Source organism: Mustela lutreola, chromosome 2, assembly GCF_030435805.1.
Source record: "Mustela lutreola isolate mMusLut2 chromosome 2, mMusLut2.pri, whole genome shotgun sequence".
NCBI classification, from domain to species: Eukaryota; Metazoa; Chordata; class Mammalia; order Carnivora; family Mustelidae; genus Mustela; species Mustela lutreola.
The window spans coordinates 27,081,134-27,582,500 of record NC_081291.1 but is presented as its reverse complement, the minus strand read 5'-3'; the positions used below and the strand labels follow the sequence as shown (position 1 = coordinate 27,582,500).

Sequence of the window (501,367 nt, the reverse complement as noted above, 5' to 3'; positions counted from 1 at the left end):
TTTTTTCATTTTCTTAATGGAGATTTTTGAAATGCAAAAGTTTTAGATTTTGATGTTCAGTTTATTAATTTTTTCGTGGCCTGTGTGTATCCACATAATACACACAAAGGAATATGAAAAGAAAACCAAAGTTTGAAACATACCCCCAAGGGAGACATGTTAGACCACAAAACAAGTCTTAAAAATTCAAGAAGATTCAAACCATTCAAACTATCTTCTCTAACCACAATGAAATTAGAAATAGAAGGAAAACAGACAATCCACAAATATGTAGAAACTAAACAATGTATTCTTTTTAAATTATTACTCAAATATATATTATTCCATATAGTAACTAAAACTGTTACCTCAATAGGCATAACTAAAATCCCTCAGATTATAGTTCAAATATATTCAATTCAGTTAGTAAAACCAAATCCCTCTATGTTTAGACTCAATTGACATCAGGGAGACAAAGAAATAGCTAAGAAATAGCTAAGAAATCTTTGCCTGCCCAATGTCTCAAAGATTACTTACTATGTTTTGGTCTAAAAGTTTTATTGTTTTAGTTTATATTTAAGACTATTATTTTTATGTATAATAGGTGAAGTGAGAGTTTAAGTTCATCTTTTTGTATGTGGGTATCCAATTGTCCCAAATTCACTTGTTGAAAAGATTACAATTTCCCCCAATGAATTTCTTTGGAATATTTGTTAAAAATCAATTAATTATAAATATACAAATTTATTTCTGGACTCTCACTTGTGTTGTATGCATCTATATATCTATCCTTATGTTACTGCCACACTATCCTGATTATAAATTATAGTTGTAAGTTCTAAAATTGAGAAGTGAAAGTCCTCCAACTTTGTCTTTTTCAAAATTGTCTTGACTATTGTTGGTGTTTTGCATTTCCATATAAATTTCAGAATCTGCTTCTCAACTTATTCTCAGCCAGAATTTTCATAAGGATTATACTGAATCCATAGCTCAATTAGTGGAGAATTTCCATCTTAACCATATTGAATCTTCTAATCCATGATCACGGAATGAACTTCCATTAATCTATATCCTTACTTGTTCTCAATAAAAATTTTAAATTTTCAGTGTAATAGTCTCGTATTTCTTTTATTAAACATATTCCAAAAGTATTTTTTTTATTAAATTCAATTAGCCAACATAGTACATCACTAGTTTCAGATGTAACGTTCCAACAGTTCATCAGTTGCATATTCTTTTTGATGCTATTTTGAACAGAATAATATTTTCTGTTTTCTGGTTTATCATTGTGTAAAAATACAATTGAATTTTTCTCACCTGGCACACATAACTTTGCATTTTTTTGTTTTATAGGTATATACTTCATATGCCATAAAATCTATCCTTTTAAAATGTATAATCCTGAGGTTTTCAGTATATTCACAGAGTTGGACAATCTTCATTACCATCTAACTCCAGAATACTTTCATTACCCAGAAAAGAAACCCTGTGCCCATTAGCAGTCATTCTTCCTTTGTCCTTACCCCCAGCCTTTGGCAATCACTAACCTTTGTCTCTACAGGTTTGTCTATCCTAGGTAGACAAGATAGGTAGATAAATGGAACCATACAATATGTGGCCTTCTGTGCCTGGCTTCTTTTACTTAACATAATGTTTTCAAAGTTCATCCATGTATTGTATATCACTATTATTTGGGTTGTTTCCACTTTTTGAGTATTATAAATACTACTACTATGAACATTCATGTACAAGTTTTCATGTGGATACATGCTCTCTTGGGATACATTTCTCTTGGGAATATACCTATGAATGGAAAAACAAGGTCATATGGTAACTCTATATTTAATCTCTACAGAAACTGCCAAACTGTTTTTCAAAAGCTTCACCATTTTACATTCCCATCATCTGTATATGAGCACTGCAATTTCTCCACATCCTCACCAACATTGTCTTTTTTTTTTTTTTAATTATACCCATTTTCGTGGGTGTGAAGTGGTGTATCATCATGGGTTTGGTTTTTCTCCAGAGGCTAAGGATGTAGAACATCTTTTCATATGCATATTAGACATTTGTATATCTTATTTGGAGAAGTGTTACTCAAATCCTTTGATCACTTTTAAATTGGGTTACATATCTTTTTATTATTGATTAGTAATAGTGTTTTAAACTGCTGAATACAAGTCTTTTATCAGATAATTTGTAAATATTTTCTCATTCTTTTGATTATTAATTTCCTGATAATGTCCTTGAAGCAGAATTTTTTTATTCCATTTTGATGGTTTCATTATCTATTTCTTTCTTTTGCGGCTTATACTTTTGGTGATGTATCTAACCAACCATTGCTTGATCCAAGGTCATGATGATTTACACATAGGTTATCCTCTAAAAATTTTGTAGTTTTAGCCACTACATTTAGGTCTTTGATCCAACATGAGTTAATTTTTGAATATGGGGTGAGATAGGAATACAACTTGATTCTTTAGCATGTGGATATCTGGTAGTCCCAGAATCATTTGTTCAAAAGATTATTCTTTCCCTATTGAATGATCTTTGTACCATCATAATCAATATAATAAGTCTGAAATAATAAAACATCAAGTTCTGATGTCATCATGGTAATAGTATATCCATTTGCTTCTGATAGCTAAAAGTCTTTAAGTTATCTTTTCATATTAAAATAATACTTGACGGGCGCCTGGGTGGCTCAGTGTTTAGCCTCTGCCTTCTACTCAGGTCATGATCTCAGGGTTCTGGGATGGAGTCCCACATCAGGCTCTCTGCTCAGCAGGGAGCCTGCTTCCCCTCTATCTCTGCCTGTCTCTCTGACTACTTGTGATCTCTCTCTCTCTCTCTGTCTGTCAAATAAACAAAATCTTTAAAATAAAATAAAATACTTGAAAAGAAGTTTAGAAGGATTTTTCATTTTAGAGTATCTTGATAATCAGTTTGACACAGTTTTAGTCCAACTTGAAAAAACTTTTTTGTCAGAGTTTTATTTATTTCAGAAGAATATGATACTAGATTTTTATAAGTTAGAATGTTTTCTGCCACATGTATAGGAAACATCAATCACACGGACTTAAATAAAACTATATATCATTATCTCATATAAAAGAAGCCCAGAGATAGGGCAGGCCCCTGAGTTAGTTGATTCAGTAACACACTGAGGAAGGTAGATAGCATCTAGGGAAGGCACATTCTCCAGCGCCCTCTTCAGATATATCCAGGAAGAATGATGAAAAGGAAGGTAAGCAGACAGACATGGGGGAAAAAAGTGTACTGAGAAGCTATTCCCAGAAAGCAGAAACAGTGACCAATAAAGGGATTTTCCTCACCCCTAGGGTAAGAGGCTCTTGTGAAGCCTGTAGGATTTCAAACTATAATGACAAAACTAATGATTACTATGTCTCCCATTATTGCCCTTTCGGAGATGGAAATACTTATGGCAGTACCCATCCACGTTACATCTTTGTATTTAAGGAGAGTAGAAAATTTGCCTTTTTAGGTTCACAAGTCCCTGAAGAGGAGTCACATCAATGCTTTACAGGGAAACTATCATAATATCTTGAATTTTGAGCCTTATATTGTGATTGGATGGGACTACTGAGTTGTCTAACTTGAGTATAGAATGAGTATATTTTATATTTAAAAAGGAAGGAAAACCAAGAGGGTAAAGTATGGTAAATAATATTGTTAAAAATATTTGGTACTTCAGGACATCAGGCTTTGCCCTATGATTTCATTTGGGCAATAAAATAGAGAAGCCAGATATGCCACTTCCAAGTAGACGCTTTAAAAGCCATTGTGTGATTCTACTACATTTTTCATTTTCTTTCACCATGTGACTGTCAATGTTGCAGATAAAGGCTGTTCCCTCAGCATGGGTTCCAGAATGGAGACAACATCAAACTGAGTTCCAGCTGACCAATGGGAGATGTGTTGAAAGACTAGGAAATAAGCCTTTGTTGTTTCAAGCTTCTGAGATTTGAGAATTGTTTTTGTTATGGCAGCACAGCTTCAGCTGATGAAAACAAAGATGATTTTACAATTGTTTCAGAACTTTTGATTCATTAAATACCTCTACAGAGGCCATAATATACAAAGAAAAACTTGGTTTCTTAGACTTAATTCCAAATTCTAAAAAATTAGAAAAAAATACTTCTTTTAAGACAAGACCTGGCACAACTCTTATATGCCAATCTAAATTTACATAAATTTCTATCAACTTTCCTACTTAGTTATCTGTAAGGATCTAACATCTGAATATGATGCTATTATCCCAATATTCAACTAGAAAAGTTGCAGTTTTCAATATGCTCAAATATTTAAATTTTGTATTACAATATATAAGACTTGCATACTATACTTACTCATATTTATATAAGTGCTCCCAAAGTAAAATGATTCATTAAAGAAAAAGAGCCAAAATGCATTCATGGGGTTTCTTATATGGAAATTATTCCTAATATCACACATTGAATATTTTTTATACACCAAAGAATCTTCTAAATTAGAACCATTCAGTTCTCAGCATGTTGCAGCTAGGTTCCAACTATTTGAGGTAAAAAGAGGATACAAGTTACTTGTAACAATCTACATTTTGGTTGAAGGAAGTTCTAACACACTAGGAAATGGTTTGTTAGAGAAGTAACAGCATATTTACTGGTATATTTCAACCTGAAATAAAAAATTAAAATGTGTAAATTTTGTATTTTATTAGGCTATCCTTATGACAATACCTACATGTTCTTACATATTAAAAAGTTCACCCAAGACTATATGTTATAGTTTTAAAGAAAATCATAATTCCAACACTGGTTCTACTATCTATAAACAGGATTGCTTTCTAGCAAACTAAAATACAATTTCCAAAACAAGCAAATAAACAGAAAACAAAGCTGCTAAAATCCTTTTGCAGACTTATATTTTTCTATTTAGTGTTTACACTTTAGCTTATAGGTATTAAAAGGAATATCATTGTGAAAAATACAAGGATTGGAAAAAGCCCAAACAAGCCAAGCAAGGAGATAAACAAATGGGACAAAGAAGTGGGGAGAGAAAACTAAAAAGCTAAACCAATTCAGTAAGTATTAAGTAACTTATTTCTAATCCCGTATCAGGAGAGTACCAGATTCTCTAAGCAATATAACAAAGATTAAATTTTTGTTCTATAGAAATGAGTCTTATTTTCAATAGAACTATTTTATTATCTAAATATAGCTATAACTAATTTTAATTTAGCTAAGCGCATTATCCATGATTATCCATTTGAAAGATTATCTTTAGCAATCTGTCAGGACAACAAAGAAACTATAGGATTGGGAAGAGACCAAAGAATCTACTAAAGCAGTAGAAGGCAGAACCAATGCTTGTGCATTTCCTATAATGCATCACAGCAAATACAGTATGGCATCACTCAAACTTCTGTGGATTTGAATGACAGAATTATCTTTTAAATAATCTTGCTTTGTAATTTTAGATATACAAAATAAAGCTAGTGGATGATAGCAGTAGACAAAAAGAGATTATGATTTTGTTTGGAGTAAATATATTTTGACATTCTGCATAGTGACTGTAAATTGTACATCTTTTATTTTACAGTTTCATCCCCATGTTCATATTCACATTTACAAATTCCTCCAAGAAAAGTTAATTTATACCTCTTTTATGGTATTTTTCAGTAGAGCAGTATAGGTAGCCTAGCATGGGCTTACTCTTTATTATTAATATATAACATTATATAATACTATATTATTAATATAGTATATTATTATACTCAATATAAAGTATATTATATATACTTTATAGAGTATTATATTTTACTATAAAAATATTATACTTTTTATTACAATAAAAAAACTAATAAAAAGCACAAATTTAAAAAATTTAAAAAACAGAAAAATAAAAACTGTTTATTTCCTCTGGCTTACTCTGTTTATTTGTAAAATAGGGATTAAATTGAAACTACTTCTTAGGGGTGCCTGGGTGGCTCAGTTGGTTAAGTGTCTGGTTCAGGTCACGTTCCAGGAGCCTGCTTCTCAACCTCTCCTTCTACCTGCCACTCCCCCGCTTATGCTCTCTCTCTGTAAAATAAATAAATAAAATCTTAAAAAAAAACCCTATCCCTTAGGTTGGCTGTAAGGATTACAAGAAAGAATACACACAAAGTACTTAGACTAGGACCTGACACACATTAAGTTCTCAATTAATTTTAGCTCTTCTGATCATAGAGAAAGCAGAGGATAAACTGCATTGTTGACAGTTAGATTCCATATCTAACACAGTGCCTGGCACCTAGTAGCTCTTAACTATTTACTTTTGAATGAATAAAAATTTGGCCTTGAGAAGTACTTCTAATTAGAGAGAAAGAAGAGCCAGCAAAGAAGTTTTCAAGGCAGAAGTGAGCGGTAAGTTTGGTTTTTTGTTTTTTGGTTTTTTTTTTTAAGAATTTTTATTTATTGGACAGAGAGAGAGCACACACAAGAGCCTGCACAAGCAGGCAGAATAACTGGTAGAGGGAAAAGGAGAAGCAGGCTCCCTGTTGAGCAACGAGCCCAATGTGAGGCTTGATCCAGTAACCTGAGAAGGTGACCTGAGTCAAACGCAGACACTTAACCGACTGAGCCACCCAGGCGCCCCAGGCAAAAAGTTTTTTAAACTGAAGGACATTGGGGCGCCTGGGTGGCTCAGTGGGTTAAGCCTCTGCCTTTGGCTCTGGTCATGGTCTCAGGGTCCTGGGATCGAGCCCCAAGTCAGGCTCTGCTCAGTGGAGAACCTGCTTCCCTCCTCTCTCTCTGCCTGCCTCTCTGCCTATTTGTGAGCTCTCTCTCTCTGTCAAATAAATAAAATCTTAAAAACAAAAAACAAAAAACAACTGAAGGACATTCAAACAATGTGGAGACTAGGGGGAAAAGGAACTGGGTCCTATGGTCAGTGCATTAAGTAACTTGCTTCCGGTGGGGATTATACTAGGGATTTTATTAGGAAAATGGATGATAGTAACAAAATATAACCAGACCCCAAATCTTTGATTAAATTTGGTTAATAATTTTTAAAATAAGGAAGAGAAGCAAATTTACACAATCATAAATTATTGTGTAATAAATACAGGTGGTATATACTTTAGATATACCTGGAGATCTTTTTAAAAGTACGTTCGCAAAAAGTCTGTACAACTTTCTAGTCTTTTAAAAAAAAGTTGTCTTAACCAAAGTATTAATGAAGAAATCTTTATCTTGTGTGTTTGCTTTGAACTTTTCTGTGTTTTTTCAAGGGCTTTTCAATTGATTAAGGGGTATTTAAAGACTACCATTATGTAAAAAAAAAAAAAAGACTCATTATGTATGCATGTGTACATATGCATTATGCATGCACTATAACCGCTTAACCACCATAACCACCAATGGAAGTCTGCTAACAGTAAAAAACATCTTTTCTTTTAACTGATGACAAACATACAAAGACATTAGATATCAGAAGACCATGCAAGATGAGCACCTGGAGTCCTTTCACCCTCTTCAATCTTTGTTGTGACATTTCCTACCCCTCTGTACTCGCTGAGGCTCCATTCTAGAAGAGTAGCTTAAGTAGAATGAGTGGCTCATTCCAAATTCTATCCATGCCTCCATCCTGGTAATCATAGCAGGTCCTTATCCTGTGTTCATACAAGGGAGGGGGAAGCCCTTTCAATAGGACGTTCTAGGAGACAAATCTTTCTCTTCATAATATCAACTATATATGCATTGTTTAATTTCAATTAATATGCTATAAAAAGTATCTGACTCCTATGGGAGCAACACAGTCCTGTTAGTGAAATAAAGCTGGTAAGAGGATACCTGAGTAGAATTGGAGTCCAGATGCTTTTGTTCAGTGGAGTTAGACAACACCCCTCTTCACAATGTCAATTTGGATTAGAATTAGATGTTTGTGGGTACTGGAGCAGAATAAATTACCTTATGCATGTATCCATTTGCATTCTGTGATTTGCACTGGGGCCAAAAATATTTAAACTCTATCCACTATTGAGGTTGAGATATAACTAACTGACAGAGAACTGGGGGCCCTAATGAAAGTTAGATTTTAGGATGTGCCAGAAGAGATCCACCATAAGGGAAGAATATACAATGAGTTAAACCAGTAACAGCAGCCAAAATGGTAGCTGGATATTGGTTATAGATACAACAAATAGCCCAACTGTCCCAACCCAACCACCCCACTGGAATTAGTCTATCAGTGGGATCAGTGCAGGGTTGGGGAGAATATTTGTGTAAATTTCTAAAATTAGAGCATTTTGGCACTCAGTCAACATCATGTAGAGCCCTCCTGACCCCCAAAACCTTTTCTTACCTTGAAAAGATATCTTTACCTGGGTGAATAGATGAAGAACTCTACCAGAAAACCAGGCATCAACAGTAATAGTGACAAGCAGTTTAAGTGACTCTACTGAAATAGTTCTACTTGAAGTCTTGGTTTCAAAGTTAGGGCTTGACTAGTTTCAGCATTTGAGTAAAAACTCATCATTGCTAAACACTGAACACTAGGACCCGAGTAACCTTCTAGAAGACTCCCCTACCTTCAATCCTGGCAATCGAATGAAATTTCTACAAACTTTCTGTCTGCTCCTAAGAATGAAACACAGAGTTCTGGATTTACTGGTGTTAATTCCCAATAGCTAAAGAACATCAGAAACATAGCAGTAATTGAATAAGTTAGGTTCATCATTTTATTGCAAAAAAGGAAGAAAACACCACTGCGAAACCATGGGCATCTCAATAAGAGGATGTTGAAATTTTTTTTAGAATTTGGGCTTATGTTAGTTGATATGGGGGAAAGTTTAGGGAAGCAGGTCTTTACTTGAGATTGGATCCTGTCAGGAAGCAGGTATATTTCAACAGTTGGGAATATTAATAAATCTTATCTATACAAGGGGAGGAAGCTAGTAAAGCTTAGCTATAAGTAGTAACAAAAGAGCAGTAACTCATATTAGCCAGGATAAGGAACTGTTTGGTTATCTCCATAGTTTGGACAATGTTCATGTTTTTGTCTGGGTGCAGACATAGTTGTGGAATGGTCTTGTTTTCATATTGATCCATCACAGAGAGTAGCTCTGTCTGATATTCTGTGAAATTATTCATGCATAATGACCCACCAAGGCCTAGCTATGAGCAGTGGGCCAGCTCCTAGATGTCTCTTTCTTATGGTGACAACATTAGCTAAAGTAGTTACAGTCTAATTTCAACAGTTTCAAACATAATAGATATTCAGCGGCAATAGTGGCAACCAAGTGGAATCCTTCATAAAAATGTTGGGTCTAAGGAACAGTGCAACCAAGTACACACTTCCAAAGTGATTCCCAGATACCTAGTTTCCCCCTAAAGATCTCAGAAGACACATGATCATCTAATAACATACTAGATTTCCTGTGCCTATTCAGGAAAGGTCTTAGAGAATCTAGGAGTTAATGTGAAACCTAGAATAATTAAATGGGTAGTGGATTAAACTAATTTTGTCTGTAATCTCTACAAAATCACCACATATATGACGACACTATAATGGACATTTGCTTTTGGCTACCCAACATCTATCCTCCCCCTTTCTTATAAGAGGACCCAGAGTTTCCTTTGAAAATAATCGCTCCACATTCCCAGGCTGAGTTTGGTGGCTTCATTCTGAATCAATCATTATATCCCATTTCTTTAGCTTCAGTGATTGGCTTAAAGACACAATCTTGTCTTAAGCCAATTAAGATGCACAATTATCTGACCCACTGTGGTTGGTAGACATAGGCATATGATCCCAGTTGATGCAAATGAAGGTGACTTTAAGGACTTTGGCTCAAAATGGTCTACTTTGATTTAAGGATATAAGATTGAGAAAGCTGCAGCCATTTTGTGAGCCCACGAGAGCCAGCCTAGGGACTGAGCTACCTAGAAGAATGTAGAGAAAAAATCTGGCAATGCTTTTTGAGTTCTGGATACAGCTGGATCTACTCTGGGTAGTTAGGTTACATAAGCCAATAATCAACTACTTATTGTTTGAGCCCGTTGCCATTAGTGTTCAATCACTTTAAACAAAAAGAGAGCTGATAAAACAAATGTGCAAATTAGTAACTTCTGATTTGGGAAATGTACTCAAATTAGACAAAATTCCTATTATACAAAATAATAATATAATACTAAAATAATAATATGATCACCAAATCAGTTCAAACACATTCCAGATCTAAAACTTTGGATACCATAATCTGTTGTTTTTTTTTTTTTAACATTATGATCTGGTTCATCAGTAAAACCACCTTCATAAAAGTGTACCAATGCAATTTTCCTCTCCAATGCTAACAATGACTAAATTCTTTTTTTTTTCTTAAGATTTTATTTATTTATTGGACGGGAAGAGAGACAGAGTACAAGCAGGAGGAGCAGCAAGGGAAAGGGAGAAGCAGGTTCTCTGCCAAGCAGGGAGCACGATGAGGGGGCTCAATCCCAGGACCCTGGGATCACGACCTGAGCTAAAGGCAGATGCTTAACTGACTGAGCCACCCAGGCACCCCAGTGATTAAATTCTTATAATAAAATTAAGCCAAAATCTGTTTTATAAAACCACAAAATAGGCTATTTTATACTGTGAATGTTTAAGGTTTTTTGACAAAGCATGAAAAAGTTGAGTTTCCTAAGAGAATTTATAAATTCTATCATAAACTCAGAATTTATCCTGTCCTTTGATTTTCAGATTAACTTGCTATATAATTTTGACCCTTTGTAAGTTTTTGCACTAAGCTTTTCCTTTTTGCCTTCAACTGTAAATTTCCCTATAGTTTCATAGAACTATGTAAAAGAACATTTCTTTTAAAAATCACCGTGTAAACATTTCTATTCATAACACTTGAACAAAAAAAACCATTAGCAGTCTATATAACAGGTCTTAATACTCAACTAAACCACATTAATGTAAGGCTCTCACATACACACAAAATTATTTTGCTTTTGTTCCTACTACTGGAAAGATATACTATGATTGTAACCTTCAAAAGAGTCTGCATACTAAAATTTTATTCAAGAATATAAAACTAAATTTCAAATAATCCAGGAAAATGTAGTTAAGAGTCTACAAACTACCTTCTCTATGAATTATACATTCTCTTTCATTAAAATGAATCATACAGAGGTGCCTAGGTAGCTCAGTTAAGTGTCTAACTCTTGATTTCAGCTCAGGTTATGACCTCATAATCATGAGATCCAGCCTGGTATCATGCTCCGTGCTCAGTGGGGAGTCTAAGATAGTCTCTCTCCTCCTTCAGTCCCTCGCCATCCTGCACATTAGCTCTCTCTCCACAAAGTAAATAACTCTTAAAATAATCTTGTAGAGGTCACTGTTGATCTCCATGTTGCTTTTCAAGTCTTACCTTATTTGACACCTTAGAAGCACAGGCATTTGCTGACCTATCCCTTTCTTGAAAAATCTTTACACCACTGGCACAAGAGTCACCAGATGCATGTGGTCTTTCCCTACCTTTCTGACTTTTCCCTTTTGATCCTTTACTCATTTCTTACATGGCATTTCTGCCCAAGCTTTCTTTTCTTCTTTCTCTAGAGTCTCTCTGGTTTTTCTAATCTACTATCACAGGGTCTTTAATTACCATCTGTATTTTGATAACTCCTGATTCTATTTGTCTAGCCCAAATCTCCATCTTGGGCTTTAGAACCATACCCAACTGCCTATTTAATAGCTCAAATTATATGTCCCACAGGTACCTCAGATTTAGTCCATCTGAATTTAATTCACCCAGTTATCTGAGCAATAAATCAACAGGATCCTTAAATCCTCCCTTTTCCTTATCTCTCACATCCATTCAACCACCACTCAGGGCTTAGTAAGCCACACCTTTAACTTGACAGCATTAAGAAATCACTAAAGAGTATTTAAGCTGTGAAGGGAAAGAACATATTTGTGTAGCAGAAAGATTACGCTACCATATAATGGAGGATGGAGTGGAGTTAATCAAAGATCAGAAATTATTTTGACCTGAAATGTGGTAGAAAACATGACAGCAATGATACTTCAATTAATATGTGCCAAATAAAAAAAAAAATGTGCCAAATACAAACACACTGAGGAAGAATGTTTTTTCTTTAAACCAAGTGTTAAACTAAACATATTAAAAGTAACATATTTCTTCCTGCTACATCATCCCTTCAGAAAATCTGCTCCCTAAACAGCACAGATTGAATCAACTGAGGATATGTGACTTCCGAAAACCCTTACCACCAGGGAGCCTGGGTGACTCCGTGAGTTAAGCAGCCCAACTCTGGTTTCAGCTCAAGATCTCATGGATTGTAGGATCAAGCTCTTTGTAGCAGCTGGCTCCTCACTCATCATGGAGTCTCCTTGAAAGATTCTCTCTCTGCCCCTTCTCTCCCGACCCTCACCCCAGCTCCCCGCCTCCTGCTCTCTCTCTCTAAAAATAAAAAAACCTTTAAAAAAAAAAAAAGTACCCTAGACTGCGTTAAGCCAATTAAGACCTCCTTCCCTAGGTGCATGGGATAAGGGTAGATAATCTCTACCAGATTCTTGGACTAATGTGTTCATTCTGTTGAAACAACAGTTTTTACATTTGATGAGAAATTTTTGAGTACTATATACCTAAATAAAAATATCAGAGAGAATATAATATCAGGAAATGTGAAACAATCTAAAAAGTTACTACCTTTTAATCAAACAACTGACTTTTTGGAAATCCTACAGAAATAATTTTTAAAAATTAGGACAAAGATTCGAAAAACAACAATTGATGTTCACTACGGGGCTACTTACTAAAGCAAAAATTTTAAATAGCAAAAAGTTTGAATAACTATATGGTGACAATAAAAGATTGCTTGAGGATATACATAAAACATTAACAACATTTATTTCTGTGTAGTGAAATAACAGTGATTTTCCTTCTGCATTTTTCAAGTTTTCTGATCTAAGTATATATGCCTTTTCTAATCAGAAACATAAAAAATGGGGCGCCTGGGTGGTTCAGTGGGTTAAGCCTCTGCCTTTGACTCAGGTCATGATCTCAGGGTCGTCGGATGGAGCCCTGTATCCGGCTCTCTACTCCACAAGCAAGGAGCCTGCTTCTCCGTCTCTCTCTGCCTGCCTCTCTGCCTACTTGTGATCTCTCTCTGTCAAATAAATAAATAAAATCTTAAAAAAAAAACATAAAAAATATCAATAGAAAAATCTACTCACCATTTTAATTAACCAAATAATCTCAACATCACAATAATGGAACAAACATTTTTTTTAATCTCCAGAAGGGATGCATTATATCACTTACATAGTAATTTTTGCCCTAAATGTTTAATTTAGACATAAGAAAACAATCAGATAAACCCATATTGAGCAACAATCTACAAAACAACTGGTGTGAACTATCCAAAATACCAATTATCTTGAAATACTCCAACTGTTCTAAGTTACATTACAACTAAATTTGAAGTATGATCCTTTATTGATCCTGTGTGGGAAAAAATTGTTAGATCTGGAGAAACCTGAATATAGACCATATCAAAATACATTATTGTTCAATATTAAATTTCTTAACTGTGATAATGATCCTGAGGTATAGTATACATGTGGTGTTATGGTATAAAATGATATGTAGATCATCATCCTTCTTCTTAGGAGATACATGCTATTATGCTATGTAATTAGCAATGAAATGTTATGATACCTGAATTTTAAATAGTTCAGCATAAACAGACATGCCAGGACATGCACACGCATGTATGCAGGCACACATGTACAATTATTAATACATGCATTTCTTAAGCTGTTTCTAAGGAGCCTTTTTTAAGACATTTTTCCTTATTAGCTCCTTCCCCCCATAAATTGCTTTAATTGTGGTAAAAAAATATGAAAATTTTGTCATTTTTAAACATTTCTAAGTGCCCAGTTCAGTATCATTAAGTATATTCATCCTGTCATGCTATCAATCTCCAGAACTTTTTTATCTTGCAAAACTGAAACTCTATAATCACTTCTTACTTCTCTGTAGTCCACCCATTCCCTGGTAACCATTATTCTACTTTCTGATTCTATGATTTTGACAGCTCTATATACTTCATAGGTAGAATCATATAGTGTGTGTATGTGTGTGTGTGTGTGTGTGTGTGATTTGCTTATTTCACTTAGCATAAAATCCTCAAGGTTCATCCATGTTGTGGCATGTATCAGAATTTCCTTCTTTTTAAAGACTGAAAAATATTACATTGATTGTATATATCACATTTTGTTTATCCATTCATCCATCCATGAACATGGTTGTTTCCACTTTTGAATGTTGTGAATAAAATTGCTAAGAACATGTGTGTACAAATCTCTCTTTAAGACCTTGTTTTCAGGGCGCCTGGGTGGCTCAGTGGGTTAAGCCGCTGCCTTCGGCTCAGGTCATGATCTCAGGGTCCTGGGATCGAGTCCCGCATCGGGCTCTCTGCTCAGCAGGGAGCCTGCTTCCTCCTCTCTCTGCCTGCCTCTCTGCTTACTTGTAATTTCTCTCTGTCAAATAAATAAATAAAATCTAAAAAAAAAAAAAAAAAAAAAAAAAAAAAAGACCTTGTTTTCAATTTTTTTAGATATATACTCAGAAGTGAATCATATGGTAATTTTTTAAAAAGATTTATTTATTTATTTATTTGACAGAGAAAGATCACAAGTAGGCAGAGAGGCAGGCAGAGAGAGAGGGGGAAGAATGCTCCCCTGTTGAGCAGAGAGCCTGATGTGGGGCTCTATCCCTGGACCCTGGGATCATGACCTGAGCCGAAGACCTAGGTTTAACCCACTGAGCCACCCAGGCGCCCTGCCCATTTTTTAATTGAGTGACTTGGTTGCTGTTGTTTTTATTGAGTTGTAGATGTTCTTTGTATACGCTAAATATACACATTATCAGATGATTTGCAAATATTTCTTCCCATTCCTAGGTTGCTCATGTTGATCACGTCCTTTGCTGCATGTAAGTTTTAAATTTTGATGTTGTCTAACTTAACTTTTTTTAACTTAGTTGTCTGTAGTTTTAGCATCACATCCAAGAAATCACTGTCAAATCCAGTGACATGAAGCTCTTCCTCCACGTTTTCTTCCAAAACATAGTTTTATAATTTTAAGTTTTATGTTTAAGTCTTTGATCCATTGAGTTCTTTTCTTTTTTTTTAATGTAGAATATGGTAAGGGTCCAACCCCCCACCTTTTTTTTTTTTTTTTTTTTTTTTTGCATGTGGGTATCCATTTTTCTATAGCCATGAGTCAACACTAACTGGTTTTAGGATAGGGATGGCTATGTTAGAAAAACTTGCTACTAAGATCTAACTCAACTTTTTCTGACTAAAGAAGAGCATTTATATACTTAAAAACAAACTGGTATTAAATATCCACTCACTTCATTTAATCTTTTCAAAGATGCATTTTACAAATATTTCATTTTTCTAAATCTAAGTGCTTATTCCATAAAACTGTTTTAGTTAGAGAAGCAGTCATACCTAAACATTCAACTACTAGAATTATTTGTTTGTTTGTATTCCCCTGAAAAAATTGTCTGGTAGTAGCTACTTTTGGAAATGTCAAGTTTATACATGAATTTTGAAGTATTTGGTCATCTAAAGGTAAAGGCAGGAAAGCGTCACTTTAGGACCTCAGAAAACAGAGATGGGGGGACCATATCTACCATCAGCAAAATCCTCAAAATCTTTCCCCATACCACACCTGCCTGAGAAAAGAAGACATTGCTATTCTCAAATCAAAAGTCAAATGGATGAGTCAGGTATCACCAATTTTTCTTAATTCCTTCAAACTGTAAAATAGTCACAGTTCTTAAATAATTCTATCAACTTAGCATTAGTGCCATTCATAAAGTTATCCCATAATGTGGAAAAAAAACCCTCTGAGTATTAAGCAGATTATTGTGCAGCAAAATAAATTCTGATCATCAAACCAGTATCTTTTTTCCTTCCCATTATGCTAAGTAATTTGATTATGAACTGCAATCAAAATACAAACTACAACTATACTGTAATAAATATTGTATATTCTTAGTTCAAAAGAATACTATTTCTTGTCAAATGGATAATCATAGCCATCTAACTTGAATGACTACATTGACATACAAAGATTCCACCACTCTCAAAAAAGTAGTCTATTCCATTTTAAATATCATCCAATATCCTTTAATAACATTAATACACCACCAAATTACTTTCTTTGTAGAACAAAGACAAGTACTTTTAAAGCTCGTGAAGTGACTAATTCTTAATGTTGTCAAATTAAGTTAAGCAATTTAACACAATTACTAAATGTACTGACTTCTTTAAAAATTACAGCAATTAGAGAAAATGTTTCACTGTCTTTTATAACATACATAAATAACTGGGCTTAAACAAAATTGTTTGGGCAGGCTGGTTTTTTGTTGTTGTTGTTTGGGGGGTTTTTTTGTTTGCTCATTTATTATTTCAGTGACAGGGTTGGATTTTGGTAATTATTCTTTTTTTTAAATTTTTTATTTCTTTTCAGCATAACAGTATTCATTGTTTTTGCACCACTCCCAGTACTCTACGCCATCCGTGCCCTCTCCAATACCCACCACCTGGTTAATTATTCTTTTTTTAAGATTTATGTATGTGAGAGAGAGAGCACATGCACAGGCACAAGCATTACAAGCAGGTGAAGGGGCAGAGCAAGAGGAAGAGAGAAAATCTCAAGCAGACTCCATGCTGAGCACAGAGCCTAATGAGGGGCTCAATCTTACAACCCTGAGATCATGACCTGAGCTGAAACCAATAGTCAGATGCCATAGTCAAATCCAAGATTTTAGTCATGGCTTGCATTCATCCAAATCAAACACAAGCATTTGATATTATAAAATTGGATCTCTTGCCATCTCTGGTTTTGAGTTCATACTGTTAAAGTAGCATACATTCTTATTGTGCTTTACAGCCACCACTGACAGTGGTAAGGGTAGATTTTACCATAGACAAGGCAACTTTGATCTGAGACAGGCAGCCTTTAGAACTGCCTGCTGCCTTGAGAGGCCCTATTACACATTTGTTAGTCAAAGTCCAGTTATAAATCTCCTAAACTTGTATAGTTAGGAAATGACTCAATGACCCAATCCTTGGACAATTGAGCATTGGACAATTACTTTCTCTCAAGGAGACAGGGAGATTGAAATAAATTATCTGGTTCCTTCTAGCCTTAAATTGAATAAGCAGATGATTAAAAAAAAACCCTGAGTAATGACAATTACTGATACTATGATTAATCATTTCAACTCTATAACTAGTTTTTCCATCAATAAATTGAGATGATTAATTCACCCATTTACCTTAATCTATTTGCAATTGCTTTCTTTTTATTCTCTCAACATCAAAGCCTATGGCTGTCTTTTAAGAATATATTCATCTTTCATCTCCTCCCTTCCTCATTTACTCATTCATTCAAAGGAGGATTACTATTTTGTTATAGCAGGTACAAGGTTGTACTAGTATACCAGGCACTAGGGATGCAAAGATAAACAAAACAGGCATGGTCCCTACTTCCTTGAAATCAACAGTCCAACAGAGATGGCCAATATTATAAACACAATAAAATTTCAAATATTTCAGAACTGCTAAGGGCTAAGATGTTACAGAAACCTATAAATAGGGGGATGTGATCAAGTCAGGGATATTAGAGACGGTGTTCCTTAGAAGGGGACCCTTGATCTAAACTCTATTGTCACAGAAGTTGGCCTTAACCAAAGAAAAAAAGGTAGCAAAAGTAATCTATTCAAGAGAACATCACAAAGGCCCTACAGGGAAAGAACATATGTTGAACAGGAAGAACAAAAAGAAAACTCCATGTGACTGAAATAAAGGCGGCTGCATACCATATATTGAGCCTGGAGAGGAAGATAGGTTCTATAGTCACAAAAGGGTTAGAAGCAAGAGACTTATATGACTGGATTTGTGTATTATAAAGATGTATTTGAGGGGAGGTCAACATTGTGTATGAATTAGAAGGATATCATAGTATTCAGAGAAGAGCAAACCACAGGTAAATCAGTGTACAGACTACAGCATACAGAGCAAAGGGAAGTAGATTTTAGAGGTATTTAGACAAAACAGGTTTGGGTGATGTATTGGGCATGGGGAAAGTATCAGTTGTGATATAAAAAATCACCCTAAAACTTAACAGTTTACAATAAATATTTCATAATTTCTGTGGGTCAGGAATCAGGATACAATTTAGCTGAGTGCCTCTGACTCTGGCTTAGTCATAAGGCTGCAACCAAAGCATTGACAGGGATGCATTTACCTTGACCAGGGAAAAAATTCACTTTGAAGCCCTCATGTGACTGTTGATAGGCCTCATGTTCTCACTGACTGTTGGCCAGAGACATCAGTTCCCTGCAACATGGACCTTTCTGGGGGTACTCACAATATATAGTGACTTGCTTCCTTCAAGTAAGGACAGAGTTAGGGAGAAGAAACACTGCAAGAGAGTGAAAAGCCAAGCAAGAAGGAAATCACGGTCTTTTTGTAACCTGATGTTGGAAATGACATCTCAGCACCATATTGTATTCATGAAAGTGAGTCTCTAGGTCCAGGACACTCCACAAAGGGCAAACATACCAGAAGGTAGGGAATCAGTGGAGGTCATTTGGGAGGCTTCTGTACCACAGGGAGTGAGGATGCCGGAGGCACTGTGGTATTAATGAGATTGGGAAAGATGGAAAAGGCCAAGGTTTAGAGAAATTATGTTTTGGACATGGTGAATTTGAAAAGACAAGGTACCTTTAATTTAGTCGACAAATACATATTTATAAAACACCTACCATGTGCCAGGCACTACTCTAGTGGTTGGGATACAATGATGAACACACAAAAAACCCTTGCCCTCATTAAATTTACCTTCCGATAGCTAAAGACAAATGATAAACACATAAACAAACAAACTCAGATAATGATAAATATAGAAAAAATTAAGAGGATAAAGAATAAACTGAAGAGGATCTTCAGTTATGGTGTTAAAACATGCTTTACAGAGACCCAAGTAGATTGCTAAAAGCCTTAGGATGTCCCCTAGATTCCTTCTGCACTCCCACTGACTTTTTGCTTCTCTTACAGTATTTATCTAAAACTACTTTGTATTGGAGTCCAAGTTACCCTTTACGTTAGGCCAAAAAAATGTGACCTCCATGATGTCTACCATGCACCTTTTAGAACCTGTGAATGTTTCCTTATTTGGAAAAAGGGTCTGGCAGGTGTTACTAAGTTAAGGATCTTGCAATAAAGTGATAATCATGAATTATTCAAGTGGGCCCTAAATGCCATCACAGTAGTCCTTGTAAGAGACACTGAGAGAAGACACAGGATGAAGCAGGGTGGCCATGGAGGCAGACATCGGAGAGATGCAGTCACAAGTCAAGGAATGCCAAAAGCCACAAGAAGCTGGAAGAGGCAGAGCAGATTTTCCTCCAAAGATCCCCAAAGGAGTGTCACCATGCTGACACCCTGATTTTGGACTTCTGGCCTCCAGAACTGTGGGAGAATAAATTTGTTGTGTTAAGCCACCCCGTTTCTGGTAACTTGTTACAACAGCCACAGGAGACTAATAGACCCTTCCAGTGTTATTCCCTACCACTGGATTCATGGGATTTATCACAAGCTGTAATTATTTATTCACTTGTTTATTGTGTCCCACTCCTACTAATGTGGAAGCTCCATGAAGAGGGGGCCTTCCTTGTACATCTAGCTCTTGGCATAATGTCTAGAATATATTACATCCCTAGGAATTATTTGCTAAATGAGTGAATGCATAAATGTCCCCCAGTAGATAAGTCTTACAAGACAAGAGACCATGTCTATTGGCCATAATTCCTGAAGCCTCCAGCAAAGAGTCTAACCAAAAACTGTTGTTGAACTACCTTTGAGCTCTAGAAATCAGGGATCCTGGATATTATACTACAATTTACAGTTAAGCAACAACCTCACCTCTACCTTTGTAAACATCTGGTATTAAACTTAGTGTTCAAGTAAGTTTGTTCCTTATCAGCTTTTCTTTTCTTAGCCCTGATAAGGGCAGGTTCAGATACCATTCATTTTCTCATGATGTACATGATCCACAATGGTTGGCATATTGTAGGGGACACAAACATTTAAGACTTCTCGATGAATTCAAATATCAGGCTCAATCATAACAACACATCCTTGAGTAAATTTCTTTTTTTTTTTTTTAAGATTTTATTTATTTATTTGACAGAGAGAGATCACAAGTAGACAGAGGGGCAGGCGGAGAGAGAAGCAGACTCCCTGCTGAGCAGAGAGCCCGATGCGGGGCTCGATCCCAGGACTGTGAGATCATGACCTGAGCTGAAGGCAGCGGCTTAATCCACTGAGCCACCCAGGCGCCCCTCCTTGAGTAAATTTCTAATCAATTCTGAAATGAAATATTCTCAACTGAAAGGAGACTAATCCTTACCCTCACATGGCTGTGAACCTGTGAACCACTTGGCCTGTAGTAGGGGCTCCTTGAGTGGTACCTGGTTATTCATAACGCTGACCATTCACCTAACTCAGCCTTGAGTACAGCATTAGACAAGAGCTCTAAACCAGCTCCATCACTTATGGCCATGGGACCTTGGACAAGCTATTTTACCTTTCTGAGCCAAAAAGCAATAATAATACCTACCCTCTAAGAGTGGTTCTGACATAGAAACTACATGAAGTAACCAAATAGTTAAATTTAGGACACTGCCTGGCTCGGTAATGTATGTAGTTATTTTAAGCAAAAAAAAAAAAAAAAAAAAAAAAAAAACTTTGGATTTTGAACATGTGCAATAAATACTCCTGCTTCAGTGGGCCTTCTGAAACAAAGAATGGGACTAACTGACTCTATTATTGCCTCAACGAAACCGAGTTTGGAAAACCTTTGAACCAAAGGCCATGCGAGGGTTCCATGATTCCGTGCCTCTTTCCTTCAGCAACCTACCCGCTTTCAGTGTTTACACTGAAGAGAGACCAAACCGACGTGACAGGTTCTCCAGAAGAGTCCAGCATCTGTGGTAGCTCTTAAACCATGCTCATTTCACGCTTTTTCGCAAACAGAGGTCACGACCTTATAGAACGCGGGTCACAGGTTGAGCGGTCCAGCGTCTCCACAAGACACCTTGAGTTGCCTGGGCAACGCCGACGTCATCGCGTAGTCGCATTTGTTCGTCGGCGAGAAGCCCAAATTGCTCAAAGCGCAGGCGCCTCGTGGGAGCCAATGGGTGCGGCCCGAACGCCGGCGCCGCCGGGCCCCGCCCCTTTCCGATCGAATTCGGGGGCGGGGCGGCAGTGGGAGCGCGCCCGTCTTTCCCGGGCGACCGGGCGGTTTTCCGTGGCTCTGTGGCTGGGCGCCCCGTTACGTAGGTTACGCATACAGTCACTCCCGAAGGGCCGTCCGGAGCCCGCCCAGGTAGCTGCGCCCTCCCAGTACCCGGTCCGGTCACCCCGAAAGCGGGGGCCGCGATGGTACCGGGCGGGGGCTCGACGTGGAGCTGACTGGGGGCTGAGAAGAGTCGGGGCGACGCACGAAGCCCTTCCCTGCCGTCGGGGCTCCCGCCCGCCGATTTCCAGCCGTCAGGGTCACGCCTCTCTCTGGACACCCTGAACACCGTGTCCCCCAAGCCCCAGGCCCCCTGCGGGAATGTTCAAAAATGAGTACCAGGTAACCCGAATCGGCGCTCCAACCTATCTAAAGCATACTCCTCTTGGGTGAAGTAGTTCGTGTTGGGGGTGAGGACAAAGCTCCCTCCCCACTCCCCCTTAACACGTTTTTTTTTTTGTTGTTGTTGTTGTTCCCCCCCTCCCCCCGGGTGAGAAAGAAGCTCTGGATTAGTGGTCTTGACCCCCAAAGAAAAAAGGGGTAAGCATCCGCAGTTTGGGCGTATGATTTGGCTTTTGTTCAATCTCCAACTCAGTTCTTTTCAAGGTGTATGGATTGCCTGCAACTCTGATTAAAATGCAGATCTTAAACCCCAGCTCGGACCTTCTGGATCAGAATCGTGAGCGCAGGGCCCGTAAATCTTGAGTTTTAACAAGTTACTTGGGTACTCACCATTGATACACACTGATGTCTCAGAAGCTGTTGAGAATAGAGTGAATGAGTGAATACATGAGCGGGTTAAACCAAGAAAGAAAATAAGGATTTTGGCTACGTGCTATTTTCTTTTCCCCTAAATCTGGGGTCAGTGATTTCTCAAACACTGGGGGCACGTTAGGATCTCTTGAGGGTTCTTGTGAAAATGCAGATTTTCTGACTCTCATTCTAGTGAATAAGAGTATCTGTAAAAACTTCCCCCAGTTGATTCTGATGCACATGGTCCAAAGATCACAATGGGGAAACTGCTTCTGGGTCACCTTGAGTATCTCAGTGTCTTCAAAACATGGCTTGCTCTCCTCACCTCGCTGGACGCACTGCTCCTTTTTTCACCGTAGTCTCCTTCCCTTCCTTCCTACTTCTACCTGAGGTTACATTCTCTGTTTACAATTGTCCCCTTGCTGGCACAGCCCTCCATTGATTACCTGTTTGTGGCCTCTACCTTTTCATCAAATGCTACTTGCCTTCTTACGAGTGTCCTCCAAGTAGTCTGCTGTTTTTCTTCTACTCCCATTTGATATCATTAGTGTTAGAACAATTTAAGAGACTTTTCCTCTCAATTTTTGTTGTTACTAAAAAGTATATGCCCACAATGGAAAATTAAGAAAACAGGAGAAAGCAGAAGGAAGAGGGGGTGGATATTTCACCAGGTACAAGGATTTTTCTCTTTAAAAACAAAACAAAACAAAAACTGCCTCAAATTTAAAAATTTTATTGATATGGCCTAATCCCAGAAGCTATAGTAATTTATAGTAATTCTTAACCACACACAGTTTGCACATAATTGCACAGTTGCACATAATGTTAAAGCTCAGAAGCAAAAATATCTTTATATTATTGAGAAAAGTTAAAAGCTGGAAATTCTTTACAAAAATCAGACAGATTTGCCCATGTGTGGCTTATAATTAAAATAGGCCATAAAAGAAAATCATATTTCATCTTCATTTCAGATTCTCAATTTTTTGCAGTTAACTCTTCCTCAGAGATAATCACCTTAATTCCTTTTTTTGATAATTAAAGCTTATTGATATTCAGTAATGTGTTTAGTACTTTTATGTAAACATGGCCCTGCATGTTCTCAGGTTTACAATAGGGAACACATAGCACGTCTATACAAATGATTCTCTATTTTTCTTATTTTCTTATACAAATTTTATAGATTTCCATATCAATTTATATTAGCTATATAAAAAGATGGGAATGCTCAGAATAAGAATCATACTCCCAAACCCATTCAGTCCCAAGCTTTTTTATTAACCAGTACCAAAATACTCAATTTGCCGTTTTTTAAATTTAATCATTGCTGGCACTATTGAGTCCTTGCTATGTACAAGGTATTGTGCTTGATGGTTTATGTTTACTATCCTGTCTAATCCAACAGCCCATTTTAGAGATGGAGCATCAAGAGATTAAATAACTCTCAAGGTCAGGTAGTTAATAAATGTCAAAGCTGGTATGGGAGTTTGGGTCAGTATGACTGGGAAGCTTGTAGCCACAGATAACTTACCAGAATTTATTAACCTGGCTCTAGAGTTGAGTTTAAACGTTTTAGTCAGAGACGAATAGAATGTTTTATAAGCATGATTTATACATGGCAAGTAAACGAACCCCAGATCGAGAGACTGTAGGGTTTGTATGGCACAATTTGATGTTTATCATTCTTTAAAAAAAAAAATTTTTTTCCTTAAATCATTTATCCAAGGTGACCCAAATCAGAGTGGTTGTGGCTTAAGTACAATCAAGGTATGCTATAGGAGTTAATAACAGGGATAATGTTTCCTCCCAGATCTATTTAACAGACAGATGCCAGCAACAGTGGTTATACACTGTGTGGTGGATCACATTTCCTCTTTAGCATTGTCTTTCACTTTAATTTAAACATGTTGTTGTTTTTGTTTTCCAGGGAGGTGCATTCGTTGAAATCTTTAGTGCACAGGGCAAAAATCCTGGAGCAAAATGGAAGATCGTTGGCAGTCCGTCTGTGATTTGGAAAGTAAGTGTTTGAAGTTAGAGCCACTAAAATCTTAGAAAGAAAGGAGAATTAAGGTTATAAGAAAAAGGTTTTGCTGAGGTTTCAGAACTCTTGTTACTGTTAATTCAAAAACCCTTTCATGACCCTGTTAGCTACAGCTCTCCCAGAAACCACTCCTCTGTCATTTGAAGACTTTGGCATACATCTCTGTAGGCCAAGTTCAGCTGTTACTTTAGGGGACTTCAGTGTTTGTGAGGAAAATCTCCAGACCCTGCGCTTCTCGATTTCTTGATTTCTTCATCACTAATGACCTCTTCCACTCTCTGTCAGTCCCCATTCCCACTGTCACATCCTGTACCTTACCACAGTATACTGGAGGGCGTCTGAAATGGCTAAGTAAGACCTTGAGACATCCCTCTCTGACCCCAAGCTTCAGTTCTTAGTTTCATTGTATTTATTCTTCAGCCTAATTGAGACCTTTTAGACCACTGGCCTTTCTGCTTCCCCGGTGCTTAGTTTCATTTAGGCATGTATTTCTCTGTCTTCCTTTCCTCTCCTCTCCAGCCCAGAATCCAGAGTCTGATTTCAGTCACTTCCCAGGCAAAAGCTTGAATGCCCTTGCTCTTTGTCCTTTCATCATGCTGGCCTCGCAAAGGCCAACCGTTTCTGAATAACCAGTCCTCTGTCTTTTCTGAGCGGGGTTCTGAGCCCCTCTAACTTTGGAGAAAAAAAAAAATTGATAACCTCTTAGATTAATAATACTATAAGTTCAACCTGAACAGCCTGGAAAGTTCTCCTCTTATGTTCTCTTAGTCTCTCAAACGGTTATTTCTCCATTATCTTCAGGTTTTCAACCCCCAACTCTAACCCCACCCTCAGTCCACAACCAGGACAGGTCCTCTTACTGACTCACCAGAAGACCTTATGCCCCATTTCATGGGGAAAACTAATGCCATCAAATAGAAACTACCTCAGCCTGCTGCCACCAGACTAAAAACGTATATCTATCCCTATCCCCTTTCTCTTTCACTCCTCTCCTATTCAACTGGGAGAAAAACGCCTTTCTATGGACATTGTTTTATAGGTAACTTTTTAAAGCTACTGTTAACTGAGTGCTTACTGTTTGCCAAGCCCAGATTTAATATCTTACATATATTTATACAGTAGTTTCGTGTAATCGGTACTTTATGCCAATTTTCTGGATGCTAAAACTGAGACCATGGGGAGAGTAAACAGCTTGCTTGAAATTATACAGCTTCCTGTGAATGAGAGATCAGTGATGCTGGGAGGGTATAGAGCAGGGAGCATACTTAAGGCTTCCCCAGGGAAATGACATTGGATCTCTAAGAGCTAACTGTGCACTCTGTGGGGCTGGTGGAGGCAAGAGAGTTTTAGGCAGAAGGAAAAGCACATACAAATTCCTTGTGCAGGAGAGAGCTTAGAATTTTTAAGAACTTGAAGAAGGCTACTAAGGCCAGAATACAGAGGAAAAAAAAAAGAGAGTGCCAGGTAGGAGACTGAAGTTTGCAAAACCACATAGCAGCCAGAGTAGGTGAGGGTTTATGGACCATGTGTTTGATTTGAGTAAGCTGTTGAAAGGTTTTAAGTATATGACCAACTTGTGTATAGATGAAATAATATAGTCAGTCTGTGTGTGTTCGTTTCAAATACAGGAGAGATGCTGTTGTGATGGATATAATACAGATTTATTTGAATGCTATTTAATGCTTAGCAGTCTTAGTTACAATGTATTTCTTAACAAATACAGAAAAGAAAATTGGGAGGATCTGTGAAATATTATAATGGGTCTTTATTGGTAATTTGCTTCAAGATGAGAAAATAACCATCTATATTACCACTTTGAGTTATGTAAATCAGACTGTCACATATAAGAAGGCTTTTTATTTTCAGGTTCGGTTTTGTTCTGTTTATGTTTCTCCTACCACAGTTTTTTTTTGTTTGTTTGTCTGTTTTTTTATTTTTTTAAGATTTTATTTATTTATTTGACAGAGAGAAAGAGCGCGCGCATGCACACAAGCAGGGGGTATAGCAGAGGGAGAGGGAGAAGCATGGCTTTTGACGCAGGGCTTGATCCCAGTACCCTGAGATCATGACCTGAGCTGAAGAAAGACACTTAACCAACTGAGTCACGCAGGCGCCCCTCTCCTACAATAGTTTTTTAAAGTCATCTTAATTGTAACACTTTAATTAGTACAGATTTTCAGTAGGTGATATATCGAACTTCAGGTTGAGCACTAGGGAAATAAGGCAATGATTAATTCCATTTGAGCCATGGCCAGACACCGAGGAACTTATGAACCAGATACAACGTAGGTTAGGTGATTTTGTATACGATAATATGGAGTGGTGTTCAGCCTGTGCTGTTAGACAGGGATACGTAAAAGAGAGGAAGGGTAACTATATTCTGAAAACTCTAAATTAGTAGCTTTGGAATCCCTGAAACTAGGAAATTTCTTATTATTTGGAGGAAGAGTTTCTTGATACGATAGAGGATTTGTCAAGTGACATACAAGAGCTTCTGTATTCCAATTCCCAGCAGTTTTCAGGGTAAGAGTATCATCAAGGCCCAACTTCTAAGTCATTTGAATCTGGGACTTTTTTCCCCTGTGGATTTGCAGCTCCAGTTTTATGATAGAAGCCAAATAAAATATGTTCCAATTATCATTGTTTTTATTTTTGTTCTACAGGAGTTTGATAAAGAAGTTAAAAGTTTTGTGTTTGTCCTGGAAGGCAGCAGCCAGACAAACAAAATTCAGTTACCAAAGGAGAATAAGCAAATCCGTAAGTAAGATTTTTTTATATTGAAATTTAACATTTGACTTTTAAATTATACTTTTAGGGCTACCACACAGACATTAGTTTGACTTTTACTGGCATCTGTTAACCTAAAGTAGTAGGTCTGTTTTTAATTTAGAATCTAACCTTATGCCAGATTTCATGTATACATAAATATTATATATATATATTAAGTTACATATATATATGGGAGAGAGAATCCCAAGCTGACTCTTCATTGAGCACACAGTCCCATATGGGACTTGATCCCACAACCTTGGGACCCAATCCCACAGCCCCTGGACCATGACCCAAGTTGAAATCAAGAGTTGGAGGCTTAACTGACTGAGCTACCCAGCCACCGCTAGAAGTATTTTTAAGATTTATATTATTTGGTAGCCATTGATTATCATAGTAATGGTATTAATTGAGTAATTACTGTGTTCCTTCTGACTTCCCTAGCATTTTACATTTATTAACTCTTTTAATCCTGATAGTAGTTCTTTTGCAGTGAACACACTGAGATTGGTTCTTCATCAAGAAATCAGATAATTAAGGGTAAGCTTTGAAATAAACCCAGGACTTCCTAAGTTATAGGGAAAATCTGAGAAAAAAGTTGTGTGACATACTATAGAAGGCTCTACTTAGTGATACATCAACTTATATCTTTCAAGAATATTAATACCTAATAAATATAAATACAAATATGTGTTTCAACAAAAACTCAAAAAGAGTAGATTTTCAATTCTTTCTTTCTTTGGAAATTAGGACCATCATTTTAAAGCAGAAGGAACCTTGAAAAATCACCTGGACTTACAATCAGAAGCCCAGTTATTGGCAGAAATGAGGTTAAGATTCAAGACTCTATCACCAGATTAGGCTATGCGTAAACTGATGGCAATTGAAGATACATAATTTTTCAAAATGATTCATCCAATTTTCATCAACTTTATCCTATGTATTAACTACAGATTTCAAGTGATTTATTAAAAATTAGCAGCCAGTTAGTTTTTATGTTGGTCATTTACTTATTTCTTCTTTTACTAATTAAGAACATTTATTGAACACATACAGCATACCCTGTACTATGAAAAGACCTGTTCTTGGTAGCTGATTTTCTCATTTTAATTCAGTTTTCTAAACTTTCACAGGCTTTGCTTTATCTCCCACTTAAAGGTACTGCATACATATTATAGATTTCTTTTTTTTTATAGTTTTAACTTTTTTTTTTTAATTTTTTATAAACATATAATTTTATCCCCAGGGATACAGGTCTGTGAATCACCAGGTTTACACACTTCACAGCACTCACCAAAGCATATACCCTCCCCAATGTCCATAATCCCACCCCCTTCTCCCAACCCCCCTCCCCCCAGCAACCCTCAGTTTGTTTTGTGAGATTAAGAGTCACTTATGGTTTGTCTCCCTCCCAAGCCCATCTTGTTTCATTGATTCTTCTCCTACCCACTTAAGCCCCCATGTTGCATCACCGCTTCCTCATATCAGGGAGAAGATTTTGTTTATTTGTCTCAGAGAGAGAGCTTGGGTGTGCACAAGCAGGGGGAGTGGCCCGCAGGGCAGGCAGAGGAAGAAGCTGGCTCCCTGCTGAGCGAGGAGCCTGGTGTGGGACTTGATCCTAAGACCCTGGGATCATAATCTAAATGGAAAGCAGGCACTTAACTCCCTGAGCCACCCAGGCATCCCCATGTTATAGATTTCTAAGATGTAAACTGAGCCATGGAGATTATAGATTGAAGATGATTACTTTTTAAATGGTTTGCCAGTGTTTCTAAAATAAGAAACAAAACCTCAAAGAGAAGGGTTACTCTTGGTTGAAATCATTATTAACTTACTACCATTTTTAAAAATGATTTCCTCATAGTTCCTTTTTTTTTTTTTTTTTTTTTTTAAGAATTTCATTTATTTATTTGACAGAGATCATGAGCAGGCAGAGAGAGGGAGAGAAGCAGTCTCCCCGCTGAGCAGAGAGCCCAATGCGGGGCTCAGTCTCAGATCATAAGATCATGACCTGAGCCGAAGGCAGAGGCTTAACCCACTGAGCCACCCAGGCCCCCCCCCTCTCATAGTTACTTTTAAACAGAGTTTTTTTTTTTTTTATTTCCACAAAAATTTGTATACTTGTAAATGAGGTGAACTAAGATGAGCCAGAGAAATGTATCTAAAATTGTAGGTTGTTCTTGTTATAGGAGACATGGTCCATCTGTTTTAAGGACATTGCCTTTGTGAGATGGATACATCTGATTTGCAGGAACGTGGCTTTGTTCTAAACCAGTGTTCTCTTGTTGGCTTATCCTTCTATGCAATGCCCTTAGCATCTATTCACATAATCAGGTTACTGATAAAATCAAGCCTTTCTCAGTTGGATTTGAGAAAGATTTCTCCTCTACCAAAGACTCGGTGACTAAAGACAAGTTCCCTTTTCCTACATTTATCTGAGTTTTTTTTAAGACATAAAATAAGCTTAATGTGTTATAATTGCTTTGTAAAAGGAAAAATGATAGTTTTAATTGGAAGAAACAGAAGAATCTTTTAATGTGTTTCTTGTACAATGCCCTGTAATTAAAAATTAATCTGGCTCTTCAGCAGCGTGTGTGGTACTGTAACAAATGAAACAGTTTATAGAGTCTGCCCTGTACTATGCCTTTAAGATTAATTATTTGTAATTTTTGATAACAGAACTTTATAGCTATTTTCACTTGTATAAAATGACCTTCTGTGTGAAGTTGTTAAATTAAATGGCATGTCTTGAGTTTTCCATTAACATTTCTTAATTTAGTTCAGTTACCATTATATATTCCTATTTAAGAGTAAACATCTACTTTTATTTATGCAAACTTAAAATGAGCTACCCCATATATATTTCCCACTATATTAGGTACTTAGGAAAAAAGCTTAATGATGAAAATAAATATTTTTAGCTTTTCATTTTAAATAATGCTATTTCTGAGTTCTATTTGAGCATCTCTAAATGTCAAGAGTTTTGTTTTTTTTCATAGCATTTAATCAAATAAAGGAAAGTGTGATATTGATAATCAGATTGTGCAATTCTCTAGTGCAAGAATCTTGCACCATCCACTCTGTACCCCTAACTTAGTATATCATATGTAGTATATCAAATAAGTTTGTTAACTTTGCCCCAGGAAGAAACTCACAATTTGGGTTATAATTTCTAATTGTAACCAGTTCGTGTTCATAACTAGATTTGAGTAAATGATTAGCCAACTAAGTAAAGAAATCTGTGATGCTCTTCATCCTGGATCGTGCTGTGGAGCTGCCTATATGAGATGCAGCAGAGTCACACACAGACATCTGTCCTTTGGTTGGTCTGCCCCAGGACTTAATCTTTTTGAGGCCCTTATTTGAAACCTTTGTTTTGTCTGGCAGTGGCATCCAAATCTTATGGTGTGTCTCTTGGGATCAGTATCCCTGAAGCCTTTTGTTTATCTAAGTTTCAGCTGATCTGGAGGATGAGGATGATGTCATCTTTATAAGGTTCCCCCCCACCAACCTACTCCCACCCCTACTTTGGTGGTATGCTTAAAATAAATGTCATTATGACTTACTTTGTTTAAAACTCTTCAGTGGTCTTGAACTCACCGCTCTATTGATAGTGCTCTTGCTAGGGTCACTAGTGATCTCTGTATTCCTGAATCCAGTGGGTAATTCTCAGCCGTCATCTTGCTTGATGTATCAGCAGCAATTGACAAGTTGACACCATCCTCCTGCGAATATTTTCTTTACTCATCTTTTTTTTTTTTTCTTTACTCATCTTCCAGGGTGTCCATTATCTGGGTTTTCTTTCCACTTCACTGGTCTTCTTTTTTAGTTTGCTTTCATGGTTCTTCCTCTCCCCAGCCCAGCTTCATGTTGCAGTGCCTGTAGACCTGACCCTTGACACTCTGTCTACCTCTAATTACTACTTTGTTTGTCAGTGCTAGTCTCATGTTGTAAAAACCATCCCTGTCTTACTCCAGCTTGAATTTATTTCCAAATCATACTTCTCCCTCAAACTCTGGACTTGTATCTTCAGTTGCTTAGATGACATTTCTGTTTGGACAGCTTTATCTTACAAATCATTCCTGTTGCTACAGATAGCCACATCTCTGTTGTTAGCAACCTGTCTTTCCAGTAGCTCTGACAAAAAAACTTCAGTCAGTCTGATTTTTTCTCTCTTCATTCAGTTCATTAGGAAGATCTTGTTGGTTCTATCTTCAGCTTTGACTTCGAGTCTGACTACGACTTTTTGTCTCCTCCAGTGGTACCATTTCTCATGCTTGGAATATCTCCTGCATTTATCTTCTCATTCCGCGCCCACCCCCATTTTTTTAACTTGTTTCCCTACCATTTGTTGTCAGTTTCACAGCTAGAGTAATACTTATACAAATGTGAGGCTCTCCACTACTGAAAATGTCCCATCTCTGAGTGAAAACCAAAGATCTGTAGGACCCTACAGTATCTGGTACTGTCTTTTTTTTTATTTTAAGATTTTATTTATTTATTTGACAGAGAGAGATCACAAGTAGGCAGAGAGGCAGGCAGAGAGAGCGGAAGAAGCAGGCTCCCTGCCGAGCAGAGAGCCTGATGTGGGACTCGATCCCAGGACGCTAAAATCATGACCTGAATGGAAGACAGAGGCTTAATCCACTGAGTCACCCAGGCACCCATCTGGTACCCTCTTAATTCTCTGACCTTATTTCTTGTTGCTCTTGCTGTTGTTCTCTCTGTTGCGACCATATGGGTCTTCTTGCTGTTTTCAAACGTAGCCTGGTGCTCTGTCACCTTTGCACCTATGCATAAGCTGGTAACCCTCTGCCCAGAACTTTCTTTTCCCTAATAGCTGCATGGCTCACCATCTCCTCTTCTTTAGGCCTTTACTACAGTGTCATCTTCTCAATGACAGCCCACCCCACCCTATAATTTATAGCACTTCCACACTCTTGATCCCTTTTACCTTTCTCTATTTTTTCCATGTACTTGCCATCATTTAACATGTTATTTGTTTCTTAGGGTTTGTTTTTTTCTATTGTTTTTTTTCTCACTATTGCTAGAGGTAAGCACCTCCAGCACAGAAATTTAGTCTATTTTGTTCACCTAGTAGTGTCTGACACATAGTAGACATTCAGTAAATCTTTGTGGAATAAGTTAATGAATGTATGAGTGGATTCCTATTGATCTTAGGATGACCTATATCCTTCGCATGGCCTTCACGGCCCTGGATGATTGAGATCTAGCTATTTGCCAGAATTACCTCCTGCTGCTTTTCCCTTTCTGTGTCTTTTACCAGCCCTTTATGTCTTTATAGATTCATCTGCTCCTCTGTGGCTTTTTTCATCACATGATGGAATATCACCTCTTCCTATAATATTTGTTCCTCCATCTCCCTCACCCACTCAACCCCTATTCTTTCTTCCCAGCTGAATTCCAGTGTTATTTCTGCCAGAAAACCCTCACTCATCATCTTCTTCCCTCCAGCGACCCAGGATTATGCACTTTCATTGCACCCTGACCTTTTCTTTCCTGGAACTAGAATATCGGTTCTAAAAGAATAGAGACAGTATTTGTGTTATTCACTACAGACACATCCACATTGAGTCTGGCATGTAGTAGATGCTCATTAAGTCTTTTGTTGAATGATAGATCTAATTTAATCCATACAAATAATCCTGTGAGGTATATATCTAATTTGTCAGCTCAGTTTTACATATGAAAGGAAAAGAGCCCAGAGAAGTCTTCTTATTTGCTCGAGGAATGTGGAATGATCCAGAATAGAGGCATGCCTGTTTCCTGCCTTCTGGGTGGAAGTGGGAGAGGTACAATTCAGTGTGCTGTTTGTGCCAGGACTGCACTAGGAACCAGGAAGTAGCTTCAGTCATGACATGGCAGAACACTTGTAAAGGATGACTGTGTTGTGTTCTTGTTCCAAACTCATGGACAATGAGACAAACACTTGTGAGGAGTACGTGTGGTATACAACTGTCACTGGCTGTAATGAAGCAAGTATAAAACCACTGTTTAAAAACCTAATGGTGTTTTACCAGTTAAATGTGTTCTAAAATATTCAAAGAAAAGAAGGACCTGACCTTTTAAAAATAGAGGTAGTTTATCTCAGCAGAGAATAGATTATGAAACTTCAGGAACCTGTATATTTCAGTAAAAAAATAAAATTTTTATGAATTTATATACTTGATGGGCATTTTTGACTAGTAGTAGTCACATTCAGCATTTCTTAGGGATTTTCAATATAATGTAGCCAAGAAGAGTCAGTTTAAATTTACTAGGCCATGGAGAAAAGTATTACTGTAGAGTTTATTTAGCATTTCTGACACATAGGATCAGTGTATGTCAAATGTTATTAAAGTACTTTTTTCTTTGTTGAATCATCACCATATGGTATTGTCATACTTCTTTTACTCTTAGAAGTGAAGCCTTTTGGACACCAAGGCTTCTGTATGTGAGAAAGTTGAATTACAAAGCTTTCTTTTTTTGAGGGCAAGTGTCTTTCATATCTAAAAATGTTCATAGGAAAATGCCCTGTATGTGTAGCATAGTTCATTGTTCTTGAAAAAAATTGGGCCGATTCAATGAGATTTGTGATACAATTTAAGGAACTTTGTAAATTCATTTATCCAGGTGCTGTCTAAGCTCTGTATTACAGAGGCCATTGTGCAATGGAAAAACGCCATAGGGCCAATCAGTGGAAGATGCGGGAGAGAGATTAATTAATGATGATGTATTCAAGTTAGCCTCATTTTGATATCTCACTTCGATTTTGTAGTCCAGAACTCAGATGCCTCGCTGGCTTTTCCCATAAATATGGTAAAATCCCGTTCCTAGGATGTTTACAAAGGTCAGAGCCTGTTATTTCTTATTTCCATTATATTACTACTCTATGTATGGCTCTCTGGAGCAGTTTGTAAGCTTAGCATTATAATTAAAAACTTATCTTTGTATGTTGGATTTAAAAGATACTGGGCAGGGGCACCTGGGTGGCTCCATGGGTTAAAACCTCTGCCTTCGGCTCAGGTCATAATCTCAGGGTTCTGGGATCAAGTCCCACATCTGGCTCTCTGCTCAGCAGGGAGCCTGCTTCCCTTCCTCTTTCTCTCTGACCTCCTCTCTGTCTGCTTGTAATCTCTGTCAAATAAATAAATAAAATCTTTAAAAATAAATAAATAAAAATAAGTAAAAGATACTGAGCAGACTCGACCAAATATGTTTATTTTGTAGGAGCTAAATTTTGGGTAAAATGTGGGAACTAATTAAGTTGTTCAGGAATATTGCAAAACAGTTTAGCAAAGGAGTTATAAACCAGAACATACATCCAGATTATCCAAACATGTGTTGTTAAAAAACACAACAAACAAACACACACACATGTATTATCGCTTTGAAATAGATAAATTTGTTAAGTCTACTGAATTGGAATAAACAAAATAATATGCCTTTTAGATGAATTGCCTTCTTTTATCCAAGTGTTGCCCCATACTGTTAGATTTCTAGGATAGATTCACAGATAAGTTAGAACATTTCTATTTCCTACAGAAGTCCCACATGAGGAATTAAGTTCCTAAAAGCCATGTTTTAGGAGGAAGTGATTCTAAAACATCCAATAGGAACATCATAATTGAGAGAGCAAGCAAAAGTTCAAAACCTAAGAGAAAAGGAATTAAGTGAATGGGTTTGAAAAGGTAATATAAAATCAATTGATTTTCAAAGCAGTTGTAGACTTCAGCCATCGAAAGTGCCATAGGGGTTGGTTTTTCTTCAAATATTTTTAATTCAGATGAAAATGGTGATGGGGAATGAAAGTGATCAGTTTGGGTTTGTGAGCACTGAACTAATTAGAAGTATGTTAAATTAACAAAAGGCATTATAAATGAAAATATGTTCCTCCATCCATCTCAACTGTGGACACATTTAAAACCATATGAACCAGATATGGCTCATCAAACCTTCAGTTGTAGTTGTCATAAATAGAATTGTTTCTCTTGATCTATTGTTTTTTATTAAGTTCTTTAGTACAATTAAAACTGTCAGCAGATAAAAATAAATGCCACATGTTTTTATGGTTGCCTTGATGTGAATCTGTAGTTCAGTTTTATAGGTTTCTATTGAATGTGTACATTCTCTTGCAACCTAATAAAAATGGTAAGTAAAAAATTACTATTTTTTAAAATTCATAAAAGTTTCACCAAGCCCACAGATGGGACCTTAAGAGGCAACATTTGTTGTTATAGTTTGATTTGGTTTTCATCAGCTTTTTTGCTTTTATAATGAAGTTGTAACTCATGGGCAGTGCTATTACAAATCTACTATATTATTGAAGTGCTAGAAGCTTCAGGTTGTTGATGGTGCGTGATTGTGTTGGTTTATATGCACATATAAGTGGTTTGGACATACGAATGTTTATTTTCCCCCTCTCATTCCAGTTGGACTGATCCAGAGGTTTCTCGTACTTCAGATTTACATACCCCTGGGACAAGACTTCTCCACTGAGTTGCTGTAAGATATACAGAACTTTTTTCAATGTTTTATGTGTATTAGACATTTGATCAATTGAAACAGTATAGACAGTCATTAATTACAAGTGGCAGTTTTTGCATTAAAGAGCAGTGACTTATCAAGTTGACATGAAGTAATTAAACTAATTTAATCGTATTTCTCAGATATCATTATAGTCTGGCATTTCCCCAGGGGAAGAAGGCAAATTTCATCTGTTTAAGAAAATACCAAAGGGTTATGGATTTGACAATAAACAGCCTATAACATGCAGAAACAAATAATCCAAAAATTTAAGATTTTTGTTCAAATGAGGGGCAGTTTTGTACTCTCTGCTATTGAAAACCACATTTGGATTAAAATTGATCAAAATACCTCATCTTAAAGTTATTTACTTTAGCTTAGAAATATCAGCTGACACATGGATGGCTTAGAATGTATTTGTTTTAAATAGCCTTGCTGTGAACAGATTGTTTAGCAAAAAATGAGAATATACAACTTTAACTCAATTGGGCTGTCTGTTGTCTGAGATGATTGTGAGAATGAAAATAAGATTTGATTTATACACTCATATAAAATGGAATCTTGCTTAAGATTTCATTAATACATTTGCACTTTTAATAACATTAGATTTAAGGTATGCTCTTTTCTCATTTTTCTTTGTAATTAATAGCTGTTCAGGGCCTAAGCTTAGTCTTTTATTTTCCCTGCTGGAATAAATGGCTTTTCCTATTAATGAAGTTAATTTTGTACTAGTCGCATTGGTGCAAACTGAGAGGAAGGAAGAACTTTCTTAGTAAAATGAGAAAAACATAAATTTGAGGTTATTCTTTTGTCTTTGTTTATATACATTAAATTATTAGTGATTAGTATGTATGTTGGGAAAAATATAAATTTAGATAATAACATGATCTTGTTTTCTTAGTTGATAAAGGATAGATGGAACAATATATACCTTCGTTTTATTCAACTTTAAACCACAGTAAACTTCCAGGGTTTTCTGGAAGTTTATCATCTGCCATGGTTATCATGAGTCTTTAAAACAGTTCTTACAGTAACAGCACCAACATGCTATTTGAAGCTCTTATGTATCTTTCCCTGGTTCTGTAGAAAAAGCATTGTCAAGACTGTAAAGGCATTCCAAAGGTGTGGAGAATACCACATAAAGCTCTATTTCCAATGTAGGGGAAAGTGGTTCCTACCAAATGAAAGGAGGCAAATTGTATTTTATTTTTAAGCTTATTAAGTTCCTTATATAGAAATCCAGTGCAGTGCCTTTCCTTCTGATCTCTACCACCTGTGCTTTGAGATTCTTCGGAAGCTGTGGCAGGGGCACTCGCAGTTGGCTTTCTGATCAAAGCTGTGCAGGACACTTGGCTTAACCTTGGAACAGACTCTCACTGAGGAGCATTCTTCGCCTATGCAAAATCAAGCTTTATTTGTGCCCCCAAATACTTGAGCTTATCACCCTAGCCTAGGCAAGATACTGTTTTAACTAAGTTAGTAATAACTAAATCTTTAATTATTGAGAAATTGACAGGTATGTTAGTATGTTAGGTTTAACTTTGTCTCAGCGAGAGAGTAGCTGCTCTAAGTAAGCCTGACTACACCTTCATTACCCTATTATTAATGAACATCTTGGCCAACTTAAGGATGGAAAAACATTTTCACGGGTGATGGGATTACTTACTAGATTTTGAATTCACTGGACTGTAATCATAGATTCTCTTCTGCTCTATGGACAAGCATTTGGATTTTTCCGGTGGCTTTAGATTTATAGTTTTAGGAAAATAAATGTCTTATGGACAGAAGATCAAAATTATTAAATAACTGGCATTCTCTGTCCTGACCTTGTGAATTTAGCAGATTATAAGGAAATATGTTGACTCTGCATTTGAATTTGCTGCTAATAGATAATCAAGATATTTTGCCATTTTAAGAAGTAATGGCAGAGACCATATTTTTACAAGAAAGAACATAGAAAAATGAGCATAGACTGTCTTTCTAACTATAGCTTTTTTTTTTTTTTCTTAAATGAAAGGACTTTCTTTCAACACCCTTAGTGTTTTACTGTATTTCTAGCAGCATAGCTCCAGGCTATTTGAAATAATACATTTCCCTAATAAGCTTGGAAAGTCTTATAGCAGAAAGATATCTGGCTTCTAAAATATTGCATTGTCAGAATGGGAGAGGCATTTTGTTTCACAAAGAAATGATAATGCATCAAGAGGTTTTCATAAGCTGAGTCTTGCCAGCTACATTATGAATGTAATCATCGTTTCTTCAGTATCTTCCCGTGTCTCTCACATCCACTAGATGGTGATACTGCTCAGGGGAGGTCATCATCTGTGGGTTCATGGATGCCTTGGTACCAGCAGCAGCCCTGCCTGAGGAATCCTCCAGTCAGTCCACAAATTACTGAATCCCTGTTCCTGTCAGGCAGCGGTTTAGGGGTGGGAGGTCAATACACATTAAACGTGTACACTTTTTCCTACTCCCACTTCTTCCCTCCTGGTCCCAGACTGCTATTGCATCGCCCCTCAGCTGCTGTTGAGCATCCCCGTGGATTTCCCAGATTCTCCTGTCTTTTTTCTTTTTTTTTTTTTTCTTTCTTTTTTTTTTTTTTTCAAAGATTTTATTTATTTATTTGACAGAGAGAAATCACAAGTAGATGGAGAGGCAGGCAGAGAGAGAGAGAGAGGGAAAGAGAGAGGGAAGCAGGCTCCCTGCTGAGCAGAGAGCCCGATGCGGGACTAGATCCCAGGACCCTGAGATCATGACCTGAGCCGAAGGCAGCGGCTTAACCCACTGAACCACCCAGGCGCCCCTCCTGTCTTTTTTCAATGCCGTCCCCACACTGTAGCTGGCGTGATCTTTCTAAAAACCAACTGGAATTCCCATTGTATCGAGGATAAACTCTCTCCAGTTCTTGATGGTCCTGTGTCTGTCCCCTCTTCCTTCTCATCTCATACCTTTCTGCCCTGAGCTCACCATTTGTCAGCCAGACTGGTGCCTTTTTGGCCTTACTGGCCTTACTGGCTTTCCCTTTCTCACATACCAGATGAAGTCTTTTCTTAGGGTCCTATGCACAAGTGGTTTATATCCCCATTTCTTTGCCTTGCGAATTCCTACTCAGTCTTCTCATCTCAGTTTATGTGTCCTTTCTTCAAAAAGGCCTTTTTGGATTTTGCCTTACTAAATGAGTTTCATCTTTTATGCTCTTTTCTAGCACCCTGTTCTTTTTCCTTCTTTATGGCTATACCAGTTTACAATTCTGTGCACTTGGTTATCTGTCTTTGGGGGTAGATTTTGAGTTCCACGAAGATGGGGACCCATGGGTTCTGGTCACATGATATGCCAGGACCAGGAACCTAACAGATGCCTGGCACAAAAGCTCTGATGTGAGTGAAGAGGCAGTGGGGACAAATGGACTGAAATGAATGAACAGGACCCAATCTGTGTCCTTACAAGAGTTTATTCAGAAAGTGAAAGATCAGTTAAAAGGCAATTTAAATACATCTTTTTTTTTTTTTAAAGATTTTATTTATTTATTTGACAGAGATCACAAGTAGGCACAGAGAGAGAGAGAGAGGGAAGAAGCAGGCTCCCCACTGAGCAGAGAGCCCGATGTGGGGCTGGATCCCAGGACCCTGGGATCATGACCTGAGCCAAAGGCAGAGGTTTTAACCCACTGAGCCACCCAGGCGCCCCTAAATATATCTCGATAAATGTTGTGATGACATAAAAGCAGGACCTGTAGGTGACATGGGAAGTATTAGGTGGAAGTAAGAGCATAATCTTGGGCCTGGACAGATCCACTGTCAAGTCCTGGTTTATCTCTCTGTGACTTTGGGCCAGTTACTTAACTCTCCTCACCCATGGGATGAGAGTTATAATATCTACTTCACAGATGCGTCATAAGAAGTAAATGAGAAAATTAACATAAAGTAACAATGGTTACTATATACTATACTATACTATATATATATATATATATATAGCATATATATATATACTATATACTGGACATTGTCCCAAACGCTTTGTTTTAGTTGAATTAATCCTCAGAATGAACGTATATAGTAGTCATAATCACTGCCTCTGTTTTACCATTAAGGAAACTCAAGTCTGGAAAGATTAAGGAATTTGCCACAGGTTATAGACCGACTAACTCTTAGAGCTAGAATTCAGGGACACCTGGGTGGCTTAGTCAGTTAAGCCTCTGCCTTCCGCTAAGGTCCTGATCCCTGGGTCCCAGAGTCTAGTCCCACATCAGGCTCCAGGGAGCCTTCTTCTCCATTTGCCTGTCACTTCCCCTGCTTGTGCTTTCTCTCTCCCTCTCTCTGACAAATAAATCATAAAAAATAAAATCTTAAAAAAAAATAGAGCTAGAATTCTGACTTAGAGTTTAAATGCGGGACCTGTGCTCTGCACTCTGCACCACCATGCCGTGCTGTCGTACTTGAAAATACCATTATTTTTCTATAGTACACATTGTTTTTCTATACAAACTGTACATACATACATATGTAGTAGGGATATTTTATTTGAATCCTGTATAAGACAAAAGTGCTAAGCTTTCTGTGTCTTCCTGTAATAAACATAGTGCTATCATTAGAGTTCTGGGAGGGGAAAGGTCTTTCATTCTAGATGTTGCTCTTTATTCAGAGCTTCATAACCTGACCAGCAATTATCCAAACACATTACATTTTGGGTGTAGAGAAAAGGCAGTGTTTACCGTGCTAATGCATAATGTATTAGCAATAAAGTAACACAGTTCTCTCTTACTTCTCTTCTGGTGTCAGCCCACAAAATAAAATCCCCTCCCTTACTTTTTAAAAAATAAACTCTTTTTGACTTACTTCTTAGCATTAGCACTTTTCATTTCCAAAGTATGTTAGTGTACCTATATCTCACTATTTAACCTGAAGTTAAATGATTTAGTAAACAACAGATTTTTGAGAATTCTTTCCTTTTGTGATCTCTTCCGTGCATGGCAGTGGGAAGCCAGCGGCTCCCTTGTGTGGGTTGTTAGGTGTTTCAGAGCCTGGGGGCAGACATCTGGTGCACGGGAGGAACACCACGAACCTGAGCTCTTGGAAAAGAACCAACTGCATCTTGAAATAGAAATCCATTTTGCTATATTTGATGCTGTCAGTCACATTAAATGATTTTGGAATATTATATTTTTTGACAGGAATTGCATTCATTTTACTGAATATTGTTGAGCTGCATTAATTCCTTTCTCTATCCTGATTTTGTCATTATTTCAATGAATTCTGAGAGGCATTTTATACTGTTAATGCCTCTAGTGAATTGACATTATTTTTCTCATTTTCACTCATCTCAACCAGTGCCTTTTCAGGAGATGGGATGAAAGCACTATGAAGTTGGTGGTGGGCATCATGTGCTATTTGGAGAGGTGGGGGATGCTTAGCCTGCAGGTCTTGGGAAATATTATTGCCAGAAGGTTTCACATTTTGAGCCTTTAGGTATTTGGAGTACTGCTTTCATTTGGAATCTCATGAGGTAAATTCTTAAAAACAACAACAACAAAATACCTGCTGATCCTTTATGATGTCTTCATTGCAGTATTCTGAATTTGAATTTATATCTGAGTAGAATTTAATGATTTTTAACCTAGAATTCCATCTGAGAATGCTCATTCCAGAATTTTTCTCTCATCCTTTTGCTGTATCCCCTAGTTATATGCCTTTGGGCCAGGCACTTAACTTCTGTCTCAATTTCCTCTTCAGTAAATGGTAATGTGAGTTTTTTTCTTTTGTTTTAATTGTCAGAGTTAATCTGTGATGTTGGTTTTTTTCCTAAGAAATACTAGGAAGTCCATGTGGATCTTAAAGTTTCCTCTTTCATTTCTGTAAAAGGGAAAATTGAAACATACCCATCCCACAAAACAAAGCTTTAGCCTCAAGGTAATTTAATAAAAGTTTTCCCTGTATCAACCTTTTCTGTATTGCTGCTAGTGAGCTAGACAAAGAAGTCAAAAGAGAAGTTTAATAGAAGTTTTAGGCCCTTCTACCCTATTGAGTTTTGTCTTGTCTCTTCTTGAGTAACATTGGGGACGGTAGACTTCTCTGAAATTTTATACCAAGTAAAGGAAATATGGTCTCCAGCCACAGACCTGTTCTTTTCACATGGCATCCGTCTTCTTCAGCCACTTTAAAGCCACCAGGGTTGAAAGAATACCTAAATTTGATACCTTTACATTAGAATGACACTGGCAAAAGCTTTTGAGATTATATCCATTTAACCAAGCACAAATAACTCTTCCTGTGGAAAATAGATGTTTTTGTTTTTTTGGTCATTTTGATCCCTTTCTTTGGAGAAAAGAACAGTTTCTATATATCTCTTTAGTAATGTGTAGAAACAATGTTATCCAAAAGCCAAGTATTCTATTATCCAATAAAATATTTTATGTCACATCTCTAAACTGTGTCTTTAGAACCTGGCAAAAATGGCCAGGTGTTGCTCTTTCTCAAACTAGTAGGAGTATCGAGTACTAAAGTGGTCATGACATTGCAGGTTTCATTAACATTTTGAATGTAGCTCATGGCTAATTCCAACTTCTATTTTTTCTTTTTAAAATCATCAGTATTTAAACCTCATTATTTTAATTATATCCAATTAAATGTACTTGCATAATCAGTATATTTTGTTACATGCATTAGTAAGGAGAGCACTTTAAGATGCTTTGCATAGTGTCTTTCATAATATATTAAATTTGCATGCCTTAAAATAGGTTCTATGTAGGAGATTTAGATAACACATGTGATAGGTATATAAATCAGATGCCATATTCCTTATCTATTAAATAAGTGTTTTTTGAGAAATCTTTTTTTTCTGGTTATTAGTTTGGTTCATTTTACTTTTCTAAATTATCTTGACAGTACTCTTTAGATAACCTAGATACATTCTGAAAGCTAAAACACAATACTAGCAAAAGAAAAATTGCACTTATGTAAATATTAGGAAGTATTCTTACACTAATTAATTTATTATGCAAAATCCTAATTAAAGGTCATATACTTGTTACAGTGCTCTGCAGTTAAATTATTGCCCTAAACACCGTCAGGGCATAAGTCAAAGTCCTGTGATGGGTCAGCTTGCAGAGTCCTGGGAGTCACTGGTTTTGCCCTGGGCAAGATGCTGAGCTGTGTCACGCCTTATTTGTACAATGGGGGAGATATTCATACCTATTTATTGAGTAATTACAAGGATTAAATTCATAATGCCAAATGGTAACTGAATAGTTAATTCATAATTTTTATATCTCTAAGTGCTAAAATATTTAATTTTTAGATTGTTCTTCTAAAACATTTTTTTAAAGATTTTTTTAAATTTATTTGAGAGAGATAGAGGGAGAAAAATGAGCTGGTGAAGGGGCAGAGGGAGAAGTGGGCTCCACATGTGGCTTGGTCCCAAAACCCTGGGATCGTAATCTGACCCGAAGGCAGACGTTTTACTGACAGAGCCACCCAGGTGAGCCACCCAGGTGCCCCAGTTCTTCTAAAACATTTTGAAACAAGTTGGGCGTGCCTCTTCTCCCTGTGAAGTTTTCATGGTACTAGTCCCTGAAGAGAGATGGGAAAGCTTTTTTTGACTACTGACTCATGCAGGTATTCCATCTGGAAGAAAGTGATCAACATGAAGATGAAAAGAAGAGTCTCCCATCTGTTGGTTATGGATGCTGGCGGTTTATTTGAAAGACAACTGCAGGAGCTCCCAGCTTAGGGCATTGGTTTGAAGGGACTTACAGGTGACCAGGCCAAGTGCAGAACCAACCACAGATAGACAGGAAGGTTCATCAGTGAATAAACAGGCCCTGGGAGACATAGATAAAGCACATAGATTTCCAGTGTTTAAGGTATAAGATGTAGGCTTTTGCTGTTTACTACAGCCTGTGTTCTCCTTCACTAACAGGGATGATTAAAGATAACTCATAGCAAATCCCATATCTTCCAAATGCTCTTACTTCTTTAATATGGCAGAGTTGGAAAGATAGGTTTCTTCAGTGCCATTGATATATAGCTCACTTTTTATTGTCAGAAGAAATGTTTCATCTGGTTTGTTTCTCTTTCCTTCTCACTATATTTTTTTTTTTTTAAAGATGTATTTATTTGAGAGAGAGAGAGAGAGAGAGAGAGCACAAGCAGGGGGAAGGGCAGAGGGAGGGGAAAAGGAAGAGAATCTCAAGCAGACTTTGCACTGAGCACAGAGCCCAACGACGTGGCTCTTGTCTCACAGCCCAGAGGTCATGACCCTGCACCGAAATCAAGAGTTGGATGCTTAACCAATTGAGCCACCCAGGCAGTCCCCCCCTTACTATATTTTGTTTTTATTTTGGCACTTAAATATTTCAGTTATTCAAAATAAAATAATTTTAAACATCCACAAAATACTATCCAATGTGTATGTTATGGGATTTCTAGAGTCCCCATTATAAAATGTATAATGATTTAGGAATTTTCATTAATGGAGCATTCTAGAATGGAAGAAAACGTCCTTGTTAGCAATTAAAATATGTCATGAAACTATGAACTCATTTGGCTTTCATTAAGTCATCCGGTAATAATTGCAGGCCTCCCAGTGGGGAGGGCTGGTATCTCTAGGATTCCTGATTTTTGCAATTTTTTTCCTCTTAAATTGTAGAGTTTCCTACTTGGCTGTGCAGATATTTTAGAGTCTTTATTTGGACTCACAGAAATATTTGGATTGAAATATATTTTTAAATCACAAACATACCTTACAACAGTGCTTACACATAAGTCTGCTAGGGCATTTGTCACATAATGGTCCTATTACTTACGTATCACTGTAACCAACTCTGTACCCTAACTAGACCATGAGATCTTCAGGGGCTAATGCATTTCGATCCCAATGGAACTATCATCTAACTTTGAATTTCTAAGTCCCATGTGAAAAGACATTGCCCAGCTATTGCCAGTAGGCAGCCACAGACTTTATTGGACTTTGAGTTGTTCACAGAGATCTAACATAGTATCTGGCACATAGTGTACACACAGTAAATGTTCATTTCCTTCCCTGGGCAATTTCCGATTCCTTGCATTGTTGACCTCCTTTAAGTTGATCTCAGTTTGTGGTGTGGTGTACTTTTTTGGGGGGAAGAAAAGAAGGAAGAGATGGGTGCTTTAAAATTGGTAAGATGGTGGGGCACCTGGGTGGCTCAGTGGGTTAAAGCCTCTGCCTTCAGCTCGGGTCATGGTCTCAGGGTCCTGGGATCGAGCCCTACATCGGGCTCTCTGCTCAGCCAGGAGCCTGCTTCCTCCTCTCTCTCTCTCTCTCTCTGCCTGCCTCTCTGCCTCCTTGTGATCTCTCTGTCAAATAAATAAAATTGGTAAGATGGTGATACTTCCATTTAGAATTTCCATTCATAGCATTGAAGTTTTGGAGGTAGCTGGAAAGAATGTTTAAAATTTTCTAATGCACTGATTTTTATACTGTCAGTCACTTCTGTTACTTCAAACAGAACGGTATGTTCTCCCTTTTTTTTTTCAGTTTTATATATATTTTGGGATGATGATGTTTATGTGTTTTATACGAAGAGAGAATGCTGTTTTTCCCTCAGAAGGTTGAAATGCACTGAGATGGTTCGACCTTCTCTTTAAAACTGAGCAGTAATACAGAGCCAAATAAAGCTGATGTTGCAGATTTCAACTACATTTAAGTCTTCTCTTTCCGGGAACTCAACATTTGCTGTTACTTTTTAAATGATCAGTATTTGAACTTTTAAGTTTTCACTTTTGATCTTAGACATCCTAGATCCATGAAGCCCATCAGATTTGCCACAGCCCAAGCCCTACAGAGTTGGTGGTTACTGGGCACCCCTGGCCTTTTTGGATCTGACCTTAGACACCTCTTCCTCCATGACTCATTCCACTCCTTCCCCTTGCCTCAGACACTCTGGTTGCTGGACAGCCCACATGCTCTTATGCCTCTGGCTTAAGGTGTCATCCAACCTGATCCTGTCTCTTCACCTTTTGAAACCCTGATCACTCTTTAAGGTCAAACCCAAATATGTATCCACATCCTCCCCCTATTTTCCGGTTGCAGTGGTCTCTCCATTTGGAGTATTCCCCTCCTTGTATATATGATTCCTTTGGGGGTCAGGACAACTTACTCATCACTGTGGTCAGCACAGCACTTAAAAGAATTCTGTGTGCATGGTAGGTCCTCAGTAATACTTGTTGTATCATATTATACTGAAATTTGTTGATACACTATCAGGGTGGTTCTTGGATTAGGAAAAGGTACAGGAGAAATGAGAATTCGAGCAAGTGAGCAGTATCCAGCTTTCCTCTTGTCAACAATTAGTTCCTGAGCAAGTATTGACCAAGCCATAATTTAACCTTTTATTTGCTCTGCCAAGTATTAACTGCATTTCTCTTAGCTATATCTCTACTGTCAGGATAGTAACCATTTCAAAGAATGAGGAAAGGCAGAAGAACTTAGTAAGGAGAAATAAATTCTCTTGAGTTTTCTCAAAATGGTTCTGTGGGTAGGAGTATATGCAAATAAATGATCTCAAGGCTGGATTAAAACTAAGGAGCATCACACTTGGCTCTTCAATGAAAGCTCTGATTATAAGCCCCTAACAGAACTCCCAGAGAACTTTAATTAAAACCAAGTAGGAACGCATTAGTGATCTTACGTATTATATCTCTTTCATACTTAAAAAGCTATTATAATAAACTGAAACAATGACAGTGACAGAAAATCCTCAGTATAGTTGGAGGTTGGTTACGTGTGTTAGCAGTAAATAGGACCAGCTGTTCTGTTTCCTATACATAGAGAGTACCATCCCCTTTTTCCTAAGGCTAACTGCCACTGATTTATAACTTGGGAAATAAATTACTTAAAACCATATGTGATTATTGCTATACCATAAACAGTGATTTTTAATAAAATGTAAAAATTCACTATATTTTAGAAATTGATGTGTTAGAATAAACTTTTAAAACATTTTAGAAGTTCAGTTCTCTATTATTATAGGGAGTCTACAAATCTTATCCAACCCTTATGTTTTATAGAAAAAAACCTTGAGACTCAGAAAGGGGATGTGACATTGTTCAAGACACAGTTTCTTAGAGGCAAAACCAACACTAAATCCAGAACTCCTGACTCCCTAGCATCTTTGTTTGACATCTTTGCTGCCTTTTAGTGCTTGCATGGAAAAAGGTAAAGATGTAGTATGATTTTCTAATCATGGTTTCTGACACTCTGAAAGAGAGGTTATTTCTGCAAGTACTTTGGACTCTATATTGTAGAAAATGAATTCTGTTACTATAATCCAGGTTTCTATTTCTCCCTAACCCCCATCCTGTAAAAACCACCAAGAATCAGTTTAATTCTGTGTTTGGGTCAGGATTAGCAAGGTTAAAAAAAAAACCTACTTTTAAGGATCATTGGGATGTTAGGGACATTATTAAATTATGTTACGTAAAAGGAGAAGTAGAAGAACATGGAGGGATCTTATGGAACCCAACTGCACAAATGGATATAGGTCTCTTCAGAGGCGAAAGTTATCAGTAATTTCTCTCCCTCTGGCCGCTACTCTCTCATCTCTTATCCTGTAAATCTGCTCAGTTCTGTTTCATGCTGCAGACCAGCTTTCTCTGATTACTTGCCATTACATGTATGGGCAAATATGGCTCCCAATACCTCCCTCAATGTCCCTACAACTCTCATACCCGTCACTGTCTGACCACGTTCACTCGGTGTACCTTCCAGCACAAAGATATGAAAGAATAATCGGGATTACAGCCAGGCCAGTGATTGGCTTTCAGCCAGCCACTTCATCTTTGGTTTCAGCTTCAGAGACTCTAAGTGGAGTGGAGACATAGAAAATCTTACCTAAAGAGTAATAGTGAATAATTGTGAACAATTAGTGAATAATATGCACAAACACATACATGTGTTGTCTCATTCAGTTATCACAACAATCTTAAATGTGGATATGCTCCCATTGTACAATGTATTAATTTCACAATTATATATTTAGCTCCTACCATATTCTAGGCACTGCTTTTCAGTTACTAGGGGTCAGCTGAGGGTCCTCACTCTCCCATCTCTTATATTTTAACAATATGGCTTTACTTTATTTAGAGTGATGTGACTGTTAGGTCTACTCATACTTGTTGTGAAACAGTGGTTCTTAAACTTTTTGGTCTCAGGACCTCTTTACACACTTAAAAATTATTGAAGACCCCAAAGAGTTTTTGTTTATGTGAGTTATATTTGTCAGTATTTATCATATTAGAAATTAAAAATAAATTTAAAAGATAATTATTATTTAGAAATAGTAACCCCATTACCTGCTAGCTTAAGTAACTCTGAATAAGTAACATAAAATATCTGTATTTTCTAAGCAAAAATAAAATTAGCAAAGAGTGACATTGTTTTATGTTTCGGTAAATCTCTTTAATGTTTGCCTAACTAGAAGACAGGTGTATTTTCGTATTACCTTCTGTATTCACCCTCTTTTGGTATTATACATCATGTCAGCTCTGGCAAACTCCACCAAGTACTTATAAGAGAATGAATGAAAAGGACAAAGAACATCGTAGTATTGTTCTGAAAATAGTTTTGACATCACAGAGCCCCTGAAAATGTCTTGGAGACTCCCGAGGGTCCCCAAACTGCCCTTTGAGAACTAAGAGTCCCTTAACCACACTTGGAGTACTGCTATTCTAAAGCATGTTCTAAAAGCAAACACATGAATCCTCTGCATTTTCCTTAAGTGTCCCCTTTGTATTAATCTGTTTTATAAATCAGGTAGGCTGTTATAACAGATAATCTAATCTCAGTAGCTTAACACTGCTACCGGTTGTTTTCTGTTCTTGCCACAGTTCAGGCCAGTGGTAGGGGCTCTGACCACCCACAGTATTTAGAGACCCATACTCCTTCCATCTTCCATCGAGGACCTTATAGTCCTCTACTGGATCTTTTGTATCTGGACAGAATAGAGAGTCACGTGGGAGGATATTTGAGGTCACATTCCTCTGCAGGAACTCAGATACCACCCCCGTAACAGCATCCAAGTCTGGGAAATAGAGTCTGGCTGGGTGCAAAGAAGAAAAAGAAACAACAGGCTTTGGCCTAGACATACCATCATTTACCAGCTGAGTTTCTAATAAATAAGTTAAAAGAAAATTATGATTTATTGTCAGCTCTTTTGCCCTTATGAAACTTAAGTGGTAGTTAATACCTCATGCTTTGAGACAAATCGAGGAACATGCAGTCTAAAATAATTTTTAAATATTTTAAACTTTTTATTTTGAAGCAGTTTTGAACTTAAAGCTTAAGTTGCAAAAACAGTACCAAGAACTACCATGTATTTTTACCCAGATTCACCAGTTATTAATATTTTGCCACATTTGCTTTTATCTTCTGCATGTATGTGTATGCGTGTGCATGTGTGTACATACACATTTTTCCCCAAACTATTTTGGAGTGAATCAAAGAGCTCACACTCCTTCACTGAAGACTTTAATATGTACCTCCTTAAAGAACAAAGACATTCACTGACATAACTATGGTACAGTTTTCAAAATCAGATTTTTCAGTGTTAATGCAGTATTAGTATCCATGGCATAGACCTACTGTCCTTTATAGCAGTTATGGTTTTAGTCTAGGATTATACATTGCATTTGGTTTGCATTTGTCTTGAGTCTCCATTAATTTGGAATGATTCCTCAGCCTTTTTGTGTCTTTTACATCAGTGACATTTCTATAAAGTACAGCCTAGTTATTTTGTAGAATGCCCTTTCATTTGAGTTTGTCTGATGTTTTCCTTATTAGACTCAGGTTATACATTTTTGGCTTTAGAAATACTCTGAAAGAGATATTGTATCCTCAGTGAATTTTATCAAGAGGCATATGATGTCAGTTTGTTCCATTATAGGTGGTGTTCAGTTTGATCACTTGGTTAAAGTGATGTCTGCCAGGTTTCCTCTTGGCAAAGTTACAATTTTTCTCTTTAAATTAATAAGTCATTTGGGGGATATACCTTGATAGTTTGTAAACACCTTGGTCCTTATCAAGCTTTCCTTTACTAGTTTAGCATGATGATTCTTGCCTGAAACCAATTATTACTATAGTGGTTGCAAAATAAAGTGCATTTTTATTTTTTTTAATTTTTATTTATTTATTTATTTATTTTTTAATTTTTATTTATTTATTTGACAGAGCGAAATCACAAGTAGGCAGACAGGCAAGCAGAAAGAGAGAGAGGGAGGGAAGCAGGCTTCCCGCCGAGCAGAGAGCCCGATACGGGACTCGATCCCAGGACCCTGAGATCATGACCTGAGCTGAAGGCAGAGGCCCAACCCACTGAGCCACCCAGGCGCCCAATAAAGTGCATTTTTAAAATAAATTTATTTTATTTTATTTTCAAAGATTTTACTTATTTGACAGAGAGCACAAGTTGGGGAGCAGCAGGCATAGGGAGGAGGAGACTCCCCGCTGAGCAAGGAGCCCGACAAGGGGCTCCATCCCAGGTCCCCAGAATCATGACCTGAGCCAAAGGCAGACATTTGACCAACTGAGCCACACAGGTGCCCCAATAAAGTGCATTTTAAAAGTAATTTTCTAATTACACATATGAGAAACAAGTGGGATAGACATTTGTTGGCTCTCTGCCTGGCATACTTTGCCACATTTTTCTCTTCCTAAAATTTTCTGAATTTTGTTTGGATATATCCCCCTGTCTAATGGCAGCCTGTCTGCTTCTAATAAAACTGATGACAACATAGCCGCTCCTGTGGGTTTTGATTGATAGGTCAGTTAGCACATTCTATCCACGAAGCCACATTTATTCTTTTAGGAGTGGGACTCTGTCCTCCTCTAGCCCAATCAGAGTGAACTTTCGGGCTCTTGTTTCAGTTGCTGGATTAGCAGTACCATTTGCACCTGGCATCTGTTCTGTGACCATGAGGCTAGAGCTGATCCACGTGGCAGAAGGGGAGAAACAAATAAATTGGGTCATTGATGACCATTTTGAGCAGTTTAATCAGTCAACCCTGAAGCCTGCCCTACATGAGCTAATAAATTTTATTAAGTGAGCTAGCTTGAATTAGTTGTTCTGTTAACTTTTGACAGTCCTAATTGATATTCTTAGTAACAAATAAATAGTTATAGCTGTTTTACTTGATTAAGAAGAACTGGCAAGAAGGATGCCTGCATAAAACTTTTCCAACACCCAACAAAAGGAAATGGGCAGAAAGGTGTGTTTGTTTCCTCCACAGCTTGGTGATAGACCCTGGAATAGGCTACTAATAAGGATTAAAATAGCAGAATCAGCAACATTTGTCCTGTGTGTCACAGGGCCTGTGAGTTCATCTGCAGTAGTGAAATTGTTACAGTGGTGAAGAGGGGCTAGATCCATTTGACTCCTCTCAGTTAACCAAGCCAGTTGGAGTGAATTAAAACACAGTAGGGGCATCAAACACAGGTATGTTGAAGCGTCACATGAAGCCCAAGGACGGCAGTGCAGCTGGGCATGGAAGCCAGCATTAGAAAGCCTTAAGTACTCTCCATCTCTGCTATTCTGTGTTTCTGCTTCATTTCCAGTCCTACCAGGCAATTTCAAAATACCTAGAGAGAGCATATGATTGTGTTAGTTTGGGTCAGGCATTCGCTCCTGTTCAGTTCACTTGTGCTCATTGGTATAAAAATGATTTCAGAAGACCTAGCCCTGAGGGTATGGAGATTTCAAGGAGTGAGTCAGACTCCAGAGTTGGCTACTAGAGGAACATTTATGAATGCCACAGTCAGCCGAGGACATAACTGTAAGCAGGAAAAATTAATTCGTGATGCCTTTCTTCCCGTCTCCGGACTCCTGCCCCTCATTATTAGCCTGAATTTCTCTCATTTGAATTCTTGCTAAGATGTTCACAAATAAGGTCTTAGGTGTGGGCCCTGGTTATTTCCAGGATATGTTTATTTTACAAAGTCAGTGTTTTATACCAGCAGCCGCAGCAACCTGGGAATTTGAACTGCAGATTCTCAGGCCCCATTCATGAAGTGCTGAGAGAGAAGCCAGCAGTCTGTGTTTGAACATTCTCCTCTAGGTATTGCTGATGCACTTGACCTCTGAAAACCACTGCCCTAGGGAATTCCTGGAAACCCACGAGGAGGCCAGAATCTGGCCTCTGTCTTCATCCTGGCCTCTGTTCCCTGTCGAAAGATGGTCAGGTTTTCCTCAACCATTGCCTCAAAAAAGAACCCTAAGCTCTGGCCTCTCAAGAGGCAAAGACACCTGAGTGGTGGAAGGGTCGCTCTTCGGCTCAAGAGCCTCCATCTCTTCAGTTTGGACCCAAGGGCTCACGGTGCACCTAGCATTTCTGGACATTATTCTGCCAGTGCGGAGAAGTCTGAAAGCCCCTGTTCCTTCTCCCCCTCCCTGCTCTTCCTACGACTCCCCCCCCTTCTCCTCCTCTGGCTTCTTTTCTCTCTTTGCCTCCGTCTTGTTTCTTCATTCTCTTCTCTCCTTCTTCATCCTTCCTCCTCTTTGTCTTCTTTTTCTTCTCTTTGCCTTCCTTTTCCTGCCCACTTTTTTTTTTATTCTTGCCCTTTGCCCTCTGCTTCTTTTTTCTTTTTCATTATCTCTCTCTCTTTTTTTTTTCCTCCTTCCTTTTCCTTCTCTTTTCTTGTAATTTCCCACCTGTTCTTCATCCTCTCACCTGAACTCATTGGGAGGGTAAACTTGCTCAAGAAGAGAAGCTGAATGCCCAAGGGCCACAGAAAGTGGCAGATGCCATTGCTGTCATCCTACGGACATCCTTAGATCCCCCAGGGCACCTTCAGGATTATCCAGGGTCCGAGCCTGCCCACCCCTGCACCTGCTCCTGTTCAGCAAGAGCTCAACCTTATCCTCTTCAGCTCTGGGTCCCCTCAGCCTCCTAGCCCAGCCCCAACCTTGATCCCAGGAACAGCTCACAAGGTCGCATGGTGGTGCATGTTCACCAGTGAGCTCTGTAACCACACAGGTTACAGGAGGTGGGCGGGGGGGCATGGTTAGGAAGGATCCCGGATGTTTCACATTTGCTAATTTCTGTGATGTAAACATTCTCCCTATGGCTGCTTTCAAGCTACCAAACTGACATCACCGAATGAGGAGCTGGAAAGGCACGCTCACAACGGACTCGCACAAACCAGTCAAACCCACAAACACTAAGCAGGGCCTTATTAGCGGTGGCCTACATGCAGTATTACTGCCTTCCCCCATTAATGCAGGTGTTTTGGAGTTAGCCATTCATGAAAGGATTACGGTCATTTGAAACGTCAGATGTTTGTTCACTCATTATTTAACAGACTCATTTTTTTAGAATGGCCATTGGAATAATTAAAAACTGCAGTATATAATAATTGCCACAGCACCACCTTTTAGTTCAATTAAATAAAATTCAGCTGCAAATACTGCCCCCCAAATTGCGGGCTTTTCAATGATTTGTAAAAAACCCTTTTACTTATGTGTCTGAGCTCAATCAAAATATCACTATAAATTGACAGCACTTTTGGGTTATAGATATAATAAAGTCTCGGTTAATATTCAGTTAAAACACAGAATATCATTCTGTCACCCTATCTTTTTTATTTGTATTCTACAGCATCTCTGGTGGATTTTTATTGTTTTTAAGTAGCTTCACATTATGTTTTATGATACATTTCTTCCTGCAACAGTTTTGCATACAGATGGAAATGTTGGGAATCTAGTTTAAGGCTGATCTTATTTTTTTATTCTGTTATGTGATTGATCTGGTCAGTGAACAAGAAATTCTTCGAGGCCATCCATCACTCCAGGCAGCAGCTGAGCTAAACCTTCTAACTCACTGCTTCCAGTCAGTCATGCAAGATTCGGGTTATAAATATTGAATGTGCAAACAACTGTTTAAATTAGCTGTCCTATCTATTTTATGCAATTTCAGTAGAAAAGCAAGCTGATATATTGTTTAGTGGCAAGAAGTGGAAGACAGTGAATTCAGTATTATCCTTACATACGTCATGGAATTCATCCTATTGCAAATATTTAAAACAGATCAAATTAATTCTTGTGCCCTTAAGTTAAATTAGAAATAAGCCAACTGAGCATGTAATTTATGTAGCTTTTTGGGGTTTTATATTCAAACAGTAGCAAGACTGTTAATAATTGTAAATGTGGCCATCTGTCATAAATATAGTAGCCAATTGTTAAAAGCTTAGTTCTGTGAATTTTGTTACCTCTTTGCAATAACAAAAATAGCTTAATATTTGGAAAATATTTGGGCAGGAAGGAAAGTAGCAGCTGGCTTGTCCCACTATTCCTGGTAAGCATCTAGAATATTGAACATGTGCAGGTGTTTGTGCTTCTGCTACTTGGACTTGTAACAAGTGGGCATACTTTCACTAGTATTGATATACACAGTGTATAAAATTGCCAACCCTTTGTAGTGACTGCTAGGAACCTTTTGTATGTGATGAATTTAGGTAAACTTCCCAAATTGCTATCTGTGTTTGAAGTTCATCCTTCAAATTATATTATTCTGGGAACATTCTTTCAAGCAGCCCACATTCATGAACTACCTACAGAAGAGAAAAGTCTGTCTCCCTCACAGACATGCAGGGTGTTCAGCATATGTCTTTTAGCAGTTGGGTTGCAACCTAACAGGAGAGGTGGGCAAGATTTTATGTTATTCTCTGTGGTAAACACTGCTCATTACCCTCCCAAATCTATGGTTCTCTCCTTCCTTTAGCAGAATTTTGGTCAGGGTGGCAGTAAACCTAGCTACACAGATGCACCTTCTTATACCCCACACCCCCACCCATAGCTAGAGACAGCCAGTGACCTAGTTCTGGCCAATGAAATGCAAGTGGAATTCACTTGGCAGGACTCCCAGGAAAGCTTTTTAAAATGGACACACTCAGCTAACTTGTTCCTTTAGCCCTATGTCCTTTGGCACTTTAATCTTGCCTTGTTTTCTGCTCCAATGTGAATACAATGCATGGAAGCGCAGCAGCCTTCTTGAAAGTATGAATGCGAAAGCTGCATGTGAGGACAGCACGCAGGAAAATGGGGGAAATCGCTGGGTGCCTGATGGCATTATTGGGGCACTAACCTGTCCCGAGCTGCCAGTCCTTAGACTTGAGTGAGTATATGAGCCTCATTTTGTTTTTTTTTTAAACCATGATTTTTCAGCAATACGTACAGCCTAACACATCCCTGACTGATACCCTTCTTTTTCGGAGTTATCTGAGTCTTCATGAAATTATGCATTGCGTTTTTTCAAACATAGTCTACTTTGGAATTACAAAAGTCAACTTTGATGTATGTCCGTGTGTGAAAATAAGTTGAACCAGTATTGCCATATGAAAAACTTCATGATTGATAATCGTAAAAATGGTATTGTGTGATAATTTTAGTAATAAAGATCACAATTTCAGTATAAAGCTCAGGGAATTTTCTTAATGTCATCTCTCAAATCTTATTTCCTTTTGTCTTTGATCAATTCCTGTCATCTTTTCTCACCCAATGCTCATAATAAGGTAGAGGCTAATTTATAAACAGTAATAATATAGCGTTACAGGTCCTAGAAATATTTGTCACAAATGTAAATCTGATTTCATTATTTCCCTGCTTAAAAGCCTTCCATAGTCTTTGATGTGGTATTAAAGGCTTTTTCATTCTGGCTCCAGATGTCTTGTCCAATCACATCTCCTTCCTGCCTACCTCCCTTTCTCCCAACATATTCCATCAACCCTGTGCTGTTTAAAACCACTGGACTTCTGGTAGGATTCTGAAACTAGACCATACTTCCATTCTTTCATATCCTCCCTTATCCTGTCTCTTCTCCATCCGTGAGCACACCCCACTCATCCATCCGAAAGAACGTCAGTTCAGACGTCTTTCTCTTTGAAGCTTTCCCTGACTCTTCTAACTTCGTGGTCCTTGCTTTCTGCTAACATTCTTTTTATGCTTCTATGGTAGCACTTATTGGGTTGTTTTATATTTATTTATAGGTCTGTCTTTCTCGGGAGACTGTAAGCTCCATGAGAAGATGAGCTAGCTTTACTTTGTTTTGCAGCTTCACTATCTAAGTCAGGATCAGGAATGGAGTAAATATGAAGAATTTTTTTATGTTTTTAGAACAAGAGAATTTTTTTTTAAATTTCTGCACCTCTCATTGAGTGCTAGGATTGTTTACCTGTTCATTAATGTATCCCTGTGAAGGAAACGTTGCCAGTAATAGAATATTCATGAATTATATAACAAATAATCGTCCATCTCAGTCATCTGTGCATCTGCTTTCATCGAACCATGACTGACTTTCTTGTGTCTTTAATTTTTTTGGTTTCATACTGTATGTGGAGGCCGAGAAAATTAAGGCCATCCCACCTCAAGTTTAGCTGATGTGAGAAACAGAGGCAGAAGAAAATCATTAAAATTCCTCACCCACTGACAAGCCCTTGAAACAGACAGAGTGGCTTTCCCCTGGGGACTTACCTGCCCTCACCTTGAGGTTTTGCTAAGGACAATCCTAGCCTGACCTGACCCCCTATCCCAACAGGTCCGACCAGAATCCTTAAGTCTACTTTAACAATTCCTTTAGTTAACTTTATCTCTAAACCTTCAAGATAGTGTCGAGAATCATTCCCAAGTATATGGCCCACTAATATACATCTAAAGAGTCTCACGAGAAGATTTTTATTATTGGTAATAAATAACCTCTCTCCCAACAATAGCTAGCCCCTCAAGGTCCTGGAGACCTTGCTTCCGTAAGTCCTTAGAAACTTATGCCATCCCTAATCCCCTTTGTCCTCACCCACTGCGGAGTCCACCCCTACTCTGCCTATAAAAACTCTGACTGTAATCTGGTTCGGCATCCAAGTCCCTACTCTGCTGTGTTGGGTGTACTTGGGCCCAAGCTTAAGCTTGTCAAATAAACCTTCGTGTGATTGCATCGGTGTTTGGCTCCTTGGTGGTCTCTCAGACAAGAAAACTCAGGCACAACACCATACATTGTAGGTAAAGAACAGTAAAGCCTTAAATAAATAACATTCACCTCCAAAAAGTACATGCCTCTTCTTGTAGACCAGTGGGGGAAGCTAGGACTGAGTCAGTTCATGGTTGGGCGAGGGCAGGGCTTGGAAGCTTGAAGCTTCTGCATGATTCAGTTTATTACTAATCCTTTGAGGGCAAGCTCGGATCTTTCCCTTCAACAGGTCTTGAGCTCTGACCACTGGCAAGATTTCGCAGGTTCATAGACACAGGACTTTTTGAAGTGTGAGAGATCTCGCTCTCCTTTGTAGTCTAGATGGCAAGTCTTTGGGCCCCTAGGGAGTTCTTTTTGTTCTCAGTCCTGCCCCTGGTTTTCTATGCCTGATCCAGGCCTACCGAGGAAGGTGGCCTTTACACCCTGTGGACGCCAAGAATTCCTTGGAGAGTTCTCTCTGAGCTGCCCTGGTCACCCACAGCCTCTAGAAACTGAAATTTCAGAGAGCCTTAGGTGAATTTCCCTTCATTCTCTAGTTCTACATTGTACACTCAATAAACGACCCCCGCCCTTGGTGAAGACCCATGGGAAAAGGTTGGCAGACAGGCAGAGGCTTGCTTTATGAGGGGTTGAGGGGACTATCAGCATTCTGATCTATCACTCAGCCTACATGCAGCTGTGACAAGCCAGGCTGAGTCCTCCTTATCTCCATCCATGGCTGATTCTTTGTCTTCCTTCTGACATTCTCCAAATAAGAAGTGCCGCTGGCCCTTGGTTTCTCCTTTCCTATGAAGGATTCATTCACTTCTGCAGTTTGGTTCATATCCATCTCTGTGCATCCCCAGCTCTCTGATGGGTTTCTAAAAACTATGATTTCATAGTTTATCAGGCTTATTTTGGTTGTTGGGGTGAGAGTTAACAGTCTTTAGCCTCTTTTTTTTTTTTTAAAGATTTTATTTATTTATTTGACAGAGAGAAATGACAAGTAGATGGAGAGGCAGGCAGAGAGAGAGAGAGGGAAGCAGGCTCCCTGCTGAGCAGAGAGCCCGATGCGGGCCTCGATCCCAGGACCCTGAGATCATGACCTGAGCCGAAGGCAGCGGCTTAACCCACTGAGCCACCCAGGTGCCCCAGTCTTTAGCCTCTTTCTACATCCTCACTTCTCTCCTCCCCTTCCTTCCATCCATTCATCCATGCTTTGTGTGTGTATATATACACAAATGTATATTAATACTTTCCATTGATGAGTAACACTGTATCTTGTGTATCATTTCCCTTCCTCTACATCCCCAAATTATCAAAAGCTATATATCCTTATTGTATTCTTTACATGTAGAAGGAAATAATATCAGCTTTCTTAAAGGAAAAAGAAAAGATTCTTTTCACTGAAAGTCACATTTTTTTTTTACCTATTTCAGTGTGTCTAGGATATTTTGCAAATAACAGTTTACAAATTCATATTGTCTTTTAGGCTTTATCAAATAAAGAAATGAGAATAATCAATTAAATTTGATTAGTTCACAAGTAATGTAGTCGCTATTGACCGCAAGATGATGAGGAATTAGATGATGAAAACATGCAGTTACATTAGTATATTGAATTTTGAGGACCATAAGAGCTAATGATAGTTCTGTAGTACTTATCGCCTGCCAAGGAAATAGAGTGGTGGCATCTTAAACATGATATCAGTATTTCATATCAATTGAGTAGTATCTAAACTGGGTAAAGTGGTATAAAATGACTGAAAACAAACATGAAGTTTTATTTATATAAAAATTACATAAGACAAGGGGCGCCTGGGTGGCTCAGTGGGTTAAGCCACTGCCTTCAGCTCAGGTCATGATCCCAGAGTCCTGGGATCGAGTCCCACATCAGGCTCTCTGCTCAGCGGGGAGCCTGCTTCCTCCTCTCTCTCTCTGCCTGCCTCTCTGCCTATTTGTGATCTTTCTCTGTCAAATAAATAAATAAATTCTTTAAAAAAATTACATAAGAGCAAAATTTGAAAATTATTTGAGAACAAAATTCATACATGATCTACTTTGAGTATGTTACAGTCTCTCAATAGAGTGGTATTGACCACAGAACACAATAGGGGATAAGAGGACTTGACCCCAGTTCACTTTTTTTGCATAACAATCCACTCTAAGATTCAGTGGCTTAAAAGTATTATGTCTTATTTCTCATGCATCTAAGGGGTGGGTTGGAGTTGACCAGTGATGGCTGGGTTTGTCTAGGCAGCTGTGCTTGAGGCTATAGGGGGCAGTTGGCCTATATACACCCTTATGCTTTAGCACAAGGACCCTGTCATTCTGCTGAGAGGGACAGATCAAGTTGAGAAAGCTGGCCCAGTGCCATACGGCATACATTTTTAAGCAAAAAGAAGAAGAGCACACACTGAGTTTGAAACTGGGAAAGGTATTCCCACACAAGGAGGGTAAGTCCAGCACAGACTGTGGGGACTCCCTTTATTTCTTGATAAGGAGGTGTTCCAGGCCCAAGGCCTGTTCTTAGTTGACAAGTGGTTGAAGGACTACACATGTGAGTCTGCCCTGTCCATCAGTGATTTCCAAAGAGTGTCAGTTAATCCAGTGGTTTGTTAAGAGAATTTCCCTTGTATTTAAGCAAAAACCAATTTTGAAAAAAGCCCTTAGTAATATGGGGCAATGTAAGGGAAGTTAGAAAATCTTTAACCTATTGTATGTTTTAATTACAGGCTCCTCTGCTTTCTTTCTGCATGTTGGTTTCACACTTCTCTGGAATGCTCTACAGAGGCAAAATTAGGATTGACCTGTTTTTACCATCATCAGGCATAGACTGTCACTTAGATACATTGACTGCTCCACTTTCATATCATGTCTGGAAAATAGAAACAGATGTTTTCAGACTTGCCCCACTAACATGAGATTTCATCTGTCTGTGTCTAGACGTATTGCCATCGCCAGCACTGTGTCTCTGATACTCCTAACTTGGATCTTTTATGGGGATATTTATGGGTTGCTTTGGCATATATGTGACTGTTGGTTTAGAAAGATATAGAATAGTACCGTAATTATAACCCAACTATGAAAGCAGCCTATAGTTTGCCTATTGTGAAATGGGTCCAGCTCTCCGAGTGTTAACTCTTTTTCTGAATCTTTTGAGTAGATGAGGTTACATAACACCTTTAAGTCTCACATAAACACCAATAAGTTTCTGGCTAAAAGATCTGGGTAGCAAATCTTCATTTCCTTCTCTCCTATTCAGAACTTCTGTTAGAACTGTGACACCTGCTTGCCCTGCCTGCATCCACCCATTCTAGCTGTTGTTTTGGGGCGGGGGATGGTGGGGGAGAAATAAAAAACTAGGTTGTTATAATGCATAGAAATCAGTATCTTGTTTTAGATGACTGAGAATCTTATATACAGCATTTCATAATTCTTTAAACTTTTCCATTTCTTCCCCTCCCTTTTGTGCTGCATTTTTAGTATGGATAATCAATACTTTTTCCCACCCCCTCCATACTCTGGTAGCTCTTTTGATTCATCATGTAACCACAGGAAAAGAACATGGGATTTTTCCAACAGAAATCCTGGATGTCTTATAGCTTTGTCATTAAAAAGACCTTTGGGCAAGTGATTTCATTTTTTTAGGAGCCCCAGTTTAGTTTAGTTTTTTTTTTTTTTAATATGTAAAAGGAGTAAATGCCTACTTAATGTGAGGATTACGTGTAATGATAAAAAGAAAGTGGTTTTTAAGCTGTGCAAATGTTAGTTTTGTTAAAAGAAGGTCACAGGTGCCTTCCTTTTCATACAAACTTTAAGTATCATCCCTGAGCGATGAAGAAAAATAGAACTAATCCCAGTTGATAAGCTCAAAAATGTTGATTTGCCATCACTCACTACACCTGGAGACCACACCAAGTAGATCAGATTTGTGGCTGAGAGTAGGAATAATAGAATGTAAAATTCAGCAGTACTCTCTATGTTAATTTGTCAATAACTTGCCCTGTTGTTTTTTCCCCCTCAAGGTGTCCAGAATGCACTTCAGTATTTCTTAAAATCAACGTTGTAGCATTATCAGTGATAGTCCTTAAAGCATAAATTACTAGGTAGATGTTTTTTAGAATCTGAATTTTGATTAAGATTTTAATTAGTATTATGTAGTGCCTAGCACATAACAGTTACTCAACAAAATGTATTGAATGAGTGAGTGAATGACATCCCATTTAAAAATACTTCCAACCCTTCTCACATAACACCATTTTAGTTATGGTGAATATAAGGGACAGTGTTAAGAAACATTCATTTTTTTTTCCCAATGACTTTTGTTAGAAGTTGGAGATGTGAGCTATGGGTTGGGACCATGTAGCCCTTACAAAGGGAGCTCATGTTTATTCAATACATGTGTGTGACAGGTGCTCCTATCAGCATCATCTCAACCACTCTGGAGTAGATGAGGAAACTGAGATTCTAAGATTGTCTTTCCCAAGGCTTCTCAGCAAGTTAGGAAGTGGGATCCCAATCAGTTATGCTTTTAATGGCATTGTTCTGTCTCCTAGGCAATGGTTAAGATGGTGGCCGAGCACATGACATTTCAGTACACTATAGGTACCTGAAAATGCCAAAAATCCTAGCCTTGTTTTGTAGTTTTCTGTTTAGAATGTTCTCAGTTCTGGAATCCTGTCTTTACCACAAGTAAAGCCACACTACTCAGCAGAGGGCCTGGGGAGCCCCTGACTCCTAGGAGACCAGACATAACATCAGAAGCTTCTCTTTCCTCCCTGAGGCCACTCCTCAGAGGAAGTGCTGCCTGGCTGGTTCCCTGCTCTTGATAGATTAGAGGAAGACTTTTCTTTAGAGGCCAAACTGCTAGTCGTCAGGGTTATTATCCCTTCTTTTCTTGTTGATCCACATTGTCCTATAGAAGCTGAGTACAGGGCCCTATCTTCATTGTGATATCATAGAGTCTTTATGTACAAAGCGACCAGATTAAGTATGTAAATTATAACTTACTGTACTGTGTTATTTTAACATTGATTTGGCCTTTCTAGATCCTCTCTTTTCTTTTCTTCTGTTTCCATTCAGCAGGCCTCTAACTGCTAACTTTCTAACTCTTATTTCTTTGATTCCAATATGCAACCTAGTTGTAGTAACATTTAATGTTTTAAGCCTCTTGGGATTAATAGAGGATTTCTTCCTTTTCATCCTCTAATTTAAATCCAGATTTCTTTATTGTTCTCCAGCACGTTCCCATCATCCAGTTTACCTGTCTTCATGGGTGACACTCATGGCTGAGTTTCTAGTCAGTATGCTAAGTTTTAGTTCAAAGCGGTGGTGTTTTCCATAAATTAATCCCCTGTGCCCCATCCCACCTGGTGCGTCTTGAACTCTGTTCCAGGAGCTCCCCAAATGGGCCTTCCTTTTTGGAGGGATCCAGCACTGCTCTGCTCTCTGGAAACAGAACCTCTAATACAGTTCTTCACATTCTGCCTACCCTCCAGTTTGCCTTCCGTTCTGTCTCTTTCTGTCAGTCTGCATCCCCACATCTCTTACATCCCTCCTGGATTCTCCTGGGTCCTGCTGTCTCATAAACCAACAGGCCCTGATAACTCAATACTTTTCCAGTTTCCTCCATCAGTGTTCCCAAATCTCCTCACAGGCACCACAGCCCCTCCCTGCCTACTTGATAATGGTTTATTTCCAGAGCTTATCATCAGGTCATTGTTTCCTGTCCTGAAAAAATTAACACAGGCATCATTGTCATTACCATTATCACGGCTCTGTTTCTCTGACTCCAGCCTAATTAGTTTGCTAAAAATCTTGACTGGCATTTGAAGCCAAAACATTTCTTCTTCACCCTGTACCTTTACCTTAAGCTTTATCTACACCCTATCCCGGTCATCACAGGGAACTCATGCAAATGAAGAGCAATGCAGCAATAAGGAGCATATGGTACAAAAGGGCAAAGGGGAAAATTCAGCTGTGGTAGTTCTATGTTAAATTACAGAATTGAGACTGGATTTTCTGGTGTTTCAAATAACAAATACCACTAGCCCTGATAAGACCAATGAAAACCTTTTCTGAGGTAGCTCTCATGACTGGCCACGGTATGGTCCTTTCTTGGGAACAATCCAGTGAGAAAAATCAGAGGGCCAAGGGTCCATATAAATATGCATTGTGGCATTTAGAATCTGTTTGTCCTTCTCTCCCTCTTTCTAAGAAGTGTGAGTGGATATGGGATTTTTGCACATCCAAATAATCACTAACCGTCTCCTGGCTTGTCCCCTCTGTTGATACAGCCAGTACTCCTACGCTAACCTAGGTCTCTGTCTCAAGCCTGGAGTAGCCTCCTTACTCAGTCTCTTGTTCATGTCTTTTAAGACTGTTCAGCTTCTTATTAGTCTTAGAGCATTTTCTCTGGTCCCCCAAACGACAGTGGATTCTAATTTTTCACCACATGAAGCCTACATTCTACTGACCTTGTTCACCTCTGCCATAATCTGTGTTCACGCTCACATCCACTCTTACCATATGTACAGATCTTGCTTCTCTTCATCAGACGTGCTTCCGTTCTGCTTTCTTCTCTACCTCTGGCCATCATTATGTCTCCCTCCCAGGCCTGGCTGCTAAGAATCCTCCCCTGGTGTCCGAGTCCTCTTCAGTAATGGTGGGAGTGTAACAGGCCCAGAGGCAGTGAGCAGTGGTTTAGAACTGGACTGCCCACCCACTGTGTGAGTTTGTATAAATTAACGACTTTGTGCCCCAATTTTCTTCTCTGCAAATGAGGATATTAAAAGTACTAAATGATCCCCAGCTCTCCGTGGCTGTGACAAGACACATTGATCTCTTGCTCAGGGCACAAGGAAGCTACGAGTATGCTGCAGCTGTGCTCTGTCAGCCTTTTTCATTCCAGGATGGGGATTGACATGCCAGCATCAGGGTCAGTATTGTGGTGGCATCTCTGTCTGCCTCTTGGACTTCTGCTAGATGGGTCACATCTGCCCAGTTCCATTGGTAGAGGCTATCACAGAGCTGACCCTAGAATCACTGGGGTAGAGATGTATTCTCCCACAGGGAAAGGAGTAGGGGATATATGTCCGTAATAATGCAGTCCACCATGCTGCCTCATAGACTTATTGTGAGGTCTAAATAAGTTAATAGGTATGCGAGTTTAGAAGGGTGCCTTACATATAATCAGGACCTAGTAAATGTCAGCTGTTATTTTTATCATTTAATCTTGTGTCAGGTTTCTATGCTAAGCATCTCACATGTATCTTAATGTTTACTTCTCAAAATTGATATTCCCATTTTGCAAATGAATAAACTAAAGTTTACAGAGGATAGGCACATTGTTCACAGTCACACTGTTTGCAAGGGACAGAATGGGCATTTAAACCAGGCCTGCCAGACTTCAAAGTCTTTGATCCTAACCTTCTACTAGTCCAGTGAACATGTATTGGGAAAATTCTTCCTAATTTTATGAGCCTGTTTCATTGTGACTACTGCAGTCTTCACCACCCCTGTACCCTGATGTGAACTTGAAGGACTTGCCCATGCAAAGACACACAGCTGCCAGACTTTCAAGACTGATTCTAATGACCTTCAGATTTCAGTTTTTGTCATTGATTCCTTTATTTAAACAATATTGTGGTTGATTCAATGGAAGACTGCGTGTGTTGGTACCTGGATTTTCTCAATCACATATTTGGAGAGCTGAATTTATATACCACCCCAGCCTTGCCTTCTATGGGATTATACTTGTCTAATTCCTTGCTGGGTCTTACATGTCTTTCCCCCAAGGCACAAGCTACAGTCCACACAGAGTCTGTCTAGACATTGTCATTCAAAAGGTTACCTATTGGTTCCTCTCTGGTATCTCGTGGGTGGGCAATATGTCAAATAAATCACGTGGGCATTTACAGTTCTGTGAGGTTAGACCTGTCTGTATACCTTCAAGACTTGGGGTTTGGAGTGTTTCCTTAAATGAACTTATTGGTCCTCTTGTTCACTCTTCTGAGCCCAGGGCAGGGAAGCCCTTCCACCTCATACTTGGTTCACTTATTCAAAGTATTTCCTCCATGAGGACATGAGCTTCACGAGTATAGAGACCATGTTTCATGACCCTCCCACATTTTCCCCACAATACCTACAAGCTCGGGGGCATCCTTAGAGGCTACCAGAGACAGCATGGAGCTATGAATTAGGTACAGACCCTCCTGGACCAGCACACATGTAGGAGAGCACTGTCTCTTAGCTCTAAAATGGAGACCCTTAACGTCTGCCTAATTGAAGTGAGGATTCACATTTGAGGAGAGGCAGTGTGTTGAAGTGGTAGCAGCATGCCCTAGAGCCCAGACTGCCATGTTTATATCCCAGCCCGCTCTTTCCTGTCTGAAAACTTAACGCATCATTTTTCTCATCTGTAGGATAGGAATAATAATAGTACTTATTTTACAAGGTTCTTGTGAGGATTAAATGTTAGTGTAGCTGCTTGCCATAATTCAAGAAATCTTATCTAATGTAAGTAGCAAAATAACACATATGAAAGCATCTAGAATTGCCTAGAACAATACTACTCAAAGTGACCATCTTTAGTGAGATAAGGAACTTAATGCCATGATGTTAATCAACACTCTTCTTCCTTCTTTGCAAGATTCTTGTTGGGAAAAAATTGCATGTTGGGTGAGAAAGCTGATTTGCATTCTGGCTCTGGCTGATTGTCTTCTCTGTGCATAGTACTGAAAGGTCCACAGATCATACCTCTTGTTCCCCTGACCTACTACATGGTAGGCAGTCAGTAACTTTGTTTAATTATTTATCCTGGAAAAAAACAGTTTAAGATGTCTTATTAAGATAAATAAATACAATGAATTTTGTAGATTTGAAGTTCCATTATACTTATAGTCTTTGTATATCTTCAAAGTTACAAATAGAATGCACAGTCATTTTTTTGGTAAAAGTTGTGAATCTTTTTCTAGGAGGGAGAGGATAAAGGTAGCCTTGTGGGTCATCATGGGAAGTCTAGAATGAGCTTTTTCAGATAGCAGGAAGACATAGGGGAGATGCCCTCATTATCCTTCGTCAGCACTGTTAACATTTATTTACAGACTCAAATGTAAAAAGACAAAGCACAGTTTTTATAAGGGAGATTTATTTATATAAATAAGTTTAGAAACTATGTCTATTTACCAAAAAAAAAAAAAAAGAAGAAGAAGAAAGAAAGAAAAAAGAAAAAACCAAGTATGTGGTATTACCTAAGAAATTAATATTTTATGTCAACACTTTTTTTTGCCTCATTTATATCAAAGCCAAAGTAACTTAAGAGGGAAGTTATAATTGTATTAGTCTAGCTTCTCCAGAGAATCAAAACATATATATTTGTTTTTATAGTTAATATATTATACATTATATATATATATATATATATATATGGTATGTATATGAAAAGATTTATTATAAGGAATTGGTTCATATGGTTATGGAGGCTGAGAAGTCCCACAGTCTCCAGTTGTCAAGATGGAGATTAAGGAGAACCCGTGGTATAATTCCAGTCTGAGTCTAGAGACCTGAGAACCAGCACATGGAAAAAGCTCCAGTCCTGGTCTAAGTCCAAGTCCAAAGGCAAAAGGAGAGGAGTGTCCCAGCTCAAAGTCATTCACAGAGAGAGAATTAATTCTTCCCTCTGCCTTTTCTTCAACTCAGGCCTCCAACAAATTACATGAGACCACCCACACTGAGGAGGGCAATCTGCTTTGTACTCTCTACCATTCTATCTATTATATCTTATTTTTTTAAAGATTTTATTTATTTATTTGACAGATCACAAGTAGGCAGAGAGGCAGGCAGAGAGAGAGAGGGGGAAGCAGGCTCCCCGCCGAGCAGAGAGCCCGACATGGGGCTCAATTCCAGAACCCCAGGATCATGACCTGAGCTGAAAGCAGAGGCTTTAACCCACTGAGCCACCCAGGTGCCCCTATTATATCTTATTTAAATGTTCTTCTCATCCAGAGACACCCAGAATAATGTTTAGTCCGGTATCTTGGCATCCTGTGGCCCAGTCAGACACATAAAATTAACCATTATTGTAATATTAGACACAGTGTCCCATAAAGGTGGACTTTTTTGATTCCTGTGTACTTTTTTAAAAAAGATTTTATTTATTTATTTGAGAAAGAGAAACATAGAGAGATTGAGAGAACAAGTAGAAAGAGGGGCAGAGGGAGAAGCAGACTCCCCACAGAGCAGGGAGCCCGGCGTGGGACTCAACCCCAGAATCCTGGGATTATGACCAGAGCCGGAGCCAAAGGCAAGATGCTTAACCACTGGAGCCACCCAGGTGCCCCCTATATACTTTCTAATGAATTTTTATGCTACTTAAGATATATTACTTAGCTTAGTTTTGGATTTTAATTTCTTATTTTTGAATAAGATTTGTTTTATTTTCTTTTTAATTTCTACAAGTAGCATGTTTTTATGAGGGATTGTCTACATCCATATCTGCTGCATTTTAAGTGAACATTTAAAAGACATATGCCAGTGGTGGTTCTGGCAAATTTTCAGTTGCAGGAAAATCCTGTTTCTGAGCTAAAAAATAGATTTGGGAGATTATAGAGGAAACCTTTTGAGTGATAGAGCAGAGGAAGGTAGGCTGCTTTGTGCAACTGTATCTCCTAATATCCTCTTGAAAATGGCATCATGAGGATGTACAGTGAAGGTGGTAACCTTCTGTCGTTCCAGAAAAGAAATAGGATATAGGTAGAAATAGGATATAGGTAGAACCTGAAGGTTCTCAGGACATGGAGGAAAAATGTTTCAAAAACAGAAAAGTACTATTTGAAAATGCAAAAGAAAATGGATATCCTAGGAACGAATTGGATTATTTTTCATGATAGCCTTCCTGTAACCCTAACGAATAGTACCATAGCTCCACCTACTGCATAAAGAGGCAAAGAGGCAAAACACTCCATCAAAAAGAACCTTCTTCTCCCACCCCGGGATTTTTTTTTTTTTTTTTTTTAATCTTTTGGTTCTTTACCCAAGCAAAGTCATTGAAACTGTTATTTTTTGCTTCCAATCATCCTTTCTCTCCTCTTCCTACTAATTTCATGTTTGAAAGATTTATAGGTATCATTTCAAAAGCTGACATTTCAAAGAAAACATAATAGGAAATTATAATCTAATGATTTGGTTGAGGTGTCTGGTAGTGAGTATACATAAAGTATAATTTAGATACATATCACACTTGAATAAAATATGTGTGAGAAAGATTGGAAGAGAGGAAAGGCAATATTTTTATCTGATGAGGAGAAGAGCAGGGGTTTTAAAGACCTGAATTCTCTGGCACTAATTTGTTTGGTGCCTTGGGCAAGTTACTTAACTTTTCTTTGTGTGCTGTTTCTCCATTAAAAAAAAAAAAAAATGAGGATAATGGCATATGCCTTTTCTCTGCCTCATAGAATTCTTATCAGGATGATAGAAGATCAAGTAATACCCCACTTCTCCAGCCATCATGCTTCCAGCCGCAGCCATCTGTAATGAATCTCAGAAGCAGGCAGAAAAGGCCTGTGAGCCACGAGAGCACTGCATGCTTTGACAAAGGCACATGGCATTGACTTGGAATTGTGTGTAAAGTAAGCTCAGAGATTGTGCATGTGTGTGCGGGCTGTCTCTCATGTTGTTTCTCCACTGTAGTTCTTCCCTGTCTGTAGCTACCTAGCAAAACAAATTGTAAAAATGAAAAGCTAGGAAAGGAAGGTGGAGGCAAGTGCACGTGTCTCATTAGAAATTCACCAGGAAGATCCCTGGACAGGACATCCCAGGAGCCCAGCAGCATTTTAACGCCAGAATCAGAAGTAAACAGTTTTTCTGTATCTCGATTAGGCACACTGTATTGGGTCTCTCTTTCAGAGCTGACAGACCTTAGCAAAAGTTGTCTGAATCATGTCTAGAATGCGCTTTTGCAAAGAAGTTTGTGCCACGTTTTAGGGAGAGTTCTATTAAAAGGAAAAATGTCTTTTAAGGAATATGCATCATTGATGTTGATAATCACTATATATCAATATACCATTTTTTCCTCCATGGTGGTAGAGATACTCAATATCATATTATTTTAGACATATTTTTGTTTTCCTCAGTCAAATGGAAAATTACTGCCCTAAATTTCCTTCCTTCTGACTTCTGATCTAATTTAAATTCCTTTCCAAATTATTTAAAATCTAGTATAATGAGTTAGATTCTGGAAAACTGATCTTGCAGGGTAGGGGGGTGGATGTCTCACAAAATATAAGTGTAAATTAAGTATTTTTCATTGTATTTAGCATTGTATAAAGGTTTTCAGTAGGACTGAAAACTTAAAGTACCGGATGGATGTTTAGGTATATTTTTATATGCACATAAATTACTAGGCATTATATTTTCATGCAGTAAGGGCCACAAATTATCCATATATTTCATATTGAAATGCTTTTATTTAACATTTTCATTAAAATACATAGTAAATTTATAAATGCAAACTTGAATGAATCCCAGAACTCTTTCTATATTTCTTGTCTGATGGAGTCAGGCAAAAAGTGATACCCACCATTCTTTCCCATTTGAGATGGGATAATCTGAGAATTCAAATGAGGTCAGCATAGATAAGGGCTTCACAGACAATTGAAAGTACCAGATGTTTTGTTATTGTTTTTGTTGTTTACTTTCCTGTTTGTCTAAGACCGTCATATTATTTGACTAAGTATGCATAGTACCAGTTAGGGCCAGATGCTGTTCATGTGCCTTTGACAACTCCTAGCGTGGTCTATACCCTGTCCAACTAGATGTGTCCAGTGATCACATACTTGGATGTCATAACAATGTCAGATTGCTATATAAGTTTCTGAATATTTACTCTCAGTTTGGGTTCTTGACTGGTCATGGACTGGTAACAGTGTGTTTGCAGGCAAATTCCTTAAGAGTGGCACTGGATAGATAAGTGATTAAGAGCACACATCTAGAGCCAGACTGCCTGGTTTGAATCCCGGCTTCGCCATTTGCTGGGTGTGAGACACCAGCATGTCCTTTAACCTCTGTGTGCCTCAGGTTCCTTATTGGTAGAATAGGGATAGCAATACTTAACCCATTTCATAGGGTGTTACAACAGGCATTACATGACTTCCAGTAAACCTGATCACTTAGTTTACTTACTATGTATTTAGCAGCAGGAGTGTTACTAAGTCAGCCAAGCTGAATTTTGAACCTACTTGAAATTTCTATATATTTTTTCAATTTTTTATTTAAATCCAGTTTAACTGAATTAAATTGGGTGGCTCAGTTGGTTAAACATATACTATCTCAGGTCATGATTCCAGTGTCCTGGGATCAAGCCCCACTTTGGGCTCCCTGCTCAGTACAGGGCCTGCTTCTCCTCCTCATCTCTCCTCATACTGGCTATCTCTGGCTATCTCTGTCTCTCTCTCTCTCAAATAAATAAAAATATTTAAAATAAATAAATAAATTCAATTTAATTAACATATATTATTAGTTTCAGAGGTAGAATTTAGTGATTCATCAGTTGCATGTAACCCCCAGTGCTCATTAAATCAAATGTTCACCCAGTTCACCCACTTCCCAGGACCCTGGGATCATGACCCGAGCTATCCAGGAGTCCCGCTTTCATTAATTTTGAGTTTAATGTTGTGTATGGTGTAAGACAATGGCCCAGTTTCATTCTTCTGCATGTGGCTGTCCACTTTTCCCAACACCACTTGTTGAAGAGACTGTCTTTTTTCCACTATACATTCTTTTGTGCTTTGTCAAAGATTAGTTTACCATAGAGTTGAGGGTCCATTTCTGGATTCTCTATTCTGTTCCATTGATCCGTGTGTCTGTTTTTGTGCCACTACCATACTGTCTTGATGATTACAGCTTTGTAATAGAGCTTGACATCTGGAATTGTGATGCTTCCAGCTTTGGTTTTCTTTTTCAACATTCCTTTTGCTATTTGGGGTCTTTTCCGGTTCTGTACAAATGTTAGGATTATTTGTTCCAATTTTGTGAAAAATGCTGTTATTTTGATATGGATTGTGTTGAATATGTATATAACTTTGGGGAGCATAGACATTTTAACACTATTTGTTCTTCCAATCCATGAGCATGGAATGTTTTTCCATTTCTTTGTGTCTTCCTTTCTTTCCTAAGTGTTCTTAGGAAATTTCCATATTTTGCCAATGTGTCTAGGATAAGTGTGTCAACACCTTCTTTATTTGTAAGGCATGTATTTTAAGGAAACATAGATCATGAAAGTAAGTAATCTAAGTCCAGAATATTATTCTGGGGGATTTTGATTTATTCATTTAATAAGAATGAATGATTCAAATATTACAGAATATTTAATATTCAGTGAATAAGTATTGATCATACCTTTTCATATGCAGCCTTTAGAGGACATCATGAGGTTCCTAGGAAGTAAGCAGTCAGTGAGCCTCTGTCAGAGGTCACAGTTAAAAGAGGTCTGGCCCAGGGCACCTAGGTGGCTCAGAGGGTTAAAGCCTCTGCCTTCCTCTCAAGTCATGATCCAAAGATCCTGGGATCGAGCCCCGCATCGGGCTCTCTACTTGGTGGCGAGCCTGCTTCCTCCTCTCTCTCTCTGCCTGCCTCTCTGCCTACTTGTGATCTCTCTCTGTCAAATAGATAAATAAAACATTTAAGAAGAAGAAGAAGAAGTCTGGCTGGAGATGGTTATATCTGTTTTCTTAGTCACAAAGATGTCATTGTCACCTCTTTAGCTTGAACTGTTTTACTCACCCTCTATAACATTTAAGTTGGCATGCTTGGAAGAGCAGATGCTAGTCTGTTTGGGTTATCCATAATGAAATACCAGTAATATTTCTGCATTAGTGATACACTGTTGCCAATGTTGAGTTCTCAGCTTTTGTAAGTAACCATTGATACTTCTTCTGGGAGAATTGATGAGTATTTGTTTCTTATGGAAATGACTATAAATTGTTGAGAGTGTGGGACACACACAGACTTTATAAAGTATAGGCCAAAAGATAAGGAAAATATTACAAATGCCTTCCTTTGAAAAGAGACTCCATTCATTCATTCATGATTGTGTACCCAGAAAATATATTTTTTAGTGTTTTTATTCACTGATTGATGTAATATTTATTAGTGCTCACTATGTGATAAGAATGGTTCTAGGTACTGAGAATATTTTCAGTGATCTAGGCAGATAAAATCCCTGCCCTCCTGAAGTTTACATTCCCATAGGGAGGCAAGAAAGTAAACTGTGTTTAAAAAAATTAAATTAAAAAGTAGATGTTTATGGGGTAAATACCGAGCAATAAGAAGGCACACAGAAAGGTCTGTTTTAGGGAAAGTGGTCAGGATGAGCACCCGTAAGGAAGAAACATTTGAACAGAGACCCACAGGAAAAGAACAGGCGAGCCCCTTGAGGGGCTGAGAAGAGCATTCTGGCAGGTGGGAAGCTGTTATGCCCTCTGTGTAGTACCTTGGACCAGACATTTCAAAGAACTCATCAAGAGTGATAAGTGCTATGTCTTTTCTCAAGCTGTCTATAACCTGTAGTGAAAGAATACAGAAATGACTACCCCACAAAACCGTCATTTCTAGTTTAATTTACTATGCCAGTCTTTCTGCTTCTTCAGAGCTGCTAATTTCTTCATAAACTACCACATCCTCGCAGGACCTCTCTGATCAGGGCTGCAGTTCAGAGTTCCCAAGGCATTGTCAGAGCACAAAATGCGTTCCATTTGCTCCTGACTTTATTACATGCTATCCATCAGCTCACTGCAGGCATCTCTCAGGCATTTAATTCCACCGAGAGTTTTTCTTGATACAAATTACTTTCATTTACTGTAATTTTTTATACATTATCCACATGATTAGCTAGTTTTGAAACTCTTGACTAACACCTTTCTCAGAGGTCATAATTCTTTCTATTTCTGCTATATCTCATGCTTTGCCTTGTGCTTTGTAATAATGAATCAATAAGCTCATTTCTTATCCTCGCCCCAGTGAAGCCATATATGGTAACCATTAATTAAAAATTTTTTTCTTGGCCCCCAAATCCTGCTGCTTCTTGAAAATTTTATGTAAACTATGGAAATGAATTTACTTCCAGTATTGAAAAGAGATCATCTTTTTGTGAAGTGAAAACTAAGTTCTAGTTAGTTTTATTTTATTTTTATTATTTTTTTAAGGATTTTATTTATTTATTTGACAGAGAGAGAGAGACCACAAATAGGCAGACAGACAGACAGAGAGAGAGAGATGAGGAGAAGCAGGCTCCCCGCTGAGCAGAGAGCTCCATGCGGGACTCGATCCCAGGCCCCTGGGATCATGACCTGAGCCGAAGGCAGCGGCCCAACCCACTGAGCCACCCAGGCGCCCCTCTAGTTAGTTTTATTAAAAGTAGTATGCAAGTCAAACAGGTTTTTTGTTTTGTTTTGTTTTTAAGTTAATAGTTATAGATTTATGATGGAATAGAGATATATATTATAAAATTTTATAGTCCTTGAGTAGAGTGAGAAATGTCTAGAAAAATTCATTAATGAATCTTGAAAACTTTGGTCATGAACTACTTACACTGTCCTCTTTCCATATTTCAGTGATACTGAATACCTCTTAAAGACAGGATATGAGTAATGCTGTATCTAGTGAAACTCTAGGAAGAATTTAAAATGTAATCATCATTAGCAAAAATTCTAAAAACAGCATGTTCTTACTCAGTACTTTGGCTTCCTTGCTATCTTAATTCTATATGCTTGTTTTCTTTACATAAGATGTGCTACTCTTAGTATTACAGATCTAGAGCCAATTATGGTAGAATGACCTGGATTCTGTGTGTCTTACATATCATCAGCTAGATTTTTTTTTTTAACTAGTCTCAATTTTAGTAACAGTAAACCTATAAAGTGAAAAAATAAACATGATATAAATTTTAATTTTTTATTGACTTGGGTGATGAAAAACTGAAAATGTTCATTGACCTTCCATTTGTAATTTTCCTTTATTGTGCAGTTTATCGTTAATTTTATATTTAGTCTTCTTGAAATGTAAAATACTAATTTCACCTCCTGTTATCTAAGTAGGGAAAAAAATTTTTTTTTAAAAAGAACAGGATGAAATATTTTAGGAATAATTTCTGTCTGAAAAGTTTACTACAGCTTCTGGCATATGTCAAAATAACATTTGGACATTTGGAACCATGGCTATTGATGTTCTTGGCAAATTATTATTTTTTCTTCAGGTTTCTATTTGCAAAATAATAAAAAGTGTCTTAATAAAAATGGGAAGTATTTTTTAAATGACTAATAATGATTTGGAAGAAGAAAAGGAAGACTATTAAGTGATGATATCAAGCTAAATATTGTACCATTTTATTTTCCTTTTAAGACCAACTGAAAGTACAGAAATACAGTAGTTAATAGTTGAATGCAATAGTTCTCTAACTCTAGTATATATAATAATCATCTACCAAGCTTTTAATTTGCTTGTTGGGGGTAGGGGTATATGTGACAGTCTCAGATTCTCCAACATCAACAAGGTACCCTGCAGTCAAATTCAGTTCTGACACAAGCTCCCGGAGTTAGTGTTAGACAGTATAGGTTAAGGACTCAGTCCCACAAGACCTCCCACACTTTGGACACCCATTATAATAAAGTGCCCAGGCTACCCATAATTCCAATCAACAGCTATGAATTGGGGGTTTCTATGACCCCCCCCCCCAAACTCTCCATGACCCTCAAGTTCAGTAATTGCTAAAATGACTCGGAACTCAGGACAGAAAGCATTTGACTTACTACTGCTGGTTTTATTATAAAGGATACAATTCAGGAACAGCCAAATGGAAGAGCTGCATAGGTCAAGGTATAGGATAATTGGGTGTCAAGCTTCCACACCCTCTCAGAGTACATATCCTCCTTGTACCTTGATGTGTTCACCAACCCAGAAACTCTCCTAACCCCATTGTTTAGGGGTTATATGAAGGTTCCTAATTAAGTAGGCACACTTGATTAAATCATTAGCTATTGGTGGATGAAAGTTCCAGCTCTTTATTAAAATTTTTTTTTAGATAACTGATTTTTCCCCATTTTGATTAACATATAATGTATCATTGGTTTCAGAGGTAGAGGTCAGTTATTCATCAGACTTACATAATACCCAGTGTTCATTACATCATGTGCCCTCCTTAATGTCCATCACCTAGTTACCTCATCCCTGCACCTCCCTCCCTTCCAGCAACCCTGTTTGTTTCATTTGACTAAGAGTATCTTATTGTTGTCTCCCTCTCTGGTTTCATCTTGTTTTATTTCTTCCTCTCTTCCCCTATGTTCCTCTGTTTTGTTTCTTAAATTCCACATATGAGATTATATGATAATTGTCTTTTTCTTTGTGACTTAGGTCGCTTGGCATAATACCCTCTAGTTCCATGCACATCATTGCAAATAGCAAGAATTCTTTCTCTCTCTCTTTTTTTTTTTTTGATGGCTGAGCAGTATTACAAGTTCCAACCTTTTAATCACATGATTGCTTTCTCTGGCAACCAGTGCCTAGTCTGAAGTATCTAGGGGCCCACCGAGAGCCACCTTATTAGGATAAACTCAGGTAAGGTTGAAAGTGTGTTATGAATTAAAAAAAAAAAAAATGCTTCTTTCACTTCTGTCAGGAGGTTACAAGGGTTTGAGGAGCCCTGTATCAGCAATCAAGGACAAGGGCTAAATATATATTTCATACTATAGCCAGGGTAGTCACTGGGATTGTTTCCAAATATTACAGTTTTCCTTCCCAACATATGGTAGAATTTCACTTTCTCACCCCTTTTATTAGGTTGGACATACGACTTGTTTTAGCCAATAAAGATGAACAAAAGTGCCATGGTCACTTAAGGAGGAAGGTTTAGAGCTTTAGAAATTATTGTACCAGTCACCATGTTCACATCTCAGTGACCTGGTGGTTATGAAAGAATGTACCATCCTGGGTACCTGAGTTACTAGACTAAGCAGAGCCTCTTGTTTCCTCCATGGGACTTGTGGTGTGAACAAAATATAATCTTTTGCAGTTACATTAAGCTTCTGAGATTTAGGGGTTAATTACTATAGCCTAGCCCACCTTGACTGATACAAGGCTTAAAAATATAAATCACAGATTAAAGTGTTTATTTTTCTAGTTTGCCAAGGCTTGTTATCAATAATGAGTGAAAATTTTATTGAATGCTTTTGTTTCTCCATCTGTTGAATTGATTATATTTTTCATCTTAATCTGATAGTTATGGATTTCATCACAGATACTTTCTTATTGAAACATCTTTCTATTCTTGAGTTAACTTACCCTGTTGATCTCTTATATGGTATTTTGATATATTCATAGATTCAGTTCTCTATTTTTTAAGAACTTTTAAATGTATGTTCATCACTTAGATTGTAATTTTTTTCTTTCCGTCCTTGTATAAGGTTTTAGTAACAAATGTCAGATTTAATAAATTAAGTTGGGGAGCTTTTGCTTTTTCTTCTCATCTCCATCTCTATTGAGTTCCTTAGTTGTTTGATAGAACTGGTCTTTAAAACATCTGGACTTGGTGCTTCTTTGTGGTTAGATTTATGACCTTCAATACCAGTTGTTTAATGGTTATAGGCATTTTTAGCCTTCCTATTTTTTTCTTGAGTCAATGTTTGTATTTTATTATTTTATTATTTATAGTATATTGTTTTTTTTTCCCTTGGGTCAGTATTATTCTAGAAAATTGTCACTTTGTCTTAAATTTAATATCAAAGGGTTATAAAAGTTATATAAGTTTTATAGAGAGATACATAGATAGTATATATGTAGCTTTTTATTCTCTACCATATACATATAAAATTATTATATTTTTATTTCTAATATTGTATACTTTTTTAATTTTTAATTTTTTCAGCGTAACAGTATTCATTATTTTTGCACCACACCCAGTGCTCCATGCAATCTGTGCCCTCTCCAGTACCCACCACCTGGTTCCCCCAACCTCCCACCCCCCGCCCCTTCAAAACCCTCAGATTGTTTTTCAGAGTCCATAATTATTGTATACTTTTCTTAACCAACCTTTCCAGAAGTTTTCTGTTAGACTCTTCAAAGAATCAAATTTTTGCTTTAGTTGATACTCTGAAGTTTCTATTTTAGTTATTCTCTTAATTTTTACCTTCCTTCCACTTTGTCAGTTTATTATTTTTCTAACTTCTTGTGTTTACTGTTTAACTCAAGAAGCTTAATCTTACCTTTTTAAATTAGTAGTTTACGGCTATCCACTTAGATCCAAATCCAGTTTTTATATGTAGTACATGTTGTTTAACCTTGGCTAGTTTGGAAGTTATACATTCCATTTCTATTCTTTTGGGGGGTTACCTTTACATTTATAAATTTGTAATCTTCATACTTACCTTAACAAAGTTGAAAATCGCTAGCTCATCCCCTTACAAAGCAAGCACTTTATATATCTTTTTAACTCCAGTTCACCCCACCCATCTCATTTTTTTCCTCTTTTATCTCTCCATTTTGGGTAATTTCCTCAGATCACTAATTCTTTAGCTAAATCTAACATGTTGTTCTGTCCTTTTTTTTTCTTAATGAAATAAAACTTTTTAAAGTTTTGGAATCCTACTTGTTTCTTTTTCAAATCTGTTGTTTATTGAATTCCAATATTTTATGGTGGTTTTAAACATAATTTTTTAGTGGTTTTCAGATTGCTCTATTATCTCAATTTCTAAAGAAGCTATTCTTTCTATTTGTTACATCTGCTGACTCTCCCTCATGGTGTATCATTTCCTCACATTAGTGAGTAACTAGGTTGTGTGTTTGTCTTCACTGAGGGGTGTTTTACCTGTGGGGTTAACTGTAGCACAGATTGCTGAAGCGTCCCTCTGGAAAAGCATTGCATTTTCTTCTGGCTACCCCAACCAAGGCTTTTGGCTTTTGGCTTCTGGCTCTTTTACTGATATAGGACCAGTTTTTAAATGCCTTTTTTAACTTGGAATTACCTTGCCATAAATGTAGTTTAAAGTCTGACTAAATTTACATACATGGCTTTGAGTCTGGGGTCTTGATTTTTCACAGTAGACTTTTCCTCAGCCCAGAGCCTGGCTAGAGAAAAACTTTTTTATTACTTGGATCAGTGAGCAGAGTGTCTCACCTGTCTCACAGAGGGGAATAATCCTTTCAGGGTTTGGCTTTATTCAGGAGTCTCAGTTTTAGCTTGTCAACTTAAGTAAACTCAAGTCCACACCTACTGCCCCCACATAGGCATTATAGTCCTGGGACCTCTATCCATAATTTTATATGCACACACACACACATATTGGTATCTGATCTTGTATTTATTTAGGGCAGATATCCTGTTCCCTCTCCTACCCAACACACTTTGGCATCAACTCATAGCTGATCAGCCTTGGCATTTATTTCCTTTTTGTTTGACACCTCAACATACTCCTTCATCATGTAAACTTCACTTTTTTCAGACTTTGTGTTTGTAGCAGGCAGAGAATATTCATTAGCTCAGTTCACCACATTGATAGAATCCTTTTCTTTCTATTAAAATACTGAAATGTAATAATAACTAATGGCTGACAAGCCAAATCAGGGATGAGAGGAACTAATTGGGGAAAGCTGCCTGGATATTCTTTCATTTAATATCTATTCAACAAGTACTATGTGAGATTCCAGATACTGCTGTAGACCCTGGAGATACAAAGACAAGTAAGATACAGTGTCTTTCCTTCAGGAGTTCATAGTCTATAGAGAAGAAGAATATAGAACAAACAGAGAATGCAGTGACACAGATGCTAATTTCTGTGGAGCCTGTAAGTAAAATCATGTGTAATTTCTGTGGAGCCTGTAAGTAAAATCCAGTTCTCTCTCCTCTTTGCCTTTTAGAGTCAGAGATACTTGATAGAGTAAATGATATTTCTAATAGTTGTTACAGAACAAGTGAGAACCCCCAAAAGGTAGGGAAGACATTTTAGGAGAGCAGACCCTTGGAAGGCCAGCCCAACAGTAGTACTTTGGTTTGCCTGGAGAATTAGGAGGAAGTAAAGAACTGGTGGCAGAGGAAGCCAGAGAAATAGACAAAGGTTTTCAGACTTGATTCTGTAGCAAGGGATTCATCATGTTAGTCAGGGAGGTAGCTCTGGTGGATGTCTTTCTACGGGTGTGTTAAGATGCTGAGAAGAAAGCTACAAGGCGTGAGCCAAGTTCGGAGGCTGTTGTAGTCAGGCCAGTGATGACAGATTTTGTAAAGCATGAGTAGAGGTAAAGAGGAAGGAGGAGTGGATTTCAGAAATGGAGACTCTCAGAGATTTCAGAGTTAGTGGAAACAGAGAACAGAGGGTGATAAGTAAACCAAAATTTATTGAGCAGTGACATATGCCAGGCATTTTACCAAATTCCCTTAGCTCACACAACTCCCTAAGACAAGTGATAATTTATAGATGAGAATACAGACACAGAGAAGTTCATGAATAGTCCAGCATCACACCTGTGGGGCTGTAACCCAGGGCTGCTTGGTTCCCAAGCTTATTCTTTCCACTCAGTTTATTGCCTCTCTGTAGAGAATTTTTTTATTATTCTAATCATTTTTTCCATGGAAGTCTGCCTCATATTGTAGTTTTATAAAGTGAAATGATGAGCAATTCAAGAGTCTCTAAATAACTATAATTTGAAGCTTCAAATTACTTCTCAACTGTAAGCTAATTAAATCTTGCAAGGCCGGCCCCTCTAAAGTTGAAAACGATTTGGCATCTCTTTCCATGTCATTAGGCTACATCTATCTTCACAGTGTGACGACTCTGCACCCTGCATTTTCTGTTGGTCGACATGTGGTTTGTGGGGCGGTGGGGCAAAGGGTAATAATTACTCCCATCCCCTCTGGTGAAATTTATCAGAAACTAATTCAGAAGCTGTGCTCTCATCACTAAGCTAGTTCACAGTTCAAAAAACAGTGATCGCTCAGGGATGTCTGACTAATACGGTGTCACCATAAATTGAAGAAATAGGAGACTAGTAGCAACTACTGTTGGTTTATTTCAAGAGTTCTTTTGGGCTTTTCAGAAGGAAGGTTTTATATAAGTAGAAAAGATCTGATTATAAGGAAGATGGAATCCTATCACCAGCTTTTCCTAACAAGTGGGTTCTTTCTTTCCTACCAACCAATACCCGAGCATTGTTTCCTTTTTTTTTTTCCCCCTTAAACACTAATCATGAGGACTAATGGGACACTGAGAGGCAACCCTGAAGTTCAGAAATAGCCCACACTCACCACTCCTGTGTTGCCTTACACAGGGTGTTAAATCGGATTTCCGGGCCAAGGTGAGGACAGTACACATCCTAATGATTTAGAGGACAGATGCTAGAGCCAGATTGCCTAGAGTTGAATCCTGGTTCTGACACTCACTGGCCATGTGACTCTAGACAAGTTGCTTACTGTCCTTGTGCCTCAGTTTCTTCATCAATAAGGTGGTAGTTAAAAGACCCATCCCACGAGGTTATTTGAAGATTACAATAAAACGTAAAGAACTTAGAACAGTGGCTGGCATAGCATAAACCTTTGTAAGAGTTTATTACTAGTACTATCATTCTTGAGGTTTATAAGCAATAACTTCTATTTCAGTGTCTTATGGTGATTGTTATTAAGCTTAGATAATAAAATATTTGATTTCTTATTTCCAGTAAGCAAATTTTTGAGTTGAATAAGAACAGACTGCCTCTTTTATGCTTCCCCATTATGGTGTTTTGCTCTGATTTTCTTGTGTAAATCTTTCAAATAGAAAAGATTTAAAACTGAACCATAAGTTCCAAAACTGGTATCTAAATTGAATATGGCTTTTGTGCTTTTAAAACGTATATTTTCTTTGTTCAATTGGAAACAATTTAGTGCATCCACATTCCTTCTGGTTAAGCAATCTATAGAAAATTAAAATGACTACAAAGGTAGGATTAACCAGATTTATGATTGGCAAAGGAAAGTCACAAACTGCTTCCGTGTAGCAGGTGTAGCTATTTTAATGGATGTTCCAGACTGGTCCATAAACCCACCCAGTTGCTGCACTATTCCACAGATGGCCACTTAAACAATTTAATGTCACTAAAATTGTTCTGGTAAGGAATTCTTTAAAACAAACTGCAATGATTTATCATTTCGAGCTGCCTGAAATACCATCATTACCCTAATGGCCCATGGTCGGAACATTTTTCTTCATATTTTTTTTTTTTTTTTCCTCCCACTGGCTCTCCTTCTTCTGTTCCAAACCCTCTTTTTCTCATCTGTGTGTGTTTGTTTGTTTCAAGTTTGTATTTGCTTTCTAGTTAGTTAACATATAGTTAATATTAGTTTCAGGAGAAGAATTTAGTGATTCATCACTTATATACAACACCCAGTGCTCATCACAACAGGTGCCCTCCTTAATGCCCACCACCCCTCCAGCCACCCTCAATTTGTTCTCTTTATTTAAGAGTCTCTTATGGTTTGTTAATACCACTAATGAGCTTCCGTTTCATTCACGGTATCTAGCCCCCATTAGATTTCCTTGCCCTGCTCTGTTGTCCTTAATTCGAGAAACATTCATTCTGTCTTCAAACCTTACCCATTGTGAGTCAGTTTTGGTAACAAGTAGGTAACCTTTTCTTCCAAGTTCTGAGGGCTGTTTGCTTGGGAGAGTAGGGCAGCTTGACAGAGGGCATGACAATACAGAGGCTCAATGGTGAGAGGCCTCTGGCACTGAATTTCAGAAGGGATGCGTGACATGAGCAGGTCCTTATATAAGGTGTAGCACATTGTACAATGTGCCACGCCCTCACCTGTGGCAGTGGGAGCGTGGCTAAATACATCACAAAGGCTCCCCACTTCCTGGCTGACGTCCAGGAACATCCGTGGGGCAGACAGTGCTCATCGATCGTGGCAACTTTGCTGTCCTTCTTAATGGAGCACTCCAGTCACTACCAGTCATTTGACGTTGGCACTTAAGATGAAACCTATTTGCCATCTGGGATAGGAATTTTGCAAGACATAAAGTTTCTTCAAGTGGATTTTTCTTATATTGATTCTCCATAAGAAAAGAAAGAAAAAAAAACCTGAGGACAAAACATTAAATTTCAACTTTGTGAAGGCGTTTCTTTAGGGGGGTATATAATATGGTTCAGAATATCAGACATCTCAAGCAAGCCTTTGGCAAGTACTAGATTAAGTCAGTTCATAGCTGAATTTTTTTTGACAAGTGCCTGAAGTGCTGAGACTCAGTGCTGGTGCTTAAGGTGAGATCAATATAGTGTACATTCTAAGACTGAGTTGACATTCTGTTATAGAAGTTCAGAACCTGAATTTCATTCTTGTCATACTGAGAGCCATCGTCTTCTTGAGCAAAGGTGGATTAACAGGAGTGGCTCATTTCTCAGGAGCTTTGATTATGCTCAAACACTTGGCTAAATGCTTTGTTATAACCTCAGAATTCTAGAATATGAACAAAACCTAGTTAACAGCCGACACAGAAAGCGCAGAAATGGCTTATTTAGACTATGCTAAGCATTTTCCATTCATTATCACATTTGATCCCCGATCCCCATAGCAATTCTACATGGTAGAGCCTAATTTTATTTGTAGGTTAAAGATTAGGAAATGGAGAAGAGGGAGCCCCAACTTACTGTATCTAATAAGTGGGAGAACTGTGATTTGTGTTCAGATAGTCTGTTCTCTTAACTTCCTCACTGCCTTTTCTTCACTTGAATTGCAGGCTTTATAATTCTCTTTGTCTGAACATTCATATCATCCAGTCCTGCCTCTCACTCCGAAGAAGCAAGGGGCTTATTGAGTAGTAACTTCTAAAGCTTGGGACCTTATCGAGTAGTAACTTCTAAAGCTTGAACCTTGGAGGAAGGTACCTGATAAACCACAGCCTCACCACCATCACCACGATAATAAAGATCCCCAGTTAAGATTAAGCTTGATGAATATAGCAAAAAAATGCATTTGGGGTACCCAGTGCAATAGGGATAGCCAAGAAAAGGTAGGGATTGATAAGAATTGAAAGCCCGAGGAGTGCTTTTCCACGGAAGCCAACCATGATTCTCAAAGTGTGGTCATTGAAACACCTGCATTAGAAGTGTTAGGAAGTCCCAAGTTCAGAAATATCTTCCACATATTGCTTTATTTAATTTTACAAAATAAGATTTTTCTTAACACTCATACATCTGGTGAGCTATCAAGTATGTGGCCATTAGATTGCTTTCAGTTGAGATTTGCAACCCAACAAAACAGGAACAGGGAAAAGCCTTTGCCTTCTGGAGCATGAAGGTCAAGGATGGGAGAATATTAGAATGCAAGGGAGCGGGGAAGTCAGAAGGTGGGTGGTGTAAGGACCTTGAGAACCTGAAGGGTTGGAAGGCAGCTGTAAGGGTCCTGACAGATCTGCCTTGTGTTCCTCTTTGTTTTGGGTGTTTTGTTTTTGTTTTTATTTTTGGTCTCGCCCTACTCCACCCCAGAACAAAGAGTGGGGCCAGCTCGCTCTCACCTATTTCCAGACCCTTTCCTTTTGGGCTGCATTAATTCCAGGAACCCCCATGCCTTTCCCCATGAAGGTCCCTGAGAGGAGGGGCTGGGGTTTCCTGCAGGAAAAACTGCTCTTAAGGAACAGGCCCCTCTCCTCTCCTTGTACCCACCTCCCCCCACCTTGTGCAGGTTTCCAGCTGGCCATGGCAGCAGGGTGGAGTAAGGAGAGATGGAAAACAAAATCATGACGCAGCTTGTCCTTGCCAAGGGGAGCTAGTGTGATACTGTCGCCGCTGGTTTTCAAATCTGCTGCCTCATGTCATCCCACTTCCCTTTTTTTGTTCATCACCCCAAATATCTGTCAAGAAGCTATAGAACTTTTACCAGGGAATAAACAATGTCCAGAATTTTGCCATCCCCGAAGTTCTGTCATATGGTCATTATTTGTGATACACAGGATAGCCCCAAGGCCAATGTGCCACCTACAAGCACGGCGTAGTTTCCTGGTGCCAGTCAGGGCTGACCCCAGTGCTTGCCAGGAGGGCTGGTATCATCTTTTAGAAGTTATTCCTGTTCAGTGATTACTGTTGCTTATGAAAAGCATTTGCTTCCCCTGTTTCACCTCTTTGAATTCTGACTGCAGGTCTTCATACATGCACAGGGGAGTTTTTTTTTTTTTTAAAGATTTTTATTTATTTACTTGATAGACAGAGAGAGATCACAAGTAGGCAGAGAGGCAGGCAGAGAGAGAGGGGGAAGCAGGCTCCCCGCTGAGCAGAGAGTCCGATGTGGGGCTCCATCCCAGGACCCTGAGATCGTGACCTAAGCTGAAGGCAGAGGCTTAAACCACTAAGCCACCCAGGCGCCCCCACAGGGGAGTTTCTATTTGAGAAAGACTAATTCAGGTATTTTCATCCAATTTAAGTATCAGACAGTATTTTCACAAGAACCTTGCAGTTTAGGTTCTTAGAACCATTTTACAGACAAAGCAACTAATGCTTTAAGAATCCATTACTTGCTGAAGTCTCACAGATAGTAAGTGGTAGAACCAGGATTTAAAGCCAACTCGGCCTGCTTCCATGGCCTGCGCTCACTCCACTTGCTCTTTTGGGATGTCAGGTGGTGACAGTAATGGCCCCTGTGACAGGGACAGCTCTCTTCTGACAACGCTGCTGCTCTCCTCCCACAAGAAGGATGGCAGTGTCATCAGGCCTGGTAGCAACGATCAGAACGTGGGCAACGTCCTTTCTCAACCACCATTACCCTTCCCTGTTCCTTGATCCTCCTCTATTTCCTTGTGTACTTTTACTTCCACTGTTACCTTCTTCCAGAATTAGGGATTTCCCGACTTACTTTCTCCTGCCAGTGCTCACGGTTACTTTGAATCTCTGTTCACTGCTTAGATGTTGAGGTGCACCTTGTTGAATGAATCTTAAGTAGAGATTGCGCATTATAAATGCAGTTGCTTTGAAAAATAACGTGTTATAGAAGTGAAGCCAAAGGTTGCTTTTTATAGACGTTTTGCAAAAGCAAATAGGCCCGCGTCATTCATAATGAAGGTTAAAATGCCCTGAAATTTAGGATCAGCTGATGCTCCTCTTTCAAAGGAGGTAAGAGAAACATTTGGATATTTAAATGTACAATCATGTAGAAGTGTTGTCACCACTGTAGAGACTGTGATTTGCAATTGCCATCTTATTACATCTAAACTATGTTAGCTACAGCCAAGTGTTGCTACATTCAAAGCTACTCCCTGTTTCTTTGTTCCCTTTCTTCAATTAAGAGAAAAAAGAAGAAAAGATGTTGAAATGACTAATAATCTAGTACCAAGATCGTCACAGACCAAAACAGGTGATTTTATGCTATTGCTATAGAAACAGTAGTTTAATCTTAACAGCAGTTAAGATTCAGTTATTTTCTTTTAAACCATTGGTGCCATAATAGACATTCTCCTCTTAAGTAAACAAGGAATAGAGCATTTATTAATGCAGATTTTACATGACATAAAGATTTTTTTTTTTAAAGCTAAATCCATGCCTAATAGAAAAATAAAAATTAAGTGTGTTTTCCTCAGTGCTGCCTCGGTTTAGAATTCATGGAGATGTTTCTGGAGCTCCACTGTCTCTAGACGCAGACTTAGGATTTTGCTATATAATTTGGCCAAAAATTCAGTTAATATTTACTAAGCACCTATTGTATGGCAGGCATCTGCTAAACACGTTGCCACTTCCCTCATAAGCTGGAGGAGAAGGCAGAGAAATGCAAGTACATAAAATATTTACATATTTTAGAAGGTACTCTGAAGAAAACAGGTAAAGGATTAACCAGTGAGGTGCCTGCTCTTAGATAGGGCAATAAGGATATTTAAATGTTAAGACTTGGGGCGCCTGGGTGGCTCAGTGGGTTAAAACCTTTGCCTTCGGCTCACGTTGTGACCTTGGGGTCCTGGGATCAAGCCCCGCATCGGGTTCTCTGCTCAGTGGGGAGCCTGCTTCCCCCCTCTGCCTTCCTCTCTGCCTACTTGTGATCTCTCTTTCTCTCTGTCAAATAAATAACTAAAATCTTTTAAAAAATAAATAAAAAATAAGTGTTAAGACTTGAAAGAGGATGAATAATTAGCCATAGGAAGAGTAGAAGGAAAAGGGTACCCAGAGAAAGAAAAAGGCTGTGTGAATTCCTGTTACAAGAACATACCAAGTGTGAAGCTGCAGAGTAAGGAAAGGGGACAATAGCATGAATGAGGGTGGCATGTCCATCCCTCCCTTTCACCCGTCCATATCCATGCACTGCCTTTTCTCATGTGCTCTGTGTCCTGGGAGGTAGGTCCCTTCTGTTCTTCCACATCATATCATATTAATCACCCGGACTCCTTTGATCTCAAGGCTTCTCAGTCAATGGGAAGTACCAGCAGGAGATCAGAGGACAGCAAGAGAGAATTCAGGGTATTTCTTCCCTTTCTGTTTGCAGGACCCCTCCTATGAAGATCCAGTTTCTCTGGCTCTAGTGGTAATGGCTGCCCACTGTTGTTATCTTTCAGTGTCTGACCATCCCTTGTTTGTTCCCTCAACCCTGCCTGTACCTCTCTAAAGAGTTGTTTCATGAGTCTCTCCATTTAACCATGTAGAGTGACCTTTATTTCCTTTGAATTCCTGGACTATAGGGATGCCTGGGTGGCTCAGTTGGTTGGACGACTGCCTTCGGCTTAGGTTATGATCCCGGAGTCCTGGGATCAAGCTCCCAGCTCCATGGGGAGTCTGCTTCGCTCTCTGACCTTCTCCTCGCTCGTGCTCTCTCTCACTGTCTCTCTCTCAAATAAATAAATAAAATCTTTAAAAAAAAAATCCTGGATTATAGAGAATGAGACCTATAGTGAGGCTGGATAATTTATAGACCTTGTGAGTTAGGACTTTAGATTTTGTTTTCAGAGTAGCACGAAGTTACTGAAATAAGACAGGATAAGTGTTCCCCATTTAAGATGTTCACTGTAGCTGCTCTCAAGGGTCTTGACTGGGGGATTGAGGAAAAGAATGGAATCAGGGAGACCAGCTGGAAGGCTGGTGGGTAAGACCCATGGTGCTTGGACCAGAAGGACAGTATAGGAGTTAGAGAAATGAGTGAATCCAACATAGAATTGATAAACTTGCAGAGAGGAAATACAGGTCAAGAATGACTTTAGGTTTCTAGTTTGAGCCCCTGCTAGGTAGTGGCGAGGATGGAGAATTAGGGCTTGCTTTCTTTTATATTTTTTTCCTTTTTATTCAAATTCCAGTTAGTCAACATACAATATAATACTAGTTTCAGGTGTATAATGCAGTGATTCGACAATTTCATATGTTACCTAGTGCTTATCACAAGTGCTCCTTAATCCCCACCACCTACATGACCTCCCTCTGCTAACCACTAGTTTATTCTTTATAAGAGCTTGTTTCTTGGTTTGCCTCTTGATGGGTTTCATTTACAGTGTCTGTGGAATATCTAGGAAAAAAGTTTCAAGTAAGCAGTTTGGAGCTCAAGGAATGAGTCAGGGCTAGAGATGCAGATTGAATTGTCAACACAGAGATTACATTTAAAATCAGAGCAGGGAGGGGAAAATTGTTCCCATAGAAAAGAATGTTTAACACAGAGAGAAAGAAGAGAACCCAGAAGCTTCCAGATTTAAGTCTATAGGAGCTATTTGAATTCACATTTTAATTCTTTCCCAAATATTAAATAAGATATAAATCTAGCTTTAGGGAAAGTAAAAATGGAAATAGGGTTTCAGAAATCAGATATGAAAATGTTAGGTATTATCTTCTCTCCATAAAGTAATCTTGATATCTAATTGAATATATTTTTTAAAAGAGCAATAGTTTTGTGCCTTCTGGGAACATTGCCTTACTTCTGCTTTGGAAATTGGCCCATGAATAGCTCATGTGACCACTTTAGTCTTGTGCTAGAAGCTCGTGAATTGACTGTAGAATGGAAGGAGTTAATTTGCTGCTCATTTCTAACCAACAGGATTCAGGTGATGAATTCTATGTGTTGTCTAACTTAATTGGGAAATGTGTTTACACTGATAAGCTCCCAGCCTAATTCATACGAAGGAAAGCTTTCTAATTTCACCTTTCATTTACCAAATTTTTTTAAGATAGAAGAATGAATAAAAGTGGCACCAATGTGTTAGCACTAATGCAATCTGTAATAACCAAATCTGTTTGCTTTTTACTGCAAAGCAATCATCAGGCCCTACAAGGAGACATTTCTTGGTGGTTTTCTTTAGTTCCTCTACAAATGATCATCCCCTGACTCCAGGGACCTATACATTTTCGTGTATGGCCTTCCAGTGTGTATATTATAGCGCCGAACTGTCATCCATAGCATCCATTAGAATGTTATTGACCAAATGTCCACTCGCATTGAGCTAAGCACTCGATAAACCACTATAAGTAAATTGTTGTGCTCTTACCTCAAAGGATGGTCTATTGATTCCCCATACGAGTATGGGCCTAGCAGCACGACCCTAGCTACAATTCCCTGTGGTACCTGTAAAATGTTGCATAATGTCTTTTTTGAGCTCCCCAGAAGTAAAGAATTCTTTGAAACATTTCTTTTTTATATACTGTTGCCTGTACAGATTATGTTTTTTATTTCACATAGTAAACTTCTAATCATTGCTTTGTCCTTGTGGGCTAAAACTCTTCCATTTATAAATTATATTACATAATAAAAGCAATCCCTGCCCATAGTAAGGAACTTTGGACTCATTCTCCAAATATAACTACATCTAATAATTTTTTTTGTACTTTCAGAGGTTAACTGTGTGTGTGTGTATCTGTGTGTGTGTGTGATATTATAATAGTGTTTTTTTCTAAAGGAGAATCATACCATTTATACTTCTTGGAAGTTGGCTTGGTGTGGTGACAGCAGGTTTTCTACTTTTATCTGTCTTGGGAATCTTCTCATGTTGTTGCATATTAATCTGCCTCATTCTTTTTAATAACTGCTCTGTTTCTATTTTTTTTTCTTTTTTTAAGATTTTATTTATTTACTTGACAGACAGAGATCCCAAGTAGGCAGAGAGGCAGGCAGAGAGAGAGGGGGAAGCAGGCTCCCTGCTGAGCAGAGAGCCCAATGTGGTGCTCGATCCCAGGACCCCAAGATCATGACCTGAGCCGAAGAGGCTTTAACCCACTGAGCCACCCAGGCACCCCAACTGCTCTGTTTCCTTGCGTGTGTTTAGCAGAACATATTTATCCAAAATTTCCTTGTTTATTTTTCGCTCCATGTTATAATGAGCTTCCATTTAAGTGTATCTTTACATACTTGTAAAATTTGCTCCATTTAAAGACATGAGATTTAAGAGAATATGTACATTACCTAAGAGGTCACAGTCTTCTACAGCTATAGTGATACATTCAGAAAAGCAGAGGTGAAGAGGGAGAGAAAATCTGGAGCTGTTCAAGGACATTTGACAGATTTCCCCCCTTGTTGGATACTGTCAAATTTCCAAACTTACAGCAAAATTTGTAAAAAGTGGGGGCGCCTGAGTGGCTCAGTGGGTTAAAGCCTCTGCCTTCAGCTTAGGTCATGATCCCAGAGTCCTGGGATCGAGCCCCGCATCGGGCTCTCTGCTCGGCGGGGAGCTTGCTTCCCCCACTCTCTCTGCTTGCCTCTCTGCCTACTTGTGAATTCTGTCTGTTCAATAAATAAATAAATAAAAATCTTGAAAAAAAATTTGTAAAAAGGTTTTTTCAAGACTGTAAATAATCAGAAATCCCCAATAATCCATTTATGTAGTATTTTATATTGATAATTGAGACTCTAACTGGTCTACAGTCTGTGAAAAATGTACTTTAGTGCCAAGTATCTTCTTATAGTGGTCTTCAAAAAGTGATCATTTACGATGGTACCATTCTTTTCAACAGAATAGTCAATTATGGAACTAGCAATGCCCTAACCCTATGTATTAAAAAAAGGCTACAGTGTGTTAGTGCTATATTTCGTAAAATGTAAGCGAGTTCATTGACAGTTTATGGCAAGGTGTATTTGGGGGTGTTAGGTGAGTGGGAGGTATGAGAGTTCCATAATTTGACTTCTGACTTTTATGTTAGAGAACTCTAGTACCCAGGCCATGGCTTTTCTAAGGAAGGTGAATTTTGCTTGAAAAAAAGAGAACCCAGTAAATTTAGAGCTGACAAATCAATTATAAGAGTACACCTGGAGGAATAATATCCTATATTTATAAAGTACTTCACAGTTTCTGAAGTGTTTTCATGATATTTTTCTCAGCACAATGAAGGGACAGATGTTATTATCCCCAATTATAGATGAAGGAATTGAGACTCCAAAAGGTTGACTCTATTTCCTGGAACTCTTTGTCTTTAGTTAATAAAGATATAAATATTAGTGTAGTAGTTTCCTAGGGTTGCCATAACAAATTACTACAAACTGGGTGGATTAAAACAACATAAATGTATTGTCTCACAGTTCTGGAGGCTACAAGTCCCAAATCAAGGTGCCAGCAAGGTTAGTTCCTTCTGAAAGCACTGGATGAGAGTCTGTACTATGCCCCTCTCTGATACCTTTCCTGATGGTGTCGGGCAATCTTTGGCATTTTTTGGCTTGTAGATGCATCATTCCAATTTCTCCCTTTGTTGTCACATGGCACCCTCTCTGTTAGTCCAAATTCCCTCTTCTTTTTTTGGGGGGGGAGAGGGAGGGAGGAAGAACGAACAAGTGGGGAGGAGGGTCAAACAGAGAGAGCAAGGGAAAAAACAGAGTCTGCTGAGCAGGCAATCTAATGTGGGGCTCGATCCCCGTGAGATCACAACCTGAGCCCAAGACAGATTTCTTAACCGACTAAGCCACCCAGGCACCCCCAAATTCCCTCTTATAAGGATGCCAATCCTTGAATTACAGCTCACTCTAACACAGCATGACTTTATTTTAATTTGATTATATCTGCAAAGACTCCATTCTAAATAAGGTCACATTCACAGGTACCAGGGATTAAGTCTTGAACAGATCTTTCTGGGGGACACAGTTCAACTCACAACGACTGTGGGTCATTGAATGAATGTCTTCCAGGAGCACAAGAGCATCACCAAAAACGTGATGCTTACCATTTTCTGTACCTTTCTATTATATTTCCACTTACCCAAAGTCCCATCACCAATTAGTGATTGAACTACTAACAGCTTTTTGCGGGGGGGAGGATATAATTCACATACCATAAAATTCTCCCTTTCAGGTGTATTATTCAGTGGTTTTTAGCATATTTCGCAGAGTTGTAGAACCATCGCCACTATGTAATTACAGAATGCTTCATCACTCCCAAAGTGCCTGAATTCATTAGTAGTTGCTCCCTGCTACCTCTAGCCCTTTGTTTCCATCTCTAGGAATTTGCTTATTTTGAACATTTCATATAAATGGAACCATACAATATGTAGTCTTTTGTGTTTAACTTCTTTCACTTACCATGTTTCCAACATTTGTCTGTGTTGTAGCATGTCTTTGTTCCTTTTTTGCCTGAATAATAATCCATTGTATGGATCTACTGTATTTTGTTTATTCACCTATCAGTTGATGGACATTTGAGTTGTTTCTACTTTTTGACTATTATTAATAATGCTGCTATGAACATTCATGTGCAAATTTTTGTGTGGTCATATGTTTTCAGTCTTCTTGTATATACACAGGAGTGAAATTGCTGGGTCATACGGAACTCTACATTTAGCTTTTAAAGAACTGACAAACTGTTTTCAAAGTGGCTGTACCACTTTGCACTCCACCGTCAATGCAATTTCCCTGTTATTATTTGTCTTTTTTATTATACCCATCCTGTGGTTATGAAATAGTATCTCATGGTTTTGGTTTTCATTTCTCTATTGGCTAATAATGTTGAGCATATTTCATCTACTTATTGACCATTTATATATCTTCTTTGGAGAAATACCTATTCAAATTCTTTGCTAATTTTTAAACGTGATTATTTCTTTTTATTGAGTTGTATGAATTCTTTACACTAGACTTATCAGATATATGATTTGTAAAAATTTTCCCCTATTCTAGAGCTCTTCTTACTTTCTTGGTAGTATCCTTTGAAAGGCAAAGTTTCTGATGTTTAGAAATGTAGTTTATCTATTTTTTATTTTGTTGCTTGTGCTTTAAATGTCATATCAAAGAAAGCATTAGTTAATTGAAGGGCATGAAGATTTTCACCTATGTTTTCTTCTAAGAGATCTTTGGGTTTAACTTTTATATCTAAGTCTTTGATCCGTTTTGAGTTAATGTTAAAAAAAAAAACTCAACACAAACTAAGATAAGAAGGGAATTTCTTCAATCTAATGAAGGACATCTATGAAAACATATAGCTTATCATACTTAATGGTGGTGAGACTAAATGCTTTCCCCTGAGGGATCAGAAACAAGACAAAGCTGTCTTCTTTCATCATTTCTATTCATCATTGTTTTGGAGATTCTAGTCAATTCAATAAGGCAAGAACAAGAAATAAAGAATATAATGTGTCCATATTGAAAAGGAAAAAAGCTAAACTCCTTATTTGCAATCAACATAAATGTAGAAAATAAATAAATGAGTTTGGCAAGCTTGAAGAATATGAAAATCAGTATACAAAAGTCAGTTGCATCTCTATATACTAGATAGAGTAATCTGAAAATGAAGTTAAGGAAACCGTTCCACTCACAGTATCATCAAAAAGAATAAAATGCTTAGTAATAACTTTAACAAAATTAGTGCAATATTTGCCAACTGACTATTTTAAAATACTGCTGACAGAAATTAAAGATATAAATAAATGGAGAGCCATTCTGTTGGGAGATTTAATTTTTTTTTTTTTTTTGGTAATTCTCCCCCGATTTATCTAAAGATTCACCAGCAGGTGATTGGTTTTTGTTTGTTTGTTTGTTTTTGGTTTTTTGTAGGCTTTTTTGTAGAAATTGTTGAATTGACCCTAAAATGTATATGGAAATTCAAAGGTGAATAATAGAACAGTTTTGTGAAAGAGCAAATGTGGAGGACTTAAACTTACTGATTTCAGAATTTACTATAAAGCTATAGTGATCAAGGCAGTATGGTACTGGTATAAAGAAGATAGATCAATGAAGCAGTATACAAAAATAAAACCTTACATTTATGGTCAGTTGATTTGTTTATAAATTTGCTAAGGCAATTCACTTCAGTAAAAGAATAGTATTTTCAGCAAACGATTCTGGAACATTTGGGTATCCACATGCAAAAAAATTAATTTAGAACCTTACCTCATACCATATAGAAAAATGAGCTCAAAATGGATTGAAAACATAAATATAAGAATTAAAAGTATAAAACTTACAGAAGAAAACAGTAGGAATTCTTCATGACCCTAGGTGTGACAAAGCATTTTTTGATATGACACCAGAACACAGATAATAAAAGAAAAGATAACAAACTGGACTTCATAAAATTTAAGTTTTGCATTCAGAAGGCACCATTAAGTAAATGAAGACAGGCCTCAGACTGGTGAAAATATTCACAAATTGTATATATGGTAAAGTTCTTGTCTCCAGAATATAAAAAGAACTCTCACTGTTTGTTAATAAGGAAACATCTCACCCAGTGTAAAACTTGGTAACAGATTTGAATAGGCATTTCATAAAAGCACATAGATAAATGGCTAAAAAGCACAGGATAATATTCTCAATAAGGAAATGTAAATTAAAACCATAACAACTATTTCCATAATTTGGATATCATAGATAATGCTGCTATAAACAGCAGCATGTATGTATCCCTTTGAGTTAGTAGTATTTTTGTGTTCTTTGGGTAAATACCTCGTGGTGCAATTACTGGATCTTAGGGTAGTTCTATTTTTAACATTTTCTTAACTGTAGAGAACTGATGGTTACCAGGGGGTAAGAGCACTGGGGGATGGGTTAATTAGGTGATAAGAAATGAGTGTACTGGGCACCTGGGTGGCTCAGTGGGTTAAGCCGCTGCCTTCGGCTCAGGTCATGATCTCAGGGTCCTGGGATCGAGGCCCGCATCAGGCTCTCTGCTCAGCAGGAGCCTGCTTCCCCCTCTCTCTCTCTCTCCCTGCCTCTGTCTGCTTGTGATCTCTCTCTGTCAAATAAATAAATAAAATCTTTAAAAAAAAAAAAAAAAGAAAGAAATGAGTGTACTTGTTGTGATGAGCACTGAGTGTTCTATGTTGAATCACTGTATTGTACACCTGAAACTAATATTTCACTGTATGTTAACTAACTGGAATTTAAATTAAAACTTAAAAACAAATTATTTTTAAAGAAAACCAAAATAAGATACCACCTCATACCCACCACAATGGCTGTCTTCCTGGATATATGCCTAAGAAACGAAAATATTATGACCACACACAGAGCTCAACATGAATGTTCTTAGTACTATTATTCAGTTTGGCCAAACCTGGACTACAATTCCATCAACTTCGTTGGTGAATGGGTAAGCAAAATGTGGCATATCCATATATATATATCAGTACTGTTCTGCAGTAATGATAAAGTAATGATACAGGCTACAGTATGGATGGATGTCAAAAACATTGTGCTCTGGGCACCTGGGTGGCTCAGTGGGTTAAAGCCTCTGTCTTTGGCTCAGGTCATGAGCCAGGGTCCTGCGATCCAGCCCCGTGGGCTCTCTGCTCAGCGGGGAGCCTGCTTCCCTTCCTCTCTCTCTGCCTGCTTGTGATCTGTCTGTCAAATAAACAAAATCTTTAAAAACAAAACAAAACATTGTGCTCAATGAAAGACGTCACATGCAAAAAATTTTATATTTTATATTCCATTTATATGAAATATCCGGAGAAGGCAAATGTTTGCAGACCCAAACCAGATTCTTAGTAGCCTGGGGATGGGGATGAGACTGGGTATTGACCGCAAACAGATGGTAGGATCTATTTGGGTGATGGGAATATTTGACAACCTAATTCTGATGATGGTTGTGTAACTCCTTAAATATACTAAAAATGTACACTAAAAAAGGTGAATTTTTTACCATGTAAGTTGTACCTCGATAAAGCTGTTTTTTAAAAGGGGATCAAATGACATTCAGAGAAAGATTCAGAGAGCTCCAGTTCTTGATTTAAAGCCATACATGTGAATTGTGCATTGTAATGAATGCTAATTATAAAAAAGAGGCCTACCTTGTGTTTTAATAAGTATATGAAAGCATCTTAGGTTCAGAATTCTGAATTTTTCTATAAAGGACAAAAGAATCCTCAGGGAATTTAAACTTAAGCAGAAAGGACCCAGAAAAAATTGATATAATAAAATTCCCATGGTGATCAAGAAGTATAGGAGTGAATGCGTAAGGGAGGCCTTCTGCATGGTGCCATCTTCTATATGGCTTTAAATTTCAGTGCACAACCATATTAACTATATACCCAAACATCATGGCACACATTTACATATACTATTTTGCAAACTCACTCTTCTCTTGTAACTTATACTTAGAGCTATTTGGCAGCATCACTGAAGGTGTGCATTCAGATTTGGTGATTTTTAGCTCATGATAAGAAAAATAAATACCATTTTTACTTTAAGAACAAATAATTCTAATAAACGAATCTAATCATCAGAAGCCTGACATCAGCTATGCAAGTTCACCCTAACCTGGAGTGAAAATTCATTGGTTGTAAATGATAGTACCTATGGAAGAAAAGTGAATAGGTAATCTAAATAGACAAGTTTATCTACACTATTGGATGGTTGCTACCATTTACTCAAATACTCACTGAGGTGCCATTGTTAAAAAAAAATTGTCAATCAAAGATGAAGATATAAAAGCAAATTGGAAATTGAATTGAAAAGTAATTTTACTTTCAAATGGTTTGCAAATGTAGATGTTAAGTTTGGAATGAATGTCGCTAATGACCATAGCTGAGAGAGTTATACACCTGCTGATCACTAGAATATTATAATAAATGAGGTTGATTTTCCTGTTGACTACCCCATTTTTTCTCAACATGGTCTCATTACTTTTTCTATCACATTGCTGACCCTTAGCTATGAATGCTCACTTACAGATATAAAAATGTATTAACTCATATATGTTTTTTTAAATAAAAAATGTCTTTAAGAGCAGCAATGCCAATGTTGCTTGTCTTTTTCTGCTTCGTTAGGTCACAGGAGGTTTTAGATGGTGAAAATCAAGCCTGTATTACAACTGAAGAGCTGTTTTACAAGCAGTCTTCCTTACAGCAACTAAATTGTCCCCAAAAAAGCACATGAACACATGAGCATAATGAAGCTTTTAAGCAGGCACACATATGCGTTTATATTCTCTCTCATGAATGACTAATTTTAATTTTTTTAAAGTAGCAATTCAGCTTGCTTTCAAAGCCATTTAAGCTTAGCACATGATTTTGTTTTCCCTCCAAAACTAACTATTCTTGATTATGAGATAGGGAAGGTTTGCATATTTATTTTTGCAAAGACAGTAGAATAAATTCTCATCAGTATATGAGTGGCTTAGTCTTAATACCTCTGTCCTAAACTGGGCACATGAGCATTTACAAGTTTTTCTGAGACCAAAGCCATGATGGTTAGATTTAACTGAGAACTATCTTGTGCAGACCAAAACCTAACCTCCACAAGGGCAAAATCAGGCCCTGTACCCCCTGTGTGTTTCTTATCAGGTGCTACAGCCCATGGGGGCATACCTTTCTTAATAAATAATTTAGTTAGTAGATAAATAAAGGCTAAAAATATGTAGCCACCTAAGATGATGGTTAATACTTAGGTAGTTTTCTGTATGCCAGACATTGTTCTAAGCATTTTTCTTATAATCACTTAATGTATGCAGTCTCCACATCAATTCTATAAATACTCTTATTTTCTACATTTTATTAATAAAGAAACTGAAGTACAGAAGGTTAAATAACTTGGGTAAGCTAGAAATGGTGAAGCCAGAATTTGAATACAGAAAATATGGCTTTGAAATTATTGCTTTTAACCATTATGCCTTATTTCCACACTTGATAATTAGTCTAAAATAATAACAATTTGGGGCACCTGGGTAGCTCAGTCAGTTAAGCATCCAGCTCTTGATTTTGGCTCAGAACATGATCTCGGAGTCATGAGATTGAACCTCATGTCGGGCTCTGTGTTCAGTGTGGAGTCTGATTGAGATTCTTTCTCTCTCCCTTTGCCTCTGCCCCCATCCCTGCTCACATTCTCTCTCCTTCTCTCTCTCTCTCTCTAAAATAAATAAATAAAAATCTTTAAAATAATAACAATCACTAAAAAAAAGTAGCAGTACTCAAAAACTACAGTCAACTCTAGACAACACTGATGATGAATTTGAATAAATTGTCCTTCCCCCAAACTGCAGAAATCTCATCTCTTGTGTTTATACATCTGCATACTAGGAACTTTTACAAATTATCAATCATTTCAGGGCAGTCAGATTTCTTTGTGGAGTTTAGAATGAGAGGCTTCTTGAAACTCTAAAATGGGCTTTGGAATTCCGAGTTCTAGTAACCTTTTAAAACTCAATTAGATGTTACTAGCAAGTGGTAAAGCTGAAATATATAGGACCACATGTTATTCACCCATGAAAACAAAGGAAAAGATTTGCATATTTGCATGAGATTATGGCCCATAAAGTGGGCTATAGTTACTGACCTAGAACACCAAAGGGGAATGAAAGAAATTCAATAATAGAAGTTGAAAAACATGCTGTGGTAAGTCAAAAATGGTGTAATTATTTTTAATTTGGAGATCTGAGATGTTTTCCAGGAGGATGTGGGATTTCAACCCAAACTGTGATGGATGAATATAATTTCAGTTGGCAGAATGAGAGAAGGGGCTTTCCAAGGGAAATGCATAAGCAAAGGCATGGAAATATGAAAGGATGGAGTATGTTTAAATAGCAAACATGCTGGTGTTGTCATTGTGGCAGCCCACTCCACTGTTCCATGTCACATCCTGTGGGTCCACCTCTGATATCAGCTGTGGCTGCAGTGGGTGGTGTGGAGCAGTTTGCTTGGATAGTATCCCATATCAAGTACCATCTGGGATCTTCTTTGATGCTGTGGGAGCCTACTGCTCTACCCACAGACAGGCATAGCCTGGAAATACTAGGGTGGTAGGCCCTCTGAGGGAACCCTTAACCACTCAGTGTTAGGAGTTAGTGGATATAGGTTCCCACCTCCTACTCTACTCTTCGAGTGGACAGTTCTGGGAGGCATTCTGTACATGTCTCCATGGATATTCTAGTGAAATGGAACCCCTGTGGTCTATAGCAGTGTTGTTGACAGTGTATTCTTATCTTGGCTTTTCCCGTTTTGTTGTTTTACTCTCCCTCTTCTTCACTCCTGTGTCATGAAATCACTTGTCCAATAAACCACTTGCAACTGTGTTCTTTTCTCAGCTTCTGCTTTTGAAGGTGTGCTTCCTAAAGAGGTTGCACAGCTCAACCAGGTATATGAGATAGTGCAAAGGCTTTGATTATCAAACAGACTCAAAAGAATCAGAGATCTTAGCCAGTGCTGATAGGTGAAACAAGAGATCTGGAACAACCATTGCAGCTCTCCAGTTCTTTCTAAATGCACTTTGGCCCAGGTTGAACAGATGACTTCTCTAAACAGTATTTGAGAGGACACCACCTGAAAATATTGCTCACCCGAAGGGAGCTCTTACACTTTTAGCCTATGTGACATTTTCCAAAGAACCATGCCCCGTAAGTGCATGGATCCAAGTTTGTTAACCAAAAACAATCTTAGAAAGATCAGGTACATCCTGAAAAAGGAAAAAAATAAAATACCTTCTATTAAGGATTTCCCCTCTAATAAACACCACTGATGTATTTGTCAGAGGTCAGTCATGTTTACAAGGAGCTTTGGCTCGTTACCTTTCTCTTGGAATGAATGCCCTTTAGTAAAGGGGTTGAATGGATTGTAGGCCAGTTACTCAACTCTTCCTTCCTAGTAAGCAGGAAACCTTTCAAAAACACTAAACCATGCACTGCCATCCTTTAGAATTGTCAGATAGAATTGTAAATAATGTACTTTTTTTCCTCTGGCTTTATCTTTTTAGATAGATTACTGACTCTGCCACATACTATCTCCGAGACCATGAACAAATGGCTTAATGTCTCTAAACCTCTCACTATATTGGTAATAATCACTACATATGATTATTAATTTCTATCAGAAGAATTGTTGTAAAGAATAAATGAGATAATATTGGTAAAATTGAGTGGAGGTTCTGGCAAATGGGATTTAGATGTTTCTCTTCCATTTTCCATCTTCTTCTGTTTATTAAGTATAGCCTTGATATCTGCCCCATCAAGCTCTTCTTGATATCTCATATTTAAGACTCCTCAAAACTAACCCTGGCTTTATTCTGCAATTTCACTCCTTGCTGATGTTCTCACCTGGTTTCTCTGCAACCCCCTGGTTTCAGTCTTGAACTCCTTCTTAAATGAAGTCTGACATGAGCAGAGAGTACATTGAGGAATGTGGTGAAAAATGATAATGGAGTAGTGACTAAGGGTCAGATTTTGGAGGTCCTATAATCTAAGGCTTTAGTTCTTAGATTATAGGATGCCAAAGAAATTAGAGCCAAGGGGTGACATTCAGTCCCCATGGCTGGTCCACATGAAGAATGGACTAAGAGACAAAAGTATGGAGGCAGAGAGACTAGTGTATTGAAAGCAACAAATGACTGAGAATTGTGGCTACAGAAAACCAAAGAAAAAATAGACATGAAACTACTAGAAAGATGACTATGATAGGATCTGACAGCTAATTGGAACAGTGAAGCTCAAATGTTCAAAACATGAACAATCAGTGATTCACAGAGGTCCTCACTAATAACTGATAGGACTGTGAGTGCGTGTATGAGGCCTCTGGTGGGACAGTGAAGTAATCTACAAGAACATAGAAATAAAGAAAGCAAGATTAGCCTATGAGCTTTTAATTGTAAGATCAGAGTTCCTGGATCATAGATGGTGGTTATTGTTGTTGTTGCTGTTGTTTACAAATTTTTAAGGAAGACTTTGTCAACAGAACATGTGTATACATGGGCACACACACGAAGACAAACATAGGCTCTGTCCATCCAAACACAGTAAAGGATAGGAGTCTTATCTACAAGATATTAAATATTGTGTTCCCAGGAGCAAAGATTATTCTACTGTGGATGTGTTTTTAGGCACTATCTGCCGAAAAGAAAGTCAGCATGTAGTTAAGAATGTAGGTATTAGGATCATTTAGATCTGAGTTTAAATCTGGATTCTGCTAGATGTGTAACTTCGGGAACTAAAGCTTTAGTTTCCTCATCTGTTAAGTAGAGGTAATAATAGTAGGCATCTTGTAAGATTTGTGGGAGCATTAAGTGAGATAATGCATACAGAATACTTAGTACAGTGTTGGCATATAGAAACTGTTCAATAAGTAATTAATATTTAATAAAAATATTGCTACCTTTCCTTTGGGGAATGCATACATCAAGCACTGAAGCATAAATCACTCGTTCTGATAAGTAAAAAAATTCTGATGCTTGATAGATTTTTTTTTCCTTTAGATAAATTACCACATTCTAGCTGAGTACATTCATCTTGCTAGCTTTCATCATCCTTTCAGGAGGCTTTACATGGGTCATGGTTGTAAGACACATGTTTGTGACCTATTGAGTAACTGGACCCGACAGGAATCCAGAATTGAGTGGGAAATGGTATTTAAAAGAGTGAGAAGGGGAGAAGAGAAGGGCTAATGGTTTACATCAGATGAGCAAGTATTGTTTTGGAAGTGTTTAGCTGTGGTTCTCTGAAGATGGACATCAAGGCACTCTTGTCAGTGCTGGCATAGCATGGAGCAAATAGTGGCCATTCAGCATAAACCATTCAGCATAAACGAATGAAAGAAATTCAGCCTGTAATGGTAATGACCATACTGTCATATCATTGAAATGACAGTGGATTTTGAAGAGATAAGTTTTAACACTCCGTTACCACTAGCTGTATTTACATAGACTAGTAGCTTCCTAAATTTCTGGAGTCTAGTTTCCCCATCTACAAAATGGATAATGAATATACTGCCTTAAGTGGAAGATTTTTGTGAGACTTAGTAAGATAATGTCTATGAAATGTGCTAAAAACTGCTACTTAATAATGGTTATTTTGGGGATGCCTGGGTGGCTCAGTTGGTTAAGCAGCTGCCTTCAGCTCAGGTCATGATCCCAGCATCCTGGGATCGAGTCCCACATCAAGCTCCTTGCTTGGCAGGGAGCCTGCTTCTCCCTCTGCCTCTGCCTGCCATTCTGTCTGCCTGTGCTCGCTCTAGCTCCTCTCTCTCTGACAAATAAATTTAAATCTTAAAAAAAAAAAAAGAATGGTTATTTTTACCCCCTCTAAAATAATGTGTTGTGCTACTGAGGCATGGACTGAATGCTGGTAAAATGAATTAATGAAATTAGGAAGACCTAATAGGAGACCTTAAATAGGAGACCCTAAATAGGAGACCTTAAAGTTAGAATAAATGTGTTAGTTATCATAGTGAAATAGGTTTTGTTTTAAATTAAATTTTGCTCTCTAGGTAGATAAAGTTACCCAGAATGGTGGCAGAAGAAAATTGTGATCTAGGTGCCAGAACTGCCCAGAAATATGAAAGAGTGCCCTAAAGAGAAATAGATGATAGATCAGTATGGAGTAGACTTAGGGAAAGCAGTTCTTAACTTTTTAAAGTGCATGTAGACCATTCAGTCATATGCTGAATCATACAATGTCTTATTACCTTTTTTTTTTTTTTAGAAAAAAAAACTTTATAAAGTATGTTCTCTGACCACAATGGAATGAAATTAAAAACCAATAGTAATACAATATATAGAAAAGACTGTACTGTTTGGAAATTAAATAGCACACATCTAAGTAGCACAAGATTCAAAGAAGAAATCATACGGGAAATTAGGAAATATTTCAAACCAAGTGAAAATTATAATACAATATACCAGAATTTGTGGGAGACAGTTAACATAATGCTGAGTGGAGGGAAAGCTTATAAGCTTTATATGTTTGTATGAGGGAAAAAAAAGTTTAAAATTAATTATCTAACCTGTCCATGCTAAGAAGCTGGGGGAAAAAATAACAAATTAAACCCAAGTAAGTAAAGAAAAGAAATAAAAATAGAACCAGGAATCAATAAAATTGAAAACAAAGAATAGAGAAATTTTATGCAGCCAAGAGTTGTTTCTTTAAAAAGATAAGCTTAATAAACCAAAGCAGATTGATTAATAAAAAGAGAGAAATCACAAGTTTCTAATGTCAGGAATGAGAGAAGGAATATGACTATAGGTGCTACTGATGTTAAAATGATAATAAAGGGAGGGAGGGGGGTCTGGAGAGTGGTGGGGTTATGGACATTGGGGAGGGTATGTGCTATGGTGAGTGTGTGAAGTGTGTAAACCTGGCAATTCACAGACCTGTACCCTGGTGCTAATAATACATTATATGTTTATAAAAAAATTTTTTAAAAAGATAATAAAGGGAATAATATGAACAACTTTATGGCAGTAAAGTCACAATTTATCAAAACTAAAACAACAAAAAATAGAAATCTGAATAACCTACTAATCTATTGAATTGAATGTATAGCCAAAATCTTCCCACAAGAAAACTTCAGACGTAGATTAATTCTATTAACATTTAAACTAGCACCATTTTAAACATTCTCTGGCAATATAGGAGGAAGAAATATTTCCCAAATCACTTTGTAGGATAAGCTTAACTCTGTTATCAAAACTTGACATAGATATTATGAGAAAATTACAAACCAGTGTCCCTCATGAACATAGATTTAAAAATCTTCAACAAAATGCTAGCACAATTGAAATTTATACCAAGAGTACCAGGTTGATTTCACATTTGAAAATCAATTTGTATAATTCAAAATATGGACAGAATAAAGGAACAATAGAATCTGAATTGTTGCAGAAAAAAGACATTGACAAAATTCCACACCCTTACATGACTAAAAAAAAAAAAAAAGAAAGAAAAAACTTTAAAAATTAGAAATAGAAAAGAATATATTAAATCTGATAAAGGAAACTTACATCTTAACATCACATTTAATAAAAACATAGTGAACATAGCAGAGTTTTCTGTGCTCATCACTTCAGTTTAGTATATGCTGGAGGTTCTATTCAGTGTGGTAATACAAGAAAAAGAAATAGAAGTTATAAAGATTGAGAAGAGCAGAAGTAAAAGTCTTTATTCACTGAAGACATGCTTGTTTATATATAAAATCCTTGATTGTTTATATATAAAATCCTCTGGAATCTACAACTACTAAAACTAATATTTGAATTAAACAAGTTCACAGAAATAATTACATACAAAAATCACTGGAATTTCTATATACTAGTAGCATTTGGCTGGTGAATTTTTTAAAATTCATTTTCAATCATGTCAAAAAACAAAATATTTAGGAATACATTTAATAAAAGATGTGCAAGATTTCTAAGATGAAATCTATAAAACATTGTGAAAGAAATTAAACAAGGCCTAAATAAGTGCAGAAGCTATATATGTAAGTGAATTGGATGACTCAATATTGTGCTCCCCAAATTGATCTGTAGATTCAACACAATCCAAAACGCGGAACATTTTTATAGAGAACGATAAGTGGTCCTAAAATCTGTGGAAAACAAGGGCCAAACAAACCTGAACAAAACCAAGTTGAATAGTTTCTTTGACTAGTTTCAAAACCTAATACAAATCCACAATGACTGAGGCAGTGTGACATTGGTAGATGAATGGATAAATGAAACAAATGGATCAGTGGAAAGCCCAGAAATAGATCCATACTCATGCATAGATATTCAACTGGTTTTCAACAAAATATCACAGCATTTCAGTTTGGAAAGGAGAATCTTTAACAAATAGTGCTGGGACAACTGAATAAACATACAGAAAGAACCACACCTACTTCCTCACACAGTACTGAAATTAATCTTGGACAGATCATAGAATGTAAAACCTAAAACTATGAAGATCCAGAAGAAAATGTTGGAAAGTATCTTCTTTGCAACTTTGGGCTAGGCAGAAATTTTTTAGGACATAGAAAATACTAGTATAAATATTGATAAACTGGACTTCCTGAAATTAAAAACTTCTGCTAATCAAAAGGTATCATTAAGCTAATTTAGACAAGTGTATATGAGTCTGTGTGCACTATTTTTTTTGTAGATTTTATTTATTTATTAGACAGAGATTACAAGTAGGCAGAGAGAGAGGAAGGGAAGCAGGCTCCCTGCTGAGCAGAGAGCCAGATGCAGGACTTGATCCCAGGACCCCAGAATCATGACCTGAGCCAAAGGCAGAGGGTTTAACACACTGAGCCACCCAGGTGCCCCACTGTGCGCTATTCTTGATACCTTTCTGTGAGAAATTATTTCCAAATAAAAGGTTAACAAAAGATATCATTGTGATAATAGGGAAGAATATAATCACAATGCATATATCTGACAAAAGATGTTTATCTAAAATATATAAAGAACTCTTAGAATTATAATAAGAAAACAGCCCAATAAAAATTGAACAAATGACTTAATGGACATTTCACAAGGCATACCAGTAAATACATGTAAAAGTGGTCAGTGTCATTAGTCATAAAACAAATGCAAATAAAATCACAATGATATCAATTCATACCAACTAGAATTGGATAACATTGAAGTCTGATAGTACCAGGGTGCCTGGGTGGCTGTCAGTTCAGCATCCAACTCAGTTTCAGCTCAGGTCATGATTTTGGGGTCATGAGATCAAGCCCTGAATAGGACTCCATACAGTGCAGAGTCAGCTTGGGATTCTCTCTCTTCCTGCCCCTCCCCCCTCCTCTCTTTCTCTCTCTCTCTCTCTCTCTCTCTCTCCCTCCCCCCAAAACAAAACAAAACTTAAAGTCCAATAATACCAAAAGTTGGTGAGAATGTGGTATGATTGCAACCACTTTGGAGAATTATTTCTATCAAGTTATAACTGTATATCCCCCAATTACCCAGTAATCCCATTCCTAGTTATCAAGAGAATGAAACACCTGTCCACAAGAAGACTCTATGAGCATATTTATGAGAAACCAATACTGGAAACAAATGCCCATCAATAACAAAATGGAGGGTGCCTGGGTGGCTCAGTGGGTTAAGCCGCTGCCTTCGGCTCAGGTCATGATCTCAGGATCCTGGGATCGAGTCCCGCATCGGGCTCTCTGCTCGGCAGGGAGCCTGCTTCCTCCTCTCTCTCTCTGCCTGCCTCTCTGCCTACTTGTGATCTCTCTCTGTCAAGTAAATAAATAAAATATTTTAAAAAAAATAACAGAATGGATAGATAAATGTATAGCCATGTATGACTCAGCAGTTAAAGAAGGGTACTATTGGTGTGTGCTACAACATGGATGAATCTCAAAAATGTCATGTTAAGTGAAAGAAGCCAGTCACAAAAGAGTATATGCTACACCATTTCATTTACAAGAAGTTCAGGAACACACAACACTTATCCATGTTAATAGAAATAAAGAGTGAGGATTGACTAGAAGGCTCCAGAAGAGTACTTTCTAAGGTGATGGAAATGTTCAATACTTTGTTTGGAGTGGTGATCAAATCAGTGTATACATTTATCAAAGCACATGAGATTGTTCTCTAAAATCCATGTCACAGTTATGCATATTTTACCCCAATAAAGAAATAAAAGAGACTATATTTGTTTTTTAAAAATATCCATTCATCATGCAAGGTAGAATGTTGGCTCTCTAATACCTTCCTTTTATAAACAATAAATTTATAAAACCCCTTACCTTGGCTAAAGACCATGAATGATTTGTCTCTTGTCTACTACCCTTTCTACTTCATTTTCTTTTTCTACCTACCAGATAGATCCTACCTAACTCTGCTGGCTTTATTGTTCAAAGTAGGTTATTTTTTTTTTCTAGTTCAGTCTTTTATTTGTTATCTTCATTGCACTTTAGATAGTTTGCATTTATTTTGTCTCTTTCTCCTTTTTTATCTTGCTTTTTTCACCATCATGTTCCCCAGTGTATTACCAGGGTATTTCCTGGATCAGTGAGAATTTGTTGAACATGTGAATGAGTGAATGAATGAATGTACATTCCTTTCATTTTATATGTTGATAAGGTTGTTGTCTACTAAAACATTCCTCTATTTGGAGTTTGATCCATACCAATTTGAATAAAAATGATATTGTCTAATCTCTATAAGCAAAGCAAACACTTAATAAAACAGTTTTTGGTTGATGCAACCAAACTTTTAGTATAATGCAAGGGAGTTTTTCTTCCCTTTCCCTTTCCAAAATCCCTATGTAGTCTTTCCTTCTCTTCCCTAATCAGAATGTCTTACACAAGAGGCTTTGATAACATAACAATTCTTCCCAAATATATTTGAACCTGTACCCTATTGGTAAAATGTTTGAGCACACTAACCACATAAGTACATTCATTTATTTAAAAAACAGGAATATGTTGCTGTGCTACTATATAATGAAATATGCACAAAATATAGCATTTTTAAAGGGCAGGATAAAAGATAGAACAGTTTCCTTCTGTACTTCAGCAGATGATTGTGTACCACCCCACCACCTCATGTGCTCATCTCACTTTGAAGACACTGCCTTGGGGCAAAAATCAGGCTACATTTACTTACACATCTAAATATAAAACTATGGTAGACTTAATCCTTTTGCATCTTAAACTTACCTTTGACTCTGGTTTGAAAGGATTTATTGCTTTTTAAATGAAATTATGGGGGGGTTTTTTGTGTGTGTAGGTGTAGTAGTATTTTTGGGTCTGGGACATACTCTGAAATCATCTCATCTAATTTTTACTGTACTTAATCTTAACATTGTTCAATAATAGTTTTTCTATAGAATATGTATTTTAGAAAGAAGAAATAATAAAAATAGAAAAGTAGGAAGGGGAGATAAGAAAGAGGTATGGAAGAAGCTTTGTTGACTTTTCAAATAGTTAATTACATAATAAATATTGGTAGCAATTCATTTGAGTGAAATGTTGTCACCTTGAGGGATTACTAACTGTAGAAAATTAGCAGTTTGTACATCTAGATAAAGTTTCTAAAAATGGGGGAAATCACTATTCTCTGATTAAAAAGACAGTCTTTAATAAGCATCAACTCTACCATATAGCAGCCTGAGACAGGTTTAGAGATTTTAAGCCTGCTGTGTTACCTCTGAGACCTAAAGGAAGCAGAACATAAAAATGAGCCTCTATCAGTTTGAAGCAAACCTAATCTTTATGATCATGGCTGTGGTCTAAATCCATTAAAGATGTTCAAATTCAGTGTCCTTGGTATGACTATGACTTGACCTGAATAGTGAGCAATAAACTTGTGTATTATAATTCCGGTTTGAATATATGTGCTTCGGAAGTGAAACCGACAGTCAGTGTTTTGTGTCTGTCTGCAAGCAGACTAAGAGCCTATATAAAATGACAGGTGCATTTTTAGGGAAAGAAACCCATAATGTTTTCCTATTTAGTAGGTGACAGTATGTCCCAAGATAACACAAGCTTAAGGGGTTGGAACAGGCATGGTTATTAAAGGCTAGCAGTTTCTCAGTTCATACAAATTGAATTTTTTCGTAGGCTAGAAGACTGTAGAAATCTAGTGTAGAGTACTGAAATAAATTAGCATATTAAGTGAATTTATACATTCAAGCTTGTGAGCACTTTGAATTTAAGGAAGAAATTTTATTACTTCTTGAGAGAAGAAAGGCAGTTCTTAAATTCTTTGTTTGATCTCCCTATTGCAAAGGGCCTATGTGATAAATTATATCATTTTGATGATTATTCAAAGTAGTAGTTATTATATTAATGGGAATCTTACTCTCTTCTTTCTTTTTTCAGAATTACTGATCTAGGGAACATTAAAAGAAGATTGTATTTATCAACGGTTCATAAGGAACTGTCCTCAACTCCTCTTCATGCAAAAATCCCACTCTTCATGATCAAGCGCAAAATTGTAAGTGCCACATGAATGCTGCTTAAAATATTAAATTCATTTCAGCAAATACTAATTATGGGCCTACTCTGTTTATAAAGTACTTTTTTAAGTACCATGGTCCTATAAAAAATGAATAAAATTCATACTCTTCCTTTCTCTCCCATGAGAGAGCTTAAAAAAATCTGTCATTACCTTGCTTTTGTGAGTTCAGTCACCTTTGCCAGTTGAAGTTCTAAATATTTGTTAAAATCTGAACTGATCATTCTGTACATGGATATCATCGACACACACATAGTAGTATGCTTGTCATGTAGTGACCTTTGTAGGAATACAGTATTTGAAAATAAAATATTCCCTTTCTTTACAAACCTTGTGAGATAGAAAGTAAACTTGACTGACCTATATTTCCTATATAATAAATGAGTCAGATGACTATGTGCCAGTGGCCCCAGTTATCTAATGTCTTAAGAAATGTACTACTTAAACTAAAAAAATAAAAATAAATTAAAAAGTGTAATAGGTCCTGTGGGACAGTGTTCTGTAACTCATCTACCTCAACTTCCCACCCTCTAGTCAGATGACTCAATGGAGAATAGTTATATGTAGTTTTAAATCCTGGTGTGAAGAAAGCAAACAGGTCATTATTTTAGGTAACTTGAGCTTATGCTAAATTTCAAAAGGCAAAACAGTTATAACATCTAGAATTTTTTTTCTGAGTGTGGCCAATTTCAGAAAGAATTGCTTACATACATTTGAGACAGTCCTAAGCAAAAAGCAAATAAAGGTATTTTTTTCTATACTGACCGCATTCCAGTAAAATCACCAAGTCATACCTACTTGTAATATGTTCTAATATATATATAGGGCTTAAGAGCATGGTATCTGAATTCTGACACTTATTAGTTATGTGACCCTGTACCAGTTCCTGTATTCATTCTCTTCATCTATAAAATGCAGATAATATGAGATATACTTCCTATTAAAGTTGTTGGAAGTTTAATGCAAGTAAATAAACATACTGACTTTTAGAACAATGCCTTGCACAGTCTCAGTCCTAGGTAAGGATTATAGCTCCGATTTGCTCTTTGTTGCTACGTCTTCCAGGAATGCCTCCATGATTTCCCCTCTGTGGAATAGCTATTTAGGTTACAGTTCACCATTGCTATTCACTACTTCATAATCCTTGTAACACTTCTTCACCCTGTGCTTGAATCATGTTTGCTTGTCTATCTCCCCACCTTTAGACTACAAGCATGTTTTATGTGACTTTTATCCCTAGTCCCATTAAGAACATGGCACATGATAAGTGCTCAATAAATACATGTTGAACAAATAGGCAATTCTTACTGTGCCTCCTGATGTGGGAAATAAAACAAATGAGTTTGTCATGGATGTCTCTAAATGCACTTGATGATTCCAGAAATATTCTGTATTGTTCAAGCAGGTATTAAGAAAGTCAAATCTAAAACTTGTACTCCTTTCCCCTCAGTTTCCTCCCAATCGAAGAGATGCTACAGTAGCAAAGGGTCTTTCATTTCCACTGTTAATCTAATCTATTCCCGTTGAGCCCTTATCAAATCAAAGCTGATTTTAGGGGAAATCATTTTAGGGGAATTTTCTATGGAGAGAAGCAAGGTAAGAGAGAACACTCCACCCATTCAAAATGCCATCCTTAGGGCCCTCCTTGGTGCTGCTGTGGTGTTGCTCTAGTTCTTTCCTCTTTTGCCAAAACTTTCTTCAGTTCTACTTTTTAGGAACTATAGATAGTTTGGGGGTAAACCTTGAACACAGTATTTTTAAAGTTTTCAGCTAACATTTATAAATCAGAAGTTATCAATATTGTCTCTTGTGCAGTGAGCAGTCAGTTGGAGCTGAGAGGCAACCACATGCTTTTAACAGAGCTTTAAGCTCTGCTGTAAAGTTTAGTTTTTCCACTCATATAAGGAATGCAGGTGCACTCAGATGATTCCTGCTTCATTCATTTAAGTTATCTGCCTAGGCCCTCTAGAGATAGAGTTTGTAACCCCAGTTTAGAGGATAATTGCCAAATGGTCCACTTTGCCTTGGTTCTTTAGCTAAAACCTTTACATAGCCAAAGGCAACAAATATTCTTAGACCACACCAATATGAATATTTATGTATAGGCCATTTATTATTCCAGTTACCATTAAATGTTCAACTTTTCAATTAAAAAAATTTATTTTTCGTGTTCTTAATTTTGAAGAATTCACTTTAATATTTAAATTGCAACAATTTATAGTTTTAACTGAGGTTTTCAATGGCAAGAACAGTTTGAAAATTTAATAACCATCAGATTAAACAATGGAGGTAGCCACTTAGTCAAGACTCACTGAAATCAATCTTACTTCTTCTTCAATATAATTTTAATTAGTTGGTGATAGTATCAGATGAACATCAATGTCTTGCTACCAAAGTATATATTAATGTACAGTAAATTTAATTGTATTTGAATAGGAAGTTCAGGTATGAAATATCATTGAGAATGAATCATTCATTGGAGATATAATGAAATGGTATGATAAATTACAATGCCAAAATCTTTTAGTATCCTTTACCACTCATATACCCAGTGTTTGTCATTTAAATGGATAAAATTACTCTTTAGGAGTTGTGCTTTCTTGACCATGACTCTGATGGAATATGTTATAGCTTTTATTACAGACTGAAAGTGTGGCATAATGTTTTTAAAATTTCCCCTCAAAGATCATTTTCCCAGTAAAGTCAGTGATTTAGAAATTTTTGATTTTTATTAGTATTTAATTTCTCGAATGTTACTGAATGAGACGGGAGTGGAGGAAACAGGTTTATTCAGACCAAGGTCATTTAGATACATATTTAATATGCTAGAGAATGTCCCTTAATGAAACCATTCCAACCTAGAATGCTTCTGGTACTTATTTGAAGGTTTGCAAATGTTTTCATCTCCTCCATGAGAATATCATTTAAAAATATTTGTTTTTTTCTCTCTACTCACCTGTCTAATATAGATGTTTAAGAAATTTAGGGAAAGAAAAGTAGTTCCATGTCTTCCTCTGAAGTCCCTGAATACTTATGTGAGGTGGGAACAACCACATAAAAATAAGTTTGTTCTGGAAAACAGATGATTACCCCATTTTTAAATCACATGAACAGACAGGAGGATATTGTTAGAGTTGAAGTGTGGCCTCTAGAGCTAGCTTGTAGTGGTTCAAATTCTAGTCGTCACTTCCTATCTGGGCCCTTATCCGAGTCAGTTAATCTCTCTCTGCTTCATTTTCTCATCAGTTAGGTGGAAAAAATAATAGAACCTGCTTCCTGGAGGAGTTGTTAGGATTTTAAGAGTTATTACCTAGAATAGTGCCAAGCTTTTATAAGTGATCGATTAACGTTAGTTGATACTGTTATTATTTTACTATTTTCTCTTGACATAATTCCATGTTTACTAGGAATATAGTGTCACAATAAACTTCTGAACTTAAAATTCATTTCAGTTGGCAAATATTTTTTGAGCTCCTACTATAGGCCAAGGTTTGTGACAAATGATAGGAATCCACAGGTGAATATAATATGGCAGAGGAGGCAGACACATAAACAATTAATTATAATGGTCTCTGGTAAACACCAGACTAGTCTTAGGAACCAGATGCTGCTAAAGGAAATTATCAAACTTGCCTAGCCAAGTTGGGGATTATTATGTGGAGGTATTTATGCTAAATTATAAATACACACAAACAATAGTATGAAAATTTATGTCAGTTGGTCCATTAACTGACTCAAATGCATGGAATTACACTGCTAGAAAAGAAGACTAGACAAAACCATGAAGGGCTTTGAAAGTCATGTTGAGAAATATGAATTTTAGTCCATTAGAAATTTTTTTTTAAAGATTTTATTTATTTATTTATTTATTTGACAGAGATCACAAGTAGGCAGAGAGGCAGGCAGAGAGAGAGAGAGGAGGAAGCAGGCTCCCTGCTGAGCAGAGAGCCCGCCAATGTGGGGCTCGATCCCAGGACCACAGGATCATGACCTGAGCTGAAGGCAGCGGCTTTAACCCACGAGCCACCCAGGCGCCCCTCCATTAGAAATTTTTAAAGCAATTTTTAACATGGAGAAATTTCACAATATGATCTGCATTCTAGAAAATAAGTATGATATCAGAATGGAGAGCTAGAGGAAGAGACCAATTAAGAGGCAATGCACAGACGTCTAGGTGAGACATATAAGCCTGCATTAGTGTAGTAGCAAAGAAGTAGAAGAGGAGGACAGATATGAAATATACTTAAAGAGGTAAAGCAAATTAAAAAAAACAAAAACAAAAACAGAGAAAATGGCACCGAGATTCACTGGATGGACTTGACACCAACTTAAATACCGGAGATATCAGTAAAATTGACCCAGGAATGTAGAAGCTATTCAAACAAAGGACAGTGCAGGGGGGACCTCAAAAAAAAGATGAGTACAGTCTGAATGGCTTGAGAAACAATATCAACCAATCTAATATGTGTGTAATTGACGTAGTAACAGGAGAACAGAGAGATTGAGCATGAGAAAATTTATAGAAATGATGTCTGAAATTTTTCAAAATTTGAAAAATACACTCACAGATCCAATAGGCTCAACAAATTAAGGGCTGGAGATCTCTCAAAAACAGTACCAACCCACACAATGGTATATCGTAACTTAAAAAACAAAAAACACTGCAAAATCATGCCATGGTATGTCATAACTAAATTGCTGAAAATCAGTGATAAAGAGAAAATCTTAAAAAGTAGGCAGAAGAAAAAATGACATTATTCACTAGAGAACATTGATAAAATATATCACAAGCTTCCCCTCAGAAGCAATGAAATAAAGAAGACAATGGAATGATGCTAAGGTAAAAAAATAATAATAATTTTTAACCTGTCAACCTAGAATTCTGTATCTAGTGAAACTATTCGTCAAAAATTGGAGCAAAATTGGGGCGCCTGGGTGGCTCAGTGGGTTAAAGCCTCTGCTTTCGGCTCAGGTCATGATCCCAGGGTCCTGGGATCGAGCCCCACATCGGGCTCTGCTCAATAGGGAGCCTGCTTCCTCCTCTCTCTCTGCCTGCCTCTCTGCCTACTTGTGATCTCTGTCTGTCAAATAAATAAATAAATCTTTAAAAAAAAAAAAAAAATTGGAGCAAAATAAAAACACTGAAACTAAAAAGTGCTAGAGAATTCATTGCTAGCAACTTGCACTAGAAAAAATATCGAAGGAAGTTCTTCAGACTGAAAAAAATATGTACCAGATGAAAATGTGGATCTAAATGAGAGAAGAGTACCAGTAGTGATAAATATGTAGCTGAATCTGGGGGTGCCTGGGTGGCTTAGTGGCTTGAGTGTCCACCTCTTGATTTTGGCTCAGGTCGTAATCTCAGTATTGTGATCTCAGGGTCGTGATATCAAGCACCTCATCAGGCTCCAAGCTCAGCAGGGAGTCTGCTTCTCTCTTTCTCTCTCCCTCGCCTTCTGTCCCTTCTCCCATTTGCTCTCTCTCTCTCTCAAATAAATAAATAAATCTTTAAAAAGTACATAGATGAATCTAAAAGATTCTTTATTCATATCATAATTTCTTTAAAAGTATTTGTTGAGAGCAAAAATACTAACAGTATAGAAGTAAAGTATATGACTAACACAAAGAATGGTAAAAACATCAGTATGCTTTTTTAACATTCTTACACATGAGATATTCTAATATTACTCAAAGTTAGATTGTGATAAGTTAATGATTTCTATTCCAGACTAATACAGTGATTGAAAAAATAAAAGAGTATAAGTAATCAGCCAATTGATGAGATTAATGGGACACTAAAAAGATACTCACTCAATCCAAAAGAATATAGGAAAGAACTAAACAAAGAAGAGATGAGACAAATCGAAAACAAACAGCAAGATGGTAGTCTTAAACTCATACATAGGAATAATTTCATTAAGTAGAAATGGGCTAAACTCTCCAACTAAAAGAGATTATTAGATCAATTAAAATCAAGACACAATTGTATATGGTTTATAAGAGATGCATATTAAATCTAAAGACACAAGTGAAAAAATTAAAAAGGAAAAAGGTTATACTATACATGCACTAACCATAAGAAAGCTGGAGTGGCTATATTGATATCAAAGTAGACTTCAGGAAAAGGAATATTATGTACAGAGGCACATTTCGTAATGATGAGGGAGTTTAATCATGTAGAGGATATAACAAACCTAAATATATACACAACTAGTAACAATGCTTGGAAATGCATGAAGCAAAAACTCAGAGAACCAAAGAGAGAAACATAAATTCACAATTTTATATGAAGATTTTAACACTTCCCTCTTAGATATTGAGAGAAAATCGGTAAACTTGAAAAATGCTATCAATCAACCAGACCTGTTTGACATTTTTAGAACACACCATCTTACAACTGCCTAATACATACTACATTCAGGTGCACTCTGGTTTATCCAAGGTGTATGATATGTTAGGCTTTATTAATCTCAATAAACCTAAAAAAGACTGAAATCATACAGAGTATGTTCTGTGAATACAAGGGAATTAAATTAGGAATTAATAACAAAAATATAATTGGACAGTCCCTAAGTAGTTAGAAATAAAGCAGCATACTTCCAAGTAACTTGTAAGTAAAAAAAAAAAAAAAAAATTATGGGAGATATTAGAAAACATTTCTAACTGTTATTTTAACTAATTTCAAATGGTAATGAAAATAAAGCATACCAAAATTTGTGGGATGCATCTGAATCATGTAAAATGTGGAGAAAGAAATAATCAAGAGAATATATAAATGAAATAAAAACTGGACAGTGGAGAAAATCAATAAAACCAAAGTTTGTTCTTTGAAAAGATTTAGCAGGTGATAAGCTGTTAGCTACTTTAATCAAGAAAAGAAGGACACTCACATTACTAAAATCAAGAGTGAAAATGGGGAAAAGGGAAAATAGGGGAATACTATAAACAATATTTTGCCAGTAAGTTTCACAATTTAGATGAAGTGGGAAATTTCTGCTAAAGACACAAATTACTAAAACTGATACTAACAGAAATTAAAAGTTAAAATAGCCATATATCTATTTTTAGAAATTGAATTTGTAATGTACAACATTCCTGCAAATAAAATACAGGTCCAGAAAATTCACATCCAGGCTTTACATATAATTCTACCAAACATTTAAAGAAAAAAAAAATACCAATTTTAGACACTGTCTTTCAGATAATTAAAGAGAAGGAACATTTCCCAAATCATTGAATAAAATGAGGTCAGCATAATGTTGATAACAAAGCAAGCTAAGATATTATAATTCCCAAAAAAGAACTATAAATCAGTATCAATCATGAACATAAACACATGAATCCTTAACACCGTGACTAGGTGTTTATTCCAGGAATTTAAGGTTAGTCTTATATTTGAAAAACAGTTACTGTAATCTTTCACATTAATGGAATAATAGGGGGAAAAATCATAAGGTAATCTCAATAAGCATAGAAAAATCATTTAACAAAAGTTCATTAGTCATTCATGGTTAAAGCTTACATCAAAGTAGAAAAGAAAGAAACTTTCTTAATCTAATAAAGGAGTTCTATTTAAAAAACAAAAAACAAAAACCTACAACTAAATCATACTTAGTGGTGAAATACTGACTACTTATCCACTAAGATAGGGAACAAGGCAAAGACATCCACTCTACTTCTATTAAGCATTATATTGGAGGTCCCAGTAAGTGCAGTAAGATAATAAAGAGAAATAAAACACATACAGATTAGAAAAAAAGAAGGAAAAGGTTCTCTCTATGCAGATAACATAATCATCTAAGACAATTGTAAGGAATCTGCTAAAACCAAACAAAACCTTCTAGATTAAGTGAGTTTTGTAGGGTCACAGAGTATAAAATCAATAACCAAAGTCAGCTATATTTCTATATATTTCTATATAAATTGTTTATAGCAATAAACAATTGAAGTTTTAAAAATTTTTTAATTTAAATACTTGTATTAAATTTTTTATTTTAATTCCAGTACAGTCAACATATAGTGTTGTATTAGTTTCAGGTATACAGTATGGTGATTAAACAATTACAGGGTTTTTTTTAAATTTTTTTATTATTTTTTTAAGATTTTATTTATTTATTTGACAGAGAGAGATCACAAGTAGGCAGAGAGGCAGGCAGAGAGAGAGAGAGAGGAGGAAGCAGGCTCCCTGCTGAGCAGAGAGCCCAATGCGGGACTCGATCCCAGGACCCTAAGATCATGACCTGAGCCGAAGGCAGCGAGTTAACCCACTGAGCCACCCAGGTGCCCAACAATTACAGTTTTAATTTTTAATTTTAAAAGTATTTAAGTTGCATCAAAAGTACATAATACTCAGGAATAAATTTAATAAAACATATGCTAAACCTTTACACTGCAAGCTATAAAACATTGCTGAGAGAAATTGAAGAAGACCTAAATAAATGGAGACATGTTGGTTTTGGATCCAAATATAGTATATTCAGTCCAATCCCACTCAGAATCCCAACAGGCTTTTTTAAAAAATATTTTTTGCAAAATTTATAAACAAATTCTAAGATATATATGGGAACTCAAAAGACAGAATACAACACAATTTTCAAAATATAAAAATTATACCTCATGATTTCACAACATGTTATAAAGCTACAGTAATTAGGGCAATGTGTTCTTGGCAAAGATACCAGTAAAAAGTTTACAAATAGACACATGCATGTATAGTCAGTTGATCTTCAACCAAATCACCAGAGCAATTCAATAGCGATAGGAACATCTTTTTTCAGACCCAGAACTTCTCTGAGTATCCATATGGGAGAAAAAAATGAACCTCAACCCATATTTCACATCATTCACAAAAAACTACTTCGATATAAAGCAGTTATCATACATTTCTAACATCCAAATATAAATGCTAAAAACATAAATAACTATAAGAGATTTCTTAAGACCCAGAAAACATTAACCCTAATAAAGAATAAGTTGACAAAATGGGCTTCACCAAAATTTAAAACTGCTCTGGGCGCCTGGATGGCTTAGTCCATTAAGCCTCTGCCTTCGACTCAGGTCGTGATCCCAAGTCTTGGGATCAAGCCCCGTGTTGGGCTCCCCGTTGTTGCTCAGCAGGGAGTCGTCTTCTCCCTCTTCCTTTGCCCTTCCCCGCCAATCATGCTCACTTGTTCTCTCTTTCTTTCTCAAATAAATAAAATCTTTTAAAAAAATTAAAACTGCTCATCAAGACAGTTTTAAGAAAATGAATAAGCAACCCACAGAGAAAATATTCATAATATATATGTGACAAAAAGTTTCTATCCAGAACATATTCTCCAACTGTATAATTAAAAAAAGAACTTTTTTAAGGCAAAAACAATTGAACAAGTACTTCACCAAGATTATACAAACAAGCATGTGAAGAGCTCCATACTATCAGGGGAATTCAAATGAAAAACACAGTTGCTACTACTTCAACCACTATAATAGCAAAAATAGACAGGAAATACTAAATGTTGGTTCGATTTAAAGCAGTTATCATACATTTCTAACATACATGGAGAATTTCCACCGTAACCACTTTGGAAACACCTTTGGAAGTTTATGATAAAGTTAAACGTTTACCCATTGATACAAAAGCTCCGCTTCTTGGTGTCTATCCACGAAAATGTAAGTACATATATAAAAAAAAAAAACTCAGCTGGGAATTTCACAACAGCTTTATTTATAAAAGCCAAAAACTTGAAATAAACTTATATGCCTCACAACAGAAGACTGAACCATTAAATTGTGGTATATTCACAGAGTGAGTTACTACTCAACAAAACAAGAATGGATTACTGATCCATGCAACAACATTGATGAACCTCAAGTATTAATGCCAAGTGAAAGAAGCCACTTACTGTGACCCCATTTATATAAATTAATAGAACAAACTAAGGTGAAAGAAATTAGTGGTTGCCCTTGAGAGAGATAAGTCTGAGATTGGGAAACAGCACAAAAGATCTTTCTGGTGTGATTGAAATGCCATATAACTTGATGAGCTATGGTATGCTGGTGAATGAAATGGTCAAAATCATCAAATTGTATCCTTAAAGTCTGGGTATTTTGTGGTATGAAGTCAAAAAAGATGGTGTGGTTAACATATATTAAGCACATATATGTTAGGCACTATTACAAGTGCTTCCATGTTTTTAAACATTTAATCCTAACAACTCTGAAACATGTATTATTACCACCATTTTACAAATGAGGAAAGCGAAGCCCAGAGAGGTTAAGTAACTGTGAAATTACCCAGCTAGTAGATGCTGGAGCTGGAATGCAAATTCAGGCAGATGGGCTGCAGAGCCCACACTCTTGCATCCTTAGGAGGAATGTATTTCAAAGGAGTTGCCAGTAGAGTATAACTGGAAGGGATTTCCAGACAGGCTAAAGAATAGAATACTATAATTAGATAATAGAAAATAATTTCTTATTCCAAATCTTAAAAGTTAAGTGTTTCAAAGAAAGGAAGTTAAATGTCAGGATGTAGTCATGTGAGTGGGTTACTGTATAAAGTGGAGGAGGCTTTTGAAGGAAAGAAGGTTAAGAGACTCAGGGTATTGGACAGTGTTGGAAGGTAAGGTGAATCTGGACCCACAGGTTTTCAGGAATGTGTAGATAGGCTGATGAAGGTGTGTCTGCAGAAGCAGGAGTGACCAGGAAGTGATTTGAAGATCAGAAAAGCTAAGAGTGGAAGCAATTCCTCCAGCTTCAAAGAAGATAGGATTCCCAGTCAGAAGTGTGAGCCCGCTCCCAGTGCCACCTAACCACGTGGCCTCAAAACTGGAGGCTGTAGAAACACATATGAAGCTTCCTTAGTGAGCTTTAACTCGAGTTGAAGGGAAAGTAATATCTCAGAAAAGCCTGGTTTCAATTAAGTAAGGTATGTAGGACCCTTAGAAAAATACAGAGTAGTAAGTACTTCTCAGTGTAAGGATTTCAGAGGGCACAGTGAAAGGTGACTTGAGAATTAGCAAGAGAAAGATTGGCTGCTATTTCAAGAAGAGACTGCTCACTCATGCTAGTAGGAATGGGAGGTGGAGGTCATTTGCTAAATAGGTATCATAAAGATATTATATAAGGAACTTGCCTTTCTGTGGTTCAACCAGGAGCTACAGCCCTGACAGCCCAACCTCTCCTAAACTCCCCTCCCTCCATCTAGGGACTTGTCATGATTTGCTTTTCCTGAGGAAATTGTTTTTTAATACAGTAGTAATAGGTAATTGCTTCTCCTGACCGTGCGGATATAAAATTACTATTTCGATCTCTGCTTACACCGTTTAATAAACAAGATGATGGTGATTGAGATGAATAAGGTCATTGTAAGCAATTTTTGTAAGAGATTTTCTTCTGAGATATTCAAGCTAACATGTGAAAAATTATTATAAAAGACACAAGAATAAACATTTAAAAACCCCATTCTTATCATTTTAGGAGGACAGAAACAGAATGAGGTTCTAAAATTGTGAGAAGAGATGTGCTTTACGATTGCTGGGTTATGAAATTGTGGTTTCTTGTTTGTGATTTCCTCTTAGAAAGGAAAGTGATTTCCTCTAGAAAGCGCTAGCTAGAGCTGTGCACTGTCCATGCATGACTCAGGCTCTTTCTGTACTGGCAAAATGAATCCAATTATCTTCACATCTTTCCTGCAGTAATGGCAAGGAAAATCAAAAAGTGCTAGACGACCAAGAACTTGTTATTGCATGCATCTGAGTGGTCTGTGTGTGTGTGTGTTTGTGTTCACACAGTCTACTGGCCTTTTACCAGTATAATAAAGCCATATGGGGGCCCCTGGGCGGTTCGGTCAGTTAAGCAGCTGCCTCGGGCTCAGGTCATGATCTCCGGGTCCTGGGATGGAGCCCCATGTCAGGCTTCCTGCTCAGTGAGGAGTCTGCTTCTCCCTCTCCCTCTGCCCTTCCCCACCCCTTCCCCATGCACATGCATACAAGTGTGCTTTCTCTCACTCGCTCTCTCTCTCTCCTCCCCTCTCTTACTCTCAAATAAATCTATAAAACTCTTTAAAAATACTTAAAATTAAAACTAAAGCCATATGGCCAAAATATTAGTCAGTAAAAACTAGAAATTCATGCTTTGCATCATTCTTTTACCCTTTGCCTGCCAGTTCCTTTATGCAGAATTTCATGCTGGAACTAAATAGTATGAACTCTCTTCTCTTTTTATTTATTTATTTGACATATAGTGTATCACTTGCTTCAGGGGTACAGGTCTGTGATTCATCAGTCTTACACAATTCACAGCACGCACCATAGCACATAGCCTCCCCAATGTCCATAACCCAGACACCCTGTCCCTCCCTGACCACCTCCCAGCAACCCTTAATTTGTTTCCTGAGATTAAGAGTCTGTTATGGTATAAACTCTCTTATTAATCCAAGCAACAAACTAAGCAATACTGTCTTTTTTCTGTCAGTTTGCTATTTTCCTGATACATAATTCTCAAACCCATAATTAGGAATATTTTAAATCAAGAGTTCTTCCCTGCTAGACTAGAATTACATGTAGGTATAAAGTGATCAGAGATGAAGAAAACTCAAAAAAAAAGGATTTGAAGAATGATTGATCACCAAGAGTAATGAAAATAATATTTTATAAAAATCAACTAATTCAGGTAATCCACATGTTGAGAGTAGACAGTTCATACTCTTTTCTGAAACTTTGGAAAAGTATGACACAGCATTTATATGAATAATGAGTTATTTGTTGAAGCCTATGAAAAGTGGAACCTTTATAAATACCAACTAAACAAAAAAATAATTTCATTTCCTCTAGCCAAGGGAGATTTTTGAAAGTTATTCCCATCTTTCTCAGGAAATACTCCCATCTGCACTTGTAAGAAGTGAATTCACCAAAGTTATCAGTTACCACACATTTATGGGGCTAGTTGAGTGATTATAAAATGAAAGATTGAGAATTTTGCTTGAGGGGGAACTTGGGAAGATGGCAGAGCAGGAGGACCCTGAGGTCACCCCATCCCACGTTTTTGGTTTGTTTTTTTCCCTAAGGATTCTATTTATTCATTGGAGACAGAGAGAGGGAGAGGGAGAATCAGACTCCCCACTGAGCTGTGATCCTGACAGGGGGCTTGATTCCAGGACCCAGAGATAATGACCTGAAGTGAAGGCAGAGGCTCAATCATCTGAGCCACCCAGGTAGCCCCCATCCCAGGTTTTCAACTAGATATCATCCACATCCAAGTCAACAAACAAGAATGCAGTCTAAAGAATGGAAGAACAAACGCCACAACTAAATACAGAGATGAAGCTGCAGCTGAAAGTTTACGAAGGCCAGAAAGGCAGAAAGGAAGGCTGCCTGCAGCAGAGAGGGAACTATATGTGGAGAAAGCAAGGCAGAGAAATGGGCCCTCACCTTAGGGAGCTCATAAGGGGAGACTAATCCCCATAACATTTGGCTTTAAAAACCAGAGGGGCTAGGACACCTAGCTGGCTCACTTGCTATAGAGCATACAACTCTTGATCTCAGGGTTCTGAATTTGAGCCCCACGTTGGGTATAGAATTTACTTAAAAAACAAACTAACTAAAAAACAGAGGGACCGAATTCCATGAGTTTATGAAACCAGTGGTTGTTGGAACCTAGAGCTTTAAAAGTCCCTGAAAAACAACCGGAGGGTTTTGAAGGGGCAGGGGGTGGGAGGTTGGGGGAACAAGGTGGTGGGTATTGGGGAGGGCACATATTGCATGGAGCACTGGGTGTGGTGCAAAAACAATGAATACTGTTACGCTAAAAAGAAATTTAAAAAATAAAATAATTAATTTTTTAAAAAAGTCAACTTATTCAGCATTAGGCAAGCTGGGAGGATGAGTAATAGCTGGGTTGCTACCCTTAAAGAGACAGCAGTCTGCATGGAGGGACAACCAAAAAATAGCAGCTTGCACAACCATAAGGACAAACAGGAGATAGATCTCTTCATCCCGATTTCAGAGCATACTGGGGGACTTCTCCAAAAGCAAGGGAGCTGGCAGGTGCCAATTTCCTCCCCTACCTCCCAGCATAAACACAGAGCCACCTTCGAGAGGTGATGCTACACAGACACTTGCTGCCTGACTCACTGGCAAGTGTGCCGTGCCCATAAGTTTTCTTAAGGACTAGCACACTCCAAGTCTGCTGGCTTTGGCCCTGAACTCAGGACAAATTCTGTTAAAGCCACTGGCCACCCCAGTGTGCTGCACACATCTGCTGTGCTGCACCCTGCCGGGCACCCTCAGGCACTATAATGCACAACACCCACCACCAGGTGCACAGCTGCCACTGAGCACCATGCCTAGTCACCCCACCAGCCCTAGCCACTGCACAGTACCAACCACATGCCCCCAGCACCCTCATGTGCTGGGCCATGTTTGCTCTCCATGCCGAGCCTCATGCAGCCCCCAACCACCACAACATTTTGGAGTGGCCCAATGCAAATTTTGCTAATACTGCTACCCCTTCTTCCAAGTCTTGTGGCAGGCACACCCGCTCAGAGCTGGCCTGCCTTGGCCCCACTGACACCACAGAGAGTAAGTACATCCCACAACAGAGTCAGTGCAGAGAGTCAGGCAGACAAATGCACTGAAGGGAAAAGTGACTCAGATACAACAATAGGTATAATCATCACACACAAGATGCTCTCCTGAAATGCCAGGTTCTGGTGAACAGGGGACATGGCCCTGCAGGTTACCCCAGGACTACTTCATAAAGTCGCTACTTGCAAGAGCAGAAAATAGAGCAGACCTTATTAATATATATAGAAACAAACATTAAAAAGAGGCAGAAATGTATCACAAATTAAAGAACAGGACAAGGCCAAAGCCAGAGATCTAAGCAAAACAGATAAATAACATGTCTGATAGAGAATTTTATTTTTTATTTATTTTACTTATTTATTTGACAGAGAGAGATCACAAGTAGACAGAGAGGCAGGCAGAGAGAGAGAGGAGGAAGCAGGCTCCCTACTGAGCAGAGAGCCCGATGCAGGACTCCATCCCAGGACCCTAAGATCATGACCTGAGCCAAAGGCAGAGGCCTAACCCACTGAGCCACCCAGGTGGTGATAGAGAATTTTAAACCATGATCATAAGGATAGTCACTGGATTTGAGAAAAGAATGGAAGACATGAATAAGATCCTTAACACAGATATGAGGAATAACATAGCAGAGATAAAGGATTCAGTAAACAAAATGAGAAACACGCTTAATAAAATGCGTAACAGGATGGAAGAAGCAGAGGAATGAATTAGTGATGTAGAAGACAGAGTAATGGAAAATAATAAAGCTGAACAAGAGAGAGAAAAAATAATTCCTCAAAACTAGAACAGATTTTGGGAACTCAGTGACTCCATCAAATGTAATCACATTTGTATCATAGGATTCCCAGGAGAAGAAAAGAGAGAAAGGGGAGAAGAACATTTATTTGAAGAAATAATATCCAAAAACTTCCCTAATCTGGGGAAGGAAACAGATTTCCTGATCCAGGAAGCACAGAGAACTCCCATCAAAATCAACAAAAGCAGACCAACACCATGACATATTGTAATTAAACTTGGAAAATACAGTGATAAAGAAAAGAATTTTAAAAGCAGCAAGACAAGAGAAATTATTAACTTACCAGGAAAATCACATAAGGCAAGCAGGAAATTTTTCTACAGAAACTTTGAAAGCCAGAAGGAAGTGTCATGATGTATCCAAAGTGCTGAGTGGGAAAAATCTACACTCAAGAATACTCTATCCAGCAAGGCTATCATTCACAATAGAAAGAAAGATAGTTTCCTAGACAAACAAAAACTAAGGAGTTTGTGACCACTAAGCCAGCCCTATGAGAAATATTAAAAGGGACTCTGACTGGAGAGAACAAAAGTTGACAGTATAAAGGTAGGAAATACAAAAGCAGTAAAAACTAATTATTTCTGTAAAAAATCAGCCAAGGAACTCAAAAAAAGGATATAAAATATAATAACATATGCCTAAAAAGTAGAGAAGAGAGTAATGGGTTCATATTTAAATAACCATCAACTTAATGTAGACTGCTATATGTAGAAGAGGTTATCTAAAAACCTAGTGGTAATCGTGTATCAAAAACCACTAATAAACATGCAAAGAATAAAGAGATAGAAATCCAAATACATCACCAAATAAAATCAGCAAAACATGAAAGAAAGTCAAGAAAGGATCAGAGAAAATCTCCAGAAACAACCACAAAACGAGTAATAGAATAAGATAAATACATATCAATCGGTAATTACTTTGAATGTAAATGGACTAACTGCTCCAATCAAAAGACGTAGGGTGACAGAATGGATTAAAAAAAAAATACCCATCAATATGCTGCCTACCAGAGACTTATTTTAGACCTAAAGACACCTGCACATTGAAGGGGGGAATAGAGAAACATTTATCATTCAAATGGATGTCAAAAGAAAGCTGGAGTGGTAATACTTCTAGCAGACAAACTAGACTTTAAAACAAAGACTGTAATAAAAGACAAAAAAGGGCATTATGTCATAATAAAAAGGACAGTCCAACAAGAAGATCTAATAATTTTAAATATTTATATATCCAACATGAGAGCCCCCAAATATATAAAAGAGTTAATAACAAATAACAAATATAAAGGAACTAATTGAGAATACAATAATAGTAGGGGACTTTCACTTACATCAATGGGCAGATCACCTAAACAGAAAATCAAGGAAACAATGGCTTTGTGTGACAGACCGGACCAAATGGTCTTAACCAATCTATTCAGAACATTGCATCTGAAAACAGCAAAATACACATTCTTTTCAAGTGCACATGAAATATTTTCTGGAATAAATCTCATATTAAGCCACATCATAAGCTTCAACAAATACAAGAAGACTGAAGTCAGTTCATGCATCTTTTCTAACCACAACACTATGAAACTAGAAGTGAAGCACAAGAAGAAATCTGGAAAGTGCACTAATACATGGAGGTCAAAGAATATGCTACTAAACAATGAATAGGTCAACCAGGAAATAAAAGAGTACATGGAAACAAATGAAAATGAAAACACAAGAGTCCAAAACCTTTGGGATGCAGGGAAATGGGTCCTAAGAGGGAAGTATATAGCAACATAGGCCTATCTCAAGAAGCGGGAAAAATCTCAAGAATCTCAAATCTCAAACCACCTAACCTTACACCTAAAGGAGCCAGAAAAAGAACAATAAACAAAACCTAAAGCCAGCAGAAGAGTGGCTCCCAACAAACCAAAGTCCAGGAGCAGATGGCTTCACAGGTGAACTCTACCAATCATTTAAGAAGAGTTAATACTCATTCTCAAACCATTCCAAAAAATCAAAAATGGAAGGAAAACTGCCAAATTCATTGTATGATGCCAGCATTACTCTGATACCAAAGCTAGATAAAGACACCCCAAGAAAAGAGAACTACAGGCCATTATCTCTGATGAACATAGATGCAGAAAATCCTCAATAAAATACTAGCAAACTGAATTCAACAATATATTTTAAAAACTCATTCACCATGATCAAGTGGGATTTATTTCTGGGTTGCAAGTGTAGTTTAATATTTGCAAATCAATCAATATGATATATCACACTAATAAAAAAAGAAAGGATAAGACTTTAAAATAAAAACTGTAACAAGAGACAAAGAAAGGCACTATATAATAATAAAAGGGACAATCCAACAAGAAGATTTAACAATTATAAATATAATCATTTCAATAGATGCAGAAAAAGCATTTGACAAAGTACAACATCCATTCAGATAAAAACCTTCAACAAAGGTTTAGAGGGAACATATCCCAATATAATAAAGGCCAAATATTAAAAACCCATAGCCAATATTATCCTAAATGGGGAAAAGTTGAGCGCTTTTTCTCTCCAGTCAGGAACAAGGTAGGAAAATCCACTTTCACCAGTTTGATTCAATGTAGTACTAGAAGTCCTAGCCATAGGAATCAGACAACAAAAAGAGCATTCAGATCAGCAAGGAAAAAGATTTGCAGATGCCGTGATTCTGTATAAAGAAAATCCAAAAGACCCCACCAAAACACTAATTCAGCAAAGGTAAATGAATTCAGTAATGTGGCAGGATATAAAGTCAACATACGAAAATCTATTGCAGTTCTATATACCAATATTGGAGCATCAGAAAGAGAAATTAAGGAATCAATCTCACTGTACAAAAAGCAATAAAATACTTAGGAATAAACCTAAGCGAAGAGGTGAAAGACCTGTACTCTGAAAACTACAAAATACTGATGAAAGAAATTAAAGATGACACAAAGAAATGGAAAGACATTCTATGCTCATGGTTTGGAAAAACAAATATTGTTAAAATGTCTATACTACCCCAAATAATCTACACGTAATGCAATCCCTATAAAAATACCAATAGCACTTTCACAGAACTAGAACAAAGAATATTAAAATTTGTATGGAATTACAAGAGACCCCAATAGCCAAAACAGTCTTGAAAAAGAAAACCAAAGCTGGGCCATCACAAGTCTGGACTTCAAGTTATTTTTGCAAAGCTGTAGTAATCAAAATAGTGTGGTTCTGGCACAAAAATAGACACATAGATCAACAGAACAGATTAGAAAACCCAGAAATGAAACCACAATTCTACGGTCAATTAATCTTCAACAAAGCAGGAAAGAATATTCAATGGGAAAAAATCTCTTCAACAAAGGTGTTGGGAATACTGGACAGCAACATACAAAAGAATGAAACTGGATCACTTTCTTACACCATACACAAAAATAAATTCAAAAATGGATTAAAGACCTGAATGTGAAACCTGAAACCATCAAAATCCTAAACGAGAACACAGTAACTTCTTTGGCATCAGCCATAGCAGCTTCTTTCTAGGTATGTCTTCTGAGGTAAGGGAAATAAAAGCAAAAATAAACTAGTGGGACTACATCAAAATAAAAAGCTTCTGCTGAGCAAAGAAGACAATCAATAAAACTAAAAGCCAGCCTACAGATGGAAGAAGGTATTTGGAAATGATATACCAATAAAGACTTAGTATCCAAAACATATAAAGAAATTATACAACTCAACACCCAAAAACCCAAGTAATCCAATTAAAGAATGGGCAGAAGACATGAATAGACATTTTTCCAAGGAAGACACGCAGATGGCCAACAGACACATGAAAAAAAATGTTTAACATCACTTATCAGGGAAGTGCAAATCAAAACTGCAATGAGATACCACTTTGGTGAGGTTGTGGAGAAACGGGAACACTCTTACACCATTGGTGAGAATACAAACAGGTGTAGCCACTCTGGAAAAGAGTATGGAGATTCCTCAAAAAAACTTTTTTAAATACCCTACAATCCAGCAGTTGCACTACTAGGTATTTACCCAGAGAATATAAAAATACTTCAAAATAATTCAGAGAGATACATACACCCCAATGTTTATAGCAGCACTGTCTACAATAGTCAAATTATGGAAACAGCCCAAGTGTCTATCGACTAATGCATAGAGAAATAATAATGGGTAAATATACAAATGAATATTACTGAGCCATAAAAAAATAATGAAGTCTTGCCATTTATAATGACCTGGATGAAGCTAGAGAGTATAATGCTAACCAAAATTAAGTCAGAGAAAGACAAATACCATATGACTTCACTCATATATGGAATTTAAGAAACAAAATTAAGCAAAGGGAAAAAGAGAGAGAGAGGCAAACCAAGAAACAGACTCCTAATTTTAGAGAACAAATGGATGGTTACCAGAGAGGAGGTGGGGGGGTGGGTAGCTTAAATAGGTGATGGGGATCAAGCAGTGCACTGGTCCTGATGAGCACCGGGTGATGTATGGAAGTGTTGAATCACTATAGTGTACATCTGAAGCTAAAATAATACTGTATGTTAACTAACTGGAGTCAAAATTAAAACTTAAGAAAATAAAAGATTGGAAGTATGTGTATTGGCATGTGTGTGTAAGAATGTCTTCATACATCATACATTTGCACTTGGGGATCATTATTTGTTGAGCACTTTCCATGGTGCACGAGTCTGGGCAGAGGGAATAACAACAGCTTGACTATGATGAATAAGAAAGGTGTGTAGTAGGTAAGGACCAGGTTTCCTGGGACTCGAGAGTTTTTGAAGGAAGAGGACACCAATTCCCAAGCCAGTTGATTGGAGTGCGAAGAGGCATAGAGGTATAGCTGTCTGGAGGGTTCATCTAAGTAGGGAATAAAGGGCAGGGCCCTGAGAAGAAATGCCCCAGCATGTTCCCATGTCTCCCTGGATTTGGAAAGTATTAGTTTAAAACCAAACTCATGTCACCTCTAACCCTTTCCTAAATATAGGAAAACTTGAATTCAAATACTATAATGCAGATCATTTTAAAAACAATCATTAACTCTAGAAATATAAAGAAGTTGTATAACAATAGGTAATCCTAGAGCATCACTTAACTCAGTTGTGTACAATATTCACATAGTCACAGTGAGGAAAACACAGAATATGGATTTTGAGGAAAAGGTAAAAGGAACAAATGGAAGACAATTATCCAGGGAGGATGAAGAGGAGGAACTAGGGTGTGTAAGTGAACTACTGGTCTTACCTACCATAATAGGAAGACAATAGATAATGTCTAAAATTGATAAAAGTTATTCTTTAAAAATATAGACAGAAGAAAAGTTAAAGAGTTGACAGTATGATTAGAGGAGTGGAGAAGTGATAGCAATATTTTGTGTAAAATTTGGCATGTTTGGGCCTACATTGCATATAATATCATGGCATATAAAAAAATTTTTTTGAAGAAGCCTTTCTTGAACTTCCGCATCCTCCCACCATGAGTCCCCTCTGCACTAGCAGTATAAAACAGATGCTACATGTCTGCCTCCAGCCTCCCTTCTCAGACTGGAAGGACTTTCTTATTCCTTGCTATACATCGGAGTCATGCGCAGTATTTAACACCTGTGGTGAAGAATGGATGAATACGGTTACTTTGGGGGCAAACCAGCTGAATAATTGCAGTAGAGACATAATCAAGTCTTTTAGGAATAGGAACCACAGAACAATGATAATGATGCTAATATAATAATAATATTAACAATTACTATTGGATTGCTAGAAATCCCAATAACTCCATCCCCTGTAACCTGGATTTTACCAAGTCCTGCTGTTTCATTCGCCCTAGGATATGCCTGTCGGGTTTATTCCTTATATCCCACCTCCTATACTAGTCCTCTACCAGACCCTCCTCACTTCATGCTTAAATGACTGACTGACTGACTGGTCTTTCCGTGCCTCAGTCTGTCTCTCCTCTACGTCAGCCTTCCTCCCACCCCCAAATATTGGTTCAGACTTCCCAGCACTCTACTCTTGTCACATTCTCCTTCAAGAATCAAAGTGACACCTTACCCTCTGGAGTCCAAATGTTCTCCTGATCTTCCAATGTCCAGAACCTGGCCTTCCTGGCCCATCCCACATTACCTCTGGCCTCCCCAGAGCTCGCCATCCTGCAGGGCAAGCCAGTCTCATTACTGCATCACACTCAGTCTTCCTTCCCACCTTTTAGTACACCAGCCTTCTTTTCACCCAAAATATCAGAGCATCCCCATGGCCTGAGAATATAATTTTACTGTTTGGACACCTACAAATAATCTTCATGTGTTTAATTAATAACTTACTGCAATCTCTTTTATTTTTCTATAGTGGAAACCGCCTCAGGTTTTCCTTCCTAATAAAATCAACATTTCTAAACATTTCTAACATCATTATTTCCTTTATCAATAAATACAACTTTCAATTTTGACAGATTAATAAAATTAACCTTATGTAAATTGTTCTTCTAATCAAATAATGGAAGAGCCTGATATTTTAAAAGAAGTACAGACAACCTTAAATATCACTTTTATTTTAATTTCAAAAATTCTTTTCCCTGTTGTTGTCTTGCAATCCTCGGTATATCTTAATTTCTTACTAAATGATTATTTTCTCCTTTTCTTTAACTCAGACCATTTAGAGAATTCATTTGATGAAGTATTGAGGAGCCTAATTGTTTAAAGGGCAGAAATTAGTCCCTGCAAGAGTACTTTTAAAAACTGGCAAATACCAGGCATAATTACAGATTCTTTGGAAGAATCTATTTCTGTACAATAGGTTAATTGGTTATAAGTAGACAGCACTGGCCACAATTTAAACCCGGCTTCTAATTTCATCCATGATTTTTTTAACAAATATAAGTGACTAATTATGATCAAATTAGTCCCCTTGAAGGAACAATTGTCTACTTATCCCTGATTTTCAAGATTTAAGTGGTCTAATGCACCTGCAGTTAGCTTCCCACTAGCATACTGCCTACTTCCAGAGTTATTTCCCAAAGTTGTCAAAATCTTCCCTCATCATGAGAACTCTACAGCCTGACCAATGTCTGGTTTAGATTATGATGACTTCTTTGGAAGAATCTGGGCAATTTTTAAGAAAACTGAAGCCAAAATAGAGGTTTGCCTAAGGAAGGATATTGGTTTGAGGCTGGTTGATCCGGACAATTGCCTCAATTCTCTGCACCATCCACATATAGATGATTTGTTCACCTCTTTGATTATAGAAAGGACTTACTCCTCTTTTCTTTATTTTAGTGGTGCAATCTATGCATAGACTTGGTAGCATTTACCAGTGAAATATTCAAGGGAGCAGTTTTCCAGTCCTTGGATGGAATTATTGTCTCAGCTAACTGTAAGCTGCGGAAGATCTTCACTTTAAAATGCAAGCCTCAAGACACTGCAGATAAAGACGGTATGTTCAAGTTGCTACTATGAAGATTTTTTAATTCTCCAATGTGTTTAAAGTTAGACATACCTTTGGGGCCGCCTGGGTGGCTCAGGTCATGATCCCGGGATCCTGGGATCGAGCCCCGCATCGGGCTCTCTTCTCAGTGGGGAGCCTGCTTCCCCCTCTCTCTCTGCCTGCCTCTCTGCCTACTTGTGATTTCTCTTTTTGTCAAATAAATAAAATCTTTTAAAAAAATTAGCATACCTCTGGATAGTATGAGTATAGAGTAGTGGTTTTTCTAAATTTATCTTATTTTACTGTGGAAAAAACACTTTTTTAACATGAGATCTGTCCTCTTAATAAATTTTTAAGCTACTGCATGTTTTGGTGACAGTAGGTGCAATGCTTTGCAGCAGATCTCTAGAGTTTGCTCATTTTGATCAAAACCCTATTTCCCTTCACCTCAACCATTGGCAACAACCATTCCACTCTGATTCTCCTTGAATCTATTTTAGATACCTTAAGTAAGTAAAAGCATATAGTATTTGTTTGTCTGTAGTTGGCATATTTCACTTAGCAGAAGTCCTTATGGTTCATTCATGTTGTAGCATATGTCATTCTTTACTCTGAATCACGTTTATTTTTACTGTAGCTGTATGTCAAAGATATCTTTTTTATTTTTGTGATTTTTCTTCCTTTTTTGTTTTTGATAGCACTTACCATGTGAATTAGTCAGGGTTTTTATTTGCAAACAGTGTAATCCTCTCTAGGTAGTTGAAACAGAAAAGAGAATTTATTTAAGGTAATTAGCCACTTCATAGAATCTCAAGGATGCCCAGAAAGTCAGGCTTCCAGGCTATAGCCAAGAACAAACACACCCTCCACCACAAGACTGCTCCTAGGAAGACCCCTGATAGCTACTGAAACTGGACAGACTCCGTAATTCACAGCACAATGCTTGGCTCCAGGTTCCAGAATTTCTGTTACTGCTGCCCTGGAAAACTGAATGTCTTCTTCCTCACCACCCTCGCCAGAAGCAGACTTCTTCATTTTTCTCTGCTGAACAAAGGCAGAGACTCTATTTGTGTCTGATCTAGATCACATGATGCAAGGGTAGCTAACAAAGCCAGTATCTGAGTCCTGGGACTCATTGTGTAGCAAAGTAACCAAATTCACAAGGGTGTTCAAAAGGTATCACCATTCAGAGTGCCTGGGTGACTCAGTGGGTTGAGCATCTGCCTTTGGCTCAGGGTGTAATCCAGGGGTTCTTGGATCGAGCCCTGAGTTGGGCTCCCTGCTCAGTGGGGAGCCTGCTTCTCCCTCTTTTTCTGCCTCTCCCTCTGCTCACACACTCCCTCTCTCATGAGTAAATAAAATCTTTAAAAAAAAAAAAATGTCACCATTCAAAAAGCTCTGCCATTGTCTGGTGTATACTATTTCATTATTCTGTACATTTCATGAAGTCATATGAGAGACATTACATGTATAAATTTTCTGATTATCATATTAGAAAAATGAGTTATTCCTAGAAAGACAGGAAAATACACATTTACTATTTATTGTGTGATTAATAAATATACTCTGCAGATAACTGAACCATCTAGAATTTATAAGATGACACAAATTCTCCTGCTAAGATAGTCTTAAACAACTGAAAGTATTGAGAGAATACTGATGCTTCCTTTTGATTTTTGTCTGGGATTATTTTTAACAAAATCAATTTTTCTAGAAGCCCAGGAAACAGGGCAGCACATAAGACGGCAAAGGTGATTTCTTAGAAGTTTGTATAAAGTAGACTTCGGACTTATGCTCTGTCTGGATGAGCGTCTGAGAAATCCTTGTGTAGTTCACTCTGTGGAACAGGACACTGTGCCTATAAATTTCATTTGATAATAAAACACAGCAGTGCATTAACAGCTCCCCAGAGAGATCACAAGTCAGGAAGTGCAGCCACTCATCTTATGTACCATTTAAATGCTATACAAGAAAGTGAAAGCCTTCATTAAAAAAAATATATCACCCAACTAATAAGAAACCTCAAAATTTGTAGAAATATATGTGCATTCTAGAATTAGCAGATGAGAGGAGGTGAATCATAACCTGATTAGTATTTTTAAATAAATGTAAGGGAAAAAGTAAATCAAAATATGCCATATTAAATGCAAGTTTTTATCTCTGATCCTTCCTGAAGCCCCACTAAAATTACAAGAATTAAAATGGTAATAAACCCACCAGGAAGAAGAGGATGGGAGAGTAGGAAACAATAAGGAAAGTGTGGTCCTAAATTTTGTAAGATCGAGGAGTGATAACTAACTTAGAAGAGCAGAGAAAGCTGAAACTATTGGGTTTACAGAGAGGTTTGTCAATGAGAGTCATAATATAGAACCTCAGAGGAACTCCAGAATTGACAGCCCTAGGTACTGCCAAAGGCAAGGGGGTGTGGCTAAAGACAAGGAGATTAGTTAAAATTCTATATGGGTTGCTATAGAATCCCAGATCCCCCTTCCAACTACAAATAAGTAGAAAACAGGATATTTATTCTTTGGAGAAACTGGACCAGAGAACTTCTCAACTCAGATACATTGCATATGTGGTAGATAGACACTGAAACTAACAGGAAGAAAGAAAGAAATAAGGAATAGATCTATGTTTTTTTCGGTTAAGAAAATACACTGCATCTATAAAATAGGAGTAGTTTGTTCTTGCTGTATTTCAGTAAGCATTTTGTTAGAGTTTACTATATTATAAGCTTTTTATATAATTTAGAAACATTTACAGATCATAGGTGTGCAGCTTTAGGAATTAACACAAAGTGAACACATTTCTGTAACCAGCACCCAGATCAAGAAATAGAACTTTACAAACATCTCAGAAACCCTACTTAAAATCTCCTCCTAATCATGACCATCTCTCTTCTTCCCAGATATAACACTCTCCTGACTTCTAACACTACAAGTTAATTTTACCTATTTTTGAAGTTTATTTAAATAAAATCATATAATACATATTCTTTCATATATACATTCTTTAACAAAACCTTGGGTTTGTAAGAGTCATCTATATTGCTTATTTAATTACTATACAGTATGCCATTGTGTGAACTCACCACAGTTTGTCTATTGTAGGCAACTATGAATAGTACTGCTGGACTCAGTCTACATTTCTCTTGGAGCATGTAGGTAGGCTTTCTTTGGATATTTATCAAGGAGCTGAATGAACACATATTTCAGCATTCCTAATTTCAGTTATTATATTTTTTGATGCTAGAATTTCCATTAGATTCTTTCTTACAGTTTCCATTCTTCAGCTGAAATTCTCTATCTCACTATCGAATTTTTCAAATAGGTTAATCAAAGTTATTTCAAAAGCCTTGGCTCACAATTCCACTATGTGTCTCAATTCCAATATCTGTTTTTATTTTCTGTTTTTCTCTTATCCTTGTATCCTGATATGTCTAATAAGCTTGAATGAATACTGGACATTTCGACTCAGAAACTATACACTATTTTGAGACTCTGTATTGTATTTTCTTGTTCCGGGGACTTAAAATTTAAAAAAAAAATTAAAAAGAAGCCCAAAAGACTGAAAACAGGATCAAAATGTTAAGAATATTAGAAGTTAGTCCAAGTGGACCACCAGCAGAGTAATAAGATTCTAAGATGAGAGACTAGAGAAAACAGGAAGGATGATATGTAGGAAGATTTCCCAAAATTAAAGGCCAAGTGTTTTCACATTGACAGAGCTCATCAAAAACAAAAAATGAAAAAGAAAAAGAAAGAAAGGAAAATAAGAGCCACCGTTGTATAATTTAATAATAAGAGGGAAAAAGAGAAAAGATTATTTAAGCTTCAAGAATTTTTTAAAAATTCAAGTTGCATGCAAAGGAGTAGGAATGAGAATAATGATGTCTGACTTCACACCACATTAGATGGCACAAGACCTTAAAACTATACCTTCAAAAGTCTAAAGAAAAATGATTTCCAACGTAGAATTCTGTACCCATCCAATTATTTTTCTTTTCCAAATATTTATTTAAATTCTAGTTAGTTAACATATAGCATAATATTGGTTTCATGAGTAGAATTTAGTGATTCACCCCTTACATAGAACACCCAGTGCTCATCATAACAAGTGCATTCCTTAATATGCATCACCCCATTAGCCCATCCCTCTCCCACTTCTTTCCATCAACCTCAGTTCGTTCTCTATCATTAGGAGTCTCTTAATGGTTTGTCTCCTCCTCTCTCTTTCTCTCTTTTTCTTTTCCCTTCCCACGTGTTCATCTGTTTTTTCCCTAAATTACATATATGAGTGAAATCATATGGTATTTTTCTTTCTCTGACTGACTTTTTGACTTATTTCACTTAGCATGATACACTCTAGCCTCCTTCACATCACTGCAAATGGCAAGATTTCATTCTTTTTGATGGCTCTTCATGACTACAGTAATATAGTCATAGTTTGGTTATTGTTAATAATGCTGTTATAAACATTGGGGTGCATGAACCCCTTCAAATCTATATTTTGGTGTCCTTTGGGTAACTACCTCAATGTGCAATTGCTGAATTGTAGGGTGGTTCTATTTTTAACTTTTTGAGGAACCACCATACCATTTTCCAGAGTGGCTGCACCAGCTTGTATTCCCACCAGCAGTGTAAGAGGGCTCCCCTTTCTCTGCATCCTCACCAACATCTGTTGTTTCCTGTGTTGTTAATTTTATCTATTCTGACAGGTGTGAGGTGATATCTCATTATGGTTTTGATTTATATTTCCATGATAATGAGTGATATTGAGCATTGTTTCATGGGTCTGTTAGCCATCTGGATGTCTTCTTTGAAAAATGTTTATTCATGTCTTCTGCCCTTTCTTAATGGGGTTATTTGGGTTTGGGGTGTTGAATTTGATAAGTTCTTTACAGACTTTGGATACTAACTCTTTATCAGATAGTCATTTGCAGATACGTTTTTCCATTCCATAGGATGCCTTTTAGACTGTTGATTTCCTTCATTCTGAAGAAGATTATTATCTTGATGTAGTCCCAATAGTTCATTTTTATTTTGTTTCCTTTGCCTCTGGTAAGAAGGCAAGGAAGAAGTTGTTATGGCTGACATGACAGAGGTTGCTGCCTGTGTTCTCCTCAAGGATTTTGAAGGGATTTTCCTGTTTCACATTTAGGTCTTTCATCCATTTTGAATTTATTTTTGTGTGTGGTGTAAGAAAGTGGTTCAATTTCATTCTTCTGCATGCTGCTGTCCAGTTTTCCCAACACCATTTGTTGAAGAGACAGTCTTTTTTCCATCAGACATTCTTTCCTGCTTTGTTGAAGATTACCATATAGTTGTGGACCCATTTCTGGGCTCTTTATTCTGTTCCATTAATCTATGAGTCTGTTTTTGTGTCAGTGCCATACTGTCTTGATGACTACAGTAATATAGTTTGAAGTCCAGAATTGTGAGGCTCCTGCGTTGCTTTTATTTTTCAGGATTGCTTGGGCTAATCAGGTCTTTTGTGGTTCAATATTTTTTCCAAAATACAAGTCAGAGATAATACCTAAAGCACAAGTTCAGAAATGTCAATATAAGGCTGCAATTATATATTAAACACAGAAGTACGTGCCAGAAGATTTAGAAGCTATTGCTGAAAGGCTTGAGACTAGGCCATGTGTGAGGTAGGAGGGTAGCAGTTAGGGAATAATGCCTTTTTCTCGTAATTGTAGTGCCATTTGTATTTTTGAACAATATACATATATTTTGTTTTATAATTAATTTTTTAATAGTGAATGGAATAATCTAAAAAATTCCAAGAACAAATATTGGCATGATTTCTTTTAGGTTTTCAAAAGGCCTGGAAAAAAGGCTAATGAATGTGGCAACTCAGATTGCCTAAAATGTTCTGAATAGACTTGGGGAAGCATGGTGTGGTTCTGGGTGCTGTGGAATATAACCCTCTATTCCTCATTTAGCTTCCAGGACTTAACCTTGCACAAGTGCTCACCCCATCTCTATATGCTTCAGTTTCTATGTCAGTAAAATGAGGATAATTGTTCCCTGGTTAAGTAAAATACTATTACATTCCCACTAAAAGCATAACATGTGTAAACTGAGTACATCTTGGAGAAGTTAAATTGATACTGTAGCAACTAAAGGCACAGATTAATGGTCTCTGAACATTATTTCCTCATTAGTTATTATAAGGTTGTTTTGAAGATCCACTAAAACAAATATATATATATATATATATATATATGAAAAGATATAAACTGTAATTCATTGTGTAGATGCTAACCATTTATCTAGCTCCTACAGTCAGGCACTGAGATGACACAACCCCTGCTTCAAGGAGCTTGGAATCTCTCAGGGAAATTTATATGTACATATTGATTGTTATACCTGGAGGAAGCTTCCCTAATGGGCTTAACAAGCACTGGGAGGAGAATTTGAGGCACTTAACTCTAACTTGAAAGAGCCACTTGGAGAGGTACTTGGATTTCACAGACCTACCAAGTTATGAAAAACTTGACTAACATAAGGTTGCCAACTTTTAAATTCACCAAATCAGAGCATTAGAACAGACAAACAAGAAAAACTACAATTATTCTAATCACTTAATTAATTGGAAAGATTTAAACACTCACATATTAGGAAGGTATTAATTTCAAAATAAAGGCTGATATTTTCACCACAGACCAGTGAAAATGACTTAATGGTTCAGTATCTATCCATAGAGCAGTGTTAGGTGTGAACTCACATGAAGAAACAAATTATCCAAACTATATCCTGAAGGATAAATAATAATTTCTCAACTAATGAAGTAATTTTCAGGTAATGAAAGTTGACAACAAGAAAGGAAAGCATTTCAGGAAAAGGAAGAGTGATATGTATAAAGACATGGCATTATGAGTAGATCTGATCCATTGAAGGAACAGGGAGTTCATTATGGCATATGGCAGAGGTGGAAGGAATGATTTAATATACTATTTTTTACTAGGTTGCATACTTTGACACAAAGAGCTAGAGCAGTTTTCCTGTCCTCAGAGTTCTCTGTGTAATTGTGAACACCAGAAAAGTAAACACTGCAAGAGTTCATTGTCAAGACAATTTGATAAAAGAGAACAAAGGATAACACAGCATGGGGCAAATTGAGTGTCCCTGGTCAAGGAAGTTGGCAGCAGAAATGATAACAATGATGGTGGTGCTAATAGAAACAGTAGGTGTTCTAACACTTTATATATATGAATTTAATGCTATACAAACTCTATAAAGTAGGTATTATTATCATCTCCATTTTATAGATAGGGAAGTTTAGGCACAGAGAAGTCAGATAATGTGCCAGTGTCACAAAATTGTTAAGTAGTAGAGGCAGGTTTTGAACCCTGACAGTAGGACTCGAGTTTTTACTCCTACTTACTATAGTGTACTGCCTTCCTTGGGAGAATGAAAAGGAGGGGAAATTTTAAAAAGAAAAGAGAGAGAGAGAAAAGACATCAAGGAATAAGAATGCCAAAAGATGGTGACTAGCTGTGTTAAGTGTGTCTGTATTCAATAAGTAATGGATGTCCCTTTGCCTTCCATACTGAAGATGGGAGTGGGGGGGACATCTTCTGCAGAGACAGTTCTATTAGTCACGAGGTTGAGACTTTTATCATAGGAAACTCTTTTCCCTGTTTCTTACATTTCATTCTGAGGTTCAATTTAAAGATAGTGTATTAAAATGCTTGCTTAAACTCAGTACCTGTTTCCCTTAGTTTATTTAAGCTGCTACATTTCACCCTAGAACTCTTAAACTCACCCAAGCTAGGAAATGTTGCCTAATTCCATTGCTGTTCTCTGTTTACACAGTGGAATATAATAGAAAGTGAATTATTGGGACCCTAAAACAAGAAATTAACCAGGTTTTCACTTGGCCAGAGGAATGGCTGATGCTGGACAAGTAGTAAAGCATGCTGATTCAATTGAATTTATGACTTATGGTTCCTGAGGGAACATGGGCTAGCACTTTTAGGCATTTGTATGACTGAATTATTGACTAACTCATATCATTCTGCGTCTAAAAAAATGAACAATATATGTACAGATGTTAGATAAGAGAAAAACAAGAGGAGAGCCAAGAGAAGAAACGAAAGAGCACAATTATCCACTAGGTAAGGATTTATGTTCTACTGGTGATGATTTTACAGGTCTCCTGACACCAGAGTTCATTGCTTTCTAAAATATCAGCACTTGGGCATATGTGTTCTGTGTTAAGGAATGCAAGAAGAGGAGAATAATTAAAAGTATGATTTCAGGGGCGCCTGGGTGGCTCAGTGGGTTGAGCCTCTGCCTTTGGCTCAGGTCATGATCCCAGGGGCCTGGGATCGAGTCCCGCATTGGGCTCTCTGCTCAGCAGGGAGCCTGCTTCTCCTCATCTCTCTCTCTGTCTGTCTCTCTGCCTATTTGTGATCTCTCTCTCTGTCAAATAAATAAATAAAATCTTTAAAAAAAAAAAAAAGTATGATTTCAGACTGAGAGTCCCTTTGAAGGCATAGGTTAAGTCTCCATATTTTTACCTCTAGCACATGACCTGGCACTGGTAATCTGTCATACATATATGAAGAATTGATGAAGTAAGAGTTGGCTAATTGTTTGTTCAATTATTCATTCAGTCATTCTCTCTATTCAGTAAGCCTTCTGAATGTCAAGCAATGTGAAGAAAATTATCCCTTCAAAAGCCACAGAAAAAACTAGAAATACTAATGTAGTGCCTTAATAGACTCATTGAGCAGGGACGGGCCATAGAGATAATGTAATCCAGTATCCTAATTATACAGAGAGGAAATAAGACCCATGGAAATCAAGGCATCTTGTGCTAAGGTCACAGGAGGTAGAACTCTAGGTCAGGCCTCTGACTGTTCCTTCCTCAGCAGTATACTTATTTACCTTCCTCAATAACTGGAACTCCTTAGTGTTTTTAATAATCAGCATTGTTGAGTGTTTTCCTGCCCCTCTCTCTCCAGGTCAGGTGATACACATCATATTCAGATCTCTTCAGTTTAAGGCTGCATTCCCACTCCTTCTTGCAGCAGAGTCGAACTCAGATTACCCTTGCCTAGAAAACCACCTCAGGGCAAGGAAAAAGGGGTAAGATCTCTGCATAGCAGAGGTTTCCAGCCAATAGTAGATCTCACAAAAATGGATTATGTATATCTATATATCAAAGACACAGATGTATATTGATAAACATATCAATTGTTTTTTATAAGTAGGCATTATCAATATTTATAATAGAACTTCATATCTTAAAAACTCTAAGGATAACAATTCCATTTATAATGTCATCCCAAATAATTAAATACCTAGAAATAAATTTAATCAAGGAAATGAAAAACTTCTTCACTGAAAACTATAAAACATTGTTAAAGGAAGTTAAAGAAGACCTAAGTGAATAGAAATAAATACACCCAACAGGTATGGATTGAAAGACTTGATATTGTTAAGATGTCGGTATGACCCAAAGAGATCTAGAGATTCAGTGCAATCTCTCAGTATTTCAATGGCCTTTTTTGCAGAAATGAAAAAGCTGATCCTCAAATTCATATGGAATTGCAAGGGGGCCAAAATATCCAAAAACAATTTGAAAAAGAAGAACAAAGTCGGAGGATTCACACTTCCCAATTTCAAAACTTAATTCAAGAGTTGCAGTAATCAAAACAGGCTGGTATAGTTAGAATGGACATATACACCAATGGAATAGAATTGAGTCCAGAAATGAATCTGTCTAATTTTGACAGGGAGACCAAGAACATTCAATGAGGAAAAAGGAGACTTCAACAAATGGTTCTGGGACAATTCGATATCCACACACAAAATAATGAGTATATAAAAACTAACTCAAATGGATCAGCGACCTAAATATAAGAACTAAATAAAACTCTTAGGAAAAAAATAGAGCTTAATCTTCATGACCTTAGGTTAACCCCAAAGCACAGCGTCAAAATTTTAAAAATAAATAAATTGGACATTAAAATTTAATGCCTTTGTATATCAAAGGACACTTAAGAAATTGAAAAGACTACCTGCAGAGTGGGAGAAAATATTTGCAAATCATATATTTTATAGAATAAATATTCTGATTCTACATATATATATAGAGAGAGAGAGGGAGAGAGGGTGTGTGTGTGTGTATGGATATATATATATATATATATGGAATATTCTGATATCTTCCAGTATCTAGACTACATAAAGGACTCTTTTAACTCGACAACAGAAAGAGACACAACCCAATAAAAAATGTCTGAAGGACTAAACTGCTGTAGATATATCTCTGAAAAAGATATACAAATAATTGATAAACATGAAAAACTGCTCAGCATTAGTTATTAGGGAAATGCAAATCAAAACCACAGTGAGATACCACTGCACGCTCACTAGGATGACTATAATTTTTTTTAATAGAAAACAAGTGTTGGTAAGGGTGTAGAGAAATTGGAATTCTTGTACATTGTTAATGGGAACGCAAAATGGTTCACCCACTATAGAAGACAGTTTGGCAGTTCCTGAAAATGTTAAACACATAATTACCATATGCATCTGCAGTGCCACTCCTTGGTATATACCCAAAAGAATGGAAAACAGATACATGTACATGTTTGTTCACTGCAGTGTTATTCACAATAACCAAAATGTGGAAACAGCCCAAATGTTCATCACCAGATGAATGGATAAACAAAACATGGTATGTGTTTAACACATAGTCACATATTGCATGATTCCATTTATATGAGATTTCGATAAATCCATAAAGAAAGAATGCAGGTTTGTTGTTGCCAGGGAGTGGGAGTTGGAGAGAATGGACAGAAGCTGGCTAATGGATAAGGAATTCTGCTTTGGAATGATGGAAGTGTTTTAGAGCTATATAGAGGTGGTGGTTGCAGAACACTCTGAATGTACTATGTACGGATGAATTGTTCATTTTAAAATGTTTAATTTTTACTGATACATTAATGTGAATTTCCCCTAAATAAAATATAAAAAAAAAAAAAACTAAAGGCATGATTCATTTCAGGATAGCCAAGTGTTTGGTGTAGTTCAGACTTATTTACCCCTTTAAATATCAGCACCCTTTATTATAAAAAACACATGCTAAAGCACTGTGGTTTTGTCTCCCTTATAATGAAATAGTTGACATAAGTATTTGTCTGTTATTAATAATAAACAGTTACATAATAATTCCTATGTACCAGGCCCTGTTCTTAGGCCCTTACAAACATTAACTTATTTAATCATCATAATAACCCTATACAGTATTATTTTCTAATCCATATTTTACAGATAAGATGACCCAGGGCACAGAGAGGTAACTTACCTTGCCAAGATAACACAGCTAATAAGTGATGTTTTGGTTTGTTTGGTTTTTTTATTTATTTGTTGTTCAGTTATAAGTGATTTTTTTATTAACATATAATGTATTATTTGCTTCAGGGGTACAGGTCTGTAAATCATCAGTCTTACACAATTCACAGCACTCACCATAGCACATGTTTTAATGCATAAAGAGCATTTGTATGTGTTAAAATTGGTGACTTAATTTTTTTTTTTAAGATTAATTTCTTTGAGAGAGAACATGTGCCTTCCTGCAAGCAATGGGAGGGACAGAGAGGGAGAGAGAGAATGTCCAGTGAAATCCCTGCTGAGTACAGAGCCCGAAGCAGGACTTGATTTCACAACCCTCAGATCATGACCTGAGCCAAAATTGAGTGGGATGCTTACCCAGCTAAGCCCCCCAGACACCCAGTGACTTAATTTTTAAAGCTAGTTAAGATCTTCATCAGAGATCTACAACACCTACAGAATGGTTCACATTATGTGGCATTATAGACAAAGCCAAACAGGATTACAAAATCACTCAAAACATTCTAATATACTAACTCATACTGGGAACAAAGACAGCAAAAAAAAAAAAAAACCACCATGTGGTTGTGGTTCGATGCTACATGAGCAAATCTGTTAGTTCTCTCTTAGCCTTCTCCTTTCGTTTTGGCATTCTGAGCTGACCATTCCAGCCAACATTGTGTCCTTTCAGATTTGTTAGCAAAAGCACCTTAAATCAACTGTGTCATTTTCCAGTGTTAATCAAGCAGTCTGCTTGTTTCCATACACATCTCTTACAGAAAATAGAACTTGTCTGGAAGAACAATTCAGATAGGCCTTGGTCCCTTAGTATCTGATTACCACTTTGACTTGTTATTTGCCATCTGGGGAGAAAGATATGATATCCAAATAAAATGTGTGTGGAACACTTCTCAGGAAATAGCTGAGCAAAGAACAACCAAAGAAGAAAAGTGGAAAACTTGGCCGCTGCTTTTAATCTAGGTCAGCTCTTATTAAGGGGCCTTCATCTGGAGGTGGGCTCCAAGATGGCAAAGAAGTAGGAGACCTAAATTTCATCTGGTCCCAGGAATTCAGCTAGATAGTTACCAAACCATTCTGAACACCTATGAACTCCACGGGATAGCAGCAACTCCATGAACAGAAAAGCGACCACTTTCTGGAAGGTAGGACATGTGGAGAAGTGAATCAAAGGCGATATCTGGGAAAATAGACCGCAGGGGGTGGGGGGAAGAAGCCTCTGTCAGTCAGCTCCCAGCAAGTGGTAGAGCAACAGAGCACAAAATCAGAACTCTTGGAAGTCTGCTCGCCTGAGGGACATCACTCTGGTTGCTAAGCAGGGAATAGAACCTCACTGGGACAGTGTGGTCTCAGGACCCCTCAGGGTCACGAAAGACCTGGGGTTCCGGAGTGCTGCAGAGGTCCCATGTATCAGAGCACGGAAACCGGCTGTGGAGATGGAGCTGAGGAGTGTGCTTTCAGCTCAGGGTTGCCCTAAACCTTGATCTGCAGCACAGTCAGACCTCCTGGAAGAGCAGAGGCCCAACAAGCAACAGATCCAGAGAGACCCCCTCACTTCCTCCCCTGGGAGGAGTGGCACAGGAGCACACTGCAGGAATCTACTGGGGTTGGAGAATCCAAATGGGTCTGTGAGCCAGAGATAGAAATGCCCACTCACAGGCTGGGTGAGAATGGAGTGTGGCTGGGTGATTGACTGCTTTTCTCTGAGGACTCACTCAGGAGTGGGACCCTGAGTTCATGGCCTCCTCCAGGGCTAGAGACCAAAATATACCCCAAATCTAGTACATGCTTTGTTCTATTCACCTCCCTGATCAAATTCTTTTTTTTTTTTTAATTATCCTTCTTTCTTTTTTCAGCCAATTTCTTTATTACTTCCTTTTTTAAAACTTTTTTTTTTTAAAGATTTTATTTTATTTTATTTGACAGACAGAGATTACAAGCAGGCAGAGAGGCAGGCAGAGAGAGAGAGAGGAGGAAGCAGGCTCCCTGCTGAGCAGAGAGCCCGATGCGGGGCTCGATCCCAGAACCCTGGGATCATGACCCGAGCTGAAGGCAGAGGCTTTAACCCACTGAGCCACCCAGGCGCCCCTTTAAAACTTTTTAATTTTCATTTTTACAATCATATACTATCCTTACATTGTATTTACCCTTGTTTTTGCATATATATGTTTTTCTTTCCTTAAAATTTTGAGAGGCAGTTTCTTCTAACAGACCAAATTACACCCAAAAAAACGGAGCCAAAAGTCTGTGGCTCTGTTCTGTTTACCAGCCTGATCATATTCTTTTTTTTTTCCCTTTCTTCCCCCACCCCCCACCCTGGTTTTGGATCTCTTCTGATTTGTTTAATGTATATTTTATGGGGTCATTTTTACCCTTGTAGCATTTTGTTCTCTTGTTCATCTATTCCTCTACAGACAAAATTACAAAATGGAAAATCTCACCTAAAAAAAAAAAAAAGAATAAGAGGCAATACTACAGACTGCCTGCCAGGGAGCTAATCAACATGGACATTAGTAAGTTGTCAGAACTATAGTTCAGAATGACAATTGTAAAGATGCTGACTGGGCTTGAAAAAAGCATGGAAGATACTAGAAAGTCCTTTTCTGGAGAAATAAAATCTAACCAAGTCAAAATAAAAAGGCTATTAATGAGGTGCAATAAGAAATGGAGGCTCTAAACACTAGGACAAATAAGGCAGAAGAGAGAATTGGTGATCTAAAAGACCAAATGATGAAGAATAAAGAAGCTGAGAGAAAGAGAGAGAAACAATTACTGGACCACAAGGTGAGAATTCAAGAGGTAAGTGATACCATAAAATGAAACAACACTAGAATAATTGAGATCCCAGAAGAAGGAGGAGAGGGGTAGAACGTATATTGGAGCAAATTATAGCAGAGAATTTCCACAATTTGGGGAAGGACACAGGCATCAAAATCCAGGAAGCATAGACAGCCCCCCCTTAAAATAAAAAATAGGTCAACATCCAACTATCTAATAGGAAAATGTACAAATCTCAGAGACAAAGAGAAAATCCCGAAAGCAGCTTGGGACAGAGGAGGTAGGTCTACAGTGTTAGAAGCATTATGTTGGCAACAGACCTATCTACAGAGACCTGGCAGTTTTCTCATTTACTTCAGAGCACTAAACAAAATTATGCAGCCAAGAATACTATATCCAGCTAGGCTGTCATTGAAAATAGAAGGAAAGATAAAAAGCTCCCAGGACAAACAAAAAGATTTGTGATCACCAAACCAGCCATACAAGAAATTTTGAAAGAGGTCCTCTAAGCAAAGAGAGAACATGAAAGTAACAGACCAGGAAGGAAGAGAGACAATATACAGTAACAGTCACCTTATAGGCAATACAATTAATATCTTTCAGTAGTTAACCTGAATGTAATGAGCTAATGTTCAAAAGAAACAGGGTATCAGAATGGATTTTTTTAAAAAGAGCCATTGATATTCTACCTACAATAAACTCATTTGAGACCCAAAGACCCATCCAGACTTAAAGTGAGTGGGTGGAAGACAATTTACCATGATAATGGACATCAAAAGAAAGCTGGGGTGGCAATCCTTATATCAGACAAATTAGATTTTAAGCCAAAGACTGTAATAAGAGATGAGGAAGGACACTATATCATGCTTAAAGGATCTATCCAACAAGAAGATCTAACAATTTAAAATATCTATGCCCCTAACATGGGAGCAGCCAATTATATAAGCCAATTAATAGCAAAATCAAAGAAACACATTGACAATAATATAATAATAGCAGGGAACTTTAACACCCCCCCTTACTGAAATGGACAGATCATCTAAGCAGAAGAACAAGGAAACAAGGGCTTTAAATGACACACTGGACTAGATGGACTTCACAGATATAGTCAGAACATTTCACCCCAAAACAACAGAATAAACATTCTTCTCTAGTGCACATGGAACATTATCCAGAATAGATCACATCCTGGGTCACAAATCAGATCTCAACCAGTACCAAAAGACTGGGATCATTCCCTGCATATTTTTAGACCACAGTGCTCTGAAACTAAAACTCAATCACAAGAGGAAAGTTGGAAAGAACTCAAATACATGGAGGTTAAAGAGCATTCTACTAAAGAACGAATGGGTCAACCAGGAAATTAAAGAAGAATTTAAAAAATTCATGGAAACAAATGAAAATGAAAACACGACTGTTCAAAACTTTGGGACACAGCCAAGGCGGTCCCGAGAGGAATGTATATAGCAATACAATCCTTTCTCATGAAACAAGAAAGTTCTCAAGTACACAACCTAACCCTACACCTAAAGGAGCTGGAGAAATAACAGCAAAGAAAGCCTAAACCCAGCAGGAGAAGAGAATTATTAATACCAGAGCAGAAATCAATGAAACAGAAACCTAAAGAACAGTAGAACAAATCAACGAAAGTAGGAGCTGGTTCTTCAAAAGAATTAATAAGATTGATAAACACCTGGCCAGACTTATCAAAAAGAAAAGAGAAAGGACCCAAATGAATAAAATCATGAATGAAAGAGGAGAGACCACAACTAACACCAAAGAAATACAAACAATTATAAGAACACATTATAAGCAACCATACCCCAGCAAATTTTGACAATCCAGAAGAAATGGATGCATTCCTAGAGACATATAAACTACCAAAACTGAACGAGGAAGAAAGAGAAAACTTGAAAGAGAAAACCCATAACCAGTGAGGGGATTGAAGCAGTCATCAAAAATCTCCCAATGAACAAGAGCCCCGGGCCAGATGGAATTCTCAGAATTCTCCCAAGCATATAAAGAAGAATTAATACCTGAAACTCTTTCTCCTGAAACTGTTAAAAAAAAAAAAAAAGAGAGAGAGAGAGAAAGAAATGGAAGGAAAACTTTCAAACTCATTTTATGAGGCCAGAATTACCTTGATCCCAAAACCAGAAAAAGACCCCATCAAAAAGGAGAATTACAGACCAATATCCTTCATGAATACGGATGCAAAAATCCTCACCAAAATACTAGCCAATAGGATCCAACAGTACATTAAAAGGATTATTCACCACAACCAAGTGGGGTTTATTCCTGGGCCGCAAGGTTGGTTTCAGTATTCACAAATCAATCAATGTCATACACTACATTAATCAAGGAAAGGACAAGAACCATATGATTCTCTCAATTGATGCAGAAAAAGCATTTGACAAAGCATCCCTTGATTAAAACTCCTCACAGTATAGGGGTAGAGGGTACATACCTCAACATCATAAAAGCCATCTATGAAAAACCCATAGCAAATATCATTCTCAAAGGGGAAAAACTGAGAGCTTTTCCCCTAAGGTCAGGTAGGTACATGGCAGAGATATCCACTATCGGCACTACTAATCATCATAGTACTGAATGTCCTAGCCTCAACAACAGACAACAAAAAGAAATAAAAGGCATCTGAATTGGCAAAGAAGTCAAATTCTCACTCTTTGTAGATGTTATGGTATTTTATGTGGAAAACCCAAAGACTCCACCCCAGAACTTCTGGAACTCACACAGGAATTCAGTAAATGGCAGCATATAAAATGAATGCATAGAATGCATTTCTATACACCAACAACAAGACTGAAGAAAGAGAAATTAAGGAGTAGATACCATTTACAATTGCACCAAAAACCATAAGATACCTAGGAATAAATCCAACCAAAGAGACAAAGGATCTGCACTCAGAAAACTATAGACTACTCATGAAAGAAATTCAGGAAGACACAAAGAAATGGAAAAATGTTCCATGCTCATGGGTTAGAAGGAAAAATAGTGTTAAAATGTCTATGCTGCATAGAGCAATCTACACATTTAATGCAATTTCTATCAAAATACTATCAACTTTTTTCACTGAGCTGGAAAAAGTAATCCTAAAATTTGTATGAAACCAAAAAAGACCCCAAATAGAGGAATGTTGAAAAAGAACAGCAAAGTTGATGGCATCACAATTCCAGACTTGAAGCTCTATTCCAAAGCTGTAATCATCAATATAGTATGCTACTGGCACAAAACAGACACATAGATCAATGGAACGGAGCAGAGAACCCAGAAATGGACTCCCAACTCCATGGCCAACTAATCTTTGACAAAGCAGTAAAGAATGTCCAATGGAAAAATTAGTCTCATCAACAAATGGTGTTGGGAAAATTGGATGGCCACATGCAGAAGAATGAACCTGGACCATTTCCTTACACCACACACAAAAATAGACTTAAAATGGGTGAAAGACCTGAGTGTGAGGCAGGAATCCATCAAAATCTTGAGGAGAACACAGACTGTACCTCTTCGACCTCAGCCGCAGCAACTTCTTCCTAAACACATCACCAAAGGCAAGGGAAGAAAGGGCAAAAATGAACTATTGGGACTTCATTGAGATCAAAAGCTCTTGCAAAACAAAAGAAACAATCAACAAAACCAAAAGACAAATGACAGAACGGGAGAAAATATTTGCAAATGACATATCAGATAAAGAGCTAGTATTCAAAATCCATAAAGAACTTATCAAACTCAGCACCCAGAGAACAAAGAATCCAGTCTAGAAATGGGCAGAAGATATGAACATTTTGGCAAAGAAGACATTCGGATGGCCAACAGACACATGAAAAAGTGCTCAACGTCACTTGGCATCAGGGAAATACAAATCAAAACCACAGTGAGATACCACCTCACACCAGTCAGAATTACTAAAATTAACAGGTCAGGAAACAACAGATGTTAGTGAGGATGTAGAGAAAGGGGAACCCTCCTACACTGTTAGAGGGAATGCAAGCTGAAGCAGACACTCTGGAAAACCATATGGAGGTTCCTCAAAAAGTTGAAAATATAGCTACACTATGACCCAGCAATTGCCCTACTGGGTATTTTACCCCAAAATACAAATGTAGTGATCCAAAGGAGTTCATGTACCCCAATGTTTATAGCAGCAATGTCCACAGTAGCCAAACTATGGAAAGAGCCTAAAAGTCCATCAGCAGAAAAATGGGATATATATATATATATATATATATATATATATATATATATATACACACACACAAAATGGAATACTATGCAGCCATCAAAAGAAACGAAATCTTCCATTTGCAATGATGTGGATGGAACTAGAGGGTATTATGCTGAGCGAAATAAGTCAACAAGAGGAAGACAATTATCATATGATCTTGCTGATATGTGGAATTTGAGAAAAAAGGCAGAGGATCATGAGGGAAGGGAGGAAAAAATGAAATGGGATGAAACCAGAGAGGGAAACAAACCATAAGAGACTCTTCATCTCAGGAAACAAACTGAGGGTTGCTGGAGTGGAGGGGGTGTGAGGCATGGGGCATGGGGTGGCTGGCTGATGGACACTGGGGAGGGTATATGCTATGGTGAGTGCTATGAATTGTGTAAGACTGATGAATCACAGACCTGTACCCCTGAAACAAATAATATATCATATGTTTTATATATATATACATACATATATATCCTTCATCCATGACCATTTATTGAGTATTCCCTGTGAACCAGATGCTGTAGTAAATATATCATTGGGATTCTCTCACCATTCTGTCCCACACTAGCAGCACTTTGGCAGAATTGTCTTCTTTCACTTCCTAGAATACACCAGAGTTCTTCCACCTTCAGAGGCTTCAAATGCTCTGTTCCCTACACCTGAATGATCCCTCCGATCCATTTCACCAGGGGACCTTCTGCTTATCTTTTATGTCTCAGCTTAAATGTCTCTTTATCAGGGGTTCCTGAGGACTCAGTTGTTAAACGACTGCCTTCGGCTCAGGTGATGATCCTGGGCTCCCAGTATCGAGTCCAGCATCAGGTTCCCTGCTCTCTCTCTCATTCTCTCTCTAAAATAAATAAATAAAATCTTTTTAAAAAGAAAAGATAAATAAATTTCTCTTTATCAGGAAAGACTTTCCCTGCCACCCTTTACCTCTTTCATTACATCTTGAACTTTTCCTTCAGAGCACTTAATAAAATTATAATTAAGTAGTTATTTATAATATAATTTGTTTCATATTCTCTGTTAAGTGTAAGCTTCAGAAAGACAGGACAGAGTCCCTCTGTCTCTCCACGCAATTCCCTGGCATACAGTAGAAACTCAAAAAGTATTTGCTGAATGATAAAATGAGTAAACGAATGAGTGAGGGCAGACCATGCCCTGTATGTACTCACAGTTTAGCACTATTTATTTTCTATGTAGAATCCATGCTGTGTTCAGAATTCTTTTTTTTTTTTTTAATTTATTCGAGAGAGCATAAGCGAGAAACAGCACGAGCAGGGGTGGAGGGGCAGAGCAGAGGGAGAAGCAGGCTCCCTGCAGAGCAGAGAGCATGCAGGACACAGGGCTGGATCCCAGGACCCTGAGAGCATGACCTGAGCCAAAGACAGACACTTAACTGAATAGGCACCCAGGTGCCCGTGAAATTCTTATTTTTTAATTAAGCCATGAATGCTAAAAATTAAAATAAAATGGCCTAGTAATTGAATATGGAGAAGGGAGTATTTATTGGTGAGGTGGGTGGTGGGGAGCTGAGTTAACTTCCACTTTGGTTTATCAAAACATTCAACTACCAGGTCAGTAAAGCTCTTTCATAGTTTGGTTTCACAAAAATGAGACTAAAGATCCTGTCCGTGTATACCTCCACCAAGTTTGACAGTGAGTAGTTGCTAAATGGGCTTAATAATTCGCCTTTATTTTAAAAAGTAGTGAACTGGTAGTTTTTTCTTTGATTCCTCCTTTTATTTCAGGTTTTATACTGCTCGCACTCTCCCTTGATGAATAATGAGTAGTGCGACAGTTGTGGCTGCAAAACAAGAGTAGATGTATAAAAAGGAAAAGTGACACAGAAGGGATTTATCCTTTTACTGTGGAATCTGATTTGCATGTCAACCATGATCCTGTTAAAGTCAAACTGGAGTTTTGTAATAGTCTCTGCCTTGGATTTTGGGTTACCAGGAATTTTCAGCTATCTCTTGTTAGATGGAAACTCGGGTTTTGTTTTTGTATGCATTTCAAACTTTGTATGGCAATGTACCCTGTACCATCCACAGAGTCCCTATAAGCTAACATTTCCATGACTTGTCTTTATGTGATTGAGAATACAGCATTTTATTTCAGGGTCTTAGAGCCTACAGAATTCTCTGCCTCTTTTTAATAAAAAATCTAATTTATCAATATTGGCATTGATTTGGAAATTATCTTGTTCTACCTCAGAAGAGTTTGAAATGATATGTCAAATATATATCTGGAGTTAGTTTACTTATTTTTCCAAATGTTTTCTATTTTGAGAGTTTATCTACTCAGCTACTTTATATTGATTTTCTAAATGTGGATGACAAATAAGAAATGGACCAACAAACAACACCTGAAAACTAAGATTTGTAAATCTACTGCATTTTTAAAGACTGGAACATTAAGACACTTAGAAACCATTACATTGCTGATGAGTATTCAAGTTTTTAGTTAAATGATTCATTTCCTTTTCAAGATTAGGACATTAGGGTCTAATTAGGAAACTGCCATGACTTGGGTGCATATAAACCTAACATCATTTGCCTTTATAAACGTGGTTAGAGTTTATACTTACATAGGATGTTTTTTGAGGGATGATTGGTTGAATTTTTGTTACTACTCATATTCACATATACACACACACATTTTTTCCACTAGATTCTAAAATTAGATATTTTACTTATAAAAATTAAAAACATAGACACTTTTATGTAGAAGAAAATAAAGCCTACACTTAAGCTAACTATCAAAAGCTATTTTACATCTCAGTATATTTCATTTTAGTCTTTTTACCATGCCCACATTTTACTCATTGATTTTCTACAGTTAGAGTTTTTTATATATTACTTTCATGTAACTTCCTATCATGAATTTTTCCCACATCATTAAGCCATCTTCATAAGTAGAATTTCTTGTGGCTCTTCACTGGTAATTCAAGTTTTTTGTTTATGAGAAATTATAAACCTATTTATATAGATCTTTTCATCTGAGTTTCTGTTTGTTTGTTTGTTTGTTTGTTTGTTTGTTTTCTTTAGAAAAGACTCAGGGACACCTGGGTGGTGTAGTCAGTTAAGCAGGCAGCTCTTGTTTCAGCTCAGGTCATGATCTCAATGTCATCAAATCAAGCCTCAAATCCTGTGTGGGGCTCCAAGCTCAGAACAGAGTCTGCCTACGACTGTCTCTCCCTGTCCCTCCTCCTCTTCCCACCCCATGAGCATGTGCGTGTACGTTCTCTCTCTCCCTCTCTCTCTCAAATTAAAAAAAAAAAAAAATCCTTAAAAAAAAAAGAAAAGATTCACAAAGTGAAATTATGGAGTAAATTGGCAGGTACATTTTTAAGGCTGTTGATACATATAGGAAAATTGCTTTTTGGAATGCTAATACCAGTTTAATTCCTACTTAATATGTATGACAAGACTTAATATCTTTGCTGTAAGAGAGGTCATACAAATGAAAATAATGTTCTAATACTGGAATGGGTTAAGAACATGAACACAAAATTTACTAAACTGGAAATTTATATATCCATATAAATATATATGAATGATACCAAATCTCATTAGGAATACAAATTATAATAATAAAACTACTATTTTAATTATAATATACTGTTCTTTCTTTGAAAGTATTCACAAGTAAGATGTTAACATTAGGGGAAACTGGGTAAAATGTATTAGGAACTCTACTATTTTTGTAAATTTTCTGTAGATCTATAATTATTTCAAAATAAAAAGTTAAAAAATAACTTTACTCATATAATGTCTCTAGGTGCTTATTCAACTATATCTTTGTGTATATTGATATTGTATATTTGTGTATATATGATTTGTGTATATTGTGATATATTGTGTATATTTATTTGTGTATATTTTTTAAAGGGTTAAAAAAAATCCCAGTGTAAATGAGCCACTGTACTTGGAGCACACCTAACTAGCTCTTTTCTTGAGTTATATTCTAGTACTAAAAAATAAGTATAAAATGAATGCTGTCATTTATTGCACAAGTCTCTGAACTTACTCTCTATGTCATACACTTTATCTCATTTAATAGTTCCTACAGCCCTACGAAATAAGCAGTAAAATTACAACATTCGTTTTACAGATGAGAAAGGCGAGGCCATAAGATTAAGTAATTCATTCAAAGTCATATTCTAAAATGTTTTACTTTAGGGGCGCCTAGGTGGCTCAGTCGTTAAACATCTGCCTTCTGCTCAGGTCATGCGTGATCCCAGGGTCCTGGGAGTCTGGTGCCCTGCTCAGTGGGGAGACTGCTTCTCCCTCTCCTCTCCCCCTGCTTGTGTTCCCTCTCTCACTATCTCTGTCAAATAAATAAATAAAATTTTAAAAATAATTAAAAATAAATAAAAAGTTTTACTTTAATTGGTTTCATTTATAAGATATGTCCATTTGGCAGAAATGACTTACATTTGAGGAATGAATGTTTGTCTTTACTTTCAGCTGGATATGGTGTTCCCTTTCCAACAGATGAACCTACAGACATTATTCCACGAAGCTGCCAACTAACGACAGATGTTCCACAAGTCACACAGCTGCTAAACATGACTAAACTCCGCCAAACTGAAATAAAATTTGGAGGTCATCCTCTAAGTTCAGCAGAATCAGGTATGCATCAGGCATCTAAATTTATAAGCATATTTATTTGAAAGACCAAAAAAAGGGTTAAAAAAAAATCCCAGTACTGCAATGATGCTTTATAGCTTGAAGTTAAAATATTAAGTCACTGTGACATTGACTCCTATCTGTGGTAAATCATTTTAAATTTCTCTTTAGCCACTAAAATATTTTCTGGGTTTTTACATACCAAATCAAAACATCCTTGATTAGTCCTCTCCCTTTCCTGTATGTTTTCAGGCCCAGCCAATTATACTTCCAAAAGATCTCTGGAATCTCTCTGCTCCTCTTCTGTTGCTGCTGTCATTGATCTGGTCGCTCACCTTAGCCTCCCAGTTAATCTCCACGTTGCTGTTGGAACTATCCTTCTGATAATAGAATTAGAAATGTGAGGGGCTCCTGGGTGGCTCAGTGGGTTAAAACCTCTGCCTTCCTCTCGGGTCATGATCCCAGGATCCTGGGATGGAGCCCCACATCAGGCTCTCTGCTCTCTGCTCAGCAGGGAGCCTGCTTCCTCTTCTCTCTGTCTGCCTACTTGTGATCTCTATCTGTCAGATAAATAAATAAAATCTTTTTTAAAAAATCTATAGATTTAAAAAAGAAATGTGATCATGTCTCTCTTCAGTTAAAGACCTTGAATCCCTTTCCCACTATCTTAGAAAACCAAATGAAAAAACCATTGGGAACTCACACAAAACCAACCTCCCCTATCCCAGCCTCCTTCAGAGTTTCATCTCTCATTACCCACATACAATTTTCTGACCGCTCCGTGGGCTTCCACATGTTCATATTTGGGAATTGCTGTTTCTTGGCCTAAAACACCTTCTTCATCTTTCTGCCCAGAAACACTCCCAATTCATTTTTCTAGATCCAACTCAAACGCTACCTCTTCTGTGCAGTCTTTCCTAATTCTAACAAGCACTGTTCCCTTCTTTCCCTGACACTTTTTTCCCTTTCTTTTTTTTTTTTTTTTACAGTATTTTTTGGTATGTCTGCATTTCCCAATAAATTGTGATTTCCTCCAAAACAAACACTGTACTTCATTGTTCTATATCCCTACCATCTAACACAGTGTTTGCCACAGGGTTTGCAGCCCAGGGCTGCAAACTCAAATTACTATGGAGGCCAGCATAAATGAAGTGGGCTAGATGCCTAGATATTTGATACATAAAAACATTTTTTACTAAACAGTGAGCCTTATTGGGAGCAGAGAGGGTCCTTAGGGCGAAGGAGTCAGGTAGGGCTTCAAAGCATTGTTCTCTACTGTTAAATAAGGAACATGAACAATTATGCAAATGATAGAATAAATGGTAGTACTCAGCCCCTGTAAGGGAGCAATAGGGAGTGGTGAGGACTGTAGGAATCTAGAAGCTCATTCTCCCTCTAGAAGGGATACTGCAGTTCCATTCTAGCCAAGTGATGCCTTGCAATAATTCATGCACAGTCTCACCAGATCTTCCTTTTTTTATTTTTTTCCAAGAGGACCTAGGTAGCTCAATGTTTATAATAAATCTTCCGATTTTAAAATATTGTCTAAAGGCTAAAATTGTTTTGAAAACACTCAATGAGGGGCACCTGGGTGGCTCAGTGGCTTAAGCCTCTGCCTTTGGCTCAGGTCATGGTCTCAGGGTCCCGGGATCGAGCCCCGCACCAGGCTCTCTGTTCAGCAGGGAGTCTGCTTCCCCTCTCTCTCTGCCTGCCTCTCTGCCTACTTGTGATCTCTGTCTGTCAAATAAATAAATAAAATCTTAAAAAAAAAAAAGAAAGAAAGAAAAGAAAACACCCTATGAGCCTAACAAACCATGCCAGGGCTACCAGTTTTGTACCTCTATAATAAATACCTATAGCTCTTGACCAAATGAATGAATAGTACATATAAATCAAGAAACCTAATATTTGGATGAGTGGATCTCAACTTCCTGTTTGCTAGAATCACCTGGGACATTCTATAAATAATTCATATAAAAAATTTTTTTCCTACTGTCTATGCTTCATCTCCAGAGATTCTGATTTAATTGTCCTTGGATGGATATTTTTTAAATGCCTTCAGTGATTCCAACGGGCAGCCTGGGTTGAGAACCACTGGATCACTTATCCAAATAAAAGTCCTGTGGCTCAGATGACACTCAAAAACACAGAAGTAACCCAAAGGAAGATAAAATGATGGTCATAATAAGGAACTTATGGAGAAAGAAGTAGGTCTTGAAAGTATTCAGTAAATACTTGCACAAGTTTTTATTATAAATAAGTATAAGATTTATGGAAGTGTAAGGTCCTGCAGAAGACCGAGCAAATGCAAAGAGACAGCAAAATGCATGGATGAGTTTTCTGAGGAATGGCCTCAGTGGGCAGAATGGCCAGGCCAGAAGAATATGAGAAGAATGTGCCTCCTGCTCCTAAAGTAGAGACACAATAATGCCTTTATTAGGAAGATGAATTTGACATCAGGATTCAAGATGAATTTTTAAATCAAGTGAGACCAGAGATTAAGGATTACAGCTCAGATGTCTTTGCAGCCAACTGGGCATAAAATGTCAGTGGCTCTGGGCGCCTGGGTGGCTCAGTGGGTTAAGCCGCTGCCTTCAGCTCAGGTCACGATCTCAGGGTCCTGGGATCGAGTCCCGCATCGGGCTCTCTGCTCAGCAGGGAGCCTGCTTCCCTTCCTCTCTCTCTGCCTGCCTCTCTGCCTACTTGTGATCTTGCTCTGTCAAATAAATAAATCAAATCTTTAAAAAAAAAAAAAAATGTCAGTGGCTCTGAGGTAAGTGATGAGCCTGAGAGACTCTGCAGGGGAAACACAGGCAGGACTTGTGGATTCTCAGATAACTGACGGGGAAGAGAGCAGGGTCAGAGTTTGAGAGAGGTCAAAGTAGAAGCTGGAGAAAAGAAATAGCTATGAGAAAATGAGTGAGTCATAGCTATCTCTTTTCTCTGAACTGTTTTGCTCTCTCTATTTATCTTATATCATTTATTCTTGATGTATTTTTTATTTTATTTATTTGAGAGAGAGCGAGTGTGCACACACATACACACCCACGTGAGTGGGGAGAGATGAAGAGGGAGAGAATCTTAAGCAGACTCCCCACTGAGCATGGAGCCCGAGGCAGAGCTCGATCTCACAACCCTGAGATCACAATGTGAGCCAAAACCAAGAGTCAGATGCTTAACACACTGAGCAACCTAGGCGTCCCTCTTGGTGTATTTTTTTATGTCAATCCTCATCAGCATTACATGTCCTAAATTGTATATTCCTGGAGTTTGTAAATTCTTCCATGTAAACCCTGGCCAGGTACTATGATGTATAAGTAGACACTGTAATTCTAAACTATTATGAAATTCCAAACTTCCAAAAAAATAGAAGACATAATAAACACCCATGTCCCCATCACCTATTTCCACAGTTGCCAACTTCAGGCAGGACATTTTGGTCACACAGGGCACCGGTAATGAGAATTTGTATATTTATTATATACACTATCTTTAGAAAGAGAGAATATATATAGCCCATGTTCATTAAAGAACCTTTAGAAAATATATAGAACAATGAAAAAGATCTCACTCTCCTGAGAGGCACTGCAAACACCTCAGTCACAAATCAATCTAATGGAAGATTCACCACAGAATGAAAGGAACAAGCATGTTTTTGATAACCAAACACTCCATCTGTATCTAATAGTCTGTGAATGCTTTCAGTAACAGAAATGATTGAGCTTATAAAGCCTATCAGATAACTTAGAGAGCAATTGTGAATGCTCTTTTCTTCTTTTATCTCTCCAGCTTAATGTTTTAAGAATTATGTCTTTAAATGGAAATGCAAGTCTATATCCATATATTTTAAGTGTCTTTTTTAATTTAAAGTTCAAGGACACATATGATGCTTGAGATTAGAGAGGAATTTGAATAAATATTAATTGCATCATTAACTTAATATTATAATAAACAGAAACTTTTCATAGGCCATATTTGGTCCCAACTTGTAGAAGAGGATATGAGTATGTGTTTTGCAAATCCCATAAATGAGATCTTAATACATAATGATAGTCAACTTAAGTCACATACACAGAAAATTAATAATCAGGAGTGCTTGGGTAGTTCAGTCAGTTAACCATTTGACTCTTGATTTCAGCTCAGGTCTTAATCTCAGGTTCACAAGTTCAAGCCCTATGTTGGGCTCCACGCTAGGCATGGAGCCTACTTAGAAAGAAAGAGAGAGAGGAAGGAAGGGAGGGAGGGAGAAAGGGGGAAGGTGAGGAGAGGAAGAGAAAGAAAGGAAGGAAGGGGAGGAAGAAAGAAAGAAAAAAAAATTAATAATCATCACCTAATAGCATATTTCTTCTATGCTGTGAATCCCAATTATATTTCTGTTCCTTTATAGCCATCAAGTTTCTCTCTTAAAAAAAAAAGCTCATTGCACATACATGACAGCTAAGATTACATGAACATACAGCAGTCCTCCCTTACCTGAGGTTTCAGTTACTTGTGGTAAAGTGTGGTTCAGGAGTAGATGATCCTCCTTGTGATGTATCATCAGAAATTCAATAGTAGCCCAACACTAGGTCACACACCTACATCATTCACCTCACTTCATCTTCTCACGTAGAAATTTTATCATCTCACACCATCAGAACAGTGAGCCACAGCACAATAAGATATTTTGAGAAAGACACATTCACATAACTTATTACAGTATATTTTTATAATTGTTCTATTTTATTACTAGTTCTTATTAATCTGTTACTGTGCCTAATTTATAAATTAATCAGAGTTATGTATAGGAAAGAATGGAATATATATGGTTTGGTCCTGTCTAGTTTTGGGCATCCATTGGGGGTCTTAGAGCATATCCCCCAGGGATGGGAGGGGGGTACTGTACGTTGAACTTCATGTTTTTCTTTCTACAAATACTTTTCAATTGCTAATTTTGTCATTTGTAGGCTTTGAAAGTTACTATAAATGAATGTAATAATAACAGTTGTTCTCTGTATAAGATATTTTATTTGAAAGGTATAGCTAATGAATTATGCCCAAGGGCAGACTTTCTAATCTTGAAAAAGCCAGGAGATATTTCTTCATTTCAACTGTTTGTTTTTGTGTCTGTCTGAAAAATGGACTCCCCATGATGAGATTTTTGAATTGAATGAGAAAATGACTGTGTGCTCTTATAACTGACTGTACAGTATTCATGTAAATTGTGGTACTTTATTACAAATGCACACACTGAGATCCCAGTGAAGCTGCCACAGAAAATAGTCGTAGCTTCCTATGGATGCTTTCTAGTATGTTCACTCTAACAAAAAAGGAAACCTTAAAACTTTCATTTTAAAGTGCATTTTGTCGAATGTCATGTAATTTGATCAAGAGCATTTAATGAAATTAATAAGATAATTGTGTTTCCAAAAAGCCAGAGTAACCACACTTCTCCACTATTCACTTTGTCAGTTCCCAGGGCACGTTAGCTAATGACTGTTAGTCTGCAGAGAACTGTGGGGTCTCTGATGATCTTATTTTCATTAATGGAACCCCAGTTTAATTGAACCAGAGATTCGGGTCTAGTTATTGAAGTTGAGCATACAACTACTAATGGCAAGATGCAATGGTCCACTAAGCACAAATCAAAACCAGTGATTTGCTTAAAAATTAGGAGGCAGTTTTCCCAAGTGCCCTCTTTTCCACAATAGCAGTCTTAATTGGTCTTCTACTCCTATTTAAATGAGAAAAGACTAGCATCTCTGTTTCCTAGCAAAGTTGCAAATAGGTAAGTTGATGCATTTAGCAAAACCATGAAGTAATCATCCAACTACAGTTGGCACTGGTGAGATCTTATTAGAATTTCTTTGGGTTTCAATTTATGAAAGCAAAATTCAAATCAAGTAACAAAATCCACTGTAAGGGACAACTAAAAAAAAGATTTAGATTGTGACTTCAGGAAAAAAACCAAACATTTTACTTCTTTTTTTTTTAGAGAGAAAGAGAGAGCAAGCGGGCGGGGTGGGGGGGTGGCGGGCAGGCAGGCACAGAGGGAGAGGGAGAGAGAAATAATCTTAAGCAGGCTCCTCCTCAGCTGGGAGCCTGATGTGGGGCTCAATCTCACAACCCTGAGATCATGACCTTAGCCAAAATTAAGAGTTGGACACTTAATTGACTGAGCCAAACAGGATCCTCAACAAAACACTTTTCTAAACTCACACTTTAGTAAAGACTTGTCTTAAGATTGTTGGTTTAAAGAGATGTCAGTTTATGCGTCCAGTGTCTGATACTAAGTCAGAGTGAACTCAGCTGTCTCTTACATTTGAATTATACACTCTCTTTCCCTATCTTTAGTAAAAATAAGTCTTACCTGGTCACATTCCTTTAAAAAAATTTTTTTTTATGTAAAAGGAATTTAGTGTGGGTATTGATGAGTATCTGTGAAATTTGTTACAGCAAAATGCCACAAATCATATATAGAATGAATTTGAATTTTTCTGAGATAATTCTACCAACTATTGAAGAAACTTTGATATATAAATATTAATATAATAGCAAAATGAAAACCACATCTAATTTGTTACGTAGTTGTGCTACTTTTGCAGGATTGACTTGCTCCAACCTTTACATTTCTCCTTTAGATGTCTATTACAGCATGGATTATAATGACAAAACTAGAGACGAATTACTTGTGCATAGTCGGGAGTTGATTAAATACCCACAAATAAGATATTCTGGATGCAGCTATCCAACCGACCTGATCTGCTTGTGATGATCTGGACAGGTCTCAGAGCTGTGTATGTCTATCAGTGACACATGGAAAGCTAGGATGTTTTCTCTGTATGAGCCCACTGATGTAGTAAATGAATAATATAGCTACATAGGGATACTGGTATAGGTGTACTTTAAGGAAACACACAAAAATTAATAATAACCTTTAGGAACAGGGATGGTAGAGGAAGGGGCAGGAAAATAAGACTTACTTCAAATATCTTCCTGTTAGAGAATTGTAACTTTCTAAATATGTTCATTACTCGTGATATCAATAGAGATATATTATGTTAGAGCAACTATAAGACATGTTTAGTTTCTTAGGTATACCTTTCTGTCTTTTGAAAAGCCCAAAGAATTGCTATAAAATTAAAATATATTTCTTGGGGCACCTGGATGGCTCAGTGGGTTAAACCTCCGCCTTTGGCTCAGGTCATGATGCCAGGGTCCTAGAATCAAGCCCTGCATCGGGCTCTCTGCTCAGCAGGAAGCCTGCTTCCCCACCTCTCTGCCTGCCTCTCTGCCTACTTGTGATCTCTCTCTTTCTGTCAGATAAATAAATAAAATTTAAAAATTAAAAAATAAAATATATTTCTTTCCTTAATGTCAGTACTCTTATTTAAAATATATAAGGGGAAGGATGGAGTACATGGGTGGCTCAGTGAGTTAAAGCCTCTGCCTTCTCTCAGGTCACAGTCCTGGGATCGAGCTCCACATTGGGCTCTCTGCTTGGCGTGGAGCCTGCTTTTCCCTCTGCCTGCCATGCCCCCCACTTGTGCTCTCTCTCTCAAATAAATAAATAAAATCTTTTTAAAAATTTAAATAAATAAATATATATATAAATATATATATATTTATATATATATATATATATATATATATATGGAAGGAAATCCAAAATTAATGACAAAAGAAAATGTTTTAAATACATAGTTGTATATTAAACTTGTTTATTTATGATGTAATAGGGGAATATCTGTGACAATCTATACAGTATTAGTATCAATTATGCTCATGTACATTTTAATACATAGTTCACATAGTGGTGAACATGAGGCCATAATCATCCAGTAAGCCCCAAGACACCCTCTCTTTAACATCACCCTGCTTTTATTTCCATCACAGCACTTATCCTTACCTGTATTTTTTTTTTACTTAATTCTTTGTTTGTTTATTGCTGTCTCCTGAAGGGGAATGTGAGCATCAAAACTGCAGGGGTCCTGTTTATTGTTGTATCCCTAGCATCTAACTCACTCTTTAACCCTTACCAGGAACTCAGTAGATATTTGTTAATTAAGTGATCAAGGAGTGAATGAAATGCTGGCCATAGAATTTGAGAAGATGAGTATATTAAGCAGCAAATCATCATCATCATCACTACTAATGTTTAGTGACTTTTTGCTGTATCCTTTGCGTAGTGTACCAGTCAAGTTCAACAGAGAAACAGAACACTCACATATATACAACTTACATACCATATAGGCCTTGATAATTTCCATCATTTGGTTTTAGAATATATATATATGGAGAGGGAGAGAGAGACCCATCTATCGTAAGGAATTGGGTCACACAGTTATGGGGACTGAGAAGTCCTAGGATCTGCAGTGGTCAGGGTGGGAGACCAGAAGAGCCAATGGTAGAGTTTCTGTCTAAGTCCAGGAGATCCAATAGTGAAAAATGCCAATCTGAGCATGGCTGAAGACCAATGTCCTAATTAAGGGGTCAGGCAGAGAGATCAAATTCTCACTTCCTCTACCTTTTTGGTATATTCAGGCCTCCTTGGATTGGGTGATGAGGCCCACCTATGTTGGGGTAGATTTTATCGATTCAGATGTTCATTTCATCCAGAAATGCCCTCACAGTCATACTCAGAGCAGTGTTTAATCTGGGCACTCAGTGGTCCAGTCAAGTTGATACATAAAATTAGCCATCACACATCATTTATTCCATGTAATCCTCTCATATATCTTTTTGTATAGAAACCATCATAATTATCATTTTGTAGGTAAGGAAACTGAGGCTCACAGACAAAGTAATTAGTGAGTGGGAGACTTAGGATGTGACCAGGCAGTCTGGTTTCTAAGAAGCATTTTTTTTTTTAAAGATTTAATTTATTTATTTAACAGAGAGAGAGAAAGAGAGATTACAAGTAGGCAGAACAGCAGGCAAGGAGGGGAGGAATCAGACTCCCTGATGAGCAGAGAGCCCGATGTGGGGCTCAATCCCAGGATACTGAGATCATGACCTGAGCCAAAGGCAGAGGCTTAACCCACTGAGCCACCCAGGCACCCCTCTAAGAAGCATTCTTAACTGCTTACTCCCATTAAGCAATTTCTCACTACTTGTTTTAAGGATTTTCTTCTGAGGAGCCTTCTCATGTTATAGGAAACTGTTGTTTCCAAAACCAAATGATGGAAACTATCTACCAAGGCCTATATTATCTTTAAGCTCCATTCTATGAAAAATGGAAAGTTTTCTTGAGATAATAAAATTGTTTCCCTGAAAAGTTTTCTTTACTCATTAATTTTAAAGACCAAAAGCTAGACTATTGATAGCTTTTTAATAAATTAAGAGTTTGTGAAGAAAAGTAATATCTTGTACTTTATTATCTTGTTGCCATATCCTAACTTTACTCACAGATGACATTGTCTAAGTTCCTACTGAAGTTTAGAAAAAGAGATATTCTAATTTTAGTTTCTAATGTGTTTTATTGCCTTTCAAATATGTCTTAAACTTTTTAAAATTAACATATAATGTATTATTTGCCCCAGAGGTATAGGTCTGTGAGTCATAAGGCTTACACATTTCACAGCACTCACCATAGCACATACCCTCCCCAGTATCTATAACCCAACCACCCTATCCCTGCTCTCCCACCTCCCAGCAACTCTCGTTTTGTTTCGTGAGATTAAGAGTCTCTTATGGTTTGTCTGCCTCCTGATCCCATCTTGTTTCATTTTTTCCCACCCTACCCCAACTATCCCCCACCCTGCTTCTCAAATTCCACATATCAGAGAGATCATATGATAATTTTCTTTCTCTGATTGACTTATTTCGCTTAGCGTAATACCCTCTAGTTCCATCCACATCGTTGCAAATGGCAAGCTTTCATTTCTTTTGATGGCTGTATAGTATTCCTATATATATATATAGGAATATATATATATATATATATATATATATATATATATGCCACATCTTCTTTATCCATTTATCCATTCATCTGTTGATGGGCATCTAGGTTCTTTCCATAGTTTGGCTGTTATGGACATTGATGCTATAAACATTCAGGTACACATGCCCCAACAGATCACTACATTTGTATCCTTAGGATAAATACCAAGTAGTGTGATTGCTGGGTCATAGGATAGCTCTATTTTCAACTTTTTGAGGACCTTCCATGCTGTTTTCAAGAGCGGCTGCATCAGCTTGCATTCCCACCAACAGTGTAGGAGGGTTCCCCTTCTCCGCATCCTCGCCAACATCTGTCGTTTCCTGACTAATTTTAACCATTCTGACTGGTGTGAGGTGGTCTCTCACTATGGTTTTGATTTGTATTTCCCTGATGCCAAGTGATGTTGAGTACTTTTTCATGTGTCTATTGGCCATCTGATGTCTTCTTTGCCGAAATGTCTGTTCATATCTTCTGCCCATTTCCTGATTGGATTCTTTGTTCTCTGGGTGTTGAGTTTGGTAAGTTCTTTATGGATTTTGAATACTAGCTCTTTATCTGATATGTCATTTGCAAATATCTTCTCCCATTCTGTCGTTTGTCCTTTGGTTTTGTTGATTGTTTCCTTTGTTTTGCAAGAGCTTTTGATCTCAATGAAGTCCCAGTAGTTAATTTTTGCCCTTTATTCCCTTGCCTTTGGTGATGTGTTTAGGAAGAGGTTGCTGCGGCTGAGGTCGAAGAGGTACAGTCTGTGTTCTCCTCAAGGATTTTGGTGGATTCCTGCCTCACACTCAGGTCTTTCACCCATTTTAAGTCTATTTTTGTGTGTGGTGTAAGGAAATGATCCAGGTTCATTCTTCTGCATGTGGCCATCCAATTTTCCCAACACCATTTGTTGAAGAGACTAATTTTTCCATTGGACATTCTTTACTGCTTTGTCAAAGATTAGTTGACCATAAAGTTGAGAGTCCATTTCTGGGTTCTCTGCTCTGTTCCATTGATCTATGTGTCTGTTTTTGTGCCAGTATTATACTGTATTGATGATTACAGGTTTGGAATAGAGCTTGAAGTCAGAAATTTTGATGCCACCAATTTTGCTTTTCTTTTTCAACATTTCTCTGGCTATTCAGGGTTTTTCCTGATTCCATATAAATTTTAGGATTATTTATTCCACTTCTTTGAAAAAAAATTGATGGTATTTTGTTAGGGATTGCGTTAAATGTGTAGATTGCTTTAGGTAGCGTAGACATTTTCACAATATTGGTTCTTCTAATCGATAAGCATGGAAGGATTTTTTCATTTCTTTGTATCTTCCTCAATTTCTTCATGAGTACTTTATAGTTTTCTGAGTACAGTTTCTTTGCCCTTTTGGTTAGGTTTATTCCTAGGTATCTTGGGGCTTTGGGTGCAATTGTAAATGGGATCGACTCCTTAATTTCTCTTTCTTCTATCTTGCTGTTGGTTTATAGAAATGCAACTGATTTCTGTGCAGTGATTTTATAACCTGACACTTTACTGACTTCCTGTATGATTTCTAGCAGTTTTGGGATGGAGTCTTTGGGTTTTCCCCCTAAAGTATCATATCGTCTACAAAGAGTGAGAGTTTGACTTCTTTTCTGATTCGGATGCTTTTTATTTCTTTTTGTTGCCTGATTGCTGAGGCTAGGACATTCAGTACTATGTTGAATAGCAGTGGTGATAGAGTACATCCCTGCCATATTCCTGGCCTTAGGGGAAAAGCTCTCAGTTTTTCCCCATTGAGAATGATATTCACTATGGGTTTTTCATAGAGGGCTTTTATGATGTTGAGGTATATACCCTCTCTGCCTACATTCAGGAGAAACAGTTTCAGATATTAATTCTTCTTTAAATGTTCGGTAGAATTCCTCTGGGAAGCCATCTGGCCCAGGGCTCTTGTTCATTGGGAGATTTTTGATGACTGCTTCCGTCTCCTGACTGGTTATGGGTCTGTTCAGATTTTCTCTTTCTTCCTCGTTAATTTTGGTAGTTCATATGTCTCTAGGAATGCATCCATTTCTTCCAGATTGTCGAATTTGCTGGCATATGGTTGCTCATAATGCATTCTTTAATTGTTTGTATTTCTTTGGTGTTAGTTGTGATCTTTCCTCATTCATTCATGATTTTATTCATTTGGGTCCTTTCTCTTTTCTTTTTGTAAGTCTGGCCAGGTGTTTATCAATCTTATGAATTCTTCCAAAGAACCAGCTTCTAGTTTCGTTGATTTGTTCTACTGTTCTTTAGGTTTCTGTTTCATTGATTTCTGCTCTGATATTAATAATTCTCTTCTCCTGCTGGGTTAAGGCTTTCTTTGCTGTTATTTCTTCAGCTCCTTTAGGTGTAGGGTTAGGTTGTGTACTTGAGAACTTTCTTGTTTCATGAGAAAAGTTTGTATTGCTATATACATTCCTCTCGGGACCGCTTTGGCTGCGTTCCAAAGTTTTGAACAGTTGTGTTTTCATTTTCATTTGTTTCCATGAATTTTTAAATTCTTCTTTAATTTCCTGGTTGACCCATTCGTTCTTTAGTAGAATGCTCTTTAACCTCCATGTATTTGAGTTCTTTCCAACTTTCCTCTTGTGATTGAATTTTAGTTTCAGAGCACTGTGGTCTGAAAATATGCAGGGAATGATCCCAATCTTTTGGTACTGTTTGAGACCTGATTTGTGACCCTGGATGTGATCTATTCTGGAGCATGTTCCATGTGCACTAGAGAAGAATGTTTATTCTGTTGTTTTGGGATGAAATGCTCTGACTATATTTGTGAAGTCCATCTAGTCTAGTCCATTTAAAGCCCTTGTTTCTTTGTTCTTCTGCTTAGATGATCTGTCCATTTCAGTAAGGGGGGGTGTTAAAGTCCTCTACTATTATTGTATTATTGTCAATGTGTTTCTTTGATTTTGCTATTAATTGGCTTATATAATTGGCTGCTCCCATGTTAGGGGCTTGGATATTTAAAATTATTAGATCTTCTTGTTGGATAGATCCTTTAAGTATGATATAGTGTCCTTCCTCATCTCTTATTATAGTTTTTGGCTTAAAATCTAATTTATCTGATATAAGGATTGCCACCCTAGCTTTCTTTTGATGTCTGTTAGCATGCTAAATTGTTTTCTACCCCCTCACTTTAAATCTGGTTGGGTCTTGGGTCTAAAATGAGTTTATTGTAGACAGCATATCAGTGAGTCTTGTTTCTTTATCCAATCTGATACCCTGTGTCTTTTGATTGTGGGATTTAGCCCATTTACATTCAGGGTAACTATTGAAAGGTATTAATTTAGTGCCATTGTATTGCCTATAAGGTGACTATTACTGTATATTGTCTCGGTTCCTTTCTGGTCTATTACTTTTAGGCTCTCTCTTTGCTTTGAGGACCCTTTCAATATTTCCTGTAGCAAATATTAAATTCTTTTAATTTTTGTTTGTCCTGGGAGCTTTTTATCTCTCCTTCTATGTCAGTGACAGCCTAGCTGGATATAGTATTCTTGGCTCCATATCTTTCTCATTTAGTGCTCTGAATATATCATGCCAGTCCTTTCTGGCCTGCCAGATCTCTGTGGATAGGTCTGTGGCCAATCTAATATTTCTACCGTTGTATATTACAAACCTCTTGTCCCATACTGCTTTCAAGATTTTCTCTTTGTCACTAAGACTTGTAAGTTTTTACTATTAGATGATGGGGCATGGACCTATTTTTATTGATTTTTTAAAAATTTATTTATTTGACAGAGAGAGAGAGCTCACAAGTAGGCAGAGAGGCAGGCAGAGAGAAAGGGGGAAGCAGTCTCCCTGCTGAGTAGAGAGCTTGATTCGAGGCTCAATCCCAGGACCCTGAGATCACGACCTGAGCCGAAGGCAGAGGCTTAACCCACTGTGCCACCTAGGTGCCCCCTATTTTTACTAATTTTGAGGAGGGTTCTCTGTGCCTCCTGGATTTGATGCTTGTTCCCTTCACCAAATTATGGAAATTCTCTACTATAATTTGCTCCAATATACCTTCTGCCCCTCTCTGTCTTTCTTCTTCTTCTGGGATCCCAATGATTCTAATATTGTTTCATCTCTTGGTATCATTTATCTCTCAAATTCCCCCCTTGTGATCCAGTAGTTGTTTGTCTCTCTTTTGCTCAGCTTCTTTAGTCTCCATCATTTGGTCTTTTATATCACTAATTCTTTCTTCTGTCTCATTTATCCTAGCATTAAGAACTCCATGATTTATTGCACCTCCTTAATGGCTCTTTTTATTTCAACTTGGTTAGATTTTAGTTCTTTTATTTCTCCAGAAAGGAATTTTATTTCTCCAGAAAGGGATTCTCTTTTATCTTTCATGCTTTTTTCAAGCCCAGCTAGCACTTGATAATTCTCATTCTGAACTGTAGTTCTGACATATTACTAATGTCCGTATTGATTAAGTACCTAGCTGTCAGTATTACCTCTTATTCTTTTTTTTTTTTTTGTGGTGAGTTTTTCCACTTTGTCATTTTATCCAGATAAGAATAGATAAATGAGTGAACAAAATACTAAAAGGGTAACAACAACCCCAGAAAAATACACACTAATGAAATCAGAGGAGACCTAAAAACCAGGGGAGAAGAAAGCAGAGAAAAAGAAAAAAATATATATATATCTTTATATAGATGTATATATATATTTAAAATATATATATTTAATTTTAATTTTAATTTTTTTTATTTTTAATTTTATTAGATTCATATATATATTTTTATATATTAGATATAGATATATAGATATTATACTGGTGAATAGAGCAGAGTCACATACTTGATTTTGGGTATATTTTGGTCTGTTAGAAGAAACTACCTCCCAAAATTTTAAAGAAAGAAAAATATATATACAAAAATAAGGGTAAACATGATGAAGGGATGGAGTATGACTATAAAGATAAAAATTTAAAAATATTCTAAAAAAGGAATTGATAAGATAAGAAGTTGATTGAAGAAAGATTAAAAAAAAAAGAGGAAAGCATGTGATCAGGCTGGAGATTAGAACAAAGCCATGCACTAGATTTAGGGTATATTTTGATCTCTTAGAAGAAATTTTATCCCAAAATTTTAAAGAAAAAAACCTATATGTATATAAAAAATAAGGTTAAATACATTGAAGGGATAATATATGACTATAACAATGAAAATTTTAAAATATCTTTAAAAAGGTATTGATAAGGTAAAATAGTTTTAAAATGTTAAAATAGGAAAAAGGAAAAATTTTTTAAATAGAATAAAATAAAATTTTAAAAATTTAACTTAAAAGACTAAAGGATTATGGGGAAAAGGCCATGAATTCTATGTGCTGCTTTCCCCTAGCTCTGGAGTTCCACAGATCTCATTGATTGGTGAACTTCGTCTTGGCTGGATGTTCTTGCTTATCTTCTGGGGGAGGGGCCTGTTGTAGTGATTCTCAAATGTCTTTGCTGGAGATGGAATTGCACTGCCCTTGCCAGGGGCCAAGTAATCTGCTCAGGTTCGCTCTCCTAGCTTTTGTTCCCTGAACGCTTTCCATACAGCTTTGGAGGACAGAAATGAAGATGGCGGCCTCCCAGTCTCTACCCCTTAGGAGCCAAGAGTTCAGGGCCCCACTGCTCAGTGTCCCCTCAGAGAAAAGCAGTCAATCCCTTCCATCTCTCTGGTCTCTAGCCACACTCCGTGCTCACCCAGCCTGTGATCTAGCATTTCTATCTGTGGTGCACGCCCCCATTTGGAGTCTCCAAACCCAGCCAATTACTGCAGCACACTCCCCTGCCACTCCTCCCATAGGAGGAAGGAGGGAGTCTTCCCATATCTGCTGCTTATGGGGTCCCTACTCAAAGAGCAGTTGCTTGACTGTACCTTGGATCATGGTTTAAGGTAATCCTCAGCTGAGAGCCCATGCCTCAGCTCCATCTCTGCAGCTGGCTTTCCCACTCCAATACCAGGAGCTGGGCCACACTCAGACAGCCCAGGTCTTTCTGTGACCCTGTGGGTCCTGAGACCTTACTATCCCAGTAAGGGCCCCCTACTGCTTAACCTCTGGAGCAATATCCCTCAGTGGAGCAGACTTCTAAAAATTCCAATTATGTGCTCTGCTACTCTACTGCTTGCCAAGAGCCGCCCCCTCCTGCCACGGTCTATCTTCCCATCACTACAGATTTACTTCTCTGCACATCCTACCTTCCAGAAAGTGGTCAATATTCTGTTCCTAGAATTACTGCTCTTCTTCTCTTCTATCTCCTGTTGAGTTTATAGGTATTCAGAATGGTTTGATAAATATCTAGCTGAACTCCTGGGACCTGATGATATTTCAGTCTCCTACTCCTCTGCCATCTTGCTCCTCCCCCCTTAAACTTTTTATTAATGAGATACAACTACTCACACCTGGTGCCCAGTCACTACTGAAAGGATGGATGAATGAAGGAATAAGTGATTATGAATGGACTTTGTAAAGTGTTAAATGCTATTCAAGATGGAAGATATGAGTAACATATTAATTAAGCATTTAGTCCCTATTGAGCACAATATTTGGCATGTTACATACATTGTTTCATACAATCTAACAAAAACACCATGACTTAAATACTATTATTATCCTACTCTTATGAAAAGGAAGTGGGGCTTAGAAAGGCTAAGTACCTTGTCTAAAATAATATTGCTTTCCTAGATCAGCTTTTTTTGTAATTTTGACATTCTTTTACAGTGCACATATAATAAAACAAAAATTAATCTAATTCAAGGTCTGGATTTTGGTAGCAAGTTTAATTCTGATTTGATTGCCAGATAATAGATGTAAGTCTTGAGCGTGACCCTTCAGTGATTAGTGTTGAAAATTCAGCAGGTTTTTCTGGTTAAGCTTTGAAAACCTTGCAAACTTAAATGACTATAATAATTAGAACATTGTATCTTGAGACAAAAATGAATGTTTATTTTTCTAAAAGAGAATTAGAGAGTAGACCCTCAGGTTTTATATTCTAACTACAAAGGCATGTACCCCTCATAAAATAACAAAATAATTAACGGTAACATCTCTGACCTACACCAAGTTCATTTTCCACAAACTCAAGAAAATGAAACGCCTAGAGCATGACTTTAATCTAATCTTGATTTTTAACCTTATATTGTGCATATTGATATCAGCTCTTAAAAGAGCTCCCATTAGAATTCAAAAGGCATGCATTTCTGCTTATAGTTTTCTTTTATTAAGGTTTTTCTCATTATAGAAACTTTGTTCTTTTACTTTTTATTTTAGAAACCAAAAGTCTAAATTACTTTTCCTTTTAGGTTTTAATTTGGATTCTCTCATAGTAGATAAATAGCATGATACATGTTTATAGAGATAATTGTGACAATTAATGATTATAAATAGAATTACCAAAATGAAACAGCCTTTAAGAATGGGTATATGTTAATTATACCAAGAAATTTTTTAAAAATCTGCTAATTATAGAAATACTTAATGGGTAGAGTACTGGTATGCTTTCGCTTGTAAAAAAAGTATACTAACATTTGTAAATTTAAAAAAATAATAAACTTAAGTTTATTATTTAAGTAGTAGGTTACTCTAAAGAAATTCTGTAGTAGAACTTCTTATAAAATATAGTCATATCTAATTTTCTGTTATTTAGAAGATTATATTATATGAGGTTTTCATGTATCTTTAATGGTCACTGAATATCCACTGCTAGGTAAAATTCCTCTAAAAAATTCAAGGTATTTAGGAATTTTAATTTTTTAAATGGCTGCAAACTAGTTTATGTATAAATTTTGTTGGAATTAGAGCTAGAACTCTGTCAGTATGATTTTTTTAATATTCCCTCCCCTAAAAAATCTTCCTTTTAATCTTTAATACTATTTAACAATTGTGATGAACTTTATCCATTGTCTGCCATGTACTATCCTAAGCTCCACAGTTGGAGATACATACGGTACCAAATAAATGGTCTTTCTACTCAAAGGAGCTTAAATTAGTTGTGGGGGAACCTTCGTGTGTATAAAAAGAATTTGAAAAAACATTAAGGAAATCACCCCATAAGATGTTTGAAAGGTGTGCAAAAGATATGCCCATAGCCTAATGGTTCCCATGGCTAAAAGTTAGGGTAAGTTCCTATTCTGATACTAAAAATTCCCGTGTAGCCCCAAGACAAATTCCATGCCCTTCAGGACCTTCAATGGCTCTTTCTGGGAAAATCCAAGTTTGAGAACAAAATCAGTAGGCTAGAATTTGTTCTGCTTGATCACAGATGGTACAAATGATGATAGATTCTATGATAAATTTTTCTGATTAGCCTGGGATTTGTGTCATTTCTTTCTGTTATTGATCCTGAGAGACCAATGATGTTTCATTAACTCCAAATGGGGATATTTATAATGACTAAAAAAAACACAGATGCACACACAGCCAAGTCTACATGCTAACACTAGAACAATTCACATGTAACCTGAGGAGGCATCTGATTGTGGTGCTGTATAGCATTACTGATGTTGAAAGCCATACCACTCATGTGGTAATTCTCAATTATCAATGTCCTGGTCATTGTTGAGCCTTCTCTCTCTCTCATCCCCCATAATCTTGGCAGTTGTCCAGTCCTGCCCAGTCTTCCTCCATTCACATAAAACCTGCAGATAGAATTTTCTTAAAATGAGAAATGAAATTCTTTCCATAATTAGAAATATTTGGTCATTTAATCCAACATCCCATTTGACTCATTACATTTAATGACTCATTCATTTTGCTCAGCAAGGATCTATCATTCCATGTCAGGTATCAGGCTAGTAATTCAGGGGTGACAAAATAGGCTACTGAATTTATATCTACTGAGCATACATTATCAGAGAATCCCACAAACACATGTAAAAGTACAATTTTAAAAGAATGAAATCTTGCCATTTGCAATGATGTGAATGGAACCAGAGGGTATTATGCTAAGGGAAATAAGTCAATCAAAGACAAATACCATGTGATTTCACTCATGTGTAGAATTTAAAAGACAAAACAGATGAACACAGGGGAAGGGAAGGAAAAATAAAGTAAGATAAAAACAGAGAGGGAGGCAAACCAGAAAAGACTCTTAACTCTAGGACACAAAGTGAGGGTTGCTGGAGGGGAGGTGGATGGGGGGATGTGATAATTCAGTGATGGGCATTAAGGAGGACACTTGCTATAATGAGCACTGGGTGTTACATGTTATGTTATATATACCGATGAATCACTAAATTCTGTCCCTGCAACTAATTATACACTATATGTTAACTGAATTTTTTAAAATTAAGTGCAATTTTAACAAGTTATAAGAAGGGAGGGTTACGGGAGTATCTATACTGGAAAAGCCTTCTAGCTATGGAGAACAGCACAAACAAATTAGATGGTGGGAAGGAAGAACTGAGGAAGCCAGTCTGTGGAGGGAGCAGAAAACGAGGGGTGAGAGGTGTGAACCGAAGTCAAACATGTAGGTTTTTGCAGCCACTGTAAGGATTCTTCTTAATCCTAAATGCAACAGGGAAGACATTGAAAAGTTTTAAGTGAGGGAAAGGAATGACTTGATCAGATGTATGTTTGCCTAAGACCACTCTGGCTACATTTTGGAGAGGACCTAGGACAGGAACCCAGCATCGACATGGGGAATCCTTTGAGAGGCTCTGTGATCATCTAGGAGAGGGATGCGGACTGCAGTGCTGACAGAGGAGATGGAGAGAAGTAGACATGGGTTGGCTGTGGAGAAGCTGAAGAGTGGAGTCAGGGATGACACCTGGATCCTAACTCTTCAAACTCCGTGGACTGTGGTGCCAGTCATTGGACCACGTTTTCCATTTGTAGCATCTTTGAGACCTGGAAGAGGAACTGAGAAAGAAAGCCACTAGATACAGGCATGGAGCTCAGAAGAGAGGACTAGGCCAGAAATAGAAAGCAGGAAGCCCTCTGGTGTCTGAATGTGCTTTACAACAGCCAGAATAACTTCCCAGACTTCTGCTTGGACATCTTCAAAGTGACAGAACATTCTCCACCACAATGACCACGCATGCTTAATTAAAGAAAATTGTTCCTTATGTTGGACTAAAACCTTCAAGTCAGTTCTTCTCACTAGTTCTGATTTGGCCCTTTGGACAAATGGGATTTCTCTTCTATCTACCAGGGCTTCAAGAATTTGAAGAAAACTGAAACAGTGTGTCTCCTCACCACTTTGCCATCCCACCGCGTTAGATCTTCTTTCCAGCAAACATTCTTGCAGATCATGTCAGCAGTCTGGCCCTTGCCCATCTCTTCATCTTCATCTATTGCAGACATAAAACCAGACCCAGAAAACACCCATTTACCCACACATATTACTTCTACTCAGATCTAAACAAGTGGAGCTTTCTAAGCATGGTATGTTTTCACAAACTTTGGTGACTTTTCTCATGCCGTTGCAGAAAAGTTGTTTCTAACTCCACATGTAAAGTTATAGTTCTTTAGCAGAGGCTAAGGAGACCACCTAGCTAACTACAGGATTTTTTTCTGGAGAAAAGGTTAGACAGAAGTGGCCAGTAGCTCATCTATATCCAGGACTGTAGGACAAATATGGACTTACTCAGAGCCAACATCATATGATTCAAGTTGGTTCTGTCTTGCAGGGGGGAACAGCAGACTTTCTAGGTTGCAGGCAGTTTTTTGAATTAAGAGCCATTACCCTCACCTGCAGTCACAAAGAGCCCCACAGCCTTGTCCAATCAGGAGTTCCTTGGGCAGCCTTCCATAAGATCATTCAGAGACCCAGACTCCTTTCACCCAGGGGTTCCTCTCCAGGCCTTAAAGCCCTCCCCTGAATCTTCTGCATCTTGTCAAGAGATGCAGGAAGAGAGAGTATGGGGGATTATGTGGGAGGTTTTAGGGGCCAGGAAGTAGCTCACCCTTCTCACATTTCACTTCTCAGGTCTCATTAATAAGATATCAGTCACATGACCCATATAACTGCAGGGAAGGCTCAGAAATGTAATATAGCTGTGTGCCCAGAAGGGAAAAGCAGTAAGGTTTGGTAAAGCATACCTGCCTTATCCTGAAGGTGCTACCAGTTTGTTCTCTTTCTCCCCCCAAATTTTCAGTGATACCCTATCATCTGTCAAATTTAGAATAGGCTCCTAACAGTTTAAGGTTGTTTTCATTGTGACCCAAACCCATCCTTCCAGCTAAACTGGCAATTTTATTTTTCCCCCCAAGTATACCCTACCAGTTCACTCTTTCTTTTCTCTGTGTACCCTACATCTTTTATCCCTGAAATATCATCAGTCATTCGGTCCATTCAAGAAGTCACTTACTCTTTTCTTTTTTTTTTTTTTCCCCATCATGGTAAGTGTACTCCCTACCCCCTATTTCACCCTTCCTGCCACCTGCCTCTCATCTGGTAACCATGAGTTTGTTCTAGAGTTAAGAGTCTGTTTCTTGGTTGTCCCTCTCTCTTTTTTTGTTTTGCCTCTTAAATTCCATGAGATGAATAAGATCATACTTGTTTCTGACTTGTTTCATTTCATATTATACTCCCTAGCTCCATCCATGTCCTTGCTAATGGCAAGATTTCATTCTTTTTATGGCTAAATATTCCATTATATATATGTACCACTTCTTCTTCATCTGTTCATCTATCACTGAACACTTGGGCTGCTCCCATAGTTTGGCTATTGTAAATAGTGCTGCAATAAACATAGAAGTACATGGAATGCTTTCCAATTAGTGTTTTTGTATTTTAGAGGTAAATATCCAGTAGTGTGATTACTGGATTATAGGGTAATTCTATTTTTAATTTTTTGAGGAACAAGAGGTCACTTTTCTGAATTTCCACTGCTCTGCTTTATGTTATGATTACCTGTTTACTTTTACTATCCCCTCCTTTGAGGACAAGTGATCTATCTTACCAATTTTGTGTCACTAAAAACTTCTAGGAAATGCTTAAGAGTGATCAACCACATGTTTGTTAATTGAGTTAAATATTTTTTTTTAATTATTTCCTTAAAGAGAAAATAAGATGTATTTTTTAGTAGCTTTTCTTTCTTTTCTTTTCTCTCTCTCTGAGGAAGAATATTTGTGGCATTTGTGTTTCTCAAATGATAGCATAAGAACCATTAAGGGGAATTTGTTAAAATTATAGATTACTATTGCACTTTCCCAAGATTCTAATTCTACGGACCTAGTAGATCTGATACTGGGCTCCAGTATCTGAATTTTTTCTAGGTGCCCTGTAGTGGAGAAGGAGGATTCAGATCACAGGATACCTGTATTGTACTTTCAGAAACATTGCAACATGGTGTTTTTCATGATGTCCATTAATGGACTATTATTTCCTTTTTGAACAAAACAGATCAGTTCATTAACAAGGGAACAGGTAATGTGCGCAACAGTAAAAATCAAGATGTTTGTCATATCGCCTTTGGATCCAGAGTTCTGGGACCACCTCCACTCTCTGGAAGAAGGAATAACATGAGAATATCCACTGAGGTAAGAGCAAGGTCTGAAGAGCTTGTCTCAGCATGAGGGGCATGGGAGAAGGGTTTTTTTTTTTCACAGTGCACCGGAAGGGGGTGGGGGTGGGGGGGATATGCCCAAAGCAGAAGACTTGAATAAATTTGGAACAGAGATTCTGGATTTTAAAAGAACTCAAACTGTTCTATTCTTGTCATGTCAACACAGTTAACATTTCTGAGTATTCTTTTGATCAAATATGTTAACAAAACTTAAAGGCAAATATATGTGAACACATTTTGTGGTCTCTGTCAAAGAGTTAGATCAGGGTCCCTGAGTGGCTCATTTGGTTAAGCAGCTGCCTTTGGATCAGGTCATGATCCCAGGGTGCTGGGATCCCAAGTCCCACATCAAGCTCCCTGCAGGGAGCCTACTTTTCCCTCTGCCCCTGCCTCTCATGAATAAATAAAATATTTTTAAAAAAGAAAAATAAAAAAGGAGTCAGATCTTTACCAGATACCTTACAACAAACAGATTCTCAAATGTTATATTTTTATTTTTAATTTCCTCTGAATGTCTGACACATGATTTTCAGTTTTAACTCCTACCTACTAAAGATGGAGTATAAGCACATTTTAATTTATGTGTCTAGAAGACTTGTTTGTCTTCTGTTTTGTCTCACATTATATTTCTCCTTCCATTTCTTTCTAATTTTCTGATATAATGTCCCTCTCGACCAACTTTCTAACCTTCTCATTTCCTCTAGTTTCTTTTCTCACTTTTTATTTGTCCAAATATTATTAGTATCTGTAAATTCTACAGAAAATAAGTGCAATTCCTGTATTATAAGATGTGCAGATTAATTCCTCTCCCTTACAGACCGTAAGATCCATTGGGTCCAAAAATAACCGATCAGGCCAACAGTCTGTGGCCGAGGACTGTGTCAGCAGTGCAGAGATGTCAGCCTCACTGATGCCGGAGTCTGAGGAGCAAGCAGATAAAGAAAATATTCACCAAATAAAGCAGACCATACCTGTTCGTGGTAAGACTCATGCATAAGTGCCAACAGCTAGAGGAAAATAGAAATGTTCCTGTGAAGATAACTTTGAAGTCTAATTCTTGATTAGATCTTCACATCCATAGAATTATCATTTAAAAATGAATAAGATGGTGGATATTGAAATCTGTTTAAAATTCTTATACATATATTCTGTTCTGGAACCTATCGTTCTCTCTCTCTTTTTTTAATACTTTATTTCTTTGTTTGTTTATTGTAGGCTATGTGGGGCTTGAACTCACGACCCTGAGATCAAGACCTGAGCTAAGATCAAGAGTTGAATGCTTAACCTGACCAAGCCACTCAGGCGCCCCAACTTTCAATTCTCTTTATAGTCTCTTTATTCCATTATTTCAAATTGCCATAGTATCCTGCATTTTTATTTTATGATGACTGGTGAGGAACTAACATAGCATTCTATAATTAACTAGATTTGGGGAACTTTACGTGTGTTTTAAATTTTCTTAATTTTATCTTTTAGTTAATCTCTTCCACCTTGTAAAGTGCTTTTTATTTTCTCCTATTGATGCACAGAGAACCCTGTTGGTGAGGAAGAGATTTTTATTCCATTTTGTAGATTGAGGGTTCATGGCTAACAGAGAGGTAAAGTGATTTGCAATTTGCAATCACTGGAAAGAATTGAGACCAGTACCAAAGTCTTACCACTCACTGTAATTTTTCCATCCTTGCATGTCTGACTTTCGTGAGAGTTGGGTTCATTTTATTTGATTTAGAGATTAATGATAACTACAGACTATATTTCTCATATAGCACAAAACTGAGAGAAGTATGTAAATGCCACAGATGTTCAGTCCCAGCTCTATCACCATCTGTAAGACTTGATCAAAATTCCTAAACCCTGTGGGCCTCAGTTTCCTCATCTGTAAAATGTGGATAAAATTGCTACTGGCCCTAGTAGTAGTAATAAACAGTGATTGCTTCAAAGGGTCATTGTGAGGATTCAACAAGAAAAACCAGTCAAGCACATCATATTGTGCCAAGAAGTAAAGCATTACATAAATATTAGATGCTGCTATGAATGCTGTTAATTATTATGATGATTATTATGCAGTTAAAGTACATTTAAGAATTCTTTTCCAGGTGTGATCACAGTTCTCCAGGATTCTTTTGGAAACTACCTTCCAAGCTGTTTATGAATTATACTTGCCAACTTTCTCTTTCAAATGAAGCAATTATTTTTCTGTATTAGTGATCAGTTTCATTTTTTTGTATTTCTTAATATAGTGTATGTATAATTAACCATATTACCTGTTGCTCTCTGTAAGGTTAGATTACATGCATAAAATGTCTCAGTAATTTCAAAAGATATGATCCCAATAATGGAATAGGAATAATTACCTATTTCCCGTGAAAGAATAAGTTGTGATTTTGATACAGATTTATGTGATGCCACAATGATACCTGAACATTCTCATTATAGCTACAATTATATTTACTGAGTTATTTCAGACCATATAGTACTTTTTGTTTTTGCCTTTTGTTCATTGATATGAAATGTACCAGCCGATCTACATGTTATGCATCCACATCCCCCTCAAGAACCATCAGCAGATAAGAATAATAACAGGAGAAGATTACGGTTAAAAAGCACCAGCAGAGAAAGGACAGAGGCACACAGCGGTATGGCACTAATTCAATACTATCTTATATCTGTATATTATTCAGAGCAATGGAATCTCTCTCTGCAGGTTGTAAATTTCAAAGGATTACAAACCAATTCATTTAAAATATAAATGTCTTTTCTACAGGGATTATGGAAGTCAAATTTTCTGCAAAAGAATTGCTCTAGAGCCCTAACAGAGACTTGCTGGATTAAACAGACAGCACCTCAGAAGTAAAGGACTTCCCTACTTCTCCTCTCAAAGGCTGAATAAGCTTAAATTATTGTTTTTTAGAAACAGCCCAAATTTGATAGAGGAGGTTCCTGCCTGCAGACTTCACTAAAATTGAACTTAACTCATAATTTTTCATGTTTCATATGTATCTCCTTTTTAAACTGGGCCCTTTTCAAATATTTCAAATATATTTCAGATATATTTATCTGAGATATATATATCTGAGATATAGGGGAGGGTGTGTGTGTGTGTGTTTAACATTTGCTGTCTCTCCCTTTAGACTCCATGCTAATAGAGTGTAGGTTAAAATTTCAAGTATTCACAACCAATAAAGCATTAGTTTTATAATTAAAAATTACTTTTATTATAGTTATCCCTTTGAATATTGGATTTGAGGCATTTAAGTATAGATCTGTCTGCACATTCATTAATCTATCCTGAGTCAAGCCCAAAGTATATCATGTACGCATCTGTTAACATAATTTCTCAAAAATGTAGGGTTCTTAGGCTGAAATTCAGTTTGTTAGGATTCATGTTATTTTCATAAAATAATAGAAAAGTTAATTCTGTGTCCATTTTCTTAAAATGCTTAAGGAAAGTGCTTGGTTTAAAATTTTGAGTCAGGTTATGTAAGAACTGTAATGTAAAGAAAACACATTCTGTTTTATGTGGAACCAAAGGGAAAATAATATGGGTGATAGAATTCCTTTTATTGCATATTGTAAAACTTAAATCTAAAATGCCCCCATGCAAATATCAAGGAATTCAAAGATGACCCTCTACAAAAATGCAGCTGAGTTCATCTTTGAAACATTCTAGTGGAAAAGAAAAGAACTGCAGATAGTCTATATTACGACCTTTAAGGTATTCTTCAATAATCATGTAGAAAAGCACACCATGTTATTAGCATTCTTCCAAATGAATAAAAATCAAAAGAAATAACATCGTGGAAAATATTTATCCCAATAAAGGCAGTTCTTCAGGAAATAAGAGGAATGAAGATAAAGCAACAGTTGCCCTCAACAGCGGGTCCCAACAAAGCACAGAGATGAACCCCAGCTCTCCAGCACTGCAGTCTCCCGATCAAACAGGTTGGCACCTTCAGTGCACTTTAATTGTTAATAATTGATGAAATATCAATATGTTTAGCACTTCAAACCCAGTCATTTTGAGAAGTTGTGATACAGTCATTTGCTAATATCTATCATTTTGTGATAAATCTCCTTTTAACCCCAGTTGCATCTCAGACTTTAATGGATGAAAGGGCATTTTTATTTCCAAGTTTCAATGCACCAGTTATCATGCAGAAGGAAAGTTGAAAATGAAGTTTTCACAGGACATTGTCACCATCCCCAAAGATAACCTATTGTTGCAAGTCTCCAGTCCTCTTTATAATGGAGATGGTTGGAGCGTAGAGTAGAGCATTGAGCCCATCAACGTATCTTCCCTAGCAGGTGTGTGGTACTTTTACAAAGGCGAATTGTTTTTGAGCAAGAGAAAAAGGAAAATAAATGAAAATTGTTTGTAGTTTGTCAGTCTTATTTATGCAATGTTGAAACCTTCATTAAAATGTTAGGCGCAATTAGTGTCTCTAGCATAAATCTGACTGTGTAGAAAAACTAATTAGATGTTTAGGTGATCATTCTTGCATTTATCTTGTTTGCTGCAATATTGTGATTACACAGTAATTTACATATTTTCCTAAGAAAACATACCAAATTATTCATTACAATTGATATGGAAATACTTGAGGTAAAACTACGAATTCCAAAAAAGCATGTGGTGGTGAGATAATTAGAGTTGATTTGGTGTAGAAACACTCCTTTTACCTTGACTTTTTGACAGTTAATAATAGGTTTGACCATAGGTCATACAAGTTGTTGAATTGCAAAATGAAGATTCCCAGTATCTTTTCCTCCAATTTTCTTTCTAAATCCATGTAGGTAATGCAGCCCATTGGTTTTTATAATCTTTTTCAACATTTATTTATTGATAAAGCATATACTGTGTTTACAAAACACCTGCTCTATGCTTAGCACCATGCAATAGGATTTGCTGTCCAAAAGAGGACAGCCCATTGAATCTGTTTATTTCACCCGCTAATGGTACACTGACTCCGGACCTTCCACAGTTGAATGTGGTCCAATGATGTAGATTCAGCCAGCTGTAGGCCACTTACCTACAGAAAATGTGAAAGCCTTGTCCCTTTCAGATTTTCCCTAAGAAATGTACATTTGTTACCCTTTTTATAAGCAAGTTCTATTATATAATGGTAGTCTTTAGAAACAAATACATTATGATGAATACGATTTTATTTGTGCCATTAATATTATTTTTATTAAAGGTCTTTTTGTTTGTTGCTTTGGTACTGGAGGTTTTAGAGTTTCAAGTCAGCAAATCTTAGATGTCTCTTGGTTACTTTTCTTGTGAAGTTAAATAGAGCAGGATTCAAGAGTCAGAGTAAAATTACCATGTCCACTTTGGTTCTCCTGAACACAGATTTTTTGTAAGATTTTCACCATTGTCATAGTGCTCAAAAAAAGTAAATTTTAAGGAAAATAGACTAAGTTGAGAAAGTGCAACCTTTTCCTGCTGTCATTCTAAAGAAAATAAGCATGCTTTTAATGACAATCATTTTAATATTTGTCTGCTACATTTGCCTGGATCGTAGTTATAAAAATCTATCTCAATGTTGTATGAAAGATTAAAATCTTTTTACTGTGTTGTACATCTGAAACTAACAAAACGTGTGTCAACTAAATTTCAAAAAATTTTTAAAGTTCAGAATTTTTTTATAGTTTTGGTTAAAATATATCCCAGGGGTAGTTTAGAGTATTTTTAACCAAAACAAATAATATACAAAAAGATTTATATATCAAAACATTCTCTGCTATAATTAAAGATCTTTTTCACCCATCACATTAACAAATATTTCTGTGGATTTTCTATTACTGGAAAAGTCTGTTCAGTTAAGTCTATGAACTGTCCTGTTTCAGTCAGTGAAATGGAGAGGAAAACCCTGTTAACCTTTTCATGGTTTCCTCTCCTCCATGATTTGTAACCCAAACAATGCCCAGTTATTTTATTTAAAGAAACTTGTTAAATATTCCGCCCTCGTGCAGTTAAAAGAAGATATTAGTAACTCAAACCCTTTTAAACTTGGAAGATTTCCTCCCCCCATGGAATGTCAAATTAATGAGACTGCTACGAAGAACTTGCTGCAAGACAGGTGATAATTATTTCAGACTTATAAATTTCCTGGCCAGTGTTTCAACTCAGACCGAGAAGTGCAAATGAGTTGCCCGTAGCTTTAGGCACTGATCTATGAGTTAAATGTTCAGCAGGTTACAAGATGGTGGATAAATTGCATTCGTTGGCTTCTGCATTATTTGATAAATCTCAGTTGCAACCCAAGAAATTTTAACCTAACTACCTGCCTTAATAGAACACTGATGGAACACTCCTCTAATTTTTGTCATCTTTCCCCAATGTCAGCAGATGAGTGGATATTTCCTGAAAATGATGATCGCATTTCCCATTTGGCATCCAGCAGACAGTCTCTCCTGGATGAAGACTCCTGCCACGCTTCACACATGTGGCTGGAGGCCAGCAAGGAAAGTGAACATGGCCAACTGGCAGAGGAAACCCAGGTTGTCCCGAAGGACATTTTCACCTTTTCATCAAGACCACGATCAGCGCCTCATGGAAAAACTCAGAACACGTCCCCAGAGGGGTGCCCATTTATTCTGGATCTAAAAGAGGATACCAGCCTGACAAGGAGAGACACTGAATCGGAGGAGGATTTTTACGGCCGTGACAGCAGCGAAGAGGTACACTGCTTGATGAGTGAAGTCGTTTTATAGCACAGTTGTTCCATTAGCTCCGATGAGCACTAAAACTAGTTGAGACGAAAGAGGGGGAATCAGCTGCTATTTATAAAAAGGCAGCAGATTGCATGTCAGTCGACAGTTGCCGCAGGTTGTTATGGAAACTCCATATTGCTGCCTTTTTTATTAACAGTCAGCCAATTTCATTTTTAAAAATTTCATTTTTAATTGAAAACCAGTTTTGAGGTTGTTTTTGTTTTCTCATTTTATTTTTTGTTTCATAGAGTGAGAGAAATAACATGCGGTTTAGTAATATGATGTAGAGACCAGTAAAACACTGAGAACACATTGTTCTAGCTCTCTGGGGAGACTGCCACAGTGGCTAAGCACTCTGAATTGACGGCTTTCTGGCTTTCTCACTCCCCTGCCATCCCTCCACCTTAGACCTATTAGGACTCATTATTTTCCATATGGTCCCGGAATTTCAAGAGTTGTGCCAATTAAAGTTTAGATAATGAATCATGGATTAGTGCTGGGACTTGTCTTACCCTAGGTTTTCTGTTCACAATTATTTAGAATACAAATATAGTTTATAAACTAGTAAATTCACATAAAGTTTAAAGAAAAACTTGTTATGAACCAAACAGAAAGTAGTTCTGAGACGTTTGTTTTAAACTTGATGTATTAGGAGGACTCTTTTCCCTCATACAAAATGAATTTATTTGTGAAATTCGTTCAGCTTTGTTCTTTAATGATAGGCATCCCTATATTCTGTGGAAAATAGTTATCTTAAAAGCAGATTATAGTCAAGTTATGGTTTTGTAAAATTATACAAACCATTTATATGTCAAAATTAAATTATAAATTACTTATAGGTAATAAATATAAATATAGCAAATTATATACTAATTTAATTATTATGTAATAATAATTAGAATAACTTTTTGTATATACTTACAAAAAAATTTTTTAATAATTATAACTGATCAAGGATCCCCCTTGGACAGCAGGATATAGATAAGGTTCATTGCTCCTACCTTCAGAGACAGTTGAGAATATGATGAAATTGTTCAGGCAGTAATTATGGTTTTTTGCAACTTTTAATGAGTTTCCATAGCAAGGTGCATGGGGAAATCCTTCTTTTTATAATATCTTTGCCTTCTGAGCGTAGTGAAACTATTAGTCGTAACAAACATAAACCTACTACACATCCCTTTATGCCTAAGTAGTACTTTCAATGCCAACATTTTAAATGTTGCTCTGGACATCTTCATCCCTTTCACCCTGAATGACATTAAGATATAAAAACTAAAATAGACATTTGCCTTCAGCATCTACTACTGCCTCCATCCCAGCTGTCAATTCTTCTACAGTGTGAATAGGCTAATCTGATAAATTAATTCATACCATTTCATTAATGGGATAGTCCATCCCCTTCCCATATGCATTGCACCATCTTTCAGACCTAAACCAAAAGCATTCCTTTAATGGTGGAAATTTCAAGGCAAGTGGGAAATGTTAGTTCCTTCCCTGGAAAAGTTTGAGGAAACTTTTTACGAGAAACTGCCCTTTAAATATCATGACATGAGGAACTTGACAAGAAACAATAGAGCTTCATGGGAAAATAAAGAATACTATTCTGAATATTTTAATTTGTTATCACTTGGTGTGCTGTCTTCTGCTACCAGCTACTCTACTTCTGACATCCTTCGCCATTTATTATGCAGACAAATTCTAATTACCAACTACATGAAATTGAAAATAAATATACCATGTATTACCCAAATTCTGAGTGGCATAGCTATCTGGGCACCCGTGAGCCAAGACCACCAAAATGACTAGTAGCATAGGGCTAGAGTCTATACTGGGACCATCTCATGGCTAACACCTGTCCTGGCCCACCTTTAGCTGGATGGAGCCCGCTAAGAGTGGCAGCCAGAGAGAAGGGCAGAAGCCTTGCCATTTGGGGTTTATTGTTAGAGGCAAAAACAATATACAAACTATGAAACAGAAAACAGACCAACAAAAAATGTTGGGTTTCACTTAAAGAAGTTCTAGAATTTATGGTGATCAAATTAGTCTTTAGGGAGCTTTTTTAGTAATTTCTTCTCCTTAGGATTACTTATTTCATTTATTAATTGTGTAAGTCAATGGGAAATCAGATTAGCTATTTAAATGTTTATTTACATACAGTCTTTGAAGAAAAATCAGTTTAGTTAATTTAGGCATCCTTACTCTTGGTTGCGTTATTTTAGAATGTTATATCCTTAGAGTAGCAGAATTATACTTAAGGAAAACAATGTCATGTCAAAAATAATGGTGGACGAACAAGGATAATTACATTACTTACTATGCTTGAAGTTTTAACTTGTAGTGAAAGACTTCATTTGATGGCCAACCATTGAGTATTTTTAAAGGGAAATTAGATATATTCTATAGCCTGTAATCTATGAAAAATCAAATGTTATCGTGATAGCTAGAGGAAAAGTATACATAAAATAGTAAAAGCTAATTAAAATAAGCTTTCAGTGATACATTGATTTTGAAATTTAAGTTCCTCATCATTAATTCACATCTGAGCTCTTCATAGTATGAGAGCCTCAAAAGTATGAGTTTTCTTTTTTTTTTTCGCATTTGCTCTTGTCTTAGTCTTTGCTTTACTATATATTTTATTCCCTAGGCAGCCATGTATACTAATATTCCTGATACTCAATTAATTTTTAGTTTTTACTTCTTATTTGAAAAGCACACTATGGAAATATATAGCTATAAACTCAAGACTACCAGGTAAAATGAATTATCCTAGGAAAGCTATTAAAACAAAGTGCCTTTCCCATGATTCCAGCATCTGAAAGGAAAAAAAAAGCCTCTTTCTATTATCTCTATTTTGTATTTTATGCCGTTATTCCCAACATGGCTTTGAGTATATGCCTGGTTTACAACTTGAAATAGTTAGCTTTATATTAATATTTTATTACTCCTCTAATTTAATTTTTCATCTAGAAATACTATATCATTTTTTCCCCAAAGCTCTGGCTGTGTATCACATACTAAAGTACATATTTGCAAGGCCAGATAATTTGTCCTGTATCACAATCCAGATTGGAACATTAAGCCAAAAAATTATCCATAGTTGGACATGAATTATGTGGACTGACTACTCAGATCAAATTAGCTAGGACACTTCCAGATCTTCTCTCCATCTAATAACTCCTTGGAGGGCTGCAGAAGAGAAATTTATCAACAACAAAGTAAAAAGGACCCTTTTAATACTCCTCTTCAGTTTTCCCTGCATTGTTGCTTTGAAGGCGTTTTGTTTTGTTTTTCTGGCACTCAGCAGTTTAGCTGTTTCATAGCATTTTTTCCCACACATAGTTTATATTTCTGGGTTAGTCTATAAACCATTCACCCCATATACTTGACTAGTGAATTTGAATTACTTTCTCACACACATGTACATGCACACAATAGAAAGACTATTTACTCCTCTTGAGGCTGCTTATATTTCTGTGTAGCCTTTTAAAAATTTTAAATGTCAATAACTGTGTTAGAAAAAAATGGAAGGACTCTTATTTTTAATATATTGCCTTGCAGTTTTGTTTCTATATGTAATGAATTACAACATAACATCCTCTAAACCTATCAGGCAGATTTAATATTTATTCTGGGTGAGAAATTTTTTAAGGCTGTTCACAGCTCTATATCTTTATTACTATCTTGTGAAGCTCTGTTCCTCTCTGCAAACATCACAGGCCCCTTGGTTCTTGTGACTTGGCTCTTCGTTGTTATATGCAGGTAAAGAAGATTTTAAAACTCCTGTCTGCTTAGAATATCATTCTGCAGCTTCTGCTAGTAGATAAACATCTTGTGGATAAATATTTGGTTATGGATAGGAGTTTCCACAAGAAATCTTTAAAGTGTTATCAGCTAAAAGAGTATGAAGTCTTAAAGAAAAATATGTTTCTGTCTTAAACAATTAAGAATGTCATCATTTTCCCCAAATAGTCATGTGATGGTGTTTGCCCACCCCATAGAGTCCTTCTAACTTCTGCTATTCATCTGTCTGTAGAGCATCACTGACTAGAAGTAAAAATATTTACAAAATAATTTGTCCAACCCCTTTAATATCAAGCCTGCTGCAGGTTAGTTACTTGTCAGAAGCAGTTACATCTTCCTTTCTCATTTTCTTTCTTTATAAACTAGTAAAATGCATTATATGATACCACTATCAACTATCTTTGTCATCCAGAAAGAACTGTATTACTTTAATAGTTTCCTATAAAATTCAAGAGGTGGAAGTAGAAATACTTCTTGGGAATGGTTGTTAGGGAAGCCCTTTAAGATACATTTGAGTGGTCAATCTTGTTATCCTCAAAGAAGAAATGATTTTTTTCATTCTGTTATGACCAGCGTCTTTAGCCAAGTCTATGCAAATAATTGTGCCTTTTAGTTGACAGTGGAAGTATATACCTCTAATCATCTCTTTGGTCCCCTAGTGCCCATGTCCAGCTAAACGATGCTGTCAGTGCATGCATTTAGTCACTAAAACATTGGACAATAGTAAAGACTCCTGCTGACTCAATCTCAATTACAGATTCAAAACTGCCATCAAAAGTATGTTTGAATTATTACAGACATTTTTTTCCCCACAGAACTTTTAAGAATGTTCTACAAGACTTCTTTTCACAGTGGACTGAATTAAAAAATCAATTGAAATATAAATAAATAGAATCATCCACTTTTACAAAGGCTAAAACAGAGCTCTACCCTGACTCGCTCAACATTAAAGTTGTGGTACAAAGAGCCTGGGTCCCATCTGCTCCAAGTAGGTGGCCCTCAAGAGTCATTAAAATTATCTTTTTAAAATTACACTCAGCAAGAGCAATCCGTTTTATGCATCCAGAAATTATTGTCCAAATGCCCATCTGCATGTCGTTTTAAGAAACGTAGTTCAACAGAGGAAGTGCTGGCTCCTTAGGGAAATCATTCTCATCTTCAGCGTACATATGCTGTGCTACAGTTAATCAGGCAAACTCTATTGATGTTCCCGGCACTTGGGCGTGATTGAATATTTAACAAACAAATGCCTCTGTGCCCAGAAGACAAACGGTTTAAGAGATTTGGGACTTTTAAAAAAATATATCAAGTTAAATCAAAAGCATTTTGTGTTTGTTCTTCTGAGAAACAGATGAACAGACGATCGGAACGTGAAAATGGCATGACAATTTCTTTACCACTCTGACAAATTATATTCAATTGCTATACAGGTTTCCAGTAGTTAAATGATAAACCAGAAGGGGAAATGTGGTTGTTTTTCAATCAGGTCATAGTAAGCTTACTTTTAATGCATATAACAAATGCATATATTATATAAGAAAAAATTAAGCCAAGAGCATGTTGAGCCCAAAAATGTTACACATGTGGAATCAATAAACATCATCTATACATATATCATCTACTTTAGTAAGTCAAGAGTGTTGCTAAAGAAAGGAATAGAGTCTGCCACTGTACCACGCCTAGAGAGTACAATACTAGGTTTCATTCTCTATTTCTTTCCTCTCCAAAAGAGAAGCCGTTCCAACTTAAGTCATAATATTGGTCTCGTTTATCTCTTGCCTTTCTCATTTATCCTAATTCTCCTTTTAGAATCTGGGATAAACCAGAATTGGTTCTGGGGCAGCCAAAGTAAACGAGCCTTTTATACTCTGTCCAGATTCTCCAGTTACTTATCTTTTCTTACTTTAAGTAGTAGCATAGAAACATATTACCTAGAAATGCAGTACAACCAAGAGAATGCTCACCAGGGAACACAGCTAAATCTGTCCTTCTCGGCTCATCTCCAGACCAGGGTATATCTTAGGAAAAATGTGAGATGAATGGCCATATACATCTCATGAATATTTCTTTGTGTATAATCATTGTTCATGCCAAGCAAAAAGAAATCATTTTACACCTGAGTAAACTACTGGAAGGAAAAAAAGGCTGTACTCTGACCTACCCAGAGATACAAAAAATAGACTTCATATAAAATAATTTGATTTTTAAGGTGTTTATAAGATGATATAGCAAACATAGGTATCCCTCTAACTGTACATCTGAAACTTTTGAAATAATATTTGCTACCTTCTACCTTATGAAATTTTTACTTTTGTAGGTATCTATCTCTCGGCTTTATGCCTTTGCCTTCAAGATTTTGTGCCTCTCGAGGCCAGTGCCCATGTTCTTCCAACCTGTATTTCTTCTGTAGTGCCTAGAAAATGCCTTACACCTAGCAGGAGCTTAGTAAATATTTACTGAACTCATTTTTATTGCAAAAGCTCCCAATTTCTGCCTATGTCATATACAAAATAGAATCCCAGAGGGATCCAAAGATTCTGGCCCAAAGATGCATAATTATACTGTTTCTGCATAACCAACCTATTTTTAGGGCCTGTTTTAAATACATAGGACACGTTTATTTTTTATATGCAAATTGATGGAAATGGATGAGCAGAGGGTCTTTTTTGGTCACAGAAAACGCACTGCCCAATGTATATAACCAGTATAGAAAATTAAACGAGAGTTTTTTGAAAGCTGGAGAAAAGATAGCACCAGCAAGCAGCCAGACTGAATTAACAAGAAATCCATCCTACTTCCACCAGTACCTTCTCAGAACTAGGGTTTGGGGAATATTTGCTATATTCTCGGTTTACTTTCTCTAAGACAAGGCTACACTTTTATCCTCGTTTCATCTCTGTACAACAAAAATTGCAAACGCCACCACCCCATTCCTTAGTAATTTAGGACAGTAGGCATCTTTCAGGTCCCTGGCATTCTTTCCGGTTTTCTGCCTGAGGACAGGGTTCTTCAACCATGTGAACAGCTTAAGGGCTCTCAGAGTGGTGGTGAAGGATTAGCTTACTCAGTAAATGATGTACAGCAGAGAGAGTTGCCCAGTACCTGCAGATGCAGCCAACGTAGTACTGTTGCAAGGGTGGAAATATCCCAACCTTCTTATTTGTTCACATGGAATGTAAAGTAAGTGCCCGTGGATTGACATCCAATCACCATCTTTTCTTGACTCTATCTGGGGCTCTGGAAAATATATTTCCCCATCATTTATAAAGAAATATATGTATGAGAAGATCAAGCCAGCATAGACAAAGCAAGTTGAGGCCCAGGATGAATACCAAGAAGATCTTTAGACACTCTGCAGTTCTCATCCTTTATTACAGATAGGCAAGCTGTTTCTTGGGAGACATTCTAAGACCCGAGTGTTCTAAGACCTTTCTTGAGATTACAGTTACTTTCTGCAGGAAGTACTTTCCACTACTTTTGAACACTTTCCACAAGGAAGGAAAATCATTTTATAACAGGATTAGTGATTGCAGACTCCCTTTAAGAGATTTCCAGAGTCGGTGCGCGTGGGTGGCTCAGTGGGTTAAAGCCTCTCTGCCTTCGGCTCAGGTCATGATCCCAGGGTCCTGGGATGGAGCCCCACACTGGGCTCTCTGCTTGGCGGGGAGCCTGCTTCCTCCTCTCTCTCTGCCTGCCTCTCTACCTACTTGTGATCTCTGTCTGTCAAATAAATAAATAAAATCTTTAGAAAAAAAAAAAGAGAGAGAGATTTCCAGAGTCTCTAAATAGAGCATATCTTGCCTTCTACAGAACTCTCATATCAGCCCAGCCTCTCCATCACCACTACCACTGCTTCAGCCCAGCCACACTAGCACCTCTAATCATGACCATTGGACAGTCTCCTAATTGGCCTCCCTCTCAGTAATCTCCACAGATGCTGCAGACACCATACAAACTCACACCCATGCCTTCTATCATGGGCCATCACTGATTCTCCTGCGTCACATCACCCAAGGACCCCTCAAAGGCCCTGCATGGCAGAGATTTAGTTCTGAACTACCATTGTATGCCCATCATCTACAGTGCCTATGGCAATAGCCCTAGATATGATGAGGAAGAAATGAAAAGAGGCAGAACTATGACAGACACACAGATAGATCCCTTCTCATTAAAAGGCATGATAAATCCCTCTTCTGGGGATGCCTGGGTGGCTCAGCCAGTTAAGTGTCTGCCTTTGACTTGGGTCAGGATCTCAGGGTCTTAGGATCAAGCCCTGAATTGCATCGGGCTCCCTGTTCATCAGGGAGTCTGTTTCTCCTTCTCTTTCTGCCCATTTCCCCTGCTTGTGCTCTCTCTCAAGTGCTCTCTCTCTCTCAAATAAATAAAATCTTAAAGAAAAACATCCTCTTCTGGCCTGTGTATAACCTAGAACAGGCTTTCTCACCTTTACACATTCTTCACTTCTACTGAAAGGGAAATCTCACCTCAGATAGTAATCTGTATGTTCAGCATGATGATGACCAAACACTGAGCAAGAAGCTCACAGTTCAATCAGCCTCTCAAATATTTTGTTTAAAAATTCCAAATCTGAGGGGGGAATGCCTGGGTGATTCAGTTCATTAGGCATCCAGTTCTTGATTTCAGCTCAGGTCATGACCTTGAGGTCTTGAAATCAAGCCCCCTGTCAGGCTGCATGCTGAGGGTGGAGTCTGCTCAAGATTCTCTCTTTCCCTCTCCTTCTGCCCTGCCCCCACTCCTGCATGCAGTCTTTCTTGATTGCTCTAAAAAAAAATTAAAAATAAAAAACCAAATTTGGGGAGTAACTAGATGTTTGGTTCTGTGTGGCTACAAATTGAAAGGGTAAGCAATAGCTTTCTGAAATTGAATGTAAGAGATACATTCTTAGATAGCAAATAATGTCTTTAAAATATAATCTGCTTTTGGGGGATACCTGGGTGACTCAGTTGGTTAAACATCTGACTTGATTTTGGCTCAGGTCATGATCTTAGAGTCATGAGATCTAGCGCTGCGTCAGGCTGTACACTCAGTGGGAGTCTGCTTGTCCCTCTCTCTCCGCCTCTGTTACCTCCCCTGGCTTGCACATGTGTTCACTCTTTCTCTCTGTCTCTCAAATAAATAAATACATAAAATCTTTAAATGTATATAGAGATAGATATATACTCTGCTTTTATTGATTTTTGTTTCTGTCCTAAGTTTATCATTTTGATGTCCACTTAGTTTTTACATATTTAAGTAAATAAGACAAATTGGAAAAATCTACCTTGGCAGGTATAAGCAATGATCAGGTTAGTTTGTTCTTCCAGGTTCTTATTTTATAGCAGAAAAATCCAACTGAAAAAACACTGTAGTTCTCATTTCCATTATTTACTTTCACAGCCATTGATTTTAAGTTTGTAGCTCCTCCTTTCTCAGATTTAAAAATGAAAATTTTTGCTTTCCTAGGGATAATCTCAGAACTAGGTATTTATAAAACTCATGTAGCTTTACAAATAATTCTGTTTCATCACGTTCATGTCTTACGGGAAAAAAAATACTTTCTATAATTGAAATTTTCATGTAAGAAAAGTATTTCACAGAACATGTCTATTATCTATTGCTCTTGAACGATAAGACTTCCCTACAATAATTTAAAACAAATACACTTTGATAGCCCAGCTTATTTTTAGAGTAGCATCTCTATGCTTAAATAAGCTAAATACTTTAAGTTCTAGCTGTTCCTCTTCTCATAGAGTCAGCTCATTAGGAAGTCAAAGTGTGCTATGCTTATGTAACTTCCGGTGGATCCTCTTCTTTCACATGCTTTTTTGAAATGACTGTATTTTTAGTGAATGGCTGTCTTGTAACCCAGAGGTCAAAAAAATATATATATGCCTTACCAAGACCAGATAGATACCACATAGCAGGGCATCTCACCAAACGGTTTAAATCTATTGCACTGCTGTTTTTAGTTACTCATCTTTTTATTGCAAAATAAAATAGGTATATATATATTAAGTATAGGTATATATATATATATATATATCATATATAGGTATATTATATGTATACTTTGGCTTTTATTCGGAGAATAAATGAACTTTTTAAGAACTGTTCTCAGTAGCTTCTTCACCACCGATTTTGGCTCAATGTGGTTTCACTTTGTTCCCCCATGTAGGGTAACGACAGTATCCAGGGTTCCCTGAGCCCAACAACTAGTCCTTCAGGGTTAACTCAGCTAACATTAGAGAACACGTTGGGGAAGGCTGCAATGTGGACAGATAAAGGACCTCTAAAAAGTGCCTACACAGAAGCAGGAGCATCAGAAAGCCAGAATTCCTTGGCAAAGCAGATAGATAGAAAAGACTTTCGAACAAGTGTGGTGCCTACACCATGCCTTTCTCCCCCTGGAAGAAGTGAAGCCTCTCAGAAAACTCCAGATCCTGTTATCAAAGCAAAGGACCGACCAGCCCATCAAGTACCAGCTTCAATAAACAAAACCTCCCTAAAGGAGATCTCAGAGGGAAAGTTGAGGCCGATTCCTGAAGTATCTGTAAGTGGCTTTGCTCTGGTTTGCATAGGCGGGCAGCACGTCCTGCTGTGTTCTGTTCTGTCCCACTTCACACGGGTTTTCAGCAGGACCTATTTTTCATCATTTGGGTGATCAGTAATGTATTCGCCTTCCAGTTCCAATGTGTTTTAGCTCAGTAGCAACAGCTGTTAAAGAGTATATTGCCCATCCCAGTGATAATAGAATGCCTCGTGTTTTTAATGAGAAAGATAATTATCATTATAGTAATTTTTTTATTTCCCAGTTACTTCTCATAATTTTAGTTATCACTGCCTGCAAATTATAAATGAAGATCTTATTTTTGAGCCAAAGGCTTGCCAGTGAAATTGACAGATTTTCAATAACAATCTACATTAGGAGCCATAAAAACATCATTATTCTCTTCACTTTCTGGTCTCTTTGCAGCAGTTTCCCAAATAATAAATGGCATGAGTGAAGGTTAATAGTAAAGTAGTGTCACTGAATAAATCCCTAGGCTAGTTTGGTGGCTATATTCATGTCCATTGGGTTGATTTTCCTCCTTCCTGTGTTAGTCCCTCTCTTCCTTCAGTCCCTCCACGCTGCACTTAGAAACCAGAGAACAGATGAAGTTATGCAGAACAAATAAACTTATATTCCATTTTTTTAAAACACAGTAAAGGTTTTCTTTATTTTTCATGTCCTAAGTATTCTGTATGTGTTACATTGTAAAGCTTTGGTTCAATTACGTTCTAAGCAATTGAGGGAGGATTGTTCCCTCACACAAGTCACAGACATATATGTCATCATTAACAGAACAGAAGTAGCTAATACTTCTTAAACACCTGCCATGTGTCAGTCACTCTGCCAAGCCTTTTTTCCACTGAAGCATTTCATTTAATCCTCACAGTGACCCTGAGAGGTAGACACTTTCATGCTCAATTTTTAGATGAGGAAACTTGAGGTTCAGCTCGGTTATGCGGGGTGTTCAAGGACAACAGCAAGTTAGTTGGAGAGTTAGAACTTGAAACTAGATTGTCTGAGACCAGAACTGCTGCCTGGGTCCACTACACTGGGCTGCATAAACATGTACCAACTCTCACGTAAATGGTAGCCCCTCCTCAAGAAAGACCCAGATAAAACTGGAATGTGTATTCATTTTTTTTCTCAAGTTTGCATGCATGTCTGTATGTGTGCCCACAAAAATGTAGCGAATCACCTAACTCAATGAAAATGGAATTTGTTTTATGGTGATTTTAGGATGAAAGTGGTCATAGTAATATCTTTGCCTGTTTTGCATTTATTTTAAATTATTTAAATTGTTTTGCATTTATTTTAAATTATTTCTAAAACAGATATTCTACCTAGCTGTAATTTTCTTCCCCTTTGGTGTACTCATAAGTGGAATGCAGCTAATAAACTAAACTTAGGGATTTGTTCTAGGATGCTCCTTCCCTTGACTGCTGCCAAAAAACGGAACCAAAGCAAGTCTCTTAAGAAGCCTTCCGCTCCATTCTCCCCTAATTTTTTTGCCACCACCCTTCTATTAGGTAAAATCTCTCATTCTTTCCATCTTTCCGTAGAAATAAAACCAGGGCACAAAAAATCAGCTTGTAAACTTGAGGCACAAATGAACTTTGAGTACCTGGCCACTCGACCAAGTACACTGCCTGAACCCTAGTACTCTCTGATGATACCAGGGGGAAATGAAAGGCTGGAGAGAGAGCGGGGGATTTTCCTTTACGCATCCTCTTCCTCTGAGAGCCGGTTGCCTGAGACTCTTTGCGTTGCTCCAAGAGCCCCTCCTCCCAGCTGCTCGCTGCCCTTTACAAAGCACTCACCTGACTCCTGTGCCTTTGCGCAGGCGCCGTGGGTGCAGCGTCGGCCATTTTTACTAGTCCATTTTACCGCTAAGGAGACCGACAGCAATCCCTTCAAAAGGATGGAAGAGGGAAGGAACCTTACACGTGTGGACAGGATAGAGGCACAAAAGCACTGCTTACCATTTGCGCAGAGAGGTTTAACCTCAGTGTCAAAATACAGACTAATAAAATGTGATCTCAGGGAACCCACGTGGTCGCTACAATCTGTGGCTTACATTTGTGAATTGTGAAAACCCCAATTTAATAGGATGTAAAATTATGGAAGGCATCGGCACTCTGCCCCATTTCAGGGTGAATTTACCATGGGAATGGAGTGTTCTTCCAGAGACACCATTTAAAAAAGAAATCATGGTCATAGTGAAAGGGTGCTAATACTTGACATTCTCTCCATTTAATAACTGTAGCTAAGAATCGGAAACAAGTTTCCTCAAAAGAGCCATGTACTTGCTAACTCCACAAAGGAATTCCCCCCCCCCCCAGATTCCAGAAACCCATGGTGGTGACTGTTAATAATATACTAAAATTTGGGGAGCCCGGGTTGCTCAGTGAGTTAAAGCCTCTGCCTTCAGCTCAGGTCATGATCCCAGGGTCCTGGGATTGAGCCCCATATTGGGCTCTCTGCCCAGCAGGGAGTCTGCTTCCTCCTCTCTCTCTCTCTCTCTCTCTCTCTCTCTCTCTCTGCCTGCCTCTCTGCCTACTTGTGATCTCTGTCAAATAAGTAAATAAATAAAATCTTTTTTAAAAAATAAGAATATACTAAAATTTAATTCACACAATATAGAATTCAGCTTTTTTTAGGGCACTCATGGAGTTGTGCAACCATCACTACTTATCTTAGATCATTTTTATCATCCCAAAAGAAATTCCATCCCTATTAATAGTCATTCCCCATTCATTGCTTTCCCCAAACTCCAAGAAGCCACTAATCTGCCTTTCTGTCTCTATGGATTTGCCCTTCCTGGACAGTTCATATAAATGAAGTCAGACAGTATGTGGTCTTTTGTATCTGACTTCTTTCATTTAGCATAATGTTTTCAAGTTCCATCCATGTTGTAGCATTTCATTTCTTTTTATGCCTGAATAGTAATCCATTATATGGATATGCCATATTTGTTTATTCATCTCTCAGTCGATAGCTGGTTGTTAACACTTTTTGGCTATTATGAAAGATGGTGCTATGAACATTCATATGCACATTTTTGTGTGGACATATGTTTTCATTCCTCTTGGGTATATACCTAGGGATGGAATTTCTGGGTCATATGCAACTTTATATTTAACGTTTGAGGAACTGCCAAACTGTTTTCCATAGCAGCTGCACCATAGTACATTCCTACAAACAAGACAAGTTGACGGGATTTTTCTACATCTTAGTCAACACTTGTTATTGTCTGCCTTTTTCATTTAAGCCATCCTGGTGGGTGTGAAGTGGTATCTCATTGCACTTTCAGTTTGCATTCCCCTGATGACTCAAGATGCTGAGCATCTTTTCATACACTTATTAGCACATCTGCTTATCTCCTTTGGAGAAATGCCTATTCAAATCTTTGGCCTATTTTTTCATTGGATTATTTGTCTTTTTATTGCCCTGTTGTAAGAGTTTGGATACAAGCTCCTTGTCAGATATGTGATATGCAAATATACTCTCCCATTCTGTAAGCTGTCTTTTCATTTCTTGGGGCTATCTTTTGAGGCACGGAAGCTTTTCATTAGGTGAAGTCCAATCTATCTGTGTTTTTCTTCTCTTGTTTATACTTTTGGTGTTATAGCTAAGAGCCATTGCCTAATACATGGTCACAGAGATTTATTCCTCTTTTCTTCTAAGAATTTTTTAGTTTAACTCTTAAATTTTGTCCTATAATCCATTTCTAGCTCTAGTGGGAAGTAGGGGTTCAACTGCATTTTTTTGCTTGTGGATATTCACTTGTACCAACACTATTGATTGAAAGACTGTTTTTCCCATTGAATTGTCTTGTCACCTTTTTTGGAAGTCAATTGACCATACATGTGAAAGTTTATTTCTGACTTCCCAGTTCTGTTCTATCTATATGTCTATCCTTATGCAGTATCACACTGGCTTGATTACTGTAGTTTTATAGTAGACTTTGAAATCAGGTAGTGTGACTCCTTCAACTTTGTTCTTCCTTTCCTGGATTGTTTTTGCATTTCCATAGGAATTTGAGGATCAGCTTGTCAGTTGAGATTGCATTGCATCTATAAATCAGTTTGGGGGATATATCTTAATATCTTAATATTAAGCCTTCCAGTCCATGGATATCTTTCCATTTATTTGTGTCTTTCATTTCTTTGGGCAATGTTTTATAATTTTCAGCATACAAGTCTTACACTTTCTTTGTTAAATTTATGCCTAAGTATATTTTTGATGTTCTTGTGAATAGAATTGTTTTCTTAATTTTTTAATTTGTTCATTTCTAGGGTTCATAGAAATGCAATTTATTTTTATATTGATTTTATATCTTGTAACCTTTCTGAATATTAATTAGTTCTAATGGTGTTTTTGTGAATTCCTTAGGAATTTCTATATACAAGATCATGTCATTACAAATAGAGATAGTTCTACTTCCTTTCCAATCTGGATGTCATTTATTTCTTTTTATTACCTAATTGCCCCCACAAATGGATTTCATTTGAATGAAAAGCTTTTCTTTCTTTCAAGATATTTAAGATTTAATACTTCAACTACTGTGGCCCAGTAGTGAATTCTAACACAGACATAATGAGCTCTGTCAGGCCTAGAAGGATTCTACTGGTATGATGCATAGGAAATGTACTAGATGCAAGAGAAAAATTTTGACAATTATCCTGGGACTGGAAGTCCATCCAATATATGAATGGAGGTATGAAATTACCTCTGCTGGCTAGCTTTGTAGTCAACGCATATAGAATACTAACATGTATGGGGGGTTCTGCCTCCTAAGCTGGGCTTCTAAAATAAAGGACTTCTAGGGGCACCTGCGTGAGCCTAGAAGTCGGCATCTGACTCTTGACTTTGGCTCAGGTCATGATCTCAGCATTGTAAGATGGAGCCCTTCACTGGGCTCCATGCTGGGTGTGGAGCCTGCTTAAGATTCTCGTCTCTTTCTCTGTCTCTCTCTCTCTCTGCTCCTCCACCCTCCACTTTTCCTCTCTAAAAATAATTAAATAATTAATTAAAATAAAACAAAGGACTTCTAGGTGATGAGTTACAGCTGCTCTGGTTCTATTTCTGGATTATGACAGCATCTCCTTTTCTGCTGAGTGCCTGTCAGGCCAGGTATTCCCCCTGGTGCTAGAGATAAACCAACCCAAACAGATGAGGCCTGTCTCCTCAGGGGGCTTATATCTGTTAGGAAATACAGACAATAAAGATGCACAAACAAATACATAAAGTGTTTATAAGCTATGATAAGGATGTGGGAAGACAAAGATAAGGTGATATAACAGACAACAGGGTTGGCCAGAATGGTGGGTACTTCAGATATTATCTGACTGAGTAGGTGACATTTGAGCTGAGATCTGAAATTTAAGATGGAGCCAGCCATGCAAAGAACCTGGGACTACTGTTTCAGGTATCGGGAACAATAGGTACAAAGCTTCTGAAATGGATGTCTTTGGGGAATAGAGGAGGCCCACATAGCTGGGTCTTTCGGGAAAGGGCAAGGGAAGTGGAGGATGAGGTCAGAGCTGTTAAAAGGCCCAGATCACATGAGATCAGAATGGCCACGGTAAGGAGGGTGGCCTTTATTCCACATGCAATGGCAAGTCTTTGTAGGGTTTGAAGCAGGGCAATAACATTTACATTCAAAAACTTCCCTCTTGGGCGCCTGGGTGGCTCGGTTGGTTGGACGACTGCCTTCGGCTCGGGTCATGATCCTGGAGTCCCGGGATCGAGTCCCGCATCGGGCTCCCAGCTCCATGGGAAGTCTGCTTCTCCCTCTGACCTTCTCCTCGCTCATGCTCTCTCTCACTGTCTCTCTCTCAAATAAATAAATAAAATCTTAAAAAAAAAAAAAAAGAAACTTCCTTCTTGCTGTGTCAAGGATGGATGCAACAGGACAGGAATAGAAGCAGAGAAAGCAGTTGAGGCATCACTCTCTGATAAATCAGAGCGGAGATGAAGAAAAGTGACAGATTCCCAAAATAACTAAGAGCTAGGACTGATAGGATAGAGGGAAGAGGAAACAGGCAGAATCAAGCATGACTCTGAGGCTCGGGACCTAAGCTATAGGGAGGGTGGTCATGTAATTCGCTGGGCTCTGGGAGACTGTGAGCAGACCTGAGCCATCAACTCAACCATCAAGGTACTACAGTCAAGAATTGTAAGCTGACTCCCCATTGAAAATCAGTTCTCACATGGGGTGCCTGGGTGGTTCAGTCGGTGAAGTGTCCAACTCTTGATTTTGGCTCAGGTCATGATCTCAGGGTTGTGAAATGGAACCCCGAAGCAGAGATTCTCTCTCCCTCTGCCTGTCCAACCCCCACCCCATGCTCACTCTCACTCTCTCTCTCTCTCTCTCACACACACACACATAAATAAATTTTGAAAAAGGAAATATGCTGTCGCAAAGTGCCAACTTGAAGTAACTCTATGACAAGAGACAATCAAAGGCCTTACAAAAGAAGGTGCAGGAGAATTGTTCTCCTAATCCCCTGATATGCCAGAGTACTAGTAATTCTAAGGAACACTTACTGACATTGATTTGCTAACTTCTTGGTAAACCTCATCCTTGCAATGTCTTATTCATTTTTTAAATAGAGCTCCCTATTATTGATTTCAAATATTTTTAAGTAAGAAACAAGTACAACCCTCTGGGTAATACCATAACCATGTAGATAGCTAGTAATTAAACTTTTCCACATGTGTAACTGCATTCAAACAGTTTTGAATGAAGCATTTTAAACCTGTAAATGTAATTATGTGCATCTTTAAACAAACAAATAAAAAAGACATAGGCTTTGTGGTTCCAGAAAAAGTTTAAACTTATTGAAGAATGGTTATTTTCATAAGAAAGACAAAATATGCTACCAATTACAAATTCAGGTATTCTTAGAAAAAAACAAGACATGAGATTTTATAGGGAAAAATTATAAAATGAATACCATATAGCTTGAGTTTAATTTTCACATTTTCATTTTTGAAAATCAAAACTGAATTATGGAAGGACACTTTATATGTGTTTTAAGCCGTGGTACAATTTTTTTTTTAATTGTCAAGCCTTTTCCTTTGGATATTGAAAAAGGATTAGTTTGACTGCCTCGCTGATGAAATTGAGCTCGAATTTTTTTGAAATAATAGAGGCTTACTGTTCTATGCAATTTGTATACTACTAACTTAGAGGAAAATGAATTTGTAAATCATTTTAGAGTTTTAAAGGCATTGTTCCATTACATAAAGTTCTGCATTTTCTAGGGTATATAATACTCTGTGTTCAAAGTGAAGCCATCTGTCTCTCTTTGAATTTGCCACTCAAGTATGCCATTTGCAGCTGTCTTTCCAACAATACCCCATTGTTTGAAGACTTCATAAATGTCTGTCTGACCCCTGACTTCCTTCAGTTACAACAATATTCCATTGTTGCAAAACACCTGTCTGGGGGTCAGGTTATCCTATGTGCTGTACGTATGTCGATCATCCTCACCTAAATGTGCAGGTTCACCCAATGACTCTCTTTCCTTCCAAGGCTATCACTATAGATGACTACTGGCTTCATGCTCTCCTGAGCCACCTGATAGACAGCTTTCACCTTTGCCACCCTCAGGACTTTCCCCAAAGAGAGCTCTACAGCATGTCTATCTACATTTTCATTCTTCCGAGCAGTCAAGAACAGTGGACACCACAGCTCAGAGCACCAGCTCAAACCAGCAGATCTGGATTTTCGTTCTGGCTTTGCTTCTTTTTACTTATGTGACCTTGGACGCATTTCTTATCTTCCTTGAATCTCAGTTACCTCATCTGTCAACTTTGAGAAAATAATAATACTTATTCCATAGGGTCATAATGAATATCACATGTGGAACACTTAGCCCGTATCAACCAGATATTTTCCTCTACCCGTGTCTGAGTAGTTAGAAATGTAAACCAGTATGCCTGGCATACTAAAGCACACTTTTTCAAATCCAATAAAATTCCAGAAACTAATTATTGGTACTGTTCGATAAGGGAGAGCTATGTGTGTTTATTGTCCTCTGTTAAGAGGTGAATCAAGTGCTGACATAAAAGTGAATTAATGGGTCACTTCTGTCAGATAACGTGTTGGTATTTTGTCAATGTTCACTGAAGAGGGAATAATATTTAGAAGCAGGACCTCGTGTGTCTCCAGTCATTCCCCTGTAGAGCACTCTTTGTGTGCCTGCCTTATTCCCAGAGCTAAATTAGAGATCCGCAGCTCCATGGCTGATGGATGAATTAAATGTGGACAAGACTAGTAACAGCTTATAAATTGTTTATAACTATGAACTATTAACCATGGTGAGAATGTGACATTTGTTACATTGGACACTCCTACCAATTAGTAGTCTTTGAAGAAGAGTTTGTGATTTCATGATTTGTCAAAACTATACTCTTTCCTTGCCTCTGGGGGAAAAAAAACACAGAGTCATTGTGTCACTTTTATCGGTCAATGCACTGCTGAGGATATTGCTGAAGCTACAGAATTTGGTGGTTAAATAACATTGGAGCTACCAGTAATAGGATTTGCATTAAGCATAGAAATTTTCTGGGTGGAATTTGCTTCTAGCCCTCTTATTTTTATTTGTTGTGGGTTTGTTTTTTTTTTTTCAGTCTAAATTTTTGCTGATGCTACAGATGCATCTAGTGTCTAATTTAGTTGTTGACCGAGGCGAAATGGTCCAGATAGAAGTATCTTAAAATAATTAAAAATGGCATTATGGTCCAAATTTTGGGTGATGATATGGACCTGCAAAAGTCATTATTCATGTCACCAATGTGCCAGTTACTGTAATGAAGAGGAGCAGTTTCAGATTCTCAGAAGTTTCAGAAATTGTAGACAGACTTGACAAAAACTAAGAGACTAGCAGAAGTATGAATCCATGAGAACACATTAGTTGCTTAGCTAACACACTGTAACTTTTTACTATGGATTCTCCAATATTTTTATGCTAAGGTTAGCAACCTACTAGTCAAATGTTAATGGAAGAAATCCATCTTTTTTTTTTTGTCTTGGCTTTCCTAATTTTAAAGGAACAAGTCATACTTGCCATTTTCCTATTTTATGGAAGAGGCCTTAAGCTGATAGTATTTCCTGACCCACTGAGATCAAGGTCTTTATTTCAAGAACCTTATTTGTGAATTTAAAGATTTAGGGCACTTGCCATATGCCAAGTGCTATACAAAGTGCCCCACTCTTTCTGTCCAGTCTCCATCTCCAGCCCTTATAAGAGGCCTCACTTATTTCTGTTTGACAGACCAGGAAGCCCAGAGGCTTTAGCTAGTTCACATCCAATAAGTGACTAAACAGTGAGTCATACTCAAAGAGTTTGGGCCAGAAAAGCTGGTTCACCTTCCACTACCCTGGACCACTCGTGCTCTGTCTCACATGCACTCGTGCTCTCTTTCTCAAATAAATTTAAAAAAAAAAAATGCTGTGAAGCTTAAAGTGGCAATGGAAGTTAAATTGCCACATGATCACAGAATTTTTTTTGAGACAGAGCACAAGTGCATGTGAGTGGGTTGGGGGTGAACGGGTGGGGTGGGGCAAAGGGAGGAGAGAGAAAACCTGAGTAGGCTCCACACTGAGGCTTGATCTCATGCCCCCGAGACCATGACCTGAGTCAAAATCAAGAGTTGGACACCTAACCGACTGAGCCTCCCAGGTGCCCCGATCACAGAACCCTTTCAGTTAGCTTTAATTGGGGATGGTGGTCCAGGGTAGTGGAAGGTGAACCAGCTTTTCTGGCCCAAACTCTTTGAGAGCACTTGGCATATGGCAAGTGCCCTAAATCTTTAAAGGCTACGGTCGTCTTATAGATGGCATATCCTTGAATATAATTTAAAACCTGTTCCATTTGGTGTTACTAGATTCCTTCAAGTCTATAGTAATTGTTCAGCTCATGAAGTACCCTTGAACTTAGTAGATAGGTGCTGGGAAATTACAAATTATTTATCAATAATAAGAGCTCAGCTGTGGTTCAGATAATTCTTTCTGAAAATTAGCTGGCTGACTCCCAAGACAAAATGTACGGAAGTATATGGTATGGAAGTCATGGAGGGAAAGGGTGTTCGATACAAATATAGCACATTGATATAAAGATTTTTTTTAATTTATTTTCAGCATAACAGTATTCATTATTTTTGTACCACACCCAGTGCTCCACGCAATCCGTGCCCTCTATAATACCCACCACCTGGTACCCCAACCTCCCACCCCCCCGCACTTCCAACCCCTCAGATTGTTTTTCAGAGTCCATAGTCTCTCATGGTTCACCTCCCCTTCCAATTTCCCCCCAACTCCCTTCCCCTCTCTAACTCCCCATGTCCTCCATGCTATTTGTTATGCTCCACAAATAAGTGAAACCATATGATAATTGACTCTCTCTGCTTGACTTATTTCACTCAGCATAGTCTCTTCCAAGATCTTTTTTAAAAAATACTTTCACGCTTCTCCCCTCCAAAAAAGAGAGCACCACATCTATGAGATAGAAAGCTACCCCTTTGCAAGGACTTTTTGCCAATATTGGTTAAACTACCCAAGAATTCTCTACCCAAGACATTCTTTATTTACTTGACAGACAGAGATCACAAGTAGGCAGAAAAGCAGAGGGAGAGGAGAAAGCAGGCTCCCTGCTGAGCAGAGAGCCCGATGTGGGGCTCGATCCCAGGACCCTGGGATCATGACCTGAGCCGAAAGCAGAGGCTTTAACCCACTGAGCCACCCAGGTGCCCCTACCCAAGACATTCTTAAAGGATTAGTATGCAGAGATGATGAAGTATGAATTGAGTCAAGGATAGTGAAATGTTTCTAGGTTATAGCCAAAATGTTTGTGACAGACATCTTGGAGGTGGCATTGGGTCTGGTTAAGCCTAGGTCAACATGAATGCCATTGTTCTAAAAGACAACCTAGATTCTGACCTGTTGTTTTTTCTAACAGCCTGCTTACTGATTTCTGCTGTGTTAAGTCAATATAGCATCCCTTCAGTGTAGCAGTTTGTCAAGTTGTACTGTAGCTTGGTCTTTATATTTCAATTTACCTCTTTGCATGATGAAGAAATATGCTAAAAGCTACCATACACTGTGAATGAGTTATTTGCTCAAGTGTGTGTCACTTGAGGCTCATGCCTGAGGTTTCTGTCTTCATTCTTCTTTTCCATGGGCCTGCGTTCTCAGTGAATCAGGGTGAACTCTAGTATGGGATACGTGCTCAAGAATTTGAAACAAGTCTTCAAACGGTGCTAGTTGGTGAAGAGATGTCCTGGAACGCTAATTTACCATCGGCTCATTTTTAAAATGTCAATGTAGCAATACTTTTGCTGTCTGCAAATAGCAATAGAGAGGAGATTAATCTTCATATTAAAATGCCAGTTGAGGTTTAAAATTAGCTTTGGAAAATGGATTTCTGCTACTTTTCCAATGTCTGCTATGACATTAGAGTTCAGAAAAACTTCCAAAACTTTCTAATTATAGCTTCAGCATTCTTCATGACATAAATTTGAACCTAGCAGCAATACTGAACCCCCAGAATTTACAAAATGCCACCTTTATCCCTACTAAAATGGTCCGGAGCAAGGTGCCAGTGACTATTACTTCCTAGGAAATCTTTTCTGAGTCTTAGACTTCTTTGTCACTTTTGGTCATGGAGAAGTACACAAATCATAAACATACACTCTGAAGAATTTTCACCAACTGAACAAATCCATGTGACCATGATCCAGAACAAGAAAGAGAACAATGCCAGTGCCTCAGGAGCCCCATTGTACTCCCTGTCAGTACCCCTTTCTGCCACCATCGCTTCACAACTTCCGCTGAAACCCCCAAGACTAGTCCTGCCCATATATACCCTCTGGTGCCTGGTTTCTCTCTCTTAGCATTTCTCTTATGAAAGTCAGTATATCACTTATTTTGCTGATGTATCGTGTCCTGCTATCATACCACCCTGCTGATGGGAGCTACTAAGAATATGTCTTTTTTAATCTCTCTTTTTTCTTTATTGAAGTATGATTGGGATACAGTATATTAGTTTCAGGTATATAACAGAAATTTGACAATTCTGTGCATTACTTGGTGCTCACCGTGGTAAACATAGTCACCATCTGTCACCGTACAATATTACTATTATTGACTATATTTACTATGCTGTACTTTTCATCTCCATGACTTATTTTATAATTTCATAGGCTTCTCATCTCCATGACTTATTTCATTTACCTTTTAATCCCCTTTCACCCATCCCCTCATCAACTTTGCTTCACCAACCACCAGTTTATTCTCCCTACTTAAGAGTCTGCTTATTTGTTTGTTTTCTTTTTCAGATTCCACATGTAAGTGAAATCATATGGTATTTGTCTTTCTCTGTCCGACTTATTTAACTTAGCATAATACTCTCTAGACCCATCAGTGTTTTTGCAAATGGCAAGATAATATTCTTTTTTATGGCTGATATTCCTGTTGTGTGTGCATGTGTGTGTACCACATTTTTATCCATTCATCTGTCAATGGACACTTGGGCTGCTTCCATATTTTTGCTATTGTAAATAATACCATAATAAACATAGGGTTGCATATATCTTTTCAAATTGATGTTTTTATTTTCTCTGGGTAGAAGACAGTATCAAGATTCCTCAAAAAATAAAAAATGAAGATCTCATATGATCCAATAAGAATATATCTTTTGAGAGAATCATGGGCTATTAATGAGACTTGGCCAGGGAAGTGGAAGCCATTTGGTCATAAAAGGTTTAGATTAAATTCTAGATATTCTAGGTATTTCCAGGGCACCTGGGTGGCTCAGTTGGTTAAGCAACTACCTTTGCCTTAGGTCATGACCTCAGGGTCCTAGGATCAAGCCCCTCATTGGGCTCTCTGCTCAGCAGGGAGTCTTCTTCTCCCCCTCACTCCCCCTCTGTGTTATCTCTCTCTCTCTCAAATAAATAAATAAAACCTTTTGAAAATTAATTAATTAATTAATTCTAGGTATTTCCATCCTTGTTATTTGGGAACCATTTTTATGATTTCATTTCTGAAATAGTATGTACAATACATAATGCTTTCTATGAATATAAACTCCATACTTTCAGTTTGTCTCATGTTGTTTGGCCTGGTGGTTAGAATACACTGCCACACCACCCTTCTTATCCTTCAAGGTCCAACTTAGAGACCACTGCCTCCCTGAAGCTTGACTGATTCTACAGGACGTGACCTTTTCTCTTTTCTGAAATGCCAGACTATTTGGTATACCTCCCTTTCCTGACATGCCTTTTACATTATGTTCTGTTCTAACAGCCATCATCCCCTCTGTAGTAGCAGTTTCTGTATCTTGGTGTAACTTAAAAGAATACAAAGAGTCAGGGATAGTTTGGTAGACCTTTATTAAGAGTTGGTTTTTTGTTTGTTTTTTTACATGGTGTCCCCTATGCTGTAGGTGTCAGGCACTGTGACAATGCAAACCTGATTCAGAAAGAAAGTCTCAGAGATTTTATAGGTTCCAGAATGAGAATTTAACAGCCCAATTTTCTCCCAATTTCATTATTCTCCCATCCATATAGAATGGAATGAATTTCTTCGCCTGATCTTATTAACCCATGGCCGTGTCTCATTTTGGCTCTACACCACCATTGTGAACTTGGCCTTAGAACTTAGAATGGTTCAGTAAAACCAGTTCTTCTCTGAGGTTCACAACATTCTGTGGGCAAGTGTTTGATCCATTAAGCTGTTCTGCCTTAATATCTGGAGAAAAGAGATTAGGCAAAGGGACATCAAGTTGTAAGGTTACTTTTATTTAGTTTTGTTTTATCTGGAATTATGTTTCCCTTTTTAATCATGATCAAGACTCTGTGTGATTAACTAGTACTATACCCAAGTGTATGCTACCTTTTTTATTTAAGTAGGCTTCATTCCCAATATGGAGCCCAATACAGGGTTTGAACTCAGAACCCTGAGATTAAGACCTGAGCTGAGATCCAGAGTCAGACGGACACATAACCAACTGAGCCAGCCAGGTACCCCCTGTGCTACCTTATTTTATGCTCAATTCTTTCTAGCTCTTGATTGCCCTACTAGATTGTAAAGCCTGTGAAAGCAGGGGCAACATCCCACTTGTCTTTGTGACATACTGTGTTAGGCTCCTAAAAATGTCTGAAAATCAAAGAAAAATGAGTGGCTCAACTGGCTTCATGAGGGAAGAACTTTCCCGGGAATCTGAGCACAGCTGAATTGTATAGCCTTGAGCCCATTACCTCCTTCCTAAAACAAATCCAACTGATAATGTCTCCCTTCTTTCCTACAAGGATATTTTGAGACAAAATTAGATCATATGTAACATTTTGAGACTTTTGGAAATAGAATAAGATACTTGTTTCTCGCATGTTGTATAATTTAGTTAGATGCCATCTTGTGCTACAGTCCCCTTTCCTGTGAAGACTTTCTTATAAGCCTTCTTTAAAAAAATAATAATAATATGTAATTTAAATGATTTTGCCTTTCCAGTGATTTTAAAACGGTTTAAGAGATTACAAATCAAGAATGTATCAGGGGACCAAGTTAATTACCTGTCTCTGCCATCAGTTGCTCTATTCATGACCCTGGAGAAAGTCACTTTTTCTCTCTGCTCATTTTCACCTGCTCTTCCAGTGTGTTGTCGGAATACACTTTTAGTGTTGTAGGAAGTAAATTCATGGAAATTCCGAGTTCTGAGCACTTAGCATCAACAGTTCCTGGCCCATAATAGGATCTCAGTATTTGTTGAGTAAACTAATGAATGAACCAATCAGTGCATTTCCACCACTGCCGATGACGTCAGCATTCCCGGCAGGCACCATTTCCCCAGCATCTGCTTCCGTACGTCCAGTGCTAGAGAGAGCTCACTCCCTCTGAAGTCCACTCATTCCCTTTGTCAACAAATGTAATGACTATCCAGTGCCACCTTGGACTCCTGCGAGGCATCTTCCAAATCTGCAGGGCAGTTAGACACCCCCATGCTGTGTTCCTCAAGCATCTTAGACACATCTGTGTTGTAGTATTAATCTGGGTACATATAATACTTGACTTCTAATGCCTATTACGTCTCCCTCTCTCTACTGTGAGCTCCATGCAGACAGAGGGTGCCTTATTTTCTTTACACCCCTGCCTCCTGACATAGTACAGAATAGGTGAGAGACTGGGGGGCAGTGAACAGAAAATGAAAAGGAAGAACGCTAATAACAGGGAGCACATGTATTGACAGCCAACTCAGTGGTCCTCCTAAGAGGGAGGTACTCACCCAAGCAGATATGCACCAAAAATCATCCACTGGGCTCAAGGAAGAAAATGTTGAAACTATTTCCATTGTTTTTTAAGGTCAACCATTTTAATTTCTGTTTTTACATGTTTTATACTATGCATACCAGTTTAATATAGCTATACATGTGTTTAATTAAAGACAAATATATTAGAAGGTGCATATCCAAATGCTTTTTTCATAGAGGTGCACACCATAAGTTTGGAGACCTTTCATATAGCTGTTCATCAGGTATTATGCTAAGCATTTTGCATGCATATTATTTCATTTATCCCATTGAAAATCATGTGACATATATACTGTGATTCCATTTTGCAGATGAAGAAACTGAGGCACGGAGAGGTTAGATAATTTGCCCAATCACATCCAGCTGGTAACTGGTGGGACGAGGGCCCAGGCTCAGATCCTTCTGGCTTAACCACTGTCCATTCTCTCCTGTTTTCTGTCCTAACACCTATGGTTGTACTTGAGGCAAAATACAGGTCTGTGGATTAAATACATGAAATGAGTGGATGAATTAATCATACTGAGTACTTATTAAAGCTTTCTCAAGAAAAACTGTGAGAATGAAAATAAAATTTCCTTTCTCTTTGTAGAAGTGTGTTGGCAGCAACAAGCCAAATGACATGCCCAGGTGACACATTGGAACACTTCATTCCATTTCTTGACAGAAAAACTGAAGTGAAGCCCAGCAAGTCACTGTTCTATGCTGAGCCCAAAGTCAAGCTGCTAGTCTTGTTTTTACATTTGATGACTGAACTACTTTGTTTTTATTGAGCTATAACTCATATACCATAGAATTCAGCTTTTTAAAGAGTACAGTTCAGTTTTTAGTATATTCACAAAATTCTGCAACAATTGAATTTCAGAACTTTTGCATCACCCCCCACCCCCAATGAAGCTACACACCCACTGGCAGTCACTCCCCTTTCCTGCTCCTTCCACCCTGGGCAACCACCAATCTGCTTTCTGTCTGTATGGATTTGCCCATCCTGGACATTTCATATTAGTGAAATCATACAGTCTGTGACCTTTTGTCTCTGGCTTCTTTCACTTAGCATAGTATTTTCAAGGTTCATCCACGTTGTAGCATGTGTCAGTACTTTGTGACTCTTCATGGGCAAATTACATTCCATTGTACAGATAAACAAAGATCTATCCATCAGTTGATGGACATTTGGTTGTTTCAACCTTTGGGCTGTTATGAAAAGTGCTGCTGTGAACATTTGTATTCAAGTCTTTGTATGAACATATGTTTTCAGTTCTCTTAGAAATATGCCTAGGAGCGAGTCACTGGGCCACATGATAGATATTGAACATTTTAAGGAACCACCAAACTGTTTTCCAAAGTGATGGCGCCATTTTACATTCCCACCAGCAATGTGTGAGGATTCTAATTTCTTTACAGCTTCACCAACCCTTGTTGCTGTCAAACTTTTGTATCTAGTGGTTGTGAATGAGATTTCATTGAGGTGCTGATTTGTATTCTTCTAATGACAGTGAAGTCAAGCATCTTTTCTTGTGTTTATTTTTCCCCCAATTATTTCTTCTAAATTTAAATTATTCTTATTTTTCTTTTTCTTTTCTTTAGTGCCTTTCATTGGAATATAAATTTCATTCTTCTTGTGATATCTGTTTTGTCCTAGGAACTCTCAAAACATATTAAATACTTATGAAATCTCCTGTTAGAATTGTGTAGCCTCTCAGGGTGCCAAGCTGCTGGAACCATGAGTTGTAAAAATTTAAATGAGTTTCCTCCAGAAACTTTCCAGAAAATCTCTATATTATTAGATCACAAGCTTTGATAATCGCCAAATTATGATAATGATAGCACTTTATTTAAAACTCCATAGACACACCAAGACTTTTTTTTTAATTATATTTTCTTAACTTTTTACACTCCTATGAGGCAGAACAGAAGAGAAGGCAGTAGCTGTCTCAAAGGGTCCTCCAAGAAAGTAAGTGTAGAGATCTGAATATCTAAAAAATTATAGTGTGTCATGAAACAAACCTTTTCTTTTCTTTTTTTAATAAAGAGGGAAATGGAGGGCAGGGAGGGAGAGAGAGAATCCCAAGCAGGCTCCATGCCCAGCATGGAGCCCTGTGCGGGGCTCGATCCCATGACCCTGATATCACCACCTGAACCAAAATCAAGAGTCAGATGCTTAATTGACTGAGCCACCCAGGCACCCTATGAAACAAACCTTTTTGAGCACAACCCATGTTTGCAGATGGATAAGAAAATTTTAAGATTATTAGGAAGTTAAATGGCAGTCCTGGATGTAAATCAGTACTCAGATGTGATACTAATATTTCAGCGACATTGAAATTAACCTTTGCTATCAAACTTGGTTTAGAGAAAGGAAAGGTTTTGAAAATTCCATATGACAATTTTTTACCTATACATTGAGAGAATATTTACATTAACCTTCAAAGATTTGTAGTAGTATTCTTGGGGGATGGGGGGAGGAATGCCTGACAGATTACTTGTATAGTAAAGGCCATATCAGTGTGTGTATTATAGTTGTGAGTTCTTTCTGGCTTTCAGAACTTACATGTTCCCATCTTAAGATTAAATTTTTTAATGGCTTTTATCAACATTAGTCATTCTCAGTCTCACTATAGGTTAAACGTATTTGGCTGTAATGTTCACAGTGATAAAATTAACCAGTATTCTTGAAACTGGACTTTTGTATGGAAAATGATGTTTCTTTTCAAAAAAAAACTTTTTGAATTTTTGTTTAGTCAAATACAGTTCAGGCTCCAGGCATGGGAAATGCAGTGAGTGTAAGACGGTCATTATGTTTGCCTTTGCAGAGCTTATAGACCACCTGCAAATGCCAAATACCATTAGGTAACTGCAATTGTGATAAATGCTAAAAATGAACACCTTCTGATTCCATGAGAGCACTTAGTGGAGGGGTCGCCCCAGTTTGTGATTGTCAGAAAAGGCTTCCCTGGGAAATGACACAATGTGGGACCTAAAGGGCCCCTAGGAGTTAGCCAGCGCAGACTAGCACTAAGGCAGACAGGAGCCTGATGCTCTTGAGGACTTTAATGAGCAACATTGTGGCTAATGTGCCCAGAGCAAAAAAGCAAGGTGAGGCAGGTGGGGCAGGCATTGTATAAGGGCACTTAAGAATCTGGGCCTCGGTCAGTGGAGAGCCACTGAGGGGTTAAGGCTGTAGAGTAGCATGTGTTGACGGTCTATAAATTCGGAACAGGCACCTGACTCTGTCGCTTTCTTTTCTTGATCAGGAATATGACTGGAGAAACTATCAGCCCAGCCAGATGAGTGAATCTGAGTTGCAAATGCTGGCAAGCCTGCGGCGGCAACAGAATGAAGAACTGGAGGACACGGGGGCTTCCCACGTCCTGAGTGCATCCCAGGTTGACAACTGTAACGTCAGCATTAGTACCAGCAGTGACGACACAACCACCTGGAACTCCTGCCTGCCACCTGTGAGTCCAGGTCTCTGGGTCTTTGTGTAACACCTTAATGAGGAGCAAACTTCTTTCTAACAAAGCCCAGCCTTGCCTGGGAAAACTAGCGCCAACATGAGAACCCTCCGCATAAGAAATATTCAGAGCCCATTCAGGAGCACCTGACTGGCTGAGTCAGTAGAGCAGGCAACTCTGGATCTTGGGGTTGTAAGTTCAAACCTCACATTTAATATAGAGATTACTTGGGACGCCTGGGTGGCTCAGTTGGTTAAGCAGCTGCCTTCGGCTCAGGTCATGATCCCAGCGTCCTGGGATCGAGTCCCACATCGGGCTTCTTGCTCAGCGGGGAGCCTGCTTCTCCCTCTGCCTCTGCCTGCCATTCTGTCTGCCTGTGCTTGCTCTCTCTCCCTCTCTCTCTCTCTCTGATAAGTAAATAAAATCTTTAAAAAAAAAAAAAAAAAGAAAAAAAAATAATAATATAGAGATTACTTAAAAATAAAATAAAGAAATAATCAGAGCCCATTCTGGAATAGTGTTTCAGGCCTGAGGGCCTTGTCTATTCTTAAACTGTCTTACTCACCTTCAGATAATGTAGGCTCATTGTGTGCTGATATATACCAACATATACTGAAAGCGAAAAGGAATCATTTTACTGTCAATTCTGGGTCTCTCATGGCACCCTCAGCTCCTAGCATAGGCCTGGCACATCGAGAGGGCTCAGTATTTGTTAAATTAATGAACAAAAAAGATGTTTGCTGCTCCCTGTGCCTGAGGGCCACGATAGGTACCACAGACAATTCAATAGCTTATCTTTTCCCATATGTTTATACAGTTAAAGCATTTTTAAGTATGGCCCATCATCCTCACTATGGACCAGCAGAGGAGTTGGAACAGGTCAAAGTCTTCCTGCCTTTCAGGTGAAGAAATTAAACTCTCCTGGACCCAAGCTTCCATACCTGGTCAGTGGCAGAGACCAGAGCGGAGCCCAGTGTTTTGACTCAGTCTGTTTTCTCTCTTCTGGCCTTGGGGATCTTATGACTGAATTGGAAAGACAAAGTGGAAACATTGATAGAACAGTCTTATACAGCTTTAAAAATGTCATAAGTCAGAATAGTAAAATTAGTGTTTTAATAGTGGTAATTAAAGCTACTATTTCTTTAAGCACAGAGATATTTTAAGACCTCCATAGGCCCAAGGAAATTTCCTTGAAGTGTACTTATATTTACCTATAAGGCTACATTCAACATCAAATGAAACAAATTAAAATCCACTTTCATCCAGCAGTAAATATTCCTTTTTTACTATAAAATTTTTGAAGGGAAATATAAAATTAAGTAACTTTGATTTATATTTATACAAAATTGGGTAAAGGCTGAGTTCAAGTGTAGTTGACAGTGGATAACATGTGTTTTATGTATCTAATTAAATATTTATTAATCTTACAGTTTTCTTTCCAAGCAATTTTTTTTCCCCAAGTTTCCAGCATCTTTGTAGATGTTCAAAATCGCAGCAGCTCTGGCACTAGGCCTTCCATGTGTAATCGAACTCAGTCTTTACTGCTGTCTTATGTGGTAAGTGCTGTTGCATTCCAATTTCCAGATGAGAAAATTGAGACTCTTGAGTGTAGTGGTTCAGACTTAGCTTGGCAAAACTCTTCAGTCTGAGCTTCTAACCACCATAACAAGGTGACTTCTTGGTGTGTGACTTAATTTGTGAAACAGAAGCCACAGACATCCAGTGAATGGTGACCTTTCTGCTCTGGAGATTACATACACGTCTTCATAGAAGAATAATTCAGATTGGCTCTAAGGAGATTTAGGGGGGAAAAGGTGTTTTCATGAGTGTTTTTTATCCCTACTTTGCCCATTGTCCAGGCTTCTCTTGCCTTAGTTATGTTTTCATCAAACTAAGTGGCCAAGCATACATAAGGCCTCCAGCAGCCTTGGTGCCAAAGAGTATCTACCCATCCAACAAAAATACCCCTGTGTGCTGGTTACTCAGAGTATCCTTGTAGCCAGATCTAATAACATAAGAGTAAGTTGCAGATTTTTGCCAATGCAATTTACAATGGAATTGAAATCTTGCCTTTCTTATAAAATATTCCTCAGCAGTCATTTAAACAGAAAGTAAGAAAGAGAAAAGAGGCCTTCTGAATGAGCTCATTCTGTTATGAAGTAGCTCTGAGACCAAAGGGCAAACTGAGGAATGATTATTTATGGACTGAAAAGGCTGAGCTCTTGGTTGCCCCGGATACTGTGTTCTCATCACTGTCCTGTGCTGGCAAGGACTAAAGTCCTCATACACAACAACTACTCCACTCTATAAAAGTAAACAGCCAAAAATAGCACCATTGGTAATGAACTTAATAACCCCTCCATTTGATCAAATGAGAAATTGAAAACATTCTATTTGTTAGACAGAGAAAATAATTGAAAAGCCCACCTTTGGTATTCATAAGATATGTTTATTATTGCATCAAATTCACTCTATTTCAATATTGGAACTATCACCAAATGGAAAATTGTGTTTCTTAATGAACTCTGCATCTTGTTGCTCATATAGAGTTTAAATAGAGCAATTTATAAGAACCATTGTGGGCTTTCTGAGAGTGCATGCCTTTCTCTTTAGAAGTTGTACAGGGAGAGTGAAAAAGAAGAAATGAATAATAACTTTATTTATTACAAAGATATAGGCTTTTCGTGTATCTCAATGGCGCCGCCATCCACAGTGGCACTCCACCAGAAATTCGGAGTACTTCTCCACTTCTCCCACCCCTTCATTTCCAAATCCTAAGAATCCTCAGGATTTTACTCCTCCCTGCCTAACAGCATAACCTTGGCACTTTATTTTTCATCCACTTTCCCTCAGTAATCTCCTGGTACCTCTGTACCTCCCGTCCAAGCACCTGATGGTAAGGAACATCTGCTCTGAGGTCAAAGGGCCAAGGTTCAAATCTAAGCCATGACCTTGTAAACACTTGGCACTGTATCTAAGACACAATAAGCGTTTAGTCAATTGAGGTTAGTTCTCATTATTATTATTGTTATTATTCACACTAGTGAATTTCATAAAGCCCAGATCTAATCTTACCTCTTCCCTGCATAAAGCCTTTCCTAGTTCCCATTGGCTCTTTGATTAGGCATACAGGGCCCCCCATGATCTGAGACCCTCTCCCTCCTCTGGCTCATCTCTCACTGTTCCTCACCTTTTACTCCATGCTTCAGTCCAAGTTATAACTTCCTGAATGCACTCAGCCCACATCCTTGTATCTTGTACGTACCTGATGATCTCTCCAGACATAGCTCCAGCCCACTGTAACCCTTCTCCAGGCCTCATTGTGAGAGACAGACCTTCCTTTCTGCCACTAGAGCCAGGAATATCTCAATGACACTCTTGTTCCTGAACTCAAGTTCAGTTGCCTGTCACTTGGAAGATCATTACTCAACAGAGGAGTTTGGGTTAGAAAAGACTTTCAGCCCTATTCGGGAGGCCAGCCACCTGGGGAGAAGGCCAACTTTTACCCAGAGGCCAACTCCAAAATTTCTGCCTAGCCCAGGAGTTTTTAAAGGGGTTTAAGGCAGTGGATCAACAAAGGGAGTAGAGTGGCCCATGCAAACTCGATGAGGCCAGCTACAGACATTAACTCAGTGCTCGGGGCTTATGCGAGGGAGTCTGGCTCTCCTTTCCTTATGTGTAGGAAGACTGTGTTCTTCCCACAAAGGAGGCTGAGGTCTGCAGACACACAAAGGGAGGTGGTAAAGTCATTTGTGTGACCTGAAAAGGAACAACATCTTGCTACAAAATTAATGGGCTCATCAGAAAGCCAAGGTGGCTCCCAATAGGCTTGCTGGCCTCTGTGGCCTGGGGAAGTTCTGGTCCATCATGCTTCAAGGCCAGTGGTCTACAAATCTCAAAGAATGGAAGTTAGTTCTGTTACAGATCAAGGGCCTTCAGTCAGCAAGTAAGGAGTATGTTAACTTGAAACAACCCTTAAGACAAGCTAGAGTGCTGTTAAACTCGTGTAAACTCTCACCTCAGCCCAGCTTATCTGTCTCACAATAATTCATTCCACATATTTGGGGTGCTTTTGTTTTGCTTTTGCTTTTGCTTTTGAGTGGTACAATAGGCGATAAAAGTAAAGCTTGACCTGGCCTTGAGATGTTCCCCATATTGGAGAGAAGCAGAGAGTCAACATCTCCCTGTAAGTTGGGGTACTGAGTGATGACAGAATAAAGAGTTTTATAATATCTTGTGGAAGAGAGGCCCACGTGAGAGAAAGCAATTGATTCTACCTGTTGGTTTCAGGGATACTTTCACAGAGAAGGCTACAGTTAAGCCAGAGTTGGAGAATGAGTGCCAGCTCATCATGTGGTAAGAAGGGGAAAGGAATTCCAAGTTCTGAAAGGGAACAGAAATAAATCTTTCGGAGGCGAGGGTGGAGACTCTCCTTGAACAGGATAATCTCCTCTTAGTGTCCTTGTTTCTCCATCACCTTGAACAGAACCTGGAATGAGTCTCTGCTTGTCTCACCTTCTCACCCCTAGCCAACATACACACAGAAGGCCCCCATACTCTAGCTATATCACGCAGTGTGCCTGTCACTGCCGTGCCCTGTGTCCAGATCATGTCAGTCAGGTCATTGCTCATTGTGCTCTTCCTTCTGCCTGGGGAGACCCTCCATTCCTCTTCTCCACCTGGAACACTCCCATGTTTTCCAAGGCCCACCTCAAACACACCGCTTCATGAAACCCTTTCTGATTCTCCACCACCCTGCACAGAATTATTCCTTCTTTGGGTTCCCATTATCTTGAATCTCAATGTTAGCAATTACCACATCAGGGAGCCATTGTTAGCGATGTGCCTGAGGCCTGGTTGTTACCCCTTGAAGGCAATACCATGCTGAGCACAGTGCCTGGCATGAGGTCACACTCAGTCATCTGCGGTTAGTCATTGACTGAATCAATCAGTAATATTAAAAAGATTCCTTTTTTACTCTACAATAAGGTAGTTTTCATCAAAATTCCAAAATCTCAGTTTTGCTTCGCTTAAATAAACTGAGTGATGCAGGTAATATTTTACATTCAAGACTTGATAAATGATATTAAATATACAGACAAAGGAAAAATCTCTCTCCAGACAAGGCCTGATGACCAATGGTTTTTTGTTTTGTATTCTTTTTGTTTTTGTTTCATTTTGCTTTTTATTAACATATAATGTACTGTTTGCTTCAGGGGTACAGGTCTGTGAATCATCACGCTTACACAATTCACAGCACTCACCATAGCACATACCCTCCCCAATATCCATAACCTCCATAACCATACCCTCTCCAATGTCCATAACACAGCCCTACCTCCCCCACAGCCCAGCAACTCTCAGTTTGTTTTGTCTCTTATCGTTTGAGTCTCTTATGGTTTGTCTCCCTCCCAATCCCATCTTATTTTTGTTTTTTAAAGATTTTATTTATTTATTTGTCAGAGAGAGAGGATGAGCATGCACACAAGCAGGCAGAGGCAGAGAGAAAAGCAGGCTCCCCACTGAGCAAGAAGCCCAATGCAGGACTCAATCCCAGGACCCTGGGATCATGACCTGAGCCAAAGGCAGCAGCTTAACTGGCTGAGCCACCCAGGCATCCCCCCAATCCCATCTTGTTTCATTTTTCCTCTCCCTATCCCCCATGACCCCCCCACTCTGCTTCTCAAATTCCTCATATCAGAGAGATCATATGATAATTGTCTTTCTCTGATTGACTTATTTCTCTCAGCACAATACCCTCTAGTTCCATCCACGGATGACCAATGGTTTAAGAAGGAGATTTAAGCAGGTCTCATTCAATTTAGCATCTTTACCTAATGACTTCACACACACTGATTTCTGAAACAGAAAGCCCATGCCGAGTAGAATGAAGAGTCTTTAGCAAAATCTATTGTGTTTACTACAAGCTCTGATTCCTCAGCTCTCCTCAGCATCTGTACAGTTCAGAGTAATATGTACTGTTTAAAAGGTGTTTAGATATAATAAATTAGTCATTTAAAAGTGTAATTAAATGTAACCATATTTCTCATACCAAATTGGCTTTTGTAGGCATCTATTGCTAAATAAATCAAGCCTACTGAGAAATCCATTGGCCTTTGACAGACAAATTTTTCAAAGTTTCTAACTTAGAACCAAATTCAATTAAAACAATACTTTACAACTTCTGTGGAAACCAGGCTACAAGTAATCAATTTTGGAGAGTTTCTGTTAGGAGTAGCCCTCATGAGATTTATTCAAAAACTCGGTTCTAGGCAGCCTGAGGAAGGGAGCTAAAAGTTGCTTATAATGGATTGTTAAGTGATTTTTATTTTGGTGAGGGCTTTTGATTGACAATAGCATAAAACCATGTCGTGTGTGTGTGTGTGTGTGTGTGTGTGTGTGTGTGTGTGTGTGTGTGGTTTCTTTTTAAGGAAAAAGAGTACCTGTTAATGGAAACAGCTTTTTGCGGGGCCCAAAAGAATCCAGACTCTACTTCAGCCAACCTGAGCTCAAATCTCAGCCCTGCCGTTTACTGGCACAATGGCCTAAAAAATGGGAATCATAAAAGGGCTTCCTCATACTGGCATGGTGAGAATTGAATGAGTGCGGGGGATGTGTGTGGCCAGTGCCTAGCAAAGTTCCTAGTTGTTACCTGCTGCTCCCCCAAAGTTATTCTCCTCAAAGGGCCACTTGAGTGATCAGAAAAAATTGCTAGGATATTTCCGCTTTTTGTGACTACTGAGGGCTATAAGGAGAGGTAGAGGTTCTGTTGTGCTTGTCTTCATGTGAGCTTAACCACTAAAATCCAGACTTATCCCCTCAGAGCTTTCAAATAAGCCCTTTTGTTATTTTATTATTTCAGTATTTCATTATTTCTCTGTCCTGCCTCTACCTGAGATTTAAGGAAAGCATGCCTCCTGTACACTGTATCTTGTAAGCTGAAACCCTAAAACCATCATCCCTTCAAGTTAAGAATTCCCGTAATCTAATATCAAGCACGTAAATCTCCTCAGCTTCTTTAAAAAAAAAAACAATGTTCTCGTGTGCATCCATCAACATGGCACACTGCAGAGCACAATATTTGGAGAAAAACAAGGCAAAATGCACTTAATAAAATTACAAGCATATGGTGAGGTTCTCAGACAAGTTATTTATGGTCTTGATTAACCTTGCAACATTTTTGCCATTTTCATAGGTTTTACATAACACCATGAAAATATTGTCTTTACCTTTTAACATGGCAGGATTATCTTATCTCCTGTTCTTTTATTTAGCCTTCACTTCCCTCTCTCAACCCCCAAATTTCTAGCGGCTTGATCATGGGAAAGCAAAGCTTCTTGTGCTCAGTGGCAAATTTCAGTTGTTCCGTTTTCCTGACGCTAATGCATAGCAACAGCGCCACCAAAAGGACAAGGTCCTCAGTTTCTAGGATCAGTTCCATTTCTTCGCTCATTAGCATATCCTCATTTTACGGGATGATTGCTGGCTACTACGTGTCCTATATATAATATATTGGCATTTCAGGCTCTTTATGGTTAATAGGTCTTAATTTGTTCTGATCTACAGATTCATTAACTTCTCAGCTCTCTTTGGGTGTAATGAGTTTTCTTTTAATTCTCCTGAACTAAAAACGTAAGTAGTTGATTGTGCTAAGTGGCAGATAAATCAGATGAGCAGATGTTCTTATACCACTGTAGAAATGATATATGAAAACTGATATTAGAGTCAGTGTAATACTGAAATGTATGAGTTGTTCTGTGTGTAGTGACTATGAAAGTCACCCCATGAAATAAACTTCCCTCATTCTCAAAGTATTATCTATTATACCTTATGTTTGTCCCCAGTTTAGCAGCTTGGCAAAACTTGCTTTTTTAATTTCAAACATATAGTAATATGTCATAAGAATGAAATCATGAACTTAATTTATGGTGAGTAGGTTGTCTTATAGATCTCAAATAAGTATTTCAGACTTTTTTTTTTTTTTTGCCATAACCTGAACTGAGTATGTCATATGTGTTTTCAGAAACTTTGGTCTTCACCACTGTAGGCGAACCTCTGAGCTGGATTAAGCACTACAGCCTAATGGCTAAGAGGGTAAAGTGTGGTGAACTGGGTTGGAACTCTAGCTCCACTCTTTCCTGGCTGGCATGACCTTGGGTTAACATCCAGTGTCTGAATTTCCTTTTCTGTTAGACAGAGCTGTTAATCCTGTCTGTTCCACAGAATTGCTGTGAGGAGCGAATGAGATAATATCTACCAAGGATTTAACACTGAGCCTGTGCCGATTAAATGTCAGCCAATGCTATGATTATTGTCTAGCTCTCTGTAGGTATTGGTTGCTCTTCTTTTGCTGCTTCTCCTAGTATTCCCTGAATATAGCTAATTCCAAAGTCAAAAAAATCAATTTTTTTTTTTTTAACCTGGTACTTTCATCGGCTATTACCTACCCAGGATTAGTACAGATAGGTTTAATGCTACATGTGTATCGAAACAGATCTGTTTCCATGTGTGGATGAGAACATCTGGCTTCAGACAGCCCATCGTGTTCCCCCCCCCCCCAATCCCACCCCACCGTGTTCGGAGAGCTTTTAGAAACCATTAGGTACATTCTCCTTCATTCTGATTTGGATCTAGGAAAATAAAAAGACCTCATCCAAGTGAAAGCTCTGCCCTTTCAAAGCATCAAAGCAAAGTTATCAGAACTGAAATACCTTAAAGGGACTTTTTAGGCACATCATTGCCATAACCCCTTCCTGTCCCGGAGATTGATTATGAAATTAGGAGACATGTACCAAGAAAGGGAATTGGGGCCACCCAGTTTTGTATGGTACCCACTCCAGAACAAGACTTAGGTCCTTCCCCAGCTGAGCCCATAGCAGGTGGGGCACATAAGGCCGTGGGTAGCAGTTATGTGTGGCAGTCAGAAGTTCTGCCCTGATGCACCACCATTAATTGGAAGTGGCTTAGAATAAAATATTTGGGGGCAACAACTTGGTAATTAGTTTTTTCAATACCAAAAATTAAGTTAAGGAATCAGGTGTTCAGACTGAGTTCCATTACCCTACAATTATTTTAACAGGATTTTTTTTCCTTTACTTTTCTGTTCCCTCGTGTTAGCACCCTTTACTAATTCTGAAACATTTCCACTGGTTATTTTTGTTTGTTTGTTTTCTAACACTTAGAAACCACAATAAATGTGAACCTTTTGTTGACTGTGTTCTCTTACTATTTGCATCCCTGGATCGGTTTTATACAGCAGGAGGAAATGTGGAAGGGTCACTCTGTGTAGTCTGAGAGCAGATTCAGGAACAAGACAGGATTCTGTAGCCATTTCTATTCTCCAGAGGATGGAATAAGTCATTTGGAATAAGGGGGTTGGAGACAGGTGTAAATAGAATTAATGGTATAAAATTAAGAAAATGGAAATTTACCGAATACGAGAACTGTAATGCATAGAGAGTTATGGAAATGCCTCTGGAAGCAAATGGAGTAGAGGCCCTTTCACTGGAGGCTGGAGTAGAGCTGAACTACAGGGCGAATACCAATGAACGTATTATCAGGAGTATTTTTGCACCAGCGTGAGATGCTCTAGAGAACCTGTTAGGCCCTTTGCTTGCTAATTCCTTTTTTGCTGTGAAATAATAAAGCCTAAATCATAAAACTAAATTTCACTTGCAAATTGCTGGAAGTCTTATTTCTCCAGTGAGATCAAATATGTCTTATGACATGTTTTTCCTTCCACTGTTCTTCCAGCTGTTGTTTCTTATTACTGAAATGGTGATGCATTGATACCAGTTCAATTACCAAAGTATCTGAGTACATTTAAATTCATCGTGCATCACAGAGAGTCAGGCTAAGTGACTGTGATTATCAGACAGGGTGTTTGATTTAAATTAAAGGAACACTTCCAAGAGATTATTTATAGAGGAAGACAGTTTACGCTAAAGAATTCCCATGACCCACATCTTTAATATTTTAGGAGTTAAAAATAGGAGTATGTGGAAAATAAGGAATATGTGCTCTGTATGGATAGGCACCATTGCCATACTATTTCCCTCCATTAGAGTCAACACTGTAGGACCACCCTATGGGTGAGAAAAGCTTAACATGAACCCTTTTGGGTTAGGAAGGAATGGAAATCCTTTCAATGCAATTCAAAAAAGTATACGAAATTGCAACTTGTAATAAAATGAGAATGTTAAAAATGATTTTCGTATTAGAATTACATGGCTGTTAACCACATAAGAAAAATCCTGTGAGCTGATGTTCAAAAGAGAATGTGTATCAGATATAATGGAATTTTCTCCCTTTTGGGAACAAAGGAAAAACATCAAATTCCATTGAGGCAAGAGTTTAAAGCTTGTTTTGAGATGGAGTTGTTTAACGATGTTTTGAAATAGTAACTTAAACGTTTCTCGCTTAGGGAGAATAAAGTTGAGATTTCACATTTTTGTTAGGTACTGGCACCATTTTTTTCAACTCACTGATTAATGCTTGAGTTTTTATTACACACTTGGGAAAATGACCACTTTGACCTAAGATTAACATGTTATAATTCCATTAGCAAAAATGCAAGTTATCCTTGCAAATTTCCTAATGTGGACACATAAATATATAATCCTTATCTCGGGGTCTCTTGATTTATTGCTGATACCAGCTGTGCAGCACTGGTTCCGTGAGATATCTTTTATTTTACTGTAGCGGGAAATATCAGTGAACGTTAACAGCGTAAAAACTCTACAAGGAGGGCGAGCCCACATATGAACTTTAATTGCACCATAGATGCTATCTTGTGCAGTGACTGGCCATTAAAATAACCTGTTTTTTCTCATGTCTACCACCTTGATATTTGCTGGATCTTCCAAACAGCCTGTAAGTTGTCAGTGAACTAAACACCCCTTCTTGCAGATTGTTCCTCTGGAAAAAACGGCAGCAATGAGAGCACATGGTGTATGTAAAGAACATTACCCTGTTTAGTAAAATGTTCTGTCTTTTTTTACAGCCTGTCAACCAGGGGCGTCACTATCAGAAAGAAATGAATCCACCTTCTCCTTCTAATCCCCGGTAAGATTCATTAATAAGCTAAATGTCTTTTTTTTTTTAATTATTTGAAAGATTGTGCATTTTTCTTGGTGTCACGAAATTGTTTTCCAGAACTTCTAAAGAGCTTCCAAAGTTCTTTTCTTTAGAAGGCTGAGTTCAGTCTACTTTTCTTATGTAGACTAATAGGGTGTGGCAGTTAACAGTCTACCTAGGTTTAAATGGCAGCTCTGCCCTTTTACCAGCTTTAGGACTCTGAGCAACCATTTAACTCCGGTCAACCAGACATCATAATTACTCCCTGTTCTTTTGGGATGATCATATGAATGAAAACACGAACAATTCTTAGCACAGTTTCAGGCACACAGCAAGCTCTTTTTAAGTGTTAATTTATTCCGTATTATTCTATTTGCATAGATACTTTATTTTAATCAGTATGTGAAGTTTAATACCTTTTAGGCATGAATCATTTGGTATTATCCAGTTCCTTTAAATTTATCAAGACGGCGTATATCAGTTCAAAGGCCATTCTCTTTTTCCAAAATTTCAGAAGTTAATCCCAAAATTATTTCATTATTTCCTAAATGTCATTGGCATAATGAGTCATTTGTCAATATAGAAAAATCTCATTATCTTAGGCTCACTGAAGACAAGCAAATTGGAATTTGTGTTTTTGAAATATATGTAGGAGTATATGATTTTCCAGAAAATAAATTTGTTTATCAGCACAACTCAGTATCATTTTATTACTATTTATTAAATACTAGGAATTTATTAAAAATCAGTCTATTTTGAATTTCATCTACAGGATCTTAGTTATCATAACGGATCTCATTGTCCAGCTCTCTCACCTGTACTATGGTTCATCCCATAAAATGGGCCAAAACACCAGTGTTAGTATTGTAGCTCTGGCTCTAGAATGTGGTATTTATTTTATTTTATTTTATTTATTTATTTCAGAGAGAGCTCTAGCAGGGGGAGAGACAGAGGGAGGGATAGAGGCAGACATCCCGCTGAGCAGAAAGCCCCACACAGGGCTCGACCCCAGAACCCCAGGATTATAACCTGAGCCAAAGTCAGACACTTAACCTACTGAGCCACCCAGGCACCCCTAGAGTATGGTATTTATTACACAGAGAGTGAATTATAGTCAAACATAATCAAAAACAACTTAGCTAGTCTTAAGAGAGAGACAGACACACAGAGAGACAGAAGGGATTTGTTTAGTAACAATACAGGGCTGCGGAGCGCCTGGGTGGCTCAGTGGGTTAAAAAGCCTCTGCCTTTGGCTCAGGTCATTATCTCAGGGTCCTGGGATCGAGCCCTCATCGGGCTCTCTGCTCAGTGAGGAACCTGCTTCCTCCTCCCTCCCTCTCTCTCTCTGCCTGCCTCTCTCCCTATTTGTGATCTCTGTCTGTCAAATAAATAAATTAAATCTTTTTAAAAAAAGAATACAGGGCTGATCAGAAAGGATGAATACTTAACATTTACATTAACCCTGGAGGGTATTATACTGAGTGAAATAAGTCAATCAGAGAAAGACAATTATCATCTGGTTTCGCTCATATGTGGAATATTAGAAATAGGGCTGAGAACTGCAGGGGAAGGGAGGGAAAACTGAATGGGAAGTCGTCAGAGAGGGAGAAAAACCATGAGAGACTCTTAACTATGGGAAACAAACTGAGAGTTGCTGGAGGGAAGGTGGGGGTGGGGTAATTGGGTGATTGGGTTGAGTGATGTGATAAGCACTGTGTTATGCACAACTGATGAATTATTGAACTCTATACCTGAAACTAATGATGTGCTATATGTTGGTTAATTGAACTTCAATAAAAATTTTAAAAGTATACAGAGCTGCCCTGGAACAGAAGGGTAGCCAGGCCTCAGGAAGGGAAGAGAATCATAATGCTGAGAGGCAGCCAGGTGGTATCCTCACTCCATCTCTCCTTGCTTCTTCCTTCTGTTCCACTGTTCTCTCTAAGCCAACAGCTTTCTGTTTGCAGTCACATATGGCTATCTGACAGCTCTTGAGTTTATATGTTACAGTTCATAGCACATCCCAAGACTGACAGGCTATGTCTGAATCCCAGTTCCTACTTTCCAGGAAAGAGAATGTGATTGGCCTTGCTTGGGCCAGGTGTCCACTTTCGGTCCAGTCAGTAATGAACAGCCAACTGAGCCATGTAAAACTAACATGGCTGCCGGGAGACCACCTACATGGTTTACAGGACTTTTAATGGGGCCCAGAATATTGACAGAAGTAGCCTAAATGTTCTTTATTAGTAATCACTTCTAAGTGTTCCTGGTCTATACACATGATCTGGTCATTCTTTATTAGTAATTACTTCTAAGTGTTCCTGGTCTATACACATGATCTGGTCATTCTTTCATGTTATCTGGTAGGGGGAATTGCCCCTGTCATAAATAAATATAATAAGGAGTTCAAAATTGAGTTTGTAATTTCAGAGTATATAAAAAGGTATTTCAACATTCTTAAAATCTTTCAGCTCATAAGCTCTTTTAATCTGTGTATGAATAAACTTTTAAGGTAACTGGAAATCCAGCTTTGGTTCAAAGTGTAACAATCAGTATTTGCAATCTGAACAAATGAATGTGATAGTACAGATGTGTTAGAAAGTGGAGACTTTTGTTTCAATAAAAGGTAAAAGGAGAAAGAGGACCCAAGTCCCATCCTAATTCTCCTACTAACCCAGTGTCTCATCTCAGACAAGCCTCTCAACCTGTCCAGACCTCAGCAATAGTATGAATACCCTCGTGTATAAAGGAAAGGATTTGAGTTACATGCTCTCTCAGGTCACTTCCGGCCTTGTGATTCTGTGACTTTGATGAGACTCATGCACTCTACAAATGAAACCCAGTTCCACCATCAGAGGGAACACTGCCCTACCTAGGAGACATACCTCATAACGTTGTATTAATTCATTAATGTTTAGATGTAGTACTATGTAACTTTAAATATCTCTTCTAATATTTGATTCCCAAAGATGGAATATAAGAAAATTCACCAATTCGCATATTTTATTTGGCCAATTAAATGTTCATTCATTTAGGGAAAATTAATTTACATTTTTACACAATAAAGTAAAAAGCCAAATTCCAAAGCAAAGACAAAATGCTGTCAGTCCCATTTGTCAACAGGTTATCCACCAGTTTCTTAGAAAATTATTATTTAGCTGTTCAGAAAACTTGTGGATTACATGGTTTGGCTCTTGGCTCCATAAATCCAGCAGCTTGAAAGAATTGGCGGAGAGACATTATTGGACCGTAAATAAAGACAATGATAAAGTTATGCAGTCAGCATAGATCATCATATAAAAATGGGATAAATTAAATCATGTAATACATGTAAGTTAACTTAAAATTAAAAACATGACTCTTTTAAGATTTGTATTTATTATATTTCTTACAAATAGTATCCCACACCTAGACCCTAAAACACAGAACTCTGAAATTTAAACTTAAATTTAGAAGATACTGATAATGAACATGAAAAAAATATAAGAATTGAAAAGTCTTTCGCTCACCCCTTGGATAAACAAACATCTAACCTGAATTCTGGATTGAAAGTTCTACCAGCAGAGGCTCTGAACATGAGAAGCAAGGAGTCTTTGATTTCCTGATTTGAGTGTTACTGTAATCAGAGTAATGCAGACATGATGGGGACGAGAACACGTGTGTGTGCAGGTCCTTCAAGACACCACACTGGTGCCCTATGGGAGCGGAAGTGGCCACGTCGGCCTCAGTGAAATATCTGCAGCTATTCCAGAGAACAAAGATTTGTACCCACACTCCTACTCCTACGCACACTTGTACCCATACTCACGCCCACACATGCATATATTTAGAATCAGTTTTCAGTTAGCTTAATTAACGTCACAGAACAACCAATATCCCCAAAGTCTTTCATGTACATTTTGCTCCAGGAAGACTTTTCTTTCTGCAACATAATTACCTTCTTAGTGTTATGTGTTTATGATTAAAGATAGCATGCAGTTCACAAAGCAGGCAAATCTGGGTTTTGAAGAGTTGACTCTAGGATGCCAATAACTAAAACACAGCATATATTCATAGATTGTTTTCCTCAGAGTCAAAGAAGCCACTTGCGCTCACAGAGCGATGCTTGACATTGGATGGAAGTGGGAAACAACAGTAATCATTTCCTGAGAAGTTCACGGTCTAGAATTGAAATCCACGTGGTTCACCTCATGATATCCCCTGGTGTCTAGATTTGCAACAAAGCCATTTCCCTTCGTATTGTTAGGCCTGGGTCTGATGGTTATTATTTTTGCATAACATGCTGACTGATATTTCAGCAGCGTCTCAGATTCCAGGGCCCTTGCCTCCAGTGTCCACCCACGCTGCCTCTTGGGGCACTGACCGCCTCTATGACAAGATGCAGAAACAGCTAACATAATCTAATACAATTTAGAGGCGTGTTGGGTAGGAGGAAACAATTTCACAGTTCGTTCCTGTTGAGAAATGTCTCCTAGCATGTAAACGTCCGTGCTTCCAAATGGAGCAAAATGGATGCTGTTTGCAGCCTTAAGTAATTTCTTTGAAAATGCCATCTATTGGTTTGTGGGGTTTAGAGCTCTCCCTTAGGCACATCCATTTATGTGTTTATGTAGATTCTTCAGAACGGCTCGAGATATTTTTGTTCAGAAATGGGTTTTATAAAATAAGCTGTGATTACATTCTGGTTGTCTGTTCCTGTGGATGGAGTCGATAACCAGTCTTTCATTTCAAATGGTGATTATACTTGCTATTTTTACAACTCATTGGAAAATTAGGGGGAGAAGGGAAGGTAGTCAGAGGCTCCATAAGGTTCTAAATGTTTATGGAAATAAACAGTAGAGAAAATAATCCCTGAATGCCCAAACAGTAATGAATGGCATGGTTTTTTGCAGTGTTTGCTTTATGATTTATTGCTTATCTGTAGATTTTTCAAATGTCACCACCGATTGTATGAAGGCTTGCATCCTTTGCCGCTTTGCTACATGTTTGTGTGATATAAACATACTTATAACTATAATTAGATGATAAAGCCCCGCAGACTTTGACAAGTGATTAATAACCACTGACCCCGGTTCACGCCAGCTCAGCCGGCCTGACTGAGGCAACTGGCCTGTCATCGTAACCTACAAGTACTACTCTGGACGGATCGCTGTGGCTTCATTTTTCTTTTCTCCCCAGTTGTCAGGACTCAGCCTGATGGGTTTCTCTATTGCTTAAGCTTTTTTTTCCCCCCACCAACACAAAAGAAAGAAAATGTATAGATGAATTAAATTAAATACAGAACTTTCATGTCATGTTTCTCCCGAAATGATTAAGTTTGGATAATTTTAAAGCAAGTAAGTCAGATTTTTAACAAATACTCCTCCTTCAGACCAAACCACAACAGAGGATTTCCTGATTAGCCTCGCAAACGGTTTCTCTGAACGTTGTGTTATGGTTGTTTTCCATTATCTACATTTTTGCATTACATCCTAATGATCTGTTTATAAAACCAAAGGCACCAGTTTTTACTTTCATCATTTCTCTCGTTAGCTTAAGAAAAGCTGTCGGTATTGCTGCCTCTCATTTCACACTCCCCCATTTCCAGCACCTGCTCATCTGCAGGCTGCAGTTCTCCGGACTCGGAAACCCAGTCTGGTTCTCGCTCCTTGACCGCCATTGCTGCTCTAGCTGTGGGTTCCCCAGAAGGCAGGGTGGCATCATGTTCCCTCTCCTCCCGGTGCTGTTCAACTGGCCTGGCTTGGGTAGGAGCTCAGATAACACAGAGAAATGAAAGTCTTAATCCTGAATGTTAACCAGTTAAATGTCAAGTTTTTCCCTACATCTTTGCAAGAATTACCCTTTCCTTTCCTGAAAATAGGATGACAGTGGCATTGCTTTATTCATAAGCAGGATAGCGATGTGTTTTTATGAGAGCCTCTTGTTTGGGCAGTTTACATCTAATTTCCATGCATGTTCTACTCCCTGCTGACCAGAGATCCCTAGACACTGATAACCATTAGAATGGCCCTAATCTTTAATACATAATATAATATATATTATTTATACAAGCTATTTAATAATAATAATAGCTTCCAATACCTTCTATATTCTAATGACTCTGAAAATTATATGTCCAGTCCTGACCCTCCCCTGAATTCCAGACACATCTGTCCAAGCTGCCAATTTGACACATACCCACTTGGATCTCAAATCCAAATATTTACAACAACTTGGTTTTTCCCTCCCTCTACACATCTGTTTGTTCTTCAGTCTTCTCTACCTCAGAAAATGTCACCATCATCCCACTTTTCCTCAAGACAGAAAGCAAGAGTGCTCCCTGCTTCCTCACCCTGACCCATTCCATGTCCATCCTCAGTAAATAGCGCTGGTGCTCCCTCCAACCAAAGCCCTTGCCAGATCCAGCCTATCTCCGCTGCTGCAATCCCAGCCCACGTTGCCGTCACCCCTACCAGGACACATGCCATAGCTCCCCACCTGCTTTCTCTGCTCCTTTGGCCCCTACTGAAGCCCAGCATGGCCCCATGGAAAACCTCCCAGAGGTTGCGCACTGCTCTTGGGGAACCGAATAGTAGTCCTTACCCTGGGTGCTACCATCCAGACTGTCCCTCATACCATTGTGTACCCTGCTCACTGTATATCAAATACCATGGTCGTGTCCCTTTTACTTGGATGCTCCAGGCTTGATTCCACTTGAAGAGCTTTGCATGAGAGGCCCTCTGCTGGGAGTTCCCTCACCCCAGGAAAGACCCTAGGTAGCAGCTTCCTCCTATATACATGTCATACATACATACATACATACAGCTCCATATACATGTCATCACCTCAGAGAGACCCTTCCTTAGCATCCAACCTAAAATAGCCCTAGTCAGCCTCATTATATTATCTTTTTTTGCTTTTACTACAGTACTCCTCACTACCTGATACCTTCTTGCTTGTTTGCCTACTGTCTATACACACACACACACACACACACACACACACACACACTTCCAAAATACACTGGAAATGTAAACTGCCTCAGCCTTGGGACTTTATCTCTCTCGTGCTCACTATATACCTAGCTCCTCAAACAGTGCCAAACACAAAGGAGACACTCGAGAAATATGCGTTGAACTTGTTGACCCTCACTCACAGAAATGAATTTCCCGTCTCCCCTACCTCGCCCTAGATTTAACTGCTAGCCAGAACCCAGAAGTACCTGCATACTTTTCTCCCTTGAGGGTGTCTGGAACCTGGCCTTATTCCTACATGTAGTAAATGAAATCTCTCTCATGAAGTTGTTTAAAATGATCCCTTAAAAGATAGCCACAATCTAAAGTCTCCAGTTAAGTATCATTTTAAACCTCTCAGCAGAGGCAAGTTTTCCGAAACTGAACTCCTATGTTTTGTTTTGTTTTGTTTTGTGTATTCTTATTGGAAATTGCTTATTTGTATTTGCCTACGCATGCCTATTTTGTGGAGTCAGGAGCCACTTGCTAGAAGTTGCCTTGGGTTGCCACTGTGGCAGAGGTATACCTGACCTTGGCCAGGCCAACAGAATCTGGACAGGTAAATGGAAAAGAAGCAAAAAAGGCAGAGAGATGGGGGGAGACAGAGTCTTGAGCTTATGGTGCTGATGCCCTTTAAATTCAAGTGACTCCTTGTTCCTCCTGTTCGTGAAGAGGTCCTTAGTCCACTGGTCAAAGCTTTATAATAGTCTTTAAGAACACTTGATAGAAAGAGGACTCCTTCCCTCCTAGTTCTACAAGCAAAGTCCTGGCTTAGAGTGGCTTCTCCAGCCTCTCTAGCCCTGCCATAGAGAATACTCAATCCCTCAGTAATCATCCCACTTCTTTCCTCTGACCACTCAGAACCTAGGACCATGCCTGGGCCCAACTTTGAGGCTACCCTTCTCATTGGGTTCCAGCAGTTCACCAAGGGTGCTGCCCCATCGCCTCTTTCTCCTCTGCTCTTGGCACTTGGCTGCCCAGCCCACTTTGGGTCCTGGTTCTGACTACTTACTCTGCCAGAGCCGGTGAGCTCGGATTGCACACCCTCTCCAATCACCTTGTTCCAGGACCTAACTGGCCAGCACCCCTGCACACCTGAACAAAATTTCTTTTTCTTCACTTGCTCTGCTTGTTCACTCTGGCGCTGCCAGCCTGGGCATCAGCTGACCCCACTCTTCAGTTTCTCAGCTGAGATGTCTACCTGCTGTCTGACTGGATCTCTTGGGCCCCTGGGACTCAGCATTTCAACCCGAATCTCCTCTTTTTTCTGTTGTACTTCATGAGAGGATCTAAAGCCATTAGGGCTGGGGAAATACTCATCAGTATTTTAGTTATTGTCATATTTTCCAAAATTGCAGACTCAAGAAACCTATATCCATAAGAGTTATAGAAAACAGATTGCACCCTCTCCCCTCACTTTTTCCCAAAGCTGCTGTATCTGAAATGATGGATCCCTGAAAATTCTTAGCATTTTTAACTGGCAGGATGAAGAACTCCTGCGATTCACTGGGCCTCCCCAGTCACTGTTACCCATCCACATGATGAACTCAGATTACCTTTGGCCCAGGGTCCAATGTAAAGAAGGTAATTACCAAAGCAATTATTTACCACTCTAACACTTTACCATTTCAGCTTTTAATTAAAAGATTCAGTTTTTCCTTCTAGAGTAATGAGCACATTTAAAAAGTCGAAGTACTAATTCCAGTTTATAACATTCACCTCTATTCTGAACGGGAAGGGAGGGGATTGCAGGCTGAGGCCCAGAATAATGACATGAACCTAAGAAATGGAAGACTGTAATTATGGTTCAGTGGCCAGAGCCAGTCGCATCCATAGACTGACTGCCCCATCATTCATTCTGTAACCCGATGCAGAAAAGCTTCCCTTGTATTTAAATAAGGAACCACTACGACATGAAATGACTGAGACCATGTGCAGCTCAGACCTGTAGAAACACTCCCTGAGTACTTTTCAAGCACCTACTACATGCAGAGTGCCTTGGAGAGGTGACTTTCACGTGCCATCTGAGCTTGAGGCCTGCTGGCGTGGCTTGGCCTCCCCAGGCGAGGTGTGAACGTTTTAGGGAAAGTGTCCAGGGGTGTGGGAGTGGGTCCTTAGCCTGTCATGGAGAAATCGTTGCCCTTCCAAACCTGGACTTACTCACAAACTGTGTTTTTGTTGGCAGTTGGTTCTGTTTCTTCTCAGTAATTATTTTGTTTCACTTGTTAATGAAAAACATTACATTTGGAAATTGATTAATGTTAAAACACATACTTCTTCACTCTAACAATATATTATGTTTACCCGAGTTTACAGCTTCATATTTTGCTGTTCATTGCCACATAAAAACTCACTCAGTATGATAAATACCACATGAGTCAAACGTTCGGCCAGTTTAAAATGACTTAAAGGAGAAAAAGCAAACAACTTTTAGCTGATTTGATTGAATTAACACTAACATTATTGTTCTATTGACTCTTTCTTGTCCATTGATTTTTAAAAGCCTTTAGCTCCCTTGCCATCCATTAAGACAAATCAGATGCAATTTGGTGCTCAGGACAAGAAAATGCTGTCGGGTGTTGGGTGTACACATGGAAAAAACATTGTGTGCTGAAAAGGACTGATTAGAAAGCCAGGGCTCATAACTTCCCTGCTTTTGACTTTCCAGGTTGACAATAATGACCTTTATTTTAGTATGTGAAAACCTGGATTAGTAACAAGTGAAGCCAAATTGTGATTTGTAGAGGATGTACTTTATCTCTTATTTAAGGTGAAAGGAAACTACTACGTTCTCCTGTCTTTCAGTATTTCATTCTCTTTATTTGCAGAATTTATAGACTAATAAGCAGCTGAACTAAAGCAAGAAACAAGGGAGCAGAGAATATATTCTGTTGAATTAACAGCGAGCAAATTTTAAACCACAGAACCATTTGCATTGTCAAAATAGCCATGAGCAGGGGCTCCTGAGTGACTCAGTCATTAAGCGTCTGCCTTCAGCTCAGGTCATGATCCCAGAGTCCTGGGATCAAGTCCTGCATCGGGCTCCCTGCTCTTCGGAAAGCCTGCTTCTCCCTCTTCCACTCCCCCTGCTTGTGTTCCCCCCTCTCATGGTCTCTGTCTCTGTCAAATAAATAAATAAAATCTTTTTTAAAAGCAGCAATGAGCTAGAAACCCGAAATCTGGCCTGGCCTGACATCAGTCAACATCATGATAAAAGTGAACATCTCAACTTAAATAAAATCACATTGTGGCTTTCAATTAAACAGGAGTATTTATGCTAGTGAAGCCCTGTCTTTTGCCGGAAGCAATTCATCCCTAGATGAATGGACAGATAGCTTTTTTCCTTTCCTTTTTTTTTTTTTTTTAAATGAAATTTTTTTTCTTTACACCTAGGGGTAGGGGCAAAGGGTGAGAATCTATTTGTTGTCCACCAACACTGGAAGAAAATTCTTCTATGGTCAGTGTTTTGATGCAGTGAAGGGAGTGCTTACTTTATGATTACCATTTGCCCTCTTCCGACCTCTTTAACAACACTTTTCTTGAAACCTGAAACCGCCTTCATTTTGGAAACACTATTAACTCACATTAAGAGTCCAGAAAAGTTTTAGTTTCAACTGCTGGAATAATGGAAGAAATGAGAAACAAACAAGAACAACCACCTGTGTGAAGTTTCTAAATTTGCTTGTGATTTTCTAAATTTCCATGCTAGCAAAAAAGCAAGTTGCAGCAAGGCATACAGTAAATGAAGATATTATGTATTAGAGAAGGAATGAATCTGTCACTTTGACGGATTGTGAGGCAAAGAGCAGATTAACAGATTACTCATAGTCAGAAGGCAGCTCAGTGTGAAAAATGTGCAGGAAATGATAAGTGCGGGTTTGTGCTGATTTAATGATATTTTTAAACTACAATAACACTCTGGTAGTATAATATAATAAAGCACTTTGCTTGCATTTTTAAATCATCAACATATTTCCAGTTTGACCTTAAAAACATTTTGGACCATTCTCTATTAAAATATGTAGCTTTCAAATTAGAAAAAGGCACCATCTGAAATATCAGAGCAAGGACCTTATAGGAAATTGCCTTTTAAAGCCAGTTCTTTCCTAAACTAGAATTTGTAATACAAATTTTAATTATGTTTTAAGTACACAAACAACACACATACTTTCTCTTTGGGCATTTAAATCACTTACAACAAGAAATTGTTATCTCCTTAAGAACCATTTCCAATGAAATGCTTCATAGATGCCACTGATTTGTCTATATTTTCTTTGCAGGTTTTTAGTTTTGTAGTTTAGATCATGGAGGGCTTATGAATAAAAACTATTTTTTTTCCACAGATGGCGGATAAAAGCCATTCAAATTTTAATTGAGTACTCTGAGTTACAGCAAAAAATAAGATGAATTACTTGTTTTATTTTATATTATTACAAATATCTGCCAGAAAGCAAAACTTTTTTAAGAGGTTTGCATTTTTATATAAAAAAAAATTGGGATTTGAGGAGCATACTTTTAGTTAATTTGACAATGATGGACTGGCATTGCCAAGAATTTTCAGAATAAAATTTCTGTAATGCATTTAAATAATTTTTATTCTAACATCTTAATATTCAAAACCTAATGTAAGGCTTGAGTTGTTTCATATCTTCTCTCGTTCACCAGTGATGGTTTGACATAGTTAGGTAAAATGAACCTTGTAAGATAGTAGAATATTATATTTTCTGTCTAAACATTTGTATCTAACCCAAGTAAAATAAACTTACTAATATGGCATGCCAAGGGCTTGAATCCCCGACATGATTGTGGTTCAAACTATGTTTTACAAATACAGGGAAGACTTCTACCAGAATTCAGCATGTTTTGTAGTGTAGTAATACTCTGAACATGGGATAAGTAATCAAGCTGATAGAGAGGTGGTCAATATTCTTCTTGGTAGAAACTCTGAAATGTATGCAACAAAAGCCGTTTGCATGTTTCCTGGCTTCCTTGCATATTTACTGTCTGCTACAGTTACTAACATGTTTTGCCAGCTTTTCCCAGATCTCCCAATGCTATCCACATTGTTGGATTGCATTTCTAAGCCACTTGGTTTTGGAAAGAGCAAGTTAGCCCATCCGGTTCTAACCAATGCATTGTGGGCACAAAAGCCTATGTTGTTGCTTGGCTGAAACATTTGACTGCAAGTGTGAGACCTTGCAGAGTTCTTCCCCCCACCCCCACCACCACCCCACCACCACCTTGCCCCGCCCTGACACCTACTGGCAACATTGAAGATAGTGGTTGTTTATGTCAGCCTGGTTGTTGAATGACTTTGATAAACTGTTTCCCTGATCATCTGTCATGGACATTTAGCATGAGCAAGAAATGAACCTTTGTTGTTTTTAAGCCACTGAGATTTGGGGGTTGTTTGTTACCAAGCATAATAACCTTATTCTACCTCTCTGACAAAGTTACTACCTATGACATTGAATATATTTTGTCATAAGAAATATGGTGTTTCATATACTTTCATATTTGAAAATTTAGAAGTAGGTTAAAATCATTGAGCTCAGTATGGGATTCATTGGCCTATAGTATAATAAGTGGTTTTAGGAAGGGATATAGTACACTGGTTAAAAGTCCTATCTCTGGAATCAAAATGCTAGGTTTGTATTCTTGTGAAATTACTTCTCTAAGTCTCAATTAAATTATCTAAAAAAACAGGGATGGTATTTTACACCTCCCTTATAGTGTTATTTTAAAGATTAAATGAACTATATGTTAAAGTGATTTGCACAGGGCCTGGCATATGTATTTTCATTAAATGGTAGAAAGGGGGCTGCCTGGGTGGCTCAGTCAGTTAAGCATCTGCCTTTGGCCCAGGTCATGATCCCAGGGTCATGGGATCAAAAACCCTGCATAGAGCTCCTTGCTCAGCTAGGAGCCTACTTCTCCATCTCCCTCTGCCTGCTGCTCCCCCTGCTTGTGCACTCACTCTCTCTCTCTCTCTCGCTATCTCTGTCAAATAAATAAAATCCTAAAAAATAAATAAAAATAAAGTAAATGGTAGAAAGGGATTGTAGTGGTGGTAGGGGTATTGATAGGCATATGAAGAACATAAAGTTTTCAAGAAAGAAAAAAGATCACACTGTGAGAGAATCAGAGAATCCTGAAGAGTATAAAGAGATTACGAAGATGATTTAACCCAGCATCTCTTCACAAGTCTCCTCTGCACATCTTTGCCAGGGAGGCAGGCTCAGTGTAGCATAAAGCAGTCCCTCCATTACTGAGCATCCCTTAGACTGAGCTGACATAGATTTCCCAATAGCTTCTCCCCTAGGGTCCTAGTTGTCTTTCCAGAACAATAATTTAAGTCAATATTCTTTCACATAATACCCTCTGAATTTTGAATATTGCTTTTTGGGTGTTCCATTTTTCTCCTCCAGTGTCCCATTTCTCCACCCTCAAGTCTACTTTGCCATTCCTGGTCCTGGTATAGTTTTGGACACTTTTGGGTTTATCAGATTGGGGGTTCTCTAAATTGAACAAGCTAATGTAACAGTTCAAATTACAGTTAAACCATTGACCAGGACACTGTATATATTAGGGTACCTCAAATCACATTAATTTTTTTTTTTAGTACCCATGTCCCATTAATGGTTTATCTCTAACTTCTGGTCACCTGAAACTATCACCACCTTTCTTCTGGACCATTGCTGTAACCTCCTAAGTTATCTCTCTGCATTTACATGTTCCTTTTCACCACATCCCATACCTAGCCCCTGCAGAGCAGCCAGAGCAGCCTTTTCTAAACACACATCTGACTGTGACACTCGGATATTAAAACCCTTCAATGGCTTCTCATTGTTCATAGAATAAAGACAAAATCTTTCAATGACCTGCAAGGCTTGAGTGGTTTGGTGCATGCCTACTGGGCCAGCCTTATGTTGCATCATTTCCCCTCTAGAGATTTATGCTTTAGCTGCACTGGCTGATTTTCTTCTCAAACCTGCCTACTTCAGGCCCTTTGCCCATTGCTGCTCCTTCCTAGATTGTTTTCCACTATCTTACCTTCCACATTGACTGGTTAATACCTATATATCCATTAGATTTCCTCTCAAGTATCACTTCCTCTAGGGAACCCCCAAGCCCCATTCGTGTGTTCTCACAGCACCATTTAACTTCACAATGTTTATTCATTTTTGTGTGATTATCTAGTTGATGTTGATCTCACCCTCCATACTATACTGTAAGCTGTAAAGGGCAGAAACTCCATTTTTGTATTGTTTGCTTGCTAGCATATGACACAAAACTGGATCTTGGTAGATACTTGTGGAGTAAATATTGGTGTCTGAACCAATTTTCTTGACTATCACGATCATTCTGAATCTCAGTTTTGTCACCCAGCCTATTCTCTCTCTCAGCCAAATGTTTCCTATAACTGTGCAAGGCATGCTCACTGTTCTTGCAGGACAGTTATAACCTTAAATAGGTCATCACTGAATATAAAGCCCATTCGTCCTCCATTAAAGACCTTCCATCATGTTGATATTGATCAAGAGCACTTTAAAGTAATGTGATTATAGAGGAGGAAAAACACTATTTTTTTCTCTACTCTCCTGGGTTCTGCAGCTGGACCCTGAAAATTACACTGACAAGATTAAAAGCATACAAATTTTATTTGTGCAACCCACATACACGTGGGAGAAACTCAGTGAAGGGTAACTCAAAGGAGTGGTTAGAACTTAAAGTGTTTTTTAGCATCTTAGCACAAAACACTGTGTCTGTAGAGAAGTGACATGACAAAGGAAAAGGGGTTTTGGCTCTTAGGGTGGCAAACTGTAGAATGGTAAATATATAAGGGAAACTAATGGAAGATAAGGGTTGTATTAATAAGGCATCTGTCAGTGGTATCCCTGGTGATTGAATTGTACCATGTATCAGAAAGGGCACCTTGCTCCTGGGAAATTTTATGCCCTGCTTTTAGGTAAAAGGGGGAAGGTCAGGGAGCCTATCCTGAATCTACTGTTGCTCAAGTGTCTTCAACTCAAAACAATCAATATGCCAAAGCAGTATTTTGGGGGTGGCATGTTCAGAAACTTTACATGATAAATCTAAATTATTTTAATTTACAAACAGTTCAGTAGTATACTTCTGATGCATGATCATTTAATCATTGGGTATGATTTCTTGGATGTTATGATTCACACTCATGTGCAGCTATCCCCATCCTTTGTCCATTGCAGACATTGCCAGTGGACTGCAACCTTCTTGCCCACTGAGCCGCACTGCATACTTAAAATCCTTCTCAGTAATGTACTCTAGGCAATACTACAAATCAGAATTAACATGTGATTTATAATTCATTTGACTTCTTTGAGCTAAAATTTCCATTATCTGTTTAATCAGCTATTTTATCAAATAGTCTCTATTCCTAGTCCTACGTGACACTTCCTGACTCTGGACTATTACCTTGCTATCTAAATCTCCTACTCTAAAAGTCATCTCCACTCTTCTTTAAAACTTTCCCTGACTAAAGTGAAATTAGGACTGCCCTTTTTCCAGAACCCTGACTCGGTTCTCCACATCATCCACGATTAAAATCCTACAACATTAACGACAGGCATGATATATTTTTTAATTAATTAATATAAGTTCTGCCTCTTGCAATGGCAGTCTTGCTTGTTTCACACTGAACTTCCTTCTGAGAACAACCAGAAGCACCAAACAAAATATGAAAATCATCTGATTGAAGTTTTTGGAGAGCTTCCAGGGCTGTGAGAATTTATGGGGCTTTGCTCCAGAAGAGAAGGGAAGCAGAGAAGGGAGAGAGCCTGCAAGCTGTACTACTCTCTCGGGAAAAATTCCCTCCACCGAGCAGCAGCTGAGAGGCTGAGAAGCTGAGCCTAAAGCCTCCAACAGCTTCATGGGCTTGGGGGACAAAAATTGGAGTTTCTGTGTCTATGAAGAGAAGAGGCCGTAGTAAACTCCAGAGTGCTACACTGCAGGTAAACGAGTTAACCAGAAATAGACCAGCTTTCTGGAAAATTCAAGACACATTTATTTTGAATTGTCCTAATTGCTGATGGCCCTCTGACCCTACCCTAATTGCCAGCCAGAAGCAAAAGAATCACATTTAGAGGAATAAATCAGCTTCCAGAGCTGCTGTCCGGTTGAAACAGAATGTGAGCCACATATTTAACTTTAAGTTTTCTAGTAACATTTAAAAATTAATAAGTAAAATTAATTTTGTTAAGTTATTTAGCACAGTATATCTGAAATACTATCATTTCGTTTGTAATTTGGGGGAGGAAAGCTTTTTCTCTACCAACTTAGGTTTGAGGGATTGGTGAAAGATGGGGGCAATTAATTTGTTGACAATGTATGAATAGGAGACAAGTTTTATACGCATGCATATGGAAGCATTCTAAAAGGAGAAGCCCCTCAAAGAGCCTGAAGTAAAGGTTTATATATCAGCTTAATAAATGGGAGTGGAGGGGAGGGGTTAGGACTTCAGTGGCAAAGGATGGAAGGTTCTGATAAGGCTTGTTTACACAATTTCTTGGAATGTCCCCTCATTAAAGGTCAATCACCTCCCTGACTGAAGACTTTTTCAGAGTGAGGGATTTGCAGCAGCTGACTCCTGAAAAGCTCTACTCTAGTCAGAAAAGGGAAGTTCCCATAAGATTTCTTTCTTTCTATGCTTGCTATTTGCCCAAATGTTTTCAGCTTAAAATAGTCTTTATATCATCCCAATCGGTTGTTTGCCCCTCCATAATTGGTATAAAATATTGTGTTAGATACTTTACGTTTTTTTTGTCATTGTAAGTCCTTGACATCCAGTGTCGTTTATATTTACTGCCCGTATTTACTGCCCATCCCGCTTCAGATTAGGTCCATTTCAAGTGCTCAGTAGCCACCTGTGACTGGTGGCTACCATATTAAACAATAAAATTCTCAAAAGCAACTTCAAAGAATAGCTTCATGGTCTTAGGTACACCTCATATTTCAGTAATCATAAAAAAAAATTGGTAATTGACCATATTAAAATTAGGAACTTTTTAAAGAATACTACTTAACAAGTTAGAAAGGCATGCCACAGAGTGAAAGAAGAGATTTGCAACACAGGAAGGGCTCCAAATATGTATAAGTCCAGAATATATAAAGAACCCCAAGTCAGTGAGAAAAAAGAGACGCTCCAAAAGAAAACAAGAATGACCAAAGACTTGAACAGGCATTTCCAAAAGAAAGTTTCCAAATGACCAGTAAACATGAAAATGTACACAGTCATTAAAAATATCAGAAAAATGCAAATTAAAAGAACACGGACTCCACTACACCTCATCACAATGGCTAAAATACAAAATAGCAATAATTTGGGTGAGGATTTGGAGGAACTAGAACTCTCACACAATGCTGGTAGGAGTATAAATTGATACAACTACTTGGGGAAGCTGTTTGGCAGCAACTAGGTAAGCTGAACACAACCATACTCTTTTACCCAGCGGTTACCCTCCTAGAGATATGGCCAGTAGAATGAATACATATGTGCATCCAAAAACATATAAACGATGGGGACACTGTCAGACTCCCAGAGTTGATAAAAGGATTATTTTACAGTGAAAACTTTTGAGTTACAGAGGATACAGAAAGAAATCATATCTGAACTCCCCTTCTCTCACTAAAACAGAGCCTCCTAAAAATACAGCTGCCATGAAAACAGACTGACCATTCCCATTGGCATAAAAAAATCTAACAGGACCTTCCACACTTGCCCACTGAAGACCCAAATCCATCCTCTTGTTAACCTGGCATATAAACTTTTATCTTGGGCTATCCAATGAGTTACTTATAAGCAACTCCCATGTGCACATAGAAATAAGCTTTTTTCCTGTTCATCTGGCTATTTTCAGTTCATTTGCAAGCCCCCAACTACTGGACCCAAGTTGGAAGAGGAAAGTTTTTTCTCCCAACATAGACACATTCACGATAGCCCCAAATTGTAAATAACACAGTCCCCTTCAATAGTATACTAAGTAATTGGGGTTATATTTCCACAGTGGAATACTATTTACACAGTGGGATACTGTTTACACTCAAAAGCATGGATGAATTTTGATAAATGTAATGTTCAAGGAAACAATCTAGACATCTGAAGAATACATGTTTTTTTATTCCATTCATAAAAGATTTAAACACAGGCCAACTAGTTGGTAGTGTTAGAAGTTACCATCTGGGCTACATTTGGGGATCAGGGAGTGTAATGATCAGGAGGAAGAGTGAGGGAAGCTTCTATTCTTGGTCCAGGTGGTGCTTATGGCCACTTTGGGATCATTCATTGAGTTGTACATTTATTATCTCTGCACTTTTCTATGTGTATGTTACGCTTTCTGAATAAACGAATTTCTCGATAAGAACCATTTAGTGTGACTCTTAGTTTAATATAGTCAGTTTGCTCTTTCTGGTATTTTAATGTTTCTGTATATTCCTCCTGCCTTTTTTAGTTTACCATGTAAGCTTTCTTTAGAACCAGGACCATACTTAGATTAAATAGCCGCTGGAGTAACACCATGAATAATCATGATGATGATGGTAGCTTTGTGATGTTAAAGAATTACTGTCCTTTCTGGCAAGCCCAGTTTACTCACTGGAACGGTCCAAGCAACAAATGAATTCTGATTATTTCCTCCCGATGTTTTAAAAATAGCATTTTACCATCATATCTGTTCAAAAGTCCATTTATCACCCATATCAATGTTCAATCACAATATTTCTCATTAACCAAAATGTTACAGTTAACACACCCTGCAACTGCTGGCTAATAAACCTCGTCAACTAAAGATCCTGTCAACTTCCCACCGTTCTTTATTTTCTCGTGCAACCAGCCAACACTGGAGAAAAATTAAATTGTCATTCACCTCACAGAGCCTTCTTCTTAGCATATCATTGTTTTATTTGACTACTGAACATAAAAGAATAACCAAACTTTGAAAGGAAAATGGAAATCAGTACATAAATATGGCATCTGATAATCTGACACACTTAATGATGAAAATGATACCCTGTAGGTATTCTTTACAAAAGCCCAGAGAGCTAATTTAGAGCATTAAATTAAACCCCACCTACTCTTTCTGCAACTTTAAGTCCCATCATTCCATACAAAGGCGTAGATGGTTTTATTTTTTATTCTAATCTTAAGGTAATTATTCTCTAGTTAAAGTTAGAGAAGGCTGCAAAGTTTTCTGCTCTTGATTTGCTAATGATTTAGTTATAATGCATTCAACACATAGTTGTCTTGTAACTCCATAAAAGGTGTGATATAAAGTTGCTAGACAGTGAATCTTTTTCTGTAATTTCAGATAATAGTAACGACTAACACTATTACTACATCTATCACCTACTGGCTCTATCTCTGTAGCAGGCCCTGAGTGGGGAGAGTTTCCATAGGCTATATTGCTTCATTTAATCCCTGCTCCAACTGGTGATGAGTCCCATTATTCCCGCATTCCAGACGGAAAAGGTAGTTTAACCCAAAGATTGCAAGCCTAAAAGGGAATGAATATATATATATATATATATATGTTTATATAGGGGGCGTATTATTTATTTGACATAGAGATAGAGAATACAAGTAGGCAGAGATGCAGGCAGAGGGAGAGGGAGAAGCAGACTCTCCACTGAGCAGGAAGCCCGACGTGGGGTTTGATCTCAGGACCCTGGGAACATGACCTGAGCCTAAGGCAGCCGCTTAACCAACTGAGCTCGCCAGGCGCCCCCTAAAAGGGAATTTAAACCCAAATCAATAACTGTGCAACTTAAATTAGATGGTATGTTGGTACCCCAAATATGTGTCTAATGTCCAGCTCCACAATCCAGGTGTTTTCTGTTGTGGTGGAGATAGTTGTTGTGATTGCTACAGTCTCCCTCTACCCACCCCCCACCAGCCCCTTATTCATCCAGATACACAGCATAGGAATATGTTAGCATTCCATTATATGACCAGCCAAGCCTTGCTGGATTTTAGGAAATCAGTCCTAGAAGTTGAGGTGGTCAATCTAAAGTCATGAACTGGGACACCTGCGTGGCTCACTTGGTTAAGCATCTGCCTCTGACTCATGTCATGATCCCAGGATCCTGGGATAGAGTCCCAAATTGGGCTCCCTGCTCAGCAGAGAGACTGCCTCTCCCTCTGCCCCTCCCCACCCTTGCTTGTGTGTGCCTCTCTCTCTCTCTCTCTTTCTGTGCATGCGCTCTCTCTCAAATAAGTAAGTAAAATCTTTAAAAAAAATAAAGTCATGAACTTGTCTCTAATTCCCCATTGCCTCCCCATTCCTCCTTGTAATTACGCAGTTAAGAGCTTGAAAATATCTATGGATTCTCAGTGACAGGACTTCCTCAGTAAGCGTGGTTTAAATGTGAATTTATTTTGTTTTTCTGAGAGGCTCATTATATTAGAAACATCCACCTCTGATAGATGACCCTAATTCAGCCATTCTGTGGTTGCCATTCTCCCTGTGTATTTAGGATCAGTCTGTATGCAACAGGTTGGAGTTTTTATGGGAACCTATCACCCTTACTTTGTGCTAGAGCTGTTAATGCGATATATTCATGAGAGGCAACATGGGGGGTTTGGATGGGTAGGAAAAGAATAAATGAAACAAGATGGAATCGGGAGGGAGACAAACCATAAGAGACTCTTAATCTCACAAAACAAACTGAGGGTTGCCGGAGGGAGGAGGGTAGGAGAGGGTGGTGGGGTTATGGACACTGGGGAAGGTATGTGCTATGGTGAGTGCTGTGAAGTGTGTAAGCCTGGCGATTCACAGACCTGCTCCCCTGGGGCTAATAATACATTATATGTTAATTTTAAAAATTTTTTAATTAAATTAAATTTTAAAAATATGATATACTCACGAAATCTAATTTTATTTTTAGATTTTCCGAGCACTTTTAGCTATCTGAAATAATATTCCTTCTGTAGGAGAGGAAGAACCTATTCCCTCTATCCCCCTCCTTGCTTTCCTGAAAATTAGAGTGGCAAAAGACAAATAACAATAAAAACAGAGATTTATTAACACCTGCAATGTGCAGAATCACAGAAGTACTCAGTGATGAGTAACTCAAAGGAGTGGTAGAACTTGGACTTATATAACATCTTAAAAAAAAAAAAGAATAAATTTTGTAGAAGTGACAAGACAAAGGAAAGAGACTTTGAGTTTTCAGAAGTGGCAGATTATGGTAGGGGAGATATATATTATTAATGGAAAAAAGAGCAAGTTAGTAAGGTTGGTTGTGTAGATTGCTCTGGTGTCATCTCTAGTGAGAGTCTAGAGTTGGCTCCAGTGATTAAAAAATAATCCAACACTTCCTGATAGAGAGAGGGAGAGCAAAGACGTTTTCTTGTGTCTACTTCTTCTCATTACCTTCAGCTCAAAATAATCCTTATGTCAAAGTGGCACATTTGGGAGTGGCATAGTCTGAACCCCTTCCCTTATTTGTATACTTATTTATTATCTGTCTCCACCTCTAGATTGTCAGCTCCTTATAAGCAGGGAGTGTGGCTTTGCCACCACTCTATTATCAATACTTAGAACAAAAGTATTAAGTGGCAAAAGCAGGCATTCAGATTTTTTTTTAAGGTTCCTTCAAAGATATGAAGGAGATAGTTGTTTGCCCTGCATCTTCAAAGATGGCATCTTTATTTTGAATGAGAAATGCTCGTTCTGTCGCGGCCGGTATGACAAATCAACCAGGAATGTGAGGGTAAGAGGATGAAGAACAGAACTCGAGAAGCAGAGAGATGGGGGCAGGAGGAGCACTGAGGAGGATATCCAACAGTACTGATTTTATTCCACATCTTACAAGCATTTATAAGGCAGACCGCAATAGAAGGAGTAATACATCAGTGTCTAGTCAGATAACCACAAGTTCCTAAAACAAGTTTTATATTAACTACAAACAACTCTGGTGATGCCAGGTAATCACGGTTAATGCCATTAGCTACTATTGATACAAGAAGTTACAATCAAGCAGGGAGTGGATTATGGGCAGTACAGGAACAACAAGGACCAACTAAGAATTTATGACCCTGACCACATTGTTCCCTTCTGTAGGGAGAACGTGTGGGAAGTCACGTAGGTGAGCGCTGGAAACATAGTACAGACCCTTTCTCAGTGTTACTCACCTTTCCTGTCCTTAACCCTTTATCAAGGCGTCTGGACTTTAAAGGAGACGCAAGTCAGGGCCTAGTTTGATCCACAACTCCAACCGTGCCGTGGCCTCCAACATCATTCTCTGAACCTCCTTCTGCTGGGTAAAACAGCATTTGTCTCCCAAAGAAATGTAAGGTTCCTGTAGGACCACTTTCAAAATACCATAGCTTCGTACAGTTTTTCTCAACCTTTCATTTTCTGTTGGGAAAGTGTACTCAGTAAATATAATTCACATGTGTACATTTTGGTCGACATGAGTCAAGGCCCTGCTCATAAATCCAGCAAAAGTCCAAGAGTAGCCTCTGGTCTACCTTGGGTCTCAAGTCTTCCCCCATACTGAGTGTGAAAGAAGGCTTAGCACCGCCCAAATCACATGAGGTGGGTTTTCCATAAAAAAGAATCGTGGTCTCAGGGTCATGAGGTCAAGCCCTGCATCCAGCTCTGAGCTCAGCACAGAGTGTGCTTGGGACTCTCTCTCCCTCTGCCTTACTCCCCTCTCTAAAATAAATAAATCTTAAAAAAGAAGAAGAAGAAGAAGAAGAGCTACATTCTCAGAACAGGGAGAAGAAAAGTAACCAACCAAAATCACAGGTACTATGATACATTACTAATGGGCAGCTTGAACTCTTAGGAAGTAATTTCTATATGCCATGCATACACTTTCCTTTCCACCCCTCTTCAAGAAAACATATGTGAATGGGAATGATATTGAGATCACCTTGAATTCTTTTCAACTTGTTTTAGGTAAATTATTAATGTATTTCCATAATTAAACTATTTTGATAACATTACATGCAACAAACGTAGTATCTGATTGCAACACATTAGTTAGCAAGTATTTATTTGTGCTCTTACTAAATTCCAAGCACAAAAAAGGAGAATTTTTTATCCCCAAAAGATTGAGAATTGCTGTTTTCACAGACAAAATTCCAGACTGTATTGCAAAAATCGACTGCAAAAAATATAATCATCACTTTATAGCTATAACTGTGATTTTTAAGAGCAAGAAACAAACCATTAATAAACCAATCTTGCATTAGACATCTTGACATTTAAATTGACTTCGTGCAAATAAAATAAGCAAATTGAATTTTCCAATTTACTCATCAGACACTATATGGATGCATTTCACATCCACATCTTAAAAATGTAATAAGAAAAATTTTATCTCTTTATGTCTGGCATGTCTGTTCCTGATGAATTCCATAACCAACTTGGGTGACATCTAAACAGAGAAATCTCACATCACCTTTTTTGTCCTGTTTTTATTATTGTGTGATCTTTTCAAGTCGTTGATTTTGTGTGTGTCCTCCTTGAAGCGTTCTGAAGTTACGACCCATTTTTACTCCATAGATGAAACTTGTTGTTCTAGCATGGAAACATCAAGGGGAAGAATTGCTATGTTCATGTCTATAGTCCTCATCATAAGAGAGTTTTCACTTTATCCTGACCTGACTTTGAACATTTAGGGGAAATGCTCAATTTGTAGCCTTAGCTAATGGCACTACAATGTCACACTTCTCTGTTTAACATTCAGCTTTGTTAATCAAGGAAACCAGATTGGCTCTCTGCATGTTGATTAAATTGATTACAGCTGTAGGCCTTGATAGCATTTTTTCAAGTGTCTCTAGTTAATCAGACAATGCTTGATTAGTTTTTTCTGTTTTGAGGAGATAAACTGACTTCCTTGAGAATTTTCACCCCAAAATGATTCCCCTCCAGTGAAAGGTAAAGGATAAGTGAGTCAGGGCACGGAAACCTTTTATCTTCCAGCAACTTAAAAAAAAAAAAAAAAAAAGAGGAAGAAAGAAATCCTTTGAAAAGCCGATTAAAACATAATATTAACCTTTTTCTTCCATATTCTCATGAATACATCTTGTGGAATGAAGAAGTCTGTGTGTTCCTCCGAGCTTTTAGGCTGGCCTATCACAGAGCATCTTCCGACTTTCTCATTGTTAACCGCTCTTTATCAAGTTATGTCATTGAGTTGTCAGATCCGACAGTTCAGATGTCAGCCCAGGAACTATTTTGTTTTAATAATCAGGCTCAAGGATGATGTGTTAAAAAAATAATAATAATAAAAAGCTACCACCTATTTTTTTTTTCAGTCATATCTCTAGCATTAGATAAAGCAGCTGTTGTTTATGCAAATGAAAACTTGACAATTTCCAGGAACGTTACCAACATTTATAAAGACCCAAAGTGTTCTGCTTTCATCATTAAAGTTGGTATTTCCAATGGGGAAGGCTGCTAGGATCAGCTCAGATGGTGCATGTTGGCATGAGGAAGGCACTATTTTCCTCTCTCCTCCCCTATTGGTTGAGGGACCAATCTAGACTCCTGTTTCCAATAAGCACTCATCACTTAAAACACTTTTTAAAAGATACTTTGAAGCTGTGTTTCAGAGACGTTTTCTTACAGATGTCATCAAATTGAAAGCTCCTGAAGAGAGAGAATCTGCCTTTAAAAAGGAAAGTAGAAAAACATTCAATCAGAGCAGAAAGCGAGAAACAGATTTTACTCCTCCCATCCCCAAACCCTCATTTCTACTCCCAGGTACGCTGATGGTTAACAGTTTCTTGGGCATCCCTCAGAAATTTTCTGTGCATATTACCAGGAAATACATGTTTTATTTACATATTTTTTCAACATAAAGGAATAAAATTCTATATTGTTCTATACTTGCTTTTTAGATTTTTACAGAATAGGTTTTAGACATCTTTCTAAATTTGCACATAGAGATGAACACATTCTTCATTAACTGCCAGGTGTTATTTCACTGTTTGAATGTACCGTCATTTATTTAGCCAGTTCACTGCTGATAGACTTTTGGGTGATTTCTAGCTTTTGTTATTGTAAACTGTGCTGTAGTAAACATCCTCATGTACATATCTTTGTGAGCTTGGACAAGTAGGTGTTTAGAGCAGATCCCTAGCAGTAAAATTATTTGGTCAAAAGGTAACTCTGATAGATATGACCAAACTGTCTACCAGTTTACATTCCTACCAGCTCACACTGAGTTTCGTGAAACTTCAGAATTTTGCCAAGCTACTGTATGTCAGTGGTATCTCGTTATTTTAATTTGCATTTCTATAATTATATACATGGTCAATGTCTTTCTGTATTAAGGGATGCGTATTTACATGTCTTTTCTTCTGACCTGACCATTCATATCTTTGCCTACTTTTCTAGGATCATGTCTTATTTTTATCCAGTGTCCTTATATACCCAACACAATACCAGGCACACGGACCCTCGATAACTATTTGAATTTTACTTATATAATATATGGGACACACAGAAAGAATATATAATAGTCCTAATTAGAATGTAAGATACTTGAGGCAAACTGCAATCTCTAGAGCCTTTCACTCTCAAAGGATGACAAAACAAGATGTCTCCTTAGGAGACCTCTATACAGTAGGACTTTATTTTGATACAGTAGGAAAGCTGTTTTGTCAAAGGGAAGGCTCTGTGTTTCTCACGTGCATTTTCATATCCACATGTACTAAATTTCCAAACAATACCATTAGTTCTTGCCTAAATCATACAGCAACAAAATCCTAACTCTTCTTTCTAACCCCCTTCTTATTCCCCACCAATCCACTCTCCACACAACTGCTACTGCGATTTTTCTAAAAGGTAAATCCAAGATTCTTGTAGCTTAAGATCCTTCAAAAGATCCTCAAGGCCTTCAGAATGAAGTAAGAACTTTTTAGTTTGCCACCTAAAACCCCTGCCTTCTTTAGGAATTGATGACACTCCTGTCATCTAACACATACGTATGCCCAGTGTCTGTCATTTCACACTGCAAGCAGTGCTCCTGGCTTTCTATGACTTTCTGCTGTAGTGCATGTTGTTTTTTCTAGAATATCCTTCTACCTTTTCTCTATCTTGCTCCTCCATTCTCCTCCTTCAGGAACAACCCTTTCATCACTTTTGCTGAAACCCCCACCTGAAATCTTCTAAATGTAAAAGTTTCCTTGGGCTTAACTTTATCTAACAATACTTATTTCACCTTCTTCTAAATGTTGGTCTAATGAACAGTCTGTCTCTAGGAGACTGAATTCCTCAAGGGCAGAATCATGTCTTCCTCCTCAGTACCAGCATAAAGTCTGAGACCCTGACGGGGCTCAGTAAACATCTATTCAATGTAAAATCATAAAGCAGCTGTGCTGGTAACAGTACACAGAAGGCAAGGAAGGGGCCAGCCTCTCTCGTGCTGTCTCAAGGAGATGGGCTATTACTGTTCATATGTTGTAGTTGAATTTGATGGCTGATGCCTGGATTTGAGTCTCCAGAGTTGAATTATCTGCCATATCTAATGAGTCAGTGTCTGTAAAATGGTCCCAAGATGCTGTGTCGTTAATATTTTTTTAGACTGAGGGAAAATACTGCCAAACAGGAAAGATGTTCAGCTCTACAGAGAGCATATAAAGCATATTTAGTAGAGTAAGAGGAATTAATGATTTTCGTGATTTGTTGGAGCATTGAGCACTTGGAGGGAGCTAGGTCTTCTCCAATTTATGGATTTTCTGACAAAGGCATGGGCAGGAGAGATGATTTTGTCAAGGTCAGAAGAAGAAAGAGTATGATTTCCCTTTTGTATGAGTGTCTGTTGCATGTCTCCAAATAACATAGATTGATGTGAAATGAAAATACAGTGCTTCTTTATGCAATGTGTTTCCCAAATTTCGCTATGGAAGAAATGCAACCCTATCCCAGGCCCCACCATAATGTAAACATCTTCTGAGCACTTCTAGGAGGGGAGGAGAAGAAATAGCTGGGGAGAGTAATTCCCATATTGTTCGGAAATAGCTGCCTTCCCTGGCCTCTATTTTTTGCTCCCACTGCTCTCAGAGCATGTTCTCCTGACCTCCTCTCTACCAGATCTTTCTCAAGTATTCACCCATTTCTCAATCTTTTCACTCTCACCTGCAGGTCTTTCTCTCATAGCCCTGGCCTTCCTACAAGTGTTCATTCATTCACTCATTTAACATCTTTTGAATTTTAATTCCAGTATAATCATTCAACAGATATTTGTTAAGCATCTATTATGTGTCAAGCCCAAGGTGAAGAAGACAGACATGATTGCCTGCCTGATGGGATTTATAATCTGGTCACGGCTTGTCTTCCTGGTTCATAGACAGCCATATTCTCACTGTGTCCTCACATGGCAGAAGGGGCAAGGAAGCTCTCTGGGTTCCCTTTTGTAAGGGCACTAATCTCATTTAGGAGGGCTCTGCCCTCATGACCTAAGCACTTCCCAAAGCCTCACCTCCAAACACCGTCACGCTGGGGATTAGTTTTCAGCATAAGAATTGGGGGGGGGGGGGTGCAAAGATTCACTCTGTAGCACTAGGCAATTATGAGAAAAGAGTCTAAGGATGTGGCTCTCCCTCTGAAGCCTAGAGTTAGTGTGGTGGTGAAAGTGAGGGAAAAGCACAAAAACATTCTGTAGAGATAGTAAGGACTCGACTATGTAAAACTTTGAGCCAACTGGAGGCGCCTGGGTGGCTCAGTTGGTTAAGGGTCCAACTATTGATTTTGGCTCAGGTGATGATCTCAGGGTCATGAGATTGAGCCCTGTGTCAGGCTCCATATGGGCGTGGAGTCTGCTTAAGATCCTCTCTCTCCCTGTCCCTCTGCCCCTCTGCACACTGTGTTCTCTCTCTCTCTCTCTCTCTCTCTCTCTCTGTTAAAAAAAAAAAAAATTTTTTTTTTTCAAGCCAATGTAGTGATTTTGAATTTTGCTCTAAGAGTGAATTTTTAAAAACTCACCCTGGACTGGATTAGAGGGAGTCTAGATTGGCTGGGGGAAGAACAAGGGAGAGATTCTAGAAGCATAGACTAACATGGTGGCAGTGGGTATAGAGATATGTCAGCATATTCAAGAACTAAGGTTAGGACCTAAAATGGATCCCTAAATATTTCCAGCTCATCTTCCCTTAGAGAGACTACAAAGACCTCAGATTCCTCATGTGCTAAACCAAACTCCTGGATCACCCAAACCAGTTTCCTCACCTCAGGTTCCCAGTTCATGCAGTGGTACCAACACCGTTTCATTTCCAGAATCCAGACTGTAAACTGCCTCATTCTCTCTTCAGACTAGCTTCCTCTGTGTAATAGGAAATATGGTAACCACTGGATCTGAGTTTTACTTCTTTTGGCTTCAGCTTTACTGGAAACTCTCTCATTTTCAGACCCAGTTTCAAAAGTTCTAGGGAAACACAATTGGCCCAGATTAGGTCAGGTGACCACATATGGACCAATCAACTCAGATTGTAGGCTCACTAGGAACATGGTAACTCCCAGGAAGAAATAGGGCTACAGGCTGCTGTTCCAAAGAGAAGGGGAAGGAGTTCTAAGCAGTCCCTTAGCTCTGTTCTGCTTTCTGGATGAGAGATTACAATTGTTCCTTGGAAGTGCCAAGGGCGAAGAAAGGAGAAATAAGTGGAAATGGGGGGACCAAAAAAAAAAAAAAAAAAAAAAAACAGATTTTTTGCCTCAACATGAGAGGAGACTTTTAACAAAGTTATTTGAAGATGAAATGTGATCTTTGAAAGAAGTACACACACAGTTCCTGATACTCAGGTATAAATTAGATAATCACTTGGTGAGAATGTTGTAGAAGACAACCCTCAAACACTGAAAATCCAATACTGACGTTAGAAAACTCTTATAGAAAGCCAACCAAAATTAAACAATAGCATCTTAACATTTATTCGAGTCCATTTTAAGAGATACACAAGAGTTCCCCACTTATAGTTTGAGCTTCCTACTTCAAATGGGAAATGAATCCTATGAAGAAAAAATATTTAAATTTAAAAAAAGAAAGATATTTTCTTAGTTTTTTTTTCTTTTTTATACTAGTTAAACATATTTCTGAACCAGCATTCTGTTTTCTGAGGCAGAAAATTAAATTTTTCTGTCATGGCTATAAGAAAGCAAGTTGTATGTCTCCAGATTTACCCCAAATTGTGTATACCACACATGATGAAGAAACAATAGCATTCTCCTGGCAGGTGGAGAAAGCAACATGGATGGAAAATAGAGAGTGGTTTGCAAAAACAGCGTTACAGAATTTTAGGGAAACTTACAGCAATGAGCGGCATTCAGTATCCTGAACTGCCAAAGAAACTCTTTCAATAGTCATGCATTTGATAAATATGGAGAAGTGCCCACTCTGTGCCAGGCACTCTGCTGGGTAGGAGGCAATGGAGGGTGACTACATACATCAAATGATCAAACAACTGAGTTAATTATGAACTGAGACAAGATCTCTTAGTGAGAAGATCACAGTTGCTCTATTAGAAGGGGTAACAAAGGAACTCAGCTAGATTGGAGAGGGTAGTTAGGGAAGACTTCTCAAGAGAGTGATACTTGAGCTAAAATCAAGTTGAACATGACTTTACCAGGCCAAAGAAGAGTAGGAACAAGGGAGGAGAGTGTACTGTAGACAAGGGGGAACAGCCTGGGCAAAGGCCCCATGATAGTAGGGAGCATGACATGTTCCAGAAATTGAGAGAAGACCAGCATGGCTGGAACTTAGTGAGAGGGAGAATAATGCAAGATGAGGTTGGAAAAATACATAGAGATTAGTTTATGCAAAGCCTCAAAGGCCAGCATAGAGTTTCTGGTTTTACTCTCAAGTACAGTATCTTCCCAGTGAGACTGAAGGGTTTTAAACAAGAGGTTGACATAATCAGATTGGAATTTTGGCTGCGGTGTGGACAGAAGAGAAGGGAAGCCAGAATGAAGAGGGATCCATGAAGAGTTTTTGCTACAGATAACATGAAGCAAGATAATCATTAGGCTTTGGTGGTAGAAGTAGAGTTGGCAAGAAAGGTGAATTCAAAACACATTTAGGAGGGAAATTGACAGAAATTTTCTTAAGAGTCCTGAGAGTGTTTCACTCCACAGTTCCTTCCTCCAAGACAGAGGCTGTTAAGCTACAGGCTGTGGGCCAAATCCTGTTCATTGAGAGATTTTTTGGTAAGATGTTACTGGAATACAGCAATGTCCGTTCATTTACTTGTTTATGTGTGCTTTCACACACTCCTGCAGCACTGCGGAATAGTTGCAACAGAGACCTCGTGCTTGTAAAGCCCAGTGTATTGGGGCACCTGGGTGCCTCAGTGGGTTAGGCCTCTGCCTTCGGGTCAGGTCGTGATCCCAGGGTCCTGGGATCAAGCCCCACATCGGACTCTCTGCTCAGTGGGGAGCCTGCTTCCCGCTCCCTCTCTCAGCCTACCTTTCTGCCTACTTGTGATCTCTGTCTGTCAAATAAATTTTTTTTTTTTTTAAGCCCAATGTATTTTCTGTCTGGTTCTGCACAGAAAAGCTTTGCCAACCATGGAATTTATACTGCTCAAAACAGCACCTCCATGGTATTCCAAGGTGTAGACATGCCTAATATAGGAGTCCAAAAGTCCGTGAATGGGCTTTAGGTAATCTCCAATCTCCTGAAATTGGAAGTAAAACTTAATATTTATCTGATCAGCCCACAGCATCCTTTTTGTACAACCCATGTTTTAATTCATTTTCTGCTGGCTAGAATGCTGCTTCCATCAGACTGTGAGTGAGCTCTTTGATTCCCCAGGACCTGACACACAGAAGTTCAGTAAATGGTGACTGAATATGTAGAGAGATGATTAAGCTAGCTGTTGGCCTCATATCTTGTATTTCTGTATAGATATATATGTATGTACACACATAATATATGTACAGGAAATACCTTAATAAAATAAATGTAAAGTTGTTCTTGGAAACAAAATCTTGCTTTTAAATGAAGGAACTGAAACCACAGTCTGTCTTCACTGAGGACATTCTCCTCAGTTATAAAAATATCTGATTCAGTTAATGCTCAGTGCCTCACTTCAAAAAAAAATCTATCATGCAATTGGGAAGAAAACAGTGAGGTATTCTTATTTTGGCCAAGATTTTAATATTTGAGAAATCTGGCCATTGTGAAAATTCACAAGATGGTATTTGTTCTTCATCTGCTCTGTATTTTTATATGTGGTATTTCATGTGACTTCATTGTCTTGACTCTTAAATAAAACACATCTTCTGGTGACAGTATTCAGTAGGCATAGGTGTACCCGGAAGTCCTTTCTCTAGTTTCAAGAGGAGAGGGAGGGGTGGGAGGCCTGCCGCGTCCACGTGAGGAAAGGGGAAGACACAGCATTACCTGAACACGCTCAGAGAGCAGGTCTGACTGGAAAGGGTGTTGTTCAGCCACCAAAGGAGTTAGGAGGCTTTCCTAACAAGTAGATAGAGTCAGCCCTTGGGAGAAAAGGATTATAATCAGAGCGGAGGAGAGCAGCCAGAGAGCATCAAGTACAAAGGACAAGGCAAATGTGAAAATGGTGGAACAAAGAGCAAGAAAAAATTCCAGAGCACAGCCACTGACGTAAGAGACCAGGGAAACATTCAGAACTCTAGCTGGGCTGGCATGTTGTTAGTGTGCCTCAGCTGAACTCCCACTTCCTGAGATGTTTACTGCTTTCTGAGTCAGGAAGGCATAGGGTTTAAAGAAGCTGATCAAGGGTCACGTCAATTAGTATTAAATATCACATATGAAAATGAAAACATATAAGATATAGGTGCTAGACTGTACACCTGTGCTTATCAATAAGACACCCAAAAAATGCTCTGGAGAAAATGAAATTGTTAAATATATACGAAGTAAAATAAAAACAACAAGCAAAACCAATGCCACCAGGATGGGAAAATAGTGCAACCTGAAGCATTTCTCAAGTTGTGGTCTATGGACTTAGGATCCCAAAAGTTCTGGATGCATGCATGGGGGCTATCCTCCTCTTGGAAGATTCACAGTGTATTAAAAGCTCTCAAAAGTCCTATAAGAAAAAGTCCTGACTCTGTTTAGCCCAATATTTTCCATATTATAATTATAATTAACAACACTTTTTTTTTTGCAAAATATACTTTATAAATGCATACTTAGTAAAAGTACAAACAAATACATTGCTTTGATCAAAATTTCTTAATTGTATAAGATCTTCTGAGTCTTAAGTTAAAATAGTATCACTTGTCAGAACTCTGTAGTCATTTTTAGAAGATAAAATTACATCTACATTATAATCAGAATAAACTTACACCATGTACTATAACTCAAAGTACAGAGGCAATAAAAAAAAAAAGAGTAATACATTTGATTACAGAAAAAATTTTTTAAACTATTGCATGGCAAAAGAAAAAAACGGTGTAAGCAAAAACACATGACAAAGTGAGGGGAAACAAAAAACCTGATAGAAGAAGGGGCAAAGACATGAATACACACACAAATAGATAAAAACAAAAAAAGCATATATGCATATACCTACATATTACATGCCTGGCCTTATGCACATGAAAAGTCAGTTAGCTCCATTCATAATGCTCATATTGATAACAAATGCAAATCAGAAGTACTTTAAGGTACCAGTTTTTATCTCTCGGGTTGGAAAGCATTTAAACATGACCACACACTCTTATGGCATGGCTGTGGAGAAATCAGCACTGACCTGCATGGTTGGAGGGAATGCAGATGGCACAGTCCCTGTGGAGGGAATTTTTTAGTATCTAACAAAACCAAGTATCTATTTACCTTTTGTCCCAGAAATTCCACTTCTAGGAATTTACCTTGAAGATCTATCTCCAAGTATACAAAAATTGGTAGCTCAAGGTTATTCACAGCACTATTAATTGCAGTGATTGCAAAATATTGAAAACATGCCCAAACATGAGAGAGTGGTGAAATTCATGATAGGCTAGCCAGACATGGAGTACTACACAGCCATGAAAAAGAATGAAATGCTCTCTGAACTGGAGGTGAATGATTTTCAGGTTATATTTTAAGTTGACTTTTGCGTTAGACACATGTCTGCTTATTTTTTACAAAAAGAAACATGGGAGATACCAGATTGAACTTGATTGCCTATAGAGGAGCCAGTAAGAATGGCATGGAAGTGATGAGGGGTTGGAAACAAACTGGGAGGCATGGGGGAAATGTAACTCTTACCTGAATAAGACTTTCTGTGTATTTTGACTTTTGAACTGTTAACATTTTATATACTCAACAACAAAAATAATAAAAATCAATTAATGGACAAAAAAGATTTCTTTCCTGTTAATATTTCTCTGTAATCTTATATTAAGATATAATACAAACAAAAGTGGATGGATCCAACTGTATTTCAAAGAAATAATAAAACCACACTGAAAAGGAAGGAGAACTAACTCAAATAAATTTAGAACATACTATTTGACTATTTTATACTGTTTTAACAAAGGAATAAAAAGAACCCTAAATAGAGAACTCTAGAGAGTAGGCTTGGGGTTTTCTGTTGGTTGTTTTGTTTTGTTTTGTTTTGTTTGCTTAACAATTCTGAAACTACTTTTGACATGTTCTATAGCTCAGAAAAGAAGTAAATTTATTGAGGATAATGGGAGGTTCCTTGCTGTCAAAGGAGTTACAAATATGGAAAGAGGAGAGATGAGCATGAACGTGCGGTGTTGCATTAGTATTGAAGAAATGAGCCCATAATTACAGAATAGGGATCATCAAACTTTTTTCTGTAAAGGGCCAAACAACAAATACTTAATTCCTTCACTATAGCACAAAAACAGCCATAGACAATACATAACAAGTGAATATGACTTTATTCCAATAAAATTTTATTTATAGACACATTTGAATTTTATATAATTATCATATGTCATGAAACATTATTATCTTTCTTTTTTCACCCACTTAAAAATGTAAAAATCATTCTCAATTTGCACGCTGTGCAAAAACAGGCATTGAGCCAGACTTTGCCTGCAGGCCATAGTTTGCCAATCCCATTTAGATAGAGAAATGATGATAGATAAATAGATAGATAGATAGTAGATAGCAAGTGTGATCAAGTGTTTAATTTGGGGAATCTGGATGAACGATCTGTAGGAGTTCTTTGTACTCTTCTTTCAAAGAAGTACTCTGTACTTTTCTTACAGAAAAGCTGTAAATCTGACATTATTTTAAACAACCAAAAAAAATCACAAAAGGAAGAACTCTGCACTTTTCATAGCTACTACAGAGAAGGAAAAACATTAATCAAGTCACTGGCCTAAGAAGTGAACATCTTACCTTTTATAATAGTCACACAACCCCCGTGTCCATGGACCGTGAGTAGGAGCTACTCCTGCCAGTGTTTAGAGTTTCTGATTTATCACTGAGGATGTCTTCATATGATAACATTATTATTTCTGTTGCTGGTGTTCCCCGTTGCTCTCCAGCACTCTTACTGAGTAATGAGGTCACCAGGACTTGTAATTTGTATGTGACCTTGTAATTTTCTATAATGTGGGGATTTGGGGTCTACAGTAATGAAATGGGCTAAATGGAAGGTGCTTATCAGAAAAATGCCCCATTAGCTTGGAAGTCTGCGACAATTCCTTTCTGATGTCCTTAATGTGTTATTATGAAATTCAATTATTCAGCACATTCACCTTGCTTATTTCACTAGCCATAATCAGTGATAGCTAAGATGAGGAGGAGAGACTGTAAGTATCTTAAAATATGGCAAATAGGAATTGGGTAATTTTTACGTTGAGATCATCTTTTTTTTGCAGGAAGAGTGAATGACTTTCATGGAAAACCTCTGCTATAGATACTTGTAACCATTCTACCTTCCTTGACTTGTTTAATTCCAACAAAATCCAATTCCTGCTACCTTGGTTTATCATTGTAGAGAAAGCCACACTATGATTTTCACCAATAATGAAGATGATGGTGGTCATAGCTGAAATGTATTGAATGTGGCCCTGTATCCAGATCCATGCCAAGTGGTTTTCATCCTTTTTTTTTTTTTTTTTTTCCCATTTAGTCCTAAAGCAGAACTCTGAGGTACTGTCGTTATCTCCTCTTTCTAAAAGAGACTTACTATGTAAGTGGTATGGCCAAGCTTTTGCGTGGGGAAACATGGTACCAGGATTGACCTGGAGAGCCAGTCCTCTTACTTCCTGCTGGGATTGTCTCCCATTGTAAATAAAGACAGAAATACAGAAATTTAGAAAGAACTTGTTTAGTCATGAGGACATGCCCATGCTCCTGTTGAGAAGAATAAGATAAACGAAAGAGATGCTAGTATCAATGCAAGCATGAATTCGTGTTGGATCACTTTCCCTTACTGCCCCCATGCCGGAAGCTCACTAACAAGTTTAAAGATAAGAAAGGCTTGAAGTATAGCACACAGTGACTCGAGCCCCCGGATGTCACCCTCTTGCATCATACCCATTCGGGGACCTCCTAGAGGGACCGAGAGGACCAGAAAAGAATGGAGGAGGAAGGGGAGTAAAGAACTTGGGAAATAAAGTTGGCAGTTGGAGGCAGAGGAGCGGGAATGTAGAAGTGGCTTTCCAGAGTGGTTTTGCCCCCATTCTTAATGGGAGAACTGAAAGAATGGGTCACTTGAGGGACCAGCTCCCCTCACTCTACCTTCTTTTGCCCTCCGATGCTCTAAAGACTGAGTGAGTGCCTGCTGACCCCACCATTGTGTCTAGTCCCTAATGGCTCCAAGACCACCTTCTGTTTCAGATCACATTTGGAATGTTGTCATGGAGGTAACATATGACTTTGCCAGGTTTCCTTACCCAAAGATCCTTAAGAAGCTTTGTCTCTACTGCATTTCTTCTGAATTATCAAAATAATTTTTTTAAGATTTTATTTATTTATTTGACAGACAGAGATCACAAGTAGGCACAGAGGCAGGCAGAGAGAGAGGAGGAAGCAGGCTCCCCACTGAGCAGAGAACCAGATGCGGGACTTGATCCCAGGACCCTGGAATCATGACCTGAGTGGAAGGCAGAGGCTTTAACCTACTGAGCCACCCAGGCACCCCCAAAATAATTTTCTTATAGGAAAGGAACTGGGAACAGTTTAATAGCCACAGTAATAAGCTTTTGAGAGGAATAGTCATCTTTAATCTAGTTGATATATCTGTGGAACAACTAGTGAGTTCAGTGATTGACAATATATTAACCGATTTATAGAACTGAATATTAACTTCTGGATGTTCTGTCTTTCTGCAATATGAAGGAGGGGAAAAAATGTTTCTCTGTGGAAGTCCCAGGAAATTAAAAACCCAATGGAAAGATAAAATTTATATATGAAATTGCAGACCTGTTGTTTATTTACTTTCTTCTTTTCTTTTTAGGGACTGGTTGAATATGTTGAGCCCACCAATAGTTCCTCCCAGTCAACACCCAACAGACCAGCATCTGGATTCTTCTGGAAGCTTGAGTGCTCAAGGTGGGACTATGGAAAATGTTATGCATAAAAAAATAAAAATCATTAACTACAAATAGAGAAAATCAGTCACTTTGAGATGCCACTGTTTTTATTAAATGCTAATCATTTAGGCTCACACCCCCAAAATGAGATACCCTGTGCCTCATTTTATAGGATAATAAGTCCTTCGGTATCAAATTGACCTTCATCTGGATTCCAGGTCTACCAGCTCCTGCTGTGTGGCCTGTAGGACGTTCAGTTACCACATATGTAAAGTAAGACTAAAAGTGATAGCATCTGCCTGGAAGTTTTTTGTGAAGATTCATAAAGCACTTATATTAGCACCTACCAAATACTAGCAGTTCATTTTAATATAAAGCAGACACCACGCTCCTACGTCACTAGATACATGTTTTCATTCACGCAGGGATATTTGTCTTTAAAGGTAAAGCCAGCACAGAGTTATAGCAATTCATGTTAGCAATGGAAGAATGGGAAGGAAGCAGGAATGAAAATTTGCCTGGGGTTCCCTTTGTGGGCGAGAGTCATAGAAATGAACCATCAGTTTTGGGTTGTGAGCAGGGAACGTGATTGTCTGGAGTACACAGAGGAGGAAGGGAAAAGAACCTTTGGTGGAAACAGGGATTGGGATGGAAGGGGTAGAGTGACAGATAACCTCAGAGTGGGACTCTCTGAGACAGCCTTTTGAGTTGGGCTTCTGAAGAGAGAAGCACGATATCTGAAGTTAAAACAAATAATACAGGAACTGAAGCCAAAATAAATTGCTCCAACAAAGGTGCCAGGTTTTTTCCCCTCACTGCCCCAGGGAGAAAGTGGAGCATCCCATTTTTCTTCAGGTGTGGAAAATTCAGAGTGAGAGCTCATACATCTGAGTTGCACATTTTGGCTGCCCAAGGGATGGAGATGTCTCCGTGATTTACTGTCTGAAATAGATTATGCCCCTCAAATTGGGAATCTTTTTAGAGGTGTACATTTATAATTACTTATGACAGAAAAATAGAATCTCTGCTGTCAGGAGGAGACCTTGCTGTGAGAGAACAAATAATATGTTATGTTAAGTGTCCTAAATAAACCACGGGAACAGAGAGCGTGGTCCTTGAGCAAAGGCACCCAAGATATATATTAGTGAGAAGTAGCAGAAAGGAGGCCTTTGAGTCACCATTACAAAGTGATGTTTTGACAGCAGGAGCTCAGTTATGTTGAAGGTAAACAGAACTTCCAACGAGGGCAAATTAACAGAATAAATTCAGAAGATTATAGAAATGTTCTGGCCAATGTTAACCAGGTCTGGTGCCCGTCCTGCCCGTCAGCCTCGGTTTCTGTCAGCTGTCCCGTTCCCCTTTTCTGATCTGCTTGAGTGGTTTATAGCTAATTAATATCATCAAAAACTGGTGTTGCCTATTTGGTGACTCTTTACATGTTACTGTGCCAAGATAGTGTTCTTATACAGTGTTTGTCAAAGTAAAATGATGGGTTCAAGTATCCAGTTTGTATCACCAGAAGCAAGAGGGAGACATGGTTGTGGATAGCCGGGCCTCTTTTGGGGCTTCGGTTGCAGGATACCAAGAATTTAGAGAGAGATGCCGGACACCATGCTAAGTTCTAACAGTAGCTATCACAGCAACACTGTGAGGAAGGTACTATTAGTGTGAGTATGTAATTACTGATCTTTACAGCTGAGACAACTGAGGTACAAAGTTTTTGAATGCCTTGCCCAGGGTCACACAACCAGTCCTCAGCAGAGCTGGGATGAGATTCCAAACGGCCCGGCCCCACTGTTTTTATACTTTTTTTATTTTGTACCAAGTACCTAGATTACCTACTCAAAAAGAAATGTATATGAAATCAGGAATTGAAATTTTTTTTCCTCTTGAAATTTCCTGATCTATACGGGAAAAACAAACAAACAAACAAATGGAAACATCTCCAGGGCTAAGTAGCTAAGTTCTTTAAGGGAGCAGGAGGAAGCAGACGTCTGGTCTCCTGTTTCAGCCCTCCTATTCATGCTTGTCAGGAATCACAAGTGACAGCATTTTCTCCATGGGAGTGAGGTGCTCAGGGGCAAAGCTGCTGTGTTGACCAGATCTGAGGGAGGCAAGGGCCTGACGGAGAGACAGGATCCCTGGATTGCCGAGCTGCCGGGCCTGAGTATTCCTTGTCACCTCGCTTCCCAAAGGCCTTTCTAAGCAGGTCAGTCTCCCTTCACCTTGTACATTTTCTTCGTGCCCTTTTCACAATGTATAATCCGTGATTTTTGGCTTGTTTAATGTCTTTTTTCCTACATAGCCTGTGAGTTTGTAAAAGCAGAGACTTCATCTGTTTGCTCACTCCTGGATCCCAAGTACCCTATGCAATTTCTGTAGGTTATTAGATACTCTAAATTTTTGTTAGAAGGTAGACTGGAAGACTGAGAGGGGAAAAAGGAGAGAGAGAAATGTTCTTCAAATGGCCATTTTTATACCAACCTTGAAAAAAAATGAGTAATTCATTGAAGTCTTACTTTCAGTAAGTCTTGCTTACTTACTTACTTTTCCTCTATTCCAGATTTTTAGTATATTATGTATATTTCTAAAATTTGTCAATGAGAGTATTGAACCTAGACCCTTGAATTTTAGCAATTAAAACAGTGACAGATAACCTGAGGCAGTGGCTCTTAAAGTATATTTATAAGCCGTGAAACTTTTTTATCAATTGAATTTCCTATGAAATTCTAACATTTAAAAGAGAGAAGAATAGAACCGCTCTGGCTAAAGGGGAAGTTAGGGTCTCAGAACCCTGCCTTGGGGCTCTGCTGAACCAGCTAAGACAGTGGTGCAGTCCTAGCCCCAGCTAGGATTAGGCTTCCTCCTTATCAGTGCCTTTCTGCAGAACTTTTGAAGGTGGTTTTGAAGCCTGGTTCCCAGGGATGGAGGGTCTCCCATCTTTAAACTTCTAAGACAGAAATAACAATAGCTAATATTTATTTATTCTTCCTATGATCCACACCTGCAAGTACCCTTTACTTCTCATAATGGCAGCTACTGTTATTCCTAGCCTTTTCCACATGGACACTGGCGCTCAGAGCTGGGAAGTAACGTGCTAAACCCCTACAGCTCCAGCCCAGGTGGAGAGGACAAGATGCTTCTATAGAGTGAGAGGCATAACTGTAGTTCAGCAGCAGGGCCTGACCAATACATAGTACTAGAAAACTTGCCCCAGGCCATATAAAATTAAGTGCGTGGGTTAACCTTAAAAACAAAAGAGCGAGTTATTTTACCAGGAAAATAAGTTTATTTAGGAATAGCAAAGGAATGGCAGTTTGGGGCCTGCACGCTGCAGCAAAGCGTAGGCAGGTGTGGAGAGCAACATTACTTTGTAGAGACAAAGGAGGACTTTGGGAGAGGCTGCTTTGAAGGAAAGTCTATTAGAATCTAAAAGTCCAAAGCAAGAGTTAAAGATGGGGACGCTTCCCATTGTCTAGGCTATTGCTTGTCAGGGAGAAAATCTCCCTTCCTTCTGCTGGGGCAATAAGATGAACTTCCTCCTGCCCAGGAGCATGGCATAGGCGGCCACAGAAAGCGCCTCCCTTTCCAGGCTTCCTCACTCCATTTCAAATGAGGTCTCCCTCTACTCCTTGTCACACATGCCTTAGACCTGGCCTTTGAGTCTTTGCCTTATTCAGTACGAGTCTGTGTCACAGCCACAGCTCCTGCTCAGACAGAAGCCTCGAGTGTATAAATGCCACCTTCAAGGAAACAGGCCGTGTTCTTGGAGAGCCAGGCAGCCGGCGGGACCGGCCTTGCGCTCCGGGCCCTGCGTCTGGAGGGAGAGCGGGGCGCTGCGTGCAGCTCCTCCCGGGCCACAGCCTGCTCACCGAATGTCAGTTACCAGGGGCACAGGCACCCTTAACACTTGGCACAAATGTGTGTTCCTGGAGCGCATGTGAAATGTGAAAATGGGAAGTTATGATTTCAGAACTTACTCAAGAGAACTACCAAGCTGACCTTTGGAAAATAAAGCAGACTTTGCTTGAAGAATAGTTGTCAATTTGTTTTTGACATTTGTTCCTTTACAGATATGACCCTTCAATTATTCATGCTTCCCAGCTCCAAAATGGAATATTAATGACCTCTCTCGTCAGGCCTGCAGAACCGCTCCTGCAGTTTACATAGATTTTGAGTAAGAAAGACATTCAGAAGTGCTTGTGGAGTTGCCAGAATCCCATAAAAACAACATCCTTGTGCCTTCTTTATGGCAAGGCATAGAGGATATTCCTTTATGAACATGGGTGTATCTCCCACGAGACGCAAATAGGCAGCAGATGCTGATTGTAAAGATATAATATCCGAACTACTGGCCAAGAATTTAGGACTCATGGCTCCTTGAAGCTAAGCAGAGAGAGGGGAATCTGGCCATGTGCTCTGGGCACAAGAGGGGAGGCCTTCCAGAGTCTTATTTCCTTCCACACGGTTATTCGACATCCACCTGATACGATGAATCTCAAACAGTCTTCTAAAATCTGTTTTACTAGCTATCTTACAGAGATTATGCTTCACTGAAAAACCATGGTGTCCCCAGGTGCTTGACTTGGCGCCTAGGACACAGTCCACACTTAATAAATATTTAATGAGTGCTTGCGTGAATCATCTGCCCATGGAAAACAGAAGTATGATTTGGTCTACTCTTTGGATCCTTCTTGTATCGTCAAGATTTATTTAAGGTGCGGGACGCCTGGGTGGCTCAGTTGGTTAAGCAGCTGCCTTCGGCTCAGGTCATGATCCCAGCGTCCAGGGATCAAGTCCCACATCGGGCTCCTTGCTCCGCAGGGAGCCTGCTTCTCCCTCTGACTCTGCCTTCCACTCTGTCTGCCTGTGCTCGCTCTCACTCTCTCTCTCTTACAAATAAATAAATAAAATCTTAAAAAAAAAAAAAAAAAAAGATTTATTTAAGGTGCAAAGAGACCTTCTCCCCCGCAAAAAACAATCCTGGCAAGGTAGAAGTAATAAGAGAAGTCAGCACCGGCCATGTGCCCGCCACAATGTCAGATTTTCCTGTGTTACCTCACGATGACTCCTCCTGATACTGCCAGGTGTGAGGCTATGTTATGTTCCCCACCGTACAGGTGAAGTTAAGGTCACTGCCTGAGTCACAAACCCAGAGTGTGGAGCAGGACTCTGACCCAGGCCTGTCAGACCTAGCAATCTATACCTCTAACCCCCATGCTGCTACAAGGCCACAGAATTCCCACTGAGGTCAGTAAGAACCATACAACTGACGTGTCCACTGCAATTTTTAAATTTAGGAAGTTCTCTTTCTTGAAGCTTTCTGGATAAAATACTACTCCCTTTAGTACTCCCCTTCAACCTGTGGCATCCCCATCTCAAGGCTCCACTCCTATAATGTTCGTTAGTATTCATGACATTGCGGAATCCAGAGTCCCCACCCCTTCCCTTGTTAGGCAAGGAGCTGCTTTTGCTCTCAGATTAACCCTGAGGAAGAGACGTATTTCCTCTTATGCAGCTATCAGAGTCTCGGGGGTGTCTTCTCTGCACGAAAGTGGTTGGGAGATGGGGGGCTGGTGATCAACGCCCTCACTAGGCTAAAGAGGTGCCTTCCTTCTAGGAGTACTAGAAGTGCACCCGTAAGTAGGGAAGTAAACACATTGCTGGTGTCAGAGACTCTCTCTCTTATTCTAGAACTATCCCCACCTACTTATTCCCCAGATTCACCCCAGAAATGTTCCTAGTCCAAGGTGTGAGTTCAGCTTCCCTTGCTGAAATTGGGGTGAATTTGCTTCTCGCTCCAGTGTTGCCACCTTGCCTGAGATCAGGCCATTGAGACATTATGGGTTTCACAGCTCAGTAGTCTGGTTAGGGACTAACCTGGGTGTGTAACAAAACACACTCAGAGTCACAAGCTGCACATTCCCAAGTGCACAATTGCTTTGTAGGTTCTTTTCCCAGCTTTACTGAGATAAAATTAAAATGTAACGTGTAAGTTTAAGATGTAACACTGTGTAAGTTTAACTCAATGATTTGATACACAAGCACACATTTGCATCACTGCACGTTTGTAAGTGGAGACTACCTGGAAAGAATGAAATTACACTAATTCCCAGTTAATCTTCCAGATCCTTCAATATGTTGTCTTCAATGGCATTTTCCAAGTAAAATATAGCCACTGGTTTTTGCAAAAAGGGTGATATACTTATTTCCCAAACGAAACCTGAACTATAATCATGGCGTGTTATTTGCCTTCCAAGAAACAACATGGTGTTCTAATGCAAGAAAGTATCTTTTCCTCCTTTTTATCCCATCCTGGATCATTTATCCTTCTCTCATCCCAGGACACATATTTGCCAAAAAACAAAATTCAGCAGTTCACAGTAGACTTTCTCAGTTTTTAGTGCAAGTTAATTTTGCCCTACTGTGAGAAACGTTGGTGGGAGAGTTTGTGAGCCCCTGGTGCTCTGCGGAATCTTATCTAAAATGTCATCTTTATTGATCCTGAGGCTGACTGTTTGGAATGGGGATCTCTCACCATTGAATTGTTTAAACAATAGTGTATTAGTATGCACATAAAAGTACAGTCAATCAGTTCTCAAGATCTATAAGAGAGAAAACGCATTAACTTTTTTTAAAAAATTCTGGATGGCAGTGTCAGAAAATCGAAAATCAAGTGCAGTGTCTTGATTCAGAGATTTTTAAATCTGATAAACCGGTGCCACATTATTTGTTTTCAAGCTTGAGGACTCAGCCTGCGCATACAGGTTTTCTATTATCTATGGTTAAAACGCGATAAATATAGATAATTAAGCATTTATATTAATGGATTTTCAAAAAGGTGAACTGAAGGAATTGTTTGCCTGAACTGATCTAACAGAGGGGAGGGCAGCTAATATTGCTGCATTCGGTCTGGCTCTGCTGGCTTTTCTTCCATTATTGCTGTTAACCAATTCAAAGTGGATGAAGCTGGAAGTTTGTAAATAGATTATTATCTGAAAGGCAATTTTATTTCACTGGAAATGACTTTATTATGTGGAGAAGAGTAAAAATGTAATTTGGACCCCTGTCCAGATGCTCTTAGTGTGGTAGCAGAGAATGGTTTTATTTGTTAATTTGTCCTTTCAGAGTTTCTGTAGCCAGTCTTTAAATAGAGCAATTTAGCAATTGGGGGGAAAAACAAACCCTGCACCATTCAAGAATATAATTGAAAATTACCCCATACCCATGCACAATAATTACCTTTCAAAACATTTCCCATTGCTTGACATCATAGTGGTAATTGCTTAATGATATTATAATTTCATTACGTAGGGATTACAATGGCTTAAAATGATGTAAATTGGAGGCGTTGAAAATTAAGTTATAATGAAAACAAAACCTTTTATGCAAGTTTAAAGCACTTATTTCAATGTAAAATTATACATAATGTCACCCAATTTTTGTGCGAGTGTCATTGTTGGTAGTTTTAAAATTCATCCATTTAAACCTTTAGTACTAAAAACCACAAAACCTGCTTTAGTCCCATGGCTATAATGCATGAGGTTCCAGTTTTATGGTGATACGTATTGGAACGAATGCATTTACATAGCAGTTACTGCTTCAGTTTGTATGCATTATGTAGCAAAACCCCTACTAATGAATTGGATCCACATCGATCCCTTTGCAGTTGGGTGATAAAGACCCACGGCCCATTACAACTGTTATTTTCATCTAGAAAGATTCTTGACTGGCCCTAAAATGTATTGAGTTTTCTAACTTAATAGCACCAGCTTAAAATTTTATCTTTTTGGAAAGTACCAGCTCCAGAGTACGCTGAACAGTAACCTGGCATGTAACTTACGCGCCAGAGGTCAGAATTTCCCCCAGTGTGTGGATGGAGTAAAAACACGGACAAAGACCTCCGAGATGGGTTGACTTCTCATCACTTACCTCAATGATCCATGATTTTAACATTACACCTGATGGGAAAATTCATTTTACTTTTTAAAAATACGCAATTTTTGGTTTAAGTACTCTTTTTACTTAAAGATGAATTCTTGAATTCTTGTTTATGTCCTTTATGAAGCTAGTTGGGGTCTTTGTATTTCATTCAAATCCACTATTTTTTTTCTCTTGGTAGTAAAAAATCAAACAGGCACAGTTTGGAGATGGGGAATAAGGTATAAGTGGACACACCCCTTTTGTGTCCCTTTTGTGTCTACCTCGGCTCTCTTCAGTTTTTCATGATGACAACTGTAACAACAACATTTATTGAGTATTCACTGTGTGTGTGTGGAGTCTTACTGAGCATCTTCCTGAGTTGTCATAGGTACCATCACAAGTAGGATTACTGTCCTCACATGAGGAGACTAAGGCTCAGAGCTGAATTTTCCCAGGGTCCCGCAGCTACCCAGTGGTAGAATGGGATTTGGACCCAGGCCTGTCTGACTCGTTGTCTCCGTGTGACGCTGTCCGTCTCTATGAAGCCTTATCCTAGGACTCTAAGCTTTATCAGTGTTTTTGTTCTGAGTGACTAAGCAATTTATAACCTGTAGTTCGTGATTTATTTCAAGGTTGTCATTATCCTTAAGAGTAACAGTAACGATCATTTGTTGCAGAATTACTGTGTCCGCTGTGTTATGCATATTATCCAGGGTCCAGTTTCGTCTCCCACAAAACCCTATGAAACAGGCAGTACTATTTCCATTTGGTAAATAAGGAAATGAGGGTCCAGTGAGGCAGAGTAACCCATAATTGCCCAAAGGTCATTTGGGTAGGCAGCGGCGGAGCTCCCTCCCATCCTGTGGGCGGGATCCTAAGGCCCAGGGCTCTCTTAGCCTCTCTGCAGTTGCAACTCCCATCACCCCACCATTAATCTTCACTAGCTGCTTTTGTTTTGTGTATGAATGTCACATCCACACCTAGACGTAGTACAAATTTAATAGACACCATTATGTAGCCTGCACACATAAGTTACTTACTGGTTCTATTCTCTGAAAAAGCCTAAATAAGAAAGGGATGATGGGTTGAATATGTGAAGATAAAGGACACATGCACACCCTTGTTTTGATGTGCAGAAGTGACCTAAAGGGGGTCATCTTCCACGAGAAACAGCCACTTAAAAAGCATTCCCAACTTCTACTTAAAGGAAGAAGGTGGAGGCAGGACCCTGGGGCCCACTCTTAAGGTAACAATAGAAAGTAAAGGAAAAGCAGCCTGCCTTCTCTGATTTCCTGTTCTTAATTAGAAACCGTGCAGGGTGCTCAGGTCAGCTGCCACCATTAACGTGGCCATTAGCAAAGTCCTGTCATACTTCAAGGACATAAGCCACTGCAGCCAAGAGTTACAGAAACTCATCAAAGGCACCGCGGGGATCACTGGATCTGGTCCTGCCCTGTGCACAATAAAATCTGACACAAGTGGTCGCCCCAGTCCCTGCGCCACCCTCCCCAGGGTCCACCTCCCATTTCCTGGTCTGCTCTACGGTTTAGAAAATTCTTCCTTGTGCTGAGCCAAAATCTGGCTCCTCATAACTTTCCCTCATTGATCCTCTTGCTTCCTCCTGGAACCCCACAGAATCGTCTTAACTTTTTTCTCATTTACCACCCTTGACGTTCTTGAGGCCAGAAGGGCTGCTGTAACCGCAAGCTTTGTCTTTTCTGGAGTTAATAAGCCCGGATTTTGCCTCTGCCCTCCCACATGGACTCTCATCTTTCTCTGTGATCTTTGAAGTGTGAGAAATGAAATTTCTTTTGTTTCCAAACCTGAGTTTTTCAAATGTAGGACACCTTTACAATTTGACACCTTTGCAATGTGTTACGCTCTTCCATGTTTAAATCCCCATAACATAATGGCTCCCACCTGAACGTGTTCCACCATCTTCTTAAGGAAAGCAGGGCACCAGTATGGTAGAAAGAACGCAGAACTGAGAGTCTGGAAACCCAGGTTCATCCCTGACTCTGCCTCTGACTCGGCAAGTGACCTTAGGTGAGCCAGTGAACTCTGTAGACCTTCCTTCCCTCTTCTGTCAGATGGGCACCATGACGCCTGCCTGTTTCCCAGGAGGGTCAAGTGAGCTCCTGCATGGGGAAGTGCTTTGTAAAGGGCTCCACCAGTTGAGGTGTTAGTCAGTGAGGCGGCGGCTCTGAGTCCTCCATCCAGCCCCACTTTTGAAGGACTGCTGGAACCCCGTGTAGCCCATAAGCGTCAGTTGGAGGCTCTTGGGTTTTGCCCAAGTCGCCGCACACTCTTTGAGAACAGCACCTTCTTCTTCAACCATCTCATCTCATCCCCCACTCAGTGCCTGGTGCAGGGGCAGTCATGCTTTAGGTCTTTGGATGGTCAGAGGAATGGCTGTAGTAGAATCTCAGCCCCCGACCTCACCATCTTGGCCCCACTCCCTGGGACTTAACTCAGGCTTGTCACTATCCTGACAGGATCCATGCACCAGCTCGGTCTGACTTTGGCTGGGAAAGATGGAGTCCCACCACCTTCCCATACTCTGGGGAGTGACACTTATATCCACAGACTTGTTTTTCACAATCATGTATTCCCCCTTTCCAGAAACATCCGTATTGACTGAGCCTCTGTTACATGTCAGCCCCAGGCCCACAGCCGAGCCCCTCTGAAAGTAACCCTGGTGAGCTCACAGCCCCAGAGACTGGGCTTTCTCTGGTCCTCAGCAGCCTGTGCTCAGGAAGAGAGAGGGGTGTTGGTTTTTGTTGTTGTTGTTTTTATTCGACAGAGAAAAATCACAAGTAGGCCGAGAGGCAGGCAGAGAGAGAGAGAGAGAGAGAGAGAGAAGGAAGCAGGCTCCCCGAGGAGCAGAGAGCCCGACGCAGGGCTCAATCCCAGGACCCTGGGATCATGACCTGAGCTGAAGGCAGAGGCTTTAACCCACTGAGCCACCCAGGCACCCGAGAGAGGGGTGTTCTAATCAGCCCTCCTTCCTGCTCTGATCTTCTCCAGCTCAGGGAGGGCTTACCTTCCTGGCTTCAGGACTCCTATTATGTGCTTTTCAGAAGTACTCAGAAGGCACTTGCTTGCTGGAGGCAGCCTCGAGTGTACAAGTACTTAGCACAGCCCTGGGCACACGTAAGGTGCTCAGGAAAGATCTTACAAAAACCTTTTTTTTTTTTTTTTTTTTTTTTCATTCCAAGGCATGTGTTAGAAACCAACCAAAACCGCTAATAACTTAGGCAGCAGGAGTTCCTCCAAAATGTCTAAATAGTTGTCACAGAGACAAACATGAAGCCACGTCCATGTGACTAGCAAACGTGACAGATGTTCCTCCCACTGATGAAATTACCCATCACCTGATAGTTTTCTGTACTTGTTCTTTGCTTTGTGTGTCTTGTGTTCCTAAACAACATTATCATTTTAATTCGGGTTTACTTGGTAGCACTTTTAGGGTGCATTCATACAGCACTGGCCCGCAGTGAAGTCTGGAACTGTCTCCCCCGTCTTGAATCCCGCTCGTATCCTTGATGCCGTGAATCCCTTGGCCATGTGCCTTCCCGGTCTCCACACTCAGCTTTCTTGTCCTTCAGAGCAAAGCCAGCCCTGTCTAATGCTGTGAGCAGAGTCTGCACATCTGCCGTGCCCCTCCATTTTGGCCTTGACATTCTACCTCTCCCAGGAGGCTTGGAGGGGCCTGCCTTCTTGCCCTTCTGCCCTGGCAATCAGGAGTTCCGGGCCAGTCAGGCAGCTAACGTGTCTGTGGTTCCCCTCCCCGCAGGTGAAGAAGACCCGAGTGTGGAGGAGGACGAGGAAGTGCTGACTCTGCTGTACGACCCGTGTCTGAACTGCTACTTTGATCCCCAGACCGGGAAATACTACGAGCTGGTGTGAAGCCTTCCTCCGGGGCCTAGAATGGCCATGCCCAGGCGGGGCAGGCGAGCCGTGCTGACCGTGACGTTGGCCCCACGGTGCATGTGTCGGGCAGGCTCGCAGAATCCAGAGTAACTGAGAGAAATGAAGTTGTTTTGTAAATAACGTTTGGTGTTAAGGATGCCTACCTTCTCTTTGTAGATGCATGTGATTTTTTTTTTTTTTTTGACAGTGAAGTAATTAATACAAAGACAAGATTTTAGGACTTCAAATTGGTTCTTACTGGTTAGTTCTCATCCTACATATCATTTTTTATTGCCTATAAACTTATGGAAGCAAATTAAGAGTTATTAATTCAAATGTTTTGCAGTGTTACTCTGTAAATGATGGCTTGATACACAGAAAACGTATTCTTGTTTCAAAGATATTTGGGTACCTTTTATTACCTATTTGTATTAAAAATAAAGTATGATGGTCAAAAAAATATCTTTTAAACTGCCTTCTTTTATTTGCCTTGCTTGCATTCTTTACCAGAATATTCCAAGATAATATTTACCCTTCCTTAGACTCTCAAGAAAAGAAAACACTGTGACCTGGTCAGACTTTATGATCGCATTTTGTTAACACTGGCCCCACTGTTCCATTTCATTAAGGTTCATCCAGAGTTTGCCAAAGATCAAAACATTGCTAATCACTTAAGCTGATTAGCACAGTGCTGTGCTTTTTTGGTTTGGGGTTTTGCTTTTTTTTTTTTTTTTTTTTTTTTTTTTTACACCAATTATCTCTAAATTCTAATGTTATGATCCAAATCTAGCTCCATAGATCCAGATTTAAAAAGTCACCCATTTGAACACCGCCCACACCTCACCACTTCTGGGACTTGGCCGGGAGAAACAAAGGCTCTCTCACTGTAATTCTGCCTGCTGTGTCACCAGGAAGAAATCGTGCACTTCCTGAGTTTGAGGAGACAGCCTTGAATTGTGTGCCAAGTATATTAATATTGAGCTCAAGGAAGTACTTATATTAGCTGGAATATTTTGTTATTTAATAAAGATTTTTTGATAAAGAAGAGTACCATTGGAGATTGAAAAATTACTGGTTTACAATTGGATTTAATGGTAGGACTATAATTTCATTTAATGTTGCTTGAATGAGGAAATAAGAGCTCTTTTTTCAGGAAGAGATTTGGGCTCCTGTTCAAAGGATCATACATTATTTAGAACCATGTTTCTATTTGATAAGCTTTTAATCCTATTGTTCACAACATATACCTTTGTTAGGATTTTTTTTCCCCAAGATGTTCATACTTACAAAATGCAAATAAATAACTGAGGTTTCAGAAAGCACAGAGAATGATAAAATAGTTGGACTATCTTGGTTATGACCTTGAAGATTGGAGTAGGATCTGGAGAGTCCTAGAAACTGCCTTAGTCTCAGGACCATCCACGTAAACAGAGGAGTCAACTAAAGGTCTGTGCTAGTTAAGACATGTAGTTATAAATATCAAAAACACCCTGAGCTAAGATATCCTTAAGTATACAAGAGTATCTCATGAGCCCCAAAACAGAATCTACAAACCTCCATGTGATTTGAGCTGGGACCTAGAAAACTGTTCTGGGATTCTTAAATCACAAGCAGCAGACAGCCTTGATCCCAGAATTCAAAGACTTCTTGAACAATCAGACCAAAGAAGACAAGAATCTGGACAGCTCCAGGGATCCAGGAGCAGAAACTAACAGTTTCCCCCAACAATGGTCACCAAAATGACAGTGCCACCTTCTTCTGCTTCATCTCTGCTCAAAAAGCAAAAGCTTGTAGGCTTGATTTGTTAATTATCTCCAGGGCCACAAGGAATGGGAGTGAGATAGTCCCTGAAGAATAAAGCACTGTTAACAAAATGGGGAGGGAGGCCAACCAAGCAAAAATGAGTCTTAGAAGCATTGCCTCTACCATTCACCTCCAATTTGTTTGCAAAACAAGTTATCTCTCCCCATAATTCTCAGCTACTCAGTCCACCTGCCAGAACATTCAGCCATTCCACAGCTCATACATCCAACCACAAAGAAATATGGACTCTGAATTTCAACTTAAAAATCCCAGACTTGTATTCTGATTGGCCACTTTGCTCCAGTGGCCACCAGAACCCTCTGGTGTGGATGGGGAGAGAAAGGCAATTAAGGAGTTTCTTATGAACCAAAAGGTATCTACCACAACCTCTTACCCACTTTTTTCATTTTACTTGCCTTTTTTCTTTAAGGAGTAGGTTCGTTTTCTGTTAAGGTGATTTCCCTTTTTTTTTTTTTTTTTAAAGATTTTTTTATTTGAGAGAGAGAGCGAGCGAGCACATGCATGAGCAGGGGAGGGGCAGAGGGAGAGGAAGAGAATTTCAAGAAGACTCCGTGCAGAACATGGAGCCTGATGGGCTCAATCCCACAACCCTGAGATCATGACCTAAGCCAAAATCAAGAGTTAGGCGTTTAACCTACTGAACACCCAGGTGCCCCTCCACTGAGGCAATTTCTACGGAAGAGTTGAAAAATAAAAACAGATGTGTTACATACTGCTAATTTTAAACGTAAGTCATATAAGCAGTTAACTTGGAAATTCATTGACTGGGCTATACTGCTTCACAGGTCATCAAATTTTGCTGGATATTGGAATCTCCTGAGAAGTTTATAAACATACTGGCACCTGGGTTACACCCCCAGAGAGTCTGATTTGATTAATCTCAGGTGTGACCTGGGCACTGGAAATTTTTAAAACTTCCCCTGGCAATTCTAATGTGCCATAATGTTTGAGAATCGTTGCTAGAGATCAGATCCAACATGATGAGTGGGGAGAAGATTTGCCTGATGGCAGATGTTTCAGTGGGGAAGAGTGGATTAGTTTCCACTTCCAAGAACTTGATTTCTACCTTTCTAATCAAATGTGGACTGAACATTATATCTGAAACTAGCGATAATCTGGTATCAGTTTGGGGACTGACTCAGTTTGTTTCATATAATTTGGGATGCAACTTGCAAGTGACTTTAGGTTTTCAGTCCCTAAATTATTTAATTACAGAACCCAGGTAATGAGAATTATGGAAAAAACAGTCAGCTAATACACGACATCAGATCAATGATTTAGCTTCTCTGGCAATTATAACTTCTCTCTCCAATTAATTTAATTTTACATTATATTAAAGGAAAGTACTGCCATATGCAAAATACATAGATGCTTTTGCATAATAACTTGCCCTATTGTGTTTCTCCATATTTTTAGATTAGCTTCATTTAAATCAGTCATTTCAACCACATCTTGATTTTTTTAAAGTGCAAACTGTGTTTAATAACCAAGAATAGTGCAATCACAGATTGTACAACCTGAAGGACAATTAATTAAAAGAACTAATTTTAAAGTTGCCCTTTGGCTTTAATTAAAGATCAAGCTGCTGAAAGTTTCTGGACTATTTGCGAGGAGAAAAAAAGATTTGAATGACAGCAAATACAGTACTAAAACTGCTTTCATCCAGGTTGCCCCCATGACTCTCAATCTTCAATCACAACGACCAGATTAATGAGGACTAGAAATCACCTATGCACAGATGGTTGTATTACAGGATTTCTATTCCATACACCATTCCTTTTATACTCCAGATAAGTTGGTCAAGAAGAGAATTCAAGCAAATCCTATCTTCCTTTTTTCTCCCATTATCATAGTTGGGGTAGAATCATCTAGTTAGGCCTAGAAAGAACAATCAACATGATTTCTTTACACTCTGATTTTATAATAGTGAAAAGAGAGTTTCAGATTGGGAAGTTAATTGCCCAAAGGCACTCAGCTGTGGAAGGGAAAATCGAAACCATGGCTCCTCACTTCCAACCCAGTTGTGTTCCCACTCTGAGGGAATGAAGGTAAAAATTCAAATGACAGAGTCAGGTGGCCATCACACACACAATACAGTGGTTGCCAGAGGACATTAACACCTTGCCAGAGGATTGGGCTCTCTGGTTCCTTCTCTTCTGCTCTGTGCAGATTCTTTCTTCCTTCCACGGTCAGCCTTCACACCTCAATGATCAACATTCCCACAGTGTGTTTCAAGAAACAAATAATATTTGGGGCGCCTGGGTGGCTCAGTGGGTTAAGCCGCTGCCTTCGGCTCGGTCATGATCTCAGGATCCTGGGATCGAGCCCCGCATCGGGCTCTCTGCTCAGCAGGGAGCCTGCTTCCTCCTCTCTCTCTGCCTGTCTCTCTGCCTGCTTGTTATCTCTCTCTGTCAAATAAATAAATAAAATCTTTAAAAAAAAAAAAAAGAAACAAATAATATTCAATATTAACAAACTTAATGAGTTTGGGGAAGAAGCCCATGGTCAAACAATGTTTGATTAATAGCAGAGAAGCAGAATGGATATTTGTCTTAACTGGAGAAGTTCTCAATGGCTTCAATAAATTAACATGCAGAGGGAATGTCCAAGAAGGACACTTCTCAAATTTCTTTGTCCTCAGAACCCTTTTGCAATAGAACATCTCGAGGGGCTTATCCACCCACAGAACCTCTTTGGAGAAATGCTGCAGAATATCGTCTTCCTCCTCTCCAGGCCTGCGAGCCCTGACCTCCACCACAACTCCCCGAAATGTGTCTCCTGAGTCGGGGGGTTGGTTGGGAGAGTGTGCATGTGTTGGTTGGTGATGGTCGTGGGTTTTTTGCTGTTTGGTTTGGTTTTGCCCACTATTTCACAAATCCCTGTCCACACTATAGGATTAGTCATCAGACCCACTTTTTGTCTGAAACAAGGTATGCTGGGGGCACCTGGGTGGCTCAGTAGGTTAAACCTCTGCCTTCGGCTCAGGTCATAATCTGAGGGTCCTGGGATCAAGCCCCTCATTGGGCTCTCTGCTCAGCAGGGAGCCTGCTTCCCCCTTTCTCTCTGCCTGCCTCTCTGCCTACTTGTGATCTCTCTGTGTCAAATAAATAAATAAATGATATTTTAAAAAATTAAAAGATTAAAAAATAAAACAAGGTATGCTGACGCCTAAACTTTCCTTAAGTCAGAAACTTCAGTCACCTAAGATGAAGAAATTTTCTTCCTCATGCTTTAAATTATACAAACTTATAATCGTAGATAATACAGTTGACTTACGACAAAGGTTAAATCTAAGCTAACATTCATTCATCATGAATATTGGAGCTTTACATCTTAACAAATATTTTGGTTCTGGTTTGGGTGATTTTAATATAAATTAAAATCACATTAAGTCAAAATAATTTGACTTATAAGAATTAAATAACCAATAAACATGGGCCACAGATAACACTAATTTTTACTGATGACATATTCTTCGGTACTTAATCACCTGTAACCCTGGGAAGCATTACAGAAGTGAAGTGTAGGAAATGGTATTGATCGGTTTTTATCAGCCCAACTTATCATTGTCAATGTTGGTGCTGAACCTGGCAAGATATAAGCCTATGAACTTGCTCCTAATGATAATATGTATTGCCAATGGTTCAACCTGTAGATCAGGAGAAATTATCTCTAATTTGCCATAAAAGATACATCCAAAGGCATGGTGGTGGGAGGGAGGATGCCCTGGGACCTTAATAACTGAGATAAGCCCAATCATCTAGAAATATTTGGCTTAAGAAGTCTAGAAGGGGAAATCACTCTTTGTTCATTTCAGATATTATGCCATTCTGAAATATAATTTTTATTAATGATGGAGTTTTAATAATCCATAAATAAATCATGAGATGGGATTAAAATTATATGCAGTTTTGCTTTGCATCTTCAAGATTATCTTAATTAAAGAAAGTCAATCAAAATTCCACTCTGTTTTTCCTGCAACATGCAAAAGTGCTTCATTCGTTTCAAACCCTGGAAACTTAAAAACCTTTTAGCCAAGTCAATTGAAAAGAGCTTTCCTTTTCCTTTAAAACCTTTTGGCTGGTCAAAGAAATTGATAGCATCTTTCTGTGGGCCAATTCTAGTAAGCAGAATATCTTTTCACCCTTAATTCTTGTCTTCTCTTTGACTTTTAACATCTAAATATTTCTAAAATTCATCTAGGTGCTCAGGTCTGCACAATATACTTATAATACCTTTCAATTCACTTATTTCAAAAGGTTTTGATTCTTTTAGGTCAGGTACTGTTCAAGAACATCTACCATCATCAAAAAAATTTGGTTTAGGAAAAAAAAAAATGTGGCTTCTTTTGTTAGCTAAACTTAAGATCTATGGATGCTTCAAAGTTCAGATAAACAGAAAAATAATTAATTCCAGAGATTCCTGCTATAATTTTCTCTGATCAGCAAATGCATTTCCCTGTTAATGTCTACAGCCTTAATTCAAAGGTGATATCACCACTTGCATTTGTCTTTTAATTTCTGAAATTCCTTTCCATGTTCTGCCAATTGTCACTTTCAGTGTAATCTGAAAACTCAACTATGTGCATGTTGCATCATCTTGGGAGTGTAAAAATGCTGCTGCCAGGGTCCAGCCCCAGGGATTCCAATCCTCCTGGCCTAGGTTGTGACCTGGGCATGGCAGTGTTTCAGAGAAGCCAAGTCTGAAACCCTCTGACCTAACCCATTCTTGTTTCCTGCTTCTAACCTCTCCTCTTTACTTCCTGTGGTGTCAGAGTGAGCACTTCGAAGATTCCAAAGGGCGTGTGGTATCAGTGACATTCAATTGTTTCAATCAACAAACAAAGCATCAATGGATGGATTTCATCTGTGGGTGATCCAGTACTGTTCCAATAACTTGCGTCACGTGGTTGATGACCTCTGGAATGGAAAATATGGCTTGTTTGGTTTGGTTATGCTTTCTCCACTCTGTCGAGTGTACATTTCAAGCTAAACCACTCATTCTGTTTCCTGCCTTAGATTGTATGTTATGTTAATGAACATATCTGGGTTCTAGCTTCCAAACTAACAAAGGAGCAACATGGAGTAACTGTGTGTAAGTGACTGGAGCCCCTGACTTAGGCTATGGAAACCAGTACATTGTGCCTGTGTCTGAGTGTGTATTTGATAACTACAGTCAGTTCACAAAACCATTCATGAATTGGTATGATTAAGTTAAATACTGTTAAGAAGTTTTGGAGTCTTTCCTTTTATAGTAGCTCTTAGTGAGTCAGATGTATTTTTCTTTCATATAAAAATAGCATTTTTTCCCAATCTGAGCAGAGACGTAGAGCAGTGGCTTTCAATTTTCCTGTGTATATGGCATACTTCTAAATATGAGACCACATGAGAGGCCCTGGAAATTTAAATACGGGTCTAAATCACTCCCTTAAGAGTCATCAGTCTTTTGTAAAGTCTGTTTTGTACACAATCTTGAATGGGAGGTATTTTGAGCTATGAAGGAATTCAGACAATTGCTGAATAGGGGAATAAGTGCAGGACAGAGAGGGGGAGAATGGAAAAGGACAGTCAGAGTGGAGGTCAAGAAACCAGAAAGCCCTCCTACCAAGTCAGACGGGATTTGGAGGACCAAGGCCCCCTTGGGTCTTTGCAGAATGTACATGGGGCGAGACTGTGGATTAGTTTTGGGGATTGCTTGTTGGTTTTGATCTGGGAACGATTTAACCCTAGCATTCAGACGAACATAGAGATGTACAAGATGCAGATAAGGGAGGTACCTATGAAAAAGCACTTAGTACAAATTGAGCACTCAGTAAATGTTTCCTGCTGTGATTCTTTATATATATATATATATATATATATATATATATATATATATATTTAAAGATTTTATTTATTTATTTGACAGACAGAGACCACAAGTAGGCAGAGAGGCAGGCAGAGAAAGGAAGGGAAGCAGGCTCCCTGCAGAGCAGAGAGCCCAATGTGGGGCTCTATCCCAGGACCCTGGGATCATGACCTGAGCCAAAGACAGAGGATTTAACCTACTGAGCCACCCAGGCGCCCCTCCTGCTATGATTCTTATTTATGCCTGGGCCTCGTGAAAAACAGGCTCTCCGATGTGGACCTCTGGTGATATGCATGGCTGTGGCATTATTCCCAACAGTGTGGATGGTGCGTATATACTTGAATGTATGTAAGCTAGAATTTCCGTATGTTGCTATAAGACTAGGCTTTCAAAATATTTTGTCAGAGCGACTAGGTGGCTCAGTCGGTTAAGCATCTGCCTTAGGCTCAGGTCATGACCTTGGAGTTCTGGGATCCAGCTCAGCAGGGAGTCTGTCTCTCCCTCTCCCTCTCCCTCTGCCTCTCCTCCAGCTCACACTCTCTCCCTCCCTCTGTCTCCAATAAGTAAATAAAATCTTTTTTTAAAAAATATGTTTTATCAGTGCTCTAAGAATTGGTGCCTGGGTGGCTCAGTGGGTTAAAGCCTCTGCCTTCAGCTCAGGTCATGATATCAGTCCTGGGATGGAGCCCTACGTCGGGCTCTCTGCTCAGCGGAGAGCCTGCTTCCCCTCTATCTCGGCCTGCCTCTCTGCCTACTTGTGATCTCTGTCTGTCAAATAAATAAATAAAATCTTAAAAAAAAAAAAAACAACTAAGAATTGGGGGAAACACCACTGACACTGATTAGAGATTTAACATTTGGGGCTCTGTACCTGTAGCTGAAAAATGGACACTCCAGAAATCCTTCAAAGCTGTACTTATTCAATAATTATGAAAACTTAGGTCTGACCCATATAGAAATAATTGATTCCACTATGAATTTTCAGAGTCTTCTTCTTTCCTTCTTTCAAAAATCAACAGCTCCTTTTCAAAACAAAGACTTCAAGAATGATCAGTTCCAAGCCAAGCAGGTCATGTATGTTAAAGGTTTTTACTTCTATTCTTCATGGCGTGATATAGATTATTCCAATCAGTCTTTCCAGCTCATCTTACTTTACCTGTTAACACACATTTTATCTTAGGGCATATGAGAAGTATTAGAGGGGTGCCTCAGTCGGTTAAGCGTATGCCTTCAGCTCAGGTCATGGTCCCAGGGTCCTGGGATCGAGCCCCATGTCAGGCTCCTCCTGAGCCTGCTCCCTCTGCCTGCTGCTCTGCCTACTTATGCCTACTTACACTGCCAAATAAATAAATAGAATCTTAAAACAAGAAAGAAAGAAAGAAAGAAAGAAAGAAAGAAAGAAAGAAAGAAAGAGAAAGGAAGGAAGAACAGAAAAGTATTTGAAATAATTAAACTATATTTGTTTAAGCAGAGTCTGTAATCCACATTTTGTATCACTTCAGTCTGGCTTTCTTCTCCTTAGGTTAAATTAATGAGGTTTTTCTAATAGTTAGACAAATTCCCTGAAGAAGTTACAGCAATCATTGGTTCCAGCTTTGCCTTTCATTGCTCTTCCGAAGGTCAGCCAGCATCTACGAACGTCTCTCCCCACGTTTCTGACTAGAACTTCAACACAAACTACAGACGCAGAACAGTCCACCAAAGAGATATCAATGTCTGCAAAACCCAGCTTCCCAACCCTTTGGGCAGTGTTTGCTGCCTTCCCCAGTGGAGAAGAGGCAGTTAGTTCACCAGCCCTCCCCCCACCGTGGGTGTTTTCCTCACGGCTTTCCTGCCATGGCGGGTGTTCCAAACCTGTTAAGGAGTGAAGCCGTTTTTCTCCTGTCTTTACTCGCCTGTTAATTCCAGCACCATTGGATTTATTTGCATTTCCAATACCGAGCTGAGAAGAAAGAAGGAAGGAAGGAGGAGAAAATGTACCCATCATCCTCTAAAACAGTGTGTACAGTAAATGTCACATAATGCTTTCTGGAAGTTATAATTTCATCTACCTGAAGTGATAAAGGGCATTTAAATCTTCCCTTGACTCATCCTAGCGCCCCCGAGGCTCTGGTGTCACTCTGCCACCTGGTCACGTTCCAGAACCATCTACATCTTTATCATAGCAAATATTGCTTCAGGTTTATATGCAAAACCCAGTGGTTTTTAAAGATTTTATTTATTTATTTATTTGACAAAGGGATAGAGAGCACAAGCATGCAGAGTGGCAGGCAGAGGGAGAGGGAGAAGCGGGCTCCCCGTTGAGCAGAGAGCCTGACGCAGGGCTCGAACCTAGGACTCTGGGATCGTGACCTGAGCCAAAGGAAGATGCTCAACGAACTGAGCCACCCAGGTGCCCCAAAACTCTGTGGTTTTTAAAATGCATTCTTATGGTATTCTTATAGCATTTCTACCAACCTGAATTTGACAAATACTATCAGATTACACATCAAAGGGAAAATCATCCATTGTTTTCATTTAACCTAAGGATTCGTTAGGTTATGACCTATGAAAAATGGACACTCCAGAAATTGTTCAAAGTTCAGTGACCCTGCTCAGTGCTTTGGACTATGACCTTGCTCAGTGACCCTGCTCAGTGCTTTATTCTGTCCCAGAAATTTCATTATCACGAGGTGTAAATGACTTCCTTGGCAATTGCCTTCAACATTTATATTGTCATCACTACAATGATTTATTGAGCTGTCAGTGTTTTCCCAAGCATCTCATTTAATACTCATAACAATTCTTTGAAACAGACATTAGCCCATTTTATAAATTAGGAAACTGAGGCACAGACAGTTTTGGGAGCTCTCCAGAATGAGAGGCTGAATTACCTCACAGCTCATGACATGGCCATGGGCAGTACCCCTGACCAGCCATCAGTTTTGAGGTGGCTGGAATTTCTATTGATGAGGAAAGTTGTTCATCCTAACCCCCTGCTTCTTGCTTAGGTGCTATCTCCATGGTTGCAGCTTGAGAAATATTTTTCCTATTTATCTGGTGCATTTTATACAAAAAGAAAAAAGTTTTTGTTAAAAAAATTTTTTCTTAGTCTGTAAGAAATTTACTACATATACCTAAATACGTTTTAAGATTACTGATAGTTTTAGGGGTGGTGAGGGGGAGAAAAAAAAATACTGATAGTTTTGCATAGTAGAAGCATTCCTCCCTATTATCTACATGTTTTGGAAAGGAAAATGTTAGACACGGTTTGCAGGTATCACTTCAAAAACCTGCTTCTTCTCCACAAGGCATTCTTCTAATTCTTCTCATCCCCCTGGTGTTTCTATAGTAACCTGGCACCCTCAGCTCCCGCCTTTCTGTTGGCACTAAAAACTCATTTATAATCAGGCCTCCACTTTTTCTGAAACGCACCCTTCAATTCATAACACAACAGATAGTGTGTAAGTTGAACAGGACCCGAAGCATTTCTTCTCTTGAGTTAAACTCACATGTTCAGAGGAGTGAAAATATCAGGAAATGTGGTGTTGTAGGACTCAGCTTTCAGCTTCACAACTAATAAAAAGAGCCAAGCTGGGATCTGGGGAGTCAACCTAGGGTCCTTCATGCTTCTTTCATGACAAAAAATGTAACTGACCAAGAAAGGAAAGTTTCAGAAACTTATCTTTCCTAAAGTCAGTATTTGGGATTTGTTTGTTTGTTTCCTAAAAAACCTCTAGCTCTTCCTTCTCCAGAACTGGATTGACAAGGCTTTTTTTTAACATATCAGCCATCAAATAAAGTCTATCTACAGGGCCCATCATGATAGAAGCAGAAGAGCCCCTCTGAGCTGGGCTTCATGTCACAAAGGCATTTGTATCATCTCCAAGAGGCGTTAGACACACACTCGCAGGGACACTCCACAGCCTCCAGCAAAGAAAGTGGTCAAAATGACCTCGGATTACTAAACCACCTCAGCTGTAGTATATGATGAATTACTTTTTAAAAAGTAAACTCTATTTTATGAAAATCTCAACCACATGGCATTTGTCATTTGGGAAGATTGAAAGAGTTAATATATCAAATGTAACCATTCAAAATCCACCAAACCACCTCCATTCATTCTCTTTCTCCAGCCATAGTCTCCTCTGGCTCAACCAATGATGAATCCATCCTTCCAGTTGCTGAGACCAGAAAACCTGGAAGAAATCTTGATGCTCCCCTTTCTCTCACACTCCACTTTCAGACCATCAGGAATCCCACAAGTTTTATCCCCAATATACTCAGAATCCAACTACTTCTCACCATGCTCACCACTATCACCCTGGACCAATACCATCGTCCCCTCTCGGTGTTCTGCCTGCTTCAACCGTTGCCCCAGCAACCCACCACCAATTCATTTTCAACATGGCAGCCGGAGTGAGCCCTTAAAAATATGACATATCGGGGCACCTGGGTGGCTCAGTGGGTTAAGCCTCTGCCTTCAGCTCAGGTCATGATCTCAGAGTCCTGGGATCGAGCCCCGCATCGGGCTCTCTGCTCAGGGGGGAGCCTGCTTCCTCCTCTCTCTCTGCCTGCCTCTCTGCCTACTTGTGATCTCTGTCTGTCAAATAAATAAATAAAATCTTAAAAAAATATATGACATATCAGGTCATTCATCTGCTCAAAATCTTCCAGGGAATTTTATTTCTAATAATGGTGGACTAATTTGGTATAAACCAAGCTTAAGAGCCTCCAAAAAAAATTTTTTTTGACTCTTACTCAGTTCAGGCTACCATAGCAGAATACCACAGAATGAGTGACTAGAACAACAAGCATTTGTTTTTCATAGCTCTGGAAGCTCAGAAGGCTAAGATTAGGATAGCGGGAGACTCATGGTCTGTTGAGAGCTCTCTTTCTGGTTTTCAGGCAACCATCTTCTTTTTGTATCCTGACATGGCAGAAAAAGACCACTGATGTCTCCATCCCCTTATAAGGATACCAATCTCATCATACCCCCATGATTCCATCACTTCTAAAAGTCCCATCTCCAAAATCATCTCACTGGGGATTAGAGCCTCAACATGTGGATTTGGGGAAGACACAAATATTTAGCCCATAGCAACAAACAAAATAAATTCAGTCATATATAAACAGGAATAAACCCAACATCATGATGAAGTCAGATTTACTTTAGGAATGTGGGTCTGGCTTAACACTAAAAAAATCACTCAATTTAACTCAGTATATTAACAAGAAAAAAGTATATAATCACTTTGATGCAAAAAAATGCATTCAATTAAATTCAACATTCATTCATGATAAAACCTCTTAGAAACTAGGAATAGAATTTCTGTAATCTGATAGGTGCTATCTACAAAACAAAACAAAATAAAACAAAAAACAGTAAAACTCTCCCTTAGTGCTGAAACATAGAAAGATTTCCCCTTGATATTGAGAATGTTACAAGAATGCCCACTGTTACCACTTCTATTCAACATTGTCCTGGTGGTCTGAACCAGTGCAATCGGCAAGAAAAAGAAATAAAAGCCATGTCAGTTGGAAAGGAAGACAAAACACTTTCGTAATGCAGATGACACTGTTGTATTCATTGAAAACCCAAGAAATCTACAGATAAATTACTAAAATTAACAAATTTATCTACAATGTCTTAAGTTATTCTACCTATAGAAAAATTATTTAAAATTTAAGAGTTAATTACAACTGTTGTTGGATACAAAATCAACACATAGAAATCCATCACTTTCCTGTAAAACAGACACACACAAAAATGGAAAACTAAAAATAAAATATACTATTTATAGGACACCAAAAAATATCAAATACCTAAGAATAAATCTAATAGGAAATGTCAAAGTTCTCTACACTGAACATGATAAACATTTATTTATTTTTTTAAAGATTTTTTATTTATTTATTTGACAGAGAGAGATCACAAGTAGGTATAGAGGCAGGCAGAGAGAGAAGGGGAAGCAGGCTTCCCCGCTGAGCAGAGAGCCCCATGCGAAACTCAATCCCAGGACCCTGGGATCATGACCTGAGCCGAAGGCAGAGGCTCAACCCACTGAGCCACCCCAGGCACCCCATGATAAACATTTATTGGTGTTAATTTAAAAACTACATTAGTTATCTCTTAACACATAACAAATGTCCCTAATTTAGGGAAATTCCTCCTAACTTAGTTGCTTTAAACAAGATTAAACATTATCTCCCACAATTTCTATAGATCAGAAGCTTAGCTATACAGTTCAGGCTTTGTTACCGTCCCTTAGAACAATGTACTGCTTAAAATATAACCTATGAGAAATTATACTAGTTACCAAGCATGCTTAGACGTAGCTTGAAGATAAACATGTACTGGCAACAGACCTCTGGGGGAGAAGACGATATATGTCCTTGAAGCTGAGCAGCTGGGGACGCCCACCCTCTCAGGGCGGAACTCCACCTGCTTCATTTTTCTGTTATCTCCCCTTCCCCGGAGAGCATCAGCTTGTCAGTCAGACAATCTTTTCATTTGGGCTTACTCACTATGGGTCATGTACTACATGACCAGACATGTTTTGCCTTTCTTCTTATGTGTCTACAAGACTCATGGTCAATGTGTAATCTCCTCTGGCTTCTTCGTTGGTGGTTACTCACTTTCTGATAAATATGAGACTGACAAGTTGTTCAGGGCAACAGTCTTTTCTACTGTCGTCCTCTCCTCCCTTTCTCTTGCAGCTGACTTGTTTGTGCCTCATTCTTCTCCTGTGCATGGTCAGGAGGCCACAAGGCTTGGGCGCTCTCATGAAGTTGCCATCAAGATTTCTTCTCAGTCTGGGGCCCTTAGGTGGTGCAGTTGGCTGGGCAGCCCATTCTTGGTTTCTGCCGAGGTTGTGATCTCAGGGTCATGAAGTCTAGCCTCATGCCAGCTTCCATGCTCAGTGGGGAGTCTGCTTGGGACTCTCTCTGTCCCCCATGTCTCTGTCTAACCCTCACCCCTGCTCATGTATGTGAGCACTCTCTTTCTCTTTCAAACAAATAATCTTAAAAAAAAAAAAAAAAGATTACCTCTCAGGCTGCAGTCATCTGAAGGCTGCTTCATCTACATAGCTGCTTAGGTGACCTTGAAACACCGAAGTTGGCTCCCCTCTGAGAAATGAGGCAAGAAGCCAAGGTAAAAGTCACTATGCCCCACATCATCATTCTGCCATACTCTATTGGTCACATAAACCAACTCTGAATCAGTGTGGGTGGAGACAACACAAGGGTATAAATTTTAGGAGGCAGGAAATCATCTTTGAGGTTGGATACAGCAAAGACCTAAGTAATTGAAAAGATGTTCCATGTTCATGGATTGGAAAAATCTAATATTATAACAATGTCAGTTCTCTCCCATGTGATGTATAAAGTCAACATGTTCGTCAAAACTCTGGCATGCAATTTCCTCTGCCATCAGAAGTCTAAAATCAATGGAATGCTGCCATCCGTTCATTTTTAAATTACTGATTTAGTTCTGTGTTAATTCAGCAATAATTAAAAGTCTGTGCCTTTCATTATTATCCCAAGGTCATATCCAATTTCTTCATTAGCCCAAGTGATATCTGGGAAGGCATCTTCTCCTGTAATCCATATGAAGAAGTTTTTAATGATCAACCTGGAAGTTCTGAATAACACAAAGAAATGCCAAACTTTTTAGTGATTGACATAAATTCCATGGAATAACCAACTTTCAAGAATCCTTCCTTCTCACCAGTTATTTCTCTATCATGGGGACTTGAACCCTCTTTCAACTGCTTCCCCAGTGGAACAGTCACAGGTATTTTCCCATGAAAAACCTTTAAGACAGGTATGTTTCACAAACATGCTACTTTGGACTTGACCTGCTTCCCAGAATAATAAATAGCTTTTGTGTGAATCTCACTTCCTACTTTCTGGTTATGCAGCTACATGCTCATCAAAGTGCAGAACACTTGGGCTGTTCACAAATATTCTGGCTCTGTCCAAACTCTGACTGCACTCTGCTGCCCACTTGAAGAGAAGAATGGCTGCACAATGTGCTTTATTGGCACAACGTGCCAAAAAAGTGTGAGCAGAAGTGATATGCGCCCCTTCCAGGTGGGAGATGAAGAGTTAGCACACTTTGCCACTTACCTTTTCCCTTCTGCCTGGTGACTGCACTGTTCGGAGTGAGGGTTTCCCCATCAGCCTGGCTGCTGGAGTGAGGAGATCAAAATGGCCCTGAGAAAGAGACGGAGAACATGGCTTTCCTCTCGAGCCCAAGAGGTTCCAGTAAGAGAAAGGCATGTCTTGAAAAAAAATCTATAACTATGGGCACATGAAGCTGATCAGAATCAAAGAAATAAGAATGCAATTAAGTTTCTGAGAGAGTTGTATAGTCAGAGAAACTAGGAGTCTGGACACAAAATGTTTACGACTATTCAAGATTTAAAAGCCCCTGTGGACCTTCAATCTTCCTCAGGCCGAAACGGGCTGAGAAAGCTGTTGGGCCTGCGAGGAGGCATGTTCTCCAGTGCTTGCTTCAGATGTGGCCAGCTTAAGAGTAGAGGAAAACCGTCCAGAACATGGAACCTGATGGATTGGAAAGCCATAGAACCCAGCCTTAATCAGGGAGTACTCCCCAGACCCAGGGCGGGAGTATCTGCCAGCAAAATTCAGAATTGCCATAGGCTGGAGCCTGCCCGGCATCACCACAATCCTTCCTTCCTCCACCATTGTGCTCTGGGTGTTGCGTGTGACTTGTCTTTTTTATTCATGATCTCTGAATTAATAGAATCCATATCTGACCTGAGGTAGAGACCTTGGTCCATTATCCCAAGATCCTGCTATTTAAATCATCAGACCCCACGGGTACCCCTAGGTGGTGGTGCCCTCCCCAGCCCTCAAGAACATCTAAGGCACTTTTATTCCTCTGCCCTGCTTACGAATAAAAGAAGTTGAGGATATTTTAAAAAGACAAGTCTCTCCTAGTGTCTCTGATAAAACTATAGATGTCTTTGTTTCCATCTGAAAGCGATGACTCTTTAAAGCCATTACTTGGACCTCTAAGAGTGCTGGTACCTCCCAAGCTACAATTGGCATTAACGGTCATCGATGTCAACATAACCCAAATGCTTAATGGTTCGGGAGCTCCCTCTGGGATAATAATGGCAGAACCTCTGCGCCTCCCAGCCCCATTAAAATGTGGCCCAACTCTTTCTGGGGCCCGCAGAGCTGACAGACTCCACACCGCAGCTCAGTTCGAGGCCTGGTCCTAACCACAGCCACTCCCCAGCCCCTGGTTACTCAGCACCCCTCCTCCTCCCATTCCCCTGTCGCTCTCACTGCCTTGGGGCCAACAGGAGAGGCTGGCGGAGGGACCAGGCCCACGTGGTCCCCGCAGGGCTCCCTCCTCTCCCCAACCCCACCCCGCAAAAAGCCCTCCTTTTAAAGGAACTAACCAAAGGAGCCCTCCTTTCAAAGGAACTAACCATAGCATCCTACACTGAAGGGCTTGTAGATGTTAACTTCCCCTAGCCCAGCAAGCAAATGTCTGCCCCATATCCATGTTGGACACCCCAGAACAACAGCAGAGAACTGCCTGCCTCCCCTGGTAAAAGTTACTAGGATATTTTTAACTGTAATTGTTGTTCCTCAGAACAAATGAACGCTTTTATTCAACTCTACATCTCTCAGCCACCACCGTCATAATGACAGGGACAGGGCCTTGAGCATGACCACAGGCCAGACACTGCCTGTTATACTGAAGCCTCTCGCTAGCTGATGGGCTATGTGAACTTACAGACCAAGAGGCAAAGCAAAAGCTGAGGACCCAAGAGTAAATGGGGCCAGCCCACGGTCACCCAGCTAAGGAGGACCGGAGACCTATCTGCACCGTGGCCCGCTCCCGACCACCCCTCCTATCACCTAGAAGCAAACAGGACCATATCATGAAGGCTTATGTATCAACACGCCCCCTTAGTGGCCAGTTAAGGTACAAGAATGCTCCCTCAATTCAAAATCAGAAACTCCCCCATGCAGAGAAAAAATGTTCTTGCAAAGAAAGAACATAAATACCAGCTTACGTGTTCTTTCACATTATAACTGTTGCTAAACTAGTAAAATTGTTGAAAGTGGAATGCTATTTACATTACATGAGTTGAGTTTTTCCATTAAAAAGTACAATATTGGATGATTGTGCATTTTGTTTGTGTGGAAGGGGGGGTGCCTTTCCCCCTCTGAAATTGCAAATGTCGGTACAGAGTGTTGCATATTTATTAGTCCATCTGCTACTACAGCATTAACGGGGGAAAAAAAATCTTACTATAAGCAATTTATTCACAGTTACAGTTTTACCACCTGATGTGCAAAATAACAACACCCAGTAAGCATTCATTGTTGTGCTGAGTAATTTCGATTTTCAATTTAATTCATAACATTTTTTAACGACCACAGAAGTGAACATTGGCTCAGCATTGGGTTCTGCTCCTCCATTTGGGGTGAACAGAATAATCACCAGTTTGGAGCTCAATAAGCCACGGCATGCTTTTCGGGGACCGCGGCTGTCTGAGGTTTCAGCGACCTGATGAGGTGGTCACGAACGGACGTGGCAGCTGCACATTTCCAAAACGGACACGGTGAAATCTGAAAGGTGAATTTGAATCAGGCCGCCCAGGTAGTTCCAGGACAGATGGCTCTGCTGGGAGGCAGCTGCTGTGATCTGGCTCACACTGAATCCAATCGCAGTGAGACTGCTTATCTCTCTTGGCAAAACACCAGCGATGGGTATCAACTGGGGGATCTTTCAAAAACAACTGATCCCCAAATAACAATTAAATAAGGACTCGGGCAGATAATCACAGGTGGTGTGTGACTTTCGCACCTGGAAGATAAGTGAAAAAGAACTCTGAGAGAAAAAGACTTCACAGAGTTCCTTCTCCTGCCTTGGCCCTGCCCAAGAGGGGAGAGACCAGCTTCTGAGCTAAAGACAGCATGTCCCGGGTCTTCTGCCCCGGAACCCACAGGATGGAAGCAGAACCTCTTAGTTCCAGCTGAGGTGTCCCGCTTATTGTAGCTGCTACCTGCTGCCCTTGGCAACATGGCCCACCCTGTCTCCTTGGACACATGTTCTGCTTACCTGCTGCTACACAACACACCAGCCAAGCCCACGTGGTGGCAAAGCACCATGATGCATGCTCATGAATTGTGTGGGTCAGAAACTCCAAGAGGGGTCAGCCGGATAGTTCACCTCAGCTTCACAACATCTTGGGCCTCAGCTGGAAAGACCGAAATGGGCAGAAGTTACTGGGCATCTGGCAACAGGAATCATCTGGAAGCTTCATGCTTCCTGGGTCTGGGCCTGGACTAGAGTGATGTGAAGGCTGAGCTTTATATTGACTGGAGTGTCTATATGTGGCCTCTCCACAGGGTTTGGGCCCTCCCAAGAGGGATTATCCAGAAAGCAAATATTCCACAAGAACCAGCATCCAAGTCCTGGGTGGTGGGGGCTCCCCATCCCCTCCAGACCCAACTGGACCACTGGCCCCTCTCTCTCCAGCCACAATGACCCGCTTTAGGGGTTTTTTTTGCTTCTTCCCAGGTTCCTCTGCCCCAGGGCCTTTGCATTGCTTGTTTCCTCCCCTCTTGAGCTTATAATGCCCACCCATCCTTCAGATCTCAGCTTAAACACTGCTTCTTTGTGAAAAACTTTCCTGAGCTCCCTGACTTGGTCAAACTCCCAAAACAGACCCTCATAGCAATAAATACCTTATCACAGTTGTAACTGTTTACTATTTAATATCTGTCTTCTCATCTCAACTCTAAACTCCATAAAGTCAGCAACTCTGGTTTTGATAACCATGGTAACCCTCTCCCCAACCCACATACACACAATTACAAAATCCTTGGCCCAGAGAAGGTACTGAATAAACATCTATTGAGATAGATTTTTAGAGTTATTGAGCATCTTGTATCCACCACACACGGTGTTAGGGGCGGGAATACAGCAGTGACTGAGACAACCACATTTCCACCATCTTGGAACTCACATTTAGAGCAGGAAACAGATGATAGACAGACAAATATGGGATGCATGTGTTGAAGGAAGAAGAGTTCCGGAAGAGAAAACTAGGAGACCTAACCCAGCCTTGGAGTCGAGGAAAGCTTTCTTGAGGAAGTGAGATTTCCACCAAGATTTCCTCCACACCTAGAGCCCTTGAGTTCTTCATCCCAGCCAAGCATATGGTCATTTACATCTCAATTTCTTTCTTTCTTTTAGGAGCGAGCAAACAATTACTCCTTCGTAATTTACATTTATGGTGTGCTGCAGGATAAATCAGTATAAGCCAAGGAAAAAGAAGTATAAATATATTTCTCAGTATGAATGGGCTGTTTAATATTACCGTGTGCGCTAATTAAGTTGCATGTAACACAGAGAGCACTTTGACACTATTAAACTTAATGACCCTCTGCTTAAAGAGGAAAGACACATTTACAGTGGAATTATGGTCTGAGCTGTAATGCCTAGCTTGAAGAATGCCTTCAAGGAGATTGTTCCCAAATGCCTCAGAGCACCAGCTTTGAAATAACAATAATGTGTAAGTGGCCGCGCAGTCCTTTAAGCAATTTCATTGTTTGCAAGGATATTTCTTCTACCTGTCCACACAGCAGAGTTAAAAGTCAGAGCAGTTCATAAGGGCTGGAATTACCTTACTGATCCTTGGAGGCAGGGACGTATTCAGTAACCAAGAAAGACTTCAAACTCACCTCTTGTATTAAAAGCTTGTAGGAAGGCCGTCACTTCCACACATGGTCTCAACTAATCTTCAGGACAACCTCTAAGCTATTTTTATAGCCATTAGATAGACAAGTAGACCAAGACTAGGCAAGCTGAAACAACCTGATGCATTCCTCCATTCATTGCAACAAATTGGTTTCACATGTCTGCTTCGTATCAGCCCCATTCTGAGGGGGGGGGGGGGGTCAGCAGGGAACAAGATGGTCCAAGCCCCTGTCCTCATAACGCTGTCATTCTGCTGGGGGAGCCGCATCAACAGGGACAACAGCACAGGCTAGAATGTTCTAGAAGAGAATAAAGCCGGGCACCAGTTACAAGGAAACTCACACATAGGAGGCCTTTCTTGAGAGAGCATTGGTGAGAAAGCGCCTCCAAGCAGACATTTTGATGAGGGAGTGAGAGGCTGGCTGAAGACAAAGCAAAAGCTGGCGCCTTGCACCCCCCTCTCCATCCGCTCCCCCTCAGTCATATGTGTAGCATCCCTCAGGCAGCCCTGACTGCCATGAACAATAAGCAAATAGTTAACTTGCAGAGCTCACAATCCTGCGAGACAGGAGTCTCCCTTGGCCTAGAAATGTCCTAAATCTCACTAACAAAGAGGATTGATAGCAGGATTGTGACACCCCACCAAAAAGTCTCCCAACTATCTTAATGTTAATGGCTGGTCTAAAGACAACATTGATCCAGCCCAAGGGCAAGGTCTCGGTTGGCCTGGGACGTCCTGGCACCTTGTAGGCCCTCTTTAGCATATGAAAACTCCACTGACACCTCCCTTCCCCTCACCTTCCCCCAACTGCAGGGTACATAACCTGCCATCCCTCACAACCCGGGGCAGCAGCTCTTCCTGCCCACGGGTCCCATCCCTCACAACCTGGGGCAGCAGCTCTTCCTGCCCACGGGTCCTGTCCCCGTGCTTTAATAAACCACCATTTTGCACCAAAGATGTCTCAAGAATTCTTTCTTGGTCATCAGCTCCGGACCTCAGCCCACTGAACCTCACCTAGGTTCTAGAACTTCATCAATTTGACCAGAGGTTTGAATGCTGAGGAGTAGGCTGTGCTTGAAAGTGGTTTCTGGGTAGAAGGCACAGCTGGTGCAAAGATCCAGAGACAGGGCTATACTGGGCATGCTCCAGGGCAAGGAGAAGGCTAGCATGGAGGGGGAGCATTCCAGATGGTCTCTCTACTGCGATACGGACATCAGGCAGCTCTGTCTGCTTCCCCAGCCCACAGTCCTCACCACTGTGGTTCACATCCTCATACCCAGAAGGTACAACACAGGGGAGCGTGAGCTGGTTCTCCGGGAAGAGAAAAGCCAAGCAGTGAGTTCCAGCTCTTCTGGGAAGACACTAGCTTCCCAGGATGTCACAGAGGAAAGAAGACTGGGTGGAAATAGGTACTTCAGGCCCAACCAGGTGAGATTCCATTTCATCAGACAGAGCTAGTACACACAGGGATGTCTGAGAGATCTAAGTGGAAAATCTGGGCAGAGCACAAGATCTTCCATGCCTGTAGGGTGCATGTTGTGCTAACAAGACTCATTCATTCATTTAAATGGTATTGTAGGGCATCCATGGTGTGCACGGTAGGTGCCGAAGCCGGCACCCAAGCTAGATGCTGCCCCCATCCGCACGGAGATGACAGCCTCCTGAAGCCCAGATGATCTAGAATTCTACTCACCGGGAACCTAATTTTGTCTCCCTAACTCAGGGTATGAATCCAGGAAGGAGTTTAAAAAACAACTTTCCCAAGACATGCCAGGAGGCATTTCCCATTTCATCTGTCCACCTCCAGGACAGTGACTGCCGAGTCCCCACTAGCAGCTTCCAACAGAGGAAGAGGGAAAGGGGGGGGCACTCAGACATTGGATAAGGATTTTGCATTACAGTTCTGGAACAAAGCAGGAATTCTTGCTTAACTGATTAATCCTTAGTTAACCAGAGAATTAATCAAAACATTCCCCTGCCTCCTTTTTGTACATTGATTGAATTTTTATTAGAAGCAATTGTGCTGTGTCCAGCACACCCATAAAAAATTTCAGTTTCTAAACATTAATTCGTTGAGTAATAGGGATGATAGACGGCAAACAGCAAAGGAATGTCCTTTCCTTCCTATCCCTACCTCTTCCCGCCAATGCGCACACACACACACACACACAATACACACACACACACACACACACACACACACACACACACACATCTAAATCCTGCTCCCTAGATCCCGGGTTTCGGGTTTCGGTATCTTCATCTCACTGAGAATGCAAAAACTGATCTGAGCCTGCGGGTAAGGCTCTGCGGATCAAAGAGGCCAATATTTCTAAGTAGTATGATCTTCCTTACCATACCAAGAGCAGGCCAGTGGATGGGACCAGAGTATTCCCACACTGGCAGCTTAGAGAGAAATGAGATGCACTGAGAAAAACAGCGGAGGCCTCACACCTGCGGGAATAGGGCTGAGGAGCGGCAGAGGGCATGGACAGAGACTGGGGTGGGGATCTGCCTCTGAGCCAAGGCCCCAGAACGAGGAGGTACCTGAGGCAGGTGATGGTGATGAAGTCCCAGAACCTAAGTCAGGTTTGGTGGGGTGAGGTTCGGAGCTGACGACTAAAGAAAGAATTCTTAAGACATCTTTGGTGCAAAATGGTGGTTTATTAAAGCACGGGGACAGGACCCGTGGGCAGGAAGAGCTACTGCCCCGGGTTGTGAGGAGTGGCTGGTTATATACACAGGAGTTGGGTAGGTGAGGACAAAGGGTTGTTCAGAAGGGCTATTGAGATAAAGAAGACTGTCAGGATATGGAAGGCCTGGTTACTATCAAGCCAAGGCCACTTTCCCTCTAATGAGGCACTAACATAAAGACAATTGGGAGTCTCCTGGTGGAATGTTACATTCCTGCTATCAAACGTCCTTGTTAGTGAGATTTAGGTCTTAAAAGAAATTTAACTTTATTTACTTTTCCTTCTACCTCCATCTCCTTCGGTTTTTTATGGAGGGGAGGGTGACATTAGGGCTTGAGAAACTGAGTTATGTATCTTTGGAAATTGGGCTATTGATAAGGCAACTTCTTTGTAGTAAATCTCAAGGACATTTGTAAACCAAGAGAGACTCCTGCCTTGCAGGACTGTGATCTCTGCAAGATAACCATTTGCTCTTCTTTTAGGGCCCTCAGGGGTGCCTGTGAAATGTCACAGATATTACCAAGGGGAGTGGGTGGAGAGGGGGTGCAAGGCGCCAGCCCCTGCTCCATTCTCAGCCAGCCTCCTGCTCCCTCATCAATGGCAGGAGACTCGCCCAAGTCTCACTCACCAGTCTGGGCAGGATCAGTTCCCAGGCTCATGGGCCCCAATTCACAGGCCCTCGATGCAGCAGACGGGATGCCCAGCACACACTGGAAGGTCAAGCAGGGCAGTCTGGCTTTCCAAGCCTCCCACCATTTGGGGGGACATATGGCAGGTCCCTGCTCTTTCCACATGCTCTGGGGTGGAACCAATGGGCAATCTTGGCAGAGGCAGGTGAACTTCAAACAAACTGGATATTTAAACTGAAAAGAGAGAGTTGAGACCGTAAGAACCTGAGATATTATTAATCGGCTCCTTTAGGTTTGGTTCCTTGCCAGCAGGAGGAGGTTATGTGAGAGATCGGATGGGTTATGGGAAATAAAGAAGCTGTGCTTCTTCACCATCTGGGTACAGTATTTGCCAGTTTGAAATCCCAATACATTTTCTATCATCTCCAAGAGAACTCTGGATCATGGCTCTTTTGTTCAACATAGTCGATTCGGTGCCTCACCAGACCTTCAATAAGCAGTAACTGAATGTATGAATGAATAAATGAATAAATGAGGCCAACCTTAATCCCTCTATAGCTAATCCAAATGTCAGTGCTGGAAATCAGAAGCTGATGAGGAGAGAACTTGTCAAGAAGTCAGACAACAGTCACAGCCAACGTTGATCGAGTTACCCGATCTCCCCTCCCCTTTGTCTAGCTAATACGACCCTAGTTTGGGTAGCAGTGTGCCTGTTAGAACACCCCCTCCCCCAATTCCCATGTAGCTGGAAATGGCCAAGGCACCAGTTCTGTCAGCTGAAGTAAAGAATGGAGTTTTCAGGAAAATCATTATTTTTCTGATAACAATGGACAAATTCGGCTGGCACATACCTTTTACCTCTTCCTCGTCCCTCTTCTTCCTAACTGAAATGCGAAAGCAGCACCTGGAGGTGCAAAAGCTATTTGCACCATTGGGACAATGCCACATGCTAAGGATATCAGAACAAAGAACCGGAAGTCTGAACCCTTGATTCTTCCTCAAGCAGCCACACAAGTCCTGGACTGCAACCTCCAGAACATGGTCCCTATGAGAAGAATAAGCCTTTTGTTCCGAATCTACAGATCCCAAATCATACCAACAAAGAATTAAGGGTTTCATAAACTTGTTGTGCGGGGAAAAGGTTACATCGTTTTTACAAATCTCTAACATTTTGTATTCCTTCCTGTTATGAATGCAGGCAACAGACCAGACTGGCATCAGCGATGCCTGTGACCTTGTCAATAAAACTCAGCCATTTTCATTTACCATTACAATTCTTGCCTTTATTTTGATTTATCACTTATACTTATCCCTATATTGAGATGCTGGTGGTTTATTTAAGTTATTTAATGCATAATTTAAAAGCATACCGGGGCAGCTATGGCTCGGTTGGTTGAATTTTATAGCTCTTGGCTTTGGCTCAGGTTGTGATCTCATGGGTCGTGAGATGTAGCCCTCAGTGGGGCTCCCCAGTCATCATGGAGTCAGCTTGAAGATTCTCTCCCTCTGCCCCTCCCCCAACTCACGCATGTGTATGTGCGCACTCTCTCTCTCTCTCACTCATGTTTTCTCTCTCTCTCAAATAAATAAATAAATCTCTAAAAATAAATCAGTATATGGTGCCCTGGTGGCTCAGCTGGTTAAGCGTCTGCCTTTAGCTTAGATCATGATCTCAGGTCTCAGGATCAAGGCCCGTGTCAGGCTGTCTGTTTAGCAGGGAGTCTGACTGTCCCTCTCGCTCTACCCTCCACCCCTGCTCATGCTCTCTCTCTCTCTCTCTCTCTCTAATAAATAAATAAAATCTTTAAATAAATAAATAAAAATATATATCACTATATCCCAAATTTGGATTTTGGAAATTATTTTGATAAAATTGGCTTTCTTCAGTCTTACTTTTATTTTATTTTATTTCATTTCATTTTACGTATGTAAAAAACATTCTTCCACAGGACTCCCCTGAGTGCCAAAGAAGGTCATCATGGCTCAAAAAAAGGTTCAGAACCTCAATCCCATTGAGTTAAGCACCACGAGCAGGTTTCTTTGCATAGAATTCCTAACCAATCCTTCCATTTCCCCCAGCTGATACGTAGGCAACTCTGAGGGATGATAACTTCTAGAACCAAGAGTAGAGACACATGAATACAGAATGACTTCTGCAGCTCGTTTCCCTTCCATCTTAACTTTTCTCCCTACCCCAACCCAAGAGGCTCCTACTGAAATGCAGCCACCCTGGAAAATACCGAGGCCTCCTTTAATAGTCTCTCTGCAATTGGGCCTTCTTACTACTCACAGGACAACATCCAGCCGATGAAGTGGAAAATGACTTCCTTCCTATCAGTGCATGATCCCCCAGGGCCAGAAAGTTTTAAAAATTAGTCGAGGCTTTAGCCCAGCTGTGCTATCATCCTTGGGCAAGCCTTCCCCTTTCCCGCCCACCTCCATCCCATGGGAGCCTTACCGGTAGTTTCCATGCTTAATGGTGGCTGACATTATGCCTTCCTGCTGGCACGATCTGTATTCCCTCCGATGGTTATCCAGCTTGGCATGCCCAGCCTCCGGATGACCTGCCCTTCATCACAGCCACCAGTTGGCCCAGAGCCATTTGTCCGGACTACAGCCTCTTGGCTCCTTGCGACATGACTCCATGGGCTGACTGGGAAGCCAAAAAATCATGATAATAATAATGTCTTATCTATGAGTTGAGCAAAGGTCACCCCTTGTCTGTGGCAACAGAACATCTGCCCCAGAGAGAGGAACTGATGACCACGTCATCATTCATAATATGATGACAGCTGATCAACCTTCTTTTCCTATTGTGTTTGGCCATAAAAGAGAGCCAGAGCCAAGATGGAAAGCCAGTAGGTCTCAGACACCAGGAGAGGCCCAGTGTTGGCAGTGGCTGGGTGGCATCAGACAGCTGTGCAGTTAAGGTCATTAGCAACCCCCAGCCTGGGCTCCCACAGCAGATGCTGCTTTCATGCTTCTTTTATAAATTTTTTTAAAGATTTTTTATTTATTTATTTGACAGACAGAGATCACAAGTAGGCAGAGAGGCAGGCAGAGAGAGAGAGAGAGGAGGAAGCAGGCTCCCCGCTGAGCAGAGAGCCCGATGAGGGCTCATAACCTGAGCTGAGGGCAGAGGCTTTAACCCACTGAACCACCCAGGCGCCCTGCTTTCATGTGTCTTAAGGACACTGAGTCCACTGAGTGTCCCTCTCAGAGGCTTCTTGGGCTTGTGTGTGCTATCTTGTTCCTGGAGTTAGATTGTGAGCATACTCATTATCTGTTCCTGTGTAACAAATTACCCCAAAACTTGGTAAATTAAAAACATAAGCATTCCTGTGGCTGGGAATTCAGGCATGGCTTAGCTAAGGGTCCCTGCCTCAAGGTCCCCCACAAGGCTGTGACCAAAGTGTCAGCAGGAACTACCTCATGTTATGGCTGGACTGAGGGAGGACTTGGTTGCAAGCCCATTCCTGCGATTGTTGCCAGGATTTAGTTCCTTGTGAGCCATCGGAGGAGGGCCTCAGTTCTTCACAGACTGTTGGCTGGTTCTTGACCACATGGGCATCTCCATAGGGCAGCTCACAGCACAGCAGCCAGTGTCCATTAAAGAGGGCAAGTGAGAGAGGGTGAGGAAGAGGGAAGCCACAGTCCTCTTAAAACCTGATCTCCAAAATGACTCTTGTCAAATTCTGCACATCAGAAGCAAGCCATTGGGTTTGGATCATACTGAGGCAGAGGAGATTACATAAGAACAAGAGTACCAGGAAGCAAGGTTCACTGGGGGCCATCCAATGACCACCTACCACTATGGGGAGTTTTGTGAAAGTCTGCCCATACTTGATGCATGCATTGCATTTCAGAAGCCAGTTTCCTGTGCTTGTATCTTCAAATTGCAAGTGTGTTGTTGCCCAACCCCAGGAAATTTTAACCTAAGATCCATGGGCCTTGAGGGAAGGTTCTAGGATCTCCTGAAATTGTGGGCCAGGTGTTGGATATACATAGATTTTCCTGGGGAGAGGATCTGTAGTTTTTGCATGAGATTAGATTCCCAAGTGGGATCAAGAATTCAAAAAGAGAAAGAGACACCGCCCATCATGTTTGTGGTCTGGGTTTGCAAAATGCTCAGATTCATTCAATCAGGAGTCCAACAGAGGATGTGGTTAGCCAAATAGTGGGTCCAAGTTGGCAGGACTGAGCTGGCCTCCCCAGAGACTATCTCATCCAACAGGTAGAGAAAAGTAGCCCTGGGGAGGAGAGAGAGACAGGTTAAAACAGTGGGCCAGGTTCACAGATGACCTATCAGGGTTGGAGGACAGAGGTTGTTCTATTTTCCCTATGCTACTATTTTTGCTACCTGCTCCAACCAAGGAGTGGCACCATGCATTTTGATAGCCACTCAAAAAACATGGATCTTTGCCAGCAAACCCATAAAAATATTGCCACAACACAGTATGCAGGCATACAAAATCCATTCTCAACTCTTTGCTTAGACATTCATTCTTTTTCCCTCCACTTGTTTGAAAACCTGTGCTTTTTGTTTACAATAGCCATTCACTCTCCACAGAACAGGAAATTAAGAGGAGCCACTTGGAAACTCATACTGTTTAATGACAGGAGGTAGAAGGGCTAGAGGTGACAATGGGCACCATGGTGAAGCCACTTTTGCAAAGACAGCCCCTCTAATCAACATCAGGGTGTGGCTGAAATGCCCCTGTCGAGAGTGTGTCTGGCTTTGACTACCTCCTCTTCACACTTAAGACATGTGGCCATGGCTAAGTCACTTAACCTCTCTGGACCTCAGCTACCCTGTCTGCAAAATGAGAATAACGATAGGACCCACCCCATAGGGGAGCGAGAAGTATTCAATTAGCTAACAGATATAAAGCACTGAGCCCAGCATCTAGCCCAGAATGAGCCCCTGATTTAAAACAAAACAAAACAAGACAACACAAAAGAAAAAGTTGGCAGTGTCCTTTTCGTTTCTGGATTCCTAAAGGCCCAGGAGATGGTGACTGGTAAGGAGTAGAGACTGCATGGTGCTTTCACTCCAGAGTCCGAACTTTTAACCACTGAAAGACACAAGAACACCAGTGGAAAGCCCTGGAACCCTGTGATGCTGGCGTGAGTCTCTTCTTGCTACCACACCAGGTTATGGCTTTCAGCAACTGCCTGCTCTCTCAAAACCTCGAATGAGCAAGACAGGCTTGCTCAGAGAGACTCAGAGCCACACACCTGCTGCCCTGTCCCTGCAAAAACTCCACACACACCTGCGACAGACGCTGCTAGTCAGCTGTGGCTTCTGGGAGGACAGGTGATCGAGGTCTCCAATCCATTCTTCTCCTCTTCAAGGGAGGCCTTGGGAAAGCAAGGAAAGTGACCCAGTCAAATCCCCTCATAAACATGCTGGTGACTGACCTTCTGGAAAACACAGATGATGTATTTACTGGGAGGGAATTCTCCCCCATGGAGTGCTTTCAGCAAGATGCACCTAGGTTGCTTACAGCAAACAAATCTAAAATCCCTGGATTTATGGGGTGTACCTCCCCAGAAAATGTCACTTAACCTTTGTATTTACTGGAGTGTAAAATAGAAATGCTTCATGATCAAAATAGCTCTTTCTGGTAAGTGTTGCCCCCACGGGCATTGCTCAGAGACTTTGGTTGTGAAATGTGGAGGAGGGAGCATTCTAATATAACAGGAGAGGGTCTGGGGACTCCACTGGGGGTCTGGCCTCTCCCTGCTTCGCCTGTGCCTGAAAATAACTTGTGTCCTCAAATTGTCAGTTAAGTTGGATACCAGGTAAGAGCTCTGATTCTCTCAAGTCCGGCTTGGCATTCCAGTCTTTGTATTATCGCAGCCCTCTGGGGCTAAAGAGAGTTTGATCTCTAGAGACTCGGGAGGAGGGCAGACGGTGACCTGCTTGGGGTCAGGACCCTCGCCGTGTCTCTGCATGGCATACTGGACCTGACCATCGTAGGCGCTCCTTCAATGTTCACTGGCTGAATGCTGGTTGTTTCATCCCAAGAATTGGCTTTTGGGCCCCTGGCAGTTCAACAGAAGCAGTCAGTGATTACACCCGAGAGAGCAGGAGGAGAAATTGGATAAGGGGAAGAAGTCATGCGGAAAGCTGTGTATTTCCTTAAACCCATTTCGAAAACTTGAAGCCGCCACCCCGAAACTGCTGCCAGTGTGATTCAGAGGCTTGGTGCTGAACACACTTCTAAAGCAGTCCTACCAGCCCAACACATTTCTTCTCTGCCACTACGATAAATAAAGGATGAGTTTAAAAGGATTACATTGGTAACCAAAGCCATCATAATCCACCAGGTTGAACTTGGGAATTCCGTGGAAACAGCCAACATGGGATGCATGTGAGCCCCACGGAAATAAGCATCCACAAAACTCACCAAACTTCTTCTGTTAAGGTACCTAATACCATTCCTTTTCTCCAAGGCAACCTAATAATTAATGTGGGATATTAAAAAAAAAAAAAAGTCAGAAATGATCAAGAAGGGGCGCCTGGGTGGCTCAGTGGGTTAAGCCGCTGCCTTCGGCTCAGGTCATGATCTCAGGGTCCTGGGATCGAGTCCCGCATGGGGCTCTCTGCTTGGCAGGGAGCCTGCTTCCTCCTCTCTCTCTCTGCCTGCCTCTCCAACTACTTGTGATTTCTCTCTGTCAAATAAATAAATAAAATCTTTAAAAAAAAAAAAAAAAGAAATGATCAAGAAAACAGCAGGTTTTGTCAGCCCCATTTTTCTGGGCTTTGCACATCCTTAACACAAAAGAAGAAAACACTGAACACGTGGCAAAAAGAGAGGGGCTCAGGGAAGAAAAGAAATTTACATTTATTGGGAAATAATTTTCCACAGCATTATAATTATCCATTAAACCCAGAACAAACCTAAAGTTAACGGCCATGATCATTATACAGTGACGTCTCGCATTTTCCAAGGCAAACAAAACCATCTAAAAACAATGGTGTCTCCCTCAAAGCTCTTTGAAGGCTCATTTTGGTGAAATAAAATCCCATCACCCAGAAAAGGAATTGCCCAGTGCCAACTACCGGATTGTGCTTCGGTCCAGAATCTGGGTGGCGTCATACACCTGTTTTAATAGGAGAAAAGCCCTGAAATTGAATTACCGCCTGGAGATTTTGTGCAGAATAGGGAAAGGACCTTGTCAGATCATATTTTGTATTGTTTTATAAGGCATCTCATAGTATAGACTTAAATCTCACAGACTTTATGCTGGGGCTGTGAGCCCCAGCCTGTGAGCACTGAGGTGTTAGAGGACACAGATACAGTGAAATAAAATGCCTGCCCTTCAGTCTCCATCATAATTCTCTCCACTTAAAAAGTGACATTAGAAAAAAAGGCTGTGTAGGGGGCGTCTGGACGGCTCAGTCTGTTGAGCGTCCAACTCTTGGTTTTGGCTCAGGTCATGATCTCGGGGTCGTGAGATCGAGCCCTGTTTTGGGTTTCATGCTCAGCGGGGAGTCTGCAGGAGATTCTCTCCCACTCCCCGCTCTCATGCTCACTCTCTCTCTCTCTCAAATAAATAAATATATCTTTAAAAAGAAAAAAGACTGGGTTAGAGTCAGAGACAGAGACAGAAACAGGGAGATTAAACATCTTCTATGGTAGGGTTGAAAGGGAAGCCTGGTTTTATTTATTAGTTAATTATCTAGATCAGGATTTCTGTATCTTGACACTACTGATAACTCTTTTTGGAGGCGGCTGTGGGGCTGTCCTGTGCTTTGTAGGATGCTACATGCCCGACCTCTACTTACAAGATACAAGTAAAGGAGAGAAAGATTTTACTTGCTGATAAAACAAACAAAACAACTCATGAAAGAAACACTCCTCTTTTCTACCAAATATACATTTTTGTGTGTGAATGTTGATGTTGACGTCCTTCATCTCATGAACCAGCTAAAGACCAGGTCAATGCAATGAGGATGGCAGAGCAGAAAGGAGAAAAGAACAGGATCTTTAAAGATGTCTTTGAGCTCCTGGGAACCACCCTTCTCGGACCTCTTGTTCCTTGAGATATGAAATTCCTTATTTCTGAGCTAGGTGAGCCCATGGCTTTTGTTACTCATAGCTGATGTCACTTGGTCTACAACAAGGCAGAAAACAGAGTTCTCCAACCTAAGAAAGTGGGTAGTCTGAAAAATCCTATGATGATGGTGATGACAGTTGTGATGATGGTGATGATGCTGTTGATGATTGTGGCAGAGGTGACGGCAATGATGGCGATGGCAATGGTAATGGTGATGGTGGTGGTGGTGATGATGGTGATGGTGATGGCAATGGTAATGGCAATGGTAATGGTGGTGGTGGTGATGATGGTGATGGTGATGGTGATGGCAATGGTAATGGTAATGGTGGTGGTGGTGATGATGGTGATGGTGATGGCAATGGTAATGGTAATGGTGGTGGTGGTGATGATGGTGATGGTGATGGTGATGGCAATGGTAATGGTGGTGGTGGTGATGATGGTGATGGTGATGGCAATGGTAATGGCAATGGTAATGGTTGTGGTGGTGGTGATGGTGATGGTGATGGCGATGGTAATGGTAATGGTGGTGGTGGTGATGATGGTGATGGTGATGGCAATGGCAGTGGTGGCAAGGCAGGCAAAGTTCATGGGAACGGTGATAGTGAGGTCAGTAGCTAGCATTTGGTGACCTTTGTACCAGATCTACTTCTGACTGGGTCTCTCAATTTCTTGGGTTAATATAAAGAAAAAAAGAGATAGCAGACGCAAACGTTTCCAAAATGATTAAACCAATCATTGTATTCATAATCCATTTATTAAATACTTACATAACCCTACACTATGCTAAGAACTTTGGGCAGCTATTTTCTCACAACAAGCCTGTGATAGACAGTCAGACTCCCTTTTTCATGTCTGTCCACTGACAGCTTTTAGACCCCTTCATAACGGTTTCTCTTTGCCCCACACCTGGGTAAGCCAGTAAAAGCTCAGACACTCCTTTCCTTGGTCCAGTGGGGAAATTCAAGCCATGCAAACTCTTGCTCATTTAAGGAAACTCTTACTCCAGCCCCATCCTCTGACCACAGGAAGAGTTGGAAGAAGCATTGCTCCTTCCAGCCATTTTTAGACCAATTTAGGGGCCGAACCTACCTTCCCCCAGAATATCTCACAATGCATTAAATATTTTCATACCCCTTTGATGCATCTGTGACATCATCATTCTCAACATCCAAACCAATTTTGGGGTGTGGGAGGTTGATCCTGCCCTCTGCACAAGGAAAAAACAAAGTAAACCTAATGAGATGGACAATGTGACTATTCCCATTTTATTGATGAACAAACAGAGGATCAGAGAGGCAAATTTATTTGCTTTGCATCACATAACTAGTATATAGCAAAGAAAGTGATCTGTCTGACTCTAGGACCTGAGCTTCTAATCAACCAAGCTGTATTTTCTCCATTTGAGGGGTTGTTTGAAAACATGGAACAGGAACACTCGCTGTGGAAGATCCTTGGAAAACAGAAAGGTTTGTTCACTTACTCATTCTTTGAGTCATTCTCCAAGTAATTTGTGGTGGCCCTGCTGCATGCCTTGCTGTGGCTAGCTTTTAGGGACAGACATTTGGATAGTTAGAGGCCATTTGAGCCAGACTAGAACCCAATGCTTTTCTAAATGAGGTCATAGGATCCTGAGGCAAAGTAGAGGTCATCTAGGCCAGCACCTGTGGAAGATGCTCAGAAAAAAGTTGGCCAAAATGGGCAAATAGATCGAGAACAAAGGACCAGGGAAGGACCATAAAAAGGTAACCCCAAACCTCCTTGATGAAGCAGGACACAAAACCTGAACCAGGAAAGAAATGCATTTTAATGAATCATTGCCTAAAATTGCTGATGAGAAAGTCACAATAATCCTCAGCACCATAGCTTGGATTGGGAGACTGCCTCACTAATTAATGAAATGAAGAATTAATTTATAAATCAAATATTCATATTAAAAATTCAGAGGGCAGCAATCAATATTTTTCTGCTTATGCTACATTCAACTAATTTTCTGTAATAAATGACATTAGGCGATGATTATTGGTAAATTAACGGAATATCCAATTGCAACCCTTCCCAAGAGTGTTTGCCAATTTGGAGGGCTTGTTTATGGAAAATACAAGGCTGGGGTGGATCCTAAGGACTGTCGAGTAATTGAATCCTCATTGAGCAAGGGAGGGCTTCAGTCTGAGTGGTGACAAATCAACCAGAGCCATTTAGAGAATTAGGGGACGTGTAGAAATATGTGCCTTTTTTTCCCCCCAAAATGGAACAACTCTTGCTTCTCCCCATCCCTGGAGCTTGGGGCCAGGATTGACCTTGGCCAAGCCAAATGAATACTATTCCCCGGGATTTTGAGCCTCTGGCCAGTGAAATAAGGCCAAAAGGAGCAAATGAAGGCATATTATCCCAGTGGCCACAGTGGCACAGGGATCACATCGTCCCTGCCCCTGGCCCTATGGGAAGACTTGGTTCTCATTCATTTCCTAAGCCTGGTTTCCAAGTTGACCATCAATTCTGAGAGCTCAAATGTCCTTCTAATAGATTCCTTTATGCTGAAGAAGCCCAGGTCCGTTTCTTGCTGGCGACCAAGAATTTTGATGGAGGCATAAATAAACTGAGGGAAGAGATAAAGTGTGCATTAATCAAGCTTCCTGTTCAGGTTAGGCGCTCTGAGGAAGGTAAAAGGAGCTTGCTTTTAAAAATATGGGAGAAGGCAGCAGGAAGCTATTTAGTTTTGATAGATGTGGAGAGTGTGATTTGGAGGGCACCTGTCTCCAAATGAAATGGGAACAGAAAGAATTATGACGAGAGAGAGAGGAGGGAGAAGGGAGTCAATCCATTTAAGCAGAGCACGTGGAATGAAGTCATTACGCAACAAATAAAGGGTAGACGTGCTATTCGTGCTATTCGGGCTGGTGCAATTGTTTGAGGACCCTCCTTAAAGGAATGATTAGGATGAATGGCAAATACACAGGTCAGGTCATGAATCAGGGCAGAATCTTCTGCCTGAACTTCAATGTCTGACAAGTAGCAAATTGTGACTCCAGAATTATGCCTCTTGTTTGGAAAGGATGAGAGGCCCAGCCTCTAGAACATGGTCATGCACCACTCAAAAACACTTACCACCCATTTAAGGACTTCATTCAATAATTTCTTTCTTTTATAGGTTTTTGTAGCCAACCTTCAAGATGGCCCCTAATGATTCCTTCTGAAATTCACGCCATGTCTAGGCCCCTCCCACACTGAATAGAGCTGAATAGGGCCAACGTGTATAGTCCGTTGGAAATTGTAGAAATGATAGTGTGTGGCATCCAAGACTACGTCATAAAAGACACTGCAGCTTTTACCTTACTCTCTCTTGGGTCACTTGTTCTGGAAGAAACCAGCAACGATGACGTAAGAATACTCAAGCAGCCATGTGAGAGGTCCTCATGGTGAGGACCTGAGATTTCTTGCCAACACCCAGCACAAACAGGCCAGCTATGCTAGCGAGCCATCTTGAAATCAGATTCTCCAGCCCCAAACAAAACTTCAGAAGACTATAGCATCCTGAGGGACCATGACCCAGAATGACTTAGGTTACTCCTAAACTCTTTACCAATAAACACTATGTGAGGTAATAAATCTTATTACTGCTTTTTTTTTTAACCAGTTTTAAAAAATTTATTATTAAAGTATCATTGACATACAATGTTACATTAGCTTCAAGTGTACAACAAAGTGATTCAACAATTCCACACGTTACTCACAATGATAAATGTAGTCATTTTATCGCTGTTTTAACTGCTATGTTTGAGGGTAATGTGTCATGCAGCAACAGATAACTAATGTACTAGATATGTTATCATCTATATTAAAGAGTACACAGAAAGGTAGAGATATGGCGCGACTTTTTTGGTCTACTTAAACTGTCTCCTTCCTCCCCAAGTTTCATTCCTCATGAGCAGGCATCTTCTTGAGAGACTTAGGGTTTTATCACATGGCCAACCAGAAAATGCCCTACCTGGGGGCACTTGGGTGGCTCAGTTGGTTAAGCGTCTTGCCTTCAGCTCAGGTCATGATCCCAGGGTCCGGGGATCAAGCCCCATGTCAGGCCCCCTGCTAAGCGGGAGTCTGCTTCTCCCCTCTTTCTGCTGCTCCCCCTGCTTGTGCTTGCTCTCTCTCTCTCTCTCTCTCTCACTCTCACTGTCTCACTCTCTGTCAAATAAATAGATGAAGTCAGAAAGGAAGGAAGGGAGAGAGGGAGGAAAGAAGGAAATGCGCCTCCTAGATCTGCATCCTTATGTCCCTCTCTCCCATTTTCCCAAAGACGCATCTCCTCATGTTTGGCTTCCAGGGTGAATTGTTAGCCATTCTTTATTCATCGAGTTCCACTGTCGGGTGGGGAATGAGGCCTCCAAACCTAAGAGTAGAGAAGGGGGGGACAGCGTTTCCCCCAAAGTCTCTACTCTGAGTGGGGACTCAAAACCTAAAACTCATACCTTTCACACGATGAAAACTGCATCTCTTTCTTTCCAACATGTCTCCTCTAAGTCACTACACTCACGACGTGGCAAAAAGCTTGAGAGTGGCCTGTGCCTAGAGCCAAACACTTGGTCCCGCGGTGCCAATGATACCACACTCTTTGCCTTCCTCTTCTCTGACCAATGCTTTAGCTCAGTATTTCCCCAGCTCTTGGGATTCCCAGGGGAGAAAAAGATACACATCTTCTGTGGACAAAGAGTCCAAGAATCGCTGTATGCTGTGGCCCCCTCGTGGAGACTCACAGCCTATGTTCCTGTCCTCCAAAGCAGCGTTTCATGAAGAAACCTCGTTAACCCAGGAATTCCCAAACGTGCCTGGACACAGAATAGTTCTCCTTGCCGAACGTGAGAGGCTGTGGCGTTAGCGTTCAACAGAACCTTTTGGGAAAAGACTGTTTCAGCCAAAATGCTGTTTTATTCTCTTTTTCAGTTCAGACCTCACAGCAAAGGCAAATAATGAAGAATCGGACGAGGACCACGCCTGCCAGGCAAATGGACTTCAGACCAGCAGTAAGAAGACTCAGGTTGTTTTATTTTAGAGTTTTATTTACTTGTTTACTTTTGGGGGAGAAAAAAACTTAATATTCACAAAAATTGTAAAAACAGCACAGAGCTCCCATGGATACCTTAAGTAACTTAATGATACTATCTAGCATGGCCACAGCATCAAAAGACTGACATTGGTGCCTCAGGAACGACGCTGTTACTCAGATCCCACTTGTTTTTACCTACATTTTTTTTTTTTCTGGCATAGAGATTTAAGACATTTTTATCACACACATAGGCTTGTGCAACCAGCCCCGCCTCAGGATTCAGAACTGCTCTGTCACCGCAAAGAAACTCCCTCGTGCTCTCCTTTTATACTCACCCCCTGTACCACTCCTGGCTCCTGGCAACCGTCACGGAAATCTGTCGCACAAATGATGACAGAAGTGTGACCCAAGAGTCTATGGCAAAATTATGACAAAAGAGTGATAAATAAGGTAAATATATGTAACTCTTGTGGTTGGCTTTTTTTCATTCTGCATGATATGCTTAAGACGCACCCAAATCGTTGCCTGGATCAACAGTTCATTTATTTTCATTGCTGAATACTGTTCTTGTATGAACTTAAAACCAGTTGCGTAATCATTCACCTGTTAAAGGCTATGTAGGTGACTTCCACGTATTGGATATGACCAATAAAGCATCTACGAACGTTTGTGTATAGGTTCTTGTGTGAATATATGTTTTCAGTTTTCTAGGATAAATACCCAGCCGGGCAATTACCCAGGTTAGATGGTAAGTATATAGTTCGCTTGATAAAAAACAGCCAGATTGTTTTCCAGAGTGCCTGTATCATTTTTCATTCCCACCAGGAATGTGTGCGATTCACTTTCTCTGCATCCCTTCTCAGTGCTTTGTATACCGTCAGTATTTTTATTTTAGCCCTGCTAATAAGTGTGTCATAATATCTCATTATGGTTTCAATTTGCATTTGACTAATGGCAAATGAGGTTGAACATGTATCTTCATGTGCCTATTTGATTGACATCAGTATCCCCATTTGGTGAAATGTTTGTTCGGGTCTTTTGTCTATATAGAAACGGGATTATTTGTTTTCTTACTTTTGAGTTTAGAGAGTTCTCTCTACATTTCAGATACAAGTCCTCTGTCAGATAGGTGATTTGCAAATATTTCTTCCCCTTTTCTTTATTTTCATCTCTTGCCAGGGACTTTCACAAAGCAAAGCCTTTCATTTTGATGAAGTCCAATTTTTCCAATTCTTTTTTCTTTAATGGATTTTGCTTTGGGTGTCATGTCTAAGATCTCTTTGCCTTGGCCTATGTCACAAAGATTTTCTTCTAAAAGTTTTATGAATTTATATGTAGATCCAGGATCCATTCTGAATTAGTTTTTATACAAGGCATGAGATTTAGGTCAAGACTTTTTTTTTTTCCTGGCCTAAGGATGTCTAATAGTACAACACCATTTATAGAAAAGCTATCCTGCCATTTTGCACCTTTGTCAAAAACCAATTGGCCATACTTCTGATGAATATATTTCTGGAATCTATTATGTTTAGTCAATTCCTGTGTCTGTCCCTCCTTTGATACCACAGTGCCTGAGGACTGTATTAGTATAATAAATTTTAACATGGACACAGCCCACGTTCAGTCCCAACTCCTTCTTTTACCAGGATGATAGAATAATGTCCTCCAGAAGACATCCACATGCTGAGCCCCACAAACTGTGAGCATGTTACTTTGTCCCACAAAGTACTTGAAGTACAAAAGACTTGAAGATGTGATTAACATGAGGAACTTTAAGATTAGAGATTATCTCTGATTATCTGGGTGGGCCCAAATCTAATCACATGCGCCCTTAAAGCAGAGAACCTTTCCCAGCTATGGTCAGAGACAGGAAACATGAGAACCAGGAAAGAGGTTCGCCGGGTGCCGCATTTCTGCCTTTGAAGATGAAGGAAGGAGACCATGAACCAAGGTGACTTCCAGATGCTGGGAGAGCAGAGAGACAGACTGTCCCCTAGAGCCTCCAGGAAGGAATGCAGCCCTGCCAACACCTCCACTTTAGACCTGTGCTGCACCTCTGGGCTATGGAGCTGTAAGATCATAAATTTCTGTTGTTTTAAGCCACCACATTTGTGGTAATTTTTTTATAGCGGCAATTAGACTGAGGGTTTTGGAAGGGAGGGATTGGAGGGTTGGGTGAGCCTCGTGGTGGGTATTACAGAGGGCACATATTGCATGGAGCAGTGGGTATGGTGCATAAACAATGAATTCTGGAACACTGAAAAGAAATAAAATAAAATAAAATTAAAAAAAACAAAATAAATGTAAATATAGCGACAATTAAGAAACTCATACACTTACTCAGTGTGGGACCTCGGCCAGGTCACGGAATGTCTCTTTCTGTTTCTTCACCAGCGAATGGAGATAAGGATGGCCCAAATTGAGAACTGAAGTGAGAATTGGAACTATAATGTCCAAAGTACTAGGCATGCTATAGGCACTTACATACGACAGATCTCTTCCTGCCCCTATTTGAGGAAGAAAGAAAGAAGGAAGGAAGGAAGGAAGGATAGAAGAAACCATACAAAAGAAGAGATCGCTTTGAGAATAAGAGCTAAATTAAAATGAAAAGGTGTGTTTGAGCTTAAGTGTCCATTTACATTTTCTGATCATCAGTCTTCTCATCTGTCAAATGAGAAGAATCATACCATAAAAACTCGGGTCACTGACCCACATGGCCCAGCCCACCCAATTACCCCACACCCTCAGGTGCACAGTGACGACTGCCCATGGCATTTTGAACATTCTCAGCAGCACGTAGGGACCTGTCTGACCCCTCCAGCCAATTCCCCACTTGAACTGATGTTCTGATTAATCTCCGACTACAGATGTCATTTACACTGGGTGAGAGGGCTCCTACTCCAGCATGTGCCATCCCGGGGCATTATAAAACCCTATGCAATGGTCATTAATTAAGTGAACTGTTCTTAGTCACCTCAGGACCAGTATTCCGGGCGTGAGGGCAATGACAGCTGCTCCACGCTCGGGAGACTCCAGGCCGGTGGAAGCCCGTCCTTCAGGCTCACCGAGCCCCGACACTAAAGCATCCTAAGCGGGGTTTCTTTCCATAGAATTTGAAGGACTGGCGCTTCTTCACTGCTTTCCTAACTCTCCTATCTCTCCTTCCCACTGACTGTGACCCTGGCCTCGCCAAGGTCAAGCTGGAGAGTCAATTTATTTAAGTGAGCACATACCGATAGTGCTTTGAAAGAAACGATGTCCACCCCCCATAGCAGAAGATCCCATTCTAGGTGGGCATCAGCCCACAGGCACACGCACACCCCAGAATGTGGCTGTCCACTGTGCTTGTTAAAACTCTCACCTTTTCCGGTTTTTGCTTCAAACACATGTGCAGGTGTGGGTGTGTGTGCATGTGGGTGTGTGTAATAACCATCCAGATGAGGAGACACAGTTTGGATGTGTTTACATTATTTTTTTTCTTTTGGAGAGCAGGAAAAAAGTAACTTTTAATTCTCCTCTATGTGCTTACATTCCAATTTTCTGCAGTAAGTATGTCTGACTTTATGAAGGGGAAAAAAGGAGATTAAAAAATAGTTTTCTTTAAAAATAGTTCATGAAAAAAAATATAAATAAATAAAATAAATGAAAACAGTTCAGAATTGGGGCACCTGGGTGGCTCAATCAGTTAAGTGTCCAACTTTTGGTCTGGGCTCAGGTCGTGACCTTAGGTTGTGGAATGGAGCCCTGCACGTGGCTTCACACTGGGTGTGGATCCTGCTTAAGATTCTCTCTCTCTGCGGGGCGCCTGGGTGGCTCAGTGGGTTAAAGCCTCTGCCTTGGGCTCAGGTCATGATCTCAGGGTCCTGGGGTCGAACCTCGCATCAGGCTCTCTGCTCAGCGGGGAGCCTGCTTCCACCTCTCTCTCCATCTGCCTCTCTGCCTACTTGTGATCTCTGCCTGTCAAATAAATAAATAAAATCTTTAAAAATATATATAAAGATGCATGTTAAAAAAAAAAAAAAAGATTCTCTCTCTCCCTCTGCCCCTCCCCTCTCCCCTCTCTAAATAAATAAATAAATAGTTCAGGATTGAGGGAAATATTTTCCAGCAGCCCATCTGTACAGTGTAAAACATACTGAGCACGTGAAGACCACCCGGGTTTGAGCTGGGTTTTAGGTGAAATGGAAGCCGATTTGCACCCCTGCATGGAGGGCTGAAGGAGCGCTTGTCCAGCCTTTCCCTGACCAATAGCAAAACATGCCTGGATGTTTCCCAAACTGCCTTCATCCAGGTTTCATCCATAACACCTGACCTTTAAGGCACTCTTCCCACAAGAAGAGTCCAGCCTGTTAAAAGAGAAACACCGAGGGGCGCCTGGGTGGCTCGGTGGGTTAAGCCTCTGCTTTCGGCTCAGGTCATGGTCTCAGGGTCCTGGGATCGAGCCCCACATAGGGCTGTCTGCTCGGTGGGGAGCCTGCTTCCCCCTCTCTCTTTGCCTGCCTCTCTGCCTGCTTGTGGTCTTTCTCTCTGTCAAATAAATAAAATCTTTTTAAAAAGAGAGAGAGAGAGAAACACCGAGGTTTCTGGGTGGCTCAGTGGGTTAAGCATCTGCCTTCAGCTCAGGTCATAATCCCCAGGTCCTGGGATCAAGCCCTGATGCGGGGCTCCCTGCTCTGCAAGAAGCCTACTTCTTCCTCTCCCTGCTTGTGCTCTCTCTCTCTTTCTCTCTCAAATACGTGGGTAAAATCTTTTTTTTTTTTTTTAAAGCTACACGAAAACCTCCAAACATCGCTGGTTTCCTCCTGCCTTGTTCTGCTTCAGTTCCATGAACAGAAGGGCACGTTGGCAGCCAGGGCAGAAAGCTGCGCCCTTGTGAACACCTGGATAGCTGCTAGTTCTGGTAAAGGTAGGCTGTGGCTGAAGAAAATAAACCCAGCAATAAAACATGTGTTTAACGGAAGGAAATTATGACAGGAAAGGATTTGGTAATAATTACTCCCTCACACCTGAAACCATCCAGCCCTGTGAACAAGCATCCTCTCAAACATTTGTGCTTAATATTTGCACTTTTAGGTGTGGGCAGAAATAAAAGGATCAGAACAGGAAGCAAGAGAACTCGCTTGCAGTCATTGCATAAGGGACCAGACCCCCCCTAAGCACTGGCTGGCCTTGGTCAGCTGGCAGGAGATGGGAATAAGCTAAACCACTGGCCAGGGGCTGGGAAAAGCAAATTCTATGCATCACCTTATGCATTTCATCCCACTGGGAATGTGGAAAGATAAGCCCCCACAAAGCATGGGTGAGCCTTGACCTCCTCCATTCAGTGGGATTTCAAGGGTCAGGATCCACCGGTCCCCGTCTCCAGGGAGGAACGTCAGGTGGCCTCATGGGGAGGAAGAAACTCTGACCTGGGAGTGTGTGACCTTGGGCAAGTCCTTGAATTTTTCTCTCTCACCTGTAAAATAGAAACAATGAGCCTAAGAAGTTCCTGTATGTTGAACATCAACGATGCACCAGGCAGCCGGCTAAATATCCAATCCGCTGAGCCCTAAAAGCTAGTGAGGAGGTTAAACAACTTGCTCCAGATCCCACTGCAAGCCAATGGTCAAGCCAGGATTTGGTCTCAGGTCTCTCTGACCCCAAAATCTATGTTCCTGTCCACCAGGTGACACTGTCTCCAGTCTCATGGGGGGTCAAATTGAGTTAATGCAAGTGCACTGCTGGGCCAACCATCAAGTGATAACCGAATATCAGGGCTGGCTGTTGTATTGTCGTTAGTAATAGCCAACAGAATTACAGAGGCTAAGGTCTTTGCATCGAGCAAATGACAGTCCAAAGCAGGCCAGTGTTGGATACACCTGTTTGTAATATCGACCAAAATACTGTCAGATGAGTGGAAACTTCAGAGAAATGGAAAGGGAAAGTGGAATCCATTCATTTAGGTCCTGTCTGCCATCAGCTGAGATCTCTGTGATTTTCCCTAAAAGATTAAGACTCACCAGTGAGCGTTGACCAATTATATACAAGGAAGCCTTCTAAGAGGGACAAAACCTGTCAGCAGTTTCTCTGAATAGCACTTCTCATCAAGACACTGGTGCTTAGTTAAACTAAAAGCTAATGTCCTTCAACAGAGACTCTAAACAGGACCCCAGGTGAGAAGTGTACGTTGCTCTCTACGGATTTAGGTCAAGGTTGGCCTGGCCAGCAGATGGGAAGCCTTGTGCTGGTAGCCAAGGACTCATGGAGATGCCGCCGAGGGTGAAACAGGGCTGGGACAAACACCAGAAATGGAGCTAGAGCCATGGGTCAACCACAGTGAGTTTTTGGTTCTGGGAAAACTTATCCTCCATCAGTGACAGGGATCTTCCCCAAGGCAACTGGACTTTGGTGTCAGAACCTCTGTGGAGCCCAGACTCTTCCTGAGAGAGAGAAGAGGGGGCACAGAGGGCTTTCTCCCAGAAACTCTGCTCCCTGACCCTAAGTGCTAGAAATGCACTGCCCAGCCCAGCTGGGAGAACTTTGGAGAATTTCAGCAAAATAGAATTCTGACACTTTAGAATCTTGGAATCATAGCCTCTTCGAACAAATGAATTCCAAACATCCCTCCAGGGCATGGATCCTTTCTTACATTTGCTCCCTCGGCACCTGGCACAGACCCTGGCACAGAAGAGCTAATGAAACTTCTTTGTAACCATCATATATTCAGGGGCCTCCCGGCCAATCTGCAGAGTCATTTCCAAATAAGCCTGGTCTGGCTTCTAAATGATAAAAAAAAAAAAATTTTAAGATTTTATTTATTTATTTGACAGAAGGAGATCACAAGTAGGCAGAGAGGCTGGCAGAGAGAGAGAGAGAGGAAGGGAAGCAGGCTTCCCGCTGAGCAGAGAGCCCAATGTGGGACTCGATCCCAGGACCCTGAGATCATGACCTGAGCCGAAGACAGGGGCTTTAACCTACTGAGCCACCCAGGTGCCCCTAAAAGAAAATTTTTGAAGAACTCTTTTTATTTGTGTTTCTCAGGAAACCTGAGAGGGGCACCAGGTAGTCACCCCCAAGTACTCACGCCTCTTCTCCCCAGTTTCGCACACCCAGCAACCTCTCCAGACCACATTTCCCAACTCCTCCACACCCCAGCCTCGCAGACATTTTTCCTCTCTCCCGCCTTCACCCTCATCCCCAGCCCTTTATACCATGTTCAACTCAGCATCTCCCCTAAATCCCTCTCCCCTTCCTCTCTGGCAAGCTCTCCCGACTTCTTGAGATCATATGAGCTCTGACAGCCAGGATGGCACCCACTGAACCCATCTTGGGTGGGAAAGGGGGAGGTGTCAAAAGTAAAGGAGGCAAATCAGGGTGGCCAGAGCCAAATCTAGCAGGAAAGACAAGGCAGAAAGCACTCATCTCCACCATAGTTTGATGAAACACTATCCTGCAGGTTGATAAACATGCAGGTAACCAGATCGTCAGAGTCTGGAAGGACACAGACCCCACTTCACTCTTCCCCTATCCTCTACCAGCATCAGGAATCTTCTCTGTATTACCCAGAGTTTATCCAGCTTCTGTGGGAACACCTCTGAGAAGCAGCAACCCCCAGAGAGCAGGAGAACCTAGCATGAGGTCCATTCCCTCATGAGCCTTAGCACGAAGAAGCTCTTGCAAGGCTCAGTCTGGAGAGGGAAGCCTCAGGCAAAGCCAGACCCACAAACTGCTCCAAATGGAACTGTCCTGTCACAGAGCTACCTCTCTTCTACAGAAGATTCCTGAAGAAAGGGCTAAAGAAGAAGGAGAAGCAAGGAAGGGGAAGCAAGGAATAAGAGGAGAAGGTGGGTGCACTATTGCTTCCACCTGGGCCCTGAGCGTGGGTCCGTGCGAGCACAGGCTCAATGCAGCAGCCTGTCTGGGCAACTGATCATCCGGGGTTTGAGACGGCATCCTGGGCCTGTGGCCTTCAGATCTTCCCTGCTTGCTGCCACCATGAAAGGCAAAGGTACTTGCGAATGCTCCTTCTCTTTATTTCCCTCCTTTCCCGGGACCTTGTCTGTGTGTACCAGAGCCGGGTGCCTGGAAGCAGGCTTCCCTTGAGGTGTGTCGGAGTCCCCGTGAGACTCGCCACTGAAGGTTACTTTTTAATAAGTGCCCCAACACGCCTCCATTGTCCCCTGCTCCCCAAGAAGAGACTCTGGCATCATGTCCCCAGTTCTGTAAACACCTTCTCGCTGCTCAGGGGCAAGGGTGGGTTTTCTATGTTTATAAGTGCAAGCCGAGAGGTTACAAATTTTTTTAAGCCTCTCCAACAGCCTTAGGTGCTGTAGCAATCTGGTTCTCAGAGGCAGCCGCTGGCATATGCCGGGGAGGGGAGTGAGTGGTACAGTAGAGCTTCTCGGGGACTGTAAGGGTGAGCTTCCTTTATTGTGCTATCAGGCAGCCATCCAGTAGCACCAGCTGCTGTGGGTAGGACATTTCTGCAGCAGCTGCTCGGGCTACCCAGAATGGGAGTGGCAAGAGGTAGTGTGACTGCGCTGGATATTGGTGGGGGGGATTCAAAATGAACAATGGGAACACTTGATCCGATGGCTTTGGGAAGGGCAAGGGCTACTAATTTAAAAAAAAAAAAAAAAAAAAAGAATGTTTCTCTTTGGGGCAAAGGGAATTCATACAGTTTTTGATACAAGGAGAACTGAGGTCTTACCTTTTTCTAAGTGTACTAAGGGGCCTGTGCCCTCTTCCGCTCCCTAGCAAGTAAGATTCACCTGCTATTCCATGTTCCATGGACCCTGGAGCACCCAGAGATGGGTCAGCCTCTATGAGAAGCTGTTTAGTGGCGTCTCCCATCAGACAGAGCCACGTTAAACATACTCCGCCTCTCACTGGCTGTGCATCTTTTTGTACATTACCAAACCTCTCTGTGCTTCATTTTCTCATCCTAGACATAATGCCTATCTCATAGTTTGTGGGGATTCAGTAAGGAAGTACATTGTATAGAGCACAGCTTTGAAAATGTCAGTGCTTAAAAAATAGGTGTGACTAATTTTAATAAGTTAATTTTTAAGAATGTCCAAGGCAGATTCTAGTTAGTAGCACACTGTGAGAAACACAAAAGGAAGAGAGACAGTTGCATGTGAGAGAGGCAGGGAGGCCTCCCGGATGAGGAGACGCCTCACCTGTAAAATTTACAACACCTGTTCCCCTAGAAGGTCCTGATAAGAAGGTATGCTCTCCAATTTTCATGCTTATTTGAATCAAAAGTGTTGGAAGGATGAGAGAAATGGCCATAGAATCACAAAAAAAATAAAATAAATAAAAAAATAAATAAATAAAACAACCATACACACACACACACATGATTACCAGAGGTGGGGATCATTTTAAGAGGCAAAAATAATAGGGGTGACTGAGTGGCTCAGTCACTAAGCATCTGCCTTCAGCACAGGTAATGATCTGGGGTCCTGGGATCAAGCCTCGTATCAGGCTCCCTGCTCAGTGGAGAGCCTGCTTCTCCTTTTCTCACTCCCCCTGCCTGAGTTCCCTCCCTCGCTGTGTCTCTCTCTGTCAAATGAATAAAATCTTTTTTTAAAAGAGGCAAAAATAATAGTCAATAAATATCAATTATTAACTCTCATATATCGTGGAATCTAAGATACACCATATTTCACGGAATCTAAGACACACCACCAAGAAAGAGCAAAACCTATGAACTGAACAATAACACTGTGTTTCCATAACAGCAACTGTTAAGATGCATCGATTTCAGATATATTTTTAAAAGGTTAAAAAAAAAAAATGGGCATCTGAGAAATGGTGAAGTTCCATGTTCGCCATACTCTACACTAATGAAGATACGTTTTAAAAGCATTTTTTCATGCGTTCCCCGCAAAAAATAGGTATTAGGAAATCCATTTGACAGATCAGGACACTGAGGCACAGAGCAATGAAATAATTTGTCTAAGTCCCCATAGCCAGTCGATATTAGAGCTGGCAATCAGATTCAGAGCTGCCTAACAGAAAAATCCAAGGGTTTATGCACCGTACTGTGCACAAAAGACCTAAAACCCAGAGCAGCTGGGTAAGAGGGACAGAGAGAAGTACATGGACCACGTCAGAACCAAGAGAGCCGTGAATGCTGGGGTTTGGACTGGCCATCCTCTCCAGGATCATGCCCTGAGTCTTGCTGCGTGGCACTATATTGAGCACTGGAGGGAGGCCAGCCCCAAGCAAGAAACAGACCGGATCTCTGCCTTGCAGAGTTCACAGCTAGCTGAGCAAGGGATCCGCTCCTGACTGGACCATTCAGGAGGAGAGCTGCCAGGGTCCAGGTGTGCATGGGGCACACATAGAAGGAAACTTTGACCCAGAGCTGGGGGATCGGGGAGGGCTTCCCAGAGAAAGTGGCACAATGATCTGAACAGTGGGTCAGAAATGGAGAAGCATGTGGCACCAGGCACCTCATGAGCGCCCCTCCATTTCCCTCACAGGTAGGTTGGAGCCGTCTGACCAATCCTGGCCAAAAGAGGGGAAGAGAAAGGGACTTGTGGCACTTGTAGGCTGAGTAAGTTAAAAGACAGGTGCCTCCTCCGACTTCTCTCCCTTTGTGCCAGTGACTTGGAGGGCCACCAGAGAAAAAAGGACCACCCAATCCATACCACAGCTCAAAGGAGTGAGACATAAACTTTAATGCATTAAGTGACTGAAATGTAGAGGTTAATTCAATATTGCTGCATAACCCAACTGACCCTGATTAATCCGCTAGGAGTGAGGGCTCCATGCAGGGGAAACAGAATGTTCAAAGGCCAGAACGTGGGGACTTGGAGGAATTGAATACTTCCTCTAGCTGCAGCATGAGGGCCAGGGGCCAGTGGCGTGAGATGAAGCTGGAGAGGTAGGACTTCCTCCCAGGGCTCTGCAGACCACGTAGCAAGTCTGGAAGGCTGTGGTGCAGAGAATGGATTAAAAGTGGAGAGAGACAAGGCAACAGCAGCTGGAGACTACAAGTCCTGAGAGTGGCAATGAACATGACTCTAAAGAAACAGACACGAGAAAGACAACATGGAATCCATTGCAGGGGACAAGAGAGAGAGCTGAGTCAAAGTTACCTCCAAGTTCTTGAGCTTGAGACATGAGGACGATGGCGGTGTGCTCAACAGAAGGGGGAAATCCAAAGACAAACTGAGCCATGGCGGCTCCTGATGGGTCTGACTTGGAACATGTTGAGACTTGAGGTTGAAGGATCATTGTCCAAGGGAATTAAAGGAGCAGGGTGTGGCGGGACAGAATCAGATTCGGGAGCTAGCCTCTGCTTGCTTACAACTGAGTTGGAATTCCTTCCTAGTTCTCTCCATTCGCAACAGGTTCAGCTAGATGTACTCTCTCCATGAAGGCTTCTTATGACAGCCTCGGTTTTCCTAAATGCTCTGTAAAGACCAATTAATTGCACTAATTTATCTATCAGCTTTTTCTGGAATGAGCATCTAAGACCTAATTAGACAATTGTCGTTAAACCTATGGAACAGCTCCCTGAGAGCAGTCAGCAATGAGATGGTATGTTTTCCTTTGTGGCTGACACCTCAGGTGGCTATGGGAAAATATACAGAAACAGGTATCAAGGTGTCAGAGAAGGGAAGGAGCTCTCGCAGGCCTCGAAGCTACCACACAGGTAAACAGTTCCCTAGAGAAGAATGTGTGGTGACCTGGGGTGGTTTGCTGTGCTGGAGTGGGTTCCTACCAGCTCTAAAATATTCAGAATCCCTGCAGACTAGCCGGTAGCTCAAAGTTGGCCACAGTGAGAGTACTTACAGCACAGAATTCAGCAAATTCTGCAGGTCAGGGCTCTTCGTGAAGAGCAACCTTCCTTCAGTATAAACCAGTTCTCTCTCTTGTCCCCCCCGTGGATTCCGTGTTGTACTTCTCATGTCTGTTTCTTTAGAGTTGTGTTAATTGCCACTCTCAGAACCTGTAGTCTTGCAGGAATGTGGGGGTTGGAAAGTCATCTCAGTATCTGGCTCCCCTCCCTTCTCGTGGGAATATCCAAAAGCCATTCGTGATACCTGCCTTTCCCTCATTCTCCAGTTCCAATCCATCAAATGCTCTCCATCCTGTCTCCCAAATATATCTTCATTATCTGGCACCTGATGCCTTACCTAACAATCCTCTCCTTTACACTCACTGTGCTCAGAAGGTTTCCACTCTGAAACTTTGCATACTTTGGTCTGCCCTCCTAGAATATTCTTCCCCCCATTAAGAGTGACTGAAGTCTTCTCATCTTCAGATCTCAAGTGTAAAGTCACTTCTCCTGAAGACCTCCCCAGACCACACCTTCTAAAACAGCACTCCCTATGTTATTTTTCTTTTTTTCACTTTGTCTCTTTCAAAGCACTTATCACAGTTTATCTTGTTGTATAATTCTTTCGTTGACTTTCTGCCAGACTGGACACTTCAGGAGGGCAAGCTTGTTTTCTACCCTATTACTCATGCCTCCCATGGAGCCTGGCACAGAATCGGAGACCAATAAGTATTTACTGCAGAAATAGTGGATAAAGGGGCACACACCCCAAATTTTGTAGTTGTGAGTGATACCAAGACCCCCCTTTTCAAAGGTCCTCCTTAAGGTTGGAGGGTGTTGCTGTTAAAAATTCAAACCAATGGAACTCAAAAGATAGATGATTTCACTGATACCATAAGCCCTCTCCAGTGGCCAGATGGAAGTAAGGTGGTGGTGTTTCCTCCTCCCCACCCCCACATACTGGAGTACATTTAAATGGAGTTACTGAGCCCACCTCTTATATTGCATTATCTCATAATTTTCCCTCTTCTCCATGACAGACCAAGGTAAAATCAAGGGGAAGAGTTTTCCTGCCACCGTGACCTTCTGAGGTGTTTGTTTTGACAATCTCTTCTTTCCCTAAGGCCTCCTGACATCATAGAACACTCAGGACCTGCCTCAGAGGTACAGAAGGATTTGAGTTTACTAGACTTGGCACCAGGGAAACCACTTGCTTCCTCCCATGTGTCCCACATGAGCACAGATAAATACCAAAATTACATACATCAACCATCTCAGCAAGGGAAATTTTCTAAGGGAGGAAAATGCAGGGGTTATTGGCTAACTCTTCTCAAAGCCATACCTCACGGCTAACTCTAAAGTCATACTTCACAGCGGGATTGGGAACAGGGATATGAAGCAGTATGGCAGGCAGAGCCTATGGTGACCTCCAATGACCTCTACCTCCTGGTATTCATGTTTTGTATAATCCCCTCCCTTGAGTGTGGATGGAAACTGTGACTTGTTTCTAGTCAAAAGAATATGACAGATATGAAGGAATTTTGCTGACTGCAGGTCCTAAGTCAATTTGAGTTCATCAAAAGATAGATTATCCTCAATAGATCTAATTTACCTGGGCAAATGGCCTTAAAACAGAGACTTCACCCTTCTTGAGGCAAGAGAGTCTCCTTGCTGGATTGGTGAAGTACTATGGTGAGGAAGCCCACATAGCAAGGAACTGTGGGCATTCCCTAGGACCAAAGGACAGCCTCCAGTACACAGCCAGCAAACCTCTGGGGACTTTTGTCACACAACTTCAAGGAAATATGTGACAACCTCAGTCACGTCACAACACGAATGAGCTTGGAAGCGAATTCTTCCCCAACTGAGCCTCCAGATGAGAATGTGACCCAAATAATACCTTGATTACAGTCTTGTAAGACACTGAGCAGAAGACAGTTAAAATGTGCCTACACTCCTAACACACAGAAACTTAGAGATATAGTAACTATTTGTTGTTGTAAGCCACTCGGTAGGTGCAATTTGTTATGCAGCAATAGACAACTAACACAGGCAGTGACATGAGCTAAACCCAGGAAATAGCAACCAGAGATTCAATGATACCCACTCTCTGTAATGCCTTGCTTGTTAGCCCTGCTGTGGGTCATTTCTGCTCCCAGACAAAGCATTTCAGGTGCTCCCTAGGAGGTAAACTGAGACATTCATCTGGGCACCCACTGTGTACCATAGCCTGGATTGGGGACTGAGGATTCAAAGTGACTGTAAAATTGTCTTTCTTTCAAGGAGCTCACAGACTAGGTGGACAGATAATGCAAGTGCATCCTCCATCAGTCCGTCCTCCCTCAGCCGTCACCTACAGAGGGCTGGTATGTGGCAGGCATGGTGCTAAGTGCTATGGCCAGAGAAGAATAAGAATCTGCTCAGCCCGAGGTGTCAGTCAGGTTATGGAGAGCTGGAGGCAGCTTATGTTAGCTCCCCAGGAGTCAATTGTTAAATTTTCAGTAATCTTGTGACCCAGTAGTTAAACGCAACCATTATGAGAAGTTAAATGATTTAAACTTAAAAATTAAATAAATTTTATTTTAAAAGGTAATGAATACTCAAAACTCATCAGTTCCTGACTATTTTTCTACATTTTACTTCTTCCTGTGATCTTGAAGTTGTAAGCCAATATTGTTTGTGTAGGGTGGAAATGCTCTATAGTCGTGTGTTACCGTGCATGTCCTCCCAACTCCACGCTTAGTGACTTTGCAATGGCAACTTCAAATTGGCCATAGTGTGTGTACTTATACCACAGAAACTGTCACACATCACAAATCTGAGCTTGATTAACTGTTCTGGTGATAGTCTAGACCCCAGATCTCAAGGAAGTGAATAGAGAAAGGTTCACAATGCAGCAAATCTTAAGTGTGCCATGTGCTGTTGCCATTGCATGTAAGCTGAACCAAAAAAATCAAGGATACATTCTTCTAATATTCAAAACCTGTTCTGTAATTCAGCAAAGGAGTCACTCGAATCATATACAATCGAGTGAAGTTTTCAAAATCACTTTCATCTTACTTATTAATGTAAGTGAAAGTATCAGCCAAAGTTCATGACAGGACTACACTTGCTCATCCAAGGACATGAAAGACCTCTTTCCTGAATCAGAAAGTGATCAAGTATACATATTCATAGTGCAATGGTGTCAAATCATGGTTGAATTGCAACCAAAACTTGGCTAAAACAAGAATCGGCAAAAATGAATGAAAGCAATCTGTGAGAGTCAATGACCATATGAAATGCATAAGAAAGGATACTGTGTGTTATTTTTATGTGATAATAAGTGTGTGTTTGATACACATCCTTTATACCAGTGCAGTATAATAAACCTAGTTATGTGTAGGTGTGCTTACATTTTTTCTGAAGAGCTGGTTGTGAACTTTCATTCAGCACATTGGCTGGTAGAGGCAGACAGAGATGACTATCAGTGAGTTGAAAGCCATAGTCAAAGTATGAATGAAGATGTGAGGCAGTAGCAGAAAGTGGTTTCTCTCTCTAACTGAAAGGGTAGGAGGAGTGATTTTTTTGACCTGGGTCACTACTCTCAACTACGTTGGGGAGGGTATGGTTCAAAGACTAAGACAAGACACTGCCCACATCACCCTTTCCCCAGCCTGGGCACAGACTGGCCCAACATTGTGTCTCCTGGCTCAATAAGGAAAGGGGCATTTAGAAAGCTGTCAGCCAGGGAATTCCCTTTGCTGCTCCCTGTCTGAGTCCCGATTCCAGACCTCTTCGTAGCTTGGGAGATGGAGTCATGACCAAGTGCTCAGCATCCATCAGGACCTCCTGCAAAGAATAAGGACAATGGAGTCAAGGTTTAAAAGAAAGATGTTGGTTGACAGGGAAGAAGCATCCTGCTTTGAGCCAGACTCCATGACAGTTTTACCTGCATCAACTCATTTAATCCTCATGACAACCCAGTGAGGACATCTATCTTACCCACTTCATTTTACAGAGGAGACTGGGGCTCAGAGAGAAGTTACTTGTCCAAGCATGCTCACACTGCCAGTCAGTCCTGGAGCCAGGAATTGAACCCAGGTAATGGACCACATGCACCTTACTGTGATGGGGGAGGCTGGATCTTTCCCAGCCATCTTAACGAAGACAATATGTGAGGAGGGAGGGAAAGCATGGAGAACATAAGGCCTCGTGCATATCCATGACGACAATGTTGATGAAGCGTCTGTAAGAACTTGGCGGGGGGGATTCTTCCATTTCATTTAGATTTCAGATTTTTTTTGCTGTTCGATTGTTTCCTCCAACTAACAAGAAACAAATTTTTCATTGTTTTCACAAATTTTTATTGATTTCCTACTACATTCTAGGGGTGAGAATTACAGCAAAGACCAAGAAAGACAGTAAGAAACAAATGGCAGAGCTCCCTCTGTTGCCATCCACCCCTCACTGTGTCAAGAAGCAGATCTAGTTTTGCTTTTCATAGTACTCAGGGCTCCCAGCCTGGTGTCTAGCCCAGAGAAGGTACTCATTGAGTATTTGTGGGTGAACTGCTGAATGGATGAATGCCGCAAGGGGTAATCATACCACCTTCCCTTCCTCATCCCAAAGGTGCCTGAAGACAATCAGAATGAAGAAACTCCCAAAATGTGCTCAGTGTCTGCTTTCCCCCAGGCTGGCCCTGAGAGAAGCCCCACCAGCTCACATCCTGACTGGCCCACCCTCTCAGAGCTCAGCCCCTGAAAGGGAAATTCCAGGTCACCCTCCCCGCACTGTGGCACCCTGGACTTCTGCTACCTCCACTTCCCCCACAGTCACTGGAGAAGACAGACCCCATAGCAGGGGGGCAAGTTTGAGCCTGCATGGCTGCCTGGAAGCTGCAAAGGGTGAGTCCTCCCCTCTGGAATGAAAGGGTGATAGCTGTGAGCCCTCATGAAAGAGTGTTGAGGTGGCCATGAAGGCCAGCTGCTTCCTCTCCACACCATCAGGCTCCTTGCTCCACCGGAGCCCTCCCCACAGTGTGAAAATGCAGGGCAGCCTCCAATTTGCATTGCAAGGATTTATCTGCTCTTTCAACCTGTGCCCCCACCCAAGGAGGCTTCCACCCAAGGAAGACACCACCCAAGGAGAACTCCACCCAAGGAGGATTCCACCGTCTTAGGGAATGGGGCACTCAGCTGAAAGGAAAGGCCAGCGGAGAGGGACACAGAGTATTGATAATGAACTTTACTGTGATGATTATAAAGTGATATCTACTTTATAGATAGGTATAGGTGTAGAAAATGTAGAGGGGAAGAGTCATGTCAAAAAAAAAAATCAAAATTGCCGTCATCCCTTTGCTGCATTTCTTATAGCCTTTCGCCTGTATGTGTTCTTGTCTTCACAGTGTTTAATTGAAATCCTTCGCAGAATACTGTTAGAAATCTGTGACCAGGTGGAAAGAAAAGGAGATGCCAGATCCTCTTTCCACAACCTCACTAAGCCCCTCCCCAACTCCATTTTTTGGCAACCAGGAAAGATGGAGGGAACTCCAGAATTATGGCTGGTACTACTGACGTTAAATTATGGTTAATACTGAAGTTCTTGCCACCTTGACAAATGGTTTAGAGTGAGATTTAACTTGATTTAGAAAAATAAAGAAATATGACATTTCTTAGAACGGTGGTGCGGGGTAAAATTCACACCAGCTGAATGGATGAGTGGGTTGATGGATGGCTGCCCGGATAGCAGGCAAAAAGAAAAAGGAGTAATAGAGAAATGGAAAGAAAAAGGGAGAACAAGGGAGACACACATATAGATGCTTGTATGTGCATAGAATATTCTAGAAGGATACTTGGGAATTGTGAACAGTAGATCCATCTTGGAGAGTAGGTAAAAGTGGGCCTTAAAATGGATGTTTTGTTTTGAAGTTCAAGGGCCATTTTTTTTTAAGATTTTATTTATTTACTTGACAGACAGAGATTACCAGTAGGCAGAGAGGCAGGCAGAGAGAGCAAGGGAAGCAGGCTCCCTGCTGGGCAGAGAGCCTGATGCGGGGCTCGATCCCAGGACTCTGGGATCATGACCTGAGCTGAAGGCAGAGGCTTTAACCCACTAAGCCACCCAGGCGCCCTAACTGGTTCTTGTATTACCTCTGCACTCCTTTGAATATTTAACCGTGAGTAAGCATTACTTTTCTAATTCCTAAAACATTTGAAGTGATTTTCCCACCTCAGATATTATGAATACATTAGGTTACATGGCAAAGAGGGATTGAGGCCGCAGATGGTATTAAGGTTGCTCATCAGCTGACCTTAAACTAGGGAGATTATTCTGGATTAACCAGAGGGGACCAGTGTAACCACCAGGGTCCTTAAAAGTGGAGGTGGGAAGGTCAGAGGAGAGTCAGAGAAAGATATGTGAAGATGGAGGAAGGAGCCAAAACACGAGGAAGTAGCCTCTAGAAATTGGAGAAGGGAACGAAGCAAATTTCCCCCAGGAGCCTCCAGAAAAGGATGCAGCTCTGTAACACCCTGATTTTAGCTCCGCGAGAGCCATGTCAGACTTCTAACCTGATCCCGCTGGCCTCCCCCGCTTCCCCCCACCCCGCAGAGTGACCATGTGGGGCACAGTATGGCCGGGCTCCCTGTGGACCAGGCCCCTGAGCCCAGGAACTTCTGAACTAACCGCTGGCACGGGTCCTGGCACGCACAGAAAGACTTCCATTCCCACCGTCCGTGGTTGTTGTTCAAAGGAACAGCAGCCGCACGAAAAGAAACGAATGGAGGAATGAATTATTAATGCTTGCGAACAGAACCTCTAACGCTATTAGTATTCTGTCCTAGCTGTGCCTCTCATGCCAAGGCACTGATTTTATTACATAGCAGATCAAGGCACAAGGCACACGTGGCCACATTGGATTTGGTCAATTAACAAGGGCGAGGAGAACTGTAAATTATTCGTCGTTTCCAGGGGCACCATTTGGCACAGTAGTGTCCGTGCCTTTCCCCCTTGGCTTCGACACACACCTGGCTTCCTTTTGTTATCAAGGCCCGCAGTTGCTGTGAAAAAAAGGCTGGCGAGATCTGATGCTAAAGCGAGTGCGCAGAAATCCCTGCCTAGGTCCTGGTCTGGTTTCTTCTTCAAAGATTAGAACTAGAAAGATCCGAGGGCTGGACATCGATTTCATTCGTAAAGCACCTCTTTTGTCTTTGGGCACCCAGCAGATTACATACAGCCTACGCCAACACACACACCTGTGTGCCCCTGGGCACACACGAACACATGCTGATGGGTACCCCAGACACAGACACACAGGCTTTCGGGCACCCACACTGGAGACGCACATGATCTAGCTCAGGCAGGGGAGCAGTGGGTTCCGCTCCCTGGGGCTTCTCTCTCTGAGCTGAGCATTCTAATTCAGAAACTACCCTAACTCTGGGGAAATAATCTTCAGATTAGTTTCTCTGCCTGCCAGGAACAGAGGGCCGTGCTCCATTTTTAAAGAGTAGCTTAGGGACACCTGGGTGGCTCAGTTGGTTAAGCGGCTGCCTTCTGCTCAGGTCATGATCCCAGCCTCCTGGGATTGAGTCCCACATTAGGCTCCTTGCTCAGCAGGGAGCCTGCTTCTCCCTCTGCCTCTGCATTCCTCTCTGTCTGCCTGCGCTCACTCTCTCTGACAAATAAATAAATAAAATCTTCAAAAAAAAAAAAAAAGGAACTTTAAAAAAAGAAATAAATAAAAATAAAGAGTAGCTTATTTCAGGCAGTGCTGGGGGGCCCTGGTTAGGCTGGAACCCCTAAGAGGGTCCCAGCTGGTGACCCTGCAGCTCTTAGAGATGCAGGTGGGTGGGTGGCGTGTGTCCCTTCCCAACTGCCCACTTGTGAGCTGTGTCATCAGGGGCAAATTACTTAAACTCCCTATGCCTCAGTTTCCTCAGTTGTAAGTTGTAGGTGAAAATAGTACTTGCTTTGGAGGGTTGGGTTGGGATGAATTCTGATTACGAACGTACCTTGTTTAATGGAGTGCCATGCAGATAGTAAATGGTCCGTAAATGCTGATTCTGGGGCTATGATCCCTACAGCCACATTCATCTAATCCCCCTACTTTGGGGAGGGGGGTTGCTTTTCACATTTTATTGGCTACAAGGAAGGGGCCTCCTCTGTGTCACCAGGGGTGCTCACTCCAAGCTTGGGCCCTAGGGGTCCTGGGGGGGGGGGGGCTGGGCACATCAAGCATGTTTCCATCACCTCGTAGGGGCACTGGGTAGTTGTAAGGCGTGGTCTGGTTGATCAAGGTGGCATATTTGGTGAAGGGGCTGAGGGTGCACAGAATTAGGGCAAGGCCCCCAATGGTAAAGGATGTGACCAACATCGGCTCCTCGGCCCAGACATCCTTGAGGAAGGTGGTGAGTCCCCCAGCTATCTTGTCGTAGCATTGGCAGAAACAGGGGCTCCCCTTCTTTTTTTAAAGATTTTATTTATTTATTTGAGAGAGAGAGAGAGCATGAGCAGGGGGAGGAGCAGAGGGAGAGAGAGAATCAGACTCCCCACGGAGCATGGAGTCTGATGTGGGGCTTGATCCCAGAACCCTGAGACCATGACCTGAGCCAAAGGCAGACGCTTGACCAACTGAGTCACCCAGGTTCCCCTTACCCCCTACTTTTTAGGAACGCACACACACACCCCTTAAAGAAAGAGTGCTCGAAGAGGCAATGCTCAGAACCTTATCTTCTATTTGAACAGCACTTTGCCCCATGGGTTTGAAAGCCCCTTGATATTTGTGTTTCCCTTTTTGCTTCATAAAACCTTGTGGGGTAGGAAGACTGGAATTACTGGCTCCTTTATTTAAAAATAGAGAAAACAGGGGCGCCTGGGTGGTTCAGTGGGTTAAGTCTCTGCCTTCCGCTCAGATCATGATCTCAGGGTCCTGGGATCATGCCCCGCATGGGGCTCTCTGTTCAGCAGGGAGCCTGCTTCCCCCTCTCTCTGCCTGCGTCTCTGCCTATTTGCGATCTGTGTGTGTGTGTGTGAGATAAAAAAATAAAGTCTTTTTAAAAAATTAGAGGAAACAAAGGTGTACAAAGGTCACAAGATACACCTGTAAAAATTCATTGCAGTGTATTTGTAACCACACACACACCTATAAGCGCACGCACGCGCGCGCACACACACACACACACACACACATCATCAAACACACAGCAGCTGAAGAGGGTAAATGAAGGCGGTGCCTTGTAACGTGCAGTAGTGTGCAATCATTACGAAATCAACCTCCAAGTTTCCAATGACGTGGGAAATGTCTCGGCTCTAATGCTGAGTGAACGAGAAGCGTCCAGACCCGGATGCCGAGAAAGAGTTCCATTCAACAATCGGGAGGAGGAAATGGGCCAAGACATTAACATCGCTCCCACAAGAGGTTGTACTTGCCTGATATTTTTTTCCTTTATACTGTTTGGTGTTTTCCAAAATTTCCAAGACAGGACTATATTATTTTTATAATTAAATTTTAAAAATGAGCTATGAGTTCCAGTTGCTCCCCTGAGGACGTGCTGCTGCCTGGCAGCTGGGCCAGCTCCCTGAACCTATCAGTAATGGGAGGGATGGTGACCCTTCCCTCCTGGTCACTAGGTCAGCCTTTGGCACCAACCCTCCCCAAGGAAATGAACCACTATCACACACCAATAATGGCACTTTTAAGACCTGTTTCCAAACTCTGAATCCAGACTTGACACCAACCTCCACACTTGCAGTGTTGTCATCTGAGAGAGAGGGAAGACCTCCCTGGCCCATTCACCAGGAAAAGTCAAACAAACTCACAAATGATATTATCAAGTAGTCATAATCACAGAGTTTAGTGAGCATCTACTATGAGCCAGGCCCTTCCAACAAATTCTCCTAACTACCCCATGACACAGGGATTATCCCACTTCACAGAAGAGGAAACTAAGGCTTGAAAATGGGAGGGCCCTTGCCAAGGGCAGCCAGCAGGTCAGTGGCAGAGTCAGGACTGTCTGCACCAGGGCCCAGGCTCTGCACCTGAGGACCGAGCAGTAGGGGAGCCCCTAGTGCACCTAGGAGTCAACTCCAGTGCTGAGACCCAGCTGGTTCTTCTCTGAGTGAATACTGGAGAGAGTGTCCCCGGGGAGGCCTGCTCAGGCTGAGGCTTCAGTGAGGGCTTTGCCATTGGAAGACAAATGAAACAATGATTTCCTGATGGTTATTAACTTCTGTGAGACTTGAAGCCCTTACGGGGACTGTCCCAGGTCTTCTCTCCCTCCCAAGGCTATTGCAAGGATGCCTGAGACCCAGACTGGGGGAAGGAAGACCCAGGGTCATACAACTGCTCTGAGTAGAGCAGGGGTCACAGCTTCTGGGCCCTGGACTAGGGTTGTCCCTATTGAAACCAAGGCAGAAATGAGCCGGCACTCATTCATTCATTCAACAAACCTTTACTGAGCATGCGCTGGGCACCAGGCATTGTTCTAGTGAGTGGAACCAACAAGGCCTCTGCCCTCATGGAATTCACTTTCTAGTAAAGCAAGACAAGTGAACAAATATCCAAGAAATATTCTTTCAGGCTGTCATAAGTGCTCCAAAGAAACTAAAAGAGGATTGCCCCTGAGGATAGCAGAATAACAGCCTTCGAAGATGCCCGCGTCCTCAAACCCAGAGCCCTGCCAAAACATGGCATTAGTTACACAGTGAAGGGAATTAAAACTTCAGATGGGATCAGGATTGCTAACCAGGAGACCTTGAGACAGGGAGAGTATCCTGGAGGAGAGTATCCCACGGGTGGGCTCCGTGTCTTCACGGATCCTAGAGTGGAAGAGGGAAGCAGAGGCAGAGAAGGAGATGGGACCCTAGAAGGACCATTGAGGGACACTGTTGGCTTTGAAGATGGAAGGCAGGGGTCGGGGGGCACCTGGGTGTCTCAGTCGGTGATGTGTCTGCCTTGGGCTCAGGTCATGGTCTCAGGGCCCTGGGATGGAGCCCCACATTGAGCCCCTCCCTAGTGGGGAGCCAAGATGGAGGAAGGGGTCATGAGCCAGGGAAGAAGACAGCCTCCAGAACCTGGAAAAGGCCAAGAAAATGAATTCTCCCTTGAGCCTCCAAAAAGGAACACAGTCCTACCTACACCTGGATCTTAACCCAGTGAGACCCGTCAGATTTGTGACCTACAGAAGTGTGAGATGGTAAACGTGTGTTGGATAAAGCCCCTCAGTTTCTGGTTGTTCGTCACCGCAGCCCTGGAAGTAGGACGGCGCCTCATGGTTCCCTCCTCAGACGGGCCTCACCCGATCACATATTGAAGGACGTCCTCCTGCTCTCTGCCTTGCGTGGTTGCAGGTTCCTTCACAGAACTTACCACAGTTTTAATCAATGACTCACTTGTTTACTTTGGGAAGCAGGGCAGAGAGAGAACCTTCACATGAAGGTCAGGCCTGAAGGATGAAAACACCGGCCACGGGCAGAGCTGTCCGGGCTGGGGAGAGGGGTAGGAAGAAGGCGGGAGCAGACGGGAGGCCAGGCCTGAACCCAGTCAGGATGCAGGCAAGTGCACCCCCAATTTGCTTCCTGGGAACCCATCCCGGGCACCAGAGCAAAAGGCCTCGGGGACCACCTCACCCGGCAGCAGCCCCTGTTCTCCCCTCCAGCCGGCTCCTGGGCACTCGCCTTGATCTGCTGACCAGAGGCCTGACCTCATGGGCTTGGACATCCACTGCACTGGGGCATCGCATCCTTTCTGGAAGCAGTCAGGGTGGAAATTGCCAACTCCAGAGTACCCTCTGCCAACAAAGAGGGAGACACCCCCCCCCGCCCTCCCCCGCCAGGAGCCTACGCGGAACACAGCGCCTGCTGGGAAAAAACCCACCCTAAGCGGGAGACTTCTCGGGAATGAGAACCATGTGTAGTAGCAAAGCTTGGGGGTGCTGGGTGGAGAGTGGGGGACACGGAGTCCTAGGAGGAGAGAGGGGCAGTCACCACTACTACTTACGCTGTTGGTGCTCAAATTCTCCCACCTGCTGGCCCTTCTCTGTTCAACTTCGAACTCGTGCCCCAAACCAAATCCAGACTCTCTGACCGAGACTGCTCCCTGAGCCAGCTCAAGAGGGCCCCTTGTCCACCATCCAGGCTCCCTGTCTTTAGCTGCCTTGACCTCTCCCACCCACAGTACGAATCTCCTCCCCAGGCTCACCTCCTGCCTGCTTCCTCCAGCAGCAGCCACCCCCTCCTGGAACCTCCAAGCAGGTGACGGGCACTTCAGTAACTCACTCCATGGTCCCCTCTTAGTCCCAGCGCTGGGAAAGGGTGCCAGCAGGGGGTTGTTTTATTTTGGAGGGTGGTGTCATCTTGAGTTTTGTTTTTCTTTCTCAGGCAGGGATTGTGCTATTTCATTCCTGGTTAAATTGTTCAAATCCCTGCCCGAACTTCCTCTGCCAAGGTCAGGAGAGCTCTGTGGGGAAGAGACACTCAGCCCAGGCCAAAGCGAGGCCTCCAAGTGGCTCTTCAGCCAGACAAGACTTGGAACTCATTTCCTCCTTCGGATGAATTTCCTCCTTCCTGGGAAGATTGTTTAACAGGGCAGGGAGTGTTTATAGCAGGCTTTTCTGCAGGAGGGCAGAGCCAGGGCAGAACCAGGAGGAGCTGTCCCACACACGGTGCCCACAAGCCACTGGGTCCCTGTCACAGTGCGAGAACCCACCTGGGAGGCCCCAGCCCCTCCGAGAACCAGCAGGCTGGCTTCGCTCAGCAGCGGGTTCAGGGGGCTGACGGGCTTGGTCAGGGACCCAAAGCACCAGCGGGAACACCTGGCCTTCTCCACCGAAGCAGGGAAGCGGGAGCCCTGAGCCCTCAGGTATGTTTCCAACAGCACGAAAAGATCCAAACTTCCAGGTCCACATGACTGAAAGAAAGGAAAAGAGAAGTGGGGTGGACGGAAGCGGGCAGGCCAGGGATGGATGGCCGGCATCGCAGGCTCCTCTCCTCGGGCAGAGGGGCCCCTCGGCATTCATTCATTCTTTTCATCTCCTCATTCAAAAAACACAGCTGAGCATCAATCAGCAGCCACACCAATATTTAAAGGATGAACGAGAAAGGTCTCAACTCTCATTTTTCTGTGAACAAAATGATCTGTAAAGTCACAACAAAGCTGCCTGGTCTCGAGAGATCTTGTAGCTGTGTGATATCAGGTGCATCCCTAGCCTTCACTGAACCTCAGTTTTCTGATCTGTAAGGTGGGAGTGAGAGTCCGGCGGTCCTCTGTTGATCCCTGTAGCTCTCCGTCTAGACATCCAGGCTAGCAGTCACAAAAAACACATAAAATAGCATCTGTTATGTGCCAGACTCTGGGCCGTGTGCTCGCTACGTAATAACACATTTAATCCTCATGTGACCTCTACAAGGTAGGCACCGTTATCACTCCCAGTTTGCAGATGGGGCACGAAGGCACAGAGAGATTAAATAGCTTGCCCGAGCAGTGTGGCTGCAAAATGTACACTCCCCGACACTAGGCAGCACTGCGTCCCCAGTGAAGGCGACTCAAAGTCTGTGGCTGGAAGAGAGCCAGTGGAAATTTGCACAGGTAGTAACTTCAGAACACTTCCGACATGTACCATAAAGGAGGTAGGAGTCAGGACAGACTTCTCGGAGGTTAAATTTGGGGAGGAATGCTAGTGGGAGGAAGAGAACGGGGAGGTAAGCATTTGGCACACTGCAGACTCTTAAGAGAAGGGGGAGAGGGAGGAAGGGGGGGGGTGGCCCTGCAGGGAGAGGGCAGGAGCGGGCATTGGGAGGAGAGGGCAGCAAGGTGCTCAGGCCCACCCAGGACAAGCAAACTGTGGAGTGGAGTTCGGTTCTACCCAGTGTTTGCTCTATCTGTCTGTCCGCTCCAGTGCATTGGCCAGCTCCCCGTTCAGGCTGGCCACAGCCTACCCAACGCCATGCCAGGCCTCCCAATATTAGACGGGCAGGTCTCCTCTGAGGGCAGGCAACTGCCACTGGGGTTCTGTCTTATGGTCATCATTTACACCCTGTCTCTGTATACCTCCACGTGTACACACGGCCCCTGCCACTGCCTTCCAGTAGGAATTTGGAAGCCTGAAGAGCCGAGGGTTATGTCCTGGGGTGCAGGATGCTGGAAGCCATGGCTTGCCAACGTGTGCTTGGACTGGGCTGTTCCTGGGCAGTTCCACCCTGGGTGAGACCGGCCTGTCTACTTTTGCTGGGCAAGCCTGGCATAGCTTCCCGGACCAGCCTGAAGTCCTACAGCAGAGGCCTTGTGGAAAGGGCAGACTCTTCTATGATTGGTAACAATCTCTTGCTTTGGGAGGTCCCAAGGAAACACAGGTGGAAAGGCCAAGGTCTGCTTCCCAGGTGCGTAGCCTGGGGAGACAAAGATGTAGAAGTCATGGAAAGAGAACCACTTTGGAGTTTGAATCCTATCTCTGACTTTTTCTTGCTGTATTACCTTGGGCAAGTTACCTCACATGTCTGGTGATGTAGGTGTGGTTGAAAATGGGAAAACCCTTGTGTATCAGTACTCTTCTGGCTGCAAGTGACAATAACAAAAACAAAAACAAAAAAAAATTCAAGCCAGCCCAACAAATAAAGGAACGATATTGGCTCACATAACAAAAAAGTCCAACGAGCCACTGGCAGGCAAGGCTGGATCTAGGGGCTCGATGACATCCCCAGGACTCTGACTCCATCTCTGAAATTCTTGCTTCCATGTTGCTTTATTCTCAGGCAAGGTGTCCCAGCCCCCACAGTGGCAGGTACCATCACCATCTGTAGTTCTAAGTCATCTCAAGTCAGCTACCCCAGCAGAGAGGCAGATCCTCTTCCTTGACAAGTCCATCAAGAGCCCTGGGAGGGCTGTGATCTTCTCAGCATGGGTGGCCTGCCCACCTCTGTGACCGAGAAAAGGAGTTAGGCCTAGGCCACGTGGTCACACTTGGAACCTGGAATGGGACCATCCCTAGCCAATTGCCTGGTAGGAATCAGAGGAAGGGAGTTTGGTGCCTGAAGGAAAATCGGGGTGAGGAACAGGAAAAGGGGGCATGGGTGCTGGAAAGATGACCCAAGCAGCAGGTGTCTACCACAGTCTGGCTCCAAGCATCCCTCCTTCATTTAATCACAGTTACTAAAGTAATGGATGGCAATATTGCATCAGCCACTCCACTTGTATGACCTTGGACAAATCACTTAATCTCTTTAAGCCCCTCACGAGTAAGGAAGTCAATAAAAGAATCTGCCTCACAATGCTGTTGAGAAGATTAAGCGAAGGACACGGGGCTCAAAACTGGCCAACAAACAGTATTAAGACTTACTAGAATCATCACTGTGATTATTATTAAGATTATTTCTCCTTCAGAGATGTCTGGATCCCACATATCCCTGGGAAAGATTTATCTCCTCAAACCTTTCCAAAACCCCATTGACGTCATTGTGGAGGCGGCCATCATGTTAATCAAAGAGGCCAAGACCCAGCTCTCTCTGATGGAAAGGAATAGAATTGCCCACGGGGTCTTAGGTGAATTTCGTCATGCTTGACCTGCTGAAGTGATTCAGATAGGCCAACAGCAGGCCATGGCTCAGGGGATGAACCCAGACGCTCCAGGCAGTCCCATCCTGATAGAGTAGCCCTCTCTGGTGACACACAGCCAGACTCTCAGCAAAGAGACATTCTGGTGGCACATACTGGCCCCTCCGGCTAGTGTACCCAAAGACGCCTAGCAGCCTGAGATTACCCCATGCCCTTGGGGAGGGGAAAGGGCTGCATGTTGGGCCAGACACCTTCTCCTTTCTCCCGCTGCTCTGTCAGGGCTTGGAGGAACCAATCCCGATCCAGAGCATACATTTTTCCCATTCTGGGGGGATTTCTGCCTCCTTAGGAGGTATGGTGGAGGGCACAGGGGCATCCCCAAGCAGTGTACAAGGGGGCCTACTCACTGAACTACTGGCACTTACGAAGCATTTCCCCTGTGGCAGGTATTGTGCGTGGGGTGTATTCTCGAATTTAATTTTTACTAAATTAGGGATTGTGATGGCCACATACAGGTAAGGAAACCAAGCTGAGAGGACTGTAGCCACAGCTCCAGGACAGAACCCAGATGGGGCTCCAAAGACCACCATTCAGCCACCATATGCTATAGACTTGAAATTGCCAGGCCCGATGAGGCCTCTGCAGATCTGAAGGTGCCAATATGGCAAGAGCTGCCATTGACTGGGCGTCTCCACAGTGCCGGGCACTGAGCAAGTCACCCTCGGATGACAATCCAGTCAGGTGAATTTGGAACAAAGTCTAAGGACAGGCGGCTGAGCCCTGCTAAACCAGGGGCTGGTGGATCTGCCCCTGAGGAGCATGCAGGCTGCCGGGAGGAAAAGGAAGGGCAGGGTGATAGGAACCCTCTCTTATCCTACAGAAGGCCTCCTTCTCCACCACCAATGGTTGAACCAAACCCAGGCAGGCTTAAGCTTGGGAAAGGGAACACCAGAGCTCCTGTCCACCTTGGGCTGAGATGGGCAACACCCAAATTAGAGTTGGACAAGCTAAGGCCTAGGGCCAAATTCAGATTCCCCTGTGTTTATAAATAAAGTTTTATTAGAACATAGCCACATTCATTCATTTACAAACGGCTACTCCAGCTTTCCCACTGCAATGGCAGAGTTGAAGGGCTGTGACTGAGAACGTATGGCCCAGAAAACCCAAGATATTTCCTCTTGTCCTTTGCGGAAAGCTGCCCAGCCCTAGTCTAGAGGAGTCGGACACTGTGGTTAAGAATGTGGGCTCCTGGGCTCCTCTCTGGGATCTCTCTCTTCTTCTGCCTCTCACCAGCTGTGACCTAACGCTCTGTGCCTCAGTGTCCCCGAATTCCTCATTAAGCTGCTGAGGATTAAAGCAGTTAAAATAAGGAAGCGTCAGAGCGGCAGCTGGTACCTGTGGGCTTTTTGTCTTATTCTGGGAAACATCCCAGGAACTTGGGGAGTAAGCAACCTCAGAATCCTGTGCCTCCCACACCTTCTTGCATCTCCTGCTGTGTGACCTCGCACAGCCCAATAATTCTAACACTGGCCAGAGCTGGAGAAAACCAGTAAAACCATAAATAAAATTAAAATAGGGCATAACGGAAATAATGGGCTTATTTCCTTCTGAAATAAATGTCACTGGCACAATGCTTTCGACCCACTGTCCTTATTGTTTACAGATTTATTTGGAGTTTCTATGTGTCTGTATTGGTGACATGATCAATAATTTCCTATAAATACTAGGGGTTTACAAGATGGACCGTTTAGGGAAGGAAAGGCAGCCGCTGGTTCCTCAGATTTCGAGGTCAGAATTCAGGATGGCTAGCGGCAACTGGGTTTTGGCAGCATCCCGCACGCCTCCTGGGACTCTCAGCAGCCCCCTGACTCCCGTGTGCCTGTGGGCGTGCCCACGTGCTAGTGTGTGTGTGTGTGTCTGTCAATGTGTCTGCCGCTCTCAGTCTTTTAGGGTCTCTGCTTCTTTTTCGTTCTGTCCTGTCCCTCTATCTCGATCTCCTCTACGTGCTGAGTGTCTCCCTCAGGGTCTGTGGCCCCCTCTGCAGCGGCCACCTCCCACCCGGCCGCATGCAGAATCCATCCCTTGCCAGGAATCCTGCCTGCGTGGGGGCGAGGTGGGGCGGGGGGGATGCGGACACAGAGAGAAGCCCACGGACAGAGCAGGGAGTGCCCCTCCTGCTTTTGGAGACAACACTTAGTCCACGGAATTTCCGGGGATGATGAAAACAGCCGGAGCTTGCATTTAGCCTGAAGAGGCTGCTTGGATTCTGAAGTCTGAGCCCCTCCCCTGGACAGGGTTCACTTTGGAGAATGCTGCGGGTCAGGGAGTAAAAGAAGAAACCACTTAGATGGAGGGAGCATCTGTGGAGTGTTTGGGGCCTTTTCTCCCTTAGTTTCTTTCCCAGACAGAAAGCCACTTGCTTCGGGCGCCTGGGTGGCTCAGTGGGTTAAGCCGCTGCCTTCGGCTCAGGTCATGATCTCAGGGTCCTGGGATCGAGTCCTGCATCGGGTTCTCTGCTCAGCAGGGAGCCTGCTTCCTCCTCTCTCTCTCTGCCTACTTGTAATCTCTCTCTGTCAAATAAATAAATAAAATCTTTAAAAAAAAAAAAAAAGAAAGAAAGCCACTTGCTTCTATCTGAGGACACTTAGTGCCCACCTACTGTGTGCCTTGGTGCTAGCATCAGGGGCATGCACGAGGAAGGCCCTCAGAAGCCACTGCATTGGGAGGAAGCTGGCCCCTGAATTAGGCTGACCTGAAGCATGACAGGGCACCTCAATGGAGAAATTCCTTAATGGAGGAGCCAGGGTCAGTGAAGGCTTCTTGGAGGAGGTGCTGCCTTCTCCACACTGAGCTGAGGTTTTATCACTAGCCCTATTTTAGTTCTTCCTGAGGCCCCCTCATCACCCTCAGAACAAAGCCCAAAGTCATTCCATCAGCCCAGTCCTTACAGGCTAATGTATAATTAGCCTAACGTATAGTCCCTTTCCCCCTGCACTTTGGTGTCTACCATCAGAGTTTCAGGTTCTGCCTCTCCTCTGAGCCTCTGCACATGCTGTTACTCTGCCCCAAACACTTTCCAGGAGAACTCCAACTGTCCAGATGCCACTTCCTCCAGGAAGTCTACTCTGACAGCCCCCTGGCCAGGAGGTTCCTTGAAGGAAGCCCAACCCGAGCCCCCACCCCACTGCACCATCACCATCCACGTATCTTTTGCCCTCACACTGTGCATTTCCGGAAGGTGAGAACCTTATTGGCTCCCTGCTCTGTTCCAGGCCCCCGGCATTGTGATGGCACAGGAAATGTAGGGTGAATGATTGAGTTGGATTTTTTAAATAATTATTTTTTATAAACATATAATGTATTATTAGCCCCAGGGGTACAGGTCTGTGAATCGCGAGGTTTACACACTTCACAGCACTCACCATAGCACGTACCCTCCCCAATGTCCATAACCCCACCACCCTTTCCCTACCCCCCTACCCCTGGCAACCCTCAGTTTGTTTTGTGAGATTAAGAGTTTCTTATGGTTTGCCTCCCTCCCAATCTCATCTTGTTTCATTGATTCTTCTCCTACCCCCAACCCCCCCACGTTGCATCTCCACTTCCTCATATCAGGGAGATCATATGATAGTTGTCTTTCTCCGATTGACTTATTTCGCTTAGCATAATACCCTCTAGTTCCATCCACGTCGCAAATGTCAAGATTTCATTTCTTTTGATGGCTGAATAGTATTCTATTGTATATATATACCACATCTTTTTTATCCTTTCATCTGTTGATGGACATCTAGGTTCTTTCCATAGTTTGGCTATTAAGGACGTTGCTACTATAAACATTCAGGTGCACATGCCCCTTCGGATCACTACTTTTGTATCTTTAGGGTAAATACCCCAGTAGTGCAATTGCTGGGTCATAGGGTAGCTCTATTTTCAGCTTTTTGAGGACCCTCCATGCTGTTTTCCAGAGTGGTTGTGCCAGCTTGCATTCCCACCAACAGTGTAGGAGGGTTCCCTTTCTCTGCATCCTCGCCAGCATCTGTCATTTCCTGACTTGTTAATATTAGCCATTCTGACTGGTGTGAGGTGATATCTCATTGTGGTTTTGATTTGTATTTCCCTGATGCTAAGTGATGTGGAGCAATTTTTCATGTGTCTGTTGGCCATCTGGATATCTTTTTTGCAGAAATGTCTGTTCATGTCCTCTGCCCATTTCTTGATTGGATTATTTATTCTTTGGGTGTTGAGTTTAATAAGCTCTTTATAGATTTTTGGGTACTAGCCCTTTATCTGTTATGTCGTTTGCAAATATCTTCTCCCATTCTGTCATTTGTCTTTTGGTTTTGTTAGCTGTTTCCTTTGCTGTGCAAAAGCTTTTGATTTTGATGAAGTCCCAATAGTTCACTTTTGCCCTTGCTTCTCTTGCCTTTGGCAATGTTCCTAGGAAGAAGTTGCTGCAACTGAGGCCGAAGAGGTTGCTGCCTGTGTTCTCCTCAAGGATTTTGATGGATTCCTTTCTCACAATGAGGTCCTTCATCCATTTTGAGTCTATTTTTGTGTGTGGTGTAATGAAATGGTCCAATTTCATTTTTCTGCATGTGGCTTCCAATTTTCCCAATACCATTTATTGAAGAGGCTTTCTTTTTTCCATTGGACATTCTTTCCTGCTTTGTCGAAGATTAGTTGACCATAGAGTTGAGGGTCTATTTCTGGGCTCTCTATTCTGTTCCATTGATCTATGTGTCAGTTTTTGTGCCAGTACCATACTGTTTTGATGATGACAGCTTTGGAATAGAGCTTGAAGTCTGTAATTGTGATGCCACCAACTTTGGCTTTCTTTTTCAATATTCCTTTGGCTATTCGAGGTCTTTTCTGGTTCCATATAAATTTTAGGATTATTTGTTAAGTTGGATTTTTTTTTTAAGATATCACAGAGATTCCCCAATAACTCATGACCAAGAAGACTCAGAGTCTTCAGACCTGCTCAGCTTATGACCTTGGTCTGTCTCAGACTTGTCTCCAAGTCCCCCTGGCCCTACTCCGCACTGAGAAGTCCCCACTTTAAGGATAACACATCTCACGTGCCAGTCCCAAGATGCTGGGCGGAAAGTGTCTGAGCCCTCTTCTGCTCTTCACCAGAAAAGGCTCTGTGCTGACTTCATTTTTTCTGCCGTGGTTGGGGGTCACAGAGTAGCTGCCCAAATGCTCATCTGTGCCACCCTTGCCCTGAAGTTTCTATTGCTCGCATGAAGGAAAACTTGAGCCCTCACGGCCTGGATATAAGACCCTTCCTTGATATAGAATTATCCTTTGAGTTCCAATTAAAGTACCTACTCTGAGTCAAGCCTTACTCCTAGGCACACGGAACTCCCTCAGACCCAGTGCTCTTCCTTGTTGGAATTTGGTGAGCGTAGCTCAGCCTCAGGCCCGCCAGCCGCCATGCAGTCACCTCCCTGCTGTCCGCAGCTGGTGGTGTGGCTCTCAGCTCTGCTCCCACAGCCGTGAGACCGCTCACCCACCCCCTCCAGGCCTCGGCGTCCTCCTCGGAGAAGGGGAAACAGTAGGATCCAACCCATGGGATTGCCAGGGGATTCGGCAAGATATATGTGTAAAATTCTTAGCCTAACTCCATCCGCAAGGTAAGCCCTCAATAAAGGGTAGCTGGTTTAATCATTTTCTTGATAATTTATTATTTTTATTATTAGCAAAAAAGTGAGTTTGCGGTTCTGCTCTGGAACTCGGGCGGTCCTTCGAGGTGTGGCTCTGGGCAGAGAGTAAGAAACCTGATAGCCAGCAGGTGCTGGAAAGCCTGAAGGGCCAAAGCCAATACGAGGGCAGCTGGCCAGCTACGGTTGTTGCTAATTACAACCTGATTTCTCCAAGCTCGGGATAGGGCCGCCAGTTCACGCCTCCTTAGAAACGAGCTGCCACATGGAGAACACAGTTGAACCTGTGGCTGATGCCCAAGTGGGGGGAAATGCAGAGCGTGTTCACGGAGCTCTTTCCATTTCAGCTGTGGCTTAGGGCTGATTCAGAAGTGAACATGGGTTGAACCTGGATCCTTATGATGAGCTAAGAAACAGCTTCTGAATTCTGTCTTTCCAAGGACAAAGGGCTGCTTGGGTTAGGACCCGAGGCCAAGGAGCAGTGACCCAAGGCCAAGGAGCAGTTGCCTGAGGGGATGAGTCCTAGAAGAGCAATGCCCATACAGAACAGAACAGCATGTGCAAAGCTGGCGAGGGAGAGAGCCTCGCTCGGGGCTGCTCTGAGCATCTGGAGAAGGAGGAGTGGGGACCGCAGATGATGAGGGCGGCAAGGTCCATCTCATGCCAGCGTTTAAATCATGTGAGGCCTTATAAGCACATGAGATACTTTGGCCTGTATCCTGGGGGCCTTAGCGACCAGAGACCAGACTTAAGCAGGAGAAATACCTATTTATTTCTTCATCAAGGTGCTTTCCTCCATCCTCCTAGCCTGGAAAGAGAGTAATCCGTCCTCCATTCATCTTGGCTCTGGGACAGGTCATGGTGAGCTCAAAGGTACCTGAGTAGAGAAGACTCCAGGAAACAGGAAGAAGCTGATGTCCCATCTCTTATAGGACCATTAAGAAATGTCACAAACAGGCTGTGATGGCATTTTAGTTGCGTTGGAAGAGCAAACATCCGGATAGGAATCCTGGCAAGGTGTTGCTAGCAGGAAGCAGCCGGGGTGAATGGGTCCTGCCCACAGGGAGGAGGGTTGGGGTGGACGTCATCAGCTGGCAGAGTCCTTGTAGACAGGCGGCCTCCCTGCCTGACACCCCTTTCAGGACAAGTAGATGGCATCACCCTCATAGAGGAGGAAGCCGGCGCCCTGAGAGGTGTGCCCCAAAACACACAAGTACTGAGTGACGAGCGCAGGTCTCTCTGATGGAGCTGAAGTCCGTCCTCTTTCCTGACATCATTGCTCCTTCCTCCCCGACCCTCTCAAGACCAAGGCCATGAGGGCTGCCCCATGCTCAGCCTGGCATTTTCGTCCTCTGGCAGGATGTTAGAGTAGCCGAGAAAGGGGCTCCAGCAGCCCCAGACTCACAGATGTCCAACTTAGAGTCACCAGGGAAAAAACAGCTTCTCAACCCCCCCCCCACTCCCCACCCCTTCTCCCCCCCCATCTCCCCACCCCCTGGTTTCCCAGATCTGTCCAGGGAAAAACTCTGATTGGCCTTGCATGGGTCCCATGCCCCGTTCTAAACCAAAGACAGAGAAATCACCTTGTTACCAGCTCCTCTTGACAGGATGGGGGGCCTTGATGGGGGTCCCCTCATCCAGGACCACAGGTAGGCATTAGCCCTGATTTGGAGGGGTCAGGAAAAGCTTCCCAGAGGAAGCAACTTCTACACTGAGACCTGAAGTATAAGTAGGAGTTTTCCAAGCAAAGAGACAGACAGGGAGCAACAGGACAAAGGCTCAGGGATGCCCCGAGCATGTATTTTTGTTTTGTTTTGTTTTTTTTACGGATTTTATTTATTTGACCGAGAGTACAAGCAGTGGGAGCAGCAGTGGGAGCAGGAGAAGCGGGCTCCCTGCTGAGCAGGGAGTCCTAAGTGGGCTCGATCCCAGGATCCTGGGATCGTGACATGAGCTGAAAGCAGACTGAGCCACCCAGGCATGTCTTGCTCACAGGCCTATCCCCTGTCTCATACACAGCCTGCCTTCCTGTGATCGCTCAGAGACTGCTTCAGAAATTAAATCCACAAGTTGCTGAGTGGCCTTAGAGAAGTCAGTTGCCTTCTCTGAACTTCAGCTTCCTTCTCTACACGGTCGTTTCATTGCCCTAACCTTTCAGGGCTGTGGAAGAATCCAGTTCATTCAGGCCCTTGATCTTCATGGAGCACCTCCTCTGTGCTCAGCCTTGTACGGGGCCTGCAGGAAACCAGGCCTGCCATGGAAAAGGAAAGCACGCTTGCGGCTTACGCACAGAGCCAGACATGCAGCCAGAAATCCGAAGGGGTCGCAGGGGAGGGGCAGGACAGAGGGAGAGGCTCAGGACAGTGAGGGAGGACCATGGGTTCCGCCTTCCCCTCCCTACTCCTCCAGCTCCGTCCCCTCCTTTCCACCCTCCCACCACCGCCAGCCCTGTGACCACATACTACCCTGGGGTCATCATATGTGTGCAAGGACAGTCAGACCTTTCTCCCCATGCCTTTGCCCCACAGCTCCGTAACCTGAAGAACAGGTTGTGACAGACGTTCTCGCAGCAACAAGTAAGAAAGAAACTCTGGGGTTTGGGTGGTTACGGAGGGAATTCTCGCCCCACCCCACAGACCGGTCCCAAGTGCCTTTCTCCCTCCCTCCCCACCCCCAGCAGACCCGGTCCCAGAGCCCAGGAGTGTGGAGCTAGAGCCTCCTGAGCACCCATGGGCTGGCAGGGTGAGCTGGCCAGGTGAGCGGGCGGGGAGCTCAGGAGACTGGAGAGCCCTGCAGGTGCTGAGGGGACGGTCGGGGACTCAGCCAGGAGGGACATCAGACTCACCGCCCTCCCCACCCCCAAGCCCTGAAGCCAGAATCCGTGCTTGGCATGGGCAGGACAACGAGAAGCTAGCCCCCTGCCCAGGTATGCGTCCCAGCCTCTCTCTCTCTGTCCCATCTCTCTTGTCTCTCTCTCTGAATGGCACTTCTTCTCCCTCTGAGTCTGGGTAAATGCATGTCCTGAGTATTTGCTCTTCCCTCTGCTCCTTTATGTGTTTTCCTCCTCTGTGTCCCTCTCTATTATCTCTGCCCCTTGTCCTTTGTCTCTCCAAGTTCCGTCTCCCGCCTGCTCTCTATGAATATCAACGTGTATCTCGTCACCTGTGCGTCCCCAACCACCTGACCCTGTTCCATCCTTCCCTCCTGTCTGGCCCCGAGCTCTCCTGGGTCCCCACACATGCGGATCCCACAGAACGTCCTTCAGCATCATCTGGGGGCCTGGGCTCCCAGACTGTAGGTCAGATTCCAGGAATACTCAAAAGCATAATATACTCTTGTATCGGGAAAAAAAAAAAAAAAAAGGTGGCAGGGGGTGAGGTGATCATTTGAATTTCAGGAAGTTAAAGTTCTATAAAACCTCTGTGGGCGGAGTCAGGCACGGGCTCACCTTTCTCGCCGGAAGGACCTAAAAGGCAGGTCTGAGTGGGTGGGAACACTTTCATACTTATCAAAAAGAAATGTAGATTTGCCCTTGCTTTTGTTTAAATATCAGGGAGTGTTCCAGGGAACTGCTTGAATGGCCTCCTGTCTCTTATCTGTGGCCTTGGTGGTAGGGCTTTGGAGACCAAGTTTGTTGGGATGGATTCTTAGGATAAAGAAGATTCTGGAGTGGGGAGGGGGCAGGAAGAGTCCTGGGAGCAATTCCTTGTAGTCAGAGCCCCTCCAGCTGGCTGTGGGGGTTCAGAGACTTAGAACAGTTACCACCAGCCCTGCCCTCCCCTCCCCTAGGTTTCTACAGACCCCCTGGGGGTCTTCACAGCCGCTGAATCACTGGGAACTGCCCAGCACCTGGGCAGGTGACACAGGTGAAAGCTGGGGCCTGGGGCTCAAGAAGGCAGGGAACTCCAGTTTCAACTCTCCTCTGGCTCAAAGGGCCCTGGGAGTGGGACCCTGTGGCGATTGGGCAGTGGAGACTTACTCCAGATTCTGGCTGTGACCCTTACAAGCTGAATAACCCTGGGCTTAACCACGGTGAGTCTTGGCTTACCTACTTGCGAGGACGAAAGGAGAGAACTGCGTGAATAGCACCTGCGCAAACTCACCCGTAATGTGAGCGTTCTCGTTACTCTTCCCCTTGGCACTTTGGCAGAAATCACTCGAGCTGCTGTTTCCTGATGGTTTTGCTGGAGCCAGCTAGCTCAATGTCTCTCAGCTGGCTGGAGGGACAGAAGGATGGACGGATGGAAGGATGGATGGATGGATGGATGAATAAATCAATCCTCCAAGAGACAGTGGCTGGCAGACTACAACTTCCTCTACCTGCCAATCTCTGCACTCAAAAAAGACATGTTGAATAGAATATAAAATTCTAGGGGCAAAAGTGAAGGAGAGGTGGAGGCAGAGAGTGAACAGAAGACAGATGGTGAGGAACCAATCCGAAAGTCAGAGATACTCATCCCTAAGCATCTACCTTATTCGTTTTCATACCCCAAGTGCCAGTTTCCAATTTGATTTCCTTCTCTCCATAGGCTAACGCTGACCCCAAGCTGCTCCTCACCTGGACAAGATGAGAAGATCAGGTAGGGGCCATGTTCCAAGGATTCAAAGTCTCAAGGTCTGATACTGGTTTAGGAATCATTTTTCCTATCAGGAATGCAGCCAGTCCCTGGACTCAGAGGTTGTTTGGCATCCCATGCTCTCAAATGTTCAGACCAGACGAACTCTAGGAGGAAACCCATCCAGGGGTAAGCCTGAAAGAGGGGAAAAGGCAATTTGCTGCCCAGAGGCTGAAGGGCCAGATAAGCTTTGCCATCATGGCCCCTCCAGGCTGGGATCACAGGGACTCTCCCTATTTTGGAGATACCTAACCCTAGAAGGAAGTGAGGGCTCAAGGAGGGCTGTTCTAGAAACTTCATACCACAGGGCTGGGCACAAAGAGCAGCCTTTGCCTTCTCATCCATGTTCTCATGCTATACCCTCTGTACAGAAAGGTAGACTGAGGCACCAAGGAAGAAATGGACACAATTCATTTATATTCCCAAATAGCTGTGAGGAAGTTCAGAGCACAAGTTTTAGAGTCAGCACACTTCCCTTCCCTTCAAACGCCACATCTGAGCTAACCAACCATCTCCCTGAGCCTGTTTCCTCATCTGCAAAATGGTAATGATCAGTAGCATCCAACTCGTACATTTACCATGAGGATGAACTGAGATAACTATGTACGTGAAAGCTGTTGGCCCACTGCCTCCAACAAAAGTCTGTATCATGTGAGCTGATGCCCAGGGAGAATTCTGGGTGCCTCCAGGCCACACTGGGGCCCAGAAGATGAGGGACCTCCCACAGCCCTGAGCCGTGCCCCACAGGATCCAGGGGCCTTCTCCTCCAGCCCTACTAGTGAGAGGCTAACACAAGACCCCAGAGCTAAATTCAGGGCCACACGGAGGTCAGGGACGGACCTAGAGAGTGTGGCTTGATGGCAATGGGGCCACCAGAGTCCCTGAGCTAGGAGGTATAGTGGCGCCTGCCTCTGGCCCTCATGGGAGGGTGGGGGAAGGGAGTGAGACTGGGAGCTCTGGGTGTCTGTTCTGGGTGGGGGTTTGCTCCCCACTGGTACAGAAGCAGTCAGGCTGTGAGGCCAAGGAAGCCATGTCAGCAAGGCCAGTGTATGTTGTATGATAGCATTGTGTGGTTATTTGTGGCAGCTTTCAGGAGGAGTGATGGAAAATGTGAGGGACCAGCCCTAGCCCCAAGCCACCTTGGAGGCTGCCTACTAGAGACAACTATCACATCACTCCCAGCGAGCTCAGGGCTCGGAAGCAAGGCTGTTGAACCATGTCCACCCTATGACTGAGGCACTCCTGCCCAGAGAGGCTGAGCTTCGGCTGGAGGTCACACAGCAGCACTGGCTGTCCAGAGCACTGGCCACAGCCTTCCTGACTCCTGTGGCAGGGCTCCCCGAGCGGGCTGTCTGCTGCAGAACCTGCCTCCTGCTTTGCTGCCACACACTCAGGCCTCATCCCGGGGTGCTGGATAAGAGTGCAGATTCCTAGGCCTCACCCCTCAAGAGTCTGTCTCTGGGTGGCTACGTGGAGCCCAGGAAGGCTCATTTCTAACTTTTTCTCCCAGTAGACTCACTTGGGGAAATGTGGTCACGTCACCTTACAGCACGGTCTCACCATTTGATCACTGCATGGACTCGCACATGGTCCTACTACGCGGTCCCCTGACCTGGTCCAAGGTGTGGGCCTCAGTCTGGTGGGGTCTCATGACATGGTCTCACTGTGGGGATTCGATAAGGACTCAAAAGGAGCCTTGCTATGTGGCCTTGTGATGGGGTTTCACGGCAGGATCTCCTTGCTTTGCAGGTGTGCTCCGACTCCTGGCCCTCATCTTTGCCCTGGTCACCACTTGGATCTTTTTGCGCAGCTACAGCAGCTTAAATATGAAAACTATCCGTCTGCCCCGTTGGCTGGGTGAGTGGGGCTCCCTGCTGGGGCAGGGACTATGGACCAGGATGGGGCCAAGGATAGTCCTCCCTCCATCTGTGGGTGACCCAGGAGACAGCCAGACATGGCAGAGTTTGGGCTGCCTTTGGGACTCCAGCCTTTGGCGGGGTGGAGCCTGCCAGGAAGGCTGGAACCCATGGGGAAACAGATAAGTGTTCCAAGACCCTGGCCAAAACATGTGCCTGCCTCAAGGGCCATTTTGGAAATGGGATTCCAAGAAAAATGGACAGAGGGAGGAAGAAAAGAAGGAAGGAAGGAAGGGAGGAAGCCAAGAGACACAAAACTGAGCATTGAGTGGTATCTAGCCTCGGCTGCTCTCACCTCTTCCTGAAACACTCTTCATACAAATGTCCCTTTTCTCCAACTTCAGGTCTCTGCTCAAATATGACCTCCTCAGAGAGGCCTTCCCCAACAACCCCAGCTGCAGCCATGACACCTCCCTCTACTTTAGCCCCTATGTCAGACTATTTCCTTGAGAGCTTCACCATCATCCATTATTAGGGTGTTTATTTGTCTACTTGGTTGTTTTCTTTTTTTTTTTTTTTTTTTTTTTAAAGATTTTATTTATTTATTTGACAGAGAGAAATCACAAGTAGTTAGAGAGGCAGGCAGAGAGAGGAGGAAGCAGGCTCCCTGCTGAGCAGAGAGCCCGATGCGGGACTTGATCCCAGGACCCTGAGATCATGACCTGAGCCGAAGGCAGCGGCTTAACCCACTGAGCCACCCAGGTGCCCCTACTTGGTTGTTTTCGATCGCCATCCCCTAGAATGTAACCTTCTTGAAGGCAAGGATTTTATCTTGTGTACATCCATTTCTCTAGCACTCAGTGCAGGGCAGATGCTCAGTAAACATTTGATGAATGAAAGAAAAATGAATGGATGGATGGATGAATGATGAATGGGTGGACTGATGGAAGGTGGATGGAAGGATGGGTGAATGGATGGGTATGTAGGTGGATGAATGGACAGGTGAATGGATAGATAGTGGATGGATAGATGGATAGATGGATGATGGATAGATGGTTGATGGATGGGTGGATTGGTAGATGGTGGGTGGAGAGATGGATGGATGGATGGATAGATTATGAATGGGTAGACAGATGTATAGATGGATGGATGGTGGGCAGGTGGGTAATGGATGTGTGGGTGGGTGGATGAATGATGAATGGGTGGATAGATGGGTAGATGGATGGTTGGATGGCAGAGGGTGGCTGGCTGGCTGGCTGGGTAGATGGATGGATGAGTAGATGACGGATGGGTGAATGAATGATGTCTGGGTAGATGATGGATGAGTAAGGGATACCAGTTGCTTACATATAATCTACACAAATGGCCCCATGAGGTGATCCATGGTGTGGTTGTGGAGTGGACTCATACACAACCTCACTGTGTGGTTTTATGTGTAATCTAAGAAAGGAGAAGCTCAGGGAGCTTCAGGGAGATGAAGAAAGTTGCCCAGATTTCCCCTATAGAGGTCAGCAGGAATGGGAGCCCAAGTCTCCCAGGTCCAAATCCTTTCAAAGGAAGGAAGGAAAGGAAAGGGATTTATGCGTCTGTATTTGTCCTCCTTGGATTTAGGGACTGACCTCCACTGACATGGTCAATAACCTCTAGCAGCGCAGGCTATCTCACAGCTTCACAGCAGTGAGAAGCCAGTCACCACACAGAGGAGTCTCTGAGATCCCAGAACCTCGTCCACTTCTGGTCAGGTGTGGCTCACACCCACATCAGGATGAATTGTATAAACCCATGTAGGCTACCATGCCCCCAGCCCCAGGGCAGTGCTTTTACAGAGATGGAGTTTGCTATGCGGACAGCCTGGGAAGAGATGGGCCCCGGTCAGTGTAGGAGGCTCTGAGCAGAACTGGAGCTCAGGGGTGTCCTCTAGAGGAGAGAGCCCCAGCCTGAAGTGAGAAAGAGAACAGGGTTTGAAAGTACACCCCAGAACTGAAGTCTGATGAATCAACACCTCCAACCAACATGGAGTGACTATTCTGTGTTAGGTCCCGGGGACCCCAAAATGAGAAACATGTGGCCCCCGCTCATGGTCTGAGTCAGAAAGACAAACAGACTTAATTACAGAATATACAAAATCAAAAGTGATGATCCAGGGTCTCAAGAAATACTTACGGTGACAGGACAGGTAACCAGTGGGAAAGTGGCCATTTAAAACCATGAATGCTCAGCCACTGAAAGGGGTAATATTCATTTTCTTCAGAGGTTCCTAGTTTGGCTACATACACCCCCCCACCTTATTATTTAATGCACTAATAAAGAATCACATAGATTATTGTAGCACAAATTTATGTTTTAATATTTTATTATATTGATGTATAGTTGGTTTCCATTCTAATCTATTTTATTTTATGCATTTAATAACATGCTTTGTTAGAGTAGGAAGTGCTGTGTGTGTGTGTGTGTGTGTGTGTGTGTGTGTGTGAGTGAAGGGGTGGCAGCGGAAGGTGAGGGAGGGCTCCCTGGACAGGGTGGGACTTCTAGAGTTCACCTCAACAGGAGGTCCTCCCACAGGAGAACGCTTGGTGCGGGCCAATGCCACTCTCCAGCGTCCAGGAGGGGGCGCCCAAAGCATTTTTCTCGCTAACCAGATTGTGTCTTCTCTCTAGCAGATTTGGACTCCAAGAAGGTCGGTGAGTATCACCCCAGCCCGGCCTTTGCCTTAGAGTGAGATTTTCCAGGGCTTCTCCTCCCAGCCCTGCAGGCCCTAGAAAAATCTTGGTGTCCAGAATCTGCCCGGCTCTCTCCTCCCATGGCCCCAAGGTGCCTTCTGAAGCCCCCGGAGCCCTGTGTCAGTAGTGGCCTCCTCTCAGCCATCCAGACTGATGGAGATGGCTCAGCTCTCCCTTCCCTAGCAACCCCACCCTGCAGTCTGGATTGCCTCCCTAGTCATAGCCCCCAGCCCTGCACAGCCACCTCCCCTCTCTGACCCCCCTACTGAGCCAGAGCCCTGAAGATGGGTGATATGCTTATTGTCATTGTGCAGCGACCACAGGCGTGGGTCACAGTTCCTGTTCCAGAGTCCCCACGGCCATATGGGGCACTCCACGTGCCCCCAGAAGCATATAGAAGGGGGTGCTGGTTGTCTTTTAGGGTAGAAGTGCCCAGTGTGCCAAGAGAGATGGGGCAGAGTGTTCCGGCCTCCGGGAGGGCTACCCCCTTCCAACGGGATGAGATCAGAGAAGGCATTAGGGAGGAAATGGCAAAGGCCTAGAGGCAGTAATGTGGGGGGCTGCAAAAGAGACCGTAGCTGGAGAGTCAGGCACTGGAAAGTGGGAATGCTGAGGCCTCCAATGTTGGATACTGCAGCCGTCCAAGCAGGGCTTCAACGAAAGACCCCAGCTCCCAAAGTGTGGAGGGGGGGAAGGGAGGGACAGTTATAATGATGATGATGATGATAGTACAGTGATGGAGAGCCGACTATGTTCTGTGTTCAGAGTGTTCCAGGCATCTCATGCAATCCTCACCACCTCGGGTAGGCGCTCTAATTATACCCATTTTATAGGTGGGCACACTGAAGCTCAGAGAAGTGAAATCTCTTGGCCAAGGTAACACAGATGTACATAGTGGAGCAGGAGTTCAACTCCAGGCTAGCCCAGAACCCACCCTCTCAAGGCTCCTTTCAGGAGGCAACATCTCCAAGCCCCCATTTCCCCCACCCTAATGTAACAGTGACAGAAGAGGGTTATAGTTCCAGGAACAGAATTTTGACCGAGAAGGGCATAGGGGCCGCCGTGCACTGTGGGGTTACAGAGAGCAAAGACTATATGGATCAACACCAACCATTCACCCACAGTTGCAACTCCATTGACCTAAGCCTCCTGAGTCCTATTCTAGAGTAGACACAGAGTAGCACAGCATCTCGGTACAAACACACACTCAGGCATCATCTGCTGGGGCATGACAGATGTGGGCACACACGCTGCCTTCCCCCTGCCAGCTCTCCTGGTCGACATTGACAGTTAAGCCCCTAATAGTAGCTCCACTGACAGTTCCGAGAAGAGCTATCCGACAGCCCTGATCTAAACCAACTCCTTCATTTTATAGCTGGCAAAGGTAAAGGGAGAGATTTCTGGCAAGTCACACTGAAGATTATTCAAGAGCAGTCTGCATTTCGCGACTGCTCCTCCCCACCCCCCAGTGCTTTGCTTCATACCCTCAGCAGCAGCACTAGGGGTTCCCATAGGGCTTGAAGTCTCAGGGTTTGAGGCAGCTGGGGGGCAGCCCCCCAGCCCAAATCCAGAAAGCAAATCCCTGCCTCCCAGTGGCTGAGCCCCCTGGATGTCATCCCCTTCAGCCAGTAGCTGGACCGTAAAGGCTGGATGGTCAGAAAATCAATTCTGGAAAAGCCTGCTTAAGCCAGCTTGTTGACATCAGGTTTATCAGACTTAGCTGCAGTTGATTAGGCTCTGGGCAAACTCTATAGTGGGGTCCAGGGCCTGGAACAATCCCTCCAGCATCAGTAAGAATGTCTGGTCTCGGGAGTTACCTGGCCTTTCCATGAGGGGACAGGCCACCAGAGGTGAGGGCCCAGGGCTCACAGGAGAGTAGGACCCCTCCCCAGTGTCATCCTCAGCCTTCATCCCCACCTTTTGGCAGGTACTAGGCCTCCTGAGAAGGGTCCTCTTCAGAAGGTGGGGGAAGGGGTCCGGTCCCCATGTCTCCAGCTCTCTTTGACCGGAGCCGCCAGCCTAGACACCCACTTTGCCCTTAATAGCCCCTTGTGGGAGTCTCGGCACCTGGCGCTCATTCTGGTGACAGTGTCCTGGTTTGAGTTCTGGTTATACCCATCAGGTGGGGTACTGAGTCTCGGAGCAGGAGGCAGGGCAGAGAGCCCACCATAGGCATTCCACTCAGGCCTCCAGGGCCGCCTGCTTGGCTGGAGTACCTGGGCGTGGGCTTGGCAAGTCTTGCACAGTGAGTTGTGTCCCCCCCAGAGGGACACTTTTCCCTGAGGCACAGAAAGGCTCCCTAGAGGCTGGCAAGATCCTCAGCACCCTGATGGCATCCTTTCTCCCAGCCTGGAGCCCAGCCCTGCCCAACCACCTAGGCGTTCATTCAGTGAATGTTTATTGAGTGCCTACTGTGTGCCAGGCATAGGAGTTCCCGGCACGATTTAACAAGATAATAAATGTAAAGTGCTTGCCGCGGTGCTTAGCACACAGCAAGCCCCTGGCGGCTGCCAGTTTGTCTCAGGAAGCCTGGGGGTTCGCTCCAAGCCCGTGCTGCCATAGCTCGGCGGGGCGCGGAGCAGGGGCTGGAGGACACACGCTGCCCGATCATGGCTTTCCCTTTGCAGGTGAACTTTCTCTAATTTCATGTTTACCCAGCCTCCCTAACGGTACTTTCCAAAGTGTCAGGTGGTGGTTTTAAAAAAAAAAAAAAAAAAAAAAAACAGCAACAGCAGGAATTAGTATAAATGAGAGCCTGCCGGGCCGAAAACACAGGTGATGGAGATCCCCGCTCACAAAGAGTCTGTGGAGGGCCCAGCTGGGTGTGGGGGTTCCAGATATAGTTCCCGCCTCTCTCTGGCCTCAGGGCCTGGCCCTGGGAGGGCCATCAGGAGAGGACACGAGTCTGAATCAGAGCCAGGCGCTGAGCTGGAACTAGAGCTGTCCTGGAAGCCCTGAAAATAAACTCGAGGGTGGTCAGACACACAGGTGCCCCGCGTCTTCGCCGGGGAGCGCTGGAGGCGCCCTGCGCATGCGTGAAGGGGCAAATCTCCCGGCCTTGGGCAGTCGGTCGGGAAGGCGCCTTGGGGGGGAGGCTTCTCGCAGGGTCCGGAGCCTGCTCCCCGGGGCCGCTCCCCTGCCTCCTCCCGAGGCCCTTGCCACGCTGAGACCACCAAGGTTGGTCTGTTCCCTCCACAGAGGTCGTGAGGACCAAGTGCGGCCTCAGCAAGCCCTGCCCGGACAACTTCTTTGCCTTTAAAATCAGCAGCGGAGCCGCTAACGTCGTGGGTCCCACCATGTGCTTTGAAAACCGTGTGTAAGTTTCTCGCGTTCCCTTTCTTCTCGCGGGTTCATTCGCCAATTCGAAGGCTGCAAGGGCGGGCGCTGAGACGGGCCCACACCTTCCACTGGCTTGCTTTTCCTCTGGGGGCATGAGTCACGAATAACAGTAATCCGGACAGCTTTCCCATCCGCCAGCACCTTGCTAAATGCTGCCCGGCTTCCTCTCATTCAATCCCCCAACCCTCCCTGGGGGGTAGGGGGTGGGGTTGCAATGAACCCCTTTGCAAAGATGAGGAAATGGAGGTTCAGACACCATTACCCACCTGACCCGTGACAGAGTCTGGATTTGAACTCTTGAGCTTGTCTACCTGATAGTCAAGGTCCTGGGCTTCCTCTAAAGGGGCGAATGCCTCTGGAAGAGCTCAGAAACAAGATCCAGGCCTCAAAGTTCAGATGCAGCAGGTGCGGGGGCTTCCACCCAGGAGCAGGACAAAGACTATGTACCCATTATCCAAGCCAGATGATAAAGGCTCTGGGGCACTAAGTTTATCCTACCAAAGGGGCCAGGGACTGGTGGTGTATGTATTTACGTATTTATTTTTCTTTAATTTAATTTGACATATACTGTATTATTAGTTTTTTAGGTAGAATTTAGTGATTGATCAGTAGCATGGAACACCCAGTGCTTCTTACACCACGTGCCCTCCTTCATGCCATCACCCAGTTACCCCATCCTCCCACCCAGATCCCCTCCAGCAACCCTCAGTTGGTTTCCTATGATTAAGAGTCTCTTAGGCTTGCCTCCCTCTCTATTTTCATCTTATTTTATTTTTCCTTCCCTTCCCCATGTTCATCTGTTTTCTTAAATTCCACATATGAGAGAAATCATACGGTATTTGTCTTTGACTTATTTCACTTAGCATAATACCCTCTAGTTCCATCCACAGCATCGCAAATGGCAAGATTTCATTCTTTTTAATGGCTAAGTAATATTCCATTGTATGTATACACCACATACTCTTTTTTTTTTTTTTTTTTTTTGACAGATCACAAGTAGGCAGAGAGGCAGGCAAAGGTGGGGGGGAGCAGGCTCCCTGCTGAACAGAGAGCCCGATGCGGGGCTCAATCCCAGGACCCCGGGATCATGACCTGAGCCGAAGGCAGAGGCTTTAACCCACTGAGCCACCCAGGTGCCCCTATACCACATCTTCTTTGTCCATTCATCTGTCAGTGGACATCTGGGCTCTTTCCATGGTTTGGCTATTGTAGACATTGCTGCTGTAAACATTCGTGTCCCTTTGAATCACTGTTTGTATCCTTTGAGTAAATACCTAGTAATGAAGTTGCTGGGTCATAGGTAGCTCTATTCTTAACTTTTTGAGGAACCTCTGTGCTGTTTTCCAGAATGGCTACCTCAGCTTTCATTCCTGCCAACAGTGTAAGAGGGTTCCCCTTTCTCCACATGCTCGCCAACACCTGTTGTTTCTGGAGTTGTGAATTTTTGCCATTCTGACTGGTGTGAGGTGGTACCTCATTATGGTATTGATTTGGATTTCCCTGATGCCCAGTGATGCTAAGTGTGTTTTCATGTGTCTATTGGCCATTTGTATGTCTTCTTTGGGAAAACAGTTCTTGATGTTTTCTTCCCATTTCTTGATTGGATTATGTGTTCTTCAGGTGTTGAGTTTGATAACTTCTTTATGGATTTTGGATACTAGCCCTTTATCTGATAAGACATCTGAAAATACCTTCTTCCATTCTGTAGGTTGCCTTCGGTATTGTCAACTATTTCCTTTGCTGTGCAAAAGCTTTTTATTTTGATGAAGTCCCAATAGTTCATTTTGCTCTTGTTTCCCTCGCCTTTGGAGATGTGTCTAGAAAGAAGTTGCTGTGGCCAACAAAGAGGTTGCTGCCTTTGCTCTCCCCTCAGACTTTAATGGATTCCTGTCTCACATTTAGGTGTTTTATCCATTTTGAGTTTATTTTTGTGTACGATGTAAGAAAATGGTCCAGTTTCATTCTTTTGCATGTGGCCGTTCAGCTTTCCTAACATCATTTGTTGAAGAGACTGTCTTTTTCCCATTGGACATTCTTTTCTGCTCTGTCAAGAGTAGTTGACCACAGAGTTGAGGGTCTGTTTCTGGGCTCTCTATTCTGATCCATTGATCTGGGTGTCTGTTTTTGTGCCAGTACCATACTGTCTTGATGGTGACAGCTTTGTAATAATGCTTGACGTCTGGGAACTGTGATACCACTGACTTTGGTTTTCTTTTTCAAAATTCCTTTGGCTATTGGGGGTCTTCTCTAGTTCCATAAAAATTCTAGGATTATTTTTTTCCAGCTCTGAAAAATGTTGATAGTATTTTGATAGGGATTCCATTAAATGTATAGATAGTTCTAGGTAGCATAGACATTTTACCAATATTGTTCCAACCCATGCGTATGGAATGTTTTTCCATTTCTTTGTGTCTTCCTCTATTTCCTTCATGAGTGTTCTGTAGTTTTTAGAGTACAGATCCTTTGCCTTCATTAGGTTTATTCCTAGGTATTTTACGATTTTGGGTGCAATTGTAATTCTTTCTTCTGTCTCATTTTTAGTGCATAGAAATGCAACTGATTGCTGTGCATTGATTTTATAGCCTACCACTTTACTGGATTCCTGTATGAGCTCTGGCAGTTTTGGGGTGGAGTCTTTTGGGCTTTCCATATAGAGTATAATGTCTTCTGCAAAGAGTGAGAGTTTGGCGGCTTTGCCGATTTGGATGCTTTTTATTTCTTTGTGTTGTCTGATTGCTGAGGCTAGGACTTCTGGTACTATGTTGAACAACAGTGGTGATAGTGGACATCCCTGCCGTGTTCCTGACCTTGGTGAAATGCTCTCAGTTTTTCCCCACTGAGAAGGATACTTGCTGTGGGTTTTTCATAGATGGCTTTTATGATATTTAGGTGTGTACCCCTATCCCTACACTGTGAAGAGTTTTAATCAAGAAAGGATGCTGTACTTTGTCAGTTGCTTTTTCTGCATCAATTGAGAGAGTCATATGGGTCTTGTCCTTTCTTGTATTCATGTGGTGTATCACATTGATTGATTTATGGGTGTTGAACCACCCTTACAGCAAGGAATAAATCCCACCTTGTCACGGTGAATAATCCTTTTTTTTAAATTAACATATAATGTATTATTAGTCCCAGGGGTCCAGGTCTGTGAATTGTCAGGCTTACACACTTCCCAGCACTCAACATAGCACATACCCTCCTCAATGTCCATAAGTGAATAATCCTTTTAAAGTACTATTGGATCCTATTGGCCAGTATCTTTTTTTTTTTTTTTTAAGATTCTATTTATTTATTTGACAGAGAGAAATCACAAGTAGGCAGAGAGGCAGGCAGAGAGAGAGAGGAGGAAGCAGGTTTCCCGCTGAGCAGAGCGCCTGATGTGGGGCTCAATCCCAGGACCCTGAGATCATGACCCGAGCCGAATGCAGCGGCTTAATCCACTGGGCCACCCAGGTGCCCTATTGGCTAGTATCTTGATGAGAATTTTTGTATCCATGTCCATTAAGGATGTTGGTCTGTAATTTTCCTTTTGATTGGGGTCTTTGTCTGGTTTGGGTATCAAGGTAATGCTGGCCTAGAATGAGTATGGAAGTTTTCCTTCCATTTCTGTTTTTTGAAACAGCTTCAAAAGAATAGGTATTAGTTCTTCTTTAAATGTTTGGTAAACATTTGTTACCTGGGAAGACCTCCAGCCCTGGACTCTTGTCTTTTGGGATATTTTTAATTATTACTTCAATTTCCTTGCTGGTTATGGATCTTTTCAGGTTTTTTCTTCCTGGTTCAGTTTCAGTAGTTTATACATTTCTAGAATGCATCTGTTTCTTCCAGATTGTCTAATTTGCTAGCGTATAGTTGCTCATATGTCCTGTAATTGTTTGTATTTCTTCCGTGTTGGTTGTGATCTCTCCTCTTTCATTCATGATTTTATTTATTTGGGTCCTTTCTCTTTCCTTTTTAATAAGTCTGGCCAGGGGTTTATAGACCTTATTAATTCTTTCAGAGAACCAGCTCCTAATTTTGTTGATTGGCTCCACTGTTCTTTTGGTTTCTATTTCATTGATTTCTGCTCTAATTTTTATTCTCTCCTGCTGCTGGGTTTAGGCTTTCCTTGCTGTTCTTTCTCCAGCTCTTTTCGGTGTTAGGTTAGGTTGTGTATTTGAGACTTTTCTTGTTTCTTGAGAAAGGTTTGTATTGCTGTATACGTCCCTCTTAGGACCGCCTTTGCTGCATCCCAACAGCTTTGAACAGTTGTGTTTTCATTTTCATTCCTTTCCATGGATTTTTTGAATTTTTAATTTCCTGGTTGACCCATTCATTCTTTGCTAAGATGCTCTTTTAACCTCCATGTATCTGTGTTCCTTCCACATTTCCTCTTGTGATTGAGTTCTAGCTTCAGAGCATTGTGGTCTGAAAATATGCAGGGAATAATCCCAGTCTTTTGGTACCAGTTGAGACCAGATTTGTCACTCAGGATATGATCTATTCTGGAGAATGTTCCATGTGCACTAGAGAAGAATGTATATTCAGTTGCTTTAGGATGGAATGTTTGAATGTATCTGTGAAGTGCATCTGGTCCAGTGTGTCATTTAAAGCCCTTGTTTCCTGTTGATCTTCTGCTTAGATGAACTCTCCATTTCAGTGAGAGGGATATTAAAGTCCCCTACTATTAATATATTATCGATATGTTTCTTTAATTCTGTTATTAATTGGTTCATATAATTGACTGCTCCCATGTTAGGGGCATAAATATTAACAGTTGTTAATTCTTGTTGGCTAGGCCCTTTAATTATTGTAGAGTGTCCTTCCTCATCTCTTTTTATAGTCTTTGGTTTAAAATCTAATTGGTCTGATAAAAGGATTGCCAACCCAGCTTTCTTTTGAGGTTCATTAGCATGATAAATGGTTCTCCACCCACTCACTTTCAACCTGCAGGTATCTTTGGGTCTAAAATGAGTCTTGTAGACAGCATATCAATGGATCATGCTTTTTTAACTGATCTGATACCCTTTGTCTTTTGATTGGGGCAGTTAGCCCATTTACATTCAGAGTAACTATTGTAAGATAAGAATTTTGTGCCATTATATTATTACCTGTAAAGTCACTGTTTCTGTATATTGTCTCTGTTGCTTTCTGGTCTGCTACTTTTGGGTTCTTTCTTTGCTTAAAGGATCCCCTTTTGTATTTCCTGTAGGGCTGGTTTAGTGGTCACAAATTCTTTTAGTTTCTGTCTGTCCTAAAAACTGTTTATCTCTCCTTCTATTCTGTATGACAGCCTTGCTGGGATCAGGTACCACATCCGGCTCCCTGCTCTGCAGAGAGTCGGCTTTTCTCTCTGTGCCTCCTCCCACTTGTTCTCTCTTTCCCTCTCTTTTTCTCTCTTTCTCTCTCTCTCTCAAATAAATAAGTGAAATCTTTTTTAAAAAACAGGGATTTTGAACCTAACTCCAATTCGAGCAAAAGAAGGAACTTAGTGATTCCCATACACAAAATGCAGAGATAACAGGCTTCAGGACCAGCTGGATCCAGGGGGTTTAAACCATGTCATCAGGGGTCCCTCTCACACCATCTTTAGCTCTGTTCTCTTCTGTCAGATTCTGTTTTCTCAACATGAAAAATGGGTTGGTTCCTGTGAAGGAGGGAGGCCACTAGCTGGTTGACAGAGCAGCCCAGGCTGGCACCCCACTGGGAAGAGAACTTTCCCATCCAAACTATCCCTATAAAAGTCCCAAAATTGGATTTCATTGGCTGGCCTGGGTCACATGACTGTACATGGCTCAGTTACTGTGGGCAGGGACACAGGGTGTTCTACTCATCTGGTCCTGGAAGACTGAGGTCAGCCCTGAGAACTGCCTAATCTGAGAGTAGAGAAAGATAGTTTTCCCAAGAAATACCAGAAGATCAGGCTGTGGATGCTGGGCAGGCAAGAATACAGCTGGTCTCCATATAAAAATCTCTGCCTCTGCAGGATGGCATCAGCACTCTGGGTTCTGCCTTCTTCCCAGCAACCAGGCCTCACTGCTTGGGGGAGGTGGGCTGGTCCCACCTCCAACACCTCAGAGCCCCAGGCAGGGACCTTCTCTCTTTTCCAAGCAGACTGTTCTCGTCCAAACATGCCATGAGTATTCCTCAGAGAATCCAGCCCACCGCTCGTTTCCAGGAGAAAACAGATGGCCCAAATTATTCTGTGTTTCCTAATGCTTCTGCATTGTGCCGTGTGGGCCCCTTCAGAGTTCCAGAGTCACAAAAGCAGAGTGTTCGTTCCACACTAGGGACCAACTGTTGTATTTTGTTTTTCTTCTTATTCAGGATCATGAGTCCTGTGAAAAACAACGTGGGCAGAGGCCTGAACTTTGCCCTGGTGAATGGTGAGCTGCAGATCCACCCCCCAGACAGTCCCCACCATGCTCTTAGTACTGAGGGCCATGAGGTATGGGGAGATAGTTAACATTCATTCAACCAACAGCAGCTCAGCTCCTACCACATGCCTGGGGCCGTCCTGGGGAAGCTTGTGGGGCAGGGGGTCTAAAAGACCCGGTCCTACCCACCAGAGTCCTGACCAGGCTTCTGCCATGTGCAGCTATCCAAGGAGGATATGCTTCTCCTGTGAAGCATGACCCCACCCTCAAGGCCATGCAGCCTAAACCAACACAAGTGAAACCATGGGGGACAACCCCTAACAGTGTGATGTGATGAACTGATTACATACCTTCATTCACTCATTCAACAGTATTGACAGCAGGTACTGTGGGCCAGGCCCTGTACAGTGTACCAGGGGGCGGCGGGGGCGGGGGAGGCGGTTAGCCATGAACAAGGACTGGCCCTGGCCTCACACTCCCTGGGGTGCCCCTGAAGTTGACCACCAATCCAGTGGGGTGAGCATCTGTGAAGGAGAAGGAAGCAGAGCCCTGAGAACTGGGACACAGAGTGGGGTTGGGGGTCATCAGGGGAGGCTTTCAGAGGGAAGTGCTGGTCAGCTGAGGCCAAAAGGAATAGTATGGGTTGGCCAGAAAAATGTAGGGGAGACTCCTTCAAGGCTGGGGCAGCACTGTGCAGGGAGCAGAGAAGGAAAGAGTGGGTAGAGGGAATGGGGGCCACATGAGGTCTATCTGGACACATCAGAAAAGGAGGGATGACCGGTACAGCTGGGGCAGGGGGCAGGCAGGATGACAGTGAGGGGCCAAGTGTCCTGCTAAGAAGTGTAGGCTTAAAGCAGAGGACAAAAGGGAGCCTCAGATAGGCTTGGAGCAGGGCATGAGGGCCCAACCCTGCATTCCAGAAACTTCCGTCCAGCTTGGAGTAGGGAGGTTGGAGGCAGGGAGATGTGGGGGAAGGCCCACAGCATCTCTCGCAGGGAGCATTGGCAGGCCAAGCCTGAAACAGGGACACATTTCGGGAGGGGTGGGTTTACAGGGACAGAGTAAGGACCACAGGCTCTGCCCTTGGAGAGGCACAGATGAGATGGAGAGCAAAGGCCGAGTCCCTGAATCTAAGAGCCACTTCCTGGGACAAAGGGCACAGCAGACGCTCAGAAAGGAGGAGGTCAAGACTGTGTGTGGCATGACCGTGTGAACACACTTCGGAAGTGACAGGGTTTGGATTGGTTGCTCCTACAGGAGCCATCTCCCTTCTGCCAAGAATCCTGCTGAGTCGGGAGAAAGGTCAAAGTCTAGGGCAAAAATGGAGCCTTACCCAAAGCAGGAGGTCAGAAGGCACGCCCTGCTCCAAGCCTATCTGGGGCTCCCTATTGTCCTTGGCTTCAAGCCCATACTTCCTAGTAGGACACTCTTCGAATAGTCTCCCATGAGACAGGCTCAGACTAGGGCCTCCTGCTCTTCCCCTTATTAAGTGCCAAGACAAAAACAAGCACCAGTAGCACCAAGAGCTGACGCTTACTGAGCCTTTGCTGTGAGCTGTTTCACTCAACCTCCTCCCCATGCCACAGTGGAGTTGTATGCCTATGTTCTAGGTAAGAAAATGGAGGCTCAGAGAGGTTGGGCAATTTGCCCAAGGTTACACAGCTGATAGAATCCTCTAGATATGAACCTGGATCTGAAGGACTCAGGTCAAATTGCTCAGCTGAACTAACTTCCCTAGACTAAAAACCTCCTGGAAGTGCCTGCTAGCTGTGGATACGGCCAGTGATCACTCTCAGGGCCTTAGGTTCTCATCTGTATAAGCCAACAAGGATTGCTGAAGATTGGTGGTTCTCAGTCTTTTAGGGGGCAGAGATTCTTTTAAGAAACTGTTTAAACTATACCTCATCCCCCTAATTCTAGAAAAATGCACATGATCAGTTTCATGTGTACATCAACCTTTCCCTTCCAAAGACCATACAGTGGTGGCTTTGAGAATCCAGGAAGGGCTGTAATGTAAACCCTCCACCGACCCAGCAGGAGAGCCTCCACTACCCAGGCTCCTGTCCCCACCCCCTTCAGGGAATCACAAACTGGCCTGGGGGGAAGGGTCCCGTGGTGGAACTGTAGAGCTGCCATCCCCTCTGCAACACCCCCATCTAGTGGCAGAAATTGAGAACTGCAGCTCCCCCTAAACACCGGGTTCCCTGTAGGACTCCTTTCACAAAATACACAAAAGCAATTCAGATGACCGAACTCTGAACTTTGACTACATTCAGCCCACTGCAAAACCCTTTGCCCTCATGAACCAGAGGATTCAGATGTCCTATTTAGGAAGAATTCCATAACCCATTGTTCAGATGCAGCAGTTGACGCCCAAATAACTAAGAGGTGCGTTAGGAAGTGGCAAGGCAGAACACAGCCCCAAAGGGGTTGGATACTGTTCAATTCCAGAGATCCTTCACCATCATGTCCTTGTACCTTTCAGATCAGCCCAGAAGTTCTGGGCCCCTACTGAGTCCTGCATGCTTTCCGTAGGAGCTGACTTGACTCCATTATTATTCCATTTTTAGATCTTAGACTAAAGAGTAGCCATTTTCTGCAAAACGATAGGCAGGATGATCTATTTCAGGAAATCACAGTTTTGCTCCCTCATCTGCAGGAACCACAGGAGTGGTGCTGACACAGAAATGTTTCGACATGTACTCTGGAGGTAAGCACCTCTATTGGCACTGAGGTCTCAGGGTGGGCTGAGCTCCTCGGCTCTCTTCCCCCGAGGAGACAACCAGAGAGGAAGCATGGTAGGGGTGGAGGACCATCCTGCTGTCTTTGAAACTTCTTCCTGCTGTCTTAGTTGGGCTCTTCTGGGTGCAGATTCCAAGACCAGGAGTCAAGTGCAGTAGTTCATTTGGGAGGAGGTAATCTCAGGAAATGCCAGCAGGAAGTGATAGAGAAGGGGGAGACCACGAGAACAGTGTGTTACCAGGCTGAACGCTGCAGGCAATTGGAACTGGAGAGCCAGTGTCAAGTACATGCCTCAGAGAAATCTCAGAGGGGCAAGGGAGCTGGGGCTCTAATTCCACTAATTCATTGGCACTTTCCACATTTCTGGCCTGCACCAGGGCATAGAGGAAGATCTGGAGGTCAGAGAGGACCTTGAGGCAAAGAAACACTGGTGTTGGCAGTTGGAGGCCAAGCAGGTGTGCCCTCAAGTGCTAAGGACAAGGACACACAGCCAAGTTTGCTCTGCTAGGTAAAGGGTTTTTTTTTTTTTAAGGCCACAGGGGTCTCTCTTGGGCCCAAGGACAGAACAAGTCCTCCCAAGGCCTGGAAAGGATCACTGAGAGGCTCCAAGCTCTCTGCATGTTGCTGTAGACATCTTTTCTTCTCTGTCTGCACAGGCGTGCTTTCTGAGCTCTCTGGACAGGTGACCACTCTACTGTCCTTGCGGCCCTTAGCACAGCCTGCGGACAGGACTCTGACCTCCCTGGGCTGGCTGTTCCCTCCAGCACCTTCCTCACCCCACCCCCAGGCTGCCTGGTGAAGCTGTGCTGGGGGCAGGAGTCTCACCCAACAATCCTCACATCTTCTAAAGCACCGTGGAATCCGTCCCAAATTTGACCCCAGATTCTCGACAAGGAGTGAGGCAGCAGCAGGGCGGCCCCTCATAGGCAGCAGACGTCTTGGTCCAACAGTGATGGGTTTCCATCAGGGCAGCTGAACTGAGCCCAGTCCCCTTCTCAGAGATCAGTTTGGCTCGGTCTCCCTTCCCTGTGCCTGGGAGCTCAGGGCCGGCTCTGGGCTCAGGCATCACTACCTTCCTGTACCCACCTAAACACACGAGCCCAAGAGGGGACAAAGCCAGGCAGCAAGAAAGCAAGAAGCCCTCTTGGCTTTGCAAACAAAGGAGGGGCTGAAAGGTGGGCCGTAGGAATCCGGTGCCCAGCAGTCACTGTGGGGAATATTTGGGAAGGCGATCTGATGCACCGCAAAGACAGCAGCTGGCGCCCTGACCCCTGGTCCCCTGGGTCCCCTGAGGGTCACCCCCGTCTGAGTCCCAGCTCATGGGTAGGGTCTGCGGGGCCTGAGGGGCCTGTCTGCTAGCTGACAGCCTGCCTTAGGGCCCATGCAGGCTTCTTTCAGGCATGCCCCGATACGGCAGAAGCTACAGAGTAGGACCGAGGCATGGCCAGGGCCTTGCAGGGGCTGGAGGGGAAGAAGAGGACAGAGCTTGGAGATGGGTGAGGAGATGGTGGATCAGGGGTGGCTCAGGGCCAGGTTTATGGAAAAGCTCCAGTCTCTGGAATCAAAGACTTCAGACTGAGGCAGGTGACCCCTTGTGAACTTCAATTTTGTCATATGTAAAATAGAGGTAAATTATAGTGTCCCTTCAGGAGATGGATCAAGGAGATTGGGTGGGAACTGACATCAATCAGTGGGAGGGGCCCGGGGTGCAGACAGCCGCCTCCCCTCCCTCTCCTCCCTGCGCCCCCCCATCCCCATGACTCAGAAGTAAGGTCATTGTTAGAATGAAAAGGGTAAAAAATAATTTATTTAAATTCAGTTAACATCTAGTGTGTTACTGGTTTCAGAGGTAGAGTTCAGGGATTCATCGGTCTTACCTAACACCCAGTGCGCATTACACCGTGGGCCCTCCCTAATGCCCACCACCCAGTTACCCATCTTCCCCACCCACCTGCCCTCCAGCAGTGCTCAGTTTGCTTCCTACAGTTAAGAGTCTCTTCTGATTTGTCCTCCTCTCTGATTTCATCATTTTATTTTTTCCTCCCTTCCCCTGTGATTCCGTTGTGTTTCTTATATTCCACGTATGAGTGAGATCATATGATAGTTGTCGTTCTCTGACTTATTTTAGTTAGAAGAATACCCTCTAGTTCCATTCACATCATTGCAAATGGCAAGATTTCTTTTTTTTTTTTTAAGATTTTATTTATTTATTTGACAGACAGGGATCATAAGTAGGCTGAGAGAGCAGGGAGGAAGCAGGCTCCCTGCTGAGCAGAGAGCCCTATGCGGGGCTCGTTCCCAGGACCCTGAGATCATGACCTGAGCCGAAGGCGGAGGCTTAACCCACTGAGCCACCTAGGTGCCCTAAGATTTCATTTTTTGATGGCTGAGTAATATTCCACTGTTATATGTACACTCACACATACACACACACCATATCATCTTTATCTATTCATCAATGGACATCTGGGCTTTTTCCAAAATTTGGCTACGTGGACATTGCTGCTATGAACATTGGGGTGCACATGCCGCTTCACTACATCTGTATCTTTGGGGTAAATACCAGTAGTGCAATTGCTGGGTTGTAGGGTAGCTCTATTTTCAACTTTTTGAGGAACCTCCATACTGTTTTCTAGAGTGTCTGCACCAGCTTGCATTCCCACCAACAGTGTAGGAGGATTCCCCTTTTTCCTGTTCTTTCCGACACCTGTTGGTTCCTGAGTTGTTCATTTTAGCCATTCTGACTGGTGTGAGGTGGTATCTCACTGGGGTTTTGATTTGTATTTCCCTTATGCCAAGTGGTGTGGAGCATTTTTTTCATGTGTCTCTTGGTCATTTGGATGTCTTCTTTGCAGAAATGTCTGTTTGCATCTTCTGCCCATTTCTTGATTGGATTGTGTGTTCTTTGGGTGTTGAGTTTGATAAGTTTTTTATAGATTCTGGATGCTAGCCCTTTATCTGATAAGACACTTGCAAATATCTTCTCCCATTCTATAGATTGTCAAAAAGGGTAAAAAATGATTTAAAAGAAACTAAATTTTATATTGCTCTATTATGAATGTGGATATAAGGATAACCATGGCTGATGGGAACCCAGAAACAGAAGCATTTGAAGACAAGTTGCCCCTTCCCACAAGAGATAAAAGAAGTCAATGACTTCTTCAAGTGAGAAGATAATTGACAGAAGATTTTTTTTCCCTAAACATTATTGTCCATCCCAGATAATAACAGATATTGATATCTGGAACTAATGGCTCCAACAAATTTTCAGAGTTCCCTCTTTTGTCTCGAGATATCAAGGGCCATTTCACTAACAGAGCCGCTGTGGTCATGGACTACAAGCCTCTGTGTTACTGAGCTGGCTGGCAGCTGGCCTTGCTTTCAGAATTTGTTTCTTCCCCTAAGTCCAAGAGATCCCCAAGGAATACTAGAACTGGCTCACCTTCACGGGCATGGGCCTGTGGGTAGGGCAGCCATGCAGTCCTTTGCTTAGAGCAAACTTCGGTTTGGTCTGAAGCTCTCTCTGCCTTCACCGCCTTGAAATTCTTAATTTTTTAACAGAATGATCCACATTTTGATTTGCACTGGGCCCCCAAAATTATGTTCCTGATTCTGCTGATAATTACAATTCCATTATAGTGCGTTTTCTATATGCCCAGAGTCATCATCACATTTGCTGTTTACAAAAATGCTGTGGGCGGGACTACGAATCATCCTCATGTGACAGATGTAGCCCCTACTTCTCCCACTAGGCAAGTCTTGCCTATACTTCCTTATGTATGGGCTTCCTGTTCAAGAGCCCCCACACACATAAATCCCACCATATCCAGAGTACGATCTGAATTACTAGTATTTTCTTTTGAACCAGTTCACTTCTTTTAACCTAAATATATCTTAAAAGATATATTTACATTTATATTTATATATCTATCTGTGCCCTAAGTTACCAGTTTTTATGCAGGAAAGGTGACTATAAAAATAAACACAATGGAAACAAATCCATGTCCTTGAAGCAAGCTGGGTGCCAATGCCCCCCTCCCCACCAAGTGCTGCACCTAGGCCTGCTCTCTGGTAAGTGTGGAGATTGTGCAAGTGCAGGGAGGTATTAAAGATGCAAAAGGAGACTTGCTCCTTGGTCTAAGCTGGAGAACTGGTGCACACAGATGTTCTCTCTCAGTGACCTGAGTTGTCTGTGGTACAGTGAGCTTACCTGTCCTCTGAATTCAACACAGACAAGTTAGGTTCTTAACCAGCGTAGAAGGAAGTGACAGGGGGTATACAGAAATCTCAGAGTTTCTGAGAGATGACTGCACTCCATTCCTTAGGTACAGGTCCCCAACGGCCTTTAGAACAGTGCCTCTCACACCTGGCTGCTTGTCAGGATCACCTATGGAATTTTTGAATTCCAGGGTCCACTCCTGATCACCTGAATGAGGCTGCCCTTGGTCCAGGCACTTTGCTCTCCCCTGGACAAGGGCTACAGGGAGCTTCACCCAAGGTCCCCTCCCACTGACCCTGAGCTTCAGATGGAGCTCTGTGTCACCCTGCCCCTGGCCACTCGTGGATCTTCCAGGCAGGAGCAGAGAATGAGAATGACCAGCACCCCACTTTCCTTTCTCCTGCAGATATTACGCTCCTGGTAAAGTTCCTTAAAGAAATCCCAGAGGGCACACTAGTGCTAGTGGCCTCCTATGATGACCCAGGAACCAAGTAAGTGGGAACCTCCACCTGGCCAGCTATGGGTTGAAGTGACCCAAATGCTTCCAAGTCCTAAGTGCCTTTTCCCCACTCCTCCTCTGGCTCTATCTTCTGGCAGCTTCTCCGAGGGAAATAACCAGACCAGTGCACAAAGACGTGTTCCCCATCACAGCCTCCGTTACAGCATTGGAAAATTGGATGCACTGGCTGTGTCCAATAGAGACCAAATAGTTACCGAAATTGTGACACATGTTGATATGACATTGTATGTGCATAGAAGAAGACCTTCATCAAAAATGATGAAGTAGAAAATTTAAGGATGTGGAACAATGCTCACGATTTAGTATTAAGCAGGAAAAAAACATATTATAAATGCATTGGTATGACCCCCACCCCTGCCAGGGCATGGGGGAAAAAGACATTAAGGAAATATACATGAAAGTGTTACAATGATTATGTCAAGTGGGGTGAGACTGTAATTTTTAGTTCCTCTGTGATGGTCCATATTTTCCAGATAAACATGTATATTTGTAAACAGATGCAAAACCGTACTCCTAGCCACTCAGCCCTAGTCCCCCTGAATGCAGCTCTGCCCAGCACGGTGGCTGCACCCAGCAGGCAGAGGGGAGGCCAAGTGCTTGAGAACCTGTCTCTTCTCCCACCCCCCACGTCACTGTCCTTTCTGGTCCTCTGCAGAATGAATGATGAGACCAGGAAGCTTCTCACCAACTTGGGCAGTTCCTATGCAAAGCAGCTGGGCTTCAGAGATAGCTGGGTCTTCTTAGGGGCCAGAGACCTCAGGGATAAAAGCCCTTTTGAGCAGGTGAGTTCCTGGTGGCCTCTTCAGCCCAGTGAGGCAGGTGGGGGTAAGGTGCCAAGGATGGATGGACAAGGACTGGGGTGGCTGGGGAGGACACTGTGGGGACCTCAGAGGTCAGGGTGGCCCAACTGGCTAATCCCCTCACAGAAAGTGGACTTGACCATTTTGCAAGGAGCTGGGTCATCTGGAAATGGGTAAGTACCAGAAAGGAGAAGGAAAAGGAGAAAAGAATGGTGAGGGAAGTGAGGAATGGGAAAAAGAGAAAGGAATGTCGGGATGAAGCCTGCATGATGGGCAGAGCAGGGGGCAGGACGTCTGGCTTCTGGTCCCAGTGGAAACCTAAGCCCAGCCCCTTCTGTCTCTCTACTCCCCTGCCCCAGGCCTCAGGCCTCCCCACCAGAGGCAAGAGGTTTAGACCAGGGAAGCGCTCCCCTTCTAAGCTCCCTGTAGAGAGGATAAATTTCCATCAAGAGGAGGACAGAGGGCGCACCTGGGTGGCTCACTCTTTGGGCCTCTGCTTTTGGCTCAGGTCATGATCTCAGGGTCCTGGGATCGAGCCCCACAATGGGCTCCCTGCTCAGTGGGAAGCCTGCTTCTCCCTCTCCTACTCCCCCTGCTTGTGTTTCCTCTCTTGTCTCTTTCTCTCTCTCTCTCTGTCAAATAAGTGAATAATGTCTTTTGAAAAAGGAGGACACAGGAGAACCTGCCTGAGTCCACGGGAGGGGTCAGGCGTGGTCCATGACTTGTGGCCCCACAGCTACCACCCAGGCCCCAAGCAGAGTCTGGAGTCTCAGGGGTGCTCAGGGGAGGAAAGGGGAGTCCGTAAAGGGGTGGGAGCCTCCAGGGAAATGCTGCACCTTCTCTCCCTGACCCCATCTGTGCATCCCCAATCAGAGCAATTCCCAGATGTGGGAGAACTAGCCTGATCTTCCAGGGCCTGAGGTAGCCCGCAGTCTGGTGGTGAGAATGTTCAGCTCTGCACAGATCCCAAGGCAGGCAGCTAAGAGTCGATGTTTCAGACACATCATAGGACTATTGAGGAGACTGGACGCTATCCTGAAGGCAGTGGGGAGCCATGGAGGGCTTAAGCAGAGAAGAGCATTTGGAGACATGAGAAACACTAGTATTCAGCCAGCACTGACTCTGTGCAGGCTCCGCTGAGCAAGGTACCTGCAGCGCCGCCTTTAATTCCTCAATGAAGCAGGTACACCCTGCCGCTGCCACTGTTGAGGGTCCGGAGCAGAGCAGAGGTTTTAGCCGGCTTGTCTGGACCTGATGCTGACATAGTTCTCATCCAGGTCTGCCGGCCTCCACGGAGGTTCCCATCCCCATGTTCTCAGCACAGCCTCCCTGGCTGAGCACAGGGAGAAGGCAGGGAGGAGGCCCAGGCAGAGGCACAGCAGCCTGCAGGGGAGGGGCTGAGGGAGGCAGGGGAGGGACTGCGTTAAGACTCCGGACTTTGCGTGGGGGAACCATGATGAGCTGCAAGGGATTTCTGCCTTGTCTGGAAGATGCTGGCCTGGTTAGTCTGTGTGAGTTTCTAAGAGAATGAACTCAGGTCGTTGGAAATTACTTTTTAAAAATGATAATACAAAGTAGCTTATGCTGGAGGAGACAAGGAGGGAGCCCTCTGGTTATAGCCTCTGGGTGAAGAACACAGGCCAGGGTGGGGGCGGGGAGGGTGGAGGATAGATCCATCACCCAGAGGGCAGTGGGGGCCACGATGTGATGGAAAACATTAGGTCCTTTGTTCCCATACATGGGGCTCTGGGTTTCAGAGATGCAGCATCTAGAATTTCTTTTATCCCTAAGGGTTAGCTACAATTATTCCACTGGAATAATTGTATTTACATTTTTTTACATTTACATTTACATTTGCTATTTACATTTTTTTCCTCCAAAAACTACGTGTAGGCACTTTAAACACAATCTTAACTTATTTTATTCTCTCTATATTTATTATCAGTACTACTATTACACAGTGGTTCTGCCCCTGGGGTACCTTTGGCCCTTTGTGCCTCAGGTTCCCCATCAGCAGAATGGAATGGTCATGGTATGGGCCTTCTTAAGGCTCTTGTAAGGGATAAATACATAAGGCACTTTGCACCTGGCATAGAGCAAGTGCTTTTGTCATTGTTGTGGTGGTGGTTTGGGGGTGTCCTAGAGAGGCTGATGGAGAATTTGGCAGAGGAGCTAACCCTCTGCATGCCTGCCCCAGTGCTTGCTACCCCCCCTCCCCAGGGCACGACCGGCAAGGACTGAGCTCTGACCTCCTCCGTAAAACCCTGGGCATGTTGCCGTCCCTCTGTGCCCCAGTTTCCCCACCTGTGAAGTGGGCTGGTCCTATCCGACCTCACCACCTCCCCTTGGGGCTGAAACCAGGGTGAAGTGAGTGAAGGCAGGATGTCTTAAAGCGCAGTGAAAACTCAGGTGTGAATCTTGAACAGCCTCCCCCATGGTCCACGTTTCTCTTCTCTCTCTCTCTAGTTCTTAAAGAACAACCCAGACACAAACAAATACGAGGGCTGGCCGGAGCTGCTGGAGCTGGAGGGCTGTGTTCCCCGGAAGGTATCTTAGGGCAGCTGCAGGACTGAAGAAGCCCTCTTGCTGTCCTAGAGTCAGCGCCAGCTGCGGCTGCAAGAAGGAAACCAGGTGGCCGATGGGAAGTTCCCCCGGGGGGGCAAGGGTCTGTGCCCTCTGCACACCTCCCCTCTTCTGAAGCAGCGCTCTCCCAGGGGCTGCGGCGGCCCAGCCGAGGTGGCCAGCCATCCGGAGTCCTTCCAGAGCCCCTCTGCAGGAAGAAGGAACGGTGTGCTTTCCCTCAAGATGGCCGGCGGTCACTCCCAAGGAAGGACAGACTGCTGCACCTGTGGCTCACTATTAAATTTTATTTTTGCTGATTTTGAATGAACTTTCTGAGCTTTCCATGGGATCAAACTGACCCAGGCCATGTTGGCTCGGGCGCAAGTGGGAACAGGTCAGCAACAGCTTCGGGTCCCAGGTTAGGCTGCTGGAAGACAGGTTGATTTCCTAGGGATTACGCGGAAGGGTGAATGAATGACTCCTCGGCTCCCGGCATGAGAGGTAAGACCCACAGAAGCAGAGAGAACCGTAGGAGAGGACACTGAGCATACTGTCTTCCCCTGCTGCTTGATGAGAGCTGGAGGCTCCAGAGCCAGAGAAGGGGAGGCAGGCACCGTCTGAGGAAAGCTGGGAGGAAGAGGCAGGCTGTCAGGTAAGCTTCAAGGAGGCCCATGGCCGCCTTCATCTTGGAGTGGTTCTCCAGGAGTAGCCCCCGAGATTTATTCAGGAGGTGATTCTGGAAAACACCAGTGGGGTGGGGAAGTCAGATGGGAAGGGGAAGGCAACCAGTAGAGGCTGTGTTGTCGACTGTCTTAGGGCTGTGCGTGAGGGGAGCCTAGTTCCTCGAGGCCTCCTGGGAATCCGCAAGTACACATATCAGAGATCTCTGAGCCAGGGGGAGGGAGCTGAGCTGCTTATGCACCACCCTGTCACTGCTGGGGAGCTGCTAGTGCTGGGGCTGATGGGAACTCCTGAGCACTTTTTATCTGCCCTACAGAAGAAAGTGTGGCCACCCGTGGCTGCAGTGTGAGTCCTTAGCCAAGAGACATTGACACCAGCCATTGGAGACCACAGAGGTGGTAAGGCCCAAGGGACGTGGTACAAACACCCTGCCTGAGGTGTCTGAGAAGGGCCATGGGTGGCGTGGCTAGGCCAAATCCTGGGAGGGGGACATGGAGGCAGACAGGACTGATGCCTGGGCTCCTGGGTGTGGACCAGGGAGACTGCAAAACTCCCATGGAAGTGCAAATGCCCTGAGCAGTGGACCACCAGACACTCAAGTCCTGCACACAGGGATGTGGGGCTCTGGGGATGGGCAAGGCTTCCAGTGTGCCCAGAGGGTCTAGGGTAGAGAGGAGGACAACAGTGTGGGACCCTTCAGCCAGGGGCCATAGTGGGCTGGAATTTGGGCTACAGTTGCAGTGGGGTTGAGATGGGTATTCAGAGCCTAACAGGCCAACTCTAAACAGGCTGGGTTGAGGAAGTCTAAGGAGGGCACCCAGCTAGCCGCCACCATGCCCAGTCCCATTACCCTGTTTTTCCCAGGGCAGATCACTCTCAGGGATTAAAGGGGGAGTTAGCTGGAAACCCCACACTAACCCGTATGCAGACACTCACATTTGTGTGGTGTAGAATGCCTGACGGCTACATACACAAATGAATGTGCTCCATTCCTGCCATTTTGTTCCAAGAGGCAGGGTCCTCTTCACACCTGACCATCAGTGCTACACAGGGCTGCCGCTGCACCTGGTCACCCTCCTTCCCCAGTCCCCAGGACTGAATGGCACCTTTCTGCAGGCCCAGGACCCTGATGGTGCCACTCCTTTTCTCTTGGCTGACATATCTTTTTTTTAATTAACATATAATGTATTATTTGTTTCAGGGGGACAGGTCTGTGATTCATCAGTCTTACACAATTCACAGCACAAACCATAGCAGGTACCCTACCCAGTGTCCACCACCCAGCTCCCCATCCCTCACAACACTCCCTCCACTCCAGCACCCCTGATTTTGTTTCCTAATATTGAGTCTCTTATGGTTTGTCTCCCTTTCTGGTTTCGTCTTGTTTCATTTTTCCCTCCCTTCCCCTGTGATCCTCTGTCTTGTTTCTCAAATTCCTCATATCAGTGAGATCATATGATAATTGTTTTTCTCTGATTGACTTAATTTCACCCAGCATAATACCCTCTAGTTTCAACTACGTCATTGCAAATGACAAGATTTCAGGCTTTTTGATGGCTGCACAGTATTCCATTCTCTCTCTCTATATATATATATATATATATATATATTTATTTATTTATTTTAGTTTTTTTATTATTTATTTGTTTATTATTTGTTTATTTATTTTATTTGTGTATGCAGCTGTCAGGCATTGTACACCACACAAATGTGAGTGTCTGCATAAGGGTTATTGGAGGGTTGTCAACTAACTCCCCTAACTGCCCCTTTAATCCCTGAGAGTGATCTGCCCTGGGAAAAACAGGGTAATGGGATTGGGCATGGTGGTGGCTGGCTGGGTGCCAGTACTAGTAGGGTAGTTTTATTTTCAACTTTTTGAGGAACCTCCATCCTGTTTTCCAGAGTGTTTGCACCAGCTTGCATTCCCACCAACAGTGTAGGAGGGTTCCCCTTTCTCTGCATCCTTGCCAACATCTGTTGGTTCCTGACTGGTTAATTTTAACCGTTCTGACTGGTGTGAGGTGGTAATCTCACAATGGTTTTAATTTGTATTTCCCTGATACCAGGTGATGCTTAGCATTTTTTTCATGTGTCTATTGGCCATTTGTATATCTTCTTTGGAAAAATGGCTGTTGATGTCTTCTTCCCATTTCTTGACTGGATTATGTGTTCTTCAGGTGTAAGTTTGAGAAGTTCTTTATGGATTTTGGATACTAGCCCATTAATATGTCATTTGTAAATATCTTCTCCCACTCTGTTGTCTTTTGGTTTTGTTAACTGTTTCCTTTGCTGTGCAAAAGCTTTTGATCTTGATGAAGTCCCAGTAGTTCATTTTTGCCCTTGCTTCCCTTGCCTTTGGCAATGTTTCTAGGAAGAAGTTGCTGTGGCTGAGGTCCAAGAGGTTGCTGCCTGTGTTCTCATCAAGGATTTTGATGAATCCCTGTCTCACATTGAGGTCTTTCATACATTTTGAGTCTACTTCTGTGTGTGGTGTAAGGAAATAGTCCAGTTTCATTCTTTTGCATGTGGCCGTCCAATTTTCCCAACACCATTTGTTGAATAGACTTTTTTCCATTGAATATTCTTTCCTGCTTTGTTGAAGATTCATTGACCACAGAGTTCAGGGTCTATTTCTGGGCTCTCTATTCTGTTCCATTGATATATGTGTCTGTTTTTGTACCAGTACCATACTGTCCTGATGATTACAGCTTTGTAATAGAGCTTCAAGTCCAGAATTGTGATGCCACAAGCTTTGGTTTTCTTTTTCAACATTTCTCTGGCTATTTAGGGTCTCTTCTGGTTCCATACAAATTTTGTGATTATTTGTTCAATTTCTTTCAAAAACGTTGATGATATTTTGATTCCATCAAAATCCCATTTAAGGGATTGCATTAAATGTGTAGATTGCTCTAGGTAGCATGGACATTTTAACAATATTTGTTCTTCAATCCATGATCATGGAATATTTTTCCATTTCTTTGTGTCTTCCGCAGTTTCTTTCATGAGTATTCTATAGTTTCCTCTTTTTTTGACCATGAAATAGCTTTTTTAAATTTAATTTTTATTAACACATAATGTATTGTTTCAGGGGAACAGGTCTGTGATTCATCAGTCTTACACAATTCACAGCACCTACCATAGCATGTACCCTCCCCAATGTCCATAACCCAGCCACCCCATCCCTCCCACCCCACTCTCCTCCTACAACCCTCAGTTTGTTTCCTTAGTCTCTTATGGTTTGTCCGCCTCTCTGGTTTCATCTTGTTTCGTTTTTCCCTCCCTTCCCCTGTGATCCTCTGTCTTGTTTCTCAAATTCCTCATATCAGGGGCACCTGGATGGCTCAGTGGGTTAAAGCCTCTGCCTTTGGCTCAGGCCATGATCTCAGGGTCCTGGGATCTAGCCCTGCATCGGGCTCTCAGCTCCGTAGGGAGCCTGCTTCCTCCTCTCTCTCTGCCTGCCTCTCTGCCTACTTGTGATCTCTGTCAAATAAATAAATAAAATCTTTAAAAAAAAATTCCTCATATCAGTGAGATCATATGATAATTGTCTTTTTTTGACTTATTTTGCATAGCATAATACCCTCTAGTTCCAACCATGTTGTTGCAAATGGCAAGATTTCAGGCTTTTGATGGCTGCCCAGTATTCCATTCTGTTATATATACCATCATTCATCTGTTGATGACATCTAGGCTCTTCCCATAGTTTGGCTATTGTGGACATTGCTGCTATAAACATTGGGGTGCACGTGCCCCTTCAGATCACTACATTTGTATCTTTGGGGTAAATACCCAGTAGTGCGATTGGTGGGTCATGGGGTAGCTCTATTTCAACTTTTTGAGGAACCTCCATACTGTTTTCTAGAGTGTTTGCACCAGCCTGCATTCCCACCAACAGTGTAGGAGGGTTCCCCTTTCTCCGTATCCTCGCCAACATCTGTTGTTTCCTGACTAGTTAATTTTAGCCATTCTGACTGGTGTGAGGTGGTATCTCATCGTGGTTTTGATTTGTATTTCTTTCTATAGTTTTCTGAGTACAGATTCTTTGCCTCTTTGGTTAGGTTTATTCCTAAGTATCTTATGGTTTTGGGTGCATTTACAATTTAGGTGGAAATTTACAATTACAATTTACAATTGTAAATGCACCCAAATTTGTAAAAATGTAAATGTAAATGGGATGGACTTCTTAATTTCTCTTTCTTCTGTCTTGCTGTTGGTGTATAGAAGTGCAACTTTTGTAACAACATGGACGGGACTGGAAGAGATTATGCTGAGTGAAATAAGCAGAGAGAGTCAATTATCAAATGGTTTCACTTATTTGTGGAGCATAACAAATAACATGGAGGACTTGTGGATATGGAGAGGAGAAGGGAGTTTAGGGAAATTGGAAGGGGAGGTGAACCATGAGAGACTATGGACTCTGAAAAACAACCTGAGGGTTTTGAAGTGGGGGGAGGTTGGGGGAGCCAGGTGGTGGGTATTAAGGAGGGCACGTATTGCATGGAGCACTGGGTGTGGTGCAAAAACAATACTGTTACGCTGAAAAGAAATTTAAAAAAAAATTGCAACTGATTTCTGTGCATTGATTTTATATCCTGCCACTTGATTGAATTCCTGTATGAGTTCTAGAAGTTTTGGAGTAGAGTCTTTGGGTTTTCCACCTAAAGTATATCATCTGCAAAGAGTGAGTGACTTCTTCTTTGCTGATTTGGATGCCTTTTATTTCTTTTTGTTTTCTGATTGCTGAGGCTAAGACTTAGAGTACTATGTTGAATAGCAGTGGTGACAGTGGACAGCCCTGCCGTGTTCCTGACTTTAGGGGAAAAGCTCTCCAGTTTCCCCCATTGAGAAGGATACTTGCTGTGGGCTTTTCATAGATGCCTTTTATGATATTGAGGTTTGTACCCTATATCCCTATACTGTGAAGAGTTTTAATCAAGAAAGAATGCTGTAATTTGTCATATTTTTTTTCTGCATCTGTTGAGAGGATCATATGGTTTTTGTTCTTTCAGTGTGATACACTACCTTAATAAAAGACAGATTTGCAGATGTTAAACCAACCTTGTAGCCCAGGAGTAAATCCACTTTGTCATGGTGAAAAATCCTTTTAATGTACTGTTGGATCCTGTTGGCTAGTATTTTGGTAAGAATATTTGCATCCATGTTCATTAGGGATATTGGTCTCTAATTCTTTTTGATGGGGTCTTTGGGTTTGGCACCAAAGTAAGGCCTGCCTCATAAAATGAGTTTGGAAGTTTTCCTTCCATTTCTATTTTTTGGAACAGTTTCAGGAGAATAGGTATTAATTCTTTAAATGTTTGGTAGGATTCCTCTGGTGGGCTCTTGTTTGTTGGGAGATTTTTGATTACTGCTTCAAATTCCTTGCTGGTTATGGGTCTGTTCAGGTTTTCTTGTTGGGAGATTTTTGATTACTGCTTCAAATTCCTTGCTGGTTATGGGTCTGTTCAGGTTTTCTATTTTGTCCTAGTTCAGTTTTTCTAGTTTATACATTTCTAGGAATGCATCCGTTTCTTCCAGATTGTCCAGTTTGCTGGCATATAGTTGCTCATAATATGTCCTTTAATTGTTTGTATTTATTTGGTACTGCTTGTGATCTCTTCTCTTTCATTCATGATTTTATTAATTTGGATCCTTTCTCTTTTGTTTTTGATAGGTCTGGCCAAGGGTTTATCAATATATTTATTTATCTTTATCAATTTTATTTATTCTTTCAGAGAACCAGCTCCTAGTTTTGTTGATCTGTTCTACTGCTCTTTTGGTTTTGATTTCATTGATTTCTGCTCTGATCTTTATTATTTTTCTTCAGGTTCAGGTTCAGGTTTTCTTTGCTGTTCTTTCTCCAGCTCCTTTAGGTGTAGGGGTACTTTGTGTACTTGAGACCTTTCTTGTTTCTTAAGAAAGGCTTGTATTGCAATGTATGTTCCTCTCAGGACCGCCTTTGCTGCATCCCAAAGATTTTGAACAGTTGTGTTTCCATGAATTTTTTTAATTCTACTTTAATTTCCCAGTTGACCCACTCAATCTTTAGTAGGATGCTCTTTTTTTTTTTTTTTTTTTTTTTTTTTATTTTTATTTTTTTTTTTTTTAAAGATTTTATTTATTTATTTGACAGACAGAGATCACAAGTAGGCAGAGAGGCAGGCAGAGAGAGGGAAGGGGGAAGCAGGCTCCCCGCTGAGCAGAGAGCCCCATGCGGGGCTCGATCCCAGGACCCTGAGATCATGACCTGAGCCGAAGGCAGAGGCTTTAACCCACTGAGCCACCCAGGCGCCCCTAGTAGGATGCTCTTTAGCCTCCATGTATTTGAGTTCTTTCCAACTTTGCTCTTGTGATTGAATTCTAGCTTCAGAGCATTGGGGTCTGAAAATATGCAGGGAATGATCACAGTCTTTTGGTACTGGTTGAGACCTGATTTGTGACCCAGGATGTGATCTATTCTGGAGAATGTTCCATGTGCACTAGAGAAGAATGTGTATTCTGTTGCTTTGGGGTAAAATGTTCTGGATATATCGGTGATACCCATTTGGTCCAGTTTGTTATTTAAAGCCTTTATTATCTTGGCAATCTTTTGCTTGGATAATCTGTCCATTTCAGTGAGGGGGGTGTTAAAGTCCCCTACTATTAGTGTATTACTGTTGATGTGTTTCTTTGAGTTTGTTATTAATTGGCTTACCTAATTGGCTGCTCCCATATTAGGGGCATAGATATTTATAATTGTTAGTTCTTCTTGTTGAATAGACCCTTTAACTATAGTGTCCTTCCTCATCTTTTTATAGTCTTTAGTTTAAAAGCTAATTTATCTGATATAAGGATTGCCACCCCAGCTTTCTTTTGCTGTCCATTAGCATGATAAATTGTCTTCCACCCCCTTCCTTTAAATCTGGAGGTGTCTTTGGGTCTAAAAATGAGTCTCTTGTAGACTGCATATTGATGGGTCTTGGTTTTTTATCCATTCTGATACCCTGTATCTTTTTGATTGGGGCATTTAGCCTATTTACATTCAGGGTAACTATTGAAAGATATGAATTTAGTGTCATTATATTTCAACTGACTGACTTCTTATTCTACTCTGTTGCAGGCAGTGTGGTGGAGGGAAAGCCCAGCCTGGGTCTGAGCACTGGCTCTCCACTGGCTAGCTGGGTGAGCAGATGTCTCCTCTGAGCCAGAGTGCCCCTGTGAGAAATGGAGGATTCTGTCCATCTCTCAGGGGCTCATGGGCATGAAATATGATAAAATATCCACATCACTAAAAGTTGTCAAAAAAGGAAAAAAAATTTATACACACACACATATATAAATAAATGCATATATATACATATATACATATACATTATATATATATATATATATATACACACACACACACACACACACCCACCCACCCACCCTGGGAGAGGTAGTGACCATGGACAGCCAGATGGGCCTGGATGAGGAGACATGACCACCTGGTGTGTAGGAATTGTCATAAAGAGGGTCAGTTCACCATGAGGAAAGGCTTAGCACGAGGGAGCCTCTCTTGCCGCTGCCACATGGGGCCTGTGGAGAGGCCCCCTGCTGTTGCATGCAAGGTGGAGGGAAAGACAGGAGGCTGAGACCACAAAGACCACAGGTCATGCCCCCTCGTGCCTCCCCCCCCTCACCCAGGGGCAGGCCTCAGTTGGCACATCATCTGCTGGAAGGGAGCCCAAATGACCATCAGTTAATAAGGTTAATAATGTAATAGTAAATCCACTATTTATTTAAATAACTGGGTGGCCCCAGGCACAGCTTGTAACCCCACTTTCTCCATCTGCGAAATGGACAAACACCTGCTCCTTCTTGACCCACAATCTTGTAGAGGAAAGCAAGGCTTACATCATGCCTCTTACATGCTGCCTTTCTCAGGGTGGATCCCAGAAGCCAACTGGCAGGTGAGTGTTCTCGTGCAGGTGATTTATTAAGGACGCAGGTATGGGAGTGGTGGGGGAGCAAGATAGGGAAAGGGACACAGCCAAGCAAAGGGACAATTTGAAGCCAGCTCCCAGCCTGATGTAAATTATTATTAATGTTAATAATGCCAACCTACCCAGGACATGGCATTCTAGAGCCAGCCCCTTATAGGTCCCCCTGGGGTGGGCATCGCAAAAATGGCAAATGCCTATCAGATTCTCAACACCACTGTCAGGGCACTGTGGCCACTACGGGGAACCCTGCCCCCAGGTCAGCTCAGGGTTAGGCCAGACAGTCCAGGAAAATGGCGGAGAGATTTAGGTCTATAGTCCCCTTATGAGACTGTTTCCTATTCAGTCGTAACTCACCTGCTACACATCAAGAACTGGGTAGGCACTGGGGACACCACGGTGAAGAAAACCAGACACAGTCCCTGCTCATAGTACGGGAGGACCCAGATCAAGAGGCAGTAGGACTTGGTTATGTTCAGGTCGGGGGTGGGGGGTTACTGCAGGATCAGAGAAGGCATCCTGGAGGAAGCAGCATCCACACTAAGCCTGCAGAAGGCACAGGAGTTCACCAGGTCTAGAGGGGAGGGAGGCCAGGCCAGGGAGCAGCATGAACCAGGCCTGCAAGCTGGAAAGGTCTGGAGGGGCAGAGGCGGGTAACAAGGACTAAGCAGGAAGGAATGACAGGCTTAAGGGTCCTGGGGACTAGGTGCAGGGACTCGGACTTTGTCCAGGGGCTGTGGGGACATGGGGAGAGATTGAAGTTGGGGAACGACCCCATCAGATTTGCAGTTTTTGAAAATTCCTCCTGGCTGCTGTATGGAGAAGGGAGTGGAGAAAGGGAGGCCAGCACGTAGGCTGCTGCATCAGCCAGAGTGGTAGCCTGGAGCAGGCGATGGCATGGGGATGGAAAATAGAGGACCAGTGCCAGGGATATTCGGGAAGTAAACCAGACAAGACTTGATGGATTTCTCTCATCATCAGGGTGGACAAGGCTTCAGGAGTCTCTGCAGGTTACTCACGGGCCTCAGATCTTGGGACTCCTATTTCCCTATCCTCTCCGCCACCAGCACACCACTCCTCTCTCCCAGGACTGAGGATGGAGAGGGCAAAAAGCAGGGTGTGTGATGCAGTCTGTTCCCTCAGCCCCTGCGGGGCTTTCCTGCAGCTGTAATTCCGGTTCTCACCAGTAGGTGGCAGCCTAAGCTAGAAAGGGAAAGGGAGCAAGATTACCCCTGCCTGCCCTGTTTGGGGAAAGGTGCTGTGCTTGATGGTCGCGTGCCTGGAACTTAAAATGGGCGGTGGACTGACTATCACATTAACAGCAGCACCTAACTTCTAGGTGGAATTGCTGTTGTATATTCTGGGCAGGGGTTTATATGAATTTCATTCTCACAGCCCCATGTGGTCGGGCCCTTTGTTATCTTTTATACTGAGGAGAATGAGGCTCAGAGAGGTCAAAGGACCCATCCAAAGTCACACAGCTAAGAAACCTCAGATTAAGGGTTGGAATCCCAGCCCCCTACACGAAACAAACCCTTCAGAAATACTTGCCCTGAAACTACTCAGGGGTGAACAATGTCTTCCTCCCTCTCCTCCTCCTCTTCCCCTTCCTCTCCCACACCCAGGCCGCCTCTGCTTCCTGCTCCACTTCCACCTGAATGCCTCTAAAGACATTTGAAAATTGCTCAGAACCTCTGAGTCAACGTTCTCTAAACCTTCCCCCGTTCTGTAAGCCTTGCTTCCCTTTACAAGATTGTGGGTCAGGAAGGAGCAGGAGTTTAGGTCCATTTCGCAGATGGAGAAAGACAGGCTGGGAGCTGTGCCTGGGGCCACCACGCCCCCTTCCTGTCCTGGCCTGGGGTCCCGTTCGCTCACTGCAGACTCACATCCTGCCAGGAGCCGGGCTTCGGGACCTTCAGCCAATTGAGGCCTCCCGTCCACCAGGCTTTCGGTGCAGCTCATAAGTCATATTACAGCAGGACTTCAAGCAGATGGGGAACAATTAATAAACGGGGAAAATTCCTTTTCTCTCCTCCCATCCCACCAAGAGCCAAGCTGGTGGATAATTATGGGATGGCTGCCAAAGGGGTTTGATCTTCAGGGTTGACTTCTGGCATTTTTACTGCTCTGGCTGACAGCCAATGTAGTCACTGCCCTTTACAGTTTTGCAGCTGCTCTCCTTACGGCAGGAAATCAGAAGCTGTACCCCGGCCATGAATGAAACAGGGAGAAAGGGAATGTTGGGGGGGGGGGTTGCACTGAGCCAGGGACTGGACCCAGAAGAAGGAGCAAAGGAAGGAGCCACATTTTTGCTTGCCCAGAGGGGACAGGACAGGGAGCTCTTGCAAGGAGCTAGGGCTGTGTTAGACACTCTACCTACTTAGACTACTTCATTTCATCCCCCATCCTGTACTCACCCTCTTCACCAATATTTGTTGAGTAACTGCAATGTGCCAAGCTCTATTTTAGACCCAGGGGGTAAACTGATGAATGAGACAGACCAGGTCCCAGCCTTTGTGGAGCTGTCATTCGGGTGCAGGAGCTGAACAATAAACACAGAGATAATATCCTTCCAGTTGCTGATAAATGCTATGAAAAAAAGTAATAAACAGAGATCCCAGGAGGCTAGTCTGCATAGAGAGTCAGGGCAGGCTTCTCTGAGGAGGTGATAATGGGCCCTGTTGGATAAAAGGAAAGAACTATGCAAGATTTAAAAATGGAGTCAAGGTGGGACGCCTGGGTGGCTCAGTTGGTTGAGCGGCTGCCTTCGGCTCAGGTCATGATCCCAGCGTCCTGGGATCGAGTCCTACATCGGGCTCCTTGCTCAGCAGGGAGCCTGCTTCTCCCTCTGCCTCTGCCTACCATTCTGTCTGCCTGTGCTCGCTCTCTCCCACTCTCTCTCTGATAAATAAATAAAATCTTAAAAAAAAAAAAAATGGAGTCAAGGGAAAGAGATGGGAACCATTCTAGGCAGAGAGAGTAGCATCTGCAAGGGCCCTGGGGTGAGGAGGAGGGTGGTATGATCCGGGAATTGTCAGGGACAGAGGGAATGGGAAATGAGGTCTGAGAGGCAAGCAAGACTTGATGGGACAGAACTTTGGACCATGGGGAATTTCATTCTATGGGCAAAGCTGGATCTAGAACACCTCATCCCGACCCTTTACCACCAACTGCCATTTCATCAATCATGTGTACCATAAACCATCACCACCTCCGAGCCAGGCTAGAGGAAAGGGAGGGCTGGAAGGGTTCCCCAACCCAGCCACCTCTTAAGAAAGGGTGTTCTGCTTAATAAAACTGGCTCCCTAGGACTTGCCAAGGGGCACTGGTTCCATCACGAGTAGCATTAACAGCATTATAACAGCAGCACCTGACTTCGCTGGACAACTGCTGTTGTCCAAATCCTCTGCTCAGAGCTTCACACAAGTCACCCTATGGGGTCAGGAGCCATTGTTTTCCCCCTTTGGCCAAGAGAAGGAGTCCAAAACAGGGAATGGCCTCCTCTGACTTACGCTTTCACAGGACAATGGCTTCAGCTGTACACCCCTACCTCTTTCAGCCGTCAGAGCATTATAGGAACATGCACACCTACAGATGGAGAAATTGAGGCCCTCAGAGGTCCAGTCATGCCCCCTGGGGTCCCACAACTGGGAGGAAAGAGCTGGGAATCAAGCCCAAGGTGGTTCTCGGCCTTAACCTTGTCCCATGCTGGCGATAAAATGAAGGAAAGGGGGTGGCAAGTGAGGAGGAGGGTGACTGCTGGGGGATCTCTGAGAACTTGGCTCTGAGCCTGGAATCCGGCCTCCAGATATTTTCCTGGCCCGAGCCCAGCCCAGCCCAGCCCAGCCCTCCCCACCTAGACTACCATCCTGGTGAATGAAGTACTCTGCTCTCAGTCCCTGCTCTGGGAGAGCCCTTGCTCCCAAGTGTCTTCAAAGATCAATTATTAATGGGGCTGTCCAGCCCAAGGTTTGCGTCCCCACACAAGCCCGCCCCAAGCCGCACGCCCCGGCTGTCCCACATAGCCTCCACCGTCCGGGACCTGTCTGTGGATCAGTGCCCAGCCGGCGAGAAGGCCAAGTCCTGCCTGCTAGGCCAGCCAGAGGTCACCCGCTATACCCCAGCTGCCGGCTGCATGTGCAGAGGACCGCTTTGCTTCTCCCCTGACCCTGGAGGCCTGTTTCTCCTCCTGAGAGAGGCAGGGGTACAGGAAGTGAGAAGTGACAGGGACCACAGGACCTATGAGCCATCTGGAGACACCGAGTCCCTCTGACAGGATCAATCACCCTAAGCCTGTCTGAGGAGCTCTGGGCTTAGGAGCAGCTGTGAAAGCCTCCTTTGTGCCAGAGGAGAATGAGCTGTGAGAGGACGGGGGGCCCTGGCCCGGGGAACCCCCTGGGCCCCGGCTCCTGAGATCAGCACCGGCAAGAAGGATCCCCAACCTGGTCCCCGAGGCCCACCCAGGCCTGGTGCCCACTCTGCCATGGGAGCTGTCCATGGGAAGAAGGTAAGAGCCCCCGAGGGCCCTGCTGGGTCCATGAACACTGGGAGGGGGACTGCATCTGACAGGCAGGAGCCCTCCCCCACACCAGCCGCAGCATGGGGCCTTGGCCAGGTGCTGCCCACCGGCCTCCCTCCTTGAGCTCACAGCCAAGATTTGCATCGAGAAACCTGGCTGGGGCTTAGGACAAAGGCTTCTGATCTCTCCATCTCTGGAACAGACCTGGGAGCTGCCCAAAGTCACAGGCTTTCTGGTCTCACTCTCTCCTTCCCCGCATCCGGGCTCCGTGGCTGCCCCTTCCCCACGTGCACAGGAGTGTCCACAGACAAGTTGCTGAAGCTTTCTGTGCCTCATTCCCCCATCTGTAAATTAGGGCCATGAGTCACTACCTCAGAGACTTAGAGTGAGAATTAAATGAATTAAAATATACGCAAAGTCTTTACAACAGTGCCAGGCACACAGTGGGCTACATATAAGCTATGCTTGGTTAGAATTAGAATTCTCATGCCATCACTCTGCCTCTTCTTCATCTGGGCTCTCAGCTGGGGATTTGTATACACAGCATAAGCAGTGTTTCTGAAAATGTGGTCTACAGACCCCCTTGTCTGCTTTAGAGAGGCCCCCCCAGACATCTTAGGGGACAGGGAGGCAGGGCTCCTGGGGATCCTCATACAAGCTCTCAGCCCACATCACCCAGGACTGTGACCCCAGCGGTGCAGTCAGTCTGCCCAGGTCCCAGCTCATCCACTTCCCTACTGTGCCAAGGAACTGAACCCCTCTGGCTCTCGGCCCTCCCCTGTCAAGTAGGCTGGTCCCCAACCCCTGGGAGGTGCTGTGAGAGGATGCCACTGACGTAGGTAGCACGGGTAGCACGCTGCCTGACACCCAGGGGGCCCCAGTAAACAGGAGCCCTAATCCACAGATGGCTACATTTTCTGCCAACCCTGCCCATTCCACATTTTTCAAATTTTAAGTAAGACACATCATGGACACCGTGGAGGAAGCCTTCTGGACCTCAGTTTCCCTAAGTGGAAAATGAGTGTTGGTTTAGAGGACCCCTGGGTCTCCTTGTGCTGGCTCTGCTTCCCATCTCCTTTGTTTCAGGCAGTGAGGTCTGGAAGGTCCTGCCTCCCCTCAGCACCCCCAGCAGCATTATCCCAACAGGTTGATGTCCTGGGGCATCCTTCTTGCAATGGCCAGCACGGGTCACCAGCCATTAGGGCAGGTAGATGGTCTGTGCAGCCCAGAGCTGCCTTCCCAGCAAAGCTTTGCACCCTGGCCCCACCCAGTCCCCTCTCAGGAACACCCTTCCAGCTCCTGGAGAATGGCATCCCCCACCTAGAAGAGACCCTGACAAGCCTGGCCTAGGAATCGCAGATGGAGCTCACAGACGGCCTTTCTCTCCTCTCTCACCCCTGATTAACATCACAAATCAACCCCTACTGGGTCCAGCCGGCCTCAGGTTTCCCCTTAGCACAGCATCCCAGGAGGCCCCCACCAGTCAGAACTTGCCCCAGCCTGGCAGCCAGGCGTGTCCTGGGCCCAGCCCCTCCTCCCGCCCTTCCAGGGAAAGGCCTCCCAGGGAGAAGGTCCCAGAGCACAGTGAACAGGCACATGGACTCTGGGGTCAGACAGACTGGAATCAGTTCCTAAACACATATCCTGTGACCTTGGCCAAAACAAGGCACCTTTCTGAGCCTCCTATAAACCAAAGATAATACTCCTCACGCTGTTGGAAGAGATAAATGATATCGTGCATGGGACCAAAAGATGCTCAGAGAACGTCGTCTCTCTCTGGGTCCTTTTCTGTGACTCACACCCTCCCTTTGAGCCACCAAGAGCATTAATATCACACCCTGTGGCCGATGAAAATGCTGAGTCAGGAGCAAACACGACTTCCCCCCCACTGCTCAGTGGTTCAGACCGCTGGGAGCACAGGCTGTGAGCAGGTCCAGGCCAGGCCCTTTGGGGGTCTCCCGTACCCAACCCCCCCTCATGCTTACTGCACTGTTTCTGAAGGCATGAGCCCAGCTGGCCTCTGTAGGAGGTCCGTGACACGCACTGGCCTGTCCTATAAAGGTCATAGTGCCATCTTTGGGGGCTTCTTGGACCCCCTCTCACACTTAGGGCTTACTCAGAGTTCTAAAGTTACAGCTCTGGAAATCCCTTGGTGATGTGGCCCAATCCACTCCCCATTGTACAGCGAGGAAGACTGGGGCCCAGAGAGCAGAAGGACTTGCCAGGGCCATGCAGCCAGGCCAGGGTCAGACCATTTCCATAAGGCCTGGCAATTCCAGGCCAAACTCTAGAAGCACAGTGGAAGGCAGTGAGTGGGGCTCCCTCCCCAGCACCATGAAGGGCAGGACTGAGCCTCCCCTCAGAGAGGAGTCCTACCCATTAAGTGTACAAACATCTGCCTTTCATCTGTTCAAGTGTCCAAAAATCTTCCTTTGCTCCCATCCCAGCCTCCCATTAACAAACACTGGGTCCTGTGCTGGGAGCTGGGCCAAGGAAGGAACGGCATCCCTGCCCGTGCATCAACTCTCACAGACCTCAGACCCCAGCTGACCATCCATGGAGACCAGGGGGTGGGGTACGCCATCCTCAGTCCCCCAGTCAGCAGCCAGTGTCCCTCCCCCAGGAAGGGGACAGGCCCAAAAGCTGTTCCAGGCCATTCTACCCAAGTCTAATGCCCCAGACATGATCCCAGTTCTACCCCTAAGGCCATCAATACTAAAAACAGATACTACATGATATCCTGGTTATCGGAAAATGTTACTCGTAACAGCACACAATGGACCACCAGCTTCAGCCCCGACTCTCTCATTCAGTATTCCCACTGCTCTCTGAGGTGTATATTTTCCTTACCTAAACAACCAGAGGTGGAGAGAGATTGAACAAGATTAAACAGGAGCTCAAGACCACCCAGCTAGTAGGCAGTGGAGATCTGAATCAGGCAGTCTCAAGAACCTGGACCCCTTGGCCAGTGAGCTGCACTGCTGGAGAGTATGATGGTGGGCTCTGGAGCAGGAAGCACAGGGTTCAAATCCCACCAGGGACCCCTGTCAGGGCCACCTGCTTGTCCTCTCAGAGCCTCAGGCTCCTTGTCTGCCGCATGGGACCGTGATTTCCCCTCGCACGCTAGGATGAACTGAGGTGCCCCCAATCTGGAAGCAGAAGCTGGGGCTCCAGCAGAGAGGGGGGCCTCCCAGAGCCCAAGGGGAACCCTGTGAAGGTTGGACACCTCACATGCTCTAAGACAGCTCTCGAAACTCAGCACCACCTGGGTTTTCACTTCCCTGAACGCATCCGGTATTCCGACCCTGCTGGTGTTTGCCAAGTCACTCGTCGCTCTGCATTCGTCTTCATTAGAAAAAAGTCTCCTTGACGGAAACAAACGGAAAGAAAAGATGAGAGATCCAGCTAAATTTGATAAATGGCCTGAAAGGGAGTGTTCATTCTTTCCGAGTCCAAAAGGCGCCCATCTGGCTGGGCCCCACTGGCTCCCTGAACAATTATCCCCACCGATGATGGATGGTTGCTGCTCGGCAGCACCCGCTCCGCGGGGCGTGAGGACCTCGTTAGGAGGCTCTCGCTGCCCCTGCCATGCCGTGGCCCCCACTCTGCCCACCGCCTCTGACTGCCTCTCTGAGGGCAGCTGGGACCCAGCGCCCCCACTAGCCCCCCTCATCCACACATGCAGGACGCACTCCCGGGGGTTCTGGGAGGAGAGGTGAACACACATGCTCTGTTCAGGAACACAGACTTTGTCATTCAGGTCCACACTCCCTCTTCTGACTCCATCTGTTCACCCCCTGGATCTGAAAGCTCCTGCATGATCTCCTTCCTGGCCTAAGCAAACTGATAAACATGCCATCCTCCCCCTCATGGTGAGCCTTCCTCTTCACCTCCTTCACCACCCTCACCTGGTACCCTGAAATTTATTCCCTGGGAAAGCTCAGGGACAGAGGTTGAGGTCTGGGAGCTGGGGAGCTATGTCCTGGCAGCAACTGAAAGGGGCATTTGAAAGCAGGCAGAAAGAACTTTGGAGACAGGGAAAAGGCATTTTTCCTGTTCTGTGAGGCCTCCTATTGGGGAGAAGGAATGCCCTTCTCTGCCCTTGGCTTCCCCAACCTGGGTTCAGAAGCTTAATGCCCTGGGTTGCCCCAAACAGATGCATGGGCTGGGCACTGCACAAAGGTAACGGGTGGATGGGTTAGCAGGGGTGAGATCCAGTCCACCCCTACCCATGCAGCCTGCTACCCAGGTGTTAGTTAGGTCTGCCCAGAGGAAAGAATGCTGCTTGGTGATGTCACAGTGCCATCACTTACAGTCCTGCAAACACCTCTTCCAAGACTAAAACGCCTCCTGTCCATCCTTATGGCTGGAAGCCCAGCTTAGGAGGGAAAGAAACTGCGGGAGAAAGAAAGGATGAAAGATGCTAGCTCCCCTGACACTTCTTCTAGGAAGTCTTGCCTGAGTGGATCTCAGATGTCTACTCAGGGCAAGGGGCTGAAGTTGGGGTGGGGAGAGCAAGCTTGTCTCGGGGCTGTGTTTGCATGAATAGGGCTACAGGTTTTCCTAAGCCTGGAGGATCACCAGCGATAGCTGGGAAAAGGCCAGAGAGATTAGAAGGGGGTAAAGCTCCTTCAGACACCCCATGGCACCACCACCCTCTCCCCCCCACCTCGAGTTGCCCAGACTCAGGCAAATCCCATTATGCTCTCGGCACTGTCCGCACCACACTGAGCATGGCTCTAATTTCATCTTTAATTCCGGGATTTATCCAAGAAGGAAGGGAGAGATGGTGTTTGACTTGTGGTTCACCATCATGTCTCCAGCACCTAGCATGTAATTAGTACCCAATAAATTGAGGAAGGAAGGGAGAGAGAGACAGCAGCTGGGTCTGGGGGGTGGGGGGGGGGTTACTTGAGGGTGGGGATGAAGGCCAGGCTCACAGAAGGATCCATGCAGACCTCAGGCTGCAAGGAAGGATGTAGACTGGACCCCTCGGTTTTTCCCACATATTCCCTCCTTTCCCTCCAACAGCTTTAATTTCCACATTCTGCACCTCACCTCCAGCTGCCCACCACACACACACACACACACACACACACACACACAACACACACACACCTTCCTGAACAAATGTAAAACCTCATGGCTTAATTGTTATCATTCATTCAACAAGCATCGACTGGGCACTACTGGGTACCAGGATCCCAGGCACAGGAGACAGAGCAGTGAACAGGACTTGGGCCCTGTCCTCGGGGTGCACAGTCCAGCAAGAGAGAAATAAGTCACTGGGGATGACAGAGCAGGTGTTGGGTGCTGAGGAGGGAAGCAGAGACAAGCTGGGGCACAGGAGGTCCACAGAGCAAGAAGAGCCATCAGGAAGCTCCCCACCACATAAGCTATGATCTGAAGAATGAGGGTTAACGAGGTCAGGGGCTAAGAGAAGCTTCCAGGGGACACAAGAGGACCTGCCAAGGCCCTGAGGTATGAGGGGTGTGGCATGTCCTGGAAACTAAAAGAATCCCTTGGTCTGCAGCAACTCTTCCTGGCCCTGTAGGACCTTCCCAATTCCTGGTTCTGGGCTGGGGACCTGCCATGGGGCTCATTCAAGTGGGGCCCTAACCCCCCACTCCCCAACCTACCTTTCCACCCACCTTGCCACAATACCCTCCCTTCAAAAGAAACCAACTATGTATCTGCTTTAGACTCTCTGATCAAGGAGAAGATTCTCTTTTTTTCTCACTTTTGCTCAAGTATTCAAAAACAGAGCTGAGAACAAAACAAAAGGGACATGAAGAGGGAGAGAGGTACAGAGAGACACAAGACACAAAAGCCACCAAGAGAAAGTCCTGGGAGCAGAATGAGATCCCACACCTCTCTTCCTGACCTCGGCCCCTCTTCCCCCACAACCTTTGGGGGCCCCTCTGGGCCTCTTTTCCACTCCTGTGTCTTTTAATATCTCCAGAGTGGAAAGGGAAGAAGGAGCCAAGATGGTGGGCTTTACTTCAGGCTTAGGCCAAGAAGGGCAAGTCTTTCCTGGACAATAGACTAAGGACATTATTTTCATTCCTTTTTTATGTCACCTACCTCCTTTTAGTCTGATCATCCCCCTCCACTAAGGAAATGTCTTCTCCTCAGAGGCCCTGAGTGACTCTGGGCAAGATGGTCTCCCTTTCTGGCATCCAGTTTCCTCTCCTGTCAATACAGTGTTGGTAGCCATGCTAGACTCATGGGTTTAGGAGCAAATGAGGCAGGGAGAAGAGGGGAGGCGGAAACAATCATCCCCCCCAAAAGGATGCCAGACCCCACGCACGTGTGGGCAGTAGCCCCTCTCTGCCTCCTGGCCTGGGGTGTCTCCCCAACTCCACAGCCATGAAGTGGTCAGATGAAGTCACTGAGTTGAGGCAAAGTGGCCTTCAGATTCCTCCCACACATGCCAGAGCCAAGAGCATGCAGAGACCTTGTTGTCCAGCACAGCCCAACCCTGGCCTACACCCATTAGCTGGACTAAACCCACCCGACATAGGTCCACAGCCAAAGGGGTAAGAGGCCTCTCAGGCCTTCTCATATGTGAAATGGGCACTTCTTTAAGGTAAAAATATGAATGCTTTCCAATCACTGAACTCCTACAGAATCCTCACCACAAACCTAGTCCCATACACATCCATGTCCCCACTGCTCCAAGGCAGAGACCCAGACTCAGAAAGGTTGAGCTCACTGCTCCAGATCACACAGCCAGCAACTGCCAGAACCAGGACTTGAACCCAGATACATCTGGTTCCCCAGCTCATGTACTTATTTTTCAAGTGTCTGGATGAAACCGTGACTCTCGAGCCAGAATAACCTTGCTGGGTATAGTTACTAGCCGGTGGTGGCTCCCGTCCCACTGGGAGCCATGCTGAAGAGGGACCTTAAAGTTCAGAAGAATTTAATTTCCTTCATGAAAGGCTTGGAGGTGGGGCAGAAGGGGCCAAATCAAAAGCCGGCTTTGGAGAAGGCAGGAATCCAAAAACGCAACTCCCCGCCCCCCCACCAGGCCCCAAGGATCTGCTTTCAGAACACTGTGTCTCCTAAGCTGACGTGAACGAGGGGCTTTGTTTAAGGGAGAGATCAGATCTCAGTGCCTGGGGCATAGGGAAAAGGCAAGTAGCTGGAACTTTCCTTTTGTCTTTTAACATCGAAGAGAAGGCCAATGAAAACAGCAAGACAGCCCTGGGAAGCTAGGAGAGCCAGGCTTGGTCTAGATGACACCTTGCTCCCATGGAAACTCAGGGTAGGCCATGGGGTGTCCCATAAGGGATGCCATGCCCAGAACCTGCAGAACTCAGCCAGAAACTGGGCAGTGCTGCTGTTTTAGGGGACCGCCTAGGTTTTCCTTATGCACTAGAGCTCTTGGGAATGCTTTGGGGTCACTTGGGGGATCTGTGAGGTGGAAGAAGTTCACAGAGAGTCCTGCCATCAGGACCTGCAGACCCAGCAACTGGGAACACCCGTGGTGACTCTGATCACAGCTGGGCCATGCGGAGGGACATACTGGTTTCCCAGGGCTGCCTAACCACCTACCACAAACCAGGGAGCCCAAAACAACAGAAATCTATTTTCTTACAGTTCCTGATGCTAGGAGCCTGAAATCAAGGTGTTGACAGGGCTGTGCTCTTATGAAGCCTTGAGGGGAGAATCTTTCTCTATCTTTCCTTTAGCCTCTGACGCTACCAGCCACCCTTGTTCCGAGGCTTGCGTATGCGCCCCTCCAATCTCTGCCACACCACTGGTACATGGCATTCTCTTGTCTGTGTCTTGCCTCCTCTACTTATAAGGACACTGCTCATACTGGTTTAGCACCTGCCCTAATGACCTCATTTTAACCTGATTACAACTTCAAAGACCCTACTTCTGAATAAAGTGACAGTCATAGGTACAGGGGGCTAGGATTTCAACAGATCTTTGCGGGGACACAATTCAACCCATAACTGTGACCCTAACCCCACTGGACCTCTACTCTTCTTTTTAAGATTTATTTATTTATTTGAGAGAGAGAGAGAGAGAGCCAACAGGGGAGGGGCAGAGGGAGAGAGAGAATCTCAAGCAGGCTCCTCGCTCAGCACAGACCCCCGATCTCATGACCCTGAAATCATGACCTAAGCAGAAACCAAGAGTTGGAGCTCAACCAACTGAGCCACCCAGGCACCCCATGGACCTCTACTCTTCCCAGGCACCTAAAGGTATATGTTAGTGTAGCTGGACCCATCCATCCTCTGCCGGCTGCTCCCCTGGGACCTGTAGTTCACTTTAGCTCCTGCTGCAATGACTTCCCACAAGGCAGAGCCAGAGAAAGCTATTTGGATTATGAATCTAATCCTCTGTTCTCCTGGGTAAAATCCTTGGAGAACAAATACCATGGAAGTCCACAACCGCCAGGCCCTCTGTGACCCCTATCCAGCCTGACCTCCTAGGAGGCTGGCTCTCACTCACTCTTTCTCCACTGGGTCAAACTCTACCCCACCTCAGAGCCTTTGGCTCTACTGTTCCCCCTGCCTGGTGCTCTCTTCCCTGACTCTTTCCAGGATGATCCATGCAGGTCTCAGCTCAGAGAGAGGCCTTCCCCATACCACCCCCCGCCAGGCTACTAAAGGATCCCCATCTTGGTCCCCAGTCTTGCAGTTGCTCACAGAACTTACCACCATCTGAAACTACCTTCTTTGGTTCTTTCTTTCTTTCTTTTTTTTTTTTTTTTAAAGATTTTATTTATTTATTTGACAGGCAGAGATCACAAGTAGGCAGAGAGGCAGGCAGAGAAAGAGAGAGGAGGAAACAGGCTCCCCGCTGAGCAGAGAGCCCGATGCGGGGCTCGATCCCAGGACTCTGGGATCATGACCTGAGCCGAAGGCAGAGGCTTTAACCCACTGAGCCACCCAGGCGCCCCCCTTCTTTGGTTATTTCTTTAACTGTTTCCTATGTGGCCTTCCCAGCCAACATGCTGGGCAGGACATCACCTGTCGTTCACTGACGATGCTCCCTGCCTAGCACAAATCTGACATACAGCAGGTACAAGTGAATGCGTGAGTCTGTGCTGGCATAGAGGGAGCTCACTCCTTCATTCCATAAACATTTCCTGAGTATCCACTCCGAGCCAGAAGCTGCAGGCCTGCAGCAGTCATTTTCTGCTCAGGGAGACAGACAGGATAGGCCATAGTGACTGACTGACAGGAATCAGATAACGCCATCCTTCCTCAGAGGTCTTCCCCATCAGCTGCCAGAAAAATTGGAAATTCGAGTTCTGCTATCTACAAATCACTCTGCTGAGATGACAGCATGGAGATGTCCCCAAAGACCAGCTGCCCCTTTCCTGATGTCCCAACACCTCCCCCAGAAGCCCTCAACCCCCACGGCCCTGGAGAACAGGAAGAAAAAACAAGACCTCCAAACAATAGGAATGTACTTTCTGCCAAACAACATGTTCAGAAGTGGGATCGCTAAGTCCCAGGACACACACATGCTCACCTGCGGGGGAGGCAAATTTTCTCTCTACTCTCTTTGGTTCTCCAACTGGACCTGAGAATTCAACTGACCCATGACAGATTAATAGGAGAAAAGCTTATGGATTTCTGCAGGTACCTGAGAGTCCCCACAGGAAAACAAAGTCCCCTTAAGCAGGTGGGCCCAACGGCTTACATCCCAGGCTGAACAAAGAATAGCAATGGCAGTAAAGTAGCTGAAACATATGGTGAGATTGAAGGAAGACTAGGGTTATTCTAACAAGATCTGTTCATGTAGATTTCTCTCAGCTCAATTCCCTGTCCCTGGTGCTAAGAATGTTTCTCTCCTCCTGGGAGGGAGAGGGCATCTTTCACATGGGAGTTTTAGCTCCTGCTTTTGGGGAGACAAGGGGAGGTCAGAGTCCCCTTCCTGCACCTGCTGTTTTTCAAGTGTCTTTAGCTCAGAATCTTCCTTATGCTAAAGTGGCATCTGTCGGCGTGGCCTATGCTGCCACCCTCCACATCTTTACTGGATAAAGCCAGACTAGTTACAGCAACTTACACACTCACGGGCAGTATGTCAGTGTTCAGATGCCCCACACCCTCACCAACACTTTCTACTTTTAAAGCGTTTTAATTTTTGTGAAACTGACAGATAAACACTGGTGTCTCATTGTGGTTTTTGCTTTCTTCTTAAAAAAAAAAAAAAAACCAGCAGACTTGATTTAAAAGATATCTTTGGATACCTATAAAATGTTTTCTAGCACTCACGGAGTATTTACAAATGTTGACCACATCGTAGGTTACAAAACAAACCCAGATACCCTACACATTACAGCGTAGGTCTACCACATAACTAAAGAACAATAACAAATGAAAAAGAAATGGATCAAAGATATCAGGAAATCCTCAGACCCAGATGGGGATGAATATACTGTTTATCAAAACACAGCTAACCCAGCATCTAAAGAGAAGTCTGTGACCTTAAAAGCAGAAAGAAAAGAAGACTGAGATTTAATAAGCCAAATGTGAAAGTTAGGAAGCTGGTAAAAGAACAAGAAAACCAACCCAAAAAATGTAGAAGCAACGAGAAAGTAAAAATAAGAGCAGAAAAAAAAAGGAGGGGACAACATCTATGTGATAACAAGATTCGATATAGCTCAGTGTTGTTTCTTTTAAAAAGATAGCAGATATGGCTATAATATGGTTGACTTCACCATGATAGCCTGTAAAATTTTAAACTCTCTAGAAACGTCTACAAAATATTGTTGAACAACTGGCTCAAGGGGAAATAAGCAAACTGAAGAGTTAGTAACATGTGAAGAAATGGAGCCATGTGTTAACCTTCCCATAGAGAAACCATAAGACCATCAGTTTTACATGTGAGCTCTAGTCAACTTTAAAGAATTCATCAGTTTGGTTTTATACTTTGTCTTCTAAACAACAGAAAATAAGAACACCCTTCCCACCTCGTTTTACGATAAAAATAATTTTGATACTGGGGCACCTGGGTGGCTCAGTGGGTTAAGCATCTGACCTTTGATCTCAGCTCAGGTCTTGATCTCTGGGTTGTGAGTTTAAACCCCACAGTGGGTTCTATTCTGGGTATGGAGCCTACTTAAAATAAAAATATTGATACCAAAATTAAACAAGGACAGTGAAAGAAAAGTAAATTACAGTCCAATCCACTCATGGTTACTGACAAAAAAACAAAGTTCTAAGCAGGACTCCCAGAATCCCAGAGCCAGGCCCTGGTGGCCCTGGGATTATTTTTAGCCCGTGGACTATACATGTGTCCACTCCATGAGTCTAGTCTGACTCACAGACATCTAGCTGAGAAGTTCAGACCTGAAATGGCGATGGACTCCCTCTCCTCTGAACCTTGCAATTCCAGAGGCAGGCCAGAGTAAATGGAAAGTTCCAGTGGCAGTTTTTCCAGGGATGTCTCCTGCAGGTTAAGACTGGAGAGAGGGACAGACAGCCTGGGGTGACTGCACTGGTCCAGTCCTGCCCACTTGCACTGTGGTCTGTGGGCACCCCCCTGCCCCTAGCCAGCTCTGCCTGCAGCTGGGAGCCTCTGGGCAGCAGACCCCTGGCCTGTCTCCCTGCAAGCCACAGGCTGCAGGGGTCATGGTGCCAGCAGGAGCTGAGCCAGAGGCTGTCTGCAGCACATGTGACATGTACACCTCAGACTGGCCGTAAGGGCTAAAGTTTCCTGCCTGTGCCTCCCGCCTGGAAAAGGCTGCAGCATCCCAGAGCAAGGATGTGATGGTCCCAGGATGCTGAGCTCCTTGGCAGGGCTGGGTAGAGATAGTCTCTTTCAGAAAGCAAGACTTCCTCCAAGCTCACCCCTCACAAGCAGGTCACAGCTCTGGGGTACCTAGCCCTAGGGAGGGGGGCATGCTCTCAGGTCAATCCCTTCTTCGTGGGCGCACAGTGTTCCCCCGATATAGACACCCCACAATTTGCTTGAACAATCCTCGATTGGAGAGTGTTTTTTTTATTCTTCCATATCCCGGTAGATGTATTTGGGTGCATGCACATCCTTCATCCTTTCCTTGGGATAAATTCCACTTTTAGGCTCATGGGCGAGGTTCTATGAAGTTGGGTGCTAAGTGCTGTACCTGAGGATGGACAGACTTTCCAATCAGAGGGAGCCTAGCCATCAGACCCTAGGGGAGCTTGTTTCCAGAGGCAAGAACCTCTGCTGCAGAAAACTCCACCTACACAGCATGACTTGTCCCCCTATTTCCTTCATCCCATCCCAAGCCATCTGACAACTTGGACCCCAGGGCTTCCAACAACTTCAGTTCAAGGAAACGATAATTTCCCATTCAGTTAATCATGATCCTGTGACAGGCACCACCAGAGTGCTTTACACGCACCATCCCCCAGCAACTCCACGAGGTTGGTACCTCTATTAACCCCATTTTACAGAAGAGAAACTGAGCTCAGAGAGGTTAGGTGCCTTGTCTAAGGTCACACAGCAGGCCAGTGGCAGACCCAGGAATCAGATCCAGGCGGCTGCCTCAGAGCTCACTCTCTGAGCCACCTGTGTGCTTGCAGGAGCATCAGGGCCCAGGGCCATGGGGGAAGGGGGGCTCCCCAGAGCCCAGGAAGCCAGCCCTGAAGCAGCAGTCTCCTTGCTCCTCGCAGTCAAGCCAGCAAGGTGCTCTGGGCTGAGTTTCCATCCAAGTCCTGCCTTTAAACAGGTGCTGCATAAAATCAAGAGTGTCTGCCTAATGGAAGGAGCCGTCCAGGGTGGGCCCACCTTCAGTCATGGTCTGGTCCCACTGGAGCTCTGCTAACTCCACCCATGCCTGCTCGAGACAGTCCTGTCTCTGGTAGGACAGGCGTGGCCATGGGAATTCTGCTGCTCTCAGACTAGGAGGCAGAAGCAGAATGGATGAAGGGGATGTTGGGGCCCTTTGGGCAGGACCCCCTCTTTCCGGCTGGGGCACATGTCTGCAGCAGCCCAGACCAAAGGCAGCGTTCGCCGGCACGAAGGAACCAATTCCAAGTGCTCGGGGAAGGCCGGGGTTTCCCTGAAGGAAACCAGCCACAGCCCTGCCCACCACTCAGGTGAAAGGAGAAGAGGCCTTTGGAAATTCAGTGAGTCCTCCCGGAATCACATCAGAGATAAAGTTATTGACAGCTGGGTTTACTGAGCACTTACTATGCCCCACACCTATGCTGAGAGCTTCACATTGTCCAATTCCATCTGCTCGCCAATGCTTTGATTATCCCCATTTTCCAGGTGAGAAACTGAGGCTGGGAGAAGTTAGGCAGATGCAGAGCTAGGAGGTGTCAGAGTAGGAACCTATACCAAGGTGGTCCAACCCCAGTGCCCACGGCCTTCTCCCTCTAACCCCTCAGCAAACCCAGGGAACCTGGGGGAAAGTCCTAAATTTAGGCATCTGCCACCAGAGGGTGAACCCCCCCCCCCCAGGGGCAGGGATCAGGCCTTCCTCCCTGAGACAAGCTGAACCTCAGGGATGGCAGGCCCCGCATAGGACCAACCTGGGATCAAGTCCCTGTTCGCCACCTGCCAGCTGTGTGGCCTTGGAAGAGCTACCTGGAATCCCTGAGCCTCAGTTTCTTCGCCTGTGAGTGGGAATTAATGACACTCATTTACTCTGGTGTCTGTCAGCAGCAGAAAGAATGATCTGGTGCAGTCCTGCCCTGATAAATGGAAGTAGTCATCATTAATGCTGTTATTTCCATCCTGCAAGTGACTCAGCTCTCTCCTCATGTTCATTACCAATCGGAGGCTCCTAGAGGGAATGGCCTCATGAGGGCTGCCTAGCCCCCACCTGGAATACTAATGATAGGACTCGCAGTCCTATCAGCAGCTAAGATGTATGGTACGCTGTGTGCCAGGCCCTGTTTCTAATCGCTTTACCTACAAACTAGTTAACACACAGCCCCGGGAGAGGGCAGCAGGGAGGAGAGCCAGAGGTGGGCAAGCCATGCCCAGGCCGGCCCATCCGTGCGCAGGCCTGCTGGATGAGAAGGTCACACATGTCCCCGCCAGCAGATTCCAGGCCCCAGCTTTGGCCCCACATCCATGTCTGAGACCTGCAAAATGACTTCTCCTCACCAACCCTCTGGTGGTTCTGATTGAGGACCCAGTGCTGGGGTTGCTGCCCGAGGGCTAGAGAAACAGAAAGAGGATGTGGTGGGTGTTGGGAGAAAGCTGCCTCCAAGCCACCCAGGCCTAGAGCGGTGCTCAATAATGTTTGTTGACTGACTAATATTTGCTGACTATAATATAAGTGAGGGTTCCATTTTCGGAGCACAGTGGCTGAGGTATTGGGCTCCACCGGCCATTTTTTAATGCATGCATGGAAAGAAAGACTGGAAGGATACAAACCAAAGTTAATCCTGATTATCTTAACTGGGGAGGAACAATGGAGGAATAGAATGGTCATTTTTCTGTGTTTGTTTGTTTGTTTGTTTACTTGCTTCCTTGTCTATAATGAGCAAGTATTAATTTTAAGAAAATAAACCTTTCTGTGAGCTCAGGACTCATTCAATTTTACAGAAGAAGAAAGAGGCCCAGAGGGGTTAAGCCATTTGCCCAAGACCACACAGCAAGGCAGAGATGGCTGGGAAAGGCCCATGTCTGCTATTTCAACCCCTACACCCTCTGGGAACTCAAGCCTTAGGACAGGGACATCTCCGGCTCCTGCGTGGTGAGGGCTCTTTTCTCTTTTTCTCACCACTGTACCCTGAAAATACCACCACCCCAATCCTGCCAGCTCCCCCAGCTCCTGAGAGAGTCCCCTGACAGAATTAGAGATCTCTGCAGATCTCAGTCCAGTGATCAATGGAAAGAAATACATATAAGCCCCCAATCCAGCTTCACGGACTTGCGGCTTATTCATAAATAAAAGAATGCCCAGGCTATTTTGGGCACCTGTAATTTTCTACTTGAATAACCAGGGAAGTGGCTGCTTGCCCGCTTCTCTGCCCTGCTCATGGCGCCGGAACGGGGGAAACGTGATCTCTCCTGGCGTAATGGGATCTGGGGCCAGGTCTCACTGCTGATTTCCTTGCCTTTGTCCCGTTCCAGAAACCCCAGGTGTCCCCCATACCATATCCACAAGAGTCTGGGGAGGGAGACTCCAGGCCAGATTTGGATGCTGTGGACTTAATGGTTCCTTCCAGGTGCACGAGACAAATCTCAGCTCTGCACCAGCCAGCTGTGGGACTTAGGGCAAGTGACTCAATCTCCCTGAGCTCCAGTTTCTTCATCTACAAAATGGGGATACTTATATCACTGTGCATGTTTGGTACAGGTGAGGTGTCTGGCTCTTAGGGTAATTGTTATTTAACATATGAGGAAGGAGCTGTTCTGGAAAGAACCCACACGGGATTCTCAGGCTGTTTTTTGCTCTTTTGATTGCAGTTTAGGAGGAAGGGAAGATGATTTATCAGTTCTGGTAGCTGAAGGTCTAGGAGTAATGGCTTCAGGCAAGGCAGGATCCAGGGTCTTAAATTAAGTCTTCAAGATCTTGTCCCTCTATTCCTCATGGCTCCACTTTGCATTGATTGACCTCATTCCTGGGCCAGTTCCTCCTCATGAAAACTCCTAACAGGTGCAGATTTTTATCATTCTTACAGCTAGCTAGGAGGGTATGAAGGCTGGAGGAGGAAATAGGTATGGGGCAAGGATGACTTATGACAAGACATGGGAAATGAAATTAAAAGAGTAGGTGGCAATGTAGGACTGAAATGCAGACAGAAGATACTAAACAAAAAAGAAAGAGAAGGGAAGGGAAAGGGGAAAAAAAAATACAAACAAAACAAAACAATAAAAAAACAAGACAAGACTAGCCTTTACTCCGTGGTCCAACATTTTCCAGTATGTTCCACAAGATTTTAGTAGGTGCTAGAGGAGCCAAGGGTTTCAGGGCCAAAGACTGGGTAAAGCCCAATTAAACAGGTTTCTTTCCTACCAAGCTTCTGCATGGTCACACTGTGACCACTGGTCCAGCTGTGAATCTCCAAGAAGAGAGTTGTGGGCTATAGCATTCCCAAAGTTCTCAATTCTACCCTTTGGGAAGGGCCAGAAGGGGTCATAGGGAGGCACCGAAGTCAGTGGAGCAAGAGAATAAGACAGCAAAAGTGTTCTGGGAAGAATACAATGGAGGCCCCACAGGAGACACCTCTAATCCTCCACGCCAAGAGTGACAGCTGCCAGGAAAGAGGGCCAGTGGCAGAAACAGGGATAAAGGCACACAGCGAGGTGTGGGATGTAGGGAGACGCGGGAGTTGGCTCAGGAAATGCTGCTGTTTTGGTGACGGTAAAAGTGAAACTTAGTTTTGATTTGAGCTTTTCCAGGGACAGCAGGACAGGGACAAAACGTGGGCTCTGAAGTCCAGCAAACTCTTCAGTAATTTGCCCCATTCTGCTACTGGGGCAATTTCTGTACCACCCCCCCAAAACTGTTCCCTTTGCTTATTCAATGAGGATAGTAAGCCCTTTTTCTCAGGGTCCTTGTAAACATCCCGAGACAAATGGAAAGAACGAGAGAGGATGAGAGAAAGAGAGAGCCCAGCTAGGAATTGGACTTTCCCTTCTGGACATAGCAAAGGACTTGGTACCAGACCAGCCCTCTCACCAACAATAACTTTACACTTGACAAAATCAGAGATTGGGCAGCGGATGATATAGTGATTCTGAGGGAGGGAAAACTCACAAGTTGAGCCCCTCGTCACCTGGGCTCTCATGGTAGGAACAATTTCCTGAGCATGGCACAGGGCAGTGGAGCCTAAACAGAGCACAATAGTCTCCCCCACCAAGTTCAAGATGCAGGGATCAGAGTTTGGGCAACTAAAGCAGCAGAAACAGAAGGAAACTGCAGGACAGGACCTTCAAGAGGAGGAAGCTGCATAGCCAGGGGTCCCCGGAAGTCTGTGTGGGGGACCCCCGGGACCCACAAGTCCTTGCGCAAAGGCTGGGCTATGCGTGTGCAGGATGAAACTATGCAAGGTCTACCAGAGAGCAGCTGTTATGAGCACGGAGAGCAAATGCAGTGAGGCCAGCGGGCTGGGAGATGCTGGAGAGACCTTCATCGGGGCTTCCAACTGAGACGCCGCAAAGGCTGCGCCCTCAGAGTGAGGACGGAGCTCTAGTGTGAGGGCTGCTTTGGACCCGGCCTGAGCACAGCCGGAAGCCAAATCCTCCAGGATCCTCAGAGGACAGAGGGTGAAGGTGAGTCCTGCCAGGTTAGGGAGGCTTGGGAGATAGCTCGGGCTTTGCATGAATCCTCCCTAACAAAGTCTCAAACGAATAGCATGGGATTTCAAGAGGATCAGCCGGTAACTGTGCTGTCTGCTAAAATAAAGCTTAACACTCTTTGGAAGCAAATAGAATCCAGATTCTATAACACATCACACACACACACACAGTATCCAGTACACAATTAAGATTTTCTAGACATGCAAAGAAACAGGAAAACATGATCTTCAGTCAAGAAGAAAACCACTGGTAGAAATGGACCCTGAGACGGTCCAGAGGTCCGATTTAGCAGATGAAGACACTTAAAGCCCCTACTCCAGGTTTTGGCACATAACAGATGCCTCATTTATGCCAGCTGCTCCTCTCCACTTGAGCAAGGAAATCACTTGTCCCCCAAAAGGCTTTGAAACTCAAGGATTCCTAAAAGGCAGTACACCCAGTCTTTGCATACTGAGTTCTTGCTGTCTTCACCATACGGGATTCAGAGTGGGGGGCTGCCTCGTGCAGTAGCGACCCACAAATCATCACCCTGCCACTAGCTCACTGTGGGAGCTCCTCAACACCCTGTGCCTCGGTTTCAATGGGGAGGGCAGACAGGTCATCTCAAAGGGCTCTTTCTCTCCATGATCCTGAGTCTGTCTGGGCCAGGAGCTCTTTTCAGCTGGGATACACTCTGAACTGGGTCTGGAAGAACCAGTAGGAGAAGGAATTGGATCTGCATTGAATATCTCGGGGGGGAAACACAGGCTAGGATGTCTCTCTCCCAGGTATAATAATGTGAGGCTACAGGCAGAGCCGGAGCTCATTTTCCAAAGGAAACTTTCTTGAGAAATGTCTCCTAGCAACCAGCTCTGCCAATATACAACCTTCAGGGACCTCTGCAGAAACACAAAGGCTTTCTGTGGCTTCCTTCTTCAACAGCCCAGGTTGGAAGCGCTTCTCAACCGAGATGCGAATGTGAAGCTCAGAGAGCAGGTGGAGGGGGCACGCGATGGGGCAGCGGATGTTGCATCCACCCACATCTTCGTTCTCCTTCTGCTCTGTGAAACTGCCAGCAGTCTGGCTTCGGGGCTCAGAGCAAGAGCTTCAGACCGGAGTTCAAAACCAGGCTCCATCCCTTACCAGCTGAGTAGCCTTGGGCAAGTCACTTAACCTCTCTGAGCCACAGTTTCCCCATCTGTAAAATGGGGATAATAATATGTAGGAGGTCAGTGCTCCACCCAGAGCCCCCATACTCGTCCAGCACACCCAGCCACCAGGCACTGTGAGCACTGGCAGCTAACTGCAATACTCTTCTTAGAACAATCGCCAATGGGAGGTCACTCACCCAGAGGTACTTGGAAGGTTGACCCCATCAGCCTGGTCATCCCTTCCCATGCCCTACAGCCAATGACCAACTAACACAGAGGGATAAAAGACCAGTCCTCTTGCCTCAATGCAGGACAATGTGGTACCATGTAGAGCCCAGAACTCCGCAAGGGGTCAGGCTGAGACCAGACTTCACCCGAACCCGCCTCTTTGCCGAACATCTACCCCATCCTGCTGCCTTCGCTTACTTCTTCAGAGACTTCCTGTGAATGTCCTCCCTCGATAAATCACTTGCAAGGTCCCCATTTCAGGCCCTCCTAGGAAATCCAAAGACATGAGAATATCTACATCTCAGGCCACAAAGAGGATCCAACAAAAGAAGGTACATGAAGTACCAGCCGGTCGGCCGCGTGTGCTCAACACACTGACAGCTTTCTCCTCCCCTTCCTCCTCAGTATTATTGTAATTACAGACAGTCCTGGGATCAGAGACGGCTTCTAAAGTGGACAAGAGTTGGGGACAGTCTAGGTGTGAGGGGACAGTGGCACTTAGACTGGTTAATATAGTTAAGACTGAGTTATCACCTTTCTTTGTTTCCTAAATTAATATGAATACATTATTTTTCCTATTATAAAAACCATATAAGCTCATTGCCAGAAAATGAATAAATAAATCCCTCATCAAGGTAGAGAATGACAAAAATGAATGAATGAAAATTTCCCACCACTTGAGTAAATCACTGCAGACATGTTCCTTCTACCCTCCCAAACATTCCCCGCATAAATTCACATACCATACATATGTAGACACATAGACACATATAGACACATACATCTCCATGCAGACATATAACTGAAATATGTAACATATGTCTATGTATATATAATACACCCTCTCTCTAGCATAACCCTATATATGTAATAATACACATATAGCTGATTTTGTTACCTATAAAAATGGAGTCACAAATACTATTTTGTTAACTGTGGTTTTGTTTTGTTTTGTTTTTCACCTGATTTTCATACACAGATAGTGGGCATTTTCCATGTTAGTAAACATGAGTCTACAGTATCCGTTTCAGCCAAAGATTATTACCTTTCCTGGAGGTACCACAGTTTACTTAACCAGTTCCCTACCTCTGGTTATTTACCCTACTGCCAATCTTTCTCCTATCATGAACAATGCTGGTTAATGCAAATCCTCAATTATGTATCCTGGTGCATATGTTCAGCTGTTTCCTGAAAACATATTCCTAGAAATGGAGGAGTACGGCTATCGGAGCCCACACATTTCCCTACAGAATGACTATCCCTTCAACACTGCCTCCAGGAGGACTGGAGTGTCCATTTCGCCACGCTAGGTGTCCAACTGTCTCCAACAGCAGGTATCATTTTTGTTTTAGTTTTTGCCAATCTGATAGGTGGCAAAAATACTGCACTGTTACTGCGGTGTGCATATCTTTGGTTTCTGGGGAGGCCACGCATCTTTTCTTACACTTGGGGGCTGTTTGGATTTCGCCTGCTGAGAATCGCCATTGTCCAGTCTTGGCAAAGCCCCACTGGGTGTCTCTCCTTTCCTCCCCCTTCCCCGCCCAGATCCACAGGCCCAGCGGCTCCCCCGGAGTGTTTCCTACAGGACTGGTCTCCCAGGAAGGAAGAGTTTTTGCCCTCAGACTCCAGCAACCAGCCAACGCTGGGATTAGCAGGGCATCAGTCCCCTGACTCCCAGGTGCCCCTGTCCATGTCCCTGCGCCACAGAGATCTTAAAAGCCAGATCTGCTTAAAGAAAAAATTTCTCCAAACTGACCCAGAAAATACATTCCAGGGGTGATTACTAGCAGGGTTTGAGGAGCCTGGTCAGAAGAAACTACTAGAACATTCTTTTAAAGTCCCATGCTCCCGAGAAGTTTAAAAGGAGATTTTACATATGCCAACATCTATCACAGTTGAAAATACCCCAACCGTTGCCCCAGCAATACCACCGGTAAGATTTTTCCCTCTGGTGGGTGAATGTACCGTACAGAAAGACATGTGTAAAGGGCTCATGGAAACATCACTCCCAAGAGCAAATAAATGCTACCAACCTGAATGCCCATCAGTAAGGACCTGCAAAATAAGTTACGAATGACATTTACCAGGAAACATCATGCGGACAGTAAAATCACTGCACATGTGGAAAGACAGCCTTGAGATATCATAAAGCGACAAAAGAAAGTTACGGGGGAGTGCATTTAGTGTGATCCCTTTTGCACTTTTCAAAAAAAAAAAAAAAACCAGATCAGAATTGTTTTAGATGTTTAATGAAAGCGGAACCAATTCCTGCGTCCGTACATAAGAAACCACTCACAGCAGTTTCAACTGAGACAAGGATGGGGGGGTTCAAGTATTCAGAGATTTTTAGGTCCCACTTGATATCCATCTGCATTATTTAAATGATTAGCATGAATATGCTTTACCATTATGATGCAAGACCTTTCAAAGTGAGCCTATGACGGATCACTGCGATAATAGTCTTGACTGTTGACGAGCTTACCAAATGTCAAATACGTGCCACCGCTGTACATTCTCTCATTCAGTCTTTTTTTTTAAAGGTTATATTTATTTATTTGAGAAAGAGAGAGAGAGAATGAGCAGGGGAGGGGAAGCAGGAAGGGAGAAGCAGGCTCCCTGCTGTGCGGGGAGCCCAATATGGGGTTCAATCCCCTGTGGTCAGGACCTGAGCCAAAGGCAGACCAGTTAACTGACTGAGCTTCCCAGGCATCCCTTTTCTCATTTAGCCTTTTTTTTTTTTTTTAAGATTTTATTTATTTGACAGAGAGAGATCACAAGTAGACAGAGAGAGGGGGGAAGCGGCTCCCTACTGAACAGAGAGCCCAATGTGGGGCTCGATCCCAGGACCCCGGGACCATGACCTGAGCTGAAGGCAGAGGCTTTAACCCACTGAGCCACCCAGGTGCCCTCTCATTTAGTCTTAAAACAAGTCCAATCTGGGAACACCGGGGTAGTTCAGTCGGTTAAGCGTCTTGTCTTCAGCTCAGCTCATAATCCCAGGGTCCTGGGATCCTGGGATTGAACCCCATGTCAGGATCCCAGCTTGGTGAATCTGCTTGTTCCTCTCCTTCTGCCCCTCCCCCCACCTGTGCTTTCTCCCTTTCTCAAATAAATAAAATCTTAAAAAATAAAAAAAACTATTCTGATACCTATTTTATAGATGAGGAAACTGAATCTTAGGTTAAGAGGTGTATTTAGGCCACATCAGATTACAGTAGTCCTGGCTCCTGCTGCCCAGTGTGATTCCGGTGCCTGAAAAGAGACCAGCTGTGTGTGGGCTGTGTGAGAACCGCTCTGAGTGGGTCCCTCCCGGTGGGCTGGCTGGTTTCCCACTGGGGCAGCCGCTCTGTCACCTGCACCTGGAAACCCTACAGTTTCTCTCCTCATGACCTGACTCCTTAAAGTTGTGCTGTCCAATTAATTAAAATTAAATAAGACTAAAATTTCGGTTGCACGAAGCACTAGTCACGTTTCAAGTGCCACATGTGGCTAGTGGCTACCATATTGTCAGCACAGAGACCCAACATTTCCATCGCTGCAGAACATTCTGTTGGCTAGAACTGCTTTATCACAGCATGAAAGCCAGGCAGACCTGGGCTTACCCTGCTCTTCTGCTTACTAACAGCGTGAGCTGCACAAGGTATTTGACCCTGCTGAGCTGCAGGACCACCCTTACACTGCCTCACCGGGCCGCTGCAGGCATTACTTGTAATCACGCCTGCTGCATGGTTGGCCCAATGCCCGCCGCATGAGCGGCTCCAGGGGTAACAAGGAGGGTAGGGCTGTGTGGGCAGATGATCTTGTGACCTGGGGCATGTCACCTCGCTGCTCTGACCCCCAGCCTCATGGTGTGAATGGCGCCCACCCTGAAAGAGTGCTGGGAGCGTGGGAGCATATGGTTGGTGCTCAGGGAGGGTCAAGTGCCTTTTCGCCTTTCTAGAAGGGGTTTTCTCTGTCAGACAAACCATTCTCATAAGACTCAGAAGTAAAATACTCAGGAAAAAGGAACCCAGAAAGCCAATGGACCAACAAAAGTAGGCTCCAGCAGGGTGCCTGGGTGGCTCAGTTGGTTATGTGTCTGCCTTTGGCTCCAGTCATGATCCCAGAGTCCTAGGATCAAGCCCTGCATCGGACTTTCTGCTCAGTCGGAAGTCTGCTTGTCCCTCTGCCTCTCCCCTGACTCGTGCTCTCTCTCCCTCTCTCTCTCTCTCAAATAAATAAATAAAATCTTCAAAAAAAAAAAAAAAAAGGAAGATGTTTCAATCTTTAAAATAAAATGATCATAGGATATCATTTGTCACCCATCAGATTGGGGGAGGGAAGAAATGGTTTAAACATTTTATTAAAGAATAACATACACACAGAAAAGTGCACCTATCATAAGCATACCACTCGATGAATTTTGAGAAACTGAAAATATTTGTGTAGCCACTACTGAGATAAAAAAACAGAACATCAACAGCATCCCAAAAGCCCCCTCATGCCCCTTCCCATCCACCATCGCCCCCCACCATCCTGACTTATAATACCACAGATGCATTTTCAGTAGACAAACCTAAAGATTCGTAACACCCGAAGTTGGTGAGCGTGTAGACAATCCAGTAATGTCAGACACAGAGGGTGGGCGTGTGAAACGATACAGCCATTCTGGACGGTAATTTGGTAGCATCTGCTGAAATTTAGCACCGGCCCAGCATTTCCACTGCATAGTGTCTGCCCTAGAGAAACGCCCACATCCACGCACAGACAGGCAAGTGCATGGATGTTTGGAGCAGAATTATTGGTAATAGCAACAGACTGGAAAAAACCTACACGTCCAGCGAAAAGGGTTTGGTTGGAAAAATAAACAACTACCAGCATCACACTCTATTTTATACTGCAGTAGATCAAAATAGTGAAGAGGATCCCCACGTCTTGTATAGAAATATCTAGAAGATAGATCATAGAGTTTAGAATGCAAGCTGCAGACAAATGATCACAACATGCGCACACAGCACCAACAACGGTGGTAACCTGGGGAAGGGGCACCATGGGGTTGAGAGGGGACAGTGGGGAGAAACGTTCCTTTAGTTGATAGGCACTTAGGTTGTTCCAAATGTTTAAAGCAGCAGGTTTACATTTATATATATATATATTACTTGTGTGAAATACTTTAAGCAATTTCAAGGATAATTAAACAGCCATGAAGTTCAGGCCAGGAGAGGAGAGCTGCCCCTCTGGCTCCTGGATCGGGGTGGGGGGGGGGGGGGACTCCTGGCCCCGGGCCCCAGCTTGGGTTGCGGGAGGACAGAGTTCCAGTCCCTGAGGCACAAGGGCTGAAATGAATGGAGCAGTCAGAAGACCCTGGAGACCGGAACCATGGAGGCTTCCTTTGATGGAAGACGGGGTGCCCTGGTTACCGCACTCAGCTGAGAACCCAAAGCCAGTGTGATGTAAGTGGACCGCTGGAGAGGAGCAAGTCCCGGGGTTTGGCGCTCTCTAAACAGTGCTCTCTAAACAGTGCCGAGCACTTTGAAGGAAGGATTGTGAGTTTGATTCTCCCCACCCCCTCACCCCCACACTCTCACATCCGCAGCCCCTGACTAGGGAGGACAGGGAAGCAGCTTTGTGAGTACTAAGGCAGAGGCTCACAGGGGGTCTTGTGACCCTGGTGGCCAAACTCTCAGAAACAGGAAACAGGAGGTGGGGAGCAGCCACCAAGGGTCCCTATTAAAAATATTTCACCTTTAAGAATTAGCTTTGCAGGGGTGCCTGGGTGGCCAGTGGGTTAAAGCCTCTGCCTTCAGCTCAGGTCATGATCCCAGGGTCCTGGAATCGAGCCCCACATCAGGCTCTCTGCTCAGCAGGGAGCCTGCTTCCCTCTCTCTCTCTGCCTGCCTCTCTGCCTACTTGTGATCTCTGTCTGTCAAATAAATAAATAAATAAATCTTTAAAAAAAAAATTCCTTTGCAGGGGCACCTGGGTGGCTCAGTCGGTTTGGCTGGGGTCCTGGGACCAAGACAACCCCCACCACCACCACCCTGTTGCCGGGAGTCTGCCTCTCCCACCCCTTCTGCCCTTCCCCCTGCTTGTGCTCTCTCTCTCTCAAAAAAATAAGCAAAATCTTAAAAAATAATAATAATAATTAACTTTGCCTGGCCCAGCTGACTCCACAGAGAAGGGTTCCTTAACATCTCTGAGCCTCAGCTTTCTCCTCTGGAAAAAGGTGCGGACTCTTGCCAACACACACACACACACACTCAGTTTGTGAACATGGCAAAGACCACAGACTCCCAAGTTAGACTGCCTCTGGTCTCACCGGAGAGCCGCTCCTTGCCAGCTGTGTGTCCTAACCTGCTCAGCGTCCTTCCTTATCCCTACAGCAGGAGGCTCCCTCCCCTGAGTTCAGAGGACTATCCCAAGGCTTAAGTGCAACCATATTGGTAAAGTCATGTTCAGCTCTGGGACATGCTCCACAAGTATTTGCAACAAGTATTAAGCTGGTTTTTCTGTATTAAGAACCTATCTATGTGCCAGGAACCATGCTAGACATTGAAGACATGGGTCTGAATGAGACACCGAGCCTGTGCTCAGGGTGTTTCCTGGTTAATGGTGGGGAGTCGGGGGAGAAATGAGGACACCCAGAGACACATCTCCCTCTGATGCACTCGAGGTTACAAGGGTAAATACTCTGAGTTCCTACTCTCATCTCTTCCAAGGTCAGAACTCAAGCCCCTCTCGGTTCATCTAAGATGAAATTTTGTTAATACCTCCTTCCCCTCCCCCATCAGTTAAAGGATTGCGCACAGAAGTGACCTCAACATGCTTAAAACAAAGTCTATGTTGTGAAGATGTCAAAAGCACAATACACAAAGTGATACAATGACTGTCGACAGAAATCCCTAGCAGTAAACAGTCACCTATCTTCTCTCACTTCTACTACTGAGTATTATACTGGTATTAATACTACTGGGTATTTTCCCAACAGAAACAAATACTGTGTGTACCCAAAAAGTCATAGAAAGTTGTTCATAACAGCTCTATTAGTCTTAGTCCAAACTGGAAACCATGCAAATGTCCATCCACAGGGGAACTGCTGATACAGGCAACATCAGTGAATCTCAAACTACTATTGAGTAAAAGAAATCAGTCCCCAATGAGTAAATGCTATGATTCCATTCCTATGAAGTTCTAGAACAAGAGAAACAAATCTATGGTGGTATCATTTCAAATTTGTGCTTATGCTGGGAAATGGTGGCCCTTGAGAAGGGGAATAAGGGAACTTCTGGGGTGCAGGGGGTCCTCGAACTTGGAGGTCGTTGTGTGGGTGAGTATATATGTAAAACTTTGTTGAGATGCACACTGAAAATCAGTGCATTTTATGTATGTGGGTTATACCTCAGTTTTTAAAATGTTCACAAGTAAACAAAGCAAGGTCCCTTAAGTGTAACTTGGAGCATGCATCCGTGGGAAGGACCAAGAAGGACATGTGTTGGGTCCATAGTCTCCTTGATGCCTCTCATACATACATCGGTCTCCAGGGGAAGCAGCAGAGCAAAGTGGAGAAGAGGAAACTCTGTGGGATAGGCTCACTGAAGGTCACCGAGGACCAATCCCCAAAAACTTTCTCAACAATCAGGGCATGAAAAAGGAGGAAGTGGTGGCCACAGTTAAGGTCAGGAGAAATGCAAATGCAAACACGTGAGCTATTCTCAGCCATGGTGGGTACGTTGCACCCTACACAACAGTATTTCCTTATGAGCGCAGTCCTGGGAAAAGACTACCAATGACCAATAATGTGTCAGCAAATTCAATTCAGCTTTGCCTCTGCAAGGGGATGCATGCAAGTGGGGTGTTTTTTCACTTGCCAAACTCCAGTCATTGAAGGGAGAAAGGAATCTGTCTCAGTCACTGACGTGTTACTAGACACAGGATGGCCTGATTTTCCAAGTCTTTCATGCAAGCAGGGTTGGCAAGCATGCAAGGACAATTCTTTGAACTCCAGTTCTGGGAGCTGCTCCTTATGAAATTCTGGTTTTGTAATGATAATCTTGCCCTTGGGCCCTTAGTCCCACTTCCCAGGTCTGTAGGGAGATGTGAGAAGAAGCTCAGATCCCCTTCGAGCCCTCCAAAGCAGGTCCTTTTTCTATGTCCTGGAATTTTCTTCCAGAGATGAAGTTACTTGTCTTCTTAATCCCTTTGACAAAAACCACAAAAGAAGCTTGGCCAAATCCCAAACACTGTCCCTTTCTATGTCCCCCCCATGGGTGGCAGAGTTCAAAATGGGAGAACCCTGGGGAAATGTCAGCACCCCCAAGCCCTTCTGTGCACCTGAATAATCCCTGAGCAGACAGCAGGGGTCTTCCCTGGGTTCTGACCCTGGCTTACTCTCTGTAGAACTGCCCACTTTCCCCACACAGTCCAGAGCTCCCTGTGTGGTGCACACACTGAGTCACTGCCTTCCTTCTTTTAACAAATCATTATCAGACATCCAAGCCAAGCCCAACTCTGGAGTAGGCCCTGGGGAGAAAGCTATGAACCTGATCCCCCCACTCAAGACTAGTACAGTCTGAGGGGTGCCTGGGTGGCTCAGTGGGTTAAAGCCTCTGCCTTCAGCTCAGGTCATGATCCCAGGGTCCGGGGATTGAGCCCTGCATTGGGCTCTCTGCTCAGCTGGGAGCCTGCTTCCTCCTCTCTCTCTCTGCCTGCCTCTCTGCCTACTTGTGATTTCTGTCAAATAAATAAATAAAATCTTTAAAAAAAAAAAAAAGACTAGTACAGTCTGATGGAGGAAATGGGGCTCAAACAATAATAACTCAGTGGTGAAGAGTCATATAAGGGAAGTTTGGGGTGCCAGAGCACATGACTGAGGGGGACCTCCTTGGGGAAGTGGCATCTCAGTTGAGTCTTACTGGATAAGCAGAAGGAGCCAGGCAGAGCTGGGGAATATGTATAGGTCAAGGGACCAGCATGTGCAAATATAGGAGATGAGAAAGAGCATGGCTTTTGGGAACCCAAGGAGAACTCTTAGTGGCTAGAGTGTGAGGTGTGAAGGAAGGTGGCCCCATTTCCTGCTGAGTTTTCCTCATGTGACTGACCCTGTGGCCCTTCCATTCAAGCCACCTGGCAGCCTTGTTCTTCCCTGAAACTTCTGGCACACTCCAGCCTCAGGACTTTTGCTCAAGCTGTTCTCTCGGTCTGCAATACTCTTGCCTAAAATATTTGTCTGGCTAACTTTCCTGCTTCCTGTAAGTTTGGGTTCACATCCCACCTTCTCAATGATACCCCTGGGGCAGCCACTTATTACTACACACAGCCCCCACTTACCACGAACCTTCTTCCCCCTCTTCTAATTTCCCTCTTCTCCACAGTACCAGTCATCTTCTAACATACTATCTGCTTTATTCATTATGCTTATTGTCTAGCTCCCCCAACTAGAATGCCGGGTCCACAAGGTCAAGGACTTTTGTTTTCTTCACTAAGACATCACAAATCCTTGAACATTTGAAGGAATAGATAGGTAGTTTTGAGAGGGAGGCAGGCAGGGTCTGGGTTGCAAGACCTTAAAAGCCAGGGGAAGGTATGTGAGTTTGATTCCAAGTGCAAAGGGAAGTCACCCAAGGGTTTTCAGTAGGGCAGGACCAGAGTCTGAGCTACATTTTTAAAGCTTGCTCTGGAGTCTCTGTGAGGAACAGCTTGAAGGAGGGCAAGCTACTGCAGGCGTCCAAGTACAGTGGTGCCTGGGCTAGGGTTGGGGCACTGGAAGAAATGGATGGATGGAAGAGATGGCAGGAAGTGGACTCATAGTGCCTTGGTGATCTGAGAACTATGGGCTTGTGGAAAGACAGGGCAATGCAGAGATCCAGGCTCCTGTCTGAGTCACAGGGCCAGAGTGGAGTCATTTGACAAGATAGGGGGACAGGGAGGAACAGGTTGGGGGCTGGAGTGATAAATAGTTCTGTAGGGGCCATGGTGAGTAGGGCCTAGTGTGGTCTAACCCTTGAGAGTTAGACTCTTGAGTAAACATGTCAAGTAGCCTGTTGGTCAAAGTTTAAGCTCAGAGTAAAAATCTGAATTGGAACTATGCATTTAGGGATCTTTGGCTTAGAGTTGTTTTTAAAGTCATAAAAGTATAGACAGAGAAGATGTCTAAGAGCTGAACTTGAGGACCAAAGCCAGAAGTTTCTAAGTTGGCCCTTGAAGAATGAGGATTTTGCCTGGAAGATAAGGAGAAGGTAGTTCAGATAGAAGCAACAACATGGATAAAAACTCAACATAAAAGAATATGGATCTCCGTGCTCTTTGAAACTGTCAAGGTCATCAAAAACAAAGTCTGAAAAACTATTACAGCCAAGAGGCACCTAAGGAGACTTGAAAACTAAATGTAACCTGGTGTCTTAGATAGGATTTTAGAACAGAAAAAGGATATTAGGTAAAAACTAAGGAAATCTTGGGGCGCCTGGGTGGCTCAGTGGGTTAAAGCCTCTGCCTTCGGCTCAGGTCATGATCCCAGGGTCCTGGGATCGAGCCCCACATCGGGCTCTCTGCTCCGCAGGGAGCCTGCTTCCTCCTTTCTCTCTGCCTGCCTCTCTGCCTGCCTGTGATCTCTGTCTGTTAAATAAATAAAATCTTTAAAAAAAAAAAACTAAGGAAATCTTAATAAGGCATGGACTTTACTTAATAATAATGCATCAATATTAGCTCATGAATTCTAACAAATGTGCCATACTATATACATGTACATCTACATACATATAAGATGCTCACAGAAAACCTGGATGAAGAGTTTAAGGAAGTCTCTGCACTATCTTCTTAATCTAAAACTTTTCTTAAAAAGTCTCTTTTTTAAAGAGAGCATGTCTCATAAATGGCCACAATATGCACAGGTGAACACACACACATACACACACACCCTAAGGATGATAGTAATTTGTTTCTCTGGAGAGGACTTTGACCTTGATCAGTCCCTCCTGTGGGAACTCAGGGACACTATAAATATCTCTTCAGTCCTCCCCTTCCAAGGAACAGAGGGTCCTCACCTCCCCCTACTTTCTTTCTGTTCACAGAAAGAATACTCTCCTCAGGCCATATTTCATAATGAAAATGAGAAGCAGAGACTAAATGGCTCAGGTAAGTGAGACCCACCTAGAATTCCTCAGGAGTGCAGCCAGAGTTAATCCCTTCCAAATACTCTGTAAAAGCACATTACTTAGTTGCAATTTACCTGAACCCCCCGCCCCCACCTTGTTCAACAGCTGGTCTTGTTTCCATCCTGCAGCAAAAGATTTGGCACCATCTGAGTTCCAATTTCAGTTCCATTACTAACTAATTATGTGACTGTGGGCAAGTCACTTGAACCTTATTCTCCTTATCTCTAAAATGGGCATAATCATACTTGATCAAAGAGTAGATTAAATGAAATTAATAATAAATTATATATAACTTTGTCCTCTAAAGAATGGATATAAAATAGCCAATGTCAGTGATTATGCCTGGCACTCATGACAGTTGGTTGCTGATGAGATATATGATCAGTCTGACCAATCAGTGATGTCCCCAAAGATCAAAGTGTGTCACTTGGGTCCTTGGGACCCCAGCGGAGGGGAGAGGAGGGGGGTGACTGAGAAGCAGAGAAGTACAAAGATCTCTGAATTGCAGCAGAAGCTGGGCCTGGAAAGTGGTATAGGACCAACTATAGAGGACTTGGATGACTGGCCTAGGGGACACCAAAGCTGGAGAGGACTGGAGAGAAAACAGAGGCACAAGGAGACAGTACTGTGTGGCCAAATCTCCAACAGCCAGCTCAAGATTCCCTGACCCATATAGGCGCAGCCTTGAACAGAGGCCATCCAGTACCCTGGACAGCTCCAGGGGTCTCTAGATTTCAGGGGCACTAACTAGTTTTGTTTTGTGGGTGGAGAACTGGATTGTCTTGGTTCCTCCAACGAGCTACGTGAGCATGAGTAAGCCACCTCACCTCCCTGAGTCTCAATGACTTCATCTCTCAATTGGAGATAACACCCATCCTTCGGCACTTTTATGAAGCATAAATGAGATAATGGGGGGCAGCAGAGTAGAATGGCCCAAGTCTGAGGTCAGACTACCTGAGTGTGTGTCCCAGATCCACACTGTGTGAACCCAGATAAATTACTGACCCTCTTGGAGCCTCAGTTTCCTCATCTGCAGAATTGGAAGGCTAATAGACACTAATTCATAGGATTGTGAAGTTAAAATAAATAGGACATAAAGTACACAATGAACATTAGTTTTTATATTAAAAGAAACTTAGCAAAGCACTAGACAGAGTAGATAATCAAAATTATCAGTTCCTTAAATCTTCCAAATCTGCCTGGTTGACTTTGCTTCTCCACCTTTAGACTCTTGGTTGGTCCTCCCATCTCTGGCTATTAATAGGATTGTACAAACTGGGAGAAACCAATCTGGCTAAGTACCCCCACAACTAGTCTCCTACAGTAAATCTCCCTGCTTTCCAGTGCCACTCACCCCAAGACGCTTTTTTTAATAACAGTTTATGTTCGTTCTGCCCTAGTCGCTGTTCTAAGATTATATATAATACATATACTGACTGTATGTATAGTTGGTACATATAACATGCAGTCAGTATATTGAATACATATATCACACACGCATACATATTACCCTCACAGACCTGTGGAAATAATAAGTACTTTGGTCATCTCCATTTTACAGATGAGAAAACTGTGGCTCTGAGAGGTTAGGTAATTAAATCGTGGAGTCACACAGTTATTAATTAGTGGCGCTGGGACGTGATCCCAGGGATGCCACTTCAGAATCCCACACCTGCTTGTAGCATTCAACGAGGCCAGCGGCCAGGGAAATGGAGAAATGGAGTACAGCAGGTAGGAGACCAAGGCTAGAAATCAGGACATCGGGTTCTCCCTGGGCCCTGGAACCCCGGGACCAGGAGTCCTCTCACCGAACCCTGACCCATGCCCTCTATCCCGAGGGTAGGATACCTGCCCTTGCCCCTGCCCTCTATCCCTCCCCCCGCCGGCGCCTCCTCCTCGCCGGGCGCTCTGGCCTCCGGTGGTAACTCGATCCGCAGCAGGGTTTGGGCCCGGGTTGGCACGTCACCGCTGCGGAGGCACTCGGGCTCCGAAGTACTACACTCTGGTGCGCTCCCTGTCCGCAGTGCCGGCTCCACAGTCTGGCGCAGGGGCGCATGGCGCAGAGGCTGGGTGAGCGGGCATGGGACCCCACCGAGGCCACGGGTCTCTACCGGGCCGTGCTGCTCAGGTCGGGTAAGTGAGGGCAAGGCCTCCCGGCCCCTGCGTCGTGGAGAGCGCGAGAAGGCAGGGCGGGCAGCCCGCCGCCTCCGGGCACCACGGTCTTCCTTCATCGCTCTGCTTTCCTCCTTTTTCATTCTTTTAAATTACTTTTCGGAGTTCACGCGTCATTCCTTCTTTCGCTCCTACATTCTTCCTACCATTGGGGTAAGGGACCTACCATTAGATATATTGCTTTATTCCAGGGTACGTACGAGCGCACCCCTCCCCGCCCCTCCCCAACACATAACACTCACTCGGTTTCTGAACTGTGAAAGTGCGGCAAGGTTCCATCTCCTGGCACGTCCCTTGCACGCGTAGGCGTTTGTAGGCGTGGGAGAGTGGAAAATGGGTAAGACCGGGGTTGCCCGCAGTGGGGCACGAAGGGGCACAGATGCATAGCCACTGGTGATGTCCAGCGAGGTATTACATTAGCGGCAGAAAGGGAAGAGAGCAAGTTACAGGAAGGGGAGAAACCATTTTTCTGTGTATATGCATGTAAAGAGAAAAAGATTTAGAGGGAAACACATGGTGGTTATTTTCAAGAACGAGAGTTGGATGACAAGGTGTTTCTTTTTTTTTTTTTTTTTTCCTTCCCATTTGTCTTTTTTAAAACTTATTTGCAGTAAGCACGTATTACTTTTCTATTCAGAACAATAAGGGATTTTTTTACTTAGGAAAATAAAACAAACATGGCATATAGTCGCTGTAAAAATAATTAGGAAAACCAGAGATGGAGAAAGAAGAAAAGGAATGCCCACAGTAAGGGACCGGGGCGGTTGCCTCCGGATTTAGTGCTTTGAAAGAGAGATTTAGGGAAGGTGAAAATCCTTCTCCAGCGTGGTCCCTGCCCGGTGCAGGTACGTGATTAGAAAGTGTCAGCAGACTTGGGCTCAGCGGCAGCTATGATCTGCTGTGGGCAAGGAGCCCCCCCAATACACACACACACACACCCAGTGGTCCTGCCAGCCGACCCCTGGAGCCAAAGGCACCAGGGTAGCCATTAGCTGCTTGTCTGCGCTGGCCGAGCCGGCCCCCACCCCTTGCCCCTCCTCCCTCCCCCTTTCCCTCCCGCCCGACCTCAATTCTAGGACTGATTGCCTCTCAGATGGGCTCCGCCCTACGGAGATCCCCACGCGGAGCTACCGCTTGGGAACACTGAAACAACGGTTCTCTTAACTTCAAAAGCAAGAACTGGCCAAGACTTCGGGACTGCCGGCGCCTTCCTGGGGGAGGGTTTTAAATCTGGCTGAGCTGGGGCAGGCTGAAAGGGAATCCGATTTCAAATCCCAGCTCTGGCAGATTTTTCCCCTGCAAAGCACTCCTCTTAAGGGTTCCCACCCAGTTCCTACCCTTTCACAAAGACGAGGAGGGACTATCTAATCTGAAGACGCTGTGTTCCCTCTGACCTGGAGCTACAGCAATGAGCCTTATGCAAAAGGCAACATTTTTCACAGGCAACTTACTCAGAAGAGCAGACATCAGAGTCCGTCCAGGGACCCCATGCTCTTCCGGTATCTGTACCACAGGCAGCTACAAGCCAGGGAGGGGGCAAAGCCCTTGACCAGGGGCCTCGCTGAGGGACCATTTACTTTGTGCTAGGCCCTGCTGGCTCATTCAGTCTTAAGAACCCTACAAGGTCACTGCTAGTTTTCATCCCCATTTAATAGATGGGGAGCCTGAGCTTTAAAGAGCTTAGCAGCTTGCCCATGGTCCCGCTAAGAGAAGCTTCTATCCCACTAACAGTGCAACCTTAGGCCCATTCATGCCAATGTCTGCACACCTCCTGAGACTAGTAATAATGGCCAACAATGCTGATCGCTTGTTATTACCACTGGCTTTGCCAAATGCTGTGTATGTCATCTCATCGACGTAATTCAGTTTTTCCTACCGCGAGTATGTACTGACTACCCCCCATGCAAGGTACATGGATATATTCATAAATATAACAGATATGTCCCTCCTCTCAGGGAAGCAAGAAGTACTGACCCATATTTTAAACACGAGGAAATTTAGGCTCAGAATATCACATGACTTGTCTGAAGTCACACAGCCCATCTGGGCAGAGATGAGATTCAAACCCATGGCCAGGGCAGAAGCGCTACTCTGGTTGTCTCACATATAGAAAAGCAAGAAGAGTCAGGGTGAGGATCCACCTGGGCCATTTCCTGAAGAGGCAAGAGCGCCCCTCCTTTAGAAGCCCCCAAGGACAGGGTGTGGAGTCCAATCCAAGATGGTAGCCATCCATCTTCATTTACAGTGGTATTGAGCCATGCACCAAGTAATAGAATACGTCTAGAAATTTTTTCACCACAGATTTTTTTTTTTTATTTGACACAGAGAGAGATCACAAGTAGGCAGAAAGGCAGGCAGAGAGAGGGGGGAAGCAGACTCCCCACTGAGCAGAGAGCCCAACGTGGGGCTCGATCCCAGGACCCTGCGATCATGACCTGAGCCAAAGGCAGAGGCTTAACCCACTGAGCCACCCAGGTGCCCCAACCACAGATTATTTTTAAATTTGTAATACTAAAGTATTACATGTTCACCATGAATATTTTGGGAAATTGAGAATAAAGAAGGAGAAGGCTTACCCACAATCCCATAACCCTAAGCACTGCTGGTAACATTTGGGGATGTCTCCTTAAAGTCTTTGCAATGCATAGTTTGCATGTGTGGTTGTGTTTTAGGTTGCTGAGGTTGTATCAACACTAGTCTTTAACCCCGCTCTTTTCACATGGATGAAATTTTTACTGCTTTTAAGTGGGTTATCAAAATAACAGCATCCACTTTGGAGCCCAGACCCTGTGATAGGCAATGTGAAGACATCCCATGTGGTATCTCCTTTATTCCTCGAAAGAATGTCTGCCCCATATCAGAGATGAGGAAATGAGGAGTTGAAGGTCACCTAGGTGTCCAGCAGTGGAGCGACACAAACCACAGTCCATGCTCTTAACCACAGAGCTGGAAGGGTCACCTTTGGGAATAACTCATGCTTGGCCATTCCTAGGAAGCTATCCAGCACTATAGTAAATGTCCCCCAGAGGGGACTTACATTCTACCTGGAGCTCAGGTCAGGTTCCCAGCAGGGAGGCAAGCATGGACATGCTCTCTCCACAGCATGGACAGAGGCCACACTCCAGGTGCCCTTGAGCATCAGCAATAGCTAGAAAGGCAGCTCCATCCCTGCTTGCCACACAGGGTTACCTATAAAATACAGGACACCCAGGGGTGCCTGGGTGCCTCAGTAGGGCAAGAATCAGCAAACCCTGGTTGGCCTGCAACCTATATTTGTAAACTAGGTTTTCTTGGACTATAACCATGCTCATTCATTTACATAGTATCTCTGGCCGCTTTTGTGGTACAATACTAGAGTTGAGCAGTTGCAACAAAATATATTTTTCTTGGGACCTTTGTGGGGAAAAAAAAAAATAGGATACTGGGATTGAGCCCTACATCTGGCTCTCTGCTCAGAAGGGAGCCTGCTTCCCCTTCTCTCTCTGCCTCCCTCTCTGTCTACTTGTGATCTCTGTCAAATAAATACATAGAATCTTTGGGGGGGGGGGGAATACAGGATGCCCAGTTAAATTTGAACCTCAGATACACAACAAATAATACTTTAAGTATAACCCAACTATTGTATGGCTATGCTGGTACTAAAAACGTATTCATTGCTTATCTGAAATTCAGATTTAAATCGAGCATGCTGCATTTTTATTGGTTACATTTGGCAAATAGTCATGCCAGCAATCATGGAAGTTTGCTTGCCTTGACAAGCTATGGTCTGCCCAGGCTCCTCTCTCTCCTACACACACACACTCCTCTCCCCACCCCTAGCTCCTCTGTCCATCCTTTGCCTAGCTACGAGTTAAAATGTGCTGGGGCTATGGGGCACCCCAGGGTCCCTTAGCAGCCAAGAGACCAGATTCACCAGGCCTCACTGGAGCTGAGTGGAGAGCCAGCTATCCGAAAAAAAAACTTAATCCTTCCCCCCGCCCTGATACTTTCCTATTTGCACACTTGAAATCCCTCCACCGGGTAAATTCTTCCTGGTTCAAATCTGTTGTAAAGGCAACTCTCTTTGCTTTTGTAATCTCTCCACAGATCCCATGACAAGTTTTCCTGCCAATACAGTTTCTATCCCCTTCCATGGCCTTTCAACTGAGCTTGTTGGGGTGGGGACGAGGTTGGATCCTACGGCTGTTTTGTGGGTGGCTGCTCGGAAACCTCATTGAGGCCTTGGAAAGGGACCCTGGAGATGGAGACTGAACACAGTGCTGAAGAGGAAGTTTTGAGTTGCCATGGGAACCTCTTGTCTGATGTTTGTGCACCCAGAGAAGCTGCTCCAGGCACCTGTGAGCTTGGAAAAAGGGGAGCAAAAGTGAAAGGAAAGATGTTTCTGGAGGTTGTTTTGTTTTGTTTTGTTTTGTTTTAATGCAAGCTGCGGCTGCAGCCCACAGTGGAAGGAGGAATATTCCCCAGCTCCCACTCCCGCCTGCCTCTCCTGGTCTTCAGGAACCCCCTTCCTTTCAGCTCCTCTAAGTTCCCAGGGAAACAAACTTCAAAGGTACAAGAAGGGAGTATAGGAGGGGTCTACTCAGCCTCTGGGATTCCCCTTCAGTTCTTATGGGGCTGAGCAAGAATTCTGGTCTCCAGGCCCCTGATATCCCAGAGCTCTGCCTTTAGGGACAATGGGGTGGCCTCCAGGGAAAGCTCCACTGACCAAGGCAGGAGGCAGCAACTGGGGCTGGAGTAAACTCCTAAAAGCCTCATTTGCCTGGAAGGCCTCTATTTTCCAATATGCAAAATGGACATGACTGAACCAGATATGAATCATAACTATCGCTGGTTGGAAAAGGTTGCTCTTTCTCATATTTTTTACAAAGATTTTATTTATTTATTTATTTGACAGACAGAAATCACAAGTAGGCAGAGAGGCAGGCAGAGAGGCAGGCACAGAGCAAGGAGAGGCAGGCTCCCTGCTGAGCAGAAAGCCTGATGCGGGGCTCGATCCCAGGACCCTGGGATCATGACCTGAGCTGAAGGCAGAGGCTTTAACCCACTGAGCCACCCAGGCACCCCTCTTTCTCATATTTTTAATCTTTATTGTTTCCTGAGAGCAAAAGCCATGTACGCTTGGTCTTGTTCTGTGTTTAAACCACAAACATTACAGAAATTTTGTGACTAAGAAGGGCCTGTAATTTTTTGCTGTAGAATAGTGGTTCTCAAACTCCCAGAGATAAGGAAATCCCCCTGGTGGGGGTGGTTGTTAAAAATCCAGATCTGTGGTCTTGTCCCTCATAAGTTCTAATATAGCAATCCAGGAGCATGGCCCATTTTAGCCCATCTCACAAATGATGGCTAGTCATGACCTCTGAGACACATTGATCTAGAACTGACCACTTTAGCAATTCAGTTTATATGCCTCCAGATTGGTCCTCTATGTTCTGTACATACTAAGTTTTGTATCTTGGAAAAAATAATAATAATAATGAGTGTCAATGTCTTTGGTGTCCACAAGTCAATGATAGTTACTGAACTCCTTGGTACCGGGACAGGAATACTAAGAAGGATAAGGTAAGGCCCCAGCCCTCAGCCTGGCAGTCCAATGGGTGAGCCTGATGGGTCTGTACACAGGTTGGACAGTGAGAAGAGCTTTAATGGAAGAGGCATAGTGAGTCCCAGCTGCCTGGGGAATATGGCACCCAACGTTGGGGGATGCCTGCCCAGCTCTCCTTGGCTCTCCATTGCTCTGGGGCTGCCATCAGAGTTTTCCAATAAAGAGAATGCAAGATGGGGATGAAGGTCATTGCTAGTATGGGAACTCTCAGAGTCTGCTCCCCTGGAGGAAGCTGGATTCAGAGGTTCTGTCTTCTGCAGGTGGTGAGCAGAAGCTGTCAGTTCCCCAGGATCCCTCCTATTCCCCCACTGTCAAAAGGCACCCGGATTGGTTCAGATCAGCCACTGTGGGCCCTGGGAAATGCCCAGAAGAGCCATTTACACAGCAAGACAACATGTGGCAACAAAGAGTGGCTTGACAAGAATTTAAAGGCAGACTTTCATCACCAGAATTTAGTAAAATTAAGTCACAGCAGGACAGGAAGCCTGGGGAGGATACCATTCAAAGTACTTCCAGAGAAGCAGAATTTAGGAAGAAGGAACAAAAACACGGCTGTTTCTAGAAAATTGTTCTTTATCTAAGAATTTGTGACCCTCTAAGTTTTTTTAAGTGTCCCCAGAATGGCCGGCTTGGTCAAGGCTCCCAGGCCATGCGCGACCTGCCCCCTGAGTCTATGTTCAGCCCCATGCCCCAACCTCCCCCTCATGCCAACACTCCAGGCCCGCTGGCCTTCTTCCACCATATCAAACTCACTCCCATCCTGGGGCCTTTCCGCTGGCTCTGCCCACTATCTGGAATGCCCTCGTGTGGGAACAGACAGCACATTGCTGGCTCATTCTCACCACCCAGGCCTCCCTTATTAAAGGTCAGCGTCCCCGTGTCCACCCTTCCTGAGCTCAGCAGCCCCCTCCCCCCCCACCAACCTCACCCAGTCTTACTTTCAGCCCAACATTCATCAACGGGTACAAGTTTCTGGTTTGTCTCCCTTCCTGTCTGACTCCCCCACCACCCACCCGTGAATACAGGTTCCCAGAGCCCAAAGCTGTCATTCACACTGTAGCTCCAGCCCTGGAGACAGGGCCAGGAACACAGTAGGTACTCAAGAAATGTCAGCTAAATTAATGACAGAGGCCAAAGGGGACACACATTGTCTTTTTAATGCCCCGTTCATGTTTGATATACATCCTGGGCCTCATGGCCTTCCAGCCAACCGAGACCCTTCACCAGAGGTGCCGGCCCTGAGGCCCGCTGGGCGGGCTCTAGGGCCTGCTCCCACCCAGAGCCCATCAGCTTCCACCTTCCGCACACTCTGAGCTGGGCGACGTTCCCTTGCTCCTCTCCGAAGTTCGGATGAAGTTCAGAGTGCAGAGTAAGTCAGATGGATGACCAAGGACTGAACCCATGTGGGTTCATCCTCCCTTCCCATCTCAGAGCCGGGTTTCCTCCCGAAGCCCTGGGCACCGCTGGGCCTGGGCCGGATGCTCCGGGCGCTCCCTCCCCTGGGGAGGCTCTGGAATGCACTCTCGCTGACCCTCCCATTGGAAACAAGGGAAATGCCTCCGTGCGAGCCGCCCAGCTCAGACAAAGCTTGGCATGGTTCTCAGTCCTCCACAATCTGACCAAATAGGTATTTACTTGCGCCTCTCAGGCTTGTGGCTTGGACGCGGCGTTCCGCATTGTGGAAGTGGTCGTGCACCAAGTGAAATACCCGTTACTATAGTAACAGTTCCTTTTTATTGATACCAGAATAAACAGGAATGCGGGGCGGCCTCACTCGTTGGCACACGCAGCCGCCTGCCGTCCCCAGGGGTTTAAGAACCGCCCTTCAGAGGCGGCCCTCCTTGCTAGTGTGGGACTTCCCAGCGGAGTGAGGGACCCAGCCACGGCTCCGGCTCCCAAGTTCCCTTCCCAGAGACGCAGCTGAGAAGTAAGACCATTTCTATTCTGTTTCCCTTTACTGGGGAGGGAGTGGCCGTGGGAGGAGGTGTGAGGGCCCGGGAGCCCCTGGGCAGGCTGTCAGGGGAGCAGAGCTCTTGGAGCTAGGTTCCCTGGGCTCTGTCCCCCACCCAAAACCATTATCACACAGAATAGTGGGCTTAATTCTCATTAGTAGACAGACAACAGGCCGGGCTACCACAAGGCACAAGTCAGAGAACCCATGTCCTGGCATCAGATAGAGCTCCCAGCTTTGATTCGAGCTCCTTCCTTTCCTGGCTGTGTGATCTGGGGAAGTTAAATGATCCCTCAGAGCCTCACTTTTTTCCTCTGTGGAAAGGGGCCGCAACAGTGGCCACCTCCTCAGCCTGTGGTGAGAACTTTCCAAGCTCTGGCTGCAAGTGGCTTTGCGCACACCAGGCAGCACACATGCATGGTAACGTGGTAACTGCCTGGTCAGTGTGGCTCTAGCACCTGTCAGCAGAGGCAGGCCTGGGATGAAGCTAGAAATCAGGGGTTCGCTGGGTCACATTTGGGAACAGCTGACAAACCCAGCTGGTTTCCCTGGCTGTGAGCAGCCCCAAGAGCTCCATGTCCAGGGGCTTGGATCCCGAGGGGCTCTTAGCTCCGTTGGTGGTAAGTGCCTGCCAGGATTGTTCCCTGGGAGGCGTCATCCTGAGTGGAAGTGCTGGCATCATGCCGCTGGTGGGCCAGCAGGAGGATCTGCTGATATTCCTTATACCCGCTGACACTTGTTCCTTGCGCCACACTCCGTGCCAGCCTTGTTAAGGGCCTTCCATGTCCAGCTCTGGACTCCGCTATGACATTGAGTCAAACTCCTGAATGCCACCCAGACCTTCTCCTCACAAACTGGGAGGTCATGAACCATTTTCCCATGGGGTGAGGGTGCTGCATCCAAATGGACAAGGAGCTCTGATTCCAGGTAGAGGCCACCAAAAACGGTCTCCAGTCAGTGCAACACCAAAGGGCACTTTCGGGGCACCTGGGTGGCTCAGTCAGTTAGGCGGCTGCCTTGAGCTCGGGTCATGATTCCAGGGTCCTGGGATGGAGCCCCGCATCAGGTTGTCTGCTCAGCAGGGAGCCTGCTTCTCCCTCTTCCTCTGCCCCTCCTCCAGCTTATGCTCTCTCTCTCTCTCTCTCTCTCTCTCTCTCACTGTCTCTCAAATAAATAAATAAAGTCTTAAAAGGCGGGGGCACACTCCCTATTGGGAGGAAAAAATGGCAAGAAGAGGCTGGGATATCCAGTGGCCATGCTTGTCATTTTCATTGAATGCCTCACTCTCTTTTGCCAGTGGTTATTACAAAACCTCTCTCCTCCTCTACCCTTCTGCTTCTTGAAACGTTGAGTTAAGAAGGTCCCAAGTGCGTCCTGAACCTGCATCTTGAATGGTACTGAGGATCTAGGGTGCAGGGAGGGAGAGCAGGGAAGACTCTGACCAACACCCCAGGGAAGGAGGGCCACCAATTGGTCTCCTCCGAAACAAAGGCCAGCCCCTGGACAGACAAGCTGTGGATTCTGGCTCAAGCCCCCAAGATGGGGAGGGCGGCAGGGGCTCCCCAGTGAGTCTGTATTTCCCTTGGGCTAGAAGTTCTCCAGCTGCCAAGCCTCATCTACAAAACAGGCACAATAAAACAGTACTGCCAACAGCCTCCAGGACAATCGTGAGATCCAGATGTAGGTGAGTGAGCCTCTGCCAAATGCTGAATGCTGAATGCTACCACAGGTCCCCTCAGGAAAGGAGGAAAGTTTGCCTTCTGAGAGCATCCCTGTGCCAGGCACTGGACTAGCAAAATCATGTACATTTGATCATGTCACCCTCTAAACAGCCCCATGAGTAGGTATGGCCATTATTTCCATTGAACAGAGGCTCAGAGAGGTGAAGCTATTCACCCAAGTTCACACAGCTAGTAAGGAGTAACCCACCATGATTGAAACCCAGTTCGTCTCCTCCAAAACTTTTGCCTTAACCTTGCGACTTGACTGGCTCTTGTGTCATGTGTTCTAACTGATGCCACCAAAGACAGAACCAGAGCCACCATGGCAAAGAGGCAGATGAAGGGGACATTAAGCCCTTAGGCATCTCAGGATCCACTGGGACCTGGGTCCCCACCACTGACCTAACATCAGTCACGCATGCCCCAGCAGCTGGCAGGCTTCTCCTGGGAGCAGTTAGTGACACCAGCTGAGCCTTGCCTGGTGTGGGGCTGGTGTCTGCAAAGCCCCTCATAAGAAGCTGTGGGACCTCTTGGGTTATCAGCAGAAACAGGGAAGAACCAAGGAACAAGCTCCCAATCTCTCTCCTGACATTTTACTACCAACCCCACCCTGCCCCCAAAGAGGAATAAAGTCCCATGGTCTGCAGAGTAAGTGAGAATTATTTGCCCATCTTGTAGTCAAGCAACATTCTATTTAGCTGTCACCTACTGGCTGCACCTGCCCCTCTCAGCTCATCCCGTCTTCACAGCATCATAATATTACAAAGGAGGAGGGTCCTCAAGGTTAAGACCCATCCAAGTTCACCCAGTAGCTAAGAACTATGACCTCAACTACACTGCCCACCATAGCCAGGTCAATCAGTCAGCTGAAATCACTCAGGCTAAAGCAAAGGAGATTGATTTTTTTTTTTTAATAACTCCATGATTTACAAAGCTGCCTGACTATTGGAATCTTTCGAGGAGCTTTTTAAAATCCCAAAAGCCAGGCTGCCCTCCCAGGCCAATGACATCAGAATCCCTGGGGTGCCACTCAGGCATTGGTATTTTTTAAACTTCCTCTGCTGATGCCAATATGTAGCCAGGGTTAAGGAGCACTGATTAAATCAGTGCGGTTTTTAAAGACGCACTTTGGTTTTTAAAGACGCACAGGAGTTTTTAAAGAAAGCTCCATCCAGCCTCTGCCTTTGGCTCAGGTCATGATCCCAGGGTCCTGGGATCAAGCCCCACATCGGGCTCTCTGCTCAGCATGGATCCTGCTTCCTCCTCTCTCTCTCTCTGCCTACTTCTCTGCCTGCTTGTGATCTCCATCTGTCAAATAAATAAATAAAATCTTTAAAAAGAAAGAAAGAAAGAAAGAAAGAAAGAAAGAAAGAAAGAAAGAAAGAAAGAAAGAAAGAAAGAAAGAAAAGCTCCATCCAAGACTAGGGCTGGGATCTATTAGTAATTGTTAAAAACAGCTAATTGGGTGACCACACCGTGCAATTCCAGGAGCTCCACTCATCATTTAATTTACAGGAGTGAGGCCCTAGGGTTGTACAGTGCACAACCTGCCTTGCTGTATTTGGCTGCCCAGATATTTAGCACCACTAAGTCTTCAACTCTGCTAGGCGTTTGCCAAGCACTAAGCAAGCATCCCCTTGTTTATTTTGCAAGAACCCTTGTGAAGAAGGATGCTGAACAAGAGCAGTTGTTGCACCTTTGCGACTCTGCTGTTCTAGTGGAAAGCAGCCATGTAGGCAGTAAGTAATGAGTGGGCATGGCTGTGTTCCAAAGCAGTTGAATTTGGTCCAAAGGTTTAGTTTGTGGACTCTTGCTGCAGAGCAGAGGTAAACTTGCCCAAGGCTAAGAAGGGGCACAGCCAACATTCAAATCCAGATCCAGGAGGCTCCTGTGTCTATACACCTAAGCTTCATTCTGCCTTTAACTCCTCCTCCATTGGCCTGTTCCTCTTCTCTGCTGGCTCCTCCTTCCGGCATTCATTTTTGTCTCTTCAGAGGCAAACTCACACTGTGCCCCCATCATGGCCACTTTCCTGAAGGTCTCTGATCTCTCCGGGCCCCCCAGCTGCCTGAGGGACTTAGCCAGGGCAGCCCCAGGATCAGATTCCCCCCTTCCCTCCTCTGCCCAGGAGGACCACCTGCCCCCAGGCCCCCCACCCTACCCATGGAAGCCCGGGTTTAGCATCTGGGCTGGCCCCTGTCGTTCCAGCACCTACATGAGGCTCTTCTACACGGGGGGGGGGGGGGGGGGGTGGGTGTCTCTTTTAATTAAACTAAAAGGCAGGGAAGCCGGCTTAGTGGCTGAGCCCTGGAGGACCCCCACACGCGTGACCACAGATCTCACACGTGTCATTTCTAGAGCTGGCAAAGGCAGCAGTTTTCCCAGCCTGCAGTTTTGGTCTGAAGAACCAGCCACATCGTTCAGGATCCCTGCCTGAACCACCACACCACCCTGGCCTCAGGAGGACCACCTTCCCCTCCCCTACCCCAGCTACATGCTGATTTCTTTTTTATTTTTTTTTTAAGATTTTATTTATTTATTTGACAGACAGAGTTCACAAGTAGGCAGAGAGGCAGGCGGTGGGGGGGGGGGGGGCTGGAAGCAGGCTCCCTGTTGAGCAGAGCACCCAATGCGGGGCTCCTTCGCAGGACCCTAAGATCATGACCTGAGCCAAAGGCAGAGGCTTTAACCCACTGAGCCCCTCTGATTTCATTTTTTTTTTTAAGATTTTATTTATTTATTTGACAGAGAGAAATCACAAGTACACTGAGAGGCAGGCAGAGAGAGAGAGAAGGAAGCAGGCTCCCTGCCGAGCAGAGAGCCCGATGCGGAACTCGATCCCAGGACCCTGAGATCATGACCCGAGCCGAAGGTAGCGGCTTAACACACTGAGCCACCCAGGCGCCCTCTGATTTCATTTTTAAAACAAAATAAAGAGGCCTGGAGCCAGAGCTGATCACTGGTCGGGCCTAGGTGCAGGACTGGCTGAATACATACGGGGTCCCTCTTCCAGGCAGGACACTGGGGAAAGGTTCCTGTCGCTGCTGTGGGGCCCGGCCCCCGGCAGGCAATCCATTGGCTGGCTGGTGACCTATGGGGTGAAGAGTCTCCGCCTGGCCAATCAGATGTTCTTCCTCTGGAATTTAACAGGCTGGAGAGACAAGTGCCCAGTGGAAATCAAAGAAACCAAAGTCCTATAAGAATTTCCCAAAACCTGCTGACAGTTTTTCCACACACACCAGAGAGAATGGCCTTTTTAAAAATCGAATGAGACGCACTCTTTCCCCGACTTGAACCCACCCGTCCACCCTCACACCAACCACTCTCCCTGTCCCTCACTCACGCCACTCCAGACACACTACGCTTTTTTGTTCCCTGAACAGACCAAGCTTGTTCAAGGTACATGAGTCACACAGGCTGTTCCTTTCCTCTGCCCCAAACAGCCTCTCTCCTCCTTCTCAGTCCTCAGGTCTGAAATGTCACGTTCTCAGAGAGAGCCTCCCAGTGCACCTGGCTGAAGATGGGTCCTCCTGTTAGTCTCTGTCCCAGACCCCTGATTCCTTCAGTGGGCTCCCTGCAATTTGCAATCATTTGTTTTGATTGGTGTGTGTCCATGTTTACTGTCTGCCTCCCTAACAGAATGTCAGCTCTGTGAGAGCAGGAACCTTTGTTTGCTTAGCTCACCTCTGTGTGTCTAGCGTCCACCACAAAATGTGGCAAACCGTAGGAACTAAAAACAGATTGTAGAATGAATGAAAAATTTTATTGTGTATGTTCTGAATGGTCATTCCTGTTATGCAGACACTCTCAACTTTTGTGTACTTACTTTGTATCTGGCCACATTATTGAATTCTCTCATTCATCCCAAATGTTTTAATGTTAATCCACTTGGGAATTCTCAGTATGTCGGTGGTATCTTAAGCCAATCATTTCTGCCTTCTCCTTTCCTAAACTTACACAATTTGTTTCCTGCCTTGTGGCTTTGGTAATGTACAAGTTAGTTATTCCAAAGATGGTGTGACTGATGAAAATTACAACTTTCTGGAAGGTTTGGGATAGAAAAGGACTATAGGCAGGATCAACAGCCAAGGAGCTATGGCAGCTATTTAAGTGTGGTGTGGATAGGATGAGTAGAGAGGATGGCTGAAAACCACTCAAAGGTTTGGTGGGATATGGTCATGAGACTCGGCAGCAAAAGGGAGAAAAAATCCCCAAACACCAGTCTGAATCAGGGATCTAATGCATTGGCTCCCAGACAACATAAGCCCACAGACTAAGAAAATATCCGTATTTTAGGGGTGCCTCTCTGGCTCAGTCGGTAGAGCATGCTACTATCCATCTGGAGATCATGAGCTCAAGCCCTACATTAGGTGTAGCGTTTACTTAGAAAAAAACAAAAGGTAAATGCCCACATTTTTAAAAGATGAGGGAACTAAGTTTTGTCAACTGCCCATTTTCAGCTATCAAATACTACCACAATCTTTAAAAACCAAAGAGCTGGGAAGGATAGGACCTGAAAACAAACAGCCTTATGAAGAAAGTGAAGAAAGGCGAGTAATTAGAATTTTCATTTTAGAGACAGTTCTGAGAACGTGAATTCGAGAAAAAAATTAGCAGATATGTTTTAAGCTCTAACACTTCATCTGGCTATTCCAAAATATCTTGTAATAATTAACACTCTTTCCAGTTTACACAGCACCTTTACAAATGTGATCTCACTTAATTCTCCAAACAGCACCCTGCAATGGGTAATAATAGAAATGCCAAACGTGTATCCAGTGGGCCACCATTTGCAAAACATAATCTCCTCTTTGATGCCGACATTCCCTGACGTGTCCCCTTGCCATTTATACCCTGCCACCCCCCTTCTCCTGCATTTTCCAGCCCCACTGAGCTATTACCTACACCCAGGTTTTGCACACACCACCATGCCTAGCTAGTTTACTTGGAGAACTCCTGTTTACGCCAGTGCTCGGCTTAGAGCAGAAGCTCAACCTCAGAAAGGCAGGATTCATGAAGGGAGAACCAGTGCCTCAATTTTCACTTGAATTACTAAGAGAAGCTGATGGCCAGGCTGTGTCATCCCCCGGGAGACTTTTTCTGAAGAAGTCTTCCTTTCTCTGTCCGTCTCTGTCCATCTCGCTCATCTCTCTCTCTCTCTCTCTCTGACACACACACACACACACACACACACACACAAGTTTGCTTTGGGGCACTGCAAAGATATAAAGCCAGCTTGTAGGAGGGAGCCCTTCTGCCTGAATTTCTACTTAAGTAAACTGACAAATTCCGAGCTTCTGTGGTGGAAGTGAGGCCATCTAGAAGCCAGCTATCTGCATCAAAGATGACAGCCATCGGGCACCTGGGTGGCTCAGTGGGTTAAGCCGCTGCCTTCGGCTCAGGTCATGATCTCAGGGTCCTGGGATCGAGTCCCGCATCAGGCTCTCTGCTCAGCGGGGAGCCTGCTTCCCTCTCTCTCTCTCTGCCTGCCTCTCAGTGTACTTGTGATTTCTCTCTGTCAAATAAATAAATAAAATCTTAAAAAAAAAAAAAAAAGATGACAGCCATCACTTTGTAATTAGACACATAGCCGTTCCGGGATTTCCTGCTCTCCTCTTTGATCTGGAGAAACTGAAAAGCTGGATGCTTCCACAGAGAATTTGGAATGAAGGAGAGGGAAACAGGACAATAGGGGGTGAAGTCTCCTTTTGATCACTAGGTTCATCCACATTTAACAAACGCAAACTTGTTCTTTTTAAGTATCTTTTTTTTCTGATTAGAGCTCACTGAAAAACAAAAAACTCAAACATAATTCTTTTTGTAGGATATTATATTCTACAAAGTCAAGCCAAAAACATATGCATGTGTCCACCCCAGTATCATTTCATCCCCACACCGCGCTTTACAAACAGATCTCCAATCCTTACAACAACCCTGGGCGCAGGTTCAATTATTTCCATCTCACAAATGAGGAGACCAGAAGCTCAGAAGCTCAGACACTCAGCCCAGGGCTTCCCAGCGACAGATGGCCAAAGTCCATCTAACATCGAGAGGCTTCAGCTGTGCCCCACGGGGGTGGGTGAGACTGTGGACCCCGCTCTGACCAACCCCCACCCCTACCTGTCTCTACAGCCTCGATGTACTCGGAGATCCAGAGGGAGCGGGCAGACATCGGAGGCCTGATGGCCCGGCCCGAATACAGAGAATGGAACCCAGAGCTCATCAAGCCCAAGAAGCTGCTGAACCCCGTGAAGGCCTCCCGGAGCCACCAGGAGCTGCACCGAGAGCTGCTCATGAACCACAGAAGGTAGGAACAGAGCTCAGTTGCCTCCTCCTGGCAAGCATGTCCTGAGGCCTGCTGGGCCTCGCAGAGGCACTCCTTGTGGAAGGCAGGGCTGATGGTCATGCTGGCTCTCCCGGAGGCTGAGGAGAGTTGAGGGTACCACACATAGTCACCCACAGAAACTGTGAAGGTTTAGTTCCCAGTGGTCCCCCAAGAGCCCTGCTCTCCCTCCCAGCTACCTACTCATGCCTGTCCTCCACATACATTTACTGAGCACCTACTATGTGCTAGGCATGGTATCCAGATCTGAGGTACAGGAAGGAATGGAACCCAGTTCCTGCCCTCACAATGGGAATGTATGCATAACCACAGGCTAGGAGGAGGCCCTAAATGGGCCGAGGAGCTCAGAGGACACACCTGGGAGTGGTCCAAGGTGACCTCCCGGAGGAGAGGATGCCTCAGCTGACGCCTGAAGGGTGGGCTGGAGTCAGCCAGACTAGGAGGTGGGCATCAGCTGGTGGAAAGCAAGTGTGTTCCCAGCAAATGGAAGAGCATGTGCGAAGAGACAGGAAACACAAGTAGCTCAGGGTGTTGGCAGCATTGACTTTGAGGTTGGCCAGAGATGTGCTGACCTGGAAAAGCAGGGATGTCACAGTCACGAGGCGGTGGTAGGAGGGAGGGGCAGAAGGGAAGCAGCAAGGCCAGGGATGCAATGAAAGAGACAGGCTTGAGGTAGCAGGGCTGGGATTCAGTAACGGAGGGAATGTGGAGGCGGCCTGGGAAATACCTCCCAGCTGGCTAGCATCAGGAGGAAGGCGGCGGCGCCTCTGCAGCTCCCTCTACTGGCATATTCTGGTATTGGCACAGGCTAGGATTCTCCTATTTTCCGCTCTGTTCAAGACCTTCCAGTAGGTGTCATTTTCTATCTTCAGTGGGTTCTTTTTTGTCTTGCTTAGTATATCATGTGTATTTTCTCCGAATGTGTTTTAGAGTCATCCCTTTTCACGTCTAAAAACAACACCACCATAGAACAAACAAAAGCCTAAAGACAAATCAGGGAAACACTTGCAATATAAAACACACATAAAAATGTATACCTATCACTTATAATTCCATATGGGAAAAAATGAACAAAGAGAGTTACAGTTAGTTCACAAAAGAAGAAATGCAAATGACGGGTGCACATCTCAAAGGCTGCTGTTCCCATGTAACTAAGAATTAGCGAAACACACATGAATACCAGATATCATTCCTTGCCCAGCAGATGCTCAAATACAAAAAGACTGAACAGTAACGGTGGGGAGAAATAGATGCTCTTGTACAATGACGACAAAGTATAAATTGGAGAGCCTTTTCTAAGGGACAAATGGAAATATGTGTCCAAAATCTTTACAAAGAGCCTGACCCAGCAAATCCACCTCTAGAAACTGACCCTGGCACATAACCAGAAATGACATACCACCTGGTCTCTGCCATCAGACAACCTGGGTACAAATCCTCACTCAGCCCCTTCGCAGCTGTGACTTGGACTGGACTGGTGTCTTCAGTCCTAGGAGCCTCATTTCCTGGCTCCCTATAAGGAGACAGGAATGAGACCCCCCTCCTAGAGCTGCCCACGGGGGGGGGGGGGCGGTTGGGGGTGTAGGACACGATGGTGTAGGTTGGTGTCACTATGGGGTGCAGCCTTGAGCCTGGGGTGGGGAGACACAGGGCACTCCTGACAGCTCCCCCTCCCCAGGGGCCTGGGCGTGGACAGCAAGCCAGAGCTGCAGCGGGTCCTGGAGCACCGCAGGCGGAACCAGCTCATCAAGAAGAAGAAGGAAGAGCTGGAGGCCAAACGGCTGCAGTGCCCCTTTGAGCAGGAGCTGCTGAGACGGCAGCAGAGGCTGAACCAGGTGAGAGCACCCAGCCCTGGCCCCAGCCCCTTCCAGGACTATCTCCCCGGCCTGGGGGTGGGGGGAGGGAGGGCTGCACTTGGCCACCGATGGCAAGAGGGACAAGGTGATGCCACATGAGGCTTCAACCAGCACTCCACAACCAGCCTAAGTCCTTACACTGCCACTCACTCGACTATGTGACTTTGAGCTGGTGGCCTCCCCTCTCTGAACCTCAGTTCCTTCATCGGCCCAACCTATTGCATGCTGATCCTGATTTCATTCTCGCTACGGCAACTATGAACCAGATGGCGTTCCCATTCTAGAGATGAGGAACCTGAGGCCCCAGCCAAGGCAAGCGATCCGCCACAGCTTCACAAGGAAAAATTTGTCTCATGCTGTCACCCCAGCTACGAGGCTGCTGGCAAAGCTGATCCCCCGTTCTGTTTCCCCTAGAGAGGATCCATGGTCCAAACACTGTGGTTTGGACCACACACACACACACACACACACACACACTTTACACCTCTGCTTTGTCTCTCCTTTAGCTGGAAAAACCACCAGAAAAGGAAGAAGACCATGCCCCCGAGTTTATGAAAGTCAGGGAGAACCTGCGGAGAATCGCAACGCTCACCAGCGAAGAGAGAGCTCTGTAGTGGGGGCTGTTGACACTCCAGCCCCCCCCCAACGACCGCCTGCAGCCCTTCCGCGCCTGCCAGCCCCCAGCCTGGGGCCATCTGCAATGATGTTCATGCTTGCTCTTGTGAAAATGCCCCAGAGAGCCTGGGCCCTCCTTCCCACCCCTAAAGAAGCGGGGGGGGGGGGGGGGGGGGGGGGGGGGCTAAGTAAGCTCCCTGGCTTTTCCTTCCGAGCACTCACCGCTTCTGCTCCAAAAGGAAGCTGTTGCCGAGAAAACTTTCCCAAGGCACCTCTCCCGGAAGCTCTGTTGAGATTCTCCTGGCAGAACTGGGAAGGATTGAGAGGCCCCTCTTTGGCCTGACCAGCCCTCCATCTTGCCCAGGCCCCACGGGCCCCTGCTTCTCTGGACAGCCCAACTCCCTGCTCTCCGAAAGCTTCCCTGACTGTGGTTTCCCCTGCGGTCAGGTGGGGAGCATTGAAGTAGAGCCTCTCAGAACACCTGCCCTGAAAGCCAGTTGAGGGGAATATGGTTCAAGTGCAGCTGTCCTTGGGGAGGAAAGGCAGGGCAGCTCCGAAGGCAACCTCGGGGCTCGAAGCCGCCAGGTTGCAAGGGTACTGACAAGGAAAACTTCTCAGAGTTTGCCAGCTTCCCCCACACCCAGGCGCTTGCTTTCTCCTCTCTGGGGCCTCCCTGTCTGGGCCTGGTAACCACACCTAACCAGGGCTGCGGCCTTCCTGCTCCCCAAAGTCTAGAACAGTGCTTCTCAAACTTGCTTGTGCCTATAAGTCACTGGGCGTCGTGTTACAGGACAGCTTGTGATTCAGGAGATCTGGGCTGGGGACTGAGAGTCTGCGTTTCCAAACAGCTCCTGGGCTGGGGCTCTCATCACCACCTTGTAAGCAGCCAGGGACAGTAAATACTGGAAACTCATGCCTGAAGCCACCTCTGCCCTGAAGGGGTTCCCCACTCTGCCCCTGCAAGCCCCAAGGGCTCTCGAATATCCATCCCATTCCAGGGTCGCCAGACCTGGGAAGACATTTGCCCAGAAAATTATGTCTATTTCATAATTGCCATTCTCACTGGAGAGGTCTATCATTGCCAATCTGCATTTTCTTACCCCACTGTTCTGATGCAATTCTAGCAAAAAAAAAAAAGAAAATATTTTCCCTTTTCCCGAAGTCTATGGAGAACAAATATACAGTCATTTCCATGGGTTTCTGGAAATACGAACGGTGGTTCATAGGCTCCTTTGAGTCCCCATTTCCAGTTCCTGCACCGGCTCCCTGCTTGGTTTCCACCACCTGAGCTCCAGTGACGTCACTCTTTCTTCCCCAAAACCCTCCCCACGCGAGACCACGTGTGTCAACCTTCTGCTTCTAGCCCACTGTTAATGATTTAGAGAAGAAACCAGGCCAGTTTCTTCCCTGCCCCGTGAGGGATAAAATCCCTGCCCTCTGGCCTTGCAACCCCTTCATTTAAGGGGATAGGGCAGTGCTAGAAAAGCATTTCCTTCCATGGCCTCTCCCCGCCAAAAACGGCCAGAAAAAGCTGCTGCTGGAACGCTATTTTATTCTCGGACCAAACGTGGGACGTTTAGCAGGAAAGGGGTCATCCTGGTCTCAACCCCTAACTGAGTGGTTTGAGGTTGACCAAGACGGTGCCCTTTTTTTCCTGGGTGGGGTGCCCACCAGTGTAAATAGACATGCTGCCTGCCGGGGTGTGTGTGTGTGTGTGTGTGTGTATGCAAGCCAGGCTCTAAAAGGCTCGAGACTCTGTCTTAGTGAGAACGTGGTCATAGTATTTTCATGTCTGCCTCTTGAGAGCAAGTGTAAAGCACAATCCCCAAATAAAGACCACCATTTCACCAAAGACATCTCCCCCTGAGGTCTGTGTGTTGCTCAGACATATGACAAGAAGCAGGACAGAGCATCTGGGATGGAGCAAGCCCCTCGGAGAGGATGGCTCGGATTCCACTCAGTGCTCCCCAGAGGTGCTCTGTGGAAGCGGCAAGCCACGGAGATCAAACTCCACATCGTCCAGTGGGGCCTCGGCAGCCACCCACATCCACGCCCCTTCTCTCTAGCTGCCTCCCACTGTGAAGGTTATAAATCCCAACTCCCACTGTTCCAGACTCCTTTGCAGCTTGGGGGGACATATGAACAGGTATGGCCAGTGAAATTTAAGAGGAACTCTACAGGGGCTTTTCGGAGAGTTTATGCTTTTCTGCTAAAAGAGGTAGACATACGTAACACCTCCCTGGTCCTCCATTCTTCCTGCCTTGATGGAATATGTGATGCCTGGAGCCACAACAGGCATTTTGCCACCAAGAGGAAAAGCCAAGAGAATCTCAGAGCACTGCCATCATTTGACCAAGCCAATGCCAGCAGCCATCCTCCTCCAGAATTCTTCCAAATAAAAAAGAAAACCCTCTTTGTTTGAGCCATTGTTGGTCAGCCTCTGTTACTTGCAACCAGAGTATTCCTGACACAGAAGGCCAGTCCTGATGCCTAGAATAACCACCAGACTGTACTGAAAATCCAGATTCCTCTTTCCCATTAGAAACCAAGTGGAGGAGCGGGGTGCCTGGGTGGCTCAGTGGGTTAAAGCCTCTGCCTTCGGCTCAGGTCATGATCTCAGGGGCCTGGGATCGAGCCCCACATTGGGCGCTCTGCTCAGCAGGGAGCCTGCTAGCCTGCTTCCCCCCCTCTCTGCCTGCCTCTCCACCTACTTGTGATCTCTCTCTCTCTCTCTGTCCAAAAAATAAATAAATAAATAAAATCTTTAAAAAAAAAACAAGTGGAGGGGCACCTGGGTGGCTTAGTCAGTTAAGTATCATCTGACTTGTGATTTCAGCTCAGGTTATCATCTCAGGGTCGTGGGATCGAGCCCCATACTGGGCTCCACACTCGGTAGGGGGTCTGCTTGAAGATTCTCTCTCTCTCCCTCCACCCCTCCCAGACCCCTCACACACACACACACACACACACATACACACACACAGGTATGCTCTCTCTCGAATAAATACGTAAATCTTAAAAATAATTTTTTTTTTAAAAAAGAATGAAACTAGTTGGATTCGGATCGCCAGCAGCAATGCCTGAGATCTGTTTCTCCGCCTCGTCTCCACACAGCCCACACACCAGTCTGGTATCTGGGCACCCTTACTTCGCACAGCATTTAGGACGGATTTGCTGAGGGCCTGCTGGGTGCCAGGAAGCACGCTGTGTGCTGGGGGCACAGTCGGAAACAAAACGATGAGATCATTGCCGTGGCCGCCTCCTCGCTGGTCTCCAGGCTTCGGCCCTGCCCCCTATGGCCTATTCTCCAGAGAGCAGCCAAAACGAGCCTGTGAACATCCAAGACAGGTCTTGGGGCTCCTCGGCCCAGAGCCGTCCCTGACGCCGCCACCCCCGTGACAGCCTTCCTGCCGCCCGGAGTGCCCTGCCTGTCCAGCTCCCTCTTCACCTCTGGCCTCCTGCCTTCTGCCCTCCACCCTCCCCCAGCTCCAGCCTCCGGCCCAGTCCCCTCATGCCCCACATCCCACGAGGTGCCTTTTCACCTTCTTCCCTCAGAGAGACATGCAGTCCTCTCGCCCACAATCTTCGGGACTTTTGTCTCTGCTCTTTCTAAAGGAGGCCCTCCGTGGCCGACCCGTGGGACTCCCAGCGTCTCGGACACACTTCCTATCCCTCCTTCCCCGTCTTATTTTTCCTCCTCACCAGGTGCCGCCCCCAAACACACATCTTCCTTGTTTACTTCATGTGTCTCCCCTAGCGAAAACGTCCCCTCCGTGAGGGCAGGGATGTTTGTCTGTCTTGTGTCCTGCTGAATCCCAAACGGCTGTCCCCCCTCCTCCTTCCCCGCCAGCAGGTGACCTGGCCTGCGCCAGTCTCCGGCAGGCTGGGCAGACGCCCCCCCCCCCCCCCCAGGAGCAGGAATCCAGTCCTGTCCCACTGGCGGCTTTGAGAAAAGGCAGCAGCCAAATAGAGCTTGGGGCTCCAGCCATGCAACAGGTGCTCAATTCCTATGTGTTGAATGAAGTAAGTGAGAAGGTGCTTCTCCTGAGGCAGCACTGCCATCACCTACCTGCCTCCTCCCTCCACAATAATCCCACCTGGGCCCAGCCATGTCAGTTTGGTCCAGAAACTTTCCTCTGGCTGCTTGGGCGGTTGTCAATACACCTGGGCCCAACCGCCGACAAGACCAACACTGGAGCTGCGTGGCTGCTACGTGCCATTCTGTGGCCATCCAGAGAGTTAGAACATTCCCGAAGGCAGAGGTCGGGTCATCGCCGGGTCCTGGGGACCCTGGAGAAGGAAAGGAGCCCTGACATCAGACTCTGCCTTTACAGGAGAACCAAGGGCAGCAAGCCCATTCTCACGAAGCACCCCTTTCCCCCTATACCTACCAGACCACAAGCCCCAGTCTGGGTTTGGGGTGAACCCTCTTCGATGGCTGATAGGCCCAAATACACAACCTGGGAGACAGACCTCAGGAGGTGAAGGGGCCCCCGCTCCCTGATTCTGCATATGTAGCCCAGGGGAGCCCTCAGAACCCAGAAGCCTTTGTTGGGCAGCCTCACTTCTGCTAGGACTTCCAAGCTCCTGGGGGGCGGGGACTGTGGCTGATTCGGCTTCCATTTGCCAGTACCAACCCAGGTGTTCCAAAAGCTGTGACTGGGTGTCAGTTACGGTCACTGCATTTACAGAAGGCCAGCAATGTCACCACCCATGACAACGTGAGGTCAGTCTCACTATTCTGCAGAGTAATCAACGTTTAGGTAAATTAAAAGACCTGCCCGAAGTCACAAAACCATCCCTGGGGCAAGACAAGATTCCCACAGAGCCGTGTGTCTGCAAAGTGCATATTTTCTCCACTACAGCTAGGCCTTGATCCTAGGAAGGGCACAGAGGAGGGCCCTGTGCCATTCTGACCTTTGGCCATGAGATTCGTCGAGCTGTTTTAACCTTCTCTGTGTCGGAACTTGAGAGATCTGGCCTCTACCCATAAAAACAGACTCAGTCAACATAGACTGATGTGAGTTCTGGGGTTCTGCCCGCCCCCCCTCCCAAAGCCAACCAGTCTCTGGAGCCAAACAACAGGTTAGCAACTACCTTCGAAGTGGGATTCCTGCCCGCCTTGCAGGACTGGACCTTCTGCTGAGCAGTAACATAAACACTCTGGTGTTTCAGTGCCCCCCACCCCCAGACCCATCAACCCCCAGCCACCCTGCTCCCACCAGGCCCTGCCTCACAAATGCCCTTTGGCCCTTTTGTCCCCATACTCCCTGGGGCCACTTACCCTCATCTCAGCAATCCAAAGATTACCTCAGTTGATGAAAAGCAGGTGCTCACCTAGGGAGGATCCTTCTCAGAAAGGACTCCAGGAAAGATGAGCAGGATTTCCCAGGGAAGGACCCCGACAACTCCCCTGGGCTGCCCAGCAAGACCAAAGTGAGCTGGGGCTCCCCCTCCAAGGGACAGGCTTCGCAGGGGACCAGGGAGCTGAAGCTGACCCTTTGGGGAACCTGACCTAAGAGGCACATTTCCCCAGGGCAAGTCTGACTTTAGGCTTTTGTCCCATAAAGATGGTTAACCCTGTGCCCAGACCGGTATTCAAGCCCCAGCTCTGACCATCACGACTTGTCACAGGCCTGGGAAATTTGCGGGACCACATTGTCCACATCTGCAACACAGATAATGCTATTTATACTTATAGAATATTTGGCGTCTGTGGCAGGGACTGGGCTATTTATATTTTCTGTGAATTCTCTCCTTGAATACCCTCCACGACTGGCATGCTTCCATTTTACAGGTGAAGAGTCCAAAGTTTAGAGAGGCCAAGCCACCCCCCAAAGGCATGCCATCAGCATGGGGAGGCGGCAAGCTGGGAACCCATGAACCCACGTCTGCCTGACTGGGCCAGCACATCGGTCCTGGCAGCGTCTGCTGGTGGAGGCTGCAGGACTGTTTTTGCAAAGCACCCACATTCGAGTTTTCCCATCTGTCACTGCAAACAACCTGCAAGCACGCTAAGGCCCTGTGGCCTTACTCCTTCCTTTTTCCCCCGACAGCAGGTGGCCCAGCCATCACCAGGCTGGCAGACTGGGCCCCAGGGACAAGAATCCATGCCCATTCCACTCACCACTTTTTAAGACAAGACCGTGGCCGGTGGGATACCAAGGTTCACAAGCCTGGCCTCGGCCCACGATGTTCAGGGAAGGAACAGGAAAGAAAGAAACATGCATTGAGCATCTACTGTATGCCTGGCAGGTCTTACCACGGGAGAGACTGGACACAAAATGCCTGATCCCGGGGCCTGGCTCACTTCAAGAGATGGACATTCCTTCTCTCTCTCTCTCTCTCCCTTTTAAGGACACTCTGACAGGTGACCCAGCATGACTGTGAGGAGCCCAGGTTACAAAGTCAGACTTCAGACTGGGGTGGGGGGCGTTCCACCTCTGCCACTCGCCAGGTGGGTGGCCTTTGACCAATTATTTATTTTTATTTATTTTTTTATTAAATATTTTGTTTACTTATTTGACAAAGAGAGATCACAACTAGGCAGAGTGGCAGGCAGAGAGAGCCCGATGTGGGGCTTGATCCCATGACCCTGAGACAATGACCTGAGCTGAAGGCAGTGGCTTAAGCCACTGAGCCACCCAGGCACCCTTCAACAAATTATTTAACATCTCTGAGCTTTTCATCTGTTCACTGAGGATTCCAATAGTGCCAGCCTCACAAATAGCTGAGAGGACAGCATTAACAAACATAAAATGTCTGGCAGGGTGTCTGGCAGAAGAGCGTGTGATTCTTGATCTTGGGGTCATGAGTTCGAGCCCCACACTGGGTGCAAAGATTACTTAAATACTTAGTTGTTGTTGTTTTAATTTTTAAAGATTTTTAAGGTGTGACGCTGCTACGGGGAGAGACCATGGGGCGGTGTGAGGCCGCTTAGTGAGCAGAAACCTGTCATCACAGATGAGGAGGCCACAGTCTGAGGGAAGAGGGCACCTGCCCAGAGACCTCAGAAGTCCTCTCAAAACAGGTGCTCTGGCTCTCTTGCCTTCTTTCCCAATCTTATCTACATGGGGAAAGAGCCAGAACACCAGGTTCAAAATCCCAGTTCTGCACCTACTGCAAACTGAAGAGAGGCATGTGACTTCTGGTGGGGGGGGGGTTGTTATGCAGTGGAGGGGAGGGATCCTGTAAACATCCCACCCATTCACAGAGACCTGGTTCCACTCCAGGTCCCACCCAAAGCCGGGCCCAATCCACCACAGGTGCTCCAGAACATTCACTCCAGAACGGCGGTCAGAGGCATATGGATACTAACGCTAAGTGTAAGCCACGCCAAATTTTGTTTAATTTTAAGATTTTATTTATTTGTTTATTTTAGAGAGAGACGGTGACAGTGAGAGCACCAGCAAGGTGAGGGGCAGAGGAAGAAGCAGACTCCCCGCCAAGCAGGGGGTGGATGCGGGAGTCCATCGGTCATGACCTGAGCCAAAGGCTGACATTTAACCAACTGAGCCACCCCGGGTGCTCCAAGGCAAGCCACATTTTAGCACAGAAACATACGGGAAGAGAAAAATCATTCACCTTGCAGATAGAACCTTTCATAGAAAGACAACACCTTCGGGGAGCCTTTTAAGCCCCTTGGATATTAACAACCTGAGCTCCTGATGAGCACAGGACAAGAAGCCATCAGGAAAGATCGGGAAAGGGTGCAGAAAAACCAGGATCACTTTGGAAACCCAGCTGGGTACACAGCTATTTGCTACAGGTAGTACCAAAGGAATCCCCAGCTTTGAGACTGAAGGTATGGGTCTCGTGTCGAGATACACAAATGTGTGCAAATAGAGTAGAAACACAAACCCACCCCCTCCCACCTTTGAAAACAGTGTCAAAGCTCCAAAGTCCTTCACAGTCAACTGTATTTATTCACTCATCTGCCAAATATTTGTTGAGCACCTACCCTGGGCCAGACCCTGGTCTGGGAATGGAACTGTATTGGTGACCAAGAGCGAGAGAGTCCTTGCTTTCGTTGGTGATCTACACAAAAACCAAGAGTTAAAGAAAATATACCCACACAGTAGTGGGTGTACCAAGGGTGTGGTTTTTCCACACCAACAACCAATTCCCCAACACCAACTGGGTGTTCAACAATTCAGTGCAATTCTGACACCAACTCTTGGGGTTTGTGTAGATCCCACAGGATCGAGGATCAGTCCCATAAGACTGCCCCCACCTCAGACCACAGCTGCCCATCCCAAGGGCCACCTGTACCTCCAGAGTACTGGCTATAAATTCATGGGTTCCCACAATCCCCCCATCCTGGGTTCAATAATTTGTTGGAATGACACACAGAACTCACTTTACTTAGTTCATCGGGTGATTATAAAGGACACGACTTGGGGGCAGCCAACGGGAAGGCACGTGGAGGACAGGGTGTTGAGGAGGGAGTGTCTGGAAGCAACATGGAAATTTCCAAGCCGCCCTCCCAGCACCTCCATGTTCGCCAGCTCTCCCCAAACCCTGCTGTGAGGGACTTTTCCCAAGGTTTCACTACATAGGCATCATTGATTAAATCACTGGCCCCTGGTGATTAACTCAAAATGCAGCCCCCCCCTCCCCTCCCTGGAGGCTGGGTGGGGAGGATGTACCGGCAGTACAGAGAATTCCAACCTATCTCTTTAAAGCTTGGTCTTTCAAGCAAGCAGTCTCCATCCTGAAGCTATCTAAGTACCTCCCCCACCCCACTGATAATAAAGAATATGGTCTTGGGGCACCTGGGCGGCTCAGTGGGTTAAGCCTCTACCTTCGGCTCAGGTCATGATCTCAGGGTCCTGGGATGGAGCCCCACAGCCGGCTCTCTGCTCAGCAGGGAGCCTGCTTCCCTCTCTCTCTCTGCCTACTTGTGCTCTCTGTCAAATAAATAAATAAAATCTTAAAAAAAAAAAAAAAGGATATGGTCTTATCACTTAGGAGCTTGCAAGGGTTTTTAGGGGGTCTGTGCCAGGAACTGGGGACAAAGACCAAATACCCGTGTTTTGTATTATACCACAAGGGGCCAAAACTTAGAGCTAAAGAAAGCAGATCCTGCAGCTTCCAACCCAGACTGCGCCGACTTCCCCCAATGTGGTGAGATGAAAAGATAAAAAGCAGCTGGACAGGTAGGGCCAGGGTGGCCTGGGAACAGCGGGGGCAGGAAGAGAGAGAGAGAAACTTCAAAGTTCCAAAAAGCTAGAAATTCATTAGAAGTGATTGTGAGTATGCCGTCCAGGTTTTCCTGGATGGAGAAATTCCTCCAGCGGAGACTCCCTCCCCAGCAGCCCCCCCAAGCCCAGCCTGGATGCTTCAGAGTCAGAGGCCTCCTAGAGGTTTTCCTTTGGTTTTTGCTTCCCTCTGGACCCCAGTGCTTAGATCGTGCTGGGCACGCAACCACAGGGTTGGATAACAAAGCAACAGGGTTGGATAACAAAGCAAACCAACGAGTTCCTACAACCTAAACCCTCACACACCCACCCACAAGTACCTCACCAGCAGACTGTCCAGAATCTGAAATTCCACTGATGAAGTCCCAGAACCTAAGTCAGGTTCGGTGGGGTGAGGAGGTTCGGAGCTGAAGACTAAAGAAAGAATTCTTAAGACGTCATTGGTGCAAAATGGTGGTTTATTAAAGCACGGGGACAGGACCCGTGGGCAGGAAGAGCTGCTGCCCGGGGTTGTGAGGGTGGGCATGTTATATACCCCACGGTTGGGGGGAGGTGGTGAAGGAATGGTAGGTTTCAACAGAGTTCTCACATGCTAGGGAGGGCCTACAAGGTGCCGGGGGGGGGGGGGGGTCTTTGCCCTTATGGCCTGATCAATTGTCGTCTTTAGGTCAGGCATTAATATCAAGATAATTGGGAGATTCTTGGTGGGGCATTATGATCCGGCCATCATCTACATTCCTTTCTACCCCAGTCCCCTCCAGTTTATGGTGGGAGGGGGACATTAGGGCTTCAGGAACCAAGAGTTATTTGCCTCTGGAAATTTGTGCTATTGATAAGGTAACCTCCCTGTTCAGGTCTCTAGGACATCTTGTAGGGCAAGGGAGATTCCTGTTCTGCAGGATTGTGATCCCTGCAAGTTAACTATTTATCGTTTTATGGCAGTCATGGGTGCCTGAGGAATGCTACACATATGGAGGGGAGCGGGTGAAGAGGGGGTGCAAGGCGCCAGCTTTTGCTTTGTCCTCAGCCAGCCTCCTGCTCCCTCATCACCACCATTAAACGTCACTTGGGGGAATTAAGAAACTCTGTCATAGGGCACCAAGAAACCGGTCATAATCTCAAGTTCCAATTTGAGATGATTAACATAATTTCAAGTTACAACTCGGAGCTTCACAGTTTGCCAAGAGACTTCCTTTATAGCCTGCTATTTACAGACAAGGGAAGGGAAGCTCAGAGAGGTCAAGTGACATCTCCCGGTCTCATCTGCAGGGTCTGAGCCGGGGCCTCTGGACTCCAGGTGAGGGCTGTGGTGTCTGCTGATGCACAGGGAACCGGGTATGCATGTTCCGGGGTTCAGCAGTTGAGGAAGAGCCAGCGAGGGTCAGCAGTTGACACTCCCAGAGCTGTGCCCTCACCACTCCACCACCCCCGCAGAAGGGGGCAGAACGGGTCACACCACCTGAGGGAGCCAGTGCAGGAGAGAAAAGCAGGGAGCTCAGCCTGGGGACCCTGAGAGCTGAGAGCCCGCCTGGGCTCTGCCTTCCGGTTTTCCATGTTCCAGCCCATTCCAGAGGAGGAGAAAGGGGCTGGGCCACCCACTAGAAACCTAGGCGTGCAGCTCCAGAGAGGCCTACAGGCAGACACAGGTGAGACAGGTAAGCTGGGTCGGGGGGCGGGGGAGTGGGAGGCCCCTGAGGGCTGGACCACCTCAGTCAGGACCCTCCCTGCTCTCCTAATGACTCTGAGCTTGGCTTTCTTTGATTTCATTTCAGCCCCTATTTGGAGACCCTGCCCTTAGGCCAGGCCCTGGCTAAGTGTTACTTTAACTTGACAAAGGACCCCGCCAGGGGAACTCCAGGGGAGGAGGGCTTGGGATTTTAAAGAGAGCAGTCAGGTGGGCCTCACTGAGGAGGTGACGTTGAGCAAAGACTTGAAGGAGGTAATGAGGGAGCCAAGAGGACACCCGGGGGAAGAGTGTTCCAGAAGAAGAGTTCGAGGCAGAGGATGCAACCTGGCAGAGGTGGGGTGCAGGGGAGGCCTGCGGTGTCCAGGCACGACAAGGTGGCAGCAACAGTAAGGGAGTGGAGCAGGAAGACAGGAGTCCAGCTCAGCGGCCTTGCAGGGATCCAGGGGGCAGATGAGAGGGGCTCCTTGACCGAGCCAGGCCCCTTGTCAGCACCCCCATGGCCCTGTCACCCCCTCGGGGGTGTGGGTTTGGAAGCCCGCATACAAACCCGACTTGCCGCTTGTGGCTACATGACCTCACAGAGTGCTCTTCCTTCCCATCCTGACCTCCCTGTAAAACAGGCTAGTAACAGTAGCGTATCTATAGGGCTGCGTTGGCTGCCTGCGGGAAACACGGACCACATGCCTCTGGACAGCTAGGCGTGGGATCCAAGGAAGTGCCGACCACCCAGGCACTTGGGAGGGGAACATTCGGGCAAAAAAGGCATTGTTCCTATTGCCTACTCTAACAGCACCCAGCGGGGCAGCAAAGGGGCACTCAGTTTCTGAGGGGGGCGGGGGCGGCAGGGCAGGGTGCTACAGTCAGGAAGGCTCCTTGGAGGAGAGGTACCTGGAGGTTGGGTCTGACTAGGAACAATGGGGGAAAGCGCCAGAGGCAAAAGGGAGCAGGAGCAGGAGGGGAGCTCCCTGGGTGCTGGAGTAGCTGATTCAGGGCTAGGGGCAGGTTGGGGGAAGGTGCTGGAAGCCTGGGAGCATAGACTCTCTCCTGCAAAACAGTGCGCACCAAGGGGCAAATTCCAAGTGGAGGTTGGCGGGGAGACACAATGTGACTGCAGCTGAAGAGCTCCACCTGGCAGCCTGACAAGGGAGAGGCCCAGGTTAGGTGAGAGATGGTGGGGGCGGGGTGGGGACAGACATGGGGATGGAATAAATGGATTTGAGATACTCAAGAAGCAGACTGGAGCCTACCTGACGGTTGCCTTGCTGTGGGGGAACAGGGGCTTCTGAGTGTCAGGGGGTTTGCCGAAGGACTCAGGTCCATCCTGAGTCCCCCGCAGGGGGACGCACAGGGATCCCGGGGGGGAACACTGCCCAGGCCCAAAGCAAGCTTCCTCCCCCCAGCTCTACGGTACAGCTCACAGAAATGGACTGAGGGAGCCCAGGACTCAGGGGACCAGGTGAATGGGACCGCAAGTCCCTCGATCGAGGCCCCCTGGCTCTGTGGTCAGACCCTATCCAACTCCTGGCTGCCTCAAGCTGTGCAGCTAGAGGCCACACAGATGCTCAGTGTCACCAAATATTTGTGCATGAGTGACTTGAACTACTGTGCGAGAATTCCCCCAGGTAACCCATGCAGTACAGGTTGCAGTGGATGGAGCTCGGGCCCTGTGACTGGATCCCATCCAGATATCGACAAACGGTCCTGCTCTACCATTTACAGAGCAATTACTGCATCCCTGGCCAGCCGAGGGCACCCTGGGAAAGGGGGTGGGGGTGTGGGGCACTCGCATATTTCAGGGCAGTTGCTTTCCTACCCGGAGGGGTCCCTAGCTGATGTTCAGCTCTGGGCACTTCCTCCTCCTACACAGAGGTCCTTAGTACCCCCGGACAGAGCACTAGGCCAGAAGTATCTCTCCTGAGGCACCAGGCAGCTCCAGGCTAGGATGGACAGCCCAGTGCACCGAGTGTCCCTGGGGGATACCTGGAGCAGGCGAGTGCACCCTGACATGGCGAGTGAGAGGTTCATACAGTCCTTCAGCGTGGAACAACTCACCAACATCCTGGATGGAGGTGCCCAGAACACTGCACTCCGGAGGAAAGTTGGTAAGAGGGAGCTGGGGAGTGGAGCCCCTGGTTTGTGCCCATATGCCTTTCTTGGAAGAAGAGTCCTCCACTAGCAGTCCCACCTTCAAATGACAAATTGCTCTCAAAATTCCACTGTTAGAGATTCATTCCTTTGGCCTGGAAGGACCTCTCTAACAAGTCCATATTCCCTGAGCCCAACTGAAGGATAGAAGAGTCTTAGGCAGCAGAAGACCGGGATGCTGGTCCTTAATCTGCCACTGCCTAGCTTTGTAACCTCAAGCAAGTCACCTTCCCACCTCTGGTGCTCAATCATTACATCAGTAAAATGACAATGTCTGACTTCCTTTCCATGTCCACAAGGCAAGAGGGTGGAAAGATCTAAAGGTGCCAGGAACCTCACCCTAGTCTATAAGCCCTCTGTTCTCTGTCTCTGGAAGAGAGCATCATCCACAGTGACCCAGAGTTTAGCGTGAAGGATAATTATTTCATGACCCAGAATGAACGTTATGTGGCCGCCATCCAGAAGAGATTTCACTTCCAGATAATAGCAAAGCGCCTCGGCTGGTTGGAAAACAGTCCTGAATTCTATTATGCTTACAGGTACTCACTCCCAGGGCAGCCCCAACGGTACCAGGGTCCCTGTCTCTGGTGGGCTACTCCAGCACCGTGTCCTTTCCCTCACAGAGCCCTTTCTGGAGAACTGGCATTAGGCCTACACACCGTGTTCCTGAAATCCCTCCAGAGCCTGGGCTCTGAGGAGCAGATTGCCAAATGGACCCCGCTCTGCAATGAGTTCCGGATCATTGCATCATATGCCCAGACAGAACTGGGACACGGTGAGCCTGCGTTTCTGCATGCGCAGTTCCAGAAAGCCCACTCACAGCTGAGTATTCAGAGATTGTGTATTTCCTATGGAAACATTCCAGCAGGTGGCAGTCAAGGGTCTGGAAGGAGGGGGTTCCCTTTCCTAGTTTAAAGAAACACACCACATGAGCTAGCGTGTGTGGCACAAGTCATTCCTTCTAGAAATGTCAGCAGGCGTCCCTTGTCACGGGCTGGACACGACTCCCCCACTCAGCCCACGGGTGAAAGACAAGAAATGCCTGTGAGTACAGCCGGGAGCTCCCCGACTCCAGATGAGGCTGGTGCCTGGCAGTTCTGGGCCCACCAGGACGCTGCCCCCCAGGTGGGAATACTATCCTGAACCCTGACTCACAGACTCCCCTCCTTGATTCCCAGGGACGAATCTTCGGGGCCTGGAGACTGAAGCCACCTATGATGCAGCCACCCAGGAGTTTGTGGTGCACAGCCCCACGTTGACAGCCACCAAATGGTGGCCTGGGGACAGTGAGTATCCATCCGTTACCCCCAGCCCTATCTGTCCCCAAGGAGAACAAAGTTGGACAGCAGAGTAGCACGGCTCTGAGGTCCACCAGACCGCAGACAGATTCCCTATTCCAGGCTGGTGAACTTGAATGAATCAATTCATGTACTTGAACTTCAGGGTCTCACCCTGTCAACAGGGGGGATGGGAAGAATTTCATCCATGAGTGGCTGAGAGACCCCAGCTTTGAAGTAGCTGAGGAAACCCACCCGACCTGTTGGGGATGAGGGCCAGGGCCTCTCCCACAGGCACCCTGCCCCCACACAGACACACGCGTGCACGCACACATCACATACACACGGCCCAGTCCCAGGCACTCTCACCTCCCAAGTTAGTGATTAAGCTTGCCAAGCCATCACCCAGTTAGTTCACAGATCGCCCCTGCTCCAGAAAGGCTCAGCCACGGTCTGGCTGCCGGCACCTCACTGCCCCCTGTGGCCACCAGGTGGCGACCGCACCATGATTCCCCCAGGCTCTGTCATTGTCCTAGAGGAGATCCCAACAAGGCCCTCTCCCCTGGATGTGACACACACCTGTGAGGGCCCGTCTGTGGCACTTCAGAACCAATTTGGTGAATGCTTCCATGGGGGAGAAAAAAAAAGGAATCCCAAGAGTACGCCTAAGCAGAAAGAAACAGGCCAGAGATAAGCAGAGAGGGAGAAAGCTTGAGAGAGGTCAAAGAAATAGGGACAGACAGGAGAGAGCAAAGAGAGAGGAGAGTGAGGGAATAGATGACCACCGTCAGAACTGCAGAAAAAAGGGGCGCCTGGGTGGCTCAGTGGGTTAAGCCTCTGCCTTCGGATCAGGTCATGATCTCAGGGGCCTGGGATCAAACCCTATGTCGGGCTCTCTGCTTGGCGGGGAGGAAAGAAAAAGAAACCAACTTTGGCAATAGACAGGCTTGAAATCCCAGTGCCACCCTGGTCCAGGCCAGTGACCTTGAGAGTCCAGGCCAGTGACCTTGAGGGGCCTCCCTCGCTTCTCTGAGCCTCAGTTTCCTTATCTGGGAAATGGGATTCATCATCCCCGCCCTGAGAGAACTGGAAAGCACCAGCACAGGGGCCAGCACCACCTGGATTTAGATAAATGGTAATTATCTATATTCATTATTACTAGGGGGAGGATACAGTGATTCATTTATAGGTTTTTGAGGACCGAAAAAACAAAAGTCTTGCTCATCTCGCAGTGCCTTTTGCAAAACACTGCTAGATTTGTTTGGTTCTTTGGCAGCAGGTCTCCCTCTCTGGGATCAATGACTCTTTGAGGCCCCTGGGATGGGGGGTGGGGGTAGCAATACACACCTTTCCCTGTGACCCAGGACTGGTTTTCTCACCATGGATCCTAACAGACATACCCCAGCAGCTGTGGCATAAAGATCCTATCTCCCTGATTCCAAAGAAAATGACTCAAGGGCACACACTTCAGCCAGAAGACTGCAGAAGAACCAAATTTTTAAAGAAGCCAAGATTCCCCAGATCATTTCATTTAGGCTATTTGCATTAAAATCCATAACCTTTGTGTACTTTGGCTTTGGAAGTAGGGAGCATCTGGAGGGTATGGAGGGCCCCACACCCCTCAGGATCTCCAGCAGCCTCCTGCAGCCCCCTCGCCCCGTGCCTGTTTATTGTAGGGAGGTTGCTCCACACAAGTGACATTTAGACAGGACCCCTTGCACCTCCAGCCACCAAATGAATATCCATAAAGTCCACCAAGCCAGTGCGTTCTAGAGCAGGATGCTCGAATTAAAGCTCTCAAGACCGTTCCTGCCATTTCCAAGGATGAGTCAAGGCCATGTGAGTCAAGGGGTATCCTGAAAAAGCATCATTTTGTTGCCCCATATGCTACCTCATCCTCTGCCTGGCCCGCCCTGCCCTGTGTGACACCCCCCTGGGAAGGCCCTGTACCCTTCAGGCTCCTCGCACACTCTCCCCTGACCTCAACATTTGAGGCTGATCAAACAAAGCCCATCCCGGCTTCCCATGGTGCCCTGCCCTTCCCCAGGCCACCACGTTGGTCCTCCTGCCCATTACAGACAGGGCCCACACCCAGGCTCCTGATAGGGAGAGTTAGCCTCCTACACCAGAGGTCATGCTGGGCCTCTCCTGCCTCTGCCTTCAGTGGGACGGTCAGCCACCCACACTTTGGTCCAGGCCCAGCTGATCTGCTCAGGAGCCCGGCAGGGCATGCACGCCTTCATTGTGCCCATCCGAAGCCTCCAGGACCACACCCCACTGCCAGGTAAGCCCATATGGCTCCCAGGACCACTGCCATGGAGAGACCCCACCAGGTCTCCCTATCCCAAGGCCCCAGAGCTCATGGGAGAAGCTGGGGCATGGCCCCCTTGGGCAGGTATGGGTCCCTGGAAAGACCTGGTGCTAACCAGCTGGGTGAACTTGAGCAACATTCAGGACCTGTCTGACCTCAGCTTGGTCACCTGCAAAACAGAGTAATAACCCCATGTGACAGGCTGCTGTGAGGCTCAGGGGAGGTGGAAGGAATGGGAGGGGGGTACCCGGCACACAGAAAGCACTTGGCTCACAGACATTCCCATCTCCATCTCCTTCTAGGAGTCACTGTTGGAGACATCGGGCCCAAGATGGACTTTGACAACATAGACCATGGCTTCCTGCGACTGGACCACGTGCGGATCCCTAGAGAGAACATGCTGAGTCGCTTTGCACAGGTGGGAGTCTCGCATGCCTACACTGCCTAAAGAAGGGACAGTGGCCCCCTGTGGAATGCTGCTGGCTTTGGGTCTTCCTCCAAAGAGCAGAGTTTGGGGCACCCCACCCCACTCTAGAGGGACTCTGGCATCCCACAGATCTGGGTAAAGCCCCAGTTTAGGAGCTGTGTGACCTTGGGCAAGTTGCTTGACCTCTCTGAGCCTCAGAGTTCTCATGGATCAATGCTCAGAGATCCATGTGGTGGTAGAGCAGTCATAGGGCAGGGTGGCAAAGCGATGGGAGACGAGGGAAGGGCTGAGGGTGACCAGCTTATGTACCTACCGTAAGGCCTGGACAACCAGTCACTGACCAGACAAGAGCCAAGTGCTGGAGGAAGTTCTGGAGGTCCCCATGTTGCCAGGCATTCCCTTTAGCTGTGGATTTGGGGAAGGTCCTGGGTGTCCCAGGAGAGGAGCCAGGCACTGGAGGCAGGGACAGATCAGCAGAAAGCACAGGTGTGTTTCACAACCAGTGCACCTGGCTGGCGGTCAGCCACCTGCTCCCAGCGAGCAGTCTGAGGACGGTGTGCCTGGAGGGGACGGAAGCCCCATGGTCATGGGTGTAGGACAGATTCGGGGGCTTTGGCTCAGACCCAGCACCTGTCTCTGGTCCCCCAGGTCTTGCCAGACGGCACCTACGTCAAGCTGGGAACACAGCAGACCAACTACTTTTCCATGGTGGTGGTGCGGGTGGAGCTGCTCCTGGGAGAGATCATCCCTCTGCTGCAGAAGGCCTGTGTCATCGCCATCCGCTACTCGGTCATCCGCCGCCAATCCAGCATCCGGCCTAGGCAAGGAGCACCCACATGCTGACCATGACAGACAGGGCTAGCTCTCCATCCCACAGCGCCTGCCCCCTGATGCCACCCCCTGCCCGAGTGGGGTGCTGGGAATACATGTGACCCCCCACAACACATGCACAACCTCTGGCCAGACCTGGCCCGTCTGGCCCTGCCTGCGGGGTCTTCATCGGGTTCTCTCTGTCCCTGGCTGATCTACCGCCAGAGATCGTGGTCTGGGTTTCCGTGTAATCCTGTACTGTCAGATCTGACTCAGATCTGTCTGTCCGGGTTCAGCGCAGCTATGACTGGCTGACTGTGTCTGCGTTGTCAGCTGCTTGCCAGAAGGCGGGGGACTGTGGCTCCTGAGTTCTGTCGGGGTGGGAGTGAGTGTGTCTGGGAAAGGCTGGCTGTCACGTCGGGCGGTGTGTGGCTTGAAGTGGGTTCTGTCCAGCTGTGGCTGTCCGCACCCACGTGTGGCACATCCAAATCTGGACCCATTCTGTTGCCTGTGGCTGTGTCCAGTGGGTACCCCCTCTGCCCCATGGGACTGAATAGCGGACTGTACTCTCTGTCGTTATTTGAATATTTATTTCAGCAATCTTCAACCCAACATGGGGCTTGAACTCACAACCCTGAGATCAAGTTCCACAGGCTCTACCCACTGAGCCCTCCAGGCACGCCAGGACTCTCTCTTTTTCACCGTGTGTTATGTTCCCCCGCGCTCATGCAGGCCTGTGTAAACATACGCGGTTGCCAGCAAATGAAAACACAGGACTGCCCGTTAAATTTGAATTTTAGGTAAACAGTAAATAATTTTTTAGAGTAAATATACCCCCAATGGGGACATGCAGCCAAGATGTGGCAGCGAGGAGCTGAGCATATGGTACCAGAGTGGGAAGACAGGCACAGTCCAGCTGACTAAACTCGTGGTGCTGAGGGATGGACTTCAGCCTGGCAGTTTCTTGTCCCAACTCAGCTAAGTGACCCTGGGCGTGTCCTTTGCCCACTCTGGGCCTCGATTTTCTTACCTGGAATATGAAGAGTGGGAGACCCTCCAATCTAAGGACCCAGTATTGTTTCATGCCATGGGCTCGAGGATCCAGAAGACTAAAGCAAAATGGACTGAGGGTCAGAGGCCAGACAGACCTGGGGGACACACAGCTGGGCTGCTTGCCAGTTGTGGGAGCTGGGGCAAGGCGCACCACTTCTTTGTCTCTCAGTGTCCTCACCTACAACACAGGGCATGACAGGAGCAATCCTTTAGGGCACTGTGGAGAGTGAAATGCAAAAAAAAAAGCCAGAGCCCATAGCCCAGGGTCCTTTTCCTCTGGCAAACCCAGGTACTGGGACTGGCCTGGGTATCGAACTCCCCCTTGCTGAGAGAGTCTTCTCTGGAGGACAGGGGTGCTGGGGGAAAAGGTGCTGCTGCTGAAGTCCTGTCCAGAGCCCAGTTTTCTGGGTTCCACAAGTGTCCCAAGGATGGTTATCAAAGTATGTGTCTGAGGAACCTGGGTGGCTCAGTCGGTTAAACAACTGAACCTTGGTCACAACTCAGGTCATGATTTCAGGATTGTAGGGTTGAGCCCCAAGTTGGGCCCTGTGCTCAGTGGGGAGTCTGTTTGAGATTCTCTTTCTCTCCCTCTGCCCCTCCCCCCCATGATACATAAATAAAATCTTTTTTTTTTTTTTTTAAGTGTCCAAATGAGGAGCTGCTAACCTAAGATTCTCCCCAACAGTCATGGGAGGCTTCTTACATTCACACTTTCTTTTAATCCACAAAGAGTTATCGGTCCCCTTCATGCTGGACACTGTCTCAGGCACGGCAGATGTAGTCCCTGCCTTGGGATTCCATCAGGCCCAAGTTCCCATCCTCAGAGTTACTGATTAGACTTGATCTACCCCTCAGCACATACTATACTTGCACCTGGACAGTGAAAGGTCAAGTTTCACATCATGAAACTTGATGTGTACAAGACTGCAAGCCCTCACTTGAAGTCCTTGGGACCAAATGCATTGGAATTCAGAACTTTCCAGATTTCGGCAAGATAATATGGTGCATATGCTATAATTCTGTACACGTCCCCCATAAGGGGCAGAACCCATAATCAAACCTGTCAATATTTCTACAGAGAAATGTGTGGATACTCATGTTAGATGACATTTTAAGATTATTATTAACCTCATGTCAGTTCAGGTCAAGTTTTGCAGTGAGTTATAAAAAACTATCAGTTTTTACACCTCTTATGGCTCTGGGGATATAGGAAGTTGAGGGAGCTGTAGTGATCTTCTAAACCTTCTGTTTTTCCTCTCCTCAGCGACCCAGAGGCAAAAATCCTGGACTACCAGACGCAGCAGCAGAAACTCCTCCCTCAGCTGGCCACAGCCTATGCATTCCATTTCCTGGCGAGCAACCTCTTGAAATTCTTGCACAGCTCCTACGATGCCATTCGGAACAAAGACTTCAGCAACCTGCCAGAGGTACCTGCTCTCTGCTGGGGGGGGGGGGGGTAGGAGCTGGTAAGATGGCTGAAATTGTTCCTCCCACTGGGAAGCAGCCCCACTCTTGTTCCCATAACTCCTTTTACTCCTTCCCCCAGCCTCCCAATATCCCAGGGCACCCAGGGCAAACTGTACCCCAACATATAAATCTACCTACATATGGCCTCCAGAAAGCTCCAGAAATGCTAGAGGGAATAATCACACATAAAACATAGAACCCAGGAACACAATCCCTGGTGTGAATTTGAAACCTAAAAAGCTCTGAAAAATTACCATCGTTGAGAACATATTTGGTGGCATGGTATGACCTGAATTGATCTGATATATCTCACTGGATATGTATACCTTTTGCAGCCAAAATACTAATGAGTATGATCACTAAGCCTGCCCCAGACTTTGCCGGGTATTATATATGATCTGCCTTCAGTGTGCTCTGCCTTAGCTTTCTAAAATCCAAAAAATACCAATTCCAAAACCCATCTGGCCCCAAAAGGTCTCGAATGAAGGATTATGGACTTAGATATACACTGAGGTTCTGTCCACCAGACCATGGGCTTCATAAGCATTGGTTCATTAATCCTTCCAGTTGTGCCACTGGCCCCATTTGTAGTTCCATTTTACAGATTGGGAAAGTAAAGCACAGAGAGATTACGGGTTATGACCTTCCTCCCAAGGACTTAGAAGCCTGAAAGATGGGTAAGGGCTTTCAAGAACCCAAAGCTCAAACAGGTCTGCTGCGCGGCTGCCCCTCCTACAACCCAGACCACTGGGGTTGATGGTGGACCTCCACGGTCCCAGGCCTGCTCTCCAAAAATTCCACTTGCCAGCAAAATCCATAACTCCTAGATGATGGAGAGCCCACTCCAGGAAGGCCCGTCTTCCCGAGATCCTGGAGACGCTGGCGAGGACAGGTTCCCTTTGTTTTTACTGCGCCTACAGCTACACTGCCTCATCGTAGGACCTTGGGCAAGTCACATAACATCTCTGAGCCTCAGCCTCCTCCGTGAAGTTTCGAGGGAAATCTTTCTTACTTCACAGGGTTGTCATGGGCATACAGCAGGTGCTCAGTGAGTGGGAGGCATGGTTGTTCCTGGAGGGCCCCCTGACTCACCGCGATCCCCTGTTCTTGCAGCTTCACGCCCTGAGCGCAGGCATCAAGGCCATGACGTCAGACTTGTGCTTCCAGGGTTCCGAGCTGTGCCGCCGAGCCTGCGGCGGCCACGGCTACTCAAAGCTGAGCGGCCTGCCCTCTCTGGTCACCAGAGTGACAGCCTCCTGCACCTACGAGGGTGACAACACTGTACTCTACCTGCAGATGGCCAGGTAAGGCCCCTGCGTGGGCTGAAGCAGCACCTGAGGCCGCCGGCGGGGGCGGGCACCGGGCGGCGCCGAGCGAGCAGAGGCCGACCGCGCACAGTCTCCAGTCCACCCCGAGCTTTCGGTAGGCGGGACAGGAGCACGGCTTTCCCTTGTTTCACAGCCTTCAGGGGCTCCCCACAGCTCACGGGGAAACGCCAGGCTGCACCTGCTCCCTGCGGCCTGCCCCGCCCCTGACCCCGCCTCCCTTCCCACGTGCTCTTCCTCCCCCTCGTGCTCCCCTTGCCCCACGTGCTCCCGCTTCCCCTCGTGCTCTCCCTTCCCCAGCTGGACCCGGTTCCTGTTTCCCATCACAGGCTCCCGGAGCTTCCCTCCCCCGAGAGCTCTACCCCAGCCTGCTGGACCCCACCGCTCCTCTCAGCCCTCGGGTCCCGGCTTAGCTGCCCGCCCCGACTGAACACGCCAGGCCTGCACTGAGCGATGGGCTGTTCTCTGTGAGCCCGAGTTTTGAGGGGCTTGCTCACCGCGGGTCCCCGGGTTTAGCACCGGGCTTGCCCGCAGAGCCTCCCACGTGAGAGGCAGGAAGGGAGGCAGCATTTGCCTCCGCGCAAAGTGGAGGATTCTGTTCATTCTCTTCTGGGGGTTGGGGGTTGGGGGGGCTCGGACTGACAAGGCCTTTCCCGTCCCTAGAGTATTATGGGAGGTTTTCTCAAATGATAAGGGGGCTACAATATCCTGTATTAGACATGCAGTGCCCCATCATTATAGGAGCATTACAAATATTTCCAGTTTTCACAAACCTTCTGTCAAGTGACTGTTATTATCCCCATCTAGAGATGGAGAAACTGAGGCCAAGGGAGATGAGGTAACTTGGACCAGCCAGAGGTATCTGTAGAGCTGCCCTGGAAATCCAGGGTTGGCTGAGCCCAGAGCCTTTAACCACTGGGTCGTCAGAGGAAAGAAGCCGAGAGTCACCTGTAACTCTCCACTCATGTTAGCATTCTTAACCCCTGTTCTTTCTCAAGCAAGAAAATTTGATTTCTGCCGTCACTGTACAGTTGAGCACAAATCCCCAAATCCCAAGATCCTAACCAGGAGAAAGGATTCTGTTTGCTCAGATACCAAAAGGGTTTACATTCTGGATCTGAGTGTCTGCGCAGCTCTGCAGTTCCAGCCTCCTTTCCCTAGGGAAGAGACTACAGCCTCAGGGTGCTTTTTTCTGAGGGCCTCACAGCAGGTGGGCTCAGGGGGCTCTGGAGTGAGCATGACCATGGGAGGGGCAGGAGCCTGCATGGCCCCAGTTCTCCCGTAGGGAGTATAAGACTGCGTGTTTTCCCCACTGCTTACCTGTTTCCCCCGCCCCCACCCCCAGGTTTCTAGTGAAAAACTACCTGCAAACTCAGGCGATCCCAGGCTCCACACAGAAGTCTCTCCCTCCGTCTGTTGCATACCTGACTGCACCCTACCTGGCCAGGTGCCCAGCCCAGAAAGCAGCTGACTTCCTCCACCCAAAACTCTACACCACCGCCTGGGCACACGTGGCAGCCAGGTGAGTAAGAAATTGGCCATTCGACCTGCGGGCAGGCTCCTTCCCACACTAGGGCCTTTGGAGCAGGGCTGGGTGAGCATTCGTGGATACTCCTCTGAGAAGAACCCCCCTCGCCAACCTCGGTCCTCTCGGTTCCTGCCACCATGGGCAGAGAAGGGGAAGCCACATCCATGAGCCACCATCACTTCCCCATCCTGGCCGAGCTGGTAGAAGGACATCACCCCTCTGGCTAGTGCAAGGAAATTCTTTTTTTTTTTTTAAGAATTTTTTTGGGGGGAGCGCCTGTGTGGCTCAGTTGGTTGAGCGACTGCCTTCAGCTCAGGTCACGGTCCCGGAGTCCCAGGATCGAGTCCCACATCAGGCTCCCAGCTCCATGGGGAGTCTGCTTCTCCCTCTGACCTCGCCTCTCATGCTCTCTCTCACTGTCTCTCTCTCTCTCAAATAAATAAATAAAATCTTTCAAAAAAAAAAGATTTTATTTATGTAAGAGTGAGAGAGCAAGAGCATGAGCAGGGCAGGGGCAGAGAGAGAAGCCAACTCCCCAGTGAGCAGTGGCGTGTTCCTGAGACCATGACCTGAGCTGAAGTCAGCAGCTCAACCAACTGAGCCACCCAGGCGCCCTGAACTTTTTCTATCTTTAGGCTCTTACTGTGATTTGCAGTGCAATGAATGTGCCCATTTGTAAATACCACAAATGTATCAGTATGTAAATAATGATAAATAATAAATACCAATACTGTATTTAAAATATCCCACAAACTGGGGCACCTGGGTGGCTCAGTGGGTTAAAGCCTCTGCCTTCGGCTCAGGTCATGTCTCAGGGTCCTGGGATGGAGCCCCGAGTTGGGCTCTCTGCTTGGTGGGAGCCTGCTCCGTCCCCCAATGCCACCACTGCCTGCCTCTCTGCCTACTTGTGATCTCTGTCTCTGTCAAATAAATAAATAAAATCTTTAAAAAAAATAGAAATTTAAAAATAAAACACCAAAACAAGCTGGAAGAAATATTATCAGCATATGAAAAGAGGTCTTATACCCTTACCTGTGGTCGAAAGAATGGCTAATAATTATTTCAAGATCACAAGCAACTTTGGACATTCATTTATTTATTCCACAAATACTAAGTGCCTACAGGGCACCAGGCACTATTCCAGGCATTTTGGATTTATCAGGAAACCAGTCGCAAAAAGCCCAGGCCTTACAGAACTAATGTTTTAGTTGGGGGAGGTGGTGAGTGCCCAGTAAAGCTTTTCGGGGTAGTTAAAATGCCATTATATTGAATTTTGCTTGGAATTCGATGTGACATCTGTTTATCTACTCCCTGACAAGTAAGAAAAGATAAATATTGCTTAATAAACAGTGTGTTTTGCGTAGAAATTCCAAGGGTCATGAGTGGATGGGCAGGGAATAGAAAATAAAAGAATAAAGGTTATGTACGTGGCAAATGACCGACTTAGTGGTTTGGGGGACAAGAGTTTGTTTAGTTTTCTTTTCTTTTCTAGCCTTTTAAGGTCCCTTAGGTAGAACCTGGAACAGACCAGGTGACTGACAGGTATCAGTAGCCTTTACAGGAAAACCATTGTCCTTGCTCAGCCACAGAAGGCAGTCAAGGGATGGTGTGGAAACACTGACATAAGGTGGCGTCTGCATTAGAAAGGAGGGTCAGTGCCCGCCCCCGGAGCCCTGAGGCTTTCCAGCTCCAAGGTCAGGACAGCTCTACCCTTTACTGTGTGACCCCAGACCGGTGAAGTGAGCCAGTCTGGGACTCAGCTTTCCCCGTTGTAAATTGAGAATGCCTAGCCTTACAAGGGTTAGAGAGAGAATGTATAGTCACCATTTAGCTTTGCAACACAAACCAATAGTCAATCAATGGGAATGACTGCATTTCTACTTCTGAGGGATTCCCAGGTAGCCTGAGACCAGACTCCACCAGTGTCCTTCCCACTGAGTCAGGAAATGGAACCTTTTTTTTTTTTCCTCTGGCCTTCAGGCTCATAAAGGACTCAGCGCATCACCTAGAGACTCTGATACGATCTGGGGCTGACTGGGCTGAGGCATGGAACCAGACCACGGTCATACACCTCCAGACGGCTAAGGTGAGCTGCCCCTCAGCTGAAGCGCCAGCTGAAAGGGACCTGTTTGATTCCCGAGCAGACCGTCACGCTGAGCAAATCTGAGCTCTGCCATTATTCCCCAGCCCGGCTCCGTGGCTGCCCTCGTTTCACTTCCAAGGCTTTCGTCCAGGGTATTTTAATTAAAGGACTTAACTCCAAAGCAGTCTTGCTGACAGCTCTTAGGGAAAAATGTAATGAGGCAGTGTTATTGGATTTGCTTCAGGTTGTTCAAATATTTCCTCCCAGATAGAAAAGCAGGTCAAGTCTCCCTTTAGCCCCACAGGCAAGCCTTAGATGTCTGATTCAATTTCTACTATGTTTTGTGTTTGTGCATAATTCACATTCAGTCAGCAAATATTTGAGCACCCGCTCAACACCAGGCATGGGTTGGGGGCTGGGGCCACCGTGGTGCCCTTACACCCAGTACCATCAAGGCAGCACTGTGATGGGGAGACACAGGCTGCCGTGGGATCCCAGAGAGGTGCAGCTCTTACCCGGCGTGAGAATCCGAAAGGCTTCCCAGAAGGGACGTAGAGGCCAGGACTTCAAGGAGGAGCTGAAATTAGCCAGGCAAAGGGTAGATGCTGTGGTTTGGGAAACAAAGGTTTCCTGGCAAAGGGAACAGCAGATGGAAAAGGAAGAGGCAAGAAAAGGCCTGGTGCTTGAAGAAATGCAAATCCTCCCAAGGAGGAGCTCAAGGAGGAAGACTGAACCCAGGAGAGGAAGGCAGTTAGGGGATGGAGAAAGATAGGCAAGGCCTGGGACCTTCTGCCTCACTATGAGGAGTTTGGTTTTGTTCCACGGGAAGCCTTGGCCGACTTTGTATCACGGGAGTGAGGTGATCAGAGTTTCACTGTAGAAGAATCATGCAGGCTGCCTGGGGAGCAATGGACTGGAGGCTGGAAGCCAGTTAGGATCAAGCAGCGGCAGTCCCGACCAAGACCTTGGCAGAGGGCATGGAGAAGAGTGGGTGGATGCAGACATATTTAGGGGGTAGGAGATAGTGACAGGCTTCTTAGAGTAGTGGGCTGGGAAAGAGGTTGAGTCCTGAGCTCTAGCTTAGGCAGCTGAGACTCTGTCCCTACCTACCGCTGGAAAACCAAGATGAATGCTCGGATCCTCAAGCATCAGGCCCAGGAACTGGCAGAAAAGAACTAGGAGTGCTTTGTAGAGCCCTCGCCACGCGGGCTGGGCATGAGCGCCCCCTGGTGACTCGCCCCCTCTACCACAGCAGCTGGTGCTGGTCTTACAGGGGCCACCATCCTCCAGGCTGTGTCCACTGCAGAAGCACTCCCTGCTGTGCTAAATGTCCTATCAACACAGGCGAGGGTGAGCCAAGGCTGTGTTCTCATCAGACAAGCACAAAAGGAACCCCAGCTGCCCATGATGCATCCGTTTTCCAAATCTGTGCTCTGTCTTCCAGTGGAGTGGACACTGCATGCCAGGGTTACCTCATTACTAAATACCACCCTGGGGGGGAGAGCAGCATAATCTCCATTTCAAGGATGAGGAAGCAGAACTCAAAAGAATTAAGTCTGAGAAGTAGAAAATAGTTAAGATGCTTTGCTTTCCTCTCTCTCACAGAGGCAAGCTGTGTCCTCAGGGAGCCACTGTGTGTAAGGGAGGGAGGTGATCCCCGAGTTCTAGGGTTACCGAGGGTAGAGAGTTCCACCAGCCTAGAGGAGAAGAGCAAGTCCCTTCTCCTCCGGCCATTGTAAGCTGAAGAAGAGTGGCTTCCTGGGGAGATGGTGCCCAAGCTGACTCTCCGAAGTCAGAAGGGGCAGGGAAATCTGCAATTTCTGAGCTTCATGCTTTGGAAGAACCATCTACTCTACAGAACTCTTAAGCACCCACCAAGTCCCATCTAGAAACCATAAATATGCAGGTAGAGAGTGAGCAACAAAAGGGGAGTGGGGACAGCAGCAGAGTGGTGGCCCAGGTTCTGTTCCCAGCTCTGTGCATGACCGGCCTCTCTATGTGACCTCCAGTGTCCTTCCTTCTCTGGGCTGTAACTTCCCAGTCTGTAAAACAAAGGGGCATGAAAAAGACCTTTAGGTTCTGACGAGTTCTGGTCCTATTATCTGAGACCCTGCTCAGGAGAGAGGTCTGTCCCTAGGACCACGGGAGCAAATGCTGGCCCTCATTCTAATCCAGCCTCCATCTCTCATGGCTTTGGCAATGCAGGGGAATGGTAAAGAGTACAGATGCTTAACCAGGAGATGGACTATTTTGGTGTGGATCTTGTTACTACCACTTGCTAGCCAGGTGACCTTGGGCAAGGAACTTAATCCCTCAATGCCTCAGTCTCCTCATCTACAAAATGGAGCCAATCATAGTACCTACCTTTTTAAGATTATTATGGAGATTAAATGAGTTAATACATGTAAAACATAAAATGCACCTAGCATATAAATGCTACATATCCCACTCCACACACCAAATTAGTCAGGAGGCAAGGTTTAAACCAACACACACAAAAAGTAAATAGAGTTCATTGCATTTGGAGCATGGTGCCAAAGTTTGGCTCACCCTGTCACCGGAACAGAAGCCACGGAGGCCAAGACCCTCCAGCAGCTTTTTCCCACTCCACTCCACAGCCCAGGGCCCTGAGAGTTTAAGGATGTGGTCCTCAGATGAGAAAAGGGAAGCCGGGTCTTTCTGACTCAGCAGAGGCAGCAACGCACATCTGCTCCCCTTCTGCACCCAACTGTTGTGAACCCAGTGTGGCTGGGAGCACACCAGGTCCTGGCGGCAGAGTGTGTCGTTAACCCCCGGTGTGAGGCCTCCGTGGGGAAGGCAGATCCTTTCCAAGTGAGAAACCTGATGGGCTCACTTTCCTGTTGAAGACTGTGGCTCTCTGACCCCCACAGAAAGAAATCCCAACTGATGTGATCTGATGTGTGTCTTGGGAGTGAATGGTCAAGAAAGAATTCTTGAGCCATTTTCGGTGCAAAAAAGGTGGTTTTATTAAAGCCCGGGAGCAGGACCAGTGAGCAGAAAGAGCTACCCTGGGAGTATTGATGAGGGAGCAGGAGGCTGGCTGAGGACAAAGCAAAAGCTGGCGCCTTGCACCCCCCCCCCCTTCATCCGCTCCCCTCCTTATGTGTAGCATTCCTCAGGCACCCCAGACTGCCATAGAATGATAAATAGTTAACTTGCTGAGATCACAATCCTGCAAGACAGGAGTCTCCCTTGGTTTGCAAATGTCCTTGAGATTACAACAAAGAAGTTACCTTATCAATAGCCCAATTTCCAAAGACACAGAACTCAGTTCCTCAAGCCTAATGTCACCCTCCCCTCCATAAAAAACCGAAGGAGGTGGAAGTAGAAGGAAAAGTAAATAAAGTTAAATTTCTTCTAAACCTAAATCTCATTAACAAGGATGCTTGATAGCAGGAATGTAACATTCCACCAGACTTCCAATTGTCTTTACTTGGTAGCAACTAAGCCTTCAATATCCTGATAGTATTCTTTGCCCCAATAGCCCTTCTGGACACCCCTTTGTCCTCACCTACCCAACTCCTGTGTATATAACCAACCACCCCTCACAACCCGGGGCAGCAGCTCTTCCTGCCCACGGGTCCTGTCCCCGTGCTTTAATAAACCACCCATTTTGCACCAATGACGTCTTAAGAATTCTTTCTTTAGTCGTCGGCTCCGAACCTCCTCACCCCACCGAACCTGACTTAGGTTCTGGGACTTCATCAGTATGAGGAGCGATTCATTGCATACATTTAAACTGGGAGGGGTAGAGACAAAAGGAGTTTTCAAAAAGGATTTTCATACATTCGAGAAGACACTGGATCCTGGAGGCCCCGTTATTGTCAAGCTAAGGTGTTTTTTCCCCTCTAGCAAGGCATTAACATGAAGACAGTTCAGTTGTGCAGTTCAGTTCCTGGAGGAATGTCATACTCTGTCTGTCTCAAGTATTTGTCAGCGGGCTGCAAGTTAGAGGAAAATTTCATCTTATCTACATTTCTTTCTTATCTACATTTCTTTTGCCTTTGTTCCCCACTTCCGCAGCCGTGTGGCTCACGGCCCTTCACTGACGGGGGGGGGGGGGGGGGGGGGCTATGTGGGGGGGTAGCCTCACCACTGCAGGTCGGTCATTGCCTCACTATGCCCCAGGGGGCAGCCCCAGCAGACTGGGGCAGCCTCCTGCAAGCACAGTCCAGTGTGCACGCAATAACTCCGGCCCTGTCCCTGCCCCTTGTCAGACTTCTTTGAACCCTCCAGACAGTCTAAGCCTTGCTACTTAAGGCATTACTGGGAAGCTACCTGGAAATCTGCATTTTCACGAGATGCTCAGCTGATCTGTATGCACATAAACATTTGAGAAGAGTTTTGTTTGTTTGCCTTTTCCCTCTCCCCACCCCCCACGGAATTCTATGCATTTGTCTTGGGGAGAAGGGGAATATTCAAAAATATTCAACAACCAGCAGGGGGGCACAGACTAATCAGAAAGCACTACAGGCGTCACAGGAGCAGGGGCCTGAAAGCTTCCTGCTTGGTCAGGCATTCATCCTTTATTTGCAGAGCTGTGGGGAGGAGGTAGTCCCAGGGAAGGATCCTGGCTTGACAGAGAGGGGAGTCTCACTAGGTTGAGGGCTGCGGTCACTTACCAAGTGGAACTACTGACAAAGCCAGACTGTTGGGTATGGGTCAACTAACAGCCCTGCTTACCTTGCAGAATTTACTTTCTAGCTGGGATACATTTTATGTCCATCATGTACCTCTACTTTCTCACCCCGAGACACACAAAAGCTCGCACACACACACACACACACACCCTGCTGCCTTGAACACGGCAAACAACAAACAGCTGTTTTCTTCAGAAATGTGGTGCTGTCCTCCACTGTCTCCAGGCCAGCCTCCAATACCCCTGTACTCTTTCTATTTTCAAACCTCCTTGAAATTTCCCCAAACAAAATGGGGAAGCTACCAAGTCCCAGAGCCCACAAGCCCCCAACCAGAGCACATGTGCGAACACATATTCACACGCGCGCACACACCCCATGGGGACCCGCGGTGAGCTTGGGGGGGGGGGGGACACATGGCCACAGCGACCTCACCCCAGCAGTCTTGCCCAGCTTCCAAGATGAGTTCTGGAGTCAGAAATAGGAAGCTGATGGATCTTCGTGTCTTTTAGGCACACTGCTACTATATCAGTGTGAAGAGCTTTACAGAAACTCTGGAGAAACTGGAAAACAAGCCAGCGGTTTGGCAGGTGCTCAAACGCCTCTGTGACCTCTATGCTCTGCACGGCATCCTGACTAACGCTGCTGACTTTCTCCATGATGGCTTCCTGTCTGGGGCCCAAGTAGATGCGGTGAGAACCGGCTACCTGGAGCTGCTCGGCCTTGTCCGGTGAGTGGCTGGCCCCCAGACCCTCAGACCGTGCTAATCTTCCGAGAAGAGCCCCACACTCTTGGTTTCCTTCCCACTCGGAAACCTGGCGCTCCAGGACTTTGCTAAACAGGGTCCGGTAGAAGCAGCAACCACCCTGGAGAGGCTGACCCGGTAGCACAGTTACCTCAAGGTAAAGCGTGATAGATTAATGAAAGGAAAAAAATGAAAAAACAATTAGAAATAAAAATGCTTAAAAACAAATAATCGCCACCAAATACTCTTCAACACTGTAAAGGAAATAAGGAGAGTATCTAAATGAAGCATCCCACCGTATTCATAGTATGCATAGTATGCATTATTATATGCATTGTATGCATGTAATAATGAGTCTTCATCATAGCTCATATTTAAGGAACACATATATGTGCCAGGCATTATGCCAAAAGCTTTCACATGCATCATCTCTTTTAATCCTTACAGCCTTCTGAAATGAACACTATTAATCTCCCCATTTTACTGGGGAGGAAATTCAGGCTGAGGGGAGGAAGTACCTTGCCCCAGGTCTCAGAATCAGCCAGGGGAGATCAGGGGGCACTCTGGGGCCTGACCTGAGAATATGCTCTTCAACTGTGTTAAAGTTAAGGTGGGGCGATTATTTGTTTCAAATAGATCCTTGTCTTTTTGAATGGGCTCAGGCAAACCCTTACTAAGTGGGCTAAACTTACTTTAATCCTCGCTCAGCTTCATGATTTTTTTTTTAAACCTGGTCATTTATACAAAGATTCATAAAGCAATAATACAAACAGTTCTTAAATGCGCGCAGTTCAGGGTCATGACATACTAATGCGGCCCTTCCATTCTGTTACATTGTATATAATCTAGATGATCACTTTAAAAACATTGAAACCAAAGCCCCAAACTGAACAGGGCACTGGAAGAAACAAACAAAACAGGGTAGGCACTGTTGTCTCTAGGATAAAAATGGGCTACTTGAGAGTGCAACTTTTCTGAGAAAATAGGATGACTGTTTCATGTGGGGTGGTATCACGTGTGTGTGTGTGTGTGTGTGTGTGTGTGTGTGTGAGAGAGAGAGAGAGAGACTTTTCCCCTAGAACCTCCAATAGTTCACACTATCTATAAGACTAAGATGATAAAAAAAGCCCAATAAGCTACTTGTGACAAAGTTTTTTTAAAAAAAATCTAGATCAAATTATTTTTATTTCTAACAACATGCAACATGCTACAGACCATTTATGAGTCCATATAAGCACCTAATAGATATTCAGTGGTCAGCAAATGTTCAATTAAACCATCAAAAACTATCAAAAATACATTTTTTACAAGTATGGCCCAGGTATTAAACTTTTCCTAATAGAGAGAATCCAGTGGTGAGAACCATTAATAGCAGAACTGAGTATTACACAGGTCAAGCTCAAGTGTACCTAATTCTGAAATGCTTGGCATTTTATTATTTTTCAAAGATTTATTTATTTAGGGGCACCTAGATGGCTCAGTGGGTTAAAGCCTCTGCCTTCGGCTCAGGTCATGAACCCAGGGTCCTGGGATCAAACCCCACATCGGGCTCTCTGCTCAGCAGGGAGCCTGCTTCCTTCTCTTTCTCTCTGTCTGCCTCTCTGTCTACTGGTGATCTCTGTCAAATAAAGAAATAAAATCTTAAAAAAAAAAAAAGATTTACTTATTTATCTGAGAGAGAGAGAGAGAGTATCTGAGCAGGGCATGGGTACGGAGGGAGAAGGAAAGAGAGAAAATCTTCAAGCAGACTCCTGCTGCGCACAGAGCCCAAGGCACAGGGCTCTGAGATCATGATCTGAGCCACAATTAAGAGTCAGGGGCTTAACCCTCTAAGTCATTGGGCACCCATGAAATGCTCTGCATTTTAAAGCATATGAAGTCAATAAGATTCTAGCCTGATTGACATAGATGAAACACAAAAGATCACCCTAACACCTCAGAAGCATGATTTTTTAAATCGGCTACAGCAGGGGCGCCAGGGTGGCTCAGTGGGTTAAGGCCTCTGCTTTCGGCTCGGGTCATGATCCCAGGGTCCTGGGATCGAGCCCTACATCGGGCTCTCTGCTCAGCAGGGAGCCTGCTTCCTCCTCTCTCTGTCTGCCTCTCTGCCTACTTGTGATCTCTGTCTGTCAAATAAATAAATAAATCTTAAAAAAACAAAAAAACAAAAAAAACCTGCTACAGCATTTCTAGGTGCTTGCCTTGGTGCCGGAGATTTGCAACTTAAAACCAATAGCACTGACACAAACAGGCAACTTATGAATGCATTTAACCCACAAACTGATTTACTCACATTATGGTTTTTTGTTTTTGTTTTTTTTTTTAAGATCTTATTGATTATTTGACAGAGAGAGAGAGATCATAAGTAGGCAGAGAGGCAGGCGGGGGGGGGGGGAAGCAGGCTCCCCACTGAGCGGAGAGCCCAATGTGGGGCTCAACCCCTGGACCCTGAGACCATGACCCAAGCCGAAGGCAGACGCTTAACCCACTGAGCCACCCAGGCGCCCCCATGTTATGTTATGGTTCTTAAGTAACATTCCTATCACGGCAAGGGAGTTAGGTATGTAACAGACATCGTGCGTGTAACAGTTCTGTGTCACAGTTCCCTCCCTTGATTACTTAGTATCACCCTCTGATTTCTGAGATGACAAATGAAGGATGGCACACTATTTCATGTGACACTAAGAACCAGCTCTCTGTGTAATGGTAATTAACTGACCCACAGTTTACAGTTGTTTAAGGGGTCATAAAATCTCAGGTGGAGGACAGACAAGGTGAAGACAGCAGACTGACCATATGCATTTACTTTTGTTCCCTCCTGAAACCCATGAAAATACCAGAAAATGGATTAAAAACTTTTTAAAGGTATAAATTGACAAAAAGAACAAACCAGGGATGGGCACCTGGGTGGCTCAGTTGGTTCAGCGACTGCTTTCGGCTCAGGTCATGATCCTGGAGTCCCAGTACTGGGTCCCACATTAGGCTCCCTGCTCAGCAGGGAGTCTGCTTCTCCCTTTGACCACCTCCCCCTTCTCATGCTCTCTTTCAGTCTCTCTCTCAAATAAATAACTGAACAAAAATTTTAAAAAGAGGGAAAAAAAAAAAAAACAGGGGAGGAAACTTGAAAGTAAGAAAGTAGATAGACAGTGACTTGGCAGAGCTGAGAAAAACTGAATTACAAACCAGAGTGGGAAATAAGTTATACCAAAGAACCCCAAGAACTGGGGCGCCTGGGTGGCTCAGTGGTTAAGCCGCTGCCTTCGGCTCAGGTCATGATCTCAGGGTCCTGGGATCGAGTCCCGCATCGGGCTCTCTGCTCAGCAGGGAGCCTGCTTCCTCCTCTCTCTCTCTCTGCCTGCCTCTCTGCCTACTTGTGATTTCTCTCTGTCAAATAAATAAATAAAATCTTAAAAAAAAAAAAAAAAAAAAAAGAACCCCAAGAACTAACAGCACTGTGTACATCTGGCAATCAGGGTGAAGGGAAGACCCACAGGAGGGGCTGAAAGTCTATTTCAGAAGGAGCTGAACTCCTAGCTCCCCTCCTTCTCTGCAAGCAGTTTTGAGATTCTCTGACTCCACCCTGGCAGAAGGGCACACAGATGGTCTGTGGGCCAGGGAACATCGAGCATAGTTGAAGATGAGGCTACCCACAGAAAACAGGGGCCTGGATAAATGTTTATAGGCTAAATGCTAACCTAAGCCCCCTCCCTCAGCCCTCTTTCCCCTGGGTCCCAGAAAACTGGCAGCCAGGCCAGTAGCTACAAGAAGATGATAGCATACTCCTTCTCTGGAGAATCTGAACAGCCCAAGGGAGACAAAACTGAAGATACTGACACATGGGTCCCCCCAGTTCACCCCATACTGAATGCCACACATTGACAAGCACACCCAGACTTGTAATCAGCTAGCTAGTGCCCCACTCATAGCTACGATTAGACACTCAGGATCCCCAGACACCTGGGGGGGAACCCCTGACATAAAAGAGACCCCCAATAAGCAAGAATGAAACAAACTGGACTGCACAAGAGAATCTTCAGGGAAAAGGAATCTTTTTAAAAAGATGAGTAATATCCTTAAAGAGTTAGGAGGAGATACAGCAAGCACAAAATAAGAATGTTATTTCTTAAAAAGTAATATTCAGGGGAAAACAAAACAAAACAAAACTCTGTGAAACCAGAAAACGATAGTGGAAATGAAAAAGTCAGTGGAAGGACCGGAACTGAAAGTTACGACAAAAAGATAAAAATTAGAAAAGATAAAAATAGCAAGAAGACTGATCTTAACTGTCCATCATCTGAAAAAGCAGTCTAGAAAGGGCAGACAGAGAAAATAGAAGGGAACAAACCATTAACAGAATAATTCAAGAAAATACTCCTCAAATGAAGAGCACAAGTTTCAGACTGAAAAGGCCATAGATGTTTACAGACTAGAGGAGACAAACACACACGGAAAAAATAAGTCAAGCACACAGTGTGCAAAATGGTAAGTAAATGCTATGAAGAAAAGGAAAGCAGGGAAGGGGATCAGGAATCCTGGGAGTGCAAAGCAGGGTGGGGGGTGGGGGACTGTAGTTTTCTTTTATTTTTTAAGGATTTTACTTTTAATCTGTATGCCGAAGGCAGGGCCCAAACTCACAACCCCAAGATTAAGAGTCACCGTCTACTGATTGAGCCAGCCAGGTGCCCTGGGGACTGTAGTTTTAAATAAGTCAGAGAAGGCCTCTCAAGGAGGGTGATGTTTGAGGAAAGATCTCAAGGGGTAGGGACAGGAGAGAAGCCACGGGGTTGGCTGGGAAAGGAGCACCCCAGGCAGAGAAGTATAAACGCTGGAGGCGAGAGCAGGCTTGGCGTGTCCATCCAGAGAACAGACAACAGTGACTGAGGTGGGGGAAGGACAGCAGAGGTCAGAGAGTTTAGGGTGTACCAGGCCAGGGGCGAAAGGGGGTGGAGATCATCGCCAAGACTTAAGATGTTGGCTCTTACTTTGTGTGAGAGTGGGAGGGTTTTCAGTATTTCGATCATCTGATGAATTTTTTCTTTTTTTTCTTTCTTTTTTTTTTTTTTTTAAAGATTTTATTTATTTATTTGACAGAGAGAGATCACAAGTAGGCAGAGAGGCAGGCAGAGAGAGAGAGAGGAGGAAGCAGGCTCCCTGCTGAGCAGAGAGCCCGATGCGGGACTCGATCCCAGGACCCTGAGATCATGACCTGAGCCGAAGGCAGCGGCTTAACCCACTGAGCCACCCAGGCGCCCTGATGAATTTTTTCTAAAGGATCATTCCAACTGCCATATTAAGAAGTGACTGGGCAAGGAGGGTGAATAAAAAGCGGGGAGCCCAGCTAGGAGGTTACCTCAGTAACCCACGGGAAAGATGATGCAGGGTTAGACTAGGTGATGGCCCTGGAGGTAGTGGGAAAGGGCTGAAGTTTAGGTGTATTTTGAAGGTAGAGGAGGATTTGCTGACAGATCAGATGTGGGGTGTAAGCGATGGAGAGCAGCACAGGTTTTTGGCCAGGACAGAGTTGCCATTCGCTACAAAGGCACCAGGTTTGGGCAGGATGTGCAGAAGGTGTAGAAGATCAGGAGTTTGGCTTTGAACATGTTCACTTTGAAGAGCCTGTTAGAAATCAAGAAAGATGTTAATAAGCAGGTAAGTGAGACGGGAGAGATAAATTTGGAAGTCATTAGCATATCGCTGGTATTTAAAGCCCTCAGAAGGATATCACATGGAGTGACTGTAAAAGACAAGATGCCCCAGTACTGAGTCTTGGGACACTCCAAAGAGGAGGAGAGGTGGTGGCCCTGACAAGGGCTATTTCAGTGGAGTGGTGGAAGTGAAAACCTGAACGGATCTAGTCTCGGAGAACAGGTGGAGGAGAAAAAATAGCAAAGCATAAACAAGCACAACACTTTTAAAGAGTTTTATCATACAGGGGAGCCAAGATCTGGAGTAGATGACGGAGAGGAAAAAATAGACTCAAAAGTTTGTTTTCAAGATGCGAAATAGGAAAGCACGTGTGTATCTGAAAATGACCCAGTGGAGAAAGATTTTGACATTGTAGAGGAAAGGCAAGAGGGGAAGGCATCTAATGGACGAGGAAGGACTGAAGTGAGCTGGGCACTTGGAAAGCATACCTGTACTAAAAGAGAAAGCACGCAGAAATATATGGGCGAGAACTTGTGGCTGGGCTCTTACTGAGTCTATTTTATCAGTGAAATGGAACCAAAAGTCATCTAAGTAAGAGAGATGGGGAGGCGGGGAGTGTGCATTTAAGATTCAGAGAGAAGGTGTGAAATAATCATCTAAGAGAATGGGAGTGTAAAGGAATTAGAGCGATGTCATATGATCACTAGGCAGCAGGAAGGGAGTTACATACACCACTTGGCACTGGTTTCCCAGTCACCTATAGCTACAAAGGCACAGAGCAGAGTCAGTGAAAAACTGCTGAATCTGTTTTTGAGGGAGTAAATGTAACAGACCAGGCATTTCAGCTGAATAAGGAAGGAAGGGAGGCCACCAGGAGGATGAGGGACATGAAGTAAGTGGTGGGTGTGGATAGGGTCAAAGAAGTGTGAACAGCCTGAAATGGAAATGCTCTCACAGTGATGGTGAGGGGTCACCCAGAGATGACAACAGGTAGGTACAGTATCCCAGTCGGCTCAACTGCTTTGGGTGTAAACAATGGCAGTGTTATGCTTTAGATCCTTTCCTTAAAAAAGGAAGAGAAGCATGTGAACATTTGTTTAAAATACTTCATTCGATAGGCTAAAATAAAACATATTTCGTTGATTGAAAAAGAAAGGGGGGGGCTATCAGAGTCAGAACTCTAGAGGGAGTAAGCTAACAGGGCCGGAGCCAGCAACAGGAAGACACCCCACATCGCCATCCCAGAAAAGGTGCCCATGTGGAGGACCGAGACCTGGGGAGGGCTCCTGCCGGCGAGTGACAGCGCAACAGGATCAGCGGAGAAGATCCCAGAATGTTGAGGCCACATTTTAGAAGAACATTCATGTAAGCAATGAAATCACTAAGGATGATGACAGAGGAAATGGGGGAGAGAAGCAGCAGACCAGGAGGTACATCACGAATGGAGAGACCTGGTAGGGACACAGCTCAGCTGTGAGCAGGATACATGAAGTCACCATCATACACACATATAGAGCCATCACAGTGGAAGCCCCTAATGCAAGTCTGACTCATTCATAACTATACTAGGAGCAGGAAGGCCGAGGAGAAGCAATGCCAGGGCTGGGGCTGGGGGTGGGGGGGAAGGGGGAATGACATATAGGGGTGAGGGTAGGGGACCAAAAACATATCCTTATCTTTTTGTAATGGAGAGTTGACAGATAATATCTAAAACAGAACAATCCAGAAGAGGCAATCCGAACAAGATAGAGACATTCAAAATATATCAGCTTAAGGACTGAAACGGATTCCAGGGGTGGGGGAAGTAGAAGGGAGACAGGGAGGTGCTGATTTTAAGTAGCAGGCCTTGAAGACTGCTGGGCTCTATAGTTGTGTAGAGAACAGATCAAAAATCAAAAGTTCTAAAAAAAATTTAAAGCTGAGTTGTTAATAAGTGAATAATGATCTAGCCTCTAATTAGGTATTGTTATTCACCATCCCTGATTAATTAGATTCATAAGAGCAATCTAAAATACTCACAAACTCTTGTTTTCTCTCACAGGAAGGATGCCATCTTGTTAACTGATGCCTTTGACTTCACGGATCCCAGTTTAAATTCAGCACTTGGCTGTTACGATGGAAATGTCTATGAACGTCTGTTCCACTGGGCTCAGAAGTCACCGACCAATACTCAGGTAGTTGAGTAGAACACGTTATAAATTATGTAAGAGAGCAGAGAACAAGCAGTGAATACAACTCCACGTTTTCTCATTTTAACTGATCCCCATTAGGTTGGAAATTGCTTAGCATAGCGTGTCTGTTGAAAATATTTTGAGAATACATAAAAGAAACCAGGAGTGGGGATATGGCCCAGCAGGAACAGAGTCTGGACTGTAATCAGCAAAAGGCATTGCTCAGAATTTGGTAAAGGGAACTAGGAGGAAGGTTCAGGCTCTAAATCATGGCTTGACATACCCCAAGGGCATATATACATAGTGGCAGACTGGCTTTTAAATAACAAAAATAAGATAAATCATTGCAGTGATTTAACCATCTTATTTTCGGCCTTTTAACTCTCAGTTTTGTGTTGATAAAAATGGGTACTCAGAGGGGACAGGAAGCTTGGGATGTGGGGGAACACTCAGATCCGACCATCTGCTGGAGACACCTCCTTTCTCCGCATTGAGGAACACAGCCCCAGGAACAAAGAAGGCTGCTGCAGGGCCATCGGCAGCCCAGCAGAGCCGTATAAATGACCATTACGAGGGTTATGGCAAAAAGACCCCCAGCTGTCCTAAGAGAGAATACCAGAACTCGGTGTCATTGACAGGAGAGGGGAGGACTCCTAAAATCCTAATGATCGAGGGCCCGCATCACAGACCCTCTGCTGTAAGCCTCACTGGAAAAGGTTATGAATGTCAAGAACTCCAATTACTGGAGTAAAGAAATAAACCCTATTTTTAGAATGTGGTAACCCATATTTAATAGCAGATTTGATACAGATGATCAAAACAAAGGTAATCTATAGATAAGCAACAGATAATTTTAAGCTCTATAGTGCACATATGTTACTCAGATAGGGAAGCCTACTCTTTTACCCCTTAGGTCAAATTTCAGAAAAGGTGTCTCAACGCCTCATAAAATTGGCAACTCTCAAGACTTTCATTCACACTTAGCGTGGTGTTAGACTTGCTCTTCACATTTTGCATCCTGTCATACCTCATGGCTTAATCTACCACGATTATCTAAAATTAGAACACAACTGGTCACCTCCAAGATGCTTGCCAGAGGCCAATCCATTTTGGCCACTCCCCGTCTCCAGGGAGGCAGCCTTTTTACCTGACAAGAAAATAGAAAGAACTCACCTAGAGAAAGGTTGATACATTTACCGCTTCATACAGTCAAGCTACTTCTGGCGTTTTACTTTTTCTAATAATTAGATCTCCCTGCTTTCTACTGTTTAAATCCTGGCGTGAAACAGCAGTCCTCCTACTCCAGGTGAGCTCCTGTGGTCTAAGGAAAACTGTATCATGCCCTTTGATGTGCCGGCGAGAAACCGAGCCTGCCGTACACCTGCCAGCAAATGCTGATCTATTTAGCTCAGACAGGCTTAACTAGCAATACGAGGAGGAAACATGCCAGTTCTGATTCCTCATCTTCGCTAAAGAACATAGGGAGTGCCTTGGTTTGTTGTTGTTGTTTTTTACACTTTGTGTCTCCTCTTTACTTTAAAAGCACTGAATCTCGATACTATATGAGGGCAGGTTTATGGAAATGAGGGGCATGACTAATCCATGGCATCAACAGATCTGGTAAAATGTTGTATTTCTTCCCATTCACTTCTGTTTTTCCTTTTCTCCTGCTACTTGACTGTGAACAAGGAGGGAGTCTTCCTCTTCCTAAGTCCAGGATCTGTCTCAGAGTAGAATCTTTCCATTTATGGAATAAATGAACACAGTTTTATGATCCTCACAGTGGGCCGGAGAACCTGCTGTAGACACCGTAGGCGCTGTAGACTTCCTGCCCATTGTGGCTTATGTCACTTGGCTAAAAGGGGGCCAGGTATAGCAGTGTGGCTCTTCCACGCACAGTAACTTGGGCATGTGAGGTTATCAGTGACCTTGGGGAATTGTTGTCAGTGAGTTAAAATGGCAGTCGGTTGACCACTGACATAGAGCCACATAATCTTCTATCACTGGCTCCTTGAGAGTCTACTGAAAAAGCACTTTTAAGGTATGTATTTCTAATCTGCTATAGATAAATCTGAAGCTGCAATAAGAGACATTTTTCCCCTTCATTTGCACTAGTAGAAAAAGGCATGTGACAGGTATTCCAAATAAATTAAAAAACAACAGCTACGTTAAAACACACCTTGGAGACACAACATTACAAACGGGAATATACTTCATCAACATTTTCTACCAAAAGAAAAGTGCTATGCTAAGTTAAATGTCTTAGAACCCTAAGACAGTCTCTGTTCTGTCTGGGCAGGTTGAGTGTTGAGCTCTATCCCTAGACAGGACGATCCGCTTTCTCATAGTTTCCTCTAGCCATGGTGTGTTTTCTGGCTTTTTTCCTGAGCTGGGTACTATTTCAAGCCAGATTCTCCAAAGGAATCGCAAAAGGCTGTTCCTGCTCCTGATGTGAATTCATATTTAAGCGATTACCTATAGATGCAAACAGCGCAAGAATCACTGGGGATTTCAAAACAAGAATCCTATATCCCCTAAGTATTCTACTGTAAAAATTTGTCCAAGTAGCTGCTAGAAGCATTAAACATACCTACTGATTCATTCATTCAGTCGGTCATTCAGTAAATATTTATTGAGCATATGCTATATGCCAGAAACTATTCTATGTACTAAGGCTACAGTGGAGAACAAAAGAATCATAGATCCTGTCTTCAATGAGGAGCTTCAAGTTTTAGCCAAGTCAGGCAAAAAATTTAATAAACAAGTTAACATAAAAGATGAGGCTAGAACTATAAAGGAAAGAATCAAGACACACAGTAATGAACAATGGGGAATAACCTACTCTGACATAGAATCTTGATTACCTTAGGCCACCTTCTGATTCCTTGCTTTGTGGTTAATGTTCAATTTCAAAGAACCTCAAAAAGTCAAGCATTTTATTTGTATTAAATTCCAAAAGCAAATGATAAGCTGTTTCTAGTTGGCCACCTGCATCCACGATTTAAAATCTGCATGAGAAAAGGAAGGATGCCCTTTGGAAAAAATGTTTCTCCATATGTTCACACAAAATGCCTTTAAAAAATAATTTTTAAAATTAAGAATCTTATGTAATGTTACTTTTTTGAAACTAAAAACTTAATTTGAAGGTAGAAGTCATTAATCCCAGCAGAAATTAATGTCCTAACAATGCACTTTTTTCTACAAATAGGAGAACCCTGCCTATGAGAAATACTTAAGACCGCTATTACAAAGCTGGAAATCCAGGCTGTGAAGTCATCAACGGCATTCAAGAGGCACCACTGTGTGATAATGGTACTATGGCATATACAGCATTAAATTTTAAAGTATGCTTCACATACACATTATATATTTCAAAGTGCATATATATATTGGTTTTTTTTTTTTTTTTTTAATATTTTTTTTTTTAAGATTTTATTTATTCATCAGAGAGAGAGAAGGAGAGAGTGAGCACAGGCAGACAGAATGGCAGGCAGAGGCAGAGGGAGAAGCAGGCTCCCTGCTGAGCAAGGAGCCCGATGTGGGACTCGATCCCAGGACGCTGGGATCATGACCTGAGCCGAAGGCAGCTGCTTAACCAACTGAGCCACCCAGGCGTCCCTATATATTGTTTTTAAAGTAAGCTCTAGGGACACCTGGCTGGCTCAGTCAGTTAAGCATCTGCCTTTGACTAAGGTCATGATTTTGGGAGTCTTGGGGTCCTGGGATGGAGTCCTGCATTGGGCTCCCAGCTCAGTGGGGAGTCTGCCTCTCCCTCTCTCCCCCACTCCTGCTGTCTCTCTCTCTAATGAATAAGTAAAATCTTAAAGGAAAAAAAACAAAACAATAAAGTAAACTGATACCCAACGTGGGCTGGAATTTACAATCCTAAGATCAAGAATTACATACTCTACCAACTCAGCCAGCCAGCCATCCCCTGAAGTATTTATTTTTTTAAAGAGTGGGTCATTATCTGCGTGGACTGATAAAACATCTATGATTTACTTCAAGATAATCCATGAAAGGAAAAGAGGAGAGCCAATGGCTGAAGACAGTCATTGGGTCCAGGGGTGTTTGCACTATTCGACTTCTGAGTATGTCTGAAATTTCCCGTGATAAAAAACAGTAGTGCTATCCATTTGTTGCATCTATTTAGTAAAACTGAAGAATTTTACTTTAGATCTAAAGTCAACAGATTCATCAGTTATCACTTGTGTTTAATTTAGCACACATTTATCCAAGGGTTTAAAAGAACATACACAATTCTCCAAATGTGCTTGTATTTGGAGTATCTAAATAAAATGCAGAGCCCTGAGAATACCACTGAGTATCGATTTTTGAAAATCAACTATTTCGCAGTGAAAATTATTTAAAATTTTCTTAAAAAGACATAATTGTTTCAAATTACCCAAATATAATCAAACTACATTTTTCATATTGCATAAGTGAATAAAACACTCAAAATTAAATGCCACCAGACAAATTAAATTGCAAAAAATCTCAGCTGGGTACTTTTCCTAATTTACTCATAAAAATAACCATTTAGGTGTTAATAATTTTTTCTTTTTTCTTTTTTTTTTTTTTTTCAGTAGCCTCCACACCCAGCATGGAACCCAACTCAGAGCTCAAACCCATGACCCTGAAATCAAGACGAGAGCTGAAATCAAAAGCCAGATGCTCAACAACAGACTGAGCCACCAGGGGGCTCCTCAGTTGTTAATAATTAATAAATCTGAGAAAATTGACCAAAACAAACTTCACTCTAGTAAATCGAGCAAGGAACAGACCCCATAAGATTTTAACTTTTAAAACCCTAGAACAGCTATTATTCCCATTTCCATATCAATTTTCAACCCAAGTCACTCTGTCTTGCCTCTACTTCCGCCAACTCAACACATAAGTGGCTGGATATTTTTTGGTGGGGGGGGCTCTAATCAATTTGAACTGTGAGACGATTTTCTAAAAAGATAACCTCACACTAGCACATTTACTGAAACCACGGCAACCTGCCAAGAGAATGAAGTTGAAGATCATGAAAACAGGGAAATTACAGGTTTCTAGATGCTGGTCACTTGTCAAATCTTTTTTTTTTTTTTTTTTTTTTTTTTTAAGATTTTATTTATTTGATGGAAAGAGACACAGTGAAAGAGGGAACACAGCAGGGGGAGTGGGAGAGGCAGAAGAAGGCTTCCCGCAGAGGAGGGAGCCCAATGTGGGGCTCGATCCCCGGACTCTGGGATCATGACCTGAGCAGAAAGCAGAGGCTTAACAACTGAGCCGCCCAGGCACGCCGGTCATTTGTAAAATCTTAAAATAAATTTTCAGAGACATGGGCAAAAATGGATGTAGGTAAGTGTTCTCATCCTCTTTTCAGAGCAAGAATCTCAGAATCTTCTCTGAGGAGTGACCTGCCCGAGGGCACACAGCCTCAGAATGCTAGTCTTCCCTTTAGAAAACAGGGAAGAAATTACATGACTTCCCTTTATAAGGTGTTCTCGAAAACTAGGAAGTCTCACTATAGTTACATAATCCTTCCTGTAACTTCCAAGAAAGATAATCAAATGAACTATTCAAAATAAGACCACAGTGAAATAAAGTACATCCATATATCTCCTGTTCCAGAGCCTACAGTCACTGCAGTTTAGTTTTTCTCCTCAGAAACAGACTTAACCATAATAATAAAATATATGTGTTGGCCACCATAATATTGTGAGAAAAAAAGTAGCTGAAGAGGCATTTTGTCCCTGTGCTCAGTACAAAGCTAGAGTAAGGGTCACATTCAGTGCTGACCGTTGGTGGCTTACTGAAGAAAAATCTGTAATCTTCAGCGCAAGTCCTATTTGAAAAAAGTTTGCCAACTCTATGTTCACTAATCAAATGTGCACTTTTAGACAAAACAATTAATTCCATCCATTCCTGTTCCAGTAACATGGGAGATTATCTATAAACTGCATCCTAAGGTTCTGCTGAGTCCTCCAGTCAAACACAAAGGCTCTACAGGCAGTATATAGTGGGATATAAACTGAACAGTGCAAACTTGAGGCAAGAATTATGATTTCCCCCCTTAAGTAACAATACTCAACAAATACAAACCTAATTTTCATATTTCGTTTTTTATTAGGTTTTTTTTCTTCTGGTAGACAGTACACTTGGGAATTATACTGCACCAGGCATAAGAAGTAAGAGTTCTACCACAGGGACATTTTGTATTCAGAATCCAATATAAATATTTCTAGTCAGACATTTCCATGGCTACAGATATTTGGTTGCTTGATTTATATGCATAGAAAGAAACAGTTGTCATAACTGTAAAAAGCAGTACTTAACAAGTACTTTTAAATGATTGGAACAGTTTTCCTTTAATATTACAATACTGCTTATTGGTTTGGAAACTAGGTCACCCTACATGATGTTTTGATTTTTCTCAAAGGCATCATGAGTACTCTGTTTATTCTTTCATTCCTGCATTTTTAACCTCCTAGTTGAGTTAGGGACCATTTAATCAGAAATCATTGTAGCACTGTAATAAAAAAAGCTCTGTTAAGAGTAGATTATATACCATAATGATTTTCATACTTCTTTTTATAAAAAAGGTATCTGGAGGCTCCAAACAGGCACATGCATACTCAAGGTAAAGGGAACAAAACATACAGGAGTTTGCTAAAGCACAAATCTTCCTTCTGGTCCTCACTGCCTTCAAATAAATACAAATATTTAAAAAAACAAAAAAGAAAAACAAACAAACAAAAAACACCCACACTGTGATTTAACAAAAAAAAAAAAAAAAAAAAAAGTCTCTTCCATGTCCTGGAAAGTCCGTTTCCAGGAACTCCTCCCAGGCTTTGAGATCAGTCATCGGTCTTCCGGGCCAGCCTACAGAAAGTCCAGTTGTGCTCCACTGTGTTCTCGTTGGCCCGCTCACTCATGTGATGCACTCGGGTGTTGCGGATCGTGAAACCTTGTTTTGTAATGTATTCCATCAGGTGGACCCTGAGAGAAACTTCCTGGTGATAATCACAGGGTCCAAAAGTGAAGGAAACCTGGCAATCTCTGGTGTCCATCATGTGCTTATTCCACTTCGTGAAATAGTTTGAGATACCTTCTAGTAAGGAATGGACCTTGGTGGTGATGGTTAACTGTGTTATGATGACAGCTACTGGATTAGAGTACTTAGAAAGCTTCCGAGTACTAGATAACTCCACAACTTCTTCAAAAGTATCCATAGGATACAGAGGCTTAGGGTCATTGAGACATTGAATCAAGGGCTCAATCTGATAAAAATCTGCTTCTTTCCGAAGCAGATCAAATTCCTTAAAATCCAGGGGTAAGGTCAACTCTGAAGTTCTTAAGAAGTTGAGGACATAACGGAAAAGAGGTCCATCTCGATCAATGAAGTAATTGCCTTGAGGGTCTCGAGCTGTGGGGAAGTCCCCCCCAAACATAGCTCCAAGCATGGAATCCGGGTAACGCGTCAATGTGGTGAGAGACGTTGTATACAAGTGTCCACCTACATTTAACGTGACTGGGTCAGTCATCTGAAATTTTTAAAAAACGATCAGTCATCTGAAATTTCTTAAATCCTAACTTTGACAAATTAAGAAAGTTAACAGTAACAAGCAGCAAGGCAAAAGACTCCTTAGACTATAATGTATTCAGCAATCCTATAATGCAAAATAGCTTTACTATCAATGATAAACCTACCCAGATGAAGGGATCTAACATTTTCTTTCAATAGGAAAAGGATAAATCTAATTCATTAAAGCCTGACACTAAAAAAAAAAGAGCATGACTTCCAAAGCCACTTAATTTCAGGCCTAGTATCTACCGAGAAGTTTTTAGGGCAGCGTACACTATGGGAAGAGAAAGGCCAAGCTATGTTATGCTCACATAAGTTTTTTTTCTCACATAAGTTTTTTATCTTCCTTTTTCTTAAGTCATTTTAACACAAAATAGAATAAAAATGATCTGATAGTATAAAGACATCTACTTTCAATATTTTGTTTTTCCCACTCAAAAAAGGGGAACAAATCGTAAAAATTTATTTTAAAAATAAAAATTTGTGCAGACCTAATCTTTATAACTTCTCCATGGAAATAAAAGTGCCAAATACTGGGCGCCTGGGTGGCTCAGTGGGTTAAGCCCCTGCCTTCGGCTCAGGTCATGATCTCAGGGTCCTGGGATCGAGCCCCACATCGGGCTGTCTGCTCAGCGGGGAGCCTGCTTCCCTCTCTCTCTGCCTGCCTCTCCATCTACTTGTGATTTCTCTCTGTCAAATAAATAAATAAAATCTTTAAAAAAAAAAAAAAGTGCCAAATACTAAATTAGAATACACAGGTAGTCAGCGCCATCTTATATACTCAAAGGCTAATAGCAGCATTCAAATTTTATAATCCAATCATGAGTTCACTTTTGTAGTAATGCTGCAATTTGGCCTTTAATTTCGAAAAGCAAGCTCCTCTAAATAATACATACTTTACCTTTTAGACATTATATGTAAGGAAAAATAAATAAAGACAAAAAGACTTCAGGTACTAGACAAGTGGAGTATTTCTTACCAAAGGAAAATAGGAAGACATTCACACTCAAAAAAAGTACAAGTGGGAGAAGTGGCAGCTTCTCAACCTTTCACTTCCCTAACACAAGAAAATATCCTCTGTACCATTACCTACTAGACCATTTTAACAGTCACGACTCTATGAAGGAAGAGTTTTAAGAGCAACATACTTTAAAGACCAAAAAAATAGTATGCTCTCAAGGAAGTCATTATAGAAACTTACTTAGCTCATATTGACTTTGCTTACATAAAAACAGCAAATTAGACCCCAAAAAATAAACTAAGAGGGGATGGGATGATGTACCAATTTATAATTTTCATTTTTATAAGATGTATTATACCGAAGAACACAGAAGAAGGGGGGAAAGACACATACAAATTATCTGCCAGCCTTCAAAACGCATCTGCAAAAGTATCTCACCATATAGCCCCAGTCTCCATTATCCATCTGCTCCAGCGCTGCGTCTTGGGGAGCCCAGGTTCCAGGGAAACTTGGGGAGAAAAAAAGACATATAACAGAGCATGTAACTATGAAAAAAGAAGGATTTTCCCACCCAACAAAGCAGACAGCTACTCATCTTTGCTCAGTCAAAACGAGCTACAGGGCAAAGATCTGGAGAAGAAAGCATTCCTCTGCGACCATCCACACATAACTAAAAGATTGACAATCTTTAGAGAAAAAAAATTATCCTATGCTTAGGGAAGAAGAGCCTAGTAAGTACACCAGTCATTCAAATTCTATCTGCTCTGAAAATTCAATTTCTACAATTTATATAGGAGTACATTACAATTAACTGTTTAACCCTAACCTCATACAAACCTACAATGATCCTTGTCAAAAAGGTGGTTTAGGGAAAGGGAGAAAGATGAGGCACCTGGGTGTCTCAGTGGGTTAAGCCACTGCCTTCAGCTCAGGTCATGATCTCAGGGTCCTGGGATCCAGCCCCGCATCAGGCTCTCTGCTCAGCAGGGAGAATGCTTCTCCCCACCCCTGCTTGCCTCTCTACCTACTTGTGATTTCTCTGTCAAATAAATAAATAAAATCTTAAAAAAAAAAAAAAAAAAAAAAAAAAAGGAAAGGGAGAAAGACAAAACTCTTTATCCATTTCAGTCACAGAAGCTAAACATCTCAGTAAAAGCCTCAAAAGCCATAAACCTCCACACCACCAGCATCAATTTCCAAGAGAAAGATATCAGAATGGTATTTCTTTTATAACATAAAAAACACTAATGACACTTTTAATAATGACATATTTCATTTTGTACAATAATCAAAACAAATAGAAAACAATTTAAATGCCAAATCATCAGAGCACAATTTGGGACAACCTTACCAATCTGGTTGCAAGTCACTCAGCCGGCACTTAGGGAGAACCAGGCTGAAGACATTGATAAACACCCAGATACTAATGATGCCAGTTTGAATTTATTTTTATCTACAATTCAAAAGCACTTAAAACACTTTCCCAGCTACAGAATTGCTTTAGTCAGTCCCCTCTCACACATATCACTCTCCAAATCAACCGGCAAAGCAAACTGCAGAGCAAATTTCAAAAGTTCTGGCAAGAGACAGTAAGAAACATGAACTTATCGGTATTTATCCAGGAAAAGCACTGGCTTTTTTATATGGTCTTTGAACAGATTCACTTTTCCCACTTTTAGAGAAATCTGGCACACTATTCCCAGAACAGGCCCTGGCTACAGAAGATCACAAAGGCTCTTTCTCAAAAAGGTCACTCAGGCATGTAGAGAACATTTGCATAGCACAGCAGGGGCTGAAATCAGAGCCTGAAGCATCTATTTTTCCACCTTGCACATTCTTCAAAGAAAACAAGCTAAAATGTGGACCAGACAACGTGCAGTCAGGTTTAATTCTCCATACTCAGCAGCTGGATATAGATAGATCTCCACATGCTATAGGGTGAGAAATGGAACAAATGTTATATTAAGGGGGGTTGTGACAACCCTGCATTCCTCTGACTTGCTTGGCAATATCTGAAGTAAACAGAACCAAGGAAACAGGTTTTATCAATTTACATTATGAGCATCTGATTCAGTTACTGATACAACAGACAGATAAATGACTGAGTGATTTACAAGGCCAGTCATCCAAAAGTTCTGGTAATAGACTTATCTTTGGCATCTTCCCATCACTCAAAGTTTTCATTCCTGACAGTCTCAAAAATTATTCAGTCAACCAACATTTATTATAGGTGAATTTGGTTGTGGGGGTTGAGGGGGGCAATGTGCAATGTAAAGACACAGAAATAGGAAAGATACAATCCTTGTCCTCATGGAGCTTCCTACCTGTGAAGAAAGGCAACATGCAACAACTGTACAGAAAAGTGCTACATAATGGATGGACTAGCAGAGGCCTTCAGGAAGAAAAAGCAAGAACATTTCTAAATGGGCCAACTTCAGGAAGAGCTCGCTCAGGAGGACTCTGCAGGAATATCTGGACAACCCAAGAGGAGAAGGGATTCCAAAATGAAGAAATAACTTAAACAAAAAGAGATGGACCTTTTTTCTCCCACAATATTCCTGTTACATAAGCCATGCATGAGGGCGCCTGGGTGGCTCAGTCGTTAAGCCTCTGCCTGCACCTCGGGTCACAATCCCAGGGTCCTGGGGATGGGGTCCCACACAGAGTCTCGCATTGGGCTCCCTGCTCAGCAGGAAGCCTGCTTCTCCCTCTCCCACTCGCCCTGCTTGTGGTCCCTCTCTAGCTGTGTCTGTCTGTCTGTCTCTCTCTCTCTCTCTCTCTCGCTGTCAAATAAATAAAATCTTAAAAACAAAACAATACAAAAAACACTTGGATTTTCTGACTGCTAGTCTAGATCTTTCTAAAAATCCCCTCTATGGGTAGAAACTGAAAGAACAGAATCCAAGAAATAAGAAACTGAAAGGATTAACTTTAGACGCCCCCCAGCAGGTGGATTTTATTTACAAATTTAACAGTTAACTCAGTCTAAGTGAGCAGTCACAATGGGTTTGTAAAAATTCCCCTGAGGCAAAATAGCAAGAACCTACTCACTAGTGTGACTGAAGGCTGGTGTCCTCTGCCTTAAGTGAAGTAAAGAACTCTAATCCAGGAATATACGAATGATTAAATGAGAAATGGGAGACCAAAGACAACACAAAAAAATCAAGACAGCATCAATGTTACAGCTGTTAGGCAAGGTCTGTCCACTATTAATCCTTTTCCCCCTTTTTTACTGCTAAACCAAAACAATATAACTTCTTAAACAATCATAAAAAGAAAGTTAGATGATGCCTTTGAATCTGTTCCACAGCAAAGGCCCAGGTTCTGTTCTGATACAAAGATGTAATGAAACCTCAAGCTTAATAATTCAAGAAAGCAATTACGGGAATCTATTTAAGCCCATGTTTCTTAAAAAGCACCCAAAAGCCTCCCTACACTTCTGTATAAGATACAGATACTCAAAATAAAATGAAGTTACTATAAGTCACTCCCAATAACAATAACTAAACAGTCCAAGAAAATCAAATCGTTCACTAAGAGCTCTAAGGGGAAAAAAAAGTATTGATCAGTTTAAATGTTATCCCTACTCCTTACTTCCAGACATCCTCTGTGGAGATGCTTAATGCTCAGATACGGCAAGAAACAAATAAAAAAAAAAACAAAAAACAGTTAGATTCCTGGTCATCCAATAGCTGGATAATCAGCTTCTAAATTGATGACTATTAGGAACATCTCAGAGACAATACAGATGAATGAAATAAAACATAATCCTAAAGAATTTCCGGGATAATGTCAATCTCTTCTACAAATCATTTTTCAGAGCTGTTAACAATTAGAAAATGATTCGTTTGCTTTTCATCTTCTCTCTCTTCTGGCACAGTCTCCAGTGGAGGGCTTAATGAGAAGTTAAATGACCACAAAACAGGCAGCAGAAGGACGATCTTGAAATGGGCATCAAATGGACCTGTTTTACTTAATGAAGACAAAGAAAAATTAAATATTCCGGAAAATTTGCCAGGAATAAGGATTATGAAAGGCTTCCGTTCCGGCCCCTGAAAATCAGTCCTACCTGAAAATATCTGACCTTCAGTGAAAATAAAATTCTTGTGGAAACTACTGGCTGACCATTGCCAAAGAACATAAAGAGTACTGAAAATTCACCCACAGTTAAGCTTCAAAGGTTAATTATGACTAGTGTGTAAATTCTGACAGTGTAATTTTAGCAGATAATTAAGCCAAGGAAAACACATATTAAAGAATTTATAAAAGCCTTAAAAGAAACTGCCAACAATTTTCTCAAGTAGCAAATCTGAAAAATGCACAACCCAACAAGTTAATAACCTAAAGAATAACCGAAGAACTCAGGGCCATTCTCCTCATCATTGCAAAGCTGCAATCAAGCTTTTGGTTATTAAGTAGCTAATTCTACATAAATATTCTGGGTTTACCATTTCTGCTACAGACTAAAACTGAGTTTTCTCTCAGGCAAAAGTCCACTCCTGTATAACAGCCTATCCATCAGAATACACACAACCAAACTCAGATAAATTAAAAAAAAACCTCTAGGGACGCCTGGGTGGCTCAGTTGGTTGGACGACTGCCTTCGGCTCGGGTCATGGTCCCGGAGTCCCGGGATCGAGTCCCGCATCGGGCTCCCAGCTCCATGGGGAGTCTGCTTCTCCCTCTGACCTTCTCCTCGCTCATGCTCTCTCTCACTGTCTCTCTCTCAAATAAATAAATAAAATTTAAAAAAAAAAATAAATAAAAAAAAAATAAAAATAAAAAAAACCTCTAACTACTGCCTTCCCAAAGTTTCCAGGTAGCCCCTGTAAAATGTTTTTCTCTTGAAATCTTTGTGTCTGGCACTCAGAAAAGAAGACTCGATAAATTCTATCTATACATATCTTCAAAATGACTTTTGGTATGGAATTCCTCAGTTCTTGAAACATGGGAGTTTGAAAATGAAAACTTTTTATAGTAACTAAAGGACACTAAAGGAATCTTTTGGGTTAACATTCACATATAGGCTGATACTAGTAGCCAGGCACACAAAGAGAACATGTTAGGGTTAACCATACCAATGCAGAAACAGATTGTTTTTCCTAAAACTAATTATTTTTTTTCTCTCTCCAGTCTCCATGTAGTCTAGAGGAAGTAGGTCTAAATTGAAAAAATGACCTTAATGCTGAAGAGCTGTTACAGTCACAAAACTAGAAGATTCCTCTTACTCTCAGTTTCTACACAATAAAATAGGATAATACCACCTTCCCCAAAATAATGATACCATTTAGGCATAGCACAAAGGCAACAACTGACCTACAGGGTAACAGATCAGGACTAGGGTTCCAAAGTCACATGCAGGTCAGTGCAGAGGAAAGAGAACTGGTTAGTGGTGAGGATTTGTATCCCCCTTCTGCTCTTTTACTAATTATGAGACCCTGAGGAAATTTTTCCTTAAGCCCAGCTTCTTTGCAGAATACGGGAAAATAAGCAAGATCATGAATAGAAAACACTGGCGAGTATTAAACAAACGTGAAAATACTAATGGCAGTGGCATAAACAAAATCTCTGTGGTAAATTGAGAAACTGGAGAGTGTGAACACAAGTAATTTAGAGCCCTGGCATGGAAACAAGACAAATATGGAAGAAAAAGCCTCTTAATTTGCTTCCAGTCTTCCCAGGTCCTCCTTTCTTCAGAACTCCACAAGGCAGAATTACAGGTAAAGGGGAGCAAGATGGCTTGTATAGAGACCACCAGACATCTGAGTTCTTGATCACAGAAGGAACTTCCCTAAAGCATGACTCAGGATTATCTCTAAGGTAAAGTCAAATCCAAATACGTGTGTTCTGTTTTAAACAGACTCTTAAATATCAAAATTGACACACCAAGGGATCTACAGGATTCACTATAGGATTCCTTTATGTAGGAATGTTTTGGGCAAAACAGGATTTATGAACATTTCAATCATACAAATCTTAGGAATGGCATCTGTGGCAGTCCTCACCACTCAATCTTTAATATCTATAGCATTACATTAAATATAGTTCTCAACTGAACAGCAAGTTCTCTCCAACTACCAACCCTGCAGATAGGAAGATTTTCCTTTGCCCGGCCACACATTTGTTCATTTGAAAATATCAGTCTTGGGCTCAGGCCTGTGCTAAATGCTGTCCTCTAGCTTTCTTCCTATTCTGAGATCACACTTGGACATTTGTGAGAGGAAGGAAATAAATATGTCAAGGGGAAATGGTTAAAAGATACCTGGGCTACCCCAAACATTCTTGGCCAAACCAGGTCACCCCGGGTCTGCCTGCCACTCAAACCTCTTCTATCACAAAGTCCTAAAATTGGATTTATCAACTTGTTCCAGAACAGCTATACTTGAACAGAAACATGATAACTTCAGCAGAATATCCAAAGAGGATCTGGTTCGTTTCTCCGGTCCCACCCTCAGACACAACCTCCACCACTGTCAGCCCAGCAGGTGCTCCAGGGGCTCCCCATTACCACGGTCATTTATCACCTCTGACATCAACCATTAAAAACGCCAAGATACACAAATCCGGGCATAAAGAACTCAGCTGCACTCACAGAGTATCTTTGAGGGCAGGGAATGCCCTAAAGAGGTGCTCAGAAGCCCTGCCACAGCCTTTAAATTAGGGCAAACGGTGGCTAATAAGCGCCACCCCCAAGACAATCATTTTCGGGCAAAACTCGAGGTGTCCCCGTCCGGGCCGTGCTTCCCTGTTGCCTGTAGCCAAAGTGCTCGCCCCCACCCCCAACCCGGCCCGGCGTGGGACACAAGATGCTCTGGGCCCGGGCAGGGGGCGCGCCCCGGTGTCGCGAGCTCTGGTCAGCCGAAGCCGCACGTCCCCGCGGGGCGGGCCCCGGAACCCGCCCCAGCCCCGCCGCTCCGCCGCGGGTTGTCCGCCGCGGGCTCGTGCCAGCCCCGGAGCGCGCCGCGCCGGCTCCCCACGGTCCCCTCCGCGCGGCCCGCCACCGCCCGGATTCTCCTTAACCCCGCTGCCCCGGCCGCTCCGCGCGGGCTTCTCCTTGTGCCTGGCCCTCCCCGAACCCCAGGCCCCCAAGCCCTGGGCCCGCCCCCACTCACTGCGCGGTGGCGGCAGCGGCTCGGCCGGGAGACGCCGGCTGCCGGAGAGCAGGAGCGCGAGGACGAGCGAGCCTGCGCCCAGCGGCGGCGACGGCGGCGGTGGCAGAGCGGACGACTGAGCCCGCGCCCGGAGTTGCGGCTCTTGCCGCCCGGCGCGGGCGGCGCCTCCCCAGCAGAGCAGCGGCGCCACGAGTGCGGGCGCCCCCTAACGGCGGCTCGAGCGGGAGGCCAGAGGGCCAGGAGGCCGAAGGAACTCAGCTGGGCGCAGCCTGGGCCGAGCGGTCAGGCTGGCTCCGCCGCAGTCCCGAAGGCCCGCCCCGAAGCCGAAGCCTCCGCCCCCGAAACACGGAGCCCGCGTCCAGAAACCCGCCCCTTCGTCCCGCCCCCGACCGCAGTTTGGAATCAGCCCAGGCCCTGGCAGTTTTCCTTGCGTCCTCGCACTCGGGTGCTCACAGCTGTTTCTCTCTTTCACGAATACGCATAGGGCCCCGACCATGTACAGCGGCCACCGAGACGGAAGGGGGTCCTAATGAAAGAAGAAAAGAGACAAGACCCAAGAAAATAGCAAAATAATGACAAGTTGTGATTCTAGGTCTTGGGAAGTATAAGGTTGGAGGAAACGGCGTAAAAGGGGAGGGGCCTCTGCCTCACACTCGGCGGTGGTCAAGACGACCTGGACACCCTGCCTGTGACCCTAGGGGGAAGCCACCCTGTGATAAAGTCACCCATCTGGCCTGGTGGGCATGGTAGGGAAAGGCAGCCAGCCCAGAAGGGTCGCCATGGGCAGCCAGGTGGGGTGAAGGGGAGAGCTGAATTCAGCAGAGAAAATGACCAGTGCAAAGGTCCTGAGGCCTAAAGAAGCTGGCCCTAGTTGAGCTGGTGCAGGTATGCCACTACGGAAACCAAGGCTGCAGAGTCTAGAGAATTACCTAAAGTCTCAGAGCGAACTGGTTCGCAAGCAAATTCCATTCTCTTCCCGCTAACCAGATCTCTGTCCTGATTCAGGCGGGACCAGGTAAATGATGTTGGTTTTGTCCTTTCCCTGTCTACACCAGGATAACCCCTGGCCTTAGAAACTCACCTGTTTTTCATGTTCGCATGTGCCTGATTGGCTCTGGGGTTTAACTTTTTTCCACATGATCATCACAGCCAAATCTGATAATTTGGTTTTTCTCGGAAAACTCAAATTGATAGATTGAATGAATGGCATATGTTTCATCAACATGACTGAGTGCTGTATTATTTATCATATTCAAAAAGACTAGATGAGGATACAGGGAAATGTGTATGAAAATAAGACATGCACAAAATGGTATATGTGGTATAGTTCTAATCTTATGTTTAAAAAACAAAAATATACATAGACAAAAATTTTGAAGAAAATATTTCAAGTCATTGATCATAGTTCTCTAGGATGGGGATGTTAGTGGTTTATTCTTTTTTTTTTTTTTAAGATTTTATTTATTTATTTGACAGAGAGATCACAAGTAGACAGAGAGGCAGGCAGAGAGAGAGGGCAGCAAGGCTCCCTGCTGAGTAGAGAGCCCGATTTGGGGCTTGATCCCAGGACCCTGAGATCATGACCTGAGCCGGAGGCAGCGGCTTAACCCACTTAGCCACCCAGGCGCCCCTAGTGGTTTATTCTTAATGCATTTCTGAATTTTCCGTATTTTATAGAATGCATAGATATTGAATTTATAATCAGAAAATATAAGGTGTTTTAATTTTTACAAAAGAAAAACACACCAAAATTACCCAACACTCAGATCTTCAGGATTTGGTGCCACTGAAAATCCAGAACTTCCCCCTGCTTGCTGGTATCCTTTAAAGAGTTACTTCCCTTTTCCTCAACTAAAAACAGAGGAATTAATTTTGTCAGTTGTTTTCTCAGAACTATTCCTATATATCTCTTGAAATGTTTATTACTATTATAAATTATATTTTCAAATATACATCTTATAATATATTGATGATTACTGAAATGTGGTTGGTTTTTATGTAATGTATCCAGCAAACTTGGACTCTTTTTTAGCTCTAATAAGTTTACAGCCTCTCTTGAATTCTTTGTTAAATAATCATAGAGTCTGGAAGCAATGACATTTGGTATCTCCCTGTTCAGCCTTTATTTCCTGTTCCTTGTTTTAAGGCACTGACTAAAATCTTCAGCACAGTGTTGAATAGCAATGATGACACTGGGCATTTCCATCTTGTTCTTGACTGTTTCTAATATGTTACCTTTAAAAAGAGTGTTAGTCAGATTTTTGATAGATACCTTTTATGAGGGTAAGGAAGCAGTATTCTGCTTTATTAGGAATGGGTGCTGAATTTTATCAAGTGTGAGATTTTTTCCCCCCTTATCCAGTGATGGATTTTATTATATTAAACCATCCATGCATTCGTGGAATTAACATACCTTTTATGATGGTTTTTTTTTTTTTTTTGAGATAGTGCCGGATTGCACTTGTCAATATTTTATTTAGGGTTTTTGCATCCATATCTACAATGAGATATGCCTGCTAATTTCCTTCCCTCTTCTCTCCTTGTCTGGTTTTGCTATCAAAGCTACATGAGCTCATAAAATCAATTAAGGATGGGTGTCTGTTCACTATACAGCTTATATAAGAGTGTGATTTTCTGCAGTTTGGATTTTCTATAGAATTCTCCTGCAAACCATCTTGGTTTGGGAGTTGGGGGTGGAAAGTGTTTATACTGACACCCCAACCCACAATATTCAGTCTGGCCTCAGTCTCTCCACCTAAATAGCTCTTGTGGGGCCACCAGGAATCTCCTTGTTGCTGAATCCAAAAGAACCTCCTTAGCTCTCCCCAACTCAGCACCCTCCACCCCACAGGTAGGGATGCTCTTGACCACACCCACCAGGAGTCAGCCTCTTCCCAGGTCCCATTCTAGTTTCCCTCCTTCCTCTGCAGCTCCTCCTCTCAGACTCATGGCAATGATCCTCCTCTTGCTTTACCTGCCCCTTCGCCCAGGTTTCTGGCCAAGGCCATCCTCTTCTGTCTACCCATCTCTGTGGACTGGCTGAGCCACCTCCACGGATTCCATTATTGTCTCTAAGCCAAAAGATTCCCAGATCCATACCTCCAGCCCAAAGTCTCTCTCCTGAGCTCAACCCACAGATATTATGCATTCTATGGCCCCTCCCCTGTGCCAGGCACTATGCTAAGTTTTTTGCCCTCTGGATCAGTTCTCTATTGCCACATAATAAATCAACCCCAAATTTAGGGGCTCAAAACATAAAGCATTTCTTATCTCACAGTTTCTATGGGTCAAGAATTAAGAAGCAGATTAGGTGGAGAGCAAATCTTACAGTCTAGATGTCAGATGGGGCTGTCGGACGAAGGCTGGGCTGGGGCCAGAAGCCACTTCCGAGATCACTCAGGTAGTTTTTAGCAGGAAGCAGAGGCTCTTCTTCACCTGAGCCTCTCCCAACAACATGGCTGCTGGGGTGTCCCCCAGTGCCAGTGATCTAAGAGAGAAAACACAGAAGCCACTGTGTCTTTTTTTTTTTTTTTTTTTTTTTTTAGGATTTTATTTATTCACTTGAGAGAGAGCAAGTGCAAGAAGGGGGAGGGAGAAAGGGGGAGGGAGAGGCAGACTCTCCACTGAGCAAGGAGCCTGACCTGGGACTTGATCCCAGGCCCTGGGATCATGACCTGAGCCAGAGACAGACACTTAACTGACTGAGCCACCCAGGCGTCTCAGAAGCCACAGTGTCTTTTATATCGTAGCCTTCAAAGTGGCGCACATGCAGTCCCTTGGTCTCACAATGTGGGAGGGCGCCACACAAGCAAGTGAGTCCCAGGAGGCCGGGATGACTGGAGTATCTTGGAGGTTGCTCACCACACCCTGACAACTCCGAGGACAGACTACCCACGTCATCCCAGGGTACAGATGAGGAAACTAAGGCAAGGTGAGGGGAAGTCATTGACCAAGGCCACACAGCCAAGTGTGAGAAGAAAGCTTTGAACACCAACTCTGCTGGGCGTCCCCTGGTTCTCTCCTCCTGTACACCCTCCTCCGATGGCCCACCACCACCTTCTTCACCTTCTTCATGTGCAAACCTGAACCCAGTCAGTTTACCACCCCCAAACCTCTCAAGTCCCCAGCTCAGCTCAGCAAGTGGTGCCACCGTCCTCCCATCTGTCCAAACCAGAAGCTTTGAGTCACGTCTGCTCCTCCCGCCCCCTCACTTCCCAGTGCCGGGTAACCCAGCCCTGCCAAGTCTTCCTCCTCAGCGCAGCCGGGATCCATCTCTCCTCCTCTCTTCAGCTCCAAGCCACTGACTTGTCTGCCCTGGACATCTGCAGGGGCCCCCTCCCTCATCACCCTCATTCTCTCTGCTCCCACACTACCCATCCGTCCTCTTCTCTCCTGCGTGAGTCACCTTTAAGAACACAAAGCTGGTTGTGTCTCCCTGCCTGCTTTAAACTCCTTCAATGGCTCCCATTGCTTTCAGGATCCAGCCCAGATTCCCTCCAATGTGATCTGGCCCCTGCTCACTTCTCCAGGCTCTTCCTCTGCCCCTCTTCTCCTCAGCGCCCCGGCCCCTTAGGCCACATTTCAGCATCCAGGACCCACTGTGAAGTTTTTTACTTTAGGCCCTCCGTTAGGCTATTCCCTAAGTCTAGAACATTCTTCCCACAGCCCTCAGCACGCCTGTCTCCTCCTCCTTCAGCGTATTGTCATCTCTTGACCTCCCAGCCAAGCTGATGTCCCCCATCTGTAACTTCCACAGTGCCTGTACTCTCTCCCCACCTCACTGCCTCTCAGCTGAACCGTGAGCTCCCTGAGAGCAGAAGCTGCGTCCGTCTGGCTCAGAAGAGCACCCTGTGTGAGCAGAGTGTGCCTGGCACTTAGTACCCACTCAGCAACTATGGGCCAGTGTGGTGCATTCTCTCCACCCCCCTCCCTCCCCGCTCCTTGCACTCCATATTCCAGCCCCTAGATAAAGTTCGGTTTCTCCAGGGAAGCACGGGATCCCTTACCTCCAAGTCTTGGCACATGCTGTTCCCTCTGCAGGAATGCTCTTCCCTCCTGTCCCTCTATTTACTCAGCTAACTCCTATCTATATCTTCATCAGGAAACTAGGGATGAAAATACACTACATCCAGTTGAATCTGGATCTCAGATAAATAACAAATAATTGTTTTAGGAAAATTATGTCATTAATATTGCATTAAATACAAGGGTCCTTCCTGTATTTCATCTGACAACCTCCAGCAGGAACCAGCATGAGTTCCCTCCTCCTTTGGGAGAGTTCCCTGATCTCCACTGCTACCACCTTAGGTCCACACACTCCCCAAAACCTGGGCTCCCAAACCACACTCCTACCTGCCCCCACTGAGCATAAAACTCACTCTGTTTTGACACTGACCTAGAATGTGACCTCCTTTGACAGAGAAGACCTGTCTCAGTCTTCAAAGTGAGTTTTCACCTCGGACTGACCCTGGCCACGGAAATGGTCAGGAAGGTTTACTGAGCGAAGGAATGAAAGAGCACAGAAGAGATGAAAGTAAACAAGATGGAAAAAGGAACCAGCAAATGAAACTCAGCCCAAAACACAGGATGAATCTCTGGGGTACTCTTCCCACTCCACCTCTACCCCCTGCCTTGTCTCTGTCAGGGGGCTGTCTACGCCCCCTCACCCCCAGCTTCAGGAAGCCTTAGGATTGGTGGAGCAGAAATGCAAAAAGAAACAGTCTTTCCCTTCAGGGGTTCTTCCAAAACAGTCTCGAGCATTCAAATGGGAGGGCCTATAGGGTACACAAAAGGGGTGGGGGTGGGGGACTGTATGCCTCTGTCTTAAATTAGAAAGACACTGTGAGGATCCCCTGGGTGGGGAGATGCCCTACAAAGTTGTGGGGTGCTCCTCCACTGCTCAGAGAACTACTGAAGTCCAGACCACCTGGGGGCTAAACCTCCATTCAGCCCACATGTGGCATTCCAATGACCTTCCACACGGCTCTTAGGGATCCCAGAAGGTAAGGGACCCTAGAGCAACCAATTGCACAGATTATCTGACCCAAAACATTCCTGAGCTCTTTCGAACTACTCCTCCTGGAGAATTCTGAATAGCCAAGGAACTGGCCAGTGGAGAAGTTCATCCACCCACCCGTCTTATAGGTGGGCTCCTTCTCTTCTGTGTGTGTCTCTCTCCCTTTCTTGCCCTCAGTCCATTTTGGTCCTTGCACCACTGGTTTCACCAGCTGACGTTCTCCTGGGGCAGCTGAAAGGCATTCCTTAGCCTTTTGCTCAGTGGCTGCCCCAGTTGAGAAACACATTTCTAAAACACCTCCCAACTCCACCGCTGGGGACCAGTCCCAGTCCCTCTGCACACATACCCCCCAGCCTCCAGGCCAGGCCTTTGACACAAGTGAGCCTTGCAGCCAGTACTTTTCAATGCTTCCCCCACTCCCAGCCATGGAGACGCTTTGGTAAGTTTGATGAGAGCATTTTTCCTTTTTATAAGGTTCCTAATTACCTATTATTTCTGATCTTCTCTTTAATCAGCTTCCAGAACTCTGCTGGGAGCTACAGAACCAGGGGGAGGAATCTTGTTCTCACCAGTGTTGAGAGAGAGGCCCTGTGGTTGTCCTTGGATGTCACCATCCTCTTCACCATTATGACACTGTAATTAGAGAGAATGGATCTGCCATTAGATCAGAAATCCAAAGCTCTGGCTTCTGTCTTTTTAGTCCCATGGGTGTCTCGGAGTGCCCCATCTGAGAATGTCAGGGGCCTTGAGAGTCCAAAGGGAATAAAGCTGCCTGACCATTGCTTGGGCAGCTGGCAAGAGAACCCCCGATTCTGAGTTCTCATACTCCCCGACAGCTCAGTCCTCTAAATGCCTGTCAATAACACATTTCAGGCCATGGTTGTCTTCCCACCTCATTCCTAATCCAAACCACTTCCTCTGCATATGTTTGTTTATCCACTTGCAAAGCACAGTTCCTGCCTCTTCTTCTGGATCTCTCCAGGTCCTATAGCCTCTCCTTCCCACCCTAGCTAAGGCCCCTCTTTCCCTACATCTTCCTCTGATGCCCAACCCCCAACCCTCAACCTAGTGATGGGGCATCCATGCACCCCCTCCACCCACCCATCCAAATGCATTGCTTTTGTCAAGGAGTTTTGGGGTCTCTCTCTTAAATAGGGCTGTATTACCTTTAGAGAGCTCCTATGTTTTACACAAAGTGCAAAAACAATAGTGGTAAAGCTGCCACAGAGTGGAATCTGTTCATGTTCCAGGAGCTTCTGAAATAAAAGGTCTGATTAAATGGCAGGAATGCTATTTTAAAACTATTAAAATGTCCCTCGGGTTTCATGAGGAAGGTAGGGGTTCAAACACCTCAATGGCTAACAGTGGATCCATTGTTATCCCAGCAAAAATGTGAGCATCATGGAGAGAAGTAACTATAGTAACCGCGTGAAGAGCCATGATTCGGGCTTTGGAATTCTGTTACACATGTCACTTATCTCCTGTCACTGACATCAGGTCCCGAGACCCAGCAAAGCACACAGGGTGGGACCCCAGCTTGCTTTCTGGCTGTCACCTAGCAGAACTGGGGGCTTGGACCCACTCAGGAGCCCCCCAGCCTCAGTTTCCTCAATTGTAAAGTGATGTAAGAACATCTTGGCAGGTTTGTGGGGACAATGATATTAAAGGATGAAAAGCTTGGGTAACGCAGTGCCTGGCGTGAAGTCGGCACACAATAAATTGGTAGCTCCTATTATAATAACTAATTGCTATACTGCTGATTCGGAAAGATAAATATAGAACTGAAACTCTGGCAGGCAGCAGGACTGGGCTGCGAGAGGGGACATTTTGAGACTGATGATTTGACTGTTCCACCAAGGCCTCTTCAAACATCCATTTATTTTGGTTGCAAGTTGAATATTGTCCACATTGATAATTGCTATGAATAATTAAGAAACAATAGCTTCCGCTGACATTCTTATAGCACTTGTGTGAGTAGCTAAATGTCTTTTTATAACCCTTTCTGTCCTCAGACACATAAAACCCAAACCCCTCACATCATAAAACTAAGTTGGCAGAATGAGGTCATTACACAAAATAATAAACAGAAAAGTACTCTTTATTGGGAAGTTATGGTGTCCCTCCCCAAAATCTTGGTTGATTTTTTTTTCTTTTCTCTCTCTTTCTCTCTCTTTTTTTAGAGAATTTTGTTACTGAGGTATAATGTTCATATAGGAAGGTACACAAAGCATAATTGAATGGCTTGATGAATTTTCACAAAGTGAACACACTGGTGAGCAATACCAAATCAAGAAACAAAATTTCACCAGGACTCCAGAAGCCTCCTTCAGGCCCCCTCCTGCTTGGTCATTTCTTTTCTTTTTCTCTTCCTCCTCTTCCTTCTTGGAGATATAATTTACAAACCATAGGATGTATCTGTTTGAAATACACAGGTTGATGAATTTAACTAAATTCACACTGATGTACAACCATTACCACCATCCAATCTTAGAATTCTTCCAGCATTCCCAAAAGTTCCCTGATTCCTTTCCAAGGTTGGTCCCCACTTTGGACCTGAGCCACAGGCAAACCACTGATCTGCTTCCTGTCTCTAGTTTTGTCTTTGTTAAATGTTCATTTAAGTAGAAGAATGCAATAGTAAACATACCAGAGTAATTTTTTTGCATTATGACTGGTTTTTTTTAGTCCTAAAATACACTGATGTAAATACGCCAAGATTATTGTTTCCCAAGTGTGCCCCATGAGGTAACGTTAGGTGGCACATAGACAACTGTCTGATATCTTACTTGTGTATTTTTTCTAAGATGTACAAAAATAACTAGTACATCAAGCCACTGGTGTCACGGACACTCTTCCTTAGATCTAGAAGAGCTTTAAAAACTAGTTAGTTTTTAAACTGATGGCTCAGTTGGTCCAGCATCTGCCTTCAGCTTGGGTCATGATCTCAGGGTCCTGGGATTAAGTTTTGCATTAGGCTTCTTGCTCAGCAGGGAGCCTGCTTCTCCCTCTGCCTCTTCTGCCTGTCATCCTCCTGTTTGTGCGCTCACTCTCTTTCTCTGACAAATAAATAAAATCTTTAAAAAAAAAATCAATTTAAGGAACCATATTAGTAATAACACAGACAGTAAATAGATAACACAGAAATCGTAAAGGTATATGCAAATTATTAAAGCCAGTAAAATAGAGACCTACATTAAGAAAGAAAAATCATTTTTATGAGCCCTGAAATCCTCTGCATGTTAACCAGTATATAGCTGTTTAAAAATACTATTCAGAATTTTAAGACCATTCAAGTGTTTTATCGACCATTCCAACATTTTTTTAAAGTAATCTCTCTGTCTAACATGGGGCTTGAACTCACCACCCAGAGACCAAAAGTCACATACTCTCCCCACTGAGCCAGCCAGGAACAGCTATTCTAACACTTTTCATTGCATGCCTTCCATGTGCTAGATGCTAGATAAATGTTCATTTAGAGATTCTAGTCAAGCTGCTTTTTGTATTTACATCACAAATATTTTTAAAGGAATCTGATGATTTAAACCCAGTAACACACAGGACGGTATGGCTATGTACTTGCCCACAGGAGTTGCCCAAAAGGTTCTAGGCTGACCACCAGAATTCAGAAAAGGGAGAAAAGGCGTGTTTGGATGATGAGGGATTTGGCCACGTGAGGGAAGAATTTAGATAGGCAGAGAAGGTGGGACGATGGTTCTAGCAAAAGCTGAAGCAGAGCAACAGCTGAAGCTGAGAAACAGCTAGAAAACCTACATCCTTACTACCACCAGCCACTGAACCAACCCTCACACCTTTGGATACATTTTCTTATTATTTGTGCCAGTTTGGGTCAGCATTTTCCTTGCAACTGAAAATATCCTACTGATACATTGTCATTAAGCTGCATTGTAAACATGAATTCTTAAATCTAACTAAATCTAACTAAAGGGTTGGGGCACCCTTGGCTCAGTTAGTAGAGCATGCTAACTCTGGATCTTCAGGTCATGAGTTCAAGCCCCCTGTTGGGTATAGAGCTGACTCTGAAAATAACAATAAGTAATCAAATAAAGGGATGACATCCTTAAAGAGTTTTCAGAAGGATCTTAAGTTTAAGTTTAAATGGATTAGAATGTTCTGCTGTGGCTGATTTAATTAACAAAGATAGGAACTAGAAGTTTTTTTTTGTTTGTTTTTTTAAAGATTTTATTTATTTATTTGACAGAGAGAGATCACAAGTAGGCAGAGAGGCAGGCAGAGAGAGAGGGGAGGAAGCAGGCTCCCCGCTGAGCAGAGAGCCCGATGTGGGACTCCATCCCAGGACCCCGAGATCATGACCCGAGCCGAAGGCAGCGGCTTAACCCACCCAGGGGCCCCTGTTTGTTTTTTTTTTAAAAGATTTTATTTATTTGACAGTCAGAGATGACAAGCAGGCAGAGAGAGAGGAGAAAGCAGGCTCCCTGCTGAGCAGAGAGCGGATGATGATGCGGGGGCTAGATCCCAGGACCCTGGGACCATGACCTGAACTGAAGGCAGGGGCTTTAACCCACTGAAACACCCAGGCGCCCCAGAAACTAGAAGTTGAGTGCCTATAAGTATTATGTACACTTTCAATATCCCAGAGGTAGTTTTATTATTACTCTTTTTTAATGGGCATTTTGTGGAGACTCAGAGAGGTATGCAAACCAGCTAAGGTCACACAAATAGCAAGTGTCTGAGCCAGGATTTAAAAGCCAGGTCTGATTTAAAAGCCAGGTCTGACTTGCCAAAACCCTACAGGGCATCTCATGCTGAGTGAGTTTGGATGGGAGCTAGGAAGTCAAAACAAAGGAAAAGTTGAAGGAGTCTCAGTAAGCAAACAAACAGAAATTTAAGCAGAACTAGATGGGGTTTCTTTCTTTCTCTCTCTCTCCTTTTTCTCTTTCTTTCTTTCTCTTTTTTTATTTTTATTTTTAAAATATTTTATTTATTTATTTGACAGAGATCACAAGTAGGCAGAGAGGCAGGCAGAGAGAGAAGAGGAAGCAGGCTCCCCACGGAGCAGAGAGCCGATGCCATGCCTGGCTCTATCCCAGGACCCTGGGACCACCTCCAGAGCCGAAGGCAGAGGCTTTAACCCACTGAGCCACCCAGGCGCCCCTTTTTTCTTTTTTTAAAGTAAAGTCCTCCCCCAGCATGGGGCTCGAACTCACAACCCCAAGATCAGGAGTAACATGCTCTACCAACTGAGCCAGCCAGGTGCCTCTGAAAGCTTTTTCATATCTTTTAGATAAGACAGGACTGCCAGCAACCTCTCACTTTTTCTGCCACATCTGAACCAGACACAAAAGTATTTGAAAATGCAAAATTGTTTATGAGATGTGTAATTCAAACAAGTGTTACTGAGCTGGAGTAACTGCTAGGTGCTGTTTTATAGTCCTACTGAGAGAAGAGGAGGAATATGGTACAAACTCTATGAAAAGAGTTTTCAAACACCACACTGGACTTACAGGTCTGACATTTTTTCGAAGGCATCTAAGATGCACTGCTTATAAATAAGGATTTGGACTCCAGTGTCAGAAGACCCAGATTCAAATCCCAGGGGTTTTTTGTTGTTGTTGTTGTTGTTTAAAGATTTTATTTATTTATTTGACAGAGAGAGAGAGACAGTGAAGGAGGGAGCACAAGCAGGGTGAGTTGGAGAGGGAGAAGCGGGCTTTCTGCTAAACAAGGAGTCTGACGTGGAGCTCGATCCCAGGGACCCTGGGATTATGACCTGAGCGGAAGGTAGACACCTAACGACTGAACCACCCAGGCGCCCCTCAAATACCAGTTTTCCACTACTTGCCATGTAACCTTGAGCAAATTTCTTTTGCTTCTCGCTGAGCTTCAGTTCTCTCATCTTTAAAATGGAAATAATAATAGTACTTAGTTCAGGGGTGCCTGGTGGCTCAGTGGGTTAAGTGTCTGCCTTTGGCTTAGGTCATGATCTCAAGGTCCTGGGATGGAGCGCACCCCCCCCCCTCCATGGAGCTCTCTGCTCAGCTTCTCTCTCTCTCTGCCCCTCTCCCTCCCCACTCATGTGCACTCTCCTCTTCTAAATAAATACATTTTTAAAATAGTACATAGTTCAAAAGGCAAGTATGCTGATTATATCAGATAATACTGGGTTCAGAACTTACTCTACAGAGGTTAGAGAATATTACTTTTTGTCATTTTACTACTCCTCTTGAAAAAATAAATGCCTATAATCTCTCCTGTACAAACACAGAGCTGGAGCAAAGGGAGAGCTGGCTACCCGCCTGGGATTATGCAGGAGGGTGTTAATCCACACTATTGGTTCTTCCTGTATCTTCCTTTCTCTCAAGAAGGGAGTTGATTCCAGGAATACCGACTGAAGTCTGGAAGCCTGTGGAAGGCAGTGCAGCCAGCCACAGCCTCAGAAGGATTCCTGGGGCCCAGTAATGCCAAGAAGGGAGCAGAGGACCCTGGAGCCACAGGGGCCAGGTGGACGGGGCAACAGATCCCTCAACCCACCATGGGACTGAAGACCCAGAGCCAGAGTCATCCCAGTCCCTCACCTTAGCCTCCCTCAAACCCTCAGCACAGTGTGACACTTAGTATGTGTTGCAGAGGAACGGGGAGGACATGCCCAGGGAAGACTGCAATCAGAGGTTTTATACCAGCTAAAAATGGGGGAGGCCTGCACTGAGGGAAGTTCTAGGAAAGAAAGCCTTATTGCTTGTCCACCTGAGCTGTAGACTGAGAGTCACATGAGCTACAGCAAGAAGAATTCGGAGTTGCTTGTTCCCAGGACTTTGGGGTAGATACAAGGTCCACAGACTCCAGCAAAGAATAGAAAAGAACGCAAACCTGTAATCGCCACTACCAACCTATCATCTGTTGACGGGCCTGGTAGTGGCAGCTGTCCAGAGGCCTGTGGTCTGGGTTTGAGCACAAACAAGGAAGCAAATGAGGGAGGGGAGGAACAAATAAATACACCTGGCAGAAAACTACCATTATTCACAACCTTTCCCACCCAGTTCTTATCAAATCCCAAGATTTGGGTTTGCAGCTTGGGTTTAGCAATTAAAGCTGTTATGTTGCAACACCTTTCTGGTTTAAAGTGGTGAAGGCATAAGGCCTGTGAATTTGTGGATTTGATACCACAGTCTTCTGTGCAAACAGGTGACTCACTCTGCCCCTCCAAGGCAGGAGGGGTGGGGTGGGGTGGGGAGCCAGCTTTGGTTTCACTATTAGCCCCTCAAGCCTGCTGTGAATGTCAGTTCTTCCCCAGAAGCAAACTGAGCCACCAAATCTCTTTAAATCAGTGCTGACAGCCTAACCTGAGTTTATGAAGCTCCAGGCCACAGAAGAGGCCCTCAGCTCCAGAGCTGCACTGTGTGGGGTGAGCGCCTCTGACTCAAATGAACCAGAGCCTAGCTTCCCCTGTTTTCATCACCTTAACATTTACATTCAGAGAGCCTAGGGAAATGGATCTTTGAGACAGAATATTAACCTTTGCTATAGCAAAGTCTTGGTTGTCTTTAAGCCTCTAACAAAAAATGGTACTCCTTATATCCATTCTAGCCTCGAGTCTACTGGAAAGGTCACAACATGGGAGGAGCTCTGAGAGCAGGGAAATCTCAGGAAAGCTTAGAGCTTACAGGGACTGTAGTGACCAT

General features: G+C 42.5%; 5 protein-coding genes and 2 long non-coding RNA genes across 23 annotated transcripts; 4 read left to right on the top strand and 3 right to left on the bottom strand.

Moving 5' to 3' along the window:
- The first annotated feature begins 21,299 nt into the window (after positions 1-21,299).
- On the top strand, positions 21,300-271,318 carry CFAP20DC (CFAP20 domain containing). 6 transcript variants are annotated; one of them, XM_059161355.1, is made up of 17 exons: positions 21,303-21,699; positions 24,035-24,124; positions 26,812-26,905; positions 35,350-35,422; positions 107,292-107,406; positions 130,063-130,219; positions 153,073-153,237; positions 175,488-175,624; positions 176,468-176,630; positions 178,170-178,286; positions 179,473-179,592; positions 182,000-182,331; positions 192,341-192,715; positions 211,282-211,485; positions 222,485-222,546; positions 258,946-259,040; positions 270,741-271,318. In XM_059161355.1, exons 1-17 carry the CDS (start codon positions 21,679-21,681, stop codon positions 270,851-270,853), a joined length of 2,433 nt encoding a protein of 810 aa, XP_059017338.1. In that variant the 5' UTR covers positions 21,303-21,678; the 3' UTR covers positions 270,854-271,318. The 6 variants fall into 6 exon arrangements, with proteins under 6 accessions (XP_059017342.1, XP_059017338.1, XP_059017337.1 ...); XM_059161354.1 differs by having other exon boundaries at positions 181,997-182,331; XM_059161358.1 differs by lacking the exon at positions 192,341-192,715 and having other exon boundaries at positions 21,304-21,699.
- A 71,780-nt stretch (positions 271,319-343,098) lies between these two features.
- FAM3D (FAM3 metabolism regulating signaling molecule D) lies at positions 343,099-370,706 on the top strand. Of its 4 annotated transcripts, none has more exons than XM_059161351.1 (10): positions 343,099-343,235; positions 345,189-345,239; positions 347,025-347,132; positions 349,789-349,812; positions 353,050-353,167; positions 359,497-359,555; positions 362,206-362,256; positions 366,914-366,998; positions 367,683-367,809; positions 370,294-370,706. In XM_059161351.1, the coding sequence occupies exons 2-10, from the start codon at positions 345,227-345,229 to the stop codon at positions 370,381-370,383; spliced, it is 675 nt and encodes a 224-aa protein (XP_059017334.1). In that variant the 5' UTR covers positions 343,099-343,235; positions 345,189-345,226; the 3' UTR covers positions 370,384-370,706. The 4 variants fall into 4 exon arrangements, with proteins under 4 accessions (XP_059017334.1, XP_059017333.1, XP_059017335.1 ...); XM_059161350.1 differs by lacking the exon at positions 343,099-343,235 and adding an exon at positions 343,341-343,414; XM_059161352.1 differs by lacking the exon at positions 343,099-343,235 and adding an exon at positions 343,341-343,585 and having other exon boundaries at positions 349,792-349,812.
- On the bottom strand, positions 370,675-381,976 carry LOC131824078 (uncharacterized). Its single transcript, XR_009350741.1, has 2 exons — positions 381,446-381,976; positions 370,675-371,125 (listed from the first exon to the last, which is right to left on the bottom strand). It is a non-coding gene; the product is annotated as an uncharacterized LOC131824078 (long non-coding RNA).
- Positions 381,977-415,208: 33,232 nt separating this feature from the next.
- Positions 415,209-434,656, top strand: FAM107A (family with sequence similarity 107 member A). Of its 2 annotated transcripts, none has more exons than XM_059161347.1 (4): positions 415,209-415,387; positions 430,833-431,007; positions 432,722-432,878; positions 433,406-434,656. In XM_059161347.1, the coding sequence occupies exons 1-4, from the start codon at positions 415,309-415,311 to the stop codon at positions 433,511-433,513; spliced, it is 519 nt and encodes a 172-aa protein (XP_059017330.1). In that variant the 5' UTR covers positions 415,209-415,308; the 3' UTR covers positions 433,514-434,656. The 2 variants fall into 2 exon arrangements, with proteins under 2 accessions (XP_059017330.1, XP_059017331.1); XM_059161348.1 differs by lacking the exon at positions 415,209-415,387 and adding an exon at positions 422,803-422,955.
- Positions 434,657-444,173: 9,517 nt separating this feature from the next.
- ACOX2 (acyl-CoA oxidase 2) lies at positions 444,174-478,003 on the top strand. 4 transcript variants are annotated; one of them, XM_059161322.1, is made up of 16 exons: positions 444,174-444,369; positions 446,269-446,503; positions 446,923-447,085; positions 447,170-447,321; positions 447,725-447,832; positions 449,988-450,107; positions 450,437-450,552; positions 451,210-451,382; positions 453,689-453,851; positions 455,005-455,195; positions 456,562-456,738; positions 458,725-458,830; positions 463,998-464,215; positions 471,918-472,050; positions 475,256-475,359; positions 476,637-478,003. In XM_059161322.1, the coding sequence occupies exons 2-15, from the start codon at positions 446,344-446,346 to the stop codon at positions 475,316-475,318; spliced, it is 2,043 nt and encodes a 680-aa protein (XP_059017305.1). In that variant the 5' UTR covers positions 444,174-444,369; positions 446,269-446,343; the 3' UTR covers positions 475,319-475,359; positions 476,637-478,003. The 4 variants fall into 4 exon arrangements, with proteins under 4 accessions (XP_059017305.1, XP_059017304.1, XP_059017303.1 ...); XM_059161321.1 differs by having other exon boundaries at positions 444,176-444,360; positions 476,634-478,003; XM_059161320.1 differs by having other exon boundaries at positions 444,176-444,369; positions 476,634-478,003.
- LOC131824075 (uncharacterized) lies at positions 451,245-455,110 on the bottom strand. Its single transcript, XR_009350740.1, has 3 exons — positions 454,984-455,110; positions 452,402-452,602; positions 451,245-451,378 (listed from the first exon to the last, which is right to left on the bottom strand). It is a non-coding gene; the product is annotated as an uncharacterized LOC131824075 (long non-coding RNA).
- A 135-nt stretch (positions 478,004-478,138) lies between the features above and the next one.
- Positions 478,139-494,947, bottom strand: KCTD6 (potassium channel tetramerization domain containing 6). 5 transcript variants are annotated; one of them, XM_059161343.1, is made up of 5 exons: positions 494,876-494,947; positions 494,279-494,342; positions 491,022-491,180; positions 481,020-481,089; positions 478,139-479,579 (listed from the first exon to the last, which is right to left on the bottom strand). In XM_059161343.1, the coding sequence occupies exons 4-5, from the start codon at positions 481,044-481,046 to the stop codon at positions 478,893-478,895; spliced, it is 714 nt and encodes a 237-aa protein (XP_059017326.1). In that variant the 5' UTR covers positions 481,047-481,089; positions 491,022-491,180; positions 494,279-494,342; positions 494,876-494,947; the 3' UTR covers positions 478,139-478,892. The 5 variants fall into 5 exon arrangements, with proteins under 5 accessions (XP_059017326.1, XP_059017328.1, XP_059017324.1 ...); XM_059161345.1 differs by lacking the exon at positions 491,022-491,180; XM_059161341.1 differs by lacking the exons at positions 491,022-491,180; positions 494,279-494,342; positions 494,876-494,947 and adding an exon at positions 487,694-487,957.
- Between the last annotated feature and the right edge of the window lie 6,420 nt (positions 494,948-501,367).

Coding starts and splice junctions, on each gene's coding strand:
- CFAP20DC (XM_059161354.1), top strand. CDS start 21,679: ATGTTCAAAAATGAGTACCAG. Junction 21,700..24,034: donor TGTTCAAAAATGAGTACCAG/GTAACCCGAATC, acceptor TTTGTTTTCCAG/GGAGGTGCATTCGTTGAAAT. Junction 222,547..258,945: donor CCTTCTCCTTCTAATCCCCG/GTAAGATTCATT, acceptor TTTTCTTTTTAG/GGACTGGTTGAATATGTTGA.
- FAM3D (XM_059161351.1), top strand. Junction 347,133..349,788: donor CCGTCTGCCCCGTTGGCTGG/GTGAGTGGGGCT, acceptor TCTTCTCTCTAG/CAGATTTGGACTCCAAGAAG. Junction 366,999..367,682: donor TATGATGACCCAGGAACCAA/GTAAGTGGGAAC, acceptor GGTCCTCTGCAG/AATGAATGATGAGACCAGGA.
- FAM107A (XM_059161347.1), top strand. CDS start 415,309: ATGGCGCAGAGGCTGGGTGAGCGGGCATGGGACCCCACCGAGGCCACG. Junction 415,388..430,832: donor GGCCGTGCTGCTCAGGTCGG/GTAAGTGAGGGC, acceptor CTGTCTCTACAG/CCTCGATGTACTCGGAGATC. Junction 431,008..432,721: donor CTGCTCATGAACCACAGAAG/GTAGGAACAGAG, acceptor CCCCCTCCCCAG/GGGCCTGGGCGTGGACAGCA.
- ACOX2 (XM_059161322.1), top strand. CDS start 446,344: ATGGACAGCCCAGTGCACCGAGTGTCCCTGGGGGATACCTGGAGCAGG. Junction 447,833..449,987: donor CAAATGGTGGCCTGGGGACA/GTGAGTATCCAT, acceptor CTCTGCCTTCAG/TGGGACGGTCAGCCACCCAC. Junction 450,553..451,209: donor TGCTGAGTCGCTTTGCACAG/GTGGGAGTCTCG, acceptor CTGGTCCCCCAG/GTCTTGCCAGACGGCACCTA.
- KCTD6 (XM_059161343.1), bottom strand. CDS start 481,046: ATGGATAATGGAGACTGGGGCTATATG. Junction 479,580..481,019: donor ATGGAGACTGGGGCTATATG/GTGAGATACTTT, acceptor TAAAAATTTCAG/ATGACTGACCCAGTCACGTT.